The following is a 514,389-nucleotide window of genomic DNA, read 5'->3' on the forward strand; positions in this document are numbered from 1 at the left end:
TGATTTATCAGGAGACCCTGGTTGTGCCTCTGTGACTATGAGCCGTGGCCAAATGAGAGAAGCCTGATAGATGTGGTCGGAGTGATTAATAGCAGCCTGTCTCCAGAGCTAAAAGAGTGGCGAGTGAGACGCATTGCCCTGACTCCACTTCTAATTCTGTGTTGTTATATGTGGCTGTTTGGCCAAGCGGAGGCACCACACCCACAGCACGGTATCTGGCTGCAAGCCCTGGATTTCCTGGGTCACCAAGATAAGATTCTTTGAGTGGAAAAGAAAATGATCTGGGGCAGTGGTATCTACCCAGAGCAGGGTGTGAGCACAGGGTGCATGTGCTGCTGCGCTTCCATTCCTGACTGATTTCATCACTGGACAAAGTGTAAGCTGGAGAAGGCACAGCAAAGGCGTGTTGGTGCAGGTTTCACCCCTATTCCTGCAATGCCATTATCTGGTGCTTTCCCAGTGAGAAATTCATCAGTAGGACAGGATGCCCAGGAATGTGAGAGCTGAGTCCAGCGAAGTGGTGTCTGTTTTTAGACACTGTAGTTGCTAAGCTTCACCGTCTTCTGCAAATAAAATAGCATTACTTTGCAAAGCCAGGTACTTTCTTACTTCTATTCTGCAGATATCTAAATGCCCTAGCATAAGAAGGATTACACAGAAAAAAATCTCCGGATATATCATTGTGACTTACTAATGTTAGGATTTTCTCTCCCCAGCAACATGTCTTCAACATTGTCAGAGCATTTACTGATTGCATTCAAGGGAAAAAGCAATGGCGACTATATCTTCTTTCTCAAGCCAGTTACTAAATTCTTAAACAGAGCTTCTGGGACTGTCATCTGTCAGGAAAGGGGAAATTGAGGTCCTGGTCTGCTGGGCCGCTGGCCCTGATCTCAGCCTAGCAGTGGAATTGGAGAAAACACCACAGTTCCTATTTGAAATTATACAGTTGGATGACGTTTTTCTTGGCTTCAACTATAAAAGCTGGTGCCCAGAGCCAATTTTTGGCAAAACTGAGTAGTATGAAAGTTTTTCCTTCGAACATTCCCAGCATCCTTCTTTAGCACTTTTTGTCTTAATCCTCCTCCAACTTCCCCAAGACTTCTTTCTTCCTTTACCTCATCCACATGTGAACAGCGAAGGCTCAGAAACATATTGTCTCTATTTGTAAGTGGGTGATAAAATCTGGAGCAGTGCTTCACAACTGGAATGTAGGTATGAACCTCCTACTTTTTTTTGTTTGTTTTTGTTATTTGTTTTTTTGAGATGGAGTCTTGCTCTGTCACCCAGGCTGGAGTGCAGTGTCATGATCTTGGCTCACTGCAAGCTCTGCCTCCCAGGTTCAAGCTATTCTCCAGCTTCAGCCTCCCAAGTAGCTGGGACTACAGGTGCATGCCACCATGCCCAGCTAATGTGTTTTTGTTTTGTTTTGTATTTTTCATAGAGACGGGGTTTCACCATGTTGATCAGGTTGGTCTTGAACTGGTGACCTCAAGTGATCCACCCGCCTCGGCCTCCCAACGTGCTGGGATTACAGGCATGAGCCACCGTGTCTAGCCCCTACATTTTTAAAATGCAAGTTCGGATCCAGAGGTTCTGGAGTGGGGTCTGACTGAAGGTCTGCCTTTCTAACGAGCTCCCAAGTGATGCTGACATTGCTGGTTTGTGGACAACACTTTGAGTACCAAAGCTTTAAAACAATCCTAAGGGGAAAAAATGAGAATGGGGAGAGGTCCCTCTGTGGTTTAGGGAAGTGTGGTGTGTGTGTGTTTGTGTGTGTGTGTGTGTGGTGTGACTTTTTATCCTAGTGACTAGTTATATCCTTGTTCTGTCTCTAGATCACACAGTATAATTGGTTTGCTTGATCAAAATTTTAAATTAATTGTTTAGGTTTCAGTTCTCATTGCTGTGATAAATACAAATGATCACTTTTTAGAAATGTGTTTTCCCTTGAAGAGAGACAAATCAAGAGATCTCAGACTTTAAAACTTTCTTACAAACCTTGTTTTCCTACTCTGTGTTTGGGGGCAGAGGTGAGTAGAGAGGGGTCCCTGGCTAAGGGTGAAAGGAGACGGCCCAGTTGATGCTTGAACTTATGGACCACTGCCATTCGATGCATCTAGTGAACTGCCAGAAGAAACAATTTGCCTGAGACACTGAGAGGCCTTCAGATGGAACTCATTTTGGAAAGCAGAAAGAATCCAGCCCACAAACCTGATCTAGGACCAAAGCTACAGTCCTCAGTGACACAGATTGGTCCTCATCCCAGCCTGACTGACTCAATTATGCTGTTGCAGGGAGAGAAGAGCCTGTGAGCCAATACAAAAAGTTTATTTTCATGATGATTCTGGCTTTAGTGCCCTTTTAACAGAATGGAATGCATAAAAGAAGGAGGTCAAGCAGGGATACTCACTGCAGAGGGTGGCAGCAGACGTGCCCAGCAAAAGCAGTAGCAATGCCTGTTGGATTTAGGAGCACAGACTCTACCCTGCATGGAGTTGAGAGGGCAACAAAGGCAGGGAGGTGGTGCTGTGTGGGGAGCTGGCCAATTTCGTTCATGATCATAGGTGAGAAATTCTCTGGAGCCTTCCAAGAAGATTCGGGAAGAGGTGGCAGTGAAGGGGGACTTCGCAGGGACAGAGACTCCATATTCACTATTAGGAATTAAAGCCTAGGGCTATGAATCCAATGTATTCAAAATCCCAGGTGATGTATAAAACCAGAACATAGGCTGAAATCAGTGGTTTGAAGTCTACATATATGCTTCAGTCAGAGCAGCTCCGTTCTTTCTTATGGGACTTCCATGTATGATTCATTTGCGGAAAGCATTCCTAGGCTAAATACCCTGAGCAGGATGCTCTCAAAAGGTCCGTCCACCACTAGGACTCTGTGACTCTCTTCCTCTATAAGTAAGGAAGCAGTGGGCTTGTCAGAGCCAGGGAACCAGGCCAGGAGAGATTGTAGTTAAAGAGGGGATTCCCAGGGTCTGTGTTCAAAGAAGCATTTTGTAGTTAAAGAGGAGATTCCAGAAGTCTGAGCCTTTCATAGCTCAACAGCTCTAAGTGCTGATGAAGTCCAATCTCCAGTAGACACAGAAGCACCCAGGACCATTGTGGCACCATTTCAGACCGGGAGAGAATCTTCAGGACAGGGGCCAAAATCCCTGGAAACAATGGTGATGGGCAAGGCCCCAGACCTTGCAGGCTATTTTAAGCCAGGAATTAAGAAGCTATGGCTCATACTCCTAGCTTTGCAGTATTCAAATTCAGGCCCCATCACCAGCTGGCTTCAGCAGCTCTGAATGTCCCCAGGGAGAGAGGCCATTTCTAAATTAACCGGGACCCAGATCAGAGACCTCATTCTACTGTGATTGAAATGTTTCAAGTAATGAGATTTTTAATAAATTAGTTATTCATCATGGAAGAGGTATTATAGATAAATACCATACCTTATTGCTATTCCAATCTGTCTACCAGCCATCTCTTTTAAGGAGAAAAATAGAAGAATTAATGTGGTTCTGAGCAGTGATCTGCTTAATGATTTCAAGGTTTTTATGTGGAGAGGATTTCAATAAACTACTTTAAAAGAAGTGGAATGCAAAAAAAAAAAATGTGTGAAGGGATTGTATAATTGCTGAAAGGTTGGTTCTCTAGGGCTGGAAATCAAAGAAAAGGGTGAATGTTATGGAAAGATTTTTAAGTACTTATTCAGGAGAAACTAAATAGAAAGTCAATCAGGAAAATAAAAAATTCATAAATCCAATTGCTTCTAATTGGCTCAGAACATAGTACAGAATTCAAAATGTTTGGCTGTGAACAGCTCAGTCTCTTGAAATTATGGCTCTTATCATAGGAGAGTACATTTGGGTTACACTTTTTTTTTAACCAAAGAAAACTCATCAAGGCCAGAGCAATCCTACAAACGGCTCAAGCTGAAAAACTCTTCATCTTGACTATTTATGGAGAAATTTCTACTAAAGATTTACTAAAACCAGGGGAGAACATATTTTCATTTCAAGTCTTTAAACATTGATTAAGCCCCTATCATGTACATAGCACTAGGCTGGGCCCTGTGGAAGGTACACAAACTAACGAGGTATGATTCCTGAGATTTCACAGTTTAGAAGGGAAAATGAATGGGCAAGTGCCTAATTAGCCTTAGGTAGGACGAGAACTAATGCAATCAGCCTTAATAATAGACATATCACCATATAACATGAGAAGAGAGAGGGGGCACAGACTATTTCTGACTAAGGGGATCTGAGACGTTTTCTTGGAGGAGGTAAAATCTATTTCAAGGGGTAAGAAGATATTCCACATGGAGAAAAGACTTTGAGCAAATGTTCAGTGGAAACGTGAACTAGGCTTAGGGAATTCAGAATATTTTATAATAACTTAAAATAGTTGGTACAAGGTGAAATCCTGAAGAATGTGATATTTATATTTAGCTCTGTAATCTCTGCCTCTCCATCTCCAACTTTTGTGGGCATTTATAATTTGTGTACTGCGTTTATTTCTCTTGTTGGGATGAAAATATTCCAGTAAACATATACACCCTTAAGTGTTACTGACTCAATAGGTCACCCCTCCCAAGTAGTATTTGCTTTTTACAATCAAAAAGGTTTTTAAATGTATTAGTTTGAGGTAAAGAAGATTCAAGATATAAAAGTATTCATAATTTAAACAGTAAGGACAGCTTTAAGAAGCTGCTGGTCCCATTTTCTTTATTGTAAGCATTTTCAACATTTCGACGCTTGCCCAGTGTTTGTTTTGGTAATTACAACAGGGGCATGGGAAAAGAACCACGTTATTTTCTTCTTCTTTTTTCTTTTTATTTTTAGTTTACTTTAAGTTCTGGTATACATGTGCAGAATGTGCAGGTTTGTTACATAGGTATACATGTGTCATGGTGGTTTGCTGCACCCATCAACCCGTCATCTAGGTTTTAAGCCCCGCACACATTAGGTATTTGTCCTAATGCTCTCCCTCTCCTTGCCCCCAACCCCCGACAGGCCCCAGTGTGTGATGTTCCCCTCCCTGTGTCCATGTGTTCTCATTGTTCAACTGCCACTTATGAGTGAGAACATGCGGTGTTTGGTTTTCTGTTCCTGTGTTAGCTTGCTGAGAATGATGACTCCCAGCTTTATCCATGTCCCTACAAAGGACAGGAACTCATTCTTTGTTATGGCTGCATAGTATTCCATGGCATATATGTGCCACATTTTCTTTATCCAGTCTATCACTGATAGGCATTTGGGTTGGTTCCAAGTCTTTGCTATTGTAAATAGTGCTGCAATAAACATATGCGTGTATGTGTCTTTATAGTAGAATGATTTATAATCCTTTGGGTATATACCCAGTAATGGGATTGCTGGGTCAAACGATATTCCTGAACTATGTTATTTTCTAAGACTTAACCTTTCTCTGGTGGAAGGGTGGCAGTCACCTGTGTAAAGATGATATTTTCAGGCAGGAAGGTTTGCCTAAGAAAACCTCTAGGAGTTACCTTAGTCTTGTGGAAAAAGCACACGTTTTAGAGACAGACAATCCTGGGTTCTAATTCCAGCTCTGCCTTTCAGAGTGTTGAGTCTGGGGCAAGTTGCTTTGCTTCTCAGAGACTAGACCTCCATGTGTGCAAACTGGAAGTGGTCACAGATGACCAAGCCCAGAGTGTGGCACAAAATCCTCTCAACTCACAGCAGGACGTGGCAGCTGATCTCTAAGCAAAGCCACCCCTAGCACAGATGTAGTAGAAGAGATTTTCCAGAAGTGCCCAGGGCCACAGGCATCCCCCAGAGCATTTGCAGGTTGAGGCCAGGAGCACGTTCTGCTGCTTGAGTGCAAAAGAGCTCCCATACCCTTCTCCCACTGCCCCTGCTGGCCCCCATGCTCCCTCTTCCTAGCTTGTTTCTCCCAGCTGAACTGCTCATTTTTCAGATCTCCAGGGATAATTATTTCTTCCAGGGGACCTTCTCTCATCCTGCAGAAATGGGTTCGGTCTTATGTCTTCTTACTCCCATGGCAACTTCTAATTTACTAACATTCAAAGTCTGTGTTCCTAGCTAGATTGTAAGATTCACAACAGTAAGTACCAACTCAATATGGTTTACTGCTTGGCCTGTGGTAGACGGCTTTAAATATCCTTGAGTGAATTAATAAAGGAAAACAGAAAGGAAGAAAGAAAGAGAGAGAAAGAGTAAAGGAGGGAAGGAGGGAAGAGGAGAGGAAGGAGGAAGGACCGTGTTAAAATTCATTCCATCATAACCAAATAGACCATCCAGAGAACTGAAGGATGGTGTGTTCAGAGTGATGTGGCAGCCGCCAAGGAAGAATCAGAAGTCATTCCGATTAGTATGCTATGATCTTTCTGAAAGAACAAAAAGGCAGCACCGGGGCCCACTCATTCTTATATATGTCAGCTTTGCTTTCAGCGCTATTCTTGCTAAGGTTTAAATGCCAACATCATGACCCCGAGGCCCTAGGAACTCCATACAATAAATTCCCACGAACTGACACTCTTCTACTGTTCAAGAGTGAGCCTCAAAATATCGTTCACCTGCTTTGCAAATCGACCCTCTTTTACTAATTAGGGTAGATGAATATTTTAAAATAGTCTTTCAGGAAAATACAGCAGAGTATTCCATCAGAGAACATTCTGCTTCCGTTTGCAATTCAAAATATTTGATGGGATCTGGGAATACAGAATTTGGATTGTTCTTTTCATTCTTATCTTGACTTCAGATAAGAAGTTCTAGCAAGGGGGAGAGTGAGGTTAGAGAAAGGTGAGGATGAGGTGATAGGAGATTAGCAATGGGATTTAGCTTTCAATTCAATGCAAGGAACATCTATTAAGTGCTTATTGGGTTGAGTGGATTAAAATAATTCCAAGTGTCAGGCACAGTGTTAATAATAAAAATGTTTTACGCAATTATGGTGCCATGTAATAAATGATCTCATTTAATCCTATCAGCTCTGTAGTTGGTGTGGCACTACTGTTATCCCAACTTCCAGATGAGAAACCAGACACAGAGATTAATTTCAAAAGTGCAGAAAAAGCCCACAAAACTTCAGAACAACCTAGCAAACAAAAAACACCATTTCCAGGGACTCTTACTTATTAAATGGTGAAGCTAAGAGTCCAATGTAGGCATCTGACCCAGCCTGTGTTCTTGGCCACTGTGGGGAGAGGCAGGGCAGATGGAATGGGAGGGCAAAGGAATATGGGTGTGAAAAGAAAGACAGACAGACAGAGAAGGAAGAAGGAGTGAGCAAGACTAGACAGAAACACGTTGTCTAGTGCTGTAGTCTGATGGTTTGGCACCCTTTAAAACTTTGTTCTTTAAATATTTATCCAACATTTGTTTAAATGAGAGGCTGAGCTCTGCCTGGGAAAAGGGCAGAAGACAAGCTGCGCTCATTTGTGCCACTGTTCTAATTTAGCTCTGACCTCAAACATCATGGCCAACTCAGCAAAACAGAAGGTCTATGGGAAATAGGATCTACCACCTCCAAGTTGTCCCTCTTAACCTACCTCATGCCTCACTCCAGCCACCATCTATTGTTTCTCCAGCATACCCCTTGAGGGTCTCATCCCCTTACCCAACCCCAAGTGTCTCAAGCTTTCCAAAAACATGCAGTAATCTCTGAGAAGAGACATTTCTCTGCTAACAATTTGATGCCAGGTTACATTTGGTGTTTCTCAGAGAAGCTGCTCCAATGGAATGACTCCAAGCCTGTTCTTGACCTACTTCTGAGATGAGGATGGGGAATTGCAGAGGGTCAAGTTCAAAATCACACAGGGTATTGGTAGCCATTGAAGGATTTAAATGGAAGTGATCTGGAGACAGTTCACAGAATCCTGCATGGGGTGTGATTGGTAGGTCTGGAGACCTGAGGGCAAGAGAAATTGAAAGAACAATATTAGTATCTCCCAATCTCAAGTCTGCTTAAGTGCCTGACTCCTTTTTAAAAATAGTAATCATTTTTGTCGTTGTGGTCACCACCACCATCATAATTTGCAGGGCTCAGTACAAAATGAAAATGCAGGCCCCCTGAGAATTTCAAGCCAGCGACAGCAGGTGGGGGCATTTCTCATCCCAGGTCACATGCCCATGAAGCCAGTCCTTCTAGGACTCATATTTTCTCTGTCCTAGAATTTTCTTTCTTTCTTTTTTTTGAGACTGAGTCTCACTCTGTCACCCAGGCTGGAGGGCAATGGCGCGATCTCGGCTTACTACAACCTCTGGCTCCCGTGTTCAAGTGATTCTCCTGCCTCAGCCTCCTGAGTAGCTGGGATTACAGGCATGCGCAACCATGCCCAGCTAATTTTTGTATTTTTAGTAGAGACGGGGTTTCACCATGTTGGCCAGGCTGGTCTCGAACTCCTGACCTCAAGTGATCCACCGACCTTGGCCTCCCAAAGTGCTGGGATTATAGGCTTGAGCCACTGCACCCGGCCAGAATGTTCTATAGTAACTCAGCCACTCCCTGTTTCAATTTCTTGTTTCACTGTTTGTCGACTTTACTCTGCTTTTTTTCTGCTTTACAGTTTCTGCTCACTGCCTTCTTTCTGTATGTCACCTGGCCTCTGGCCTTGCTACTGACTGATGATTGTCTCCGAATATCTCATTTTCAGACTCCATATAAAAGAGGGTCTGATACATTGAAATAGATACTCTAATCTAGTGGAGATCATTTTTCTTGGCAAGAGCTCCAGCAATACTTAATCTCAAGGTCATCACAGACTGACCTTGACTAAGGCATCCACTCGGCCAGACTGGCACGGCACCTGGGAAGACAGAGGTCCTGGGTAGGGCAGGCGCAATTGTAGGAGTCTCTTCTCCAGGGAAAAATATAGGAGTGAGTCCTCTTCCAAGCTCTAGAGCTATAAAGAACAAGAAGAAACATGGGGGCTGGGTGTGGTGGCTCAGGCCTGTAATCCTAAAACTGAGTACCCTATTTTGAAGGTTTCTTGTTTCCTTTTCCTTCTGCAGCTCTTTGTATTAACCTTTTAGTAATGCAAATGTAATCTCTACCCTCCTTTCTTTCCACCAGGTACTCCCCTGCAAGGACTGCTAGCTTGCCTAATTATATGTTTGTTTAGAAGTTCCAGGGACCGAATCTTAAGACAAATGAGGTACATTCAAAATTATCCCCCACCAGGAGACTGCCTCAAGACAATGATTAATTTACAACCTGATCATGCCCACAATGGTGCCAGCCAGACCACCAGAAGGCCTATTGCTCAAGATAAGTCCTCAGAGCAAGTCTTCTAGGTGCCACACCTCCACGCCCCTCCTGCATGCCCTGCATATCAAAATTTCCCTTCTTGAGACCCTGCTTTCTGCCCAGAAATCTGAAGTGGTTCCTTTAGAGGTGAGTCTGGTCACCTCTCCACTGCTAAGCTCTGGAATAAAGTAACTTCCTTTTTATTGAATCTCATCCTTGTCATTTGCTTGCAAAACTGCAAGCGGCAAGCAGCCAAGCCTGCCCTTCATAACAATCCTGGCGCTTTGGGAGGCTGAGGAGGGAGGACCGCTTGAGGCCAGGAGTTCCACAGTATTGCTCACTAAACAACAGACAACAGATAACAGAGTGAGACCCCGTCTCTACAAAATATAGAAAAAAAAAACAATTAGCTGGGCATGGTGGCTCATACCTGTAGTTCTAGCTACTCGGGAGGCTGAGGTGGGAGGATCACTTGAGTCTGGGAGTAAGAGGCTGCAGTGAGCTATGATTGCACCACTGCACTCCACAAGCCTGGGTGACAGAGAAAGACCCAGTCAAAAAAAAAAAAAAAAAAAAAAGAAGAAGGAAGGAAGGAAAAGAAAGAAACATTATAGTGTTTCGTCCTGCACTCACAGGGCTTATACCCTTATTGGGGAGAAAGGACATAACCTAAATCATGCTAGGAGGCATGAGGCAGGACTGAAATGAGAAATAAGAAATGCCACTGGCTGGTTATCCCCGCCCATGAGGCCGCCCCCTCTCCTCCCGTGCTAGATTAGGAAGTCGGACAGCCCGTGTCGCCGCATTCCTGCCCCACGACTTGATTGTGCTGTGTCTTGGGCACGTTCTTTCACTTTTCTGCACCTCAATGTTCTCATTTATGCAACATAAAATTAGGATATTTAGAGTACAGTCCTGATCTCACAGAGTTTTGTGAGGTTAAATGAGATAATCAGTTCCTAACTCAGTAAGTGATTAGACCTAGTATTTTCTACCATAAGCCATTCTCTCTTCCTTTATTCCTTTCTCCCGCTTCTCTTGAATAGGCGTATCTTACCTTTTTCCATCCAGAAGGTCGATGCTCCTTCCTGCTCCTGGGATTCTGCTCAGGGTATTTCTACCACCTAGCATGTCCTCCCTTCTCTCAGCCCCCTGTTTAACCATGATCTGTCTTCAAAGCTCAATTTAAGTCCCAAGACTTTCATGAAACTTTCCTTGATTGTTTCAACCCACATACAGAGACTCATGGAGCAGGACGGGGTATTGAAAGCACTGAGATCTCAGGGCATAGCCCCCCCTTTATAGCTCAGGAAATGGAGGCTGACAGCCTCACCTCTCTCTCTCTCCTAATCTCCTGCTTCCATCACTCAGCTGTATCACCCATCATGGCATTTAATCATCTGTTGCCTCGCTTCCTCCTTCTTCTTGTCATAAAAGCTTCTCATCTTAGGCATCAGGCCTCAACTCAAATGACTCTCAACTAAGTCTCCCTCTCCTCAGAATAGATCAATATTACCAGTTATTCTTTCTCATCACTACCTATTTTTCCCCTCAGCAGACTTCATTAAAGGTTATTTAGGAATTACTGTTGTAATTAGTTGCCTAAGCTTTTGTTGTTGTTGTTTAAAAAATCAAACATTTACCAGATGCCTAGGTGCCCACTATGTGTGTGGCAGTGTGCCAACTGTAGGGATTTGATGGTGAACTGGACAGATCTGGTCCCTGCATTCATGGATTTTACATACAGCTATGAAATTAAGAAGTGAGAATGAGCTCCTAAACCTTTTGGGAACCCTCATGGACTAGAAGGAGCTTTAAAAAAAAAAAAAAAAAAAAGGCCAGGCACGGTGGCTCACACCTGTAATCACAGCACTTTGCGGGGCTGAGGCGGGCGGATCACAAGGTCAGGAGATCAAGACCATCCTGGCTAACATGGTGAAACCCCGTCTCTACTAAAAATACAAAAAATTAGCCGGGCGTGGTGGCGGGTGCTTGTAGTCTCAGCTACTCGGGAGGCTGAGGCAGGAGAATGGTGTGAACCCAGGAGGCGGAGCTTGCAGTGAGCAGAGATCGCGCCACTGCACTCCAGCCTGGGTGGCAGAGCTAGACTCCGTTTCAGAAAAAAAAAAATAGTACTGGGAATTTCTTCCACACTAAATTGAAGCAAAGAAGTAAAGTAGTGAAGTGATTTCTACAGTCAAACATAAGCTGATAGAAATATCAAGTGTTCAATGTAGCATAATAAAGAAAATGAAATACCATCTTCCTTAGTCTAGGGTCCTCTTTCAAAGGGCAAGAGTCAACATTTGTTTTAGTCTTACTTGTCTACACTGATGTAACACTTTGTTTTTTCCAGTTATTTGTTTCACAAGAAACAACCTAGGTCTTCATTATGAAGGTGGCGTGACCACTGAACACCCAAGCAGTTGTCTTCCTTTGTTAACTAATCTGAGTGCAAACAAAGCCCTTCATTTGAAGGTCAAGAGTTTCTTTTGCCCTTTATTTAAAGGAACCAACTTCTTGTGAAATGGCACTAAATTATAAGCACCCGGTCCACTTAGTGTGAGACTAGTAATTTTATAGGCTCCAAATTGTCCACTTATGGGGACCTCTACCTTCTGCTAGCCTGTTTGAAAATACCCTCCTTAGAGATTACAATGCATCCTTCAAATGTTAGGAGGTTCCAATTGCCTAAAGGGCATTTCTGCTTAGCAATCTCCACAGGCAATTCAATAACATGTCTCAAATAAATTATGATCTTGTTACTCTCTTTTTATTCTTAATATCTGTTAATGAAACCTCCCAACTAGCAATCTGAGATGCACTCTTGACTCCTTATTCAAATACAAAATCCTGCTGTTTTTACCTAAACATCTCTCACCTCCCAGCCCCTAAACCTCCCAGCCCCTTCCTTTCATCACTCTTTCCCCTCCTGCCATCTCTCCTTCCCCTGCCCTGGCCGAGACTGTATTATTTCCATTACCCTTGAAAGTACTTGAACTGTGGCTTCCTAATTTTTCTCAAGCCTTCACTCCTGTCTCTCCAATCTCACACTCCCATTGCACCCGAATGATCTGTTCGCAATTCCTATCTTGTCACTTCTCTCTTTAAACCCCTTCAGTGGTTCCAATCGTCACCCAGCAGTTTCTCTCAAGGGAATGGAGCTCTTTTATAATTTGGGGAGGGACAAGAACATCTTGCTTGTGCTGGACTGTCCATCACACTGAAAGACAGTAAGCTTCCCTGGCTGCAAGGCCACTAAATGCCGACACACAAATTTCCAAAGATGCCCTGTGCCACCTCAGCTGATAATAATCTCGAAGAGAAAAGTACGTACTTCCTAATATAGTCTGCAAAGCCCTCCAATACCTGGCCCTTATCTCAACTTCCAGCCTTCCTCACTGTTGCCTCACAATGATTCTCTGTGAACAGTGGACTGCTGTGCTGTTCTCCCTGCCTGATGCCTCGTCCAGCCTCCTCCCCTAGATGATGTCTTCTCATTCTTCAAGACTCAGTTCTTGGTCTCCTTGAACAGGCTCCCTTTCCTTGTCTCCATGACTGCCCTTCCTCACCCTCCCTGATCACCAATTAGACAAGTGTGTCTCCCAGCTCATGCTAACTTCTAAATGCTTCTAAAGGTTCATGTTAACTAAACTCATAAGGCATTAATAAATATAAATCTGCATCACTGTTTGTTAATTTTCATGAGAAATTAACATGAGAAACACCCCTCATGGCAAGTGACAATGCCCTGTTTATGCCTGATAGGTCCATGGGTATTTCTGAGGAAACTGTGGCAGAGGCAGATGCATCTTTCAGGCACGGCATCAAGGAGGCACTTGCTGTCTGTATTAGCTTCCCAGGGCTTCCATAACAAATTAAAATAATTATAATGTATTCTGTACAGTTCCGGAGGCCAGAAGTTTGAAATCAGTGTTCAGCAGGGCTGTGTTTCCTTTAAAGGCCCTAAGGGAGCATCCTCCCTTGCCTCTCTCAGCTTCGGTGGCTCCAGGCGTTCCTTGGTTTGTGGCTCTACAAATCTGATCTCTGTCTCCACATGACCTTCTTGCCTTCTCTGTGTCTTTTTTTCTTCTGTTTCTTATAAAGACACGTGTCACTGGATTTAGGGCCCACCCTGATGATGATCTCAACTCCAGATCCTTAATTATATCTGAAAAGACCTTTTTTTCCAAATAAGGTCACCACCACAGGTTTTGGGGGTTAGGAGGTAGATCTGTCTTTTTGGGGGGGCACTATCCAACCCACTACAATCTCCAACTCCAAGACATTTGTGGGATCCTCTTCATAGCAGAACTGTGTTAGACCAGGTGACCTGAATATTGGCTTGAATATTGGGATGGGTCACTGAGAATTAGGCTACCTTGTCACCTGGCAATGATTGGAAATACCTGTGGCCAAGCTCTTTGTCTTTTACTTTAATTTCCCTATACTGGCACAGCTCACTTTCTCTCTGAGTATCCTTCAATGTTAATTTATGGAGAGTCTTTTAAGCCTCTCACTGAATGAGATGTTGAGGTTGCTACAGAGGAAGCCTAATGGATTTCCTCATCTTCCTGGGGCCAATCTCCCTCATAAGAAAGATGATGATTACTTGTTATAATGAATGGTAAAGAAAAGTGGTGGCTTCAGAAAGGGAGCATGGTTAGGCTCTGTCAGGCTCAATTTCCTGAGCTGTAAAGGGAGGCTGCACCCTGAGGTCTACGTGTTTTCAACACTGGGTACTTCTCTGCAAGTCTCCCTGTGTGAATTGAAACAATCAAGGAAAAATTTCATGAAAGCCTTGGGTCTTAAGCTGAGCCATAGAGTTAGATCAGGCTTCAACAGGGAAGAAAGACAAGGAAAGCCAGTCCATCCAGCCTGAACAAACATATGGGGGCAGGAAGGGGAGGGGTATCTAGAGGAGAAGGAATAGAATTCATCTGCTCTAGAGGAGGAGGCAGAACTGGTTTGGGAACAGAGGAGCAGGGTTAGGGTATGAAACAGTAGGAGATAAGGATGGAAAAAACCACAGACGTGCAGGACTTAGAGGCCAGTCTGCTGCAAATGTGGAGTCATAGAGCCATTGAAAGAGTTTCCAAATAGGAGGAGAAATAGGAGTTGAGTTTATTAAAGTGGTATTTGTTTCTTCAAAAAAATATTTAAGGCACAAAGAAAAGGTGAGACCAGGAACGAGAAGCCAACTCAAGATACTGTGACAGTTGCCCAGGTGTATGACAGGGTGGGACTTGGAATAAGGCAGTGATAAGGCTAGAGACCTATATGGGTTGTTAGTTTATTAATTGGTCTCTTTAAAGAGAGAGAAATCTCAACTCGCCAGTTAGGAGGCTGAGGGACACCTAGAAATCGGGACATTTGGGAGTTGAGATTGAATGTGTTGAGTTGTGGTAATGTCAGGACATTCAAATAGAAATGTCCAGCTGTTTGTTAGAGATGGCTCATTGCTGCCCTGTCACTGCCACAGCAGTGTCCTGTCACAGTCTGTCCTGATGGGCTGTCTCTCCATTGCTCCTGGGAAGACAGCCTCCTGTTAACTCCATGAAGGCATTCTCTGTCTTATCTTGAATATGACCTTTCCCTCAATTTATAATAGTGGCTCCTGAATCTTTTGTTGTGTTAGCATCCATTCTCCACTCTCTAGTCATTGAAAAAGAGGTAAAAGGGGAGGTCAGGGCAGCGTCCATTTATCTATTTGTTCAGCAGATATTTATTGAGTACTTACTTTGTCCCAGGCACTATGATAATCATTGGGCATCTAAGAGTCAGTAAAACCAACTTGGCCCCCTTCAAGATGGGGCAGACAGATGGCAAACGAGGGTGAAAAGTGCAAGAAAGGAAAGTGCAGGATACTTAGAGCATAAAACAAGGAAGCCAAATAACTCTGTCGGTGGGGGGCTCTTCACTGTGCAGGTGCCTGCAAAGGAAGCAGAATTTAAGTGGAGCCCTATGGAGTTATTCAAAGCAGGGCTGCAGGGTGGCACAACTCCAGGGGGCGTCTCTTACATCATACTCTGTCAATGGGCCCCTGGAGATGTGCAAGAAAATGGCCCAGAATGAGGGCTGGGAAATAAGGTGGGGCATGGGGCAGGGTTGGATTTTTTGACCAGAGGAGAATCTTGGGGAACTCATTGCAGCTTAGGTCTTACAGAGACCTCTAAGCTGATCAGAGTTGATACCAACTCATGCTATCTAAACTCATAAGGCATTAATAAATATAAATCTGCATAGCTGTTTGTGAATTTTCATGAGAAATTAGAGTATATCTGTCATGCAGACCAGAGATTGACAGCTTTGAGGTGCTGACTCATACTAACTAAACTCTCAACACATGAATATATGCAAGCCAGCATGCTGGCTTGTTAATTTTCTATGAGAAACAGAGTCTATCTGTCAAGTAGACCAGAGATTGACAGCCCATCCTCTCCCTGCGTGAGGGGCTCCCTGGGAAGCCCAATTATCCCAGGGTTTCGTGGTGAGCCTGAAATCACAGAAAAGAGCAGTTATTACACGACCTAAAGATTTACAGACCTCAGGTTGTGTGTCTGATGCATTCGCCACCTGCTGGGGACAGGCTCAGGGGGCTTGTCAGGGGAAAGGGGCAATGTGCGGTCTCTGCCGACGGGAACTTTTTGTGCCTCTTTGTGCCAAAGCTCATTCACTCTCCTGATTCTCATACTCTTGAGACAGAGTAGGAAGAAGGCTTGGCTTTGTTGCTGGTGGTGAATCTGACTGCTCTGCAGCAAACTCGATCCTTGCCTCTTCAGAGGAAAGAATTTGGCCAAGGGGCAGAAGTAGGTTTAAGGCAGAGGGAGAGACTGAGGCAAGTTTTATGGTAGGAGTGCAAGTTTATTAAAGAGTTTAAGAGCAGGAACCAAAGGAAGTAAAGTACACTTGGAAAAGGGCCAAGTGGGTAACTTGAGGGGTCCAAGTTCCATGTTTGGCCCTGACTTGGGGTTTCATACATTGACATGGTTCCAGGGTTTTCATTTCTCCTCCCTTGATTTTTCCCTTGGGGCGGGGTGTCTGCCTATGCAGAGGCCTGCCAGCACTTGGGAGGTGCCGCACCTGCAGTGTGTTTACTGACATGCCCACTCGAAGTGTTTTTCCCTTAGCAGCTGAGCATTCTTAGAGGAAGGTCATAGACCAGTTAAATTCTGCCATTGTGCCTCTTAGTGCACATGCTTGAGCCCACTTGACCAACTCATGAGATCTTAGCAGGAAGCTGCTGATCGTGAGCATCAGGTATTTTCTATCGGGAGACTGTCTTTTCCTGGCACCAACTGCCTGACCATCACCTGATGATTACCTGACATTCCTTGGGGTGGGGGCCTCTCCTACCCTGCTCATGTCTGCCTACCTACCTAGTCTAACCGCTTCAGGTCATTTCCACTAGAGCATTCTTTCATGCATTCTCACTGATCACAAGCCCTACACCATTACCTCACTGACATCATTAGGTTTAACCCTGCCTTTTACTTAAAGATGTCTAGGAACTGGCCTTAGGAGATCCAGATATACAAACCAAGGTTGTGTAATGTTTCACCTCAGAAAGGAATGCTGAACAACTTATTTACAGCCTTGTTGCTACTGGTCAGACCACTGGGAGGCCCATTACTCAAGATAACCATTGAAACCAAATATGCTGACCTGCATACCCTACCCCTCAGTGCTTTGCCCTTCCAAGTCCAGCCTGCATACTCTACTCCTGATGTCAATTCCTGTGTTTTGCCTAATAAAAAAGCCGGATCATCTTGGAGAGCCAAAGAATTTTCTCTCTCCTGTGCTACCACCGTTATGTCCAGACACAAACTCCAATGAAGTCTTGTCTGAGAAAACTCTTTTGGCTTCACGTCAGTTAGTGCACTGAGAGCCAGAAACCCTCAGTAACACTCTTCTTTTCAATGTGTGAATGATAACTGGAGCCTGGGATTAATCTATTGACCACACAACTTTATAAAATCAATGTTTGTGTTGATTTTAAGAACTTAAAATTAACAGGGGCAACTCATTGTTCAGGTTCTTGGTGGCACCTTCCTGCTGTCCTCAGTTCTACCCACACTTACAAGCTAATTTTGTATCATGGATTGTCAGTAACAGCTTTACGGTTTTAGGGAATGCTGAATGCAAATCAGCCTGTAACCAGGTAAAACACAGGGTAGCTTTGGCCATTGTGTAAGTCATTTTACTAGGATTAGAACTCACACCTACAGACTTCCTGCCCCACTCTGCTGGTGCTGTGAAGGCCTGACTAAACACTACCCTGCTACTGTGGGGGCAGGTGCCTAGGCTCTGGCCTGATCTACACTGTTCCCTCCTCAATCTGGATACTCAGTGTGGTGGCAGAATAACAGCCCCCTAAAGACCTCCACATCCTAATATGAACCTTACATGGCAAAAGGATTTTGCAGATGTCGTTAGATTAATCAAGTCTTGAGATGGGGAGATGATTGTGGATTATTTGGACCCAATGTAATCTCAAGCGTCCTTATAAGGGAAAGAAGGAGTTAGAGGAATGAAAGAATGAGATGTGAGGGTGGATGTAGAGGTCAGAGGTTTGAAGATGCTATTCTGCTGGCTCTGAAGATGGAAGAAGGGGCCGTGAGCCAAGGAACGTGGCAACCTTTAGATGCTGGAAAAGGCAAGGATATAGATTTTCCTCTAGAGCCTCCAGAAGAGACACAGCCCTTCTGATGTCTTGATTTTAGGACTTCTGACATACACAACTGCCAGATAATGAATTTGTGTTGTTTTACCCCCCTCTCAACAATCGGAAATGGATACAGTCGGCTTCTCCTGTCTTCAGGACTTACCTAGCAATGTTCACCTTGCTCTTGAGAGCCCCGTCCCTCCATACACATGACAGTCTGTTGGTGGGAGACAAGTCACCAGAGTTTGTGCAGGGTGGAGAGTTATATTTCTCACAAGCTGTGCAGTGTTAAATGCCCCAGCTCATTGCTCCTCATGCATAAGCGGTGATTCCATGCCCGGGGCCAAAAATACATTTCCATTGTCACCGCCTGTGTCCGACACAGCTCTCCTGGGGTGCTGATGAAGATGTAGGCTTCCTTTGAAGCTAGTCATTCAGATCAGCTCTACAGGGGCCATATGCAAGATGAGAAATAGATCCAAGATCCTCATCATAATGCAGGTTTTGTATCAAAATGCACAATGAACTGACTGGAACAGGAAATAATTAATCAGGACATTACAGAGCAGTTAAGTATAATTAATTCATACAAAAGAATGTGAGTGTGCAGTTTTAGCTGCTAGAGTGATTTTATTTCCCTGCAAATTTAGTTCAAGATAAACAAACATCAGAATAGTCTTTTCAGGTTTTTCATGACTCATGGGTTATTTCCTCCTTTCTAGTTACCAAAAATATTATTAAACTTATACACTAGCATCGCCAAGTTGATCATATTTTAGAAGAAAGCTCCCTGCTCATAGTAAATGAGAAATCAACTCTATCATAGAAGTCACTTTCCACATATGTTAATAACCGTGTGAGTGTGTGTGTGTGAGGCAGAAACCTAGCACTTAGTGCAGAATAAAAACTGGAGGGAAATTTTGATTTCTGCCCAAATATCTTAAAATCTAAGCAGAATACATAAAAAATTATGTTGTGAAAACACCATCTGAGAATGTGACTTAATCTCAAGGGTAAACTTTATTGACATTGTGTGGGTTTTCCTTTCCTCTTATCTTTTTTTTCTCTTCTTGGAGCTGGGAGCTCTTTATAAGAAAAGAGGTGAAAAATGTCAGGCAATATGGGTTGGTGATGGTAGCAGCATTATTGGTCTTCTACCGGTTCTCCTGTCATAGTCGGGAGACTCAAAAAGCCTAAAAGACATGCCCTGTGAGCAGAGCTTAATGTAGAGGTGGAAAAATTCATCACGCAGGAGTGCTGGAGGGAATATTTTCTTCTCTTTGTGGCTCCAGAGAGCACAGTGTGTTCTGTCGAGCTAGAAAAATAGAATTGGGCTGGTGTGATGGATGATGAGTGTTTGGAAGTGCCAATCCATCAAGGCCACAATAGAAAAGGCAGGGCTCCTGGATGGCTTTCATCAGGCCAGTGTGCTTCTCTCCTGCAATGGATCGCTGTAGGATATTGATTCACTTCCAAGATTAACCTGATCACACATTACAACCAAAGGGCTGTTTGACTACCTATGTCACATAATGTTTTATTATGTGACAAATATAGACATGCTCCAATTTCTGATCTAATTCACAGTGTAATGATGCTCCAGTTTCTTAAGCCATAATTCTTGTATTTGGAATCAGTCTAGTTCCCAAGAACTTCAGTTTGATGCTCTTCAAGTTCTACCTTCACTATAGGATGTGGTTTTCAAGATGAAAGTTATGACCCACCAATGGGTTTTGAAATAAATTTGGTAGGCCACAGCCAGTATTTTTTTTAACAAAGGAATAGAATAGAAAAGAAAGTATCGGGATATATAACACATGGCAAGGATGATAATATGTAAAACTTTGGTTTCAAAGATAATATGTTTGTCTATTTATATATCTATTTCACACCATACATGCTGACCTACACACTTACATGTTTGTGTGTACTTGGTTATGATAAAAATTTATTAAATGATGGTAAAAAAAGTTTGAAAAAACAAATAATTCAATCTAAAAATGAGAAAAGAATCTCAATAGACATTTCTCAAAAGAAGGCCTACAAATGCTCAACAAGAATATGAAAACATGTTCAACATCTCTATTAGGGAAATGTAAATCAAAATCACCTGAAATATCATCTAACTCCCATTAGAATGGCTGCCATCAGAAAGACAAAATAACAACAGCAACAACAACAAAAAACAAATGTTGGTAAGGATGTGGAGAAAAGGAAACTCTTATATTACATTCTTGGTAAGAATGTAAATTAGTACAGCCATTATAGAAAATAATATGGAGGTTTCTCAAAAACCTAAAAATGTAACTACCATATGATTCAGCAATCCCACTACTTCCCCAAAGGGAAGGAAATCAATATATGGAAAACACATCTGCACTCCCATGTTTATTCCAGCACTATTCAAAATAGCCAAAGTATGGAGTCAACCTAAATGTCCATCAACAGAAGAATGAATGAAGAAAATGTGGTATGTATACACAATGGAGTACTATTCAGCCATATAAAAGGAATGAAATTGTGAGGGGGGGGGCATGGTGGCTTACGCCTGTAACATCAGCACTTTGGGAGGCCGAGGTGGGAAGATCACCTGAGGTCAGGTCAAGACCAGCCTGACCAACATGGAGAAACTCCATCTCTACTAAAAATACACAATTAGCCAGGCATGGTGGCACGTGCCTGTAATCCCAGCTACTCGGGAGGCTGAGGCAGGAGAATCACTTGAACCCAGGAGGCAGAGGTTGCGGTGAGCCGAGATCACACCATTGCACTCCAGCCTGGGCGACAAGAGTGAAACTCCGTCTCAGAAAAAAAAAAAGAAATGAAATCCCGAATCCCATCATTTGTGACAACATGGATGAGCTTGGAGGACATTATGTTAAGTGAAATAAACCAGGAACAGAAAATAAATACTGCATGTTCTCTCTCATACATGAGAGCTAAAAAAAAGTTGGTGTCTAAGAAGCAGAGAGTAGACTAGTGGTTATTAGAGGCTGGGAAGCATAGTGGGGAGAGGTTGGTTAACAGACTTAACAGACACAAAATTACAGATAGATAGGGGAATAAGTTCTAAGTGTTCTGTAGAACTGTAGAGTGAATATAGTTAACAATAATTTATTGTATATTTTTTAAAATTTAGAAGAGAGGATTTTGAATGTTCCCAACACAAGGAAAAGATGAATGTTTGAGGTAATAGATACGTCAATTACCCTGATTTGGTTATTACACATTATATACGTGTATTCAAATAGTGCTCTGTATCCCATAATATGTACAATTATTATATGTCAACTAAAAATAAAAGAAAAAATGTTTGAAGGCTTGCGCTGTATGTTTTGAGCCATTCTAATGCCTGAATCACTTACGGAGAGATGCAGAGCATGATGAAGATAGTCTGTACTGGGAAAAGAAATGGCTAGAGCCAAAAAAAGAAAGGGACTTATGGAAGCAAACTCACAGTGGCTAGTCTGCTCCCTACCATTGCCTCTGACGAGTTGAGGTCCCCAGGAGGTCTCCTCATACACATTGTTCTTCCCTGATTGCCTGTGAGATAACTCTTTCCTATCTGTATACACAGCATGAGTTTCCATAAGCTAAATGGGACATAACATGATTGATTAACTAGGGGCCATGTGTAGACCCTCTTATGACCCATACAGAAGTAGAGTGTGTGGGCAGAGAGAAAGGCCTGTTGCGTAAGTGCCACAGCCTCTTTGTTGTGCTAAAAGCAATGGAAATGTCTAAGAAGTATTGTGATGGCCTAAGACATCATTCTTGAGCAAGAGCTAGATGGAATCACACGCCACATTTTTATGTTTACAATTTCAGTGTTCTAGCTATATACTTAAAACTATAAACAATGCTTTTGTTATAGAGATCCCTGCAGTCCCCATGCCCCCTTTTTTTTTGTTAACTGAAACAAAAGTAGGTATAATGCTGTTTTTGTTAAGGTAAGGTTGCCTGGGCACACCACCCTCACATCACTGCAGAACGCACTAAACTAGAGCCTGCCGTCGTTTGGGCCAGCCCAACGAAATTGCTCTCCCTTGTAATCATAAGGACCTAAAACTGAACAGGTAACATACCCAACATCTCAGATTCATTATTTTTAATGTATTTTTTTTTTGGTAGCTTTAGTATGGGACAGTCACATCAAAGGTGCTTGTTATGACCTAAGCAATCATCATCAATAGCTCATAACATCCAAAGAGAGAGACAACCAGACATTATGCACCTCCTGATTATAGTACAAAAGAATGCAAACTAAGTCTGCACAACCTCCAGCTCTAAGTACCAATGCCAAGGAAACACAGGAGAAAAGGAAACGTACTAAACAATGCTATTATTGGAATGCCATTAACCAAAGCCAACATGTGGGAGACTACCAGACATGAAGATTTAGTTCCTTTAACAGCATCAACAACACAGCAAACAGGGAAAAAGAGGATGGAGTTTTCATGCCTCAGGGATACTGAGGCAAATAAACTGTGAGTAAAGAAAAGAGAGCAAGGTAGAAAGAGGCTATTTATAGGATAATCAGGAAAATGTAAATACTAAATGAATATCTGATAATATTACAGAATTATTAATATTGGTTTTTAGGGAGCTGTGATGATTCTTAGGGAGGTGTCATGATGCTGTCATAGTTGCTTTTAAGAAGGGCACTCTTTGTGTTTTACAGATCCACACTGAAACGTTGACTGATGAAATGCTCTCTAACATCTGGGATTTCCTTCAAAATTATCCGGGGCAGAGAGGGAGTGGGTAGGGGCAGAGGAAATAACATAGGACATAAGTTGAAAATACTGAAGCTGAGTGAAGGGAGTTCATTGTAATACACTCCACACTTTGGTATATGTTTGAAATTTTGCCTCATAAAAAAAATTCAGTGTCTATTTTACAGATGTATTTGTCATTTCAACAAACATATATTGAAATCATGTTGCACATTAGGGATTGGAGACATATACACAAATTAGCATTCCGGCCAGACTGCTTATCATTACTTCTTATTTCCTGTTTGTAAGATGCCATTTGTCTGGGCAAGGTAGCACATGCCTGTAATCCCAGCTCTTTGGGAGGCTGCAGTGGGACCATCACTAGAGGTCAGCACTTGGAGACCAGCCTGGGCAACAGAGTGAGACATCATCTCTACAAAAAATAAAAACAAAAAAATTAGCCAGGTGTGGCACCATGTGCCTATCGACCCAGCTACTCAGGAGGCTGAGGTGGGAGGATCCCTTGAGCCCAGGAGTTCAAGGCTGCAGTGAGCTAAGAAGATGCCACCGCACTCCTCCCTGGGTGACAGAGAGAGACTCTGTCTCTATAAAATAATAAAATAAAATAAAATAAAATAAAATAAAATAAAGTAAAATAAAATAAAATAAAATATCATTTATTTTAAGACACACAATTATATTAATTGCAGCTTTTGAAGTCTCCCGAAGGTCAGTGCTCACTTTGAGTGGGAGAGGGGAAAAAAAGACCACTATATTAAAATTAAACATTGATTTTAAGACACATCCTAATTTCAGACTATCCAAGCTATGTATCTTTAGATCAATGAAGAATGGTGATTCTTACTTTCTTTTGGCTCTATAGTAAGTATCCGGTTGTAAAGTCTGAGGGCATCCTAAGGGAAAATATGGTGTTCAGTGTAACTGTGGTTTTGATCCTATAGTTTTTTCTTTCTTTTTTTTTTCTTCAGTGTGTCAGAATCTAACTATCAAGTTGAAATAGGTTAATCTGATCTTATCACCAGCAGACGCATCTCAGTCATCTGGAAGAAAGTGCTGTTACAAGAAGTAACTCTGGGTATGCGCTTCGGGAATGCAGTTGTGGAAACCATGTTTGCAGCTGCTTTAAACTGTTTCCCAGGAGTCAAGGAAAATTCAACAATCTGAGACCAAAAAGGTATCTTCGGCACAGTCTTCCTTGGCACAGCCGTGGAGAACAGAGCCAGGGCTTTGAGTCAGAGGAACTGGGTTGAAACCTGCCTGTATTGGTTGCCAACCTGGTGACCTTGGATATCCTTTTTATTCTCTGAGCCTTATATTCCCCCTGGATAAAATATATCTGATGAAACCTGCTGTTGCATGTTCTGGGATTTAAATGAATAACACCATACCTAAAGCATTTGGTGCAGTTAGGACGCGTAGAAGCTTAAGTTGTTATTCTTCTTCTTAACATTTTCCTGAAACCCGGGTGAGGCTCCCTGAGCATGTGACTTTTTAGCTCTGTCTGACAACTGGTCCCTGCAGTTAACTGATCATTCTACAAAGCCACCATTTGCTGAATTCATTGCCAAAGAATTGATACAGGTGATATCTCAGCCCAAGCTGCTATGTCAAAATACTATTGACTGAGTGGCTTAAGCCACAGACATTTATTTCTTACAGTCGTGGAGGCTGGGAAGCCCAAGATGAAAGTGCTGGCAGATCCTGTGTCTAGTGAGGGCTGTCTTCCTGGTTGGCAGATAGCTGTCTTCTTGCTGTATCCTCACATGGTGGAGAGAGAGATCTCATGTTTCTTCATTTCTTTAATGAGGGCATTCATCCCATCATGAGGGCCCCACCCTCACCCTCGTGACTTAATCTAACCCAGCCCCTACCTCCAAGTACCATGAGGGTTAGGGTTTCAGCATATGAATTGAGGGGAGGAAGACACAAACATTTAGTCTATAGCAGGTGAATTGGCTGCTTCCATCCTGGCTTGGAACTTCAGACATAGAAGCCTTGGGACTTTCTCAGGACTTTCTCCAGATCTGACTCATGCTCAGCAAACAAGCATCTCTGTGGATCATGTGACCTTAGCCAGAGATGTTAGTGAAACTGTGTGTTGGTCTAGGTACTTAGCCCATGCTAGGTGCTCATAGAATAGCTTTAGTGAGTAACTGTGACTGAAGAGGCATCCTGGGCTGTGCTTTTGCACCATCAGTGCCAATGCTATGCATTTGCTCTTTTTCTAGGACTTTTTTTTTTTTTTTTTGAGATGGAATCTTGCTGTCTCCCAGGCTGGAGTGCAGTGGCATGATCTTGGCTCACTGCAACCTCCACTTCCAAGGTTCAAGCAATTCTCCTGCCTCAGTCTCCCAAGTAGCTGGGATTACAGATGTGCACTACCATGCCCTGCTAATTTTTGTATTTTTAGTAGAGATGGGGTTTCATCATGTTGGCCAGGCTGGTCTTGAACTCCCGACCTTAGGTGATCCGCCCACCTCGGCCTCCCAAAGTGCTGGGATTACAGGCATAAGCCACGGTGCCTGGCCTTTAGCATGTTTATATGCTCTCTATGCACCATGATATTTGCGCCCTGGCGGAGCAGTCTCAGTTCCACTTCTGAGCTGGGATGAGTATTTAGCTCCTTCCCCATCCCCTCCCTGATGGGAACTAGGCAACACTACAGAGCTAGAGGCAGAAAACGGGAGGGCTTCTCACCTGTCCTTGTCCATGAATAGCCAGTGCTCTGCTGAGGACTCCAGGAACCCACTCTTCATGATCAGCCTCAATTGGCAGTGGCCATCTCCTCTGGCAGCAAGCACAAGTGGACTTCTCTTCCTGCCCACATCTGCTAGATGAGGGTGACCCTCTGGAGAGAGGCTGGGAGAAGCTAGCCAGCCTGTAACCAGTGGGCTAGTGTGTGTGCATATTGTATGCATGCTGGGGGACAGAAGAGGATGTGAGGAAGGGCACCTTGCTTTCCCCAGGTGAAGGAGCAAGGAAATGTTTCCTTCCCAACTTTCTTTCTAGACCAGCTAATACTCCAGTTTCACCCTTTGGGCAAGTCATTTATCTGTCTGAGCCTGAATTTCCTCATGTATATGAAAGACGGAGAAGACCATTGTAGAAATTCATGTTATTAGTATTCCAAGCAAAAGAGCTAAAGGTTGGTCTCTCAAATTCCTACCCCTTTGAAGACTGATGGATAAGATTCTTTAAGTTTGCTGCAGGTGATTCAGCACGCAAGGGCTAAAGACAGCAGAACCCTTGCCAAAGTAGAGTGCCACGGTTAATTCCGCCATGACCTATGTAAGCGGAAATGGGTGGATAAATAGTTGCAGACTATCTACAGATTTCCATCCTCCAAGTCTTCCAGGCAGAGGCTACAAAATAAAATACCCTTAAGAGGCAGGCAGGTAATGAGAATGAGTGCTGCATGCCGGGGGTTTGCATAGTAAATATTAGCACTATTCCTTGCTTCCACAAAGGCACTTTCTGCACTTGCTGGTAAAACACACAGTCCTCTGGGTATATGTTTTGTTTTCTCACATTTTGTAGATTCATGAGCACAGAGAAGTATTTCTCCACTACAAGCAAAACACTAAAATATAGGCCGAAGTAGCAACAGTGGAAGGAGCCCTGGAGAATTGGGAAGCATGTACTCTACCCAAAGAGGACCTAAGCTGTGCAACTCCAGCTCACCGTTCAGGGAGGGGAGTAATGTGGGCCCAGTGTAGCCAGATCCTCTACTTCTTTATTTAAAAGAAGCTGGAAATTCAGATTTTTAAAAACGTAGAGTCTCCTGCTTTTGCTGTTTTTCTCTTTCTTCTTTTTCCCTTTTAATGGTGCACATGTATTTTTTAAAACTTCGTGCATACCAAATAAAACCCACCTGCTGGTGGCCTGTCTGCCTCTTACCTTCCACATAGCACACTAAATTCTGAAGGGTTCTCGCTGAATTGCTCCAAATCTGACATTCTGGGTAACCCTCCTCATGCAGCTGGGAGCCTTTGGAATCTTCACAACCAGGAAGGCCGTGTCTTTGACCTTGATTTAGGCCTTGTGTCTTCAGGGCATGCCAAGGGGCCGGTGCAGGCTAGACAGAGGTGTGATCTCATTTTCTCAGCATAATTTCCTTCCTGGGGTCTTCATATCGCCCCGAGGCGGGAGCTGGGGTGCCGGCTCCTTCCAAAGGTCACTTTCTGGCCTTTGCCTGGGTGGGGTTCAGAGAAGAAAGGTGATCCTGGAAACCTGACCAGCTTCCCGAGAGAGATGATAGGAGAGTAGCACTGGGTGAGCCATTGAGACATCTGGGCCAAGTCCTTCATTTTACAGACAAACAAGCTTAGATGCAGGAAGCCACAGCATCTTATCTGGGTCCCCAGTTCATCAGCAACAGCTAAGGGGTGAGATCCCATGTTTCCTGCCCCATCACCCAATGCTTCATCCACTGTGCTTTTTGGCCTCCGCCTCCACCAAGTACACTCAGCCCCTCCCAGCCACCTCTGGAGTTTAGTTAGGATTTGAACTGACTGAATGATGGGTCTTTAGTACTAAGCCTGGGGACCTAGGTAAGGCCAGAGGAAAAGCTGAGGAAGGGAGAGGAAGAATCGGAAACACACATTTTCCTCTGGCTGTGAGCAGAATTCACCTGAGATCCACCCAGAAAAGGGTCTGTTGCTTATTTTGTCACCAGGGTCTGGGGTTGCCCATGTCCACAGAGCCTATCAGGTCATGAGGGACAGACCTGGCAGTGGCATTTCCATGGCTCTCTACCAATTTTCACTGGCCTGTTGCTTGATATTCAAATGAGCACCTTTCTCACTGCCAGTGAAGGTGCTGCTCCCCTGTGGAAGGTATCCTGACAGGGAAAGCTTAGCTTAAAGAGTTGCTTGTCCTGTGATTTCTGACCTATGATTTGCTATTTAATCCTAAGTAGCTATTTTTTTAATCAAAAGTTTCAAGTTTCTCCCAACACCACCCTTAAAAAAATGGGGAAATGTATGGATTTAATTTTTTTTGTTTTCCTGCTTATGATGGGGGGAGAATGTATAACATTTGTTGAGCTTCTAGTTATATTCCACTAGGCCCTTTTATATACATTATTTTATGTAGTCCTCAAAACATTTCCAGAACCAGGCATGGTGGCTCACACCTGTAATGCCAGCAGTTTGGGAGGCCAAGGCAGGAGGATTGCTAGAGCCCAGGATTTTGAGGCCAGCATGGGCTACATAGTAAAACCCAGTCTCTATGTCTCTGCAAAAAGTTTTAAAAAAATTAGCCAGTGTGCTGGTGCATGCCTGTAGTCCCAGCTACTTGGGAGGCTGAGGCAGGAGGATTGCTTGAGCCCAGGAGATCAAGGCTGCAGTGCATCGTGATCATGCTATTGCCCTCCAGCCTTGACACAGCACGACCCTGTTTTAGGAAAAAAAAAATTCAGAATGTATGTATTACTATTTTAAAAAATGTCCTATGTAACAAATGAGGGGATCAAGGTTCAGAGAAAGTAAGAAATTTACTAAATTTATATACCCCATCTTGGAGGGACTGTGTCTGATCCTGACTGTATTCTTAAGCCTTGCATAGTGCCCAGCACAGAAGAAATGCTCAATAAATAGCTTCTGATAATGTTATTTCCAGGGCAAGAGAGCCAGTAAATGATAAGCCTTTCATGAAAGATTTAAAAAAAAAATACACAAAAAAACCTTGTGAGATGAAGAAAAGAAAGACATTTGCATCATTAATAGTGAAATAAGAAATTACTTTGATTTGTAGACCATCGCATCTTTCTTTCAAGGACTTGGCTTTATTTGGCGTGGTATCTCACTTGTCTTTTCACCAGTCCTGGCAATATTCCTGACAAGTGAGAGGAAGTGAGACAAGAAATGATACAGTAAGGGCCAAGTATGCAACTCCAGGGCCAGGCATAGTCATTGCCTGCTTGGGCCCCACCTCCTTCCTGCACCCCTGGGGTCATCAAAGCACACTCTCTTCAGATTCCTCTGGAGACAGGGGTTGCTGCCTCTTACCCCATCCCCTTCACCTAGGAGAGAACTGTCACTAAACTCAGCAAGGAAGATTATCTCACCTTGGGTTTTTAGTTAATGGGAGTAGATACAAAACAACTAAGGACATTGACTGCGGTAAGGTATTTAGACAAAGCAGGTAGAAACAACCCCTGCCCCCCAATCTATCTTCCCCACATCTGACCTTTAATGTGTACTAAACAAATTTAGTTGAAAAGAAGAAAAACCTTAAGTAAACATTTTGCTGCACATTTATGTATTGCTTTTATTGTCAGAAAAAAAATAACACCACACTGATACTTTTAGCTATAGCTCTAGATACAAGCTTTGCTTATATTAACCCAACATGGTATCTTTTCATCAGAATCACAGAGTAAGAGTTATAGAAGTGGCCTTACAGTCACAATTCTTCTAGAAGATTTCTATACTCCAACTGGAGATCTATAGACCTGTCCACTGCAGGGCAATGGGAAGTTTGCATGAGACTCCTACACACACCCCTACCGCTACCCATCTTAAAAGCTTGTGTGAGACACAGAAGTCTTGATTAAATGCAGACGACAGTGTCCTGAGTTGATTTTTCTCATTTAACATTAGACCGTCTCGATTTAAGTAGCTCAGTAAGAAGTGAGACATAATTGGGTCTTGCTTTTAATTAAACATAGACATATATTTATTTATTTACTAGTACCACTGAGATACTGCTTAATTTTCATTAATGCTGTTGACTTTTTCTCTCCTTAGAACAACATTCTTGTTAATCGTGCGGCTGCAATTAGTTGTCCTGTGTTTATCTTTCCGGCTCCACAGCTAATTCCAGTGTAGAACCAATTTATTTATAGTTTTCACTGCTCAGAACATCCTACCCACTGAAAATTCACTGATAATGCCATAACTCAGAGTGTCCTTTTATTTCTGGGTGGAAGGAAGCAAGGGATTGGTTTGGAGGCAGAAGCGAGAGGGAGGTGTCAATAAGATCCTCTTCATTTGGTAGCATAGAACGGCAATGTTCCTAATGAAGGACACAAGCATACGGTTTCTGATAGAATCACGGTGCTGAGATTGGCTCTCTGCATCACTTTCAGTTCCCTCAGAGGCAGACGACAGCCTAAGAAAAAACTCTAGTATAGTTATTACATTTCTAAACACCAAACAAACATAAACAGGAAAGCATCTTTTAATGGAATGTGACATATTGATTCACAACACATCTCTGGCCAAGCTGGGAGTCAGGAGCTAAAATGCCCACATATTAGGACAGTTTAGGTTCCCTCTCTATGGAAAATGTATACTACTTCTGTAAGCATTAAAGGCTTAATAGAAAACCATGCCTTAAAATGGACTTGGGGCCTTTAATCAGGCTCTCTTAAAGCAAGTTTCTGCGCTCCACTCGAAGGACTTAGGCCAGTTAGCCCTGCGTGGTGTTTTATTCCTGCTTGAACTGGGCACCATCTGTGGCCATATGAGTAGGTGGAGAAGAGGTAAATAGAAGCCACTTCCAATTCACAGCATGTCACCAGCTGCCTTTTCTGCGTTCCACAGCCACTCAGGAGGACTGATGGAACAAGGGCTCTAATCATTTTAGAGAAGAGAGCAGGCTGATTACAGTATAAACCTAAGCCTTATCAAAACCCCCGACTGAAATACTTCCATTTGCTAAATAATATTTACTAGGCCTCAATATTTTCAACATCCATCTTCACTCCCAAATACTTGGATTTAGTTTCTGCTGGTTATTAGCCTAAAGACAGCTCTAAGTTCTTAATCATATTCTTTCTGGTGTGATTGGAGAGCCTGCTCTTAACATATTTTCAGAGGTCTTGAGAATCTCACTGACATGAATAAATAAATGAATGAGCTGAGTGATGTTGGCAGGAGGTGCGGGGTCCCAAAGCCTCTTCGTGTGCTACAGGAGTGGGCTCCTTTCCTTCCACCTTCTTTGCATTCCAGGAAAGGGCAAATAGGATTACCTAATGCCAAATGTCACCTTCTGTCCTCTGCTTTCACTAAGGGAACCAGAGGGTGGCCTAACATGAATATTGTGCTTGGAATGAACATGTCTGCAACTTAGCTGCACTTGTTATATTATTTTATATTCTTAGTCATTTTGTGTCCTGTTTGCTTCTTTACCAATAACCTAGCATAGGAAAATACATATTCCAGTATATGTTACATTCATCACTAGACTGTGACATGGTAAGCTTTTTCCACCTTGGCCAAAGTATAATAAGAGGAAAAAGATAAACAGCTTGCACGTATTGAGAGCTTACATTGAGCCAGGCACCATGCTTTCTCTCATTTAATCTCCATTTTACACATGAAGACATTGAGGCACAGAGAAGTCAGGTTACGTGCACAAGGTCACACAGATGGGGAAGTGCAGGCTGGGGCACTCGGCTCTGTGCACGTTGCCTTTCTTTTAAGTGCCCGCACTGACAGCCAATGCTTTTCATCAGGTGCTCAGAAGAGATGAAACCTAGGAGCACAGGAAGCACCTCTACTCCATGGAAAAAGAAGCAATTACCAGAAAACATCGAAGCTTCTGTGGCTGTCTTTTAAGGGCAAGAATAAATGCGCTGAACTATCCTTGAAGGCACTAATAACTGGGCTGCTGAACACCACCACGGTGATTATTGTTTTCCGGGCTGACACTTGCCGGTTTTTTCTCCTTTTTACTTTCAGGCTAATAATTAGATTTAAATCCCTGACAGGACTCTAACCATCACCTCAGGGGGTTCTAGATTTCTTTACTATTGCTTGCAAAGATTTCATTTTAAAAAAGCCCTTTGAAACTATAAGTAAGTTACACTAGCAACTGCTTTTAAAAAAATCTATTATCTTATTGAGTCTTTTGAAGAACATATGCTGCTCTCTCCCTCCTAACCTTGAGAGACCAACCCTTATTTTTATCTCCAATTTGAAGAATAAAAAATGCCCAGGAGGACGAGTGAAGGTAGACTCATAAAATGTGGTTTTCACCAGCACTGGCGTCACTGCCAGGTTGATTTGGACAGCCCTCGGAATGTGTTGAATCAGGAATTTCGTTTCGTTTTTTGATTACAAAAATTTTTTTCCTATATATAGTGAAAATTATCATGGTGGCTTTGCTTCTCAGGGGTTGGGGAGAAAGAACTGTTCTTTATATGAGTAAACGACGCTCTCGACCTCTGTGGCGGGTTGCTTTGAGCAAGGCAGTTAGAGGCGAGGTTTCGCAGAGCGCATTTTACCCACCACGGCCCTGCTCTTCTCGGATGCCCATGCCGATGGGCGAGTGCACTCACCTGGCTGTGACCGTGGAGCGCCGCTTTTCTCAGTGTGAAGACACCTGGCCTCAACAGGGCACTTTAAACCCTTTGAGGAACAAGATGGAGTCATATAAATAAGTAACTGGCTCAGGTGAGGACCCACTGGCAACCTGGCCTCATTAGCACTGTTAAAGCAACGGAGTCGTCTCCCTGGAGGCTCTGTCACACACGAAACATCTGTTCTGGGGCCTTTCTGTCACCTTATGACTGCTCTGGAGAATCCCAGTTGCTTCTGAGGAGAAGGCAGAGAGCCTGTTGGTCTCTGTACTGAGTCTGATCTATCCACACAATAAAGAAAAACGATTCTACCCAGAGGCCCTAGGATGAGCTGTAGGAAACTAGTCCAGCCAAGCCCTTCAGCGAAGGTTTTTCCGGGAGAATGTATTTAATACTTTTCCAGAGACATAAAAATAATACAAGAATATTTAATTTTACTCGGCTGGGCGCGGTGGCTTACACCTGTAATCCCAGCACTTTGGGAGGCCCAGGCAGGTGGATCACCTGAGGTGAGGAGTTCGAGACCAGCCTGGCCAACATGGTTAAACCCTCTCTCTACTAAAAATGTAAAAATCAGCCAGGCGTGGTAGCAGGCGCCTGTAATCCCAGCTACTCGGGAGGCTGAGGCAGAAGAATCGCTTGAACCTGGGAGGCAGAGGTTGCAGTGAGCTGAGATCCTGCTATTGCACTCCAGCCTGGGGGACAAGAGTGAGACTGTCTCAAAAAAAAAAAAAATTAATTTTACTATAGTGTTTTTGAAAAAACTAAAAAAAATTTTTTCGGTATAACTTCAAGGATAATTTCTTTTAGGCAATTAATAAATGTCCCATCTTCTATCATCATCAACTTAAAGCAGAAAGGTTCCGTAATTTTCTGACAACTTTCCTTGAGCAGAAATGAGAAAAACTGATTTTTGTGGATGCTTTCAAACATATTCCCGCACAGGATCCATGGTAATCTTTTCTGTTCCATGGAGTAATAGTTGTTAGCAGACAATTCCCACTGATAGCTAGGCATATAGCTAAAGACAGGAAGAGACATGGGCTCTACTGAATCCATGATAATCAAATTTAAAAACCTAAGATATGTACCTAACCAATTCAATTGTGAGAAGTGAATACTTGATAGTATTGCAATAAAGAAAGGTTTACTCGGGTTACCAAATATATACAACTTGCACAAGTGATACTTATAAACATCACATTCCAAAAACATTTGGTTGAGCTGTGGATGGAAACTCCCCAGAGAATAAGGAGCATTCCTAGAATGAGCTGCCCGGGAGGCAGGGGCTGGAGGCAGCCGCCACAGGGCTCTTATTCCATGTGGTGGGGCCGCTAGGCCTACAACTGCTGGAGGAGGAGGCTGCAATGGTAGGGAGAGCAAAGGTTCCAGTTGTTCCCAGTTAGCATGCCAGAGACATATTTCCCCACAGAATCTGTGACATATATGATGACTGGTAGAGACACAGGGGTCCACTCTGCCCACAGTGCAGCTTAACTACAACACCCTCTACAAACAGTATTTTTAATAAAAATGAGTAAAACTTAGCTCCACGAAAGACATATTCCATGCTTTGTTATTTTAATTATTATTATAATTTTTTGAGACAGGGTCTGGCTCTGTCTCCCAGGCTGGAGTGCAGTGATGTGATCATGGCTTCCTGCAGCCTCTATCCAGGGCTCAAGCAATCCTTCCACCTCAGCCTCTCAAGTAACTGAGACTACAGGTGCCCACCAGCACCTCCAGCTATTTTTTGTATTTTTTGTAGAGACAAGGTTTTGCCATATTGCCCAGGCTGGTCTCAAATTCCTGGCCTCAAGCAATCCACCCACCTCAGCCTCCCTAAGTGCTGGGATTACAGGCGTGAGGCAGTGTCCGGCTTGTGTTATAAACAATACGTTTAAATTTTTCAAATAATCCATTTGTTTAGAAAGTCAAACCACTTACAGGCTGTTAGTTTAATCTTGAAGAATTTCTTAGGCAACCCAGAGAAAATTAGGAAGCAACATTATAGTTTTGTTTTTTATTAAGGGAGGCCTATGATCAGATAAGATTATTTTCACTAGAGGCTTCCAGAAAGCCTGTCCATTAAGTGAGCAATGGTAGCAGTCTTGCAGTCTGGATTCAAAACTGACATAAGATTGCCGTCTTTAGACTTACAAATCACTTCTCTCCAAACTGGACTTCTTACCAAGCATTTCTCATCATCCAGATTTGGAAAATATGCCTAGTCTTTCACAACTGGCTATCATCAGAGCTGAAAAGTTGCTGCCTGCTATTCAAGTGATTAAATAAATACTTGCTAAGTACATAGAGTTCTAATCATTAAGTCCATTATTCTATATAGTCATAGATACATAAAATAACCAGGCCAAGTATCCATAACCTAGGGGTAAATACTTCATTTCCCTCTGATTTGGTGAATGGGTACTTAGTATGAAGCTTACAAAAAATAAAGATTAATTCTAACACCAAACACTGCCAATTGTGCTTAAATCTCTGAGCCACTGGTAAACCCATGTCTTACCTGCATAGTGTTACCATATCCATTATTTTCTAAAGCTATCAAAGCTAAGGCCTTGAGGTTGAAAGGTGCTGCACCAAAATGAAATTCAGTTGCGTTTGGAAGCCTACCCCTCCGTGGGAGTTCAATCAGGTTGAGTACAGTTCTGTGCTGCACAGAGCAGCTTTCAGTGCAGGAGGCAGGCCATTAAATGCTTTCTGAAATCCATTAGTTACCCCTGCTGAGAGTGAAAAGTTCTCATAAGTGCATAAAATTTAAATTGCCTATGAGGTAAGGAACGAGACGGTATTTTGCTGCCAAATATTATTTTCCGTTCAAATGGTCTACGATCACACATATAATGCAGAATCATAGAGTACAGACCTGAAGGAATGAAGCGTTGACTAGGAATACTGTGCCCCAAATCAAATGACATCTCATCATCTGGAAAGATCCCCAGAGTTTGCTTCAGGTGAACTTCCCCACTGCCTGGCACCTCCAGCCAGGTACATGTGCTCAGATGGAGCCCAGCACCTCCACTCCAGTCTAGACTCAGGACTCAGGCACGCCTGATCAGAGCGCCAGAGACGCTTGGCCTCAGTGACTGAAGGAGGCATGGCACGTGACCCAGTCAGAGCACTGAGGTGAGGTGCAACCCAGGGTGAACAGGACTATTAAGAGGGAGACATGCGCTCTTTTTCACCCCTCTACTCTCCCTGAACCCGGAAGAAAATGGGTTTGGGATTGCAGCTGGCCATCTGCCATCACAGGAACCTGGGAGGGTAAAGCTGCACGAAGGACAGTAAAGCTGAGAGCTGGCAAGACATTGTGTCCTTATCACCCTTTTTGGAGGCCCAGGATCCAGCTGTGTGTCTGAATTTTCAGGTTATATTAGCCAATAGATCCCATTTTTCTTAGATTTAAGTTTTCTTTCACTTGTAATCAATAGTCCTAACTGATAATTAAAATGGAGAACCACACATTTCAATCTTGAAGAGACTTATCTCATTCTACAGGCAGAGACGGACACTGAGATCCAGGGAAGTAGCTTTCCCAGGTCCTCTGCTAGCTGGTAGTGTAGCCAGGACTAGCACCCAGGTCTCCTGCTTTCTCATGTGATGTTTTCACTGCACCATGGAGAAAATTAAAAAATAATTATGAAACACATTGGACTGGTTTAAAACTTTTAATTAAAATTCTGCTCTAATTAAAAGCTTATTGGGTATTATACTCAAAAAATTCATAATTAATATTTTAAATCATTCTTTACATTGTTACCTAGAATATAAGCAACTTAAAAATACATTAATAAATTAAATTTTTCAGAAATGTGCCTGTGGTCTGCTGTAGCAGCAATAGAAATAGCCCAACAAAATAGCTTAAAATGTTTTATTAAGTATATATAATATTACAGGGTAATATTTACAAAGTTATGTTTTTTTTAAATAAAAAAGTACCTTGGCAAAGATTGCAGATATTCAAAGCTTCAAACAGTGATAAATTGATTTAATACATACAAAAAAAAAAACCTTTAACGGTAACACAGCTGTAAAACAACTTTGGTCTTCAAATCACTGCAAAAAAATGGCTACTGACAAATAGCACACCTTTAATTGCTATGCAAAAAAGCTCCAAGAGAGGATCTTGCACATAGCAACGCTGGAGTTCTCTTTATTTAGAATGGTTAATAGATATTTATACGATGTGGGATCTAATTCTCAACAATGGCTTTTTGTAAATAATGCTCCATTTAATAAAAACAAAATGTTTTCTTCTCTCACCGGCCATGATAACAACACTTTTAAGATTGAAGATGTTGTCTTACAGAGGAGCTTAGTACAAATGCTTTCCTTTTTTCAAAGAGAGAAATTTATGAGAAAGCTGGTCTTCAATGATCATAATTAAGAACTGTCAAAGCTAAAGGCAGAAAAACTTCCTGGTCACTCACTGCTCATCTCTTCAAAGTTACCTGGATTATCCCTATTAGTCACTGAAAATGACCTAACAAAGGACCCCAGCAGGTGATGGCAGTTAGTAATTTTAAAATATGACACAAGTAAAACTGTTTATAAAAAAATCCCTCAACCAAATAAAATACAATAAAAGATAAACGGTTGCCCGACAATCATTTCTCCAGTTTCCAACAACAGGTAAATTAAGGAGTATGTGTTTCCATACATACACCACAGATCCCCCTTTTTGAATACCCATTTTAAGACAAGAGAAACCTAGAAGGTTGATTACAGCTTAATTTTTATTACTGAGATGGAGTAGTAAACTTATCGTGTTTTGAGCTTTGTTAGTGCAAATAACAATTTGGTGGTCACTTACTAAATTGACTATAGCATCCTGAAAAAAGAAATATTTCCAATTACGGGATAGCCCTGTTATTTTAATTCTGACATTCTTAGGGATTTAAACAGAATGGACCTGGAGTTTCCAGGAGAAAAATAATCACCTTTGAAGGTTTTTAGAGCATGTGAAATTTGTCAAAAAAAAAAAATAAAGAAAACTCTCAAGCTCACCCTAATAAAAAGTGGTAAATCTAAATACAGCCAACTCTCAATCATTTAACTTATGTACCTAGCTTCTGATGTATGCAAAACACTGCAGGAAGAGAGAACGGAAGAAAGAAAAGCTCTAGCTATAGAAGGAATTTTAAAATCAAGGGAGAAGAGCAAGACCAAAAAACTAATAGAACTAAGCAGAGATGCAAAAAGTACTATAGGAATGGTAAGTTAAGAGATAAAAGAGCAGCTACACAGATGAAGAGGAACTGCAAAGGAGAATGTTTTGAAGAAGACAAATAGAATTTGGCAAAAGTAGCTGGAAAGGTTGTTGCAGAAAAGGACAAATGGTGTCACTGTGAGAACAGACAATAAATAAAACTGAATGGAAGAGTCAACAGCAGAAACTGGGATCAGGGAGTAAAAAGCATATTATGGGACAAAACAGATACATGATGTGCAAAACACTGTCCGCAATTTAAATGTGATGTGATGGAATTTGGGAGCCATTACAAATCTGATTTAAAGAGAAGGAACTGGCCCAACGATGCCCAAGCAGGAGGACTCCTGCTTCTGTGGTCCCTTATCCAGAGAAGCTGACAATCCGTGAGAGCAAGAGTTGGTTTCATCTGGCATTTCCCCCACTACCTCTGGTGGCATTGTCTAGGGCAGTGAATGCCTCAAAAGGCAGGCAGCATTAAAGAGAACACAATGGATGGATGAGATCCAAGAGTGAACCCCAAATAAATGAGAGTTTACTACATATTAAAAGGTACAACTTTAGTTTATAAAAAATTTTACTATAAAGATTTACATACCTTTCCTAATAGGAGCTTGGATCTTTTTCAAGTCCATCTGCTTTTCCCTCCTTTCATCAAAACTGATTTTTAAAGTAACAAACTAGGTTAGCAAAATGTAAATATTTTCAGAAGGAAAAAGTGCTGCAGGAGCCATCAGATTTGTATAAAGGAATACAGCTCCCTCTATATATGTTATTATTTTGGACAGCTACACAATCAAGGAAGAATATACGTGTGTGTATATATATACGTATATATAGATATACGTATATATTTGTGTATACATATTTTTTTTTTCAAGAAGAGCTGTCTTGCTAGTATGTTCAGTTTTCTGAGAGGCCTCGGCAGGTCATAAATTTAGGTTTGCCATGGGCAAACTACTTGGTCCCAACATGAAATATGACAATTAATTTGGCATAAAAGAGGCACACGGGAACATCTGATGGACTAAGAAATAACTATTATTAATGCAACTACAAATATGAATATCTTATTACACAACAGGAAGAATTATGTATTTTTACAGGGTATTGGTGAGCAGTCAAAAAGCGTGGCGAATTACCTAGAAGTTTTAAAAGTTTTAAGTGATCAAATATTTGCATCAAATATAATTTCACCCAATAAAGAACTTTGTATTTAAATGTTTTTACTAAAAGCACAAAATTAACCTTTGCTCTCCTGTAGGTACCCCACCTTTGTCCATACAGAAGATGCATGTGCCTATCTCATACGTATGCACATACAAACACACATCCACAAACAGGTAAAAAACGAGTGCTAAAAGTCTAAAAGTACTCCAGGCGATCACAACTGTCAGAACGTTAATTTTCTTCTAACCAGGATAGGAAATGTGGGTTTTGTTTACTTTTCAATCATAGGGGAAGGGGAGTACGAGGCAGGACTACAGGAGGAAGGTGATGAATGTTTATCATGCAACATAGATACAACAGTAATAAACCCCCATTCAAGGGCTGGCCTGTTGGCCTGATGGTGACACACATTTTGTTGCCATGCAGGAGACTCATAGTTCAAATTTCAATCTTGCTTTTTCATGCCCCAGATCAGAAAAGAAGTGAAGAAACACTGTAGATTTTTGCCTTCAAATCAGAGGAAGGGAATACATATGTTACAACCATAGCTATTTTTGCTGAAAAGTGTGAACACAGTGCTCTGAGAACAAGTCTGGCTCCTTCCTGCAACTGGTGCTACCGTGTCACTAGACCATGTTCAAAGAGGAGAAAAGGTGCTACATCTTGTACAGCAGAAGCAAGTAACAGGAGGACAAGACAGGGTTTCAACGGGTTATGTGAATAAAAGGAAAACATATCCATCAATAAAAGTACCCTAAATCTGGGAAGGACCTGTTACACTGTTTGTTGAAGGGGGAATGTGGGAATGGCAACCCCCAAGAATGAGGACCACTATCTCCATCAATATCACATCATACGGAGATCATACAAGATGCTCCCAACCAAATTCCTGCTTGTACTTAATTTATTATTCCCTTGGCCCAGAAGTGGCAGACACATCTCAGCTAATGCCATACTGCCATAACTGCCCAAAGCTGCTGTGAACCTGAGTTGGCAAAGGTTTGATGGAAGCCACTGGTTTTCATAGATATCTCTGGGTAATCACCAGGGCAGTGCTAAGTAGTTATCACCCTGAACCAATTTAAATGGGTTACCTAGAGGCCAGAGGCCCTAGGACCTGAAAGGCATCATTCTTGGAAATTGTCCATTCTACTATTGCCCCTAATTGATTAAAAATAACAAAAAACTGGATCTCAATTGGGCAAACAACATAGATCATAATTATTTTATTAACTAAATTACAGCTGCTTTGAATAAAAACTTAACTAACAATCACATAAGGGTCTCATAGGTGACAACCAGTTACTTTTCTTGTTTCTTCTCCCCAACAGTGAATCATCAAGGCCATGGTGCTTAAACACAAGTGTATTCCTTTCATGTCTTACTACTCTCCAAATCGGAGTCCATCACTTCACTTCAGTTACTCTGGAAAATTGAAAAATGAACATATAATCACTATTCGTGTCTATTTTCTATCCATTAAAAAGTTGATGCATTAAAAAAAAGTTTCAGATATACAGTATCTAAAAATTAAGAAAATAGATCTGCAAAGGTCAGAGACAGAAACCAGGCAAATCATTAGCCTTTTTAATTTCAGTAAGAAAAAGGCCAATGCCAAATGAAAGTAAAAAATCAACAGAGTCTGATAATCTCTGTTTGCTGGGTTGGCTGAGGAAAAGCCAAGAGTTGTTGATTTTTCAAAGCAAAAGATGTTGATCTTAGAATAATATTCTATAATATTCACTTTGGATCTCCACCATTCATTTAATGTAAGTAAAATAAACATCTGATCAGCTGTAGATGAAAAAGAAAAATGGTACTGACTCTGATCCCTAGGAAGCACCCTGAACCTCATTCATTGACAAGGCAGACATACTGTGAGCAATAAGCAGTTGTCAGTGGGAAGTACCCACCAGACAGACATTTTAAAAACAAATTCTGATCAGCTGAATATTAGCAAAATTAAGAGAATCTTGAAGATTATCGTAGATTTCATCACAAATATTCAAGGCAAAACTGTTTTACAATATTTCCTGATGCAGTAGTTTAAAAAAGTCACATCTTAAGAGAAATTAACAAAGGAAGAGGCACTCAAGATTCTTAGATTGCTTTCCTGAAAATGGAGAAAAGTTTAGTTTCTTCATACAACTACAGAACAATGACAACACCAAGGAAAAGGAAAGGACATAGAAATTAAAAAAAATATAGGACATCAGAATGTAAACATGAACAAACCATGCCACAATTCCTGGAACAAACCATGCCATGCCACAGTTACTGGAACAAACCATGGCCATAATTCCTGGTACCGGTTATTTTATGTTTTGTTACGTCTTTTAATTTATTCCTGTGAACTATAGTCTTTTTTAGGAGGGTAATGGCTAATATAACAAAACATGCTTTTAAAGGCTGTGACACAAACATACAAAAGTAGGATCATTCTGTGACTCCATGTTGAATACACGTTGTTTTAAACTTTGTTCACCAGTGCATGATTGGAGTGTTTTTAATCTTATGCAAATATTAATGGCACTTGGGGGAATATAGCTTCCTGAGTTAAATGCTGCACTTTGCTACAGAAGAGGGAAGGTAAGGTCACAGACTTTAAAACAGTAAAACATAAAACCAACTATTTACATGACCGAGGAGTGACTATAAATATCAAAGGTAAGAAGACATTTTTGATAAGATAAAAACATAAACATAGTTATTAAATGCCAACAAAACTGAGGAATCATAATATGTTAAGGTAAAACCAAAATAAATGCTTGTAGCACTCAATATCTCAAACCTATGTATCTTTAAGAACAAATATATGTCTTTGAAATATTCTATAAAGATTAGAAGTTATTAGCCCAGAGTTCTTCAAAAAAAAAAAATAGAAGCAAAAAGCTGAGGACAAAACATCTCTCTCTCTCTCTCAACCTCTATCTTTAATCATCTCCCAAAAGGTTAGAACCAAGCTCCTGATTGGAAAAGCAGAGATGTTAAGTCCCCATGGGTTAAATGCAACTAAATCACCAACACAAGCATAAAAGAAACTCCGTCAAAATGATAAAGATTTGTGACAGATTATTTATGTGCCTTATAAAAGGCAATTTAAAGTTACAGTCACCAGACACGGAATCTGAAAAACGTTTTACAAAAAGTGGTAATTTCTCTTTGCTGGGAGCCATATGACTGGAGTCTGATTCGTGACACCCTACAGTTTTTACAGTAGTAGTTTTGCAATTTTTAGAAAAGTAGATTTAAGTTGTATACATCAAGAAATGTGAACCTTTATCATCTGACAGTGTCCCTTTTACTAAAAAAGAGCCACATTTTCAAGAAGCTTTTTTGTTTTCCAATGTCCATGTTTTAACTGACCTATAATTATTAAGTGCATTTTATACTTACCATCATTCATCATTCCTTTTGATTCTTTGAATGCTAGGATTAGTAACAAGCCAAGCAGGCAGTTAGTGAGGTTCCACAATTGGAAATCATTTCTAAATAAACAAATATGCAATGATATGCTAACTAGTCTACAACTCTACAGCCAAATTAATTGTAAAGCTATCATTTTATTATGTAGCCTTTCTGTGGATCATACCCACAGCATTCACAAAGGAAACAGACTTAGTTGGGAAATCAGATCTAGGTTTACAAAGAAAGAAAATGAGACGTTTTGGTCTCACTCTGTGGCAACAGCCTGTATCTTTCCAAAATGTGTACATCAGAAATTGGAAGTAATTGGGATCCTTCTCTACTAGGGGGTGCCATGCTTCGTCTCAACCAGTACCAAAAGGCAACGATCCCCTTGCCCAAATATCACTTGGTTAAGGTAAGCAGCTACTTAGACACAGAATAGTGCATTTTTCCCAGTGGTGAGAATATTATAAAAGTAATATTCATAATTCTTTTTTTTTTTTTTGAGACGGAGTCTCGCTCTGTCACCAGGCTGGAGTGCAGTGGCATGATCTCAACTCACTGCAACCTCTGCCTTCCGGGTTCAAGCAATCCTCCTATCTCAGCCTCCCAAGTAGCTGGGACTGCAGGTACACACCACCACGCCCAGCTAATTTTTGTATTTTCAGTAGAGGCAGGGTTTCAACATGGCCAGGATGGTCTCGATCTCTTGACCTCGTGATCCACCCGCCTCGGCCTCCCAAGGTGCTGGGATTGCAGGTGTGAGCCACCACGCCCAGCCCATAATTCTTGATGAATAATCAAGAGTGGAGATGCCAAGGAAAGAGAAAACGAGGAAAATAACCTAGATTCTTCCTAAGGCATAGACGGGGCATTCTAACTGTTTTGCGGGCCAGTTCAAATTATGATCTGGTAAGGGATTAAGAGTGAAATAACCACATACCATTAAGGGGTTCCTCTACAGCTTTCTGAAAAATATTTAAAATATATTTAAATAAAAATATAATTTATATCATGTCATTTTATAGTAAAACTTATATATGCTAATATTTAAATTATGTAGTAAGCAGTAAATACTACAGTAAAAAAAAAAAACAAAACAAAACAACGAAATAAGGCTGTAAATGTTAAAGCAAAGCTTGCCAAGTCTGGTTAATAGTTTAATAATAACTGCATTATTCTCTTAATATTATTTTTCTAAACAGAATTTCCCACTTCACCACTCTCAGCTCAAGAAATTCTAACTTCTAAAAATATGAAAGTGCAAGCATAAATAGCAACAACAGAATAAATAATACAGTGAAGAGGTGGAAGCAAAACAGAATCATCTTTAAGTATAGCAAATTGAACTCAGTAACCAGGAAAGAAAATATGTTAGGATTTACAGGTCCAGTTAAGTTGCTGGCCTCTTGTGACCAACATAGCTATGGCACCAATCTTTCTAGAATATACCCCTGTGGTAGACACACATACCCGCCCCACCTGCCCTTTAGGCACACTGAGGCTTGTCAGACTTAGAAGCATATGTGACCTCTACCTCCGGCCACAGACAGAAGACTCTCTTTGGCATTCCAGATACATCTATCAGCACTCCGTTATAGGAAGCTAAGTACAATATAATCCTTTCCAGAGCTTATCTCCACAAAATAGCTCTTGGGCCTGTCACTGTGATAAGTCTATGTTTATAAATATGCCTTTCTCTTCATTTGTGCCCTCCTAAAATTACTCCTTTCTTGGAATTTTCTCAGATGGCTTAATAAGGTATCTAAGGTACAATGAAACCTTAAGCACAGTTTTAAGGGAAAAAATGTTTATAAAACATTTGTATGGGAGAGGATCAAATCATAACTCCGAATAGATGTTTTCAGCAATATTTACATTTATTTTACAGATTATAATTTTTAATGATGTCAACTTAGTATAGATTTCTCCTCATTTTTAAGCCTGAAATTGTCATTCTGTGTATGCACATCCAATGAATCCAACAGGTGAGGTGATATATTGGAATCAGCTTCCTTCTGATTGCAGAGATAATATAGCCATTATTCCTACTTTCCAGTTCTGGGTGCGAGAAGTCAGTACAATCTTAAGAAATCATATATTCCATCCCGTTGATACTAAAATGACCAAACACAGGTTTTAAAATAGAACTGGACCCATTCATGCAAAGGTCATGCAATGACTTCAACGTTCTCTTAATCTGACGTGAGACTAAACAGATAGCAAAATATCTCAATTACCAATTTCCTCAGTCTAATCCCTCAAATGATCATTCACAATTCATTTAATAAACTTTAACTTACCCTAGGAGGTTGTATAGTCTTCTGATTGGAAGCTGATATAAATAACAAATAAGAATATAAATTTAATAAATGAAATAAACTAAGGCATTTGGTAATGTTTAATTTTAAGATAAAATGTTCAGGGCTAAAACTAAAGGTGCCAGAGATGTTAATGAAAGAGTTCCAGCTCTGACAGTCTATTCAAACAAGCTGAATATTCTTGATTATATACATTGATTTGAAAAATGAAGCAAATAACCCACCTACATCAAATAGTAAACACATTCTCTCATTTGTTCATGCCATCTTTCCCCCAAATCAGCCACTTGTTACACTGGCTGGTGGGAAAATGCTGTCACCAACATACCCCACCATGGGTGCTCCATCTTCCCTCCTCTATCTACCCAGAATGTAGACAGAATGTGCCAGAATTTGTCCCCACTACTCCATCTCCCTTAGCTCACTGCTCCTGTGTCTTACAGCTCTTTCTCCACACCACTCCCTGGGTCTTTCCAGTTTCAAAGCTCCAAAGAGCTAACAAACTAAAGAAAATATGCAGATAGCTCTGAGTATTCCTCTATCTATTTCTTCTTAGCTTTTTGAGTTGCCTTTTTCACTGCTTCCAAATGGATTCATTAATGAAGCTGAAGGAATACAGGACATGAGCAAAGTGACGAAAGGGAAAAGAATACCCTAGTTGGGTAGGGAAGAAGAGATAGCTTCCTTATTAAAAAACAAATGAGAAGGCCGGCCATGGTGGCTCACGCCTGTAATCCCAGCACTTTGGGAGGCCAAGGCAAATAGATTGCTTGAGTTCAGGCATTCAAGACCAGCATGGGCAACATGATGAAACCCCGTCTCTACCAAAAATACAAAAATTAGCTGGCGTGGTGGTGCATGCCTGTAGTCCCAGCTACGTGGGAGGCTGAGGTGGGAGGATCTCCCTCGGCCTAGGAGGCAGAGGCTGCAGTGAGCTGGGGTCATGCCACTGCACTCCAGCCTGGGTGACAGAGCGAGACTCCATCTCAAAAAATAAAAAAACCCAAAAAACCAAATAAATACAGAATAAGAATCCTACAGATGGAAAAGCGTTGAACAGAAACATGCCATGAACCACTCAGCAGGAGGGGGATCCTACTGAACAGAGAGGCCCATTCCACTGGGACCTGGGCTGGATGACAGCACTGGATTTTCTCATCAGCAGATGGAGGCACGCCTCCAGGACTGCTCTGTGCTCCTTAACTATTTATTTACCACCACTGCACACTCGCACTCTGTCAAGCTTCCGAAGCTGGCAGGGAAAAGGGTGGGTCCTGACCCAAGGAAAGCCAATCTGTGAGCCAGCCAAAAGCTGATGAGTCTTTCTCAAACAGGAAAAATGGCAACAGACTGGACTGACAAGTTTCTCCCTGCCACTGGACTCTAAGAAGAAACAGAAAAAAACCCAGAAAGTTGGTGACGGGAAGGGAAAGTGAAAAAGAAACAGAAAGAGACAGGACGAGCTCAAAGCTGTAGGTAAGAAAAGCTGTCTGTGAGAAGGCATGAATAGGATAAAAAACAGGGGCATAAAGAAGAGAGTGAGCTAGCTGGCTAATAGGCAAAGAATCAAAGACAGAGGAACTCAGGAACTATAACTGACAGGGGCATCACCTTACTCTTGCTGCTGAGAGGGCAACACGATGCTTCAGTTCTTTGATATGGAACAGATCCTTCCAATTCCTAGACTACATACTGTCCCACCCCTGTGAGGCCCAGTTATGTATCTGAGCTTATAGGAGTCCAGTTTCTGTTAGTGCCATGGGCGGCTTTAAATAGGCCTCCCTTACTGTGGAGGAACCTGGGGGAGTGATTTGGTCCTTGTATCCAAACAAGAAGCCAACCTCTTTTTAAAGTAGAACAGGGTAAAATGAGTTGGGATGCACTACATTTAGCAGCCTCCCCAATAAACCAAGCACAAATACAAAGCTTTATTTGGGAACATCAAGATAGTTACATGTATATACAACTGACTTCAATGAAACCATGCCTTATATCTATGTTCTACAAAGAAAAAGAGAACTAAGCAGCTATCTAAATTTCTGATGGTAATATGAAAGGTCAGAGATAAGGCTTTAAAGTTACATTTTTGAGCTCATAAATTTATTTATCAGAATAAACACTGCCAGGTGTAGTGGCACATGCCGGTAGTCCCAGCTACTTGGGAGGCTGAGGTGGGAGCATTGCTTGAGCCCAGGAGCTCGAGGCCAGCCTGGTCAACATAATGAGACCCTGTCTCTAAAAACAAAACAAAACAAAATAGAATATTGCTAACTGCCAAATAACTCCTTTTCTTCCCTAATAATGTATAAAGAATAGTTTCTAGTTCTAAATCTCAGATCCAAGGGATGTCGCATTTGGCTGGCCCATTCTGAAAAAAGAGATTTATGAAGAATGGTACTTCAAAGGGACATCAGTCAGTTGTGATCCCTCTAAATATTATAAAACCAGTGTACAAGTTAATGTCACCTGAGTTAATTCTCTCCAATATGGATATAACCCATGTGACAAAAGAATTATTACGATTTCTGCTGCTACCATGAGCCTAAGACATTGACAGCCATATATATATATTTTTTAACCACAAGCCTTAAGCATTCCATATGAGCTTACTTGCAATGCTTCTTGATTTGTTCTTCTCTCCCTGAAACATCTGACTCCATGCCATAAATATATTTCCAGGGTTTAAATTTTTCAGAAACATTTTTTCTATTGATACCAAATTTACCTCTCCTTAAATTGAACAAGAAAATATCTGAATTTATATCTATACCTAGATATAAATTCTACGTATATATTCTGCATCTGCATCATTCTAAAATATCTGGGATGTTGTGGTAAATATGGGTCTTACTGCTACCAGATTGATTTGTATCAAAACACTATATGCCCTTATATTGAACTAACTGGTAATGGCTTTAAAAATGAGAAAGTACTGAGCCTTATAATTATATAAATGTTATCTACAAACAACAAGCCCAACTTTAGTGAGTTTGGTTAGTTTCTTGTAATCTTTTCTATGCTTTCACATTAAGTTACTGTGCCCAGTCCTTTTTCTCATCTTATAAACTTAAAATGCTTCCAATAAAAGAAAAAAAATACAACACAGTTTAAAAAGTTTAAAAATAGAAAGTGAAAGTCACTTTCACAGAAAGTTGTAGAAAGTGAAAGGCCTACTCTTTAAAATAGCAAATTAAGGCTACAAATTTAAAGTTGGAAATAATAAAAATTATAAAAGTTAAAAATCTCATAGCGACATTAACTTCTTGAAGAGAAAGCTTGGATTTTTAACTATCTGAGGATTTTATTGCATTTAAATCAAAACACAATCATTAGGCTTTTCTAAAACAGAACACGTGCAATGAGTAAAAATTATTTTGGAGACACTTAAAATTTTAACTTCCTACTATAAACGCTCAAATTTGCAACCTTAATGTTACACAGATTCAGATTTACACAGTCAGATTATATAAGCAAACCATATTAATGTTCCTCCTAGTCTACCACGTTATCTAAAGAGCAACTTTCCTGTACCTTGTCTCTTCTTGCCTTTCAACTGACCGTAGGTGTCCCTCTGAACCCTGGCATCAGACAAGTTGATTTAAAAAGTTAATTTAGGATACTATCAATAAAATTAGGACACTATCAATAAAATTGCACTAAATTTTAAACATATAGCATAAATTTTAGCATATAGTATACTTATATGCTAACCTATGACAAAGAAAAAATAATTTGGGGTACTTGTCAAGATTTAAGTCATTTTAATTTTAATGTCAGAAGAGTGACAGGTACAGTACAGTGGTTTCACAGGCTTGAAGGAATGTAAGTGATGGAGAAGGCAGGAGAGTGAGGTTAAGGAGGTGGCAGACAGACAATGCTTAGTTCCACTTGAGGCATTGTCCCCAGACCTGCTGGCAACTGTACTGAAGATCATTCTATGCTAGATATGGAAGGCATGGGGTGGCATGGGAGTAAAAGGGAGGACAACCCAGATAGTGAGGAAAAAATAAGAGCGTGCTGCCCATCAGCCAAAGGTATCTAATACTAGTTCACCAGAGTTGTATGGATACTGCAAATCACACACTATTCTCAGGCATTTGCGGGGAGCAACAAAACCAGGAGTGTCATCTTCCAGAACCAGATATATGGTGATTGGAAGATGTAACAAAAATAGAATATGCACCAACATTCAAGATGTTCACTGTAGCTACCACATGAATTCCATTCTGCTTTAGATATCTCCATTGTATTTTATGGCATTATGTGGTATAAAATCAGAAAATTTCATTGAGCAACAACTAAGACTTATGAACTCATATGCTAAGGATAGGTAGATTTTGGTTAAGTATTTTAATTATTTATCTAATAAGCATTAATTAAAGAAAGACAGAATATATGACAGAATTGAATTCAATTAACAATCATCAAGAACCAAAGTTCGAAAATAAAGGTAAAAGTTTTTTGAAACTATTATGTGAGTCGTATGAGAAATTATTTGACTATAACAATTCAAGTTTTGTATTAAGTTTTAGAAACACATACAGCAAAGTTTACCTAAAGCAAAGCAGAAACACTATTTTTTTACTCCATTAATTTATAACTTTTGATTATTTTGATAGGTGGTTAAGAGTATGTTTTATTTCATAAAAAATATATTTTTTAAAAATGGAAACTAATACAAATTACATTATTGGGAACATCTTGCACTTAGGTAAGATAACATTAGTTTCAGGCACAATTGAAAATATCTCTCTGTGTACATATCTCAATAAAAAATAAAAATTTATGCAGAAATGTTACTTGAAAATTGGCAGATTAAATATACAAGTTAGAAACAATGAAGTAAATTCCATACTTATTAATAATTGATTTTAAAAGGAGTAAAAGCCTAAATTTTGAAACTCAGTGTTTTCATTACATTAGTTTTAACTAGAACTGTTTTAAAGTCATGCATTAGAGGTCACTGCTCTTTAAATGAATAAAATTGATAGATTGTGAATTTTAATTCCTGTTTAGGGGTGTCTATGTCTGCAAGAAAAAGAGCAAGTGGCAAACAAACAGGTCTGTGCAGGAGAGCTCTATCACAGAAACACTGGAACCATTAAAAATCCTATTCTGTTACTTAAAATGGATCCTCAAAGATCTCTCCCCTTTTACTTAGTATAAAAAGATACACATTCTAATAGATAAAGCCATTTTCTTTTAAACTACTTTGAAAACCAAATTTTCATTAATCCTATACGTCTTCTACCCTCTTTAATTACCCTCAAATCATTCCAACTGTATTTTCTGACTTTTGTTCCTAAACTGGAAGAACCAACTAAAAATCCTGTATGTCTTCTACCCTCTTTAATTATCTTCAAATCATTCCAATTGTATTTTCTCATTTTTGGTCCTAAACTGGAAGAACAAACTAAAAAGCATTTTCTAAGTGAAATATCTGAAATTATTGGCATAGGTTAATGAAAATAAGATTGACTTACCCACAAATTTCATATAAACTAGTCCAAGTAATTGTGCTAGAGCTAAGATACTCAAACCTGAAATCAGAAGAGGGCCATGCATTGGTATACACGCTGTAAAAACAAATAAAATTCTGTATTAGAAAAGCATATGAAATAACTTATTAAAAGACAGTAATAATCCCAAGTTTTAAGAGAGTTATTCTAATGATCAAAAAACAAAAATTATCCATATATGTTTACTAACTTAACTGGCAAAATGACTCAAAATTATTATAAGCACAAAGCCCTCCTTTGCATAACACATACCTTATCATATCAAGAAATGGGAACTGGTGTTTCAAGTCTAAGGCTCCAACCAATTTGAGCCCAGTTATTTTAAAATCTCTTCCACAAATACAGGCATATCAGTTTGGGTGCTAGAACAATCAGCTACCAAGCCATATATACAGCTAATATCTTTGTAGCAAGGAGGAAAGCACTATTACCACTGGGGTAAATTGGAAGTTTAAAAAGAAATGCTCAGAATGCTAAATGCTGTCAAGTATATGAATAAACAAAAACTCTTATTTATTGGTGGTGATAATACAAAATGGTACAGCTATTTTGATACAGAGAGTTTGGCAGTTTATTACAACATACTCTTTACAGTCCCGTAATTGCACTCCTTGGTATTTGCCCAAATGGAATAGAAAACTTATGTCCACATAAAAATATGTATGTGAATGTACTTTCCACTCAATTTTGCCATGAACCAAAAACTGCACTAAAAAAAAAAAAATCAAGTCTATATATTTTTAAAAAGAGAGAAAGAAAAAGAAAAAGGAAGAAGAGCTCTGTCCAAGAGTAACCCAAATTAGGTCTACAGAAAGATGACTCTTACCCGCAATACAGAGACTCAGTCCAACCACAGCGAGGATATAGGCTATCACCTGAATAACCAATATGGCGATGACGAAGGAGTTTAATCCAATCGCTGGAGGAAGGAAAGGGACGTAACAGAAGCATGTCGAGAGTATTGAAAAAGCAATCACTTCCACTTGCATTTGGTATAATCAGGGATCTCCTAAGACCAAAGACTGACTCTGGAGTTCATTGTTTGACGGTAGATGTTAACTCAGTGATCTAACCCTTCCACACAAGTAGTCAGCTCCAAATTCACACATTCAGCAGCCTTTAACTTTCACAGTCAGCTAAGTGGGACTGGAAGTTTTTACCCTAAATCTTAGAACAATGCTGCTTTTACCACACTTGTGCATTTTACAATATGAACGGCTATTATGAATGGCTTCCCCACATGCACACAGAATTGCTCTTGCTGAGGGAACCATTATGCAAATATGTGACTGTAAACATCATGCTCTCTATCTCTAGATCTGTCATTTTATAACAAATACCTTTCCAATGTACAACAAGCCAGAGATAGGCTCTAAGACCAAGTGTTAAATGTGACTCTTTAATAATAATAACTAAATATGGTAGTGATCTACTTTCAAAATGCAGTGAAAATGATACTGATTATAGTTTGGATATCCATACCATCTTTTAAAACTACAGTATTAAGGTTTGCTAATAATTAAAACAAATATGTTTCTACTATTTGTGATTCATAATTCCATTTTATAGAACCAGTCTTCTTAATGCAGAAGCAGAAGCTTAGCAAAAGAAGAGAAAGACTGTGTTTAACATCCACTTGTAACTTCAAAAAACTGAAATTAGAATATGAAAATAATCATTAAGAAATTATATGGCATAATTTAAAATTATGCTGATTGGCATCAAATACATATGAAAATCACTTTTTACAAAACAGCTAACCTAGAATAACCTTAAAATTAATATGAATGGGAAAATGTCACTAAGAATAGCATGAAAAATCTTTTAATAAACCTACTCTTATTGAGTTGTAAAAAAATTATATGAGTATTTTCACCAAAACTGCTGTTTTGTAAATGAAAAAGGTAGGCAAAGTCATACTATAACAACAAAAACTCACCTGTACTAAACACATAGTAGTGAAGTAATATTAATATCCCTGTAGAAGTCACAATTAAACCAAGGCCAGTAGCATTCTTTAATGAATATTCACCTGTCAATAAATAAAAACATTTAAAATATTTTGCTACATACTTTTTAAATGTACTAATCTAAATTCTGCGCTTGACATCTGTGAAAATTTAAAAAATATACGTTTCCCTGAAAACCTCACACAAAATTACTATTTTTTGATTAAGACCAAACTTAAGACACCTAAATCTCAACATTTAAGTTTCAACATGCTGAAACCTTGAATTGGCTCTGCCTCCTTCTTAACCAGCTTACAGAATTCCAGATGAGAAACCGTGTATTCATCTTTTACTGTTCCCTTCATCTGCTGTATTCAGTATGTCCCAAAGTCAAATCAATTGTTCTTTCAAGTTGTCTTCTGAATTCACCTCCTTCTTCCCGCTGTCTTCACTAACTTCAGATATCAATAGAGCTGCCAAGCCCATGTTCCTAAATACTACACCTGTACTGCATTCTTCTCCAGAAACAATGGTGTGCTATAGTTATTAGGTTGAGTCCCAGCCTTCCTTTGCTTTTCTTTACATGTGCTACATATCCTCATTTCCCACTCACATTCCCATCCTCCAAATGCAACTGCCAATTTCCACAGACTTGGTTCCCACATTCATTCCACTTTCATGTCTTGGCCAATGAAGTTTGCCTCTGTAGTGAGTTGAATGATGGCCCTAAAGTTATTTCTACCTCCTAATCCCTAAAACCTGTGAATATTACCTAATACAGCAAAAGAGTGAATACTGCATTATATGACAAAAGATATGATGAAGTTAAGGATCTGAAAGGAGGAGCTTACCCTGGATTATATGAGTGGGCTCTAATTCCAATGACAAATGTGCTCATAAGAGAGAGGCTCAGGGAGATTTAACAAAAACACAGAGGCAAAGACACAGAGGAAGGAGGAGGCAATGTGACCAGAGAGGCAGAGGATGGAGTTATGCTGCCGCAAACTAAGGAATGATAAACATTGTCATTCTTCAGCAAATTCCAGGAGCTATAAGAGGCAAGAAATGGATTCTTCCATAGAGCCTTGAGAGGGAGTGTGGCCCTGATGACATCCAGATTTCAGACTTATGGCCTCCAGCGTGGAGAGGGAATTGCTATTGTTTAAGCCACCCAGTTTGTGGTCATCTGTTCCAACAGCCCTAGGAAACTAATGCAGCCCTCCTCACCCTGAAACACCCTCATCTACCTCCTACGTTCCTGCCTAGGAACCGCACATCTTACCTGGGACGAAAAGAATGGCTCCAACAATGACAATGACAGTGATCATTAGTCCAGCAACAAGTAAAGCAATTGTTTTCTCATCCATACCACCGGATCTATATTTAAGTGCTTAAAAAAGAAAAACAAAGAATTATATGAACTCAATCACAAGTGAAGCCATTTTAATAACTTACAAGGTACAGAGACAAACTGACAGAAGTACTATAATGTATTAACTTCTGAGGAACAACTCCTTAATATCATCAAGTCACCTCACATCTCTTTCATAAGCAAATGGATAATGTCACGGCAGTATAAATATGGATGGTGAATTATAGGTGACACCTTATTTTCCCACACTAACAAATGAGGTTCTATACATCAGTCTTTCTCGGTTGATGTATTACTAATAAATTGAGTTAGATAAGTTTTTGGTGGGGGGGGACACTGCTCTGCATAATATAGAATGTTTAGGAGCATCCTTGGCCTCTACATACTAGATGCTAGTAACTAGATGCCAGTTATGTTAATCAAACTGTTTTCGGACATTGTCAATGCCCCCTGATGAGCAAAATCACTCCAACTGACAACACAACACTGATGTACATAATACTAATGGGAAATAATGGGTTAACTAACAATATTGAGAAAAAGAGAATTTTGTTCTACCTTACATAAAATTAGTAAACCATCTGGAAATCTAGTTATTTTGTTTTGAAAAAAATGACAGAATAAAACTGGGCAAATTACATCCTTGTGAAATCCTGATGAAGAAAAAAAGCTTAAATTGTTCAATTAAAATATTTTAATAAAAATAAACTGCAAAGACTCAACGGGATTCATCATACATCTTATTGTTTCTGCTGCTAGCTCCACTGTCAAGTATCTCATACCTTCCCTGAAAGAAGAATGGAATGGATCAATCTGCAAACATTAGTTCTTTTACTATATATGAATATTTTAAATTTTGGTTAATATTGAAGTTGATTTTTTCACCAAGGAAGTTGTTTAAGGCAACCTAAAAGCAAACTGAGTAGCAGAAAGAAACAGTGTGTGATTGAAATGCTGTTGTGTGTCATCCACATAGAGATATTCTCCATGACAGTAATCAATGGGTGACCGTCAGGAAGGGGAAAATATTTTAAATGTTATATTTAGCATTTAGTTTTTTTTCTTCTACAGTGACAAACATTAAATAAAGTAAAATCAATAAATAAGCCCCTAAATGATTGTGATAAAAATCTATGTTTAAGGTATACGACAGGTACCTAAATATTTTTGGAATTTCTATCTACCCATATCTTATAACTTCAATGTTAGTCTCTTTATAGGGAGATAAGTCCTAAGCAATAAATAACCAATTTATTAATGTGGATTTCAGTTACTCAACTGAGTAACTGAAATCCACATTAATCAGAGAAGAGAAACCCATATTAATCAGAAAACATCCTATGGCAAGTTCCCCAAGTTTTTATTTGATTCATTATTTCCGCCCAGCCCTGGACTTATGTGCCTAATACTCAGTCATAGCCTTGCCTTCTTATAAGGCACAGAGTTTTCATAACTTCCCTATTTTCTAGGCTTAAATGCTGGCTAGAATGAAACTGAGTATATAAGTCACAAAAGGCACATACACAGAAAAAGGAACTTTCTCTAGACATATGTCACATTTTCCATTTTAATCCCATATATATTGTTATCTAAATAGAGCTTGAAAGTTCTGCAAAGGGTTATAAAGTAGAAGCTGTTTCAAATGCACCTCACAATCAATCAAACATTCATAAGAAACTCTTCCCGGTTTAAGTCAATGCATAAAAAAGCTACTAAGATCAAGCAACAAGAATTTGCCTTAGAGTACAGTATAATTTCATGGAAAAAGGTTGACTTATGTTCTTCTTCTATATTTTTTCTTTTCTTTTTCTTTTTTTTTTTTTTTTTTGAGACGGAGTCTCTCGCTCCGTTACCCAGGCTGGAGTGCAGTGGCACAATCTCGGCTCACCGCAACCTCTGCCTCCCAGGTTCAAGTGATTCTCCTGCCTCAGCCTCCCGAGTAGCTGGGACTACAGGCATGCGCCACCAGGCCTGGCTAATTTTTGATTCTTTTTTTTTTAGTAGAGACGGGGTTTCACCATGTTGGCCAGGCTGATCTCAAGCTCCTGACCTCATGATCCACCTGCCACGGCCTCCCAAAGTGCTGGGATTACAGGTGTGAGCCACCATGCCTGGTGACTTACATCCTTCTTAACAAAAATAAGAGTTTGAATCTCATATAAAATTTATCCTCTTTAGGCTTAGAAGAGCTGTTATAGGAGAAAACAGTGCAAACAATAGCAACAAAAATAAAACATCACAAAATACTACCATAGACAGGGTTCCACCATAAAATGGTCTGTCTCTCTTTGAGTATAAGTACACTATATATTGAAAGTAGTTTTGGTTCCTATTGATTAGTTCAACTACTACTTATTTTCCAGGCCACCTTCAACTTTTCCTTAAATTAAGTAGCCATTTCCAACAAATACACATGTTGAGGATCCCAAGTGTGAAAAAATCTGAAATCCAAAACACTTCTGGTCCCAGGCATTTTGGATAACGGACACTCCACCTGTCTCTGTGGGGTCTACCAATGAAAGAGTATCTCCAGGTTTTCTTCAATGAATCTTCAGAAAGAGTTTCTTTTGGCTCATTTTCTTTGCTCACATGGCCACATTTCAGCAGGTACCACAGCTAATGTGGGGTAGGTATCTTGTTGCTAGCCCAGTCGTCAAATTTCTCAGTATAGCGAAAGGGCAAGGAATTTGATATAATAGATGCCATAGAACCCAATAACCTCAAGGATCTCTTATTGATCTTTTCTTGTCCTTCAGTAAGTGGATTTATCCTTATTTACTGAATGTATCAAAACATTAAATGCAGCCAAAAAAAATAAATTCAAGTAATTCTCCACTTAGCATTAAGATAAAAATAACTCAATGTGTTCTTAACAGCAGGCTCTTATCAAATTTTCTAGTATGACTTTCAGACGGCTTGGCAAGGCAATCTAAGTAATTTTTAAAATCTGCGTGCTCTTAAGGATTACCCTCAGCTACAACTACTGAAATCAATACACAAAATAAAGTACATGAGAAATAATAGTAATTACATGCTTAACAAAAAATGTATAACCTTAGTGCTCAGCCTGACACAGGGATACCAAGTATCAGGGGAGACAGTATAACATTTTTGTGAACAAATTAGGTATTCTAAAATTTTCTTTTATATGTTCTATAAAATAATTAGTAACCAAAAGCAGGCTACTTCTCAGAAATCTGTTGGGTTGGTTCATTCATTTGTTCTATAAATATTTACTGTGTACCTACAATGTACCAGCCCCTTTTGCTAGTCTAAATCAAGGAACAAGTAGATTACTTTATTTGACAATAATTGATTGAGCACTATCAATCTACATGACAATCACTATTCTAAATGCTGACAGTGAACACAAAAAGCAAACACAAGGCCTGCCTCAAGGCCCTTACATTCTAATGGGTGAGCGTGTGTGTTTGAGGGGAGGGGGTGTGAGTGATGAGTATGTTACTCCCAAAACTTCTTTCCCAGTTAAAGAGATGGTGAAGGCCTACTCTAAGAAAATTCCTTTATGCATTTAATCATTCAAATTCATGCAGATGAAGCAATGACATGACCCTCTAGCCACCTGAAAAAACAGCTAATGTTATGAATGGACAAGAAGGTTTTCTGATTTTGTGACCAATAGACAGCACATACAAGATAAAATGCAGGTGTGACTGATGAAATCTAATGAAATTACCAAGTCAACTTGGGGATAAAATCAAGTCTATCATGTTAAGTTTCCATGACACCCCAAAGACTGGATTTGACATACCCATATAGGCTCACACAGACTGCAGTCCATCCAACAAAACCCAAAACCCAAGAATTTAATGCCTGCCCAAAGACATGACATTTGGAGTGATTGGTAAGTAAGTAGAGAGACAGGAAGGCTTACCAGGCTGATGTGTATCAGACTAAGAATAAATCACAAAGAAAGATGGGTTTGATTTCATTATTACAGTGCTGTTTTCAGATAACTCTAGGAAAGTAATTTTAGAATATTTTTTGTATCTGTTGAGCTGTAAATGAATATTGTTTTCAGTGTAGAATAAAGCACATCTGACACCTTTATACATAAAATTACAATTTCATTTTTTAAATTGTTTAAATTTAAATTACTATTTTTCAAGTATCTAATACACTTATTTAACACACACATGCATTCACAAATGAAAGCTTCTGAAACTGGTACTGGAAAAAAATGAACATTAATACAAATTATAAAATTACTTGACAGAAGGCAAGTTAAATCATTTTATAATAAACTCCATACACTATCCAACTTGCTCTGATGAAACAATTTTGTCACAATGAATACTGACTAGACATCAGTCTATAGGACAGAGATAAAAGAGCCCAGGCTTTGTGCATCAAGAACTTTGAACATAAAAGATGAAAGAAGGGGATGTCCAACAGACCAAACTTCCTTTTTTTCATTATCAACTTTCCCTGCCTTGTGGATTTCACAATTTTAGAGTATAGGAGAAGGTTGTGATGTCTGGATTTGGAAAGGGTCAAGGGATTTCTACAAAAGAGTAAAATGCTGAGCTACAGATTTGTTCAATTCCTCCCACAATAAAATCAGCACATAATCACATTATTTAATAACAGAATGTGATCATTATATGGACAGGACCAAGGGAAAGCACTGGGAGTTCAAGATTATTGAATAGAATTCACAGTAAGGGGCCACGCACGGTGGCTCATGCCTGTAATCCCAGCACTTTGGGAGGTCGAGACAGACGGATCACGAGGTCAGGAGTTCGAGACCAGCCTGGCCAATATGGTGAAACCCCGTCACTACTAAAAATACAAAAATTACCCAGGCGTGGTGGTGCATGCCAGTAGCCTGTAACTACTCGGGAGGCTGAGACAGAAGAATCGCTTGAACCTGGGAGGCGGAGGTTGCAGTGAGCCGAGATCACGCCACTGCACTCCAGCCTGGGCGACAGAGAGAGACTCCGTCTCAAAAAAAAAAAAAAAAAAAAAAAAAGAATTCATAGTAAACTTAATAACAAAGTCTTATTATCAGGGGCCATCAACCAGGTCACAGAATGATTCTTTGTGATAATATCTGTTGTATATTTTACTTTCTTGGATGGAAATTTCCTAGTCCAAGATAGGATATGTCTTCACTTTTTCAGAATAATTTTTCTAATTTATGAAGAAATTTCCTGTTCCATTACTTATTTTAAATATGCTTTCATGGCTGAATTACTTTCATTATTAAGCTGTCCTCAAGTCAAAACTCAAGGACTTGGTAGGATCTCAAGGTAGTGTAATGAGAACTTTTTTCCTTGAATTTTCTAACAATGATTTCTACAGGAACATCTACTCAAAGACATCTGAGCCGTAACCAAAATCTATGTGGAGTAATTTTGAGCAGGGAGGAGAAAGTTGAAAAAAAAATTAAAGATGCCTAGAATACAGTTTTAAATTTGGAATCAATTACAGCAGTCCTCACTTTGCACTATACTGATATGAATTCCAGTTACCATGGTTTAATCAAATAAATCCCTCACAAACAGTCCAAATTTCAATTACCACAGTATATTAACTGAGTAACTGCATAAAGTACAACTTCACTGCTATTTCTTCAGTTCAAAAATAACTATGTAAATAGCAGATGCCCCATCATGATCAGTGATCAATCATGTCACTTCTTTTGAAGACTGTTGGTGACTAGTCACTGTACATCTGATATTTAGGTTATGCACAGACAGCAAAGTATGGAGTTTTGTTACCTCCTTGTTTCCCAGTGATAAACCCATGTGACATTTTATAATGGATAAATCAAAAGAGGAAACTAGGCAAGAAAGATGAAAGAGTAAAGAAATAAAAACTGACAAATGCTAGGAGTGAAATTTGAATAGACCATAAATGGAGTAAGAGAAGAAATAGCTGATTGTGGGAATGTTGACATTACTGCAATGCAAGAAACTCCAGAGATGAAGCCAGAAGAACTCAGCGAAGGTGGACTTACTGATATAAATGAGGAAAGTGAGGAGGATGTAACAAAAAGAATAAAGACGTCCCAGAGGAAGTGACTGGCAATAAAATAAACTTTAAACATTCAAAAAAACATTAAAGGAATTCTTTCATGACATTGAGAGTGCAAAGGATAAAACGGTAGAAACTGATCCAAACTTAGAAAGGTGTATGACAATTCACCAAGCCATAGAGAAGATGCTTGCTCTGTATCCAAAGTTATGCAAGAAGAACACACAAGTGTTGTTCAAACTACTCTTGATAACACACTTTCATTCTCGATGTTTCTAATGATTTAATTTACCACATACTAAATACTAGCTTTACTATTTTTCATTTCCCAATGCCATTGTTATTGATAATAACAGAGTTTTTAAGGTTTTAACAAAAAAAAATTTAAAGGTCATGGAACAATATAATAATAGTTTTTCCCATTCATCATGAAGATTGTTTTGCAGAGTTTCAGCTTACATGGTCATGTTTATGGTCTTGCAGCTTTGTGCGAAGCCAGTATTGCCTGTATAAGACAAAGTTACAAAGGCAAAGAAAGAACAGATAGGCCTATCTCAAAGAATTTCAAAATGTTAGCCAGTTCTTTACATACAGTTGGACCTTAATCCTGCAGAAACTGGAGGACTAGGTGGACAGCACTTAAAATGATATCAGAGTGAGAAAGAAGAATCCTGAAAATCAGCCAGGAACGTAATTGTCAGTAGAGTGGCAAACTGTGAGTTGGTGTAGTTTTCAGAACACAAACAAAGCATCTGAAATGCAATACTATCAGTTAAGCCTTGGTGTTTGATTCTAGCAATCTCTGAGCTGTTTGCTAAGCATAGAGATTCTGCTTAAAAGTTCCTAAGTTAAAGCTAAGCTAAAGGTGAAGGTATTTAGGAACATTTCCCTGTAAGAGTCCTTTACCTTTGAAACATGGTCCAGGGCTCACCAAGTCCTGGCTGGGCTCTGGGAGTTTAAGAGTCTTCTCGGGCTTCTTCCTCAGTAGGACCAATGGCATCCTGAGACATCTTTCAAGATACAGCTCTGGTATAAAGAAACTCTTTCTCCTCAGAGTGAGCAAATGAGGGCATAACCTGCTGTCTTTACTGAAAGTTTAGCCTGGTAAAGGTCCAGATTTGTCTTGGACCACAAAGACTCACATGCAGAGCTGGAAAAACCACTGAGAGAAATCCCCTGTAGCCAAGTACAGACCATAAATGATAATCAGGAAAAGTTAAGCAGAACTAGAAATCTATAAAATAAAAGTCATGGGTCTGAGTTATTATGAATGCTTTAGAAGATTTACCATACTGGATTCTAAAAAATATACATCTCAGCAGGTGGAGAATAGAGGTGCTTTCTATTTCTATTTGGTGGAATGCTCAGGCCATCAACAGAGGCACTAACAGAAAAGTTAGATTTGGATCCATGACTATCTCAAAGATGTGACAAGGCACGGGATGCACATACATTTATGTCTCCCTGGTGGCAGTGACTTAAATGTGGGTACTACAAAGCCAGGGCAATATGCATGTCACACCCACATTTCAGGCATGTAGCTCGGTGCCCAGCAATCGGTAGGCACCCTGTCACTAGGTATTTGCAGAATAAGTAAACAAATTAGGTCAACATTCTGCTCTCCTAATAAGTTTTAGCTACTCAGTATTATGTGCTTAGATATAGGTTCACCCTTCATGGAAATAAAATCCTCAAAATAAATGCAAAACAGGGAGGCAGTACAGTGCAGTGGTAAACAGTACTAGTTCAAATCCCAGTACTACCAGGAAACGGCTGGGTGATTGCGGGCAAATTGCCTAATCTATCTGTGCCTGTTTCTTATCTACAAAATGGGAATAACAACAGTGTCTATGCCCATAGAGTTCCTGGGAGAAATAAATGTCATTTCAGATATAGAGTACTTTGCACAGAAACTGTCATGCAGAGCAAGAGCTCCACAAATGGCTAGCTACTATTATCACCAACACCTTTAAATGTGAGCGCAGGCTGGGTGAATCATGTATAGACATTCCTCTTCCATGCACATACACACACATCTACCTGTTTCAAGATGAGCCAAAACAAAAAATTGCCACCAAAATATTTCTTTAGGTTTATAAGCACGTTCCTTAAAATATGACCAGTACAAAAAATATAAAAAAGAACATTCCACCTTACTAACACAAAAATTACAATTACGATAAGATGCTTTTTCACCCATCAAATTTGCAGAGATTTTAGAGTTATAATATCAGAATTATAACTGAGGTGAAAGACAGGTATTCTCATCTGCAATAGTAGTTGATACAAACGTTTCTGGAAAACATTTTGGCAGTATGTATCTAGAGTCTTAAAATATCTCTGCCATTTCCAGGCTTCATATCTTTAGCAGAGTTATTTTCATAGTATCAAAAAAAATTGGAAACATCCTTAAAATCCATCAATATGAGAGTTAAGTAAATTATAGTGCATCCACGAAAGTAGAACACAGGCAGCTATAACAAGATTTCTGAAGACACGGGGGAAAATCAGAATGTACAAGCATATAAGCTGTACGAGTCCATTTATGGTTACCTTTTTTTTAAAAAAGATAACAAAAATGAATAGAAAAAGACAGAAAGGGAAATAGGAAATTCACTAGAATACACCAATAGTTTTTCTAGGTTTGGGGACTACAGATGAGTTTTTTTTTTTTTTTTTTCCAATAACTCCCTACTTTGTACGAGGTGTTCTAAAGTGATCTGTATTACTTTTTTAAGTCAGAAAAAATATTGTAAAGCTCATTTTGTAAAAATACAGCCAACAGTGAACAAACTCACTCCTGGTTCATTTCACTAAAAATAATGTCACCAATGATAACGTCTGGATCAGCAAACAAGCCAAACTCAAAAAATCGCACTATGTGAAATAATTTCATGATCTTTAAAAAAGGCTGTTCCCTGCCCAAGTCATATGACTTAGCCCTTAAAGTCTGGCTCTGCCAATATGGTTAAAAGCTTTTCCTAATATCATTGATGCCAGAATAGGTCTTAATGCTACACCAGTCCTTTTCTTGATATAAAAAACTAAGAAATTCTAAGAAAATTTCCAAAAGAAGTCTAGACACTATCTTGAAAGTAAAAGTTATAAAATGTCTTGGCAATTGCCACTGCCACCCCTTTCTTCCCCCTTTTTTCCTTTCAGACAAAAGTTGAGAACATTTCTGAAATCACTAAGCATTTCCAGAATGCCATACATTGAGAAAAGCACTTAAAACATATAATCAATCAGTCATCTCCCTTCCATGTTTATACATCACCATAGATATAGACAGCTTAAACTGCTGAGTAAAAGTAAAATTCATAAAATATACAACAGGGCAATCCACTGCAATAGTTTACTAGCTTTTGTGTGTTTAAAGGTTGCAGAATAAATTAAATAAGCAGTATTTATTCCTTGCCTATATAAATGTTTACTGGTCTTCAGGGTGCTACAAGGAAAGAAGGAATAAATCTTATATTTAAAAAGCTTAAAAGTTTAGACTGTCACCTCAGAACTTCATTAATTTTGTAAATTTTCCTTACCAAAATATGAAAATATGGTTGATTAAACATTAACCATAATGCATATTACCTATTTGCCTAGTAATGACAATTCTATATTGTTGAAGCTAAATCTAATGCAGCATCAAGATCTGCCCTCAGAAGTCTGGTTACGTTACTGTTATAGGAAAGCAAGATCAAAGAACAAAACTCTCTGGTGGCTGCTTCTTTAGAGGCTGCAGAACTGCACGGAGAGGATGACAAAACATGGTTTCGACTGGACTTTTCCAAGGGTGAACACATGTACACAGAGAAAATCAAACTGGGAAAACAAAAAGAGGGGAATCTAAATGCTCCAAAGTATAACATCCTATCTTAAAACTAATGCAGGCTGTCACCAGCTGTTTACCTAATAACATAACGTGTGTGTAGATGTTCTGTGAATATTAAAATGTGACATGAGTTTAAGGTGTTGGTAACTAATAGTCCTACTATTCATTCTTAAGAGATTAAAAAAACACCAAGTGAAAACAACCTTCTTAGGAATTAAAAGTGAACTGCAGCAAAATGTGGGCCACAACATATACTTCAAGGAGACTAGTAGTATTCAAATTACATACTCATATTCATCATAATACACTTTTCCTAGTACAACTTTAAATATTTCACTGATAATGTCTCATAGAAATAACTATATCATCACTGAAACATAAATGAAAAGTAGAAATAATACTTACTTTTAATACCAAACTGTCCCCAGAACAGGAGTATAGCAAAAATTGGGAAAATAACAATGAGAATATTTTCATTTGGAGAAAACCATGAAACTGGGGAAGAAGAAAACAAAAGTCACAATTAGTATTTACTACAACACTTTAAATTCTGCTAATGGTCTATAATACATGCTTTATTATGGAGATGGAAAAAAATTAAAACTGTGGCCTTATTTTTACATGTATTTATTTATATATACACACATATACATAAAACAAATTACACATAATGTACTTATGTAAATTTTATTTATGAATAAAAACTACACTTACTTAAGCATTTCTCACATTTTTCTTATGTTTCACGGGAGGAGGTAGTGCAGTGCAGTGGCTGAGAACAAGGCTCTGTGGCCACACTGCCAGGGTTTGAACTCAACTCTAACTTAACACTCTATGGAACCGTGACCACGTGTCAACACCTCTTTGTTCTTCAGTGTCCTCAACTGTTACACCAGTATAACACAGTAGCTGTATCTTGAAGGACTGTTGTAACTATTAACAAAGTTAATAAAGTACATGCAAAGGTCTTAAAACAAAGCTTAGCACTCACCAAGTACTCAGTTAACTAAAATAAGCATGTATTCATGTGTTGAGTGGCTGGGTGTGTAAAGTCCCAAGAATGTACCTTCAAGGAACAATGAAGTATTCCTGTAAAGACAGACTCAGGGAACCTAAGCGAGGAAGATGCACCACTAGGTACTCTCTTCTCACTGTGGTTAAAATGGAGAGAGATGTGCCCGGTTGGTCTTTTCTCAAACTCACTCTGCAATTATCCACGCATAATTAGGCTTCAGAAGGACTGTTTATATGTAAAGTAAGATGAGTGGCTTTAGGATATTAACGAAGCTGTTATTAAGTGGGTCACATGGTACTTTTATCATAAAAATATATCCACATATCCTATATAAAGGAAATTAAGATATTAAGACTTCAAATGAGATTTGTGAGAACTTTTAAAAATTAAGTTTAATTGCATCTTATAAACCCCTAAGACCATAATTTTAGCTGTGAAATTTCTGCTCTAACAATAAAGCCAAGTAAATGTACTGAAAGTATTCCGGAGTTTGCCTGTACAGAGGGCTGTGTGGTTGGAAGAGTTCTTCTGAACACTGCCCCAAGCAAGCACTGGCATTCCTCTGAAATCAACACTTCTTTCCAATTCCACTCTGCACTATCCCTCGGGTCAGCAGGTGAGGAATTTTCCAGCCTTTCACTCCATAATGATAGCCACATATTTCTTGTGTTAAGCTTATGTTATAGTAAGTCCTGGTAAAATGCTTACATCAATCCCCAGAATATAACGTTATAAACTCTGTTTTACAGATATTAGCTTTTCAGAATCTAGCATTTTGCTCTATATGTAGTAGAGACTCCATATGTTTGCTGTTGAAGGTTGCAATGGTCATAACACAGTTTTGAGAGTGAATGGAAGACATTTTCTTTTATGCTTCTTTGGTTGTGGATCTCTACTGAGAGACGTTTTTGGATACTCTGAATCAATACCTTAATTTCCAACTGTATAACGGAATATCTTCTTATACCAAAGAAAAGTCACTTCAGTATAGCCTAAAACCCTACCAGGAAAAAATTTTGGAGATCATGCTTGGATTTTTGTATCTAATCCCCAATGGATTTGGTAAAGCTGAATGGTCTAATAGCCATGCTTAATTGATGTATTTTTCATTACTTCCTCTGTGCTTTTGTTTTTAATTGTGTACCTCAACTCCTCAAATCCTCACAATTATCATGTGAGAAATTATTAACCTCTCCTTATAGTTGTAGAAACTGAGGAACAGTGAATTCAGGCTCTTCAGTTATCTTAACTGTTCATGTTCCACAATGAATCCTGACATTTTCATCACCCCATCCCCGACTAAACTCCCCCTCTCATTTTCCTCATTTCAGTCGTGGTGACCATTTTCCTCATTTCAGTCGTGGTGACCCCATAAACTTCAGTTGCTTGAGGCTGAAAACCTTGGAGTTATACCTGACTCCTTGATTTCTCCCACATCCCATTCTAGTTAAACAGCAAATCCTGCTGACTCTACCTTCAAAATATAGCCAATATCTGATCTCATAGTCAAGATGAGCTGACAATGAAATGTTCTTTCATTGGTCTCTGCCTCTATACACAAAAAATTTTTAGGATATATTAATAGAATATTAATATATTAATATTAATTTGAATATATTAACAAAAGTAAGAGGTGCATTCGACCCTGGTGTGACCACTCATTTTTCACTTATTCCACAAACACTTATTGAAAGCCCACCATGGGGAGGAACTCCTCTAGGCTCTTGAAGGCCAGCAGTGAACAATGCAGAGGACCTTGAGTGTGCAGAGTGGGAGAAGCTGAGGCAGTAAGGAAAGGCCTCTAGGGAGGGGAACGAAACTAAGCCTAGGACGGGAAGGAGCCTACATTGTGAAGACAGGGAGGAAGAGATGCCAAAGGAACGGCAACTTTGAGAAACCAAAGGATGGCCACTGTGACTGGAATTCAGTGACGAGATCAGATGGGAAGAGTTTGCTAGGGCAAGACCATGTAGAGTCTTAAAAGCTTGTTGGGAGAGTTTGGATTTTATTCTAAGAGCAATGACAAGTGGCTGGAAGGCTTTAAATAGGGAAGAAAAATAACCTGACTTATTTCAAATCTTCTTTGGCAGCCACATGGAGAATGGATTACAGGGAAGCAGGACCTGTCAGAAAGTTACAGCAGCAGTAATTTGGAAGGGAGAAGGGTGTGACCAACAAATGCAGTCCTGAGCTCAGTTTTACTCATCACATTTGAAGATCTAACAGGGAATTGCTCCAAAGGAAGATGACTAGAATGGGGATCCCGAAACCATGAGCAATGGCTAAAAGAACAGAGATTTTCATCACAGAGAGGAATAAACTTGAGAGAAATACTACAGCCCTCCCAGTGAGTGAGAATACTAGCAAGTTTTAGCTTGATTTAAGGAAGAACTGAAATTGCCTCTGGGAAGTAATAATGTCTCATCACGTCAAGCTTTCAGGAAAAAATCTGAATCGCCAGCTACTTGGGGTGTGATAGAAATAATTCGTAAATTAGATGATGAGATAGACTAGATGACTACTTGATGACTCCCAGATTCTACGTGAAACAAGAAATATGAGACATTTCAATGACAGAAAGAGAGGAAAATCACAGAACAAAAAATACCATCTAAGTGATTCCTTTTTTTTTTGAGATGGAGTCTCGCTCTGTTGCCCAGGCTGGAGTGCAGTGGTGTGGTCTCAGCTCACTGCAACCTCCACCTCCCAGGTTCAAGCAATTCTCCTGTCTTAGCCTCCCAAGTAGCTGGGATTATAGGCAGGCGCCACCATGCCCAGCTAATTTTTGTAATTTTGGTAGAGACAGGGTTTTATCATGTTGGCCAGGCTGGTCTCAAACTCCTGACCTCAGGTGATCCACCTGCCTCAGCCTCCCAAAGTGCTGGTATTACAGGCGTGGGCTGCCACACCTGGCCTGTCTAAGTGATTCTTAACCGGAACTTATCGGTTTGTCACTCTCCCTTCTAAATATTGTGCCAGGATTTTAAATTGTTCCCTGCTGTGTGTGTGTGTGGGGGGGGGGGGCGGGTAAGGAGGGCACTCAATGGAGAAGGGCATCCAGGATTCTCTCAGTTTGAAATCACTGCGGCACATTTCTGCTAGATTTGAACTACAGTCACTGATGAACGTGTTCCTCCTCTCCCTAATTTGTTACAGTGGGAAAAGTTTGAAGATCATGGAATTAGATATTTAAGAACCAATTGAGATGCTGGGGGGAAAAAAACAACATTTTACATAAAGCCACTTATATGCCTATTAAGCTATTGATTTGTTATGGTAGTATTGTCAGATGATGTTAACTCTTGTTCCTCAAGGGGAGAGTGAGACATGGTACTTCCTTCAGCTCTGAATTTCTATGCCACTAAGAACATAAATTAAGCTTAAAATGGACTAAGAACAATGTCAGATATTTTTCCATCACAAGATCAATAAAGACAAGCCAAGGACATTCACATCCTTATCCTACCGAAGCTATGGCTGACAACTGTGTCTATCACTCTCCTCCAATTCCTGGACAGGCAGAATGGGCTTCCACAGAAATGAACTTCTTGCTAGTGGAAAGGCAAAGAAGTGATATTACAAGGGTGTAGTCTATGAATGAGTGTTTAATTTTTGCTTCCAAGCTTAAGTGTTATTAAAACCCAGGACCTCATTTGTCTTATCGCTGTACAAAAATGAGACAACCTAAAAAAGTGAAGACACCATTCCTATCAACAAAATGTCTCCTTCAAACCCCCACAAACACAGGGAATACCAGGTTACACACACACCATAGTAACATTTACAATACTAAAATGCAAACCAAATTTTTACTTGATGTTTCAGGATTGTGATGGCTTTTTTGATGTGTCGACTTGCTAGGCTACAGTCCCATTATTTATTTAATCAAACCCAGAATTCTAAGGTGGTCCCAAGACCCCTGCCCTAGCCATGCATCTTTTATAATTCCCTCCCTTTGTGTGTGGGAGACTGGGACTGTGAATGTATCAGATTTCATTTCCATGATTTCATCACCCAGCAAAAGGGAGTTTGCTGATGTAATTAAGATCCCAAATCAGCTGACTTTAAGAAAGAGAGATTATTTTTGAGGGAGAGAGAGCTGACCTAATCAAGTGGTCTCTTAAAAGAGTCTGGGTTCTTCCTGGCAAAATAAACTCAATATGTGAGAGGGATTCAACAAGAGGAAGATTCTCCTTTGCTGGCTTTAAATATGCAAGGGGCCATGAGGCAAGAAATGAGGGCAATCTCTAGGAGCTGCTAGAATTCCTTGGCAGATACTTAGCAAGGAAACAGAGACCCCAGTCTTACAATCACAAGGAATTGAATTCTGCCACAATTATGTGAGCCTAGAACAAGACCCCAAACTCCAAATGAAATTATGCCCTGGGCAACACCTTGATTTTAGTCTTTTAAGACCTTGATCAGAGAACCCACTCATGCCATGACCAGGCTTGCCACCTACAAAACTTTGAGCTAAAAAATGGGTATTGTTTTAAGCTGCTATATTTGTGGTTGTTATGAAACACTAGAAAACTAATACGAAGATCTTGCAATGCCTTCATGTCTTCATTATGAACAGACCGTATGTCCTGTTGATAATAATGGAATTGGCAACTCTGCGGAACTTGAACTGACCTTTCTAAACAAAACTCTAATAGCTTAGAGAAAAATAAACTTTAAGTTTTCAAGTTTTTGTATTGCTAATAGAATAGAAATATTAATGACAAATTTTATGATTACTATTATTTGCATTCAGTATTTAGTTATTTCAAGGTGTTTTCACATGAACCACATACTATGGCGGTAAAAATACTGGGTTTTGATGCCAAAGAGATCTAGGTTTAATTCCTGGCTATTACTCTGACCTTGAACAATACCTTGAATCTCTTTTGCTTCCCTATTTGTTAAATGGTAAGACCTCCATCTATCTCCTAGAGTTCTTGAGAGGATAACAGGACACAACTTACATAAAGTATGTGGCATATGTGCAAATAAATGTTAGGTCACTTCACTCTTCATATTTGTACTGCAACCACTTCCTTGAAATCAGCAATAATGTCTTATTCATCACGGAATCTGTGATGCCTAGCACGGTGCCTGACACATGGCAGGCACTTAGTAAAATTTTGTTAAGTAAGAGAGGTATTATTTATATCTCAAACATTTCCATGAGGGTGATGGCATCTTTATTGTACTAAGAAAAATTTGAGGGCCAGATAGGTTGAATTTCTTATCCAACTTTTCTTAAGCTATTAAACAGTGAAGTCTAGAAAAGAGCTTTCTAAATTCAAGTCCAGTGCTCCTTCTAATGGACTATACCATGCATAGGCACAGAGGTATATAAAACTATATCTTATAGTGTTTCCATGTATTCAGTCCTAGTCCTTCAAAAAATTTAAAAAGGCACAAAGAATGGTCACTATTATCTGCATTCTATTAAGTAGAATTCACTTCTCTATTGAGAAAATTCTGTTTCTCATTTATGCCTGTATTTGCAAAAATCACAACATAGTAAAAATGGTTTCTAATACCTAAATCCTCAAAGTCCGTAACAAGTAAGTATTCTTATTAGAAAAAAACTTATACTCCATAGTAAGAGTCCTGCCCCATTTAACCTTTTTGTGCACATAAGTTTTTAATTGGTTTTTGTTTGTTTGTTTGTTGTTTTTTTCAGTTAAAAATGGTTACAACATAGTGGCACCAGATACTGGTGAGGATGTGGAGAAACCAGATCACTCTTACATTGTTGATGGAAATGTAAAGTGAAATAGCCACTCTGGAAAAGTCTGGCAGTTTCTTTAAAAACTAAGCATATACTTACCATACAGCCTAGTAACCATACTTCTGAGCATTTATCCCAGAGAAGTGAAAACTGTGTCTACACAAGAACTTGTACACAATTGTTCATAGCAGTTTCATTTGTAACAGCCCAAACTTGGAAACAACCAAAATGTCCTACTATAGGTAAGTGATTAAACAAACTGTGATATATTCATACTATGGACTACTACTCAGCAAAAAAAAAAAAAAGAAAGAAAAAAAGAACTATTGATAGATGCCAACAACTTGGATGGATCTCAAGGGCATTGTGCTGAGTGAAAAAGCCCTTCTCAAAAGGTCACATCCTGTATCATTCCATTTATATAGCATTGTTGAAATGACAAAATTATAGATATGGAGGACAAATTGGTGCTTGCCAGGTTAGGGACAGTGGGAGGTGGTGGTATGACTAGTAAGAATAAGCATGAGGGAGATGTTTGTGATGATGGATAGGTCTATGTCCTGATTGTGTAGGTAGTTACACAAATATACACGTGATAAAATGAGAGAGAATCATTAACACACACTGCACCATTTTGAACTTCCTGATTTTCATATTGTGTTATAGTCACATATGAGGAAACCATTGGGGGGACTGGGTGAAGGGCACATGGAAGCTGTCTATCTTTGAATCGTTCTATAAATCAATAATTATTTCAAAAAATTAAAATGGATACAAAGCCAAATGTCTCAAACCTCTGGTAGAATTTTCTACATTCTCTATAATAAAATAATACTTTCTCCTTTTAATCGCCCCCAAAATAAGTCTAGTTCTTATTTTTATAGGGTATTTTGAAAACAAAGATAAAACAATCTTTCAATCACATGCAAAATAATAAACTGTTTTTATCTCAGATCCTGGCATTCCTTTCTCTTCCATCTTCATTTCATCTTCCGGCCTTTCAAATCTCATATCTTCAGTTTTCCAGTTTACCTCTCAGTGACCTACATTACCCCTCAAAAGTTACTGTTCCCCCATGTCTTATTCTTTCATTTCCACAAAACTGTACATTCCCTCAGAAAAATTTCAACTAGGTATTAGATGATCTAACACCAGTTAGTTGCAGTGGATATGACTGACTGATTACACCCTTCCTGAAAGGTATACTTAACAACAACAAAAAAAGCTCCTTTGCCCAAATTAATATCAATAGTAAAAGTTACAATGTAAGAGAGATTTCTGAGCAGAAAGACCTTTCAAATTCTCCTTGCCTACTCGGAGCCATCCCCTGCCCATTCCTCACTGCACACAAATCCCTCTCACAATGCTCCAGGCTAACTTCAACAACTTGATACCTTACTTCATAAAATAAACATCCCAGGAAAACAACTAACATTTACAACACACTTTGGTTTACAAAAAAACATGTTCACCTGGGATCTCATTTGATGCTCATTAGACTGTAGAGTACATAAAAGCAAGTATCTATTGTCATCTCCATTTCAGACATGAGGTAACTTGGACTCGGTTAAGCACCTTCTCAAGATCACAGAGGTGAACAGTAAGTTGCTGAACAGGGGCTGTAACTCAGACCTCCTGATTCTCAATCCTAAGTAATGTCCAAACATTTCATCAAACCAAACACCCCATTCCTAATCTGGTAGCAGATTATTTTATAAAAGCTAGGCAAATAGTTGATCCAACTGAACAGAACTGAACCTATCTAGAGTTAAGGTTCTCAAAATGTGGTTAGGCCATGATCGATAATATGACAGGTAATTCTAAACAGAGATTTAATAACAGAAAGAACATACTCATACGGGGTTGAAGAACTCAGCTAGCACAGCAGGAAATAGCAAAGAGAGGAGACTATTTACTTCAGCTAATTTTACTACCTTCTACACCTCAACAACCCAAGTTTGTGACAAAAAGGGCAGAATCATGGTGCTACAATCAAGTCTGAATTTGAATAAATTAATTTGAATCTCTAGCTCTCTCATATTTTGGCCAACAAAAAGAAGACCAAAGTAAGGCTAAGCACAGAAAATCTGAAGAAATCATCCATGATAACGTGATTTAATCTCCTGATTCTCCTCTATTCTCTCCAGAGGGAGCATGGCTGGGACTTGCCATCCCTTGGTCAAAGTGTAAGGTTAAAAACAAAACAAAACAAAACAAAAAAAACAGAAGGCTGAATAATTGGAAAGAGACTTGAAAATTAGTCACAGGAAAGAAAGCACTTGGATGGCAGCAAACAGAAATAAAGAGTACATTACCCCAGGACCAATCACCCAAATAAAATGGTCCTTAGACCAAAAGTTTGAGAACCACACAATATACAAATTAACAAGTAATACAAATTAAATAGTAAATGTGTTTTACTGTGAAGAGTAGATTAACAAATAGGATAGAAATCACAATCTTAAACTTGCTAAACATTACATCAACATTTATTATTAACAGCCTGCTTTTTGATTCAAAGGAGTACCTATCCCCATTTGGCCTCCTCTCGAAAGAGGATCAGGTTGTACCAGGACAAATAAAAAAAGGAACTTTCATAGAAGTCTTACCAACACGATATTTTAGCTCGATGATTGTTTCACCTTCTCTGGTTAATTCTGTTACTTCGCAAGTGTAGTTTCCTGTGTGTGAGACAGCATCACTCTTATCCATCTTCAAAGAGGCATCTCCTTTTAGTAATTGTGAGACTTCAATTTTTGCACTACTAAAGTCCGTGGGGACAGTGGACTTGTTTAGAGCTCCATCAAAGGTGTAAATATCTCTTCCTTTAAATTTCCACTTTACGTATACTTCGGTAGTGTTTTGTGCCTCCATATTAGTAACAAAGCATGGAATGACGACAGTGTCATTACAAAACGTGAATTCTACAGATTTTGTTTTATTAAATAGTAGCTGAGCTGATCCTGGAAAGGAAAAAGAAAAATGTTTCATTAATTGTAGAAGTCTGTACTGTAAGATCTTAGGCATGTTACAAATCCTTAAGATAAACAGCAACATTTCCATTGTTCACTTAAGTAAACAGTATAGCAATGAATAAGACCTATTAGGTGAAATATGGAAACAAATTATATTTTAATATTAACTTGCACAGCTGGAAGGCATCATTATGACTTTTCTTTATTCATTCTCAATAATACAAAGTATACATTACATGCATCTTGGGAATAAATTCAGCAACTATGTTGGAACATGCAGGTGTAGTATCTGGCTTTGGAAGCTTTGAAGTAATCATTACTGCCTACTGATATATGTAGAAAAATATTGTCCTTATCAAGGTAAAATTCTGAACAGAAAACCAAACCAAATATTTTATTCAGTCTCAACTTCAATACACTGCTAAATAGAACTTGCTGAACTGATATGAAATTTATCTTTATCCTTATGCTGTATTTCCAAAAAAAGTGGCAGGTTCTACTGTACTTTAATATACAAAGTAAATAGGATGAATCAAATCACGTCTTTCCACTAGGATGGAAAATCTTAAAATACTAATGAGGAAAAAAAAAACCATTATCTGTGGCTACTTTCCCATTGCAAAATATAGGCAGTAATAGACATTTTGTGTGGGAGTCTTGAATGACATTTTCCCACCCCCACATTTCATTGACACTACAGAACAACAGTCTCCAAATGTATGCTACAGGTACTCTTCCTCCAAGAAACCACAAAACAGTGAAAAAGCTAAGTAAGATGCAAGCTGAAACCAAGAGCAGTTACTGCTAATAAGCATCCTATCTACGCTTCTCAATAGGATAAACAACCAGTTGTTGCCTTATAGAAGAGGCACTGGGTAAATAAATGTAATCACTCATTGTTCAATTAAAATGTACAAGAATGTGTAGGAATTGTAGTTGTCTTCCATATTCTTCAGCCACTCAGCAACTCTTTTATCTAGGTAGCTACTTGGCCTTCCCCTCAAAACATAAACAAAAACAAAACACAAATTACTAACAAATATAAATAAAATATCAACTTTGTTAATAGTTCACACTTAAGATTTACTTCTACATAAACTGGAATAAAAATCAAAGGCATAGAATGTTTCTATTATAAGAACACTATGTTTACTCAATAAATACCCCATGAATTGAATGCAAGGATGCATAGTGGAATATGTACTGGACAATGTTCAAAACAACTGAGTAAAAATCCTATTTCTGCCCCTTTTTAATATGCTGCCTTATGCAACTCACTTTTCTATGCCTTGGTTTACTCTCTAAAACAGGAGGATCTCTTAAATAGGAGGATCAAAAACAAACACTGGGCTACTTCACAGAACTGTGTTGAGCATTAACATGGAAAACAGCGGCAAGTGCTCTCTAAACAATACTATGCTGTAAAAATGTAGGGTGATACTATAAAAACTAGATAATCTGGCATTTTAATGTAATGATATGGGCCTTCTTTGACTAGTCCGAATTGTTGTATTTCTGGGAAACTGCAGTCTGAACCTACATTGTGGGCATCCACAGCTCACCTCTTCCCAGAGTTTTCTACATTTCTAGCCACCCAAATATTAGGAAGCCCAAGGCAAAACCTGGACTTCTGTTGCACTCTTTAAAACTTTGGAATTGTGAATTATTTCCCCTGAGAGAGAAACACTGAGGGAGAGAGGACATAGTATACAAGAGAAAAATAAAGGGGTGAAGATGTTCAAATTATAAAGGAAGGAAAGTATCAGAAAATATGGTGAAGATTTTGAAAGGGATACAAAGATTACCGGGTATCCTTTCAGTGAAGTGCTGCGCAATGTCTAACAGACCCTTTGGAATTATCTGACTCTATAGAAGCCTGTGCCTTTCACTGACTTTGACTGGGCTGTTTTACAGTTTCATAAGTTGTAGAAAACTGATGGTAATTCAAAAGGATTGGTGTCCATAGAGGTAAAAATAAATCTTGTTCTGCAACTGATTTCCACCTGGTGGAAGAGAGGATTCCAAAAGACTACATTTTACTGCCCTGAGGATATTGGCCAATTTTGCATTTATTAGCAAATTCATTTAGGCATTCTTAATTGCCTATAAATGTATCTATTTTTCCAATTTTCTTTTAAAAGGGTTTTGCCTTCTTGCTGGTTTTCTTGTTAATTAATTAGTGAAATAAAATCTTTGACACATGTTCATTTTATATTTCTATGAATCATGGTTTGACTTTTAAGAGATTATTCTTAAAAAAAAAGAGGTACGAATGAAGAACTCAGTCATCCTATGAAACTTTTTGCAAAGGCTTTAATTAAGTAAGAAGTAGTTGGTGAACAATCCACAATTTCATAACATATGTTTAGAGAATGAATTTTCAAAGGAATACAGAAAGCAATAATTATACTGCACTATTTGTTATAATAAAAACATTTTATAGCTGAAGCAATTTAAGTAGAATAAATGCTATTAGTAAAAATAACAGTAAAATTGACCTGGATAAACCACAATTTGAATAACCTTTGCACTAGTAATTAATAAATAAGGGCAGGCCAAAAATATCACTCTAGCTGTTAACTACAACTTCAATCTCTATAAAGATGCATTAAAAAACTATTAAGTAGTAAAATTGTCTGATTTGGGTTTTTTTCCTTTTGCCTACTCCCTTCTCATAAAACAGCAAAGTGAAGAAACTAAAATGTAGAGAGCAAATAAAGAAACACAGATAATTAACATGAATAAGAAAACTCTGAATAAAACAAGATATGCTTATAGCAGTCTAAATCAGATAGCAGCAGACAAATGTGACCAAGAGTAATGCCAGAGTTATAGATAAATTAGCAAATAAAATGGGAAAATGATTTTATATCAAATGCCGAAAGTATTAGACTTGAAACCTTCATTGGAACTGTACAAGTATTGGTGAATATAGACTATCAGCCCAAACCATCTCATATCATAGTCTAGAAAAGAGCTTTGTAGTGGCAGAGAAGACTAAATCCATGGTGGTCACAGCACACAAGTTCAGGTTAGAAATTTTAAAAATGCAATCAACAGTTGTTGAGAATTACCTGTGATGAAATATTGTGATAGGATGTGGGGATACAGTGATGAAAAAATATAGTTATTATCTTTTAGGAGCTTACAATTCTCATATGGGTGATGATAAGTACTTTATATAATACAAGGTTACAAGTGTTATCTTTTCTGCATGGACAACGTCTTTATGGATGGGCAGAAGAGTAAGTGCTCTTACAGATTTCTAAGAAAATTCGTGTTGCTAATAGGCAAAAACAGAAGAATGTCATAGTCCCTGCTCCTCCGGGCCTTCAATCTTTATCCTTTTACGTGTTTCATGTAAATGTTCTCTTCTTTTTAACAACTCTTAAATTACTCGCTTTTGCCCTTTATCCCATACTCTCCAACAGTCCTCTCTCCCTATTTCTTAATACAAACTGAAACCTTCAGAGGAGAATCCTGAAGCTTCCAATAATCCTTCCCTATAAACTTACCTGTAACCCCAACTATCCACACCTTTTTTTTTTTTTTTGCTTCCTTTTCAGAAATGAATCCCATCACCTGAGCGCTAGTTTCCATTTCTGCCTCCATACCCATCAGTCTCCTCAAGGACTTTCCTTAGTTGATTATCAGCCTCCCACATCCCCCATTCCATTTACAAGGTGTTGTTTTTGTGTGTGTTTTTAAAAATTGCTTGAATATTTGCCAACTTAAAAAAAAATCCCTCATACTTGTCTCTCTCTTCCTTAGCATCCCAAATTAACAATCTATAAGCATTTCCTCACTTCCAATTCACTCCTTAAATCTGTTACCTGGCCTCCACCCATTCACCCCTATTTCTTCATTACTACAGCTCTTGCCAAAGTCACCATCAATCCCTTGTGAAAAATCAAATATGCATGGTTCGCTTTCTGTCTTGACTTTTCCTCAGTTCTTGAGCCAGTGGGCGGTTTCCTTCTTGCTCTTCTCTCTTGGCCTCCACAGTATCTCCTGATTATGAATTTCCTCCTGCTTTGTCCACCCCATCCTAGTTTGCTTTCTTTGTTGAAATCTATTCCTTGACTCACACTAAATGTTAGTGTCCCTACGGGCTTCAGATTCAGCACCCCCTGCCCGCTAGTATTTTCCCTGACTCCCATGGTTTTCTTCACCTGCAAACTTTTAAATAAAAAACTTAATCATGCACTGCCTTTCTTCTAAACTGCAGATGTTGGACTGCCAACTGTCTGCTGTGCACCTCCACTTGGATGTAATACAGTTACTTCAAAGTCAGTAATGTCCAAAAACTTACGTACCCCCACTTCTTACCCTCAGCCTAAATCACTTTGCTAAAGTATTTTCTGTCATCTACCAGTGAACCAGACCTGGACCTAAGAATCACATTAGATTACTCCCTCTCTTTAGCCATGGAGAATTCTTAGTAGGTTCAACCTAATTAATAGTTCCTAAATCCAATGTCAGTTGAATGAATGAATTAGACACTCATCCTCTCCTTCGAACTACTGCCATACCCTCCTAACCAGCTCCCTGCCTCCATCCTCAAGGTTTCCCCATCCTGGCCCTGATGTATTTTCTACAGTTCCCAAAATAACTGTTCTAAATGCAAATGTGCACTCCTTTGCCTAAGATACTTTAACAACACCCTCAACCCTTTTCAGGCTAAATTCTAAGTACATTAGCATGGAATACAAACGAGGTCCTTCAAGATCCTTTCCAGACCCACCTCCTGTACTCCCTCATTTCCACACTAAGCTCCAATCATAATGACATTATTGCAATTCCATGACTATGCAAATGCACTCTCATCCCCATGCCTTAGCACATACTGTTCCTCAAACCTAAATAGCCTCTTAACTGTTATACACTATTACCCCACTGAGTACATAGGGTATATAATAGTTAAGAGCACACATTTTGGGGTCAGACCCTGGTTTAAGACTCAGCTCATGCACTTCTTAGCTGTATAACCTTAGGCAAGTTACTTACCTCTGTCCCTCAGTTCCCTCATCTATAAAATGTGAATAGTGATGGTATATACCTCATAGAGATATTGTTAAGATTTAATAAGATAATGAACATGTTCTTGTACCACCTTTCAAATATACAGCAAGTACTCAATAAGTGGCAGCTACAGTTTGCTAACTTTTACTCTTCCTACTAAAGCACAGTTGAGTTGTTCAATCTTGTTCCCCTTCCCTACCATTACTCAATTGTATTCTTCCCCTCCTTATTGCTCCCATTGCCTTGTGTTCAAATATTGTCACTGTACCTACTACTGTGTAATTACTATTTTACTTAATTGATCTCTCCAGGCTCAGAAAGTAAGACACCGTCTTCATTTGGTATCCTAAGAATCTAACACAGGGTCCAGAAAGTAGGATTCAATACATTCCTTGTGAATGTAAAAAGTTTAAAGTATAAATTCCACAGAAGAAAAATCTAAAAATCATGTGAGAGAAGATACATTTTTCTTCCATATTTCAAGAGAACCTGCCACTGCTTCTCACTTGTATAGAGTTGATTATGAAATCATGAAGCTGCATATTTTCATGGAAAATCTCAAGTCACTTGTATGGTTGGATAGAAAAGTTCCTTAAAAATCACAAGAATGTGTCTATGAATGATCTTCCTAGAGGGTGATGTTTAAACTGGGTCTTAAAGGATGAGTAAGAATGTTATGGGAAAGAAGGGGCTTTCTAGGCAGACTAACGTGTACAGCCAGATAAAGAAAGTGAAGAACTGAAAGCACAGAATTATTTAGGTGAGCTCTAGGAAATGAGGTTGGAAAAGATGATTAAGAAAAATTCTAAAGGGCTTCCTTGAATGTCACGCTGAGTTTAGACTTGATAACATAAACAATCGTAAACCACTCAGATTTAATTTCATTAAAAAAAAAATAACATTGACAGCAGTATAAAGGAAGGACTGAGAGCAGCAAGGGAAAAGAGAAAGGGAGATCCGTTAAGAGACTACTGCAATAGTCCAGGTAAAGAACAACTGGAGAGAAGACCTAAAACTTACAGTAATCAACAGAAGTTAGTTGTGGAAAGCAGGGGAGATAAAGAGGGGAAAATTAAAATTGTGAACCAAAATAGTATGTGTAGCTAGTTAGGTGGTAGGTTAATTATAGAGAAAAGAGGCTTAAATATTTGGGGAGAATATCTTTCCATCTGTCAATGGACTAGTGAGATCTGATGCACACTATGTTCGAGAAGTCAAAGAGAAAGAATATGGCTTTATCAAGCACTTAAAATATATTAAGTGGCAGTGATTCTTGTACAATAAATTTGGCAGTGTAAGAAAGCAGAGAACGCAACAACTGACAATGTGCAGGCAGGGACAAGGGCAAGGACATTTCGGTTCTTGAGGTTTTTTGTTTTATTTTTTAATATGGGGTAAAATTCGATCATGTGTGCAAGCTACGGGGAAGGAGTCAATGGAGAGGGAAAGATCTAAGACGCAAGACTGAAGAATTAAGCTGACTGAGCAGGTCTCCAAGATGGTAGAAATGAAAAGGTGGTAGACAGGTTGTCCTTTCCTTGGAAAAGTGAGTAGGTTTTCTTCTGAAGCTGGATGACGGAAGAGAATGAGATGAAGGTTATCTAAGATGTTATAGATCAGTTTAGTAATGGTGGGAGGGAAGCAGAGGGAGTCCAAACCACACACCACTATTTTTTGCAGTAGAGTAGGAAGTTAATTATCTGCTGGGAATGGATGTTCAGGAATGGAGTAAGAAGTCTCAGCAGCCTCTTAGGTAAAGAAGCAAAGATCATCAGTAAAGATACATGCCAGAAAGGAATCCTACCTACTTTTGCCCGTTAGAACTAGTGTCTGGCTTGAAGAACTGGAGTCTCTAGCTACATTGGGTTATGTACAAAAAGGATGAAGTCAGATCTCTCCTCAATGGATGCTAAAATAAAGGTCTGGGGTAGAGTGGGGTGTCCACAAGTTGTACTTAGTTCTGACCAAAAGCAATCCCCCTAATGAATTTAAAAGTGGCCTTATAAGAATGGAAGAGGCCAACTTAGAACTAAAAGGGGCAGGACAGTTTAAAGTCAATAACATCCAGAATTATGGCCTTAACAAGCACCTAAGTACCATGAGAGGATAAAAACAAGATATCCCTACTGTCTATATACTACATCTTAAGTCATTAAGAGACATACTGACATACTGTCTGAAATTTGTCTATATGCCAAACAGGGCTTTGCAAACTGCTTGGTGTGTAGTATAGGCTCATACTTGCTTGAAATGGAAAAAAGTGGTTTTGACAGACCTTGAACTTGCCAAACCTCTTGCTTTACCTTTTAACCTACAAGTGTGATATATATTCAAATATGCACATTAATTCTCCTAATCTGAATCTCAAACCATGAGATTGACCAGATTCTGAGTCTTATGCAACTGCTCCATGGATTTGGAATGAAATATTCAGAGGTGGGTGTAGCTTGATTTCTGTTCCAACACTGTATAATCATAAAGAGGAAAAACCCAGATTCTATTGTCTTAGTCTAGGTATATCAGAATCAAATTTCCTGGGTGCTCTGTATTTTCTACTTTAGTACTACAATGAGTTTAACAAAACTGATCCTACACTATTATTCTTGTTCTTTTTACCACAGAAGAAATATCTACACTAGTATGCAAAGTGAAAATAACTTTATGATAACCCAAGACAATATTATTAAAATCAGACTGAGAGATAAGATATGAAAATAGAAATGTTTATCTTGTATAAAAAGGTAGGCAGAAACCTAAGACAGGGAAAGTGATTGAAAATTATGTCACAAAAAGAACATTACTATATTAAAAGCAATGCCTATATACTAGCTATAGCTGAATTCATACTATGAAATGCAAATCTAGTTTTGCTAATATGCGTGATTATTTTGGATTTAGAATATGTATCAATTTGGGGGGGAAGTCATCTATCTCTCATCTTTAGAACTTGGCCTTTCAAATCTCCATGAACAACTCAGTGGCAAAGATAAAACATCTGCCAAAACACAGATGACAGCATGAGCAAGTGTCCTAATGGTAGGCATTTAGTGTAATGCTTTAAAAAACACTGCCTCTAGACTGCTGGGGCGGCCCCATAAATATGTACTTTTAAATAGGCATTTACTTCCTTAAAATGGCAACTTGTAATTAAAAATAATATATTCTTTAAGAAGAAAACATTTTTATTTAAACAAGCCAAATTACTACTAGACTTAGACAATGGAAAAAAATTTATTTAATCATATGTACCCGATTTAAAAAAAAAAAAACAACTCATTTTGAACAAAGAGAAATCATTCAACCACTAAAAAGACAGTTCACAACACCATCATTATTTATTTAAGGTTTTATTTGCTAGCTAATAAATACCACTGAAACTATGCACTTTTAAACAAAGTATAATTGTACATGAGTGGGGGCAGAGTGGAATGCAACACAGTAATTCATTTCACATCTTGCAAACCATTAAGGTGCTTTCCAGTTTGCCTGTAATTGCATGAAATGAGTATCTGAGATAACTTCTTTTACCACAAAGGCCACTAACACTGTAGAGGGTGCCAGGAAAGGTCCCTGATTCCCGGGGCTTAATTAACGAAACTGAAAGCAAAATCAAACTTCAATACAAATGAATGTACAGATCCATGACCTTCTTACTCATTCTAGATTCTAAAGTCAGTCTCCCAAACCCTTGGTTTATAACTACCAATGTGCTGAGACATCTTTCTTCATACATGTCCTTTTGAAGCTATATATTAAACACATACAAAAACATATTTTATAACAAATACTATCACTTCCTGTTTTACAGTCCACACTTAACACAACTCAGTTGCATAATGTCTGTATTTTGCTTTTTTTTCAGGTTAATATTAACTAAGTACAACCAAATACTATAAATTCTGAATTCTATGACTCTAGGGATTCGAACACATTAAAATTGTGTGTAAACGAGTGCTAATTACATGATATTAACTATTACTAAAGAAGGCCTAATATAAATCCTATCACTCAAAGTACCATTCCAGCAGTTCTAATTTACGTGATTTAAATCTAACCCATCTGTTTTAAAAATAGTATATGGTTTATACTTTTTACTTTTTAGGCAGTTTGAATAAGTGATACTGTATCACTTCATATCTGGTTCAATATGAAGGCGTTCTGAAATTATTATGCGATTACACATCTCTGAAAGCAGTATTATTTTAGCTATAATGATAGTAAAGGCAACAAGCATACTAAACGTGATGACAGGAAACACTAACATCAACCATTTAGATAAAGGAGATCTGGATTCACAGTCCTAACATCCAGGATGCTTCGGGAGGGAGGAAAGTGGTAAGCAGAGACTTAGGGCATCTTGGAAATACCTAAAGTCACAAGCCTTTAGGAACGGCACACCGAGGCTAATAATCAGTTTAAAATCGAATTAATTTAGCATTCTAGAATAAATGTAACAATTGCTGTTTCTGGTACTCAAGCTGAATTCTGAATCTTATAAAAGTTCACAAAAGGCTCTATGGATGTGAAGTGTGACAGGCACTCACTGTAGAGCTACGAATGTTTCTATTCCTTGCTCAGTTTTTACAGACGAAGCACACGTTTTACAAAAGCCAAATGGATTCCAAAAGCTCGGGGTGGGGGTGGGGGGGTGGAGGTTCTTTGGCGTCGAAAAATACCAAATCCCATTCTGTTGCACATGTTTTGACTGGAGGTTACTGTCTTCCTATTTCAAGCGAAAACCAGATTACTTTTAAAACGGTTCCCCCGAATAAAGTGGGGAAAACTTCAACGTACAATTTAGAATGTATGCAAGTGGCTGATGGGGCTTGAGGGTCACGAGAAAGAAAGAGTTTCCAGCAAGCTTATTTTTAGGATTAAAAACGACAGCAAAAATTACACGGCCGGAAGATTCTTCTGATTGAATGCTGAGTTGAAAATAAAACTTAATTGTGTCCTTTACGTCCTCTTGGCTCCTATGTTCATGTGGGAGGCAAACGGCAGAAACCCCTTCTCACCGACTTCGCCAAAATGCGCACTTCCATCGCAAGAGGCCCGGGCCCTCCCACTCTCCCTCCCTCAACCCCAAATGCGTCTAAGCACTGAGAACGGAGAGGGGTGCGAAAGAAGGGGATCCCTAGCAGCCGCAGCCCCTCGCCTCTGATCGCGCCCTTTCTTGCTAGTTAATTTTTGCGCGAGGTGCGCGGTTTGGAGTCTTCCTCTGTGTGTGCATTTGGAGATGGAGAACCGAGTGGAGGAGATGAGCCCCGCTCTCACCCAGGGGGAAGAAGACGACCAGGGAAAGGAAGGGAGGAAGAAGGGGGGCGCCGGATTCCCCGTGGGGCCCTCCCACGTCTGCACTTCGGGCGCTCAGGGCCCAAGCGTTTTGCGCCCCGGCCACCCTCTTCAGGGCGCCGCCGGGCTGGCTGGGGCGCAGCCCACACGCCCGCGGGGGCGAAGCAACAGCAGCCGCAGGGCTGGGAGCGAGGAGCCACTCACCGCAGCACGCCGAGCCCAGCAACAGCGCCGCTACCAGGGGCCACATCTCCGCGCCCGCCGCGGGGTCGCCGCCGCCGCCGCAGGTGTCTGGAGCAGCAGCCGCCGCCGCCGTTACAGGCAGGGCCGACCGCCGCCGCCCGTCACAGGCAGGACCCACTGCCCAGGCTGCACGGCCGCGCGCACGCGCGCTCCCACTGCTTCCCGCCCGCTCCCCCGCCTGCTCCCCGCCCGCGAGAGCCGCGCACGCGCACTCGGCCCCGCCCCGCAACCGCTGCTGTTGACGCGGCGCCCTCCCCAGTCGCAGGCTTCAGACCCGGGGCCCGCCTGCCCGCTCCACGGAGGCCGGATTCCTGCTCCAGGGCGGTGGCACGCGCCGCGCTTCCAGGTCACGTCCTGTCGCACCCGCCCGCCCCTGGGGTCCGCGTGCTCGCCCGCCGCAGGAGGCTGAACCCTGTGTTCCCACGCTCGCCGGGGACCTCATTGCACCCGTTCCTCTTCGCGGGTCGGTTCCTGCCTTTCGCGCGGCGCTGGGCCCCACTGTCCTCTCTCTCTACTTTTTCCCTCTTTGCTTTCACTCCCACCCTCGCGCTTCAGGGGCCGGGTCCCGCCCCGCCCCAGCCCGCGTCTCCCCCTGGACCCGACGTCCGGCTGCGCGCGTGGACCAGGACACCTACGCTTTCACCAGCGCCCGTTTCCCCCGAACGCGGCCGTCTAGCCCCGAAGCGCACCCCGCGTGGGGGCGTCTCGCAGCTTCCAGCGCGTCCCTGAGCCCGAGGCCGCCACGCCCAGGGCAGGGCGGTGGCCGGGTCCCTGCCCGCAGGGAGCTTCCACTCGCCCCTCGCGGGCTCTGCGTTCGGTTCGTCTACTCGCTCTGCTGTTCCCTATGCGGTTCTCTTCCCTCTTTCTCACTTGGTTCTTTAGTGTTTTCATCCTCTGATCAGGGTTAATCAAACAAGTTCCATTCACGGTGGTAAACATTGTTACCTGTGAACACCGCCACCACCGGGACTAGCGAGCATTGTCACAAACAGGCATTAGCAGCGTATCCAACACATCCCCACCAGCAAGGTTATTGAGCTTGGTTTGTGACTGCCCCACGTGCAGCCCTCTGCGCTGCGCTTGGGTTTAACATGCTTGAAAAATGGGTTCGAAATGTGGCCGCAAGCCACAATAGGGACAAGGCTTTTGAATTGATCGCAGAATCACACAGGCCACATCATTTCATCCTGAAGCAAAAGTCTTTTAAAGATACTTTTAACCATTATCCTAACTGATGTACTCTCTTATCAAAAAGTCAGGCTCCTAGTGGCTGCTCTAATGGAGTGCACATCCTGTCCACCTCCTTGATTGTTTTCCTCCTACCTGCTGGGAAAGAAAGCAATTTCCCACCACAATACCCCACTTCTCCAAATCCTCTACACAGTGCGGCTCCTCCCAAGCACCCCATTGCCACAGAAATAAAATCCAGCATATGAAAGGGGCACTGTCTATGACACTCTGTACCAGTGTATTGTATACTATCGAGCTTCTTCCTGTAATTGCTTTTTTGTGTGAACCTCTTCCCCACAGCATTATCAATTCTTTTAAATCCGAGAGCATTTTAAGTATTCCCTCCTCCAAGACTTTCCATTGAGCTCGGCAAACAGAAGGGGTTTAATAAATGTGTTGATGCGGCGTGAGGCAGGCATTGCTCTAGTGAAATTTGATTGCTTTTTTAATGATTGAAAAATAAAGAAAAACAATTGTCTGGCAGACATCTCACTAAAACAATGGTTAATAATTATGGTGGTAATGATTTGAATGGCAGCCTTGACACCCCGAGGCAACCAAAGGGACTCATCGATTCTCCTCCAACTGCTGCTTATGTGGATACAAAAGAATCATCCACCAGACTTTGAGCATTAGGGACATTGTGTATCACAGAGCAGCTGGTTGGCTAAATAAGGCTGTCAGCTGTCCCTGATACCAACCAACCCCCCTAAAGCTGAAGAGTGACTAGAAAGGACTGTCCCCAACCTTCAGAGGTAGAGATCGGGTGATGTTCTGTTTTACACTGGGAGCTACTGAGCTATATGCTTAATGTCTTTTTGTGCAGAAAATGGAATGAGAGGCCATCTGGGTGACCACTGCTGCTCTTGGGAATCTAGCTGGGGTATGTTTTGGTGGTGGGGCAAAAGCAGGCCTATCCCAGGAGAGACAGTCCAAAGCAGCCTGCCTAAGTTTGATTATCCTCTCTCTGAGATAACCTTAAGCTCTTTTCAGTAATCATTTTAAAGGTTTGCCTTTTAACTTTTCAAAGCATTTTAATTTGGATGTTGAGCTCATCTTATCTGTATGTAAGGAGTTTCTTGGGTGGAGAGGGAGGGGATAATACATATTAGAATGTTTTGAACACAGGAAGTACACATTAGCTATATCACCTAAGTTAATCTTCATAACAACCTCAGAAAGGATAAATGTTATGATCTCCCTTTTTGAGATGAGGAAACAAAGGGAAAGAGGAATGATGAGCACTTTGCCCACAGTTATATGTGACACTGCTTTCTCTCTTGTCTCTCTCCCTTGTTCTCGTTTTCATCCTTTTTTCTTTTTACCCTATAATATCAAAGTTGTTACAGTTTCCCCTTTACAGATAAATAAACTTACAAAAATCACTCTTGTCACCTTTATAGATAAGGAAAGTGAGGCTTGGTCACAAGCTCAGGGAGGGACTGTGGTTGGACTGAAGTCTCCCTGACTCCACGGCCAGCGAAAAAATTCACAAACTTCCTCTCTCAATGCATAAAAAATTTCCCTTGCCCTCATTTCTGTCTCAATGATGCATCTACTTTTATCTTCCTCCCCACACAACATCAAGATCCTACCACATAGTAGGTATTAATATGATAGTATCTTTAAACGTTTATGTAGATACAGTTGTATCCTTATCGTAACTTCATTCAGCAAATGTTTTGCCCCATGGTGGTGTGTCATGCAACGACTTGAGACAGTGCTGTCTCCTGGTACCCCCAGGGGTTGGCTTAGAACTGTATGTGCCTACCTACTCATAGTCTGTGCTTTGTGTAGGAACAGATGCATCTTTCAACATAAGGGAACATAACAGCAAAGGATCCCACAGTAAATCAAGGCCCATGATAGTGCCAGTATAAGTTAAGTGCACTTCTCTGTGTTTTAGTCTTACTTTGGTGCATATCAGTTACCATCTTTTATTGAAATTATCTGTTTATATAGCTGTCTTCCTGTTCAGTAGTAGCTCTTTCCTATACTGTAAGCTCAATGAGGGGAGGGACCATATGAGTCTTCTTTACTGCTAGCCCCTTTGCCTGACACATAGTATGTACTCAACAAATGGTTCTTAAAAGAATAAATAGAATGAGTGAATAAATGAATGACTGAATGAGTAAATAAACCTCTTAGGGTCAGGAACCATATCTTCCATCAGTGTCTGACAAAGCACCCAGCATAAAAGGGTGTTGTGTAAACAAATGTGGGTTTTTTTTGTTTTTATTTTTTGTTTGTTTGTTTGTTTTGAGGTGGAGTCTTGCTCTGTCGCCCAGGCTGGAGTGCAGTGGCATGATCTTGGCTCACTGCAAACTCCGCCTCCCAGGTTCATGCCATTCTCCTGCCTCAGCCTCCCTAGTAGCGGGGACTACAGGCGCCCGCCACCACGCACAGCTAATTTTTTGTACTTTTAGTAGAGATGGGGTTTCACCATGTTAGCCAGGATGGTCTCGATCTCCTGACCTCGTGATCTGCCCGCCTCAGCCTCCCAAAGTGCTGGGATTACAGGCGTGAGCCACCGCACCCGGCCAACATATGTGAATGAAACTATTGAACTAACCTTGGAGCTCACCTGACATGTTAGAGGTTCTTAGCATCATTAAGTTCCTAATTTTGACTTATCAGTCATCAGCTGATTGTAGTTTCGGAGTATTATCTCTTTCTTCTTAGTGTCTCTGAATATGTGCTTTTTTTGTAATTAAGATTCTTCACTTGTTAATACTTCTGGCCAATGGAATGCAAACTAACATCTGTTGCATGGTCAGGCAACACTAGCAACACTAGCAACACTGGATTATTCCATGCCTGGACTATGCTACTTTCAGGCTTTTGTGCTTCAGTTATGCTATTTGCTCTGCTTCTCATAATTCTCCCTCATGTTTTCTTCTTTGCTCCTCAACTCAAGGAATTCCAGCTCATTCTTCAAGGCCAAGATCAAATATCACTTCCTCCAAGAAGCCTTTCTCAACCATATTTTTCCTCTTTGCCATGATTCTCCATCATTTCACAGGTCTAGTTATCTCTCCCATGATGCTTTGTTCATACTGCTAACAAAATGTGTTAGTAGATATTTGTTTCTACATAATAGTTTCCTCTTCTATCACATTAGCTTGGAGGAAATGAAATTTGTCCTGAGTATATTTGCATGTCTGTATTAGGGTTCTCTAGAGAGACAGAACTAATAGGATAGAGAGATAGGTGGATTGGCTCGTGTGATTAAAGAGGTTGAGACGTTCCTCGATAGACCATCTGTAAGCCTGGAGACCCAGGGATGCCAGTAGCATGGTTGTCCAAACTGGAGGGCCTCAGAACCAGAGAAGCCCTTGGTGCACCTCTCACTCTGAGGCTGAAGACCTAAGAAGCCGGGAGGCCACTGGTGCAAGTCTCAGAGTTCAAAGGCTGGAGAACCTGGAGTTCTGATGGCCAAGGACAGGACGAGAAGGGTGTCTCAGCTCCAGGAGAGAGAGCAAGAGAGCTTTCCTCTGCCTTTTTACTCTATCCAGACCCCCAGCCGGTTAGATGGTGCCCACCCACATTGAAGGAGGATCTCCCCAACTCAGTCCACTAACTCACATGCCAAGATCCTCTGGAAATACCCTCATAGACACACCCAGAAATAATGATTTAGCACCTATCTCTTAATCCAGTCAAGTTAATACCTAAAATCAACCATCACAATCTCCAAAGTCAAACATAGTGCCTGGTGGAGACCTACATGTGTCAAGAAAACTTACAGTGTGGTATGTAGTATACAGAGTCACTTTAGCCTAGGTCTGAGTTATAGCTCAAGCCACTTACTACCTGTTAACCTTGGACACATTATTTAAACTTTCTGAGCCTTTGTTTTCTCATTTGTAAAGCGAAGATGTTAAAAATAATATAAATTAACTTTTGAACATGGCTTGAGAATGTAATAAGTTAACACCTTTACAGTTATGTAGAGCAGTGCCTGAAGCACAGTAGGCACACAATAAATATTAGCCCTTATTATAATAATCATCTTATATAGTGAGATTGGTCTCCTAGAAGGGCAGTGAAAATATTATCAAAAGAATCACCAGTTGCTGCTCAGGAGCGTTGAAGGAGCACCTTGAGTTGGAGAAGTGTCAACAATTTTGATTGAAGCTAGATGCGCGTGTGTGTGCCTAGTGGGTAGGCCTTAATTTGCTGCTTCTTCACATTTCATTGGCGATTAAATGCTGAGGGACCCATGTCTCTGATACCTGGCTCGGAGCCCAGTCTCCTAGGATGCTATTTCAACTTGACCGAGCTATAAAAGCATAGGAGCCCCAGTCATCAAATCAGTAGAGCAACGAAGATCTGTGCTGTCTGGTCAAGGGTTAGATTTGGATGGTTAGGGAGCTGGAAGATATTGGTATGGGATTGTGGGGTTGGAGAGATGGATTTGGCTTAGGAGAACAGAAGGAAGGCTCCAGCAGCAGGAAATCATTTTCTTGCTAGCCTGTGTTCCAATTAGGGGCAAATATTAGAAGCAGGAATGGCCTCAAGGTAGGAGGATAATAGGACTGAGGGTTTTAGGTAAGGGATATCCTGCCACAGAGATGACAATGTGATCTGGTATGCGTTTTCCTCTGCATGTCAAATGAATAACAAGGATTCATTTGCTTCCGCCACAAGATGCACAACATTCTCTACTCCTCTCTCTGCTGTTGCTGCTGGAGGCCACTCATGTAGGGCACCCATATTCATGACAGCTTGAAAGCACTAGAGAAAGCCAGCTTCTATATTGTGTTGCAAAATTGCTGCAGGCTTATTTCTTTGAGAGCACATACTGTTTTGAGTCCTGAGAAGACCCTTTTGTATCTTGCCTACCTCTCCTCTTTGAGCGCCTGTAACATACGTGCAGTGGGCATAAACCACGCACCAAGACCTCGCTGTGCTAGTGGATTTACTTTAGATTGCTACTACAACAAATTACTACAAATTTAGGGGCTTAAAACAACACCCATTTATTATCTCACAGTTCTGTAGGTCAGAAGTCCAGTAGGTGCAGCTGGTTTTTCTATTTCAAGTCTCACAAGACTGAAATCAAGGCATTCACTGAGCTGCTTTCCCTTCCGGAGGCTCTAGGGGAGAGTCCATTTCCAGGTTCATCCAGGTAGTCGGCAGAAATCAATGTCTATAGGACTGAGGTCTGTTTCCTTTGCTGGCTGCCATCTGGGCATCTCCCTTGGTATTTAGAGGCCTCTTTTGAGTCGTTGTAGGTAGTCTCTGCACACCCAGAACTAGGAATGGCATATTAAATTCTTCTGACCCTGATCTCTTCTGTCTGCGCTTCTTGTGCTGCATCTCTATGACCAACTCTTCTGCCTTCCACTTCTGCTTTTAAGTGATTAGATGGGCCCCCTTGGTAATCCAAGATAATCTTCCTATTTTAAGGTCTGTAATCTCAATCACATCCACACTGTCTCTTTTGCCACGTAAAGTAACATATTCACAAGTTCCCAGAGATTAGGGCTTGGAAATCTTTGGGGGACATTATTCTGCCTATCACAGCTAGGTTATTTTCATATTTTTCTCCCTTAATCCACATAACAGCCTCGTAAAGGAAGCATTGTTATACTCATCATACACGAATAGTAACTGAGGTTCAGAGAGGTTCCTATTACAGCTGATAAACGGGGGAGCCGGGGTTTGAATCTTGCTTCAGAGCTCACACTCCTTCCTCTGCCAGAGATGGCGGGGTGGAAGCAAAGCCATCATGTGACCTGCCAGTCTCATTGCATTTCCCACCATTGTTACACTAGGGCTGCTTCTCAATTTAGCAAGGTCGTCACTGTGTCACTAACTCTCCTCCTGGGTATGTGGTATGTGTGTCTGCTGGGTCTCAGCAGAACACAAATGGCACGCTCAAATGAAGTTATTGAGAAGAGATTAATAAAAGGACTGTTTACAAGGTTGTGAGTGGGGCAATGCGAAACCAACAAGGAATGACAGAGCACGTTGGCTAACAACAGCTATTGCACCCCACGCCTAGAGGAGTATGGGGAAGAAACAGTTACTAGCACCCCAAGAGAAAGGAGAAACTGAAGGAGGGGCTGCCTGGCTGGAGCTGTGGCCTTCAATAGTGGAACACCGCTACAACCAGCCTGGCAGGGAGGTAGGTGGCAAACTAGATGACTTCACTCTCCTCCCTCTCTCTGAACTCCCACTATTGGCAAATCTTAACGAGGAGCCAGAGGAAAGGGGAGTCTGTTTATGCAGTTCTTGAATTTTAACTTTCCAGGCTCAGAGCAGAGTATAGAAAGGTAGAGGGTGGATCTGAGAGAGACTATCCAGCACTGTGAGACTGTCCTTCCCTGTGTCGTTGAAATCGGGTATGGCGGTGGGATTCGCTTGGGCCAGTGTGTTAGTTTCCTAGGAGATTACCATAAACAGGAGGCTTAAAACAAGAGAAGCTTATTCTCTCACTATTCTGAGGGCCACGCCCTCCCCAAAGGCTCCTGAGAAGAATCCTTCCTTCCTAGCCTGGCAGCCTTTGGCATTCCTTAACTTGAGCTGCATCACTTCAGGCTCTGCCGCTGTCTTCACAGGGTCTTCTCTGTCTCTGTGTGCTCTCCTCTTCGTATAAGGACATCCATCATTAGATTTAGGGACCAACCTAGATATCACCTTGAGATCCTTAACTAAATATACCTGCAAAGACCCTATTTCCAAATAAAGATCACATTCTGAAGTTTGGGGTGAACATGAATTTGTGGAGGGAGGCGGTGTGGATAATATTCAACTCACAAGGCCGGGCATGGTGGCTCACGCCTGTAATCCCAGCACTTTGGGAGGCCGAGGCAGGCAGATCACGAGGTCAAGAGATCAAGACCATCCTGGCCAACATGGTGAAACCCCGTCTCTACTAAAAATACACAAATTAGCTGGGCATGGTGGTGCATGCCTGTAGTCCCAGCTACGCGGGAAGTACTGTAGTACTCAGCTACTGAGGCAGCAGAATCGCTTGAACCCAGGAGGCAGAGGTTGCAGTGAGCCGAGATGGCGCCACTGCACTCCAGCCCAGAGCTAGAGCGAGAGACTCCGTCTCAAAAAAAAAAAAAAAAAAGAAATTCTACTTATGATAACCATGTACATCTGGACCAAAGCTTCTAGGCCTAGCATGCAATTTTTTCTTTTTTCTTTCCTTCTGCCATGGCAATCAGCAATGCTCAGACAGCAGCTGCCCCCTCAGCCTGGGTCCTGGAGTGAGATGAGGCAGAGCAGAGCCCTAGCTGACCTACAAAGGAAACATAACATAAATAGAAATAAATGTGTCATCTCTTCTGAAGTATGCCGTGTACGGTAGTTAATGACCATAGCCCATCCCTTCAGAGATATTGCCAGCAGCCATAGTAACTCCCTAGTTCCTTCCTTTCACACAAACACCCTTGAATTGACCGACACCATTCTACAGACTCATTGTTTCTTTTAATCCCAACCCCATTGGCAACATTTCACTGCACCGTAATTCCTATCTGGGGCCAAGGTATAGAAAGAAATAGATCTCCAAAGACTGCCTTTTGTATCCTTAGAGGGACAAGTTTTGTAGGAAAAAGAAAATGAAGGCTAGAGCACATGGGTGTTCTCTGAAATGAGCTGCAGAGTAGCTGTCTGCATTTCAGACTGACAATTTCAAATGAATCCTCCACCAGAAGCAGCCAGGAATGTCTGCTGAGAAAACTGTTTTCCGCCTACACAGGGCTCTCTAGGTGCACCCTTCCCTGCCCTGCTATGACCACTTGTGCAAAACTACTTGAGAAACTGTGCCTCATGAAGTTTGTTTATTGATGCTACTACATGAGCTCTCTGAGTCCATCTGCCAATCTTCTTTTCTCTAATACTGTTCTCATTGCTATGGGTGTGGGCCAATGGACTCAAACTATCTTTACGGGGGCCTTAAAAGCAAAATGGATAAACTAGGTTCGAACTGTCAGACAAGACAGACAGACATGTCTGGAATCATGAGAAAGATTGCCCGATTCCAGGCCCCGCCCACCTCACTAATCCATCTTGAATAGCCCCTGGGTTTGACTGCTCCCACATACTAACTGCTGCTGCAGAAGCTGCAACTTCCCTCATCTCTTCCGCAACCACAAGCTCTGGGAACCGCAACGGTAGCAAGAAAGAAAAATGTTATACCAACACTGAACTTAGAGGGGTGGTTCTCAAAGGATGTTACTGGGGTTTACAGCATCTGCAGCACCAGGAAACTTGGAAATGCAAATTCTTGGGCCCAGCCCTAAACCTACTAAAGGAGACACACTGGAGTGGGGCCCAGCAATCTGTGTTTTATCAAGTGTTCCAGGTGATTCTGGGGCATGCTAAAGTTTGTGAGCCACTGACTTAGTGTGTGACCTCAGAAGACAAGTAGCCTGCCTGTTACATGATTTATCTTGGTAAAAGTATCACCAGTTCCTCTGTCACCTTTGCTTGGTCAGGAGGAATCCACCTGTAGTAGAGTGGAGAATCCCTGTGAACCCAAGTTGTATCCTGTCCTCCTGGGTGTTTTGTATTAGCTTCAGGTCACAAGTGCCAGTCGGCGTTGTGCAGCACCCAGGAGGCAGAAGCAAGTCAGCTACAAGTGAAGCCTGTCATGTGGACAGCAGGGTCTCTAACATCTCCTGTTAAAGCAGCACATGTTCTACCTTTGTTCTGACAGAAACCAATGTGTACTTCAAAGTGGCTTGAGGATCTCTTTAGTTCTATATTTTTGGTGAGTTTAGAAATACTTTAAGAAACTGGTTTCACTGTAGTTTACAAAATGCCCTTTTTCTGTGTCCATCAAAGTACTTTGTATCTGACATCTGTGCTAATCTCTTGTGAGTTTCCATTTACAAGATGCCATTTTGATAAAATGCAAAAAGTGTCCATATGGTTACACAATTGTGTCTCTTTGTCTGGAGAATGAAGGAAATGAAACTGGGGGATCCCCTGGAGGAAAGACAAATCAATAACCATTTCACCAGGTGGCAAATTCAGTGGGTCCTATGAAGCAGTGTGTGCAGTAGGGGAGAAATGAGTCATACTCTCTCATAATTCAAAAGAAAATGATATGTTCATTTGTGACAGCCACCTGGGCTAGACCACCTGGAGGTGTTTCTGGCACACTGAAGTAAAGAGCTCATCCTAACCTACCCTGTCCTCGAAAGTAGCATTCTCTACATAGGGCTTGCATAAGTGCTGCATTGGGCTCCTGATAGACAAATCAGTCAGACCTAACCGATGAACTCCGCTTCTTCAGTAGTTTGGATAATTCTCTTAATTTTGTCTGATAGTACTGAATTGCCTGAGAAAACCCACTGGTTTCTTGCACAGTACAGTCTGTGAATCAGGATTACTTTTTGTCGTTTTTATGTGAAAACGACATAAATAATCTTTTCCTCCTCTCCACCTTCAGAGCTCTCAGTGTGTTTTGGAGTGTGGTAAGTATGGCCCCAGAAGGCCAATAGAATCCTGTAATTTGTGCTCTAATAATCTGTATCCTGCCTGCCTTTTTGGGGTCTATTAGTCCATTTTCACACTGCTATAAAGACATACCCAAGACTGGGTAATTTATAAAGAAAAGAGGTTTAATTAACTCGCAGTTCTGCATGGCTGGGGAGGCCTCAGGAAACTTACAATCATGGCAGAAAGGGTAGAGGGACATCTAACATGGTGGCAGGCGAGAGAGACAAAAGTGAGTATTGAAGAGGGAAGAGCCTCTTATAAAACCATCAAATCTTGTGAGAACTAACTCATTATCATGAGAAATCATGGAGAAACCACTCCCATGATCCAATCACCTCCCACCAGATCTCTCCCTAGACATGTGAGGATTATGGGGATTACAAGATGAGATCTGGGTGGGACACAGCCAAACCATATCAGGGTCTGAGCCTTATGCCTATCTGGCCTCATTTTTCTTCCAAGAAATGCTTTGTGCTAGTGGGACTGTAAGCTAGACAAAAAGGTATCAAAGTGCTAAGGGAAAGAATATATGTAAGTGGCATGCATATCACAAGTGACAGCTTTTTTCCATGGAAGTTAAGGTGGTCTCAGTGTCCCTAATTGGCACCTGCATATCTGTGTGCATGCACACTCTGAGGGTGTCATACATGGCTGAACCCACCCTGCAGAGACAGAGTGGACAGCTGTCCATGGGCTGTGATTGGATTTTGCTTCAGGGACCTCTCGACAACTACCCCAGCTGGTCCAGGACAACTGCCTGCTGGAAATTCTCACAATCACTTATCTCTTTGGTCTTAGGCATTGAAAGTTGTTTAAATGCAAATTATTTTCCACAAGGTAGAGACATTATCATTCATTAATATTTGGGCTTTAATGAGTCTATCAACTTAGAAGAGAATGTGCCAGGGTCCTCTTTTGGTAATGGGAGCCAAAAAGCCAAAGAGATGTGTTTTAATAATGACAGGTCAAAGAGGAAAGAGTAAGTTCTGAAATGTTGTAGAAACTAAAGCCACAGACTTAAGGAATAGCATGATGACACCGTTGATGTGGTAAGACATGAAATGAAAAAAGGGAAGTGGGAGAGTGGAAGATAAAATGCCTTTATAAGTCCACCGGTCATTTCTGCCTACGGCTCCTAGTGACTGTCCTAGGCACAACTGTTTGTGGAGACTCTTGCTGAGACACTGATATATTTTACCTCTGCTGTAGCATTATTGCTTCAAAGGATTTATTCATTTGTTGAACACCTGGAGCATGCCTATACACTGTGGGCATATCAGGAAAACAAAACAGGCAAAACCCTCTGCCCTCATGGAGCTTGCATTTTAGTGGTGAGATGGGGAGAGACAACAGACACAATAAATAAGGAAAATGTGGTATTAAATGGTGTTAGATGCTATGGAGAAAAGTAAAGCAGTGAGGGGGTGCTGTTTTAAATAAGGTGGTCAGAGAAAGCTCACTAGATGATAGCATTTGAGTATAAAGTGAGTAAAGGGTGAGCAAGCCAGGCGGATGTCAATGTAGAGATCGTTTCAGGCAGAGGGGAAGGCCCATGCAAGGCCCTGCAACAGGAGCATGCCTGGCTTTTACAGGAAGCTCAGGGGATCGGGGAGTGTTCAGTGTGGCCAGCCCAAAGTGAGAAAGAGAAGAACAGCAGCAGATGAGATCAGAGAGATCATGGGGCAGGGACGGGAAGGGAGGCGGGGATGGGGAAGTTCAGTTCACACAGGGCCTTAGAAGACTTTAAGGCTGAGTGAGTTTTGAGCAGGACAATAATATTATTCAACTTGCAATTTAAATAGGCTATCACAGGGGTTAGCAAACTTTTTCCGTAAAAGGGAAGAGATGGTAAATATTTTTTCAGTCCGTGAGGTCTCTTGCAACTCCCTGAGTCGGCCATTATAGCATGAAAGAGCCACAGACGAGGCAAACTAATGAGTAGGGCTGTGTTCCAGTACAACTTTATTTACCAAAGCAGTTCACAGGACAGATTTTGCCCATGTTGACCCTTAGGCTATTGCAGTAATCTGGAGGAGAGATGAAGGTCTTTTGGATCAGAATTGTAATAGTAGTGGAAGCAAGAAGGGGTCAGATACTGGCTATATTTTGAAGGTAGAGCCAGCAGGATTTGCTGTCAGACCAAATATTCCAAGATTTTCAACTAGAGTCACACTGTTGAAATGGGGAAAACCAAAAGGGGAGGTAGGTAGGAGGAGAGGTATAAGGAATCCATTTGGGACATGAAAATTTGAGATTCTTTTAGGATAAAGGAATTGGATTCAATGTTCCCTAACTCCCCTTCTAGCTCTAATATTCTATGACTCTGCAACTGTGAGAGAATGATGTCTACCCCAGTGGCTTCTGCTGTGATCGTGTTCTTCAGGGAGATCTTCCACACTGCGTTACTCCATCCTTCCCAAATGCAATTGGTGATTATGTTGGCTAGAGATAAGTTGCTGGAAGGAAGAAATGCTGAAAAGGAGGCAACTGCCAGCTGAAACTAGCAGGGGGACTTGGAAGAGTGTCATAAACAGTATATGTGCCGGAGGAGGCTTTGAGGGCTGGAGGCAAGTTCCTGTGTATATTAGTTTCTGGGAGGTTACTAGTAATGGAGTGTTGTCAGTGGAGCAGGCTGATTTTTAACGTGTTTTCAGAGAAGAGCAATGCAACTTCTTAAACTTCACATTTATTCCATGGTCAAAATGGCCACACTTCCATTGTGCTCACCCTCTGTAGAGATGCCCTGGAGCCCCACGTGGATTCCAGTGGCCTCTATATGCCTGCAGGACACAGCCGTGGTCTTTGTCACTAGCTTCCACAGGCAATTTCCCCTGTCTTCTCTCTCATCTCTCATCACTGGGAGATATGTCTTCTGTCTGCCCAAATTCTTTCTACCCAAAATGTGGCTGTGTGCCACTGAGATTGTTTGCTCTATGGAGAGCCGGCAAACCACTTTGGGAGTGAGCTGATAGCAGTATATTTAAAATATGAGCATTTATCAGAAGCAGCAGATGGAGGCAGCAGAGCGGAGCTCCCAGAACTGAGGGCAGGGAGTGTTTCATTCAAGTGTAAAGGCGCACCATCTAGACTCAGCTGGCACCAGCTCATGAAACCAGTGAAGAGAAGGAGGGGAAAAAAAGGCCACCTTTGTGCTAGGTTCGGAAGGTCACAGCGTTCCCTGACCTTGAGTCCTCAGTGCCTCAAAGACAGCATTCACTCTACGACTGGAAAAAACAAAAACCTTCCCGGTTGCTCTCTTTAATATTTTTTACTTCCTTAAAGCCTAGTAAATAGAACAAAAATTCTGAAGCTCAGAACAAATGGAAATATAGCCCATTTCATTTATGTATGCATACATTAATTCATTCGACAAATGTTTGTTACATGGCTCAGACATGGCAGAACCTATGGAATACTCTGGGGCAGAGAACAATGAGGCAGAGAGGTATGTTGTAATTATTAAAGATTAAAATGTTGAAAGTATTTTAATTTTAATTTTTTATCACTATCTCCTAACCCACCCCTAAAAATAAAAAATATATTCATAGCCTCTTCTACTATTTGAACTAAAAGAAGTATATGTTTTAGTGGTAAATTTCCTCAGGGTACAAGTAACAAACAATGCATTAGTGGGAAAAGGATAACAATATTAATTTCAAATCGCCAGTTTGAGAAGAGTACCATGATGGTAGCATCCATTTGGAAAGGTCAGTTTTAATAGCTGATGGGTGTCCAATATGACTGGTGTCCTTATAAGAAGAGGACAGACAGAGATGAGGAAAAAATGTCATGTGAAGACAGAGGAATAGAGTGATGCATGTACAAGCCAAGGAATACCTGAGATCACCAAAAGCTAAGAGAGAGGCATAGAACCACAGCTTCTTCCCTAGAGCCTTCAGAGGGAACGTGGCCCTGTCAATAGCTTGATTTCAGACTTCTGTCCTCCACACCGCGAGACAACAAATTTCTCTCTTTTCAAGCCAGAGAGAGGGAGACCCTTGCTCTGCTAACAGCTGAATACACTAAAAAGGACTGGGTTAGAACTACATTTAGGGGAGCTGAGAGAGCACCGTGGAAGGAAAGAACCAGGAAATCACCAGGGATGGACAGGGAAACTGTCACTCTCAATTGACTTCCTTCCTTCCACTGAGGCTTGAAGGAAGTTTGAGAGTGTATCAGGCTGTCTTAGTTCATTTGTGTTGCTATAAAGGAATACCCAAGGCTGGGTAAATTATAAAAAAAGGAATTTTATTTGGTTCATGGTTCTGCAGGCTGTATAAGAAGCATGGTGCCAGCATCTGCTTCTGGTGAAGGCTTCAAGCCACTTGCACTCATGGCGGAAGGCAAAGGGGAGCTGATGTGTGCAGAGATCACATGGCAAAAGGGAGGAAGCAAGAGGGAGGATGCAAGAGAGAGGAGAGGGAGATACCAGGCTCTTTTTAACAACCAGCTCTCTCAGGAACTAATAGCAAGAGCTCACTTACCCCTCCTCCCCTAGGAAGGCCATTCATCTATTCATCAGGAATGAGCCCCCGTGACCCAAATAATTACCAGTAGGCCCCACCTCCAACCTTGGGGATCAGATTTCAACATGAGGTTTAGAGGGTCGAATATCCAAACTATAGTACAGGCAGACCAATAGTCTCAGTAGGAAAGGCATTGGCCTCTTGGGGAGTTTGGAAATTTTAGCAGTCATTACTAGTGATGCCATCACTGATGGCAGGACAGCTCTGGCATTTGGTGGATGAAGGCCAGATATGCTAGATGTCCTGCTGTGCTGTGGTTTAATCTTAGACAACAAAGAATCATCCTGCATCCAGCGTGATGTTTGAATGTCTCGCAAGATATCCATGTAGGTGAAAATGTGGTTATAATTATCTGAACCTAAAACCTAACTCATGTCACATATACACACAAAGCATACTTTACACAATTTTAATGAAAGCCGCATTTTCCAGAAATATGAATGCCTTATGAATCAAAGGAATATTTGGTTTAGCTGTCTTTGGAACTTTGCCAAAAGCAGTTCTCCATCTTGGAAAATCACATCACTGACTATCTCATTGCTCATGTATTTGTGTGCCCAATGTAATACACCTGAATCAGTCTTGTATCTGTCAATCCCCAGTGATCCTAAGCAAACATCTCATTACTTTATTATGTCTTTGAGTATAGTTGTACCAACACATTAGATAGAGAAATAGGGAGGGAGAGCAGTAGGACAAATACCTAACGCATGCGGGGCTTAAAACCTAGATAACAGGTTGACGGGTGCAGCAAACCACCATGGCACATATATACCTATGTAACAAATCTGCACATTCTGCACATGTATCCCAGAACTTAATGTATAGTTAAAAATAAATAAATATTTTATTTCACATTACTTGTCTTTTTAAATATTATAGTGAAAGCATTATATTTAATTTTTTAAATTATGAGTATAGATAGTATATGTTATCCATAACATTTATTCCAAGATTGTAAAGGGCAGGTTAATGTTATTTAATATATGCCAAGGGGAGCAATGGGTCTATAAGGATGAGAACCAGTGAGATGGGCAAAGTAGGAAGGAAGAACATTTTAGGCAGCACTTTAAAACTTTAACATGTACATGAATCACCAGGGGATCTTGTTCAAATGTGGCTACTGCTTCAGTGGTTGTGGGGTGAGGCCTGAGAGTCTGCATTTACAACAAGCCCCCAGGTGACACTGATGCTGCTGGCCCATGGGTCACATTTTCAGTAGCAAAGTTCTAGACAGAGGGGATCGAAGGTGCAAAGGTTTAGAAGAGTTTTTCTGGGAAACAATCAGTGACTTGGTATAATCAGAGCACAAAATGCAAAGCATTACATGATGGTTGATGAGACAGTCAAGGGAGGCGGGGTCAGTGCACGCAGGACCTGATTCCTGTGTTTGGGCTTCATTTTGTAGACAATGGAGGACCCTGAAATGATTATAAGCAGAGTTCTATAATTTAGATCTCTCTGCCACCATGTGGGATGGCTCTACTGGACACAGGGAGTCCAGTGAAGATGCTTTTCCAATTATGTTGCCAAGAAGTAATAAGGCCCTGAACTGAGGAAGCCACGGTAAGACAGGAAGGAAGAAGACAAGCTTGTTTTTCTAGAATTAGATGTCCTGAGCCTTGGTGATTGATTGAGTGTGAACTGTGAAGAGGTGGGAGGTCAAGGATGACTTGTAAGATCCTGACTTGTGCTCTGGGTGTATAATGATGCCATTGGCCAGCACAGAGAGCCCAGAAGGAGATGCAAGCTGGGGAGACAAAGTTCGGGGAGACTGGCTTTCAGACACATGAATTTGCGATCCTGTCTTATCAAAAACCAGAAAGATATCTGTTTGAACTTTGATGTTAAGAGTTTTATTAAAAGTGTATTGATTTCATTATAACAGGCATCACTCATAGAGGTGTGTTCATTTGCCAGGCTTCTGTGGATTTCTGAGAGAGTGGAGGAGGAGCATATACAACCACCACAAGCTCCATGGCTGACCAGCACAGGCATTAGGGTGAAAAGAAAAGGGGCAGTACTAACTTTTACATACATTAAGTATTCACTTGGGGAAGCCGAGGCGGGTAGATCACCTGAGGTCAGGAATTCCAAACTAGCCTGGCCAACATGGTGAAACCCTGTGTCTACTAAAAATACAAAAATTAGCTGAGTGTGTTGGCTCATGCCTGTAATCCCAGCTACTTGGATGGCTGAGGTAGGAGAATTGCTTGAACCTGGAAGGCGAAGGTTGCAGTGAGCCGAGATTGCACCACTGCACTGCAGCCTGGGCAACATAGCAAGACTCCGTCTCAAAAAAAAAAAAAAGAAGGAAAGAAAAAAATACATTAAGTACATAATCAGCGTGGTGTCAGAAAGTAGGAGACACAGTTGGAATTAATTTCCTGCTTCCCAGGGTTGGTCTGTCTTTCTATCTCTGTCTTTTTGTCTGTCTTACTCACACAACACACACCCCGCCTACACTGCAATCTTTACTATACCACTGGTTCACAGGTGTTTGCAGGGTGGTGAGTTTGAGGTGGTCCTATGAGACGATAGGCCTGGTGTCCCCATTTCATGTACTTAACCATGTCAAACTCCACCAACACCATGCTGCTAGTCTTCAGTGAGTGCTAGGGGCCAGATCTTTGTCCATAATCATAAACAACATAGCTCTAGGAAGAAATTTTATAAATAAGGAAATGGAAGCTTATAGAGACCAGATAATTTGCCTCAGGTCACAGAGAGAGACGAAAAGGTGAATCTAGCCTGATCCCATTTCTTTTCTCGCTGAGGCTACAATTCATTTCCTCTAACCTCTCCCAGTCCTACCGAAGTAAAGCTGTCTCTCAAACACAGCATGCCGGTTCACATCTCTGCACCTCAGAGTGCTTCTGCTTGGAATCCTCCTCTCTGATATTTAACTGTCAAAGTCCTACCCAGTAATCTGTCAAAAGCCTACCCAGTGATCACCACATCTGTGAAGAGTCTTCTAAGCCTCCTGACTTGATGCCCAGTACATATTTCCCATCTTGCACATATCATGCGGCACTGTAACTGTGTGTTTACAAGTCCCTTTCTCTCTCAAGGCTGTGGGCTCCATCGTTGTGTCTGGTCCAATAAAGACTTTTGAAGTGAACTGGTGTGCATAGTCATTAGCAGGTTCTCTGTAAATTTCATGGATTGTAATAATGCCTGGAAAGTATAAGCCAGTTTCTAAAGGAAGTAGATGTTAGCAATGGACAAAAAAAGTGGCTTGGAAAATCATAATCTTTTAACACATTATTTACATATACAACTTTTTATAAAAAATGAGTTTCACAATGGACTCTCTTCCTCTTCCCTCCTGTCATCCCTCACCAGTAACATTATGCTTAATTATTTAAATTAATTTAGTGAGAGTCAATATTTAATTTAAAGTGTGATTCTTATTAGGATTTTAATAAATAACATTTAATAACTACCAATGACACTTCAACATATAAGAACGCTTAATTCTTAACATTATTAATTTTTAAATAGAATCTAATGGAAACAATTCACACGGAAGTCTACACCTTGACCAAGTTTGAATTCTAAGTCTTAGCCTTGGTTCTCTTTGTATTGCTCATGGCTGCTGCTTTCTCTCTCTCTTTTCCTATTGAGTGGGTTTTGTGTGAAAGACGATGGGCTTCCTTCAGGCCTACAATAAAGTGAAGTGACACTGACTTAAGCAAAACAAAATATCAATTAGTTTTATACACAAGAAGATATAAAATTTCTACAAATGAGCAGATTTGGGTTTGAACATTAAACTCCATCATTCACATGCTGCATTGTTCTGTAGCATGTGTTTAATTTTATCATAAATTATCAAGTACTTTAAAAAACATGTAAAATCCTGTTTTCTGACTTTTGTAATTCAGATAACATTCTGGAATGGGACACACAAACACACACACACACACACACACTTACATCTCCCTAAAACCACTGCATTAGTTAGGATCTTCAGGGAACAGTCACCCAGATAGCCTAAAGTAATATAAGTTTATTGTAAGATCATATGTCTCAAACCGAGGTAGCCATATGTCTCAAGGGATTACATGGCATTAGCCAAAAATTATGGGAAGTAACTGAAACAAAAAATATGCCATGTCTCTCTAAATTATCCATTTTAAATGAATACAACATTTTTAATAAAAAAAAATACCAATCTCTCAAGGAGGAAAATGTAGATGGAATTTTGAAGATGAAAACAACATGAGATGGCAAAGAAATGCTAAGCTGGTGATAAGCCTCTTGGGCTATGCCCCAGACTGCTAGTAGTACTAGCACCTTCTTTTCTTTTCTTTTCTTTCGTTTAGCAGAAAAGTCAGAAAAGTGTTGTATAAGATTCACATAGAAATAAGGACAATAACAAGAACTGCACAAGAGTTGACATTGGAGACTGGAATGCTACTCAAAGAACAGAATTCCCCCAAACATCCAAGATGACCCCTAGCAACTGAATTATCTTGACATCACCTCAGCAGTAGAGTGCCCTTAGGTAACTCTGGCAAGGGTATACACATAATCTGCTTCAACTGTCCTTATTCCCAGTTGAAGAACTATTCCTGCCCTTTATTTATCTTTTGGTTACAGCTTCCTTATAGCTTTTGCCCACTTCTAATTTCAACATACCCAATGGCTTTTCACAACATCTACAGTTGACTTTCTCTCTGGGTATCTTCCGCTCCTGCTCCATCTTCCAAATGCTTAAACTAATTTGTGCATTAAATGTAAAAAAAAAAAATCACCCAAAGAGGGCATATCATTCCTTCAATTAATCACCAGCATCCCCATTTTGACACAGATTTTGTGCCGTGCTGTCCATATCGCACTGGCCAGTCTACATGTTGTTTGCCTTTGAGTTCACTTCCCACTTTTGGCAAGGCTGGCTGTTGTTCTGTAGCAGGGTAACACAGGCTAAGAATTGAGATATGTCAACTTAAGGATTCACCGTGGTCAGGTTTCCTCTGCAGAAGACCATGGAAGTGTGTCATGGGCATTCTGACTCTTGCCTTCTTCAAAATAGCCCCACTAACAGATGTCAGCAACTGATTCCTTTGGAAGGATAAACAAATGGTATAACCAGATAAGGCTTTGAAGGCTTTGTAATGAACCCCAAATTATAACTAGTTACACAGAAATTTAAAGAATGGAATCTCTGTTTGGATAGATGTCCTATATAATGCAGGTATCCTTTCTTATTTATTTTCCTTTCCTTTTAAGTTTTGTATTTCAGCTACAATGGTTTCAGTTAAACATACTTCTTAGTTCCTATTCCATTACTACTGATTCATCACCTCCTTAGTCCTTTAGTGCTACTGTAACAAAGTATCAGTGGCTAGGTAATTTATAAAGAACAGAATTTTATTTCTCTCAGTTCTGGAGGCTGGGAGTCCAGGATACAGATGCCAGCAGGTTTAGTGTCCGGTAAGAACCTGGACTCTGTTTCCAAGACAGTGCCTGTTGCTTTATCCTCTGGAAGGGGGATAATGCAGTGTCCTCACATGGTGGAAGGGATGGGAGGGCAAAAGGGTGCTTCCTCCAACCTTCTAAAGGGCCTAATGCTAATACCGTTTTTTAGGATGAAGCCCTCATGACTTAGCTACCTCTTAAAGCTCTTAAAAGCTACCCTCATGACTTAGCTACCTCTTAATACTGTTGCATTGTGGGGGCAAAAACATTTAAGCCCTAGCACCTCCGTTGATTGGTTGATTGATTGGAATCCTTTTCACAATCTCTGATAGAGATTTTAACATACTGCTGGAACTTACTATCTCATAAGGGTGACAGCCTATTTCATATATTGAACTTGCTTATTCTTAAGTAATTCTTTCATACATTAAACCAAAAATAACTTTCCCTTAACTTTGCCCTAAAGAACTTTGCTCAGTTCTTTCTTCCAGAACCATATAGAAAATGTCTGCTTCTTCCCCCAACACAATAGCCTTTCAATCCTATAAGGTTGGCTATTAATATAGCTGAGTTTTCACTTTTCTATGTGAAATATAGTCTGTTCTTTCATTAATTCTTCATATGATGTGGGTTTAAGGCACTTTGCTACCTAGTCACTTTCCCTTGGACACACTCTAGTTTCATAATGTCTTTTAAAATATATATATATATATATATTTAAATATTTAAAAATAGATACGCTCTGGCATTGCAGAACATGATGGGTACAACCTTGCCCCTCCCTTCTCTAGTTTTGGTTTTTATTAATGCATCCTAAAATTTGTATCAGTCTTTTTTGGAAATAATATCACATTTTTGACTCTCATTGAACTTTAAATCTTTTTCAAGTGAACTTCTGTCAATTAAGAGCTTTCCTAGCTTATATTTAAGTAGTTGATTCTTTGAACTTAGATGCAAAACTTAACATTTAACCCTATTAAATTGTATATTGTTAATTTCATTCCATCCTTCTCCTTTTCCAAGGTCTTTTTCAAATTCAATTCTTTAATATTGTCTATCAGCTTTACCTCCAACTTTCAGCCATCTACAAACTTGATAAGCAAAGTTTTTATTGAAATTCACCCAATTCACTGATTAAAATGTTTACAGTTTCAGAATAGAAGACAAATAATCACTTTTAGTAATGGTTCTAAAATTTTAGTGTGCAAAGTAATTACCCAGGACATTTGCTAAACATGCAGACCCCAAGTCCCATTTCCAGAAATTTTGATTTAATAAGTCTGGGATGTGATTCCAGGAATGTGCATTTTAAACTAGCACCACATTTGATTCTGATGCTTTTTGTCCTAGGCCATGCCTTTAGACATATCTTCAAAATTTTCCTTTTGGTCTAAATTGACATTAACATGTTCATTAATTTTAAAAGGGTGCTTTTTTTTAGTACAGTGTTGGACACATGATTAATACTGAATGAATGACTGAACAAAAGAAAGAATGAAGGGTGGAAGCAGTGCTCAGCTAATAATTCAGCTATATTTCTTCATTTTAGTCACAAAGCCAGTATGATCAGCTTTTTCAAATGCTTTGTTGTAATTGAATTATATTATGTCTTTGATGTTCCCCACCAAGGGGAAAAAAAGAGATGTATTTTGCATGACCTTTTCTTAATGAACATATGTTGTCTCTTAGTGATCATTGTTTTCCTTTCTATGTGCTCACAAATCATGTATTTAACTCTTCTGTCTAGAATTTCATTGAAAATTAAAAGGTGTGTTATATTTAAACCTGGAAATCTCCCGTTACGAGTTCTTGCTTTACTTTTAAGAAATTAGGGCATAGGTGTAGTGTTTTACTTATTTGCTATGCTTTAGGCCATGTTAGTTGTCTTTTATGTCTTAAAATGTTTGCAAATAAATAAGAACTCAAGTACTGGACACTTCAACAAAAAGAAATGTCTTACTTTTTCCTAGAGTTCATATTTACAAAAACTTTCAAAATCTACAGGAAGACTCAAATAATATTACAATGTTCTTAATCTAGAGCAACAATTGTTAGCATTTTGCTATATTTGCTTTTTTATATCTAGCAAGATATATAGCTAGCTAGATTTTCCCTTCCCCGCCTCCTGAAGCAATTGGCTGCCATGTTATTTAGTCTTCTTCAGTCTAGAACAATTTCTCTGCACTGCTTTCTGCCTTTCAGAATGCATGCCTGAATTCTCTGATTATACTTCTTGGCTTTCTCTGTTTGTTTAGTTGAGTTTTGGCTTTTGAGCCATGTAAAGTTTTATATGTTCAAAAAATAAAATTAAAGAAGATTAAAAATAGCAAATTTTAAAATTGTTCCTAAAGGGGAACTGGAGTGGCACAGCACAGTGTTCATCATCAATTTTAGGGACGCCAGAGACGGCTGATCCAAAGTGCAGAAGAGAGGGAAGGAAGGCTGGGCAGAAGAATACTAGACCGCTGTGAAGGTTCAGGAACATTCACCAAGGTCATCGGGGATTTCTCCAGATAAAAATCAGCTATCAGATCAGTCCCCCGTTCCCAGCAAGGGGCCTGCCTCAGTATCCCCGCTGGCTCTGTTATCGGCTGGGAGCATCCAGGGCAAGCCTCGGCGTACGCGGTGCAATGCTGCCATGGATTTCACATCTCAGCCCCGGGGACTGTGGGAGGAAACCTGAGGTGACTCTCAGGGTTGCCAAGTCAAGGCCCAGCCCGTTTCGCGGGGTGGCTGGGTGATTGACTGCAGGGGTATCAAGGACCCATATCTAGCCCAAAGTCAGGAAAGATGTGGTGGTCCCCACTGAGGCTTTGTTGAGATTTCATCACAGCTCGACCTTTTGCTCTGCTCTGCTCAATCCTACTTCCTTCCCTTTGCTGCCCCTGGGGCTGAATTTAAGTGCACCCCCTGATAAGCCGCCTGCGTGCCCACCGGCAAGCACTGCTCCCAGCTCTTATTACCCTGTTAACACATATGCAATCCTCACATCGCTGAGGTGGGTGCTGTTAGCATCTTCATTTTATGCATGAGGAAACTAAGGAACAGAGACTGGCTAAGCCAAGAAAGCCAAAGGAATTCATGCGTCCGGGAGGTAGCGAAGGCTTGCCTCAAACATAGACATGCTGACTCCCTGCCGCCCCCTTATCTGCCACTCACTGCTCTTCTCTGTGACAGAGAGATTGCTGTTAGCATACCCAGTATGATGGTCCTATTATATTTCCCAGATGCTTTCCTAAGCAGAAATGTAGAAAAACTTCCTGGAGATTTAGCGTAGGAGGAGATTTGCCCTGATTGTGTGAAGGCAGTTCCAACCTGAATCTGTTCACCCGCAGGGCTTTAGCTCGAACCTGGAGAACTAGCTTCACCCGGTAAGCTGCATTCCCCAGCACTCAGTTTTCCTCTGGCAACGTGATACACCTGCCACTCCCATTCTGCAAAAGGCAAGACTATGTACAGCACAAATACCGAAATGGGAGATAAATACTCTCCTCTTCCCTAAGACAAGAGCTAGTTCTTGTTTCCTGACCCATTTGACTGCACATTCAGAGCTTGTATAACGCAGCTAAACTAGCCTATTTAGCATTTATGCAATCTGCTCTGTTTTCCACAAGCTCTTTAAGATATGACTTTAAAAAAATCTTCATAATGGCAAGGTCACAATAGCCATTTCTATAGGGAGACTGAGGAATGAACAAGACTGTGGTTGATTTAGGGTGGGGAAATCTTTCCACTCCGATGAGCTTCTCAGGCGTTGGAAGGATGATCAATTGTCCCAGTTTTCCTTGGGGCTGATAGGTTTCCCAGGACATGGGACTCTTCCTGTCTGAAACCGGGAGAGTCACAGGTAAACTGCGACAATTGGTCACCCTACAATGGACACTTTATGGCCTAGCATTGCTATGTTACAGAAATATCTGCCCCTCTACTGTAACTACTTTGCATTATTTCAAAAAAACACTGATTTTTTTTTTATTAACCTAGGAAATTCCCTATGGAAACTACGGAGATAAACAAAGAAAAAACTAAAAACCATTCAGTAGCTCATTATGCAGAGGTCACTGTTTAAATCTTTCAACATCTTCTGTGTTTTTCTTTGCGTGTGTGTGTACACATATATTTTATACATCTAAAATTGTGCAGTAAGAACAATTCTGTATGCTGATTTTCAGTTAGTATAAACATTTTCCCACATCAATAAGTATTTTTTGAAAACATCATTGCTATTGCTTGCATAATTTCCGTCGAGGATGTACTACACTTTAAACCACTCTCTTATTGTTCAGCACTTAAACTAATTTTTGCTGTTAACGATAATTTTACTGTGAACATCTTTAGGTTTCTAATGGTTTCTTTCGGAGAGGTTTCTAGGACCTTACTGGATGAAAAGTTATGGGCTTAGTTAAAGCTGCTGAATCCTATTTCTAAAATGCTTCTGGAAAAGGCGGTAAGTCAGCAGTGTTAATGCCCCCTCCACTGAACTCTTGCCAACACTGAGAATTTTTTCAATTTTCACTAATCTAATAGATTTTTTCAAAAAAGTTATACTAGACAATCTTCATTTCTTTGTTTACTAATGAAGTCCAAACCTCTTTCATATCTTTCTCATTTGAATTTTCCTGGGAAATTGTTTGTGCATATATTTTTCCAAATTATTTATTGAGTTTTAATGTCTTCCTTCTCAATTTATATGAACTCTTTACAAACTAACTACAATAAATCTTTTTAGGTCATAATTGTTTCAAATACATTTTTGACTCACTGTTTGACAGATGTCTTAAAATGCCCTAAAAACGTTTAGATGTTTATGATCTTTAAGCAGTATTTTAAGCCCTGCACTCATACACACACGCACTTGGTGAAGTTTTATGCTTTCCTTTAAAAGTCTCTTTTTTTTTTTTTCATTTTTAGCCCATCTGTGGTGACTTAAAATTATTTGGTAATATTTGAAAAGAATATGTGTAACGCATATGTAATCATAAAGAGAAAAGATAAAACAAAATTACATGAATCCACCACCCAACTTAAGGACTAGAACATACCTAGTTCATACACTAGAACATATACCCTGTGTTCCTCCCCAATCTCAGATCCCTAACTTTCCCAATATGGAATTATCATCCTGCTTTTGCCTTTGTTATTTGATTGCTTTTAAAAAACTAGTTTTATTATATGTATGTTTGTGTCTCTAAGCATATGTTTAGTTTTAATAGTTTTGAGCTTTACAAAACTAGATTCTTCTTTTATCTCTTCATCTCAGTCTTGCTTTTTTTCAGTAAGTACTATGTATATTTATCCATATTTTATGAGAAGATGTAGTTCATTCATTTTCAGCGCTGGATAATATTTTATTTCATTTCTCATCTGTATGTAGGTATGAATTCATGGTGCATATATACAAGAATTTCTTCTAGAGAAATAATATATTATATTATATTCTTATTACATATATTATGTGGGAGTGGGATTGCTGGGTTGAAGTGGATGTACATGTTCAATTTTACAAGCCATTGCTAAATTGTTTTCCTGAATGGCTGTACTAATTACATTCCCAACTGTAGAATATAAGATTCCTGTTGCTTGACTTTCTTGCCAATACTTTGATATTTTCAAGTATTGAAATCTGGTAGCCATTTTTCACCCAGTAGAGTTGCGCTCACTTTTAAGGCTTATTGGTACAAGTTCTTAAAGACTGAAAAGGAGTTCTCAGAAACAAATCAAACCCATTTTTATTTGGGCTTCTCGTTTATCCTTGGGATCAGACACTTAACAAGCTGCTCATAATATGTCATGCTGGGCCTAATGTTCAGCCCTTAGAAGAAAAGGCCGTATCAGCTGGGACAAGTCAACAGCAGACAGAGTTAGGAATTAGGAAACTTGGGCTCTAACCTGTTTCTGTCACTGAAGCTTTGCAGGGCCCACGCATGAGTCACGTCCCTGCTCCGCATCCTATCTGCTCACTAGGCGTAACAGAACTGACCTTCCTCCCAGGCCCGTCGTGAGGATGAAATCCTGTGTGGAGCACTTTGAAATCTTTGGATGGAAAGCACGACAGAAGTGCCAAGTATGATTGTTACCCGTGCCAGCCACACTAGAAGACAGCATAAAAATAGGAAGCAAAGAAAATTTCATTTTACAAAAGCTTCAGTGAGAAAATTGGCTGGTCAGAATGTCATTCCCTGGTTTTGGTTAACATACACTTTGTCTTTTATAAAATTAAAAGAAAAAAATAATTGTACACATTTTTGTCTTTGCCGGGAAGAAGCCCTTTGATCATCACCATCCCTGCGATGCCAGGTGAGTCCCTGATGCAGAAGGAAGATCGATACATGAGGAGACCGTGTGGAATCAGTTATTTGTAGTTGCTCCCCAATTTCTGTTTTTCATTGCAAGGAATCGAAGCCATAAAGTCTGAGGGGATGTTACAGGTTGAGGATTAGGGAGTGTCTAAACCTTGACATCGTCACAACACAGGATCCGAGATACCTCCAGCTAAAACAGAGACTGTGCTTTCAGAACTGGCCCCGCACCCAGCCTCTACTCCAGTGCTCTCAGGTCCTGTCCTTAATAGGAGAACATGAGAGCTGCAGATTTGAAAACCCAAGAGGGAAACTTTGCAACAACCTTTGTCATATTAGGAATCCCAAAATAAGGTGAGTCATGCCCATTAGTGTGCACCTTCCTCCTAAAAATGACTTAGCTGTAGTTTTAATAGCTTATGTCCATCTTGGTATAATGCTGTAAGTGAGTTGTGATGAGCTGTAATCACCTTTGCTTATAAATTTGATAGACTGTGGAAACAGTTCCAAACCACGGAAGAGACATTTCAAACTCTGAGCTTGCTGCCTGATATGACACGCAGAGAATTTAGAACAGGAGTTTTGGATGTTGTTGCCACGTCTTTACAGCCTGTCTTTTATACTGGAGTTTTAAAAAGTCAAAACCCGACAGGGTGGTTTGGTTGCTGCACCCCACTGAGAAGTTGAGAAAGTAAAAGGTAAGGGGGTGTAGCCATGGGCTTGTCAGGGGGACGTGAGTGACACGAGTCCACCCACAGCAACTGTTCCCTGAAGTTATGAATCATATTGTACTCGACTTGTAATTTCCACCCAGGAAGGGAAAGCTACTGAGCACTATTGAAATGTTTTGTTCAGAAGTTTCTCAGAGGGAGGGTCTTCATAGTGTTTTATGGAATAATTTGCATTCTAATAGGCATAATTGAATTATTGCCATAGAATTTACATGGTATGGCTCCAGTAGAAATACTTTCCATTAAGAAATAAATACTCCTTAGAGGGGAAAAAATGTCCATCCACTGTAGTGTCCAGTCACATGACAATCTCTATTTATTCCTCTTCATAACCCCATGAGAAGGGTCATTCTCACTGGATTTTCAATTTCTTAACCGAAGAAATTAGTTGAAAAGTGGAAATCCAACCTGCTGATAGTTTCTTTATCTGTCCACGCCTAATAATGAGTTTGACTGATTCTTCTATTTAAATTGACAGATTATTTACACCTCTGTGAATTACAATGTTGCTATGGTCTTTCTTTCCTTTGCATTTGTGTGTGTGTGTGTGTGTGTGTGTGTGTGTGTGGTTAGAACGTCTATAGTCAGGCTAAAATTCAGATCCCATCTTTATAATTCTTGTTTGTGTAATATGAATTTATCACAATGGCAGGATAGTGGATTATCATACAGCCTTGAAATATCACACTGATTAAGACAGTGGAGAGCCATAGGGAAATGATGGCATGTTAAGCGAAAAAGAATAGGAAATTATATCTTTGCCGTGTTTTCAAGTACTTAAATTGTGCATGTAGAAGCATGGGCTGAAAAAGAAATATGGAAAAAAGAAACAGATGGTTGGTTGAAATTATGGGATTATGACAGTTCCCTCTCCACCTTTTTATTCTTTTGTTTTCCATTAACACTCTTACAACATTGCTTGTGTAATAAGCATGATTGTAAAATTATTCAGCTGGGTGATTAACAATAGCCAAGATATGCAATCTGCTTAAGTGTCCATCAACAGATGAATGGATAAAGAACATGTGGTATATATACACAATGGAATATTATTCAGCCATAAAAAAGAATGAAACCCGTCATTTGCAGTAACATGAATGAGCCTGGGGGGGCATTATGTTAAGTGAAATAAACCAGGCACAGAAAGACACATAACCACATTATCTCACTCATATGTGGAATCCAAAAAGTAAAAGGTAAGGAGATGTAGCCATGGGCTTGTCAGGGGGATGTGAGTGACACGAGTCCACCTACAGCAACTGGAAGTTGCTGGAAGTAGAGTAGACTAGTGGTTACCAGAGGCTGGGAAGGGTGAGGTGGGGAACGGCAAGAAGTTGGTGAAAGGGTACAAAGTTACAGTTAGGCAGGAGGAAGTTAGATAGGAGCAAGATAGCAGTTGTGGTCTGGGCGTGGTGGCTCACACCTATAATCCTAGAACTTCAGGCGCCTGAGGTGGGCAGATGGTGTGAGCCCAGGAGTTTGAGACCAGCCTGGGCAACATAGCAAAACCCCGTCTGTACAAAAATTTAAAAAATTAGCCAAGCATGGTGGCAAGTGCCTGTAGTCCCAACTACTCAGGTGGCTGAGGTGGGAGGATCACCCGAGCCTGGGAAGGTCCAGGCTGCAGTGAGCCGTGATCACACACTGTACTCCAGCCTGGGTGACAGGCTTAAACATTTTTGAAACCCCATCTCAAAAAAATAAAAATAAAAAATAAGAATAGTTACAGTTAGATAAGTTCTAGTGTTCCATTGCACAGTAGGATGACTATCGTTAGTAAAAATTTATTGTGTTTTTCAAAGCAGCTAGAAGAGAGGAATTTGAATGTTCTCAACACAAATGATAAATGTTTGAGATGATGGATATGCTAAATACACTTATTTGATCATTAAACATCATATACAGGTATGGAAGTATCACTTGTACCCCATATATATGTATAATTATTATGTATCGATTAAAAATAAAAGAATAAAATTATATTTCAAAAAAGTACTTGGTTACAAGAGAAGATCTATCATAAAACGAATAAAGTTTAATAAATAAAGGACCTGAGTTACAGGTCCTTTCCCATGCAGGGCCCCTGTGAGGGCCTGAGTTGCTAAGAGTGATAGAGTTCCAGGTGGAGAGAGAAAGCCGGGTTATAATCAGGAAACATTTCTATGTCAGCATTTCGGGTAAATTGCTTAAAGGGATCTCAGAAGAAAAGGAACTAATTCCCCAGCACTCCTGTAATTTGTCATGATGTAATTTCTCATTCTAAGTAAATATTCGCTTTCATGCCTAATTTTGTATTTGCAATTTTGCATTCTTCTTCTTAAAGAGGGCTCCCATAATTGTGTAAGCCTCATGCCTCACAAAACCTGAAGGTGCCTTTGGTGAGGAGGATCATCAGAACACCAGCAGAGTACCTTCAAGTGTGAAATCTAGCACTGGATTCCATCCCTGACTTTTCCTAAGAATCACTGAATGCTCTGGACAAATTGCTGCTGCGCTGGGTGCTCCCTGTGTCATCACACTTCCTAATACTAGTTCAGAAACTCAGGTAGAAAGAGACCTTAAAGGTCATGTCCAGCCACTCTTCTGATGCTTGAGTCTTCTCTTCAGGAGGCATCTGGGCCTGGGCTTGGACCCCTCGCCTCAGTCAACCCATTAGAAGTGTCTTTCCTTGTCTTGAGTCAAAACCAGTCCACTGCTACTGGCATTGCTCTATACTTCCAGGATGTACAGAAGATGTCTAACCTTTCAGGTAAGAATGGCAGAGGAAAGTGAGAAGAAAGAAACTTTAGTTGTTCCTCAACTTCCCAATTAGGCACACCATCAGGGGTTTTTAATATGGTGCTTGATTTAATCTTCTCATTAACTTTCTGATGTAAGTATTATTATTTTATTCTAGGGTTCCCAGATGTAGCAAATAAAAATAGAGGATATCCAGTTATATCTGAATTTCAGATCAAAACAAATGATTTTTAAACAAAACATACACTCCCAAAAGTGTGAAATTAATTTGTCCTTGGACAAGAGATATGGAAATGTTATGTATTTTACCTGGAAATCCTGTTATTATGCCCATTTTTGGAGCTGAGGAAACTAAAGGTAGGAGCCTAGGTAAGTAGTGGAGCTGGAATCTAAGCCCAGGTCCTTGATTTCAAAGCACCACCCCATGCCCCACAATATCATACACTGATTTAGTATCTGCCTCCTACCTACTCCCAAGAAAAATGTGAAATTAATTTGTCTTTAGAAAAGAGCTACCAAAGCTATAAAAACAAAAGAAAACAAATGTATTCGCAGCTAAGAGAAGACAATCTCCAGGAAACTACTGCTTCATTTGTTTGACACTGGGCAGAATTTTTGGTGAGAAATCAGCAAGATCATAGCCTGGAGTGAACACTGGAGGCATGAGATGTCTTGAGAAAGAGGCTAGAACAGAGGGCGGAACGCCTCTTCTGTTAAAGCAGTTGTTTTCCAGGGTCTCTGGAAAGCTCCTTCCTTTGTCGCGGCAGTGGTGGGGAAGGGGAGGTTGGGACCCTAATGCATGACTTTCCACCTGGGTGTTACTGGCACCTGATATCCTAATCATATTTCCCTGTCACCTCTCAGTGCTGATTTACTTTCTCCTCCCATTCTACATGCTGCAGAACTAATTGCCTGCCTAATTGCCAAAACTAATTGCTGTGACATTCATTGTTCATCTGCTCCTTTCTCCGGCTTGAGCTCAGGCAGGTGGCTCCCATGAAGGCAAGGGTGGAATTATTCCTGCTTTGGGGCCAGGATGCTTCAGAGTGATGGCCCAACAATTATCTTCCTCATGGAGGCGGACCAAGGAATCACCTTCCTCACTGAGCAGGGGACAATAATTCTTGGCAGGGGTTCCCCTTCTTCTGCTGTGAGTTTGGGTAGCTTTGACAGGTTGTGAGTCAGTTAAATTGTACTTTTCAGGGAGTTCCTGTCTCCCATTTGGAGATTAGGATTAGTTTTGTTGGTTAAGAAATTGACCCAGAGAGGAGAGACAGTTCCTTGCTGACCACATAGCTCATTCGTGGTGAAGTTGAATCTGGGGCTCAGATATCCCAATTCATAGCCCAGAATGATTTCTACTGCACCACACCACAACTGTTGCAGTTGCACTAATTACAGTTTTATATTTCCTTATAAACTTTTATTAAACCACTATCGAATAGTATGTCCTCATTGGTAGCAAGAATAATAAATATTTATTGAGTTGTTATGAATATTAAGCCCACTTTTTTTAAATGTAATCCTGAAAAAAGGCAACATGACAGAGATGCTCTCGGTAGCCTCATTTTGTATCAGGGAAAATGGAGGCAGAGGGAGGTTAATAACTTGCCCAGGTCTGACGCCAGATCCCATCTTCTTACCCCAACAAGGCCGTGTGCAGATTCCTCCTGACAGCTTCTGGATTCTGATACACGAAAGAACTTATGAAGATGACTTGAAGGTTGGAGCTGGAGCAACATGAAACTAATCAACCAGATTATGCAAATTATTATGTAAACTCCTATTATTGAGCCAGGATTCATGACAACCCCTTTCTTCCAACGCTGCTGAGATAAAAGCAAATGGATTGCAACACTAGCTTGGGATGAATTCAGGGAGCTTGGAAAGAATTCCTGGGATTTTCTGGGCAGTGGAAAAGACAGTGGGTTGGGAGTCAGGGACCTGAAGTTTAGTTCTGAATCTGGCACTAGGTAGCTGCATGGCCCTGGGAGGACCTATGTGCCTCAGTTTCTTCAACTGTGAAATGAGATAAGACTCCATGCTCTGGAAGACCCCTGCCATTCTAGGCATCTCGGATGGCATGTCCAAGATGGAAGCACACAATGGCAGAGGCTTGTAGTGACCTTCAGGACAGCTTTCCAGTAGCTGTAAATAAAAGTCTTATTGTTTGGTCCTTGGTCTTTCCCCCCTCTCAGTGACAGGAAGAATAATAAAAGCAATGGCACTATTGTGTGAAATAAGTGTTTTCTCATCCAAAAGAAAACATGACATATACAATAGCAAACCATTTGCAAGCTGAAGAAGTAATTAATTGTATAATTCACTGAACATGACAGAAAAAGTGAATTATGATAAAGGAAAAGGACTGAGAGTTAAGAAATGAAAATTTTATTTAAAAGTTTTAAAATTTTGTTTTTTTAAAAAAAGGAGAGCATTGAAAGGTGATTAATCTACAGAAAGAAAGAACTATTTCAAACACATTTAAAAAGGCACAATTAGAAGAATACCGGAAAAATAAAAAGAAAAATTCAGTTTGATCTAAGGGGGAAGAAAAAAAGCTGTTTTCATGAAAAACAGATTTTGAAGTACTTTTGTCATCAGCTTCCTTTCAATTCTTCTGGTTAATTTCATGAAGGCTGTGCGACCTTTCAACTTCCAAATGTTTGCAGGAGGGAAGGGTGGTAATGTGTGAGTGGAAAAACAATTGATTTTCAAGGTATGGGATTTTATAGTAGAGACTTCCTTAGCAGGATGGACCGTGACAGGGTGTTACTGATGGAGACCTTGGGAGGAGAGGGCAGAAGATACGGGTTCGAGGCCCTGACGTACTCTGCCTGCTGTGTGATCTTGGACAAGTTCCGACCCCTCTCAGGGGTTCAACATCTTCCTACCTACATGAAGTGATGGGATCAAACACCTCTGTGGCCCTCTCTAGTCTATATGTTTGCACTTCTAACTGTAGAGCATGATAAAAAAATAAATCAAAAGTCAGTGATCTTAGGTTACTAGTCAGGATGAAACTCAAAAAATCTATTTTTAAAATTTATGAGTATTGGGTGTGGTGAAAATATTCATATTTGGGGTCAGAGAGTTTTTCTAATAGAATCAATTCTAGAGCATTCAGACTTGCTCTCACCCCAAAGAGGAAGTGAATGAAAGCTCTTCTTTCTCCTCTGCTGCTTTCTTTGTTCATGGGAGTATGCAAATTTTTCTGGCAACACAGAAGACTGAACACAGGAAGCCTGAACCCCATGAAGCCATAAGGCTTAGCATGGGCGTGGGGGGTGATCAGCCCTTCATCTGTCATTCAGAACTCCATGCTGCAACACAGAGGGGGAAAAAAACCTTCTGCTCCCTGTTTCAACCTCAAGGGCAGAGAACACAGGCCGAGTCGCTGTTCTTCTCTCACAATCTGGAGGCCAGAAGTCTGAAATCAAGGTGTCGGCAGGGCTGGCTTCTTCTGAGAGCTGTGAGGGAAGTATCTGTTCCAGGCCTCTCTCCTTGGCTTACAGATGGCTGTTGATATGGTTTGGCTGTGTCCTCACCCAAACCCCATCTTGAATTGTAGTTCCCATAATCCCCACGTGTCATGGAAGGGACCCGGGGGGAGGTAATTGAATCATGGGGGCAGTTACCTTCACGCTGTTCTCGTGAAAGTGAGTGAGTTCTCAGGAGCTCTGATAAGGGGACTTTCCCCATTTTACTCACTCAGTTCTCTTCCTGCCACCACTTGAAGAAGGATGTGTTCGCTTCCCCTTCTGCCATGATTGTGTTTCCTGAGGCCTCCCCAGCCATGCTGAACTGTGAGTTAATTAAACCCCTTGCCTTTATAAATTACCCAGTCTTGGGTATGTCCTTATAGCAGCATGAGAATGGAAATACAGCCATCTTCTCCATGTGTCTCGTTACATTGTCTTCCCTCTGTAAGTGTCTGTTTCTGTTATAAGACACTAGTCTTATTGGATTAGAGACTCTAATGACCTCATTTAAATTTGATTACCTTGGTAAACACACTATCTCCAAATAAGGTCACATTCTGAAATATTCGGGGTTGGGACTCCACTAATATCTTTTTGTGGGGAGACACACTTCAATCCATAACATACTACAAGAGAAGGGAGCTGCTTACCACTGTCCATTACCTGGAATCAGTTCAGACAACCATCATCTTGCCACATGCAAAGGAGAAAAGAGTTCACCTGGGCATTTTTGCTACGGCAGGAGGAAACGCCAATATCAAACCATTGGAGAAGGTAGCTGAGTCATTCAGTTGTGGCAGCAACCACCTTTCCTCCCCACACCCGCTGGCTAGGCTGCTCCATGTTGGGAGGCAGTGTGTTCAGTACAGCCACACTGAGCTAAGTGAGGGCTTCAGCTGCAGGCTGGAGTGACCCAGGGAGGAACTGCCGCCTATCAAACGGAAACACCTGCCACAGAAGGTTCACTGAAGCCTGAGAAAATAAAGGTCAAGGGCTCTGGGCTGTGCCACCACCAGTCTCCACCACTATTCTGGGGCAGAAGGCACCTATTGGCTCACAATGCTGTGGAAGAAAACAAGAAAGTCGTGATGGTGAGCACTGCCCCGCAGAGATAATGAGCCACTGGAGTAGTTCTGAGGCAGGAGCCAGAGGAGCTGTGACTCAGAGGCAGTCAGGGAGTGGGACTGGGGTCACGGGAGGGGCTGGACCCAGTGGTCTAGTGCCTCATCTCATTCCAGATATGTGACCTAAGATCTGCATGTGTGTGCCTGTGCATGTGTGTGCCTATGTGTATGTGTATATGTGGCAACATATATGTGCATGCGTGTGAGTATGCATGCATGTGCATGTGGCGGGGTGTGGGTGACTGGATAGAGGGAGCATGGGGAAAGGGAGGGAAAAGAGGGTTAAAACCGTGACAGGATAATAAGCATCTGAAGTACTTAACTACAACAAAATGTTCTGAGGCTTTGTACAGCCATATTTTCCAAACTGCAGGTTGTGGCTCAGCAGTCGGCTGGGAAATCAATTTACCCATGCAGAGATTCTTAACCTGGGGTCTGTGGACACTGCCCTCTCCCCACAAGAGGCCCAAGGATAGAATTGTATTTCAATATCATTGATTTCCTTTGTATGCCTAAGAGTTTTGCTTTATGCATTTAAAAACACTCCAACAAGGAATCCATAGGCTTCATCACATGGGGTAGAAATGGCACGCGCACACACACCCGCATACACACACACACACATACACACAAACACACATACATTCACATACACACAAACACATACACACACACACAAGGTTAAAAATCTCTAGGTCAAAACCAGCATTTTAAAAAGTTATGAAGATAACTAGATTATAAAGAAATTTAAAAATTTGAGCTATGCATGTAATGAGGGTACTGTTTTGTGAAACTTTTGTTTTAGGTATACAAATACTTGTGTATATAAAATATACATATGTATATGTGTGTATATATTTATGCACACACATATTTATTTATTTATTTATTTTGTGATGGAGTCTCGTTCTGTCACCCAGGCTGGAGTGCAGTGGCATGATCTCAGCTCACTGCAACTTCTGTCTCCCGGGTTCAAGCGATTCTCCTGCCTCAGCCTCCTGAGCAGCTGGATCTACAGGCACGCCACCATGCCCAGCTAATTTTTGTATTTTTAGTAGAGACGAGGTTTCACCATGTTGGCCAGGATGGTCTTGATCTCCTGACCTTGTGATCTGCCCGCTTCGTCTTCCCAAAGTGCTGGGATTACAGGCGTGAGCCACCCTGCCTGGCCATTTATTTCCAACTGTAGAGCATAGGGCAAAAAATTGATAGCCAGTGTTCAATAGCCTACTGGACATTAGGGTAAAAGATTTTTTTAAAAAATTTTAAAAATTATGAGTGAGGAATGTAGTGGGCCATATGTGTTTCGGACTGGAGGGCTCTGCTATTAGGCAGACATTTGACTTTTCACTCAGCATAGCCACATTCCAGCCAGTCTCCCAGTGAATGGTGATAAGCTGGCCCTGACCATGCCTGTATGGCTACATCTCTCTGCCTTGTTGAGGCCTGAGTTAATTTGAAGTGTTGCAGAGGCATGTGTTGATTCCTGTGGCTACAAGGCTCCCGGAAGTGTCAGAGGCAGAGGTATTGTTTCCTGGGAGGGGTGTCTTCCTGTGTACTGCTGGTGTACCACTGGTATATGCCTGCCCAGAAGTTTGTTCTTTCACACCCACAGGGCCACCTGAAGAAACAGAGATAGGGTCTCCCACAGAATGGGGCAGCAAAAGAAGTAAAGCAAAAGTGAAGAAAAGAGAAATAGGGGGCAGAAAGGGGAGATGTAGCAAGTGTTCGGGAAAAGGGGGGTCAGATAGGAGAGAGAAGCAAAGAGAAAAATCAAAGTGTATAAAGCAAGTGGTGGGACTCTCTGAGCTGTAGGAGTAGTAAGAAGCTATCACACCAGCCTGTTAGCTCCCTGCAAGATTCACAGCATCAAGGATGGTGAAACCGAAAGAAAGAAAAGGTAGTTCAGCAGGAAAGATCAACAAAGACAAATCCTGGAACAAATCCAAACTGCTATTAGAATCGAACCAAGCAAAGATATGACCACCTATGTTAGCAACCTGTTGCTTAATTTATTTTAAAGGAAACTCATATTTACTTGATTAATTTAGAAAATCTGAGATTCACTAGAGCAGGAACTTTGCCTTCCTCAGTTCCTAGACCAGTACCAGTTACATGGTGAAGGCTTAATAAATATTTATAAAGGAATGTTAATTAATCAGCTGGTAATTGATACGTAAAATTGCTTGAAATTATAAAATAATAGTGATAACTAAAAGTAATACAGTGCATAATAGTTTAGAAATCAACTTCATGATTATCTCATTTAATCCTCACACAGTCCCATCAGGTATCACCATGATCGTCCTCATCTTAAGAATAAGACACTAGTTTGAAGCCACTCTATGATTTGTGCCTGGGATTTTAATCAATATTCTCTGATGCAAAAGCCAACCTAGCACTTTGCCTCTTTGGGCATGTTGTATATGCCCACTCATGATAAATGCTTTGTATATTTAAGTAGGCATATCCATAGTAGGTATAGGTATCAGTTTGGATTCTCCAGGAAGCAGAATTAGGAGTGTATGAGGAGGAGGGGGTCACACCTGGGAAAGATAAAGGGAGACTGATCAAGGTGGGGCAATGTATTGGTCCATTTTCACACTGCTATAAAAAAATACCTGAGCCTGGGCAATTTATAAAGGAAAGAGTTTTAATTGATTCACATTTCCACATTGCTGGGGGAGCCTCATACTTAGAATCATGGCAGCAGACAAAGAGAAACCAAGGACCTTCTTCACATAGTGGCAGGAGAGAGAAGAGCCAGTGAGTGAGGAAGTGCCACTCTTTTAAAATGATCAGATCTCATGAGAACTTCCTTACTACCATGAGAACAGCTTGAGGCAAACCTTCCCCATCATCCAATCACTTCCCACTAGGTTCCTACCTTAACACCTGGGGATTACAACTCAGGATGAGATTTGGGTAGGGGCACAAAACTCAACCATATCAGACAGGGATGCTGATGTGTCACTTATGAAAGGAGAGGCAGAAGGAAGCAGGATGGAGCTGGGAGTGTCTCAGTCCATGAAGTAGATCTGATGAAGTCTTAGCCAACACAATGGAAGTCCCATAGCACAGACTGCCTGCAAAAGAGCCCCACACTGGATAGAAATGGCCTGGCCTGGCCATGAACCTCCATGCTCAGGCAATGTCGGGGTCTGCCTAGGATATGCATGGCCTTGGCTTGAAAGTTAGGGTGGATTCTACAGACAGTGTAGCTGGATGCTGTCAGCTAACTGCACATTGTGCAACCCGACAGCAAGTTATTCCTTGAAGGGAGAAGCAAGTGGTGCACCTCATGACTATACATTTTTAAAGACGTGACATTTTAATACAATTTCCACTTAAATACTTCAGCTGGCTATTGTTTTCTTTACTATACCCTGACTTTCTAGTTAGTGAACTATAGCTAACATAGAGACCGAATGTCCCAGTTTGAAAATACTAAATTCCTACCTACAGGGTTGAGAGAAGAGAAGGGATTATGCTAGATTGAGCAATTAAAATTTGATACACTGGATCAGGTCAACTGTTACAAAAACACAGGTGCTGCCAGTCCATTTTTCACATCCCTGGCAGACCTGGCCGATTGATCACAGCACTCTTCCTTATGAGTTGTGTTGTCTGCCTCAAAATTATTTTCAACTTTGTGTTCCAGACAGCCATTCCCAATCTATCACCATTGGCGCCTAAGATGAAACCAATTTATCATCCCATCACTAGGTAATAGGGGAAAACACAGGTCTTGGAGCAGGTGTGCGTGCCCAAATGCTTGTGAGGGTGCTAATGAGAGTGTGAGATTGAGGGAGATGTGATGAAAATACACACTTGAAATTATTTATCAATTAGAAGGTTATGTTTTAATTTTTTAATTAATAAATCTGTTTGAACCCAGAATACCTTTTTCCCAGAGGCAACATTACAAATAAGGATTATATACAAAAGTCAGCATCTAAATCCCTACCTATCTATACATAAGTATTAATGCATTTGCTTTTGGATCCTAACAATAAACTCAATGCTCATTGACCTTAACAAATAGGGTTTTATTCTTTCTCCCATAAAAAGAAATCTGTAGGTAGGCAAATATCAGCATAGGTTCAGGGTTTTAGCAACAAATCTTTGTGATTCTCTTACTACTTTCCTCGTAGTTACAGAATGGCTATTGTTCCAGGCATTGTCTTCAATATTATTTGGAGGTAATTCATCAGGAAATTTAAAACTCTCTAAGTAGTCTCCCCCGGAAGAATTCCATGTACATTTCATGGGCCAGACAGCATGACATGACTGTCCCTAGCTTCAAGAAAGATGGGCAAACCACATATTTTATTTTCCAGCCTCTGTGCTGGGAGGCAGCAAGGGAGAAGGGGTTAGACATAGCTTTTAGGTAGCTTGCCAATAGTGAATGGTACTTAGACCTAAAAGATAGCAGTACTAGTTTTCTAGAGGTTAAAATAATACTCGATGTTTTCAAGCATGAGCAGAAATATCTTGCGTTCACTCCTCTACTACTCACTTCTGCTTTCTAATAAAAAGAATTTGATAAATATAATGAGCATCTCTGTATATTTGCTGGGTGAGTGTGGATTCTACATGTTTGTGCTTTAGCAAAATAAATTACTACTTTGAGTTTTAATAGACTTATGTCTTAAAATCCAGTCATTGGATAGATTTAAGGTGAAATGCTGTTGATACATTACTATTCACTGTAGGATTAACCCCACAATCCACCACAATTTAAATGAGAATTTAAAAATCAAATTAACAGTGAGTTATAATGACAGGTAAGAATGGCAGAAATGGAAATATCCAGCCCACTCATGATAACAACACTCAAAATGTATAGCCTATTTACTAAAAATTACAGAAGTTCCAAACTATCTCCATGTCTCTAAGTGAGTCACATGCCAGAATTAACAGTTCTTTGGTGCTATGCAATCTTCTTAGTATAGCACAGAATTAAGTCATTGGTAAACTGTAATAATGTGTTAATTTTAGATCATTATGCCATAATGTAGTAATCCTTAGTAAATACTTAGTAAGTTACTAGAAAGTAGCTCTTCATCATATGCAAAAAATAAAATTGAAGACATTGCATGTCATTGGCTTCCAAGAACTGCAGAAAGGAAATTTTAGAGTCAGTTTTTGGTTCATCTATAGGACAGTATGTTGGATTATATTGTAAAGAATTGAGATGCATAAATGAGAGCACTAGTTTGAAATCAACAGCTGGATTTGACTTTCCATTCCACCTCTGACAACTTAGGACCAGTCTCTTAAGCCCTTCATAGCCCAGTTCCTCATTATTAGACTGGAAACTACTAACACAGAAACTATTCTACTTACAATATGGTTGTAATTGAATCTGTTTGTTGGAAATTCCAAAGTGACTAAGCTTGCTGTCACAAATGCACTTCCAGGAATAGGAGCATGAATCAGTTTCTCAAAGCTTTTAATAAAAGCTGGTGTTCTTGTTTATGCATGTTCAATGCCATGTCTGCCTAGGTGATAAAATAATGTTTGGTGCATAGAAGGCACTAAAAATATAGCTTTTGAATGAGCGAAGGACATTTTCCCCCAAATTACTGTCATTTGTCATTTGTCTCTGCTGGAAGTCTGTGGGGGCAGATAACTGTTCTTGGGGATCTCCCAAGTGTCCTGAGGAGGCCCTTAGGAGCCACAGCCTGCGTTCTCGTCGCCTCACCCCTCATGTGGATGTGAACCAGACTGGAAGAGGCATCCCTTTGCCTTGAGGCAACAGTTTCAAGAGCAGAGTCTCTTTGGCCAGCTCTTAAACTTCTCCCACGCTAGCCCTCCCCAGAATGAACAGGAGACTCCTCTGCCCATCTAGTGTCAAGGTGCCGACTCAAGAAAAGTCATCCTTTGTCTTCCTTTTCCATTCTCTTGCTGATATTGTCCACGGGCACAGGCACAGCACTTTTGTATGTTGCACGATTTGCTCTTTGCCCTTTATAATCATTTCTACTATTGAATAATTCATCCTATATTCGTGTGAAGAGTTCCTCTTTTTCTCATCACTTCTAGTTTTCAAAAATCTCTTCTGTTTCCATGGTAATTGTATATATCAACAAGGACTTTGAACACTCTCCATTTTCTTGGATTTATTGAACCTGATGTGGTTAATAATGCTTGGGAAAACTTCTCAAAAAAAAGACTCTCACAAACACAGCAAAATGCATTGACGGTGAACAGCACAGTTTTTGAGTTCAAAAGGCAGCAGTATACATTCCATATCATCTGCTGGCACCATGTAGTACGTTCTCACAGGAGAGCTTGGGATTTTTTCTGTGAATACCCATAGGTTGAAAGTTGGCAAGCGAAAGAACATCTGTAACTAACCTACTTTTTTCCTGCAGGTTTGTTGTTGGGATAAAAGTTAAAGTGCTCTACTGCACTGTAGCCTATAAAATGTTATCCTTTCTGTGACGCATGCCCCATTTCCACAGTGCCATGTGGGGACACAAGGAACAGATCTTTGTCCACAGGAAAAGTGGAAACTCAGAGTTGAATTTCCTCTTCACTCCAAACATGACTATGCATGCACACACACACACACACACACACACACGTGCATGCACACACACACATGCACACAAACTCCTAAGAGCTGGAGGCAGGGATCCTGGCTCAGAGTTAGAGCTCTCACAACAGGAAGGATAGAGACAAAATTCCTAGTTGCTGATCACTTGCTAACTCTTCATTTTCAGAAGAAAACACCTCCTGGCATTTGCTTAATGGAAGGCACCTTTCTAGTCAGTCACTTGACAAGTGTTCTGAATTGGATTTTAAAAGGACAGAGGTTGAGATTAGGGTTAGGGATTTTTATTACATCTCAAAGTGCCTGTATAAATTACACAGTGGGGATTTTCAGTTGAAAGCTTTTCCAGTTAATAAACAGGAGACTCATGTATTGGCATTTTTGTAACGCTAAAAGAATGGGGAAGTGTAGGTTCTGGCACGTATTCATGTAAACAAAAAGTGAGTGATGAATTTTTACCTTGAGTTTTAGAATCACACTCTTATAAATAATTTACATACAAGGAGACATCATAGAGATAACCTGTAGAAAAACAGAAAGATGAATTTTTTCCAGCTAAACTTGTCTTGGTGCAGAACTATCTTGGGCATATCAGATTTTATAAAGATACTTTTCCTCTTACATTTCACACTTCACTTTCACTATCCAGAAGCCAAGTGGAGGCATTTTCCCTGATGAGTGGGAGTTGTAAGGACTAGCTCAAGAGTAGAATAGGCTTAGGCAAAACTATAATGTAGGGGAAATCATTCATGTAACCTGAATCCTATTTTAGTGTCTTGAGCCTAAGCCCTATCTTAATCCCCAGAACCCCAAAGTTCTGCAGACAAAAAGTTCCCCATAGAAGTGGCCTCCTGATCCTTAAACAGAGTCCTGGGCTTAATCTTCCTTTTGCTGCCATCTAAAATTTAATAATTCTAATATTCATTTCCTCAGGGCCTCAGTTTGTGGACAAGCTAATGTATGCCAACATTCCCAGAGTTCTTATGATCTAAAAGTGTTATTCTCCTGGGTAAGTGGTAAGTAGTTTGCATTTCAACAAGGATAAATAAATGCCTTGGTTCAAAAGAATGACAGGATAGGATTGCTAAAAATATTGCTTCCTCCAGGAAGCTTCTGCCTCCCTCTACCCTCATGGATTAGAAGTTCCCAGGAAGGCTCCTAAGTAAAGCATGCTTCTCCTGTCATGGTACTTGGCACCCGTCATTGACAACACTTGTTTAATAAGCTCTGTGGGTACAGCCCCATGTATATTCATATACATATACTGTTATATTAATTCCCACCACCCGGCTCCCTGATGGAACACTTGAAGGGCATTAATAAATACTGTCCTTTGAAGAATGAACAAAGCTAAGGGTTTCAGGAACTCTAGAAAGATAATAGAGTGAGGGAGAGAAAAGCAGTATTTGAAGGCCAGATGGCTTTCACTGATGCTTCCTACTTGGTTATTTTATAACTAACAAACCTCTGGAAATGCCACTTAAAAGTAATAGTTTTCAGTATCGCTTTAAGTGCTTTAGAATCACACTCAGCATTGGATGTAAATGGTTAAGGAGGGTAGCCTTGATCTGCTACTGCCATAGATACATTTAATATACAGAAATTACACAGAAAGTGTCATGGCATTCTTGTTTTACCCAGTGAGGAAATCCACTGTTCAAATTGAAACCAATATGGAAATTACTCCTTCCATCAAAAGGAGCAGAGAGCGAAAATAAAAACAAAAACAAAATCTCCTCAGCTCCACAGTGATGACATAGAATGTTCAGATAAGAAAGAGAAAGGCGGCTTTGGGAAAACAAAAATAAGAAAGTATTTCAATGGCATTCCAAGTAAATAGTGGCTAGAGTTTTGGCTCAATGTACTAGCAACATAGTGATAAGGGCTCTTCTCAAAGTAAAGTGAACTTGGAGCAAGTGAATGAGGAAACACTGAAAACAGGTGGTCTGAGAGCATGCAGTGAAGGCTCAGCTGAATTAATACAAGGAAAGGAAATTTTACCCCAGACTATAGATCACTCGTTTAACCTTTCTCATGGGAGTCTTCAGTTGTTAGTGAGGGGGAATTGTAGATTTATACTAGACCTGCATTTTAATATATAACACAGAGTTTAGCAATGCACTGTGGCTAAGACAACTATATAACCAACTGGATGTAGTTCTTAGTGATACCACACTCAGTCATCATCAGTTCTGCTTTTCTTTCATTTTCCTTTTTTCCTTCTCATTTTCTCTCTCTTTTTCTATCATACTTCAAGTTAAAGAATCTCTTTATATGCTGCCATAGACAAATATATATGAACCAGGTAGACCAAGAAACTAGGTAGTACACAAAGTGGCCAAACCCAGTAAAAGCCTATAACTTCTACATGTTTTACACATACATACACACCACACTCATTTAATTCCCTCAACACCTCTACTCTATAAAAATTTTATGCCTCCCCTTTTTTTGGATTAGTAAACAAATTCAGGTAGGCTCAGTCATTTGACCAATGACAAACATCTAGAATATGGAGCATGAATTTGAAGCATCAGAGTCTGTACCCTTTTCTCTGAATATCTTGGGAGATAATTGGTACAAAGTACATAAAAATCAATATTGTCATTATTGTCTACTTAGATAACAATGCAGTGTCTTCATTCATAATGGATTGCGGTTCCCCACTCAGGAAGAGGACATTTTTTTTTAAAACTGCATGGTACAACTGAGAGCTTGGAAGCTATCCATGCATAAGTCTTAAAACCCAGCCGCTTCATGGTTTCCTCCTTCTGTTGGCCTGGCCAGTGGACACAGTGGTCATGTTCCTGGCATGGAGATGTCATTCATGGTAGGTGTTCTTGAATTGGAGCCTAAGGCTCCAGGACTTTTGTGGGTTCCTCCAGAATCCTACACTCCTTATACACTCCCACAGGGTGCCTGCCCAGGTGAGTGGCATGCTTCATGGTATCCTTTCGGATTCTATCACTCCTACTTCTCCAATCCTGACTTACAATATGACCTGGGGCAGGATTAGAATGTTGGTATTTTTAAATTTGCTCCTATGCCAAATCACAGTGCTTATATTTGCAACTCTGAGAATTGATGGGGACAATAAATAGATTTAGAATTCACATGTATGAGCACCATGAAGTACTTTGAACTTCACTAAATGGGGAAAATACAAGACACTACATTTAGAAATTGTTTAGGAGCAGCAAATGGAGAGAAGCAACATTTTTGCTTTAAAAAAAAAAACACAACATCACAACTCCTTGATTATGTGCAGCACACAATTTAACAGGTGTGTGATTTATTCATTTATTCACAGACTCATGGACCAACCATTCCATCACAGCACTATTGTCTGTGAAGCAAAACAAATTTACAACAAACTGTATCGGCTCCTCAGAGAGACTGAATTAGCCCATCTAAAAATCCTTTGCTTCCGATTGAAAAAGAGGGTTAATAATCATGAAAATGATGAACATAAATAAACTTTACCTCAGTAAAGTTCTTGCCATCTTTGGATTTCTGGGTCATCTCTAACCAGTGCTTGATATGAAAGGGGGAAAAATAAAACTTGTGTATTATTTTTAGTGGATATATGGAATATAATTGTTTCTCCATGTGTATCTAGAATTATGACCTTCTTGGGGAAAGTACTACAGCCCCTCCCTTCCCTGCTCACTCATCTCTTTTCTTGGGAGAAAGATGGTTTTTCTGATTGGTGAGACTGGGGAAAACTTGATACCCACTCTGCCAGATTTCTTTACCTGACAAAGTTAAGTGTTCCTGAGTCATTTCTCTTTTTCTCTAGGTCTCTCAGACCCAAGTGTTACCAATGAAGGGTGTCCAGGTTCTTGACGCTTTGAACAAAGAATTGGACAAAACTCACAAACAAAGCAAGAAAAGAATGAAGCAACAAAAGCAGAGATGTATTGAAAATGAAAACACACTCCACGGGGTGGGAGCGAGCCGAGCAGGCAGCTCAAGGGCCCAGTTACAGAACCTTCTGGGGTTTAAATACCCTTTAGAAGTTTCCATTGGTTACTTCGTGTACACCCTATGTATATGAAGTAGTGGCCTGTGATCAGTCTGATTGGTTGGAAGGGACCAATCAGAATGCAAACATCTGATTAGTTGTGGAAAGTGATCAATTAGAGGCTGAAGTGAAGTTACAAAGTAGTACTCCCATGCAAATGAAGACTTGGCTCACAACCAACCTGATTGGTTGTGAGAGGGGACCAATCAGAGGTACTTTAAGTTTTTCACCTGCAATGCAGAAAAAGGGTGGCAGAGGAGGGGTGTTGCAAAGGGAGTAGCCTCTGGTCCTTTTCTTACTTGGGCACTTGGGCGTGGAAAGTGGGGGTTTTCTTTTTGATTTAGTTCTAGGAAGTCAGCGTGAATCGGCCTTAGATTCCCTGCCACCAGACCCTATTCTCCTGCCTCACAAGTGCTCCTAGGAGCTGTACATGCCTGTCTTTGTCTCCATGTGGTCAGCTCGTTACAGGTGGGTCCTGCCAGGTCTCTCGTTCTTGCCTCTCTACTTCAAGATGGCTAATAAGTCCTGGTCCAGTGAGTCCCCAGTGCAGACATAGAGCAGAAGGGAAGTAGGTCCAGTTGCATTTCCTGCAGTTTAATAAAGAACCCTGTGCTCTCTGGCCCATCACCTAAAGCTGATATTGTGCTTGGAACGTGCAGTGTTATCCCATCCAGCTTTACTACTGCTAAAGCTGATACCACGCTTTGATCCTCTGCTTGCTCATTTTGCCAAGTTCTTAACTGCATGGAATTGGAAGGTGAGGGCTGGATGATTGATTTTTCACCCTGCCCCCAAACTCCAACAACAGAAACCAAGGGTTCCTGAAGAGGGGCAGGGCAGCAAGTGGGAGACTGAAAGCGGGGCGGGGGCAGGACGGAATGTCTTTGAAGTGAGTGTTTGCCTAAGGTGTGTGTAGAAAGATAGCTACTTTTCCGTTTCTGCCTGCCTTTAATCCATTACAATGTCCTAATTAAAAACATTTAAAAAGCTACATTGGAAAATGATCCCTGAGGCTAGAATACTGTTGGCACAGTGAAAAAGATGCAATCAATAAGTAAATAGACAATGTCAGCCTGGAGACCTTTCAGAACAACATGTCTACTCGGGGGAAAAAAAATTACAAGTCGCTTTAGCCTATTGAAATATTTTCCAAGATCTTTGTTAAATTTCAGGTAATAATATTTCTTCCTTTGAACAAGCATTGCATGTTTGCCTTTGACTGAGAATGGCCTAGGCTAGAGACCATTTGGTATTCAACTTGTCACTATTTTAGTATGGGGCTGGACCCCAAAAATTCATGCTCAATGAAATGATTTTCACTTACTGAGGTGAATTTACTTTTTGCTTCCTTCAGCAATTCATCAATCTAATGGGAGAAAGAGTAGCTATCATAATAATGAGAATAGATTTCTAGGAGCATGAGCCAATGTCAATACTTTATTTAATAATGCAAATTCTATTACTACATATTTGGTCTCAATCCAAATTTGCTTTAAATTGAGTTTTCTTGCCATTGCACACTCCTATCTCTCTGAACACACACACCACACACACCACACACACTTGTTTTATTGCGCTTCATTTTATTGCACTTCTCAGAGAAGGTGTTTTTACAAATTGAAGATTTGTGGCAACTTTGCATCAAGCGAGTCTATTGGCATCATTTTTCCAAGACCATATGCTCACTTCCCGCCTCTGTGACAGCATTTTTTAGCAATAACATATTTTTAATGAAGATATGTACATTGTTTTTTAGACATAATGCTATTGCACACTTGACTAAAATATAGCCTAAGTATAATTTTTATATGCCATGGGAAACTAAAAAAAGTGACTTACTTTATTGTAATATTTGCTTTATTACTTTGGTCTGGAACTGAACTCACAATATCTCTGAAGTATGCCTGTATAGCTTTTCATAACACAGATATCACATTTGACCAGATCCTATTGTTACTGAACAATGTTGATGCTAACATTGATGATATCAATCACTATTACTGGTATCATTACCAACATATCAATAAACATTTTTAGAACATTTTGAAATTGTCAGCTGGGTTTTGGTTAAATACTTCTTGTCTGATATATTATAACCCAAAACAATAACAGTAGCTGAAAATACCAGAGAAGATATAGTTTTTAAAGTAACATATTGTCATAACACATAAGTATCAAAATTTCATGACTGCGGCATGACTGACATAAAGAACACTTTGTTGTTGTTGTTGTTTTGTTGTTTGTTTGTTTGTTTGTTTTCAGATGGAGTCTCGCTCTGTCACCAAGGCTGGAGTGCAGTGGCACAATCTTGGCTCACTGCAACCTCCACCTCTCTGGTTCAAGCAATTCCCCTGCCTCAGCCTCCAGAGTAGCTGGGATTACAGGCGCACGCCACCACGCCTGGCTAACTTTTTTGTATTTTTAGTAGAGATGGGGTTTCACCATGTTGGCCAGACTGGGCTCGAACTCCTGACCTCAGGCAATCCGCCCATTTCGGCCTCCCAAAGTGCTAAGATTACAGGTGTGAGGCACCACGCCCAGCCACAAAACACTTTTAAACCGCTGAACTGATAAAGGGGCTATAAAACTCTCGTATTTCATTCTTTCTTTTTTTCTTTTTTTTTTTTTTTTGAGACAGGGTCTTGCTCTGTTATGCAGGCTGGAGTGCAGGGTCGCAATCTCAGCTCACTGCAACCTCCGTATTCCAGGTTCAAGCAATATTTGTGCCTCAGCCTCCTGAGTAGCTGGGATTACAGGTGTATGCCACCAAGCCCATCTAATCTTTGTACTTTTAGTAGAGACAGGGTTTTGCCATGTTGGCCAGGCTGGTCTCGAACTCCAGACCTCAAGTAATCTGCCTGCCTTGGCCTCCTAAAGTGCTGGGATTTCAGGCATGAGCGACTGCACCTGGCCTATTTCATTCTTTATATGCAGAAAACTCTGAATACTTCTAGGGTAGGTGGTTCTGAGCAGTAGGCATCTATGTATTTAAGAATATTATGGAATCTTCTGGTTTCTCCAATCCTGTCCACCTATCTTCATTAGGATGTCCTGGGCATCTCATGTGTTAGCAGTGCCATTGACCCTTGAACAACATGGGTTTCAACTGCACTGGTCCACTTATACATGAATTTTCTTTTGCCTCTGCTATTCCTGCAAAACAAACCCCCTCCTCTTCCACCTACTCAACATGAAGGTGATGAGAATGAAGACCTTGATGATTGATCCACTTCTGCTTAATGAATAATAACTATATTTGTTGTAATTTTCTTAATAACATTCTCTTTTTTCTAGCTTACTTCATTGTAAGGACACAGTATATAATACATACAATATACAGAATATGTGTTAACTGAATGTTAATGTTATCGGCAAGGCTTTGGGCCATCAGTGGGGTATTAGTAATTAAGTTCTTGAGGATCAAAAGTTATACTTGGATTTTCAACTGCATGAGGGGTTGGTGCCCCTAACCTCCACATTGTTCAAGGGTCAACTGTAATTTCCCAGTTCCTGTTTCTCTGGTTTCTGACCTGCTACTGACCTGTTTCCAGCTTGGCTTTATAGTCTCCTACTTCATATCCCCTTTTATTCCTTGAACCAGGCCTTTGACTTCGGGCTCCCTTCAGGAACACTTGGCTCCTTCCCTCCTGGCTACACATACACATTGTTAGGAAGGATAAGCACCCTAGCAGGCTCTAGATGCAGCTGCTGTCCTAGTTTCTCTTGTGGGTGGATTTGGGACAGCAGGGATTCAGACCACAATATGGTTGTTCCTCATCCTTCTTTACCTAACTCTTAAGCATTGGATTTCTTCAAGGCTTAATCCTAGGGAAGCCTACTTACTAACCCTGTATGCTCTCTGAAAGAAGAAAAATCCACATTTATTGAGTAGTTAATTGAGTGGTTACTAAATACTGAGAACTATGCTAAAAGTTTTAAATGCAACAAGCCATTTTAATACTCCCAACAACATTATAAGGTAGGGAATAGTATATTCTCTGTTTTTAAATATATGGGAAATTCAGAGTATTTGAGTAGTTTCTTCGTGGTTGCACAGCTAGGAAGTAGCAGAGCTGGGCTGCAAACTGAGGTGGCTTCATTCCAGGACTCCTGCTCTGAACCACTACCCTATATTGGCGTTGGTTTCTATGGAAATCTTTATGTTATCTCATCTACACTTTTGAGTTCAATTGCCATCAAAGCATTGATGACTCCCAAACTTCAGTTGCCTACTCAACATCTCCATTTGAATGTCTTAAAAACACTTCAAACTAACCACATTGAAAAGTGAACTCAGGTACCCCAACCCCTTCAAACCCAATCTTCTTACATGTTTTCTTCATCAGTGAAAGGAAATCATCTTCCATTAGTGGCATGAGCCAGATACCTCGGTGTCATCATTGGCTCATCACTCTGCTTCAATTCTGTACCCAACCTATTATTAAGTCCAGTGATTAACACCTCTGAAATATGTTTCAAAGCAGTCCTCTTCTCTCTGTCTTCACAGCAACCACCTTTGTCCAAGAAACATTATCTTTCATCCAATCTAGTGGATAACGCTGTGCTAGTTAGGGTTCTTCAGAGAAACAGGAACGATAGGCTATATAGACAGTCCTTGACTTTGGGTGGTTCAACTTAAGATTTTTTGACCTTACAATGGCATGAACCTGTCTCAGTTTTGACATAATATAGTACAGTATTCAATAAATGACATGAGATGTACAATACCTTATTATAAAACAGGCTTTTTATGACTGGGCATGGTGGCTTACGCCTGTAATCCCGGCACTTTGGGAGGCCGAAGTGGGCAGATCACGAGGTCAGGAGATCAAGACCATCCTGGCTAACATGGTGAAACCCGTCTCTACTAAAAATACCAAAAATTAGCCAGGCATGGTGGCGGGCACCTGTAGTCCCAGCTACTCGGGAGGCTGAGGCAGGAGAATGGCGTGAACCCAGGAGGCGGAGGTTGCAGTGAGCTGAGACCACGCCATTGCACTCCAGCCTGGGCAACAGTGCGAGACTCTGTCTCAAAAAAAACAAAACAACAACAAAAAAAACAGGCTTTGTTTGATGTAGCCTACAGCCTCAACTGTAGGCTAACGTAAATGTTCTGAGCATGTTTAAGGTAGCCTGGGCTAAGCTATGATGTTTGAGAGGCTATGTGTATTAAATGCATTTTCAACTTATAATATTTTCAATTTACAAATGTTTATGGGAACATGACCTCATCATAACCTGAGGATCCTCTCTACATATAGATGTATAAAAAGAGATTTATGAGGGATTGGTTCATGTGATTGCAGAGGCTAAGTCCCACAGTCTGAAGTCTGCAAGCTGGAGGCCCAAGTTAGCCAGTGGCCGAAAGGCCTGAGAACCAGGCCAATGGTTTAAGTCCCAGTCTGAATCTGAAGGCCCAATAACTGGGAGCACCAATTTATGAGGACAGGAAAAGATGGATGTTACAACTCAAGCAGAGAGAGTGAATTTGTTTTTTCTCTGCCTTTTTGTTCTAATGGGGATCTCAAAAAATTAGATGATGCCCGCCTATGTTGGTGAGGTGATCTTTATTCAGTCTACCCACTTAAATGATCTTTTCTTTTGGAAATGCCCTCAAAGATACACCAAGAAAAAATGTTTTCCCAGCTATCTGGACAGCTTTTAGCTGAGACCAAGTGACACATAAAATTAACCATCACAATCCCTGGCTGGTCTCCTCCTATACAGCCTTGTTCCTCTTCGTCTGCTCTTTACACGTAGTCTAAGTGACCTTTTCAAGATGCAAATCTGACTATATCAACTCCTGCTTCAACTCTTTAATGATTCTCATTGTTCTTAGAGAACAACCTGCTTAGCATGAGACCTTGCAAAGTCTGGCCTCTGCCTGGAGCTCCAAACCCATCCAAATCTGTTCTCCCTTGCTCTGCGCTCAGGCACAGTTGCCTTCTGTCATTTGGACCTCTTCAAACCACTGCAGAAACTTTGCACATGCTATTGCCCCCACTGTTTGAAAGGCTCTCTATCCCTGAGTCAGGTTAACTTTCACTCATTCTTCGGTTTTTAGATCATATATCAATTCTTTATGGACATCTTTCCTGGCCCCCTCCCAGACTGGGTTATGTTTTCCTGTCATATACCCTTACAACACCATGAACCTCACTGTCATAAAACTTAGTACAGTTTATAATTATGCTTTTATTTATGTGATTATGCAATGGCTGTCTTCTCCAATGGAATATAAACCCCATATGGGCAGGGACCAGGTCAATGTCAGCTGAGCAGTATATACCCTGTAGGCACTGGATAAATATTCATTGAATGTATTACTTTAGAAACACAACAAAGTTAATTTAATTTAATTTTTTTGAGACAGGGTCTCACTCTGTCACCCACACTCAAGGGCAGTGACATGATCATAGCTCACTGCAACCTTGAACTCCTGGGCTCAAGCAATCCTTCCACCTCCACCTCCCGAATAGCTGGGACTACAGGCATGCCCTACCATGCCTGGCTAATTTTTTTTTAATTTATTTTTTGTAGATACAGCGTCTCACTATGTTGCACAGGCTGGACTCAAACTCCTGGCCTCAAGTGATCTTCCTGCCTCAGCCTCCCAAAGTGCTGGGATTACAGGAGTGAGTCACTGTGCCTAGCAGTTAATTTTAAATATAACAGATTAAAGAGTAAAAACTAAATCTATGGTGAATGATAGATCATATACTAAATTTTAAGTCAATTAAATTGTTTCTCCATTTTTCCATTTTTCTATTGTGAACTTCTTAACATACTCTGAATATCTTATTGTATAATCCTTTTAATTTTCTCAGTGGCATGTGACAGAAGGACATGATCTGGTCTTTCCCATCCCTGGGTCCTGAGACTTGTCCCCACTCTGATGTGTGGAGGGAGAGCAGGCTACTCCAGGACACTGGCTGGCTGCCCGCTTTCCATCACACTCAGGACACTTCCATGCATCTCCACCTTTTGGGGTTTCCAGCTTCCTGCCTTGATGTCAGAACCTACTTGATTGGGCCAACTCCTCAAACTCTTTTTTTTATTTTTTAATTTTGTGTTCCTATAGGTTCAGCAGAAGTCGGGAGTTGGGGGTTGGTGGGGGCAAAGGGATGGTGGTGCTAATACCGAGGGCTGGGCTAATTCTCGGGTCCTGGCAGTAGGAGAATTTGTGAAGCTCTGACCTGAAATCCAAACTGTCTAGAAGAAAGGACAGGAAATGATGGGATTTGCATGGAAGAATGAGATGCTGGTAGGAATCACTATTTTCAGTGTGTGAAAATGATTAAGTGCCAGGCCTACCAACTCTCATACTCTGAGACTAGCCCAGAAATCTGCATCTTAATATGCAGCCCAAGTAATTCTGAGGCATTTGGTCCCTGTATTGCAGTTTGAAAAATTACTGGCATTCAGATACCTTTGGCTGGGCGTGGTGGCTCACACTGGTAATCCCAGCATTCTGCGAGGCTGAGGTAGGTGGATCACTTGAGCCCAGGAGTTTGAGACCAGCCTGGGCAACACGGTGAAACCCTGTCTCTATGAGAAATACAAAAAATTTAGCCAGGTGTGGTGGTGTGCACCTGTAGTCTCAGCTACTCGCCACAGCACTCCAGCCTGGATGACAGAGGGAGACCTTGTCTCAAAAAAAGAAAAAAAAAAGAGAGATACCTTTTATTCAAAACAACATTAACCCTTATTCTTAAAACAAAAAAGCCCTACTATATTCTCATTTCTAATGACTTGCTTGGAACAACATACACAGATGCCATCACAGGGGCTGATCCACAGTTCCCTTCCATTACAGTATCATTACAGTACAGTAATGGGTATCATTGTATTTTTGTGCTAAGAAGCATACAGGAGCAATTACCTGTTTTTCTTTGTGAGTCTCAAGAACACCTGCAGACTAACACCTGGTGTTCTCTGTAACAGGTGTATGCTAGAGATAGCAATGGTAAAAGAATCATATGATGTTAGCCTACATTATAATTTGCAGCCTGTCTCTTCTGCCAAGTGGGTCAGTTGAGATGGAGACCACAATTTGAGCAGATGTGTATTAATGATTAAGGGAAGCGTAACAATTTAAGAGTATAAGAATATGGAAGTAATGGGAAAGGCAATTTTCAACAGTCCAGGAAATTCGTTTTCTTCCTTTCCCTCTATAAGTTTTCATCCCCTGCTCTACTTATTCACAAAGCTTTAGCTCCTCCCAAAGACTTTCTGAAAGAGATGAAAATAAGAAAGTTGTTTGAACAAAGGAAAGCAGTTGCATAAATGATGGAGACACATCAGAGTTGGAAGGACCTCAGATAATCTGGTTCAAACTCTCCATTATATGATGAGGAAATGAAGGCCCAGGGATATTATGTGACTGAGCCAGTAGATAGGCAACATTATCTTTTATTCTGTTTGGAACCCAAAGCAGGACTGGAGTCCAGGTGTCAGATGTACTTCATTATTCTTTCCGCAGTACCACAACATATTAACTCAAAGAGCTCTAGGTAAGGAAAATGGTCAATGATATTCTCTCTACTACGATGGAAGTTGTATAACAACAGACACCTTGCCTATCTGGTTCGCCACTGTCACCTTAGCATTTAAAATAGTGCTATGCACACTTAGTGCTTGATAAGTCTTAAGAAGGCCTGTGCAGCTTCCACTTTTGTGCTTCTGAGAAACTTGAACTGCTTGTAAGTTCTCTCTCTGATGGAGAGTCCACGTACAGACCACATGGAGAGGTGCACTGAGCTGAATAGTGTCCCTCCAAAATTCGTGCTTACTCAGAACCTGTGAATGTGACCTTATTTGAAAACAAGGTCTTTACTGATATAATCAAGTTAAAATGAAAGCATACTGGTTTAGATAAAACCTAAATCCAGTGGCTGGTGTCCTTATGAGCAGGCTATCTGAAGACACAGACACACAGAGAGAAAGACATGTGATGACAGCAACAGAGATTGGAGTAATATAGCTGCGAGCCAGGAACATCAAGGATTGTCAACAACCACCTAAAAAGGGGATTCTTCTCTAGAACCTTCAGAAGTAGCACGGCCCTTCTGATACCTTGACTTTAGACTCCTAACCCCCAGAACTGTGAGAGAACAAATATCTGTTATTTTAAGTCACCCAGTTTGTGGCATTTTGCTATGGCAACCCTAGGAAACTAATCCAAGAGAAGAAGGGATTAAGACTAGCTATCCCAGCATTCTGGTTAACCTTTCAGTTGACTCTAGCACCAGCTGCTGTCTGACTACAACCATATGTGCTTGATAAGTCTTGATATGTGAGACCTCATAGAGGCAAACTGAACTCTCAAGGACTGAGGGAATTCCAGTATGAAGAACTTTCAAGGGGGCCTCAGATACATGAGTGTGCTGGCATGAGACTTCTTAGACATTCCAGCCCAGAGAGCCCCCAGATGACTGCAGTCACAGCTATCATCATGTGAAATAGAAGAACCACCTTGCTAAGTCCAGCCGACCCACCAATTGTGATGTCAATTATTATGAGAAATAATTAAAAAGTTGTTTTGATCACTATATTTCGCAGTTGTTTATCACACAGCAATAGATTACCGAGCCATTTGGGCTCTCCAGAAGCAGGCCCTGAGATAAGGAAGTGATTTGTTAGGACCTGTCCTCAGGGAAAACCAGAAGCATCATGGAGTATTGGGACAATAAAGTGAAGCAAACCAAGCAAGTGTGTTATCAAGCAAAGTTCTGGGAAGGGTAAGTTTGATTTAATCTTGCAGGGAGTTTTGGAGACAGTGTAAGTCATAACTCAGCATTACCCAATCAGGTCAAAGGCACTAGAATACCTAAACTCCTTTAACTGTCAGTCATTGGTTAAGGGCTGTGTCAGGGATACAAAAACTCGCAGTCCCTTCAGAGAAGTGTATCCCTGGGGAACAGTCCCCATGACCCACTCACTGGGGGAGCAGACATAGGGGCATTTGGCAGCCTAAGGGAAGTCCTCCGACAAGGAGACACAGGTGCCAGTCTTTGGGAGTGAAGGCACACCCAGAGGCAGTCTGTGTGACAACGGTAAGGTTGGGTGACCAATTCATTCTGGTTTCCCTAGGACTGCCCATGTTTAAAACGGAAAGTTCTGCATCCTGGAACTTCCCTCAGTCCTGAGCAAACTGAACAGCTGGCCACTCTAGAAATGGATCCCAGGGGTCACGGGCAGAGCCTGATAGTATCTTCTACAGCGAATGCATGAATATCTCCAAACTAGAGTAAGTGGGGACCACAGGATCCTCCAGAGGCGGGTCTGTAAGAGGCCAAGGATGTGGGAGGTTAACAAACAGGCAATAACTCTTTTAATGATAAGAGCCTGTGATCTGTGACAGGGATAAGCAGTTTCACACTGTGTCAAACACTGCAGCAGAGCTAAGGATGATCTGAGTGGAGAAATGTCTTTTAGTTTGGCAATTAGAGGCATGGGTGAGAAAAGAGGCATGTTGGTGCTACTAGGAGCTGGGCTGGAATAGGAAGCTCAACAATGGACACATGGACACAGCATCATCCTCAGACAAGGACATAAAGGGAGTCAGAGCTGGGCTGGAAACTGGGGCTAGAGGAAGGATGGGGGACAGGAAGAGGTGAATTTATTGTTAGGATTTTGAAACAATTTTCTGTGCTTCAAAAGTATCACTTTTGGATGTTTTCTGAGAGAAAGGAGTTCATGGATAAAAATGTAGGTAAAAGGTAGTCCTAGGGTAGTGAGGCTGGCAGCTTTTGTAGAAGGAAGAAATGGAGTCCTAGTCACTCCAATTACAAACAAAGATGGTTTCATTTACATTAAAGTTTATGTAACTAACAGGATGGAAATTATGAATTTGTTAGCAGGAATCAGAACTCTTCTGTGAGAGAAGACAAAGGTAACAGGGAGATTTCGTTAAGGTTTATAGGAGTATTAGTCAGGGTTCTCTTAAAGGGACAGAACTAATAGGATATATATATTTATTTCATATCCCTGGCACAGCCCTTTATATATCTATATGTAAAGCGGAGTTTATTAAGTATTAACTTACATGATCACAAGGCCCTACAATAGGCTGTCTGCAAGCTGAGGAGCAAGGAGAGCCAGTCTGAGTCCCCAAACTGAAGAACTTGGAGTCCAATGTTCGAGGGCAGGAAGCATCCAGCACAGGAGAAAGATGTAGGCTGGGAGGCTAGCCCAGTCTCACCTCTTCACGTTTTTCCGCCTGCTTTATATTCTCCGGTGACTGACTAGATGGTGCCCCCACAATTAAGGGTGTATCTGCCTTCCCCAGCCCGCTGACTCAAATGTTAATCTCTTTTGGTCAACACCCTCACAGACACACTCACCATTAATACTTTGTATCCCTCAATCCAATCAAACTGACACTCAGTATTAACCATCACAATAGGTTAATGGATGGTTCAAGGACAACAAACACAAATTTGTTCGTTTAACCTCAGAATATTAGATGAAAGGGGTGTTTTGAAATTAAGAAAGAAATTTCTATAAGAGAAACAAAAAGAATACCATTTTATTTAAATTCCACAAGTAAATATATGGAAAAGGCTATGCTAACAAGGCATAACACTTAAGGTAAACGATCAAGAGGTTCAAGACAGGTTTGGATAAATTAATGAGTGCAGATCAGTACCAGATTAACAAAGAAAGGTGCTTAATCTTTACCTGTTAATGAGAACAGATGGACACAGGGAGGGGAACATCACACACTGGGGCCTGTCGGAGGGTTGGGGGCCAGGGGAAGGATAGCATTAGGAGAAATACCTAATGTAAATGATGGGGTGATGGGTGCAGCAAACCACCATAACACTTGTATACCTATGTAACAAACCTGCACGTTCTGCACATGTATCCCTGAACTTAAAGTATACTTTAAAATTTTTTTAAAAATTACCTGTTAATTTTTTCATTTGTATTTTATTTAGTTTAAATATTTTTTTTTTTTTTTTTTTTTTTTTCCTTAGAAGGGAAACTCTTTATTCCCCCTGATTGTCCGAAAGGTACTGTGTGAGCTACTAGAGGCCTTTCACCTTTAGGATCAGACATATTCCTACTGATGATGGACACTTACACATCGTTAGCAGACCCCCTGCTGAGCGCCCTGCATGCACGCTCTTTTTTTTTTTTTTTCTTTTATTATTATTATTATTATTATTATTATACTTTAGGTTTTATGGTACATGTGCACAATGTGCAGGTAAGTTACATATGTATACATGTGCCATGCTGGTGCGCTGCACCCACCAACTCGTCATCTAGCATTAGGTATATCTCCCAGTGCTATCCCTCCCCCCTCCCCCCACCCCACAACAGTCCCCAGAGTGTGATGTTCCCCTTCCTGTGTCCATGTGTTCTCATTGTTCAATTCCCACCTATGAGTGAGAATATGCGGTGTTTGGTTTTTTGTTCTTGCGATAGTTTACTGAGAATGATGATTTCCAATTTCATCCATGTCCCTACAAAGGACGTGAACTCATCATTTTTTATGGCTGCATAGTATTCCATGGTGTATATGTGCCACATTTTCTTAATCCAGTCTATCATTGTTGGACATTTGGGTTGGTTCCAAGTCTTTGCTATTGTGAATAATGCCGCAATAAACATACGTGTGCATGTGTCTTTATAGCAGCATGATTTATAGTCCTTTGGGTATATACCCAGTAATGGGATGGCTGGGTCGAATGGAATTTCTAGTTCTAGATCCCTGAGGAATCGCCACACTGACTTCCACAAGGGTTGAACTAGTTTACAGTCCCACCAACAGTGTAAAAGTGTTCCTATTTCTCCACATCCTCTCCAGCACCTGTTGTTTCCTGACTTTTTAATGATTGCCATTCTAACTGGTGTGAGATGGTATCTCATTGTGGTTTTGATTTGCATTTCTCTGATAGCCAGTGATGGTGAGCATTTTTTCATGTGTTTTTTGGCTGCATCAATGTCTTCTTTTGAGAAGTGTCTGTTCATGTCCTTTGCCCACTTTTTGATGGGGTTGTTTGTTTTTTTCTTGTAAATTTGTTGGAGTTCATTGTAGATTCTGGATATTAGCCCTTTGTCAGATGAGTAGGTTGCGAAAATTTTCTCCCATTTTGTAGGTTGCCTGTTCACTCTGATGGTAGTTTCTTTTGCTGTGCAGAAGCTCTTGAGTTTAATTAGATCCCATTTGTCAATTTTGGCTTTTGTTGCCATTGCTTTTGGTGTTTTAGACATGAAGTCCTTGCCCATGCCTATGTCCTGAATGGTAATGCCTAGGTTTTCTTCTAGGGTTTTTATGGTTTTAGGTCTAACATTTAAGTCTTTAATCCATCTTGAATTGATTTTTGTATAAGGTGTAAGGAAGGGATCCAGTTTCAGCTTTCTACATATGGCTAGCCAGTTTTCCCAGCACCATTTATTAAATAGGGAATCCTTTCCCCATTTCTTGTTTTTGTCAGGTTTGTCAAAGATCAGATACTTGTAGATATGTGGCATTATTTCTGACAGCTCTGTTCTGTTCCATTGATCTATATCTCTGTTTTGGTACCAGTACCATGCTGTTTTGGTTACTGTAGCCTTGTAGTATAGTTTGAAGTCAGGTAGTGTGATGCCTCCAGCTTTGTTCTTTTGGCTTAGGATTGACTTGGCGATGCGGGCTCTTTTTTGGTTCCATATGAACTTTAAAGTAGTTTTTTCCAATTCTGTGAAGAAAGTCATTGGTAGTTTGATGGGGATGGCATTGAATCTGAAAATTACCTTGGGAAGGATGGCCATTTTCATGATATTGATTCTTCCTACCCATGAGCATGGAATGTTCTTCCATTTGTTTGTATCCTCTTTTATTTCCTTGAGCAGTGGTTTGTAGTTCTCCTTGAAGAGGTCTTTCACATCCCTTGTAAGTTGGATTCCTAGGTATTTTATTCTCTTTGAAGCAATTGTGAATGGGAGTTCACTCATGATTTGGCTCTCTGTTTGTCTGTTATTGATGTATAAGAATGCTTGTGATTTTTGCACATTGATTTTGTATCCTGAGACTTTGCTGAAGTTGCTTATCAGCTTAAGGAGATTTTGGGCTGAGACAATGTGGTTTTCTAGATATACTATCATGTCATCTGCAAACAGGGACAATTTGACTTCCTCTTTTCCTAATTGAATACCCTTGATTTCGATTTCCTTCTCCTGCCTAATTGCCCTGGCCAGAACTTCCAACACTATGTTGAATAGAAGTGGTGAGAGAGGGCATCCCTGTCTTGTGCCAGTTTTCAAAGGGAATGCTTCCAGTTTTTGCCCATTCAGTATGATATTGGCTGTGGGTTTGTCATAAATAGCTCTTATTATTTTGAGATACGTCCCATCAATTCCTAATTTATTGAGAGTTTTTAGCATGAAGGGTTGTTGAATTTTGTCAAAGGCCTTTTCTGCATCTATTGAGATAATCATGTGGTTTTTGTCTTTCGTTCTGTTTATATGCTGGATTACATTTATTGATTTGCGTATATTGAACCAGCCTTGCATCCCAGGGATGAAGCCCACTTGATCATGGTGGATAAGCTTTTTGATGTGCTGCTGGATTCGATTTGCCAGTATTTTATTGAGGATTTTTGCATCAATGTTCATCAAGGATATTGGTCTAAAATTCTCTTTTTTTGTTGTGTCTCTGCCAGGCTTTGGTATCAGGATGATGCTGGCCTCATAAAATGAGTTAGGGAGGATTCCCTCTTTTTCTATTGATTGGAATAGTTTCAGAAGGAATGGTACCAGCTCCTCCTTGTACCTCTGGTAGAATTCGGCTGTGAATCCATCTGGACCTGGACTTTTTTTGGTTGGTAAGCTATTGATTATTGCCACAATTTCAGCTCCTGTTATTGGTCTATTCAGAGACTCAACTTCTTCCTGGTTTAGTCTTGGGAGGGTGTATGTGTTGAGGAATTTATCCATTTCTTCTAGATTTTCTAGTTTATTTGCATAGAGGTGTTTGTAATATTCTCTGATGGTAGTTTGTATTTCTGTGGGATCAGTGGTGATATCCCCTTTATCATTTTTTATTGCATCTATTTGATTCTTCTCTCTTTTTTTCTTTATTAATCTTGCTAGCGGTCTATCAATTTTGTTGATCCTTTCAAAAAACCAGCTCCTGGATTCATTTATTTTTTGAAGGGTTTTTTGTGTCTCTATTTCCTTCAGTTCTGCTCTGATTTTAGTTATTTCTTGCCTTCTGCTAGCTTTTGAATGTGTTTGCTCTTGCTTTTCTAGTTCTTTTAATTGTGATGTTAGGGTGTCAATTTTGGATCTTTCCTGCTTTCTCTTGTGGGCATTTAGTGCTATAAATTTCCCTCTACACACTGCTTTGAATGCATCCCAGAGATTCTGGTATGTTGTGTCTTGGTTCTCGTTGGTTTCAAAGAACATCTTTATTTCTGCCTTCATTTCGTTATGTACCCAGTAGTCATTCAGGAGCAGGTTGTTCAGTTTCCACGTAGTTGAGCGGTTTTGAGTGAGATTCTTAATCCTGAGTTCTAGCTTGATTGCACTGTGATCTGAGAGACAGTTTGTTACAATTTCTGTTCTTTTACATTTATTGAGGAGAGCTTTACTTCCAAGTGTATGGTCAATTTTGGAATAGGTGTGGTGTGGTGCTGAAAAAAATGTATATTCTGTTGATTTGGGGTGGAGAGTTCTGTAGATGTCTATTAGGTCCGCTTGGTGCAGAGCTGAGTTCAATTCCTGGGTATCCTTGTTGACTTTCTGTCTCGTTGATCTGTCTAATGTTGATAGTGGGGTGTTAAAGTCTCCCATTATTAATGTGTGGGAGTCTAAGTCTCTTTGTAGGTCACTCAGAACTTGCTTTATGAATCTGGGTGCTCCTGTATTGGGTGCATATATATTTAGGATAGTTAGCTCTTCTTGTTGAATTAATCCCTTTACCATTATGTAATGGCCTTCTTTGTCTCTTTTGATCTTTGTTGGTTTAAAGTCTGTTTTATCAGAGACTAGGATTGCAACCCCTGCCTTTTTTTGTTTTCCATTTGCTTGGTAGATCTTCCTCCATCCTTTTATTTTGAGCCTATGTGTGTCTCTGCACGTGAGATGGGTTTCCTGAATACAGCACACTGATGGGTCTTGAGTCTTTATCCAGTTTGCCAGTCTGTGTCTTTTAATTGGAGCATTTAGTCCATTTACATTTAAAGTTAATATTGTTATGTGTGAATTTGATCCTGTCATTATGATGTTAGCTGGATATTTTGCTCGTTAGTTGATGCAGTCTCTTCCTAGTCTCGATGTTCTTTACATTTTGGTATGATTTTGCAGTGGCTGGTACTGGTTGTGCCTTTCCATGTTTAGCGCTTCCTTCAGGAGCTCTTTTAGGGCAGGCCTGGTGGTGACAAAATCTCTCAGCATTTGCTTGTCTGTAAAGTATTTTATTTCTCCTTCACTTATGAAGCTTAGTTTGGCAGGATATGAAATTCTGGGTTGAAAATTCTTTTCTTTAAGAATGTTGAATATTGGCCCCCACTCTCTTCTGGCTTGTAGGGTTTCTGCCGAGAGATCCGCTGTTAGTCTGATGGGCTTCCCTTTGATGGTAACCCGACCTTTCTCTCTGGCTGCCCTTAACATTTTTTCCTTCATTTCAACTTTGGTGAATCTGACAATTATGTGTCTTGGAGTTGCTCTTCTCGAGGAGTATCTTTGTGGCGTTCTCTGTATTTCCTGAATCTGAATGTTGGCCTGCCTTGCTAGATTGGGGAAGTTCTCCTGGATAATATCCTGCAGAGTGTTTTCCAACTTGGTTCCATTCTCCCCGTCACTTTCAGGTACACCAATCAGACGTAGATTTGGTCTTTTCACATAGTCCCACATTTCTTGGAGGCTTTGCTCGTTTCTTTTTATTCTTTTTTCTCTAAACTTCCCTTCTTGCTTCATTTCATTCATTTCATCTTCCAGGGCTGATACCCTTTCTTCCATTTGATCGCATCGGCTCCTGAGGCTTCTGCATTCTTCACGTAGTTCTCGAGCCTTGGTTTTCAGCTCCATCAGCTCCTTTAAGCACTTCTCTGTATTGGTTATTCTAGTTATACATTCTTCTAAATTTTTTTCAAAGTTTTCAACTTCTTTGCCTTTGGTTTGAATATCCTCCCGTAGCTCGGAGTAATTTGATCGTCTGAAGCCTTCTTCTCTCAGCTCGTCAAAGTCATTCTCCATCCAGCTTTGTTCCGTTGCTGGTGAGGAACTGCGTTCCTTTGGAGGAGGAGAGGTACTCTGGTTTTTAGAGTTTCCAGTTTTTCTGCTCTGTTTTTTCCCCATCTTTGTGGTTTTATCTACTTTTGGTCTTTGATGATGGTGATGTACAGATGGGTTTTTGGTGTGGATGTCCTTTCTGTTAGTTTTCCTTCTAACAGACAGAACCCTCAGCTGCAGGTCTGTTGGAGTACCTGGCCGGCCGTGTGAGGTGTCAGTCTGCCCCTGCTGGGGGGTGCCTCCCAGTTAGGCTGCTCGGGGGTCAGGGGTCAGGGACCCACTTGAGGAGGCAGTCAGCCTGTTCTCAGATCTCCAGCTGCGTGCTGGGAGAACCACTGCTCTCCTCAAAGCTGTCAGACAGGGACATTTAAGTCTGCAGAGGTTACTGCTGTCTTTTTGTTTGTCTGTGTCCTGCCCCCAGAGGTGGAGCCTACAGAGGCAGGCAGGCCTCCTTGAGCTGTGGTGGGCTCCACCCAGTTCAAGCTTCCAGGCTGCTTTGTTTACCTAAGCGAGCCTGGGCAATGGCGGGCGCCCCTCCCCCAGCCTCGCTGCCGACTTGCTGTTTGATCTCAGACTGCTGTGCTAGCAATCAGCGAGACTCCATGGGCGTAGGACCCTCTGAGCCAGGTGCGGGCTATACTCTCCTGGGGCACCGTTTCCTAAGCCCGTCGGAAAAGCACAGTATTCGGGTGGGAGTGGCCCGATTTTCCAGGTGCCGTCTGTCACCCCTGGAAGGGGAACTCCCTGACCCCTTGCGCTTCCCGAGTGAGGCAATGCCTCGCCCCTGCTTCGGCTGGCACACGGTGCGCTCACCCACTGACCTGCGCCCACTGTCTGGCACTCCCTAGTGAGATGAACACGGTACCTCAGATGGAAATGCAGAAATCACCCATCTTCTGCGTCGCTCGCGCTGGGAGCTGTAGACCGGAGCTGTTCCTATTCGGCCATCTTGGCTCCTCCCCCCGCTAGTTTAAATATTTAAGAAACATAAAAGTCTACACAGTGGCAACCTGCTGCCTCGCATTTGTCCCACATCTGTACAGTCCCTGCGTCCCCAAATAGAAATTACTGATATGGGTTTCTTGTGTATTGTTTCAAAGATTTTTAAACATGCATATAAAAGCAAATAGAATAACCTTTTTGAAGACAGGATGTTAGAACTCTTTTCTCCACTGCCATATCCCTGGTAGTTAGAATGGTCCCTGAGACACAGAAGGTATTCAGTAAATATATGTCAAATGGTTAAAAATATTTAACCCCACAATTTTAAAGTTAGTATCATCTGACATAGTTTGGATGTGTGTCCCTGCCTGAATCTCATATTCAAATGTAACCCCCAGTGTTGGAGGTGGAGAAGGTGGGAGGTGATTGGATCATGGGGGTGGATCTGTAATGAATGGTTTAGCACCGTCCTCCTTGGTACTGTCCTCCTGAGAGTGAGTGAGATCTAGTAATTTAAAACTGTGTAGCACCCCTCTGTCCCTCTGCCCCCTTGCTCCTGCTTTTGCTGTGTGATGCACCTGCTCTCCTTTTGCCTTCTGCCATAATTGGAAGCTTTCTTAGGCCTCCTCAGAAGCAGAAGCCGCTATGCTTCCTCTACAGCCTGCAGAACCATGAACCTCTTTTCTTTATAAATTACCCAGTTTCAGGTATTTCTTTGTAGCAATGTTAGAACAGACTAATACAGCATCCTATACACACTTGAGTGTGCGCATCTTGCTTTATTTACTTACCATTATATCCTTGAGATTGTTCTTTATTGATACATAATTTTATTTATTCTTTTTTTTTTAGAGTTGAGTTACATTCCATTGTATACGTACCACAACTTATTCAACCAATCCCTTATTCAGGGCTGCTTAGTCCATTCCTAGGTTTTTTTGCTATTACAAACATCACTGCAATGAATTTTCTTGTGTGATTTTTGTATTTGTAGGATAAAGTTTTCAGAAGGGCAACACTAGTTTTTAGGAAGTCATGCTATCCCACGAATGTCTCAGATAATGGTGACAGAATTCTTGATCAAATGGACCACTGATCTACCCAGTATGACACTGCCTATGTTCTTTCAGTGGTTATTGGGATTGCTAATGCCAGGTGTCTTTAGCCTGCTTTTTTAAAAATGCAGAGAGATTTTGCAGAATGAGAAATAGTGAGAAGTGATGGAAGCAGTGAAATTGACACATGGATGCTCACGGTGATGCTGAATGATCAGAGCAGAATCAAATCTAAAATCCCAGCTCTTGTGTGGCCATGGCTTGGATCTCTAAGCTGGCTGTTTTAACTGTGAGGTTTAGGTTTTAATTGCCATAGTATAATAATACATATCTGTATTTTAGATATTTTTCTAAGAACATTTGAGTACCCAGGCCTATGCATAATGGCTTCTTTGCCAATCTCCCTTTATCACGGCCTTTCATTTTCATCATAGCCTTAGGGCTTTGATCTTATTACTTTTGGTCAGACTCTGATACTGGGGACATCAAGCTGAAATGACAGCACCCCACGTGGTTTATCTCAGCGTTGTTCCTTAAGGGGGAGGGCAAAGCTGAATCAGACATGGGCAATGGTGCTAAAAGCAAACAGTCTCCGATTCCTGGACCCAGACACACAGGGTTCTGCTTCTTCTCACTGCCTGTTTCCATCTGAAATGTGAAGCTAATGATACATGCCCCACACCCTTTGAGGTTGTGGTGGTGAATATTAATTTGATAAGCTTCAAAATGCAGTTTGAGCCTTCAGGCCTGAGGTCCTTGGTAAAAATTGGGTTATAGAATTAGTGAGATAAAGGAGCACATTCAAACCATGACCGTTTTTCATTAAAGACTACCTTGACAACTGCTTTAAGCCTCTAACTCCAATACAATACCTAGGAACTTTCACTACAGTGCAAATGTATTTGTAATAATCTGCTTTATCTTCTTATGTACTAACTGCCAAAGACAGTGGGTAGTTTATCCATTTAGCAGATATGTTTTAAATGTTCACCTAATTCTGATGGAGTCATTGGTCTCAGAGAGAGCCTTGGGCTGCCAGCAAGGAAGTCTGCTTTTCTCTGGCTCCACCTCAACCATCTGAATGGCCTTGAGCACTTTACCTGAGCCTCAGTTTCCTTTTCATTACATCAAGGTAATCATAACTTCTGCCCCAAGCACCTTTGTGGATGAATGGGAAATTCCAATGAGAATGGATGTACAAGGTTGCTCAGTAGAATAAGGTCCATTAAAGATTAATATTACTATGAGCATCTACACAGGTTACTTTTCAAGTTGAAAAGAAAACTGAAATGTTGGGAAAAAAGCCCAGTATACTCTAGGCAAGGGCTTCCTATCACCCGAACCACAGACCAGTAACATATCTAAATTCTCTACTGTAATATCACAAAATCATGTAGGCCTATTATACATGCATAAAATGTGTATAAAAGATATATGTAAAATACGCACATATGGGTATAAAATATAGGGATAATAGTTCAGTAATAACAACAACAACAAAAAAAATCTTTTCAGTCAGTGCACATTGAACTGGCCTCTGCGGGGACTGGCTTTCTGTGCCCTGGAAGAGTTAGGAAATGTCAAACCCAGAGCCCTGCCAGCATGCATTGCATCCTTGGGGGCAGTCCTATGGCCTTTGGATGGTCTTGGGAGCCCAGCACAGAGTTTTATTATGAGAGCTGTAGGGACTCAATGAGAGGAAAACCACCTGTTGACCTTTTATTTTTCCCCCAGAAAGTAGATGGCAACATGGAAGCTGGTGGTGCTGGTAGCTAAGGTGATGATTACAGTCCAGCGGGCAGTGGGCAGAATCTCTAGATTTCATTTGAATGCCACCTGGGCTAAGTAGATAATGCAGAAGAGTAAAGCAGGTGAGATAAGAATTCTTATAATCCAGGGTCATTATATTTAGTATTCAGAACTGCTACTGATGGTCTCATTTCAGGAAGACAGTAGGGAGTGGTGAGGACTGAGGTACAATGGAGAGCAGTGTTCTGCTTGATCTGATTGTCAGAGGTGGGAATGCAGGCTTTGCATTGTAGCATCTTTTGTTTTTTAGGATATCTTCAATCTGGATTTTTATGTGAAAGTCTTTTTTGAATGTTGGTGTGTGTATACACATACTCATACCTTTACAACCACAGATCATGACATGAGGCAAACTGAAGTGGTCTCCTTGGGGACCCTTGGGTCCTCTGGTGGTTGCAGGGGAGAGGGTGGTACCAGGCCAGGAGTGGGAGATGTGATTTTAGCTTAGCACTGCAGCAACATGATCCTGAGTTCCTATTTCCCCTGCTCTCCTGGAGCTCAGCCCTACCTCCAGGGTGGAAGCAGAGAGGCTTCTGGGCCCAGATGTAAAAATGTGTCACCTTCCTAGGGACTGGCAGCTGAGGAACACTGCTTTAGAACTGTTTTAGATTTCCCATTTGGTGTGTCCAATATCACGGGTCCTCTTGGCCATAGGGAGTTAACATGTGGATAATGGAATTATGCTTTGGAAGCCATGTGAGTTTCTAAGATAAACTGTATGAGCTGTATTACAGGAAAGGTGGGTCCATGAAGCGGAACTAATGGTGACTCCAGTAATCATAAACATCAGCTACTTCTGATAAGGGGGAGGGTAACAGGCCAATGATTACCACCTTTGCACTTGTAAAATGCAGTGCTGGGGGTGTAATAGCTAAGCAACAGACATCTTACCATATGATTCTGGGGAACTGGCTTGCTCCAGGATTGGAAGGATAAGCAGTATTAAATGATTCATTATCTTGCTTAATTCCACTTCCTGGAATGTCCCAAATGGTAAGCAATGGGCAGGAAAGCGTTGGCCAGGGCACAGACTACAACTATGAATTTGGAGAAGGCACTTCTTCTCAGCCGATTATTTCAATTTTCTCACCCATAAAAGGGTATAGCCAAAGAGCACCTTCTCAATACACTGTGAAAGCTGATTTGAAAACCAAAGGCTTGCTTCTTTTTTTTTCTCTCACTGTTAAGCCTGTATGTAGAAATCAGTCGCACCCAGTTTAATCAGACTTGTTTCTGTTTTGATGATAAGATCAAAGGACTAATAAACGAAGGCACGTTAACCCCCGGGAAGGGGAGAGTGGGCAGTGATGCTGGGGTGGTGAGAATTAATACACATTTGAGTACCAAATAGGTGCAGTTACCTACATTATCCCATTGAATTCTCACAACTTCCCCACGAGGGAGGCATCATTACCTTCATTTTCCAGAGAGGGCAGTTTTCTTTTTGAAGGTTTGTTCCAATTACAAATCAAAACTAAAAATAAATGGGATACACAGGAAATGAGGGAAGAAGAGAGAGGAAACGTTGGAAGCTACATTCTTCTCCGTTGCCTTTAACTTCTCTGATGAATCTTCCTTAGTTTCCTTCCTCTGATCAGTCCTTAAGGGGAAGCATTTCCAAGTCTTGGTCCTTTTCTCAGCCTTATTGCTGACCGATCTTATCCACTCTGGGATTGAAGCACAGCTTCCAGGTAGATGTTTTCCATTTCTAGCTCTGATTCTACCCCAAGTGCCAGAACTGTGCCAGCCTGGCCCCCTCCCAGAAGGCTACCTGAACACATAAATGAGCGGGCTTAATTGTTCATGGCCAACCGGTGTGTGTCAAGCAAGTCCCTCTGGCCTCTTCAGAATCCCAGTAAATTTAAGACTAAATAGCATCTGCTGAAATTAAAATGTCATGAATATGACTGAAGGTGGCGCCTCTGGATCAGCACGCCTTTTGTAAAGCTTGTGGGCTGCTGAATGGTTTCTGAGAGCCACATAGAATTTTCTGATGTCTCAGACTTCTTGGATCCCTTCCAAAAGGAGGGGGAATCTCACTCAGTATCCTTACCCACTTGCTATTTCCCTACCAGCCTCAGGCGCTAGGAAGACCATATCTTCCTCTCATTCTGTACGACCTGGCATTACTCAAAGTTTAGTATTTGGTATCATACCAACTCTTCTGCCCTGATCCCTGGCTTGCTTACCCCAGATTGAAACTCTAGGACTGCCAGTTCCTCATTCCTAACTGGACGAAATCATGGCATCCCTGGACAGACTTGGTCTTTGCCCTGATGGCCTCCTCTGAAAGAATGGAAGCTTGGACCATTGCTTCACATTTCGTTATAGTTTCTGGTCCGGTTGCCCCACCATTGCTTATTATAAGATATTCCCCTACCAAATATTGTCTGATGCTATTTGCAGCTGACTCATTGAGCATATCCAACTGGACGTTTCCAATATGCTTCAAATTCAACAAAATTCAAATCTAGTAGGGTCTCCTTCTTGACCCCAAATTAGGATCTTTTTCTGTTTGAATTATGTAAGAAGTGTCAATGGCAGTAGGCATAGAATAGTGTAGTAGTCATCCATAGCTTCCTAAACTTCTTTGCTGTTTTTCCTCTGATACCGCTCTGAAAAGTCATGACTGGAGTCCTCTCTCCCTCCCCTCACCAGATCCCTCTGCCCTTTTCATGTGGGAGAAATTTCTAGCTTTGCTACGGACTAAGTGACTTTGGTCAATTTTTTCTCCAAGCTATTGATTTAATACACATATAAATTTCCCTGCAAAATAGTAGCTACTCAATAAAGGGTATTTACAATTTAAAAAATTTTACATGATAACCAGCTTGACTTACTATTGTCCTCATGTATCAAGTATCTTACATTTCTCAGATCGAAGGTTTTATGGCATAATGGGTTCATATAAAGTCCACTATTATGTGGCCTTGGGCATGTTACTTATCTTCTCTGGATCTCAGTTTTATATCAGTAGAATGGAAATAATACCTCCCTCATCTGCAAAATAAAAGGTGATCATATAGATAGGATGCTCAGCACAGTGCCTGACACACATAGTGATAATAATGATCATCAATACTATCCCAGTGCCTTTGCTCATGTTAGTTCCTCTTTCTGCTGCTTCTCTTTTCCATTTTGAAAAATTCTAACAGACCTGGCTCAACATATTTTCTCACCTGTGCTCCACTGTGCATAGTTTTGTTATCATATTTTATTATTTTATGCCTATTTGCTTTGCCCATTTTTCCTGCTTGACTCCTTAGCCTAGCATTCAAAACCCTCCACTTTATTCTTCTCTTTCCCCCAGTGGTCTTCTAATTCTTCCCCTCCACCACCTGATCCCTTGATGCCCTTCCAGACCTCAGGACTTTGTGTCTTTTTCTCTGCCCAGAATGGTCCTTCCCATTTTTCTTTGCTACCAGGATCTTACTCGTCCTTCAAGGACCAACTCTATTAATTCTTTCTTTACTCCATGTTAGAATTCCTTCTTCACCCCCATTTCAATAATAATGTGTGTATATCTCTATTATTAAACTCACCATTATAACATTTTAATTATGTACACAAATATTTCCCATTAGACTGTGAGTGTGTGGCAGGAGGGATTGTGCCTTGTTCATTTTTGTTTCCCTCAGTACCCATCACTGTGTTCAAAATATAGTGGGTAGCCATCAAATGTTTGTTGTATTTGCATGACATAGATATACTATGTCACATCTGCCTAAACCAAGAGGCCAGAAATGTGATTAAAAGTGACACTTCTGGGTCCACAGCCCCCTCTGTAATGCTTGTAAGCCACTGAATGTTTTCCAAGTTCCAAATGAAAAGATGGTCTAAAATTTATCACAATCTCTATTTGAAATAAAATATCTAATCACAGCTGAGCTCGGTGGCCCATGCCTATAATCCCAGTACTTTGGGAGGCTGAGGCAGGCTCATCACCTGAGGTCAGGAGTTCAAGACCAGCGTGGCCAATGTGGTGAAACCCTGCCTCTACAAAAAATACAAAAAATTAGCTGGGTGTGGTGGCACCCGCCTGTAATCCCAGCTATTCAGGAGGCTGAGGCAGGAGAATTGCTTGAACCCAGGAGGTGGAGGTTGCAGTGAGCCAAGATCGTGCCACTGCACTCCAGCCTGGGCGACAAGAGCAAAATTCAATCTCAAAATAAATAAATAAATAAATAAATAAATAAATAAATAGTTATGAACGTAAGTATAGGCTAACACTTAATGACTAATGAAATCCAGGAAGCATAAGAGAAATTGGGTCACATACAAGGTAAATAGGTCAGTAAAACAAAGAAAAAACTAATAAACTCTGGCTATGATATCTAGTCCCTGGGAATTACGTAGAATCCTTATTGAAATTTATGGTTGTGGAAAACTGGCCAGTTTCATTTTCAGCATGGTCGGGTCAGGGACATTTCCTCTTATCAATAGGAAGCTGCTATACAATTAAATGGATCAATGATGCAGTGAGCTGAATTAGTTTTTTTATGGTCATATAATGGGACTAGTTGTGCATTCCACATTATTTCAGTTGTACAAACATGATATTTGAATCTATCTTATAGGAGGATGCTTGGGCTGCTTTAGCCTATTGATTTGAGGAACAGTAAAAGGAACTGGTGATAGGAAGGCAGTAAAGTAATATCAATAAAATTGTGCAGGGGATTCACATTTGACACACTGAATAGCTTTATGTAGACTTAATGATTTTTGAGAACAATTTACAAATCTGCCCTAATTCAATTAGTACTATAATAATCTACCTTAAAATATGGTGGGGCATTCTGTTATGTATTTTACTGCATTTGGTTCTGGTCTGTGGAACATTATAACACTTGTTATCAGTGGTATGCTGGTAAACTGGCTCTATGTTTTGTTTTGCTTTTTAAAGCCCTGATTTCTAGTGTTTTCCTATTTCCATGATATAAATACAGTACTCTCGTAAGGGGCTGGTTTTAAGATACCAACAGTTTAACACCCAGCTTTTGAAGTTTCTGAATATGTGACAGTTTGCTTTTTGGAGATGGTTAAGAGGGGCCTCCAACACACCACTGAAAGCTATTGTAAATAATAAAGACAGTCTGCTAACAATTTAAAATCCTGAAAGTTTAGGACTAAAAGCATTCAGAATATTCTAGTCCTACCCCTAACTTTGTAGGAAAAAAAGATTAAACTGAAGAATAGTGATGTCCTAAAAGTCATGCAGAAAGTTACTAGCTATGATATTGTGATGTAAGAAATAGATATTTGGTCTTTGTTCCAGGTTGCTGGTACAAAACTCCTAAAACCCTTGTAATTTCCTGAGTGATAGGGATTAAAGGAGCATCAGCTGTTATTCATAATAAGCCCCTTTCAAGCATACTTGAGTTTAGGCTGATGAGGTATCTCTTGGAGGATAGCAGGTTGAAGAACCATGTGATTAGACAGTAGGAACTTCTACCCTACCCTCTGACCTCCGGGGAGAGCTGAGGGCCTGGAGATTGAGTTCAATCATCAAAGGCCAATAATTTAATCAATCATCCCTATGTCATGGATCCTCCACAAAAGCTAAAGGGGTTCAGAGAGCTTTCAGGATGGTGAACACATGGATGTGCTGGGACCGTGCCATGGAAACTCCATATCCCTTCTAATACCTTCCCCCATGTCCCCCTCATCTGGCTCTTCATTTGTATCATATAAGCTGTCAAACACAGGTAAAGTGTTTTCCTGAGTTCTATGAGCTGTTACAGCAAATGCTCAAACCTGAGGAGGAGGTCATGGGAATCCCCAGTTTACAGCCAGTTGTTCAGAAGTGTAGGAAGCCTTGACTTGTGATTGGCATCTAAAGTGGGAGCAGTCTTGCAGGATTGAGCTCTTAATCAGTCGGGTCTGTGCTAACACTGGATGTTTAGTATCAGAAATGAATTGAATTGTTGGACACTCAGCTGGCGTTCAAAGAGCTGGAGAATTAGTTGTTGGTGCGAAAAACCTCACACATTTGGTGTCAGAAGTGCTGTGAGTACAAAAAATGTGTTTCTTTTTTTTTCCTTTTACTAGCAAATTTGGGATTGGAATCAAGGTGTCTGGATTCCCAGTGTATCAGTGTATTCTATACACAAATCTTCACATAGGGAGGATAAAAGTCACTGGGCATGAATGAAAACATGACTGTATAATCTTGACTTGAAATATGGGACAAGGTAGGTGACAGGAGCTGTAGTCATGAAATTCTCACAGGGCTGCTCCAAACTACACTGAAAACCACTTAGGAAACCATGCAATTGGTTACCCTGCTCTTTGGTTTTCTGATTTTTTTTTAAGTGATAGTTTTTAATATCAATATGTCTTAAAGTCCAGTGTGTATTAAGTCATCTAGGGTATTTGTTAAAAATCTCCAAGGCAGGGCTAATATTAAGGCAATCCACAGGCCACACTGAGAATCACTAGTTTAGATCCTAAAGACCCCTTCTGAGCTAAGATGCTTTGTTTACTCACAGCCAGGGAAAAATTCTAGATGGGTGGCTCCCTAAAGTGGTCCTTGAATAAACTGCATCAAAGGCACATGAGCAGCTTTTTAAAATTTCTGACCCCACCCCCCTCATTCCTACCCAAGCTGATGAAATAAAAATTGAGGGGAAAGGAGCTGAGAAATTGTATATGAGGGACTTGAGCATACTATGCATTTCATTATCCTCCGGGGGTCCTGGAACCAATCTCCCAAGGACACTGAGAGGCGACTGTATATATTTGTAAAAAATAATGGGACATTTGCTGATTGCAGATTCACAGTGTAGACAGGAAATTGTGAAGAAAATGAAACAATTCTCAAATTTCCCTGATTACACAAACTTTTGTTTTTGCGTAAAACTCATGGGAAGTGCTGACCTAGATAAATTAGAGGGCAGTAGAAAAATACTTCCTTAGAATTGTCAAAAAATTGTTCTACTTGGCCAGCAAACCAATGACTATAAAATTATTAAAGTTGTGTTCAATGGACCACAGAATTTTATTGGAGTGAAATGCTATTTCAACAAGTTGATTAGCTATTTGATTCAGGGAGAGACTGACTTCCATATAGAGCACATAATCTTTAAGAACTATCATTTTTTAAACTATTATTTTGAAATAATTTCAGATTTATAGAAAAGTTTTAAAAAGTACAGTTGAGTTCAGTATTTCCTGATCCCACATTCCCAAAATGTTAGCAATTTCCTACATTTTTTCACTATCCTTTTCTCTGTATATGTATGAATATACAAACACACATGCCTTTTTTTTTCCTGAACCATTTGAGAGTAAGTTGGTGACAGGGTGCCTCTTTAGAATCAAATATATGTGTGTATTGTTAAAAGTATATTCTCTTATGTACAGCATAAATATCAAGAAATTAACATTAATACTATTATCCAATCCACAGGCCTTCAAAATTTTCCTGTTGCACCAATAATGTCCTTTATAACAGGGGTCCCCAACTCCTAAGGCCATGGACCAGTCCCAGTCCCATTCCCAGTCCCTGGCCTGTTAGGAATTGGACTGCACAGCAGGAGGTAAGCAGTGGGCCAGTGAGCAATACTGCCTGAGCTCTTCCTCTTGTCAGATCAGCAGCATTAGATGATTAGATTCTCAGAGGACCGGGAACCTTATTGTGAACTGCACATGCGAGGAATCCAGCTTGCGTGCTCCTTATGAGAATCTGACTAATGCCTGATGATCTAAGGTGGAACAGTTTCATCCCGGAATCATCCCCACCCCCTTGCCCCTGGTCAGTGGAAAAATGGTCTTGCACAAAAGGGGTCCCTGGTGCCAAAAAAGTTGGGAATGACTGCTTTTATATATGATATATATATGTGTGTGCACATATATATGCTATATATTATATATACACACATGCAGACACATTAAAAATATTCATATTTTTTCCTTTCCTGGCCCAGGAAATCTGGAATCTCCTGTTGCATCTAGCTATCTTATCTCTTTAGTCTCCTTTGCTCTGGAACTGTTCCTTAGTATTTTTCATGACATTATTTTTGAGGAATATAGGCTATTTTATACAAATCCCTCAGTTTGGATTCATCTGGATGTTTCATGAGTAGATTCAGGTTATGCATTTTCAGCAGGAACCATGTAAGTGTGTGCTCTTCTCAGCAGGCCTATGGTCTCTATTTGTCCCATTACTAGTGGTGTTAACTATTATCACCTAAAGTGGTATCTACCAGGTTTCTATACTGTAAACAACTTTTTCCTTGTAAAATGTCTTACATAATTCAAGATTATGTAAATATCCTGTTTCTATCAAACTTTCACCTACTAATTTTAGCATCCATTGATGAGTCTTGCCCCAAACAATTACTACCATGGTAGATGCCATGTGGTGATTTTCTAAATCCAGCATTCCTTTTACATGAGCAGGAAGACCTTTCTCACCTCTCCATTTATTCTTCCACTCATTTATATCTGTGTGGACTTGTGGCTTCTTATTCCATGTGTTATTATTTATTAATATGACGATTGACTTTGATGCTCAAATTGTTCCAGATTGGCAGATAGTAAACCCTCAATCTGCTGTGTCCTTTAGATACTTCCCATCACTATTTGAGTACTTCCTTTCTGGCAAAGCAAGTATTTTAGACTCACCTTGTGCTTTTCCTGTTGCAGCCCAGGAATCAGAAATCTAAGACTTCCTTTTTTTTTAAAAGAAGAGAATTTAGACATCAAGATCTGAGCGCCCACAGTTGTAATTGGGCTGTCACTGCTACTAGGCTCTATCAGAGGACAGAACTAGGAAATATGTGTGTGTGTGTGTATTTCTACATGTTAAATATTTCTATATTTCTATTAATCTATACATACTTTTAAAAACCCATGAGTTCATACTGATGCTTCTAATTCTAATCCAATACCATAGGAAAAGAACCCATTGTTTTTAATCGCTCTCTTGAAACTATACCAAGCACACAGGCTTAATGTCATTAAACTCTTCATGCTATAGAATGGGAGCTAGAAGGTATCCTGGATCCACATAGTGCCAGTCATCTACTCATCCATTTACTAACTCAATACATTTACTAGACACTTTCTCTGTGCTGGGCACCTGGCAAGGAATATGGAAATAAAAGACTTTGTCCTATCCTAAAGTAGCTCAATTCATTAGGTAGGACGGAAGAAAATAACAATATAGTATAATAAGCTGTTTATTCAAGGTATGCACAGTGTTCTATAGGAAGAGAGGAGGAGCACAGAGCCCAACCTGAGTTAACTGGAATATTTCAGAAAAGGAAGTAAAAATAGGTGGCTTATACTACTCATTGGAAGAATTTTTAGATTTTTTACATGTCTGCATAAATAAAGGGTGTACTTTGCTTCTGATTGAAATGCATTTTAAGGAGAGTTCTGATTTATCTAAAAGTGTTCTCTGCATTGATTGAATTCATCAAAAAACTACTCAGCCATGACAACAGCCATGAAAATAAATTCCCAGGACCAAAGGTTGTGTTTCAGTTTTTGTACTAGACTCCTCCCAAAGACCATACAGGAAAAGAGCAACTTCAGATTTTAAAAAATGCTTATTTTCCCATGGTGGGTTTTCTGCCCTTTTTTTTTTTTTAAACAAATTAAATAAACTGGCTTATTTGTCATTGTATTGATTGTCATCCTCTCAGGTAGTTTATATACACTAACTTTCTCCTATCTATACTTATCTTAAACTAAAGAGAGGTCTAGTAAGGAAAGGGAAAGATCTGTGTGTGAGTATGTTGGGGGATACGTCTAGAAAGAAAAAGCTAAGAAAAAAATAATAATATTCAGTGGAGAAAAGTGTCAGGGTAAAAAATAACTTTTTAAAATTATTTTTGTTGTCCTAAACATAAAGCATTCTTATCAAATTTTCTACCACTGCTTTTGAAAATTATTTAAAAAAAAATTAACGCAGCCTGTCTCCTGCTTTGTGTTCCCCTGGCCAGTTTTCCCCAGTGCTAATTCCGGCACTCTAATGCTGCTTTTTTCACCAATTTAGAAATCCTAGCCTAGAAAGCTGCTCAGGAAGATGCATAAGTAAAGATCATCAGTACTAGAGGCTGATCTTCATGCGACCTGTTATCATTCCTTCTTCTACAAAATGGTTCCCTAGTATAGCTGATACCACAGAAAAAGGTAGAAATTGAGACATGCATAGGCACCTTCTCTTCATTCTAAGACCAGAGTCAAACATGAGTGATTGACTTATCATCATTCATTTATCCCTTTATTTAGTGGCCTTAGATCCTAGAAGATAGATTCCCTATAAAATCATTTTAGCCATGAAATATTCATAAGAAATCAACTTCAAATGTTAATGAGGATACTGAAGCTTTTTTTAACCTCAATAAAGTGGCAATTTTAGGTAACCATAAAGCTGAGGCAAAGGCAGTTTGGGCTCTTGGAAAGAATCCTGCCTACCATCTTTAGCGGCCTCTGGGCACAAAGCACTTATGATCACTGCAAAGGTGGAGCAATGCAAAGGACTGTGTCAGCAGTTCATGTTGTGACAGCAGCAGCATCTACAGAAAACGTAGGTCATATACCTTGGCTTACACAAGGAATGCTAAGAAAAATGAGCCACCAGGTGGGAGCTTTAACATAGGTAACGATTAGTGAAAGCTTCTTAGAAAGTGAGAATTTGTAATTACTTTATTAAACATTACATTCAGTGTAAAGGCTTTAACCATCATAATCACCATGATATAATATGGGAGTATGTATATGTAAAAAAATACCCATTGAACATAAAATTATGTTTTGTATGCAACATGAAATATAGTTCGATATAAAAAACCCAACTAATCAGAAACATGAAAACCAGTATGTTTTAATAAAAGCCTGTTGCTGGTTCTGGAATAACTGTGGCATGCATGTTCCTAGTCATGTTGGACTTCTCCTTCAGCTTTGATTGGAGTAGCGTGTGTTCCACAATGCCAATTCTAATGTCCATCTCTACAGTTTCTTGCTTCAGTTTTGTTAAGCTCTGTTTAACCTTCACCAAAGGAGCTGCAGAATGAAAATAACATGAAATAAAAATGTTCATTTGGAGTATCAGTGTATTACAGAATTGTATGACATTTTCCTCACTTTGTCTTAATTCCAAAATAGGGTTAAAAATATAGCCAAAAACTTACTGACATTCACACAGTTTTGCTGTGGCATTTTAAGCACCTGAGATTTTTTAGGATGAAAAATGATGTAGTATTTGATGTACTGAGACTAAACTTTCTTCCTTTTCTAGGGGAAGAGCTGCTAAACAGGTGTTTAAGGATGTGTTCAAGATGATTTTATGAGCTAGTATATTTGTCTGTAGGAAAAGGAAATACAAAAGGGGAAAAGGGAAGAGAGAATTATCTTTGAGATGTAGATAATGGGCCCATTTAAAACATTTTGCAAAAAAAAAAAAATCCTAAACATTCCCTTTTGCAAGATCATTCGGTATATATCAATAGAACTCTAGAAAATTTTTCTAGGGCATAGAAAAGCCTTCAGCAATCACTACTGGCCCATATCAAAGTAACCTGCTCACAATGGAGGATGATTACCAGAGGATGATTAATTCTTCTCTATTTGACCCCTGCCCAGTCATTTCTACTGGGGAGGAGGGAAAATAAACTACGGGTTATCACATCACTGCCTTAGTGTCATTTGGGCATATACTTAGTGCCCTTTTGTACATAAAATAGAAAAAGTGAAGCTCATTTGATGAAAACAGAACACAATATTATTTTTTAAACTGGCATAACAAAGTACATATTTAAATATTTCCCACTCTTTGAATCAATAGTTTGAATTTTAAAAACCTCTAAATTATAGTAAAAAAGCCTACCCTTCTCAGCTGATTTATAAGAAAAACAGTACGCTGATTGTCAGACATTTTTGCACAATGAATCTCTCTTCAAACAAGCAACAAATAATTTGTTTTATATATTAATACTATTTTGTTAAGTAGGTTTCTTGAAGAGCTATTTTTCTCTTGCTCAGTTTTTCCCCTAAAATGAGCATGTACTTACCACCATCAGTCATGCTGCTGCCCTTTTCTTCCATTTCTTGTTTTACCTTTTCTAATTCTTCCATAACCTTTCATGAAAACAAGTTTTCATGAGCATTACATTTTAATAAACTTTCACAGTTTTTGAGTTATGTATTAAGAAAATGTAATTTAGATATCAGCCACACATGTAGAAAAATAAAGATATTAGGAATATTTTGGACATAATTCAAATAATACAAAGTATGCAGATATACAAAGCTTTTCAGTTTTTCAGAATGCTCCTAATGTTAAACTTCACCAAATGGCTGTCACATCCGTTTTCTCATATTGCAATATACTAAACACAATCAAAGTTGTTTTAGTCACTAGACACTCAAACCTCGCAATTATCTCATCGCATATACTTTGAAATTCTCTAACAACTGGTTATTAATTAAAATAGTACAAACATCCTGAAGAGATTTTAGATTTCTAAAGCTTTTCTGGGTATCTTTCTTAACATTATAGTTCTATAAGACATTATGTCACTTTTTCCTCTATAGGACACTAAAAAATGTTTATATCATATGGCTATATATAAGAATATTCTTATTGCTTTATCCAAATCATGAACTCCGAACTCCAAGGAGGCATACTTTGCTGTCACACTTGTTCCTATCTGTACTCTATCTGGCGATTATACTACTATAACCTCTATTATTAGCAAAATTCCAAACCAGCATTAATATAAGTAGAAAATACCATCTTTAAGAAATTGAAAAATTTTTACATGATCTACAACTAAGCTATAATTATTGTGACTTAGTAGGCTTTATTTTTATCATACTGGTGAGTAAAACTTTCCCTGGGAATAAAGTGCTCATCCAAGTAAAGCAAATTAATTTTTTCAGGCACCTGAAACGTTACAACTGAGGATAACTATCTACTCCAAAAGAAGTAAATGGTTCCCTGGACTCCCTTCAAGTGTTAATTTACCTAACGTAAGTGAACACTTTACTTCTACATACCGTTTTATTTGCTTAGAAGCACCACAGGATTAGAGTCTAAATATTTCTGATGTTATATTTTTAGTGTTTTAAAATAACTTTATTCCTCAAATAATCTCTATAAAAGAGGTTTAATTCTTTCCTGTCAAAACAGTAAAGTTTGTTCCAATTATAATGGAATGTAACCAAAGATCATCTTGGATTTTAGTCCCAAATAAACTACTGACCTTTTTCAAGGTTTTTTCCTTCTTTGGCTCTTCAGTGAAAAATGGGAATATATATCAGGTCCTGCCTCTCTTGAAAGATCATAAAAATAAATGCAACTATTTATTTTTATGCAAATATTCTAAAGGAGGAGGTTATAAGCCACTCCCAGTTGTGGACAGAGAAATACACCCAGGATCACACACAAGTTACCAATAACAGTCACTAAAAATAAACCTTATATCTTGCAGACTAACATTAAAATTTGTTATAGATTCCTTAAGTCAGTGCTTTACCTATTCATCTCCATGTTAATAATAATTATTATGTAAAAAATGTTGAAGAAAATTATAAGTGTGCTAATATTATGAGCAGGTTTTATGTTGAATTTAATACAGAAACTTCAGGCATCCTGTGGAAACAAGAAATGTATCAATTATTGATTCAGTGATAGGAAAATTAGGGATTATCTCCTAAAGAAAATGATTTAAAGGCACAGGGAGCAACTGAAATTAGCAGTGTTAAACCATCTGTAGGTTCTCAATGGCTGGGGCCCAGCTGACAGGTGAGAAGCAGGGCAAGAGCATCGGTGTGTACCTCAGAGAGGAGTCTGGTTCTTTCCGTTACTCCTCCATTTCCCTGCTGGTATCGCTCCTTTGCCTGAGAGGAAAAACATTTTGTTTAATGGCAAATTCAAAGCAGCAGCAGATTAAATACGACTGACCTCTTTGTGTTTGCAATTTCTGCAGGTCATTTTATGACAACCCCCCCTCCTTGTTTGTGAATACATTTGTGAAAGTGACATTTAACTGTAGCTGTTTCATGTCCCTAATAGGCAGCATGTATTTAACTAAGTACTACAAAATGATGAACTACCTTAACCTTCACAAACTGACTGTGTACCTCACATGGGCATGGTTCACAATAAAAACTGTCCTTGGTCATTCCTAAACAGTTTAGGAGAGGGGCTCTTGGTCAATCTAATTTGCATGCTCTGCAGAGAAAGTCAGTTCTAAAACCAATAATCAATCAAAGTAGAGCATGAAGCTCAATAATGAATAAGGATTAACATCCGGTAAGACAGTACAATCAACTGGAGTATGTCAGAAACTAACAATCAATTATACAATATTAATATTAGACAAATACATGGTGGCTTCGTTCAGAGAGTTTTACATCATTTTGATAGTTAAAATATCATAAGTAATTGTGTATATGAAGGAATAATACATTTAACAAATAACATCGAAAAGGGTAGATTTCTATTTAGTCTTTGAGGACTTCTGAAAGTATAGAAGTATCTCAAATTTACTTCTACTTTTTTCTCTTTCTCAACTTTGTCTGCTGAAGACAAAAAATATGCCTTCAACTGATGTTTGCAACTGTCCTTACTAGTCTTCTTTAACATCAGAAAATAGGGGGCATAAATCCCAAAGGAAAGCTTTTAGATCCCTACTGCTGGGACAAAGAACTGGTGCTTTCAAAGTCTAGTGATTTTATTTTTGGTTAAAATTCTAAAACTTTGAAAGAATGAAAAATTTGTCTCATTTTATTAATTAAACTGCTTGTCTCTGAATGTGTCTTGCTTTCACATTCCTTATTATGTGGTTGTAAGCCAGAATGGCCAGGACTGTCTTTTTCCTTTGACACATGTAAATGCATACTATTCTTTCTCCTCTTACGCCAATGGTAAATTAACAACAGACTTAGAAACAAAACCAGGTGTCCTGATACTCTGTTCCTGTTCTAAGCTATGTTCCCCCAACAGCATATGCCTTCATTTACTTAAATCAAATGAAGACGTGCATTTAAAGACTTCTAGGAGAAAACAACTTCTATTACATGTAAAATGGAAATAAGTTCACTTGGCTCTCTTGGCTTCCTAAAGTGGGCAGAAAATTGATGTTTTGCTGTTCATGAAAAGCATTTCATGATTCTCAAATGAACAGTATTGTGTCAAGTTTAGGGTTTAGGGTTGTTAACTTGAATAAATCCTTGGAAATCATTCTTAAATTACCTCACTCAGCTGGGCTTGAGCTGCACGATATTCTTGAACCAAATTCTCAAGCTGATTGTTGATGTACTTTTCTCGGCTGCAGATCTTTTCCAAAGTCCTAGTAATTTCATTATGGAGTTTGTCCAAAAATCCCTAGAAATTCCATGGAATTTGCAGATAGAAGAACTCACAAACATATTTTTTCAAAAATATTAAAAATGGGTTACATCTCAATCCATTCTACAAATAATCAACTACATGTGCAAAAGAAGACAGCTTGAAATTTTCAATAGCACAAAATGTCTGTGATGACAAATATTTTAATCACACTTAGAAGAATTTTAGAATAAAAATGCACCTGGCAGTGTTAGTCAATTCATTTGTCATTATACATACCATAAAATTTATGTGACTATAATTAGCATTATATAACGTTCACAATCAAAGGGAATAACATGCGTTTCCTATAGCACGATTCAAAGGTGACTGAAATATTCCAGTTGGAAATAGATCCCTAAGCCTATAGCTCTAGCCTGGGACACATAACTTTTCAGTCTAGCTTTGCTTCTTTGTGACATTCTCCAAAGTCCTTGTTTCTGGCAGGACAGCAAGCCTGCGGAGGCTGTAAGTTCTAGACCTTGCTGGCCTGGTGTTCTTTCCTCCTTTAAGATTCAGAGAGGAAAGAATGATGAAATGTTTCTCTCTAATATATGTATTATCTATATATTATACATATATATCTTATATATATACACATATATAGCTTTTATTAATATGTAAGTTAGCTTTCTTTAGTTGGTTTAAATGTAAGGTCAGTTGAAATGTAATACGTTGCATTCAATTAGTAAGTTCCTTAAAGGCAAAAATTGTGTCTTTTTATTCTTTCATGTTCTCTTATAACAGGTGTTCCACAGATGAGTAAATGTACATTGATTCACGTAAAGTAATTCATATACCTTGGTCTCCTTTAGAGCAGATTCAATTCCACTTTTGTGCTGGTGCATTTGGTCAACATGGATTCTCCAATCCTACAGGCATACAGCACATAGAAATAATGTAAAAAATACTACATTTCCATCTTTCCCTACTTCTTGTGAAGTTGTAACCTTTAATTACTTTGGTTCCTGCCCTATTTCAGGTGGGATAGTCCTATTTATAGCTTGCAATCAGATTATAAAGAAATATATGTAGAGCACTTTAGGATAAAAGGTTCTAAATAAATGTAAATTATTTCACGTGTTCACAGAGTGATATCTGACAATTTAAATTATTCCTGCACTGCTGGTGGTTAATATTTATGACTACCCATTAAAATGAAAAAAAAAAAGTTCTAATTACTAGAAAAGAACTACTTGTTTAAGCAGTAACAATTATGTTTGCCAAAAGCAATTCTGAACCAAATATCATATATCAAAGATTAGTTTGTCCCTTGGAAATGAAAATGGGGCCCTCATCTTCATGAAGCCTTTTGAGTCTCTTTCTTAATAAAGGAAGTTTATAATGATTACTGGAGTTCATGTATTTTAAAATATCATCTATTACTACTAGACTGAATTAGTGTGCAAATTTGAAATCTACATCAACATTTTAATTTCCTACAAAATATATTAAAAATATTTCAGTTTACTACAAAGTAATAATTTTTTATTTTATTTTACTTTATGTTCTGGGATACATGTGCTGAATGTGCAGGTTTCTTACATAGGTATACATGTGCCATGGTGGTTTACTGCACCCATCAACCTGTCATCTAGGTTTTAAGCCCTGCATGCATTAGGTATTTGTCCTACTGCTCTCCCTCCCCGTCCCCCATCCCCCAACAGGCCTGGGTGTGTGATGTTCCCCTCCCTGTGTCCATGTGTTCTCACTGTTCAACTCCCACTTATGAGTGAGAACATGCGGTGTTTGGTTTTCTGTTCCTGTGTTAGTTTGCTGAGAATGATGGCTCCCAGCTTCATCCATGTCCCTGCAAAGGACATGAATTCATTCTTTTTTATGGCTGCATGGTATTCCACAGTATATATGTGCCATACTTTCTTTATCCAGTCTATCATTGATGGGGATTTGGGTTGGTTCCAAGTCTTTGCTATTGTAAATAGTGCTGCAATAAACATATGTGTGCATGTGTCTTTATAGCAAAATGACTTAAAAACTTTTGGGTATATACCCAGTAATGGGATTGCTGGGTCATATGGTATTTCTGGTTCTAGATCCTTGAGGAATTGCCACATTGTCTTCCACAATGGTTGAACTAATTTACACTCCCACCAACAGTGTAAAGCATTCCTATTCTCCACATCCTCACTAGCATCTGTTGTTTCCAGACTTTTTTGATCACCATTCTAACTGGCATGAGATGGTATCTCATTGTGGTTTTGATTTGCATTGCTCTAATGAACAGTGGTGATGAGCTTTTTTTCATATGTTTTTTGGCCACATAAATGTCTTCTTTGAGAAGCATCTGTTCATATCCTTTGCCCACTTTTTGATGGGGTTTTTTTTTTCTTGTAATTTGTCTAAGTTCCTTTAGATTCTGGATACTAGACTTTTGTCAGATGGATAGATTTCAAAAATTTTCTCCCGTTCTCTAGGCTGCCTGTTCACTTGGATGATAGTTTCTTTTGCTGTGCAGAAGCTCTTTAATTAGAGGCCATTTGTCAATTTTGGCTTTTGTTGACATTGCTTTTGGTGTTTTAGTCATGAAGTCTTTGCCCATGCCTATATCCTGAATGGTATTGCCTAGGTTTTCTTCTCAGGTTTTTATGGTTTTAGGTTTTACATTTAAGTCTTTAGTCCATCTTGAGCTAGTTTTTGTATAAGGTGTAAGGAAGGGGTACAGTTTCTGTTTTCTGTATACGGCTAGCCAGTTTTATCCCTGATGAACATCAATGTGAAAATCCTCAATAAAATACTGGCAAACCAAATCCAGCAGCACATCAAAAAGCTTATCCACCATGATCAAGTCAGTTTCAGCCCCAGGATGCAAGGCTGGTTCAACATACGCAAATCAATAAATGTAATCCATCACATAAACAGAATCAATGACAAAAACCACATGGTTATCTCAAGAGATGCAGAAAAGGCCTTTGATAAAGTTCAACACTCCTTCATGCTAAAAACTCTCAATAAACTTGGTATTGATGGAACATATCTCAAAATAAGAGCTATTTATGACAAACCCATAGCCAATATTATACTGAATGGGCAAAAGCTGGAAGCATTCCCTTTGAAAACCGGCAAAAGACAAGGATGCCCTCTCACCCCACTCCTATTCAACACAGTATTGGAAGTTCTAGCCTGGGCAATCAGGCAATAGAAAGAAATAAAGGGTATTCAAATAGGAACTGAGGAAGTCAAATTGTCTCTGTTCGCAGATAACATGATTGCATATTTAGAAAACCCCTATGTCTCGGCCCCAAAACTCCTTAAGCTAATAAGCAACTTCAGCAAGGTCTCAGGATACAAAATCAATGTGCAAAAATCACAAGCATTCCTATATGCCAATAATAGACAAGTAGACAGCCAAATCATGAGTGAACTTCTATTCACAATTGCTACAAATAAAATAAAATATCTAGGAATACAACTTACAAGGGATGTGAAGGACCTCTTCAAGGAGAACTAAAAACCACTGCTCAAGGAAATAAGAAAGGCCACAAACAAATGGAAAAGTATTTCATGCTCATGGATAGGAAGAATCAATATCATGAAAATGGCCATACTGCCCAAAGTAATTTATAGATTCAATGCTTTTCCCGTCAAGCTACCATTGACTTTCTACCCAGATTAGAAAAAACTGCTTTAAATTTCATGTGGAACCAAAAAAAAAAACCCCATACAGCCAAAAAAATCCTAAGCAAAAACAACAAAGCTGGAGGCATCATGCTACTTGACTTCAAACTATGCTACAAGGCTACAGTAACCAAAACAGCATGATACTGGTACCAAAACAGATATACAGACCAATAGAACAGAATAGAGACCTCAGAAATAACATCACACATCTATAACCATCTGATCTTCGACAAACCTGACAAAAACAAACAATGGGGAAAGGATTCCCTATTTAATACAAAGTAATATTTTTAAAAGAGTAATTGAGAAATACCCATTGTAAAAGAAAAATACAGTAAGTTAAAGTAAGTGATGCAACTAGGCTATTTCTTCATTGCACATATCTGTTTGCATACCCTGATGCTCCACTTTGCTATCTACACTATTTTGTGAGTAAAAGGATATTTTGTGAATAGTCCCATTCTACCTATTACTTAACTTTGAAATGGCCTAGTGACTACAGGGTAAAAAAACTGCTTGGGTACTTCAAATGTACCAATTATAAAATTATAATATATTAAAGCCACAAAGAACCTCAAAAAGCATCCAGTCTCACCCTTGTCATTTCACAGATAAGCAAACAGAGGCCTAGCGACAGCAAGGGGCACACCCAAGGCCACATAGCTATTGGTGCACCTGGATAGAAGCCAAATGTAGTAATTTCCACACAACACATACTGGCAGTTTGACGTAAAGAAAAGGGGAAACTGGCTACCTGATAGTGAGGGTGCTAGAGTAGAAAACAAATCAGTACTTTCCTTTATCCTTAAGCATTTTTCTGTTTCATGAGCAAAAAGTATCGCAAAATTGGAGAGCTGAAAAGAACCTTAGAGATCATCTATTCATCTACTTAACAATCATCTAGTGTAACGTTTTCATTTTATAGTTGAGGGGACTATTCACTACCCGTGACTATGACTACACAGAGTTGGCAACGGAACAAGGCCCCTCCAAGTCAGCTAATCAACACTGGAATAGAGAGGAGGGACAACTGGCTGGCCTCCTGCACCTGGACCAAATATGGTTGAGCCTCAAAATGGAAACCTATTGAAGTCCAAGTTAGCATCTTTATGAAAGAAAATGAACCTAACACGCATCATTATATTATCATTAATTTTTTTTGAAAAAGTACTCATCCTGCCTGGTTCCAAAAAGAATTTCAGAGGCCTTAATAAACACCAAGCTCAAGTATTTACATTGCTTCCCTCTTCCTAACAGTCTCTGTTTCTCTTTGCCTGTTTCTCTCCATATATATGTATTTAGAAAAATGCATACATACATATACAAATATATAGTTTTTATTATAATGGATATGTTAAAATAGTTTGTGTCTGCTATTTCTACCCAGCATTATTTATAAATATATTTTTGCCATGTATTGACATTTAAGACATTTTGAGAGAAGGACCCATGCCTGACTCATCTAGGTATAAGTACGATAGTGTACACTGATGTAAAACTCCATGGAGGGGCTGGTATTTCTGTGGAACCCTGAAGCATGAGTAGCATTTCAACAGGCTGTAAAGATGTGGGGAGGAAGCACATTCTTGGCTGAGGGAGTAACATGAACAAGGAAAATACATGGAGACCAAGCAGCCAACGGCTGTCTAGCATGGAAAACACAAAGTTCTTGGGGGTGGGCTCGGGAGGATGGATCACAAGAAAATAAAGCTGGAGAGGGAGGTTCAATTAGATCAAGGGCTTTGCTTATAACAACTAAAGAGTATAGATTTTATTATGAACATAATGGGGAGCTATCAGATATTTTTGGTTTCAGTTTTAAAGATAAGTGTGTGTTTTGAGAAAGTAACAGAGTAAAGGACTGATTAGAAAGGCAAGAGACTGAAGGCAGGTAGGGACCCAGTTAGGAGGCTAATAGTTCACATGATATAGATTAGCCAGGTCTGAATTAGAGCAGTGCTTGTGAGAATAGAAAGGAAGGGATGCATCAAGGGACATTTTAGAGGCAGAACTAGCAAAACTTGAAGACTGACTAAAGTGAAGTATGCACATGGGGTGACTGAAGTGAAGGTGGGGTAGTAGAGACAATGTGTCTTTAAGGTTTCCAGCCTGAGGAACTGAGGGGATATTAATACTACAGTGTGACAAGAACAGCATAGATTTTAGGGAAGTCAAAAATACTAAAGGAATTTGTGTTTGCACTTAAGTTTGATAAGCTACTGGGACATTCATGTATTTATAAAGCCCATTAAAGTGTTGAGCCAGTGATGATTTGTAATTACCTGCGAGGAAAATCTGAATATTTGTTTTATTAAAATCTTCTAGATGGACACATTCCTGATATAAAGTTAAAGTCAAAAAGTATTCTTACCCTAACTTCTAGAAATTATTCTCACAGAAATAATTGGGAATACACAAAGATTAATGTACAAGTTATTGATAAAAGTAAAACAGCAGAAAGCTAAATATCTAACAGCAAAGGACAGTTTAAATTAATTTTGTAATATTCATTCCACTACTAAAAATAATGTGGTATGATACTGTTTTTATAAATCTGGAAACCAAGTAAAACTCAGTGATACACTGTTTGGAGATACAAACATATGCAAACACACACACACAAAAAAGACACTGTATACAAACTTGAGGATAGTGATTACTGTGGGTGGGAAGGGGCAGCAGCAGAGGAGCACACAGCTAACTTCCTGTGGTAATGGTCTAGTTCTCAAGTTGGGGGTGTGTTTATTATTGGGCTTCATAATTAAAATTGCTTCTCAACTTAAGATGGGTTACAACCTGATACACCCATCATAAGCTAAAAATATCCAGTCAAAACTGCATGTAATACACCTAACTTTCCGAACATCATAGCTTAGCCTAGCTTACCTTCAATGTGCTTGAAAGGCTTACATTAGCCTCAGTTGGGCAAAACCATCTAACACAAACTGTACTTTATAATAAAATAGTGAATATCTCATGTGATTTATTGAATGTTGTACAGAAATGGAAAACCAGAAGGGAGGTCTGGGTGCTCAAAGTACAGTCTCTACTGAATGAATATCACTTTTACACCACTGTAAAGTCAAAAAATTGTGAAGTTGAACCATGGTAAGTCAGGGACTCTGTATATTATATACAGTAATATTAAACATTAAAATGTTAAATTCATGTTCTCAAAAAATATTTAATGAACAGCAAACATGCATGCTAACAACATATTTTAAAGTGGAAAATACAGTCTCAAAAAGAGTATTTTCATTAGGTGTCCAATTTAGTAAAAATTAGTATTTGCATATATTTGAACGTGTATGTGTGTGTGTGTGTGTGTAAGACAGGGATTTGAATATGGGTACTTTTAAATTTCTTCTTTACCATTCCAGAATTTTCTAAATTTCCCACAAGGAAATTTTATTACTTCAATTACCAGGAAAAAAAAGACAAAAACCTTCTAGATGCCCAAGAAGTTCTTGAAAGGGGTATAATATAGTTATAGTGGAAAAAAATATAAATGATTATAACTGTGGCATTTTAAAAACATGAATATAAAAAGGCAAAATATATATCTTTTGAAAAACTATTAACACAACTGCGATAGTTAAAAGCTTTAAAAAGGTTTGTGTCAAAATGAAGAATAAGTGGGTTTTAATGATATGTAAGGACTTGAAATCTATCTGGATCCCTGAAATAAATAACATTAAAAGGAACTGTTCAACAATAAGAGTAATTCTTACATTAGTAGAGAATCCATTAGATTACAATGCACTTTTATATGACTTCCTTTGAGACTCCCAAAGGTTTGGAGAGATAAGTAGATATTGTCATCTCTTCTTATACTTCTACCTTCTCTTTAAGAGGTTTATGAGATTTACTGGCTGGTTGTGGGACGAGTACACTTTCCTGCTTCATTGATGCTAGCCTTGACTATGTGGTTCTCTTTAGCCAGTGGAATGATGGTGGACATGGTCTATGCCAGGATTGTGCAGAAGCTGTCAGAAACATCCATTCACCTGCTCTCTTGCTCTTTCTTTCAGCCATGATAATAATAAGTCCCACATAGGGACTATCCTTTCAGCCTGGGTCTGAGAGTAAGAAACATAGAATCTAGCTGGAGCAGAGGTGCAGCTGAAGCAGATATCAGCAGATATGTATTGTATGTGAAAATAAATGTTATTGCAAGCCACTGTGATTTGGGGGTTGTTTGTTATGCAGAAAAATTAACTACATATATGTATTTTATAGTGAGAAAAACTAAGAATCAGATAGGCTAATTGACTTTGGCAAAGTTTTATGTCTGAAAAATGGAAAGCAATCTCAAAACAGTGTATTTTCCGCATATTACATAATGCTTTTTTGGGGGACAAAATAAACTACCAAAGAATTTATAAGGTAAACCAAGAATTCTTTTTGCTATTTATCAAGTTCTTGCTGGGGTCTACTGGTCACCTATTCTAAAGTGCTCTAACGTGTTCATTAGGCATCATTTCTTCTCTCTATTGAAGATGAATATTTCACTCAATTTTGCATATTTTCTCTCTCAATGGAATTGAGAACACTAATACTACAGTATGTCATTTCTTTAGAATTTCTATGTTTCAAAATCCTCTCATATGAAATCACATGTATAATGCTATCACTTATTAGGTAAATAGCAAAGGTATCATTGTAACCATAGATCCCCTCCCCACTCCAAATTCTTTAGCACTAAATTATAATATTATCTATCTCCCTTCTTCAGAAACTGAAAAACTATGATGAAATATCTGGAGACAGTGATTCAAAGTACACCATAAAATCAAAAAGTATGAGATGTAGTTGCAGCTGTTAAGGTGACTCGCAAGACTATAAGGATCTCTGGGTTTTACTTCAACACAATAACACCTGAAAGATTTCCTTTGCGTATGCAGAGGCATTTTCTTTGTCTAGATCTCCAACTCAGTGCTTAAAGCTTCTCTCTAAAACTGCAGGAAAAAGAGAAACTAAATCATGAGCTAGAGCTAGAGATGGTAAATGGAACTTACATCTGTGTATCAGTTTCATTAGTTTACAACTTGTAAAATACCAAACCCTCTTTAAAAAAAAAAAAAAAAAAGTTTGACTTTGTGAGTGGAGAGGCATAGTGCTAAAGAATTATTGATAGAAAAAAGCCATGGAAGTCACCTTCCCATGTGCTGGGATGCTTTATTCTATGCTCAGAAAAAACCCTCGCCAGACCACAACTGACCGTAGCAGTTCATGGAGGTCTATTCACACTTTTTGCTTCTCCCTGCAAAAAAGCAAGAGCAGAGCTCCAAGGCTCTGATGTGTGTTGAATCACTTTCCATCAAAAAACGTTACTTCTATCTGACATTGACTCTACCCTTCTCTATTCTCACTGCCCACAATTATAATGGTAATTACAATTCCATTATAATTACCGGTGAAACCTTAATTCAATGTTCTGTTTTGCAGTTTTATTTAGTGAATATAAAACTATTTACAAGGGCGCTTACAGGCTCCATTTAAGACATCTGCATTTTTCTCAGGCCACTGTTTCAACACAGAATTCATTTTCTCTAGAGATTTTCAAGATCACTCTAATGTATGAGAAAGAAATCCTATACCTCCATTTCACGGAACGGGTAACAAATTGAGGTTGTGTGATTTTTTTAACACCATCAATCACAAAATGAATAGGAAACCAAGTATCCTTTCTCTCTCTTATAGGTTTTCTATTACATCAAGCAGCCTCCTTCATTTCCTTTCTTTGTCACCCAATTTCAGTAAGAAGCACAAGAAGTTCTCATAACTTTCAATTCAAAGTTTCTACATTAAATGAATGTTTATTATCCTGGTTGTTTTGCTAAAGCATGAACACTAGGGAAGGTTGCTGCTTCTACTCTTCTGCAGACAGACAAGCCAGATAAAATAACCTTGCTAGAACCATCACTAAAACAAGGATAAATAAGTCCCAAAGAAGGATTTATAGGACTCTCCTTCAAACAAAATGCATAAAGCTTCAGTACAGTTTCTTTTGTGGTATCTACTTTAGTTACTTAGAAATTTTTTCTCTCTCCTCCCTTGGGTATGGAGTAGTACCTCAACAATCACATCCCTCCAGGGATCTTTTTAAATCTAATAATGATAATTATAATGTTAACATTCATGGAATGCTCAGTATGTGTCAGGCACTATGCTAAGCACTACTGGTACATCAACACATATAATTCCCTTAAAAAGTCTACTAAGATGAGGAAATGGACACTTAGCTATTTTTAAGTAGACTGTAAACTCACACACGTCAATCCATGGTAGAGCCCAAAGTTGCAATGACCACTATATCATAACATCATTTTCCTTGATAAAATGCAGTAAAGTATACCTAAAAATTTTAAGTGGATAATGGTTAGGGGAGACTTCAGTTCACTTGTAATATTTGAGTTCTTACAAGAAGGTTATTAATATATTAATAGTGCAATAAAAATGAAAACATTCTTAGGATAAACATATGTAATTATCAGTGTTATCAGAAAAAAATATCCAGACCCCAGATGGCTTCATTATCTTCCCAAACATTTAAGAAATAATTAACAACCTTACACAATCTCTACCATACAATAGAAAAAAACAGATAGCAACTGCCAACTTGTTTTATGAGACCTGCATAACATTATACCCAAACCTGACAAAGATCCCTAAAAACAAACAAAAATTACAGATCAATACTTTTTGTAATTACAGACATAAAAGTCTTAAAATATTAGCAAATCAAACCCAGTGATATGTAAGGAGGATAATATATCATAATCAAGTTGCATTTATTCCAAAATGCAAGGTTGTTTAACACCAAAAAAATCAATCAATATAATTCAACACAAGGTGGGGGGGACAGAGACAAATTCTATAACCATTTCAAGAGATGAAGAAAAAAATTATTTGAAAAAAAATTTAATGTCCTTTCATGACAAAACCTCTTGGCAAACAAGGAACACAAGGGAACTTCCCTAATTTACTACAGGATATTTCTAAAAGACATAAAGATAATATCATACTTAATGGTGAAACTGAAATACTGGAAGCATTCTCCCTGATAACACCACTTACACCCAAAATAAGACTACAGTTCTTAACCAGTATAGCAGGCAAGAGAAAGTAAAAAGACAAAAGGCTCACAAAGAAAGACGATTGATGTTATTTGCGAATGACATAATTATAAATCAGAAAAGGCAAAATAACTTACAGGCCTACTGTTTAAAGTGAATTTAGCAAGTCACACACACACACACACACACACACACACACACACACACACACAGCTAGATACAGATATACATAAAAAATTGTATTTCCATATACCAGCAACAAATAAACATAAAATATATTTAAAATAAACCATTTTCAATAGTAACAAATAACAACAAATAGACTAAAGTGATAAAATACAGAGTCCACATACAGACCCACATATACATGCTCACTTGATTTATGACAAAGCAGTGTACTGGTGAAAGAATAACCTTTTCAGTAAACTGTCTGGGTTGGTTGCGTATACATATGAAAACCAAGTAAGTCTTGAGTTCTACCTCACAATCATACACAAGAATCAAACTTAGATGGATTGCAAATCTTCTGAAGGGAAAAAAAACAAAGCTTAAAAAAGAAAACAGTCTCAGAATATCTTCATAATATTAGGGTAAGCAAAGATTTCTTAAAACATAAGTATTAGCCACACTTGCTCCCCCCAAAAAAAATCATTTTGAGTACATTAAAATTAAGTCACTGTTTATCATGATACAAAAAGGAAAAGGAGAGCTAGAGTAGATATTTGCAGTACATGTATCTGACAAGGAATTCATATCCTGAATATGTAAAGAACTTCTATAAATCAAAAGGAAAAGCAGATGGCCCGACGGCTAAACACAAAAGAAGATATCCAAAAGCTAAATAAGCTTATGAAAAAGTGGCTCAACCTCATAAGTCAACCGGGAAATGCAAATTAAAATGACAATGAGATATCATAACATACCTACCATGATGATTGAAATAAAAAAGATTAAAACACTACTGAATGTTGACAAAGATATGAAGCAATTGGAACTTCATACAGTGCTGGCAGGAATACAATTTTTAACCACTTTCAAAATTTATTTGGCAGGGTCTACTACAGCTGATCACATACATACACCATGACCTAGCAATTCCACTTCTAGCAGAAATTCCAGTAGAAATGTGTACATTCCAGTAGAAATATGTACATAATGCTGCTATGAAAATTCTTCTATATGTGTTTTAGCATATGGAAGAATTTTCATAGCAGCATTATGTATAATAGTCCCAAACTGGAAATAACTCACATATACTCAGATGCAGGAAGGATGAGACCTTGAGTTAGGCAAATCTGCCACTGAAAGAGTGGAGAGCTAGAGGCTGTCTGCTGACCATACTTTCTGTGGCTGGGCAGCAAGGCCCTGGGGGATCTGGATAACAAATCTCTATTCCAACCACAAGGAGAGACTGAGTTATTAGATTTTTAATTTTAGTTGCAGTGGTAGAAAGGTAGGGCCAAGTGAGAGCTATATTCCAAAAGTGACAAGTCTTGAGATTTCCTGTGACACGTCTAAAAACTCATCTAGGGTCAACAATTCTTTGCAAATCTGAATGGCAGAAAATCAGATTAAGTAAAAGGGGCAAGGAAAATACCGTGATAGAAGGAGGTGCACATATCTAAGTTTACGCCAGGAAATACTTCTCAGACAAAAATCTATAAATTATCATGCTTTCTGCAAGGATATGAGCAGCATATTTCTCTCCTCCACAGAAAATCCTCCCTTCCCTAATAAAAGAACATTACCTGTATTCTCTTTTTGCCACTTGGCACAAGCAGATTTGCAATCTCTTCTTGTTCTCATTCTCAGAGTTTCTCGTTTCATTACTGCCCCTGTTTATGTATTTGTGTATGTGAGTGTATATGTGTGAAAGATCAAAAAAGAGAGTGAGACTGTCTATTCAATTAAATAACTTTTTAAAAATGAGATGGAATAACTTTTCTAATGAAAAATGCCCATTAGGTTGCAGGATAATTATAGAATGTGGCTTTCCTAAATTTTTAAATCTGACATTTTTTTCTTCCATTGCCAGCAGCTTAAAGTCTTCTATGGTACACTCTTGTGGTGTAAAAGCATAATTTTTATGTGTTAAAGAACTACACATATTACTTTAAAAGAGTTAAGTATCTATGTGTGGTATATATTGTGGTGTATTTGTTGCAGGCAACGTGGGAATAATCATGATCACTGGAAATACGTGTTTCCTCAGGGATGTTCCTGCTTTCTAGAAATTCATCTCATTGTAGAGAAAAAACATTGTACATCGTCAGTAAGGAAGGCTATGATAATCACTGGTATTCTCACACCTACCTATCACAGAATTGAAACTGGAGATCTATAATCTCTAAATATAATACCTTTTAGTGAAATAATTACATTTCTAACATGCTCAAAGGCTATCTTTACAGACTACCATCTGTTACTAAAGAGTTTTCATATGTTGACTCAGACTTATTATTTATGCTTACTCCATTAACACCCCTTTCATATGGCCACATCGATCTTCTGAGTGAGAGTTTCCAGGCTTTAGAAGGAGTTACAAGCAAAGAGAAGAGATTTGGCAAGTCAGACAGGGAGTGAATCAGGCCTCTGTGAGAATGTGGGAACACCCAGAGGCCAAATCAGAATTTAATTATTTTATAAGATGCTGAGTAACCACAGTGGAACACCAGAACAGGTGACCCCAATAGTACTCCCAACTTCAGGAATGTACGAACCAAAACTTGGATCTCATACTGATAAAACTCCCCACTTCCTCCCAGCTCAAAAAACTCTAAAAAACAATAGAGTTAACTCCTGCATATTTGAAAAACCAAGAAACATAAATTGTTACTTGATAGAAGGAAACAAAATCAAATAAACGGGATAAAAACCATAGGGGTAAAATTTGTTAGAATATTAAGAAATTTTTAATAAAACTCAGTGATAGAACTACTCTAATATAATTGATTAGAAAAATGAGTTCAAGCCAATAAAAAGTACATTTTATAGGAAGGTCCATATGACAAAGGCTTTATGCTTCAATTCATAGTTCATATTAAGTAATTTTAAAAAACAAATCATTCTTTGCAATCATAAAATATTTAGGTAGTCTAGAAATTTTAATGATAATCAATGTGTATTAATTCACTGCTTTGAATCACAAATGTCTAGTTGAGGTATATCAGCAGTGAGGCATTAGCAACTTCCTTCTGCAGTATTTATATAACATGAAGTCTATTGGTTATTTCCTTAAAATCTGCTACCACTGTTGATGCTCTTTAGTTACAACTTATGGTAATCTCTAAAGCAAAAACAGTCATTCTCTTATTTCAACTTGTGATAAACGGAACCTTTCTCTGATCCAGTTGAAACATTTATCACACTCAGGGTAAATAGGAAGGAAGGCATCATGAACTATCTTTAAACACAGAATATCCTGAATGTTCAACAAGACTATGACAGAAGCAATTAAACATTTTTTTTAGTTGCTTAAGAGTAGCTGGGTTTTTCTCCACCCCTTTACTGTATTTTTACATGTATAATTTTAAGCACAATATTCCCACAACTCTGATACCTGTCCAGGATCCACATGAAACAAACAAACAGCTGACCTTGCAATACAACTTTAAGTCCACAAAATAATACTTGTTTAAAAATACAACAGCCCAAAACAATATTCTGTTTTATGTAGTCTCTCTTAAAGAAAGCTTGTCTGTAAAAGTCCATCAGTGAATAGTTCCCCTCATTCTCTGAGACGTCATGGCAGTTGAGTAATCATACAAGCTGCTCTAAAAATGTATGTGTGTCTAGTTAATTTAGGCAGTTTATTTTAATGGCATTCACCTCTTTTTGATTATAGCAGGTGTTTCAAGGATAAATTTGCTGAAATTTGTATTTTGTTTAAACAACAGCAGCATGTACATTTATGGCCTTACTATATTAAAAAGCATTTATTGTCTGGCAGCAATAGATACAATTACAAACATTTGTGACAGTAATTGGAGCTATTATTCCTGCATCGAGCCACATGGAGACCGACTTATTGCCACCTGTATTTACATTTGTTACTGGTAATTGTAAAAGCTAATTTTTTTTATTTGGCACCTTGTTTTTCTTTAAATTATGTGAATATTTCTCAACAGAGGTCTACCAGAAAATCTGTAAGAATTATAACTGTAGTTTCTCCATTATTCAAATAACAGGCAGCGTCCCATTTTAATAACGATTATATACATAAAATGTATTCCCATATTCTAGGCCACAGATTATATATATTTTTGCTCATGGATGCAAGAATCCTATCAATATATCCTAACAACCAGAGTATAAGTCTTAACAAAGACTCTTTATTCCTAAATTATAACAATTTATAAATCCCTGCAGGTCAAAAATATTTAGAGAAGCTAAATTTTATTAATACCCACTTATACTGCATCCATGGCAGAAGGTCAAATCAAGTTACTCTCTCCACTGCTTTGGAATGAGGGGGAAAAAATCCTCTATTGTTTCTAGAGGATACAGATTTGTCTATAATATGAGAAAGCCTACCACTGTAAATTTCTGCAGGATTTGGCTTCCAATTCTAAGAGACTTAGATCTAATATAGCAATTCTGTGGTCCCTCCAGGTTCATTCAAATGGAATTCTACCTGCTGATTAAAGGAGGCCTCTCTTCTTCCTCTCAGGTTTTGGCTCTCACTGTGACTAGAGAGGCCCAGGGGCTCAAGACTATTGCAATGATTCCATCCTTAGCACAATGACTCTTCCAGAAATGTTTCCTGCTGTGAATCACTCAAGGCAACACTTACACAGTTTATTTATGTTAAAACAAAATCCAATGGCTTGGAGTTGAAATTTAAAGTTTAAGGTTCTTTTTACAACTGCACTCTAAGTCAGACACTAAATGAATAGGTAAGTACTAAAAAAAGCAGTTCAGTAAATCAAAGGTTTGAGATAATTAGAAACACATGCTGTAATACTTCCAAGGCCTTTTAAAAATAATCTCTTTATCTAAATTTCTTGTAATGAATGTGAAGATTTACATAATTATTAATACTAGAGACATTTTGGTGGAATGAAGGGGATACCTACCCAACTATCTTTTAAAACAACAAAGTAAGAAACATTTAATTATAATTTGGAAAAAATCTACTTAAGTCATTAATCAAAATTCTAATTACAATATCCACAGGGCATTAAAGCATGTTAGAACATTTTTTCATTGCATTAAATACCTAATATTAAATCACTATAATGCACAATCATTTAGTAATAAGTACTGCATAATTGAAGAAAAGGGCCTAAGTAGGGTTTAGCTGAAAACTGATTTCACACTTCCTGCTCTTCCTTATTTCTAGAGAACAAGAATAAATATTATTAATGATTATTTGGTTTCCATTTTGATTTAAAAAAAAATTGCCTTGAAAAAAAATCATGCTCTTGATGAAGACTAATAGGATTGATGATTTTAGAAGCCAGATGAAGTTGAGACACTAATTGTACAAATAAACAACAGACAACAGCCAGCTCATACACAAATATATAACTCTGACCCACAATCTGCAGCAGCCAGACCAGGAAGCAAAACCACAGCCTCTGTAGCAATCATCCCCAAACAGGGTTTAATCAATGACTGCTGGCTTCCCCACTTTTGCGTGCCACCCACTTCCAATGTAGGACCAACCAGACCAAGCCAAATATCCTCCCCTCCCTTAACCAGCCAGTCACATATTATACCCTGCTTCTAGTTTAGCCCACCTGAAGATTACCAGCCATATCTGAACATATAGCAAATCTTCCCTTTTTTCCACTAAAAATCATTTAAATTTCCCTACCTGCTTTTGAGTCTTTGCCAAACACACATGACGGTGGCTGACTCCCTTGCTATACAGTAAGCTCTGAATAAATAGCCTTTGCTTAGTCTCACTTGGGTGGTCTCCATTTATTTTAACAAAGTCAAAGGTTTGCTTTTTATAGTAAAAACTCAAAAGATAGAATATTCTTCCTCAAGAAACAGCATTAAATATTTCTTTAGCAATTTAAAATTAATCAAAATTAGAGAAAGTAAAAATTTATATGAATATGCATTCACCTTTTTTATTTCTCCAGAAATATGGAACATGGAGAATTCTTTGGCAGCTCAGCTTCAACTATTGTTATATTCAACTCAGCAACTTTCAATTGATTCATTTAAAAATTTAAAAAGTTTATATGTTACTATAAGGAATTTAAAATTTTTTAATTATGTAGGAAAGTATTATCCTTCAATAATTGTCCTAAAGTACTACTCTAGTTTAGGCATCCTCAGACAGTCAGTTTCTAAGAAATGGACTCCTGAGCCATACTCATTAGGTCATAACTGAGGCATTACTAAAGTGGCATGAGCTAGGATTTGGCTGATTTTTACTCTCTTAGCAGAACTTCTGACTGCATCTTTAGACACATTATTCCAACTTGAGGCAGATCTGAATTGTTCTCTGGATACATAACCACCCTAGAAGTGCAGCTGTCCCTTGAACAACACTGGTTTCAACTTCATGAGTCCACTTATATGCAGATTTTTTTCAATAAATATACACAAAAATTTTCTAGAGATCTGCAACAATTTGAAAAAACTTGCAGATGAACCACATAGGATAAAATATTGAAAAAATTAAGAAAAAGTTAGGTATGTTATAAACACATAAAATATACATAGATAATAGTCTATGTTATTTACTACCATAAATATACAAAAAAAACTATTATAAAAAGTTAAAGTTTACCAAAACTTATGCACACAAACACAGACTGTATGTGGCACCATTTGCAGTTGAGAGAAATGTAAACAAAGGTAGATATGCAGTATTAAATCATAAGCGTATAAAATTAACTGTAGTACAATCTGTACTACTATAATAATTTTGTAGCCACCTCTTATTATTGTGACGAGCTCAAGTGTTGCAAATATTGCTTAAAATGTGTGAGGTTAATCATGTCCAAGTGAGCAGTTAGTCTCTATAGTAAATTGTGTATCACAGTAAAAAGTTATTTCTTGAGGTTTTCATGTACTTTTCATGTTTAGTGCAATATCTTCAAGTATTTTTCATGTTTAGCGTAAACCCTGAATAACACCATGGGACCCATACAAACGTCATTTGCAATGCTGGAAGTACTCCCAAGAAGTAGCGAAAAGTCCTGACATTACAATAAAGAGATGAATTGCTTGATATGTACTGTAGATTGAGGTCTGCAGCTGAGGATGCCTGTCATTTCAAGATAAATGAATCCAGCATAAGAACCACTATAAAAAAAGAAAATTCAGGCAGCCATCACTGCAGCTATGACAGCAGGCACAAAAACCTTTCACTTTTTGCAAAATACTTTTTCTCTTATACTGAAAATGCAGCTTTTATGTGGGTGTAGGATTTCTATAAGACATACTTATAGCCTCCATTATGATTCAAGAAAAAATGAAGATATTATATGACAATTTAAAGCAAAAGGAGGGTGAAGGACCTAAAGCTGGAGAATCTGATGCCAGCAAAGGATGGTTTGATAATTTTTAAAAGAGGTTTAGCTTTAAGAAGTGTCAAGATAACAGGAGACTCAGCTTCTGATGACTAAATGGCAGAAGATGAGTTCCTAGGTGCCATTAAGAATATCACTGTGGAGAAAAGATATCTGCCTAAACAGGTTTTTAATGCAGACTAAAGTGCCCTGTTATGAAAAAAAGAAAAAGTGCCACAAAGACATTTATTAGTAAGAGATGTGAGCACTAGGATTTTTTTTTTTTTTTTTTTGAGAGGGAGTTTCGCTTGTTGCCCAGGCTGGAGTGCAATGGCGCAATCTCAGCTCATCGCAACCTCCCCCTCCTGGATTCAAGCGATCTCCTGCCAGCACCAGGATTTAAAGCAGGAAGGGATAAGCTAATTCTACTATTTTATGCAAATATAGTTGGGTTTATGATTAGGACTGCCCTTATTTATAAACTGCTAACCCCTGAGCCTTGACAGGAAGAGATGATCACCAGCTGCCAGTCTTTTAGTTGTGCAAGAAAAGGGCCTAGACATTGAGAACCCCTTTTCTGGACTGGTTCCATTGATGCCTTATCCCTGAAGTCTGGAAGTACCTTGTTAGTAAGGGACTGCCCTTTAAAGTTTTTTGATATTGGACCATGCCCCTGGTCACCCAGAACCCCATGACTTAAACATCGAAGGCACTGAAGTGGTCTAGTTGCCCCCAAACACAACATCTCCAATTCAGCTAGTAGATTGGGGGTCAGAAGGACCTTTAAGTCTTATTACACATAGTACTCTATGGAAAGAATTGTCAACACTGTGGATCCCCAAAAGAGAGAACATCATAAAAGTCTGGAAGGATTATATCAATGAAGATACCATTGTTGTTATAGAAAAAGCTGTAAAAGCCATGAAGTCTAAAACAAATTCCCGCTGAAGGAAACTGTGCCAGATGTTGTGCAGGACTTCACAGGATTTATGACAGAGACAATCAAGGAAATCATAAAAGAGACTGTGGCTATGCCAAAAAAAAAAAAATGTTGGTGGAGATAACAGGTTTCAAAATATGGATTTTGGAGAAATTCAAGAGTTAATAAACATACCAGAGGAATTAATAGGAGATGACTTGATGGAGATAAGTGCTTCCAAACCGTGCCAAACAATGAGGAGGAAGACGAAGAAGAAGTAGTACCAGAAAACAAATTTGATACTGGACAATCTGGCAGAAGGGCTCTGATTATTCAAGACTACTTTGGACTTGTTTTATAACGTGGACCCTTCAATGAAAAATTAAACCAAATTGTGAAAGAATTGGTAATATACAGAAACGTTTTTAAAGAAATTAAAAAGCAAAAAAAGCCAGAAATTAGAATGCATTTCCATAAATTTATACCAGTGTGCTTGCCTCTCCTGCCTCCCCTTCCTCTTCCTCCACTTCTTCTGCCTCTGCCACCCCTGAGACAGCAAGACCACCTCCTCCTCTAGTCCCTCCTTCCTCAGCCTTCTCAATGTGAAGACAATGGAGATGAAGACCTTTATGATGATCCACTTCCACTTAATGAATACTAAATATATTTTCTCCCTCTTATGATTTTTTTAACATTTTCTTTTCTCTAGTTTATTTTATTGTAAGAATACAGAATATAATACATATAACATACAAAATATCTGTTAATTGTGTATGTTATTAGTAAGGTGTCCAGCCAACAGTAAGCTATTAGTTAGGTAAGTTCTGAAGAGTCAAAAGTTAAAATGCACAGGGGTTGGCATCCCTAACCTTCATGTTGTTCAAGGGTTAGCTGTAATTACCAGGAACATTATAATCAATGCCAAAAAAATGAACCATGAATATGGTCCATTCAAATCAGCACATAACAAAAATTCTTTATCTTCAGCTGTGAAGCATATTATTTGTATTCTTGGCAACATTTACTTTCCTAATTGTATTCTGTTTAAGCTAATATTAAAATTAGTTTGCATTCTGAGAACTGGCAATAGTAGCAAGTGATGCCAGACAATAGGGATAAGCTAGTTTAGCAATAAAAACCTTGTTGCAATATTATGGTGAATATACAAAATAAAATATTGGTATATGATAAGATCTCATCAAAGCACATACATTGAAATACATAAAAAGAATAGAGAAGGAGATTTGCTTTCCTGTAATTTCCTGCTAGGAAGCATAAAAAGAATAAATGTGTAAGAGAAGACTGCTCTGCCTATGGAGTAGCCATGATTTTGTTTCTTTACTTCTCTAATAATTAAACTTGTCTTAAGTTAAAAAAAAAAAAAAAAAGGGAGTGTCTGAGCCTACTATGGCTCAGAAGGCTGCCTGATTAAAAAAAAAGTGAGAGAGAAAAAAGCAAAACACATATTTGATCCAGAGCCAAATAAATACGGGACTTATTTACTACCAAATTTAAATAACAGAGGTCCTTTACTACTTGTCTCTCTCATCTCTAAACCACTTCAAAATTAATCCAGCACTGACCAGTAAAACACACTGACCCCAAAATAATACATTTCTTTTCTTTTCTTTAAAACACAGAGGTGAAATCTCTAGATGTCCTAGATAGCCTGTGTTGAGTGAAAGGTTATTATTTTGGCCAAAGGGAAAAACAAAGGTTTTTTGTTTGTTTGTTTGTTTAATACTTTAAGTTTCAGGGTACGTTTGTTACATATGTATACATGTGCCATGTTGGTTTGCTGCACCCATTAACTCGTCGTTTACATTAGGTATATCTCCTAATGCTATCCCTCCCCCCTCCACCCACCCCACAACAGGCCCCAGTGTGTGATGTTCCCCTTCCTGTGTCCAAGTGTTCTATTTGATTTTGATAGTGTGAGGAGTGGAGAAGGAAAGGGTCGACCATGATGCTGGAGTCCACCTCTTTTGGAGGAGAATGAGTCTGTGAGAAGAGAGCTCTTATGTAACCAGATGGTTTATTTTTATTTCTGAGGCATGAGAAACTTTTCATTAGCTCCTTATTTTCTCAAGCCAGTATATACGTTGATTTTTAAACAAGCTAAATAAAGAATTCACCTGACCCTAAAGGTGTATTTCCCAATTGCTATATCTGAAAGACTTAAAAGAAAGAGAAGTTTGTAAAATACTAGACACAAAGATCAAACTATCTAAAGAAGAATTCTAAAAAAGCAATCAAATATGACTTTGGTCAGTAGTTTTTACCACAAAGATCTAAATTCAAAATGATATCTACATATTCTAAAAAATAATGAAAAAAACCTTTATCTGATATTTTGGAATGCTGGCCATAAAACTTAATTTTATAATTAATTTGACAGGGTATATCCTCATAAGATTAAGGCCTACAGAACAGCATGAGAATAAGGGTCCAACTTTCAACTCGTTAATTCTTCCCCAAATCAGGAGGACACTGATTATTTAAAAACTCAGAATTTTGATGATGGCAATACTGGTGTGTTATAGAATTTGACCTGCACATAGTTTTGTAAAAGAGTGTGTGTTAGCAGTTACATTTATATTCTTAAGTTACTCCTATTAATGTAAAAATCAATAACCGCAATCTAAAAAATCCCTATTAGACTTTAAATGAGATGTCTGACTTCCAGAGTTTACTTAGCTTGAAAGTAAACAAATTAAACTTGCTTCCTTGTGGGATTAAGCTGTACTTGAGAGTTTCCAACTATACAAGTATTTTAACGCATCATTCTAACCAGAATCACAATAATAGTGACTTAATTTTATGAAAAGAATTTGTTCTGACAAAACCAAAAAATCAGAAATCACATTTTTGCAAATGAAGACTTCCAGAAGATTTCACTTCATCAGTGAAGAAGAAATTCTTATTAATATATTTTTAGATATGAGAGCTATACAAAGAATTCACCTGCAATGCAATCAATTAATAGTTGTCCTCTATAACAAGTAGGTAAATGGACTACAGGATTTGTCCACTTACCTTGAATAGAGTTTGTTCTACAGCTGTTCACAGTGTAGTAAGACCTCTGTTGCTCTCGCCCTATCCCGGGACTGCTCTAGGAGTCTAGCTTACTTCCTACCTGCTCTGAGACACAGTTGTACAAGCTCAAATCGAGACATTCTAAGAATAAATTAGCTTCTAAGGCATTCTGAAAACAGCAATGTTTGTAAGATTTTTTTTTTTTTTTTTTTTTTTTGGTGTGGGAAGCAGACACAGGATCACATTTTCAGAGTGATAAGCTTATCTAGAACCTTGTTCCATAATGCTGGGGGCTTATGTCCAACCTCCTCCAAGGATGAAAATCCTCCTTCAGTTTTTTATCTAGATGTCTCTTTAGCCCCTTTTATAGAGATATTTACACTACTACTAGAATAGTATTGCCTAGTTACCTATTAACTTATTCTGAAGTCATTACAGTTGACCCTTGAACAATGCAGAGGTTGGTCGTTAGGGGCACCAATCACTTTGTGCAGTAGAAAATTCATGTGTAAGTTTTGACTCCTCAAAAATTTAACTACTAACAGCTTACTTTTGACTAGAAATGATACTGATAATATAAACAACACGTATTCCTTATGTTATATGTATTATATACTGCATTCTTACAACAAAGAAAATGTTATTAAGAAAGTCATAAGAAATAAAATATGTATTTACTATTCATTAAGTGGAAGTGGATCACTATAAAGATCTTTATCCTCATTGTCTTCATATGGAGTAAGAGGAGAGGTTGGTCTTGCTGTCTCAGAGGTGGCAGAGGCAGAAGGGGAAGAGGAGGTGGAAGAGGACGCAGAACAGCAGGCATACTGGTTGTAATGTTTATTGGGAAGTCTGCCTATAAGTGGACCTGTGCAGTTCAAACCCTGATTTTACAGGCTACTAGGCAGAAGGGACTTGCCTTGTCTCAGATTAACCTTGTCTTTGGACTTGGACTTTTGGGGTTAATGCTGGAATGAGTTAAGACTTTGGGGGACTGTCAGGAAGGCATGATTGTGTTTTGAAATGTAAGGACATGAGATTTGGGAGAGGCCGGGGCAGAATTACATGGTTTAGCTTTGTGTCCCCACCCAAATCTCATCTTGAATTGTAATCCGCAAGTGTTAAGGGAGAAACCTGGTGGGAAGTGATTGGATTATGGGTATGGTTTCCCCATGAGGTTCTTGTGAAAGTGAGTGAGTTCTCATGAGATCTGATGGTTTTATAATTGTCTGGCATTTCCCCTGCTCACTTCTTCTCCTTCCTGCGGCCTTGTAAAGAAGATGCCTTGCTTCCCCTTGGCCTTCTGCCATGATTGTAAGTTTCCTAAGGCCTCCCCAGCCATGCTGAACTATGAGTCAATTATACCTCTCCTTTAAAAATTACCCAGTCTTGGGCAGTTCTTTATAGCAGTACGAAAATGAACTAATACAACATTATTTATCAAATTGTAACTAGAAAGGAAGTAGAAACTTGATACAATGCACGAGTTAATCTGGTCTAATCCCTAAATCTTATTAAATATGACTTCTTGATTATTTTCTTAACATTTTATTTATTTATTTAGAGATGGAGTCTCGCTCTGTCATCCAGGCTGGAGTGCAGTGGTGCAGTCTTGGCTCACTGCAACCTCTGCCTCCTGGGTTCAAGTGATTCTCCTGCCTCGGCCTCCTGAATAGCTGGGATTACAGGCACGCGCCACCATGCCTGGCTAATTTTTGCATTTTTAGTAGAGATGGGGTTTCACTGCGTTGGCCAGGCTGGTCTTGAACTCCTGACCTCATGATTTGCTCATCTCGGCCTCCCAAAGCGTTGGGATTACAAACGTGAGCCATGGTGCCTGGCCAGCGTTTTGTTTTTAATCACATGTATTGAATAGATTATCTAAGACCACTTCCAGGCTGCTTTCTGTTTTGCCATGCGGCAGAGCTCTAAACCATCTTATAACTCTAATCAGTTGGTATGGTCATGGAATTCCTATTCATCTAAACATAATATGATTTCCCAGAAAATCTTCTGAGAAAATACCCCTCAACACTAGGCAAATATGATGTCTTCCAAATCACTCTTTTAAAGATCTTTGCTTTGCTTTTTGGACCACATTACATTATTTAGTTATTTAACAACAATTTGTTAAATCCTTATTAAGATAAAATGCTGAAAACTGAATCCTACTGCCCTTCTTTAGTAATTTTTATAATTGGGAGTACCCCTAACCCTGAAGTTTCCTTATAACATTTTTTTTTTTAAGAAAATGTGTTCCCTCTTTGATACCTTATTGTCAGTCCTAATCGTGACTTTCAGTTGCGGTAGTACACGTTCCACTTCTAGGCTCCATTCTGCAGCATCTGTTGTGGATTCCAAAATATCTTCTTGTTTGGCAGTCTCGTTCATATCCTAAGAAAGGAAAGATATCACAAGATTGAGAGTTTATAAAAAGAAATGGTAAAAATTTGAGGCATTTTAGCAGTACTGCACAATTTGAATCAAGAATTGGTAGTGTTAAAATTATAGTGGAAGAAGAAATTCTTTTCTGTCTTCCTACAATGTTGAAAGAAAATAATGCACCAACCTGGTAGAATAGCAAAATATGTATTAAAAAAGAAGCAAATATATGATTCAACTATTTTTACAAGGAAAAATGTTTCTGAGACATCAGATTGAACTCAATAGGAATACCATCAAATGGACCAACAAGCCATTTAGGTATGTTAATTGGTAACAGTAGAGAAGATGTTTGGTAAGAAAACTAACTCATGTTTGGTAAGAAAACACTTAAATCGGGCATGGTGGTGGGCGCCTGTAGTCCCAGCTACTCAGGAGGCTGAGGCAGGAGAATGGCGTAAACCCAGGAGGCGGAGCTTGCAGTGAGCCAAGATCACGCTACTGCACTACTCCAGCCTGGGTGACAGAGCGAGACTCTGTCTCAAAAAAAAAAAAAAAAAAAAAAAAAAGAAAACACTTAAATTTATTACACTGAAATACAAACCCCAAATCTGAAAGACAAAATATAAAAAATTCCAGAAGCAAAGAATCACTATTTACAAAATTTGTATTCATAATTGAAGTGATAATTTATTAGTCAAATTATAATACAGCTTAAAGTGTAATTTAATATAGACATACTTGAACTCAAATAGGGAGGGGGCCAAATTTCTGCATTTGGTTTCTGCATTGGAATAATAAAAATCAATCATGATTGTTTTTGAATTACAACAAAAAAGGCCCACTCTTTTCTTTTTTCCCAGCCCTTCACATTTCAGCATTAAGTATGTATGGATCTGAAAATATAAATAATGTAGATTAATGATTTAAAGATAAAATCTAAGGCAGTAATTTTGGTACCAATTCTTCCCTTTAACTCCCTTAATAAATTATAAGTAAATCTAAAGAAAAAATTAAAATATCAATATTTATATAGAGAAAAAGAGACTAAAAGGATATAAACAGACATAAAATGTATGAACCTTATATGAATTCTAATTTGAATAATCTATAAAAAGATATTTTTGAGACAATCAGTGAAATTTTAATATGGGAGAATACTGGATGATATTAAGAAATTACTAATTTCATAGGTATGACATGGCATGGTTTTGTTTAAAAGGGCCTTATAAGTTAGAAATAAATGCTAAAATATTTACAGATGAATTTACATAAAGTAAAATGTCTGAATTTTACTTTAAAATACTATGAGGCAAAGAAAAAAAGGGAGGCAGCTTTAAATAAAACACGATTGACAAAATGTTAACAACTGTTGAAACTGGATAACGTGGCATGTTCATTATCTTATTCTAATTTTGTATATGTTTGAAACATTCCATAACACAAAATTTAAAATCAAAAACTAGGTGAACAACCTCATGATGAAATTACATTCCCAATATATATTTATGTCACTAAAATCACATTTCTTAAATGAAAGCTCATTGGACTAGTCTTTCCAATCAGATGTAACACTAATCAGAAGATTAATCTTACATTAGGATTTGTATTTTTGTGGGAGACTGAGGTCATTAGAGGCTTTGAACTCACTCCCAACTAAGACTCTGGAACAGTGCTAACATAAGAAAGCCTCTCCTACCTCCTAGCTCATAACAGCAAGTCCTGTTTAGACTCAGAGCCTTAAAGCCTATATTGCTTTTTGTTCAGATTCAAGGGACTATATATTTCTAACTTCACCATTTGAGAATGGATAACTAATACATGTTTTTACACTGTATAATATGTGGTCTGAATGTATTCAGTTATATTCCATTTAGAAAACCAGAAGTATAAAAAAAACAAAACATTAAGTAAAATGTGAAAGAAAAGCTCAAGATTCTACTTTAAACGTTTAAATACGGAAACATTGTATTATTCTGAGTACTTAATGCTGTATACTTCTATATAAATTGGATCTAGGGTAGCACAAGAGAATCATAGCTGGGGAAGGAGGTGCTGCATTCACAAAGCAGATACATGTGAAGTTACATGAGAATGTGTACGATGGCAGGAAAAGAGATAATGGGTCTCTGTGTCAAAACCTAAAGCAATAGGGAAGGTTCTCTGCCATGTAAATCCACACTGGCATCAGTAAGATGCATATGTTTGGAAGAACTAGGCATATGCACATTCACTGGCACATCTGAGTACCTGTCTTAGACTCTACAAGACCCAATTTCTCATTTTCTATACCACACAGGATAGACTAATGGGGGCTGGGGTAGGGAGGACATATGCCTTGCTAGTGGTATGTGAGCCCTGACCTCAGGGCATGTGTGTGGGTATACACACAGGGTTACTCCTGCCAGGGTTATGGGCTCCCACATCCCAATCCTGCAAAACCAGGCTGAAACAAGACAGCATGCCCTCTCAGCAGCAGTTGTGAGTGATTCTTAATAGAATGTAGGTATTGCATCAAATGATAAATTCAGCAACATTATAGGGAACAAAATCAATATATAAAAATCAGTATCATTTCTATATGCCAACAGTGAACAATTTGAAGCAGAAACCAAGAAAGTAATCCCATTCACAATAGCTAAAATAAAACACCTAGGAATAAACTTAATCAAAGAAGTGAAAAAATCTTTAGAATGAAACTACAAAAACACTGATGAAAGAACTGAAGAGGATACAGAAAAGGGAAAGATATTCCAAGTTCACGGTCTGGAAAAATAAATATTATTAAACTGTCCATACTACCCAAAGCAATCTACAGATGCAATCCCTATAAAAATACTAATGACATTCTTCACAGAAATAAAAAAAATTCTAAAATTTATAAGGAACTACAAAAGACCCAGAATAGTCAAAGCAATCCTGAGCAAAAAGAACAAAGCTGGAATCATTGCATTACCTGACTTCAAATTATACTATAAAGCTACCATAACTAAAACAGCATGGTTCTGGCATAAAAACAGATGCAAAGACCAATGGAAAAGAATAGAGAATCCAGATTTAAATCCATGCATTTACAGCCAACTCATTTCTGATAAAAACACCAAGAACATGCATTGTGGAAAGGACAGTCTCTTCAATACGTGGTGCTGGAAAAATTGGATATTCATATGTAGAAGAATGAAACTAGATGCCTATCTCTTACCATACACAAAAATCAAATCAATATGGATTAAACACTTCAATCTATGACATGAAAACACTGGGGAAACACTCCAGAACATTGGTCTGGGCAAAGATTTCTTAAGTAAGACCTCAAAAGCACAGATAAACAAAGCAAAAATGGACAAATGGGATCATATCAAGCTAAAAAGCTTCTGCACAGAAAAGGAAGCAATCAACAAAATGAAGAGACAACCCACAGAATGGGAGAAAATATTTGCAAACTACCCATATGAAAGGGGATTAACAATCAGAATATATAAGGAGTTCAAAACAACTCAGTAGGAAAAAAACCCAAATGATCTAATTAAAAAATAGGCAAAAGATCAAAAAGAGACATTTCTCAAAACAAGTCACACAAATGGCCAGCAATTATTATGAAAAAATGATCACTAATCATTACTAATCACCAGAGAAATGCGAACCAAAACCACAAGATACCATTTTACCTCAGTTAAAATGGTTTTATCAAAAAGACAGGCAATAACAAATGCTGGCAAGGATATGGAGAAAGGGGAACACTTGTATACTGTTGGTGGGAAAGTAAATTAATACAGCCACTAAGGAGAACACTTTGGAGGTTCCTCAAAAAACTAAAAATCTATCATATAATCTAGCAATGCTGCTGCGGAGCATATACCCAAAAGGAAGGAAATCAGTATCTTAAAGAGAAATCTGCACTCCCATGTTTACTGCAGCACTATTCACAATAGCCGAGACAGGGAATCAACCTAAGTGTTGATCAAGGGATGAACGGATAAAGAAAACACGGTATATATACACAATGGGATATTATTTAGCCATGAAAAGAATGAAATCTTGTCATTTGTAGAAACATGGATGGAACTGGAGGTCATTATGTTAAATGAAATATGCCAGGAACAGTAAGACAAATATCACATGGTCTCACTCATATGTGGGAGGTGAAAATAAGTAGATTTCATGGAGGTAGAGAGTAGAATGATGGTTACCAGAGATTGAGAATGGTAGGGGGGAGGAGGGATAAAAAGTGAATGGTTAGTGGGTATGAAAATATAGTTATTTAAAACTGCATTTGTTATATAGAAAAAATAAGACCTAGTGTTCGGTAGCACAATAGGGCAACTATAATTAATGGTAATGTATTATATATTTCAAAATACCTAAAAATGTGGAACGGGAATGTTCTTAACACAAAGAAACGATAAATGCTTGAGGTGATTGATAGCCCAATTACCCCGATCTGATCATTACGCATTGTATGCCTTGTATCAAAATATCACATACACCCCATAGATATACACTATGTGTTCATAATAACTAAAGATACAAAAATAAAAAATAAATAAAAATAAGTTTGATTTATGGAGTACCATTTGGGTGAACTGAAGCTAGATGCTGTTGATTAAATCCCAAAGCCAGTGCTCTCCAACTCTCATTTCCACCCTCATTTCCAACCCTCATTTCCACCCCCTCTTTCTTTCCCTCCTTACAAGATTGAAGTTCAGAATCACCAAACAAGACAAGGGGGCACACCCATCCATACTTCCACTTTCTTCGGGCCTGGATGTAGGATTGTTCGAGTTGTGAATAACATACTCAAAATGTTTTACTGAAGGAAGGGCATTTTTCATAAAGGCAGATGGGTTTGCAGTGGCCATTTGAACTAGACCTAGAATCTGAGGCAGCAGGGTACATAAAGATCAAACACTGCATTAAGATATGCCACTGCATAAGCTATTTGTTTTTATGTTGGGCCCTTTAGTAAGTTGCATTTACCTTTACTAGCTTATTATTTGGTTCCCTTAAGCAACGATTTGCTAACTACCACTCCCAATGTTCTAAAATGATTTAACGTAGGAGCTCAAAAATTTTCACTCACTCGTAGTCCATAATTAATATACTAGGGGAAATGGCCCAGTTACTAAATGAATAAAGGGCAAAAAGAGAACATTAGGTTTGGCAGAGCAGCATTAACTTATTCAAACTATACAATTTCTTTCTACTTCCATGTTTGCATATCTATTTCATAACCTCATTCCTCACTCAACATTTCTTAATGCCTAATAACTGGATACATTAACTGAGCAAGCCCTATATATAAAGTATAAATCATTTTAAAACTATACTGTGCCTTGGTTATAATACTTTGAGAAAACTTTTCTTCCCAATTGTTTTTCCATTTCATAAATGGTACTTTATGTGGGTCACTTGTACAAGAGAAATAAACTGCTGTTTCATTTAATCAAAATTTTATATCATCATGACAGAGTCCCTCTCTAACACATTAACTAAGATAAAGCATTGCTTTTGGGAAATTCCATTTTCCAGTTACTGCTGCAGAAGAAACAATTAGAAGCTCATAAGACACGAGTTATCTAGAAGTCTCATTTATAATTAATTAAACTAATCAGCCATTTGTTAAACTCCTACAACATTCAAGGTAAGAATTCCGGCACTGTGCTTGGTGTGGAAAGCTAAAAGGATTGAATTGCTGCCTGCAGAGTGTGCAGACTACTAGGAAGAGTCTGAGGCCAGTTATGGGAGTAATAATTGGTCCTAGGTAAAAGGAGAAACTGATGAGATGGGAACTGATCCTGATTGCCAAAGGAAGAACTGAAAATAACAGTCTACACTATCCCATAAAGTAACCTTGGGCTCAAACAGTAGGGCACACCATCGAAGTCAGTTTAAGAATCAAACACAGAGTGTTAAAAGCCTACTCAGAATCCTGTTCCAGTAATCTCTGGTCAAGCATCAAAGAAAGGCTATGTTCTGTAAAAATATACACGAGATGGCAACCTCATGGATATACTAGTGTCCAGATTCATTGAAGAGCTTATATCATATACCTACTGAGAGGGTGTTAAGTCCAATTAACTCTCAAGATTAAATACTCCCAAGACTCAAGGAAAAGGGAACTAAGTTGTCTTAAGAGTCACAACAATGTTAAGAGGATGGGTCTGGAATCACATCTGTGCTCAAATCCCACCTCCATGACTTACTAGCTGTTGGTCAAGTTACGTAACCTCTCTAAATCTCAGAGTACCCATCTGTAAAATGAGAATAATAGCACCTTCCTCACTGGAAGGGTGGCTGTGAGCATTAAATGAGACAATGTATTTAAAAGGCTTGCACAGTGTATAATACATATTAACCCCTGGTATATTTTAGCAGTTATTATCATTACTATTACATGCCAAACATAGTACTAGATGCTTTTACATATGGGTTAAATGCCCAATAATAACACCATGAAACAGGGAGTCTTATTACCATCCTTTAAAGTGAGGAAACTGAGGCACAGAATAGTTAGGTGACTTTTTCAATGTCACATCTGGTGATTGGTAGGTCAGGCAGTGTTACTCTAGAGCACAAGCTCTACAACACCTTAGCACATGTCTATCAACCCTTTGCACACAGGCTATAATTATTTTTCTCCAGTTCATCATTTGTATTTTAACTTAATGCTGTTCCCCACTCTGCTTTCTTGTAATATAAAGTTTTAATTTTTATGCATTCAGATTTGTATTTTATGTTTTTGATTTTCTTGTCATGCTTAATTATGCCTACTTCAGACTATAACACTTGTCACTCCTCATGTTTGGTGTGTGCGTGTGTGTGTTTTGTTTTGTTTTGAGACAGGGTCTCACTCTGTCACCCAGGTTGGAGTGCAGTGGCATGATCTCGGCTCACTGCAGCCTCCGCCTCCAGGGTTTAAGCGATTCTCCTGCCTCAACCTCCCAAGTAGCTAGGACTACAGGCGTGCACCACCATGCCTGGCTGATTTTTGTATTTTTAGTAGAGATGGGGTTTCACCATGTTGGCCAAGCTAGTCTTGAAATTCTGGCCTCAAGTGATCCACCTACCATGGCCCTCAAAGTGCTGGGACTAGAGGCGTGAGTCACTGCACTCGGCCTCATGTTTTTATTTTATTTTTGTGCCTTATTATTTGTTATTGTGATCTGTGTGGAGTTAATTTGGGTGTAATGTATGAGGGAGGAATCCAGCCTTTTCTACAAATGGATTAGCCTATTATCTCTTCACCATTTAATTGAATAGTTCAGTTTTTCTGACTGATTTGCATTGCTGCATATACTAACATGACCACATATTTGTATTATTTTATAGATTCTATACTACTTTGTTAATTTCTGTGTATATTTTCAGACTTATAAAAATTGCATCAATATCACACAAAAAATTTCCATATACCCTTCATTCAGACACCACTTCCAAATGTTCTCATCTTACATAATTTTGGGCTAATTATGAATAAAGGGGTACAATGTTTCTATCTGAATGCTGAGATTTGGGAAACTTTTCACATTTTTCTTTATACTCTTGTTCTTTCATTTTTTTAAAAAAACCCACAGAACATATTTTACTTTAAAAAAGAATAAAGTTTTTTCAATAAGCAGGTAAAAATAAAATTTGATTAACTTCCAAAAACTAGCTGCTACAGGTGGTATGCTGTAGGTGTCTGAATGAGAAAGACAAGTATGTTTTAATGCAATAATGAGTTTTAAGTTTAGCCTAACAAGAATGTATGGGATATAGACAGGCAGAAAAGAGACAAGCCAAGTGTTTACAGTGAGGAAAATGGCATAAGCCAAAAAACTGAAATAGGAATGAATATAACTTGTGAAGATCAAAATGAGAAAAGAGTCTAGGGGCTTAAAAAGGTGAATACTGGGGAGGAAAAAAGAGTTAAGTACATTGTGAAAGACCTTAAAATCTAAGGTAAGGAATATGAATTTTGTCCTCCAGCCAGAAAAGAAGTCAAGAAGTTATAGGCAAGGTACAATTACTGTATTTATTAATATTTATCCAACAACTATTTATTTAGTGCCCACTATGTTCCACATACTGTTACAGTCCAGGAATAGTGACTAAAACAATAATCCTCATGAATAAAACATGCTAGTTATGTTTTATAAAGATTTATGGGTTTTTGTAGCTTTTTGGGTTGGCTGTGGCACTAAATGGGGCAAGGTGATAAGGGAAGTGTCACTTAGGAGATAGAAGACATAGAATTTGAGCTGAACCTTGAACATTTGAGTCAGGTAGAGAGATAGTGGGAAGGTATTTTAGAAAAGAGACAATAGGAAAGAGAAGCATTGGATGGGAGCAGATATGCTCACAAGGTGTTTGAAAGCCTATGAGGGCATCCATTTAACCGGAATAAAGGGTTTGTAGAAGAAAATGAGGTTAGCTGTGTAGACAACAGTCAAATTGCTAAGGGCCTTGAAAGCCAGATCAAAATTTTATTGCTCTATACTCTATATAAATGGACCTGTAGGCAATGAAAGCCATCAAACATTATTGAATTCAGGATGACCTGTAATAGCCATGTTTCAGTAAGTCAGAGAAGCAGGGTGAAAAATATTGTGACAAAGGGTGGGGGTGGGATTGAAAGAGGAAGACCAAAGACTATTTAGAGCATTACTGTTATATTAATCCAGACAGGCGATGAAAAGAACATGGCCTTGCAAGACAGCAGAAGGGATGGATATGGGATATGTTTCAAAGGCAGCATCCACGGGTCTTAATGACTACTGAGATTAAGTAAAGATGAATCAGACATATATTCAAAGCACTAACATTGCCAGGGGTAAGTGGTAAGTGGTGATGAGGGTTTGAGAGATGGGTGGATTTAAAAAATACAAAGTTATAGAAGACTGAAAAAATGTATATAGTCTGGTACCCATTTAATATATTGAATTATATAATAAATATCTGCTACTAGTGTTGATGGAAGGAACTATAACCTACCTATTTATAGAATGACAGCTCTCAAATAATATCTAAAAAAATCATTATATTACTTTTCATCAGATCTCCTTGAGTCATTTCTGTAGGGGAGATCTTGAGTGACAGCAAATTTAGTCTAGTGGGCCTTCAATAATAATCCATGTGACAGATTATGAAAATAAAGCCATGACATCACCAGGGCTTCCCAATTTACATAGAAATGCAAGCTTCTTGATAACTTATATCCTATGTAAGTATCTTACTCAAAAATACTCATGACAATCTAGGGACTTATTTGTATTGAGGGACTGGGGCTTTTCCTAGTCTTCTATGGCACATAAGAATGTTGAGAACTAATTCCAGTTTCTAGGAAAGGTAAAAAATTATACAAAATAAGAAATGCATGAAGCCCATACTCTATGCCAGCACAATGTCAGCTACTGTCCACAGGTTAGGTTACAATAATCTCAAAACAAGACTGGGTAGAATTATTTCTGCCCCATTCCCAGATAGGAAAGCAGAGTCATAGAAGTTAATTAACTTGCTATGGTCATGTGGCAAGTGACACACAGTCAGGAATTCATCTTGGGCTGCTATTTCTGCCATTGAATCTACCTTGAAGGTATGGACTCAGATCTGGAAGGGACCTTGAAAAGTCCTTGCTTCCTACTTTTTGCTAGGCCCACAATGAAACCAAGAAGAAAATAAAGATCTCTCTTATTTCAAAAGTGGGTTGAAAAGCTACACTGAAGATCAAGCAAAACTGTCTTTTACACCCAGCAAGAAGTGCCATTTGAGCCTCCACTGAGCAGTGAGAAGCAGAGCTTTTTTCTCTAGCCCACATTTCCTATTCACTTCCAGATGTAAAACTGATGGGGGTGGTAAGGGTTAGTTACCACAGAAATAAAAGCATTTACTCAGTCATAATGTGTCCCATCACACTCAAACATGTGGCATTTTAATTTCTCCTGTGAAATACCAACCATAGACTTCTCTCATAACACAGATAGGAGGCCCAACATTCAACTGTTTTAGGAAAGCAGAGGAAAAAACGTTCTCCTTAAGCAGAGGAAAAAACATTCTCCTTAAGCAGGAATCAAAACTTAATGGCAACTGATAGGGCAAGCTGTACATAGAACAGTTTTTTCTCCTAGATTACTCAGTAAGAATATTTTGTCTAAAAGAAAAATATAAAACATATGTAAAATTTAAAAAATTAAAGTATTTAAGATATTAACCAAAAAAGATCCATCTTCCTCCTCTCTGATTACAATACTGCAGTTTTGCCTAGATGAAACTCTAAACTAAACCTGAAATGACATTTTTACTCTAAGCCCGTATTTTTACTTCCTTTCAGCATTTGCCTTTTGAGCTAAAAAGTCTCTCATTCTTACTTGGTACAATGAATTTCTTGCTAAGTAATTAAAAACCAATTGTGTTTAAACCTTTTGAGATACATGGTTTTACACTGTGTAACTCAGGATCTGGTTTCCAAAACCTCAAATTTAGCATCTCAAGAAAGAATAGTATCTATGGCATGTTTGAAAAAATGTTTTGAAATGAAGTGATGGGCATTTAAAAATAGAATTCAGAGAGTGCACAGCTCCCTCTCCTCTTTTTTTCACTGGGGGAGGAGAATGACACATCTGCATTATGCTGTCAGAAGGCTGTTGCCATGATTCCATTGAGTTTCACAAGGGTGAAGAGAGATACAAAGACTACTCATAATTACAGCATAGCCACTGTGAACATGCAAGCAGTGCCCAACTGACGTATGCAAATTAGAAATGGAAATGACTAGCACACCTTGCTACCACCTCATCACTAGAGTCTTCCTTTCCTGTTCCCACTCCCTACAGCGCTGAATATTCTACTATACTTCTAAACATCACAGGCCCAGCCCAACTGTCAGAACTTTAATTCAGCACCAGTGTCCTTTCTCACGGCCACTCTTAGGGTAGCTTTGGCTAAATTTCAGATTTCAAGAACACTCAGGAATCAGAGGGACATAAAGAACGTGGAATTCTGTGGACTAGCCTTGAAGCCTAATATCCATTCGTAATGCTTTCCTTCTAAGAAAAGCTATCTCAAAATTCAAGTAATTAAATTACAAATGAAATTGTGGAAGATGAAGCAATGCCTCATTAATTGCAGTTGTCGGCAAAATCATAATTGGGGTAAGGGAATTAGAGGGGAAAATCACACAGAATGACTTTAAATATATTTTTTAAACCTCAAATAAATGTTCTGAAAAGCAACTCATTCCAAAACAAACCAATGTCACTGTTATAAGCATTCATCATCAGTAGGAGGAACGTATCTTTTTCAGTGTTCATGAAACTACTGCTGTGTCATGATCCACTTAGGCAGACATTTAAAATTTAGTCAATGGGCAGATGGTATCTCTTTACAAATTCTTCAAGTTAGCAGTTACAGGCTTCAACTATGCTGTGGTAGTTAGGAAGATGGGTCACCAGGACCTCTTTCAAGGAAGATCTTGCTGCTGAGCTTCAGAGAATGTGGCCAGCAGACAGTCTCCTGCTGTCAGCTTCTGCAGAGAGCCATTTCACCTGGGAGTATGCCCTTTCCAGGGCAACTAGCCTCCAGGGGGTGAGCTAAGCAGGCAACACTTGGCTCTACCAGGTTGGCCAATCTTTGTCAGGCCCATATCGCAGCATGACTTCTCCCTCTGCCCAGTCCTGCTTTCCTCTCCCTTCCTTTCACATGTGTCTATTTCTAATAAACATCTTGCACTCCAAACTGTCTCAGTGTTTGCTTCCAGAGAACACAACCTGCTTATGACATGTCTTTTTCATTTGCATTCTCACTTCATTTTACTGCAAATCTCAGGAATATGCTTGTGTAGGTCCAACTCTTGGGATTATCATGATACTCAAAGAGCATGCTTCTCAGGGTCTAGACTTCACTTTATTTAATGAAAGGAAGGAATAGAGGTAATTTCTCCCTGCATTATCCCACATGGTACACAGAAGAGGAAATGATTATTGTCAGTAAGTTCTTTTCTCTATGAAAATTGCCTATGAAACCATAAATACAAAAATAGCACACATTCAAGCATGTATTCATACAATATTATTGATTATTGAGCAACTCCTACATACAAGGCACAGGTGAAAAAAGCAGTGAAAAAGCTCCTGCTCCAGAGGAGTTTGCATTCTAGTGGTTGCGACAGAAAAAATAAATCAGTAATTAATAAATATAATGCAATAACAGGGTCTTGAGGAAAAATAAAGTAGGGTGGGTGAGAGGACAGAGAATGATTGGAGAAGCATCTTATTGTTTTAAAACCATGGACAGGGAGAGAATGCTGCAATCCACACACGGCTGGGCTTGCACAGTCACATATACATTTAGAAAGTCACTTTCCTTGACAGTATGTATCGTTTTTGTTCTAGTGAAGAATTCATCATGCTCAACTTTCCTAAAATAATATTTCCTCTGCATTGTGAGTCCACCTGCTGCATGAGACATAAAATCTTAAATCTATGATACTAACCTATATAGCAATTTTGTCTTGGGGAAAGAGCAGCCCAAACCATCATAAGCTGTAGTCAGACACAGCTGTCTCAGGCAGATGGCTTTAGTGGGCAATATCATGAGCTTGCCAGGTTTTTTAAAATATGAAAGGGTTTTCCGCCTCATTAGTACTCCATGGTTGACCATCCACAAACACCTGGTGTTCACGCTTCTTCCTCTTGTGGAAATACAACTATACATAGTCTTAGCTCTAAAGGAGTTATGTTATATAATTTTTGTCCAAAGAATCTAATTCTTAGATAATTTACAAAACATCATTTGGAAAAACCCTTCCTCATGTAGTTTGAGATGAAAAATTGAACTCAGGACCAATAAGGAATTGGTGTAGTGGCAGAAGCAAATTAAATTACTTTGCTCCTTCTCAGTACTCAAACTACTTTGTCCAGAAGGAATCCCAGGTGGCCTTCACAGTTCTCTGTTTACACCATCAATATAAGAATGAATAACACGAACAACAATTTCTTTCCAAGAATAATTGTGTGCATCTCTACTTTTTTCTTCTTACACTTGAGGAGCACTCTGTCATCATCATCTTCAACACTTACATTAAGTAAACACCAACATTACTAATTACAACTTGCTAAAGGCAGGAATCAAAACATATCTACACCTTGTTCAACTCTTGTTATGAGGTAAAGCGGAAAAAGCAATAGACTTGGAGTTTGGAGAAGCAGTTTAAATTCAGGTACTGTGATTTATTAGCTTCTTAAAAGATTAAACTATCCCAAGGTTATAAATTTCAGTGTTTATATTTGTAAAATGGAGATAACATCTACCCAAATACTTTACAAGGTCAGTAAAGAAATGTGTTTTAAAGTACTTGAAAACTACAAAACGATCTGCAATTGTAAGGTATTGATATAACTGGAGTTTGGATTTAAATTTTAACATATTATTCTGATATATTTTCAATTGATCAATAAAAAATACCTTCATTCACTTAAGAGGTCTTTATTCAGTACCTTCTGTGTTACACTATAGGGAATATTAAAAAGGATAGCTATCTCTGTTATCAAGGAGCTTACAAATCAGATTTCAGACGGGGAAATATGGAGGAAAGGTGTGGTTTTGGTTTTTGCCAATGTTGAGTACTTTCTACGTGACAGATATTATTACAGTGTTTTACGTGTAGTAACTCTTTTAATTTTCAAAAACGCTATGACAAAGGTAAAGGTAATATTTTTATCTCATTTACAGCTTAAGAAGATGAGCCACAAGAAGTTTGGAAACTTGCCCAAATCTGGAATCCTAGTAAGTATTAGAGTCAAGTCACACACTGAGGCAAGTTGACCACAACGTTATATTACATCTCAAGTTGGGCAGAAAACACACACATATATATGCATCATTAATAATAACTAACGAGGATTAATAATACTAAGGCATCAATGAGGATTAATAATACTAAGGCAGTATTGATGCCTTAGTATTATTAATCCTCATTATTATGATAAATACAAAGATCATCCTGGGGAGGGGTAGTCAAGGAAATCTTCATGATATGAAATCAAAACTAGATCCAAACTTGTCTTGAGGATTCAGGTAAGAAAAATTAAATAAAGAACTAACAAAGTATTACTTTCCATATGTACTTTTTGAGGGTACAATAGGTATATATCTTTAATATATAACATATTATATAATATACAAAATATATTATATAATATACAAAATATTATAACATATATTATTTATATATTATTTAATTAAGCATATATTTATATAACATATTTATATTATACATTAATATATTTATAATTATATATTATATATTTATAATATATAATATATTAAGTTTATAATATATAAATATATTAATATGTTATATATTTATATATTATATATTTTTATATATATCAATATATTATTTATATATTAATATATTATTTATTATATAATATATAATATATTGCTTATATATAATATATTGTATATTATTTCTAATATATTATATAATAATATATATTATTATAAAGATATCTATATATTATAAATAATATATAGATATATATGGCGAATGTAAAAATACCATATATATCTGAAATATCTCATTGTTTATGTGCTTTTATAGACTAGATTTATTTTATAATTAAAACAGACTTAAAGCAATGTCTGATTACTTATTCATATACCTACCAGTCTTAATCCATTTTATTTAAAGAGCTACAATTTAAATATTTTCCTATAATCAAGATCATTAAATCTTGGCCTATTAGAATGGAAAATAACTTGAAATAGAATACTTGATGTCTTTTCATAATAAAAAATGCCACCAGGCAAATTATTTTCAGTCTGCATAAGTAGCACTATGTCAATTTTCCATGATACAGACAGGAGGCTGCCTCACTCACTCCCCCGGATTTTTATATTTGCTATAATTATAACATTTTATATATAGGAAAGCAATTTTTAGAGCTACTTTTCAAACAGCATACAAAACAATGGCCAACAACGGTTTCTACTCATTTAAATTTCCAGCAGAACATGTACATTGATTGCTTGTTGGTCCTGCATGTATCTGATGAAACTTACCAAGTGATATGTCTGGGCCTTTAAAACGTTGAGATCAATAAAATTTTCTTCATTATCTGTCTCTTCTTCCTTAGAAAATAAATTTTTAAAAAATTATTAAAAATTATAATTAAAAAATATATTTCCAGTTTTCACCTATATGCTATACTAAGCTATATGAAGCTTGATATAAAGACTAGTAGTGTAGGAAAGGGTATTTAAAAGCCCAGTGAACGTGTGCATGAAGTAGGGCACAATATTATTAACAGTTCATCTGTTTTTTGAGGTTTTGATGGTACTATTACTTAAATAGAACCATTTTTGTAGTCAATAAAGAAAGGAAAAAAACGGGGGGAGGGAAAGGAAGGGAGCCATTGCTATAGAACTACAGATAAATACAAAAACAGGGCAAGAAACAAACCCAACTGGCTGGCATATTTGGTATAAATAGAAGGAATTAATGGATATTTTTGTGCAATATAACTGAAATGGACAAAAATGAGAGGCTGACAGAGAATATTCTCATTTGCTCTGACCAATCACATTGATACATATTTTTGACATCTCATCTCTGGTATGTTCAAGCTTGATAAAATAATGGTTACCAGTATTGGTTGGTCCATGGTACTTAAATCTATTAAAAAGGATAGTATAGGTGGATGCCAAGCTAATCCTAATCTGCAGACCAATTGGATGTAGAGAGCAGGGGTAGAAAGTGACCCCTTGAGAACCAACTCCCTCCCCAATATGCAGTAAATATGGAGTCTGAGCAGGTTCTATGAGCATGTAGGACAAAACATGAGCTCCCCTTTTCTTCGTATGTCTTTGTGGTGACAAGTGACATAGTAAGTAACAAAAATTTAACAAGGATATTTCAACCTTAAGGACACAATAATAAACCCAATGGAACTGGGTCCTCAAGTCATGATTTTATAAGGAAAAAAGAGAATGTCAGTTGGTGAACACTTCCATATGTAGAACTGTACAAAGCTGTAGATTTCAAAGATAATCAATCCTTAACTTCAACAATTTATAAATATGTAAGATACTGGTTCTCCAAGTATGGTTCTGAGAGCAGCAGTATCAGCATCACCCAGGTACTCCTTAGAATGCAAATTCTAAGTCTCTATCCCATATCTCCTCAGAAACTATGGGGTTTGGCTGGGCGCAATGGCTCACGCCTTGTAATCCCAGCACTTTGGGAGGCCGAGGCGGGCGGATCACGAGGTCAGGAGATCGAGACCACCCTGGCTAACACAGTGAAACCCCGTCTCTACTAAAAATACAAAAAATTAGCCGGGCGTGGTGGCGAGCGCCTGTAGTCCCAGCTACTCCGGAGGCTGAGGCAGGAGAACGGCATGAACCCAGGAGGCGGAGCTTGCAGTGAGCAGAGATCATGCCACTGCACTCCAGCCTGGGCGACAGAGCGAGACTCCATCTCAAAAGAAAAAAAAAAAAAAGAAACTATAGGGGTGGAGCAACTAAGGTAAGGTATGAGAACTATGCTAAACCTTGGAAAACCAGAAAGATTTTAGTAAAATAGGAAACAACATAAATGTAGATTCTATACACTCAAGTGACATTTACTTTTTTTAGAGTGGGGTAGTAGGACAGAAGTGCAGACAAAAGTGATCACTTTATATCTTAAAACTGAAGCAGAGGTATACACTTTTGACAAATGGCTTAGTCTAGTCTATGTTTGCACTAGTAAGAGTCTACTTAACAACCAAAGTAAATGATTGAAATGTCAATGACTCAATGCTCATGGGAGAGGAGACAAGTTTATGATGCTTTTACAATAACCTGATCAGTACTGTTTACATAAGCAATCAATAGATACTTGTTAAACTATACTGGACTGAACACTAATAGGTAAAAAGCTTTAATAGTAGTTACTAGAATGAATCAGCAACCAATATATGGTGCTGTTTCTCCTACAGCCAGGATTTACTGGTCCAGGAATCAAGGGGTAGAAATGGAGTGGAACCACTTGCTATTACCCCTAGTAGCCCACTAGCAAAATTTGTGCTTCCTGTTCCCATGACCTTATGCTTTGCTGGCCTAGAGGTCTTAGTTCCAAAAGGAAGAATTCTTCAACCAGAAAATACAACAATGATTTGATTGAACAGAAATTAAGACTGCTACCTGGACACTTTGAGCTCCTCATACCTTTGAATCAACATGGCAAAGAAGGCAATTACTGTACTGGCTGGCATGACTGATCCTATTAACAGGACACTGGACTACTCCAAAATGGAAGGAAGAGTATTCTAAAATACAGGAGATCCTTTAAGGCATGGTATTACCATGCCCTGTGACTAAAAATCAACAGAAAACTACAACAACCAAATCCAGGCAGGTCTACTTAATGGCCCAGACACTTCAGGAATAAAGGTCTGAGTCACCCCACCAGATAAAGAACTGTAACTAGCTGAGGCGCTTACTGAAGGCAAGGGGAATACAGAATAGGTAGTGAAAGATGGTAGTTATAAACACAAACTACAAGCATGTGACCAGTTACAGAAATGAGAATTGTGATTGTCATATTTCCTAATTGTTATGAATATATTTGTATGTATTTTTGTTTTTACTCTTATTCCCTTATCATGTAACATAGATGTACTGACTTTATATCACAGTATTTAAGTATTATTACCTTTAATATTATAATATTTAAGTGATATCAGGGAGAAGAGTAAATATCACTTATGGACTTTATCTCCTCTTGTGGAGAAGGAATTACAGCAATATCTGTTGTATGCAGAGCAGTTACATTCTATTAGATGAAATTATAACCATGCTATGTATGGTCTTTATTTGAAGATTATGGTTTAAGAAGATGTACATGGATGGTAAGTTGACAAGGGGTCGACTTTTGATGGTAAATTTTATGTGTCAATTTGACTGAGCCACAAGGTGCCTTGGTGTTGGTTAAACATTATTCAGAGTGTGTCTGTGAGGGTGTTTCTGGATGCGAAAAATAATTGAATCAGTAGACTGAGTAAAGCAGATTGCTATCACCAATGCGGATGGGCTTTATTCAATCCACTGAAGGGCTGAATAGAACAAAAAAGCTGAGAAAGAGAATTTATTATCTTTGCCTCATTGTCACTAAAGACATTAGTCTTCTCTTGCCTTCTGACTCAGACTGAAACAAACTATCAGCTCAGCTCTCCTGGTCCTCAGGCCTTCAGACTCAAACTGGGACTACCATCAGCTCTTCTGGGTCTCCGGCTTGATAGCTGTGGATCTTGGGACTTCTCAGCCTCCATAACCATGTGAGCCAATTCCTTTGTCTTTTTCTATATGTGTGTGTGTGTGTGTACCTCCTATTGGTTCTATTCCTCTGAAGAACCCAAAGTAATTCATAGAAAAAGGATTAAGTTACTAAGAGAGCATTCAAGAGGAATTCAAATGTAAACAGGCTTAGAAAATTGTTTTGTAAACTATTAGAATACAATAGGATTCTAATCTCAGTAATTCAGAAGGCACTCAAAAATTTCCTACTATTTGTCTAATATGCCTTCTTAATTCTGACTGTCAATTACTATGGATATCATTACATACAATAGGTGGGAATATTTTGTTATGACCCCAACATATTTATAAAAATAATTATTAATGTATCCTAGCTTGATATGGCCAGTCCAAAATTAAAGGTTTCTAGTTTCTAGATGATTATAGCAGAACTTTGACTGTCAGAAATAATATTTTTTTTTTTTTTTTTTTTTTTTTTTTCGAGACAGAGTCTCACTCTGTTGCCCAGGCTGGACTGCAGTGGTGCAATGTAGGCTCACTGCAACCTCCACCTCCCGGGTTCAAGCAATTCTCTTGCCTCAGTCTCCCGAGTAGCTGGGACCACAGGCACACACCACCACGCCTATCTAATTTTTGTATTTTTGTAGAGATGGGGTTTCACCATGTTAGCCAGGCTAATCTCAAACTCCTACCCTCAAGTGATCTGCCCGCCCCAGCCTCCCAAAGTGCTGGAATTACAGGTGTAAGCCACCGCACTTGGCCAACCTTTACCATCCTTGAGCAACGCCACAAACTCAGACAACAGAATCATGTTATCCCACCATCAAAAGGCTTCTTGGTGGTGACCCAGTCCTCCTTAAAGAGAGGAGTAGAAGTAAAAGAGGGCTCCTTAGAATAATATGATGACAATAAAGAAGAAAAGAAATTCAAGAGACTTGATGCAAGGGAATGAATAGCCTCAGGGCCAACCCCTTTGAGGAAGGCCTTCAGTTTGCTCTTATGACAGTAGAAGGTCTTTACCTCATGGCTGGGAAGAAATGTGTGAAGAGGCTGCTTTCCAGTATATTTCTCTAAATTCACACCCCCAATAATGGTGCCTTGAACTTTAAAGGGTTCCTAGCTTTAAAATGAGCTATAGTTTCTAAATGTTATACAACGATGTGCTGACAGTTTGATTTTATGGTCAAATATTTAATGAGTATGTACTATGCACCAGGCACTGCACAATAAGCTGGAGACACAACAATAAGAAAAATTACACATGGTTTCTGCGCTTGCAGATATTTTTCTCCTGACTAGTGGGTTTGTTTTTTATTCCCCAGACTAGCAGTTCTTAGTTATATGCCTTTGAAGTTAAATGTTAATGTACTAGAACCAGGTATCTGTTCATAAACTATTCATAACTATTAAATAGTTATTAAGATGACAAGATGAGGGAATAAATAAGGTGAACAACTGGGAATATATTAGTACTTAATTTCTGAGCTTGAATGGAAAGATCTGTTACACAAATAAAGCCTAAACTACTTTTCATCCCCAAAACAATCTTAACTTGGTCTATCTTCCCAGTTAATCTTATGCCACCCTCCCCCTCACTTAGGAGCTCTGGCCCCAGTAGTTTTCTCTAAGTTCCTTGATCATGCTAAGCTTCTTCCTGCCTTCAAAGCATTGGCACATGCTACACAGTCAGGGCCTTGCCCACTGCCTGCTACATAACAAGTGCTCAATAAGTATATGCAGAATGAATGAATATATCTTTGTCTTGACTTTTAAAATCCATCACATTAAAAAATATCTTTTAAACTGATAAGTTTTACAATGGTCTTTTTCCTTCTGTAAATGACAGTCATCTTTTTTTACATATATTATTTAAATAATGTTTATTTACATTGCTGTTAAAAATACATGTTAAAAACCTTAAAAATACAAAGCATAGAAAACAATCATCCATAATTCTCCTACCCATAATTAATGCTAATATATTTATTTTTAACATATTTTACATAGTTAATAACAACATAAAATTTGGAATCATCTCAGTTAATTTTATAGCATACAGTATAAGTTACATTCCCATGTCAGTAACTTTGTATTTTTCTTTGTAAACTTTGTAAACTTTTTTTTGTAGAGACAGGGTCTTGCTCTGTCACCCAGGCTGTAGTGGAGTGGCATGATCACGGCTTACTGCACTTTCAAACTCTTGGGCTCAAGTGATCTTCCCACCTCAGCCTCCTGAGTAGTTAGGACTACAGGCATGCACCACCATGCCTGGCATTTTTTCTTTTTGGTAGAGATGAGGACTCACTATATTGCCCAGGTTGGTCTCAAATTCCTGGCCTGAAGCAACCACCATGACTGGCATCTTTTTCTTTTTTCCTTTTGGTAGAGATGAGGACTCACTATATTGCCCAGGTTAGTCTCAAACTCCTGGCCTGAAGCAATCCTCCCACCGCCTCCCGAAGTGCTGAGATTACAGGTATGAGCCAGCATGCCCACCCAACAATTTTTAATGGTGATATAGTTTGGATATATGTCCCCTCCTCTGTCTCCGGTCCTTCTCCCCTCCTCTGCTTCTTCTCTGGCCATGTGAGGTGCCTGTTCCCACTTTGTCTTACCATGATTGTAAGCTTCCTGAGGCCCTCACCAGAAGCAGATGCTGGTGCTACACTTGTATGGTCTGCAAAACTGTGAGCCAAAATAAACTTCTTTTCTTTATAACTTACCCAGCGCCTCAAGTATTCCTTTACAGCAGCACAAAATGGACTAACACAAATGGCTATATAATACTCTATTCAGATAGCATCTAATCTATTTAATAGTCATTTTTCAGCATTTGCTATTAAAATTATGCAGTGATTAGAACCTCCATAGCATATACTAACTTAAATACTATACTAACCTCAATGCCAAACTTCTATTACTTATTTTAAACTAATTATCTATTGATTTTTAAAATCATCTAAAAATTTTAATTGGTTTATGACAGCAAAATATAGTTGACCCTTGAACAACACGGGTTTGAACTGCATGGGTCCACTTAAACACAAATTTTCTTTCATTTCTGCCACCCCTGAGACAGCAAGACCAACCCTTCCTCTTGCTCTTCTTCCTTAGGCTACTCAATATGAAGACAGGGAAGATACTTTTATGATTATCCACTTCCACTTAATAGTATATATGTTTTCTCTCCCTTATGGCTTGCTTAGTAACATTTTCTTTTTCTAGCTTACTTTTAGTGTAAGAATACAGTATATAATACATATACAAAATATGTGTTAACTCTTTATGTTATTGGTAAGGCTTCAAGTCAACAGTAGGCTATTAGTAAAGTTTTTGGAAGTCCAGAGTTATATGTGGATTTTCAACTGTGTGGGGGCCGATGCCCATAACCCCCACATTGCTCAAGGGTCAGCTGTATACTATAAAGTTGTTTTTATTCCCCCACCATTTCTGCTTCAAATCACATGCATACTTCCTAAAATACCAGGGTCAATCTAATTCTAGTTCTGAGAATTATCTTGAGAAAAAGTTCTTTTGTCTCTGTCATCTTTAGCTGCACACTATGGATGGCATGTAAAACATGTAAAAAGGTGCAGATTCTGCCAAACAACTTAAATAATGTTGATTATTTAAAAGCATTAAAAAATTCCTACTCATCCTAATTGTAGATGAATAAAGGAATTCCTTAGAAATGAATGGTATGCGTATAAAGCAGCATTTATTAATCCTAAATTCTTTTGTTCTGTTTTAAATTCTTTATTAGTCACAGTCTATTTAACATCATGAATGGTTGTTAATAAAGTATTTACTCATATAACTAGTGGTATATATTTCCCTGAACAGTTCAAGAACCTCTGCTAAAATTCAGACCTCAATCATTAGAGAATACAAACATTAACTTAACCAAAGGTCTAAATGATGATACTCAGCACTGTATTTAAAAGCTTTGCTTCTTTAGAAACAATGAAATAAAATATATTCCAGATAATGGAAGTCTGGGGGAAATTAAGAGAATGGAAAGTGGCCGAAAGGTGAAAATGAACAGAAAGTTCAGCTACACACATACCACAAATTCTTCATCCACTTTATTTAGTGTTAATTCTGCATCATCTTCTGCAACACTTTCTTCTTCTAATTCTTCTACTGGGTATATTGGCCTAAAATAATAAGGTTAAACATGAGATGATAATTTTAATATTTAGTAAGACAAAAAAATCATAATGCAAATATCATGTCCTCTATGCCAGGTTTTGTCCTTTTTCACTCTGCTTCCATAATCACTGTTAAATGTTTCATGTATTTTTCCTAAAACTTTCTATGTAAAAAGCAAAAGTGTTTATCTCCAAATTTATAAAAAAATGAGATGACACTATGCATGGGGTTATCCAACTTAATGCTTCTCACTAATACACCATATTTAAATACATATGTATTTCTCATTACTTTTTACATACAAGCACTGTATTTCATTGAACAATCAATACCATAATTAATGTAATTGGCAGCCTATGACCGAACATAGAGGTTTCTAATTATTTTGCTAGACAATATTGCAAAGATCATCTTTGTACATTTATCATTACACATACCATTTAGAATAAATTTGTTCAAGTGAAATGGCAGGGTAAACAACTTTGTACCTGTATTGTTTTGCTATATACTGCCAAAACTGGCTTCCAAAATGTTACCCTAATTTAGACTCCAAACAATACTGAACGAGAGTGACTCCATTTCCATATATTCACCAATATGACATATAATACAAACTTTAATTTTAGCCAATCAACCAAGTGAAAAAAAATCTCATTCTTGTTTTAACTGCATTTCTTTAGCATGAAAGTGATTGAATATCTTGTCATATTTTAATTGCTTATTTGCACTTCTTTTTTGGTGAAATGTCTATTTATACGCTTTACTTTTTGGCTTTTTGTATATTAAGAAAATTAATGTTTTGCCTAACCTCTCAAAAATTGTTCCCCCAGTGTATTACTTGTAATCTTGGCTATTCAAGATTGTTACAGTTCTTCTTAGATAGAGTTGGTAACTTTTTCCTGCACAGACCCTAGCTTTAACATCATATATTGGAGGCTTTCTGTCATACCACAACCTCTATACTCCTCTGGTCTTTTAATACTTCTATAGTTTTACTTTTCACTTTCCATCTTTGATCAATCTGAAGTTTATTTTAACAGAGGTAATAAGAAGGATTCCAGCTTTCTTCTTATTTCCAAAATCTAATTAGTGATCCTAAGACTAAACTTTGAAAAAATCATTTATTCATTAAGATTAATGACACATTTCCTATATTAAAAGTACTTAAATGTATTTGGGCTTATTTATGAAAACTTATTTTTTTTTCCTTTTTTTATCCAGTAACAAAGCTAAGAGAGAAAACTTGTACCTGGCTGGGTGTGATGGCTCACATCTATAATCCTAGCACTTTGGGAGGCCAAGGCAGGTGGACTGTCTGAGACCAGGAGTTTGAGACCAGCCTGGGCAACATGGTGAAACTCTGTCTTGACAAAAAAAATAAAAAATTAGCTGGGAGTGGTGGTGTGCACCTGTAGTCCCAGCTATGCGGGAGGCTGAGGTGGGAGGATCGCTTGAGCCCGGCAGGCAGAGGTTCACTCCAGCCTGGGCGACAGAGTGAGACCCTGTCTTAAAAATGAAAACCCACGCCTCAATCATGTTAAAAAAATACAAAAATCAACATTTACTAATATGCAAAATACTGTGAACTAAATCAATCATCTTAAATAATAAATTTCCTAATTTTTCATTAATTAGAATTTGAAAATATCTCAAAGGCAACTTTCTTCTAGGATTCATTTTGACATTTAGATATATAAAAAATTCATCTACATGTAACGTCTATCTCATTTACATGTTACATAGTTGACATATTCTCTAATGTTGACTACTTTTCAGCTCCCTGCTTTTATTCCTCATTTAAACATAGTCCTTATAAGTTATCCAAGTCACAGTCTCTTCAATAAATGGTGCTAAAAAACAAAAAAAGAAAAATATAAATAGTACTGGGAAAACTGGATATCCACACGCAAAAGAATGAAACTAGACCCCTACCTCTAACCACTTATAAAAACCAACTCAAAATGGATTAAAGACTTAAATATACAATCTGAAACTGAAACTACTAGAGGAAACGTGGGGGAAAACACTTCATGACACTGGTTTGGGAAAGAATTTTTTGGATAAGACCTCAAAAGCACAGGCAACAAAAGCAAAAATAGACAAACACGATTATATCAAACTTAAGGAAACAATCAAAAGAGTGAGGAGACAACCCACAGAATGGGAGAAAATATTTGCAAACTACCCATCTGACAAGAAGTTAACATCCAGTATGTATAAGAAACTCAAGCAACTCAATAGCAAAACAACAACAAAAAAACTAGTCTAATTTTTAAAATGGGCAAAAGATCTTAATAGACATTTCTCAAAAAATACATAGAAACAGCCAACAGATATATGCAAAAATGCTTGACATCACTAACCGTCAGGGAAACGCAAATCAAAACCACAATGAGATATCATCTCACCCCAGTTAGAGTGGCTATTACCCAAGCCCTCACCCCCGAAAATAACAAAGGCTGCTGAGGATATGGAGAAGGGGTAACCCTTGAACACTATTGGTAGGTATGTAAATTATTAGTACAGACACTATAGCAAACACTATGGAGGTGCCTCAAAAAACTAAAAATTGCACTACTCTATTATCCAACAATCCCACTACTGATTATATATCCAAAAGAAATGTAATCGGTATGTTAGAGATATCTGCACTCCCATGTTTATTGCAGCACTATTCACAATACTCAAGATACGGAATCTACCTAAGTATCCATCAAAGGTTGAATAGAAAATGTGGTATATTTTCACAGTGGAATACTATTCAACCATAAAAGAGAATGAAATTCTGTTATTTGTAGCAACCTGTATAAGCATGGAGGACACTATGTCAAGCAAAATAAGCCAGGCACAGAAAGACAAATATCATAGAAGTAGAGAGTATAATAGTGGTTACCATAGGATGGGAAGGGTATGGGGAAGGGAGAATAGGGAGAAGTTGGTCAAAGTGGGTGAGTACAAAGTTACAGTTAGGAGGAATAAGTTCTAGTGTTCCAATGCACAGCAGGGTGACTACAGTTAACAATATTATATATTAATTAACAATAATATATATTTGAAAATAGCTCAAAGAGATTTGGAATTTTCTTGCCACAATAAAATGATAAACGTTTGAAATGATGAATATGTTAATTTCACTAACTTCATCATTGTATATTGTACACATGTATTGAAACATCACATTGTACTCCAAAATTTGCAGTTATGTGTCAATTAAAACAAAACTAAAAAATACATTATCCAAATTACAAACATAGGCCAGGAATAAGATGTGCTGAGAAACAAAGGAAGTGCAAAATAGAATAGTGGTTGAGATATTACACCATAGCTTCTGGTGAATTTAGAATATATTAGGCTATGAATTTAGCAGTTTTTTAAAATGCTAAATACAGCAGCACATCTCATAACTTATCTTCCCTTGAAATTTAATAAAGTATTATGGACCATGTAGCCATTCTTTATAGTGTACTAAATAATAATGTTTGGATTGAAGCATACGAAATTGCCATTTTTTAGTTTAAAAATAGATGAATATGAGTAATTTCATATGGCTCATCCCAATGATAACCTAATTCAAGGAAGTTATTAAACTTAATAGGGAGATTATATCTAAAAGAATATAATTGAATATACATTAAAATGTTATTAACAGGGAATAATATGTGTGTGTGTGTGTGTGTATATATATATATATATACCTTTCTACAGAAGTTAGTTCTAATTAAAAAAAAAAAAAAAACACTGCTTACTCGCATTTTACCTGAATAATGCCTTCTACATTCTAACCTATTAATAATCCCAAACTGCAAAGCATAAAATTTATGTTTTCTAATTATAATCTTTATAAATTCAGTTTCCAAATGTTCTATTTCCTCTATATGCTCAATATCTATTAAACATCTAAGATACACCAAGCATATGCTAACAGAGTACTTGGGAAGATTTCATGATTTCTAGCAAGAATGTCAGAATAGTAAAGAACAATTTTATACCACGGGATAAATATAATATAATATAATAATAGAAATAAACAAAGCACTGTCAGGTTGGACACAAAAGCAATGAACAATGTCTAGGAGAATGTCAGGTAGTTTCTTCAGTATTATTCTTGCCCAGTAACTACTAGCAAAGGAGAAAATCCTACTTAAAGTACTATATTAATTTCCATTTTTCCTTAAATCTGTAGCTATCAGTTCCCTCTGTGTATATACTATGTTTGTGTGTGTAAACATATGTACAAGAGACTTTAAAAAAAATGTCCAGAATTTACAAAGATATGTAGTCACAGTTAAACCTTTAATAATTACATATTTGAACAGGGAAGGGGCATAATAATATGTAACACATTACTTCAGAATTAGTTTTGAAGACATGAGACATTCTGATTTTGTCTATACTGGCTTTTCTTAATTATCTGTGGCATTTTCAATTTAGAATAGTCAAAAGGAAATAATTCTTTTATGTTCAATTAAACAGCTCTGTACCCTCAGAGGCAAATGCTATACCCATAAAATTACTATTATCAGGTTGGGTAATTTTTACCTTTTCCAGGTGAAACCAATATATTTCAATGCTTCTTCAGCTAAGCAATCAAGAACATAGCATACATGTTCTCCATAACCTGACTTTAATTTTGAAGGAGGAAAATCTGCAGTTCTCCCCTGAAAAACAAAAAAAAAAAGGTATTATTTGTTAGTTATACTCCAAATGTCAAATATTTTAAGCAAAGAACTGCTGAATGGATGTATCACTTTTCTTTCAAATGATTTACAATAACTGTAATTACATTGCTTCATAGAAATCCATTTCAAGTCTTTGTAACCCATTGATACATAAAAATACTGAAAATAAAGACTTTTATTGTTAAAAGTATCAAATTAAAAAGCAATAACATCATAACAGCAGAACAAATTATTGATCTTATTAGAGTGAAAAGAAACCAGTAAAACTATTTAAACAACTATGTTTAAGGACAGAGTGATTCACTTGTCAAAAATTAATAACATTTGTGCCAAAAATATCTTACTGCCTGCCCAGGAAAAGTCAGAAATGAAAAAGTACAACTGCTGTCATGGTCTTAAGTACAAGTTCCCTTTCAGAATATAAAGTGTTTTGACTTTGTAGGATTTTTTTTTAATTATCATTTTTTAGATCAAGAATTAACCACCCCAAAATTTACCTCTCAGATATATCAAGATTTTTTTTTTAAATATTACTTTGGGCTAATAAAGAGTATATACTGAACATTTTCAGAAGTGACATTAACATTATAATATAAACTATTTTAAGGAGGTTATACCTGAAAATAAATTCATAATTATATTTACAGAGGAGTCATCTAAATGGCTAGCATTTGATATTAAATTACTAGTATTAAAATTCATAACTTGAGAACATGGAAAAAGAAGGGTCGTTTACACTTACAAATGACCGAAGCTCGGATAGTATGTTAGATATTGTTGCATTAGGGTCATCATATTCTTGAGGCTGCTCAAAGGGACGTCCCGCTTTATTAATCAACCAAGCAGCAAGAGTACAAAACATGTAGAACTGTTCGCCAGGGTTGGTAGGCAGTGCAAAATAGTGTCTGTTTCAAAACAAGGAGGAATGGGGGCAGATGTGAAATAATGCAAATAAGTCTATAATAACTAATAGGGCCGAATTCACAATTGTCCAACAATCTTTCTTCCCCCCAAATGGCCAACAAATCAAAAGACCTCGATAATTCACCCTTTGAAGTTTCCAGTAATCCACAGCACTCACACTGAAGTTTTTAAATCAGCAGGATTAGGGCAATTACTACTGTACCCAAAATATTAGATCAAAGACCTTACACCCAGGAAATGTAGTGCATGTTAGAGCACAGAGCATGTAGAATTTTTGCCAAAATGATTTAAGTGTCAGTAATAATATGTGAGTACCTTATTAATGAAAATGGTAATCTGGAACAACCTCAGAGCTTAAAAAAGATCTCAAAGATTACTCATTATGCATTTTTACTGTTTCTAACCTATCACCTATGGCAAACATTTGTTTTTATGTTGGCTGCATATTCAACCACCTGAGGAGCTAACAAAAATACTGGTACTTGACCAAACATTGCTTCTTCCCTCATGAATGAATTAAATCAGAACTTCAGTGAAAGTAGGCCCAGTATGGGGTATATTTCAAAAGATTTCTACATGTCTAAAAGGTGTAGTCAGGATTAAGAACCTGTGAATGTCACATCACCAGTCAAACATCTGTGGGCTCTTGCTTAATCCCCTAGTCTACTAAACACAGTTCTACGAGGATCAGTATGATTTTTACCTAAACATTATAGGAATAAAACTCACTAGCAACAACATTCAAGTCGGTTTAATCAAAAATCGTATTTGTCTTGTTCATGTGTAGCTATCATTATTATGTTTATAATGTATCTACAACTATTATAACCATTGTCATAAAAATCAGTCGTGTACTCCTTCATGTTTCCCAAACTTTTTCCTGCAGGATAAGTGTAAATGTTCTGGAAGATAACAGAAAGCTGGGAAGAAAAAAGGCCATGAAGTCCTTCCAGGTATATGCTCACTATCCTTTCAAAGCACCCACCCACCAAAAAGTCATCTTTTCCTTATCCGCAGATAACTCTTCTAGGGCAGAGGAATGAACACCAATAGATACTGTAAACCTAGGACAGTGGTTCTCAAACATTAGAGTCCATCAGAATCATCTGGAAGGCTTACTGAAACAGACTGCTAGGCCCCATCCCTATAATTACTGAAAAGGTAGACCTGGGAAAGGGCGTGAGGAATTTCATTTCTAGTAAGTTCCCAGGTGATGCTGATGCTGTTGGTCTGGTGATCACACTTTGAGAACCATTGGACTAGGATATCCCCACACAAATCCATGATTCAAAGTATCCTGCTGAACCCCTGAGGACACAGTGCAAGAGATGACATCAACAGAACCTTAAGGCCATTTTCTTTCATTTGAAAAATATACTTGGAAAAAAATGCATTTTTATTAACATATGAAATGTTGGTTGTCTATATTATCCTGATCAATTCACTTTAAGTAATAATCCCAGGACTACCTTTTCTAACGTGGATCAAGCAACACTACTTTTTCCTTTATCTTTTCTCCGACCATGGACTAATTTAATATGAACAGTTTGCATCAAGCCTACATATCTTTCAATTCAAGTTATTGGAAGAGAGCAGTGGAATGAGATTAAAACTATCAAGGGAAATTATTTGAGCCTGGCTGTAGACATTAAGTACTATAGATTCTTAATACTGATTGCCTTTTATGGAATAAAATAAACTAAATGTAAGTATTAAAGTGAAAGAAAAGCTATAAAACTGATTTATCTGGCTACTGCTAAGCTACAGTGATTTGAGGAGAAGGTCCTAGCTGACCACTACCCTCAGCAAGTAATGGCATTGCTTTCAAGATATGTTGGACTTTTCCCCCACTAGAACAAGGGTAGAACTTTAGGTTCTATGATAGGGACAATTCAATAGTTGTCATTCGTCTTTTCCACTTTTCAGTTTCTGAGAGTATGGTTATTGCAAAGGCAGAAGTCTTTTAAACCATAGCAAGTAGTTAAGTTTACTAACCGCATTTAAAGTGCTCCTTAACAGGGTCCTAAGTACCCACGGTCCCCAGTTGTATGAACACGGCCTTAAACAACAACAAAAAACCCAAAACTAGAAAAAAAGCCTTAAGTGAGAATGGCATTCCTCTCTGGAGACGAGATTTTGGGCGGTTTTATAATTTTTCTAGATATTTTCTTGTGTTTTTCTGAGTTTTCTACAATAAGTATTTGTTTCATCTTTACAATCAGAAAATAGTTTGTGTTTTGTGGTAATGCGTGTGTGTTGGGAAAAAAACAGGCAAGCTGTCTTCCGATCCTTTCTGCCGTTCCAAAACTTATTTATTCTCTCTACAAAAATACCAAGTCAGGGCTGCGTGAGCTCCACGGACCTCCCGGGAGTTTGGGGTGAAGTGCCCTTCCCTGGCTAGGAAGACGGAGGCAAGGAATTGCTAACCCGCTCTCACGAAATTGGTTCCCAGCAGGACAAAGGAGGGCATCTCCCTGGGGGCTAGCAGGCACCCAGGCGCTCGGGGACGTCGGCACCCACCTGGACGGGGCCTTCAGGTTGCTCTTCCGGAGGAACTCCTCCTCGTAGCGGAGCAGCTTCAGCTTCTCCACCAAGTCCTCCATCACCACGAACATGTGGTAGGCCGCGCCGGGACCCCGCTCCAAGACCACTTCCCCGGTCCCTTCGCCACGGGACCTAGGCACCCCATCTTCCAAACCCGACGTCGTGACGACGGCCAGGGCAGCAGTCATCGCAGGACGGACAGAGTCCAGCGTGGGCTCAGGCCCACAGACCTCTGCGGCCTAAGCCGCCAGCCAGGCCGCCGCCAGTACAGCCACGACCGGTTACCAGGCTACCACCGGACAACCCGTCACTAGGGAAACTAGACTCCGCCTCCTTCCCTCCAATCAGGGCGGCTTTCCTGAATGACGTCAGCCGTGGCCCGCCTCTTGCCCTGCCTCTGCGGAAATGGTGGTCGGGAAGCAGCCCCGCCGCTCATGGAGGCGTGGCGTTCGCGCCCCGATCCCGGCTGCCTCTCTTCCCTCGGACTCTGGAAGACTGAGGAGAGGCGGTTTGCGTTTCTGCTCCGCTTGCCTAGTGACTCTGAGCTGGCTTGAGGTGTGTTGGACCTGGTGGTTGCTAAAGGCAACTAAGCGGGCATCTGGGTCAGCTAGTAGATGTTAAAAAGATTAAAGGGAGGTGAAGACGTGCAGTATTGAAGGCTGCACTGGCCCACTGAACTTTATTTTCTCAGAATTGAAAAGTTTTTCATAGTTGTAAAGATAGTCAATACCATAGGTTTCACTTTTACTGCAGGAACTTTCCAACAAGAGATTTCTCTCGTTCTTTATTTAATTTTATCTTTCTCTCACTAGGCAGTGCTGCACTTAACAGTATATTGTAAAGCTTGAAGTACTGTATTACGTTGCCTGGCTGTTACTCCAGTGCTAGGAAAGTGGTTGGAAGGATGAGGAAGAAGACAAGGAACAAAAGGAGGCATTTGGAAGGATTTGTTTTACTTCAAAAACAAGAATACTAAGCTTCCATCCTGCTGCTTAATCTGTTTCAAACCCATTACATGTAGTATAAAGTTTTTGGGTACTTCGTTAAATCCAACAGAATAGAGATGGTCTTAAAAGGAATTTCCCTGCCCTAAAGCTCTAAGTGTGGCTAAAGATAGGGTGTTACTACTGTATTCTGCAGTTATTGACCTAGAAAATTCAAGAAAAGGTACATAACTGACCACAGAAATGGCCCAGCTTTACAGTTTTCGAAAGGCTGTGTATCAGGCAAGTTTCTTAACAGTTGCAAAAAATGAGGTAAGTGGTGGATGCCTGGCAGTTTTTTGGAAGAAAACTTAATACAAGAGATTGAACATATGTTCGTGTTTGTAACGTGACTTTTAAGGGCTCTCTGATCTCTTGTATCTGCCACTACAAAATATAGAAGGGCTATATTTTTGGACAACTGAAATTTGAAATGTATCTACAATATCCTGTTTTTATTAGAAAAAATGAGAACACTTTTCATTTTAATCTGTCTACAGCTAACTTGTTTCTGATACTAATAAGGTTATCAAAGTGAAAAGTCAGAAGGGCAAATACCAATTTTTTTCATTAAAGAAAGGAAGTACATAAAATTACAGACTTATGTAGAGAATAACCTGAAGGGGAGCCCACTGAGAATTGCTTTTTAAATAAATAACATTGCTTGCCTACCACAAGTCATGAGCCAGCTGCTTTCAATAAAGTTGAGTGAGAAAATTGGATTTGATGTTACCCCACTACCAAATTGGTCTTTCCTGGTCTTTGCCTTTTTGGAACAGTGATTCTCCCCGATAAGTCCATACCCCAACCACCACCACATGTGCAGCTTGGGGGTGTTATACGTATGTATAACAGTCACAGTAGTGTAAGATAGATGTATGGCTTTATAAGACTGAAAAATGAAAGCTTAGTTATGTTTTGGGGTCCTAAGTTAACTAACAAGCAAACTGGGGCTTTTTACATGACTCTGAAAAAGCTCTCAGACTTTGGAAGTAAATTTATTACACTCAGGGAGGGAGATGTTCCTGCCAGGCATGCTGCCTACTTAAGATGTTCTGACATTTTCAGGAAGTTACGTAACACAGTATGAAATAGTCAAACGTTGCTTTTTAGCTGATAAATCCTCCAGCAACGTATGTATTTTAACTTGGGGGAAACAAAACGACTCCCAGGGTCTTAGCCATTTCCTTCCCAGGTAAAATACTGACACAGCCTGGCCTGAAAGCAGTATACAGAATAATTTCCCCCCTTAATTGTGAAGAAGAAAAAAACCTGAAAATATAAAGTATTTCCAGTAATTGTGGCACAAAGAGAACAAAAAAGCTAACTGTTCAATACTGCATGTTTCCCCAATAAAAAGTTTTTGAAAGAACACTGAAATTTCATTGTTTTGTCAAGCCCAGGGATTATTTTTGCTGATTCCTTGTTTACCTGTAATAGTTTGTAACACATCAAAAGATCTTTTCCTTGATAGTTTTCTTTGTGTGTGTGAAAATGCACTCAAATCCTCTTCTAGCTGTTTCAGCCACTTGGAAGCTTTGGGGAATACAGTTGTATTAGGTTTTTTTTGTTTTGTTTTGGTTTGTAGGACTAGTTTATTTGTTCACTAAGGAGTTAGAGCTTGAAGAGAATGAACCATGTTCATTCTTCCTGTAAAATCTCAATTTCATCCCTGGTTTTATTTTATTGACCACTATTAATAGCTGGCCTTCTGACTTTGACTTTTACTTCTTACAAACTGTCTGTGAGGTAATTGAAAGTAACTTTTTTTTTTTTTTTTGAGACGGAGTCTTGCCCTGTCACCAGGCTGGAATGCAATGGCACGATATTGGCTCACTGCAACCTCCGCCTCCTGGATTCAAGCGGTTCCCCTGCCTCAGCTTTTTAAAACTCTTGGATCTTTCTGTGAAACTCTGAAAACTAAATAGCATTCCAGGCCGGGCACAGTGGTTCATGCCTGTAATCCCAGCACTTTGGGAGGCTGAGGCAGGCGGATCATTTGAGGTCAGAAGTTCGAAACCAGCCTGGCCAACATGGTGAAACCCCCGTCTCTACTAAAAATACAAAAATTAGCCGGGTGTGGTGGTGGGCGCCTGTAATCCCAGCTACTCAGGAGACTGAGGCAGGAGAATTGCTTGAACCCAGGAGGCAGAGGTTGCAGTGAGCAGAGATGGTGCCACTGCACTCCAGCCTGGGCGACAAAATGAGACTCTGTCTCAAAAAAAAAAAAAAAAAAAGTATCCCAGTCAAAGCCAATTTAAGCTCAATGGATTTCCCTGAAAGGTGCTTAGCAAGGCTGGGGGTGAAAAGGAGGCAGATTCTAGAATGGAGGAAGGCTTTCCAGCTGCACCTTCAAACAGAAGAGCAAGTCCTTCAGGCAAACTGGGTAGGCTTAAAGAACAAAGCTGTGCTGTGTTATAAATGGCTTAGTACCACCCATTTGGGTTGTTAAAAACTTAGAAAATCGCTAACTGAATAAATCTTGCTTGAAACTATAGAGAAGGAAAAACTTTTTCTGCCCTCTTTGGTTCAATAGCTGGGCCTGTGAATTAAATGAACATAAGACAGGTAAACAGGAAAAAAGCACACAATAATTAATATTTTTACATGCACATGGGAGCATTCAAAAGAAAAATGAAGCAGATAGGACCAACAGCTTATATGCCTTTTTTTTTTTTAAAGAAAACAAAGAATGGTACATTTGTAGGGAAGTGACAAGACAAAGGAAAAGGGATTTAAGGTTCACAAACTGTAGACAAGTGACCAGGAAAAATATGGGTAAAATTAGTGGAAGATAAAGATTATTTTAATAGGTTTGTTTCTGCAGACCCATTTTAGCATTAATTTCCAGTCTCCCATCATAAAAATGTTATTCTTTTCCTGGTACAGGGATGGCTTCTTTCTCATGGGAAATTTTATGACTTGCTTTTAAGTAGGAAGGGGAAGGTCAGAGAACCCTTCATATGTCTGCTGTATCACAGGTGCCTTCAGATCACAATAATCAGTATGCAACAGCAGCATATTTTGGGGTGGCATGTTCTAAGCCCCATTCAACCTCATCAAAAGTGTCTGCCAAAAATCTAGAAGGAAAAAAATCATATTTATGTGTAAATCTTTAAATGCGATGCCTTGTAAAGCAATGTGAAGACATTACCTCTTCAAAACTGCCCTATAGACCAGAACCAGTGCACTCAGACAAAAAAATAGGAGTAACTATTGTAGTTGCTGTGATTAATTCAAATATCCAAGAGAATCTACAGACATGCTATTAAGACAGCTCAGCAAGTTTGCCATATATGAGATCCAAACTAAAGAGAGTTATTGGATGCATAGTATTCTATTGACTATTTTGAATTAAAAGCACTTAAAACCCCAAGAGTTACTGGAGATGATAGTTAGAAAAACAAACCTCATAATAAGCAACACACAGCACCCAGGAACAAACCTATCATTATCTTTATAGAGAAATTGTTAAACTTTACTGAAAGTTTTGGAAAAATTCAAATAGGAATACGATGTTTATAATAAGAAAAATCAGCATATTTGCGAAATCTATAAATTTAGTATAATTTCAACTATAATTCTAGGAGGGTTATTCTGAAATTCATATATAAGCATAAATTTTAAAGAAGTCTGAGGTAGGAATTACAATATATCAGATAGCAAGATTCCTAATAAAAGTATAAATTAATGATATCAGAATATATACAAAATAGCCTGAAAGCAGATGAGCATTCATATGGAAACTTAGTATGCAGCAGAATCAGTGTTACCTCCTAGTGGAGAAAAATGAGCTATTCACAAAATGCTATTAAAACTATGGGCTATCCATATGGAAATAAAATTACGTCTATGACTTCCATCACATAAATTTCAGATGGACTGAAGACATGTAAAATATTTGTAATGTGTAGAAGAAAGCAGTATCTTTAACCTCAATGTAGGGAAGGAGTTCGTAAAAGAAATAAAAGATTTAAAAAGAGAAACTTATAAAAATTTAAGAACCCACATACAAAATAGGGCTCTATAAACAGTGAATAAATAAGATGCTTGTGAGCCCTATAATATCAATGGATTAATCTCCAGGATACACAAATAGATCACTGCAAAGGCTCTGCCATTCTAGAGGATTGTAGGTGTGTTCGTTTAAGTTGGGGTTTCTTGTTCTAAGCACTATTGCCATTTCAGGCTGGATCATTGTTGGAGGACTGTGTGTGCATTGCAGGATGTTTAGCAACATCCTTGGCCTCTACCCACTAGTTGCCAGTAGCACCACCCCTAATGGTAACAACGAAAAATGTCTCTGGACATTGCCAAATGGCCCCTGGTAGGGGGTGGGGGTGGGCGGCGGGGGGCGGGGGTGGGCGGCGAGGGGCGAGGGTGGGAGGGCAAATCACCCTGATTGAGAACCACTGCTCTAAATTCATGAATGGAAATTGCAAATGCCTTTATAAGGACCAGGCACGTAAAGGTAAATGAGTGACACGTGTGTGAGAGACTTATGGGGACCCTGAAAATTCATGCACCATCTCGAGGAGGGGGCATTTTTGTCAGGCAAGAATGCAGCCCAACTTTGCAATGTGTTCTGATTTTGCAAGGATCTGAAGCTAGATTTGTATGTCAGTATGAGATCCTAATGCTCTTGAGGGTGACCTTTTTGCAGAGAAAATATTTCATGGGCCACTTTAGTTGTTAAAGATATTTATTAATACATTAAAGTTCAAAATTTAGAAGCCTTATTCTAAACTTTTTAGTTTGACATTCAAATCTTTTTCAATTTATAAATGTAGTAAATTTGTTACAGCTATTTAAGGGCATGGGGGGTGGTTTACAATTTAAATTCCTGTAGAGGTTTTACTTGTTTATAAACTCATTATATTCTCTTTAATGGCTGACAAACCATTCCAGATACTGATAAATTCCCTAAATCTAAAAGTAAAAGAAAAAGAGGTGGTGGCGGGGGAGGGGGTGGCGGCGGAGTGGGTAATGCAGTGGATAAGCTCTATTAAGTATTCCAATACCGTTTGTAAACATAGCTTTCAATGTAAAACCAAAAGTCAAAGTTATCCAATTACATGTTATAAACTGGAGTCACAAGTCAGCCTGTTTCTTTAATAGGCCAAAATTTCAACCTTTAGATACTTAAATATCAAATATGCACAAATCATTCTTCAACAGAATTATCACTGCTATGGGCTTACTTTCATCATTACTGTACTTCGTGTCAAAACATTCCAGGATTAAAATATATTCAGCCTGGGAAAGAATTATCCCAATCTAAGACTAAAAACTTTCCCCATCCAATGGATTAATACTGCGGGATTCCTGAGCCAAGCGTAGAAGGAATTCTTGTCTAAACTGCAATTACTTTTGCACTGACCTAATAGTTAACTGCTTCAGCTGACTTTTGCTCTCAAGGTAGAGAAATGCCATCCAATTATATTGTACATATTACAAGGCTTTGTTTGGCTCCATGGTGTCATTTTCTTCAGGGAGAAACAAAATGTGTGTGTGAAGTGACTTCAGTTTACTATCCCTGGGTAAGTGATGTGGATGATTATTTAAGGGTTTCAAGTAGGTGTGTGCTGGTGGGGGCTGGGGTAGATGACATTCAAATTTGCGTTTTAGAGTTCTGGCAATAATGTAGAGAAGGGACTATAGAAAGGTGACAATTGATTCAGAAGGTGATTTGAATAGTTCAGTGAGAGATTGTCCTAAATTAGGATGAGTGGCAATTAGAATAGTGAAAATACGAGAGTTAACAGACTTTAGGAAGCAGATTCAACAGAACTTAGTAACCGACACCATGAGATATTCTCTAAGGTGTGAAAGGCACTATGCAGTTGGCCCACTTTGGGGCAAGAAAGGTAGTCTTTATACCCCTGTATCACTGGAAACTCTGAGCTTCCCCAGACATCTGTGGTTGGGGTGGCTCTTATTGGCCAAAGGTAATTTTGTGGAAAAAGATGCAGCTGTGAACACTGACCAGCCAATACTCATAGCAGCTGGAGAGTACAGCAGCCTGATGAAAGAGGAATCTGGGCAGGCATCAGCAGCTTTTGCTACAGTAGTTGACGTTAAAATACAGTTCTTCTGAATTTCTTTATGTGGAATATGTACTGAAGTAGTGAAACTTAGATAAAAAAAAATAAGGTTGCTAAAGGTACAAACCATACAAACTGTCAGATAGGAAAAATAGCATATAAGTAACTGCAAATATTGAAACATTCAGCCTAGTTTCCTGATAAGAGTTCTATTGCATCATGTATATTAGTAACACTTTGATTTGATACATTTTGGGTACTAACAAGAAGGATTGATCTGATCTGTCAGAGTTTTGAAGGTTAAATAGAAATTGGTTTATTCTTCAAGGGCTAGATTTAAAAGATTCAATTTATTTTACAGTCTGGGACAACATTCTTCCCCTAAGGAAAAATTAGATTTAAGACAGAGAGTAGTGTTAAAAATAAATGTCATAGGAGAAATCTCTCTTAATAGGGCTCCCTAGAGCCTAACGAAAGCAGAATCTGCTAGATGCTACCTCCTGTGGAATTATCATACTTTCATGGTACAACTCTGAATCTCAGTGCACAGTATGCCAGACTTTCTGAAGGCCTGTTTCACGGATAGTTATTGGCGCCTTATCTTGAGGTTTTGGAAACGGTTGCCCAAACCATTACACGGTAATAAAATGTTAAGTCCAAATGCCTTATTTTTATTTGTAGCTCCTTTCTATTTGTGGAGATGAATTCCTACTCCACACCTGTACATTTTGCTTCTGAAGAGAAAAAGTAATCCATTTTGCATTTGCATCTAGTAAGATTTTAATGAGAGATTCTTTTCTTTCTGAAGGTGAGAGTGTGAAAAACCAAACTAATAGATCCAGGAATCCGATTTTGGCTTTTTGGCAACCACAGAGAGAGGGAGAAAGTATTTTCTAAGATTTATGTATTTATGTATTTATTTTGGTACAACGAACACTTCAGCACATATAATACGTTAGGCACTGGGTTTGGGATGGTAATGCAAAGACTCATGGGCCTGGTGTCTATGCCCAAATAGCTCATGCTTTAATGCAGAGACACATGTACTTGGCAACTGAAACGTGGCATGATAGAGAAGTAGAGAGTGTTTGGGATGAAAGCTTTCCAGACATTTATTTAACCCCTCCAAAAAACAGAATTGATTTCTTCCCCTCTGTACCCCCATAGCCTATGGTACTTCCTGTCTCTGGAGTCTCATTTTTATCCTGTGCATGGAAGGATCAGGAAGAATTAGGCAAGGGAAATTAGTAGAAGCAGCAATATATTTGAAGTAGGTATCCTGTCTTGAGAGGCAAACTTCAGAGCAAAGGTGATGGTTCCTTTCTTTTGTGTCTAATATGGAGGCTGGTGCTGTTTACCATTTTGCCTAGGTGTACAGGGGTATAAGTTGACTCTCTTTGGGTAAGAACTTCAGTAAGGGGTCTGCTAGATATAGTCATGTATTTCCAGAATCAAGAACCAACATGTCTATCCACTAATAATTCTAATTGGAACGTGTTTAATTTCATTCCAAAGAACTCACCCCAAAAAGTCCTAAATCAAAGGCATAAACTAAAATATTTTTAGTGACTTTCTAACAACTTATAATTTTTACTAGATCTTTTGCTTGATCTACATGCCCAGTGTATACTTTTTCTTTTAATTGTTACTACAGACTTCAGAGGAATACTATAAGCTCTGTAAAACACTTTTCTTCCTTCTACCCAGTACCACAAGGCAGAGCATGGATTTATAATAGCAACTTTCTGAGGAAGAGTAGACAATTGAATGTAGACTTCATGGTTATCTAAGCCCCAAGAAAGAAGGGGAGATCCTCCCCATAGTTTAACCATAAAGTAGAAGTCAATAATGATTTTCCTTTTACCTCATAGAGTTGTGCAAAAGTGGCTGACCATCTACCAGCTCGTTCTTTCTTTATTAATGTGAAATGTTTATGCTTATGCTATGGTGTTAATATATGACCCCTCCAAAAGTCATTTTGAAATTTAATTGCCGTTGTAATGGTATTAAGAGGTAAGACCTTTAAGAAGTGATTAGGCTGCGTGAGGCTTCATCTTCATGGGTGGGATTGGTGTTGCTATAAAAGGATGGGTTCAGCCCCCTCTTGCTCTATCTCTCCATCTCATTTTTTGCCATGTGAGGACACAGCAAGAAGGTCCTTGCCAGATGCCAGCACCTTGATATTGGATTTCCTAGCCTCCAGAACTCTGAGCTAATAAATTTCTGTTTATTATAAATTACTCAGTCTCAGGTATTCTTTTAGAGCAGCACAAAATGAACCAAGACAGCTCATGTGGTCCATTTCTAGACTTCAAACTGACTTCAGTAGATATTTTTGCTTATTTTTATGCCTTCTAAAACTGTTTTTGTGGCTTTAGAGTAAGATTTGCTCTTTGGTAGAACAACCCACCTTTTCCTTTCTCTCAGTCTTCTTGATTACTGTACATTTATTTTTTAAGATGAACTATAAATGTATTTAATGTTGAAATATATACTCTAAATATACTTTTAAAAGTTAATATTGAGCATATCATCCAGGGATATAGTGTGTACTATTTGAGTCTCTTATTGGGCTAAAAAGGTCACAGAAGAACTCATTTTTTTTTATTATTACACTGACATTTTATTTTAAAACAAACACTTGCTATTTTCCTTATGCTAGTAAGTTAGCACTGTAGAGTATGAAAATTTCATATTACTTTCTGAAGGCAAGAACAGACTATTACACTGTGAAAGATTTTAATCTCCTCAGCTTCTTGGAGGAAGAATAATACTTCTGAAATGGGAAAAGGGAGCTTTTATAAGTAAAATTAGAAATGCCTCAGAGGATCTTGCTCTTTCAAAGGAAACACCAACTCTTTTTATAAAATAAAAAGCAAAAGATCTTTATTCTTGCTTGGAATACAATGACAGCTTCCTTATAGTTTTCCCTCCAGGTCTACCCCTCTTTCAGTCTTTTGTCTACATTGTTCCCAAAGTAATCTTCCTAAAATGCAAATATGGACATGCCTCTGTACTACCCGACATTCTTACATAGTTCCCCTATTCAGGACAATATTCAGTTTTCTTAGCTTGCTGTGTAAACGCCAGGGACAGATTCAGGCTTTGTGGGGCTTGAAGCTTATACAGTTGGTGGGGGTGGCGGTGGGGGAGGCATAATTTTTAATAAAGAGAAATACCAAATTTTGAATTTGAAATCAGCTACAGTACTTTGGAAGGGAGCATGCAAGTAAAGCTCCCTGGAACATAAACTGCGCTACTCTCTTGGTACATCTGCATCTACTGGGGAATTGTTTTATCACTGAAATGAGGTGAGGTTACCAGATCAATAAATAATGACCAAGATAGGCTGGGCACGGTACCTCATGCCTATAATCCCAGTATTTTGGGAGGCTGAGGCAGGAGGATTTCTTGAGCTAAGGAGTTCAAGACCAGCCTGGGCAACAACCAGTTAAGACCAACCAACTCTGTCTTAAATAAATAAATAACAACCAAGATAAAGTAACTATCCAACAAGCTGACATTGCTTATAGCCCAGAGATCTCTGACTAGAATTCAAGAGTTAAGGTGGCTGCATATAGCCAGGATGATGCTTCCTATCAAGAAACAGACTGGCTGACCCTTTATTATAGTCATCATTAAAAGGAGAATATTATGCTCATAGTTTTAAGACTAAATTGTTTTCATATAGGTTCAAGTTTGGCCCTTAAATCACCTAATTAAATAAAATTAGTTAAATTACTTTCCTGTGATTTGAGATTGCAACCCTCTACCCAGGCAGCAACTAACTTCCTGTATTAATCCGTTATTATCTGGTTGAAACATTTATTTAACAATCTTCCTGTCTGGCTGAGTCACAATTCTTAATGATATTTTAAAGGTGGCTGATTGGATTCTGTATCTTTTACACCTTTGTCTGGCTCTGCAGTCAATACCACTAAAGTCATGCCAATGGCACTATGATTAACCCCTCGTGGCAGACAAGGGGTCTTCCCCAGTTGAAACTGGAGAAAATTTAATGGTAGGAATGCTACACATATTCTGTCATCATTTTGTCCTGCCCTATATAATCATCTTCTCTTCATACTGTAAATTTTAGTCCTCCCTTTTGTTTCCTCCATAGCCTCTTAAAAAAAAAAAGCAGTGATTCCTTATTCTTTTATCTTTTGTGACCTTTCTCAAAGTATTTATGTTAGGTTGGGTCCTCCAAGAAGCAGAGGCCAAAATGGGATTAGATAAGTAAAAATTTTATTAGGCTATTTGCCTGGGATAGAACATGGGAAGGGACCACAGTCAGATCTTGATGCAAGACTGTTCACAAGTGAAGAGTAAAGGGAAGCAAGGTTGGGTGGAAGTGCTTGCTTTGTGCTGCCATGCAATCTAAGGGCCCCCACTTAAAGCTGGCAGCCTTCTGCATCATCCTATATATGGGCCAGATCAATATTCTTAGGTTTGGAATCTGTTACCTCCAGAAACCAGAAAGGCTTTCAAAATGCTGTGCTTCCTTCCTTGTGTAGGAGATGCAGGATACAATAGTTTGTCTTTTATTTTGGAGAGGTTGTCTCAGCAGGCCCCCAATCACTGGATCCCCAAAACTTAACTGAAGTGACTGCACCTGACTCTTTGTTGGGTTAATTTCTCGTGCTCTAGAGTGCACGCGTCTTACCGAGGCCTCTAGCATACTAATCACCTCTTGCTCCCACTCAATCAGCATCATGTCACAGATATAATGGGCCAGTGTCATGTTCTATGGAATGTCCTGGAGGTCCCAATCTCTTCAGACTCTGTTATGATGGAGGACAGGACAGTTAACATAGCTCTGAGGAAAACTTTAAATAGATATTGTCTATTCCTGTGAATGCAAACTGTTTCTGATCCTCTTTCCTGATTGGGCTTGAATAGAATGCGTTCACTAGACCAGTGCCTGCATAATGTGTATCTGAGGACACATTTGTTCTATCAAGGATACCACACTGGGCACAATAGCTACAAACTAGGGTACTTCTTGGTTGATTCTGTGATAGTCTACAGTCATTCTCCAGGAGCCATCTGGTTTTTGAAGGAGCCAAAGTAGCAAACTGAATAGAGATACAATAGGAACCATGATTCCTGCATCCTTCAGATCTTTAATGCTGTCACACATATTTGCCTTGCCTCTCCAGGTGATACTATATTGTTATTTATTTACTGCTTTGGGATGGCAGTTTCAGAGGTTTCCATTTGGCTGTTCCCACTGTAATAGCTCTTACTCCACAGGCTAGAAACCTAGTGTGGGGATTACTTTACTTGCCAAATGTATCAGTTTTATTCATGCATTCAAGGACTCTGTTGTCATGAAACATAGTTGCTGTGGTGAGGCAGAGTTCTCCTAAGGCCCCAGGCCCTTCTTTAGCCTATGGGTTATAGATGTGAACATTTGTTGTGGTCTGGGAACTGACCAAGCAAGCAATTGTGACATTATTGGGCAGCCAGCCAGCATCCTGCTCCTCCATTCTTGTCTTTATTTCATTGTAGTGTTAAGCAGCACCCTTGTTAACTGCCCATCTGTTTTGCCCCTAGAACTATGATGCTCTGTTAACCATCTCCACAATTCCCTGTGGGTCAAGCAGCCTTGGCTGCCCCCTGGCCTTGCCAGTCATTATGGTAATTACAGCCTCCTGCCTCCTGATAATAAGTGCTGCCATCTGGCCTCTATTACATCAAGGCCCCATCATCTTAATGATATTAATCAGGCCAGCTATGTGACTGCCTCTAGTATCATCATCCCTTGCCTACAGAGGGAACCATCACAGAGTTCCTTAGTGGTGCTAGTGCTCCTATCACGAATATATTCCTGATGGCCTTGGGGAATGGTGTGTTCTCTAGGCCCTTCTGAGGAACATAATCTTCTGGTGGGTTTTCTGGCCTCATGGCGTATATCCATTCCACATGTCTGCTTTCCTCAGCCTCAACTGCTTCGTCTGCCTACTTCTAGGGCACCTTGAACATTCCCAATTTATTGAGAATTGGCTAGGCTTCTAGGAGCTACACCAGCTGTAAGTTTACCCATCCCCTGGAGTCCTTGCTAAGGTGCTAAATTCTGGGTCTTGAGAAAGTGCTCCCAAGTCAATGAATTCTTTTTATGCAGTTGTACTTTCTGGCCTCTTTGATCAAGCACTTCTAAAATCCACTTTCGGGAGGAATTCACTGACTCCTGCTCATATATGCCAGCTCATTCACATAGTTCTTTAGGTATAAAGTCTCTTTCCTTCTTTATAAGGCCCAGCACTTCCCCAGGTGGGTTACACTGGGATTTAACCCTAGTTATTGGCCTGGGAGCTAAGGAGAGGTAGTAGAGGTAGCCTTCTAGGGCATCATCTGTTGCCTTGTAGGGGCAAGACTCCTGCTGTGCTGGGAGATGCTCCAGAAGTACTAGTTCTTCTAGTACTAGGAAAGGTGGGCTACCTCTGCAATCTTACAGGATCTGGAAGGTTGCAGAGTCAACCTCCTCAGAATATTCAGTCTCTTTTTTCAGAGTTCCAGGTTTTCTCCATCAGGGAACTGATACTTACAAAATTGATTTGCCTTAGCTTAGCATTAAAATATCTCTGCCTACTTCAGGGTAGTAAGACTTCTTAGGGCTTCAAATTTAAGCATTCCAGTGAGAAAGGAACATCATTTATGATAGCATCTACTGTGTTGTATTGGTCATAAGCCTACTCAGTCTCAGGAGGAGGGAACGAAAATACATTTTTAAAAAAACTTTTATTTTAGGCTTGGAGGTACATGTGAAGGTTTGTTACATAGGTAAACACATGTCATGGGGGTTTGTTGTACATATTATTTCATCACCCAAATATTATTGTGATAACACAATAGTTACCATTTATGCTTCTCTCCCTCCTCCCACCTCAAGTAGACCCCTGTGCCTGTTTTTCCCTTCTTTGTGTTCATAAGTTGTTATAATTTAGCTCCCACTTATAAGTGAGAGCATGCAGTATTAGGTTTTCTGTTCCGGTGTTAGTTTGCTAAAGATGACGGCCTCCAGCTCCATCCATATTCCCACAAAAGACATGATCTTGTTCTTTTTTATGGCTGCATAGTTTTTCATGGTGTATATGTGCCACATTTTCTCATCTAATTTGTCCTTGAAGGGCATTTAGGTTGATTCCATGTCTTTGCTATTGTGAATAGTGCGGTAATGAATATTTGTGTGCCTGTGTTTTTATGGTAGACGTGTTCCCTTTGCTCCACTAACTCACCAGCATCTGTTACTTTTCGACTTTTTAATAATAGCCATTCTGACTGGTGTGAGATGATATCTCATTGTGGTTTTGATTCACATTTCTGCTTCAGCCCCCAGTCACCTTAGACACTTCAAAGCCTGAAGGCTGGAATGGCTAAGTTGTCCAAACAGCAAAGGTAGTGGCCTGCTCCTCCCTCTGGGAGCTCCATGCCAGGGAGGTTACAAATCTCTTTCAGCCGGAGAACACCAACAGGGGTGGCTGGAGGCCCTGGTTGGGAGGTCCCACACAGTGAGGAGGAATGGGATTGGGGACTCGCTTAAAGAAGCAGTCTGGCCATGTTTCTGTACAGCAGCTGTGCTGTGCTGGGTGATCCCTTCCACCCCTGGTCTGCTCAGACACTGCAATGCCGAAAAGCTGAAACAGCTAAGTCTCCCAAACAGCAAAGATAGCAGCCCACCCTTCCATTTGGGAGCACTGTCCCAAGGAGAATTCAGCATTCTGTTGGCTGGAGAACACCAGTGGGGTTGGCTGGAGGCCCCAGTTGGGAGGTCCCACCCTGTGAGGAGGAATAGAATCAGACACCTACTTAAAGCAGCCATCTGGTCACATTTTGGTAGAGGAGCTGTGCTTTGCAGGGGGATCCCTTCTACCCCCAGTCAGCTCAGACTCTTCAAAGCCTGAAGGCTGGAATGGCCAAGGCACCCAAACAGCAATGATGGAGGCCCCCCTCTCCCCAAAGGAGCTCCTTCTCAGGGAGGTGCAATACTGCTACTGGTGGGTGGCTAAACTTCCAAGACAGTGGGTCTGATTTTCTGAGGCACAATGGAAGTACAGCCTGCAGGCTGTTACTGCTCAGCCCTCTGGATTCAACTTTTTCCCCTGTATGTACAGGGGTCTACCCTCCCACTTTGCCAGAGCTGCAACTACTTTTGCTGGAAAGTCTGAGTATTTAAGGCTCCAGGGTCTCCACACATGCTTGAGCAGCTGCTCCACCAAGACTCCACATAGCTTTGTGTGTCAGACTGAAGGCCCTGGTGGGGTGGGCTCACAAAGAGATCTCCTAATCCAAGGGTGGCAAGGATCCATGGGAGAAGTGTGGTTTCCTGGGGTTGCACATTTTCTCAACACCTCCCTGGGCAGAGGCGGTTCCCCTGGCTCCATGTTGCTCCCAGGTCCTGTCTTGCTTTTCTTCATTTTCCATAGGTCAGATTGTTTCCTTGATTAGTCCCAGTGCAAGTACCTGAATGTTTCAGTTGAAGGTGTTGTATTTTCTGACCCCTTCCATTTCTCTCTGTGAGAGGCACACACCATCTTGGCCACTCTCTACTCACCTTTTGATGGAAGGAGTACCAAATAATTTCATGGCAGTTTTTTTTTAAGCCAGCACAGCCAGCCAACAGTCTTCCTCTAAGGAAGGTTTAGAAAACCTGCAGCTTGATTTGTTGCTTCTCAGCTCTCCTGCCATTGCTAGCTTCCTGGATTTATACTCATCATAACCATCTTCAACTTGTATTGAAGATACAATACTATTGTATTGTATTGTATTGTATTGTATTGTATTGTATTGTATTGTATTGTATTGTATTGTGTTGTATTGCCTATTTACTTCTGTTTCAGTCTTCCTTCTTTCCCTGCACCTGGTACACAGGTGCTTAATAGGCACTCAATTGACTGTTCTTCTCTTAAATCTACTTTGGACACAAAATTAACATATTTAATAGTGTATAAGGTAGAAAAATAAAATCTAAAGTTCATGTGGCCCAAATCATACCATAAGAGCTAGGATTTCTTTGATCTGTCATCTATTATACATTAAATCCAGGTTAACGAAATCCAGGAATTATCCAAATAACAAATTATAGGGGGCTGTTTCAGAATTCTTTCTTTTTCTGAGGTGGTTGATAAACATTTCAACAACAATCTGGCATATAATTCCAAAATAACAAAACCTAAACTTGCCTCCAGAAATAGCCTTTCTGAACTGGGAATTAGGGAACTGAATTCTTACCCAAAAGCAATTAAATGGCCTTGAATAGGTAAGTTATGACTTTGTGAGGGTGTTCTCAGTGCAATCAAGAGCCATGTGTTTACCACGGTAAGAGAACTGTAGGAGAGTTAGGAAGAATGAAAACACTTTGTCCTGAAGGATGTTCAGAAAAATTATTTTGCCTTTTACTAGTCATATCTCTCTCTAAAAATCTTACCAAAATGTAAATAAATATTGAATTATAGATTAAAGTGTTTAATTTCTATCTGCACAATGGATAAAATGCAAAGTAACAAAAGAAGCAAAGGGAAATGAATGAAACTAAAGCAAAATACATGTTATGGCTGTGCATCAAATTACCCTTGAGTTTGTTTAATCTCCATATGATTTATACATGAAGAGCTAGCTAATTTGTGATATTGTTTGGAGAACTCAGAGGTATCAGAATGAAACCAGTTTTTCCAAACTAAAATGAGTTGGGAAGATAAGAAAATCCACCATTTAAAATAAATTGGCTCAGGGACTAGCTAAAACTCAGGACAAAGCTATATCACAATGAAATCCTTATTGGCGACTTAGCTTTGACCTATCAGTAAATACAAAATTCTCATTTTAGTCCTTTGTAGCAATAGATATCATTTATTTATCAAGTTGATTTTGCTGTGACAATTTGCATAATTCAGTAATTTAAGAAATTTACACAATTTTAAAGACAAAACAAGGATGTATTACAATTAGAAAAACAGATTCTCTACTAATCTATGCTTTTTGTAATTTATTTAATAAAGCAATAGGTTGGCCTTTAATTGTGCAGAATCTAATTATTGGATTTAGTCCTGTAATTCTTGAAGATTGGTAGGATTACACCTTTATCTTTCTTGTGTTCCCCTTGTTTGTGTAGTCAGACTGGAATAGAGCCAAGTGGCTTGCTATCTCCATGATCTTCCTATCTCACTTCTGGCAGGCCTGATTAAAGAGAGAATATATATGTGGAGATGGGAGATAATAGCTCTTTTACGTTGCTTTAGCATAAATTCTACTGGGTTGAAAGCTTAAAATAATATTGAAAAGTATTATGACTCCAGAAAGCATCTGGCTGGGTAGCTATATCCCAACTAGGGGCCAATTCTAAGAATTATGGAGAGAAGGGAAGCAGGGCAGCTATGTCTGACATCAATTAAGATTGCAAAAATAAAGATTTTTTTTTTTAGTTTGAGAAACTTACTGAATTTACCCAAGTCTTAAGAGAATACAAACATTCAATGTATATTCAGAAATACACGTATTTTGTGATACCTATTCATCCTTCGTAGTTTCTAGCTATGAAGCCCATGTCATTAATTGAGAATTAATTAATTAATCCTTTTAGGGACCAAATTTAACATTTGATGGGAGTCTTCTCAAACACATGGTATAAGTGATCCTGGTCCATTGAAAACTGGTTCATCAAACAGCAGTTGTGCTGCTGCGCAGATGCCCATCCTCCACCAAGGGCCTTCTGACTTAGGTGCATCCAGGAGGCTGTGCGTCTGTATGTTTTAAATGTCCGCCATTGACTCTGAAATGCAGCTAGGAGTTATCCTCCAAGGAAAGTCACTGCTCCTAGCTTACATCTTGTTGCTATGGATAAGAATTCAGAGCCACCTTATTTCTATTTAACAAGCTACTGCTTGTCAGATTAACTACACTTCCGTGTGACATTTTGCAATGTGAATTTTGCTCCCATAGTTTTCGCTTCATTCCATTCATCCTGGGCTTTGACTTCCTATTCATACCATTCTACCTTACAGTAAAGATTTTTCTCCTTTATGAAGAGAAAATAAAATCAAAATTAAACAGTTCTACCTTCTTTTACTTGATGACTTTTTAAAAATATTTTTCAAGCAGTAAAGTCTATTCTGTCTTTATTGCTGTCTTTTTCTGCAAACCTAGTTTCAACTTCCTAATGCAAATCTTTATTGTTTTTTGTTATATCCTGTTCCCTGAAACTATAATCTGAGTTGTTGAATTTGTTTACATGTTTCTTTTTTTCCTTCCTCTTTTACCTGCTAAGTGATTCAGGTGCCAGAGTTTAGTTTGAGCCTCCCATCAGGACGGAACTGTCTTTCACAATAATAGATTATCTGGCATTTCAATGTTCTGAGTGTTTTGAAAAAAACCTTTCTTATATCTGGCACATTTTTCACAATGTGCTTGACATTCTTTTCTTTGGTTATAATAGATTGTGAGGTGTTTTCACTTTCTCCCAAAGTTTCTATTACTTCTACTTCAAAAAACATTAATTTATGTTGGTCAGAGTGAAATTAATTCAAAAGGAACAAATGCTTTCTCCCAAAAAAAGCAGCTTCTTAAAAACCTTGCTTCATCCTTTTGTAAAGGATTTGCTAGGCAAATCAAGAATTTTAGAGTATATTCTCTTTTTTTGATACTCCCTCTATACAAACATTTCTATATCAATAGTCAACTCAGACAAGGTTTTATGTAAATAGAATTTTTAATTAGTTTCTATAATAGAAAAAAAATTGGAATCGTCTAATGTGTCCAGTGGTCCATAGTTAATACTTAACAGTATATATGGGTGCTAATTTAGGCAACATTGAAAAAGGTGTTTTAAGATATGACATGGAAAAATACTTATGTAATACAAAAGTAGATGTGAAAATTGTGTAAACAATGTGTTCTAAAAATATATGCATACAAAAATCAGATTTTTAAAAAGTTATTTTATTATGATTATTGCATTATGTTTTTCTTTTTTAATTTTCCAAAGTCTCTATCATCATATACTATTGTAAAAATAAGGAAAATTTATTAGATCATTTTTATCATATACACATTCTGTCAATGAATATCTTTCTGTAGTTGCACCAGACCAATCTGCTTCAACTTTTATGTAACAAAGTTGTAAATTGTTTTTCAGTTGCCATGAACTCTTAGGTCACATAATCTTAGGTCATATGCCCAGATGAACCAAGTGTGCAACCACAGGGGAAACCTAAGTGCGTAAAGAGTGGGAACTGAATTCAGAAGCTGACATTGCATGACAAGATCTAGGATCCAATCAGATAGAACTCTGGCATCATTCCATGGCAGGATCCAGTCAGATCATGCGTCCTGGCATCACCTCATTGCAAGATCCCATCAGGTCACAGCTCATTATCCTATGCTTATAAAACCTGACCCAGCCCCCAGCTTGGGGGAACATTTCTTTGAGAATTATCACCAGTGTTCTCCTTACTTATTGCAAGTCATAAAATCCCCTTGCTAAATCTTCCTTCATTGTGGTCATTGGATTGATACCTGCTAAGTGTCCAAACCCACCCACTATGTAGGTAACAAAATTCTGGTGACCCAGATGGAACTGGGACTCAGGCCCTGATCCCAAATTCCTCAAAGGCTCCTTATGAATGAAACAGTAGGCAGAGGCAGCTTGCCTGGACTAACTGACTTACGTTGCCAGAGAGGGGTTGGGTGCCATTCCCACGGACCTCCAGCTTGGTGTCCTGCCCACTGGATTGTCGCTTGGACCTACCCCGATGGATCGCTGGGACCTTTTGTTTGACATTCCTTTGGGGTAGTAAGTGAACTTTGCCCTGTGGGCTGACTAGAAGGGTAATTCTCTGGACCAAGCATAGCACACCTCTGATTGTGTTTCTGTCCCTGGCTGCTTTGTGATCTGGGGGATTCAGAGACATCCCTGTCCTGATAAGGGCAATCTGGAGCTAGATAGCTAACTGTGGAACTAGTTTTAGGAATTAGTTTTGTCGAGAGACAGGCTTTCATAGGAGGCTGAAGGGCTTGGTCTCCCTGAACCCCGTGTTTGCCATAACCTGGATCACCCACCAGAAGCTGGAGCTCTGGCATTTGACGCAAAAAAAAAAAAAAGGCCAGGTGTGGTGGCTTATGCCTGTAATCCTAGCACTTTGGGAGGCTGAGTTGGATGGATCACCTGAGGTCAGTAGTTCAAGACCAGCCTGGCCAACAGGGTGAAACCCCGTCTCTACTAAAAATACAAAAATTAGCTGGGCATGGTGGTGGGTGCCTGTAATCTCAGCTACTAGGGAGGCTGAGGCAGGAGAATTGCTTAAACCCAGGAGGTGGAGGTTACAGTGAGCCAAGATTGCACTGCAGCCTAGGTGCCATTGCACTGCAGCCTAGGTGACAGAGTGAGACTCTGTTTCAAAAAGAAAAAAAAAAAAAGATGGTTGAACCCAGAGTGGGCCAAGAGTTGTGGGATCTGTGTCACCACCAGTCCTGCCTCTAAACCTCTGGTGGCTTGCACTAGACCCTGAATAGGGATCCTAGGAAATGAGGAACATTGTAGCAGAACTCTAGCAGCACAAGTCATACAAGTAAACTACAAAAAGTAGAAGGGTAGTTGGGAATGCTGATATCTCAGTTGGTCAAGATTGCTTTTAAGGCATTTAACAGCTGTGACCAAGTCCAAGAAAGGCAAAAACAACTCGAGATGAGAAAACAAGCTATGCTGCTTACCACAGTTCTTAACTGCAACCAGCCAGCACACAAGGCATTTACCGGAAAAGACAAAGAGCCATGGGTAAGACCCCCTAAGGTCCCCACTGCCTAGCCAAAAGGGTTATCCACACTTGAGGCCACAACAATGTGCATATTGTAAACTAGAGGGCAATTAGAAACAGGAGTGTTCTAACTGTCTCTGGGAGATAGAAGAGGGAGGAAAAGAGGCTTCCTATTCATCAGCCCAGCAGATGCCACAGTTTGCTGATAGTAACCAGAAATAATGAGACCCTGAGGGTCAGGGGCTCCTCTACAATCTAGGAACCCTGGGTAACAATTGCTGTGGGAAAGAGACTCATGGGCTTTCTGACACTAGAGCTAAACTTCTTCCATTAGCCTCCCCTTCCTGCTGCTCTGCCTCTTTACTTTGCTACCTTGTTCTCTCTAAAATTTGATGAAGGGCTTCAGCCATGTGAGATAGATGAATTTCAACTAAAATTTCTAGTCTGACAGAGACACAGTTTGAATCTAACTGTCCTTTAAAGTAGGGAGTTGTACCAACCCATGGTTAAAGTTTTAAAAAATTAATGCTACAAGATCATTATTTACATCTGGTGTTATGTACAGCTCTGACTGTATTTGTCTGTGGTACCAAATTGGCATATAAAAAAATGAGTACTTCTAAACTAAGCAAATAAAAGCCAATGCTTTTCAAGTTCACATGCCTGAGTAATCATTTAGAGAATAAGACTAGTCTTAAGTCTTAATAAAACTGTTGGTTTGATGGGGATGTTTGTCTTTTGAAATTTAACTTTAAGGTTCTTACTTTCATGACACTTACCTGATATGCAGTTATACAAGGTAATTAACAGATAATTTGTAATGATGACTAGCTTTGTCTAATGTGTCATTTCTCATAAGTAATCTAGGTAAACTGCTAAAAACAAATTAGGTAAAGGTAAATGGGATAAATATCTATAAATAAATTTTTTATGTAATTTGAAATCCTAAATTAAATAATTGATACTCATTGAATCTATGGCTCTGTTCCAAATTAGACAAAAACCAGAACAAATTGCTGATTGGCTTCTTATATTTGATAGACTGATATGATTTGACTGTGTCCCCACTCAAATCTTATCTTTAGTAGTTCCAATAATCCGCACATGTCACGGAAGGGACCCAGTGTGAGGTGATTGAATCATGGGGGCATACTGTTCTTGTGATAGTGAGTGAGTTCTTATGAGATCTGATGGTTTTATACGGGGCTTTCCCTGCTTTTGCTTGGCACTTCTCCTTGCTGCTGCCATGTGAAGAAGGATGTGTTTGCTTCTCATTCTGCCATGATTGTAAGTTTCCTGAGGCTTCCCTAGCCATGCTGAACTGTGAGTCAATTAAATCTCTTTCCTTTGTAAATTATCCAGTCTCAGGTATGTCTTTATTAGCAGCATGAAAATAGGCTAATACAGTAAATTGGTACTGGTAGAGTAGGGTACTGCTGTAAAGATATCCAAAAAAAGTGGAAGTGATTTTGGAACTGGATCATAGGCAGAGATTGAAACAGTCTGGAGGGCTCAGAAGAAGATAGGAAAATGTGGGAAAGTTTGAAACTTCCTATAGACTTGAAGAGCTCAAAAGACAGGAAGATGTGGGGAAGTTTGGAACTTCCTAGAGACTTGTTGAATGGCTTTGACCAAACAATGAAATCCAGCCTGAGGTGGTCTTAGATGGAGATGAGGAACTTGTTGGGAACTGGAATAAAGGTGACTCTTGCTATGTTTTAGCAAAGAGACTGGTGGCATTTTACCCCTGCCCTAGAGATGTTTGGAACTTTGAACTTGAGAGAGATGATTTAGAGTATCTGGTGGAAGAAATTTCTAAGCAGCAAAGCATTCAAGAGGAAGCAGAGCATAAACGTTTGGAAAATTTGCAGCCTGATGATGCAATAGAAAAGAAAACCCCATTTTCTGGGAAGAAATTCAAGCCTGCTGTGGAAATTTGCATAACTAACAAGGAGCTAAATGTTAATTACCAAGGCAATGGGGAAAATGTCTCCAGGGCATGTCAGAGGCCTTTGACACAGTCCCTCCCATTACAGGCCCAGAAGCCTAGGAGGAAAAAATGGTTTCCTGGGCCAGGCCCAGGGCCCCCTGCTGTGTGCAGCTTAGAGACTTGGTGCCCTTCATCCAAGCTGCTCCAGCCATGGCTATAATGGGCCAAGGTAGAGTTCAGGCTGTAGCTTCAGAGGGTGCAAACCCCAAGCCTTGGCAGCTTCCATGTGGTGTTGAGCCTGCTAGTGCACAGAAGTCAAGAATTAAAGTTTGGGAACCTCTGCCTAGATTTCAGAGGATGTATGGAAATGCCTGGATGTCCAGGTAGAAGTTTGCTGCAGGGGAAGAGCCCTCACACAGCTCCTCTTCTAGGGCAGTGTAGAAGGGAAAAGTGGGATTGGAGCCCCCATACAGAGTCCCCACTGGGGTACTGCCTAGTGGAGCTATCAGAAAAGGGCGATTGTCCTCCAGACCCCAGAATGGTAGCTCCACCGACAGTTTGAACTGTATGCCTGGAAAAGCTGCAGACACTCAATACCAGCCTATGAAAGCAGCTGGGAGCAGGGGCTACCCCATGCAAAGCCACAGAGGCAGAACTGCCCAAGGCTGTGGGAGCCCACCTCTTGTATCAGTGTGCCCTGGATGTAATGCCATCAAAGGAGATCATTTTGGAACTTTAAGGTTTAATGACTGCCCAGCTGGATCTTGGACTTGCCTAGGGCCTGTAGCCTCTTTGTTTTGGTCAATTTCTCCCATTTGGAATGGGTGTATTTACCCAATGCCTATACCCCCATTGTATCTAGGAGGTAACTAACTTGCTTTTGATTTTACAGGCTCATAGCCAGAAGGGACTTTTGTTGTCTCAGATGAGACTTTGGACTTAGATTCTTGGGTTAATGCTAAAATGAATTAAGAATTTGGGGTACTGTTGGAAGGGCATGATTATGTTTTGTAACATGAGGACATGAGATTTGGGAGGGGGCAGGGGCAGAATGATATGGTTTGGCTGTGTCCTCACCCAAATCTCATATTGAATTGTAGTTCCCATAATCCCCATGTGTTGTGGGAGGGACCTGGTGGGAGGTAATTGAACCATGGGGTCGTTTACCTTCATGCTATTCTCTTAATAGTGAGTGAGTTCTCATGAGATCTGATGGTTTTATAAGGGGCTTCCCCAACTTTGCGCAGCACTTCTCCTGCTGCCACCATGTGAATAAGGATGCATTTGCTTCCCCTTCTGCCATGCCTGTAAGTTTCCTGAGGCCTCTCCAGCCGTGCTGAACTTGAGTCAATTAAATCTCTTTCCTTTATAAATTACCCAGTCTCAAGTATGTCTTTATTAGCAGAGTAAGAACAAACTAATACAAAGACTAAATATGTTTGGGTCTATAAATATGCATAAAAATTATGCTAAAGGAAAACATGTTTTTCTAAAAATCATAAAATGGTTTTTGTGTATAAAATACTAATATATTACAGACAATTGAAGTTTTTGTGCTTACTGTGTTTTTAATAAAATTTAGGAGTACTGAGAGTTTAAAAAAATTCTAACTAATTTATGATTCTATATATGAGGTATGCCAAAAGTAAGATGTGTTATTAATAAGAAAAAATTATGAGAAAGACATAAAATGTGTTATTTATTGAGAAAAAGAGTAATTTTGTCTTATTTGGAAGTTATTTAAATGGAGGTCTAAAATATGGATTTAGGAAGAAATTAGAAACAAGATAGAAGGGAGCCAGCAAATAGGAGTTAAAGAGATGTGAAGAAAGTTATAAATGTGAAGATGTATAGTTTGTATGAGGAAGAATCATACGTAGTAAATCTTTGTCCTAGTGTGAAATGACTCATTGTTGAAGAAAGATAAAGTATAAGGCAAGGCAGAAAGTCCAAGCATGTTGTTGACCACGTGAGTAAGTAATGATAAGGTTTATAAAAAGAAAGTTTCTGAAAGAAATTTGAGGTTTGATTAAATTGGCTATAAGTAAAATAATTATTTTTAACAGTCTTACTAAACAATGAACTTTGATGTTAAAACACACTGATACAGAACTTAAAATTTTGGCCCTCCTATATTAAAACAGGGGTTTCTTAAAATATTGGTTTGTTCTTAATAAGATTGGGAGAGGTTTTGATTTTTAATTCTGAAATCTGTTTCTTTAACAGCCTTTCTCTGAATTATGAATTAGTTTCTATTTCTGTCACATTCCTTCCTGAGAACTGTCTATTTTCCCTGGTTTCAGGTTTATCTTGAAGGTCTTAGAAAAGCAATGTTTTACTCCAGTATAACTTGATTTTGTATTAGTCTTTTCTTAATGTGTCTGAATTGTTTCCTGTAACCAGAACTTCTATGCTATTACTAAATGTATTCCCCTGCTCAAGGTTACTGGCCTAAAAAGCAAAGATTGTTTAGGAAAACTGAGCTTTGAAAGGGTTAAGGTTTTTACATCCATGTAATTTCCTGTATTGCTATAGAAGTCTTTTGATTGTCACTCTGGTTCAATGAGTAACTATTATATAGGAGCAACGTATGATTCTGTCGAAGGAAGTACTTTGATTTTTTTTTTTTTTTTTTTTTTTACATCTTTGGCAGATTTTCCAGGATCCAAATCTGAATTCAAGCCTCTTAGCCTAAAATTAACTTTGAGATTTTTCCAGGTGGGCCCCCTGGAGAGCCTCAAAGAGTATATTTCTCACCTTGTGGAGGTTTTACATGATTAGACTTATTTGGTAAATAATATGCGAAGTGCTGTCAAATAAGGAATGATGCTTAACTTCAAGTTATATTTATGTAAGTGTGTTATTAAGAGGTGTGAAATTATATGAGATTCCTAAAATACTGATATGCCAAGATGCATGTCATAATTATGATTATGGTATTGGATGGTTGCATGCCAAAGAAATATGTAAATTTCCTTGTCAAATGTAAATTCTCATCAGATCTCTGAATGTGTCTGTTCTAGGTTTTTGTCAACCACAGTTTATTGTTTTAAATTCTTCTCTGGAAGCATTTGCAATTGGCTGTAGTCCAAAATTGCCAAATAAGATTGAGCAAAACAAAATTAATGACATGAAATTAAGTAATTGATAAGGATAATGTTTTATGACTTAAATGTTTTATTTTCTAGATTCAAGGAAATTTTTTGTCATAAGCTCTCTATAGTTTGCAATAATTGGATAAAGTATCCTTTGTGAACAATGGTGGAAACATTTTTTTTTCTCTACCTGATTTCTTGACTCCTACAAAATTGTGGGGTTTCTTATTTTTATTTGGTAAGTCCAGTACAAAAAAATCTCTCTTTATAAGCAGGATACAATTGGAAACATTGGTTATATTACTAAAGTTTGGACTGAAATGTCACATTTTAAAATGTACATGAAATGCCTGGTTTCAAGAGTTCCCAGCTTTACAGGGAGTGAATGAAAACTGTCACTTCCTAGCAGGCCCAAGAACCTTAAGACAGTAAGTAAAATCTAAAGCTTGCCTTGGTTTGGATTTCCAGTTGCAAGAGGTCCTAAATCTGAGATTTCCTATATGATCAATGTGGAGAGAAACAGTTATGTTTCTAAGGAAAGCAAAAGTACACTTGTTAGTAGATTGTAACCCTGTGCATTGTCTTCAAGTCCTTGTTATCTGCCTGTAGACTGGACTAGATCCTGAATTCTTCTCAGTTCCCCTAATATTTGGTTTTAACTAACTCCGGATGAACTCCCCCAGCCCTCTTCCCTCAATCCAGGCTAGGAATGCTCTAGGGACATTCAGGGGATTTCCCCTTTTTAAATCTGACCAACTAGAGGAATTAGATTTCAGAACTGGGGACAAGCTAGACTCAGGATACTAGGGTCTCCTTGTCTCAAAGCAGTTGACGCTGTCCCTTCCTTTGTAAAAGCCACAAAGATAGTTATGGGGCCACCCCTGACTGTCTACGTTCTAGGCTCTGTTGAGGCACTCCTCAATTTACATCACAAGCTGTCAAGAAAACTACACAGATTTCTTTCTATCCTCACTTCGCCTTACCAGCCTCCAATGTAACTTGCTTAATCTGACCACTTTATTTAACTTTCCTCGTGCCCACTCTGCCCAACAAGCAGAACTGCATGCTCTTACCAGGGCATGTCCTTTAGCCAAAAGTAAAAGGCCAGTATCAACAGGCCACATCCATGGCAGCAACTAAGACCCTTTTGGAAAAATTACACCAACCTGGTATAATTCTTGAGAGCTTCATAGTGACTGAGAAACTTATTTTACAGGGCAAATTATTCAAATGTTGCAAAATTTGGCCTATTTATTGACATCTCCATTGTGCTTACCACCCCCAGTCCTCTGGACTGGAGAAACAGACCAATGGACCAGTGGAATAATAAAGCCCTATTGGTGAATATCTGTGCAGCATTCAGCATGCCATCGCTAAAAGAAGGAGACCCTTTCTTTAGTTTTCCTTCACCCATGCAAACATTCTTGGAAAACTGCTAGGCCCACATTTTCTTCTCCCAAAAAGGGGGAAGTAATACTTAAGTTATCCTCACCAGGAGATTTGGCCATAGAAATAGCTCTTACCCAAGTTCCTATCTATTCAGTTGACCTCACCAATGCTACCCACCCTACTCTCCAAGAGCTGCGTGAGAGTTTTGGGGCACAATCCAACACCAATGATAACCCTGCAGATTATAATTTGGGCCACTTTCAAGGATGTGATTTACCCAGAGAGGTTAACTCTAGTGAAGGAGCTAGATTAGGAAGGCTTCTGGGGTCCTGGTTTGTACTAGGTTGTGTTTGCAACAGATATATGGTCAGAAACGTTTCCCGCACTGTTAATAGGGTTGCCCACTTCACCACCCAAGCCATCAGGACACAGCAGAGTTCCTTAGACAACCACATTGCTATCGACTATCACCTCACTGCACAGGGTGGTGTTTGTGCTGTTGCTAACACTTGCTGCTGTACCTGGGTAAATATTTCCAGTTAGGTTTAATTGGGAACACCTAAGGCCTACAGCAAGCCAAATCTCTGAAAGGGACACTTTCAGGAAGCCTCCTAGCTGAACCTAGTGGGTACAATTTCCAATGTCGAGATATTTTCAGAGGATTTCTCCAAGTATAGGATTTCTTCTGTGTTTCACCATGCAAGTCTTAATGATTCCCCTTATATTTGAGCTAAGCATTTAGCTCCTCCTTAAAAGTGTTCTAGCCTGTTTTAACAGATGTCTGTAAGAGACCCCCACCAGGATCTTGCTCATGCAATCTTTGAGACTTTAAATTCACTACAGCTGGAAATCAGAACAACCCAAGAGACTTTGGTTCAAATTTAATAAGTAGCTTAGTGCCTCTCATAAGTAAGTGGGTCTAGTTGTTCAATTGGCCACTGCCCTGCCTCTAGGATCCCTGAAAGGGACCAGATGGACCTGAAGCAGGTAGCCAACTACTTCTGCACTGTCATAGAATGCAATGCGGTCCACCAACAGATTTAAGCCAGTTCTTCAAGATGGATCCTGAGTGGCTAACTGGGCCTCCATTTAAAATAGAGCAAAGCAGCCATTTGTTGAGTAGGGGTGACATACATGCTCTGAGTTCCTGGAAAGCCTGCAGCATTTAACTTTGAGGCTTTCAGGATTCACCTGAACCAGTCAATTAAAGCTCACCTGAATTGGCTAATCAGGCCTCAGCTATATTGACCAATCAGAACTAAGTTCGTTTCAAGTTTCAACCCTACATTTGCATAGACGGTCTTGATTTGGAACCTGGGTGGAAACTTTTGCTATAAGACCTGGGGTTCTGTTTGTTCTCTGGAACTGGTAATGTTGTTAGTTCTTTATGCCTTTACCTACAACCAGATTAAAACAACATCTGAAATGTAACTCTGATACCAGGGCACTAAACAATTTCATTCCTCTGACCAAGGTCTACACCCCTAATCAGCAGGAAGTGGCTAAAGTAGTCATAGCTCGTATTCCCTCAAGATTGAGGAATGGATATAAAGAAGGCGGGGATGTGTAGCTGCACCAGACCAGTCTGGTTCAACTTTTATGTAACAATGTTGTAAGTTGTTTTTCAGTTGCCATGGACCCTTAGGTCAATCAACCTGAGCATGCCCAGATGAACAAAGTTTGTAACCACAGGAGGAACCTATAAGTACCTGGACCAAGGAGTGGGAACTAAATAAATAAGCAGATCCAGGATCCAAACAGATCAAGCTTTTGCATCACCCGGTGGCAGGATTCAGTCAGATCATACACCCTGGCATCACCTCATTACAAGATCCAATCAGGTCACAGCTCATTACCCTATGCTTATAAAACCTGATCCAGCCCCCAGCTTGGGGAAACACTGCTTTGGGAACTAATGCCCAGTGTTTTCCTTACTTGTTACAAGTAATAAAATCCCCTTATTAAATCCTCCTTGGTGGTGGTCATCGGACTGATACTCCCTAAAAGACCGAACCTACTCATTGTGTGGGTAATATGCCTAGTTGAGTTTCTCGTTTTTACACCTTGTCCTAGAATCTGTTTAATAATCACTTATCAGGTATAACATAGAGAACACAGGAAACAGTTGCTTGCTAAGTAATTGTTTTGATTCTCTCTCCTTCATGACAGCTAGCATTTAAGAATTTATTATGTGTGAGGCATAGTGCCAAGGTTCAAAGTACAGTGCTTTATGTATCTGATTTAGATATTACCTTGCTTAAGCCTTAAAAGAAATCTTGTGCTTTGTAGATGAGGACACTGAAGCCGGGATTGCCCAAGGTCACACAGCTGATATGTGGTGGGATGTATTTGACACAAGGTCTCTAATGACAAAGCCATAATAATCTTTGTACTACAAAGTGAACATTACCATACTTCTTCCATACCACAGTACTTGGATAATATAGCAGCCCCTAACAGAATTATTTATGTAATAACTATACAAATTAGACAAATAATTATACAAAAACTCCATTCCCCAGCTCTTCAGTGAAATTCTTTTATAGAATTAAACTTAATTTTGAGGTAATTTTAGATTCACATGCAGTTGTAAGAACAATAGAAAAAGATCAGATATACCCTTTACCTGGTATACCCCAATGGTAACATCTTGCAAAACTACTGTAGTACAATATTGTCACTACATTATTGACATTGATACAGTCAAAATACAAACATTTCCATCACCACAAGGATCCCCCATGCTGACCTTTTGTAGCCACATCCACCTTCCTGCCCATACCACTTAACCTCTGGCAACTACTAAGCTGTTCTCTATTTGTATAATCTATCATTTTAAAAATGTTAAGTGAATAGACTCATACAGTATGCAACCTTTGGGGATTGGCTTTTTAAACTTAACCTAATTCTCTGGTGATTCATCTAGGTTGCTGTAGATAGCAATAGTTGATTCCTTTTTATTGCTGAGTAGTATTTTATGGCGTGGAAGTGTCACAGTTTATTTAACCATTCACCCATTGCAGGATATCTGAGTTATTTCCAATTTTTTGCTATTATACATAAAATTGCTAGGAACACTACTGTATACATTTCTGTGTGACTATAAGTTATTATTTATCTGTGATAAATGCTCAGGGGCACAATTGCTGAGCTATTTGGTAGTTGCATGTTGTGTTTTCAATGAAACTGCCAAACTGTTTCCGAGAGTTGCTCTATCACTTTATATTTTCATCAGCAACATATGAATGATCCAGTTTCTCTACATCCTGGTCAGTGTTTGGTGTTGTCATCATTTTCTATTTTAGCCATTCTGAAATGTGTGTAGTGATACCTCATTGTGATTTTAATTTTTGTTTCCTTGATGTCCAATAATGTTAAACATCTTTTCATGGGCCTATTTGATATCTGTATATCCTCTTGGATGCAATGTCTTTTTATGTTTTTTGCTCATTACCTCATTGTAGTCTTTGCTTTTTCACTATTATTGCATTTATTCAAGATACTAGTACTTTGCCAGAAATGTGCTTTACAAATATTTTCTTTCAGCCTGTAGATTGGTTTTTTATTCTTTCTCTTTTTTTAAAGACAGGCTCTCACTCTGTTGCCCAAGCTGGAGTGCAGTGGCATGATCATTGCTCAGTTCAGCCTTGACCTTATGGGCTCAAGAGATCCTCCTGCCTCAGCCTCCTGAGTAGCTGGACTGCAGACATGAGCCACCATGCCTAGCTATGAATAATTTAAAATTTTTTGTAGAGATGGGCTCTCACTATGTTGCCCAGGCTAGTCTCAAACTCCCGGCCTCATGCAGTCCTGCTGCTTTGGCCTCCCAAAGTGTTGGTATTACATAGTGGTGCCTGGTCTCTCTTAATGGAGTTTTTCACAGACTGAAAGTTTTAAATTTTGATGAAGCCCAATTTGAAACTTTTTTTTTTCATGGAATCATGCTTTTAGTGTCAAGCTCAAGAACTTTTTGCCTAGCTTTAGCTCCTGAAGAGTTTATCATTTTTTTTTCCAAAAAAGTTTTATAGTTTTATATTTTACATTTAAGGCCAGGCTTATCTTGGACATTTCCTATCCTAGTGCTAGAATCAGCAGTTTCTCCAAGGAGCCCCTGTTTATTTTATTGGAGAATGGTATTAGAAACCAAGATCTGGGTGCTAGGCATGCTCATTGTTATTGAGGTGTCATTGTTTTTAGGTTCTATCAGTCCACAAAGGAAGAAAATACACTAACCCATGTACTAAAGTTTTCATATATGTTTTAATAAATATTTTATATACAAATATCTATATTTATATTAAGCTAAACATGAGTTTATACTGATACTGATGTCTTCCAGTCTACTCTATTGCCACATGGATTGTTCTATCTTCCTTTCTTTGCTTACTTGTAAATTCCCAATACTGAGAAAATTGACTGCTGTTATCTACCATCTATTTACTTATTCATTCTAATATCCATGTGTAGTGGTATCAGAATTGTTGGGCTGTACCCCAGTGGGAAATAACTTTACTAACTAGAGTACAGTGCATATGTGCAGTAACTTTTGTTTTAGTGTTGGAGACTCCACTCATTTGCAAAGTTACTTAGGTCAACACCTATTTCCTCACCCTCTTCAGTGAGATTGTTCCATACATTTGTAATACAATTGGATTGTTTTATCACCATCTGCATTCTGTCCTGGAATTTCCTGACCTTCTAAATGCTTTTTTAAAATGTGGGTATGTTAAGGTTTACTCTTTGTGCTATAAAGTTCTGTGGCTTTTGATAAATGTGCAATATCAGATATTCACAATTACATGATCATAAAGAACATATGCCCTAAAAAAATCTCCTGCACTTCACCTATTCAGACTTTTCCTTTCTGGAAACTGCTGTTCTCTCTATGGTCTATATAGTTTTATCTCTTCCAGAGTGTCATATAATTGGAATCATATGACACGTAGCCTTTTCAGACTGGCTTATTTCACAGTGTAATATGTGTTTAAGATCCACCCATGTCTTTGTGTGGTTTGAGATCTCATTTCTTTTTTTTAATCGCTGATTAATATTTATAAAATTAATATTCACAATATCCAATATAGTACATATGGACACACCATAGCTTGTTTGTCCAACAACAATTGAGGGACATCTTGGTTGCCTTTAGTTTTTTGTGAAGATGAATAAAGCTACTATAGACATTCATGTGCAGATTTTTGCGTGAACATAAATTTTCAAATCAGTTGGGTAAATATCTATAAGCATGATTGCTAGATGTATGGTAAGACTATTAACTTTGAAAGAAACTGCCAAACTATATTCCAAGATGACTGTACCTTTTTGCATTTCCACCAGCAATGAATGAGGGTTCCTATTGCTCTAGATCCTCACCAGCAATTAGTTTTATGTGCGTGTGTGTGTGTGTGTGTGTGTTTTAAATTTTAGACATTATAATTGATGTGTAGTAGTCAGTTATATTTTTTTATTCTTAAAAACTACCAAAGGACAGCTTTTTAAAATTTTTTTGGCAATGCAGGAGAATTTAAGGCAAAGATACTGTTCAAACACCGAGAATCACTGACTTGGCCTCCATCTTACAAAATGAGGATTGGCCTCAATGGTAAGGAATTTGCTTTAAAGCCTGGGAGAGCTCATGTTTATAAGATTCCCTTAAATCTATGGTTCTGAGTCCTATCAGACTCAATGCTCCCTTACAATAAATCTTTGTAATGCCCTGTTTGCTATGCCAAAATGAAAGTTATCAATAATATAACCTAACTATACAGTTTTTAAAAAATCAATGTAATACCCTGTTACATAAAAGAGAAATGTTTAAAAATTAAGAAATTCTGTGTCCCAATATGTAAATGTTCAGTCTTAATCACGTTAAAAGACAATGAAATAGTGAGATATCACTACCTTCTTGAATAAGTAGGTGAGAAGAGCAAAAGTCATTCTATAGAAGACAGAGAAATTGAAGCAGTGATATCTTAGTCCATTTGGGCTGCTATAACAAAAATATAATAGACTGGGTGGCTTAAACAAACATTTCTTTCTCATAGTTCTGGAGGTAGATCAGGGTGCCAGCATGGTTGGGTTCTGGTGAGGGTGTTCTTCCCCATTGCAGATTGCTGACTTTCCATTGTATCTTCACATGACTGAAAGAGAGCTAGAGAGATCCCTGGGGTCTCTTACATGAGGGTACTAATCCCATTCATGAGGGGGGCACAGACATTTTGTCTGTTGCAAGTGGTATGGGCAGACACTGGAATAAAATCTAGTATTACTCTTGCATATGAGAAAAAGAGGGCTTATTTGTATACAATGAGAGGGAACAACCCCAGTCAAAGTGTGAATAAATTATAGACTTGAAGTGGAAACAATGAGGATATATGGTTCTTGCAAACGAGCTCAGCATTACAAGTATGCTGTTAAAATTTCCTATATTATGATGTAGGATATAATAGTGACAAAGTATCACATCTCCTCCTATTTTGAAATCCCATTACTTATTAGAGCATGTGTTCAGTCTCGGCTAAAAAGGCATGGGAAGCTATATTCTTCAGTAGGCAATAGGGATTATAGAGTGGATTAGAAAGAAACAGTAAAATAAGAGGCTATACAGAAATTGTGTGGTCAGCCATCAGGGATAGCTGTGAAATAAGAACTGAAAACAGACAACCCCAAAGTAATTTCAATGCTAGTTTCACAACACAAGTTTTTATCCTTGTACTATAAAAATAATGTAAGATGGTAATAATGTGAAATTTTAAAAAAAATTTATAGTGAAATGTAGTGAGATCCCCATGCGTTCTGATAATTTAATAATATTTGGCATCAAGTCACTTAAAAGAAGTCCCACATCTATTATGTATTTGCAATCTGCCTTGTCATTTTTGCAGTAATTTCACTTCTGCACTAAAACCCTTTTTAACTAATATGCAATTGGAAAGCTATACTACATTGAGTAGATGGAAAGCAAAGAGTAAGTAAATTATTCAATAGTTTCAAAATAATGTCTTTATCCCATTTAAGCTTTTCTCTCTGTAACATTCTTCACTTAAATTACATTGACTTCTTGCATAAATATATGTAAATATTTTCAGTATTTCATCTAGTAAAGTATCGTTGATTTATACTTGTAGTGGGTTTGGTGTCATGGGACATTAAAACATTGTGCAAGAGGGTATTTCCTGCATTGAATTGTCCTGTGTGTTTTAGAGTATCCAGCATCCTTGCTCCTACATACTAAATGCCTGAGCTTCCATGTCTCTGTCCCCAGTCATCAGACAACTAAAAATGCTCCTGTGTTTCCAAGATGGCCCCTAACCTACGGTACCTGACTTGTTAAGAATCACTCAGCCTAAATCTATGGATTCTATACTTGCATGAAGAGTATTATAAGTTTCAGCTGTTTGATTTTATAAAAAGAAGTTTGGACAAATGGGTTTTGTAATGATTTCCTGGTATCAGAAGAGGATATAATATATATATGTTTGATGAAATGGGAGTGTTAGAGCTGAAGTTAAATAAGTGTCATATTTTTTAAAGAGGGGTACAGAAAATGTTCTTAAGGAGTAAACCAGCTATTAGCAAAGAAGATAGCAGGAAAGCTTAGATTAGAAACTAATTTGCTCTTATTTTATTCTTGTTCTTATTGTTTTAGTTCACAAAGGTAGGTTAGGATAAGCGATCTAAAAAGAAAAAGAAACTTATGTAAGCCTGTACCATGTACCATGTACCAAGGCTCTACTGATACTTCCAAATCTAATTTCATAAAGCTCTTTCAGGAGATTGTACTGTCATCACTTAATAGTGGAGAAAAATAGTTTTCTGAGAAATTATACCTCTGTTGAAAAAGAGAATCTGCCAAAAAGAAGAACAAGGAGAAAACTGAATGTTGGAAATGGAGCATATTGGAAATTACCCATTCTGTTGAACAGGCAAGCAGGCTCATCGGGTGAGCCACATCAATATGTTTTGAGGGAAATGGAAAGCATTTGTAAACTGGTAGGTCCAGACACTCTGTACTTTTTAACTTGATCTATGATCTTTTGTCCAAGTTGTAACAATATACCACTGTTGTACTTTGTTCCTTATGGGTAGTAACAAAATAGACCACCCAAGGTTTAGGCTTTTTGATTCAGGTCTAGCTAGACCCTTGTTAAACAATGGGGTCTAAGTTTGTGCAGTAAACTTTTCAATCTGAACAATGAATGAGGTTTCCCTTAGTTCAGTTTAAAGAGTCAATGCAAGTGAAATGAATTACTTTCTGAGAGATTATGGACAGGAAACCTCTAAGTGTTTTATGTGCCACCCTTGGCAAGCTCTACATTTAGATTACTGTATCTCGTGCTTTAATTCTGGAGTTTCAAAGGCAGTGTGCTGGAGCATGCTCCTACCAGCTTGTGAAGGTCAATTGTTAAATTTTTAAGAATTTTGCCATGTGTTAGTTAAACTGTTGATAATTTAAAATCAGCCCATGATGGGAATATTTACAGAAATCAGATTTACAGAAATCAGCAAGCCCTTCAAATCAAGTCTCTACTCCTCCCATCCAGAGCCGGTTGTTAAACATTTATCTGCATACTACTGTTATAAAATCATTCTCCTATGGTTACTGGCCTTTGCTTACACTCAAAGGATCTTGGATTTCTCAGGGTTTGTTTATAGGGCTTAAAGTCTTTTGTCATATGACAATCACTGAAAAAAATATTTGCTTTCTAGCTATAACCAGTTGGAATGAGGAAAATAACAAAGTTACTTATTTGGGGGTAGATGTCTAGTGCAGATGGTAGTGATAATCAATTTATGGCTCATTATCATTAAGGCTTTTATCATTTCCATTTATCTTCATTCTTTATTCCCATTGTCCTCTGGTGTCATTGGCAAACATTCTAATCAATTTAATGTCAATCCTCTTTTATATATGTTCTTGTAAAATGTGTACTGTTCTGCATAAATCTATGAACTTACAGAAATAGTTTGTCTCATTCTATTTTATTCTATTTAATACCTTTTACACCCAGAACTAGTTTCAAGGATTCTTCACTTGACTACATTAGTGACCAATTGCCCTGTGGAAAGACTGCACTAGTCCACTTCCTATCAGCCATTCTTGAGGACTTCCATATCTCAACATTCTTGCCAACAGTTAACAATTATCTAGCTTACTATTTCCAGGCTAATAGGTATAAAGTGATATCTTTTATAAATTTACACTTCTGATTACTTAAGAGTTTGAGCATCTTGTTATATTCTTGCTAGCCTTTTGGGTTTTCTTTTCCATAAGTAGCCAATAGATATACACTTTGCACAGTTTTTTTTTTTTTTTTGCCATGGAGTTTCTGTCTCTTATTATACATTTTAAATATTAATCTCTTATCAATTTCATATCCTGAAAATATATTTGGAAGAACAAATTTAAGTACCGTTAATATCTAGTCCTTAGAAGCCCATGCTTTTATACTTTTTAGGGATGGTGTAAAAAAAGAAAACGGGCCAGGCACGGTGGCTCACGCCTGTAATCCCAGCACTTTGGGAGGCCGAGGTGTGCAGATGACAAGGTCAGGAGATCAAGACCGTCCTGGCTAACATGGTGAAACCCCATCTCTACTAAAAATATAAAAAATTAGCTGGGCGTGGTGACGGGCACCTGTAGTCCCAGTTACTCAGGAGGCTGAGGCAGGAGAATGGCGTGAACCCAGGAGACGATCCTTGCAGTGAGCCGAGATCGCGCCACTGCACTCCATCCTGGGCGAGAGTGCTAGACTCCACCTAAAAAATAAAAAAATAAAAAAATAAAAAAAAGAACGGTCCCTATTACCTTTTCCTTCATCTTCCCCATTGGTTCTTTTATCAGTCATGATTGATTAGATTATGTTGCACTACCAAACATCCCCCAGATCTTTGTGGCTTAAAAGAGGCTGCAAGCCTGAGAAATGAACTGTCAAGTATAGATCAACAGAGAGTTTTTGCTTGTCATAGTCGCTCAGGCACTGATGTATCAGCTATCACGTTAAGCATTGCTGGCTGCTAATACAGAGGGAAGAGAGAATTCTGGAGGGTCTAGCACCAACCACTAAATAATTTGCCTGGATGTGACACATATTGCCCACAACACTGGCCAGGAGTAGTCATGAGGCCTTATGCATTTCCAAGAGAACAAGGAAGTAAAATCCTGCTATTTTCTAAGAAAGCAGAGCGATACAAATAGTCAACAAAATACACTAATTTGCTCTTCTAGCCACTAAATAGGCAGGTCACTTCTTTTTTTCCCTCACTGCAGACAAAACATCCTTTTTTGAGAGAGACTGCCCCAAAGCCACCTTCAGTCAGCACATACAACTCAAAGCCCAACATCCCAACTCAATGAGAGATAAAGTCTTTTACATCAGGTCCAGTGTGATTCTTCATTATCTGAAAACCTATAAACTAAGATGACAAGTTATTAGTTTCTTACACACTCAATATACTTTGCCAGAATAATGAATGGATAACAACAATAAACAATCTTGTTCAGGTGGGAAAAAAAAATGGGACACTTAGGGTCAATGGGATGTAGCAATTCTGAAATCACCCTGTACATATATGGAGGCCCAGGGCCCTTTATGCTGAGGCTGGGGGGTTTCTAGTTAGGGCTCAGTTCTACTTCCTGGGAGAAACTTCCTAATTCCCTGTTCCCCAGTGCCTATGGCTTCACCCTTGGGGAGTTTCTTGCTTCTTCATTATCTTCCTAGGCTCTGTCTGAGGAGAGCGTGAAAGAATATATCCTTCTTAGTGGTTGAGAAGCTTTCTCAGTCTATGCTTTAGGGCCCCACTGTGATTTTAAGTTTCAAATAGTCATCAAATTTTGGTCTAGTTTGATGCTTCTTTAGACTCAACTATAAATGTAATTAGGTCTTATCTGTTGGATTCCAAGCAGCAGCATGTGCCAATAGACATGTTCACAATTATTTTCAAGACTGTGCTACTTTTAATTAAGTGCCCAGCTTGAGCTTACAAGGTTGTAGTGAGAAAATCATAGCCTTTGTCTCTTTTCACTCAGCCTTATTGTCCTCTTAAAAGGATGCTATAACCTTAACGGGACCTGTGCTCTATGATAATTGATCATTCAGAAGTTTTAAGCTTTGGCTATGCCTTTGATGTGGTTCTTGCTGTAAAACTACTTTCTAATAAATCTTTGTTATTCAGAAGCCTTCCCATTTTTCTCTTTTACCAGCTGGAGATGAGAGGCAGTACCTTTCCCAATAGGGCAAGTTTCAAACCTTCCAGACCCTCTCTGTTCCCTTTTATTCTTGCTTGTAAACCAGCCAATTCTTTCCTGAGTTAATTAATTTCTTGTTTGTTGACAAATACAGCCAATGGTAACTAAAATTCTCTTTTCCAACCTCTTGTCTCACAAATACAAGTTTAGCAAGCATATGCATGATCTGCCTACCACTGTGTCACAAGTGACATTTTTACCAAATGTTTCACCACTCTTTAATATGGATTGTTAACCTTCCAGCCTCTAACCTTCTTGCCACCTAACCCCTAGGTCAATGCCAAACAATTTGGGATTTTAGTTATAGTAATGCCCCATTTCTATATGTTTATTTGTAGCATGATCCAGGTGTTCTTCCCTCCAAGATGGATGACTAATGTAGCAGGTAACTGTGAGGTCCTGCTGTTTACTGGACTATGTTTCCCTGTGTCACTGAGTTAGAAGAAGAAGACAATTCATTGGTTCATTTTCTTGGTATGGTTTGGCTGTATCCCCACCCAAATCTCATCTTGAATTCCCACAGGTTGTGGGACCCAGTGGGAGGTAACTGAATCATGGGGGCAAGTCTTCCCTATGCTGTTCTTGTGATAGTGAATAAGCCTTATGAGATCTGATGGTTTTAAAAAGGGGAGTTTCCCTGCACAAGCTCTCTACTTGCCTGCTGCCATCTGTGTAAGACATGACTTGCTCCTCCTTGTCTTCCATCATGATTGTGAGGCCTCCACAGCCACATGGAATTGTGAGTCCAATTAAACCTCTTTCTTTCGTAAATTGCCCAGTCTCGGTTATATCTTTATCAGCAGCATCAAAACGGACTAATACATTTCTCTTAAGGCCTAATATTTCTGAGTCAGTTGCCCAGATATAACATTGAAATAATGCTGAATGAATATCAAAATCTAAATCATCAGTATCTACAACTAATAGAGCTAATATCTCTTTTCCCCCTTGCTACAAATGTAGTGATATTGAGGAAATTCCTCATATGATTTGCCTTCTTACCAGACATTTTAATACTGGTATAAAGAATAAATGGATAACTTGGTAATACCCATCTTTTGTCAAAATTTGTTTGCATAATCAGAAATTTTCAGGGAATTACATTGAGGTTACTCAGGGTCCAGCTTCATGGATTTGTTCTTTTAATGGATCCTTGAGTAATTTTAGACGTTAATGTATTGTAGTACATATTTTGAGAAATAAGAGAAATGAATGATGCTCCTCTACCCTGGGGGTTGGGGTGGACAACAGACTCTTTCATAAGGCTTGAGGGGGCTGGAACCAGCTTCATGTTTAGAGTAGGAATAGGACCCAGACCCACGTGACAATGCTGGGACACAGGAGATGGATGGAGAAGATAAAGAAGTCTGAGTAGGCTACAGAAGGCCAAAGCAACCCCTAATTAACCACAGCTATGAGCTTAACATGAAGAAGACTCAAGCTCCTCATGAACCCAGGTGGTTAACACTTGATCGTTGAGTATAAGAGCACAAACACCACAGAACTGGCAGATGGAGAGAAGTGACAACATCGAAGAGAAATGTGGGCCAGCTCATGGGATCCGTATGTAGAGCAGCAGTTGGCAATTTTTTCCTCTAAAGGGCCAGATTGTAAATACTTAAGGCTTTGCAAGCCGTATATTGTCTCTGTCTCTCCTCCTTCTTCTTTACAGTCCTTTAAAAATGTAAAAATCTTCATAGTTCCTAGGTCATACAAAATCAGGCTGTAGGCCATATTTGACCATAGGCATAGCTTGCCAGTCCCTGGTATAGTCTGGTCAAATCTTCCAAGGATCATGTATATTTGGAAGCCACCAGGGAAGCAAGGAGCACCTGCAGGAAAAACTCATGCCATATGATGGAGTCCTCATTGGCCAATGTCTGTGCTACAAGACCAAATCTCTAGGCACCAGCAGCTATGCAAGGAACCTAGAAAAGATATGGATGTCCCCTTTCTCCCCACAGCTTAGTGGATATCACTTCTCAGAAACCCAGACAGTGGATGAAGAGAAAGCTTCAAAATGTACCTTTAAACGTGAATGCAATTAAATATTTTGAACTTGGCTGGAAAGAATTGTTGTTTTAGACCACTTTTTCTGGTGCTGAATGGGAATGAGGCTCCAGAGCTAAGAAGAAATTGGTTATAGAGAAAGAGTTTCTGTTATATTCTTTCCAATTTGACTTTCAAATCTATATGTTTTTTACAAAGATTTTTGAATAACCACCAGTGAATATTAGGCGCAATCAACATACATCTCTCTGCCATGGTCACTTTGAGTGTCAAGCTTGCACACTGCCCATTCAATACCTCTTTTACTCTGTGGATACAGCTTTTGTACTCCTTTTGCCTTACGTACATTTAAACCTCTGATAAGAGATAAACGTATCTCAGAATCCACAATTATTTTTAATCACTTTGTACAAGTGAGGTAAGATCTGTTTCCTAAATACTTTATTTATTTAAATAACTTTTCTAGACTGTGAAAATTTGGTACTTTCAAACTAATCCTGACAATACCAAACCCAAGGAAAGATACTATCAAAACTTACCTGATTAGGAAAAACATTAACACTATCTAGGCTATAAGAAAATATCAGAAAAAATAATTCCAATTACTGGAAACATTCAAGTTTTTAGAACATATCAAAAGTTCAATTATAAAAATAAACTTCAAAATAACTGCTATACTTGTAGTTTGCTATTCTTAATACAAAGATCTGTAGATCAAAGATGTCCTCAAATCTCGAGCTAATATCTATGAAGGGTTTTTTGGCTCCTTTAATGCCTTGTGGGTTTTTTAGCTTAAGAAATAAGAACAATCATGCTCACTTTTGGGGCAGTTAAACTCTTTTAATTACAACTTTTGAACAGTAACACTGGGAAAATGTCTTCATGGTTTGAGAAGTCCTAGTCCATGTGCCTTCAATTTTCATGCCTCTTCTTTTGAAAGTCTTACTGGGGTTTTTTCCCTGGTTTTTACCTTTGCATTCTACCTGCAGACACATGTCAGGAAAGAGTTGCACAGGGTTTGAGTTAGGGTGGTACATATGGTATAAACCAGGTTGGGCCCTGTGGAATCCCCAGAGCCAAGGCAAACAGGAATCCCAGTACTGGAGTATGGCTGTCAAAAGTATATATACACCAGCTTCATGTCTTTGCTGTCTCTAATTCAGAGGCAGCCCAGGTCCCCCTGCCTATTTCTATCCTGACTTTTCAGTAATGTAAAATTTGGATTTAAAAAGCACTTGCCAATTTGGAAGGCTGAGGTAGGAGGATCACTTGAGGCCGGGAGTTCGAGACCATCCTGGGCAAAATAGCAAGACCTCATCTTTAAAAAAAAAAAAAAAAAGTGGCCAGGTGCTCATGTCTGTAATCCCAGCACTTTGGGAGGCCGAGGCGGGTGGATCATGAGGTCAGGAGATTGAGACCATCCTTGCTAACATGGTGAAACCCCGTCTCTACTAAAAATACAAAAAAAATTACCCGGACATGGTGACAGGCATCTGTAGTCCCAGCTACTCAGGAGGCTGAGGCAGAAGAATGGCATGAACCCAGGATGCGGAGCTTGGAGTGAGCCGAGATAGCACCACTGCACTCTAGCCTGGGCAACAGAGCAAGACTCTGTCTCAAAAAAAAAAAAAAAAAAAAAAGCTGAGCATGGTACTGCACGTTTGTAGTCCTAGCTACTCAGGAAGCTGAGGCAGGAGGGTCGCTTGAATCCAAGAGTTTGAGGTTGCAGTGAATTACTATTCTACCACTGCCTTCCAGCCTAGGAGACAGGGTGAGACCCTATCTCTAAAATTTAAAAAAATTTAAAAATAATACTTGCATTTTATCTCTTGGTCTTATATACAGTAAGATTATATACTTGAGATGACTTAGGCATCTTCAGAAAAACTTGAGCCAGATGTTTTTCAGAGACAAGTTACTGTTTTAACAGGATCTCTATGAGATAGGCAGAAATTCTTTGAAGGGCATGTAGTGTGTGCATCTGGGAATGATTCTGTCCTGGTCAGTCCCTAGTCTATCCAGTTACTCCTTGTCTGACCAACCCTTGAGCAACAGAGAGTGTAACAGTGAATGGTTCTGGACATGTTTAAATTTTGGGCATGAGTGAACTTCACACAGTTAGTGATCTTCTTGAAGTTAGCATTTGACTTGTAGGTCAATTGACCTCAGCAAGATCTTGAGTCAGCAGTTGACCTGCAAGTTCTCTGGAGAATGCTTCTAATGGTTGAAAGTTACAACCATTAAAGTCTCTAAAGGATGTAACTTTCCAAGTCTGTTAAGAATCTTTCTACTTTCCCAAAGGATTTGGGGTTAATAAAGAGTGAAGTTTCTGAATAAAAGACGAAGCCTTTTCATAAACCATGAATAATTGCCCCCATAAAATGTCTTTCCCTAGCAATGAAGAGGATAAATGTGTTAGGATGGCCTAGATTGAAACCATGAAGACTAAAGTCTCTCTCTCTTTCTCTTTTTAAAAATTATGCCACTCTAATTGCTGTGACTTCAACCCATCCAGAAAGTAAACATGCTATTACTACTACATTTTCACTCATAGTGGACAATTTTCTAAATTTATTTGAAGATGCTCAACCAATTCTGTCATTCATGGTTTCAGTCTCTGTCACTTTTACAGTTTTTTTCAACATTATATTAGTTACAGATGAGACATGAAAGGACATATCTTCTCTTATTCTAGAAAAGTTTCCACATCAATGATGAGTATCAGAGCCAATTTGTCTCAGTCGTAATAAATTGCACCATGGAAGATTTTAGCAAAGTCCATTTGAAGTTACCTGCTGACACCAAGCATCCTTCCTGGATTTGACAGACCTTCTCTTCATGAATTTTAAAACCTGATGATTCCCATTTATTTTCTAGCACTGATGAGTACTAGTTGGCAGTCCAGATCTCTTTGGACTATGAGAAAGGGACAGAGAACTGATGTCCCCAAGTCAAAACTATAAAGAAATTTTCTGCTATGTGAGTGCAAGTATTTCTGATTCTCATTCTTGATGAGGCTAGAAAACATTTATTAAATTCATGGTTGCATACCATATACCTGAGGCCTTATTAATCTTCTCTAGCAATGCTATCACATCCAGCATAGTGGCTATGATATGGGCTACTCTTTGGTTGAGCTTATATAATGCCTAAGGTTCTTGCCTAGCCACGCCAAAGAATTGGTGTGGTGGCTAACCGCGGCGAGTGATAGAGACACAGACTGAGAGAGAGAAAAAGCTGTAGGCTTTATTGAGCAGAGTGAAAGTACAAAGCTTCCACAGCGTGGAAGGGGTCCCGAACGGGTAGCCAGAGTTAGATTATGTGATTGCCTTTTAAACTCTTTTTTTTAATGTAATATTTTTCTTTATTGTATTGATTATTAAGGCTTTTGTCCATTTTGAACTTTTTTCACTTTTGTGAAATGCACGAATATTTTCTAGTGTTGTAAGCATGTTTGTATTTTACATACCAACTTTTTATGTCTACCTCTTTCATCTTTGTGTACCACATGTAACAAATTTTTATCACAGTGACTGCATGCATCTAGTCTAAAAGTGTCAAAGAGAATTGACAGTCTTATAATGACAGCTGTCATTCCTTCAGTAATGTCAATCTAATTCCCTGGAGATATCCTATTATGTCCTAAGATCATTCCTCTATACTTTTCTTTTTTATTTTATTTTATTTTATTATTATTATTATACTTTAAGTTTTAGGGTACATGTGCACAATGTGCAGGTTTGTTACATATGTATACATGTGCAATGTCAGTGTGCTGCACCCGTTAACTCGTCATTTAGCATTAGGTATATCTCCGAATGCTATCCCTCTCCCCTTCCCCCACCTCACAACAGTCCCCAGAGTGTGATGTTCCCCTTCCTGTGTCCATGTGTTCTCATTGTTCAATTCCCACCTATGAGTGAGAACATGCGGTGTTTGGTTTCTTGTCCTTGTGATAGTTTGCTGAGAATGATGGTTGCCAGTTTCATCCACATCCCTACAAAGGACATGAACTCTTCATTTTTTATGGCTGCATAGAATTCCATGGTGTATATGTGCCACATTTTCTTAATCCAGTCTATTGTTGTTGGACATTTGGGTTGGTTCCAAGTCTTTGCTATTGTGAATAGTGCCTCAATAAACATACGTGTGCATGTGTCTTTATAGCAGCATGATTTATAATCCTTTGGGTATATACCCAGTAATGGGATGGCTGGGTCAAATGGTATTTCTAGTTCTAGATCCCTGAGGAATCGCCACACTGACTTCCACAATGGTTGAACTAGTTTACAGTCCCACCAACAGTGTAAAAGTGTTCCTATTTCTCCACATCCTCTCCAGCACCTGTTGTTTCCTGACTTTTTAATGATCGCCATTCTAACTGGTGTGAGATGGTATCTCGTTGTGGTTTTGATTTGCATTTCTCTGATGGCCACTGATGATGAGCATTTTTTCATGTGTTTTTTGGCTGCATAAATGTTTTCTTTTGAGAAGTGTCTGTTCATATCTTTTGCCCACTTTTTGATGGGGTTGTTTGTTTTTTTCTTGTAAATTTGTTTGAGTTCATTGTAGATTCTGGATATTAGCCCTTTGTCAGATGAGTAGGCTGCGAAAATTTTCTCCTATTCTGTAGGTTGCCTGTTCACTCTGATGGTAGTTTCTTTTGCTGTGCAGAAGCTGTTCAGTTTAATTAGATCCTATTTGTCAATGTTGGCTTTTGTTGCCATTGCTTTTGGTGTTTTAGACATGAAGTCCTGAATGGTATTGCCTAGGTATTCTTCTAGGGTTTTTATGGTTTTAGGTCTAACACGTAAGTCTTTAATCCATCTTGAATTAATTTTTGTATAGGGTGTAAGGAAGGGATCCAGTTTCAGCTTTCTCCATATGGCTAGCCAGTTTTCCCAGCACCATTTATTAAATAGGGAATCCTTTCCCCATTGCTTGTTTTTGTCAGGTTTGTCAAAGATCAGATGGTTGTAGATATGCGGCATTATTTCTGAGGGCTCTGTTCTGTTCCATTGATCTATATCTCTGTTTTGGTACCAGTACCATGCTGTTTTGGTTACTGTTGCCTTGTAGTATAGTTTGAAGTCAGGTAGCATGATGCCTCCTTCTTTCTTCTTTTGGCTTAGGATTGACTTGGCGATGCGGGCTCTTTTTTGGTTCCATATGAACTTTAAAGTAGTTTTTTCCAATTCTGTGAAGAAAGTCATTGGTAGCTTGATGGGGATGTCATTGAATCTATAAATTACCTTGGGCAGTATGGTCATTTTCATGATATTGATTCTTCCTACCCATGAGCATGGAATGTTCTTCCATTTGTTTGTATCCTCTTTTATTTCATTGAGCAGTGGTTTGTAGTTCTCCTTGAAGAGATCCTTCACATCCCTTGTAAGTTGGATTCCTAAGTATTTTATTCTCTTTGAAGCAATTGTGAATGGGAGTTCACTCGTGATTTGGCTCTCTGTTTGTCTGTTATTGGTGTATAAGAATGCTTGTGATTTTTGCACATTGATTTTGTATCCTGAGACTTTGCTGAAGTTGCTTATCAGCTTAAGGAGATTTTGGGCTGAGACAATGGGGTTTTCTAGATATACAATCATGTCATCTGCAAACAGGGATGATTTGACTTCCTCTTTTCCTAGTTGAATACCCTTTATTTCCTTCTCCTGCCTAATTGCCCTGGCCAGTTCAACATATGCAAATCAATAAACGTAATCCAGCATATAAACAGAACCAAAGACAAAAACTACATGATTATCTCAATAGACGCAGATAAGGCCTTCGACAAAATTCAACAACCCTTCATGCTAAAAACTCTCAATAAATTAGGTATTGATGGGATGTATCTCAAAATAATAAGAGCTATCTATGACAAACCCACAGCCAGTATCATACTGAATGGGCAAAAACTGGAAGCAATCCCTTTGAAAACTGGCACAAGACAGGGATGCCCTCTCTCACCACTCCTTTTAAACTCTTTAAGGCGGGAAATATGTGCGGCGAGAAAATGCTACCAGAGCGAGAAACAAAAGGCAATTAACCATTTGTGACATGTCTTAGATCTTGAGGAAAACCGGAATTACAACTTAGGTTTTGTCTACTTTATGACCTCGCAGCAGCATGGCAAAAAAGACAGGATCTTACAGGACTTTACAAATTATGTTCACAAGGAATTGGAATTGGGAGGATAGATAAGGTCCTGTGGTCACAGAAAAACAGGCAGTTAACATTCCTTTTAACTTTAGTTTTGTGGGAGGGGGAAGGGAGAGAGGGAGAGAAGGACACAAGGAAACTTACAGCAACATTTTTGCTGTTTATATCTTTCTTGGGGAAGAAAACACATGCACAAATCCTGGTGCTAGGAATAGTTTAGGCATATATCTTCAATATTATCCATCCAGGACCGAAGTAAGTCCTGATGCAGGAAATGAGTGAGTTTCACGGCTTTCTGAGCCCCTACTCGACCCAGGAAGCCCAGCTGTCCCCTCCTCTCACTTGCAGTGGTCTGCAGTTATTCTCCAGGATTCACTCAATTTCTTTACAGTCGGAGTAATAAACTAAATGGAGATGTGACAGGGACCACCATGCTTATATCCTTCAGCTCTTTAGGGATAGAACTCTTCTCTGCCACTTTTTCTGAAATGTGGGCTTTTTGTTGTTGTTTTTTGTTTTTTTGTTTTTTTGAGACAGAGTCTCACTCTGTCACCCAGGCTGGAGTGCGGTGGTGCAGTCTCGCCTCACTGCAACCTCCACCTCTCAGGTTCAAGCAATTCTTCTGCCTCAGTCTCCCGAGTAGCTGGGACTACAGGCACACGCCACCACACCGGGCTAATTTTTTGTATTTTAGTAGAGACGAGGTTTCACCGTTTTGCCCAAGCTGGTCACAAACTCCTGAGCTCAGGCAATCCACCCACCTCTGCCTCCCAAAGTGCTGGAATTACAGGTGTGAGCCATTGTCCCTGGCCTCATTTTTTACTGTCTATTGAGTGTGGGGTATTTCAGAGACTTCTACTTGATCTTCCCTACTATGATGGTTCCTACCAACAGAACCAAGACCCAATTTGAGAGTTATGCCAACTTCCAAGTATGTCAACCCTAGTTATACACTTGAAGACTAGTGAAATGATCACTGCTAGTCTCATTAACTAGCATTAATGAGAGTGGTAACTGCACCCTCATTAACTGCTAATTTATTTTGTCTCTAGAAACACTGCAACTCCTTGCAGGCTAAGCCCCCTAGGCTGCACCTCTGTCCCTGCTGGTTGAGACATAATTTTGACCACCTAGTTTCTGGCATGTAAGCACCACCACCCGGTCCCCATTGTACCTCATTAGCTCCAATGCTATTAGTGAGCCAACCTAGACCAAGTAGATATACTGTAAGCCAGAATCTATTTATTATCTGGTGTTTGCATGCCAACTCTAACAGCAGAGACTTGATTTCGTTCCTTGGGTATCAGTGTCAACTAAGAACCTATATCTAAAAGTCCTTGAAATGTCTGGGTATTCCCCTTTTTCTTATGTTCAAGTAAATGGCTATAGATCTTGTTGGGAAATGACTGGTAGAATCATTACAATGGATGGTTTTATTAGTTCATTTTCATGCTGCTGATAATGACATACCTGAGACTGGGTAATTCATAAAGAAAAAGAGGTTTAATGGACTCATAGTTCCACATGGGTGGGGAGGCCTCACAATCATGGCAGAAGGCAAAAGGCATGTCTTACATGGCAGCAGACAAGAAAGAATGAGAACCAAGTGAAAGGGGTTTCCTCTTATAAAACCATCAGATCTTGTGAGACTTATTCACTACCATGAGAACAGTATGGGGGAAACTGCCCCCATGACTCAATTATCTCCCACTGGGTCCCTCCCACAATATGTGGGAATTATGGGAGCTACCATTCAAGATGAGATTTGGGTGGGGACACAGCCAAACTATATCACTGTGACCCTGGTCCTTCCCAAATCTCATGTCCCCACATTTCAAAAGCAATCAAGCCTTCCCAATAGTCCTCCAAAGTCTTATTTCAGCATTAACTCAAAAGTCCACAGTCCAAAGTTTCATCCAAGACAAGGCAAGTCTCTTCTGCCTATGAATGTGTAAGATCAAAAGCAAGTTAGTTACTTCCTGGATACAATGGGAGTACAGGTATTAAGTAAATACACCAATTCCAAATGGAAGAAATAGGCCAAAATGAAGGAGCTAAATGCTCCACGAAAGTCCAAAATCCGGTGGGGCAATCAAATCTTAAAACTCCAAAATGATCTCCTTTGACTCCATGTCTCACATCCAAAGTGTGCCGATGCAAGAAGTGGGTTCCCATGGTCTTGGGCAGCTCCGCTCCTATGGCTTTGCAGGGCACAGCTTCCCTCCTGGTTGCTTTCACAGGCTGGTGTTGAGTGTCTACACCTTTTCCAGGCACATTGTGCAAAGCCACAGTGCACCCCCTTCTGGGGTCTGGAGGACAGTAGCCCTCTTCTCACAGCTCCACTAGGCAGTGCCCAAGTAGGGACTCTGTGTGAGGGCTTCAACTCCACACTTCCCTCCTGCACTTCACTAGCAGAGGTTCTCTATGAGGGCCCTGCCCCTGCAGCAAACTTTGGCCTGGACATCCAGGGGTTTTCAAACATCCTCTGAAATCTAGGTGGAGACTCCTAAACCTCAATTTTTGACTTCTGTGCACCCACAGGCTCAACACCACGTGGAGGCTACCAAGGCTTGGGGCTTTCACACTCTGAAGCCATGGCCAGAACTGTACTTTGGCCTCTTTTAGCCATGGCTAGAATGGCTGTAATGCAGGGCACCAAGTCCCTAGGCTGCACACAGGACACCCATCCAGACACCTTTTTACCATGTTTTCCCAAACAGGGCCTTGTCTTTAGCGTAGCAAACGTTATCTTAGCTGAGCATTATCTTGAAAGCAAGATAATGATAATTATTGCTTTCAATAGTCTTTGAACCTTCTCAGTTTTAATTACCAGATTTGGAGTTTGTTCATTAGTTGGGTCTGCTCTCCTGTTCTGAAAAACATAAGGGCTTCTTTGTAAGTGACTAAACAGGCCCTCTAGTTCTCACCCTTAGTTTTCAACCTTTTTAACTGCCTTTAGTGTCTCATGACCCCTCTGTAGTTAATGTAGTTAGTTAATGCAACTTATTAATAACCAGCCAATTCTACTTTCCTTGTGTATATTGTTACTCTTATTATCTTTTAAATGCATGAGTCGTCCCACTGGCAAAGGTATACCTCCATCAGAATATTTATCTTGTCCTAAATACCAGTGAAATTTTCATCAACTGGGCCTCTACCTTGTGGCAGGGAGTAGCCTTGCCCCGTATATCACTTAAGATGGGGTACTTCTTACCACCCTGCTGGTGAGTGACAAGTCCCCAAACTGCATCTTACTACCTGCCTTCTTAGACCATCCAGGTAAACCAGTTATGTTAGATTTGTCTTCCAGGAAGCAGTCACAAAGACAGAGATAGGAATGCATGAGTTTTATTGTTGGTAATGCCTATGAAACATAAGGGGAAAGTAAACAGGAATAGGGAAAGCCTTCAGACTGTGATGCAGGCCTGACACCTATGAAAGAAGGCAGGGAATGAAAGGGGATTGGATAGAAGCAGCATGAGACTGAAGCGCAGCTTTGAGAATCTTGGCCAGCTTGATAGAGAGCTCCAGAGCAAAGATTACCTATCATAGGAGGTTTGCATTGGCCATAAATAGCTGTGCTTTGGGATCCCTGATGTTCTAAGTCATTGACTGGGAGCTGTCTAGGAAGGGTTGTCCTTGGCTCAAACACAGCAATAGATCCCAAAGGTGCTGCAGCTAGAGGCTGTCAATAGACTACACTCCTCATTACAGGTTCTCTCTTGAAAGGAGATCTGAGCAATGCACTTTTGAACTATTATGCTGCCAAATTAGGTATTAGCTGCAGGCTAGGCATTACCTTTTTTACATTTCATCCCCTTCGTCTAGAATTATTTCCCATCTGTTTGAATAACATTCATTAGAATTTACTAGAGAAGTTCTGGGTTGTAAAAAATAGTTTTTCATATCCTGTTTTCTTGAGAATGTCTCTAGGTATAGAGTCCAAGTTTTCTCTTTTCCCTACTTTAAATAAATCAACTGTCTTCTGTCTTCCATGCTACTCTGATGGTTCAGTCACGATTCTAATTATCTTTATTTTGTAGATTATCTTTCATTTCTTTCTGACTACTTTCACAATGTGTCTTTCTGCAACATTTATGATGTGTTAATGTGTGATTTTATTTTTATTTTTACTGCCTTGGACTTCTAAGTCTTGGCTTACTAGTAATTATAAAAAGTTACCAGCACTATCTATCTCTCCCTTAGGCTCTCACATCCTTTTGGAACTCTGGTTATAATTCTGTTACTTTTTATTTTATTCTCCATATTTCTTGCCTTCTCTTTTATATTTATATATCAATCCTTCTGGGTGTGTTTTGGAAGTCTCTTCAGGTTAGACTTCCAGTTTAGGCAGAGCAAAAATAAAATATATAGCTTAATTCGTGCTCTAAATTTCACATTTTATGTGCTATAGTCTTCTTTTCTACATATTCTATTTGATTGTGTTTAAAATCTCTTAGTTCTTATTCTTTAAAAATCTCTTGTTCCAAGCTTATTTTTAAGGATCTCATTTCTTTAAACATATACGCTTTTTATTCTGATTGATAATTCTGATATCTGAAACCTTTGTGGTCTACTTCTGCTGGTTCTTACTCATAGTATGTTTTCATTATTATTTTGTGATCTGTATTTTGATATGTGTGTGTGTAGATGCTCAATTTTCTGGAGATTTAACCGTGGGAATTCCATAGGACCTGTTAAATTACTCAGAGAGGATTGATATTTTCTTTTCTCAGTAGCTTGCTGGTATGACAAATCCAGGAATTCAAATTAAATTCTATACTTGAGTTTTCCTTGGACCATACAGGTTATTTGAATTTAGACAGCAAACCTGAGAACTGGTATATGATTATGTGTTCTCAGGGAAGAATTTATTTTCTTTTCCCTTTACCTACAACTAAGTTTGAGAAGGTATGTTTCCTTGATTTCATCTTTTTTGGCAACTTTTTTTTCCTTATATCCTGAAAAAGTCAAAATTTTATGCAGGATCTCCCCCTAGGTTCCCCAACTAGATAGGCCATAGGATTTAGTTCTTCATATTAGCTCACAAAGAAGCAGCTCAAAAATCTCCAGAGTTCAGCAGATACTGACAGGTCAAGAGGCTGATTTGGTGGTACCTGAGTATCACCCAACATTCCTAGTTTTAAATAATTTGAAGAATTTTTCATATTCTTTAATTTTTTACCAGCCTGTTGACACTTTCTAAAAGATTTTTAAAAATATTTCTAGTCATTCTCTTAGATTCATTGGGTGGGGTTTTTTTAGGGTATCTAATCTACCATACTCCTGGAAATATAAATATTGATAACTCTTTATCTGTTATATTTTTCATGGAGTCCCAATTTTTCCCTAAATGTTTCTTACTGGGAAATAAGATTGCATGTTCTGGCAACTGAGTACTTTAAATAAAACCAACTTTCAATAGGAATCTAACTTATCCAAAAATATTTCTGTGAGAAAAGCTCCCTGTTAAGGAGAAAAGAAAAAGAAGTTAACATAGTCCAAGACAGATGAAGAACCTGTTTGTCACCAAAGGATTTTTTTTCCCAAAGTAAACTTGATGTTTGCTGTATTATCTAATACTATCTTGATATCAACAAATTTCCATCTCTTTCTGGTTTACTCACACTCAGTTTCTAGAACCTGCATGTTTCTTTCTCTTGATCACTCATCTGTTCCTTTCCATCCCCACTAGAGTCCAAATTTTCAGGCTCTGTTTTGAATGTTCTTAAGTTAAAGCAGCATTCAATCCATTGATAAGTAGACACCTACATTTCCACCGACCCTTGAAAGACCCTATTCACAGCTGTTCCCCTCCACCTCTCACTAAACCCGGTTGCCACACCATTGTCTGCTAAACCATGGCCTCAATCTTGAGTGTCTTATTCCTTGCAGAACACTCAACCTGAGCACTCAATATGTTGCCACACTTTAAATAAATGTCTGAGTGGACTCGTTTTGATTGTGTGGTTTTTAAAAAAAATCTTTTCACATTCCTTTCATTCAATTAATGCTTATTAGTTTCTAGGCAATTAACTAGGTGCTAGGGTGACAAGGAAAATAAATATGACCCCTGTCTTCAAGGAGACCTCTTAAATAAGTTACATAAAGAAGTAAATAGTTTCCATGTGACTTGAGACATTCTTCACATCCCTTGGTAACCAGAGAAATATAATCCAAAATCTGGGTAAACCTGGTTTCTACAGAAAACTAGGAGAAAAGAACAGATGAAGGTGTATCTGACATCTGAAGATTGCAAGCCTATATTTTTGAGCATGAGAGTTCCTTCTACAACATGTACAAGCAAAATATATTTCCACAGAGGAAAACATCTGATATTCACATAAAATAGCCTGTTCTTAAGGAATCTTATCTTTCAATTCCCTTGTTTATGGTAAATAAAAAATTTTAAACAGACTAGTGGTATTACAATCTGATTACCATATCTGAGGTTCCTCAAAACACTTGAGAGAATCTTCACCTTAAAATCACCTTGACTTGACAGAATGCAGAAGCTGAACCTATTAACCTTGAGATTATGATTTTCACACCTTGCAATTTTCTCCAGCTCTAAACCTGAACTAGTTAAGAATTATTAATAACTAATAACTATTCAATAACTTAAAGAACCTATCATTGTGTACTCTATTGTTATAGAGGTCTAAAATTAATTAAAAGTTAGTATTCTTAACCCAATAAATGATATATTTTTGAAATGTTATAGTTTAGACTTGCTTTGCAGAGCTGTCATTCATTAATTTGACATAGAAGAAACAAGACTCTATCTATACATTACATTAGCAATGTATCTATAGTGCTGTTTTATAGTAAAGGAAAGCCTGATCTGTGATTACTAGAATGGAGTCCTGAGTTTTCCCTTGTGGTGGCTGTAACTCTTTTACAAGGTAGTCCTTGACTTTACTGGCAACTGTCTCTACCTCTGTTCTACTGGCGTCACTATAATCTTACTCCACCCTGCTGTGAAACACTGGGTAACTGGGAATAAGAACAGGGCAAGACCCATGATAATAGCAGGATGTTATTGTAGTTATGTGCTTTTTTTTGGTAAAAGGTGAAGATGTTATTCAGAAGAGAGTGTTTATATGTGTAGCCACTTTGTTCCTATGAAATATATGTCAGATGTCATTCCCATTTTGTTACTGAGGAAATAGCCCTGTTGCTGAGGATGGGCCTAAAGACTCGCTGTAAAATCGTAATAGTATAGGAGGAACTTGCAAATGATTAGGCATTTGAATGTCTACTATGTGCAAGGGCTTTGCTAGGGAAATCACATTTGCCTATACATAGCAAAATCACCAATCCCAAGCGGGCAAGTCAGGGGTAGTTCTAATAGCATTGAGAAGCTATGAGGGTCTGGCAGATATTAAGTCTCCCTGGAACTAGAAAATTCAGAAGTCTTTTGTGATATATATTTGAAAGATCAGAAGAATGGTAGCATAGTTTCATTTCAAAGAGGAGTAATTCAATATTTCAGTATAAGTCAAATACTTTATATAGGTTCTTGTTTAATCTTCTGACCACCTTGTGAGGTAGATGTTTTCTCCCTCTCAAAGACTAAAAAACTGTGATATAAAGAGATTAGGTAACTCACCACAATCAGTAAAGTAGCAATGAAAGACTTCCAGGAAGATCGAGTTGAAGTACTTGTCTATTCTCCTTCCACTTAGTACAATAAAAAACCCAGACATCATATTTTACACACACACACACGGCCCTAAAACATAGAGAAAAGGCCCACAGGCTAGGAACCCTAAGATCCAAGATCAACAGGTTAGGGTATTCCCAAGGCTTTCTTTTAGCCTCATATATCTCAGAGTTGGAACTGAAATGGCTAGCCAACTGGAAATGCCAGTGGGCATAGGCCAAAAACATCCTAACAAAATCTTTCTTTCTCTACTAAAACAATCAGGAAAGGGGGAAACCTAGCAAGGCAGAAAACTTTCAGTAACAACTTCTCTGCTTCAGCCAAATATCACGGAAAAAGTGGTGGAGAACTTAGGGTTTCACTTTCTGGAGGCTGTAAGGTGGTATCAGGAGGCTGAGTAGGGAATGTGGACTTTCATCCTCTTAGGCAGTATCAAGGACCCTGCTCTCGCCAGAGTGTCAGTGGAGACTGTGTGGAGTACCTGGACTTCCACCTCCACTCTGTAGTAATGAAATGGCACACCCATTTTCCCCTGCTGAAGCTGTGTCAGAAAAAAACAGCTAAAACACCATGTAAAAATAAGATCTAAAGTCTCATAAATGAAAAACTTTCACACTACAAAAGTATCTGGTAAGAGGATGAAAAAATAAGTTGCAAACTGAGATAAATTATTTGCAAACCATCTATTTGACAAAGGACTAGTATCTGGAATATATCAAATACTCTCAAAATTCAACGGTCAAAAGAGAATCCAATTTGAAAATGGATGAAGGACATGAACAGACATTTCACCCAAGAGTATATACAATTGGTAAATGACAGTCGTTAGGAAGAGTGTATACAATGTTGAAAAGATGTTCAACATTAGTAGACATCAGGGAAGTGCAATTTAAAATTACAATGAGATGTTACTTTACACCTATGAGAATGGCTAGAATAAAAAATACTGAGAACACCAAATGCTGATAAGGATTTAGAAAAATTGGACCACTTATATTACTGGTGGAAATATAAATAATATAGACATTCTGGGAAACAGTTTGGCAGTTTCTTAAAAAAACTAAACATTCCAGCAATTGCACCCCTGAGTATTTCTCCCATAGATATGAAAACTCATGTTTACTCAAAATTCTGCACATGGATATTTATGCCAGCTTTACTCATAATAGCCAAAAACTGAAGACAATTCTGATAGTCTTCAATGGATGAATGGTTAAACTGTGGTACAACCATACCATGGAATACTACTCAGCAATAAAAAGGAATGAACTGGACAACCATCTGGATGAACCTCCAGAGAATTATGCTGAGTTTAAAAAGACAGTCTCAAAAATTATATACTGTGTAATACCATTTGTAAGACATTTTTGAAATGATAAAATTATAAAAATGTAGAGCAGTTTAGTGATTGCTAGGGTTTAAGTGGGCTGTGGCAATGAAAGGTCAATATGAGAGATCCTTGTGGTGATAGAAATCGTCTGTTTCCTGCCTGCATAAATATCAACATCCTGGTTCTTAGGGGCCAAATTGTGTCCCCTCACAATTTGTCCATTAAAGTCCTAACTCTCATTACCTCAGAAAGTGACTACTTTTGGAGACAGGGTCTTTAAAAAGGCAATTAAGTTAAGATGAAGTCATTAGGATGTGCCCTAATCCAATATTTCTGGTTTCCTTGTAAGAAGAGGTGATGAGGACACAGACACATACAAAAGGAAGACCCTGCAAAGACACATGGAGAAGACAGCCATTCACAAGCCAAGCAGAGATGCCTCAGAAGAAAACCCTGCTGACCTGTTGGTCTTGTACTTATATCCTCCAGAATTGTGAGGAAATCAGTTTCCATTGTGTAAGCCATTCGGCTTGTGGTACTTTGTCATGGCAGCCCTAGAAAACTAATACACTAGTTATAATATTGTACTATAGTTTTGCATGGTGTTATCTTCCAGGGAAACTGAGTAAAGCATACATGGTATCTCTTTATATTATTTCTTACAACTGAACGTAAATCTGCAATTATTTCCAAATAAAAAGTATTTTTGTGAAGTTATTCTGAGGTTCAAATGCAGGCCTGTCTGTTGCTAAAGTTTATGACGAAACTGGCCCAAACTTTTGACTCGGTCCTGTGTCAGAGCAACTAATTGTGAGGCTATCAGTAATCCAAACTATGAATTCAGACTCAGGAGTTTGACATAGAGTCTTAGCAGTGATGGGTCAAAATGTAGCATTCTATGGGGTTTTCGAATTTTCTTTCTTGTGGTTCATTACTTCTGGACTGTCTTCTTCCACAGAGAAATGACCCTATCTCACAGACCCAGAGCTTTGCATAAGGAGTGACCTCAGTGCTGTTGCTTTCATCTATAAGTGAAAAGGCCTTAGCAATCTTAAAGGTAATTGATGACACATGGTGTTCTGTGACTTTCCAAAAGTCATACTACATAATTTTGAGTGCAACCATTTTGTAGTCTTTAGGAACATATTGCTTTTAAGATGTCATTGGCACCTAATTTCCCCTAAATGTAAGCCACCTGCCTTGGGTCTGCAACTGAAAAAGTAGTAATCAGAACTAAAGAAATAGTAATTGTTTCCATGCTTTAAAAATAAAATAAAAATCTCCTGTCAGACTCAAAAAGCTTCTCTCTGTTCCTTATGTGGTAAGGGATTTTCATAAGGCATTTTCAGGGGTAATTTTGACTTTGTGAATGTTTTGCTTCATATGCTGACTTTAGAAATTAACCTCCTCATAAAATTCAATCCCACTTTGCTATTTTGACATTTCCTTTGTTTGAAAGTATTCATTAACATTTCACATAATTGCCCTGTTTCCAGAGCAAGTATGTAATTTCCTACAAAATGAAGACCTCATAATGCATATCCAATAAAGTCCACCCTGTCTGCCACTAGTCGATACCTTAGCCTTATCATGGGATTGAAAGAATGATTTTTCTGCTGTTGGTCCTGTTGGATCCTGTTGAATCCTGTTGGTTGTCTCCACCACTAAAATGTGACCACCAGCCGCGGCCATTTATAGCACCTACTATTCTTCAGTCGTCGTTGTTCTCTTTATTATGAACTCCTGGCTCTTTTTCTTTTCTCTTCTCTTTTTTTTTTTTTTTTTTTTTTTTTTGAGATGGAGTCTCTCTCTGTCACCCAGGCTGGAATGCAGTGGCACGATCTTGGCTCACTGCAACCTTCACCCTCCCAGGTTCAAGTGATTCGCCTGCCTCAACCTCCCAAGTAGCTGGGACTACAGGCACACGCCACCATGCCCAGCTAATTTTTGTATTTTTAGTAGAAATGGGGTTTCACCATGCTGGCCAGGCTGGTCTCAAACTCCTGACCTCGTGATCTGCCCTCCTTGGCCTCCCAAAGTGCTGGGATTAGAGGCGTGAGCCACCATGCCCGGCACTCCTGGCTCTTTTCTGAATATGTATACTGCCAGTGATTATTGCCAAGTCAGCATATAGAATGTCAAGCAAATTGATTAGAGTACTTTCATAACATTGCCTTTACCGAGATGGCCATGTAAACAACAATCAAATTTTCATACAATTGGATGCTAGGAAAAGCCATGATAATATACCTATGAGAACTTACATTCTAGTAAAATGTGAAGTCAAGGGATGGCCTTATAGAAACAAAGGTATTTCACTTTCTGACCAAAGAGTAAATTGCACAGAGCTTCAAGAGGAATTTTTAAAAATGAAATGTGTGTGTGCGTGTGTGTGTATGATTAAATATATTTAGTCAAGAGATGGGCTTATAGAAACAAATATAAATATATTTAATTTCAATATATTTTAAAACATATTTTAAAAACATATTTATATATAATTATATATATTTATATATATTTATTTAAATAAAAATATATTTTCCTAAAGGATTAAAAGCAATTATGTAAACAGCTTTCACTTTATAATTTTTTCAACTGAAGTAATCTGTTCCAACAAACTATAAGTAAAATGTTCTTTAATAATTTTATCATTATTAATCATGTGGATAATTCTGGTGTTCAGATTATAGACTAGTAACAGATATAGGTATCTCTATGCTTTCAGGGAAATGGATTACTTGGATAATCTATACAAATTGTTAATGTGTTCTTTAGGCAAGTCATGGAATAAACTCAATCAGTTGCTCCACAGTGTTAAATATTTTAGTTACTATATCTAAGATCCAGAAACTGGGTCTTAGTTTCCTTTCTTCATATTTATAACTTAACACATTGCCTCTCAATCTTTAGTGACAAGCAAGTACAGCAATGTTTACCCAGGCTGCTGATTCCTGGTATCTGTCAAATATTATAAAGTGATACTTGTTGGCTCTTGTATTAGAAGCAGTGTTGCCAACTGATCTGATAGTCTACATACACTGAATAGAATTGCTCCCTTTGGACTACTATTTAGGTCTAGATCTGTTCTTTCCAAATCAAGAATTGTTTGATATTCAGCAGTTGGTTTTTCTTGATCTTGTGCTCGTATGCTGGCAGCAAGATTGTACTTCAACTAAGAGTTTTCATTTATTTTTTACTCAATATCCTTATTGTACCAGAAATAAATATAAATGGCCATGTTTCATTCTTATAAAATTATTGAAGGACAAACCTCCCTTAATACATATATGCATATATAATTACACCTGGCAAATACTGATATTATTGCTATTTTAGAACTCAAAGCATAAAGACGTCATTCTGTTTTCTCTCCTCAGTGAGGCTGTTTGAAATAAGCCATCAATATATCTAAATTTGAAATAAGCCATCAATATATCTAAAATGAGCCATATAAGCCATAAAATAAGAATAATCTTATGGCTTATTTAACATCTTATTAGAAAACATAGTATGAAAGGAAGCCAGGCAGAAAGCTTTATAGACCGACCCTAGAAATGTCTTTGAGTAAAGATAGTTACTTCCAGCTCTCTCAAACCTCTGTTGAATAGCAACTTACATGTTTTTCTTTAAATTTATATATGCATCCTTCTTCTTAAACAATTGCTACCTTAAAGGTCATCACAATTCTTGTTATTAAACACCTAATGTGTGCAAGTGATACAGAGCATAAAAAGATTATATTTGGTTTTCAAATATTAAATCTTATAGCCTTTGTCTGTGATTGGAAATGAAAAAAAAATAAGTATTGAATTTCAGGTCTGGTGATTAATAGGGTAATGAGAAGAATGAACCAGAAAAATCAAAAGAATGTGTTTGTAGCCTGTTTAAACTGAGATTTTCCCAAGCAGAGCCTGAAATAAGTCTTTTATGCAAGTATTTTTTTTCTAATTCAGAGAAAATGTCCTTTAATATAACCCTTTCAAATTGTTTTCTTTATTTTTAACTTTTATTTTAGATTCAGGAGTACATGTGCAGGATTGTTTTATCGGTGAACTCATGTCATGGGGGTTTGTTGTACAGATTATCTCATCACCCAGGTACTAAGCCTAGTACCCCATAGTTATTTTTTCTGTTCCTCTCCCTCCTCCCACCCTCCACTCTCAAGTAGATCCCAGTGTCTGTTGTTCCCTTCTTTGCGTTCATGAGTTCTCATCATTTAGCCCTACTTGTAAGTGAGAACATGTGGTATTTGGTTTTCTTTTCCTAAGTTAGTTTGCTAGGGATAATGGCCTCCAACTCCATCCATGTTCCCACAAAAGACGTGATCTCTTTCCATTTTAATAGCTGCATAGTATCCCATTATGTATATTACCACATTTTCTTAATCTAAGCTGTCATTGATAGGCATTTAGGTTCATTCCAAGTCTTTGCTGTTATGAATAGTGCTGCAATATACATTTGTGTGGCTGTGTCTTTATGGTAGAATGATTTATATTCCTCTGTATGTACCCAGTAATGGGATCGCTGGGTCAAATGGTAGTTCTGTTTGTGGCTCTTTGAGGACTCCTCCCCAACTCACTCTATGAGGCCAGCATTATCCTGATACTAAACCCAGGCAGAGACACAACAAAAAAAAAGGAAACTTCAGGCAAATATGCTTGATGAACATTGATGCAAAAATCCTCAACAAAATACTTATAAACCAAATCCAGCAGCATATCAAAAAGCTAATCCACCATGATCAAATAGGTTTCATCCCCAGGATGCAAGGTTGGCTCGACATACAAAAGTCAATAAATGTGATTCATCATATAAACAGAACTAAAGAAGAAAAAAACATGATTATCTCAACAGATGTAGAAAAGGCTTTCCATAAAATTAAACATCCCACATCCCTTCATGTTAAAAACTCTCAATAAACTAGGTATTGAAGGAACATATCTCAAAATAATAAGAGCCATTTATGACAAACCCACAGCCAACATTATACTGAATGGGCAAAAGCTGGAAGCATTCCTCTTAAAAACTGGCACCAGACAAGTATGCCCTCTCTCACCACTCCTATTCAACATAGTATTGGAAGCCCTAGCCAGAGCAATTAGTCAAGAGAAAGAAATAAAGGGCCAACAAATAGGAAAAGAGGAACTCAAACTATCTGTTTGCAGATGACATTATTCTATATCTAGAAAACCCCATTGTCTCAGCCCAGAAGCTCCTTCAGCTGATAAACAACTTCAGCAGTTTCAAGATACAAAATCAATGTACAAAAATCACTGGCATTCCTATATACCAACAACAGCCAAGCTAAGAGCCAAATCAGGAAGGCAATCTCATTCACAACTGCCACAAAAAGAATAAAATATCCAAGAGTACAGCTAATCAGGGAGGTCAAAGATCTCTACAATGAGAATTACAAAACACTGCTCAAAGCAATAAAAGATACAAACAAATGGAAAAACATATCATGCTCATGGATAGGAAGAATCAATATCATTAAAATGGTCATACTGCCCAAAGCAATTTACAAACTCAGTGCTATTTCTATCAAACTACCAGTGACATTCTTCAGACAACTAGAAAAAACTATTTTAAAATTCATATAGAACCACAAAAGAGCCTGTATACCCAAGGCAATCCTAAGCAAAAAGAACAAAGCTGGAGGCATCACATTACCTGGCTTCAAACTATACTACAAGGCTACAGTAAACAAAACAGCATGGTATTGGTACAAAAACAGACACATAGACAAGTGGAGCAGAATAGAGAGCCCAGAAATAAGGCCACACACCTATGATCTTCAACAAAGCTAACAAAAACAAGCAATGAGGAAAACACTCTCTATTCAATATATTGTGCTAGGATAACTGGCTAGCCATATGCAGAAGCTTGAAAATGGATCCCTTCCTTACACTATATACAAAAATCAGCTCAAGATGGATTAAAGACTTAAATGTAAAACCCAAAACTATAGAAACCTTGGAAGACAATCTAGGCAATGCCATCCTGCCATACGAATGGGCAAGGTTTCATGACAAAGACACCAAAAACAATTGCAACAAAAGCAAATATTGACAAGCAGGATCTAATTAAACTTAAGAGCTTCTGTACAGCAAGAGACTATCAACAGAGTAAACAACCTGCAGAATAGGAGAAAATATTTGCAAACTATGAATCTGACAAAGGTCTAATATCCACCATCTATAAGGAACTTAAATTTGCAAGAGAAAACCAAGTATTTTATTTTGGGAAGTGAATCCAGGGAACAGGGGAGGGGCCCTTGAGAAGAGTAAAACAGGAAGGAGGGAGAGCTAATCCAAGAGTGTGCTGTTCAGCAGGCTATGCCTATGGGTATCTTGGTGGGGATGCTTTAAGGAACCACATAGAAGACACTTCAGGATTGTCAACCAGAGAGAAAACAAGGGAACAGCCTGACCTCCACAGGCTAAAATTAACACTGGAGGGTTTTTATTTTCTCTGTTTTAGGAGTCTCACTAGAAAGCAGAGAATCCCTGGGATAACAAGCGAGACAGATGCATAGTACAGCTGGGATGAAGTGCTGGTAAGGGCACCTGTGTAGAGCCTGTTGCCTCAACAATGTCCAGGACAAAAGGGTGAGCTGAGGGGATGTGAGAGGAGTATGGCAGGTGTTTAATGTAATGCCCAACTTTGACACTTATTCATTAGGTGTATCATTTGTTCACTCTTAGCACCTGTTTCCTCATTCTAAATGAAGCAGGAGGATCACTTACCCTGGCTGTTTCCCAGAATGATCATTAAGAGAGTTGTCAAAGCACTTTGAAGCAATTTAAAAGCTAACTCACTGCAAAACTGAAGGTAGTTGATGCTATTCTAGACCTGAACACGAAGCAATACCAGGAAAATAGAGAATTAAGAGTAGATCACAGAGATCATCTAGAAGGCCTCAGGAAGCCCCTGCACTGATGTGGCAGTTCTGTTGTTACATCAACTAAGAAAAAAATCAACACAGATGCCAAAGAAAGTAGAGTTTATTTGGGAAAAAAAGAGTTGCAATTCAGGTACACTGAATTAGGGCAACACTAAATAGTGTCCTTTAAGGCAAGCTCAGGTTTTTAATAGGAGATTTCTTGAAAAAGTTGTTTTGGGGGGCAATTCACTGGCTGGACAGAAATCCTAAATTGCAGAGCTGTTCTGAATTGTTAGTTAATTAGGGTACTCCCAGCTGAGAGATGTTGAAGGCCAGTGGATTCTGACTTAAGGTGTTATCCAAGTCTGTTGGAACCTTCTGTGGCTTAACATTTAGCAGGTACGAGTGCAGTCCTCTCTTGATCTTCCAATTCCACTTTAATGCCTAGGCCTAAATTACTTTATGTCCTTTCACAGCAACAATGGATCAGGAAGGCATGACATGCACAAATGATGACAGGCACCACACTTAGCATCTTGGAAAATGAATATGTGAGTTTAACACCTCAAGTTTTTTAATAGCTGAAATATTAGGAGACTTTTTTGCTGGAAATAAATATTGATTGAACTGATTCAGTAAATGCCTAATATATGAGGACCATAATTCCTAATCTCCCTGTCAAACCAATTTAAGATCTACATTTTAGCCATGTCTGTCCACCTCTCAGCTTCAGAGTTTAAATTCACTTTCTTCTGCAGTATTTTGACAATGGAAAGACTCCAGTTGGATGACTAATTTCAGCCGGTAGCTGATGCAACCGGTAGCTGCTCTCACATCCTCAGGTTACATGACAGTTATACTTTTTACTTCCTCAGAACATTTGCCAATTTAATAAATGTTCAATGCCAACATTAAATTCTCCCCTGAGCCTTAGTGTAGGTACATGTGCATAGTTATAATCAGGGTTAGCCATATTCCATATGCCATTTCTTCTCCCAGTCACTTGAAGACATCGTGGAGGCACTTTGCAGAAGAGAACCAAAAGTGATATTGAAATGGTAACAGATCCCAAAGCCTAACAGTTGAGATCTTGCAAGCAGTGGCCCTACAGGTTCCCCTAATATAGGATCCTAATGGTTCATCCTACTTCCTTTCAGGTACCCCTTCCTGAAATGACGAATATGTTGCAAGGGAAAGGTTTGTAACCTAAAACTGTTGATCTAGTCTTCAATAATGGCATACATGTCATAGCCACTTTCTCTGTGACATAAATCTCACAGAAATTGTTCTTTCCTTTCTCAGCCATTGATATTATTTGAAACCATGATTCTATTTTTACCTTCAGCTTGAACAATCTCTGCATAACAGGCATGTTTGTATGCACATGGCATTTCTTCCTAAAACTTCAAAAATCTTCAAAAAATATGTAATTCTATTTTCAAATTCCGTGAGAGTCTGCTCTCCCATGTGTATGCTTTAGGAGCTCTGCTATTTCCCTAAACTAATATTACAGTGGTGTGATGTACCATTAACTACATGGCCATGGAGATTCAGAGGTGAAAGCAGGGATTGCCTGCATGTTTTAAGTCCCAGTTTGATTTTTATTTCATTTCATAATAGATCTTATTAATGATAAAAGTTGGCGGCCAGGCGTGGTGGCTCACGCCTGTAATCCCAGCACTTTGGGAAGCCGAGGAAGGCGGGTCACGAGGTTAGGAGATTGAGACCATCCTGGCTAACACCAGGAACCCCAGTGAAACCCCATCTCTACTAAAAATACAGAAAAATTAGCCGGGCGTGGTGGTGGGTGCCTTTAGTCCCAGCTACTCGGGAGGCTGAGGCAGGAGAATGGCGTGAACCTGGGAGGCAGAGCTTGCAGTTAGCTGAGATCGTGCCACTGCACTCCAGCCTGGGCGACAGAGGGAGACTCTGTCTCAAAAAAAAAAAACAAAAAACAAAAACAAAAAAGGAAACATTGGCATGGGTGACTTTGGGGATTCTAGGAAGAGCCCTGGCACTTTCAACCCAGTTTCCAGTGGGCAGCAGAAGGCTCACTATGGATGACTCTGATTAGAGAAGAAGGAAGTCAAGGAAGAGATGGGGAAGAGGAGGGGGAGTTCCCCAAATGTACCTTGCCCTCTCCCCTGAGAGTGCATGTGTGGCAGGAGGTTAACGTTGATGTGGTGAGTAATGCCCAAAGGCTATAAAGCTAGACAGGGCCCTATGATTATATGATCAGGGGATTTGTGTGCTGTGCCAAGGCTTGGATGGCATACTTTGTTCCAGACAGAAGGGTCCTGTTTATTGTCCTCCTAAGGTACTTTTTTGTTCACTTTGTAACTTTTGCTCCCATGAGCTCAACAAACAGATATTGACCAGCTACTATGTGCTAGTAAGTAAGTGGTAGTTGTTTGGGATACAATAGTGAGTAAAGCATGACTCCTAGCATCTGTTATATGTGCATGCATGCCATGCATGTGACACTGAGGGGGAGAGAGATTAAGTGATATGACAGCATAGAGGCTGGGCACTGCCTAACTTTCCATGTGGAATTCAGAGAGGTCTTTATTTCTCCAAAGCTGAGTTTAAGCTTGGGTGTTCTAGCGACCAGAACTGTAATGGGAATTGTAGGTGCAGATGAACTTTGTGTAGGGTTATGGTTCTTTCTCACAGAACTATTGGCACCCACTGCAACCAGCTACACAATTTTCTTTACAACTCTGCAGCAAGCTAGACAGGTCACAGGCAGTCCAACCTCAGGAGGTTGCCTGTATCATGTTGATGGTGAAGCTGACACCATAGCATGGAAACCAGAGTCCACGGCTCCCACAGCTCAATGCTTAGCTGTTTCAGTATGTTGTCTGAAACTGCATCTTCTAATTCCTGGACTTTTCAGATCTGTACTGACTCAGATCTGGGTGGGGCTTAGTTTGAAGGAGGGAGTCCTTGGTGATGATGTGATTTCCTTGGTCTGTCATAGGTAACTAATCAAACGTACCTTAGACTTTACTCTCTGAGAAACTCATAGCTGAATTCAATGTTTATTCTTATGGACTACTTAGCATTTGACTAGACGGTATGAATCTCTAAGTAAGGTAAGGATTTCTAAGTTCTTTATACCTAGAACTTAAAAGTGGGCATGAATAAATCAAATATGGGTGGTTTTTAGTTGACACTTTATTTTCCTCTTAGGAAAAAATTAGTGACTGATCTTTTAAATTGATTTAGTGCATATACTATGTATTGTGCATATGCACCAAACAAATATTTAGTAAAAGGTTGTCTTGAAGGAATATGCTGATATATTTCAAATAAAAGAACTTAGCAAAAATGAGGAAAATGCCTAACATTCTGATAAGACGGTGAAGGAGGGATGAGCAATGTTTGTTTTGAAAATTATCTGGGAACTTTAAAAAAATCTCTGAGGGTGTATTCTTACTCGTAATTGTTCATCTAGTTACCCTACAGAGTCTTATTAGCTGCTCCAAGATGCACAGCTTTCCATTCTGTGGTGGAAACAAAAGGACCGTAGTAGTGGTTATCTAGCAGAAGAATCGTGATCTTTGAATTCTAATACAAGAAACTTAGAAGTCTCCTAGATATTTCCACTGTCTCAAGGGAGAATCATTAAGTTTATGTCATTTTTTAATGCCTAAAACAAGATTCAAAAAGTTAAGATTCAATTCTCATTGGGTTTCTATTGTTTGGGACTTTGGACAATAGAAAAAAATATGAACAGGTAATTTACATTTTTTTGTGTTACTGGTACCTGACAAGACAAACTTGAGCTTCCCTATTTCCTAGAAACTTGGAGGAAATAATTTCTGTCCAGAATGGCAAATTGGTGTCATATCCCATTTATAAGCATATTTTAATCAAAAGATGCAATAAAGTGTAGTGGTCAAGATCATAGTCTCTAGAGTCGAGTAATCCTTGGTGCATTTACCTGCTTCCTCATTAACCAGTTGTACATTTTTCTCAGAGCCAGTTTCCTAATCTGTAAAGTGGGGGTAAACTGGGATTGCTGTGAAGATTAAATGAAATCTAGCAAAGTGCTTAGCAAAGTGCCTGGTATGTAGAAAGTGTTTAATAAATATTATTCCAGAATATAGATGTCAAAGACAAATGATTTCCTATATAATCATACTGAGTAGCCTGAAACTTTGGTGGCCCTTAAATAAATCCATGAACAAAGGCTCTGCCTACTTTTGGCGTTTGGCCCACCAGCATGTTCTATCAGTTGGCCTGAGCTGGGAAAGAAACGAATTCCTGTGTTGAGTTTTCCTCCAGATGCTTAAAATAGACCATAGCTGAATATTTTGATCATTAACCAGTGATCCTGGGTGGCTCCTCCTTGCTCTGTCAGTAACCGGTGTAGGTCACGTAGTAAGGCATTAAACAAGGTTTTTCCTCCTGAGGTTGTCATGTCAACTCTAAATTCCCAGAGACTTGCCTAGGAGTGGAGAGTTTGTTCTGAGTTACATAACCAGCATTCTCTTTGAGGCTTTGAATGTCTGTCTAACTGACTTCTGACTGCAGGCATGCAAACATTTCCCCTGCCTAGTAGGAATGAATACCCCTTTTCCAAGTATCTGCATTGCAGCGACCCAGGGGCTATCCAAGAGCCAGTTGCTTCCTGACTTAATTTCTGGGAAGACCAATTGCCTACTCAAGACAAATTCCTTCCTCCTTATTCTTCTGTCAGATGAGACTAGCTATTAGGTATTCCCTCTCTAGGACTCTGACCTGACTCTCCTAGAAAAGAAAATGAGGATCCAAGTCCATTCCGTTTAACTGGGGCTATAAACATATGCCACCAGAAAAATCCTGCTATTCTGGCTTATTATAACTTTAGGTTCTCCTTTCTAACACAATACTATCTTTATAACATGTACACACCTTTCCTTGATATTCAGTTGTAGTGTTTATGTGTTCAAAATCCTTCTAATTTAGCCCCAACTAAAGTTCCCAGTATATATTTGCAGGCCCCTTTTACTGCACCATCTTCAGTAAAATGCATATTTCTCTTTCTTCAGCATAGGCTTCACCCTCAGAAGCTTGCTTTTCTCTGGATATTCATTTCCAGCAGGTCTCGGAGTTAATGTACTGTATTGCATCTTTTTCTGTTGGAGACTAGAATGCAGTCAGCAGGTGCAGCTTCTTATAATAACTGCAGATTCAGATTTTTTCTCTCAGTAAAAACTGTTAAATGTCCCCTCAGAGGCTCATTTTAAAATTGAGTAACGAATGGTGGCTTGTTTTTCCTTAGTCCTTGATGTTGGAATCTTAGAGTCTGTCATTGCACATTGCTGCTTACCATTTAGAGTTCAAACCACTAATTCCCAAGTGATAAGAGATTAAGATACAAACCGGAGATAGGCAAATGTACACTTGCAGCTTCCTTGCTTTAATATTTCTGTTTCAGGTGGGATGTCTTCTCCATGGCTATCCAGGTCTGTCCTAGACACCACCTTTGAGAAATGAGATCCTTTCTATCTAATTTAACCTAGATTAGAGGCATCACCAAGAACACCTTCTGAAGGTGAAAACCTTTTACCTTTTCCTTCTGTCCCATACTCTATATTCCTTAACTGCAATCACTACAATGTCCTGTCAATTACACAAAATTAATGTTACTATGACCGACTTTGATAATATTTCTATTTCCAAATTGACAAATTATATTCCTAATCTAATGACATTCATGCAAAGCTAGTAGCTCTGTAGTTATATCAACTTGGCAACAAGGAAAATAAACTTAGTTTAAAAAGACTCAAAAAGTTAAATCACTTTTGTAAAAGACCCAGAAAAAATATATATATAATCATATAACTATTATAATACATAAATATATAAACATGTTATATAAATATAATACATATTTACTATAGATAATAAGTGAAAAGGGTGAAATTGATGGAGTCAGAGCTTGGAAATCTTGTTAGTGTGGTGGGAGGAGAGAAAGGAGAGGAGTATTCAGATTATGAAGAGTTCTGTCAGAGTAGTATGTTCTGAGTTTACAAGTTCAGGGGTGGAACAGAAAGTTCTGGGTGGTAAGTGCAGGAATCTATGGAAATGCTAGGCTGAGTGGAGTAGAAGTAACTAGTTTTAGAGTTCTTGACTTTTTCTTCCTAGAGTTTTAGATTTGCTGATAAGAGAGGAGGAAGGGACATAGAAAAGCTCAGATGACCCAAGTGACAAGCATTTCTTAAATATTTCAGACCCATAAAGGTACAAATAATACTCTAATCCAACCTTATATGCCCCATCCAGCTCAAACACTATTGACACTCTCTAGGTACCCTTTCATGTAGGAGCAAGGGTCACTCTAGAATAAACTTAGATTCTCACAGTGAGATATAGAATCCCTAAAGGTACAGGAGTGATGGCTTGGAAAGAGCACAGTTGGATGACGAGATTGCCAGCTTTATTTTCAGATTCCAGTGTGGCGAGAAGATGGGAAAATGAGCAACTCTTCTTAAGAAAAAGGAGATGGGGAAATGGTGCTTTGGGGAAAGAATTGAGTTCCAACTGAGGAGGGAAAGCAGCAGGAATCTGAGCAGGTTGTGGGTAACGGGCAGTTTATTGAGTAATGATGTTTTCAGAGTACACAAGGAAGAGGTTTGAAAGGACCAACAGAAGGGGAAGGCTGGGTGGGTCGAGGGGAAGCAGCACAGAACCTGGGAGAGACACTGTGTGAGAAGATGAGTAAGCAAGCGTCCTGTTCACAGCATGAAGTACCAGCTTTTGCAGAGACAGGAAGCAGGGTGGGAAGAAACAGCCCAGGGAATTCAAGGACAACCTGCCATGGGGTTTCACTGTATGCCTTTGTTTCATAGTAAGGATTTCACCACAAGGAGTTGATGAGTCAAAGATTCAGGTGCAAGTGATTTATTAAAATAGTGCTCTTAGACGAAACCAGTTAGGGAGTAGGGAAAGCCAGAGTGATGGGTAGATTAGGAATATAAACCAGGTGAGCTAATAATAGGAAAAACATGGTTTGCTGGGGCTTCCAGGAAATAAGCTTCTCTCCTTAACAAGAAGCACTGGTGAAGCTCCAGTTCTTTTCATCTGGGTTTAGTGGTGTGTGAGGTCAGGCCTGAAACATCTACAGCCACTTCATTACCACAAGGGAAGCTAGGTTGTGTGTAAGGTAAACCCACAGGAGGCAAAGCAGAGACGTGAAACCTGGTGACATACATCCTGGGTAGAGCTGGCCGGAGGCTCCCAGAAGCCTCAGTTACGTTTCTCAGAAGATTCCCTTTGTTGTCTAAGCCAGTTCCAGGATGTTGCTCTTATTGCTTGTAACAGAAATTTAAATTCCCAAACACTTTATTTTAATAATGCTGTCATATTTATCTAAATGTTCTTTAATCTTGGAATTGAGAGTAATCAAAAATGACTAATGACATCAAATATTTACGTTTAGCTTCTAACACAGCTGAAATATTTCATAGCAGTACAATGAAATGAGAGAATTTCCTTTCTCTCATTTTCACCGGAATTTTCTCTTCCTTTCACTGAAAAGGAAAGAATTATACATGCACAATATCTCTTCTAATTTATGTCTTCTGATCTTGGAGTTAGTCTCCTTAAAATTTGAGTGTGAGGAGACCTAGGCCCTCCAAACCAATTTTCCCCATGGAATTTAGCGTTTTATTTTATATGCAAAACATTATATCCTAAGTGTGCTTTGTAGATTACATTTCTAATTCCTGTTCATTCTTGTGCTTTTAGTGTTGCATGCTCTTACATAGTTCTGCAAGCTGTCTTTGAAAAGCTTTTTACCTCTTCTTTTTACTGTTCTTTTGTCTTCCCTGTGAATTCCAGAGACGTGACTGCAGAAATAGATGACTGAATACTAAGTATGTATAGGTTCTATTTTCCCACTTTTATTTACTTTTCCGAGGATTCCAAACACGTTTGTTGTTCTTGAGGCATTTGCTTTCTTCTAGAGCTATCTTCTTGCAGTCTTTTTTTATTAAGGTAACTCCAATTCAATTCTTACCCCTTAGTTCCTCCCCACCCCACCACAATTTTCCTCACCTGCCCCCAATTATTTCAATTGTCCTTGTCTCTTATATTCCTATTTTCTTCCTTAGGCTAATTTCAGAGACTACATTGTTTCTCTTTCCCTTTTGGAATTTGAGGGTGGCCCGTGGTAGTTTTAATCTGTTTGGCAAATTCTCGTAATCTTTTCTCATAAGGATCCTACTCCTTTCTCCCTCAACTCAAGCAGCCTCAAGGTCGTCTTGCCTCCTCCTTTCTTCTTGGAACCAAGCAGCATACTTTACTTTTCACTTCTTCCTGCTTGCTACCTTAACTCCTCTATTGTTTCTCTTCTGCTTCTAAGTTGGTTTCATCCGAGTGACTCGCATTTACCAAGTATTGCCTACGAGCTCTGTAGTTTGTGTGCTGCCTGTATAATATAAAAGGTAATCCACATAACTGAGCTGAGGTATTGGGTTGGTATTCTCATTTTAGAAGAAAGTTGAGATATGCTACAGTTTAGGAAATAAGACAAGTAATCTAGATTTGACTTCTGTGTTGCTATTTATATTAGTCATCTAATTCATACAAGAATGTATACTTGTGAGTTACATAGATCTGATTTTTATAGTAGGGAAATGAATATTAACATGAAGATTAAACAGTCTGACTTTAAAATGGTATATAAATGAGTTTGAAAGAGAAAATACCTGATTTCATTTTCTGTTCTGTTGTAGTAGGAGGGTTAGTCTTTCGAAAACAGGTCTGAAATAGCATGATACCTGGAAACCATGATTACTGGAACCTGTAAATATTTTACCATCCAGGGTTCAAGCTCCTACCCCTTATTCTCCTGACAGTACGCTGAGACAAACATTTTATTGACTAACATCTCTCTCAACATTTTCCCCTGCTAACTGCACTTTGATTGGTTCAAATTCCATGTGGGGATTCTTTGATTCTGACAATCCAAGACATTCAGTTCTCTTCAAGTCAAGTAATCGACTTTTTTGAATTCGTTTTCAGTTTCATTTTGTTTTCCCCAATTCAAGTTGGGAACACTTCGTTTTCCCGAATTCAAGTTGGGAACACTTCCTTGGTATTTCCTTGCTGTATGGACTTTAGCAAATGCTACTTTACTCTCCTTCCAGCTACTCAGGAGGCTGAGGCAGGAGAATCGCTTGAACCCGGGAGGCGGAGGTTACAGTGAGCCTTTTCCTAGTTTTATTGTTGGAAGCCTAACTCACAGGAGAGATTATGCAATACAGTCCTGAAGTCAAGGGAGGAGACGTAGGAAGGGAGAGGAGAAAAGAAGTTCCTTGAGGGCATTTACTAGAAATGCCTCCTGGTGCTGCTTTTTCTGTTCTGGGCTAGCTGTCTCCTTGACAACAGCACACACTAATAGGAAATAAAAAAAATCCTGGACTTGGTATGCTCTGTTGTCTTTTGTGGAGAAGTCAGAGCATCTTCTTTTTCTTCTCCACCCATGCCCCACCTCTCTGTTGCTTGTTTAGGCAAAAAAGTAAAATATTTCTTCCCCTTATTTGGCATTCAACTGCTTAATTCAGTTATGTCTTGGTTCTGAGTATTCTGTATCAACTTTTCCTGGAATGTGGAAAGTTTAGATCAACAGATTCAATTCTGTCTTCATTTTAGAAAAGTTTTCTTATATTTTATTGTATCAACTCCTTGATTTGATGAGTTCTTGACTTCAGGGGCCAATATCAATTATCCTAATACTGTGTCATTTATGTGCTATAATGTAACCTCATCTAATTGCATTCAATTTATGTTCTATAGCTCAGCCTCATCTAGTGCATTCATCTCTTTCATCTGAATTCATGAAGATATCACAAATCTTCCTCTACTTTGGCTTTCAGTGATATCACTTCTGTACTTTGCTAGCTCTACATTCTTATTATTATCTCTAGAAATTTTAGTCCATATTTTGTTTCCTCATATCTACAATCCTCTTCTCATCCTATCATTTTGTTTAGCTTGTTTTTGAGTACTTGTTTTGTTGTGTACATATTCTGGGCATTAATTTCTAATATAAAACAAATAATTATTTTGTATATTTTTTTCTAGATGGTATAGACCTAATATAAGTGAAGGTTTCCTTTCTGTTCTTTGAACTGTTTTATTCCAGGTTGGGCTTTATTTTTTGGTCATTTGCATGCCATTCCTGTACCCCACCTCTTTTGGATTATAGTGTATATTATGTAGCATGTCAGTTTTTTATTTTGCCCAGTTAGTGGCCAGGTAATTAAATCAGTTCTGACATAGTAGGTACGAGATGGGCTCTTGATTTTTTTTTCTCATTTTGTCTGAGACCTATAATCCATTATTGCAACCACCATCGCCACCACCTCACAGCAGGTAACTCTGGTGGTTGGGTATTTTGTATTCTCTCATTTGCTTAGGCTGAGTTATTGGCAGGGGTGGAAATAAATTTTTTGTTAGATAATTGAATTGACTCATTTTTGGACCTACTGAATATCACATTCCAATGTTTATAGCATTTAGTTGGTGGTGTGTATACGCGTGTGTAGTGTTCTAAAGGGGAATGCACTGGTGTTTTGAGTGGCTTCTCCCTGTTCAATGTATCATTGTATAAGCTGTGCTCCCATTGTCATGTCAATGCCATTGTTTATGTTCCCATTTGTTTCCTACTACTTCCCAGCCAAGAAAGAAAGAGGAAAGATTTCTCTCCAAATGTAGGCATTGTGTTACTTTCCTCGGGATCCTTTAACAAACTACCGCAAATATGGTGGCTTAAATTAAGAAAAACATATCCTCTCAGTTGAAGGCTAGAAGTCCAAAATCAAGGTGTTGGCAGGCCCACACTTCTGAAGATTCTAGGGGAGAATCCTTCCTTGCTCTGCCAACTTCTGGCGACTCCTGGTGTTCCTTGCCTTGTGTCAATATAATTTCAGTCTCTGCCACCGTCTGTGTCTCCTTTCATACCTCTCATAGGACTTAGGACACAGCCTAATCCAGTATGATTTCATCTCAATCTTTACCTTAATTACATCTACAAAGACCTATTTTCAAATAAGCTCCCATTCTGAGGTTCTAGGTGGATATGAAATTCTGAAGAACAACTAGTCAATCCACTACAAATATATTAGAAAGAGCTTTCAGGGCTTCAGCAACACACCACAAATCTACTGTGTCTGAGAGTGAGCTTCACCTCCATACTAATGGTCTGTTCTGCAGACCCCTAATCTCTCTAAATCTGGTAAGTTGCTCCTTCAGCCCAGGATGATAGGGTACTTGTCCATGTTGCTAGTCTTGGGGGTACGGCATCATTCTTGTTAGTTTCACTTAACCCTGCCTACAGCTGTATAAATAGTCACATTAGTAAACTATTGATGATTACCACAATACGTTGTCATATTTGCTGCCTGAGTAGGATTACTGGTTGATTTTGCATCCTTGCCTTATAATTGATTTTTACAGGGACTATTTCTAATGTTTCCCCATTGAAGATTCTGTCTGTTTTTATAGGGTTTTCAGACATATTCTTTGTCACATTAAAGCCTTTTACTCATCAATGAGGAATTTGCAATTACTTTGTACATTATCTATTTTTTTCTGCATGTATTCAGATGATTGGTTTTTCAACTGTAATCTGCTGAATATGCTTTTAGCCTGGGTTTTCTAGAAAACAGAACCTGAAGCAAGGATTAAAATGCTGATGCTTTATTTGGGAGGTAAAAACTCAGGGCTGTGAGAGAGAAGGAAAGCAGAAGCAAGACAAGGGAAGATGGGCAGCTTTGTAAAGGGACAGATTACCATGCTGGCTACTGCTTCACGAGTAGTCAGAAAGAGACCCAGCATTCTCTTGGTCGTAGCATTCATCAGTGTGAAGGACTTTTCTGAATGGGAATGTAGAAATCTGTGCCTCAAAGTCCTCCACGGGAGGAAAGAAGATGGGGGGATTCATCTGCCGAGATCTAGTCGTTCCTGTTGGTTAAAATTTACCTCACAGGAAATAAACAGTTCCATATATCCCAATGTCATCATCTAGTCCCTTTAATAGCAGCTCAGGGTGCTGAGTCCCATGCTCTGCTGTATAGAGTTCCATTCCATTCCAGAAGTATCAGGAGGGACCAGACACTCCAGGTACGTGCCTGGTTGGCTCAGCTCTGGGTGGTGGCCAAGGAGGAAGGCTTGGCACTCTTGGGGCAAATGACTCAACAGAGCCTCACAGTGACAGTTAAGGTCAGTGACACATTTGAGCCAAGGGAATCTGAGGTACACAAGACTTCGGTCTGATACATGTGATAAATCACATTTATAAATTTTCTAATGCTAAATCTTCTTTGGATTCCTGGAGAAAACCCAACTTGGTCACTGTGGCAGTCATGAAAATGTGGGCTCACATCTCCCGCTGTGGGGAGTGTGGGCGATTGCAGCCCCAGGTGCCGCTGTCTTGATCATCACCACCTTTGTGTCATGGCCATGACTGATCTCAGCTGATGCTCCACTGATTATTCATTCCCTCAGTGACTGAGCACAGTGGCAAGGCTAACAAGGGACTCCTCTAATGGATGACTTTGGTGCAAGGGTTCCCCAGTCATCTGACAAAACTTTCTTAGAACTGCTGCAAGCCTGACGTTCCTTTCACTCCATTTCTGCCCTTCCTCTCTCCTTTAACATCACAGTTGGAAAGTTCTCCTGACTTCTGCTTTCCCCCTTTATCCTTCACAGGAATTTTCCTCACTAACATCCCTTGAGCATCATGTCCCATCTCGGTGTCTGCTTCCTGTAGAACGTGATTAGCACAGTCATAATACATTATCTGTTTTAATATTGTTAGATTTGGTTTACAACATTTTGTCCAGATTTTCATATCTCTTTTCCTGAGTGAAATAGATTATCTTCTGTCCTCATACAGTCTTTGCCTGGGTTTAAATAATGCTCTCCTTGAAGTTTGGTAGAATTTGTCTGGAAAGCCATCTGGGCCTGCTCGAGCTCTCCCTCTCTCTCCCTCTCTCTCCCTCTGTGCGTGTGTGTGAAGGTTTTAAACTGCTATCCAATTTCTTTAATAATTATAGGACTCTTTAAGATTTCTATTTTGTGTGTAAGTCAGTTAAGGAAAGATTCTCAGAAAACCATTTTTAAATCCACTGGCAGAATGTTGCTGATACTATTATCTTTTCACATCTCTGCTTTATCTGTAGTTATGCCAACTTTTTCAACATACTACATTTTCTCACTTAATTTTGCCAGAAGTTTGTCTATTGCCAATTTGTAGTCTTGTTAATCAATTTTTGACTTTAACCTTTTCCATTGTATATTTTTTTTTCTATTTTATTTCCACGATTATATTTTCCTGCTACTTTTTTGAATTTTTCTTTTTTTGAGACAGAGTCTCACTCTGTCACACAGGCTGGAGTGCAATGGCATGATCTCGGCTCACTGTAACCTCCACCTCCCAGGTTCAAGCAATTCTCCTGCCTCAGCCTCCCAAGTATCTGGGATTACAGGCATCCGCCACCATGCCTGGCTAACTTTTGTGTTTTTAGTAAAGACAGGGTTTCACCACGTTGGCCAGGCTGGTCTTGAACTCCTGACCTCAGGTGACCTCAGGTGAGCCACTGTGCCCAGCCCTTTTTAAAAAAATTTTTCTAACTTAGATTTTATACTCATTTAATATCTGCTTACCTTTATTTCTTTTTAATACAAATGTTTGACTAAATTCTCCTTAAAACTGCTTTTATTGTATTCTACCTCTTTGTATATGTTGTGCTTTTTCATTTGGTTCTGAGTAATAACCATTTTTATTTTAGAATAATTTTAGAGTTACAGAAAAGTTGTGAAGATATTATAAGAGTTCTTGTTGGCCAGGCGTGGTGGCTCACGCCTGTAATCCCAGTAATTTGGGAGGCCGAGATGGGTGGATCATGAGGTCAGGAGTTCGAGACCAGCCTGGCCAACATGGTGAAACCCCATCTCTACTAAAAATACAAAAATTAGCCGGGCATGGTGGCAGGCGCCTGTAATCCCAGCTACTCGGGAGGCTGAGGCAGGAGAATCACTTGAAACCAGAAGGCAGAGGTTGCAGTCCGCCAAGATCACGCCACTGCACTTCAGTCTGGGCAATAAGAGTGAAACTCTGTCTCAGAAAAAAAAGAGTTCTTGTTAACTTTTCCCAGCTTCCCCTATGTTAACATCTTATATACATGGTTCATTTGTCAAAACTTAAGAAATTATCATGGTACAATACTACTAACTAAACTACAGATTCTATTTGAAGGTCACCAGTTTTTCCAGTAACTTCCTTTTTCTATTTCAGGATCCAATCCAGAGTACCACAATGCATTTAGTAGTTAGGTCTTTTTTTTATTTTCAATTTTAATTTTTATGGGTACATAACAGGTATATATATGTATGAGATACATGAAATGCTTTAATACATGCATGCAGTGTAAAATAAGGACATCATGGAGAATGGGGTATCCATCCTATTAAGCATTTGTCCTTTGAATTACAAATAATTCAATTACACTCTTAAAATTATTTTAAAATTTACAATTATGTTATTGATTATAGTCACTCTGTTGTGCTATCACATAATAGGTCTTATTCATTCTTTCTAACTATTTTTTGTACCCATTAACCATCCCCACCTTCCCCGCAACCACCACTACCCTTCCTAGCCTCTGGTAACAAACCTACTCTCTAGGTCCATGAGTTTAATGGTTTTGATTTTTAGATCCTACAAATGAGTGAGAACATGTGATGTTTGTCTTTCTGTGCCCGGCTTATTTCACTTAACGTAATAATCTCCAGCTCCATCCATGTCATTGCAACTAATCGAATCTCATTCTTTTTTATGGCTGAATAGTACTCCATTGTGTATATGTACCACATTTTCTTTTATCCATTTATCTGTTGATGGACATTTACATTGCTTCCAAATCTTAGCTATTATAAACAGTGCTGTAACAAACATAGGAGTGCAAATATCTCTTTGATATACTGATTTCTTTTCTCTTGGGTATATACCCAGCAGTGAGATTGCTGGATCATACAGTAGTTCAATTTTTAGTTTTTTTAGGAACCTCCAAACTTTTCTTCATACTGTTGTACTAATTTAGATTCCCACCAACAAGGTATGAGGGTTCCCTTTTCTCCACATCCTTACCAGCATTTGTTATTGCCTGTCTTTTTAGAAGGCATTTTAGAAGCCATTTTTTAGAAGCCATTTTAACGGGGGTGAGATGATATCTCATTATAGTTTTGATTTGCATTTCTCTGATCAGTGATGTTGAGCACCTTTTCATATGCCTGTTTGCCATTTGTACATCTTCTGAGATATGTATATTCAAATCTTTTGCCCATTTTGTAAAATTGGATTATTAGATTTTTTCCTATAGAGTTGTTTGAGCTCCTTATATAGTCTGGTGATGAATCCTTTGTCAGAGGGGTAGTTTGCAAATATTTTCTCCCATTCTGTGGGTTGTCTCTTCACTTTGTTGATTGTTTCCTTTACTATGCAGAAGCTTTTTAACTTGATGTGATCCCATTTGTCCATTTTTGCTTTGGTTGCCTGGGCTTGTGGGGTATTGCTCAAGAAATTTTTCCCCAGACCAATGTCCTGAAGATTTTCCCCAGTGTTTCTTGTAACCGTTTCATGGTTTGAGGTCTTAGATTTAAGTCTTTAATCCACTTTTATTTGATTTTTGTATATGGCAAGAGGTAGGGTTCTAGTTTCAGTCTTCTGCATAAGGATATCCAGTTTTGCAAGCACCATATATTGAAGAGACTATCTTTTCCCCAGTTAATGTTCTTGGTAACTTTGTTGAAAATGAATTTACTGTACATGCGTAGATTTTTTTCTGGGTTCTCTATTCTGTTCCACTGGTCTATGTGTTTGTTTTTATGCAAGTACCACACTGTTTTGACTATTATAGCTCTGTAGCCTAATTTAAAATCAGGTAATGTGATTCCTCCAGTTTTGTTCTTCTTGCTTAGGATGGCTTTGGTAGCAGTTAGGTCTTCTTAGTCTTCTCCAAACTGCAAGTTTCTCCTTTTTTGTTTTTTTGTGACCTTGACAGTTTTGAGGTATAATGCTCAGGTAATTTGTATACTATCTTCAATTTGGCTTTGTCTTATGTTTTTCTCATTATTAGACTGGGGTGTGGGTTTTGTGGCAGAGTACTACACAGGTGTAGTGCCCTTATCATGTGTAGGGATACATAATAGCAGCATGACTTACTGATAATGTTAATCTCAATCACATGGTTAAAGTAATGTCTGTCAGAGTTTTCCATTATAAAATTACTATTTTTTCCCCCATGCTCTGGTTGTTGGAACTGAATGACTAAATCCAGCCCACACTCAAGTGGAGGGAAATTAAGCTACCCCACCTCTTGGAGGAGGGTAGTATGTTTATATATATTATTTGAAATTATTTGGTATGGAAAAAAGTTATGTATTCAACCATTTATGCACATTAGTGGATTATTTATATTACATGGATTTTTTATTCTTTGGGTTATAATCCAATATTATAATTTATTTTGCTGCTTAAAATTTCTAGCGTTGGACATTATGGGCTCTTTAAAGTTGATGCCTGTGTCCTTTTGACATACCCCCCCTACTTTTTAAAAATTAGCACTTTCTTTCTCCTCCTCATGACTCCCCAAATTTGTATTCTTATACCGCTTATATTTATCTAGATCAGAGAAAGTATATTTTTCCAGAGAGAAATTAGGCTAAATTAATAAAAGATGTCACGTTAGTCCCAGTTTTGATATTTATAGGAAAAATAAGTCTTACATGAATAAAAAGCAATTATGCATTTTACATATTACCTTCAGGGGAAAAATACCCAAAGAATTCAAAATTCATCAAAAATATCTGTTAATATATTTGTGTTATTTTCATCCATCATATTCTGTAGAGGTTAATGACATATTGTTCCCCTCTTATTGGAAAAAATCAGCTGGTTTAATTGTTAATTTTTTTGAAATTTCTTAGCAAGTCAGAGTAATTCATGTGCATTATCAAGAGAAATGTTCATAGTATAATGATCTGAATTCTGATTCTCACAAGTCATTAATCACTGAAAATGAACTGCATCCCACATCCACATTGGCAGTGAGAATAAATTTGCTTGTTTGTTATGATTATGGATTTGATTTCTCATCTCAGCACATATAGAACTGGATGCCCTTGTAGTACAACTCAAGGCTGATTTGAAAGCTTGAGAGCATCGAGAATTGGATTTGGGGAAGAGGTGAGTATTTGCTTTACTATATTTTACTTTATGTGTATAAATTCCTTGAACAGAAAAATTTTAATACAACATTTAAAAGACATATTCAGTCATCATCTTTAGCACAAATGAAGTTTTGGCAAGTGTATGCAGATATTCCTACACAAAAATACTATTTCTTGCATAAGAAATAGTATTACCATTCACCAAAATGCACTATAAATCTGGTAGAGGGTTGTAACTTATAGACCTTCCATGTTGTTTTAAAGAAATATAGAATTAAGAACATTTACAGAAATCTGTTGTTTCTCACTTTACCAAGTGTAAATAGGGGTATGTGTCTGTATCTAGCATATGTACTTAGGAAATTGTTCTACTCATAACAAACCTATGGTCTTTTTTCAGCGGTGTAATTTGCAAGTAGTAGAGAACAACACCTGGGAAGCTTGTCTTTCTGTGTTTTCTAATAAGCCTGTAATCATTTTGTTAAGCCCCTTGGGATGGCCTTTGTCAAAATTGCCTCTTGAGTAATCCCAAGTACTCACGCAACTTTGCAAATAATAAAGACACATGTAAATATGCCAACTAAATTTGGACCTATGTTTAATGCTTATTTATGTTATTTAGTGCACAGTGAAATATTTAAAGTGATGGCTAACATTTTGAAAACATCAAGTAATATCAAACATTAAGTATTATTTACCCAGTTATAAGAAGGAGAAAATGGAAATTCAAGTGAGAGGAGCATCCTGGTAAATCAGTCTGTGCCAAAATTATGGATGAAATGGAGCTGCATTCTTGATACTACCTTCAAAAATCCTCCAACTTTTCTAGAGCCAAGCTCTAGAAAAAGCTTTTCCCTTTTTCTAGATTTAAGGTTGGGTATTGGGCACGAGAAAGGAGTGTAGCTTTCAAGGTTGGTCTTTTCCATAGTTGAGAACTAGAAACTGAGCTAGAGAAATCACACATGGTATATACACATTTGATTGCAGTAACTAGGCCCTGACATAGATTTGATTACTTCTATTTTAATCTCAAGAGATGTCTGTGTCCCCAAACTAGTCTACTCTACATAATAGCAGAGAAAATGGACAAAACACAGCTGTTTTTGTAAGTATATAACTCACTTGGTATGAACAGAATTGTGCAGATGTACTACAGCGGTGTGTCAGTGTCTGCTTATCAGTTCTTGTTCTCTTTTCTGCCCTTCCTCACGCTGCTATGTGCCACATTGCAAGAAACCACATTTCCCAGACTGCCTTTCCTTCTGGCTTCTGTGTATGTCCAGCCAATGGCAGGCACAAGCGGAAAACGGGAGGGCTGGAGGAGAGGGGAGGGAAGAAGCCACGTGCCCCCCATTCACCATTCTTACTTCCTGAGGTGTCCTGGCAGAGGCTGCCTCTCTTCTGCATCGTTGTAGTGGCTCTAAATCCCCCCAGATGGTCCTGACTCTCAACAGTACCTTCTTCTGTTGTCCCTCCAGCCTTATGGGTTATAGCAGCTTCTTGTTACTGCTAATTTCTGGATTGCCTCACTCACCCCTATTGCTTCCCAGCCATCACCCATGTGGCCAATTTTCTGTAAGATAATAAATTTCTTCTTTATCAAAAACCTGCGGTGTTTCTGCTCCCTGGCTGGACCTTGCAGACTACTAGCTATGTCAAGGGACAGGGAAAAGTATGAACAGTAGGGCCTGTTGATGTCCTGCCCAGATGCCCTTTTCTAGGCAGGTGCACCCAAACTCCAGCTGCTGTGAGTGCTGGCTGCTAATGACCTTTGTATGCACTCTTTTCCAGAGATTTACCTTTGCCCAGAGATGCCTGGGAAGCTATGATGTTTCCCCGGGGGTGGACCATGCCCAACGACAGGCTGATTTGAGGACAAGCTGGCCCTTTGCAGCAAGGGTGAGCAAGTCTGTGGTGCCACTCAGGTTTCAGTGCTCCTCATGCTATGAGATAGAGATCAGACCTCAGCCAAGCTCATTTTTTGCTTGGCTTCTTCCCTTTCTCTGTCCTACTTCCTTGATTCCTTACAATTTTCTCCTGAAAGCTCACCCTCAGTAATTCCACTGCATGATAATCACCATTTCTGGCTCTGCCTCAAGGGAACCTGAACTAAGTATATTTTACAGAGGGAATGGAGAAAATCTGTTTAATCTGGTGAGATGGTGAAATGGAGGTTGTGAACAGAGCTTCAATGTAGTGATGATGAAACTAAAAAAACACAACAGCTGAACATTCTTGAGGAACGAACACTTGTGGGAGGACTCAACGTGTCGAAATTAAGGAGAAAAGTGGTGCCTTGCCAAAATTAAGGTCTGGAGAGGCTAGTCTTCATGGCAAAAGGACGATACTGTACTTCTGACCAGTGTAATATGGCATTCCAAGAGTTTTCAAGAGTATCAATACCTGTGGGGTAGTTAGAAATGCAAGTCTGTTCTAAGACTAGAAATATACATTCTGTGAGATAATTATATAAAGACAGTTTTTCTCAGGCTTGAGTCATGCACAATTCTTTATTTTGGAAAAAGTCTGGTGTGGGTAGTCTTGTGGTACCCACGAGCAGGATTGTGATTCGGGGGAGTGAAACCAGCAATGAGGGAAGGTCAACACAGATGTGTTATTGATTGGATCCCAACCATTGGGAACTATGCTCAATCCTGGGGGATTTTCTGGAGAACATGAGTAAATATGTTTCAGAACCATTCAACAAGGGCAAGGAGTGGGAGCATTTATTCATCCTCTCCAGGGCCCCCACGGATATTACCTCCTCTGTTTCTGGGTTGTGTGTGCATGTGTTGTGGGGGTGCTGAGAGGATTCCTGTGGCACTCTCAATCTCTGCTTCAGAGCTCTTTGGGCAGTGGTGCAACACCAAGGCAAAATGCCACTGACTGCCCCTGTAGCTGCCTGGTTAAAACCTTCATAGAACCGACTGCTACAATGTGGCTGGAGTAAGAGGTGGACTAAGTAGGTTGAAGTCCTGCACAACAGGTGTCCTGTATGGACCCTACCTGTAGTTATATCCATGGGGTAGTGAAAAGACTGGATATGGAGTAAGGTCTGACTCTTTGCTACATAGACATTAACCTCTGTGACCTTGGGCAAGTCAGTCCTAACTTACTAGTGTGGAAATCGAAGCTAAGAGTATTCAGGAACTGAACTCCGAGCATACGTCTTTCAGGGTTATGATGACTTCATCAGACCCCTCCTTTTTGTCTCCAGACCCCAACTAAGTCCTTCTTAATTTAAAATGCACAATTTAATTATCTTTGGGGACTACGATAAATTCACAGAGGAGGTATCACTTTCTCTTCTGAGTTCCATCATTCCTAGCATTAACTCTAGTACACACCGTGATGTCGCATAATTGTATATACCTTTACTTCTGCTGTGTAGAGTTCAGATTGATTTTTTTTTTTTATTTTTGTGCACACAAACACTAGCAAGCTGGCAATCTGTTGTACTAAGATTTGTGTCTATGAATACTTGATACAGAGAAAGAGGTCAAAGGAAAAAGAGATGGAGGAGATTGGGGGAACAACTGCAGCACTGCATTCCATATTCTTGTGAGCACTTACTCTTGTCAGCAGGAGCAAAGCAAATCCATGGCCCTATACTGTCTCTTAAAAAAAAAAACAAAACAAAAAAAACTTTTCCTACTCCTACATCCTTAGGCTGGCCTTTTTTTCCAGTTTGCGGATTCCTTCCCCTTTTGAATCTGTTCTTGAAATTATCGAAATTCATTGCTTCCCAATTTTTAAATAGGATAAGAATATTGTTGGGCAGTGAGGAAGGTTGGCAGGGATGCGGAGGGGTTTTCCTGACCCCAGATGCCTTGAGGCTGGGCCTGGCCACACCATGGCTCCTCTCTCTATGTCACCTGCAACCTCCCTGGTCAAAAGGAAAGCTGAGAAGATGGGAAGGTGAGGAGAGGGTGGTAGGATGTGAATGAATATTTGTGTACCTATTATAGAGCCAGACATTTTACTTCATCGGTTGATGTGAAGATGAAATATATTATTTTTATCCACTGCCACCTTGAACCTCCATTTCACAAGGAAGAAAACAGTTTAAAGATTATCATATTATGAGTCACCTCACTTGTAAATTTTGGGGCTATAAGTCACAGCCAAGCCTGACTCCAGAGCCCATGCTCTCACTGCTTCCTGCTGAAACACCCACTGGGTTGACCCCGAGGCTCAGGTGTCACCACTGTCAAAGAAGCCTGCCACTCTGAATTGGGATTTTTTTCCCCTACTTATCTGAATAGGAAGTTTGCTGTCCTACTAAGCAAGATATCAAGCTCTGGGCCAAAATTTATTTTCAGCTCTTCAGAAGAACAAACACCCTTATTTTCCCAGATGGGTGGGAAATGGTGCTTTTGTACCCACGTTAAGCATTTTATCAGAGGCTCTCACCCTGTGGAATTAAAGTCAAGGGGGCTCAGCAAGTGTGTGCCAGGGGTGCATCCTCTTGCCTCTCTGCCCTTAGAAGAGCCTTGAGTTCAGAGCTGAGCCCTGGATATTCCATAAAAGTGCTGTGCATTCTGATTGAGCCTTGCAGCTTTGGAGACAAGAACTTCAGCTATCAGAGAATCCTCAGATATGACCAAGATGAATCCTGTTCCATAGAATGGGAATTACAGTCTCTTATAGCTTAAATGTGTGTCCAGAGTCCCTGTCAGTGTACTTTCTCAGAGCAACTACCCTATCATTGCATGTGATATATGTCTTAAAGGAGTCATTAAGCCAATTAGGATATGTTGCCTTCTGTATATTTTGTGCTAAATCCTCTTTATTAGAAAATAATCAGAATTTGAAGCTTGATTGATGTTTGGCCCAGTTTTAAGTATTATTTACCAAACTAGAGATAGCTACTCTAATCCATTTAGAATGTTAAGAGCAGACCTATATAAGCCTCATGGGAGAATAGAGTCGTGATGCTTGTTCAAAATCTTTGGAAAGCACCCCAGCTGGCAGCTGGCTTCTCTTGGTATTTTAAAAGGGCATATAATAAGCATAAATAGAAGTATATGTGTTAGTTTTCTTATGGTTGGTTGTTTGTTTTTAAACTAGAATGCTATACCTTGCGTTTTCTTTTATCTTGATTTTTCAAACATCTACCTGGCCCTTAAAGCTACCTCCCTCACAAGCCTGATCTATTTGTGTGGTTTATATGTGCTGGATGTTTATTTGGGTAATCTAAGGTAGCAGAAGAGGAATATATTTAGTCATCTAACCTTTACAATAAGGAACATTTGAAATGTCAGCATTTTATTTCAGGAACAGGTGAGCTATTGCATTATAAGGCTTTTATTTATTTATTTACACCCTACATGTTTCTGAAATTTGAAACAGCTTAGAACAGCTTATGACAAACAGTAAAAAAAAAAAAAATGAAAAAAAAAGATGAAAGAGGAAAGAGTAAATATTCCAGCCAGAAAAGTCAACACAGTTGCTGTGATAAAGTATAATCCTGTGTCTAAGATTCTTGGAAACAGGGCAAGGTGAGAAACAAATTATAAAATCTTTAATATTCAGAAAGAAGGGAAGAAGTTCCTCTGGTTAACAACAAGTACTAAGGTGACCAGATACTGGGTCAGGTGCCAGAGGCAAAACTACGTAGACATGAATGCTATTCTCATGAAGCTCACAGTATAGTAGGCATGATAAATATTAAATCTGTCGATATATAACTAATTATGCTTTGCTTTTGTATCATTTATGGAAAACTAACAGTTCCTAAATTGTCTTAAATGTCTCTGGCTTAGAATCCTTCCTTGACTCCCCAGTCTAAGACCTGAAAGATTAAAAGGCATCACCCAGGTTCAGAGACCAAGAGAAGTGATGGGGTAGGCTGGAGAACCTGCAGACAACTGGTGTACCTTGGAAGAGAAGGACCCAGAGGATGCTGGAAAGGCAGTTACAGCTAGGTCAACCACATCCCAATGCACTGATTAAGCTTTACTTTATCAAAGGAAAAATGTGGATTTAGGTAAACAGCTTTTATTTCTCCAGAAATATTGGCTTTTATTTTGAAATTACTATGCTTACTAAATTGCACACTTTAGGCCCTATTTTTTTTTTCCAAATAAAATTTGGCAACCCCATGTCAGTTCCCGAAAGCCATTTTCTTTAGGAATGTAACTGGTCCATGAAATCCAAAAAGCTCTGAACATTGGTCCACTATGGCTGGAGAGATAGGAGGATAGAAAAAGTTTAGAGGTGAAGCATGACTTAGTGAAAGGATTTCTTCATGGGACTAAGTTAATGTCTTCTAAGCACAAAACTCATGGCTGTTGTGGACAGTTATCCAGATTAAACAGTGTGCTAGGCTCACGGGGTAAATAGAAACTGCAATCCGGTCCTGGTTCCTCTCACCAAATCATGTACCATGGTAGGAGGCAGGGTCTACCTGGAAGAAGGGGAGCCTTTTGTCTTTATAGAAAGACACTGTGGCCAGTGACAGCACATATTCTTCCTGTGATCCAGCTTAATCCAAGGATAGAGTTTAAGGAATCTGTAGAAGTGGATATACAGTGTGCAACTAGGATCTCTGTGACATTTCTAACCAGGATTTTTTTTAAAGTATAGACATATTCTTCACTATCCTCTAGTAGGGTGGTCTAAAGTCCCAGCTGTTGCTGATTAATGATGGCTATACAGGATTTAGAAATTAAGCAGGCAAGTGGAGGAGTGAGCAGCAGTGAGGGAAGAAGGGAACATCTAGATGTCCCAGGCCTTGAGGTTGGTACTTTATTATTTTACATAGGCAGGATGTAAGTTTACTAATAGAATCCTGATTAATCAAATCTGTAAGAGGGTGAGGTAGCCTAGGATAGTAGGGAGATTACTTCTTCTTTTTTTTTTTTTTTTTGAGATGGAATCTCACTCTGTTGCCCAGGGTGGAGTACAGTGGCATGATCTTGGCTCACTGTAACCTCTGCCTCCTAGGTTCAAGCGATTCTCCTGCCTTAGCCTCCCAAGTAGCTGGGATTACAGGCACGCACCACCACAGCTGGCTAATTTTTGTATTTTTAGTAGAGACAAGGTTTCACCACGTTGGTCAGGCTGGCCTTGAACTCCTGACCTTGTGATCTGCCCACCTCAGCCTCCCCAAAGTGCTGGAATTACAGGCGTGAGCCATCACGCCCAGCCTGGGAGATTACTTATTAAAGAAAATATTGTCGGGCGTTGTGGCTCACACCTATAATCCCAGCACCTTGGGAGGCTGAGGCAGGCAGATCACCTGAGGTCGGGAATTTGAGACCAGCCTGACCAACATGGAGAAACCCTGTCTGTACTAAAAATAGAAAATTAGTCAGGTGTGGTGGCACATGCCTGTAATCCCAGCTACTCAGGAGGCTGAGGCAGGAAAATCATTTGAACCAAGGAGGCTGAGGTTGCGGTGAGCTGAGATCACGCCACTGTGCTCCAGCCTGGGTGACAGAGTGAGACTCCATCTCGGGAAAAAAAAAAAAAAAAAAAAAAAATCAGTATTAGCTTTGACTATAGCCAATTTTGAATTTCGTCGTTATGGAGCAATATTTTTCTTCAGACCTCATTATAAAGCAGAATAGAGTGGTTCTCGACAATAGCTTTTCATGGAGGGTATAGCCAGTCATCATCAATGGCCACGGATAAAATCCTAACTAAAAATTCTACTTTGACAAACATGGTCTCCTAAATATGTCTACCAGGATGCATTAGCTGCAAAGTGCATCCATCCATGGGTTACAGGGTAAACTGACCTTCTCTATGGAGTTCTCTTATAATTCACCAATTATGTTGGAAACTGTGCTGAAAACAAAGCCTGCACTTAGCTAATGCTCAGTCTAATTGCTGGAAATACACAATCACCCAAATTATTTTCCTTTTCCCCCAACATCTTTTTCTTCGTATTATACTAATTCATGTTCATTGAGGAAAAATTAGAAAATGGAGAAGAAAAAAAATCCACAACTCTATCCTGTAAAGAAACAATACTAACATTTTATTCATGCTGTCAAATATTTTCCTACCCACATATATTTTGCCTGTGTCTGTCTTTAAGCTATAAGTTGTGTTGATCCTGCTTCTTACAACCTACTTTAGATCAGCTTTACTTCCATCCTACACCATATGGAAGTGCATTCTCCAAGATTCCTGGAATTCCCCAGAGATTCATATTTATCTTTGTCTCTTTGTCAACATTGGTTATGACATCTCGTTTCTTTCATTTTGTAGCTATTTCCTTTTCTCCACTTCGCAAATAGCTCCATTCTCCCCAAACACGTACAATATCACTCACAAGGCAGCTCTAAGTTCTTTGGCCACTGACTACCTTGTTCCTATGCTCTTTCTCTGTTCCTTCTCTCTTCTCTCCTTCCCACATCCGAAATTCCTGTTTATTTCTTATTTATGGTATCTTAGGAACATGCCTTGATGAGATAGTTCAGAATATGAGGGCCTGGGTGGGAAAGAGGCAAAGACGCTAAAAGAAACTGTAGTGATAGCTAGTAAAATACTTTATTTTTTTTTTTCTCACACCACATCATGTACTTGACTTAAAGAAGGAAAATAGAGTCATATGACTTTGGCATACAACTTCTCCATTGGTCAGGCTGAAGCTTTCTTGGAACCTCACTCTAATCTGAGACTCTTCCCACTTGATCTTCCTTCCTTCCTCAACTCTTTTACAAGTGTTAGAACTTTATTATGGTCTTAAGCTTCTTCTTGCCTTTTTCAGCTCCTTCTTGTCCTTCTTGGATATTCTACCAATAAATCTTTTGCAATAATTCTGTCTTGGCATCTGCTTCTCTGAATAACCCAAAATAATACACACACACACATTTAGCAAGTGACCATAAAGAGTCACAAAACCCGTTCTTGCAAAACTTGGTGATGTGCCAAGCTCATTTTTTTAGGTACTTGAAGTTCCTTTCATGACAAGTTTACTAGAGGCAGATACTAAAATATTCTAGTGCTAACCGCTCTTGTGATTTCTATCATACTCCTATTAATGCAAGAGCAGATGTGCTTGTACATTTTACCAACAATAAAATATTTTGAGTATCTCTTTTGCTAGTTAGCAAACCTGATACTGATGGAGTTAGTTCTCATTGAAGCACTTGTAGTAGCTGCTTCTAAAGCACAGATTTGTGGAGTGCTTGCTCTGAATAGGATTCTTCAGGTATCAACTAACCATCCCTGGGGAGCAGATTCACCCCGTGCATGCATGTACATATCACATAGCCTATGCATATTTGAAGTAAATTTCAGTATAATGTCAACTTTACCCATGACAGTAAACAACAGCATGTCATGACTGCATAATGGTCAATTGCATGAATATCCCACTTATTTTAATAAATTCTGCGAGATAGGTTATTTTGGGCTCCTAAGTTTTCACTGTTTCTGATTTAGCAAATCTGTATACCTTGCAGTGTCCAACTTTTCATAGACTATTTCCTAGAAGAATTATTGGCTTAAAAAGCATGGCCAATTTTAAGGTTTTTGATATTTGTTGCCAAGAAGTCAGCCAGGAGGTTTGTTCCAATTTACACTTGAACCATTTCTATATGAGTAGGCTTATTTCTTTTCCTTTTATTTTCTGCATGTGAAATTATGTGTAAAATGTGCAGTCCAAAGAACAACAGAAAAAAACCTAACCCTTGAATCCTCCACCAAGGTTATGAAATAGAATTTATTAAATTGGTGCAAAAGCAGTTGTGGTTTTTGTCATGACTTTTAATGGCAAAGACCACGATTACTTTTGCACCAACCTAATAGAATCCTCCTGCATTTGCTGATTCTCATCATACTTCTTCGTGCCTCCCCTCTTCACAGGTAAATCATCTAGAATTTAGGGTTATGCATTCCCTTGGTTTTCTTCATAGTTTTAATAGTTAAATGATAGAGTTTGTATGTATATATAACTATATGTAGTCCTAAATATTATATAGATTTTTTTAATGTGGGTGGCAAATACAAAGCTAGTTGTGTGAGGAGAGTATGGTCACCACTGTTAGGTAAAGTTGTCTAGGACAAGATGAACTTGCAGTCTTCTGCATCCTGGGACTTTATAAGGGGGCTTTCTGGTGTATTCAGAGGGAGAGACCGTGAAGCTCACCACAGTCCATACATTTGCAAGGACTGTAATGCAAAGCAGGTACTAACCAGGTGATCAGTGGGAGTGGCATGAATTACCCTGGGTTTCTTGCTGCTAAGCTTGTTCCAGCTCACAGAAGTCAGTGATAACAGAACACTTTGGTAGAATGAATAAATGTCCACAGCTGATTTAGGCAGCAGGACCTGGAAGAAAGAATAAGGAATTTATTAGCAAATTGTCAAGATCACTAGATTCGTATCCGGGCCAGTCTCGCCAGAACATTTCTCCAGGTGTTTAAAAAAAAAAAAAAAAAAAAGACTGTGCCAAAGCAGTGGGGATCACGGTTCTAACAGGCAGAGGCATGTCCGTTTAGACTCACTCCTCTCCAGTATGGTCCAGATTCCAGCTAGCATTTTGGAATGTCTGTTCACCATCCTCCTAGGAATCCCTTGACTCCTCTTCTATTTTGAACTAATTTCCTGTATCACGTCGTCGTCTTTCTTGGTTTATACTTTTATTTTGGTGGAGCACATTTTCCCATAGCTTCTTGAAAAGAGAGGATGGGTAATACATTTATTCTGTTTTTGAGATAGTGTATGTCTGGAAATGTCATTCTGCCCTCCCAAGTTTGGGAGTTTGACCATACTTGCAAGTTACAAGTAATTTTTCTTTAGAATTCTGGATGTGGTTGCATTTTCTTTTTGCTGGCAAGTCATGCTGTTGCAAAGTCTGAAGCCACTGTGATTCCTGGCCCTTTCTATTAGCTTTTTTCTGCTGGAAGTTGATGGACTCTTCTTTTTCCCTAGTTTTCTGAAATTTCACAATGGAGTATCTTTGTGTGAATGCTTTCATCCACCACTTTTATTCAGTAAGCTTTTTTTCAGTAATAGCAATTCATTTATTATTCTGGAAAATTTTCTTAAATACTTTTGTTTTCTACCCTGTTTCCTGTTTTCTCTTTTTTTCTAGATTTTTTAGAGTTGTCATCTGATTTTAAAAATCTTTTTTGCTTATTTTCTGCCTCTGTGTCTATTTACTGTCTAGGAGACATTCTCTACTTTATTTTCTAACCCCGTTAATGACTTCTGCTCTTATGTTCTCAATTCCAAGATGTCTTTTCTGTTAATTTCTTATGCCATTCTGTTCCCTTTTTATGAATGTAACTTTTTCTTATCTCTCTGAAGATGTTAGTTATAGTTTTATTTCATTTGGTTTTGCTGATTTTCACCCTCGCTTGCTTGCATATTTTTATTTACTCCAGGATGTCTTTTTGTAAGGAAGGCTGGTTTCGTTTATTTCGGTCTTCTGTGACAGCTTTCGTCAGGGTATCTGGTAATCCTTCAATATCTGCTTAAGAATGAAGGAAGCTTATTGGAGGCTCTAAGAGCTTGGACTGTGGTCCATGCCTCTCAGGTGGAAGTCACTGGAGGGTGATGTAGGCTGGGGGATGGGCTGGGTCTCTGTATTCAGCATTAGATATCTGTTTGATAAATTAGTCTTAACCTCTACCTTAACTCTAATCTGTGCCTGGACCATCAATTCAGACATTATTATGCTTTGTTTCTCCATGGATTTCTCCAAAGAAAGGGACAATTTTTCAGTAAAGTGGAGTGCAGGAGAGGATCTAGGGGGTTTAACTTCTTAAATCGTTTAATAGAGTCTGACTCCATTTTTTATCTTTGACTGCTGAGAGCTTTCATGCCTACCTCCTCCTTCCTCTTCTGCCCCACATTTGAGCAAGCTGGTAAGAAAGCTGGTGCTGCCCCCTGGACACAGCAGAAAGTTCAACCTATGTGGGGGAGTGGATTTTCCCTCATCCCACCCCCTACCTATGATAAAAACCAAGTCTACTTATTCTCATTCTTGCTTTCAAAACATTCTCAAGCTCATTCCAGACTAGCCTGGGTGTTGTCCCACTATGTTTAGAAAGTTCCATGATGTAATACAATGTGTTCTCACCGCTTGGTGTGTACAGGTGTCATCAGTCAGGATGTCTCACCTGTTAATTGGGAGAGGTTCATCCCACCTGCATTGGATGGCTGTAAGAAATAGCTTTCCTATGAGGTTTTCTTATCTTAGTCTTTTTTTTTTTTTCCATTACCAGTTCCAAAGCAGTTCCTATGTCTTTTGAGTACTATATGGTACAAGTTGGTGAACTTTCACATTTTCCCATTAACTAGAGATTCATTTTCTTGGGTCTACTTGCCCATTTTTCTCTAGTTTCCAAATTTTTGCTGACTTTTTTGTTTTTTGTTTTTTCGGCCTCGCCTCTTTTTCTGCTTTATCCATTTCTTAAAAAACAAAAACAAAAAAAATCCTTCCTATAGTGGGGGTTCTGTGGTTGGGGGGCAGTGAGGTGGGGATGGTTAATGGAATAGAAGGAATGAGTAAGACCCACTATTTGATAACACAACAGGGTGGCTATAGTCAATAACTTAGTTGTACAATTTTAAGTAACTAAAAGAGTATAATTGGATTGTTAGTAACTCAAAGGATAAATGCTTGAGGGGATGGATACCCCTATTCTCCATGATGTGCTTATTTCACATGCACGCCTGTATCCAAACATCTTGTGTACCCTGTACATATATACACCTACTGTGTACCCACAAACATTTAAAAAATTTGAAAATAAAAATCCCTTCCCTAAATTTTTATTGAGTTAAGGAGATAAGAAACAAAATTAGAAACATGTATTTAAGCTGCTGTCTTAACCCAGAAATCCTAAGTGGGCTCATTTCTTCATACCTTGTCAACAATGGGTGCTTTTCCCATTTATTTAGTAAATGGATTTCCCTGAAATCCGTACTAGGTTCTAATTGCTTTGACAACTCAGATTATTCATATTATTGGATTCTGATCTAAACTACTTGTTCATATAACTAAAAGCCTAAAGGACAATTTCATGATTTGTGGCAGATTCTTAAATTTAGCCATTTGGTTTACCCTAAATTTGCTTCCATGTTTTAGTAGTGCTCTATTGTAATGCAGATGGAAAACATCACAAGGTTCTAGAAGGGAACTGAAATGAAAATGAATTATCTATACCTATCTCCACTCCACTTATGTGAGGGAAATTGAAAGATAATCACTTCATGGGTATCCATTTAAAATAAAAGCCACTTTTCTTTTCTTATTGCTTGTGAAAATTCAACCCATCTTTTGAACAAAGTTAGCAGTGATTTACAATTTTTGGTTAAAAATGCCAGACTTAAGATTTCAAAATGCACTCTTTGTTAGAAAACAATGATTTCATCAAATGGTAACCCTACTTTGTCTTAATAGTTAATTCACAGGTTGGTGAATCTTTTTATTATTAAATATAATTCAAAGGTTATTTTCACAGTAAAAGCATACAGATAAAAATTAGCCCCTTCCTCTCATAAATACCAGAGTCCTAGTCTCCCCTCTCAGAGACAGTGGACTAGATTAAATTTATTATTACATATGTTTTGAGAAATTATTTATGTGAATACAAGCATATATATGAATACGTAAGCTTTTTTCACATAACAAGAGCATTTTTGCTGTTCCATGCCTTATTTTATTAACTATACATTTCTGAAGATTTAACTATATCAGCATGTTTAGATCTTCCTTATACTTTTAATATTTTTGTGAAAATAGAATAAATACAGAGAAGTGCACAAAACATAGCTAAATGAATCAACACAAAACAAAAGCCCACAAGATAACCACCTGGTTTGCCAGGCAATCAAGCACTCCTAGGCTTTCACAAGGCTCCTTCATGTCCCCTCCAAGTCACTACCTTCTCTGTCTCTGTCAAAGGAAAACACTTTCTAGCTTCTAGCTTCTATGGTAATCCTGTCCTTGCTTTTCTTTAGTGTTACAGCTAAGTGTGCATCCTTAAACAGTACAGTTAAGTTTTGCCTGTTTTCAGAATGTCAGGTAATTCAAATCATACAGTATGAGTTATTTTGTGTCTGACTTACTCTGTGCTTTCTATTCATCTCATCTATTCTAGGGCTTTTATATGCTCTAAAATTTTCCTTCTTTCTGGGCCTTGCTGCAAATTTGTAATTCTGTTTTTCCCCCTACCTCTTTAGAAGTTATGCATTCTACAGTTCTTTTACTTGTGAACCACAAAATTATGATATACTTCATTGGTTCTTAAAACCTTACATTAATTGGTATTTTATAATTTTCGTGGGCAATGAAAAGATTCTATATTCCTTTCAGACATCTCACTTTTTTTTAGCCCCTTCTAAAGTTTTAAGCCATTATTAGGTACTTTAATTCTGTCTTTAATCTGTATTTAAAATATGAATGTCAGTGTGTTTTATTTATGTTTAAAATTCATATATTTAAAACCTTATTATTGTCATTAGTCTCCTCATTTATTTTTTAGAAAGACATTTATTCAGTGTCATGACCAGACTATTACATTTAGAAATAAACAGCATGGGTGCAAAAAACAAAAAACTACATTAAAACCCTTTGATGGAACGCTTTAAACTTTCCACAAACAGAAACTAAAATAACCTCTTATGCAATTAGTCACAAATACAGTTCTTCAGTTTTTTGCCCATGTACATGAGTATTGTCTTAAATGTGTCATCTTTGTAGCAGCCAGGCCCTGCCACCACTGTGCTTGGCTGAATTCACAAATCTGTTGTAACCTGTACCTCCCTTGTCACTTCTCTGGCTCTCCTCTCCTGTTAAGCTTTGCTTCCTGGCAATAATTAAAACCTTCTGCTACTATTGCTACTGGAACCATCATAGTCATCTTGGTTTTGTAGTTTGGCAAAATATTGGCCTCCCCCACCATAGGAACCAGAGTTTCTGCCTCCAAAGTTCCCTCCCTTCATAGGCCCAAAATTTGAAGATTGAGTATTGTAACTGCCAAAAATCATTATAGCTTTCTCTACCTTCAAAATTGTTTCTACCTACCGAATTCATTATAGCCATGCCCGCAGCCACCATATCTTCACCACCACGGCTGCCACCAAAGCTACCACAACCACTGAAGTTTCCTCTACTACCAAAGTGTCATTCCTACCAAAACTACCTCCACGACCGCCACTCACATCTCTAGAACTACTTTGACCTCTTTGGCTGGATGAAGCACTAGCCATCTCTTGCTTCAATAAGGCTTTCCTTATTTCATGATTGTGGCCATTCACAGGATGGTATTTCTGAATGACAGTATTATTCAGGGAGTCATGGTCATCAAAAGTTACGAAAGCAAAGCCCCTCTTCTTGCCACTGCCTCAGTCAGTCATGATTTCAGTCACTTTAATTTTCCCATACTGTTCAAAATGGTTTCTTAGGTGATGGTCTTCAGTGTCTTTTTTTTAATGCCACTACAATCTTTTTCACAGTTAAGCAGTTACTTGGTTTCTGAAGTTCTTCATTTGAGACAGCTCTGTTTGGTTCCACAACTCTTCCATCCACCTTGTATGGTGTATTCGTCCATTTTGATGCTGCTGATAAAGACATACTCAAGACTGGGTAATTTATAAAGGAAAAGAGGTTTAATGGACTTACAGTTCCATGTGGCTGGGGAGGTGTCACAATCATGGCAGAAGGTGAAAGGCACATCTTACATGGCAGCAAGCAAAGAACAAATGAGAACCAAGCAAAAGGGGTTTCCCTTTACAAAACCATCAGATCTCCTGAGATTTATTCACTACCATGAGAACAGTATGGGGAAAACTGCCCCCATGAATCAATTATCTCCCACTGAGTCCCTTCCATAACATGTAGGAATTATGGGAGCTACAATTCAAGATAAAATTTGGGTGGGGATACAGCAAAATCATATAAGATGGCTTTGCATTCATGGCTATATCTACCTCCATGGTGACATATGGGACAACCCAAAACCCCTAGAGTGCTTGCTGTTTGAGTCTCTCATTACTACACAGTCCATAAGAGTTCTCACTGCTCAAAATGGCTGTAGAAACGCTCATCAGTTATTTCAAAGATCAACTATGTGATGAAAAGCCTCTGTAGCTGTTCAGGCTTTTTAGGAGACTCTGACTTAGACATGGCTGCTATGGAAAGAGAGACTTTAATGATGTTTCTGCAGCAGCATCCATGGGGAGAAAGCTAGTCTACTTATTTAAATTTGCCCTATATTCATAACTCTTCATCCCTTCCTGAATTTGAGCTTCCACCTGGTATCATTTTCCTTCTGCCTGAAAAACATGCCTGTAGTATTTCACTTAGTGCAGTTCTACTGGCTTCAAATTATGTTTTCTGTGTCTGAGAATTATTTCACTTTATTCTTGAAATATTTTTGCTACAATTTTGGGTTGGAAGTTATAATTTGGGGGTTGCAATTTTGGGTTGGAAGCCATTTTCTTTGATCACTTGGAATAAATTTTTCTCTCATCTTTGGCTTCTATTACCTCTGTTTAAAAGTCAGGTATTTGCCTAATTGTTGCTCTTTTGAAGGCAACCTGCCTTTTCTGTTGTGCCTTCTGACTGCTTTAAAAGTTACTTTCTCTTTGGTTTTTAACATTTTTGGTGAGGTACCTGGTTGTTTATCTTGTTTGAGGTTTATAGGGCTTCTTGAATCTGTGAATTAATGTCTTTCAGTTTTGGAAAATTGTCCTTCATTATTTCTTCAAATAATTCCTACACATTCTCCTTTCTTTTTCCTAGGATTTCACTTAAGCCTTCTCACTGTGTCCTCTGTTTCTCATCTTTCTTTCTAATGTTCCATCCCTTTGTTTCTCTTTGCTTCATTCTGAATACTTTCTTACAGATCAATATCCAGGGTACTGGTTCTCTTTAACTGTCTAGTCAGCTGTTAAATCAATTGTTGCTAATTTCACTTATTTCCCAGTTCTTGTAGTTTCTGTTTGGTTCTTTATCATGGTCTCTTTGAACAAAAAAAGTATGGTTAAAGTCTATATCTAAAAACTAACATCTGAAGTGCACGTGAGTTTTATTTTCAGTTATCTGTTTGATTGTTTTCTTGTCTCTGAGTGCCTGGTTATTTTTTACTGTGTGTCAGACATTGTATTTGCAAAAGTGTTGTAGAGGCTGGGCATGGTGGCTCATGCTGTAATCCCAGCACTTTTGGCGGCTGAGGTGGGTGGATCACCTGAAGTCAGGAGTTCGAGACCAGCCTGGCCAACGTGGTGAAACCCTGTCTCTACTAAAAATATAAAAATTAGCAGGGTCTGGTGGCAGGTGCCTGTAGTCCCAGCTACTTGGGAGGCTGAGGCAGAAGAATCACTTGAACCCGGGAGGCGGAGGCTGCAGTGAGCCGAGATCACGCCACTGCACTCCAGCCTGGGCAACAGAATGAGACTCTGTCTCAAAGAAAAAAAAAGTTGTAAAAGTAATTTTCAGCTTGGTATAATATTTTCTTCCAAACGGAATTTGTTTTTATTTTGCTAGTCATCTGGGGCGTTGATACTCTGGGATCACCTTAATCTAATTTTATCCACACAGTATGTAGGAGAATACTAACCCTGCACAGACGGTGATGGTGATGTGGAATATACTAAAGCCTAGAACGCACCTCCTATGGTAAGTAGGGAGATATACAATGAGATTTCAGTATTATCTGTGCAGCTATTTGTTTGAAAATCACTGCATGACCAGGAAACATTTTAATTGCTTTGCAAATATTATTAATGTAATTCTTATAACAGTGATTTGGAAGTGAATATTATTATCCCTGTTACTAGATGTGAAACTGAGGCAAAAAGGAGTTAGGTAACTTGGACAACAGTACACAGCTTTAAATAGACCTGGGCTTTGAATCCAAATAGTAAGAGATGATGCTGTTGAGGTGAATTTAGACTTTGCACACTATATTATTCTGAGAAATGGTAAATTTTGGAATTATGGGGGAGGGAAGTTAGGAGTGGCATTTTTTACTTTGTCTGATGATTATAAATTTTAAGCTGCATTATCTATGTGCCACTTTGATAGTGGTGCTGGAGTGTTTAGGAGAAAATTGCAGTAGTAGTTGTTATATAGGGAAGGGGACACGCCAGGAAAGATCTCAGTTTGTGTTCACTCATTGCTGCAGTTCAGAATTGGGAGGAGGCGGAATTGTGGATTAAATGTGGGGTCTCTAAAGACTCTTTTGCACTGAGAGCAGCAAGTATGAAGAAATTACATCTTAGAATCAGAGTTTGTGCTGGATTCATGCGTGGGATTTGTTGATTGTGTTTCTCTCCACAATGACTGCTCAGGCTGCTTCAGCATGAAGAGTTGGCTCAGTACCCAGAGAGTGTTTGATTAGCTAAGTTAGGATGCAAAAAGCCACACACTATAGAGGAAATTTACCCTGGAATAAATGTAGATCATTTAGTCAAATTGCTATATTCTCAGCATGTTAAGACTTCCCTGTAAGAAAGTGCCACAGGAGCTTTCTTAGAAGTACAAGTAAACAGAACTTACTTTCCAGGAAACCTGAAAAGCATGACCTAACATGTGATTCAGGATCAGCCAACATGACCTTGGAGGAAAAGAGCCTCTAAAAAAAGAAACGTCCTGAATGAGTCATGAAACTGATCCTATAGGGGGTTTTATGAGTCAAAACTCTTGGTTGCAAATGACAGAAATCAGATTCAAGCCTAATCAGAGGCATCAAAGTGGGGGAGGGGTGGGCAGCACAAATTACTGTCTTTGGCTTGACTACATTGCATATCGGTATAAATTTGTGCTTGCTGGAGTTGGACAGAGACCCAAAATGTTTTCAGCAGGTCTAAATATACTTCAAAGATTCTGAACTTAAAGGGGAGTGGAGGAATGTATTGGCTCATGATACTGGGAACAACAGGCATGGCACTAATTCACAACTGACTGGGTCCGGTCCAGAGTCTGAAAAATTACCACTGCTGATCTTGCATCATCAACCCACTCTTGATGTCTGCCCCTCTCTTTGTGGGCGTGTTAACTTCTACTGCACCTGTGCTTCTCCCGTATTGCTATGGAAGAGGGACACAGGCATCGTTCACTCTTCCTCGATTAGTCAGCCCTGGGTCAGGTATTTATGAACAATCTACTACTGCATAACATATTACTCTAAAAATTAGCAGCTTAAGACAAACATTTATCATCTCCGTTTCTGAGGGACAGGAATCTGGGAGCAGCTTAGCTGGGTCATTCTGGCTCAGGGTCTTTAATTGGGTTGCAGTTAAGGTATTGCCCAGGGCTTCCATCATCTGAAGGAGCTGGAGAAAATGCTTCCAAACTCATTCATGAGGCTGTTGGTGGGAGGATTCAGTTCCTTGCCATATGAGCTCTCTGTGGGGCTATTCATACAGCACAGCAGCTGACTTCTTCAAGAGTGAGTGATCAGAGAGTGAAAGAAACCAAAATGGAAGCCACAGTGTCTTTTATAACCTCATATCAGAAGAGACACATCATAATTTCTGCTGTATTCTATTGGTTATACAGACCAGCCCTGGTACAGTGTGGGAAAGGACTGTACAAGAGTCTGGATACCAGGAAGTGATCATCAGGGGCTGTGGTAGGACCACTGCAGGCAGAACTCTAAGGTGGCCCCCAAGATTCTTGCCCCCAGTGTACACACTGTGTAATTCTCTACCTTTTAATGTGGGCTGCACCTGTGAATATGATTGGATAGTCACTGCTTTGATACGGTTACCTTTCATAACAAAGGTAAAGGAATTTTGCAGATATAATTAGCAATAGCAATAGATTTTTGAATTAACCACAAAAGGGATTATTTGGGTGGCCCTGACCAAGTCCAGTGAGTCCTTTAGCAGAGACTCAAAGACTTAAAGCAGTGGCCCCTGATGGCCTTGAAGAAGGAAACTGGGATGATGTGAAATGGTGGGTGTCTCTAGGGTCTGAGGGCCTCAGTGCTACCGCTGCAAGGAACTGAATTCTGCCAACAATAAGTGAGCTTGGAAGGGGATCCCAAGCCTCAGATGAGACTGGAACCCTGGCTGACAGCTCGACGGCAGCCTGGTAAAAACCCTGAGTATAGGACCAAGCTGAGCTGTGCCAAGATGCCTAATCCACAGAGATAGTAAGATAATAAATGTATGCCATTTACCTGCTAAACTTAGGGCATTTCGTTGTTCAGCATATAAACATATATAATACCTGCTTGTGAAAGATAAGGGTTGGGTGAAGGTCTTCTCTGTCCATATTTCCTCAAATTGTGAATTGTGGCGAGGTCCCCAAGGAAAGAAAGTGCTGTTAGAGGGACAAGGGGAATGCAAAGGCTGCTAGGCAAACAGTCTACAGCTGCCACAGTTTATTAGGGTGTTTCAAACCTGGACACCCCAGCCGGTTCGAGAATATGTCATCAAGCAAACAGTGCTCTCCACTGCCGTCTAGAACATTGTTCTCAAAATGTGGTCTGTGTACAACTGGTGAGGGAAATCTCTGGAGTGTTTGTTAAAATGCAGGCTCCTAGGTCTCACTGCAGATATATTGACTCAACCTCTATGGGGATTTGTATTTTTATTTATCATTTCATAGTTTTTATATTTTGAAGATTTTTCAAAATCAAAAAAAAGTTGAAGGAAACAGAAGTGTGAGCATTTGTTTGCCTTTCACTGAGGTTCATCCATTGTTAATATTTTATCCCATTTTCTCCTCATATACATATTTATGTATATAATTTTATTGCAGAACCATTTGAAAGTAAGTTACAGTAATAATGACATTTCACCCCTAAACACTTTAGTACATATAGCCTACAAATAAAAACTACCTCATATAATCACATGCCCTTCTCACACTGTAGAAATGAAACACTGATGTATTAGATAAAATACAGTGAAATTTTTCCAATAGGCCTCAAAATGCCCTTTGGAGTATTGCTTCTCAAAATTTGATCCTTGGACTTGTAGCATAGCACCAGCATATTTCAATAAGAACCCAGTGAGTGACAAGCACACCCATTTGCCCTGTAGCAAGTTTTTGATTGAAGATCTAATCAAAGATTGTATTACATCTGGCTATCAAATTTTCTTTACTCTTTAGCATCTCTGAGCTAGAATAGTCCATTTTTTCCTTACTCTTTCTTCCTCTGCTGCCTGCCTTCCCCTCCCCATTCTACCTTGATGAAAACAATCGTGAAATTTTAAAACACTCCCATGCTTTTGAAACTAACCACATAAAGTTGTATAAGTGCTTAATGACTGGTACAAGCAAGATGGAGAGGAATCTTGTGGCAAGCGAGATCACTAAAAGTTGACTGAGGTTTCATGAAAGACGTGGCATTTCTGTAGATCTTAAAATTGTAGACCAAGTTAGTTTCTTTTGACTAACTAGTCTAGGAAACAAAGGACATTCACTTTAAAAGGTAAGCTGGAGCCAACTGAGGAATTTGGTTCAAAAGCAATCAAAATTTTAATTTTTAAAAATAATTTCCAGACTCAGAAAAATGTTAAAAATAATTTCCAGACTCAGAAAAATGGAGGCTACTTAACTGGGCACAATTACCTCCAGGGGGTGGGACTAGTGAGTTCCAATATTTTAGTGTATTTTATGTAACTCCTTTGTAAAAAGGCATTATTGTAAAATTCTGACTTGCATTATAAATTTCATATGAGAATTTTCCATAACAGTAAAAATCCATTAAATTAAAAATCATTTCATAAATGATGTACATTTGCATATCATAGTTCTCTTTCTTCCCTGTCATTGGACATTTAAGTTGCTTCCAAATCTTCACTGCAATAAGAAGCCTGTTCATACAATCATTACATCTCTGATTATTATAACAGAGTCCTAACAGTAGAGTTGCTGAGACAAAGCTTACAATAGACTCAAACTGGAGTGTGTGCCCAACTCATGCAAATTCACTTGCAGGCTCTGATAGTGCTATCATTCTCAGTCTCAACCCTGACCATTCTGAGCCAGTAATAGAATATCTAGATTCAAGTTGGGTGAAAAGAAACCTGGAAAGCTGACATACAAAAGGGGACTTTCAGGTGAGGATCTGGTGCAAAGATATCAGGCTTCTAAGCTGGGTTTTGATGTTGCTTCTCCTGTTCCTCTCCTTCCTGAAGCTGGTTTCTGTAGCCCTTCCTTAGGTTGTGTGAGCAACCTTAGACTCCTTCCCTCAAAACTCCATGGTTTGCTTGTTATTCTGGGTTCCTTTCTGTTGACAACAAAAAAAGAAACCCCCAAATAATATTGATGGTGGATTGTATATGATAGACACCTATAGAAAGGTAATATTTGGAATTAGTCATTGGACTTTATTGGGATAAAAGGCAGTAAGGCTCCATTCTGTGTTCTGGTGCAGAAATTTAAGAGCTCATGGTAAGTGATGGCCAAACAGCTAGTCCATCTATCACCCTCAGGCAACTGGGCATCTCTTTGGAAGTGAAACCTTGGGTGTCTGGATAGCTGATACCAAAATCAAGAGAATGGAGGCTGATGAAGCACCCTGACTTCATAAATTATGTGGCTAATTCTGGTCCAGAGTCACATAGTCATTAAGTAGAGGTGACGTGATTCAAACCCACACAATCTCATGTCATAACCTTAATTCTCAACCACTTCTTTTTATTCCTTGCAAAAAGCAGCAAAGTCTCTTTTATATGAAAAGAAGTGAATGCCAATGGCTCTTACCCATAGAGTTGTCAGATTTAGCAATTAAAAATACAAGATTCCCAGTTAAATTTGAATTTCAGTATGTCTGAGGGCTAGGATATTCTTGTACTAAAAAATTATTAGTTTATCTGAATTCAAATTCAACTGGACATCCTGGATTTTATCTTGCAACCCTATGTGGTCCAACCCTATATGTCTTTTCAGTGTTGCTGTCTCAGTAACCAAAAAAAAAAAAAATTAATTTAAATTCAGCACATACATGCCTCAGAGGATAGAGAGGAAAAAAACATTTTAAGAGGAAATTTCAGAAATTCAGATCTCACTGAAATCATTGCTATAGTACTCACCAGTTAGTCTGTATTCAATGAGCTAGCCTAGACAGCCAGCTTTAATTTCAAGTTTGATGGCCTGGTGAGTGCAAACCATTGTTGAATGCTGTCCTACGCTAGATGACATTGAATTCCTTCCCCTTCATTATGCTGGGGTCTTTTTGGCTCAAAAGACTGTAAGAGCTAGTATTGATTTGGACACATGTATGTGTGTGTCTCTGACCCACCTATCTCTCATTCTGTTCTGCTTCAGGACCCAGAAGAATCTTTTCTTCCCATGGGAAGTAAATTGCAAAGGCAGGCCACAGAATCCTTTAAAATGCACATTACTGTTCTTCATAGGCCAAGACTACAGCTGGGAGGGTGCAATGAAAATGGGATTTCTAAACGAGCAGAGTTAGGAGGAGTCATGCTGAAAACAGGCAACTGCAGACTCCAAGTGGGTGTAGTCACAGATCCAAAGGCAATGCAATAATCAGGGCTCAGGAAATGGTCAGAGAAGCAGAAGTCTCTGGCTTAGATTAAACATGGAATCTTTGGGAACCAAATTGATGAGCCAGCCTTTAATGTCTGTGTTTTAGTTTTACTTTTTGATATAAAACAAAACCCAAAACTTTCATTCCCCAAGTGTCATCAGTGCTGTATCAATGCTGTGAAACTAGATGGGAATAAGGTATGAGTATTTGCATATATATCATTCAGTCCTTTGAAAATAGCCTAGGATGTGGTGTTGCTTCTGATCAACTATTTTAAATGTATGAGGTAAACAAATTACTGCCACTTGGCTCTCCTATTGTAATAGACTTTTTGAAAAAGGATGGGGAGCTGATTTGTGGATTCAGAAAGTTGTCAAGGATAGACATCCCTATTATATACTCAGAGACAAATGTTTTAATTATATCCCAGAGGGCCTATTATGAGTCACTTTAACTGATCCACAGGTATAGTCTATCCAGGAAAATAGTATCCACCAAGTACTTACAAGAGACGGGATTTAATTCAGGGAACTGGGAAATGAAATCAAAGATGGTGAGGAGTGCAGGTAACAGTAGGACGTCACTTTCATGCTGGAAGGATGCTATGGGATCCCAGGGGTGAGGCCACCTTATGGAAGCTGGAATGGCAGATTTGCCCATCAGGAGCTTGAGTCATGGAAAAGATGGAGCTGGTGCTAGAAAAGCTGTCCAGCATATCATTACTTAATCAGGTGATGATTCTCACTGCAACTGCTGTTCCATATGTTGTCTCCTCATTGGAGCAAATTAATGCAGTGACTAAGGCAGATCTGAATACTGAATGATTCCTGTGGCAAATCCTAATAGAATTGCAATAAAAGTTTCTAGATCTTGGAGAAAGGCTTTGCTCCCTTTAGCAAGTAATTATTCTTTTCAGGAAATGTATCTGAGTGAGTCAGTACACAGTGCATGAAGATGTTTGAGTTTTAGATTCTATGATCAGGGATCCAGGATCCACAAGAAAGCCAGGGACAAAGTTGAATGTGCCTGGCCACATTCCATCAAACCCCTAAAGAACAAATGAGCTGCATGAGCAGATTGTTTACATGCCCACTGAGCCCACCATACCGCTGTTTCATCCACAACCTGTGCTTGTGGCCTCATGGGGAGTCCCTTTAACAAGCTATTGAGTACAAAGGATGACTTTTCAGGATAACAACTACCACTGACTATAAGTAGATTTTGCAGCTTTAGAGCCTCTGACAGGGCTAACCCTAAAAGACGATGGAGAAGGGAAAGCCTCCCATTAGGTAAAATGTTGGGTAATACATGTCATTGGAACTTTACCTGAATGAAGATGAGGCCTAAAGTCAGGCTCTGTAACAAGTTCTTGGGCATGTTGGTCAAGAACATAGAAGAAGATTGACTATACGATTAAGAAAAAGGATGTCATCATGGAACATTCGAATGGATCCAGATCATGAGACAGTTAAGGAGTGTGTTGAGCAAGCATGCAAAGGAGGCTGAACTGACCTGATGGTATGAATGCCTATTCAAGTGATTGACAGCTGCTGCTTCGGCCTTTCTGATGAGCATCCAGATAGAACATGACTGAGGCAGCCACAAAAGTAGCAATAGGGGCTTTGTACAGACTCCACCACACAGTCTTTCCCTCATCAAAGCAGACCATGCTAATATGATAGCTGAGTGATCCATTTGTCAACCTTAGAGACCAGCCCACATCTCTGATATGGCATCATACCTAGTAAACACAGTGAACTCCTTGTTGTATTATATCTAGTTGCTCTCATTATGAAAGGAAACAGCATTCTCTTTTCCTACTTCCTCCCTGTTGTGCCCCTGCCAGTACTACCAATTGCGAACTTTCCAAATGCTTCATACACTATCTTGTTATCCCACCCAAATTGGCTATGAGGGGAGTTATTTGATCAAAAACAAAGAATGAAGGCAATGGACTAATTAAAATGTAATTCACTGTTTTATGTTCCCTATTTATGAAGTAGTTAGCCTTACGACATTGTGCAATGGTCACTAAAGACAGCACCACAATCTTAAAGGGGATCTTCTTCCATCTGATGACATAGCTACTCTGTAGAACACTGGTTAGGCTCTGAACTAGTGTTTGAAATAAGAAATACTTTCCCCACAATTAAAAGACATGGATCTAGGAACCAAAGAGTGAGGAGGGACTGATGTGTCTAACAATGATAACTAATTAACCTATTCCCAAAATTTTTACTTGCTGTCCTTCTTAGGGTGACCCATCTCTTGTTAGTACTTAAGGAATGCTTTCATCATGTAATATATACTGTGATTCTTCTAAATTGGAAGCTAAAACTGGTAATGTGGGCTCTTCCTGCTAGGGGACAACAAATGGCAGAAAGTGGGATACTGTGTTGGCTGAGGTGACTGACCTTGCCTAGTAAGGGGAGATGCAATACTGCTGTACAACTAGGTCTAGGAGGAATGTGAAAGGAACTCTGTGGATCCTTACTTTTCCTCATGTGCTCAGTGAGAAAGATTAATCAAAGATGATTGCCCTTCTATGCACAAGACCACTAGGAACTGGAACAGCTCAAGAACCAAGGTTCAGGTTATTCCATTAAAAAAAAAATGAAGGGCTGGCCAAAGGTAAGGAAATTACATTATGGGTAATAGCAAAGAGAACACCTAATACCAGTTCTGGCTTCGGGATAAATGGCAGAAAGAAAGATCTATTTCCTTGCTTGATGTGTCATGACTTAGCACAAAATGTTTTCTCTCCATATTTTACACACAGTGTGCTGGTGGTGGTAAAGTATGCCTTCTGGACCAGAGGTTGAAGCGGATTTGAGGGGAAATGGCATTACCAAGAGTAGTACTATTCTAAGTGGGAGGTCTGCAGACTGATGCTGGTGTGTGAACTGTTTAATACTGGTTCATGATGAGAGAAGTGCAGAACTAGAGTATTTAAAATTATGCTGTCAAGGTGGCATTAACATTTCTATGCCTATTGTATGTAATAAAAGCTGAGGCTTGCATTTGATGTTCTTTAATTTCATTTTTCTAGCAATTCATTTTTATTACATTTTCCCAATGAATTTGTCCATGACAGATTATAAACAGAAGTTTACTGCCGCTTTGCTACAGAGAGTTTGAGAAACACTGATCTTAATGAGCAGTGGCCTTGTAAAATATATTATAACTCCCAGATGCAGCAGCTGTGGGTAACTTTGGTAGCTTGCCACTGTGAAGATGAGTGAGCTTGCCATTGTTCATAGAGTATTTAGGTGGGTTAGGTGAAGGTATCTTTGTCTATGCAGAATCTACGTGTTTGTACAGTCAAAGTTGAATGAACAGAAATATACCAATGAGTTAACTGAGCAGCTTATATCTTGACGTCCTCCCTTAATCGCTGGATGTCCTAGTCACGGCCAACTTTCTCAAGAGTGGAAGTACATAACCAAAGCTCACCCTCCCCAGAAACTTTAGAAGGTGGAACAGAGACCTATCCAGGTGGAATTTGATTGGAACTGAGTCACCGTATGACAGAATCCAGGAAGTGTCCAGGGTTCCTGTGTTGACTTTCTTGGAATTGTCTGGGCCTTTGCTCTTTTTGGTGCTTGCTCATTCTTCCTTGAGTTCTGGAGTTACCAGTGTCCTTCTAATTTCCTTCTTGCTTATGTCCTAAACCTGTTTGTTGCTTGTCACTAAACTCACCTTAAATGATACAAAAGGTCTTGCAATTTTAAAGGCATTTGAAAAATATCACCAAGTTGCTTTCCAGGAACTTAATTATCAGTGTATGGCCTCACCAATAATATAAGCCACTGTCTCCAGGTATTTTTCTCAGAACTGAATATAAAATGTATATAAGTGTATGTACAAACGCACACACACATATGTATATATGTAGCGATACCTGTCTATATATATAGAAATATATATCATAGATATCTAAATTTGATATCTATGTATCATATATCATAGATATATAGATTTGATATCTATATATCTTTGACATTCTGCCAGGTAGGACATTAGGACTTTAAAATATTTCATATATTTGAATATTATTGAAGGTGAAATTGTAGGAGATATGAGGTGTCAGTACACTTTTATGTGCAAGTTATAGAAACACATTTCAAATGAACTTAAGCAGAGGGATTTTATTAGCATTACATAGAATAGCAGGTTACTGGGGAAGTTTATAGAATTGAATTAAGAAGCATGGGAACCAAGTTATGAGGACATGCTTGTTGGGGGGCACTCATGTGTGCTCCCGTGCACTTGACTGTTTACCATCAAGCACTCACCCTCAGCCTTCCTGTTCACTTCTCATCATTGATTGATTTCTTTCTGTTGAAGTTCTCTTTGTGTGGCAGGAATTATTGCTGCCAGCAGTTCCAAATATATGTTTTCTCTCTACAAGGCTAGCAGAAAGAGCCCTTGTTTAATTTGCAGTAAGTAGTACTCTGGCCCTTCTTGGATCACATGTCCCCCTCCCACCTTGAACAGGTTGCCATGATTATTCACACGTGGATTAGTTAGCCTATCCTTAGATGGAGTGGTGGAGCAGACCATTGTGATCAACAGTGGTTAATAATCCCTCCAGAATGAGATACAACAGGGAGGGAGGGTTGTCCTGGAGGCAGGATTTCTGGGCATTCATAAATGTCCCCTACACACTTAGCAAGAGCTCTTGCCTTTTGGGCAGATGGATTACATATTCAAATCAATGTTTTCAGGAGACTAAGATGGCAATGGTACATAAGTAGCTTGATCATATAATTTATCATTCAAACTGGGACACTTTTGAAAGTAAAAGAGGCGACTATTAATAATTAATGGAATGCCTGTTTGCCACAGGAAAGCTGAGCAACTGAAAGCAGACAGACGATTTTGGAGTTGTTGCACTAACTTCTGATGTGATACAGGTCTAACAATAGTTATGACTATAAAACCATACAGTTTTACAATCACTATCAACCACTTGCTGAGAGAAAATAACTTTTTGGAACCAGGGATAAGACTCACAAAAAGGTCAAGATTCACAAAAAGATTAAGTCTACACTGAAATAAACTATCAGCTTCTCCATAGTTGGTTCTCAGGGGAATCACCTTGGGGTGGTGATGTGACCTGTGAGATTTCACAGTAGAGTGGTTAGTAGAAGGCCTCAAAGTCATAAGCCCAACTTAATTTAGTCTTGACTTTGCTGTTTGTCAATTGTAAGCTTGAGCAAATTACTTAACCTCTCTGAACCTCAATGTCTTCATCTATAAAATGGAAATTATAATACTTCATGTGATTGTGCCTAGAATTATGGTGTATTATTATATGCTATATTAGTATATAGCATATTATATATATATAAATGTAATGCATATATTAGTATATGTTTAGTAATACTGAAAGGTTGCATTAATACTACCAAAAGGGTTAATAAGATGCAAGAGAAAAAAGAAAATTATTGATTTTTCTTTTAGCAGGTAAAATCTCCTAGTAAACATTGTTCATTGATTCTTTCTTCCATCTGTTTTTACTTACGTGATCTGCTCCTCTGATGTGACAATTCCTCCTGCCAAACTTACCACAAGTACAAAAGAACACTCCGTTTGTTGGCCAGGGAAGAGTGGCTGGACCTCTCTCATTTGGTTTAAAGATGTCTTTGGTTTGTCAGGTGTGTCACTTGGTGCCTTTCAAAAATAGTTTCAGGACTGGTAAGAAAGAAAAATCTGGTTCAAAAGACTTTAAATAGTGAGCATGGAGTGAGGAGTGGCAACAGATGTGGCCCCAAATAAGACTTGGATGGTAAAGGTAGATGGGAATTAGGATCATAACTAAAGAGGACAACAGGGTCAAGGAATGTTACTCAGTGTGTGGGAGCCTGGGGAAAGAGCCGTCTGTGAAGGGCCAGGCGGATTAGGAGGAGGGCTAAGGTTTAGGGAAAGATAGGAAGGGAGAGAATTGAGGCAAGGAGGAATTGCCAGAGATGGGTTAAATAGGGAGGAGCGTAGATGACAGAATTTCTGTTTCTCAAAGAAGGTGGTAGCTGATCTTTAGACAGTAAGAGATTGGAAGCCAATGCAAGGAGATTCATTCTCTAGTGATTCATGCTGGGCCTGGATCTCACTGCCTGAGCAGATGGGGGCGTGGGTAAAGATGCCCCACTTAAAGAAATCGTCTTATTCTATAAATCGCTCAGCATTGGTTACACATGCTCCCTCTCTCGCCTAAATTTGCCAGTCTTTACTAAACTCAGAAAACTTTGTTGGAGAATTTCTAGTTTTAGAAACAAATAGAACTGAACAAAGGTTGACCTACCTGGTATATCTGGGCAGCTTGATTTATATAAACAGACCAACATACCCATCTGTTCAAATGCATCAAACTCAAGTTCTCTGCATTTGAAAGTCTGTATACCAAATTAAAGCTTTTATATGGTCCCTTCTTTAGTCTTAACTTTAGTGTTGAATTTATAAAGTTAAGGCATTGAAACACATATAGTTATGTCATAAGATGTCAAATTCATTTTTCCTACAAATATTTAAGTCCCAGCTATACACTCTGAAGTTATTTTATTACCTTATAGCCTCATTTTTAAAGGTCTCTTGAAAACAAGGATTTACTCTTTTTTTTGTTTCTTTGAAAGAAATAAAGAAACAGGGGTCCTGGAGAGTAAAATAGCTAGCCAAACACTTTTCTTTTTCCTTCCTTCCTTTCTTCCTTTTTTCCTTTCTTCCTTTCTTCCTTTCTTTCTTTCTTTTTGAGATGGAGTCTTGCTCTGTTGCCCAGGCTGGAGTGCAGTGGTGCAATCTTGGCTCACTGCAACCTCCGCCTCCCGGGTTCATACAATTCTCGTGCCTCAGACTCCTGAGTAGCTGAGATTACAGGTGCTCGCCACCACGCCTGGCTAATTTTTGTATTTTTAGTAGAGAAGGAGTTTCACTATGTTGGCCAGGCTGGTCTCGAACTGCTGACCTCAGGAGATCCACCCGCCTCGGCCTCCCAAAGTGCTAGGATTACAGGGATGAGCCACCACACCCGGCCTCAAACTCTTTTCTCGTATAAAAGAAAATTCCCACATTTGCAAGATAATGCTTCGGTTAATAGTATTTTCCTTTTAATGTTGACATAAAAATAAATAGGAATTTTTAAGTTAATGTGGTTTTTCTGTCAGAAAACTCCTATAAAAACCATAAGGCACATTAAACTTACTACAAAATTCTAATGGCTCATAACTAACATTTGTTTTAGCTTCAAGATTAAAAGTGTTTTTGCTACCATTGCTAAGCAAATGTGTGTCTCTTACATTTTACATTACTCTGTTAAAATATAACACATCTTCTTTCAACATTTTGTTGTGAAAGGAGACATTTGTTTTTCATTGATTTATTTATTTAAACACACAAAAAAACAGCCCAGTTCTTGTGTCAGTAGCTCTTCATCCCTTAGTTTTCTTAATTAATTATCTTCATTATGTGTTACTTTCGAACGTTTGGGGACATTTGAAAATCCAGCTCACAGTAGTTTAAATGTATTACTTAATTAACAGGAAGACTAGAGGTAGAGGACTCAGCACAGACAGGAGCAGAGACTCAACAGTGTCATCACAAACCCAGCTTCTTTCCATCCATCTGCTCTGTCATCCTTGTTACTGTAACTTCTTAATCCTCCTATTTGTTTCCTCACAACTGTAAGATGGCAGGTCCAGCTCCAGACATCAAATCAATGCTCTGAAAGTAGAGGGACGGGGTTTGCCATCATGTTCTGCTCTTGCATCCAATTTAGAGGCTCTCACCTCCATCCAAAGCCAGACATGCTCATCTCATTTACCTTTCTGAACACTTTGTCAGTTCTTTTCAATAGAGGCAGTCGCGTCCTGCAACACAGCTTGACAGAGGAGTTGTTAGCAAGCAAGGAGGGAAATGGTACTGGTGTCTGTCACAGTGTCCTTCCAAATTTAATCATCTCCTACTAAAGTCTTCTTTTAATGGTATTCTATTACATTTAGCTAGTTGATGCTTATCGGCTGGCTCCTTTTTTTTCTTTTTCTTTTTTTTTTTTTTGAGATGGAGTTTTACTCTTGTCACCCAGGCTGGAGGGCAACGGCGCGCTCTCAGCTTACTGCAACCTCCGACTCCCAGGTTCAAGTGATTCTCCTGCCTCAGCCTCCTGAGTAGCTGGGATTACAGGTGTCTACCACAATGCCTGGCTTATTTTTTGTATTTTTAGTAGAGACAGGGTTTCGCCATGTTGGCCAGGCTGGCCTCGAACTCCTGACCTCAGATGATCCACCCACCTCTGCCTCCCAAAGTGCTGGGATTACAGGCGTGAGCCACTGCGCCTGGCCTGGCTCCTTTTACTCAACCACTGTAATCCCACTGGTGTGATCTTTCTAAAACACAATCTGACTTCATCATTAGCTTTCTAGTGTGGCTTAAAATAATGGTCATGCTGTACCCCTGGGACACCTTTCCAGCATTTTCTCTTCCATGTGGACTGCTGGGTATTATTGTCATCATATAGGGTTTATGTTCTCTCTTGCTGCTGCATCTTTGTTCTATTGTCTGTCCAGAATAACCTTCTACTCTTCCTTATAGGCCAGTGTCTCTTTGTCCCTCAAACCTAATACTTTGAGAGGTCTTCCTTAACACCCTGTCCCTTCCAATCTCAAGCATCTTTCCTGTTTCCTTCCACAGCACCTGGTGGGAGCCCTTCTTCCTGCTTGCATCTCTGTATTATGATTTGTTTATGTAATTCACCTAACTTTTGGTACCAGATGGAGCTTTCTGAGATTAGGGACTGACTCATCCCTGTACAGTTTGTGACCCATAGGTGATGCTGAAATCATATATTTTTAATGGCAGGAAGGATGTTAAAACTTTCTGGATGACAGTGTGGGGTACCACACAAAGAATGACCTAGCCCTGTTTCCTAGGAGGTCAAGAAAAGTTGGAGGGCATTTTGTTTTCTCTTGTTTCTCAGAACTTGAACCTTTCCTGGCTCTAACTTAGGTATGGATTATGAGTAGAAGACAAGGCTTCTGAAGCAATGAAGCTTTACAAACCAAAGTTATTTGGAAGAATTGACTCTGAGCACCAAAAACTCACTGGTACAAAGCCAACATGATAACCACTGTACTTAGGAAATGACTCACTGAACTGCATACACAGAACTAGGCCAGGAGATTTTCATTTCTTGTGTACCAGCTAGTCAGGTTAGCAACCACTTTAAATTCTGAGGACTGATAGCCACTAATTCAGATGTACATAGGCACAAGTACTTGATAGAAAGCAGTCTATTTTAAAGTATCACTTAATAAAAGCTCTAAGCAGTCTATGCAGGTAGGAGTAAGTCTTATAAAGATTGGATTTGCCTATTTTTCACGCCAATTCCTTGATTCTGATATTCAGTTACAGGTCACCCGCCCCAGCACCTTGATATGTAGATACAAGTAGGCATTCTTTACTTCGGGATTTGAAAAGATGACAAAGGGATTGAGTGGGAATGATTAATCTCATACTGGGGAATGACGATTGCTGGATATATCACTTACCACAGAATAGATGTATTTAAATGTAACAGCTGTAACCAGCATAGGATGGAATTCTGATATCAGGCATAGGTGATAAACTTAAATCGACATTGGAAAAGAAGTTTCCAGCTTCGTAATTCAGTTAGTCCAGATGTTTTGACCCCACAGACTGTTGATCCTCCTCAATGTTACAGAAACTTGGTCCCAGATTATGTGTGTTGAGAGTTCACCGTATCATTGTAGAGCTTTCATTACTTCAGTGGAAGTCCTCACATCTGACATAATCAGATGTGTCTAGTTAAAAACTAGTTAGTCTAGCTAAGAAAAAGTTATTCAAATTATACATTTTGAATGTTTTAAACCTAAACATAAAAGTCCACTCATTTTCTAGTCTTTTGGGAAAAACAGTGTCAAAGCCTTGTCCTGAGTATGGTGCCACTGTTTGATTTTCTTTTTCCTGTATCCATAGAACAAGTTAATCAACAATGCATTATTCAGTATTTCCAGTTTTTGTTTCTTAAAAATGGCCAGAGACCTTTGCATTCAAATGTGTACAAAAAAGTCCAGTTCCTCCTAGGCTCTTACAATTGGCTTTGAATCTTTTGCCATTGTCTCTTCCACACCTAATACAATAACTGATTTTTTTTCATCTTTGTTGTGACTTGCTTTTATTTAGCTTTTCCAAAGCATTCATCTTATTCAATTAGTCATTGAAGATATACCAGGTTTGGTCTTGTCCTCCCATTTAATCAATTAACATAGCATTTTGTTAAATTATTTGATGGTAATCCACTGAACTGCAGGGGGTAGAAGTGTACAGAAAGAGTGCACTGGCTTAGAAGCACTTGGTGTGCCATGGGCATCTAGCAATATGTTTTACAGAGAAAAAGGTGACTAAGAAGTCCTTGGCCTTACATGTGCACATGTTCAACACTAACTTTATTTAATGGAGTTTTGTTCAATTGCTCACTACCTTGATGTATTCGACAAAATGCCTGCTGTCTGCCATGTTAACCCTGGCAATTTCTTTTGTCTGTTTTCTTGGCTTTGCAGCATTCTTGCTAAGCAACAACAACAACAACAAAACCCCACTCTGTCTAGCTATATTCTTTCTGATATAGAGAGCTATTAAGGAGGATTATATTATCTACCCATTTGACAAGAAGAAACATTTCGTGATTGAAGGCTGAGCTGGAAAATGGTCCCTGGAAGCAGGAGTAGTTCCCTGGACTGCCTTGTGTAATGTGGATTCCTGTTCAAGTGCTTCATCCTGGGCTCTGCTTCCAGGGAACCAACCCCTCCTGAGATGGGGAATTGAGGGCAAGTAAAGAGAGGAGTGTTCTCATTAACTGTACGAAGGCTGTAAGGAAGAGTGAGAAGCAGTATGACACAGAGAAAGATGCTAAGAAAAAATGTGGCTTCAGGTGAAGGCTCAGCCTGAACCCAAGGGAGCTCTGGGCTACAGGATGTTTCTTGCCTTGAAGCCACCACTGGGGCAGGGAGTTGCAAAGCAACATAACCTGAGAACTGCTGCTTCCATCATCCAAGTACAATCCTCCAAAGAAGGTTGAAGTTATGTGAGCAGGTAGCAGCAGCTAAGCAACATGTGTGTGAAAACTAAATTGATGAAAGCAGTAAAAGGGGATCTGTGTAGGTGATTAACTGCAAATTCACAGAATATCAGATAGTAAATGTGTGGTATTGTTAAAATAGCTACTTTTATTGGACCCAATTTATGAGCTTCCCTAAATTTTCTGGGTTTCTCTTATCTCTTGGGCCCTCAACTGGTTAGACAAAAAGAGACCAGCCCCAATTTCCAAATGTCACCAGCTGACCCGTTTCCTCTGGGAAAGCCAACTTCAACATGTCCCCTATTATGACTTCCACCATGGGAAGTGCAGCAGCTGCAGAGTCCAGACGTGACCCAAGGAAACACACAGGCTGCGGTTTCACCGGTCCCGTTTCCAGACTCAAACACAAAGCATCATACAGTCAAAATGCCATACAGTAAGGCATGGCATTTGGCTTTCGTAGTGCTTTTCCCAAGGGGCCATAGGCACAACCAGGAAGAGCATAGGAGCTAATGCCAATGGGGGAAACTTTAACCAGTGGGGGGCAACTTACAGATAAATTCCTTCTTGCTCTCTTCCTCTGATGGATTGTTTTGAGCTGCTGTGGTTCTGTAGAGCGTGTCTAGAGATTGTCCCTTGTGACTGAGCAGGTAGCTCTATTTTCCATTCTGAATCTGTGGCTGGCAAAGCAAGCACCACCTAGTATCTGTTTTCCATTCTTCCTTGTTTCACTTCCCCTTTTCCCTCACTCTTCCTGCCCTGCAATTGCACCTCCTCACCTCCCCCAAAACGTGTTAGCACGTAATCTTAGCTTGATTTCCAAAATCAAAAGTAAAAACACACCAAAACAGAACCAAAGGCAAAGACAGCACCCCTAGAGATCAAAGTTTCAGTACACGTATAAATCCCCTAAATGGTGGGATTTCACTGTAAAACATCAGGAGAGATATTTTGAGTAAAGAGAGGGTAATCCTGAAATTGTTCTTCTGTTCTTTTTCTGTCTAAACAGTCAATCCTATTAAAATCTAAGTGGATGCTAAGGAACATCCCCAGGATGCTACAAAGAGTTTTCCTTTGTTAAGATGTCTTTTACAAACTAGCTCTGTGTCATGAGCACTGTGGTAAGGCACAGAAAGTAAAAACAATGCAGAGGAGAATGTAGCACCCTAGAAGCTGCTTTTCCTCAAAGGAATGCAGAACATTCATGAACTGGCATAATGATGAGAGTGATGCAAAACATTCTTCTTTTTCAAAAAAGAGAATTGACCTGTTCTGTGGCTCTGGTCAGATTGAGACCAGCAGTTATGAGGCCAGGACTAGTCTTTTAAAAAATATATTGACAGATAACATTATATGTTTTTATCGTGTACAACATGATGTTGTGAAGTACACATACATTGTGAAATGGTTTTGAGCATTACTAATATGCAGGCTAGAGAATCTGTCCCAACCACAAGTGATGTTTGCATCATCATTGTCACAATTAGTACTGATGGCTGTGGTCAATTTAGTCTGGAGCTATTAAGATGGGTATGGGGGAGCTGTTCTGTTTTCGCTGTTTTATGCTTGTAGAAATGGCCTCAATTTTCTCTTCTGTCTGATTAGTCTTAGCATATGGATTTCTTTTTTGCCATATTCTATTGCAGAGGCTGCCTCTCTCTGCCTTTCTCCCTCACATCTGGAATCCAGCCAAAAGTACCAGAACAAGATGCTTCTCACATTTGAGCCCTTTTGTAAGGGTGCTGATTGCAACTTGGGAAACTTCAGTATAATCTAAGGTGGAAGCTTTCTGCTGCTTTTGGGGAAAAAAATAAATGTCTAAAAATAAAACCTAGGCATAAAAATAGGGCCAAATACTCATTAACTGCCTCACTTAGCTGAACGCTGAAATTATTTCAACAGCACTAAATCAAGCCTTTGTGTAGAAGAGGTTGGGCATTTTTTTATTCATAATACTTTATCTTAGATGATAAATGGGTTACTGTAATTTCTCACTTTATTCAAAACATGAATTAAATAGTCCTCAGAGACTCAATTTTTGGCTCATGCTCATGCTGACCCTTGAATTAGAGCACTTGTGTTCACAAGTCTCCAGGAATGTATTTTGTGGGCTGCTGTGGGAAAGGATGGGGGGACAGACAGGACTAGGAGCAGAGGATTCAAGGCTTGGGATGCTAGGGTTAAGAATTTGGATCTTACTCTAGGTGTGGTGGGAAGCCACTGGAGGGATTTAATTAGGAGAATATTATAGAATGACTTCTTTTTAAAAAAATATGACTCCTGACTGCTGTATTGACAGTGGATTGGAAGGAGACAACAGTAGGAAAAGGGTAACCAGCCAAATGCGTATTTGTAGATATCCAGGTAAGAAGGGATAGTGGCTTTGGAGCAGGATGGTAAGAGTAGAGTTGGAGAGTAGACAAATAATGGAGTTTATCTAATTCATTAACAGCAACAAAAAGATTGGTTAATAGATTAGATATGGGGCATAAGAGAATGGAAGAGTCAAGATTGATTTCTAAGTTTCTGGCCCAAACTGGAAGAATTTGGTACTAGTTGAGATGAAGACTGGAGAAAGAACAGGATAGTTTTTGCTGTTTTGTTGTGTTTGGGGTGGGTCATAGAGAAATGGAAAAGGAAATGAGGTGGAAATGGCTCATGTTAACTTAGGGAATCTAAATGAACAGTTCAGAAGAATAGTTGAATATATGACCTTGATCCAGTAGGTAAGTTTGAGAATCCTTGATGTACAGATTATATTCAGAGTCATGAGACAAACTCGCCTAAGGAGGGAATAGAGGGAAAGTAGAAAACCTGGTAACATTCCATATTTGCACATAAATAGGGCAAGCAGAAGAGAACCAGTAAAGGACTAGGAAGGAACAGTAGTAAGGAAAGAAAAACTAGGAGAGTATGATGTTCCAGAAACCAAGAGAAGACTCTTAACAAAGGCAGGTAACAGTCAATTACATTAAATGCTGCTGCAAGGTTGAGTTAGATGAGCACAAATAATATTATTGTTTTTGGTGTTCTTGGTAATACTGACAAGGGCAGTTTATGACATGTCATTCAGAAAAGAGCCGAGAGTTGGTAGGAGATTGTAAAGTGGGAAATGAAGACAGCTATTTAGACAATTATTTCAAGAAATTAATGGAGCTGAGAAATAGATAATCAAGAGCAAGGGGAGAATATTTTGTTTTTTTCTCATGTTTCTAGGATGGGTGATTGGAGCATTTATGCCTATAGAATTGATTCAGGAGAGAGAGAGAGATCCGTAGAAAGGAAATATGATTGCAGGAACAAATTTCTTTTTTTTTTTTTAATTATACTTTAAGTTCTGGGTTGCATGTGCAGAACAGCAGTTTTGTTACATAGGTATACAGGTGCCCTGGTGGTTTGCTGCACCCATCAACCTGTCACCTACATTAGGTATTTATCCTAACATTATCCCTCCCCTAGCCCCCCACCCCCTGACAGGCCCCAGTGTGTGATGTTCCCCTCCCTGTGTCCATGTGTTCTCATTGTTCCACTCCCACTTATGAGTGAGAACATGCAGTGTTTGGTTTTCTGATCTTGTGACAGTTTGCTGAGAATGATGGTTTCCAGCTTTATCCATGTCCCTGCAAAGGACATGAACTCATCCTTTTTTATGGCTGCATAGTATTCCATGGTGTATATGTGCCACATTTTCTTAATCCAGTCTATCATTGGTGGACATTCGGGTTGGTTCCAAGTCAAAATTAAAAGAACTAGAGAAGCAACAGCAAACAAATTCAAAAGCTAGAAGAAGACATGAAATAACTAAGATCAGAGAAGAACTGAAGGAGATAGAGGAACGAAAAACCCTTCAAAAAAATCAATGAATCCAGGAGCTGTTTTTTTTTTTTTTAAATCAACAAAATAGACCATAGCCAGGATAATAAAGAAGAAAAGAGAGAAGAATCAAATAGACACAATAAAAAATGATAAAGGGGATATCACCACTGATCCCACAGAAATACAAACTACCATCAGAGAATACTATAAACACCTCTATGCAAATAAACTAGAAAATCTAGAAGAAACAGATAAATTCCTGGACACATACACCCTCCCAAGACTAAACCAGGAAGAAGTCAAATCCCTGAATAGACCAATAACAAGTTCTGAAATTGAGGCAGTAATTAATAGCCTACCAACCAAAAAAAGTCCAGGACCAGATGGATTCACAGCCGAATTCTATCAGAGGTACAAAGAGGAGCTGGTACCATTCCTTCTGAAACGATTCCAAACAATAGAAAAAGAGGGAATCCTCCCTAACTCATTTTACAGGACAAATTTCTTGAATACAGAAAGGTGTGAGATGCAGAGTATAGTGAAGGGTTTGGCCTTGGATAAGAGAAGAAGGAGAGACAAAAAGAGTGCACCTAGATGTTAATGGGTTGGTTGAGTTAGTGATAGGAGGATGAGGGAGTAGCCATAATCAGTCACAACAATTACGAAGTAAGAGCATCAGCTGGAAAGGAGATGAGAAAAGGGAATGTCAGTTTCAAGAGAAGGCAGCAAATATTGGAGTCATTCTAGGCAATGGGAGGATGAACCTTTAGTAAGACAATGGACATGGAATGTTTCAGGGTTACATTAAACAAGGTGAATTTGAGTTAATTTTTGCTTGGAAAGAGACGGTAATTAAATTTCAAGGTTTTTTTTTTAATGGCATATAGAGGCAAAAGGTATTATTACATGTTGACATATTTTCATAGTAGAAAAATGAGTTTAATGATTACTTGTAACCTTACTATTCCAAAATAATCATTGTGATATCCTTTTATATATTATACATGCAAATACTTCCATAGGAAGAAATATGAAGGTCTCAATTTTGATAACTAATACTATTTTGTAGCAGTTTTGACTTTACCAACTATCTTAGTTATTGCTCTAAGAGAAATAAAAACAATTGGAGTGATAACTGTGTCATATTGCAAAAGTATTTCTATATTTTGTAGCTTTTTCCATTTTTATAGAGATAATAGAAAATGTACAGTTATGTTAAAAGGCCTTCTTCCTAAGGTTGTGTTTTCAATAACTTTCTTATAGTCTTTAAAATGTAAAAATGAAACTCTAAATTATTAATCTACCAGGTTTTATTTTGATAAGATGTGATTAAGGAATCTAATTTTACTTTTTTAAAAAAATTGTTATTTTAGCAGGAGTTACATGTGCAGGCTTGTTACATGGGTATATTGCATGATTAATTTCACTTCTTAAAATAGTTTTAAGTCATTCTTAAATCACATATCTCACAACAAATATAGAATGTATTCTTGTAATAGTAGAGCTCCTAAATGATATCTTTTTTATTTATTTTATTTTATTGTTACTTTTTTGAGACAGAGTCTCACTGTCTTGCCCAGGCTGGAGTGCAGTGGTGTAATCTCGGCTCACTGCAACCTCCACCTCCCTGGTTCAAGCAATTTGCCTGTCTCAATCTCTCGAGTAGCTGGGACTACAGGCACATGCCACTACACCCGGCTAATTTTTGTATTTTTAGTAGAGACAAGGTTTCACCATGTTGGCCAGGCTGGTCTTGAACTCCTGACCTTAAGCAATTCTCTTGCCTTGGCCTACCAAAGTGCTGGGATTACAGGTGTGAACCACCACGCCCAGCCACCAAATGATACCTTTAAAACTTTCTTTTAGAGATTTTAAAACCAATTGTATGCTATTCTTTAAACAAGCTATTTCTTACAGTGTAAAAATTAACTTGAATCCTATCATCTGGGAAAATCAGTTATACTGTACTTGCTTAAAACTGTATTTTTCTGTACACACATTTTGCCATCTATATTTTCTCACTTTTTTGAGTTTTTGAAACACGCTTTGTAACCCATGAATTTAATGGCTTGCACTAGTATTGGATATGTAAAAATATATTTTCAGGTTTTAGTTGTTCTTTATGTGTGATTATAAATAACATCATAGTTAACACCACTGGCACTTAATATTGAATTTAAATTGGTTTTAGTATTTTCTATCATAAAAGCAATATGTCCATGTAGAAAGCTTTAAAAATAACAAACTATTATCCAGAGAACCACTGTTGCAGATATACCAAATCTTTATTCATTCAAGAGCCATGTTTCAGCACCTGTTAATAGCAGTCACTGCTTCAGATATGAAACCTGCTCTTCAGAGTTAACATCCTCATATACTTAGTCATATATCTTGTCAGTATCATATGAGCAGAAATGTGTATGCTTTTAAAAAAGGAACCATGCTATTTAGAAATTGTATTGTAATCTAATATTTCTCCAATAACCTATTAAGAAATTCCTTCCATGCCATTGAACCATCCTTTACAATATCATATTTAATGGCTACAAAAGAATTATTCGTATGAATGTACCACTCTTTTCCAATTCCCTTTTGCATTTTAAATCCATAACGTGTGCACTTTACTTCTCTTTGATAGCATGACTAATATGTCCTGAACAAGACATGAAGGCACAGACAGTACTGTCTTTCTTCCTCATTCTCATAACATCTCTGAGTGGATCTCAAGGTAATTTCCTTTGTAATACAAGTGTTAGTTATTTGCATTATCAGATAGAAACATGAGCACACAATGCAAGGTGGCTATTTCCTCCATAGCCATAGCATCATGAACTTTCCTAAATCATCAGTTAATCAGAAGCAAAGAACAGGCTGGAAGTCTGCATGAAGACTAAAAATTATATGTATTTTTTCTGTCCATTCTGATTAAGACTCTTCCTAATCTGTTATCTGCTACCAGAAATAAGTTCACTGGAAAGGCAAGTTTGATTGATTGATTTTTTTTTTAAAGTGTAAGCTTGGTACTTACCACTTGACAGAAGGCATTATCAGCTTTGCTAGGTCCTACGACAGGCATTCTTAATTATCCAGTGAAACATTAGAGGAGTTTAGCAGAGCAATTAGGGAGATCGACAATCACTCTTTTCCTTTCCCATCTTTCCGTGTCTTTCTTTCAGCATAATGCCACATCCCTCTAGCTCTGCAGAGAAACTAAGTCTCTCTGAAGAAGAGAGGCAGGACATGGTAGGGTAGAAAGAGCCCCAGAAGGGAAGGTAGAGGATAAAGACTGTGACAGAGCCACTTGGGCACCCAGTTCTTCCATCTTGGGTGGACTGGGCCATGAGCCAAAGGAGTTAGTCCATTGTCCAAAAAATAAGATCCTTTCCAGTGCTAATATCTTAGAATCCATAGACAGGGCACAAGATCTACTTAAAATATTCTGTAAATCAAAGCAGTTAGATTACCTCCTTCAATGATAGGAATTGTCTGGGTATATTTTCTCGGCAAAAATCTCTTATTCTGTTGATTTTATTTGCTTTTTGAAATTAACTTGTGAAGTTGACAGTGAAAAGAAAACAAAACAAAATAAGTAAATCAAGAGAACTGGGGATTAGGCTTCCAGATTTGTCTCCAGATATTCCTTACCTACATTTTGACCAACTCAGGATATCCTGAGAGCAGCCTTAAAGTCAAAGCAAATGAATGATTCTCTTTCCCTTTTTGACTCCTCCTGCTCATGTCCTCCCCTATTTAGATCTAGTGTATAGATATTCCTATCAGATTCCTGAACCCAGCATTGTCTTCTACGTGCTCCAAATATTTTCTTACCCAGTCAAGCTGAGTTTATTCCATTCTTTTAGGGCCTGCTGGCTGTTGCTAGCTGGATAAACTAATTTATTATTGCCATAGTAGGAGTTAAATGTGAATGTGTTCTGGGAATGAAATCAAAAGGAGTCTTTTAACATACATGATTTCCAGGCCAGGATTGGAAGAGAGACAAGATTACTGATCAAGTGCGCAGCAAACCAGTGTTTCTATGCCTTGGGCTGTTACCAGTTCTCCCAGTTACATTGCATAAAACAGATATTCAATTAAAATTAAAACTCAAACACAGAGCTTCATAGTTTGTTTCTAATAATCAGACAAGTGTTTTTGATTATGTGGTCTATTAATAATCAGGCTGCTAACCTAGGAAAGTTCTTCCGGGTAATTCTGGTATAATCCTGAACGAGCACATATCATTAATTCTCTTTATAACTTCTCTGCTCTTGACTGTAGGCATATTCCCTTTGGCTTTCTTCACTTATGTTCCTATGAATGAACAAATCGTCATTGGAAGACTTGATGAAGATGTAATTCTCCCTTCTTCATTTGAGAGGGGATCCGAAGTCGTAATACACTGGAAGTATCAAGACAGCTACAAGGTTCACAGTTACTACAAAGGCAGTGACCATTTGGAAAGCCAAGATCCCAGATATGCAAACAGGACATCCCTTTTCTATAATGAGATTCAAAATGGGAATGCGTCTCTATTTTTCAGAAGAGTAAGCCTTCTGGACGAAGGAATCTACACCTGCTATGTAGGAACAGCAATTCAAGTGATTACAAACAAAGTGGTGCTAAAAGTGGGAGGTAAGTGTGCATGTAAAGTTTCATGAAACAGCAATGACATCATTCCATGTTATTAGTAAGCCTCTTTTTCCTAATATGCTATGAGCTTCCTTCCAAGTCAATACATGGAAATCTGCTTATTTTTAATGCACAGCAACTTGTAGTATACTAATGTTATAAATGATACAACTGTTCCCCTGTTGGTGGGTACTGAGGCATTTCCAGTGTTTTACATTACATGGTTGTGATGAACATCCTTATAGTTGTACTTAATACCGGGAAATAATCTGAAAGCAAAGTACCAGAAGATTTTAATGGGTTACTGACACTAGCAGCATAAGACTATCCACTTTCCCCTTAGTCTTATCGGTACCAAATAACTGCCAATATGATGACTGAAAAAATATTGAATTGCTGATTTAAATTGCATTTTTCTATATTATAAATGAGGTTAATTTTTATATTATATGCTTTCCTTCTCTGTATTAGCTATATATAACACTATACCTATATAACTATAAGCCATTAATATAGTTAATATATACAGTTATATACAGTTAATATCACTCAGGCACAGCTTCATGGTGGTTATATTATACAGTTAATATAACTATATAATATATTAACTGCATTAATATATTAACTGTTACTAATTCTCATAGTTATATTGAACCAAACAAGTATTAGATTAAAATTGAAGAAATTCAAAGAGCTTCATGGCTCGTAATTACTGGATTACCAAGAGTTCCTGATGATGTGCTCTGTTAATGATCAGGCTGCTGATCATTTATATGTAATATAGTTAGTATGCATTATAAGATATAGTACAATTTTACATATAGATATATATACACACACACACATACATGCAGTATTTTCTAATGGGTTGTTTTTCCCAGCACTTGTTTCTTTTTCTTCTGTCCCTTTTAGCTGCTTCAGACCTTGATTCAGAAATCACAAAATTATGTGTAAACAGAGTCAAATAGGTGCTCTGAGACAGTATTTGAGGAGTGTAGAGTGCCGCATGAACTCTACTTTATAGACTTAGACATCCTCATTTTGGTTTCTCAATGAGGCCATTAGATTTCTTTTCCAGCTATGTTTCTAGAGAATTGAGATTGCTAGTTGCCACATACCCATGCCTGCTCTTTTTTTATTTCTTCTAGATAACCACACTATATCTTAAGGTTCTACAGAGGTGTTTGTTTGTTTTCCCTTTCAGTAACTGCCAAGTTTTGCTCATAGAACTTATCTTTTCATTTCATGGATATTAAAAAGTATTCTGCACAGATGGCCTATAAAGAAGCTAATGATGGCAGTTTTTCATGTGCCCGTCTTTCTCCTATGTAGTTTTTCTCACACCCGTGATGAAGTATGAAAAGAGGAACACAAACAGCTTCTTAATATGCAGCGTGTTAAGTGTTTATCCTCGTCCAATTATCATGTGGAAAATGGACAACACACCTATCTCTGAAAACAATATGGAAGAAACAGGGTCTTTGGATCCTTTTTCTATTAACAGCACACTGAATATTACAGGATCAAATTCATCTTATGAATGTACAATTGAAAATTCCCTGCTGAAGCAAACATGGACAGGGCGCTGGACAATGAAAGGTAGGCTCCACAGGACTTTCTGTGTACACATGCTATTTCAAAGTTGGGGGGTAATGGGGACTGATTTGAAAAGAAAGAAAGGAAGATGAAAGAAAAGAAAGCAAATCCATCTGCAGCGGTTAGAAGACCAAGACCGAAGCCCTAGGGCTGGTTCTTCTGGCTGTATTACATTAAGCAATCATTCTTACTTTTGAGCATTAGTACCTCATTGATAAAATAGAAGTAGTTCTTACCTTGCTAGGTATTTATGAGTTGAATGAAAACATTTATGAAGTGGAAAGAAGCAAATCTATTCTTGAATATTAATGTATTTGTCAATGGCTCATCCTTCAAAAGGGATTTCCTACCAGCATTGCTCTTTAAAAGATCAAAGGAGAAAGAATACTTGTCTTTCAGCAGATCACAACTTCCAATCTTACAATTAAAATATCAATGAGTATTATTGCTTCTTTTTAGTTTCTTTACATAGTATTAGCCCATCAATCTTTATCCAACACCTCTATCACAACATGGTCAGTTTTTAGCACTCTTTCCTCTCATTTATTTGAACAGATCCAAACTCTGATCAATCTCTATATCCAAAACCTATTTAATAAAAATTAATTTGCTATCTCCATATCCAAGTCCAAGAAAATTTGTTTTCCTTTTTTTTTTTTTTTTTTTTGAGATGGAGTCTCCCTCTGTCGCCCAGGCTGGAGTGCAGTGGCATGATCTCAGTTCACTGCAACCTCCGCCTCCCAGGTTCAAGTGATTCTCCTGTCTCAGCCTCCTGAGTAGCTGGGATTACAGGCACATGCCACCACACGTGGCTAATTTTTATATTTTTTTAGTAGAGACAGGGTTTCACCATGTTGGTCAGGCTGGTCTCGAACTTCTGACCTCGTGATCCACCCACATCGGCCTCCCAAAGTGCTAGGATTACAGGCGTGAGCCACCGTGCCCAGCCTGTTTTTCATTTTATTTGTAACAAAGCAAAAATTTTCTGTCAGTCTCCCTTATATGGGGAAAATGGAGGTTATCTTTTTTTTTCAGCCTTCTCTTTCCTAGCATCTCATATTCTCAAAATGCTCACCAAAAATATATTGAAATTCTGGGTGATTCACCACATTTACATGAGTCCAGTGTTAAAGGCATGAGTACCCAATGTTCATTCTCCATCAGTCAGGCAGCAATGGAAACATGGGAAAGGGTTGCAAATGTTAATATTGTAAATATTGTCTTTGTAAAATCCTAATTTCTCATGTTCATTTAGAATTGAGTGTCTTGAAGCATGAACAGTTCTTTAGGCTCAGTACTGTTTGGTCTCATTGAAAAGCTATTACGTGCCAAGTTTTGTTGCTCACGGACTGTGAACTTAAGAACATGGTCTCTACTGATTTCTGGATCCACAGCATCTAGTACAAATATAAAAATTAAACTAGGAACATAGCTTACAAAGGGAATGATTAATTCTATTCTCTGTGGTTGGACATGAATGGGGTTGTTACAGAATATGTGCTTAAGAAAGTTGCATAAGGGCAGAATTTTAGAAGAGTAGTAGGACATTCCAGGAGAAGAAGAATATTCCAGGTAAAAAGCACAGAAAAGTAAAATTGCCTGGATTTGTGGAATTAACGGATCAAGAGATGAACCTGGAGAGGGAGGCAAAAAACAGATGAAAGACCTTTTGCACGTTGCTAAGGAGCTTGTTGAGTCTTGGAGGTAGGATGAATCAGAAGAGGGATTTGAAGCATCAAAGAGGCCCTGGATTTGCCTTTTGGAAGGCTTGCTTTGGCATCACTCTCCTGCAGGTAGACTGGAAGCCAGGTGAGTCTAGAGCCAGGGAGAACCATCCATGACAGTCCATAGAGGTCAGCCTACACCACTACAGAACAGGAAGGACAAGATGGAGCTGGGTCTGGAGGGGCAAGCCAAGAAAATTCAGCAGAGTCCCTCTTCTAAAAGAGCTCAGTCCAGTGGGGGTTGCCTGCACACAGCTGGAAATATTCTTATATGCAGAAAAAGAGATTTTGTCTAGATAAAGAGATTAAGAAGTAGTGAGGCCATAAAAGTTAGAGACCACTAGGGAGTAGGTAGGGTAACAAAAGGGGTGTTCTGGGGAACACCAGCATTAGAGGGGCCAAGAGAAGGAGAACATTGAGTTTAATAGGCTAGCAACTGGTAGCAACATTCCTGAGTGCTTACTGTCAGGTTCTAAGAGTTAAAACAAGTATATCACTCCTCTAGCTGGCCCTGGCTTAGCCCTCCTTGAAGGTCTAAACTAACCTTGGTGGGAAACTTTAAAATAGTGGTAGTAAAACTTGTCTTTTAAGAAACCACAGCACAAATATAATTACTTTCCAAAAAGTTATTTCCAAATATATCAATATTAGTGCCTTTGTTCTCTGCTTTCTAAGTGTAACTTAGAGAATTCTTTCGAAATGTTTATCTTCATTGATGTTTTCTTTTCTATTGTGTTGTTAGATGGCCTTCATAAAATGCAAAGTGAACACGTTTCACTCTCATGTCAACCTGTAAATGATTATTTTTCACCAAAACAAGACTTCAAAGTTACTTGGTCCAGAATGAAAAGTGGGACTTTCTCTATCCTGGCTTACTATCTGAGCTCCTCACAAAATACAATTATCAATGAATCCCGATTCTCATGGAACAAAGAGCTGATAAACCAGAGTGACTTCTCTATGAATTTGATGGATCTTAATCTTTCAGACAGTGGGGAATATTTATGCAATATTTCTTCGGATGAATATACTTTACTTACCACCCACACAGTGCACGTAGGTAAGTTGCAAGTAGGTTTGGATAATGGGTTTTGGCTGTAGCATTAGAGGTTTGTGAATATCAAACAGAAAATTAGGTTGACTTTTCAAGAATACATTGATACCTTCTCAAAGTAAAATCTACAGGGATATTTCTGGTCAGGATGTCGATCACCCTCCCTCCTTCAACCACACAAAAGTCCTGTTTTGAAAAAAAAAATTACTCCCACAGATTTCCTTTCAGGATTTTGGGGCTTCAGAAATGAGGAGGAGACATATTTTGATGACTCCATGCGCTGAGCATCTTCCATTTCTGCTCACTGCTGTGCCTAATATATACCTTAGGCCTAGGGTTTGGGAAGTCAAGGCTAGAGACACATTACGAAGTTACAGTCAGGGTCCTGAAGAATGCTGGGAAATCATGGCAGTGTCTATGAACTTGGAAATAGTCACCACACAATATTTGAAGCACCAAGTATATATTCCTAGTTCAGTTCATTTTTACCTCTGTTGATAGTTCACTGCCAAAACCATTATCTAAAATATTTCTAGTCAACTAACCATTAAGTCATGGAATATATACTCATGAAGCTGACCTTCTAGGTGAGCTGGATGGTCCCACCCTTAAACTATCAACTTCACATCATGGCAGACCATGGCAGCTCTTTCTGTCCTTCAATAAAGGTATTTGAACCAGTGGAACTTATGTTTTAGAAATATTTCTATCATTTCAATTGTGAAAATTAGGAAGAATAACATTTGAAGTTTTGGTGATTCTATGTAGTGAGATTTGAAGACAAGAGGACAGAGTTGTCCTTTAGGTTATGTGATCTTCAAATACTTGGAAGCTTCTGGACATTGAGTAATAACACTCCCTTTGTAGAGCTGCCACTTTGAGAGTAGAGAATGAAAAACTGGGGCTGCATTTGAAGCTCCTATTTTTCTCCAAAAATAAAAGTGTCAGTTTTATGTAAAATACAGTTAAGCCTGCAATCTATTTTTAAAAATGTTGCCTCATGTTGGATTAATTTTGGAGTGTAAAAAAAAAAATAGTCAAGAAGAAATGTCCTGAAGACTACATATGGCCCGTCTTCCCACCCAGAGATCTAATTTTCAGTTCACACGAAGTGAAACATCAGGACCATTCCATCTCTGACAAAAGAGTATTTTCAGAACCTCTCATTCTCAAATAAATGTTGGCCAGGTGGGGCTGGGGGAGGGTGTGCTCACCCTTCCCCACCAGGAAGAGGACTTGGCAGGAGCCACCCCAGCAGGCCAGGGAACAGGGCAAACAGTCTTGGTACCTTAAATATCATCCTTTCAAGGATGGCTTTTCCATTTGTTGCCTTTCCCAGGAGGTGCTACAACAAGATAGGGGTACTTATGATTCCTCAAATCTAGATCTGCTCAATTAAGGTTGCACCAAGCTGAATGGAATTAAATAATCCTTGCTAAGTTTTGCTGCTGAATCAATATGTGACCTTGGGCAAATATCTTTACAGATGGGGGAACCTGAGGGTCATGAGTACAGTGAGAAGTAGCTATACCTTGTAGGATTTCCTTTAGGAGGAAGAAAAATGCATATGAAAACACTGTAGAAAGTCAACCTAACATTCCTACTTAATCTCTCCTTTATATAGGTACAGTAGTCCCCCCTTTCCTTGGGGGATATGTTCCAAGACCCCCAGTGGATGCCTGAAACTATGGACAGTACTAAACCCTATATATGCATTCCCACATGGCACAAGGATTAATCTGTCCTTCCATGTTTATGCCTTGGTGCCTCATTCACACTTCTATGAATACAGGTTCTATTGGGCATCTTCTTCCAGCAGAGCTTGCTTTCATTGCAATTAAAGATTTGCTTTGGATGGAAATGTGGCTGTAGCTTCTTCATCAGCAGACACAGCCTCTCCAGTAATTTTTATATTTTTCAGTCCAAGCTGATTTCTAAATCTGTGTAGCCATCCTCTACTTGCAGTAAATGGCCTGTTTCAAGGGATCTCTTGCTGAAGTCTTCATATAAGCCCAAAGCTTTCCAGTGCAACATATCATCAACCAGAACACATTTCTGTTCATGTCTTCCACCCTCAAATTTAATGCCACTTCCATCTTAACTCAGCATATACAACACACTGTGGCCATAACTGTTGTAGTTTGAGACATGACCGCAAAACTAACACAAATTTTCTTCTTTCTTTCTTCACAATTTTACAGATAGAAGATTCATTTTCACCACAGATCTCAGCAACCTCAATATATGATTTTTTGTAAGTCAAGGGCTTTAATTGTTTTAGTTCAAGGAGGCACTTTATGGCTTCTTTTTGGTATATCCAAATTGCCAGCATCACTACTCTTGTGCTTTGGGACCATTCTTAAAGAAAATAAGGGTTACTTGAATACAAGCATTGTTATACCATGACAGTCAATCTGATAACTGAGATGGCTAGTAAATGATTCATGGTGGTAGTGTGTACAACGTGGATATGCCGGACAAAGGGCGCAGTCACGTCCCAGGTGGGATGCAGTGGTGTAACATGATATTTCTTCATGCTACTCAGAATGGCACACAATTTAAAACTTAAGAATTATTTATTCCTGGAATTTTCCATTTGGTTATGTTTGGACTACAGTTGACCATTGGTAAATAAAACCTCAGAAAGTTAAACCAGGGATAAAGCGGACTCCTGTAAGGAATTTCAGAATGACACAAATAGGTGGAGAGATTAATATTTTATTAGTTGTAAAACACTATAGTATGTTCATAGAAAATTACATTTGTTATGTAAACAGAGGTATTCATTCTAAAGGATAGCCACAAACATTTTCCCCCTGAATTGACCTTTGTGCTCTAATGCTTGCTGCCCACGTTTTAGCAGAACATAGACCATAAGGTTAGCAGGGTTCTGACTTTGGTAACCCAGGGTCTCTGGAGTCCCCATTTCCATTAATATTAATTTCAACAATTCTAGTCCTGACCAAGATGCTGGAGAAAGTTTAGGCTCATCCAGTTATTTCTGAGGAGCTCCAAACACTATCAGCAGGTCCTCCTTTTCTGCAGTTTGTTACGCAAAGTCAACCACTGTCTGAAATTTTTAAAAGGAAAATTCCAGAAATAATGTCTTAAATTGTGTGCCATTCTGAGTAGCATGATGAAATTGCATGTCATCCCACTCCATCCTGCCTTGAAAGTGAATCCTCCCTTTGTCCAGCATATCACACTGTGGATGCTACCTGCCTGTTAGTCACTTAGCCCTCCGGGTAATCAGATCTACTGTCATGATATCGCAGTGCTTGTGATCAAGCAACCCTTATTTTATTTAAGAATGGCCTCAAAGCACAAGAATAGTGATGCTGGCAGTTCAGATACACCAAAAAGAAGCCGTAAAGTGCTTCCTTTAAGGGAAAGCTCTCAACTTAAGAGGAAAAAAGAGCCTATGTTGAGATTGCTAAGATCTACAGTAAGAATGAATCTTCTACCTATAAAACTGTGAAGATGGAAAAAGAAATTAGTGTATAGTATGCATAGGGTTCAGTACTAAGGTTTCAGGCATCCACTTGGGGGTCCTGGAATGTATCCTCCAGGGATAAGGTGGGGACTACTGTGTCTATTATCTCTGTGGTCACCTGCCACCTCTAACTCAAGACCAGGGCTTCTACTCATCTCCTTTTATCACCTCTGAACTTACCACTGTTCCCTTAGGACCCTGTCTTCTCTAGGCCAATGGCAGACTGCACTCTTACTTCATCCTCCAAGGTGAACACTGGGCTGAGGCTAATTTATGGACATAATTATTCCTTTATAAAAATGTGCTGTTTCTTATTACAGTATAAAGCAATAGAAACTGAAAATGCATAGTAGATGTATTACCTCTCCAGTTTTCAGACTTTTCTCCCAGCTCCCCCAACCGCCACCAATCTCCAATAATATTATGGTGTCTGTAGGTTTCCCACAATAGATACACTGAGACTAGGAGATATTTATGCTCAAGACAAACTCTCCTGTCCAGTCTGGGCTCTTGGCTTTATCCTAAAGGACCTTTTTATTATGCAAAGTGTTTTCATATGAATTCAGCCTCCTACCTGTAATGCAGAAATAACTAGTTTTTAAAATAGTAAACATACTCCACCCTTACCCACCCACACGTTTCTTATCTGGTAATTTTTCTTCCAGTTCACAGACTTTGTTTCTCCTTTTTTTTTTAGAACCGAGCCAAGAAACAGCTTCCCATAACAAAGCCTTATGGATTTTGGTGCCCTCTGTGATTTTGGCAGTTACTCTGCTGATTTGGACAGTAAAATGTCGCAGAGGTAATAGAAGAATTTGGGCTCTGCCCTACGTGTTCCACATCATGTATATTAAAGATAACATGGAAATACATGCCCAAACAGCTACTGGGCATGTAAATTGATCTGAATTTTCTGGAATGTCATTCACAAAATTCACCCAAAATCTTTTAAAATGCTCCTACATTTCCACCTAACCATTCTACTTCTAGGAATTTATCTCACATTAAATGAGCAGAGGTACACCAAACTATATACAAGCATATTCACTGCAGCACACTGCTATTGCCTTTAGGTTTCCTACTATTGTCAATAAATAATTGGGAAATTAAATTAATTGAAGATCATACTTTTAAAAATTTTAATCTAATATTAAAATGATAACCAGGATGACTTAATCATCCTGCATTGAAAAGTAACTGGAAAGAAAAAAGCCAAAGCTTTAAGAAGTTGCCTTTGGAGTTATAGGACCATGAGTTCTTCCTTACCCTCACACCTCAGAAGGAAGCCAAATACCTCGTTAAGTCCCTGGGCTCTGCCTGTTCTCCCTTGCTCTGAGCTTAGTCAAGGTTGGTGCTCTCATTGAAATTGCATTGTTCTTTTCTTATGGGTCATTTCATTTTAATTGTTGTTCAATTAATTTTTTTCTAAATTTCAGGCAAAAAACCTTACTAGTAATTTAAAATATCTTAAGATGCCATGATCATGGGAAGTACTTTTAGGGAATACTTTCCTAAAGTATTTTGCTTTTAGTAACAGAATTTTGAGCTAGAGAGCATCTGGGCAAAACTTAGATCTAGTTGATCTCCACATTTTACAGATCAGGAAACAGGAATCCGGGAAGTTAGCTGAAGTGCCAAGTAGGCATGTGAAACAGATTTAGGTGGATCATTTAATATCACCAAGCCAGCTAGTGGCAGAGGCAGGTTCAGGCCCCCAGAAGCCCTCCCTTATTCCATTATCCCCCTGAGAAGGCTCTGGGTGTTCTGGGAACTTGAGATAGATCCTATGTCTCTTTTATCTGTCCTTCTGGTTGATATTTGGCTATTGCCCCTGCTGAAGTTAGGAGATTAGGGTTATAGCAGAAACTATTATTGAAGATATAGTTTTAGGGGCAATGGAGAGCAAGCATTTCACCAATTCTAGCCCTGTGATCATTCGTACTAATAGGCAGCCTAGTTCCTGTCCCTTGGCTGGCCAGAAGGAGTAAGAGACCACAGGCAGTCTAGCTTGTCCACCAAGATCAACCGTTGACCTAATATACTGATATTTGTGATTGGATTAGGTTCAAATTATGGGAGGTGGTGCTATATCCTACTCAAGAATGATAGTTTAGTTTCTTTAGTGGAAGTCTGCATAAGTCAGTTCTCAACTGAAAACACATGGCACACTCAAAACTGGATAAAGAACTTACGAAACAGTATATTCATGGCTGGGCGCACCCAAATCACTAGCAAACTTAAACTTGAAGGGACAAGGACAGAGAGCAGTTCCCAAAACTTGGAAGGAGAGAGTCACGTAAGATTAGTTGCCTTGTAAGGAGAGTGACTTACTTCTTTTTTTCTTTCTTTCTTTTTAAGTTCTGGGATACATGTGCTGAATACACAGGTTTGTTACATAGGTATACATGTGCCTTGGTGGTTTGCTGCACCTATCAACCTGTCATCTAGGTTTTAAGCCCCACATACATTAGGTATTTGACCTGATGCCCTCCCTCCCCTTTACCCTCATCCTCCAACAGGCCCCAGTGTGTGATGTTCCCCACCCTGTGTCCAAGTGATCTCATTGTTCAATTCCCACCTACGAGTGAGAATATGTGGTGTTTGGTTTTCTGTCCTTGGGATAGTTTGCTGAGAATGATGGTTTCCAGCTTCATCCATGTCCCTGCAAAGCATATGAACTCATTCTTTTTTATGACTGCATAGTATTCCATGGTGTATATGTGCCACATTTTCTTTATCCAGTCTATCATCGATGGGCATTTGGGTTGGTTCCAAGTCTTTGCTATTGTGCATAGTGCTGCAATAAACATACATGTGCATGTGTCTTCATAGTAGAATGATTTATAATTTTTTGGGTATATACCCAGTAGTGGGATGGCTGGGTCAAATGGTATTTCTAGTTCCAGATTCTTGAGGAATTGCCACACTGTCTTCCACAATGGTTGAACTAATTTACTCTCCCACCAACAGTGTAAAAGCGTTCCTATTTCTCCACATCCTCTCCAGCATCTGTTGTTTCCAGACTTTTTAATGATCACCATTCTAACTGGTGTGAGATGGTATCTCGTTGTGGTTTTGATTTGCATTTCTCTAATGACCAGTGATGAGGTGCTCTTTTTCATGTTTGTTGGCTGCATAAATGTCTTCTTTTGAGAAGTGTCTGTTCATATCCTTCACCCACTTTTTGATGGGGCTGTTTATTTGTTTCTTGTAAATTTGTTTAAGTTCCTTTAGATTCTGGATATTAGACTTTTGTCAGATGGGTAGACTGCAAAAAATTTCTCCCATTCTGTAGGTTGCCTGCTCACTCTGATGATAGTTTCTTTGGCTAAGCAGAAGCTCTTTAGTTTAATTAGATCCCATTCATCAATTTTGGCTTTTGTTGCAATTGCTTTTGGTGTTTTAGTCATGAAGTCCTTGTCCATGTCTATTTCCTGAATGATATTGCCTAGGTTTTCTTCTAGGGTTTTTATGGTTTTAGGTTTTATGTTTAAGTCTTTAATCCATCTTGAATTAATTTTTGTATAAGGTGTAAGGAAGGGGCCTAGCTTCTATTTTCTGCATATGGCTAGCCAGTTTGCCCAGCACCATTTATTAAACAGGGAATCCTTTCCGCATTCCTTGTTTTTGTCAGGTTTGTCAAAGATTGAATGGTTGTAGATGTGTGGTGTTATTTCTGAGGCATCTGTTCTGTTCCATTGGTCTATGTATCTGTTTTGGTACCAGTACTATGCTGTTTTGGTTACTGTAGCCTTGTAGTATAGTCTGAAGTCAGGCAGTGTGAAGCCTCCAGCTGTGTTCTTTTGCTTAGGATTGTCTTGGTTATATGGGCGGTTTTTTGGTTCCATATGAAATTTAAAGTAGTTTTTTCCAGTTCTGTGAAGAAAGTCAAAGGTAGCTTGATGGGAATAGCATTGAATCTATAAATTACTTTGGGCAGTATGGCCATTTTCACTATATTGACTCTTCCTATTCATAAGTATGAAATTTTTTTCCATTTGGTTATGTCCTCTCTTATTTCCTTTAGCAGTGGTTTGTAGTTCTCCTTGAAGATGTCCTTCACATCCCTTGTAAGTTGTATTCCTAGATATTTTATCTTCTTTGTAGCAATTGTGAATGGGAGTTCACTCATGATTTGGCTCTCTGTTTGTCTGTTATTGGTGTATAGGAATGCTTGTGATTTTTGCACATTGATTTTGTATCCTGAGACTTTAAGTTGCTTATCAGCTTAAGGAGATTTTGGGCTGAGATGATGGGGTTCTCTAAATATACAATCACATCATCTGCAAACAGAGACAATTTGACTTCCTCTGTTCCTATTTGAATACTCTATTTATTTCTCTTGCCTGACTGCCCTGGCCAAAACTTCCAATACTATGTTGAACTGTGGTGAGAGAGGGCATCCTTGTCTTGTGCTGGTTTTCAAGCGGAATGCTTCCAGCTTTTGCCCATTCAGTGTGATATTGGCTATGGGTTTGTCATAAATAGCTCTTATTATTTTGAGATATGTTCCATCGATGCCCAGTTTATTGAGAGTTTTTAGCATGAAGGGGTGTTGAATTTTATCGAAGGCCATTTCTGCATCTCTTGAGATAATCATGTGGTTTTTGTCATTGGTTCTGTTTATGTGATGGATTGCATTTATTGATTTGCATATGTTGAACCAGCCTTGCGTCCCAAGGATGAAGCCAACTTGATCATGGTGCATAAGCTTTTTGATGGGCTGTGGATTCGGTTTGCCAGTATTTTATTGAGGATTTTCGCATTGATGTTCATCAGGGATGTTGGTCTGAAATTTTCATTTTTTGTTGTAACTCTGCCAGGTTTTGGAATCAGGACGATGCTGGCCTTATAAAATGGTTAGGGAGGAGTCCCTCTTTTTCTGTTGTTTGGAATAGTATCAGAAGGAATGGTACCAGCTCCTCTTTGTACCTCTGGTAGAATTTGGCTATGAATCTGTCTGGTCCTGGGCTTTTTTGGCTGGTGGCCTATTAATTACTGCTTCAGTTTTAGAACTTGTTATTGGTTTTTTCAGGGATTCGACTTCTTCCTGGTTTAGTCTTAGGAGGGTGTCCAGGAATTTATCTATTTCTTCTAGATTTTGTAGTTTATTTGCTTAGAGGTGTTTATAGTATTCTCTAATGGTAGCTTGTATTTCTGTGAGATCAGTGGTGATATCCCCTTTATCATTTTTTATTGTGTCTATTTGATTCTTATTTCTTTTCTTCTTTATTAGTCTAGCTAGCAGTCTATCATTTTGTTAATCTTTTCATACTACCAGCTCCTGGGTTGACAGACACCTCATACAGGAGATCTCCAGCTCGCATCAGGCTGGTGCCCCTCTGGGACAAAGCTTCCAGAGGAAGAAGTGGGCAGCAATCTTTGCTGTTCTGCAGCCTCCACTGGTGATACCCAGACAAATAGGATCTGGAGTGGACCTCCAGAAAACTGCAGCAGACCTGCAGAAGAGGGGCCTGACTGTTAGAAGAAAAACTAACAAACAGAAAGCAGTAACATCAATATCAACACAAAACCACATCCAAAGGTCATCAGCCTCAAAGATCAAAGGTAGATAAATACATGAAGATGAGGAAAAACCAGCACAAAAATGCTGAACGTTTAAAAAACCAGAATGCTTCTTCTCTTCCAAATGACTGCAACTCCTCTCCAGCAAGAGCACAAAACTGGACGGAGAAAGAGTTTGACAAATTAACAGAAGTAGGCTTTAGAAGGTGGGTAATAACAAACTCCCCTGAGCTAAAGGAGCATGTTCTAACCCAATGTAAGGAAGCTAAGAACCTTGATAAAAGGTTACAGGAACTGCTAAGTAGAATAACCAGTTTAGAGAAGAATATAATGACCTGATGGAGCTGAAAAACACAGCACAAGAACTCGTGAAGCATACACAACTATCAATAGCCAAATTGATCAAGCAGAAGAAAGGATATGAGAGACTGAGGATCAACTTACTGAAATAAGGCATGAAGACAAGATTAGAGAAAAAAGAGTGAAAAGGAATGAACAAAGCCTCCAAGAGATATGGTACTATGTGAAAAGACCAAACCTGTGATTGATTGAGGTCCCTGAAAGTGATGGGAAGAATGGAACCCAGTTGGAAAACACACTTTGGGATATTATCCAGGAGAACTTCTCCAGCCTAGCAAGACAAGCCAATATTCAAATTCAGGACATACAGAGAACACCACTAAGATACTCCTTGAGAAGAGTAACCCCAAGACACATAATCGTCAGATTCTCCAAGGTTGAAACAAAGGAAAAAAATGTTAAGGGCGGCCAGAGAGAAAGGTCAGGTTACCTACAAAGGGAAGTCCATCAGACTAACAATGGATACCTCTGCAGAAACCCTACAAGCCAGAAGAGAGTGGGGGCCAATATTTAACATTCTTAAAGAAAAGAATTTTCAACCCAGAATTTCATAACCAGCCAAATTAAGCTTCATAAGTGAAGGAGAAATAAAATCCTTTACAGACAAGCAAATGCTGAGGGATTCTGTCACCACTAGGCCTGCCTTACAAGAGCTCCTGAAGGAAGCACTAAATACAGAAAGGAAAAACTGGTATCAGCCACTGCAAAAAAAACACCATAATATAAAGTCCAACGACACTATGAGGAAACTGCATCAACTAATGTGCAAAATAACCAGTCAGCAACATGATGACATGATCAAATTCACACATAACAATATTAACTTTAAATGTAAATGGGCTAAATGCCCCAGTTAAAAGACACAGACTGGCAAATTGGATAGAGTCAAGACCCATCAGTGTGCTGTATTCAGGAGTCCCATCTCATGTGCAAAGACACACATGGGCTCAAAATAAAGGGATAGAGGAATATTTACCAAGCAAATGAAGAGCAAAAAAAAAAAAAAAAAAAAAAAAAAAAAAAGAAGCAGGGGTTGCAATTCTAGTCTCTGATAAAACAGACTTTAAACCAACAAAGATCAAAAAAGACAAAGACATTACATAATGGTAAAGGGATCAATGCAACAAGAAGAGCTAACTATCCTAAATATATATACACCCAATACAGGAGCATCCAGATTCATAAAGCAAGTTCTTAGAGATCTACAAAGAGACTTAGACTCTCACACAATAATAGTGGGAGACTTTAACACCCCACTGTCAATATTAGATCAATGAGACAGAACATTAACAAGGATATTCAGAACTTGAACTCAGCTCTGGACTAAGCAGACCTAACAGACATCTACAGAACTCTCCACCTCAAATCAACAGAATATACATTCTTCTCAGCACCACATAGCACTTATTCTAAAATTGACCACATAATTGGAAGTAAGACACTCGTTAGCAAATGAAAAAGAATGGAAATCATAACAGTCTCTCAGGCTACAGTGCAATCAAATTAGAACTCAGGATTAAGAAACTCACTCAGAACCACACAACTACAAGGACACTGAACAACCTGCCCCTGAATGACTACTGGGTAAATAATGAAATTAAGGCAGAAATAAATAAGTTCTTTGAAACCAATGAGAACGAAGACACAATGTACCAGAATCTCTGGGACACAGCTAAAGCAGTGTTGAGAGGGAAATTTATAGCACCAAATGCCCACATCAGAAAGCAGGAAAGACCTAAAATCGACACCCTAACATCACAATTAAAAACACTAGTGAAGCAAGAGCGAACAAATTCAAAAGCTAGCAGAAGACAAAAAATAACTAAGATGGGAGCAGAATTGAAGGAGATAGAGATACAAAAAACCCTTCAAAAAATCAGAGAGTGACTTTCAATTGAAGGACAGAGCCAGACCAAGGTGACCTTACAGGAAAACAGCTGGGAGAGTAAATACCAAATTTCACTCTTCCCTGTCTCTGATCTCCAGCCCAGCTAGAAGCCAGGAGGAGCAGACACCCTGCTGATGGAGCCCAACGAGGTCAGCCTCCCATGGCTGAGAGAAGAATGGATTCTGGTTCTGGAGGAGCAGTCAAAAGATATGGGCAAAAACTCTGTCACAGTATTGGCCACTTTAAAAAATAGATATATTCCATACTTCTGCAGTGAGATGGGCTGAAAATATATTTGAAGCTGTTATATGAAAAGCCACAAAACCTTTCCTAGCTCTAGCTCCCTGGTCGTAGTTTCATGACTGTGGTTCATATGTTTTATTTTTAAATTCCCTTTTCTATTACTGTTTTAAAATGCACTTTGTCTAAGATATGTATTAAAGGGCCATATTTTAGGAAAGTCCATAAGGAGGCCTTCTTTGAGAAATGACATATCCCTTTTTCTTTAACCATCACTCTTATCCCCTCCTTGGCTATGACATTTCCATTGTTAGCAGTTGGTAGGAACCAGGCCAAGGATCACAAGGAGCCAGGAATTGCTGAGCTGACTGAACTGCCTTTATTCCCCCTCTTTGGAGCACCTGGATCAACCATACACATTTACTGCTGCTTCTGATGATGTGTTTTTACACTGAATGCATTTTTCATGTTGTTTGTTAAAGATATGAAGGGAGAGTAACTCAGATGATTCTAATAACATTATTATATTGAGATAGGACTAAGGGAGAATTTTGGTGTTTGCAAAGAAATTATTTTTAAGTTCTCTTTTTTTCCTGTAGAAAGACATAGTGTCCTCCCTACTGATGAGAACCCTCACCATGCACCTGATAATGGCGAAGAAAACACGGTAAGGCATTATTTGCTTTATCCAACCATATACAGTATAAAAATGCTTCTTTAAAAGGGTAATCGAAGTTCTGACTGATTCACATATCATCACGCAAGACTTTTATACAGAAAAAAAAAAAACAGCAGGAGGGGTTGCAGGATAATATAGCACAAAAAATATAATTAGGCTTTTCCCAATGTCTATAATTAAACAGGCTCTACTTGCGTAAATACATGGTTGTTCTTCTTGTCTCCTATTGTTATTTGTAGAGAAGATCTCCAATGGCATTGTGCATATGAGGGTGAGCCAATGTACTTATTCTTATGATAGAAGCATGAAACATGGGATTGTATACAAGTGGAAAGAAACACAACTATAATTCACTTGCAAATTATAGTTTGATTGTATACTTCCTTTTTACTGCATTCCTTTTAGTATTTATGTGTTCCATTAATCAGAATATAAATAAGGGCCAGGAGTGTGGTAAACTTGTTTTTTCCACTGTTAAAAACCATGAAACAGCTAGTAGGGAGATTAAAATTAACTGATAAGACTCAGACTTATTTTATAATGGTCTCATGGATCTTTAATTTCAGATGCAAGCAATAGACTAAAGCTTTTTACCACCCACCCGAAAACACTACTGTCATTAAATATTTAAGATATAAATGGTTATTCTGACTTGAACAACAGACATTTAGAGTCTATTTTTCTTGGTTCTAGGCTCTTTCAGGAAGAGTACAGGAAATGAGAGAAGACTGTGACAACTCATGACCTGCATCCTTAATATCCAGTGACTTCATCTCCCCTTTCTTCACCACAATTCCAGGCAATGGCCTGTCAGACCAGACAATTCTACCACTGCAAAGTCTTTTGTAACCATTTTCTAATCACATTTACTTTTCAAGACATAAGGATCATTCACTGACCCACTACCTGCATTGAGTCTAAATGCCTGGATGTTAAGGATTCCAATTTAACTTTGAAAAGAACTGTCTCATTCATTTACATTCCTGTTACAGTCAGCCCAGGAGGTTACAGTGAGGTCTCCACTAAGAATCTGGAAGAAATGCATCACTAGGGGTTGATTCCCAATCTGATCAACTGATGATGGGTGAGAGAGCAGGTAAGAACAGAAGTCACCTTAGTGGAAAGGTTAAAAACCAGAGCCTGGAAACCAAGATGATTGATTTGACAAGGTATTTTAGTCTAGTTTTATATGAATGTTTATATCAGGGTAACCAACTCGATTTGGGATGAATCTTAGGGACACCAAAGACTAAGACTGTCAGTACCTTTAAGATTGCTAGGGAAAAGGGCCCTATGAACATAAGAATCTCTGAAGTTAAGTTACACTTGACCACACGAGGCTTGCATAGTTGAGTGACTAGCCATGAAGATAATTTGAACTCTTCTGGCTCAATTGGCATATTGCTAACCAATCTTCTAATAAATTTAGATTTTCATATAAATTTTTAAGCAAGAAGAGGAGGGAGAGCTCAGCTAACCTAATCTGTTTCCCTTAATTTTAGTCATCAATTTACATAAAAGAAAAGAAACAGTCTAATGTTAATGCTTGTGAACTTGTCACTATAACCAGGCTTTTGTGTGACTTAGTCGATCAAGGTTTCGACTCTACAAGAGAAAGCAAATTCTGAATTGCGGTGTAACTGCCACCTGGTCCAATTTTATCATCTGACCTCAGTTTCACAATCCTATCCTTGTATGTAGTTAACTCTGTTTTTGCTACAATGTTGTGATGGAGTATCACAAATAGCAAAGTATTAAGAATTCCAGTCAGAATGATAATTATTAAAAAGTCAAACAATAGATGCTGGCGAGGCTGTGGAGAAACAGGAATGCCTTTATACTGTTGGTGGGAATGTAAATTAGTTCAACCATTGTGGAAGACTGTGTGGCGATTCCTCAAGGATCTAGAAACAGAAATACCATTTGAACCAGCAATCCCATTACTGGGTATATACCCAAAGGATTATAAATCATTCTACTATAAAGACACATGCACATATGTTTATTGCACTATTTAGAATAGTAAAGACATGGAACCAACCCAAAAACCCATCAGTGGTAGACTGGATAAAGAAAATGTGATACAAACACCATGGAATACTATGCAGCCATGAAAAGGAATGAGAACATGTCCTTTGCATGGACATGGATAAAGCTGGAAGCCATCATCATCAGCAAACTAACAAACACAGGAACAGAAAACCAAACCACATGTTCTCACTCGTAAGTGGGAGCTGAACAATGAGAACGCATGGACACAGGGAGGGGAACAACACACACCAGGGCCTGTTGGGGGGTGGGGGGTGGGGAGCGGGGGAGGGAACCTAGAGGATGGTTCAATAGGTACAGCAAACTACCATGGCACACATATACCTATGTAACAAACCTGCATGTTCTGCACATGTATCCTAGAACTTAAATTTTTAAAAAATATATAGCTTAGATATCTATCTTTTAAAAAAATTCCATTGTGAAGAAAAACTTCATTGAGATAATATTTAAGTGTCTACCATCTCTGCTTCCCCCTAGCCTTGGTTCCTTTTTAAAAAATTGTGTCCTAGTGAGAGAATATGATACTTAATAACAAAACTGGATGCATCCCCAAGCTGAAGTTTGACTTTACTAAGTCAAGTTTGTGCCTGGGGTGTGGAGAAACAATAGAATCCTGACTTCAGGATTGGTAATATGACAACAGCAAATTTCTAAGAAAAGTTTTGGGATTATAGAGATGTTTCCTGAATATAAGCATTGGCTTATTAAAGGATAATTCCAAACTTTTATTTTTTACTGAAGTTTTAAAAAATCACTATTCCAGGAGAAAAAAAAAAAAAAAACCTTAGAAAAGTTCCATGTTAAATGTTTCATGTTTTCTCACTGGGTTGAGACTGATGGTAAGAAGGAGCGACTGCTTTGGATACAGCCTGACACACATACCTGCTAGTTCACTCTGTGGCTGTGCATCCCTCTCCGCCAACCACAAAACTCAAATTTGGTTCACCTTGCTCAAAATGGTACCCTGATTTTTCAAGAGCATCCACTTTGATCTATCTGAGCCAACCCTGGCAATTGCAGTCCTCTTGCCACTAGACTGGTTCAGCATAAGCAGGTAAAGAAATCTTCTCACTGGGATATGAGGAAAATTATTCCAGAGGTCTGTTTCTGGGAAGGTGTTTCTCCATTTTAAGTAGAGACAGGTTATTGTATGGGGAGAAAATGCTCAGGACTGCTGAAGTCCTCTTACAGCGACAAGAGATTCAGACAAGAATGAACCTGGGTCCTCTGCTACCACTGAGTCCCTGAATTAATCTTCAAGCTACCCATATGAGTCAGGGTTGGATCAGGGAGGCAGAACCAGAGAATGACAGAATAAAGATTTGTTATACAGCTTCAACCTTACACAATTGTGGGTGCTGGTGGAGAAGTCTAGGCCAGGCTGTTCCCTCTGCATCTGGTTCTGGGCCTGAAGTCACTGTAGGTCGACTGTGCATGCAGCGAGGATGAAGGGAAGTCCATAAGAATAAACAGAACCCATGTCTGTTTCACGGCCTCCACTGCAATGTTGTGTGTGATCTCAGGAAAAGCTGGTGCTGGTTGCCATGGAGCTACACACATACCTGGCCAGGACTCTGCAAAGCTGAAGGATGAGGCTGACAGGAGCTGGAAGAGCTCTGGGTTGGGGCAGCTGTCTCTGGTCTCTTCTAGCTCCCCTTTTTGGCCTGGAGTCATATTTTCAAGCTGTCACCATGCTTGGGTCTGTATACTGACCTTATGAGCATAAAATAGCTGCTGATCAAATTAATGCAAATTTCTTTATGACCTACTCCAATCCAGAACCACGAGAGAGAGGAATTCCAGGACATGTTCCTCCAGCTGAGCTAAATTGGTACTGTACAAATCCAGCACATCACCTGTCACTGAATGTCCTGTGTGGGGTTACCTCCATGTTTAAAGCGTGTACCAGCGTATAGCCTACATGTGTGTTGATTAGGAGAGTTTTGCCTACATGTTCAAATTGCCTAACTATGGCTATATTTATATCACAATGCTGAGGAGATCTTATGACTTCCATTCCACCACTGCCGGCTCACAATATACATTCATAGATTTAGGGGTGAATCAAGCCAAAGTTGCTAACTTTAGTAAAAACCATTCACCAACATGCCCTAGTCCCCATGGAGTGTGATTGGTCTAAGGACATCTTCTATGAGTCCTACCCATTAAGAGGAAATATGGACAAAGGATCAAGTACTTATTCATTTTTTAAACATCAGAATCGAAAAGGTTCTTCCATTTATTTAATCTGTCATGTGAAGCATTAGAAGGTAGTTTACTTGCATTTGAGGATCAAAAAATCCCCATTAACTGTGGAAGCAATGATATTCCCTTTAATTATTTTTCTAATTGCCTTGTTTATACAGTGTGAAAAGCAATTTAAACATGTTTTAAAAAATGTTTCCATGCAACCTAAGTTTTTGGCCATGAAACAGCACCTTCCTTGTACTTCTCCAGCTGTTGTCCTTTCAAAGCAGGGGATGCTATTCTTCTTGAACCTGAAAAACAGAATGTCAGTGTGTTCTGTGAATTTCCTGTGATTTTCACCAGTGGAACACATGTCCAGAACCAAGCTGAGTCCTTTCCAGAGGTAAGCAGGCCTTAGCCAACTCTTCATTAACTTCAAAGGGAGGCAGGGAATTGAGGCAATTATCTGCATTATAGAAAGCAGACTCCAGTAATTCACCCCAAAGGCATGCTCGGTCACTCAATTTTCTGCCTGCCTTGTCTTGCCAATGAAGGGAGCATCCCCCTTAGCCAACCCCATGAGGAGAAAGATTCTGCAGCCACATCACCAATTTGCTCCCCAGCCCTGACACCGAATTCTATCAGCAAACCTCTTCCTTGTGCATATGACAGTTGAGGGATTTCTTGGCTTTTCTTCTGTGAAGGGGAAACAATTAGTCATTGCACTGTCAAGGAAGGTTTTCCTATTCCTCTCGGGCCTCTCAAAAGCAATTTGTACTTCACTCACTGTGTTCTTTGTTGAAAATAACTGTGACAAAGTCGAACGCATGGCATCTGTTTTGAAGGCCCTTCGACCTCCTGCAGCTGAATGCAATTGCAGCACATGGGCAGCACCTCCCTAAACAAGTCATTACATGGGGTTGCTGGCAGGCTCTGTAGAGAAGACCCTAAATCCAGTGCCACAACACTTCTCAAATTGAGGCCAAAGTTCAAACCACTTAATTGGCCGTCTCGCATAGGACTTACCCTTGAGGCAGCTATTCAGGCATCAGTAAAAAATTTCTGGAGTCTCTCAATGACTCCAGATTCTTATATTTAGATCTTATATTTAGATCTAAGTATATTCAGTATAACCAACTCTTAGGCTCTCCTTCAAAAGAGATGCTTTTGACCTCCCTTAAGGTAGTATTTATGCGTATTATTGGCAACCCTATCAACTTACCTTGCAGGATTACTACAGTTAGGGCCCGGATTCATTTGTATAAAATAATCAGGAGTCCATGGAGCAAAGATGATTTTAAAAAGCACAGATGGATCAGCTCAAAATTTGGAGTGAACTCTTTCCATAGTAGACACATATGTGACTTTGTACCATGTCAATATGGAGTCCAAGAGGGAAGATGTTTAAGATTGAGGCAGTGAAGGAAAACAAATGCAAGAGTCTTGCTTTGTAGTTCTCAGAATATATTCCTGATTGTGCCCGAAAACACAGAGAAAGAGGGCTAGTGATGCACCACGTTTAAAAAAATAATCATAATAATGAAATGATGGTGCCTATCTATGCCAGAAGCTATGCTCAGTGATTTCAGGCAATCTATTAGCTAATACCACATTATCCAATCTCCTTTGATTCCTTTTGCCTAAAGCCAGACCTCATTTAAAAACTGTGTGTTCCTGGGAAAATTTCAATAAGGAAGCCAAGACTACCTGACCCTACCAAACATTTAGTACATTGTTCTTTGTCACTCTACCAGTAAAATCAGGGCAATGGCCTCTACCATTAGATTAGAAGAGCCATTTCGTGGACCAAAGAGACATAGAAAGATCCTTTCTCTGTGTTTTCAGGCAGAATCGGGAATATAAAGCAGAGAACTACGAAGCAAGACTCTTGCATTTGTTTTCCTTCACTGCCTCAATTTTAAACATCTTCCCTCTTGGACTCCAAATTGATATGGTACAAAGTCACGTATGTGTCTACTGTGGAAAAAGTTCACTCCGAATTTTGAGCCAATTCATCTGTGCTTTTTAAAATCAACTTTGATCCATGGACTCCTGACTACTTTACACAAATGAATCCAGGCCCTAAATCTTAGATCCTGCAAGTTAACATGGAAGTAAGCATTTGAAAAGTATAAATACAATGTGCATGCCACTCAAATGCTTAGCATTTCATCTACCAGGACAAGTATAATTTAGCAAACAAGGGAAGATTTTATTGGAACGCTTTGTTCTTATCTTTTAAAAGCTTTCAAGGAGAAAAACAAATTTCTTGTTATACTGGTCCATGCAATGACATCAGCCCTAAACAAACATGATTGAAGAGTTAGAACAGAGTTGAAAACCTGCCATACCTTTTTCCCAAACTCTCTTGCTTTAATTTTGAGTTTATTGACTTGAGATTCTGCCACTTCTGCCCTTTCCTTCACTTCATTCAACTCATGTTGCTGCTTCTTATACTTGGAAAGGTATTGATTGGCTTGTGTTTCCTATAAAAATAATAATAATAATAAAGAAATCTCCATGCCTATATAGTCAGGTTTTTTTTTTCTGCTCTGACATGAGAAAGTTGAATAATGTGAAAAGAATCTAAACTTCTGAGTATTGAATGGGATATCATATTTTGGTATGATATATTAGGATTCAGACTTTCTAGCAGGTATAAGATCCATTTTTTTATAACTTTCGTTCCCTGGAAATTCAGGACCTAGTTGGCACTTTTCATCAACTGGATGCAGTAAAGCTCTCACAGACTGAAAATGTGCTAGAATAACCACAGTTGTCTATTTTGTCATGAGTTTAACATCCTATTCTACCCCTGGGTAGAGGGGGCTTGTCTTTAAAATTATGTGGGTCAACAGGTAATTATTAGACCTTGGGCTAGAACAGGTAGTGTTTTAAGGCAAATCATTGAAATAATCAAAACCCCTCAAGAGTTAATATTTGGGATAAATCAATATATATGGCACTTATCAATTACATTCCCTGTAGTTATAGATACCAACCCAGGGATGGCAAGTACATTTCAATTTATGGTGGTTTTGTCCACAACCATATCCAGGATCGTCAAGAACAAATACTGTGAACCACGTTTATGTTTACCCAAGGTTTTGGGATGAGGGAGGCCCCAGGGCGACTACCTTGCCCAAAACTGGCCTTCCCTACATGACACTCTGCTTTTACCTATCTCATTTCTTGTTGTGTACCTGTTTGGGTGAAACCACAAAGGTAAAGGAGAGAGCTCTGGCTTCCTGGAGGGAAAAGCCACACACATTTTTGCCATGGGTGAGAATTCTAACTTGAGAAAAAAAACTGAGAATGAGCAGATTCTAAGCTGAGCAGGCCCTCTCTGACAAGCTGCTTGCTGAGCTCAGGGTCACAGATCTCCCTTAATCAAAACAACACTGGGAAATCCATGAGGCTGAAACTTCCCAAAGCACTCACCGCCACCTCGACTTGCTGCTTGTAATTTTGCACTTTTAGCTGAAGTTTATCCATCTGAGTTTGCATCCTGCTCAGATTCTTCTTGTCTTCCTCTGCCTGCAATACATAGGCATGTATGGGAAGGTGATTCAGAGGATCCAGCAGTCTACGTTGGGGTAGTCTCATGTGGGGAAATAAGGGTTAGGGAACTTTATTAAACATCATCTCAGAGTTGTGATTTTAACAATGGGTTTAACTCACCCGAGTTCCAAGAAATTGATAAATAGAACCGTCAGTACTAACAGTCATTTGTCCTGATCCACCAACCTTTGCTGAAATGGGAGTTAAACCCATTACATTCAGTTTGGGTCTTCAGTCTTTCCAGCTCAACCAAGCTATATCTGCCTGAAGCTATATCTGTATACTTAAAATTAGTAGTGAATTATCTACTGTTATATTTTACTTTAAGGTGGTGGTGGTGGGGGTGCATTCAGATGACGAGAACAGCAATAGCTTTAGCTATAGCTAAATAAAAAGCTGTATCTTTATTTAGCAGGAATGAAGTGCATTATTATAAAAGCCACATATGCAAAACTGAAAACCAATTGCTCCCCAATCAAAACAACTATTCCTTTGAACTTTCTAGTTGACTCTTGGTTTTGAGTAACAGAACTATAGAAAAGATAAATTTTCTGGAATTGTGATGCAGAGATAGCAGCGAAGATTCTACAAGCTGTGGGGACCATGGTGTGCCCATTCTCATTGCCTCAATTACAATCCAGCCTCGGGCTGAAGAAAGGAAATCTGGTGGGATAATGTTTCTCAACTGTGCTCTGCAGAGCCTTTGGTATTCCAGGGAGAGAGGAGGCCAGAGGCAGGCAGGTAGATAGGGCTCTGTCCACCCCCTCTTTCCTCATGCCCCTTTAACTGGAGTATTTCCACATTGGAGCCATTGAACTTTTCAAAGGAAGAAAATATCTCAATTTGCTCAGGGTTGAGAAGCTGATTTAATCAAGAAAGATCTACTACTGCTTAAAATTGTTTTCTGGCTCCATTTGACCTATTCCATCAAGTATGAACTTTTTTGGCAGCTTTAATGTTCCCCCTACTTACCTTTCATTCCCCTCACCACCACGAACCCACTCCAACCAGGTCACATTCTCCTGTTTCCCCAGAGCTCCCCTGCTTACTCTGTCCTCCTTAGGTTTAGCCAAGCTGTTCTCATCATCTGGAATGCACCCCCACCACACACGCCACCACCTTAAAGTACCATGTAAAAGTAGATATTAATAATTACTAATTTTAACCGTCAGGAGGCAGGGATGAATATATATGAAAGAACCTAGTTGGGGAGCTAAGACAAGTCTGGTTCAAATAAAATCCCTTCTTTGTTTTTATCTGCCTATCCCTCAACTTGTCAGGTTTATAAAATTCAAAAGATTTATAGCATTATGTGCTTACAGTAAATTATAAAATCAACACAGGTTTAATTGCTAATAATCAGTTTACTGAGAGGAGAGTAAATTGGTGGTAAAGGAGGCCACACAGAAGAAAACTGAAAAAAGCATTGAAGTGGTTGCTGATGTTACTGATGTCCCTCCCACATGGGAAGGCAAAGCCATTGATGTTAGGCCTAGGTTCCCATCTCAGTTCTAGGGCATTGAGTAACTGGTGACCATGGCTATGCACGTCCTAGATTTCCTATCAAGCAAAGAACTTGCCATTCAGCTGTGAGAAGTGCAGTTACCTGATAACCTCCAACTGCAGTGCCTTTGGGACCTGCCACAGCATTAGCATTGAGGCCACACACTTCCCAGGCAGCCCCCAGGCAATAGCTGGGCATAATGAAGTCACTAGTGTCTGGCCATTTCTGCCCAACATGGGAGTCCTTTCTGGGCAATCTTTGTGCTGGAGACTTGCCCAGAGCTGCACTACAGTCTGACGCTCTTCCCTTCTCCTCTTCCTCCCTCAGCCTCTCCCTTCACATCTCTGCCCCATCCTGCTTGCTTGCATCTTCATCCTTCATAGATGTTACTTCTAATAGATCTCTTGTACATCTAACTCTATCCTGGCATTTAGCCAAGCTGTTCTTATCATCTGGAATGCACCCCCACCACACACCACCACCACCTTAAAGTACCATGTAAAAGTAGATATTAATAATTACTAATTTTAACCATCAGGAGGCAGATATGAATATATATGAAAGAACCTAGTTGGGGAACTGAGACAAGTCTGGTTCAAATAAAATCCCTTCTTTGTTTTTATCTGCCTATCCCTCAACTTGTCAGGTTTATAAAATTCAAAAGATTCATAGCATTATGTGCTTACAGTAAATTATAAAATCAACACAGGTTTTCTATCCTATAAAATCAACACAGGTTCTCTATCCTAGAGAACCCTCTCAACACAGCAACTTAACCAAACTGTATTTCCTTATCCCTAAAAATGATACTACCTTCTTGACTAGATGTGTAAAGATTAAATAATATCTATACAGATTCCTGGATGTAGGAGGCAGTTGATGGTAGAACCGAGTAGATGGGTGAAGAGTGAGGGGCAGAGGAACTATCTTGATCTTCTATAGCAATTACAAGTACCTAATCTTATGTTCTGCTTTATAGCACATTTTTCTAGGTGCTAGAGAGAGAAAATAGGACAAGTTTCCAAATGCTAAGGGGATATAAAGGAGAGGATAAATGCAGCATGGGGACCAGCCATAGAACTGCCATGGAGTGGGACCACATTTGACTCCTTTCCAGTAGCAGAATCTTCCCAGAGGACTTTTCCTAAGAAAATGATATTTGTGTCCCTTTCAAAATGACATTTTTAATTGCACCTAGGAATGGGCTGTCACCAAACACCCTGCCTCCTTGTCCTGGTGGTTATTTTGATGATTGAGATGACTTAGTGTAAACCTTAAACATTTCAAAACCAAGTACCAGGAAATGTGGAGTGTCCTCTAATGTCTTTTTAAACTTACAGGGTCTAGCCTAATAGATATTAGCTGATTTGATGGCAGAAAATAGGCCTATCTAAGCATTCTGCAGACACTTGGAAGAAATTAATAAATGCACCTCATTCTAGTACATGAGAAACACTAGGATTATTACAATGAAGAAACAAAGGTAAGACACAATAGAACAAGAATGCATTCCTTGGGACAATGAAAACCAAAAAAATATATAACTTTGGTTTTTTGTTCTATAATGAAGTTGTTTACAGAATAAAACAATAAGAATAATCAATGGGAAAATAAAAAGGAAAATCCAGACATTAAAGCAGCATTTCACGCCATCAACATGGGTGGCTTCTCCACCTTCCTCAAAGTAGAACAGCAAACTTTTAAGTTCCCAAGGTGTTTACCTACTTAGCCACACATACCATGGGCCCACTTCTCAGTGGCTTTGATATACCTAGCATGGTCTAAAGAAGTGTCAGACTAACTCATCTTACAAAAGGAACTGCTTAATAATAAAAGAGCTGTGCAAGTAGCTCGTATCATCTTAATTAGCCCAAGATGATGCTTCTGAAGTGCTGTGCTTTCTTATCTATCCTTCCTGCTGCAAGGGAAGAAGACTTTGACATCTTTAACAACTCAGCCTCAGGAACCAGAATCAGGACTAGCAGATCTTGCATTGGCATTGTCAAAGAAGCTGTAAAAATGGGTGCCTAAAATGAATTTGCCTTTGTATTGGAATAAGCTATCACGCAATGTGAGGGGGCTGGGATAAGCTATCATGTGCAGTGTGAGATAGCTTACTGTCCAGTGTGAGATAGCTGGAATAAGCTATCATGTGCAGTGTGAGAGGGCTGGAAAGTGACTTTTAGCATCTGTGTTCAACAGTGGAAATCACACATCTACTGTGTGATAGGAGGATGCCAGACCCTAGAGGGGAGAACAATACAGTGCCTCTGCCATCAGAGAATCTATGTTGACTGCATTAGAAAGAAAAGGGAAGCAATGGTTGAAAGTGAAAATGTAGATGATGATATTTTTACTTTAGAAATGCATTAGTCACTTGTAAGAAGTCTGCCCACCTCTTTTCAATTATTGCTTGAGACCAATGTTAGTCAACAGGTTAGATTCAGAAAGCTTCAGAGGTCTCTCTTTAGTATTTTGTTTCCACCTGGCACCAGCAACAGTGTCCTCAGCAGCCTTGAGTGTTTGTGCAACCAGAAAATAGGAATGGAAATGCCCCCCGCTGCAATTGAGTCAGCATCCCATGTAACCTGCCAGCTGGGTAGCCACCCCAAGCCTCTGCCATTAACTTCATTTACACATTGTTCTCACTCAGCCACTCACAGGAAGGCATCTTTATGAAAGCACTGCAAACACTATGTGTGAAAAAATCCAGATGGTATAAATAGCTTTTCACTTCTAATTGCAACTTGCCGCTCACATTTTGTTTCCTGAGAGCTCTGAAAAGAGACCGATCCAAACCACTAATAGCACAGGAGCTCTGGGAGGGTGAGTCAGTGTCTACTGCTGAAGGAGAACAAAGATGAAGAGAGAACTGCAGGAGTCCCAGAAGGCCATTTCAGGCTTGAAGGAGTACTTTTCTGCAGGGTAGCGCCCAGCCAGACAAACAGGGAATGGTTTCCTGGAGTACCTGATAGGTCAGCTCTTTGATGCATCGCTCAAGTCTGCGGGCTCCCCTCTGGGCCTCTGCACTGCGATGGATTTCACCCTCCAGTTCACCTTCCAGTTCATGAACCTGCAACCAAAGCGTGACCTCAGACCAGACGCTGCCAGCAAGGCTGGCATTCTATTTGCCAATTGGCACAATCATTTGAAAGAGAGCAAAGTGTCAAGGGAACATGCACACACTGTTTTTGGTGCTTAAACAGGACAGTGTCTCTGGGAAAACTCTCTCGCCAAAAGTAAGATCTTTTATGGATTCATAAAAGAACTGTTTAGACTGAAATATGTGAAAGGCTAATTCACACAGATATGAGAAGCTTTTTTCTTGAATTACAAAACCACACCCAAAGTGTATGTATGAATGTATATGTAAGTATAGAGAGTAAGCAACGTGTAGCCCATTTGAAGACTTGGTCAACATACTACCTAATCTTAAGCTGCTTTCCCTATGTTCAGCTCTGACTCTCGAAAGAAATCAGATGCTGAGTTTATGTCACATGTATGTCACCCACAACCCTCCAGTCCTGCTTTGTGGGAGAGCTATCATACAGACGAACTGCCTGCAGCCTTATAGAGTTACACAAACGAGCTTAACATTCATTCAACGCAGGTGCCTACTCCATACCACACCCCAGTGCTAGGAATACAGCAGTGAACAAAACAAACAAAAATCTCTGCCCTGAATTGGCATACGTTCTAATGAGGGGAAGCAGACAGACGAAACGAAGTAAAATGTAGGCTATGTTTGATGGAGGTAAGTGCCATAGAGAAAAACAAGGCAGGAGAGGGAGTAGGGAGTTGATGTTGGCTGCTCCCCCTGCCTGGGGGGCTCTTGCCCAGATATCCTCTTTTCCTGCTTTCTCCTTGACGCCAATGCCACCTTCTCCAAGAGGCCTTCTTGAGGACGGGAAGGCCAGTGCCCTGAGGCAAGAATGTGCCTAGCGCATCTGACCCCACCTCTTACTCCCCACTGGAGCCATTCCTCCCTCCTGTACCTCCTCAGAGAAGTGCAACATGAAGGGAGGGGAGCAAGTATGAGACCTCCTTGTGGATGAAGCCCATTTAAAGCAATTTTCTGACACCTGCCATATAGGAACCTGACACACAGTTCTGTCTGTCGGGATGTGAGCTCTTACAGGGCCCTCTACTTTTTTTTAAGCACTCCTTAAGAATTTCGTGGGGGGATTAAAGAGATGAAAACACCTTGGGGAAAAACTGCTCTACTAAAGCAAATCCTAGACATCATGTAATTCCACCTGTAAATACTATTGGATATCATTCTAATAGGTAATGATGGTATCATGGTTGTGTCTTTAAGAATATTAACCATAATTCCTTAGTATTATCTGATATTAAGGAGTTCATTGCTGGTCGTTGCTGCTGAGTTATCACTGGTTCTAGGCCATAATAGTGAACAAACAGCAATTGAAAATAAAATCTGGCAATCTTAAAACTGAGTTGGAAAAACCAGTTTCATGTATTTTTTAGGGGAAAAATGCGTACCTTTAAATTGTATACCTATATGCCATTTCTCTTATACCAAAAATCTTGGTTCTTATATATGTCATTGGATAAACTTACTGCTAATAGCAATTAAATGTTGGTATTTTGAACTTATAAATGCATGGTTTTTGCCATTCTTTTGTTATTTTGTCCTTATATTGAGGGATGTATGGACAAAACATTATGTTTAAAAGTCAGTGAGAATAATTCTTACTTGTGTATGTTTAATGCCCCCAATTTAATATATCGTTAACTTCATTTGCTTCCATTGGTGTTAAAATTTGAGAGACTGCTGAGTTTTTTTCTTTGACTTAAACTTGTTTTTTTAATTATAAAGTATGCAAATGATTTATATGATTTTCCAATCTAAACAACTAAACAAGGTACATTAGGAATGTCCAACTGTCATCTCTGTGTTATCCTGTTATAGATAGCCATTTTTATTTTTCTGATTTATCCTGTTACCATTTCGTTTTGAAAATATAAGCAAATGTGTACACCCTCATATTCCCCCACTTTCTTGAACAAAAGGGTATACACTTTCCATATTGCCCTCACTGTATGACTGTATGGAAGTACCCAAAATGGACATGGGTATTCCATTGTATGGACATACCATAAACGTGCAAAGGTGATACCTTATTTTTTAGAGGCCCTTTTGAACAATCGAATCCTAGTTGAATATTCTTTCCATTCTTGTAGCATTTATCATATGCCTTGTCTGTAGTCATTAAAATTGATTCAATAATTTTACAAATCTTATTTTCAAGATGAGTTATTACTTGTTTTTAAGCTCCCTGAAGGCAGATACTACATTATTTCTGTCAGTCCTTACTGTATCTTCTCTAAGTCTTTCTTGATCATTGATTTAGTTGTTTTCCCTCTCCTTTCTCTGGCTGTCAGAAAATGGGCATTCTCTGCAGAGGAAATAACGGGAGAAAAGGCACAGAGGCAAGACTGCCAGGGGTGTGTTTGGAAACACCAGGTAGCCCTGGAGTGAGAGCCTGGAGCTGGTGAGGTGAGCAGGAAGGGCTGCAATGTTAGTTAGCAAGAGGGAAGGCAGATTTCATCCAGTCCAAGGAAAGTCCTATGTGCTCACCCAAAGTCAAGCAAAGAATGAATGCATATATTGAGATCCGACACTCTTAAAGATCTGAAAGTGCTAAAAGCAAAAGTGATAAAGGGTGTGTGTGCTGGGGGGCAGATCTGGTGTCACATTCCAGGACAAAGAGGTCTTGAATTGGGGACTGTCAAGCCCTCATGATTACCCAGACTCCTACCCTGGATTCTAGTTTCTGGATTTGCTTTCTACTCTCCATCAGGGCCATCTGTTCAGCTTCAGCCAGCCTTTTCTGTAAGTCTGTAATTGTCTGCTCCATATTTTCTCTTGTCCTTTCCAAGTGGGCAATGGTATCTTGCTTCTTCTTCAGTTCTTCTGACAAGTTTGCTGCCTAGGGGGGTAAAAAAAGGGACTGAGCTAGTTCAGCAGTCAATTGATCTTAACATTTTTACCCATGATCTTTAAGTTCCTGGTCTGACTGGCTGCCACGCCTTGCCTCTATGTATGCGATCTCTTCCCATTATAATCTCCCTAACCACTACCACCCTCGAGTTTGTTAACAGTAAGGCAATAGAGACAGCAGTAGCTGCAGGTGAGAACAGGGTAAGGAGTGGTGGAAACAGACCAAAGATGAAGAACCATATGAACATTATTACACAACACTTGTATTAAAAGAAAGATGACCAACTGAAGCAATGGCTTTTAATTGAATAAAGCACTGGGATGACTGATTATTGAATAATGTAACCAGTGTCACATTAATGCACCAGAAAAGATATGGAGAAGTGCCTACAAAAATCTTTTCACATCTCACTTCTATAATTCTGTGATTCACTACACAAACAAGTTTGGCTCCAGGAATTTGGCAGTAACAGATGCTCTCACTGCCAATAATCTGGCATGAAAAAGGTTAATTGTGAAGCCTGCTCTTGGCTTTGGCTATGTGTACAAGGGCTTGGTGTCTCAATGCAATCATTAAGAACTGTTTTGAGAATCTCTAGGTGCATTTAATGTAAGAACATGGCCCTCACAGCCAAAGCTTTCCTGTCTATCAGGTTACCAACCATCTGCAGAATTTAAGTGTGAGACTTCTCTGCAGATGGTGAGGGCAAAGAATGAATTACATTCTGTGATGTGGGGTTGGGACTCAGAGCTAAACTGTGGGAGGTTTGGAGGGTGGGGTCAGAGATGAGTTCACTTTTCACCACTGTCAAGAAAATCTTATCAAGGCAAGATTAAGCAGAGAGCATCTTCATAATGTATGATTGCATACGTTTATCAAACAGGAGCAGCTATTTTTATTCCTTTCTACCTGTGTGGATTTTCATAAATGTTACACATATTTGTTCCCTTGGCCATCAAACATCTTCAAGCTTTCACACACCTCATTTTCCTCAGAGATCAGAATACCTGCCTTGATACAAAAGGGATGAGTGATAGGCATGGTTGCCCATTCTTAGAGGGGGCTGGATTCTACAATGATTAGGTGGTTGGGATTTGGTGCAATGGTTTTGTTTAGTTCCCCAAGTGTTAAATAACTTGAGCAAATATAGATACAAGCTCTTCACCTCCTTTGAATTTTAAAGTGACTAATGTAAAATGTAATCAAATGTCCTGTCTCCTAGTTTAGCGGGGGAATCTGCTTCCCTTCATGTGGGAGGATCAGGGCTGTTGCATGTGGTTGTGCATTTGATGGGCTGCACAAAAGCTCTTGATGGAGAAGGGGTGAGCAGAGACAGAAACCAACCCCAAACCCCACTCTGCAAGCTCTGGGACCTTCAAAGCTGAATCTGCCACACACAAACCTCCTCCTCCACTAATATATTTTTCCCAGTGGTACCTTCCGCTAACCATGCCCTCTGAGAGAAGTGCTGCATCTGCCCACAGGGGGTGCCCAGAGGGTGGCCTTTTTTCGGTCCCTATGAAGGTGCGCCAAAGCTGGCAGCCAACTCTGAGCTCAACATCATTTAGGAAAATCACTGCCATCAACAACTGGAAAATAAAGAAAGTACAGCAGCCCTGAAACCCTTTTTTACCAACCTGATTTTGCTCGTCAAGCAGTAGTACAGGTTGTAAAAAAAAAATAAGTGAATTAAGCATTCTTTCCAAACCATCATCATAAAACTGTTATAGACCCTAGGAAAAATAGCTTTTTGTAAGGAAACACAGAAAGAATTGTTTCTAGACACTAGATGTATTGATTCACAAATGAAAAGTGGCTTAACCAAAACAAAAGAAGACTCCTGCTTTTATAAGGTTTTGCTTATAGCAATTCAACTGCTCCTTTTCATCACCAGGGTATGTTAGTGGGAGGAGCTAATTGGCCTAATTTTTCAAGATGAGAACGGGGAGGCAGAGAGGTCAGACTAACCTCCTCTTGGCTGTATGGGGAATTAATGGAATACTTTTTGGCTGCAGATGTGCCCCTGCCCCTTGGCCACTGTGCCAGTGAACTCTGGGAGACAGGATTGAGTAGGTGGTCAAGGGACCCACCTCAATGGCTGCCTTCTTGGCCTTCTCTTCTGCATTTTGACACTCCTGCACCACCTCTTCAGCTTCTTTCTGCATCCGGGCAACATCAGCCTCCAGTTTCTTCTTCTGGCTAAGGAGGCTTGTGTTCTAAAGAAAAGCAGCATTCCTATTAGGCAAGTAAAAACCAGCAATGCAAATGCAAGCTGGTCTGTTCAGGACATGCAATGGGAGTCAGCTCTGGCCAGAAGCAAATTGTATTATAGTGAGCCATATTCCCTTAAGCAATGCTCCCAACCCCAAAAGGCTTTTGCCATCAAACTTGAATGGAAGGGATTTCACCCATTAGAAGTTCAAGACTAAAGAGATGGCAGCCTGAATCAGAAGGGAGGAAGGGTATCTAGATAACCTACAAGCCCCAAACGTGTTTGGTTTTCAATGGGTTGAGGAAATGTTTCTCTGCCATTTGCTTTTGGATGTGGTAGAAACAAGTGTTCTAGAGCAGAAGTTGGGATCAATTGCAGACATCTGAAGAGCAGAGGTTGGGGAATAAAAATTGTAACTCCAAGTATGCTGCTCCAGAAACAAACAAAAAAAATCATTCCTCTTCTTTTTCTACTTCCCTTCCTATCTCACTTTACAGTGAGGAGGTGGAGAAAGTAGTTCAGAATAAGCCTCCTCCTCCAGCCCTTAGGTACCCTCATTACCACGGAGGATTCTTTGTGTTCTATGGTTGGTGCTGCCCTAATTCTTTCCTTCCTGAGTTGTGACACTAGAGGCCAAATATCCTTTTGCTGCTATTTGGTCTGTGTTTGAAGCCCAGCTTTTCTGAGGGTGTGAAAACTCACAGTGTACATAAAAGGCATAGGTTTTCTATTTTTTTATTTCTTTCACTTTACCCGTTTCACATTCACTTGCCTCTGCCTAGTGCCTTTCTCTGTAGCAGCATGAAGACTTGGAAGTAGAAAGATATTCCAGGCCAGGTGTGGTTGCCCATGCCTGTAATCCCAGCACTTTGGGAGGCTGAGGGGGGTGAATCTCCTGAGCTCAGGAGTTTGAGACCAGCCTGGGCAACATGGTGAAATCCCGTCTCTACCAAAACTTTTACCAAAAATAGCTGGGTGTGGTGGCATACAGCTGTGGTCCCAGTTATTCGGGAGGCTGAGGTGAGAGGATTGCTTGAGCCTGGGAGGCGGAGGTTGCAGTGAGCTGAGATTGCACCATTGCAATCCAACCTGAGTGACAGAGTGAGACTCCGTCTCAAAAAAGAAAAATAAAAAATAGAATGATATTCCAGCATCACTGGTTCTATCTACCCCACCTTCACTATGGCATGAAGCATCTTTATCAAGACTGCCATCTTTTGTCCTTATGGAGAGCCAGGCACTGTATGCCTCCAAGATTTCCATTGCCATGGCCTGAGAGATGGGGTGGAAATAAGTTGTATTTTCCTGAAATGTTTTTTGGATGCTCACAGCACAGACTCCATAGAAACCATTTCTTTGTAGAGGAAGGTACAAGTACAAATACTAATTTGTTTGTACATAGAATCATTTAAAATTTGCTAGGAAGACAAGGGTTTAAATCTGTAAACTGAATTACTCTCTAATTTTTTTTTTCTTTTTTTTTTTTTTTAGGAGAAAGGGAGTTAGGGAGTGTTTTGCAGAAAGGTAATCCAGGTTGTCACAGCTCAGGTTTGAAAAAGGCACTTGTAATCAGTCAAAGATAAGTTTAGCCTCATATGTTAGTCCTAGGCTAGAGATCTGGAAATGCAGGAGGTAGCTAAGAAGGCTCCCTAAAAGGTTCAGTATGTTTTGCTTGATAATGTTCTAGTAACTGCAAGGTGCCCCAGCGTGGTTTAGGTTGGGGAGAGGTCCTTGTGAATAATATCACCTAGACCAGTGCTGGTCAAAGGGTAGTCTTTCTATGAGCAGTAGCACCTGAGAACATGTTCACTTTCTAGGTCCCATTGCAGAGCTTCTGATTTAGTGGATCTGGGGTGAGATCTGAGAATTTACATTTTTGTGTTAGGGATTCTTATATGTACGCATCAAGTTTCAGAAACTCTGCCCTAGAGACCAGGTCTCCTCTACCTAATTTTCTTCTTCCCCAAATCCTCTCCTCTCTATGCATGCTTTTTCTCTAGCTGATCCTCATCTCTCTCTAGGCTAGTGATTTTGCATCATATTGGATCCCACTGGTGCATTATCATGTATGATATGCATGGCAAATGATTTGTTACCAATAGCAATTAAGTACTATAGACCAGCGGTCCCCAATCCTTTTGGTTTCATGGAAGAAAATTTTTCCACAGACCAGGTAGCGGGGTTGGGTGGGGAGATGGTTTGGGGATGAAACTGTTCCACCTCAGATTATGAGGCATTAGATTCTCCTAAGGAGCATGCAACCTACATCTCTCACATGAGCAGTTCACAAGAGCATTTGCACTCCTATGAGAATCTAGTGCTGCTGCTGATCTCACAGGAGGCAAAGCTCACTCCCCTGCAGCTCACCTCCTGCTGTGCAGCCCAGTTCTTAACAGGTCCCAGACCTGTACTGGTCTGTGGCCCGGGGATTGGGAACCCTTGCTCTAGACAGTGGATGAGTTATTTTTTTTAAAAAGTCTGTAGTCTATTTTATAAGAATCCAACTCATTGGATTTAAACTTTCTTGAAGGAGAAAAAAAAAATGTTTGAGTTAGCCTGTTGGGAATTATCTATAACCTACAGACTATTTGTTCTATACCACATGGTACCCGGATGGGATTGTGTCATACACATGGACACAAAAGTCAAATTGTAGGCACAAACTAATTACAACATCTTTCGACAGGCACATTTCTGGTTTATACTTTCTTTTATCCAGTATTTTTCAGAAGGGGGAAAATTGGCATTCTGGAAGGGGCAGTTCCTTGGGATTATCCTTCACCTTGAAGGAGTTTTGGTTATCTCTGGATCCTACTCACTAAATGCCAGTGGTATTTCCCAGTCACTGTGGCAACCAAAATGATCCCACAGACATTTCTAAATACCCCAGAGTGTAGCAGTTCTGCCCCTAGGTGCTTTAATCTGTCCTTCACAATAATCACCACAGTAAAATTTCCTAAAATGCAAATCTGATAACTTCACTCTTAGCTACTCAAAATTCTTCAGTGGATCTCCATGAGCTGCAAGATAAAATTCAAACTCCATCACTCTCAGGCTCAGGGTCCCTGGTGACCTGGCCCCACCTATCTCAGCATGATTTCTGATCCTTCTGGCTACCCACCCAATATTCTAGCATGTGAATTTCCCTTAGAATCCTAAACTCCTTCCCCCTGCCCCCATGCCTCTGCCCTTGACTTTCCTCTCTATCTGGCTGGCTTCTTACATGTCCTTCATGACTCAGACGAAGCATACTGTGCATGTACCTAACTCTCAGATTGTCAAGGAAGGCATTCTGTAGGGGTGTGCTTGCTATATCTTTATACTCTTAGCAATGTACTACAATTGCTTAGTTCAATCTTCATTTTTTTAGGACAGTGGAGACATTCTGTGTCTATACCATCCATACCAGTCCAGGTTATGGTAGGGGTGCCCTATAAACACTTATCACACAACCCATTTACTATAGATGTTTGTCCCAGAAACTATGGCTTCTTCTGATTCTAGGAGAAGGAGAAGGATCTAAGAATTATTGCTTCATGTCACTTACATAACCTTCCATTAGAAGCCAGAGTCCAGACAGTGTATCATATTTGTCAGCAGCCACTCAGAATTGTTAGGGCTTTCCTGGCTCCAAGGCAGGAGCATTGTTTTTATCCTGGGATGCTGGGAAAGCACATGGCTTAGAGAGAGCAGGAGAACCAGGAGCAGGAGTGGTTCTGGAACATTAGGGAATGTTCATCCCTCCCTCCCCAGCATCCTGGCTGTGGATGCCCTAACAATCCATTCTTCTGGCATAAGGCTTATTGTTATGGGTTGAATTTTGTCTCATACACACACAAAAAGATATGTTGAAGTCCTAACCCCTAATTTATCAGAATGTGACCTTATTTGGAAATAGGGTCTTATTTTGTTTAAAAGGAAGCTGGAAAAAAGGGAGGCAGGGGGATAAATGAGTTAAAATGAGGCCATTAGTGTGGACCTTAATCAAATATGACTGGTACCCCTATAAAATGTGGCAATTTGGACAGCAACAGACCCTCGCAGAGGGAAGATGCTGTGAAGACACAGGGAGAACACCATGTGAAGGCGGAAGGTTAGAGTGATGCATCCATAAGCCAAGGAATGGCAAAGATTGCCAGTAAGCCACCAGAAATTAGGAAGGGGCAAGGAAGGATTTCCCTACAGGTTTCAGAGAGAGCATGGCCCGACTGACACTTTGATTGCAGGCTTCCAACCTCCAGGAATGCGAGAAAATAAACTTCCGTTGCTTTACGCTACCCTGTTTGTGGTACTTTGTTATGGCAGCCTGAGGGAAATAACATACTTGGGAACAAATGAAGAGTATGACCATGGCTTTGCTTCACAGGCACATCCAAGACTTAACAGGGCGACTGTGCATGGTCCAAGGCCGCCCCAAGTGTGGGAACCACTGCCTTCAACCAACTGGCCCAGCTAATAGGGAGAGTATATGGGCCCCACCTGGGTATAGAAAAGATTGATTCTTTCTGTTGCTTCCAGGAGCTCTTCTTCTGATAGCCTGCGGCCACGCTCTGTCTGCTCTTGCAAGGACCTTAGATCCTCTAGTTCAGACTGAAGAAGAGAGTTGCGCCGCTCAGCCACAGCCACCTGCTCCTTCAGATCACTGTTCAGTTGTGTGCTGTCATCCAGCTGCATTTGAAGGTCCTGGGAGAGAAAAGATGGGCCTGGAGTACAGATCCCTCTAAGTTCAACATAGACTATGCACCTACACATGCATGATCTGACCATGTATTTAGACATAAGCATGCTCCTTCTCTCTGGAAAGATTAGATTTGTTGTCCTCATCTTTATTGCTGAACACAATCTGTTGCTTAGTTTGCTTCCATAAGCAGAAACATTTTCCACCCCTCCCTACTCCATCTTACAGTTTTAAAATACCTTGATTTGAATCTGAAGCTGGCCCAGGGATTTGGTTGCCTCTGACACCTGCCGGTTGGCACAGCTAAGCTGGAGTTCCATCTCATTGAGGTCCTCTTCCATCTTCTTCTTCAGCCGGGTAGCCTCAATTCTGCTCTTAGCTTCAGAATCCAGACTAGACTGCAGGGAGTCAATGGTACACTGCTGTTTCCTTCTAATTTGAAATAACATTTGGAGTGGGGAAATGACACATCCAAATTAATCAAATTCACCTGCTATGTTTAAAACAGTACAAGAAACAGAAAAAAAAATAAAATCCAAGATAAATTTTAGGTAACTAACAAAATGAGTCTAAGTGCTTTTATTTTAAAAACAGAGAGAATGAGAAGTTAGGTTAGTGAGTATATGTCCACCATAATGGACTAAGTAAGGTTTCCGGACCAACTTCCCTGAAGAATCCAGGAAAATACAAGAAGCTTTTCAAGGTTCCTGTGAGGCAGCTTTAGTCTTATCTGATATCCCATAAAGGATGATCTAGGGCAAGTGCCTGGGTTTCCTGTGGTGGCTAAGGATGAAGGAAGGATGCTTTTTCAGACAGCCATAATATTTCAACTACTTTCAATGGTGAAAAATGTCTGAACAAGGCAGGAAAAAGCCACTCAGGTTGGAACAATTCCTGAGATGCAGCAATACTGCTATAGTAGCCTGGAGACACAACTCTCCTAGAACAAAATGGTTATCTTTCTCTAGGAGTTTGAGAGTACACCCAAGGATTGGCTGAGACAACCAATTGTGTGATATTGAATTACTTTAACACTTTAAATTCCTTCCTAAGAACAAAAACTAGAGCTAAAAATGTATTTGCAAAGTGACAGAAGACAATAGCTATGTGTTTAGGAAGGCCATAAAAAAATAAAAAATTGGGAGAATCCATGGGAATTTTTATTTCCCAAACGGTTTGTAGTTAGTTTGGGACTATGTGACTAGATTCTGGTAAATGCACCGTGGGGAGTAATGAAGTTTACCATTCCAGTGCTGGCCCATAGAAATGTTCACTTGTGAGATCCTGCACTCTCCCTTCCCCCTTTCTACCAAACTGAGTCACAAGATGGAAAGAACCTGGGTCTTTCAACGACTTTGAATGTTATTGACCCACTCTTCATCCTACCTCACAATGGCCTCAAACATAGACAAAAATAAATTTCTATTTCTTTTAAGTCACCAAGATTTGGTGGTTGTTAGGACAGTTTAACTGCTGTAATTGACACATGCCCTGTTAAGCTCAATTCATGAAACAGGGACCTGGTGCTGGACAGATAATAGAGAACAGAGAAGGCAAAAGCCTTTCTATTCTTCTTTCTCATAGAGCCTGTCTGCACAAATTAGATTAGATCAGAATTAGATTCCATGTTGAATTGTCATCAAGCCAGTGTCCTAAGCTCTGTGAGGTCGATCAAGAAGGCATACAGGCCGGGCGCAGTGGCTCACACCTGTAATCCCAGCACTTTGGGAGGCTGAGGTGGGCAGATCGAGACCAGCCTGGCCAACATGGTGAAATCCCGTCTCTACTAAAAATACAAATATTAGCCAGGCATAGCTGCATGCGTCTGTAGTCCCAGCTACTTGGGAAGCTGAGGCAGGAGAATCACTTGAACCCAGAAGGCAGAGGTTGCAGTGAGCCAAGTTCGTACCACTGCACTCCAGCCTGGGCGACAAAGCAAGACTCTTGTCTCAAAAAAAGTAAAAAAGAAGGCATACGGCCTACAGGGGGAAGAGAAAGGTCAGAGCTTGAAATTGGTTGACAGGTGGAGGTGCTACTTTTCTTAACCCCCATTCTGCCCATTGGTGAGGGAGGCCTCAGAAGCAATTATGGAAATGTATAGAAAATAACTCTGTCTGGCTCCAGAGCCCAATGTGAGCACCTGTCCTCTGCCAACTCCATCTCCCTGGTCCTCACAAGCTGAGGTTGGTATCTCATGCCTGTCCTTAGGCTCTGGGCTTTTGTCCAGCTTCCAGATCAGAATCCTATAGGGATCCCAGTAGGTAAAGTTAATATGGACTTTTAGGGACTGCATTATGTCCCCCCCAAAATTCATATGTTCTTGCCCTAACCCCCAAGACTTCAGAATATGACTATATTTGGAGATAGGGCCTTTAAAGATGTAATTAAGATTAAATGAGGCTGTTAGGATGGGGCCCTAATCCAATGGGACTAGTTAGCGTCCTTATAAGAAGAGGAAGAGACACAGGGATGCATGTGCACAGAGGAAAGAACAGATGAGGATGCAGTGAAAATGTGACCATCTGCAAGCCAAGGAGGGGCATCGGGAGAAACCAAACCTGCAAACACTTTGATCTTGAAGCTTTAGTCTCCAGAGCTGTAAGGAAATACATTTCTGCTGTTGAAGCCACCCATCTGTGCATTTTGTTATGACAGCCATAGTAAACCAATACAGAGATGCTCACACTCCACATCACAAAAATCTGTCAGACACTTATCTGTCCTACATTGGGAAACTCATTTTTGCCACAGCTGACTCTCCTTACACAGGAACACTGAAGCATCCCCAGCCTGGTGTCAAAATCCTCTGTACAGAAATACATTCTACTTAAGCAGACAAACTGCATGTTTCAAACTGCACTTTTCCCACAGTTGTTTATGAAACTTCATGAGTGCCTGCAGACAAGTAAAAAGTGAGATGGTTTAAGAGGCATGGGTATAATACAGTCCTGGAGAATGGCTGCTAGACAATCAACACGTTTCATACAGAGTCAAGAAATCTTTAAAATGAAAACTCCCTCAAGTACATTCTTTAAGAAAAATGATGCATTCAGGACCAAGGGCAATATAGGAAGAAGTACATTCTTTTTCCTAAAATGTGAAATACAATTTAAAAAACCAAATGCAAAGAAAAATCAAGATGATAGAACTTGGAAGAGCTAATGATTTTAAATCATTAGCTCAGCATTTAAATCATTGACAATGCAATAGGTCATTTATTTCCCTTACAATATTGCTAATCTATGTCAGAGAAATAAGGGATTTTTTTCTTAATCCAAATACGTATGAGCCAGCTTTAAAATAATTAACAAGTTATTTTGCTACCATGTCTGAGTTTAAGGTTCTAATTTTCAAAGAAACTCGAAAATATTTTACTTAGAAGTGGGAAAAGATTTGAGCATATTCTGGCAGAGATTCACTCAGACAATAAAAGAAACCAAGTCAGATGGTGTATATAAATTAAGACCACGTGGCAAAGTCTGACATGACTGAGTTCAGAGGAGTGGACTTTACAGAAGGAACATTACTATATACCTGGGGCTCTACACCAGGGTTGGGAAAACTATGGGCTGTGGGCCAAATCCCACCATGCCCATTTATTTCCTATTCTCTATGGCTGTTTTCAACCTACAACTACAGTGTTAAGTAGTTGCCACATCTCTGTGGCAAACAAAACATGTAGCTAGCAAAGCATTTAACATCTGACCCTTTAGAGAAAAAGCTTGCCTAGCCTTTCAGTCAGTGATCAACCCAAAACAAACAAATGCAGTACAATAGAATAAAGAATTTCAGTGTATCATTCCCAAAAACATCTCTCTGGGTGTGTCTGGGAGAGCAGAATAGAGCTCAGAAAGACCATGCTGTGGACCAGTATGATGACTCTCACATTTCAACATTCCCTCCAATCAGAGAATTCCCTGAAGATGCAGGATGCCCCTGACCAACCTGCTGTCAGCTCAGTCTTGGGCCATGCAGTAGGGCTTGACTAACATGGCAATTATGGCAATGAGTTGGCCTTCAAGCTGGCCTTGTTTCCTCTGTCTAATAAGATGGGAAGATCAAAGCCAGCTACCAGCTCTTCTTCTCCTTCCATCAGTGACTGCATCGTCACCTCCCTACCTCTACCTATGTCAACTATAACATTATTTATTTATTATAGAAATAAATAGAATACCCTATCATCCAAAAATGTCTATGAAGCCCTGACTAGAATTTGAGGCACAGTGTCTGGTGAACATTAAGCACTCCAATATCTGTTGAACAAGTGAAACATATCACACACATACCAGCTGCTTGTACTTTTCACCCCCAACAGGCCTCCAGGCTGGGCTCATTCAGAATCAGGCCTCACCAGAGTGGAAGACATGGCTTGGCAGCAGAGAATGAGTTGAATGAGTTACCCAGTTTGCTGTACTATCATGGTTTTGCCTTTGCCTGTGGGTCTCTTTCTCTTGCTTTCTTGGTCCCTTTAACTTACTTACCAGGTCCTGTCTTCTTGGGCACCTTCTGTTTCTGTGGAGTTAATGATGGGCTATATGGGCATAGGACCTTGAACCTGATCTTGCCCTCAGGCAATATTTTCCTTGTTCTATAACTTCCCTGGCTTATCATTATTGCTTGGAATCTTGTGTTTGGCTTTTTTTTTTTTTTTTCTCCTGGCATTCTATTCAGTTTCCTTAAGATGCCCTTGCTAGCCCCAAAGTCAAACTATCAGATTAAACCTTGGCATTTTGGTACAATCTGTGCTCAGAGCAGAAAGGATCTGGGCTGGTATTTGTGATATTTTCTAAGATAAGCTCATCTTTTCTTTCTGGATCTACCTATTATAGTTATTATGAATCATTAACTAAAATTTATGAATAGCTCACCCCCCTGCCTCCAGTCCGCCCCTTCTTTTCTCAGCTCCTCATGGCTCATGCTTATTCTTCAGTTCTTTCTTCTTCCAGCCCTAGCTCTTTGGATCTCTGGCTTTTTTTCACACTAAGATTATTATAATTGGTGAACTGCTCTACGACATTCAGATGTAGCTGACGAGACACAGGCTCTCTGAGGATTCATTTCTCCTCAGCTGGGTTTATTTATAGGCACAGGTCTGATATTACTTGAAATCAGTGTTATTTGTTGCTTTTTTTTTTATCTGCACAAGGAGACATTCATTTTTATTCCTTGTGGAAAGAAGTAGGGCAAATATCAAGGCCCAGGGTTTTTGCCCTTCATCAAAAAAATTCTTTTAGACACTGACTCAGAACCTCTTAAGTAGATCAGAATTCCTCGCCACAGTCAGTCCTATAGAAGAAAATGCCAGTGAGTGAGAGCAAAGATAACTCAAAGCACATAGAAGGCCAAATTTGGCTTGACACCCTCATTAAAAAATTGACCCCCTTGAGAGTTTTATCTAAAAATGGGCTATGGGAAAGAGGTCAGTTCAATTGAACATGTTAACAGGGTTTTTTTTCTTTTTCTTAAAAAAAGACTGTTTAACAAATACATTGAAAGTAAGTTGCCAGTTGAATCTCAGGCTCAAATGATTTTTCTTGCTGACATATGGCATTGACTTAAGGGAACAGATTAGATAATATAATCATCGTTAATTCCATGTGTTTATAATTGTGCCTTTGATCTACACCGTGTGAAGTGCTTTGCCAACATCAGCCTACTGATCTTCCTCACCACCTTCTGTGACATGTAGGGGCTGCTTTTATCCCCTCACTTCACTGAGAAGCTAAGAAGTGGAATGTCTAAAGTCATCAGCTTGTTATGACAAAGCTAAGAAAAAATTCTGCAACCCATGAGTCCTGTCTAATTCAGTTTCCTGACTATTAAGACTCAGCTGCTTTAACAAGGATTCAATAAGCAGCTTAGCTCTTGGCTTCTGCTCCTCTTCAAACAAATGGCTACAGGTACAGGCAAGGGGTATGTGAAAACTTCACTCTGGTCTGAAAGTACAGCACTGAATTTTTTAATTTTTTAATTTTTTTCTCCATGGCTCAGCATTTTCAGTCAATTTCTTAATGCCCAAGAACGTGGCATCATAGGGACACGCAGAGAGTATGCACAGTCCTTATACATATAGTCATTTATTTGGTGTTATCTTGAGTCTCACGTGACAGTAGAAGCTCCTCAAATATAAGAAAATTATAAAATCTGGCAATAATTGTATATAGATAGCTAGTAAGCTCACCACTATTGATATAAAGGAATATCTGTACACAATTGTGTATAAAGGGATATCCAATTGTATATAAAGGAATATCTATACACAATTGTGTATAAAGTGATATCTAATTGTGTATAAAGGAATATCTATACACGATTATAGATATTGTATATAAAATATATAATATAGAGTTACACTAAGTTTCTTTGGTAATGCTCCAACAGGGGCCATAAAAGCAGCCAGACATAATGAGCTCTGTTTAGTCAAGGATTCAGAAATTGTTACACATCAAAATCATCTTAAATACCTAAAATTTTCTATTTCTTCATCTTTCTCTGAAAGCTTTCTTTCAAGTTCTGCTTTAGCTTCCAAGAGTTCAAGCTGGAAACGAAGAATCTTGCTTTCATTACGTTCCAGGGCTCCCTGGAATACATAAATCAAAAGCATTAAATGAAGTCCACTTTTAGACAAAATTGTATTTTTTTCCCCAAAACATATGTCGCTAATGTAGCTCTCTTAGAGTTACTGGGAGAGATATAGGTTCAAGTCAGGTCCCTAGAGATTGCAACACAGTGAGACAAGCAACTGCTTTCATTTGTCATTTCACTTATAGATTTGACATTCTTAGGTCTTTCAGCTGTAGCTCCAGAACTAGAATTTTAAAGCCTATTTTAAAATAGAAAATTTCACTCTTGTCTGTGACTATATTTAAACTTTTTAATGTATTACCCTTGACTTTTTCTAACATATTCCAACTTTGGGATAAATTTTAAAAAGTATCAGAGCTAGAACAAGGAAGGTGATAACTCCTACCTGGAATCTTCTATTAAATTCTGGACATCACGAGGGGATAGAGGAAAAGTTGGATGTATTCAGAGAACAAACAACAGGGTAGTGTCCAAATATTGTCATATGAAGAACAAATAGAGGAATTTAGGATGTACCTGACATGTAACACTCAGCGTGAGACATTAACACCATAATTGGTACCACTACTGCAAATGAATTTCTTTGACAGGCAGAAGATTCCTTGCCCCTTTGTGTATTCAAATATAGTTAAGGCAATTATTTGCAGGGATTTTATAAAGGCAATTCAATTCTAAAAGCATAGGTTTGGCTAAATCTTTAAAGCCTGTCCTGAAGCTAAAAATGTATATAAAAGAAGAAATCCAAAAAACACTTGCAGAATACCAATGATATAAGGGCATAAGGGGTGATGCAATTTTGTGGTCAGTTAGCTACAGGCAGCCCTAAGGGCAGAAGTAATTTTTCTATAGCCTCTTTTGAGGAGTGCTTAGCAGATATGACCAAAAGTAAAAAAGTAAAACCAAGTTGCAATTTTAAAATAAAAATAAAAAGATGATGGGAATTTTAATAAGACCTCCCTTGATGTTCTCTTGATACTACCTTCAATATAAAAGAAAATAAAATTGCTAACGCACACTCAAAAACAAATGCTTGGATAACAATTTCCTCAGAGGGAACAGTGTAGTTCCTTCAAGAGGAAACTGTCACCTCTAACCCTCTAAAATGCACTGAGAAAGTGAATCTTTAGGGAAGATGACCTGGGATAATTTGAGTTTTATGGCTTTAAAAAAATCTGATAAAGTTTCTCATAAAGGCTCACTCAGGAAAATAAATAACGCAATGTTACAAATACATGTCCAAGTTGATGAAGTATTTATGGATGTGGCTGAGGATAGAAGTGGAGAAAATGCGAATAGAATGTGTTGCCATCTAGTGGTACTAAATGGTTTGAGCACTACGGCCTTCCTGTCATTCTCACCCTTGACCCAGGTGATGATCGACTGAATACACAAAGATGCCTCTGTGTGATACAGGACAAAAATGGCCCGTGCCAGTTGTATTTTTCATTGGCTTGTCATAGTACTTGAAATTTCTATCATAAAATTTACTTCTTTCAGTTAAGGTGGTGGCTTCAAAAAGTCCTTTGCCAGGATAGCCAGAGAACCAAAGGGAACAAGCAAACAAAACAAAGTTCACCAACTGTGTAAGGACCAGCTGTGCTACAGGGCACCACACTGCCAACGGAAAGGAGTCTGTATAAAGTTAGATAGCCTCAGGAAACATTTATGTATAACAGGGCGAGAGCTGCTGCCTGACAACTCTATACAGAGGGTAATATGGACACAAGTGCTTGGAAGTTTCTTCTGGAATCATAACAGTGAGGTAAATTTAACAGACAATGCTTGGCACAGAGCGGTCCTTTGGGGTCTTGTTTTCCATCGCCATACCTTCCAAGAGACCCCTGCCTAACACTGACTGCCACACCTTTCAAAAATATTTTTTTCTTTTTCTACTGGTGGGAGGGTCAGGGCTGTATTTTAATGTGTCTGAGTACTTGTTCAAAGGCTGAGTCAGGAAGATGAAGTTCAGCTCTGAGAAGAGGCTACACAGGGCTTCTTAACCATCTAAGAATCATGATAAGATGACTTCCCTGTTAGTTTACCTTCTTTGGCGAAATGTCTTCTTAGAGGTCCTTTCAATTGCTAATGCACACTCAGAGATAAAGCCAGAGACTTTTCCTGAACTGTGAATCCATAACACTGAAAACCCTCCTGTCAATCTGCACAGATGAGCTTTCAGAAACAAATGTTTGACAACATCACTTTGAATCTTATTTCTGAAACTACCGAAAGTTTTTGGGGAAAAAAAATTGAAAAGTTTTTGTGACTGACTCTTTAAAGAGGGGGCAACTATGAGAATATTTATTCATTCAACATTTGACAAATATTTACTGAGCCTCTACTACACACCAGGCAATGTTCTAGGCCAGTGCTTCTCAAACATTAATGTGCATATGAACCACCAAGGGATCTTGTTAAAATGCAGATCCTGATTCAACAGAGATGGGCAGAGGGCTGAGATTCTGAATTTCTAACAGCCTCCCAAGTGATGTTCATGGGCCACATGTTGAGTAGTGAGGGTCTGGGCACTGGGGATAAACTGGCGAACAAGATAGACATAGTTCCTGTTTTTACTACAATCAGGAGATTTGCATTCACTGTTGTGATCCTGCTCTCTGAGTCTCAATTTCCTCTTTTATAAAATAGGGACAGTAGTTTGCTACGGTGATTATATTAAAATTATGCATTTGGCAGAGTGCCTAGCATATAGTAAATAAACATTTGAATATGTGTCCTTTCGTTGGTGCTGTTGCTATTGCTAGAATGCAGATCTTCTGCCTTGTCACAGTGAAAACTTTCTTTTCTCCCTGGTGATAATAATACCTCTGTTTCTTCCAGTGTCACCTGGACTTCTGTCTTCTCTTGTTCAATTAGTTTCTTGACCTTTTCCATTTCAGTTAAGTTCTTGGTCCCTTCTCTAACCTGGTTTGTCAGATTAGAAATCTCTTCTGGAGACAGAGGTAAGAAAAACAAAGTTAGTGAATGGGCTCAGTCTCAAACCAATGATACCAGGCACAACAGATTCTTCCAGCCCACTGGAACAGTGGCCTCATGCCACCCTTGGTAACTTGATGACCTAGAAATTTTAAAACGGGCATTCGTTTTTTCATATAGTCTTTTGCCATCTGAAAATTGTCTACAACTAATGGTGAGGATGGTGCTTCAGAGTATTGTACACTGGACAACCTTTGCAACTTTACATGTCAGTCCTGCTCATTAGAGCCATTCCAGGTTCCACCTGGAGGAACACAGACCTGGAGTCCCTACCCTTCCAGCGTAAGTGCTTAGCTATCAACACTAGTGGCTGCCATTGTTTCAGCCACCACTCAACACCACTGAGACAAGAACCTAAAGTAAAAGCTGGATCAATATCTGCCAGAATCCAAAGCATGGCCCCAGATAGGCCAGAGAATCAGAAGGGGCCCAAGGAAGACAGTGGCTTTAGCTCAAGCACTTGAGTGTTTTTTCCTAGCCTCTCATGAACATAAACCTTTGACAAACAGAATAGGGCATCCAGAAGTCACAAAACCTCTTCCACCTGATATTGTTATGGTCAGTTCTGCCTTTAGTACCTAACAGGTGTTGTATAGGGCCAAGTAGCTCAGAGAATTACCCAGTTCAGAGGTGGTGGAAGGAGCTCAATAGGTCACCTGCTCCTCTGGTTCTGAGATCCTGGGCTGTGATGTGATATGATGAGAATTTTTAGAAGTTACAAAGACAAATATGTTAGATGGAAATTTTCATTGCATAATAAATTCTTCTCTGAGAAGCGCTCTCCTAAAGATGGGTTATCAAGAAGAAAATCAGGGAAGAGGTTCTCAACTCTGACCGCACCTTAGAATCACCTGGAGAGCTTCGGAAAAAGCTCACTCAATATTCAAACCCCACCCCAGTCCAAAGGTGGTGCCCAGATCAGCAGCACTGGCCTCACCTGGAAAACTGTCAGAAATACAAATCCTTCAGACCTACTGAGTCAGAAACTCTGGGGGTGGGCCCCAGCCATCTGTGCTCTAACAAGCCCTCCAGCTGGTTTGGATGTAGCTAAAGTTTTCTAACCACTGTTTTAGCACCCGTCACGTCTCCATCTAGTGCCTTGATCATAGACTATGTAGGTCAACAGAAAGTAAGCTTCATTTACGCCTCCAACAGTAATAAACTTGCTTCCAGGGCATCTCAGGGTTTTCATGCACATTGCTGTTGGTGCTGGGATAAGTTGGCAGCCTCTTTGAAGGGCTGTTTGGCAGTAAATCAAAATTTAAAAATTCATTTCATTACCCCAGCAATTTCTTTTCCAGGGATCCATTCTACTGAAATATTTTTACGTGTGCATAAATACATGTATAGGGATATATAATGTAGGATTATTCATATTTGTGAATAATTGGATCTACAATGAATAAAGTCTAGTTAAATGATAGCCATCTTTATTACAAAACACTACGTAGCTATTAAAAAGCTCATGGTAGGTCTCCATGTACAGGCATGCAAAGAGCCACAAGGCACGTGGGAAGGTTGCACAGCTCAGGAGTTAAGTGCGTATATGCTGGAGCCATGCTGGCTGGGCTCAAATCCCAGATCTGTGACTTATCACATGTGAATTTGAACAAGTTACTCAACTTATGACCTATATAACCTTCATTTTACAGATGAAAAAACAAACACTAGACTATTCTGAAAATTTAACAATAAATAGTTAAACAGTGCCTGGTACATAGTATGGGCTATAGAAATATTCATTAAATCAGGAAATATATTCATATACCAAAAAAAAGGTGTAGAACAATATGCAATTTGGGTAAAAACTACACACTTGAGTATAGCATGCATGGAAAATCTTGGTAAGGTTGTGGATATCAAGAAATTCTCAGCACTGGCTTCCTTTACAAAGGGGAACTGAAGTTAAAGGTAGGAAACTAGTCTTACTTTTAGAATTAATTTAATATAAATAGCATCTAAAGTAAAAAAAAAATAAGTCAAACAGAAGTGCAAAAATTGAAAAGTTAAAACATGATGGGAATGTGAAAATGCTGAAGACAGCCTTGCCTGTAGCCAGGGCTCTCCCTGAGCTACCCGCTTCGGCTTTGTACCTTGGAGCTCAGTGTACCTTGGAGGTTCTTGTTCTCCCTCCTGAGTGTCTCCTGGCCCACGATGCTCTCCTCGTAGGTGTTCTTGAGCTTGAGGAGCTCTGTACTGAGAGCCTGAATTTCCTTCTGAGAGGCATCCAGCAACGCCTGAGACTCCTCGTGCTTCTGCTTCCAGTCAGCAAGGGCCTTGCCAGACTGCAGCTGCTTCTGGTCCAGCCTGGCTGCTGCAGAGCGGACCTTCCCGAGGTCAGACAGGGCGTCCCCGAGCTCCAGCTGCAGCCGGTGCCTGGCTCTCTCCAAGGAGGCATTTCTGGCATTGGCCACCCCCATGGCTTCAGCTGCCTCCTGCAATCTAATTGCCAGTTCCTTCCTGAGAAAGGAGGACACCCAAAGGGTGAGTGAGGCAATAACTCTCAGAGAGCTCAACAAGTCTGCCCTGGATTAAAGATAGAGCTTGGGTGCAAAGTAAGATGGCGCCTCTGCAGTGGACTTAGTGGTATAAAGCAACAGCAGCTCCTATCTGAAAGTGACCTCACTGTCTATGACCACCATCCTCTGTCTCCTGTGTGCATGGGGTCTTTACTTTCCCCCTTTGCCAACCTGTACTTGGAACTCAGAATCTCTTTGAATTCCTACAAATATTTGCTTATCCTAAAGCTCTAATAAGCAATACTGACTTGATTATTTCCTAAGAAGGGGGAAAAAAGGAAGATGTACCGAACACCCTACCAACAGTAAGCACCTTACAAATCTGTAGCCATATGTAGTCACTAAAGAGCTCCTTGGCTGTGTTGCTTCTAAAGAACACTCTCTTGCTTTTTCCTGCTTATTTTCTCTCATCATGTGGCTCCTAAACATGACACAATTCTTTCTTCTCTCCGAGTTTGTTCTCACCTCAGCTCCTCTCTCCAGATTTATATTCCCAAACCCATCTCATTATGCTCACTTAACAGGTCCTGCTGTTCTTATGGGGTTCTTTAGCCCCCATCTGCTGTTCCTTGGGCATCTCTGAGATGGAGTAGTTTATTACAGTGCTTCTTTCTCCACCACCCCCATAATATGCTACTATTAGGAATTCTAATGGATGAAATGTATTCTGTTGCTTACATCTCCTGCAGGGTTGCTGGCAGTCCCATTCTTGCTCATTCATTATACTTCTTAGATGAAGAGTACTGTATGTACCAAAGCTTTTTCTCATCTACTGCTATTAAACAGAAAAAAGGTTCTCCAGAATTAATAGGACCACATAACTAGCCCAACAGAGCAATGTGGAAATAAAGCCCCCTTTTGGTGGAATCCTGCAAAAACCCCTATGTGCTCAGGATCCAGGAAGCATCTAGGCTCTAACAACACTCTGCCCCTGGCTTCCTAACCATACTCACTTCACTTCTCTGCTTCATGTTTCTTAAATGTTAAGAGGAGATTCTGATGCTTTACCTGACTTAAGGCATAGGAGTCAAGTGAAATAATTACATATATTTTAACTACTTTAGAAATTCTTGTTGATCAAATAAAATAGGAGTTTCACTTTGGGTGACTGATCATACTGGACTGCCTGGGACTGAGGGGTTTCACCAGGTTATATGGTTTAGCTGTGTCCCCATCAAAATCTCATCTTGTAGTTCCCATAATCCCCACATGCCGTGGGAGGGACTGGTGGGAGGTAATTTAATCATAGAGGCGGTAACCTTCATGCTGTTCTCATGACAGCGAGTACGTTCTCATGAGAGCTGATGGTTTTATAAGGGGCTTTCCCCTTTTTTACTCACTCACTTCTCTTCCTGCCACCATGTGAAGAAGGATGTATTTGCTTCCCCTTCCACCAGGATTGTTAAGTTTCCTGAGGTCGCCCCAGCCATGGTGAACTGTGAGTCAATTAAATCTCTTTCCATTATAAATTACCCAGTCTTGGGTAAGTCTTTATTAGCAGTGTGAGAACGGACTAACACACCAGGACATGAGATTTTGAAAGCTAAAACAGGAAACATCCAGGGCAAACTGGACAAACTGGTTACCCTTGTTTTACCAATAACTTTGTTCTATGTTTAATATCAACTACTGTTTTGCTCCTTAACTTCCAACCATAAGCACCTACTTAGTTATCTCGAATATGTAAAGGGATATTGGAAATTAAGAAACTAAATCCTTATCCTTGGGGAACTTAGAATTCAGAAGCAGTACAATGGGTCTTAGATGAGCTTGAGTCTGCTAAACTAACTCATCATTTGAACCCCAGCCTGGAAATCAAAGCAGGCAAATCTTTAACTTCAATAATAAAAAAAGAAACCAGGACCCTAGATTGTTTTGTAGCTGCCTACCTCCCTGAGGTGATTTAAGAGGAAAAGCATAATACAGACAAAGTTTTATTTATTCAATTTCCCACCAATTTGAAAGTAAAAAAGTGTCTTCAGAGAGTACCATGTTTGCCCTTTATTTTCTTTAGTTATTACATACTACAGAACTAGTTCCAACAAACCCATGTGGTCATAAAGTAATCTATATTCTTTTGCTCTTTCCTACCCAATCCCAAAAGAAACCATCAAACAGAATGATAGATAGGCAATTTCACCTGAATTCTTCAATCATTAGAAGGGGGGAAAAATCTTACTTCAGAAGTGAATACCATATTTGGATATAAGAGGGCATCTCAGTTCAAAGCCAAAACTTTCTGTGGTCCAGAGTTTCGATAAAACACCTACTGCAGGTATTTTTAGTATCTGTCATTCTAAAGCCCTTTTTAAGTCACTGTGGGTACAGAGATGGATCACTTGGTACCCCTTCTGGGACAAAACACAGCGGCTGTTCAGCAATTGCACAGCAATGCCTCTCAAAGATTTAGGTGAAGAACTGAAAAACATTATTTCTGGTTGAAGCTAAAGAGAAATGTATTGATCTTCCCTGGATTTTTGCCAAGCTACCAAGCCAGGGACACATTCTTTTGAGTAAACCTTTAATGATTATAAGCTGGGGTTTGACAATTTCTCTTAAAGATACAGTTTCCTGGCCTCTAAGCAAAATGCTTCAGTTCTATACCCTGGTACTGAGTCTCAATTCAGCTGTGCCCCTAACTTGTGTAACTCCTAAGAACTTTTAAAACCTTTACATAGAAATGGCTATAAAATTGATATTCTAACCTTAGGGGTGGCCTGGGGATGATTTCTTTTCAAAGCAACCTTTGTCCTAGAAGACATGATGACAGATCCTAACATTTTTTTCCAGCTTCCCTGTCCATCTTCACAGACTACTTTGTAGTCTACGAGTTGTAGACCAGGGACACAACGACTTTGATGGAGACACGTACACACATGGACTCAATTATTATGGTGTTACAAATGAAACACAGGGTTTTAAGCAATAGCCTATTTTCACGCCATGGCTCAAAGTCACATCTTTTATGAAAACTTCCCTTGTGCCCCTAGAAAGAGCCTCCTTTCTCTCCCCAGGACCTCTTTATAGTCTCTGTCACTTTGTATTATACTTTTTATATTTTTAGTCCCTCTACAGAGTGTGCTTCTTACCAGCAGTGCACATTTCAGCTTTGGTTTTGGGCTTGTTCCTGCACTCGGCAAGGATTTGTTAAGTGCATACCACGAGGCCTTGGAGACAGAGTCATTATTCTCATACTGCTCCATGTGACTAACTCCAGGTTAAGGCTAGCCTTGCCCTACTCACTTGGCATCCTCCAAGTCTTCTGTTCTCTGGATAACATTGTTTTCATACTTCATTCTCCATTGCACCATTTCAGCATTGACTTTGGATAAGGTCCGGTGCAGCTCAGCCTTGACCTCTTGTTCTTCCTCATACTGCTCTCGTAGAAGGTCACAGTCACGCTGAGCCTTCTGCAGGGCATGGGCCAGGGCACTCTGGGACTGTAGGGGACACACATTAACAAAAAGGGCATGACCACCATGAGCAACACAAGTCTTGAAAGTAAGCTAATATTTTTTTAGGTAAGATTAATAACAACCTGCCACAAATTCAAGCTGAACCTGAACCTAGTAAGATAACACTAGCGAGAGAATTTGAGACAAGAGAAAGGATAGATAGTATCTAATTGCTGCCATTAAAACAGGGAAGGGAATTCTATTTAGAGAAATGCCAGCTTGGCTCTGTGGACTTAGACAGGCCTGGAATTCTAGAAATAGTGGAGAATACAAGGATAGCAAAGAGAACATTCACTATCATTTAGGCAATAAGATTTATATTTAGCAATATATTAGACTCAGAGCTTGTTCGAACCAGAAAGAACCACTAAAATTTAGCCTTTTCATTCCACTGATGAAGAAAATAAAATCTTTTATTTCACACTGAAATCTCTAAAAACCTCAGCTCCTAATACTTCAAAATAGTACTACAGCCCAATAGAACTTTCTGTAATGGTGAAAATGTTCTCTATGTACGCTGTCCAATATGGTAAACACCTAGCCACATGTGGCTACTGAACATTCAAAATATGCCTAGTACAATGTGTGGTCAAAACTGAATTCTTAATTTTATTTAACTTTAATATAAATTTAAATAGTTACCTGTAGTGTAGTAGAGGCTTCTATATGTATTGGACAGCCCTGCTGTGTTTAATAAACATTTTTATCATTTAAATAGTAATCCAGCTAACCTAGCAGCATTATTCCCCCTAGACAATCTAGTGTGGAAAGAACATTAGATCCTGACGGGTCCTCAAGGGTCCTTTATGCAAATTAGAAAAAAAGCACATTTTCAGGAAGATACAGCTCTGAGGGCACAAGGTTTAGTTAATGGCAGCCTCAGCCAGACCCCTTTGGGTGGTAAATGAGGAGCCACAATACACAATGACTCTGAAAAGGTTGCAGGCTTTGGAATCAGATAAACTTGAGTTCAAGTTGTGACCTCTCCTCTTGTTTAATTTTATTTTTCTTTAAAGGAAAAACTTTTAAAACCTTTATGTGGCATTTACATGGCATATATTTAATTATAGAAGTAAACAAGACAAAGACAAAATCCCTGCCCTAAAGAGCCCAAAAGAAATAAGGGGATACACAGGCGAATACATTAATAAATAAAATTTCTAATAGCAGTAAAACAAACACAGCAGATAAGCACGATCTAGAATGTTTGGCTCTTTCTCGTCATCCCCCTAAGACCTTGGGGAAGGGCCTTTAAGCAACGGGAAGGGCAGTTATAAAAGTCCTAAGGCAGGAGTGATGGTGCCTGGTTTAAGAGGCAGAAGGGAAGCCAGGGCAGCTGGGGGGAGTAAATGAGGAAAGCAGATGTAGGAAGTAGGTCACAGAAGGAGGCTGGAGCCAGATCAGGGGGGCTTGTAGGCCAATTGGAAGTCACTGGGAAGGCAGCCAGAGAGATCTTCTAAAATATAACTCATTTCACTATGCGTTTAAGTTCCTTCACAGTATATCACTAGGTGTACGACCTTGGACATGATATTTTTCTTCTCAGAGCCTTGGTTTTTTCATATACAAGAATGCAATTCTATCTGCTTCATTTGACTGATATGAAGATTGAGATAACATGACAGAAGTATCTGGTATAATGTCTGATGCACAAACAATGATAAATTTTTAAATTTGTGTATAATACAGAAAGTATGGAGAGTTAAGGGAATAAAATGGTACAGTATTTTAAAACAGACTCAACTACCTGCGTTTTCACAGTATACACCTTCATAGTATGGTCATGTACAAGTAAGATACTTTGGGGTCTTAGTAATAAGATGCCTTGACTATGAACTAAGAATTCATTTAAATATCAGGGCTCAAAGAATTCATATCTCATGTTAGTCACTATGCTTTCATCTTCCAGAATCACTTTCACTGGAGTCACCTTCTAGCAACATTATATACTCATAGGAAGAAATGACTAATTTCTATAATTTATTGACAATTTAAAAGTAATATTGAGCTAACCCAGTCCCACTTATTTTATTCTAGGCTTTTTATTTAATTTCACTTTTTTTATGAGCAGTTTCAGAATCAAAATCCAGAAAGAGCTTTGCTGCCCTTCTGTTCAAGTACTTATACAAGATGGAAACACACACTTTGCTTGCTCTGAACCTGCAACGAAGCAATTTGAATCACCGAGGAAGATCCTTCAGTCATCAGGGTTCTTCATGGCATGGTTTTTCCCACATAACTTCTAGGGCATTTTCCCTTCTTCTTTTACAAAACATCTTCAGGCTGATTCATCAAGCACTATTTTTTTTAAAAAAACACACAGTCAAGAAACTAGTGAGAAATAATAGATACATTACTTTGGTCTCCTTTTCCAGCTGCCCTCTCAGGTCTTCAATCTGCCAAGTGAAGTTGCTCTTTTCCCTGGAAAGTTGGTTTATCAGAGCCTCCTTCTCTTCAAGCCTCCGTAGGAACTCGCCTACAGAAAGATTTCACAAAAGTACGTAATTACAGTCTTCCTATCTATTGCCTCCTTCACCTGACTTACTGACTTTAAGGGTAGCCAGAATGACTCCTACCCACATATTTTTGATATTTAGGAAGGGTCTGAGAGTCCTATTATTCAGCAAAACCGTGGCAATGATCCTTTTCAGGACTCATAAGAGAGTCCTAAAAATGAACTGATTTTTAGTAATAAGTATGAATCGATAACAGATGATATTAGTTACTATTTATTGAGAAACTTCTATGCTCTAGGTACTTAACGTATGTTATCTAGTTTAATTTTCATAACTCCTTGATAATGTAGGTATTATACTAACCACTTTGCAGAGGAGGAAACAGAGCAACTTAAATATGGCTGAAACAGAAACATACACAGTTCGTAATTGGTGAAGGTAGATCCAAATGAAGTTCTTGAAGACCACATTCTTCTATACCATACTCCCTTGTTTATGATATGTGGCTTTGTACACTTCTGTCTATATAATTTTTAGATCATTATAACTTTTATTACCTCACTTGTAAAATGAAGACAACAATAAGATTCTTAATGAAAACTAAATTAGTGTGAATATATTTTATAGACTGAAATGCTAAATAAATATTAGCAGTAGTCACTAAATGGTAGGATATGTGACGATGAGAGGGAGAAATTCTATCATACTCTAGTCTATCGTCCCTGCTTAACTTATCCTATTAATTATAGTCGGGCCTTCCATATCTGTAAGTTCTGCTTTGTGGATTCAACCTACCAAGGTCCTACAATTTAACTCAATTCTGACACTATTTTCCTGGAGACAGTGTCAGATACACACACACACGTACAGGTATATATATATATACACACACACACACACACACATACACACCTATATGTACATGCATATATCTTTTTATAAATCACATCGCATACAATATTTAAAAAATCATATTTGTTAACATCACTGCTGAGCTCATCAGAAAAGTCCAAGAGTTGAGAGCCATCAACCTAATGATGGCATATACATGTTTTCTAAAATATAATTTTTACCTAAAAGCTCCTATTTTGTTATTGGCAACAAATGTTATCAGTTGCTTTCCTTGAAGTGACAGGTTTCCTTTGTTCATTTTTGAGAAATCATCTGCCAAACATGTAAGTCTAAATAAGCCTAGTTTGTTTGTCAGTCGTTCTTTCAAGTAAAAGTGATACTCCCCGAAAAAACTACTAGCTCAGCTCAGAGCTTAATCACACATCTTACTCCAGTATGAAACAGGAGTTCTTTATGCATACTTCTTGTTTTGTCACACAGTATAGTAAATGATATATACTCAAGAGTTGAGATGTAATAAAATTCATTTTTCCTGCTTCTTAAGGACATCCTTAAGTGAAACTGACTTTTTAAAAAACTGTGAGTACACATTAGCGAATACAATTTTTACCAGTATGTTTTCGTGCTACTACCTTGACTTGTGATCAGGCTGCAGCAATTTTAATCATCGTTGCTTTTGCACCATCAATACAAATGGCAAAAGAATTTAAGTTGCAAATAGTATCTTAGTATTATACTAAAATAGCTTCAACCTCATAGACCCCCTACAGGCTCTTGAGAATCACTTGGGATATTTGAACCAAACTTTAAGAGTATTTGGATGAAAACATCTTGTGGCTTTTTTTTTTTTTTTTTTTTTTTTTTTTTTTGGACAGAGTTTTACTCTTGTTGCCCAGGCTGGAGTGCAATGGTGTGATCTCAGCTCACTGCAACCTCCACCTCCCGGGTTCAAGCGATTCTCCTGCCTCAGCCTCCCATGTTGTTGTTGTTGTTGTTTTGTTTTGTTTTTTGAGACACAGTCTCACTCTGTTACCCAGGCTGGAGTACAGTGGTTAGCTGCAACCTCCACCTCCCGGGTTCAAGTGATTCTCCTGCCTCAACCTCCCAAATAGCTGGGACTACAGGTGCCCACCACCATGCCTGGCTAATTTTTGTATTTTTTTGGTAGAGACAGAGTTTTGCCATGTTGGCCAAGCTGGTCTCAAACTCCTTGCCTCAAGTGATCCGCCTACCTTGGCCTCCCAAAATTCTGGGATTACAGGCATGAGCCACTATGCTGGTCCAAAAACATCTTATTTAAAAGGATTCTGAATAAATATAAATCCACTAGCTTGTTGAGACTAATATATCACATATATATCACATGTACTATTGTTTTCCTCTGAAAGCAGAGTATGGTAAGCTGACAGGACAGGGCATGAGAAAGAAACTTTGGTGGTAGCCACCAACAAAAACAAAAACAAAAAAAAAAACAAATAAACAATCTGGAGCGTGGACCCAGTGAGGGGAGGATAGGCTTGAATAAATTTGTACTTCGAATTTAATTTACACAAAAGCCAACCAAAAGGTAAAGTTAAAAAAAGGAAGAAAAAAATCCTGCAGCCTAAGCAGAATTATCATCTCAGACCCACTTTTATTTTACTCACTACCCACTAATTTCCTCATCAAAAATGTGAGTAGAAAATTAATGCCAATAACTAGGGGTAGACAGCCAATGCCTATCAAAACGGATTTTACACAGCACTTCCTTTAGGGCCAGACATCCAGGTATTCTCCAGCTTTGTGTCTGGACTGTGGAGTCTACATACCAACTAAATCCTAAATAGCACAGATCAAACTGGGGGCTTCATAGCAAGGCCAGGTGTCACACACCCCGTGGGCAGTATAAGAAGAGTCCTATTTAGTGTCCTTAATAGAACCAAAAACACTTCCTTCTTCTAGATTTCCAGGTTTTTAGTTTTATCAACTAATTTTTATTTAGCTCTCACCCTAGATTTAGCATCTGGAAATAGAGGTGTCTACTGGAGGAATTTTGTTATATGTAGCCCAAATGTGTTCATTCTCTTTTTAAAACTGTGTGCCTCTTAAGCATCAAGAATACGTTATTTTCATTGACCTAAGAATTCTATCTCTCAGAATATATTACTAAAACTGATTTTAGTTATAGATAAATATCTAGCCACATGCTGTTCATAGCAGAGAGGCAAGTCAAGTTGCAGGCAAGGTTAGGTTTAGTCAATCTCGATGAATTAGAAGAAGTCATTATAAATGACTGAGTATGCAAAATACAAAAGCTTAAGATAAATTGAAAAAGAAAAACCCCCAATAGATTGCTACAATGTAATAGATTGGAAAAACAGAAAAAAAAAATCCATAGTGGTTGATAGTAATGAATAAACTATGGGACATTTTTCTACTTTTAATTTTTTTTATCAAATGTTTATGGAGGATCAATAAATGCCAGGCAGTGTTCTAGATGATTGACATACATCAATGAACAAAGACCCTTGACCTCATGGAGCTTATATTCTGACAGATGGAGACAAACATATTTATTGTGTCAAATATGTAGTTTGAACTTAATAAATAGTATGAAAAGAGAAGCTCTTGAGGAAATGAGTTGACAGTATTCAAATGTCACCTTCTCAGCAGGGCCTATCCTGACTTTGCCCAGATCTCCACTTGATTAACCCTTATCCCCAAGTCTTTCCAGAATTAATAAGGTGTTCCAGGCAGAGTAAACAGCTAGAGCAAGACTCTAGGGTGGGAGTATGCCCGGGGTGTGCAAACCACAGCATAGAGGTCGATGTGGCCAACGCAGATTGAGAGAAAGGGCAAGTAGGAAAAGAGGTCAGAGAGAATGGGGTCCAATCATTCAGGCTCAGGTAGCCGGCTGTACAGACCATTGCTTTTACCAGGTGTAAAGAGAGATGTAGATTCATTATCCAAACATTTAAAATTTAAAAAATTTTAAATATTCAATGAGGTAGAAATTGTAAAAATGTCATGACTAGCAGACTGTGGATTGCCCCTCCCATCCTTTGATCTTGAGAGTTGCTTCTACTGATGGCATATTATTATAATTTTCTACTTCTTGGAAGGGAACTAGGCAGGGGTTCCCAAGTGGCACAGAGGTAACACTTCCTAGACAACAGGCATGTGTGTGGCAAAGCTGCCTCAGAGGCTGCATTCCTCCCCTAGGATCTTCAGATGCCCAGTCAGCCTCAGTGGGTAGTTCATTATCTCAGTTGTGCCTTCATGAGTCTGCTGGGATTGAGAATTGCCTATGAGTCAAGCAGCATACTTACTTACCACTCTCACTCCACAGCTTTGTCTTTTGTGCTGCCAGGTCATTTGCCAACTGAGTCACCTTATCTAGCTTTGCAGTTGCTTCATTCAAGCGCTCTTCATGTAGAGTACAGAGTTTCTCAGCATTTGCCTATAAGTTGAGAAAGAAGGGCTGGTCAGGGCTCACAGAGGATACTCTGAATCAGCTGCACAAAGGAAGAGGTGAGGAGTGGCTCCGGGGACCCGCATGCTCTCTTCTGTAGTAAAGAGCTCAGCCAGCACTGGGAGATCACATCTTCTGATTTCAGCAAGTACAATTAACTCTAGGGTCTGGACCCCAAGAGGCCTAAACTTTGCAGAGTATAGGTGTCACGGGAGACACCCAACTTCCTGGGTATTAGGATCCTTTCTAGAATTATTTACTTTTCTGGAGAAGCAAACATGTCAAACACTAATGAGATACATGATCCTTTCCTGACAGTACATATTGAACTGTCTTTTTCACTGGAATATAACTCTCATGAGGGTAGAGATCCAGTTTAAAGATATACCCCCTATTGTCTAGAATAGTGCCTGGCACGTAGGAGAGCAATATGCAAGGGCGGAGGGGCAGAGGAAGGGGAAGGAAGAGAAGTAAGAAAGGGAAGGAGGAGGAAGGAAATCTAGAAGGCTGCCCAAGCAGGACAGAAGAAAGTGGATGGATCTAAGCCGCAACAGCCTAGTAACAAAATGTGAGCTGCCAAAGCAACTGTACCCTCCTGATCACTATGGCTACAATCTCAAGATGACCCTGTTGGGTTAACACTTCAATCCCCAAACCCAACTTCTCAGAATTGGCTTTTCATGCCTGGAGAAAAAGATATGACATTGGCCTTTGCACTTTTACCCAATTAAAGTAACCAATCTAATCGCCAGACTCTTGCCACACTCTGAGAACTCATGCTAGTGGTTTTGAGACCCAAGATCCTCAGACAGGACTAAGAGCTGCCAAATGTAAGATGAGGTATCCCCTTCACATACAAATTAACTATAGTTTGCTTTCTTATTATTTATATGGTCAGAAACAGTAAAATTATGTTGGTGGTGGGCTTCCATGGTTCTACAGATTTTACATAGCTGTTTTAATGAAATTCATGTATAAATTATCTTTTTATTATCTTTTTTTTTTTTTTGAGACAGAGTCTCACTCTGTCACCAGGCTGGAGTGCAATGGCACAATCTTGGCTCACTGTAACCTCCACTTCCCAGGTTCAAGCGATTCTCCTGCCTCAACCCCCTGAGTAGGTGGGATTACAGGCACGCGCCACCATGCCCAGCTAATTTTTGTATTTTCAGTACAGATGGGGTTTCACCATTTTGGTCAGGCTGGTCTCGAACTCCTGACCTTGTGATCCACCCGCCTCAGCTTCCCAAAGTGCTGGGATTATAGGCGATCTTTGAATTCCTTCCATCTGCCCCATCATTGGTGATGATGATGATGACGACACTATTAATGATAATAGCAGTAGCGGTTAATTTATTGGGTGCTTGTTACATACCCAGCTCTCTTCTGAGCTCTATGTTTTAAATCTCAATTAATACAGCAGCCCATGAGGCCTTTGTCTGTACAAAGAAAGTATGCTATGGAAATGGAAGAACTGGGAGACAAAGAAGAGATTACACCAATGAAATTTTGAGAAAACAGTGAGGTCTGGTGAGATGATGAAAGCTGATGGTGAGCCTAATAGTTTTCAATGTTAACCTAATTGTTATGATAGAGCAATAGCCAAAGGACCAGGAGTGTTTCAAAGGTGATGCCAAGTTTAGTCGTCTGGAAAACTTCTGTATCAGCCAAAACCTAGGCCATCTCTACCTGGAACCTATGCTCTGTTTAAGATTGCTTCCTTCATGCTATGTTGCAGGACTTTTCCTTAGTTCAGCTAAAGATGGGGTTCTTTGTCCCTGGCCACAAAAATTCAGGCTCACAGACAATTTGAATGGTGAGTAAGACAGGGTTTGATTGGGTGAAAAGGAAGAAAAGGGGGAAACAGGGACTCTCACAAGGCCAAAGTCCCTGCTTGAGCTCTTGCCACCCGCAGCTTGAATCCCAGGTTCCACACAGGAAGAGGAGGGGCCGGGTTCCAACCCACTGCAAATGGCGTGAACTTTCCGAGGCTCCACTCCAGTGGGCAGGCTGGTTGGAGATTCTCCAGGGACCCCCTCCCACCTGGCTGTCTCACTACTAATGGCTATTCTCTGAAAGACTACTGAATTATGTCTTCTTATATCTCCAATGCAGTGTTATGTAGTTCCAGTTCACAGATGTCCTACAGCACACCCAGGCTTGGTAGAAACAGACTTAACAGAGATTCAATGGCCAGTTTCTCGAATGATGCCATCAGCCTCACATAGGTTAGAGCATTAATGTTAAATGCCAGACATGCTCAATTGTCCCCACTCTCTACTCCTAACTAGAAGAAAGCTATAGTAGTGATCAATGTGACAGTTTTTAGGTTGTCTGCACAGTTTCTAATTATATGTTGAATTTGTTTGCTCTCACTTCTGAAAATGACTTTGACAGTCAAAGTTGGCATGCTCATTTTCTTCCTCACGATATCTCTCAAAAGTTCAGATTGCCTCTTTCTACAAATGAGAAAACTGAGCACCAGAGAGGCTAAATAACTAGCCCAAATTCACACAGCTATTAAATGTCAGAATTGGAATTCAAACTGAAACTGCCTGTGCAGATGCACACACACACAGAAAATGTCAAATATTAGATTTCTAAACATCTGTTGTATGAAGTGGTGATAAAGGAAATATTAAGGATTAATTGACTTGATGTCCTAGGTGGCCCAAATTGTCATGAATCCTGGGTTCCAGAGGAAAATGGATAAAAATAGGATGATTATGAAAACCATTTTTATTTTATGATGTCTCCAATAGTAAATGACCTGTTAACTGAGCCAGGAGGAACATATCCAGGTGTGAGAAATGGCATCTGTTTAGGGCCCTGAATATGTTGTGCTATGCACCTGTGTGCTTAGGGTGAAAAAGCACAGATCTCTACAAGACAACTTAGTCAATGGTGCGTGGAAATGGTAAGAAAAAGAGCCAAAAACTTCCCAGTTTTTCAAAAGAGGTCTCCATGTGGTGAAGGCCAGCTGGGCTGTGTGTATCTGTAGAGTGGGCAGCCCACTTGGACAGATAGAAAAGGCACTTGCCCTTAGGCATAGCTTCACATGGTAGGTATCCACATAGGCACTGCTAACCACTGGTATAGTGTTTCCATGTATAAAGTATTTTCATAAACAGGATCTGCAAAAAGACAATTAGATTGTTTATCTAACAGTGGCCTATACAGGGATATAGCATGCAAAAGAGTTGTACCCTCAAAAGAATTTTTACTTTAAGCATAAGGATAAGCGGTATGTTTTGATACCAGGGATGAGAAGGTTAATAGAATAAGGCACATTTATCTTATAGTTGATTCTTAAAATGATGCATAAAAATGCTGCCTCCCACAAATGCAGGGACCAATGGGAATTCAAAATAATCAAGATAATTGTGAAATTTCCTATAACTTCTAAATTGCCCTGAGCCTCTTTGTCAGCATAATATGCTTTTGAAAATGCTTCAGTCTCCACTGTACCACTGAGCATTGGCATTCTTGCCATTATAATTCAGAAAATGATAAAGTAAACAATTCAAGGAACAGTTTAGCCTAATGTATATGCCTATGAGAGTTAAGAGAAACAATTTATCTTGCCAACAAATATTTAAAGCAGCAACAGGACATGCTCACCAACAGACATACACAGGATTTGGAATTGAAGTTCATCTCTTCCATAGAATTGTGTGACCTTGGACAAGTCACTGAATCTATGAACTCCAAGAGGTATATGTAAAAGTTGATGCTAGTAATTGAGTGCAGAGACTCTACAAAGCACTGTACTAAACATGAAAAATGAGACCTAGTTTCTGCTTTCAATGTTAGCAAAGTTAAAAGACTAGATAATGCATAAGTATAAAGAGGGACCCCAAAAGTGCTACAGGAACTCAAAAACAGGTAAGTCTTTAATGCAGGAGGTTGAACTTGAGCATTCCAAAGAGAATAATTAGTTTGGAAAAGGCAGATTGGTGTAAAAATGAATATTTGGTTAAAGGCAAGCTGAAATGGAAGGTCCATGAAACAAAGCAATGGGATCTAAAACTGGCAAGACTGGTTGACTCTGATCAAAGGTTACAAGGTACCTCAAAAGCAGAAGTTTGGAGTTCATTTTTAAGCAGGGACATAATTCAATAAATCTGTGCTTTATAAATATTCTAAATACTTTACAAATATTAATTTTGGCATATAAATATAGGATGGTTTGAAAAAAGGAAGACTAGAAGCAAAAAAGATAATTTAGGAAACCACTGCAGTAATCTACTTAAAAGTAGAGAGACCTACATGGGAATGGGAATGGAAAATTATGAGATGGTAAACACTGACCTGCTGCAATAATTGACTGAAAAGCAAATAGGGAGGGAAGAAGTGGTTGAGACTTAGAACCTGAGTTATAAAAAGAAATCAGGTGCCAGTGACAGAGATGTTCAGAGGAAGTGCCAGCTTCAGGAGAAATAAAGACACATGGCAGGGATTAAAGGAGTAAGGAGGTAGTGAGATACACACCTACCGCTAGAAAAAGCCTATATTCCCATGAATGGAACATTAAGAATCATTCTGATGAGGGCTCACAAGAAGAGGAGAGCTATAGAGAGAGAATTAATCTTCTTAGAGATAGTTGGATGACTGTGATTACAATGCTGGTAGTAACACGGACAGTAAAGGCAATTCTGCTGAGGTCTTAAATGGAAATGGGGAATATCCTATTGGAAACTGGAAGGCAGACCATCCTTATTACAAAATGTCAAGGAACTTGGCTGAACTATGCCCTAGTCCCTTGTGGAAGGCAGAATTTAAGAGTCATAAACTAGGATATTTGGTGGAAGAAATCCTTAAAGAAAGTGTTCAGGGCTCCATGGCTTCTCTTGATTGCTTAAAACAAAGTATGAAGAGAGAGAAATAAAGATGAAATGTATAATCAAAGAGAAGCAGAATTGAAAGATTTAGAAAATTCTCAGCCTGGCCAGATTGTGAAGAATAAAAAAGTATTTTCAGAAAAAAAAAAAACAAAACCCTGAGGCTGTAGACAACCAAACATTTGATAAGGAAATTAGTAGGGATAGAAAGAAGACAGGTGCTATTCATCAGGACAAGGACAATGGAAGAATGACCCTGAAGGCATTTCTGAGACCTTTGTGGCTGCCCCACCCACAAAGGCCCAGAAGGCCAGGGCCTTGATGGAAACATGATTTCAAGAGAGGATTCCCGTGAGACCTCAGAGCTTGCTGCCCAGGGCTGCCTCAAGTCTTTGCTCCCCACATGCCAGTTCAGTGCTCCTCTGCTACTCAGGCAGGCCCAGGTTCAGCTCAGGTCACCACTCTGGAAGGCACATGCTGTAAACCATAGCAGCATCCATACAGTGCTAACTCTGTAGGAGATATGGAAGCATAGCTCCTCCACCTAGATTTCAAAGGATATTTTGGAGAGCCTTGGGGTTCAGGCAGAGAATTGCCATGGAAGCAGGACCACTGCAGAGAGCCCCCACTATGGCAGTGGTGGTACTGTGAGGGCACAGCTGCCCCCAACACCCCAGACTTGTAGAGCCACTAGCATGCAACACTAACCTGGGAGAGCCACAAGCACCCAACTTCAATTCCTGAGAGCTCCTGCCAGGGGGGCAGTGCTACGTGGGGGCCTGGGGACCCAAACTCCACCCCAGTATGTCCAGAAGGTCAGACATGGAATCAAAAAGATTATTCCCCACTTTCAAGATTTAATGTTGTTTGCTTTGTTTTGTGTTGGGCTTTTCCCTTTGTCACCTCTTTTTTCTTTCTGATTTCTCTTTTTTTTTGGAATGGGAATGTCTATGCTATGCCCGTTCCACTATTTTATTGTGGAAACACATAACTTGTTTGATTTCACAAGCTCACAGTTGGAGGAGGAATTTGCCTCAAGATGAATCATGCCTTGAGTTTCACTCCTATATGATTTAGATGAGACTTTAGACTTTTGAGTTGACGCTGAAATGACTTAAGTCTTTGGAACCTATTGAGGTAGAATGAATGTATTTTGCTTATGTGAAGGACATAAATTTGGGGGGCCAGAGGTAGAATTCTATGGACTGAATATGTCCCCCTAAAATTCATATGTTGAAAGAATCTCCAGTGTGATAGTGTTAGGTGGGGCCTTTAGGAGGTGATGAAGTCATGAGGATAGGAGCCTTCATCAATGGGACTGGTACAAGGGAGCATCTGTCCCTTTCCCCTTTTTGCTCTTCTGCAATGTGACGATGCAGCAAGAGGCACCATCTTAGAAGCAGAGAGACCTCACCAGACAATAAACCTGCTGCTACCTTGATCTTGGACTTTCCTGCCCCCAGAACTGTGAAAAATAAATTTCTATTATTTATAAATTACCCAATCTGTGGTATTTCGTTACAGGAGCAGGAATGGACTAAGACACACACACACACACATACACACACACACACACACACACAGAGAGGGAGAGAGAGAGAGAGAGAGAGACTGTTTCTACTCAGTATGGTATTCAAAAGGAATTAATATTAAATATTTCAGAAACCACTCCATATCACTGAAGATATTCTACATTTTTCTGGCCATAGTCCATGGAGATCAAGCTTTATTGTCAGGCAATGTCTTTCCCAGATGACTTTATGAAATCTGCTCACAAGGAGAGAAGGTTGCAGCAACTAGCCATTTGCTCTGCTTAATCTAAAGCAAAGCTCCTCTCAACTACCAAAAGACAGGGTCGCTGATATCGATGATCTCATAGTAACCATTTGACATGACAGCATGCAGCATATAGGCTAATGGGCTCAGTAAAGAAAGAACATGTGATGAACCTTTCTTATAGTACTGGCTGATTAAAAAGATGCCAGAGGACATGAGGGAGAAAAAGTTCCCTCCTCTCAGCAAAGCTGTCTGTGTACACCATTCATTCAGTTAGGCTCTAGGAGTATCCAAGCCATCACTGAGGGGCACTCATAACAAAAGTCATTCTTCAAGACAGACATAGATAGTGGCCTCAGATTTCCAGCTCACTTACTTGGGCAATCACTAAAAAAATCCATAAGGAACACGGATTTGAATTCTGTTAAAACCAGAAGCCACTGTCAGGTCACATTCAGGTGATGGCTGTGTGACCTTAACAATGACCACTAAGGTCAGGCCTGATCTATTCCGTCTGAAGGACTATAGTCTTCATTAGAAAATACACTGAGTCACTAAGCTGGCTTATTTTTCTTTTGCCTCCGCTCCCATTTCTTCCCCTCCCTACTTCCATGTTCAGAAGACCACAAGGATGGCATGGGAGTGTCTACCTTAGCTCTTGTCATCTGCTCAACACGGGTCAGGAGGTCATCTACTTCTAGCTGCAAGTCACTCTTGTCTTTTTCCAGTTTCTGCTTGACCTGCTGTAGATTTTCTACCTGGCCCTCGAGCTCAGCCAGGCTGTCTGCATGTCTCTTCTTCAAAGACGCAGAAGTTGCCTCAAAGTGCAGAGTGGCCTCTTCCATGTCTCGGCGCAGCTTCTGGAATTTGGTTTCCTGTTTCTTAGTTATTTCCAGCTGAGCCAAATTGGCTCCTCCTACCTCCTCCAGCCTCTCATTCAAGTCAGCCAGGTCTTGGGTGAGGTCAGCTCTCTCCCTTTCCATCTTGGCTCGAGTGGTCCTTTCAGCTTCTAGTTTCTCTTTCAAATCCTTTATCTGAGTCTGTAGCAAGAAATAATTTTGACTTTTACTAAGCACTTGTAGCAAGAGCTTTACTCTATTTTTTTTAATCACAAAGCTAACATGAAACTTTTGGTTCCCAATTTATAACTAAAGAAAACAGAATACACAGAAGTTAAGTGATTTGCCCCAATTCAGTACCAAGACTTAGAATTAGAATTTGCAGTTCTGCCAAATTGCTCAGCCCCTGATGATGGGCAAGCTCATTAAATTATATACAGGGAGGGGAAAGCTTAGTAAAGAGCACTTCCCAAAGAAACAGGAAAATATCTTTCATATGACCAAAAAAAGTGTTTAAGAGCATTTATAAAAATTGGAATGGTAAATTTTATATACAAAAATCTTCCTCATTTGAAATTCGTTTATCTGATCTCAACTATCTAGGACTTGGGCAAAAATCTGATCAATAAAATGAACATCTTCAAGTTCAAGCAATTTAATTGTAAGAAATAGCATCAATTTAATTTTACACACAATTCTAAAAAACTTGGTTACTTGGTTTTCTAGTCTGCAGGAGATTTCAGGGAAGAGATTTGAAATAACAAACGAGAGTTGGTGAAGGAATGTGGACTACTAAAGTGAGTAGAGACACAGTATCATCAGAGGCAGGATTATTGGAAAAAGAAGTGATAACAACTCTCAGAGCCCCAAGCCCTTTTAGTATAGGTCAAATAGGCCTACAAATCCTGTGACCATCACTGTATTACAGTACAATGAAGCCACTGATGTTATTATCATCACCTTAAGTAATCAGGCATAGATTAGGATAGAGGAGAAAACAAGATAGAAACTGTTTTAGAATATGTTTTCCTTTCCATTAAATAAGACCACTGTGGCTTAGAAAAAACTAATTTCTAGATTATACCAAATAAGTAGTCTATCAGTTCTATAGATGAGGTATGACAAAAAAGGTGCTTAAAGAAAGTATGATTTCCACATTCAAGTAACCATGATCCTCTTCCAACTGGTTATCATGGGATCCAAGAAAATATTTATCCCAAATAATACCACCATTGAACCAAACATTTCTGAAATGTTTTGTCAGAAATAATCTTTAGAGAATGTTTTGAGTCATCAAGGTAAGGAAATTTGTCTTTTGGATATATAGAAAAGTTTGTGTTTTTTTATTTTATTTTGGATAAAGTCAAGAGTCATTTGAAGACAAGCCCGATGAATATGATAACCACTTGGAGATTAATAGAGTGTCTGAAACTAAAATGTTTACAAAACATTGAGACTTGTTTTCTTATTTGGCTCAAAATATCTCAGAAGATAAATATCAGAAAGAGGTTCCAAAATTATTTTGAGTCATGGTTATATTACTAAGATATTATTTAGCTCCAAAGGGAAATTATCCATCCAAATGTGTATGTGTGCATTTGTGTGAAAATTACTTTATAACATGGTCATATGCTATAAAACTCACATGGTCTAAAACTTATAAATAGCTATCCATTATCAAATAATGTTTTGAGGCCACAAGTACCTATAGAACTTACTGATTTTCAATCACCTTCTAATCACAAAGAATAATCATCATAAAAATTAAATTGCTAACACTGAATGCATACCATGGGTCAGGCACTGTGCTTACTACTTAAATACATTGTTGCATTTAGTAATATGAGCTCAATGGTTGCCAGAAGGATTCATGAGTGAAAAAACAAGTTTTGGATTTTAGCACAATGCCTGGTTCACAGCAAACAGTCAACAAATTAGCTATCCATTTTTATTATTCTCATAAGGAAATTTAAGCTTAACTCCATCTGTGGAATGGCACAATTTCCCTTCTTAACTGCTGTTCTTTTCTGCCTCTGCCTGTGGTTGGCTAAGGGTATGAATACCTTGGCAGAGAATTAGTCATTGAACCACCAGTCATCACCCATGGATATAAATATAAATACACAGGCATATTTGATCATTGATTACCTGAAGCTCTTTAACCGTCTTCTGAAGCTGAGTTACCAGGCCTTTCTCATTCTCCACTTTTGAATTCATCTGACTCATTTCTAATTCTTTTCTGTTTAGAAAAAGATATCAAATACAATTGTTCAGAATAATAACATTTTGTTTAAAGTAGTTAGAATTGTAATATTCCTAACACAAAGAAAAGATAAATGTTTGAGGTGACAGATATCCCAATTACCCTGATTTACTCATTGTACATTGTACACAGGTATCAAAATAGCACATGCACTCCAAAAATATGTACAATTATTATATATCCATAAAAAAACACAACCAGGCTTTAACCAAAAGTAAAAAATACCATTTTGTTTAATTATGTTTTAAATTATAGATATAACACAATAATTCATTCTCATTTTAAAACTTCAATGATTATACCTACATCTGAAGTTTTCTTGGCTATGACACCTGATAAGGCTTGGCTGTGTCCACACCTGAATCTCATCTTGAATTTCCACATGTTGTAAGGGGGGACCCAGTGGGAGGTAATTGAATCATGGGGGCTGTTCTTGTGGTAGTGACTAAGTCTCACAAGATCTAACATTTTATAAAGAGGAGTTCTCCTGCACAAGTTCTCTCTTTTTGCCTGCGGCATCCATGTTAGATGTGACTTGCTCCTCCTTGCCTTCCACCATGATTGTGAGGTCTCCCCAGCCACGTGGAACCGTAAGTCTGTTAAACCCTTTTTCCTGTATAAATTACCCAGTCTCAGGTAACTTTTTTATCAGCAGTGTGAAAACGGACTAATATAGAAATCGGTACCAGTAGAGTGGAGTGCTGATGAAAAGATACCCAAAAATGTGGAAGCAACTTTGGAACTGGGTAACAGGTAGAGGTTGGAACAGTTTGGAGGGCTCAGAAGAAGAAAGGAAAATGCGGAAAGTTTGGAACTCCCTAGAGATTTGTTGAATAGCTTCAACCAAAATGCTGATAATGAAATGGACAATGAAATCCAGGCTAAGGTAGTCTCAGATGGAGATGAGGAACTTGTTGGGAACCAGAGCAAAAGTGACTCTTGTTATGTTTCAGCAAAGAGACTGGTGGCATTTTACCTCTGCCCTAGAACTTTGTGGAACTTTGAACTTGAGAGATATGATTTAGGGTATCTGGCGGAAGGAATTTCTAAGCAGCAAAGCATTCAAGAGGTGACTTGGGTGCTGTTAAATGCATTCAGTGTTGTTTTGTTTTGTTTTGTTTTCAGACTGAGTCTTGCTCTGTCACCCAGGCTGGATTGCAGTGGTACAATCTTGGCTCACTGCAACCTCCGCCTCCCAGGTTCAAGCAATTCTGCCTCAGCCTCCTGAGTAGCTGAGACTACAGGCTCATGCTGCCCTGCCCAGCTAATTTTTTGTCTTTTAGTAGAGGAAGGGTTTCACTGTGTTGCCAAGGCTGGTCTCTAACTCCTGAGCTCAGGCAATCTGCCCGCCTCGGCCTCCAGAGTGCTAGGATTATAGGTGTGAGCCACCGCACCCTGCCTGCATTCAGTTTTATAAGGAAAGCAGAACATAAAAGTTTGGAAAATTTACAGCCTGACAGTGTGATAGAGGAAAAAAAATACCATTTTCTGAGAAAAAATTCAAGCCAGCTGCAGAAATTTGCATAACTTACAAGGAACCAAATGTTAATCCCCAAGACAACTGGAAAAATGTCTCCAGGCCATGTCAGAGGTCTTCACTACAGACCCTCCCATCACAGGCCTAGAGGCCCAGGAGGAAAAATTGGTTTCATGGGCTAGGCCCAGGGTCCCCGTGCTGTGTGCACCCTAGGGACTTGGTGCCCTGCATCCCAGCTGCTCCAGCCATGGCTGAAAGGGGTCAACATAGAGCTTGGGTCATGGCTTCAGAGGGTGCAAGCCCCAAGCCTTGGCAACTTCCACCTGGTATGGAGCCTACGAGTACACAGAAGTCATGAATTGGGGTTTGGGAACCTCCACCTAAATTTCAGATGCATGGAAATGCCTGGATGCCCAAGCAGAAGTTTGCTGCAGGAGCGGGGCCCTCATGGAGAACCTCTGCTACAGCAGTGTGGAAGGGAAATGTGGGGTCGGGGCCCCCACACAGAGTCCCTGCTGGGGCACTGCCTAATGGAAGTGTAAGAAGAGGGCCACTGTCCTCCAGATACCAGAATGGTAGATCCACTGACAGCTTGCACTGCGCACCTGGAAAAGCCGCAGACATTCAACACCAGCCCATGAAGGCAGCCAGGAAGGAGGCTTTACCCTGCAAAGCCGCAGGGGAGGAGCTGCCCAAGACAATGGGAACCCACCTCTTGCATCAGTGTGCCCTGGATGTGAGACATGGAGATCATTTTGGAGCTTTAAGATTTGACTGCTCTGCTGGATTTCAGACTTAGATAGGGCCTGTAGCCCCTTTGTTTGGGCCAATTTCTCCCATTTGGAATGGCTGTATTTACCCAGTGCCTGTACCCCCACTGTGTCTAGGAAATAACTAACTTGCTTTTGATTTTACAGGCTCTTAGGCAGAAGGGACTTGCCTTGTCTTGGATAAGACTTTGGACTATGGACTTTTGAGTTAAAGCTGAAATGAGTTAAGACTTTAGGGGACTGTGGGGAAGGCATGATTGGTTTTGAAATGTGAAGACATGAGATTTGAGAGGGGCCAGGGGCAGAATTATATGGTTTGGCTGTGTCCTCATCCAAATCTCATCTTGAATTTCCCTGTGTTGTGGGAGGGACCCTGTGGGAGGTAATTGAATCATGGGGGCAAGTCTTTCCCATGCTGTTCTCATGATAGTGAATAAGTCTCTCGAGATCTGATGTTTTTATAAAGAGGAGTCCCTCTGCACCAGTTCTCTGTTTTTGCCTGCCACCATCCATATAAGATGTGACTTGCTCCTCCTTGTCTTCTGCCATGACTGTGAGGCCTCCCAAGACATGTGGAACTGTAAGTCCATTAAACCCTTTTTCCTGTATAAATTACCCAATAAAGACATTGGGTATGTCTTTATCAGCAACATGAAAACAAACTAATGTCATACCCAATCCCTGCTTTCCCACTAGAGGAAACTACCATTATCCATTTAGTGTAAATCCTTCCAGAAATTTAAGTACTGACATATGTTTGTGTTTACATGTGTACATGTAGCTGTAGAGTTTCATTTTCCTTACTGTGATAGAATATCACATACATCTGCATGTATAGATTAACAACTTGACTGATATTAATATATTATTACATTAAGATATTGATAATAGCATTTATATTAAATATGTATTTAATATTAAATATTGTTATATTTAATATTTTAAATATATTATTGAATTGAGAATGGTTTTTTTTTTTTTTTGAGTTTCACTCTTGTTGCCCAGGCTGGAGTGCAATGGTGTGATCTCAGCTCAGCTCAACCTCTGCCTCCCAGGTTCAAGCAATTCTCCTGCTTCAGCGTTCTGAGCAGCTGGGATTATAGGCGTGTGCCACCACACCTGACTAATTTTGTATTTTTAGTAGAGACAGGGTTTCTTCATGTTGGCAAGGCTGGTCTCGAACTCCCAACCTCAGGTGATCTGCCCACCTCCAGCTCCCACAGTGCTGGGATTACAGGCATGAGCCACCACACCCAGCCTGAGAATTTATTCTTATCAATATATTAAGCTTAAAAATCTTAAGCTATTATATTTTAAGCTAATTATTATATTAATGACATATTAATTCAATAATATATTTTTCTACACAAGCCTACACAGAGTACTCCATTTAAAAATTAACTATGACATAATATTTCACAATTTAGACATTCCTTAGTTTGAATTTCACAATTAATAAGCACTTAGGTTTTCTTTAATATTTTGCTTTTACAAATCAAACTGTTCATAATCATGCCCCTTGTATACATGAGAGTGTTCCTCTAGAGTGGATACTGAGCAGGAAATTACTTGGTAATGTATAGGTAAGTGCTAAAAAAATAAGATAGCCCTGTCCCTTGCTCTCCATTAACAGTGTGAGATCATTGCTTCTCTACATTTATTCTTAATATCATACTTCTGAAATTTTCTTAGAAAATAGATTACTATTTCATTGTTTTATTTTGAATGCCCTCGTTTACTAGTAATGACTGCATCTTGTCAACTATTAGTATTTTTAAATGGCCAGTAAACCAAATGGACTGCCTGTGTGTGTTCTTTGCCCATTTTTCTATTAGGTTTGTTCATTTAATTATTGAGTTATAGATTTTCCTTGGATTCTTGACATTTTTTATATTTGTTACAAATTTTTATCTCACTTTATAACTTGTCTCCATTTTATTTGTGTTGACGTTTGCCACATGTTTAAAATTTTGATGTCAAATATATCAATGCCTTCCTTTTGTCTTTGGCTTTTTGTGACTTGTTCAAGAAGACTTAGCCTGTCAATTTCCTAATAATTATTGACTGTATTTATTCTAATTTTTTTAAAATTGTGGTAAGAACACTTAACATGAGCTCTACTCTCTTAAATTTTTAAGTACAAAATGTAGTATTGTTAACTACAGGCAAAATGTTGTAAAGCAGATCTCTAGAACTTAATCATCTTACATAATCAACTTTATACTCATTGAACAGCAACTCTCCATTATTTCTCCCTCCTCCCAGCCCTTGGCAACCACTTTTCTATGAATTTGTTTCTATGAATTTGATTATTTTAGATACCTCTATCAGTGGAATCATGTAGTCTTTCTCCTTTTTGTGACTGGCTTATTTCCCTTAGTATAATGTCCTCCAAATTCATCCATGTTTTTCCACATGGCAGGGGTTTCTTTTCAAGGCTCAATAATAGTCAATTGTGTATGTATATTTTATATATATATATGTATGTATGTACAGAGATGTATGAATGTATGTATGTGTGTGTTTGGGGTTTTTTTTTCATTTTTAAGTTTTTTATTTCAATAGGTTTTTGTGTATATGCATATATACATATATGTTTGTGTATATATATACACACACACACATATCACATTTTCTTTATCCATTCATGTATCAGTGAATATTTAGGTTGCTTCTATGTATTGGCTATTGTGAATCATGTGGCATCTTCTAATGGTTTTATAGCTTTGTTTTGACATTGAGTTCATTAGTGCAACTGAAGTTTGTGTTTATAAATTGTATGAGGTAGCAATTTCCCTCACCTCAGGAAATTAATAGCTAATAATTCCAATACCATTTAAGTCTCTTGTCATCACTAATTTGAAACGCCATCTTTATCACTTATTGTTTCAAATATACATAGGTCTATTTAGGGGAAAAGTTTTATAATAAAGTTACAACTTTTTAAAAATATGGATTTCTAAAATGCTAAAACTCTTGACCTGTGGCCTACACGACACACAGTATCATTTACACTTTGCTGGTTATCATGCACTGAAACATAACTTCAAAATTGAATGCTAAGGGAACTCTATCATCATTTTGCTTTAATTATTCCATTCCATTCATAAGATCACTTGTTTCATCGTTTCTAAACACCTATTAAGCCCAGTAACTTGTTAGCAGAATATGAGTCAAGCCTCAGCAAGAGCATGTATAATAGCATATGTATATACCAACAAGAAAGCCAGACGCTCACAGCTGGTCACTGGCTGGACTCTCTTCCCTCTTTCACTGTGGGCCTCAACCATTGATATACTACCATCTTTAATGTGGCCTTTTTTGAGACAGAGTCTCGCTCTGTCACCAGGCTGGAGTACAGTGGCATGATCTTGGCTCACTGCAACCTCCGACTCGTGGGTTCAAGCGATTCTCCTGCCTCAGCCTCCTGAGTAGCTGGGACTATGGGCGCATGCCACCACACCCAGCTAATTTTTGTATTTTTAGTAGAGATGGGGTTTCACCATGTTGCCCAGGATGGTCTCGATCTCTTGACCTCATGATCCACCCACCTCGGAAACCTGACCCATCTTACTCTTCATCCTCACTGTTTTCCTCTCTTATTTGGTATAATCTAAATAAATTGAAAATCCCTAATGATTAAAAGAAAAAAAAAAGTCTAGTTAAACAGAGGAAGATGACAAAAGGGAGAAGGTGAGAAAATCCATGTCACTGACTAGTAGAACTAAACTGAGAAAGCCAAGTTGCCCTGAGTTCTTTGGGGTGTAAGGAATCCAGATGAATTCAAAGTTTCCCTAATTTTGATCATTTTCATGGCTTGTTTCAGATTTTAAGGTTTAATATTTATATAGTAAATTATTTCACCAAATTCCTATATAAATATTAAGTTATGTCTGGCAAACATACATTATTTAAGTAATCTGAGTATGTAAGTCTTCACATCAGGATCAATTTTTTTTTTTTTTTTTTTTTTTACATTTTATGCCATTGGTCTCGTCATGAGTAAAAAGGAGAGTGTTATTTTTATTTTTTTTGACTTATAGCTGCAAGTTCCCAATAGTTTACATCTCATATACCTTACACCATTCTTTCTCATTTGCTAGTCAGATATTTTCTCAGTTACGTCCTTCTAGATTATGCATCTGGTCTCTTTACAACTATAAAATAAAGTCCAATAAAGAAAAAAAGAATTGTTTCCTAGGCTTGTTATCCTTGCCTTGGGTCTTGAGCTATCTGGCCCTGGAGTCCTAAGGATAAATGAAATGAGAAAGCTGTTCCTTCTAATATATAAGGTCTCCAACAATCTCATGTCAACAGAAAGGTGGCTTACTTCCTCAGCTCTTCTGCCAGGTGTTGCTGGCTGCTTTCCAGGTTCTCCATACTTTCCTGATTCAGCTTTAAATTGCCCTCCAGTTTGTGCAGTTCCCTTTCACAGTTCATTCTCGCTTTTCTCTCCTGCTCAAGGGCACCCTCAAGCTGACAAAAGGAAACATTATTTAGCTAAATAAATAGGTAGAGTTTATACTTCACTAGATGTGTTCATTAACCACTTACCTTCTGGAAAAAGAAAGAAAGACACAAGCACAAATTCTATAAATGATGCCCAGTAACATAGATATTTCCAAATAAATATTGCATATGTCAATAGGTTAACAAAAGAATCCAGAAATCACAGGGATGGAAGAAAACTAGAAATTACAAAATATGAGTTCTGCCTTAGGGAAGGAACCAACAAGAAATGGCCAGTGAGCCCTTGATTGATCGTTTTCCATGATAGGAAGCTCACTTCTTCACATGGCAGCTCATTTCACGGATGGATAAGTCCATTTACTTGGGAGTGCTTCTTCATAAGAAGGCAAAATATTCCCTGTAAATTCTATCCACAAGTACAAGCTCTGCTCCCTGGAGCAACACCAAGCAAATCAGTTTCCGCATGATCATCCTTAGTAATTTGGAAGAACCCCTAGGCATCATTGGCCCATTCAAACACATTCTCACATGGCATGATTTCCAAGCCCCGTCACCACCTTGGTACCCTCTTCTAGTTCATAACATTATGTCATATTCTGGTTCCTCACTAAATGTTCCCCATCAGAACATTCCAGTTTTGTATGGATTAGTATTGCCAGGAATTATATAGAGGTTAATTTTCCAGGAAGCTAGATAACAGTCACAATATGGCTTTTTATTTATTGATACGTTTACTTTAAAACAATGGAAGATATCCTCTGTAACCAGCCAAAGAGATGAAATTCAAATTGGGAGAGAGGGAGACATTCTGGAAAGGATTCCAGATTCATACGTTGAAATCCTAATCCCCAGTGTGATGGTGTTGGGAGGTGGGCCCTTTAGGAAGTGATGAGGTCATGAAGGTAGAGCCCCCATGAACGGAATTAGTCCTTATAAAAGAGACCCTGGAGAGTTCCCTTGTTCCTTCTGCGATGTGAGGACACAGGGAGAAGTCACCCTCCATAAACCAGGAAATGAGTTCTCACTAGACACCAACTCTGCTGGTACTTTGATCACGGACTTCCCAGCCTCCAGAACTGTAGGAAATAAACTGCTATTTATTTGCCACCCAGTTTATGGTATTTTATTATAGCAGCCTGAATGGACTAAGACACCAGGAGAGAATAAGTGTGTGGGTGGGTGTGTGGGTATGGGTGGGTGTGTGTGATGTGCATATATAAGCACACATATAAACACCCAAAAATCCTTATGCTGAGGCTTTGTGAGATATGTAATTATTGGAAATAGGAAGAAATGTAACACAATGAATAGGTAATAGAAGAAATTTATATAAAGGCAGGAAGAAAGAGCAGCAGATAAGAAGAAAAAAAAGAAACCTAACCACCCTTGTCAAAAATTTTATAAAGGCTACACTTTGGGGACTACTGTGAGCATAAATGCATACAATATGTCAGCTGGGATGGGAAAAAGGAAGAATTATGAACCCACACATTGAAACTGGTGTGAAACAGCTTTATTTCACAGGGCATTTAGAGGCAAAACAGGGGCATCATCTCTAGAATCTTAAAAGTATTTTCCAATAGTGTAGGTAGAACACAGCTTGTGGCTCACATATCTTTCAACCATAAATAAATCTCAGCACACCACTGGAAATACACATGGCCTTTAAAACGAATCCTTCAACACTAGTGTCAAATAGAGTACCAGCATATCTGTGGGCCAAAATACCAGGTTCTGTGGGAGATATGGGGAAAAGCCAGTCACCTAGAGTGATAACCCTTTACCATTCATCTTAATGTTCTTTTTCCATTGCCCAGGGTTGAATGAAAATTGCACTTAAAAACTGACAGATTTTATGCAGAGACCTCTTTTATACTATCGTGGTTTTGTGTACAAGAAAAAGAACCCTTTTATTCTCAATAATCAGGAAAACAAACTATGCTACTAGGTCTTTCTGAAACTGTCAAGATAAATTAATGAAGTAAAAATTGGAGTTATGTATATATGTAGACAGATAGATAACTAACAAGATGCACTGTTACTGACCTCATCAACTTGCTGTTCCAGCTTCAGATTTGCTTTGCTCAGGCTGCTGAGCTTCTGCTCCTCCATGTGCAGGTCATCCAGGGTCTGCTGATGGGCCTCCTGCACAACCTTGGCTGCTCTGTTAAGTTTGCTGATATCCTCATTTAGAAACTCTACTTCCTCAGTCAAGTTCTTGACCTGTGGGAAGAAGATGACAGCTTCATTAAAGCCACTGCTGGAAAGTTGTGCATAACACTGAGGGTCATCTCTCTTTTGTCGTCCAAAACTACGCATGAGGTATCCAATGTCACAAACAGCTGTATTTAGCCAAATTCCTGATACACTTTCTAAAGCTAAATTTAGTTTTTCTCCCACAAAAATGATCTGTTATCTGTCATGGTGAGGAAACGGAGTATTCTGTTTAAACATTAATATGGGTAAATAATTAACATTATTTATAATTATTTAACATTATTAATATGAACTAAATTGGATGGCCAATTTAATTCACATTATTATATAACAGTAACAACACTAAAAGCAATTGCGATTTCTTTTGAGGAGTCATGGCATGTACTGATTGTGTTGTGCCTCAGGATCCCAAGAAAGTGGCAGTTAAAGAAGAGTTCCAGCTGACAAAATATGCAAACATGGAAGTTGACTGTACTAGGCCCATGTGCTTTTTATGAAAGGGAATCAATAAAAATAAGAGTGCTATTTAATAGCCTGCCAAAATTATGGTGTCACTTTGGAGATTGTGTATCAGAGGCTTGATGCGGACTCCTCACTGTCCTCAATCCACACACAGATGCGCAAGTTAAAACCCTCAAACTCTCAGCCAAAACAAACAAAAGATGAAAGCCTTTAACCAGAATTAAAGTGACATCTTCAAGGTCAAACTCCAAATCAATGACACAGCTGGGGACGCAGGCACATCCCAAATTATCTTTTAGCAAACCGTATCATGCTCATTCTCCTTCCAAAAAAAAAAGGGGGGTTCTTACAGGCCCGATGAAACCATTTTACTCTATTATAGAGTTCAGATGCAATAGAATTGAAACAAATGAAAATGTTTCATTTGGGAGATTAAATAAGGTTCCATAAGTTCAAATTGGAAATCTGAATTGGGACAGCATAGTTTATCAGACTCTATATTTTGTGCCAGTTCTGACTCTCAATGCTGTAAAGTTGCAGGCCACTGTGTTAATTAACTTGAATAGAGCAAGTCAGATACCAAAACCTGATTTGAGAGTGGAACTCTGGCTGCTAGGCCTTCTTAACTAACATTATGGAAAAAGTACCTTGTGCTCTGTAGTATGCTTCTCCTTCTCTGACTTCACCAACATTGTTTCCAGGTCATCGATTTCTTTCTTCAACTCAAAACATTCATCTTCGAGTTTCCGCCCCCTGGCAGTCAGCTCAGAATTTATCTCCTCTTCTTCCTCCACCCTCTCTGACAGCTCCTTTACTCTGGCCTCCAGCTGGATCTTGGATTTAATCAGCCACTCGCACTGCTCTTCAACATTTGCCAGTGTCTCTTGCTCCTGCCATGATGAGGAGAAAATTGTTGCCAACAGCTGGAAGTAATTTATCAGCTAGGTGAAAATGCTGCTTAACACATAGCAAAGAGATAATTGCCTGCCCTCTGCCCAGCACTTTCACCTGCCTTTCCTCAACAGCTGCAATAATATTCCCAGGTCCCTGATCCGATCACTGAGAAGTGGAGAAGTTGCTTGTGTTTGGAGGTGCTTTCAATCTCTCAGGCCAATTCAGTAGATTAGATTACTTCTTCTAAAGCACTTAATAGAATCCTGGTGGCCTAAAGGAGCTAGCATGCCTCCAAAAATCAGTGGTGTGCTGCTTAAACCACAGCTTCTGGAAACATCCATGTGGGCACAGAGTCTGAGGTTGATAACTGCTCAGCAAATTATCTTTTAAGAAAGGAGAGTTCCCTCAGAATATTGCACTATAACTGTTATAAGTGCACGGATGTACGTGTTTAATATACATCTCTTCTAATAAATTGAGCTGAGTTATATGTTTTTTAAATTCATAGGCTAAATTTAGAATTCATAAGGTTATTTGCAAGTCACTAACTAGAGTTCACTGTTACTACCAACTAAAATTTTTGCCTCAATGATTCTGCCAGCACGAAGTTACACAAAGAGCATGTGTTACTCTTTATCCTTTCACAGGCACTGCCTCCAGCTATTATTGGGTGACCCATCGTTCCTGTGTTATGGGTCAAGTAAAAAGCAAAGGGGCTTTTTACTACAGAGCACCTTTCATAACTTTAAACCCCTCTAATTTGTCTTCTTTATTGGCTAAATAAAACCTCTTCTTCATAAGCAAGTTCTTAATTGTTGCAGGTCTTGCTGTAATATAACTTTACATACATTTTCATCTTCCATCTCGAGACCTCATCTATCCTTCACAATATGCCAGTTTGGGCAATGTATTAATGATCCATTTGCCTCACTTAACTTGTGTCTGCTAATTAGATCAAGAGTGGGGGCTGGGGGGAGGTAAAAATCCAGGCTATTGGCCTGTGAGTAGCTCCTGGCTGGAGAATGGCTGCCTACCCAGCAAACGGGGCTCAAAGAGGCACAGATAGAGAGAGGTATAGAATAATAAATGTACAACTTCACTGAAAACCCCAGAACAAGGGCTAAATAGATAGAAGTATCAGGACATTTAGGAAGCGTCAATGCAAATCAGAGAAGCTTCCAATGTATGGGAAATAATGGGGACATTTTATCTTAGTTCACCCCAGGTTGACAAGCAGAACAGTTTTTGCTGCATTCCATTCAGCCTGTATACAAGACCTGTCACCATCACTGAACAAAGAGGACAGTCCAATCGACCATCATTGATCTCTTCATTAAACATGACAGTAGGATTTGGGGGCTGAGCAATGGTGTGGCAGTTTAGCAGTAGGAAGATTCTTTCCCCAATGGCAGCTCTCTGACGTACTCACAATGTTAATTGGAATGGGGTCACTCAGTTCTGGTGGAATTTTGACTAAGCAAAGAAGGATTTCAAAATATTTCTTTTTTTTTTGGATTCTTTTGTGTTTAGCTTTCTCCCTTAAAATAAATAATCATAAATAGATATTATACATAATAATATATAATGATAGCTCTGTCAACTTCTTAATCACAGTTACAATCTGAACTCATCTCAGTCTTCTTGAGTTTGCTCTAGAGTTTGCTTCCATGTGTTTCCCATGCTCCCTACGATGATCTTTGACATGCGTCTCAAGCTTTTGTCTACCACGCCCTACACAAGCTGGGTCCATTTCTATCTCTTGCATCACCCCAGGTAGCACTGGCTACTTTCCATCAGTTGGAAGAATGACAGAAACTGGAAGGCCAAGTCTCAAACAAAGCTATCTATTCCCTAAGCCAAAATATTTTACAAATTGTGATTCTTACAGTTTCTTACAGTAGCTTTGAAATGGGGCCCAGGAATTTGTATTTTTAACAAGCATACCAGGTAAGACTGGTATACACTGAAGTTGTAGAATCACTGCTATGTTAAATATGTATCAGAAATGGGGGTTTGGGTATAAAGTCTTACATAAAATACAGCCTGTTGGCATGCTCGTAGATAATACAGCTCCAAAATATTAAAAAGTAATAATAATAAAAGAATAACTTGTGTCAGTCTGAAAGCACTAAATTTTCTCTGTTTTTAGTAAAGTTTAAAAATAAGAAAAACTGTTGTTTCTTGTTTAAAAAGCAAGAAAAATTATATTTGAATGCAGCATTTTTCAACTTAACACTGTGCTAAGTAGAGAGGAAAGTATTATAAAGGTGGTTAAAATTTCATCCTGGCCCTTTGGGCTGTTTCGGGATCACAGTAGTCCAGGGAGCTAGGGAGGAGTAACATGAAAGAGAGTGAGTAATGACACGTTAGCATCATACTGTATGCTTGAAGAGGCTTGAATGCCAAAACCAGGGGTTTGGAGTCTAAAAATGTATGTATTATATGATCTGAGGGTTGCTCACGCATGAAGCAACATGATGCTTTTTTCAAGACAATGGTTCTTAATCTGGACTGGATATCAGAGTCACCCACAGAGATTATTTGGAAGCACACAGAGTCTGCTTAATCAAAATATCTGAGAAAGGAGTCTAGCCATCTTTATTTTTATTTTTTTAATATTTCACAAATAAATTTGATACAAAGCCAAGGTTAAGAGTTTTAAAAACTCAGCTCATTAGTAATGTTGATTTGGACCCAGGAAGGGGAAGTAGGGAGACCAAAATCAGGATAGCCGACTAGAAGCACACTGCAACATTCCTGAAGATCTCAGTCAAGCTTTTCTTGGGACCTACTAAAATCCTGTCTACTGATTTGCTAATGGGTCATGGGCTACATACAAACTTTAAATTAAGACCCAGAGCTTCCTGGCCTCCATGATGTGCTATTACACAGTAAAAACCCATCTGATAATTTGTCCCTTTTTAAAAGACATCTTGCCAATTAAATCACTTCACTATGAAACAGGGTATCTCTTTGTTTTCATTGTCTTTGGTTTTATAAAATCCTTTGGTATTTGAAAAACACATGCATCTATTTTTTTCCATGTCAACACTGCCTGCTTAACAAGGGAGTCTAATTAAAAACTTGATTTAAAGAACAAATGGTGGGGCTACTCACAGCCTGAAGCTGAAGAATCAGGTCATTTTTTTCCTGAGTGAGGGATACGTGCTTTGCTTTTAGTTCCTCCCTCTGAAACTCTGATTTCTCCAAGGCTTTCTGTAATTGTGCACACTCTTCCTTCAGTCCAGCTATTCCTTCTCTTACTTCTGAAGATTTAACAAGAGGCTTGATCTTGAAGAAGAGCCTCATCCAGGGCCAGTTCTTCACAGCCATGAAAGCTCTTACGTTGCATTGGATCAAAATAAGTGCATCCCTAAATCAAGAAAGAAAAAAGAAAAGCAAGTTAGCCCTGACTATAGGAGAATTAGTTCCCAAATTAAGATCTTCAATAAACACATCTTTTTAGGAGTCATAAAAAATTCTTATTAGTCTTCAAAGCACTTTTATATCTGGACTTTCACTTGATTCTGGCAAAAACTCTCCAAGGGATATCTGGGGTTAGCAGTATTATGGACTAGATATCCTAAAAATGTTCCTACCACAAACATTCTTTGAATGAGAGCTGAACATAAAGAGAGTAAGACATATAGAAGGCACCAAAAACTTGAACAATAAGTGAATGCATACATAGCTTGGCCATCTTTACAGAAGGAGGAAACAAGTCTTGGCATTGTAAGAGTTTGTATTTTCATATTCACATGGATACAAAGGCAAGGCAGAAACCTTCAAAGAATCTTACCCTTAATAAAAAGGAGGACTGAAAAATCCACCTACCAGCAAAGAGAGATATCAAATTAAAGCACATCTGATTTGGTGTGAGTGAAGACAAATCCTACTTCAGATTTTTTTTTTATGATCCAGTACCACTGAAGTATTTAAGGTCTAAATTATACTGCCTGAATGATACACACATATCCAAGAAATTAGCACAATGATTTTTTTACTCTGATAATAAATACCTTTTTGACCCTTGGGGTAGGAAAATGCAAAATTACATTGGAAAAAAAAATACCTTAAACCCAAGCACCAGAAGTTCTCCTACATAAGGCCCCCTGAAGAGGGCTTACAATCCAAAGTTACAAAACACATATAGGAAAATGAAGTTGAGCACATATAATAAAAAGTTTGATGAAACCCCCAAGATTTTCAGATAATTGAACTATCTGATGGAGACAATCAAATAATTATGTTAAAAATTATTAAAGGTATAAAGGAAAGAACTTTAGAAACAATGAACCACTATGATAAAAGGACACACAGATTTGAAAGAAGACCAAATAAAATGTCTGAAACTAAAAAATATAGCAGTTGAAATCAAATACTCAGTGGAAAAATTAAGCAGGTTATTAGAAATACTGGGGAAAAAAAAACTAGTGAATTGAGAAAAGAATAAACCCCCACAGCTCCAGACTCCAGGATGACCCTTAAAACCTCAGGTTCCAGGCCTGCCCCAGTGCCAGTCCAGACATGCAGCCCCAGACTGCAAGCCTACCCCCAATGACCCAGATTCCAGGACCATCCCAATAATCAGTCCAGTCCCCACAGACCCAGGCCCCAGACCTATCCCCATGAACCCAGTCAATAAGGGTGTTCCAGTAGAGCCTAACCACAGACTGACTCTCATGGCCCCAGCATCCAGACATACCCTCACTAAGTCTGCTACCGTGGACTTAGACACCAAGGCCTACCCATGTGGATCTAAGATCTAGTGTATACAGCCTCCAGGCTAATCTCCATGGACCCAGAAACTGGGCCTGAATGTGCACTGAAACTGCCACCAGGCCATCATGCCCCAAGACTCCAGCAGCAATCCTGCCGATGGACACTGCCAGCCGGTCTGCCAAGAATCTCTGACCAAGCTTACTGCTGAAGAGGTTTTCCTGTTGAAGCCAGCCTATAAAGACCAAAAGATGTACTACTTCAAATGCACAAACACTAATGTAAGGCCACAAGGATCATGAATAATCAAAAAAATATGATACCACCAAAGGAACAAAACAAAGCACCAGTAACCACCCTAAAAAAATGGAGATCTACAAAGTAACAACTGGAGAAAGCAAGAAATTACAGGCTTCTGAAACAAATACACAAACAAACTGGACACCTGGAGCAGTTAGGGACAAAGGCCTAAAATCTCTAGCCAAGATGTCTGGTGAAGATCTTGCCCAGTCAAAGCCAGTCCATAAACATGGAGGAGGGGGGCTGCTATTTCTTCAAATGTACAGACATTTATGCAAAGCTATAATAAACATGAAGAATCAGGAACACACAACAAAATAAAAAGAATGAAATAAATCCCTAAAAACCCACCCTAAATGGAGATCTATGAATTGCTAACAAAGAATTCAAAACAATGATCTTAAAAAAAAGCTTAGTGAGCTACAAGAGAACAACTAAACAAAGTGAGAAAAATAATACATGAACAAAAGGAGAAGTTCAACAAGGAAATAAAAACCACAAAAAAGAACCACATAGAAATTCTGGAATTGAAGAACACAATGACTGGACTGAGAAATTCCATGGAAGGTATAAGTGCAATCAAGGGGCAGAATCAGTGAGCTCACAGACAGGTCACTTGAAATTACTCATTTAGAGGAACAAAAAGGAAAAACAAATGAAAAGAATGAAGAATGCCTACAGCACTTATAGGACACCGGCAAGCTTACCAATATACACATTATGGGAGTCACGGAAGGAGCAGAGAAAGAGATAGAAACAGAAAGCTTATTTAAAGAAACAATGACAGAAAACTTTTAAATCTGGAGAGGAAAACGAACAACTAGATTCATTAAGCCCAAAGAACCCCAAGTAGATCAAATATAAAGAGATCTTCACCAATGCACATTATAATGAAATTCTCAAAAGTCAAAGAGAGAATTTTGAATGTAGCAAAACAAAAGTAACCTGTCACATATAATGAAATCCTCATGAGACTATGAGCAGATTTCTCAGCAAAAACCTTGCAGACCAGAAGAGAGTGGTATGATATAATCAAAGTGCTAAAAGAAAAAAAAAAACTAAAAACCACCAACCAGAAATACTGTATCCAGCAAGGCTGCCTTTCAGAAATGGAGAGATACAGACTGCCACACAAATAAAAGCTGTGGGAGTTTATCATCACTACTTGCCTTACAAGAAATGTAAAGGGTGTTCTTCAAGTTGAAACAAAAGGATGCTAACTAACCACACAAAAATATATCAAAGTGTAAAACTCACTGAAAAGATAAGAATATAGTCAAATTCAGAATAATACTGTAATAATGGTGCATAAATCACCTTTAACTCTAAAATTAGTTAATGTACAAAATCATTTAAAATAACTATAGCTATAATAACTGATTAATAGATATACAATATTAAAAAATATTAAATTGTGACATAAATAACATAAAATGTGGGGACAAGATAAGTTAAAATGAAGAGTTTTTATATGTAGTTGAAGTTAAACTACTGCCAGCTTAAAATAAGATGTTGTCAACTTAGGATAAACATGTAACTACAAGATGTTTTATGTAAGCCTCATGGTAATCACAAAGAAAAAACTTCCAGTAAGTATAGAGAAGATAAATAGAAAGGAATACCTAGCATTACAAAATATTATCACATCACAAAGGAAGACAGAAAGAAACAAACAATTTTTTTAAAGTCATAAAACAATTAACAAAATGGCAGTAGTAAGTCTGTATCTATTAATAATTACTTTAAATATAAATGAAATAAGTTCACCAATCAAAAGACAGAGTGGCTGAATGAATAGAAAAACCAAACCCAACTATATGCTGCCAACAAGAGACGTACTTTAGCTTTGAGAACATACACAGGTTGAAAGTAAGAAATGGAAAAAGGTATGCCATGCAAACGGAAATTGAAAAAGAGCAGGGATACTTATAGTTACATCAGATAAAATATATATAAGTCAAAAACTGTAACAAGAGAAAAAGAAAGTTATTACATAACGACAAATGGGTCAATTCATCACGATGATATAAATATCTTTGTATTTGACAAGATTTAACATCCAACCATTCATCCATCATAAAAATTTTCAACAATATAGGTATACAAGGAAGGTACCGCAACATAATAAAGGCCATATATGACAAGCCCACAGCTAACGTCATACTTAATGGTGAAAAACTGAAAGCTTTTCCTCTAAGGTCAGGAACAAGACAAGAATGCTCACTCTCAATAGTTTTTTTCAATATAGTACTGAAAGTCCTAACCACAGTAATTAGCAAAAAGAGGAAACAAAAGCCATTCAAATTAGAAACAAAGAAGTTAAACTATCATGTAGAAAACCCTAAAAACCACCAAAAAAGAACTCAATTCATAATAGCATCAAAAATAAACTAAAATAGATAGGAATAAATCTTACCAAGGAGGTAAAAGATCTGCATGTTGAAAACTATAAAACATTGATAAAAGAAATTGAAGACACAAACAAATGCAAAAATATCTTGTGTTCATGAATTGAAAGAACACAGAATATTTTTGGTTAAAAGTCCATAGTCCCCAAAGTTATCTACAGATTCAATGCAAACCCTTTTAAAATTCCAATGGCATTTTTTACAGAACTAGGAAAAAATTCCTAAAATTTATATGGAACCACAAAAGACCTCAAATAGTCAAGACAATAGAAACAAAGGTGGAAGAATCACATTACCTAATTTCAAAATATGCTACAAACTATAGCAATCAAAACAACATGGTATTAGCATAAAAAAAAAACATATAGTCCAATGGAACAGATCAGAGAACCCAGAAATCAATCTACGCATTTATGGTTAATTGATCTTCAATAAAGTTGCCAAAAACACACAGTATGGAAAGGACAGTCTTTTCAATAAATGGGGTTAGTAAATTAGATATCCACATGCAGAAGAGTAAGTGGATCCTCATCTCACACCATATAGAAATATGAACTCAAAATGAACTGAAGACTTAAATGTAAGATCTGAAACTGTAAAATTACCAGAAGAACACTTGGAGAAAAAGTTTCTTGACATTGGTTTTGGCAATTTTTTTCAATGTGACCCCAAAACCAAAGGCAACACAAGCAAAAACAGACAATGGGATTACATCAAACTAAAAAGCTTCTGCACAGCAAAAGAAACTATAAACAAGGAGAAGACAACCTATGGAATGGGAGAAAATATTTGCAAACTATACATGCAATAAAGGGGTAATATTCAAAATATATAAGGAATTCAAGTCTATAGCATGAAAACAACCCCATTAAAAATCAGCAATAACCTGATAGACATTTCTCAAAAGACTACAAATGGCCAATAATATATGAAAAAATGTTCAACATCACTAATTATCAGGGAAATACAAATTAAAACCACAATGAGATATCACCTCACACCTGTTAGAATGGCTATTAATAAAGACAAAAGATAAGGGTTGGCAAGTATATGGAAAAAGGGAACCCTTGTACACTGTTGATGGGAATGTAAATTGGTACAGCCATTATGGAAAACAGTATGAAGGCTCCTCAAAAAATTAAAAATGGAACTACCATAGGATCTATCAATCCCATTAATATTTCAAAATACTAATGAAATTAGAATTTTGAAGACATATCTGCACTACCATGTTCATTGTACTATTATTTGCAATAGCCAAGATATGGAATCAACCTAAGTGTTCATTGACAAATAAATAAAGAAAATGTGGCATAAATATACAATGAAATATTATTCAACCTTAAAAAAGAAAACATTGTCATTTGTGACAACATGGGTTAACCTAGAGGGCATTATGCTAAGTATAATAAGCCAGGCACTTAAAGACAAATACGGCATGATCTCACTCATATGTGGGATGTTAAAAAAGTCAAACTCACAGAAGTAGAGAGTGGAATGGTGGTTACCAGCAGCCAGGGCATGGGGAAAATGAGGAGATGTTGCTCAAAGGACACAACGTTTCAGTTATGCAAGATGAGTAAGTTCTGAGGATCTAATATACAGTACGGTAACCATAGTTACTAATACTGTATTGTATACTGGAAATTTGCTTAGAGAGTAGACCTTAAATGCTCTCACCACACACACAAATGATAACTTTGTAAGGTGATGATTAATCGGTTTGATTGCGGTAATCATTTCACAATACCTACATATATCAAAACATCAGATTATACACCATATATACAATTTTTGTCAATGATAACTGAATAAAGTTAGAAAAAGAAAAAAATAAACACAAAGAAAGTAGAAGAAAAGAAAGAATAAAGGTAAGATCAGAAATTAATGATCTAGAAAAAAGTTTAAGTGATTCATTAAACAGACTAAAGATGTGGCATGAATGGTCAAGAAAAAGGAGAGAAGGCACAAAAAAACAATACTAGAAACGATAATACTCTAGAAATATATATAATTTAGGATTATGCTCTAGGAATAGAATTATAGATACAGTAGAGATTTAAAAATAATAAGGCCAGGTACAGTGGCTCATGCCTATAATCCCAACACTTTGGGAAGCCAAGGCAGGCAGATCATGTGAGGCCAAGAGTTTGAGACCAGCCTGCTCAAAATGGTGAAACCTTATCTCTACTAAAAATATAACATTTAGCCAGGTGTGGAGGCACACGCCTGTAATCCCAGCTACTCAGGAGGCTGAGGCACAAGAATCACTTGAACCAGGGAGGTGGAGGTTGCAGTGACCCGATATCATGCCACTGCCCTCCAGCCTGGGCAATAGAGAGAGACTCTGTCTCAAAAAATAAAATAAAATAAAATAAAATAAAATAAAATAAAAAATAAAAATCGATCAAATTGAAAAATTCAAAAGAAATGTAAAATTTCTTTTTTAATAAAAGAAAGCTTCCTGCACTAATTCAAGAAGAAAATATCTCATTAGACATGTAACCAATAAATAAATTGAATCAAAATATAAAACCTATCACAAAAGAAACACCAGATCCAGATGATTTTATTGGCAATGTCTATCAAAGATTCAAAGACCAGTTATAAACTGGTTCATGTTTTGAAGAGAGAAAACATTCTTCAACTGTTTTATGAGGTTAAGACAACCTTGATTCAAATTCAGATAACATAGCAGATGAAAAGAAAATTACAGGCCAATCTTATTCATGAATATTGATGCAAAAATCTCATGGTGATATTACAATCAAACCTATCAATGTATGAAAATATTTCTTAACCAAAGTAAGTTTAACATTTTTAAAAATCTGTTAATATATTTCCACACATTTATAGATTAATTCAGAAAAACCATGTGATTGTTTCAATAGACGCAGATAAATGATTAAATAATTTCCTGATAAAAATGCTTAACAAAATAAAACAGAAGGAATGTCCTTCATATAAGTCATTTCTACAAAAAAAAAAAAAGAAACTACAGAAAACATCATTTGTTAAAGGGAAATGATAGCTTTCCCCAAAGTCAGAAATATGAAGACATTTGGCAAAAGTCTTTTAAGGCTGATATACCACAAGTGGGTGAGAACATGGGACAAGGGGACTCTCATACATTGCTGGTGGAGAGTATGGTATATTAGAAAGCAATTTGGCAACATCTTGCAAAGTTGCAGTTGTGTATGACCTAAAACCTATTATTAATTCATGCCCTAGAGAAGTGCCACTCAAAGTGTGTGCCTCAGACCAGCTGCTATCCACAAATTGTTATCAGAAAATGGAGTATTTTGAGTAATGATGCCCTCAAGAAACTCTTATGTATATGAATGGGGAGACATTTACAAAAATGTCACTGCAGAAGTTAGTAGCAAAAACAAAAGGAAATAACAAATTTACTTTAGCTGGAAAATTGATAAATTATGATATATTTATATAATGGAATACTATACAGCAGTTAAAATCAATAATCTAGCCCTAGATTCATTAACATTGATATATTTCAAAGAATAATATTGAATATAAAAGACAAACTTCAGGACAATATATACAAAATATTATTTACATGAAGACTAAGCACATGTAAAATCGTGTCACATTTTAAGGATATCTGCATATCGAGTAAGTAAAGGTATGAAAACATACTTTTATATGACATATATAAAACATGGAATGAGAAACACAAACTCAGGATCTGAGAAGGAAAAGGTAAGACTTGGATTACAGCAGAACCATATGGGGGCTTCAACTACATGTGTTAATTTTTTTAAATGTTGTTAGCAATTACAGAAAAAAAATGTTAAGAGTTGGCTGGGTGCCATGGCCCATGCCTGTAATCACAGCACTTTGGGGGGCTGAGGCAAGAGGACTGTTGAGCCCCGGAGTTCGAGACCAGCCTGGGAAACATGGGGAGACCCTGTTTCTACAAAAATAAAAAATTAATAATAATAATGTTAAGAATTTATATATCTTCATGATGGTTCCATGAGTATGCATTATAGTATTTTCTGTATTTTTTATTTGCTTGAGATCTTTCACAATAATTTTTGAAGTCATGATTTAGAGAGAATGGATCATAAAGGCTTCACTTTAGACATGAAGAAAGTAAACTATGGAGAAATTAAGAATCTTACTCAAGTTTACACAACTGGTCCTAGAAGCCACGTTCTGTGACCCCCAAACTCCCATACCACATTGACCACTATATGAGAGTCACAGAAGACCCTTAAGAGTCGTCTCTCTAATATCTTTGACATCACCATGTAATAATCTTTTTCTCTTGGGAAAAAAACAGAATTAACAAATTGTCAATTAAACAAGCTACACCAAGATCTGTAGACCTCTCTTCAGAAGACAATATATGCTAACGAAAAAGTAAATACAACTTCAGCATCCCTTGCTCACAGTCCCTTTGTTTGGAGACTTTGCTAGCTTGCTTTCCATGATTCTATTAAACAATAGACAAAACCAATGCCTAAGAATGTACAAGCGTGGTGATAAATGTCCCTAGTGAACCTGTCTGAAATAAAGTAAGAAAGTTATGATTACATGTCAACAAGAGCCACAGTTTCTGACCCAGGGGAGGTAATAAAGGGGTCAGAGCACCTCGGTCTTTGAAGCATACTTCCCCAAAGAGTTGGCTGTGGGACATATGCAAACCTTTCCAGGTCTGCTTCTGATATAAATTGTGAGTCACACCACTCTCAGAGATCCAGACTTCTCAGAATATAAAAATCTCTCTCAAAGGGAAGCCTGAAAGCATGGCAAGAAATACCTGAATTATGCTTATACTTGGTTGAATAGGGCAATAAAAGCCCTTTGCACTCTGTCTTTTTGTTATATCATGATTTTAAAATGTTTAAGACCCAGCCTAAGCAGAGGAGGCAGCTCTTGACCTAGGCAATGAGATTAGTTGCACTGGTTGAGGCACACTATTACCCTAGCAGTTGGGGAGCAGGGTGGGCATATAATACCTTTCTTCCAGAATCTTCTGGAATTTGATTCGCATCAGTTTGCCCTGTGCTCTGGCTTGGAACAATGTGAAGACTTTAGATAGTCTCTCATCTCTCATTGCTTCCAGCTGGCCCAGAAACCCAGCTTTAAAAAACACCTAAAGGAAAAGTCAGATGTTAGCTCCACTCATAATGGGTATTCAGCAAATGTTTATTAAATGATTCTGTGAGCAACTGTTCTGTTCCTAGGGATAACTGTATCAATTCCATTTCTTGTAAGTTTTATTTAATGTGTAAAATCTACTTCTTAGAAAGTTTGATTTTATAAATCTAAAATGTGAAAAAAAATGTTATTAAATCATGTGGTTCTATTGTTTGCCTAAGAACTTAAACTATTCTTCCCCTTATCTATTAATAATGTCTCAATTGTTCAGGGAACCTGGTTTAAGTTTTAAGACGGGCTCAGGCATGCAGTGCTCCAAAGTACCAGGTAGGGTTCTGCAAGCATTTTCTGTGAAGGATCAGATAGTAAATATTTTTAGGCTTTATGGGCTATAAACAATCTCTGCAGGATATTCTTATTTTTTAAACAATTCGTGAACCATCTAAAACCATTTTTAGCTAGTGGGCCATATATTAAAAAAACAGTCCGTGGACATGGCTCTTGGGCCATAGTTTGCTGACCTCTGTTCTAGAGCAAGGCACTTTTGTCTAGGCATCAAATAGTCCACAAAAGTATTTTTTCAAGAATAATTACTAACAAACAAGGTGAAATGAGTGAGGTGCCTAAGGCACACATTTTATGGAGGCACTAAGTGTGAGTGCCCTGAGAGTGTGCGCCTTTCAACCTCACTTGCCCAACCCTGAGAATGAGAGCCTCTTTGAAATTTGTGCCTTAGGAGCTTCACTTGCCTCATGTCAATCTTGGCCCAGATGAACAGTATACAGCAAAAATAACTAAACACACAAGGAAGGAAGGCATCATCAGTGAAAATCAGCAGAAACAATAAACAGCAGAAACTAATGTTCAGGTACTCAAAATATGGGAGTCAACATTTTATAACCATATCCTACAGAGTTCTAATTCTATGAGGTCTTTATCCTGAATTTTTTAACTCTCCTTCAAATAATGGATGTCATTAGGAACAAACTGATGTTCACTGCCAGATAATACCAAATCTATTGATTAGTTAGAAGTTTCCCAAAATATGTGAGTCAAGCCAATATCATCTAAGATGAAGTAGAATTTAGGGAATCACATTTAAGGAAGTCGGTTTGGGATTAATTTTTTGATAGTGGGTTAACTTTAAAGTTTTAAATTACTCAGAAAAATTAGTCCTTAAGAGAATACTGTCCCTGAAAGAATATGGTGGATGAATCAGTTCACACACAGACAAGCCATTAGCTCCAGGAAGTTGATTCACCTTTTTCTAGCTCTGATATATACACATTTTCTCATAACATCAGGTTGATTCAGTATTTTATATCTTGGCACAAATTTGCTTAGTTGACTAATTATAAAAATGTAAATGTAGTTAAAACTGAGGTTTAAAAAACATTGAATATTTGTCTCAAACAGCACCGAAGTTTTCACCTTCAACTAAGATCTATTTGTGATATTTATGGTCATGAGAGCTGAAGAATGCCTTATAATTGAGCATTCACAGGTATTTTAAGATAAACACTCTTCCCCCTCTTCGTCTCCAAATGCATTCTTTGCAGTTTTCTGGTTACCTTAGTGATTCCAAATCGGTACTGGGTATGGTCTATCTCCAAGGAGCCAAGTAATTCTTCAGCTGCTTTTCTGCTGCTCACAAACTTGCTCTTTGGAAAGGTCCTTGGATTCAGAATGCAGTACCTAATTTAAAATAAAGAAAAAATCATAGGGTTGGGAAATCATATTATTCAAATAAAGACTAATCTAGACAAATGAGGTGAAAGGAGATATAGATTTTTATCTCTGTTACTAATATGTTCAATTTTCACAAGATTCTTAGTAACAATAATGAAGGTACAAGCAATAATCCCTTGCATTGGTGTAATAGTTTGTACTTTTCATACTGCTTTAGAGGCAACCTCATTTGATTGATTGCTCAATTAGGCAGGGGCAGGATTGGAAAGAGAGGGAGGGAGGAAAGCATAAGTATCTCTACTGTATGGATAAGGAAACTGAAAAGCAGAGACATTAAATGTCTTTTCTAGGATTCCTTCACCCTGTTGGTGAGTTGGTGGAAAACAAGAAATATGCCTCTTAATTCTAAAGCAAGAAATATGGCCCTTTTTACTCTACCAGACTTTGCTCAAATTGACTTGATGACCTATAATTTAAACTTCTAGAATCCAGGAAATAGAAAAGATGCCGCTCCTGCCTCCTGCCATACACCCTGCTGGCTTCCTTCCTTTCAGGGGCTTGCTAGTAAAGCCACAGCCTGCTTGGATGGCAGCTACGATTAAGTATACACAACACTTCAGAGATTCAATTCAGCCTCCATATGTTTCTTCTGTATATATTTCTTCTATATGTGGGTCTATTATCTTTGTTAATAGAGATTTAAGGATATTACAGTCACATGGATGTTGGATTTAAGGGGAAATAATAATAGAACTCTGTCATCATATGTCTTCCCACCACCAAAACACATCGATCTGTGTAGTCTGGAGGACATCAACCAAACAAACAATGCATGCCTAAACACTCAGAAAGGGAAGAAAGCAGAATGAACTGCCTCAGGCTTCTTGGATCCTGGAATGTAGGTTTACCTTTGTTTAAAATCAGCATACTGCAGTCGGTTTGGAAAACCTTCACGGCATATCCTAATCCCTTCCAAGACACCATTACAGCGCAACTGCTGTAGAACCAAGTAAGGGTCCAGTATACCTGGAAAAAAAAAGAGTCACGGTGGATCTGTGCCTGAAAAAAAATCATTGGCCCAGATTTTGTACCAATTGCTGCGTCTTGGGTTAAAAAGAAAGTCTGAATTGGATAGTTTCCACATGATAGGTCATAGGTGTTCACTCACTTATGACCTGATAGTACTCACAGTAATCATCCTATTATGTAGGCATCTCCAAATATGATTTCCCTGAAATTCCTTTAACATGGAACAAGCCCCTTAATTCACAGTTAGATGAGATGTTTATAAGCAAATATTCTTGGAAGGCAAAAAGATTACATTTTTTGCTAGACTGTAAATGGCTGGTCTCACGTTCATTTGCCAACCAAAACCAGCCAGAAAGGGTGATAAGAACATAAAAGAGAACTGCCTTCTCTGTGCAGGAGGGGGAAGGGATAAGAAGAAGGAAGAATAAAAGGAAAGGGGAAGATGGACACAACCACAACATTCTGTTTACAGTTTTGCTTAGGAAGGACTTGTCCACATCCCAGACTTCATTCTCCCCTTATTTTCGTGAGAGTGCCTAAATTCTATTCTGTAGTATAAGCATCCTCTGTCACCTTCTCGTTCATCAAAGAAGCTCTACTGCAGCTGCAATGTCCAATAGAAGCCTTTGAAAAACCATCCAAGAAGCCACTGTCTCTGCCCTCAGCAAGTCTTCTGAAACAAGCCAAGGACCACATCTCCTAACACAAATTCCTACCGTGGTATTACATGAAAAATAAAAACAAAAAAGGACTCCATGCCCAAGGTCACAGAAACAAACTTAAATCATATAACCATATTTCTATACTCCAATCCCTTTCACAGATAGAAACAGATGATCTATAAGAAGGCACAAGTAGGCCGGCACAGCGGCTCATGCCTGTAATCACAGCACTTTCAGAGGCTGAGGCGGGCAGGCCACTTGAGGCCAGAAGTTCGAGACCAGCCTGACCAACTTGGTAAAACCCCGTCTCTACCAAAAATATAAAAATTAGCCAGGCGTGGTGGTACATGCCTGTAGTCCCAGCTACACAGGAGGCTGAGGTACAAGAATTGCTTGAACCCAGGAGGCAGAGGTTGTGGTGAGCCAAGATCATACCGCTGCACTTCAGCCACTGCACTCTAGCCTCAGCAACAGAGCAAGACTCTGTCTCAAATTATTTTTTTTTTAAAAAAGGGAGGGGTACAGGGAGTAGAATCCTATGACACCTTAACATCAGACTCATTCATTCTCTTTAAGTACATATGAATAACTGTTTTGATTAGATCGTGAAGCTTTTCTTATGACTTGTCTTATGACTTTAAGAAAAAAACCAAACCTGCTGAAATCCAAGTTGACTCGATGGGAGGCAACTCTAATAGGTAACAGAATTGCTCCAAAATAGAACTCAGCTAATTAGATTCCTTGCTAGATGGAAGCAGTGTCCCTAGACACATCCAGAAACCCAGCTGATAGGAAACAATGAGGCAAAAACATACAGCCGTGAATGAACATGAAAGTGTTTGTATCGCAGAAACTCAAACTGCAGCATCATTGTTTTGTATCACACTTTCCCAAAATAGGCCATAGACTGTCAGGATTGGGGTCTTAATTACAGGAGGTTAATAAAAATGCAAGATACTACGGAACCTCAGAAATCAGAACCAGCAACATCTGGCTACGTATTATAAGGGTGGTTAGTGCTCTGAAGACATAGGGCTTGTCATATACATTCCTTGGAGGCTGACAGCCTCCAAACCAAGCTCCAGAGGGGCCAGTAACTCCAAAGAGGTGGCTGGGAATCTTCAAGCTTATGAAGTAAGGAAAGCAATCCGTGTAGTTAATTTTGGTAAAACCCTTGTTTGGGGAATTGAAAACATTAAAAAAAAAATCACCACCATTCACCTATCACATCATCTCCCTACCACTATTCACTGACACTGCCCAGAGTTACATAACTAAAAAAAAATGAATGCTATTAGAAAGAGGGAAGAAGATGTTGGCATTGGCAAGGAGGACTAGAGGGTGTTCTCAACAACTAGAAATGGCTTTAGGAACTGTCTTTATGGTCAATTTAGATAACTCAGACCAAATAATTTCCTTTATGCTGAAATATCTACCTTAATCCCCTAATTGATTATTCAATTCCATTTTTATTATAGTTTGTCCTTGTAGACAATGGCATGGGAGCTCATTCATGTTCAGCATAAAATTCAAGGAAGAATTTCAATAGTAATATCAAACATTCTAATGTTGCCCAATTGAGACTGCTTTGTGAAATCCTTCTGTACATCCATTTCAATGGCAATATTGAGGAGGTTCCAAAGACCTCATTTTTAACATATTTTCATTGTTCTATATGAAATTCTACCCTTATATAAAAGGCACCAATAAATATTTCTTTAAAAGATATTCAATATAGCTAATATCAAATCTATTTCCTAGTGTGAATTACAAAGAAATCTCTTCTTACCTGGCATTTTGTTCACATTGGGATTTATGCATCTCACAAAATGAGGTGCTGTTGCTTTCAGATTAGTCATCAATTTATTCAGGTTTTCCTAAAATGGAGACCATAATAAACACAAAATCACTTTGCAAATCACGAAAAACACCAATCCACCTCACAAATGTCTCCAAATCTATCAACTTAATCTCACAGCCAAGATGTATTCTAACAGTAAAATAATGAATTCAACATTCTTTGCTGCCTACCAAATGCACATTATTTCTTTCCTATGGCAAGTCAATATTTATTTGACAGACATAGTTCAATTGTGAATCATCTCTACCTATTTTGAATTAGTAGCAATATCAAAGTTATGGCTGGGCAATAAAATGGCTTGAAAAAAGAAATTGTTTCTCAAGTTCTGTCTCTGTGGAAAACCTTTATCTTAGGTCAGATTCTCTAGAAGCCAAACCTGAGATGGGAATTCTGGTTCAAGAGATTTTTAGGGAGTGAAGAAAGCTAGGAACAGCAGAGGAAGAGAAAAGCAATGATTCAGACTCAGCTTTAGTCTGATCCTTGCAAGCAAGAGCTGTAAACACGAATGCACCAATTGCAGCATAGGTGGTCCCCCTTGAGGCAAGAGAGAGGCTAAAGTCTGGAGAGGAGGGCAAAGAGGCAGCTTAGTTTCCCCTTTGGCTAAGTGCAATTCTGACAACTCAGAGTTGATAGGAGCCAATATGCACATCAGCTGGAAGATGGGTGCAGGCATGATAAAGGGGATGTAGGTGGGAACCAACAGTGTCCTCTAAAGCCCTTGATAATAACAGCATAAACTTCAACTTTCCCAACCTGCTAGCTCCTGATACTTTATCCCTATTTGAAGATGTGAAATGTCAACTAAATAATAACATATGCAGATTGTGAGGCAATTAATATATGAATAGATGCAATTAAAAATTACTTTATGCAGAGATGCAACCGTTTGGAATGAAGCTCCTTTCTTTCGTTTCTTCTCCCCAAATGGTATAGCTAGCAAAAAAAAAAAGATGAAAACATGTAAAAAGCTCATTTTATCACATTATCCTACCCCAATGATGGAAGCATAAATTCATCAGAGTTCTAGAACAATATGGCAATATCTACCAAAAGCTTCAAAATATTTATGTCTTTTATCACAAAATGTATATTTTTAGTGTTTTTCCTTAAGGATATAATCAGGCAACTGTGCAACGATACTCACTGAAGTATTATTTAGTCATCGCAAAAAAATTAAGCAAAAATAAAATTAATCAAATGCACATCTTAGGAGATTAATTTATGAGAGAATATGCATACAGTGAAACATTGTAAGCTTTTAAAATGATGATGTGGATCCATATAACTTATATGGAAAGATTTCTAGGATATTTTTAGATAAAAAGTTAGTTTACAAAGCCTAAATTTTATATATGATGACCCTGAGTATGTATACATGTTTTTAAGTGCAGCTGTGTTATAGGTGACTATAAACATGAAAAATGTTGGGAGGTGTAAATACCAAAATGTAAACAGTTTGTTAATCTATATGAGGTTACAGATAATTTTTATGTTCTTTTTTCAGTTTTTCTATATTGTCTGTGTTTTTAGCAACATTCATGTATTTATTTTCATGATTTATAAAAAATAATAAGTCTATTTCCATTTTCTTGAAGCAAAAGAACCTGTGCTAGGCCAACCAGCTTTACAAACATTTGAATAGTGCTAAGTCACTAAGATGTGCAACACAGCAACAACAAAATCCATAGGCAAGCTGGACAGAAGAGGGTAGCTGCCAATATGGAAAACTAATAAAATATTCTCTGCGCCTGAGTAGCAACTGTGAGGTGGCAGATGTCATGAAGCTCAATCACTAATGTTCTTTTGAAACACCCCAGGTCTCTCAGTGAAACACTTGACTTCTTTGTACTTCAGTTTTTCCATCTATGAAAAGGGAATAACACTACCTTTCATTAATTTTTTAAAAAGAATTATAACCCTGGTTTAAATTATTTGGATTGCTCGGGAGAAAGTATGGTTATTACAAGCAATTTAATGTTCAGATCCGTCAGAAACTTGGAGGCAAGTATTTTCAGAGGGTGCTTAAAGAATTACAAAAAAAAAAAGGCCATTCTGAACAATTCTTATCTTTTAGTTCCAAAGAACACAGTACACACCCTGAAGAGTTAGAAGACGATTTCTCCTCTAATTCTCTGCCCAAACCATTCTCTCATCTCTTATGATCAGAGAATTACTCAACTGGGAGTCAAGCTTATGTGGCTACTATCAAACAGACTTCTCAGAGGTACTTTAGCAGCTATTAGAATCAGGCAAATGTACTGCCCAAAGATTAGCCGGGTCCAGACACAATAGCTTCCATCTCTTCTTGAGGCAGGCCCAGAGGATTTCAGGCATGTTCCAGAATTATGTCATCATGTGCTGATGAAGCCAGAAAGGGCTAAATTTTCTCTCCATTCCCTATGTCAGTCGAGAGAACCAATCAGCCTGATAGGGGCCGGGAGTTAACATGCAGCTGGGTGTAAGATAACAGCAGGGTATGTTTGAAAGTGAGAGTACACACCCCATTTAAAGAACAGTTGGTGTACTGTTGCCATGGGGAAATCAGAACCCAGGCTGGCTAGATTATCTATTTCCCTAGAATTTCCATTTTTCAAAAGAAAATGGAAACTCAAATGTGCATGTGAAATCTGATTTTTTTAACTTGTGTGGACCAAACAAAACGTGTTTGAAGGCCAGTTTCTGCTCAGAAGCTGTCGATCTGTGACTTTTGCTGTAAATCGTGGAGAGCTTCCCTCTGTATGTAGTTAGCATTTCATTCAGTGAGGCCGGTGTTAGCAACTTTGGCTCAGTATCTTCAAATCCATCACATGATGGTGCAGAAGTTTTCACTGCATCCTAAATGCATGTAGCCTGTCTGTCTCTGTTTTGTTTATTCCTGGGAGACAGTGAGTAGAATAGGCACTAAACTAGAAAACAGAAGTCCATCTTTCTACCTAGCCTTTGCCATATAGTAGATTTGTAAAATCAGGGATGCTACTTAACTTCTCTATATTTGTTCCTGTGAGAAGTTAAGTAGGATCCCTGATTTTATAAATCTACTATATGGCAAAGGCTAGGTGGAAAGACAGGAACATTCTGTATATATCTTAAAGTGTCATGGTAAGAAATGAGTAAGATAATGTATCTAACAGTACTTTCTAAATTACAAACTACTAAACAAGACTAGTTGTCAGAATAGAATGCCTGTTAAACAGGTATTTGCTGCATGCTAGAGACTACAGTTGAACAAGTCAGACATGACCTCTGCCCTCGTGAAGCTTCTAATAACCCTAAGTGCACAGAGTGCTGTGAAAGAGAATATTCCAAGATATTTGGGGCAATAACTATAATTATATATATATATAGTTATATAGATATTTGGGGCAATAAGTTATTGTCCCAAAATCATTCATCAAAACATGTTTTTTGTTTTCCCTTTGTAGCTAGGTGAAGTAGAAGACAAAAGCAGGCCAGAAACAGACTTCTTGAATCTATCTTAGAGCACTAGTACCATCTCCCTGAAGAACCCCCAGCCTGAAGACAGAAAGACTAATAAGAGGGGACGACTCAGACCACAGGGAGCAGAAACATATCACAGGAAAGAAGCAAGAATTTTTGCAAAAGCTGAGGCAGCCATGGGTTCCATTTTGAGGCTGAAAAATCAAGGAAGATTGTATGACTCACCACTGTCAGTACTCATGTAATTTTCAAAAAGGCTCGCCAGGAGTCTGTTGGAAGACTTCTGAAATACAGCTACCACTGTTTCATTAAGGAGGTCTTTGTTCTTTTCCAGCCAACCACTGATATTATAAGGTACCTTTGGAAAAGCATGCATTTCAGGTAACAAAAAGAAAAAAAATTGCATAAGTTAACATAGAAGGCTGTGCATTACCTTTTTTTTTTTTGAGACAGGGTCTCATTCTGTTATCCAGTCTAGAATGCAGTGGCATAGTCACAGTTCACTGTAGCCTCGACCTCCTGGTCTCAATCAATCCTTCCCCCTCAGCCTCCAGAGTAGCTGGGACTATAGGCACATGCCACCATGCCTGGCTAATTTTTTTTGTATGTTTATTTATTTTGTGTGTGTGTGGAGATAGGGTTTCCACATGTTGCTCAGTTTGGTCTCAAACTCCTAGGGCTCAAGCAATCCACCCATCTCAGCCTCCCAAAGTGCTGAGATTACAGGGAGCCACCATGCCCAGCCTGTGCATTACTTTCAATAAATCACAAATTATATGGGTCCTTTACCTTTTAATCAGTTTAATGTAATAGTACAGAATAACACTCCAAAAGTCCATTGTGCAGCCCAAAAAGATTCTCAAGATTCTTATCATTAACATTGTCAAAAGAAAGGAACAGACAGGAAGGGAAGAAGGGAGAGAGACAGGGGAAGAAGTAGAAGAGAGGAGAGAAAAGAAAGGGGAGAGACAGCAACAGAGAGGAAGGAAAGATTGAATGGTATTTCACACCAGCAGTCCTTTAAAGGCAAGAATGGTGAAATAATCCAAGTGTCTCTGACACACAGTGAACACTCAAAAAAACCCAGCAATTGCAATGGTATTTTACTGTATATATCATTATAATTAATATGCTGGGATATCAAAGAAGAGAACTATAAACATATCTGTGTACAGCTGGCAGGCCATTTTTAGGTCGAAGTATTATTTTATCCTTTATCAGTTCTCTTTTTGTTCCACCAGAGTCACCAGCCAGAAGTAGAAATGCAGAAAAAGGGGCATATACACTGGTGAGGAAATGAGGAGAGGTAGCAAGGGTCATTAGAAACCTTTTTTGGCCATAGTTTGGAGACCATTACTTCACATTGACTATTTCTTTATGGGAGAATAAAAAAATCTTCAATAAAAAGATCAATTGAAATCATTCATTCACACAATGTTAAGTTAAAAGGAAGGACAAATGGGGGAAAACCATGACTTTGATGGTCTCCACGCCTTTCTGAAGCTGCCTTGCTTTGAGTTGAGGTTGACAGAGTCCATTTGGAGATTTTTGACCTCTGTGCACATGGAATGCTATTGTAGTATGGCCATTTCATTTCCTAAGTGCTAAAAGGCTACACTACCTTTTTTGTGGAACTGAGATGTATTTTGTTCTTCTCTTCATTTAATCTAAACATTACTTAAATATCATCTAAGGACTTTGGCTGAGCGCATTTGAAACAAAGTCAGGAAAATTCAAGACCGGGGGTCCAGAGGTAACTCACCACTCCTGCATAATGGACAAGTTCAAAGTGAGCTTCAAATTTCTTCTTATCAGGCTTGGGCTTCTGGAGATGAACCGACTTTCCAAAATGGTTGTCAAAGAGTTTGGTCTTGAAAGTCAGGTCTGTAGCCTTAGGAAACATACACTCTTCTTCAAGGATGGAAAGGATGCCCATTGGCTGTTGAAGAGACATAAGAGCAGCAGATTTTTTTAAAAACACCTGCACTTTCAGTAGGGTGTCAGTATAAATTCTTTCCCAGGAACCTAATCAATTGACAAAGGGAAGAATATTCAGCGCATAAAACTAGCAATCATCCACTCAACAAATATTAATTAAATATCTGCTACTTAATAACAATACCAGTAGCCGCTGGTGATTGATGCAGCTGTGAGCCACATATACAAAGTGCCTGTCCTCAGGGTGCATACATTTAGTGGAGTGGCAGACAGTAGGCAAGTAAACAAAGAAATAATTCCAATAAACAAATGACTTAGTTTCATATAAATGCTCTGAGGAAAACATTCAAAGTAAAGAAATAGAGAATGACAGGGGGTAAGGAGGTTTTAGATAGAGTCATTGAGTAAGACACCTCTCCTGAACGAGAACAACAAGCTGAGAAGATCTGTGCACAAGTATTCCAGGCAGAAAAATGAAAAATGCAAAGGCCCCGAGGCCAGAGCCCACTTGGCAAGTCTGAGGTCTTGCCAGAGGCCAGTGCGGGCAGAGAAAAGCTAGCTTGAGGGAGGACATTTTAAGAGATAATGTCAAAGGGGTAAGTAGCAGCTGGAGCTCAAAGGCCTTATAGGCTGTAGTAAGACATGTGGCTTTCATTTTAAATGTAATAGGAAGCCTTTGGAGGCTTTTTAAATGAAGTGCTGTGATTTGAAGTATGCTTAAAGAGGATCATTGGTTTACAAAGTAGGGCTCGTGGGCTCAGTCCTGCCTGCACTCTGCACTGGAAAGCCAGTGAGCTAAGAATGGCTTTTACATTTTTAAAGGGTTTTAAAAACAAACAGATTGGGTAAGGTGGCTCACACCAGCACTTTGGGAGGCTGAGGCGGGCAGATCACCTGAGATCAGGAGTTCGAGACCAGCCTGGCCAACATGGTAAAATCCTGTCTCTACTAAAAATACAAAAATTAGCCAGGAATGGTGGTGTGTGCCTGTAATCCTAGTTACCCAGGAGGCTGAGGCAGGAGAATCGCTTGAACCTGGGAGGCACAGGTTGCAGTGAGCCCAGATCACACCATTGCACTCCAGCCTGAGCAACAGAGAGAGACTCTGTCTCAAAAAGCAAAAAAACAAACAAAAAATGTTACTGCAAATCTCATGACCTCCATTAGCACACTTTTTCTCTAAAGGACCATATAGTCTCTGTCAGACCTTTGCCATCCACTTAGTCATTGAAGCACCGAAAGCAGCATGCAACAACATGTAAACAAAATGAGTGTGGCCATGCTCCCATCAAACTTGATTTACCTAAACAGGCTGCAGGCTAGATTGGGTCCACAAAGTCAGTTTGCTGACCCCTGGTCTAGAGTAGTGGTAGTGTTGGAGCTTATGAGAAGTCATTAAAAATAAGATATGCATTGAATTTAGAACTGAGTGCCAACTTGCTGATAGAGAGAATGTGGTGTGTAGGAAAATTTTATTGCATTTATATAGCGCATAATTTTTAAATGCATTTTTACTTTTATTAGACTTACAAATCCTTTACTTGACTGCAAATTTCCTGAAGGCAAAAGCTATTTATAAAAAATGCTTACATTTTTCTACAGCATTTTACGCAGAGTCTTATACAGAGTAGTGTGGTAGAAGGCCTAAAATTAAGGCCCAACATTATGTGTGCCTTGACATCTGGGAAACACCAGGAGGGGCTCAAAAGTTCCCTTTCTGTTGTGCTTCCATGTGTTAAGTCCCTTAGTCAAACACCCTCCTTATGGCAGGGACCATACATAGTGCCTGCTTATACCTGAGTAACGGGTTTCATTTCTCTATCAGCCCATGAAATTATTCAAACAAGCCTATTGCATCCTCCTGTAGCATTCTATTGTCACGTCACCTATAATTACTACAAAGCCTGCCTCCTAAAGCCCCTGCTTGTTCACTCTATTCTCAGCACAACCCTCTTGTGGCCCTGCATGGTTCAAGGTGTCCCCCCTGCAGGCTGTGAGCATAAGTGGCTAATAAAATGCTGGTCACATCTGTCTAGTGTTGGATGTCATATGTTCAGCCTTTCCCATAAACCTAGGGCAGGATTTCCTCCTTCAGCAATGGGGTGAAGAGGAAGCAACCAAAACAAATAGTTGCAAAATAGACTTACTTGTTGGTTTAATAAAAAATAAAAGCCTTTGGTTTAAGGCTTATTTCCAATAATACTAGAAGTTGCTGGAGTGCCAGGATGATGCCTTCTGGGGTTTGCACATCATAACCCTTATCATAGTAGGTTCTGAGGTAACTAAAGTGTAGGCCCTCAGCACATTTCTGCTGAGTAATTAATTGACAGGTGAACCCTGAGACATACAGGTCTGAGTTCTGGGAACTTGACTGCTTTGCTGTGTCAATTATCAGACAAAATGTAAGAGTTGCCAATCAAAAAAAGGATGGAGTTATGTGTTTAAAGAAAATACTCATGTGCATACAAGATACAACTAGATATTAATATGATTCATTTTATATTAAAAACACAAGAATTAACACATCTGAAAAGCTTCTTTTGGGAGGTGATAACACATAATGCCAAGATGCTGCCAGTATTTAAAATATTTTAGAACTTTCTTTGGGGAACCTGATACTATTGACTACTAACATGAAAAATTCCTGTTGTCTGATGGTATATCATTACATATTATTCAGGTCAAGTCAGGCCAATAAGGCAAATAATGTGATCAAGCTAGATAGTATAGTTTGAACTCAAAAACCAGTAAATGAAAAGTATTGAAGCAAATTTTCTCTTGAGGCTGGTAAAATTCTAAAATCTATCCTAATCCCAGTCTCGTGAGAAATTTTCCAAAGAGCTAAATTATTGGAAGAAGTATGTTGCCTTCTAGGGTGTTACACCAAATGAATAGTAAGTTTTCAAATGTATAATTTGGAGAGTATTTATTAGGAAATAATAGGGAAAATCTTTTTACCAATGCCTTATGTATTAACCATAAATATGTAATCATATATTAATACTTTAATAAGTAAACTATTGATGTACAAGTTCTAAACAAACTAGAATATTTCAAGTAATAAAATAAGTATGAGCAAATCCTATAATAAATTTGTTCACAGCATAAATGTGAAAGGAGGTCACTGTAAACTTGAAGACCAAATTAACAATTAAAGTTTGTGTTAGAATACATTTGTTATTTTAGTTTGATATAAACTTTTTTTTTTTTTTGAGATGGAATCTTGCTCTGTTGCCCAGGCTGGAGTGCACTGGTGTGATCTCGGCTCACTACAACCTCCACCTCCCAGGTTCTAGCTATTCTCCTGCCTCAGCCTCCCTAGTAGCTGTGACAACAGGCATGCGCCACCACATCAAGCTAATTTTTGTATTTTGAGTAGAGACAGGGTTTCACCATGTTAGCCAGGCTGGTGTCAAACTCCTGACCTCAAGTGATCCACTCACCTTGGCCTCCCAAAGTGCTGGGATTACAGGCATAAGCCACTGCACCCAGCTGATATAAACTTTTTTGTAAACTCACAAATATGAAACTTTTATGTAATGAAAATCCTTTTTTCTTATACGTATACAGAGATGCATGCTATATGACATTTTATATATATTGATGTGTTTTAGTACTTTCAAATTTTAAAAATATCCCATTATGCATTTTATTTCAAGGACTGAGTTTGATCATTAATATTTGCTACAAATCTTCTTCAGATAGCCCCAACCAACATAATGGGTCTTTCAAAATTTAGAATCTTTTCAAGGAAGGCTTTGGTATTTTCATTTGCCTGACCTGGATCCTGTTAAAATTGTTTGTAGAAAACCAAAGACTTATCTTTTCCTTTTATCATCTGGTCAGTAATTTTTTCTCATTTTATTATATCAGTAGAAAATACAACAGGAAATTACATCCGTGATGCTAGTGTGTTATTTGGAATAACCAAGACTGGCATAAATGAGGCAACAGACTTCAGATCGACTTCAGATCAACTAAAAATCAGTAACATTCACAGAACTTGTCAGGATCTGAACAATGTCTATGTCCCACGTTCCTGCCTGAAAACAATATCTTGTCATAATCAAAGTGAGTATATATTATAGGTGACAATTTCCAGAAGCTAAATCTGTTCCTCTGAGGACCTCCAGTTCTTTTGTTTCATTTCTAATGAGACAACTACAGCTTTTATAAAGCCAGAATACATACCAGATCATAGTTGGTTCATCTTTATTACTATTTTTAATCAGCTCATGTTTGATTCATTATTAATATTTTTTAATCAGCCTGTCTTTCCCCCAGGAAGTTCACTTGTTATAAAATAAATAAAATCAATGGGGTATCTACTCCTGTTGGAAATAATAGTTATTTTCAAGAAGATCTAAAGCCTAATAAATGAAATTGATAGGAGACAGACTGATAAAACCCGAGGCTTGCAAAGGACAGGGAGAGGTCAGTTGTCCTAGCTCCTTCCTAGCAGGATTGTTGAGAATCAACTGTGACAGCATAGCTAGAGTATTCAGGAAATGAAAGGCTTCAGACTGCCCAAATCCATCTTGAAGATTCACTGCAATCCATGATTATGGTGAGGCCCAAGAGGCATGTAACTGCTAACATGCTGCCATGCTTGCTTCCATGGAGAAAGCCACAGAAAGGACCATACGTAATCCCCCAGCAAACCCTGCTCATCTTTCCCAGAACATGCAGAAATATTTCAGAGTATTGGGACATCACCAAATTCAGAAACTGTACACTGCAGCTAATTTACTAATAAGCCATGAAGTATTGTCATAAATTACTTAAACTAACTGGTACTTGTCCAATTAAATGAACAAACTACATCCTGCAAGGTAGTGGCCTTGAGGATTGATGGCAGTTGTTTGTTTGCATGCTAATTTGCCAAATTTTGTTAAGCTGCTCTGGGTCTACTCATTCACCTTATGTTGATCAGTCAGGCCCTACAGTGCTCATATTTTCAGCTCTGTGTTTTTCCAGTCAAGAGCACGACCATTTTTAATCTCGACAAGTTTCCTCTCACGTTAACAGTGGAGGCCATGCATTAGCATCAAATGTGCAGTGAAAGCCTGCGTTAGAGATGATGGAGTGGGGCAACTGACAAGAGAGTTTCGTTCGGATGCCATGGGTGATGCACACAAACACCATTAAGATAAAATGTGCAGGGCTTTCTGCCCCCATTTCCCATCCTCTGATAGAGCCTAAGTCCTGACATGGATCAACATAGCAGGCAGGGACAATTCTCTCGAAATGAAAATGGACAAGGAGAAAAACATATATTACCTTCTCAATGAGATCTATGCAAGCTTGCAAATCCAGACCAAAGCCAATAGACACCCATTCAATGCTTTCTTTCTTATATTCCTCTTGCTCCAGAACAAACATGTGCCGATTGAAGAATTGTTGTAATTTTTCATTGGTAAAATTAATGCAAAGTTGCTCGAGGCTATTATACTTCAAGGATACGAATAGGTAAGAAGAGATAAAAATAAAATTGAGGTCCACTTTCAAGAATGTCCAGTAAAGAAAAACCCATAACCATTATGATATGATCGGAAATAGACCCAACAAGTAACAAATGCTCAATTAACTCAATTAATTGTAATTTTGAATTGTAATATCATTAGGTGCAATTTTCTAAAGATTATTACAATAATATAGCACTTCATGGTATTAAAATTTAAATTCATAATTAATTCTTTTACCTCTATTTACCTTTATGTAAGCCAGAATTAAGAAACCAATAAATACTTATACCATTAAGTATAACAATTATTATTGATATTAATTATAGCTCTTTTCCAAACAAGGTAGCCCTTAAGGTTTGCACAGAATGATCCCCATGCTTTGACCATATTTTCCCATCTTCAAGTAATGTTTTCTAATCTTCTTATAAATATGCATTGACTTCCTTCTTACCAGATACACTTACCTCAAGGATTTCAAAACCAGTGATGTCAAGAATGCCAATGAAGAACTGCCTTGACAGCTTGGCATCCAGGGCCCTGTTGATCCGTGCCACCAGCCACTTAAACATCCTTTCATACATTGACTTGGAAAGGGCACCGACAGCACAGGTTACCTAGAAATCACATTGAAAACACTCCTTCATCTGACTGAAGTGTTCATTTTAATCCTGGGCATTCTCTATCAGCAACCACCTTCTAGTCAAATTAGGATGTCTTTATTGACCTTCTGTGGTACCAGCATTCTACTGAATACAATGAGAAAAGGAAGAAAAGAAAGAGAGAGAGAGAGAAAGAAAGGAAGGAAGAAAGAAAGAAAAGAAAGAAAGAAAGAGAGAGAGAAAAGGAGAAAGAGGAAGGAAGAGAGGGACAGAGGGAGGGAGGGAGGAAGGAAAGAAAGGAGGGAGGGAGGAAGGAAGGAAGGAAGGAAGGAAGGGAGGGAGGGGGAAAAGGAAGGAGAGAGGAAGGGAGGAAAAAGGAGGAAAGGAGATGGGTAGGAGAAAGGAGTAAGCTAGCCTGGTGCCTCCTTATGAAAACACAGATGAGAGGAATCATGTTCCTATTATTAAAGGACTAACTATCCCGGGGTATGGTGTGGTGATGTGTCCCAAAGCCTTGCTATTCAAAGTGTGATCCTAAGACCAGCAGCAGCACCACCTAAGAGTTTGTTAAAAATGCAAACTCTCAGGCCCAGTCCCAGACCTACTGAATCAGAATCTGTAAGCTAACACAACTCCCAGCTGATTCCTATTGACAAAGAGTCTCTCCTTGACCAAACTTTAATGAGGATCCTCTGACCCCTCGCCTCCACCTTACCTGTCCTGTCTTCAGCCTGTCTAGCCCAGCTGCAGGAAGAAGTCTGCTGAATCACTCACCCTTGGTCTCTGATTAAGTTCCTTATCCCTCACCTTTGATGTATATGTTCTTGGCCTGCCTTTAGCAAGAATCCTGTTAGGTCAATTTAAAAAATCCTCCTACCCCCTGTTAGTAATTTTCCAACCACTGATCCCCTCCCTCTGGTCTTGGGCTATAAATCCCCACTTATCCTTGTTTTACTTGCAGTTGAGCCCAGTATCTCTCCCCTGTTGCAATATATCTATTGCAGCAGTCCTGAATGAAGTCTTCCTTACCATCTTAATAAGATTCAGAATATTTGTAATACCATGCACAATAGTTTGAAAAGTAGTGGTATAGTACATTAGAAATTTATAATCCCTAACCCTTGTTCTGCCACTGCTGTAGCTGCTATAAATTGTGTAACCTTTGGCAAGTGATCTAACCTTTCTGGAAAGCAACATCTTCATCTGAAGAACACTCTTAAAGGATCTTCCTAGCCTTAGCTTCCAACTCTTTATTATATTAGTTCCCAGTTTTGCTCTCAACAACGTGGACAGAGAATAGCCATTTGGTGCATCATTCTGACTCAGATTCTCCTGCTGTAAAACTGAGGCTGCCTTTTCCTTCCCAGTAGGGGTGTGGAAAAGGTTCTAAAGTAACCTACTGGGGAGAGCGCCAACCTTTGTGCCTGGATGATGCTCTACAAATGCAGATCCTACTTCCATAACTCAATAGCGCTGCTGTAGTAGCAGGTTTCTGACATACTCCAAGGAAGGGAGAATTTTAGCTGGCCATTCTCCAAGCCTGGAAACAGAACATGCTCCAATCACTTAACATTTAAAATAGGCCTATCACATCCATCCTTCTGCCCAGGAGAGAGCACACAGCAGGAGCCAGTTGGTGTCTGGTGGTGATTTAGTTATGAGTCACTCACTCCCTGATCAGTTATCTTGAGTCATTTCCACAGTAATCCATAAGCCGGATGGCATCACAGTTTTTTATTATCAGCATCAAGAGCACACACGTACAAATAAAGCATCAAGAATGATTTTCATCCTCTGTAACACTGAAGAAATCACTCTGTCTACAGCAGTCACTTCGAAACTTTAAAAAGAACATGACTAACTTGCTCACCCCCTTTTAATTCCCTAAATACTTGAGAAGTGGGAGTGGGAGAGACACTGTTAGGTCAGGTGTGGCAAGTAGTGGAGAAACACAGGAAGAAAGCCTGGAAATGTAGGCAGTAGGATAAACGGATGGTAAAGGTCTGCTGAATGAATTCATGAAACAGATCAATATGTTGCTCACTAATTAATCATTTTCATCATTTTCTGTCCAATGGAGAGGAAATGAGGTGGCTAAATCTATGCTTCCACTTTTCAAGGGTTAAATGCACCCATTTCTTAGCTCTTTTTAAAATAACCTCACAGAAGGCTTTGGTTACTGGGGGGCAATCGTGCATATAGAAAACAACAACAGAAAAAAAATAACAAAGTCAAATAGTTAATTTTTTTGTTTGTTTTTGAGACAGAGTGTTTGTTTCTGAGACAGAGTGTTGCTCTGTTGCCCAGGCTGGAGTACAATGGCACGATCTTAGCTCACTGCAACCTCCGCCTCCAAGGTTCAAAGGCAAGATTCTCTTGCCTCAGCCTCCCAAGTGGCTGGGATTACAAGCACACACCACCACACCCAGCTAATTTTTTGTATTTTTAGTAGAGACAAGGTTTCAACATGTTGGCCAGACTGGTCTCGAACTCCTGACCTCAGGTGATCCACCCGCCTCGGCCTCCCAAAGTGCTGGAATTATGGGCGTGAGCCACCATGCCCAGCCAAAATTTTTAACTATGTTGATCCCTCTCTTTCTCATCTGTAAAATAATAATAATGACATATGTGTAGCTCAGGGTTGTTGTGAGATATCCAATGAGACAGAGGATGTAAACTGACAGCACATTTGACACTTAGTATCCAATAAATGTTAATCCTCCCTTTTCCACCCCTTTTCTGCTTTTATCACTTCCTCATCCTCACCCCAGTATCTACTTACTAGTTGTGTCACCTTGAGTGGTTAATCTTTCTAACGGTCACTATCTGTAGCTGTAAAATAGAAATAACAAGATCTACTTCATAGGCTTGTTATTCAATTAAATGAGATAATCCATACAAAGCACTTACTACTACATCACCTATAGTTAGTACTCAGTGGACATTATTATTATTTTATTATTAATCATAAAGCAACTTATTTCTAGATGACATAATTTGAAATATCATGGAATCATAAAATACTAGACCTGAAGATCCTTAGTTCTTGATAGTCATATATAGCGGCTTTCACCTTGGGATGGTATCTCCTCAAAGGAGGAATGCATTTGGAAATGCAAGTGGAATTTTCTGGTTGTCACAGTGACTAAGAATGCTACTGGCATTTAGTTACCTGGGAGCCAGGAATCTCAAACATCTACAGTGTGCAGGACACTGTCATCCATAAAGAACTGTCCCATCTTAAATGCCAATTACCACTGAGAAATACAAAGTTGTTCAACCACTTCACTGCGGGGCTCAGAGAGATGAAGACAATTAACCAAGGTATCAGAGTTAGTTAGCATTATAGCTAGAATTACATTTTGTATAGAATGTTAACGCTACAAAAATTTTTCCCATCTTTTGCAATTGTCATCAACAGAGCATACATGTCTCTATTTTTAGCAATGGCAACTATCTCTATAAAATCAGAAAAATTCCTAAGGGAAAAAAAAGGCTTAGAGTGTGCTTTCTTACTATGTCTCCAGGAGAGAGAGAGAGAGAGAGAGGAGGAGGATTTTTTATTTTAATGTTGAATAATAATATATTAGCTTGTTTCACTGGTCCTATTATAGTAAAGGCTGGAGTCCTTACTATAATATTGTGTCTTTAGTTCCTCAGAACACAATATTAGAGAGCTGAAGACTTGATCTCAGCCCTCCTAGGGGCTCCTTATTTTATTTTATTTTTTTTTTGCTTTTTTTTGCTTTTATTATTATTTTAATTGACAAATAATTATATATATTTATGAGGTACAGAATGATATTTTGATACATGTGTACAATGTGGTAATGATCAAATCAGGGTTATCAGCACATCTATACCTCAAACACTGATCATTTCTTTATATTAGAAACATTCAAAATCTGCTCTTCTTGCTATTTGGGCTCATTAGTTTTATACAGAGAAAAACCCTGTTCTATAAACATAGCATGTCATGCATGCATGTTGTGGTGACTGTCTAAGAAGGCATGAAACTGCCGAACAACTCTAACCCCACTGCCAAGAAATAGCTCAATTATGTGTCCTGCTGATCGTGATTCAAGTTTAGTTCAATGTAGTCTACTTTAACATCTGTGGAGCGCTTACGGCTTACAGGGCATTGTTTTAGATGCTTGGGGTACTAAGATAAATTAGACACAGTTCATGCTTCAAAGAGGTTAGAAGACAAAAATCTAAGCAGATTATTTCAATATAGTATAGTTAGTATCATAGTAGAGGTAGAATTATACATTTACAGAGTAAGCTAAATTAATAAATTGATTTTGATTAGTCATTTAAATGTTTTAAATAACACAGACACATCAGTTACCTTAATATACCAAGGGAAACACATCTATTCTAGTCATCATATATGACTGCCTGATATTACAAATTTGTGCATTTGTCTATCTCCCTTTCAGAGTTAGGGTGTATACTGAGTAAGACAATCAGTATCACCTGAGTACTAGCTATATATTCTTTGGAATGTTACTTAACATTCCCTTTGACTCAGTTTCCTCAACTAGAAAAAACATAAATTATGCATTTCTGCCCTACTTAGCTCTGAGTATTATTGTAAGAATAGAAGGCAATAATACTGTGAATGCTTTATCCATACTATGTGTGACACCACTTCCTCTTTCCAGAAAGGCTACATTTCTCAGCCCCTTTCTGTAGCTAAAGGTATTATTTTACTAATTCTTACCAATGGACTGTTAGTGAAAGTGATATTACTTCTAGCCCAAGCAGTTAAATGTGGTTGTACTTTCTCTGCAAATGATCTTTTCTCCTTGTGCAGTCACTTTGGAGGCCATGTGTCCCAGATGGCATAGAACTACAAAGAACTACATAGAACTACAAAACAGAGAAGGCTGTATACTCTGTATTGGACTTGATGTAAGAAATATTTTGTTGTCACTGAGATTTTAGTGTGTATGCATTACTGCAGCCCAGCTTATCTCATATTTTCCCTTGCACACTACAGATATAAATTATTATTTTTGAAACATACTAGCATGCTGAGATGGTCTCATTACCCAGTGGCCCTGGGAATATTTACTGCATTAAGCCAAAGCCTCAGAGAATTTGTTATTCTCCACTATAACATTCTCCTGGATGCTAAACAAAGTCTACATGGCGTTCCATCTCTCATTTCTGTTTTCAACACACACCTCCCTTCAAATATTGATTTTTAGCACATGTCCTAAAACTGTTTCTCAACTAACGTGTCACCATGTGTCTTTTATGCCAAAGGAGCCAATATGCCAAATACGTGAGGCATGCCAGTTTGCCAATTTTATCCATGTTAGGAATGAACAGCTTTGAAAGCTTCCTCGCTGGATGACAAAGATGTTGATCACAACAAGTGGAGGGTTTGTCTGCATCTGCAAAGATACTTGCTACCTAAGGGAAAACTTTCAAAATGTATGTTCAGACAAGAGCATTTACTGTGGTGTGCATCACAAGTAAAAACATTTGGAATAGTCATCCCAAGAGCTCTTTTTTGCTTTTTTATAGAAGCTTTCATTATTGCAAACATCCTTAGTAGTTGAAAAATATACAGTACAATATATATACAATTATTGGAAGATCATAGAATAATAATGCTCTTGAAATATCACCTTACCTGTTCTATAGTTTGACCTGTGGTAACATATTCGTTACCAACTTTGATTCTAGGATGGATCAAGCCCTTTACCAACTCAGAGGAGTTAATGCCCATGAGGAAAGCAGCTTTGTCAGCATCTGGTCATCAGAAATAGAAGAAAAGGAAGGAGAGAGGAAAACACTGTTAAGACTCATTCCGTTATGGCCAAACTAACTACCCAGAGGACAGAAAGATAGTGTGTTTAGATCAATGTAGCAAGGTAGATTGTAGTTTTCAAATAAATGCCTGAATCCTAAAAGTTTAAAGGAACCTATTTCTTGGAAATGCAAGTCAAAGCCACATTGAAATCTCACTTCATCAGTTTGTTGGCATTAAGGAAAAGAAAATATAATGCCACTCACAGCCACTAGAATGACTATAATCAAAACGGCAGACAATAACAAGTGTTGGCAAGGATGTGGAAAAATGTGAACCCTCATGCATTGTGGGTGGGAATCCAAAATGGTGTGTATTTGCTGTGAGAAACAGTTTGACGGTTACTCTGAAGTTAAACATAGAGTTACTACAGAACCCAGCAATTTCACTTTTAGGTACACACCCAAGAGAAATGAAAACATATGTTCACACAAAAAATTGTACACAAACATTTCTAGCAGCATTATTCACAATAGTCAAAAGGTGGGAAAAAGTGAAATGTCCATCACTGATGAATGGATTAAAAAATGTGGTATACTCATATAATACAATATTGCTAGTCATTTTACAAAAATGAAGTATCGATGTGCGCTACAACATGGCTGAAACTTGAAAACATTATGCTAAGTGAAAGGAGTCAGACACGAAAGGCCACATATTGCAGGATTCCATTTCTATGAACTGTTCAGAACAGGCAAATCCATAAGGACAGAAAGTCGATTTTGGTTGCCACAGGCTGAGGAGAAGCAAAAATCAAAATAACTACTAATAGTTGCTACTAAGAGTTTATTTTTGTGATAATAAAATGTTCCGGAATTAGATAGTGGTGGTTTGACAGCCTTGAGAATATACTAAAACCCAATAACTATACAGTTTAAAAGGTGAATATTATGGTATATGAATATTCTAAAAGAGGACTAGTACCAAGAAACAGACTCTTAAAAATTGAGATGTAATTTGTCTGAAGGACATGGAAAATGCCATCTTTATTATTTGTTTTCTCTTTCTATGTATGTACTTGTGGACTCTTTCAACAAAACACGGACTTGGGCCATGTAATCTGATAATTATAGACAAGCACCAATCAACAGAAGCCAGGACACTTGCCAATTATCTGTAAAACACCCTTCCTTTCCCGGCAAGGTATCTGTTTGCTCCGTAGTGCCCTCTGCTGCCCAACAATAATACTTACACCCCACAAAATTGTTTTATGAAACAAAACTTCCATTTCCTAAAGAAGTGGAGAATAAGTATTATCAGAAGGAAAAGTAAATAGGCATGTATCACTTCAGGTATGAAAAAATGACACAAAATAATGACACAGGCAAAAATTTATAAGCTTATTTCAAATTGTAGATTATTTCAGTTACCAACAAAATAAATATTCCACTCATCCAAAACCCCTCTCTGCTTTCTATTTTAAATGAATCTGGAGATATGCTAGTATGTCTGGCATAGTCATTCTATTGAATAATGTCTTATAATAGAAGGTAATGCAGCCTTTCTTTAATTCACTAAAGAAAAAAACTGCAAATTTTCCTGAGCAATAATCACGAACAGAAAATAAAGTAAAAACAAAACACAATTAGAGAGCTCTATCTCGTCTGTATTAGCAATATCAATTTCCTTTTCACAGCCTTTAAAATGTTTACAAGGCTTAAAATGTTTGAAATGTTTGATTTTCTTATAAACTAAAATCAATATATATTATACATACATTGCTACAAGCTACATACCTACTTTATGTTAGTTTATTTGCAGTGATAATAGCCTGGGTACTTGGTTGCTATGAAACCTTTCAAAACACAAAGCCTATTTGGAAAAATAAATGAAAATCAAAGGTAGAGCAGACATGCCCATCCTATACTGAGATGTCCCTGCTAACAGTGCCAGGTTTGGAGGCAAAAGCTTGATAATTTCAAGTTGAGAATCCAGTATGTCAGATCATAGACTTTTTGAACTGAAAGAGACTTTACAGAGCATCTAATCCAATGTGAAAATATTTAAAAGATAGGAAGAAATACAATGTGTCTGGTCAACCTGAGTGGAGATGAACAGTAACCAACAATGTGAAAAACAATTTTCCAGTATCTGTCCAGGTTTAAAAAAAACAGAGAAACATTTGTTTTTTCTAAGCTTTGGAAGCATGAAGAGAGATAATACAGGTAATAATAGTCTCAAAGAATAGGTCCCCACGCCAAGTCTTCATATATCCTTTTTCCAGTGTTAAGCACAGTCCTTTGAGTCTATTTTTATCCATGAACAAAAGAAACTCAGATTCTCTGAGGAGTATCCCACCTTAAGCTTAATAGAAATAGCATCTAACATTACAGGATTATTTGTCACTTACTCCAGAGATAGTTGAGTATCTACAGACAGGACTAGTGTACCCTGGATTTACTCCAGAGATTTACATTATACATCACATATGTTCTCTGTTTTGGGGAGAAAGAGGAAACAATAGAGGTCATCATGTTCCAAAAAGTAAATTACTTCATTTGCACTAAATGTTTACAGTTTGCAACCAAGATGAAAATGGCGTAAATCTATGACTAAATGCCCATCTGACATTCAGGAACTACTGTTGTAAAGATAGCAATATGTGTAAACATATTTTAATCATATTCCCAAATAGGCTTTATGAAATTCCCACCATAAGCATCAGTTCCTTTAGGATCTTGTGAATGAACCCATGGACTTTATTTAGGCTGCATGATCTTACCTGGGAGAGGTAACATTTAGCTAGAGCGGTGGTTCTCAAGCATCAGTGTGTATTGGAATAGCCTGGAGAGCTAATCAAAGATTAAACAACAGGCTCCCTGAAACAGGTTAGGGGCTGGGCCACTCTAGTTTTATCGTGTTACCCAGGTGATTCAATACACATAAAAGTTTGAGAACAAAGTTGTTATTGTGGTAGTCCTCAACTTTGACTGCACACTGGGGTCCCTGGCAAGTTGTAAAAACAAATACTGATGCCTGAAATTCACCCACAGAAATCTGGCTTGTCTGGCTTGGGTAAGACCTGAGCTTCAGGATTTTAAAAGTTCCCGAGCGATTCTGGTGAGCAGCCAAGTTTGCAAACTACTGTCTAGAGAATAGTAACCAGGTTTCGTAAGTTTATTTTGAAATCAGGAAGATGGAAAGAACAAAGTATGACTTCACCTGAAAACAGGTAAAAAGGTAGAGAAACTCAAAAAGGAATCTTTTCCAAATTTCCAATTCTATCCCAGTTCAGTCCCATCTGCAAATAACCAGATATGAAAAAATGAAGCAAAATCCAGTTTTGTCAGTCTACAGGGGTTATGATAATGATATTAATCTCTTTTATGGAAGGTTATAATACAATTTTTGAGCTGTTCATATTTCATTAATTTATTAAACAAAGTTTACTGAGCATTTGCTATGTGTAAGCCCTGATGCTAGATAATGCAAAAAGAAGATAAATAAAAAAGGCAAAAATCCCTGGCATCAAGAAATTATAATCTATGAGAGTAAATAAGACATGGGAAAAAATAGTATGTCAGTAAAACAACTGCATAAGAGACACAGAAATCGAGTATCACAAAACTGTGAAGTAGGGAAAGAGCCCTTCTGGACTGCATGACTGGGGAAGGATTAAAAAAGAAACAACATTCAATCTGAGCCTTGAAGGATGACAAGAGTTTTTGTAGGCAAATATGGGAGAACAAGAGTTTCCTTAACAATGAACAGCACGACTTGAAGCCACAGGCATTGAAGGGTACAAGGTATGGTCAAAGAAGAGGTCGTAACCCAGATGGACTGGACTACGATACCAGGGAGTGAGTGAGAAACTGAGAAAAGTGGGTGACTTCTGGTCGCAGAAGACATCTAATGCCGCTATAACGTATTAATTAAAGAATGGGGAAATGTTAAAGGAGCTGTAAGCAGAGAAATGACATAATTAGAGTCATGCTTTAGAATGCTTAATTTTGGAAATGTGTAAGACAGACCAGAGTAGGAAGTTTTAAAGTACAGAGTGAACCCATTGCAGAATGCTGAAGTGTGAGATGCTGAAGCTCCAAATTGGTAATGAGAAAGGGAGAAAGAGAGACTGAGAAATATGACTAGGAGGTTTCCAGTCTGAGAAGTAGAAAGAAGAACAATCCATAAATACGAATAGAAATGCCAATAGGAAGACATCACTTAGGGGAGAAGATGATGGACTTTTAGCCATGCAGAGTTTAGCATACTAGAAAATATGCAGCTGAGAGTTGGAAATATGGAGTTGGAACTCAAGAAAGAGGCAAAGGCTAGGATGCCCCTTTGGGTTTGGGTGCCCTTCCCCGTTCCTTCTCCATCTGTCCAGCTCCTTCAAAACCTTCCTAAATAATTAACTGGGAAAAATTTACCAAAGCTTAATATATTAAGAACCCTTAGAATTAAAGAAAAATTCAACACTTCCGTTTTTAAAATGAGCTAAAGGTAGAAGCATACTGAAAAAAACTCAGTATCCAGTAAGATGCTTAAGTTAATTATGGTACATTCATACAATGGAATATTTTGTAGCCATCTAAAAAGATATTGCAGAAAAGACAAAAGATGTTCACATATAATTTGGTAAAAAAATACTAGGATGAAACAACATGAATATGATCACATATTTTTATTTTAAAAAGTTATATGTGCATATTCAACTAGAAAATACATAAAAAATATGTCCTTTGGCTTTCACAGTGATTGTCTCTGAGTAGGTAGAATTCACATAATGAATAATTAGCCCATTACTATGTGCCAGGCACATTTTAAAACCTGGAAATATAGCAATGAACACACCACATGAGGTCTCTGCTCTTACAAAGCTTACATCTGGTGGAGATTGAGGGGTGGAGGCTAGGACAGTCAATAAAAACTAGCTGTATGAATGACATGAAGAAAAATATTTAGATTAGGGGGATAGTGGTGGAGGTAGTTAGAGAAGCCTTTTCTAATAAGGTAACATCCAAGAAGTTACTTTAATAAGTGAGGGAGTAAGACATGAGGACAGGAGAAAAGTTCCAGGCAGAAAGAAGAGTTAGTGAAAATAGTCCTGCAATAGGAGTGCTTACATGCTCCAAAAACATCCAAGAGGCCAGGACATCTGAGTGGAGGGAAACGAGAGATGAGAAAATGGTAGATTTCGCTACTAACGGTAGAGATTAGACAGAGACAGAGAAGTATTGGTTGGTGCAAACATAATTGCGGTTTTTGCTATTAAAAGTAATGACAAAAACCACAATTACATTTGCACCAACCTAATATCATAGAGGTTAAGGAAGCTGTGACAGGAACGTGGGGTTTTATTTGGAGCCATTGTTGAGTTTAGAGCAGAAGCAGGACATGGTGGAACAAGGGCTGACTGACACTGTGAAAGGACTGACAGTAGCTTCTCGGTGCAGAGTTATCCACCTATCCATCGTAGGCAAGGATGCAAGCAGGGAGACCAGGAAGGAGGTTGTAGCAATACTCTGGTAAGAAATGGTGGCTCGGGCTAGGTGGTGGCAGTGGGCATGCCATGATGATAAGTTGTGAGCTTTTGGATGTATTTCAAAGGTAGAGACAATGAAAAAGAGAGGAGTCCAGGATGATTCTGAGATTTGAGTCAGGGCAACTGGGAGAACCTAGTTGGCATTTTTGAAGAAGACCGAGAAATGAAGAGTTGGTAGTAAAGGCAGGGTGGGATGAAGAGTTCAGTTCTATTCATGTTGAGTTTGAGATGGGCACCAAAGAAATGAGCATAGAAAGGGAAGAGGAAAGATTCAAGGCTTGAGCCCTGAGCAGCCCTAGAGCAATTAGCAGTAGGGAAGATAAGGAAGCTCCAGCAAAGAACCTGAGAAGAAGCCAAAAGGGAGAGTGGAGGAGATTACACATTTCATTTGCTATCTGTGTTTTTTGATTTATTAGTAAGTATGCCTTGTTTTTGTAATAAAAACCATTCTTTAAGAAAAGCCTTTGTTTTAAAGCATGGAAAAAGCAAACAGGATGGCAAAAATAAAATAAGATGCCATAAAAGCATATGTGAATATGTTAATATATAAGATGTTTACAAGATCTTCATGTCACATTGCCTCACTTCATTCACATCTGCGCTGTGTCCTTTTCTCTGAGGGACTGACTTTCTGACCACCCTATCTACAACAACCTCTGTATCTTATTATTCTTTATTTTTTTAACTCTGCTTTACTTCCTTTTTGTATGGAACTTGTTACGTATTTATGTATTTATTGTCTAACTCCCACACTAGACAAGACAGGGACAATATCTTGTTCATGGATGTATCCCTAGCATCAAGAATAGTCCCTGGCACAGACTGGCCTCCAAAATTATTTGTTGCACAACACGCCAGGCATGGTGTTTCAGGCCTGTAATCCCAGCACTTTGGGAGGCTGAGGTGGGTAGATCACTTAAGGTCAGGAGTTTGAGACCCGCCCGGCCAACACGGCGAAACCCCATCTCTACTAAAAATGTAAAAATTAGCCCAGTGTAGTGGTGCACCTGTAATCCCAGCTTCCCAGCTACTCGGGAGGCTGAGGCACAAGAATTGCTTGAACCTGGGAAGCAGAAGTTGCAGTGAGCTGAGATTGCCCCCCTGTACTCCAGCCTAAGCCATAGAGCAAGACTCTGTCTCCAAAAAAAAAAAAAAAAAAAAATCACAAACTTGTCAAACAACAACAACAAAAAATCTTAATTTTAAAAATAGGCAAAGGACTTAAATAGACATTTCTCGAAAGATATACAAATGGCCAATAAGCACATAAAAAGGTGTTAAACATCACCAACCAGTAGGGAAATGCAAATCAAAACCACAATAAGATACCACTTTATACCCATGAAGATGGCTACTATAAAAAAAAAAACAAAAAACAGAAAACAACAAATGTTGGCATGGTGTGAAGAAATTGGAACCTTTGTGCATCGCTGGTGAAAATGAAAAGAGGTATGGCCACTGTGGAAAACAATATAATGGTTCCTAAAAAATATAACAGATTTACCATTTATTCTAACAATTCCACTTCTAGGTATATACACAAATGAATTTAAAGCAGAGACTCAAACAGATATTTATATACCAACATTCATAGCAGCATTACTCACAATAGCCAAAAAGTGGAAGCAACCAAGTGTCCATAGACTGATGAAAAGATAAGTGTGTTATATGCATACACCGGAATATTATTTAGCCTTAAAAAGGAATGAAATTTTGATACATGCTACAACATGGATGAACCTTGAAGACATTATGCTAAGTGAAATAAGCCAGTTACAAAAGGTCAAATATTGTACGATTACACTTACATAAGGTGTCTAGAGTCAGAAAGTAAAACAGTGGTTACCAGGAGTACAGGAAGGGGATAATGGGGAGTTTTGGTTTAATAAGTACATAGTTTATTCAGGTTGACATGATGAAAAAGTTCTGGCAGTGGATTACATTGCTAACTACACAACAATGTGAATGTTCTTCATGCCACTGAACTGTACACTTAAACATGGCTAAAATTGTAAATTGTATGTTATATATATTTTATTCATTAAAAATATAAAATTTAAAAAATTAGTTGTTGAAAGAGTTGAATAAATGGGTTTCTCTTTTTGTTTCGGTTGTAAGGAATTTTAATATTAAATGTAATAATAACTATGCTTTCTTCTTTTCATAATTGTGGGGATTTATTTTAATGATCATTCTAGACAGATCATTCATTGTCAGATGCCTCAAATATTTCTGGTAAGCAGATAAGAGTATAGATTTTTTTAAATGTGAAGAAAAAACAAGGAGAAATAAAGCCTCCTGGTCTCACCCCTGTGAGTTATTTACTTCCCACTGGAATTCCAAGGGCCTTAGTTCACATCTCCATTATGTCACTTAATACATTTTATCATAATTTGCTCCTTATTTTTATATTTTTATTTTATTTTATTTTTTTGAGACTGAGTCTCGTTCTGTCACCCAGGCTGAAGTGCAGTGGAGCGATCTCGGCTCACTACAACCTCTGCCTCCTGGGTTCCAGCGATTCCCATGCCTCAGCCTCCCAAGTAGCTGGGATTATAGGCATGTGCAACCACACCTGGTCAATTTTTTGTATTTTTAGTAGAGACAGGGTTTCGCTATATTGGCCAGGCTGGTCTTGAACTCCTGGCCTCAAGTGATCCACCCACCTCAGCCTCCCAAAGTGCTGGGATTACAAGCGTAAGTCACAATGTCCGGCCGTAATTTGTTCCTTTCTCTCATTGTTCTCAATAATCTATGTGCTAAAGGCATACTATGTCTTAATTCTCTTTCACCCAAGTTTAGCAAATTGACTGGATCATCAATAATTATTGAGGAGTGCTTCTTATTCTGTGATAGGAGGATACTACATTAGAATGGTAGTTGACAGAACCGTTTTTGAAGAACAGCAATCAAGGGAGACACTATTGATTAATTTTAAGTAAGAGATGAAGTTAACTGCAAGGTAAAGGGGAGCAGGCTTGGGCCCAGGGATTTGAAGTATATACCATATCTTCAAAGTAATTCTTACTTTCTGTGCCATCTGCTTCCAGTTGCTCTTCTCTAGGTTTCTGTTTAAATTTCATGTTTCCAAAGTGCATGATGGCTCCAGTGAGTTTATAGCATCCATACTTCTCATCAGGAAGAAAGCCCAAGATGTCCATGGCTTGCTGTAAAAAGAGAAACAGATGGCCCTGTCTTCATTTGCCTAATGGCTGCAGTGAGCACCTCACCCCCGCTGTGTTACACCTCGGGCTGTGGGCTGAGGGGAATGAGACAGACAGCTCTGTTCAAAGCAATGCAAATCAGCCCTGTTGGCACTTGGTCACCCGCAGTCTGCTCATCCCTTTAAAAGAGAATTAGGAAGGCACAAGACTAGGCTTGTTTAGTTCCCAGTAGTTTTAGAACTTTCCTTCAATGCCCTGCCTCTCTCTTGTTCCTTCCAGCAACAGATCACTAACTGGCTATATGAGGTCAATTATTTTGCCTTTTGTGGTTATGGCAGAAAGCACCATATCTGCTGAGTTGCTTGTTTCTGTGATCCTGTATGTTCTGACTTTATTCCAGAGGAGACACATTTCAAAGACTGGTGAAAAGAAATGTTTAAGAAAAGCCACCTCACCATAAAATTGCATCCTAAGAATCCACTGCACAAGATGTGCATTCTCATACACCCCAGGAGGGAAAAAATTGGTACAATCTTTCTAGTGGTTAATTTAGAATATGTACCAAGAGACTATTAAAAAATTCATAATCCTTAGTATTTTCACTTCTAAGAATCTAGCATAAGGTGAATCTGATATACAGAAAAAGTGTTTAGCTACAGAGATATTCACCTCAGTGGGAGTGAAAAAAACTTGAGTCTAACACTAGAAGAATAGCTTAATAAACAACAGGACAAATGCCTGATAAAATCTTGAGTATCCACTTAAATGTTTATGAAGAGTTCCTAACGATACTTGAAATGCTTAAACGATTAAACTGAGAAAGCAAATTCTATATGCCAAATGTCTATGCAGCATAATTACAGTCTTTTGGTAAAAAACAAAAAACACTAACATGACCATACAAAAGCAGCTGCAAATAGATAAAAACAGAATAAAAACTGTAAAGATATACACCAAATAAAAGAGATGTTTGCCATTGAGTTGAAATATCTTTCTACTTTTTCATAGCTTCCAAAGTTACTATACTGACAATGTACAGTTTTCTCCTAAATAAGTAAACTTTGGACAGAAGCAGCCCTACACCCCTACGGAAGCAAGACCACTTCTCCAGGTCCCTAAGAACAGAACTCTAAGATTCTGTCTTTCATTTCTCATTGCCATTACCAGATTTTGCTTTGACAACTAACAAGCCTTACTTCTGTGGCCAGCAATTCTTCAGCATCATCCAAGCTCTCCACAGTAACCCCTCCACAGGAGCAAAAGTGGAAGTCTGAGGGATTTGCAGATACCAGGAGCATGTCTAGAGTGGGAAAACCATCCGTTAAACAGCTTAAAGAAATCCGCAAGGCCTTAGAAAATAATTGGTCAATATTCACAGTTTACTTTACAGTTTATATCATACTTGTAAACAAGCCAAAATAAAATCCATATTTTAGACCCAAACTTCTACAATCAATGTTTGCCCTCTATTAACTTGTCAGTCATTTGTTAATGCCTCCCAAGAGAAGACAGGCTGGCAAATTTAAAAAGCAGATTCAACTGCAGCAGTTTCAATTGGTGTAAAAAAAAAAAACAAAAACAAACAACAACAACAACAAAAACACACATAATGTGTGTTGGCAAAACTTTGAACACAGGAATTTGGCCTAGATTTATGACTGAGGGCTGGAGGACAAAAGTGTTTTGTAAAATTATAAGTAGAACAGACCTGAGCTTCAAAAGCTAGGAAGCAGCCAGACCCTGGGGTCAGTGCCCAGGGAACATTAGCAGGGCAACCCTGTCACATCACATCCTCGCTATTAGGGAGCTGAGTCTGTCTTTCAAGGGATCCATAAATCAGCTGCTGTGTTCAGTGCTGCACCCTGATATGTCTAAGAGTCCTGACATGATTCACTTAGTCAGGAAACATAATCCAGGCTGAAGCAAAGGCAGGCTGTCAGCCGCGCATCATCAGCTGACTTGGCAGAATCACATTAACCTTTCACTGTCCAACACTTGCTCCCAGTGAAGTTTTTTTGAGCTGATCTTATTTTTCTATTTATTGCTCAATAAAGTGAAAATCGGTTATCTTGAACTCCAAATCTCAGAAACAAAGAAATTGGGCTACATAAATGTTCATAGCAGTTTTGTTAGAAAACAAGTCAAATAACCATCTGCAGTTGAATGGGTTAACAAACTGTTGTATATCCATACAGTGGATTATTATTCAGCAAACAAAGGAATGAGCTATAAATATGTGCTAGAACATGGAAGAATTTCAAAATAATTATACTGGGTGAAATAAGCCTGACAAGAAGAATATACACTCTATGATTTTGTCTTTAAACATTCTAGAAAATGCAAACTAGTCTATGGTGACAGAAAGCATATTAGTGGTTACTTAGGGACTGGGGCTGGGAAAGGAGGGCTCCAATGAGTGAGAAGGGACAGGAGGGAGGTATTATAAAAGATCCAAGGACACTTTTGAAAGTATACATGCATTATGTTGATTGTGGTGATGGTTTCATACACACTCATACATATGTTAACACTTAACTGTTATATACTTAACACACGTGCAGTGTAATTTAGGTGAAAAGTACTTCAATAAATTTGTTTTATAAAACTTTAAAAATAAAATTGGCCTAGCTTAAATCCAGCAGAAGGTGAATATATGTATTTTAATAAAAATATCCTGTAAAAATTTTTACAGTACTTGTTTTTGAAATGATTTTTATTTTTTAAATTGACAGTTTAAAATTGTATATATTTATGGTGTAAAACATGATGTTTTGATACATGTATACATTGTGGAATGGCTTATTCCAGCTAAGCAATGTATCTGTCATTTCACATACTTTTTTTTTGTGGTGAGAATATTTAAAATCTACTGTTAGCCATTTCAAGTATATAATACATTGTTATTAACTATAATCACTATGTTGTACAATAGATCTTCTGAACTTATTCAACTTTTTTAGATTCTACATGGGTGAGATCATGTGGTATTTGTCTTTCTGTCCCTGCCTTATTTCATTTAGCATAATGTCCTTCAGTTTCATTCATGTTGCCATACTTGACAAAAATAACAAGATTTTCTTTTCTTTTCTTTCTTTTTTTTTTTTTGAGGCAGGGTCTCACTGTGTCACCCAAGCTAAGGTGCAATGGCATGATCACAGCTCACTGAAGGCTCAATCTCCCAGGCTCAAGTGATCCTCCCACCTCAGCCTCCCTAGTAGCTGAGACCACAGGTGCATGCCACCATGCTCAACTAATTTTTAAATTTTTTGTAGAAACAGGGTCTTGCTATGTTGCCCAGGCTGACCTCGAACTCCTGGGCTCAAGCAATCCTCGCTCCTGGGCCTCCCAAAGTGCTGGGATTACAGTCATGAGCTACCATACCCAGCCAAGATTTCCTTCTTTTTTTAAAGGCATAATAGTATCCTATTGTGTATATATACCACATTTTCTTTATCCAGTCATCCTTCATGGACACCTAGGTTGTTTCTCTATCTCGGCAATTGTGAACAATGTTGCAATGAACGTGGAAGTACAGATACCTCTTCAGGATACTGAGTTCATTTCCCTTAGATGTATTCCCAGTAGTGAGATGACTGGATCATATGGTAGTTCTGTTTGTAATTTTTTGAGTGACTTTCATACCATTTTTCATAATGACTGTAGTAATATACAGTTGACTCAACAGTGAAAAAGGGTTCCCTTTTCTTCACATCCTTGCCAACATTTGTTATCTCTTGCCTTCTGATAGTAAGACAATATCTTATTATGGTTTTTGCTTTGCATTTCCCTGATGATTATTGATGTTGAGCCTTCTCTCATAGACCTGTTGGCCATTTGCATGTCTTGTTTGGAGAAACGTCTGTCAGGTCCTTTATCCATTTTTTAATCCAGTTGTTTTCTTGCTATTGAGTTGAGTTCTTTATATATTTTAGATATTAAGCCCTTATCAGATGTACAGTTTGCAAATATTTTTTCCTGTTCATTCAGTAGATCCTCTTTTGATGATACATGATTGTTGTATACTTTATGAAGTGAATACACAGTGTTGAGGCCAAATGTCAAGGATTCCAGGACAGAAGGACCTCTTGGTCACTTACCATCACTCCTGGAATTTATACACTAGTTGAATAGCAAGAATAGACACAATAAATCAATAGAAAGAAAAAAGTCAAAAGAAAAAGAGGAGAAAAGGGAAAATATATGTAGGACCAAGCTACATAGACGGCAGTGAGAACTAAGGATTTTGAATGAGCCCTGTCCAAAAGAACTGCAGAAATGAGCCTTAGCTATGCCTGGAACAAGGGTCAGATATAATTGAGAGCAAAGGAGTGAAGGGGTGCTCATGGCCATGTAGAGGTCAAATAGGGGCTGGCTCTGAGGTAACATGTCACCTCATTTCCTTTGCTCCTTCAGTGGGTGGCCAGCCTGTCTGCTGTGATTTCCATACCCAATTCTTTTGTAGTATGGACAAATCCTCATATTTCAGGATATGTGGACATCATCCTCATATCGTTAAGATATGCCCTCTTGTATTAAGCCTCAGGATACTCTGAAGCTCTTCTTTAGCAAATGGATGGTAAGAGTTCCAGATCATCTTTTAAAATGTCCCCCAAAAGGACAATGGGTGCTAAAACAGGTAGACTGACAATACCCAATTTGGACCACCAGATGTCAGACTTTGCACAGTAATCAATCTCGGCAACCCCCGCAAAGACCGAAGAAGATAAATGAATTCAGGATAAGCATGCATTTTCCATAGCAGCCCAAAGGCATCAGATGCTTCTATTAGTAAACAGAGATGCTCTGAAAATAATCTTGCAGTCTCTGCTGGTACCCACATTAGATCTTATGTGTCAGTTGCTCTATATCATCCAGAAACACACATCAAGAGTGTTAGATTTGATAGGACTAATCAATGGAAGATCAAAAAAAATCCTGTTCCAGGTTGAGGTGGAGAGAAGGTGGGGAGGAGAATACGTGCTGCTTACATAACACCAATTACATCTATGGCAAAAATAATTGTCTCGTTTGCAGAGCTTTCCCCATTTGGTAAGGGTGCTTTAAAAACCAAGTAGTCAAAACACTGCTAGATTTATACCATACTTAGTCTAAGCATAATGGACTGGGAGAATTGTTCCCATCAGTTTGCTAGCCTGGATCTGTAATCTTGTCCTATGTCCACTTCTGTGGGAGCATTGTTGTCCTCAAAGGCTTACCTCAAATGCAATACCTTGGAAATCAAATCAGCGTGTCATTCTCCCCTTCCAATGACTTCCTATGCCACTTTAAACTGTCTGCCATGGCCTGCAATGCGCTGCATGGTCTGGCCCCTGCCTATTTTACCCTATGTTACCCTCTCTACTCTACCACCGACAGTGGCCATTTTGCTATTCCAAGAATAAATCAAATGCATTCCTGCCTCAGGACCTTTGCACTCACTGTTCCCTCCTCCTGGGATTTTATTCCTGGAAATCTTTGCCTACTTGCTCCCTTACTCATTGAGGTGTCTGCAAAAAATGTTGTCTTTTCGGAGAAATCCCCTGATAATTTCATCTAAAATAGAACTATCCACAACCCTACCAAACCCCATTCCTTTCTGTGCCCTCACTGTACTTTATTGTTCTTTATAGACCTGCCATATAACCTACAAAGAAATTAGATCATGGTTTTTTTTTTCTTTTTTGAGACAGAGTCTCACTCTGTCGCCCAGGCTAAAGTGCAGTGGCACATTCTCGGCTCACTGCAACCGCCGCCTCCTGGGTTCAAGTGATTCTCCTGCCTCAGCCTCCTGAGTAGCCAGAATTATGAACACCTGCCACCATGCCTGGCTAAGTTTTGTATTTTTCGTAGAGACTGGGTTTTACCATGTTAGCCCGGCTGGTCTCAAACCCCTGACCTCAAGCAATCCATCTGCCTCAGTCTCCCAAAGTGCTGGGATTACAGGTAGGAGTCACCACGCCCAGCCTAGATCATGTATTCTTTACTCATTTGTTGCCTGTCTTCCATATAGACTATAAGCTCACATGGGCAGAGGCCTGTCTACCTTGTTCACCACTGTACCCCTTATGGTTAAAAAGCAGTGCCTGGTGTACACATAGCAGCTCCATAATAAATATTTCTTGAATAAATACATGAAATTCATTCCCTTATTCCACATTTTTTTTCTTATTTTATGTTTATGGCACTATCATTCTCCTAATCAAATCACAAAACTTGGGGATATTTTTGACTCATCACTCTTCCTCATTCTCACATTCAGTCACTACCAAGACCTGTCTATTCTTCCATGCATCTATCCCTTTTCCCCCACCCTTCTATTCTCAGACACTCTCTTAGATCACTGTCTTGTCATCTCATACTGGGACATTTGCAATCCCTTCCATCCAAGTCTCTGCCTCCACACCATCCTGCCCATTACCAGCTTAATCGTCCCAAACACTGCCCTCAATAAATCATGACCTCCTATTGCCTCACCCCCCACAACACACTGACACACTTGCTCTGCCAACTCCCTGAGTTCAGAAACCATCAGAATAAAATCTCCACTATTCCTCTGTGCAAATCTCTTCCTTTAGTCAAGCTGGTCTCTCTGTTCCCTGCTCCTGCTTTGCCTTTTCCCAACATTGTGTACACTCTTCCTCCTACCAGAAGTAGCCTCCACTCTTCACTTTGTCTGACTGAATCCCCTTCCCATTCTTCATATCCCAACCTAAATTCCCCTTCTTTATAAAACTCCCTGAGCCAGACACGGTGGTTCACACCTGTAATCCCAGCACTGTGGGAGGCCAAGGTGGGAGGATTTCTTGAGGCCAGGAGTTTGAGACCAGCCTGGCCAACATGGTGAAACCCCGTTTCTATTAAAAAAGAGAAAAGAGAGGAAACTCCCACTGACCACCACACACTATGATGCTATCTCCCTCCCCTGGTCTCTTATCTATACCACCCATGTAGCTCTAATTAAGGCCTTAAATTAATGCTTTTACACACACACACACACACACACACACACACACACTCACTCACTCACCTCTGCTGGGCATCCTACCCACTTCCAAATACTCTGCTTCCTTTTGCTACCAAATTGAAAAAGAAGTGTTGCCATTTACTGTCTGTCCATATAAAATTATACAACACTAGTTCTATAATTGATTCAATTCCCTAAGTTTTAAGGATGAATATACTGAGGTCTAAATAGGCTAAGAAACTTACCGAATAACACTTTTTCATCCCCCAAATATGACTTATTTTTCTTGTTTTGGAATAACCCTAAGCTCCAGAATCCTACACTTACCATGAAGCTCTTTTTGTCCAGATAGAATTTGATAGAATATGTGGTAGTTCCTCTCTCCAGCCTGCTGGAAAATCACCCTGGACTTTTCAAGCAAATCTGGATGATGAGAAATGAATAAAAATTCACACTTAGGCATTCTTGCAAAATGTAGAAGAAAAGTAATCAGGCTGAGTGCAGTGGCTCACAACTGTAATCCCAGCATTTTGGGAGGCCGAGGCAGGAGGATCACTTGAGGCCAGGAGTTTGAAAACAGCCTGTGCAACATAGTGAGACCCCGTTTCCACAAAGAAAAATTTTTTAAATTAGCTGGGCATGGTGGCACATGCCTGTAGCTGTAGCTACTTGACAGGCTGAGGTAGAGGATTGCTTGATCCCAGGAATTCGAGGCTGCAGTGAGCCATGATCATGCCATGGCACTCCAGCCTGAACAACAGAGTAAGACCCTGTCAAGAAAGAGAAGAAGGAAGGAAGGAAGGGAGAAAAAGAATGAGAGAGAGAGAAAAGGAAATAAAGAAAGAAGAAAAGAAAGGAAGGAAGGAAGGAAGCAAGGAAGGAAGGAAGGAAGCAAGGAAGGATGGAAGGGAAGGGAAGGGAAGGAAGGGAAGAAAAGAAAAAAGTAATCAGATAGTGCAATGACTACTTACAGATATCAATGTCCACAGATGACAGCATGCCTCTGGCACCAAAGTGCATCCTGATGAATTTGCCCTAGTGTGGACACAAAACACAGTCAGACACAGAACACAGTTTCCTATTCACATTTTCCAAGCACTTGCAATGGCTTCCTTATATGTAACTCTCAAAACGACTACTTCCCCAAAAGTAAAAAACAAACAAACAAAAAAAAGAAATAAATAAAAGAAAAGAAGAGAAAAATGCAATGTGGGTTTGAGATGAGATAGCACCAGCTAATATCTGGAGGAAGCCAGAATGATTGTCAGGACTAGCAGTGGTTCTGGCTTGTAGCCCCAAATCTTCTGATTGCTACCTGTGTATTCTTGTGGGCATTGTGAAATCTCCCTGGGCCTCACTGTTCTTATCTAAAGATGAAAAAAATATTTCCTCAGCATATTTGTTTATTCATGCAACAAACATTCATTGAGCATCTACTAAGATCCAGGTAACCTTCTAGGCACTGGAGATACCACGCAAGAAAAATAGACATGGCCCCTACCCTCATGAATCTTATAGTCTAGTGGATAAGCAGCTACTGCAACAGCTCTGACATAAAATCACAACAAAAGCCAATATCCTAGAATTTAGAAAGTCAGAGAAAGGGGGGGCATAAAATGAAGTCGAAGAGGTAGACAAACTCCATATCATGTAAGCCATGTAGAACATGGGAAAGGGTAGGGTTTTATTTTATGTGTGCTTGGGAGACATTGTAAGGTTTCAAGCAGAGGAGTGATGTGATCTAATTTATGTTTCATAGCACACCTTGGCATAAATAATAGACGGACACCCTTTCTTCCTTATCAGTGAAAAGTCATAAGGCAGGATCTAGAGGGGCAGAAATGCTGTCCAGAGGTGCCAGTGCCCATGTCAGAATGCCAGATGCAGCTGAGGAGGTGGCACCATGGGGTGGCAGCTAGAGCCTGTGGGATGAGGATGCTGGAACAGGGAGGAAGACAGCCTGGTGGAGGTTGGCCCATGCCAGGAAGGCATCAGGGCAGGACAGCAGCCTGGCAAGAAGACGTGAGTGGCTCTGTACAGGGGGATCGAACTAGTACATTAAAATATGTAGGACACTGGGCGTCACACACACAAACACACATGTATATATACCCATACACACAAACATGCAGGTACATATGTATGTGTGCACATACACATATACAGAAGTATATGTATACATACCTATTTAGTATTAATTGAAAATTTTAACCCAGATTTCTTGATTTTTTTGAACTCCTTTTTCTTTTTCCTTCTTTCTTCTTTCTTTCCTTCCATTTATCCATCTTCATGTTTATTTTTCTCCTCTACTTCTTTCCTTCTATCTTTCCAACTTTTCCCTCCTTTCTGTTCTCTTTCAATTGCTTTCTTTTCTTTAAGGCAAGTTCCTACTCTGTTACCCAGCAGGAGTGTAGCGGTATCATCATAGCTCATTGCAGCCTCAAACACCTGGGTTCAAGCCATCCTCCAGCCTCAGCCACTCGAGTAACTGAGACTACAGGTGCACACCACCACTCCAGGCTAATATTTTTATTTTTAGTAGAAACAAAGTCTCACTGTGTTATCCAGGCTGATCTTGAACTTCTGGGCTCAAGTGATCCGCCCACTTCAGCCTCCCAAAGTGCTAGAGTTACAGGCATGAGCCACCACACCTGGCTATCTTTCTTTTTACCTGATGTTCTTCCCTTTCTTCCTTTTATTTTTTTCCTTGTCTTTCTTCTTTCCTTTTTTAAAATGTTCTTTTTCCATCCCTCTATTCCTCTCTTTTGCCTCCTTTGCTTTTTCCCCAGCTTTCTATCTTTCATATTTCAGCAGAAAGTCCTTTCGCATTCTAACAAATCCCAAATCTACCAGTTGTTTTATGAACCAGTATTAGCACCTGCTATGACCAGCCAGACACTTTAAGCTCATCTAAATGTGGACAGAGCAGCTCTAAGGCTTTGGATGGAAACTAGCCAAATCAGCATGAGGTTATTATTTAATTATGCCCGGAGACTCAAACAGGAAGCCTTCTGCAAATTTTCTTGTAAATTATACAGTGGCTCCCTGCCACTCATTCTTGGCATAATATGGATTTGTTAAACTAGGTTTAGAAATCCAAATTCTTCCTCTTTCATGGGAGTTCTAGTTATCAAAAGCTACCTAAAAATACTTTCTCCCCAGCCCCCCAAAATGTCTCCAGTGAAAAATATGCAGGGGCAAGGAGGCCACAGGCAATAGTACAAACAGTAATTGTAGTAAGTGAATTAGGAAGTGCCTACTAAATTGACTTGTTATAAGGGGTTTAGGAAATCATGAAGGAGAAAATATTTCAAATATGTAAAACATAATAAAATATGAAACATTATTATAATTTTTTGGATGAGCTTCTCTACTGGGAGTGGAATTTGAAACTATTAAGATTAATGCTTTTTTCTTGAAATTGACCAAATAGAAACTCCTCAGATGCATATTTATTTATAAAAATTTAATTGTCTTAATGATATAGATGGTAAATTTTTTTGAGAAATCTAACATTACAGACTTTAATCAAAGACCTTCTTTGGTGTTCTAGAATTTTTTCATACCTATGTGCTTACATATGAGTTTTACCATGGCTTACAAATTAAATACTTTGATGTTATGCTAAATCATGTTACTTACAAAACGAGAGGAGTTGTCATTTCTCAGGGTTTTAGCATTTCCAAATGCTTCCAAGATAGTATTCACTTGCATGATTTGATCTTCTAACGCCCCCTGAGACAAGAGAAGTACAGCTGATGAAACTATTGGTAGAATTCTGTAATGTGGCAAGCCCTCCATCTCCAGGTCAAACCCCATTCTTGCTTTGATAACCAGTGGCCAAAAGCTGCTTCCAAATTTGGTTATATTATCTTGGAATGAGAAATCAGAAAAACAGTTGGGTGACAGAGGCTAACAATATACAATACCCCTATGAATATGTGGGAGCTCATTTATTTGCAATGCTTCTTTTTTGGTTGGCATTGGCCTGAGTGGGAAAAGAAAATGGTCACCAAATAAAAAAGAAAAACATACCAGAGCTTATTTCCAGACAAACATATCGTATATTTCCCCCATCATCAATCTTCCTCTCTTCCCATCTGATTTTTGCACTTGGAAATTTATCCTAGGATAATACAACAGACTCTTGGTGTTATTAAACTATACTTTTGCTTGCTTCTTTTCCTAAGTAATCTAGAGGTTCACAATGAGTAGTGACTTTTAATAGTATTGATCTTGAATTTGAATCACATGTGCTCAGGCTGATAGGCCAAAACAGATCATCTACCTATCTACCATATCTACATGGCTTTGTTGTTTTCCAGTCAGCCTCAAAGACCCATTTTATGGGGGTAATTATATAGTATATGGTATTTAATAATTTATGGATTTATAAATATTATATCCCTTTTCAGTAATATGGGTTTACTGTCCTTCAAATAAGTTAGAGAACATTATATATATATGAGCAAGGATTTCCATAGAAGTGTTATATATTATGTATTGTATTATATATTATCATAAAACTCAACGTCTAGACCAAACCATTTAATGCGCACCAAAAAAAAAAAAAAACCACAAACATCTAAAATGCTTGTGAAAACAAAGTTACATCTAGTGAATAAAAGAGTTCAATGATGGCCAGGGGCGGTGGCTCACGCCTGTAATCCCAGCACTTTGGAGGCCTAGGCGGGCGGATCACGAGGTCAGGAGATCGAGACCATCCTGGCTAACACGGTGAAACCCCATTTCTACTAAAAATACAAAAAATTAGCCGGGCGCGGTGGTGGGCACCTGTAGTCCCAGCTACTTGGGAGGCTGAGGCAGGAGAATGGTGTGAACCCAGGAGGCGGAGCTTGCAGTGAACAGAGATAGCGCCACTGCAGTCCGGCCTGGGCGAAAGAGCGAGACTCTGTAAAAATAAAATAAAATAAAATAAAAGGGTTCAATGATACACAAAGAAATCAATAATCAAATTCAGGAATGTGGTGATAAGAAAAGAAACTTCTATAGTTTAAAAATTGGGTCAGATGGCTATTTTAATATATTTCTTACTTTGCAAAAACAGCAAACATCCAGTATCGAATTGAAAAAAGCAAAATAATCATGCCAGACATAGAAAAATGAGAGGTCTAACAGCTCAATAACTCATTGATTTTGAGTTCCATTCAGCATTACCTAATTTTATTTTGCATACCAATGTTTATGGTCTTAGTTATCCTCAAGTTATTATGACATCCATTAACATGTTAATGGAGCTAAACAAAGTAAGCTAAACTAAAATGAACAAGGATTTTTTTTTTTTAATAGGGAAGGCAAAGTTTTTCTGAATGTAGTATGTGATTAACATTGAGGGGTATATCCATTGGGCTTTTAGAATTTGATCCAGGAGTTAGGTATGAATGAAGAAAAATTTTATTGGTGCATATTTGTGGGAATCTGATATCTCACAGTAGCTAAAGGGATTCAGAAATATCCAAGCCACTGATGACCCTAGCCTTTAGGTAAGATGGTTTGAATCTTGAGGACTTAACTTACAGGTCCAACAAACAAAGACCAGGCCAGAAAATGCCCCTTTAAGCAGATGTGAAATTAATTACATAATTCATGTTTTCATGATTTGTTTGGAGCACTTGATGATCCTCTCTCTCAAGGACCAAAGGAAATATTTTTTAAAAATACTTTTCTATAATTTGCAAATTGTCCTGTGGCACTTGTTGCCTCCTTACTTCCCAAAAGTGGTCCGGACAGAGCCTCCATGATCCAGTGGATAGGACCACCTCATCTTTTCTGCCAAGATATATAAACACTTACCGGCTTTTTCCTGGATTCACTCATGGCTGCTATGGTGGCAAAATACTGGATAATATGTTTGTTGTTCACAGTCTTTCCAGCACCAGATTCTCCTCTGTGATTTGAAATTCAGTGACACAGTTAACTGGTTCTGATTATCAATGCAACGAAAGTTAGGTAATTTTTATTATATAGGCTATGGCAAGCAGGGAAGCTTTTACATAAAAGTAGAGCTTCAGATGAAACTTGAGGATATATTGACGTTTAATTGGTTGGGAGAAGGGCAAGGACATTTCAGGCTGGAAAAACAGCATGAGCAAAAATCTGGAGTTAGAAAGATCACAACTTTTTGTAAATATTAGGAAGCCTGTTCCTTGTGGTCCTAATAACAAACAGCAGGAAAGCACCTTTTCTAACTAGACAAGTCTCTTCATTACCAGCTGTTCAAGAGATTTTCATGTATGAAGGCTACCATACAGCCAAGTCCAACTGTCTTCTCAGAAGAGGGCCACCAATCACTTCACCAGGCAGTTGGGCTTTAGGCTTTACCTTACCTTTGACAACTAGCTAACTTTGTAATGTGGGAAGATCACAGTGGCGAATTTATAGCCTCCTCAACGTAAGCATCATAGAATCAAGGCCTGCCTGCCTTTATCTATACAAAGCTCCAGAAAATAGTTTATCCTCTCCGTGAAAGGCTGAACTCCCAACTGTTCATCTAGCTCTAAAATTCTGAGACCTTATGATCTCTCTTGGGATAACTGAAGCCAATGGAGAGCCCAATGTACAAGGTGGTATCATCATCATTGCATGGGAAGGTAAAGGACTTTAGCACTTCACAGCCCCTTGAGTCTCAGCCACCATGCTGACACTTTACCTGGCCAGCCAGGGCTCTTTTAACCAAAATTCACATACAATAAAATATCACTGTGACCCTTCCGTCTATCCTTTTTACCCCCTTTCTTATTTCTCTAAATGTCACCATCTTTTAGTTTCCACTGCTTCACGTACTTTGACCTGCCCCAATCTGGCTGCCCACAACTGCTTGTTATCTGTTCCATGGGCATACCTACTGGACGTTCAGCCCCTCTGCTTAGCCAGTCCAGAGGCCTTTGAAGATGACCATTTGGAACAGTGTAGCTCCCTTAATCCTCAAGAAGGTAATTAAGACCAGCTTGTGCACTATTTCTAAAGGATCTCTGAAAATGAGGGAGGCAGACTAGCTGACACCATATTTGGAGCCATCACTGACTAAAGCACTATGACAATTTCCTGAGTATCTTTTTCTTACCTCAAATGTATTGAATCTAAAGGGCAATTAATTCAAAGATGGCGAATCAAAGTTTTATTCTCAGTGAAATGGAGGTATCTATTTCACTGAAACTTACTTCAGGCCAAAAAAGAAAAACAAGGCAAACACTTACGTGAAGAGTATAGACTGATTTTCTCGATCTACAAAAGAAAGAAAAATGCCAGAATATTCTTATATTCGAGGTTTATGTATTAGTATGAACTTATTCAAATTTCCCTAGCTACAACTTGAAATCAGACACAAGGGAAAGGATTAGTATCATTTATAGTTAGAAAAACATACCCCTCAAATGGTACAGAGTAAAATCGATTTTCTCTTGTCCCTATGTATGTCAATCATAAGAACATATAAATTAAAGGCCTATTTCTTTGCACTGCATACAAATGGTAACCAACTAATGATTGAGATTCTTGCCATTTTAAGCCTTTTAAGAATCATTGTGTAATAATATCTATAGAATAACTTCTTTGTGCCAGACACTATAGAAGATGCTTTATATAATAAAGGCTAACATCTACAGGGGGCTTACTCTGGGCCAGCCACTGGGCCGAGCACTTTAAATGCATTATCTCACTTTGATGTACAAACTAATCGGCCCAATAACCCTAGGAGGTAGGTACTATTTCGCCCACATTTTATCCAGAAGGAAACAGAGGCTTCAAGTGATTAGCTAACTTTAAAGGCCATGCTCTGCTCACAATGCCTAAGTGCCTCTTAGGGACATAGAGAAAAAGTAGATCAGATATTTTTACTTTTCATTTTGTAGGGCAGCTACTCACTGTGAAGCATGTCCTGAAAGGCGTTATTGGCAACAGCAAAGATGTGAGGGGGAGCCTCTGATCGCCTCTTCCCTTTGTAGGCGGCCACGACTTCTTTCTGATACACGGGAAGCCATTTGTAAGGGTTTATGGTCACACAGAAGAGACCTGAATATGTCTGAGGGAAAATCAGAAAAGATTTCAGAAACTAGATTAGAAATACTTCCAGGTTTGTCAGCTCTTCCACTGTCAAGTAACATTTGCTCAAATATTACTTATAAAGGAACTCAGAGGGGAGCTTTTGGAATCATGTAGAGAAGGGACTTCTAACAAGAAGAGACAGAACCAGGTTAGAGTAACATCAGGACCTGGGATTACCTTTCTCCTGGGAGACCTGCTAATTACTAACAAGTCTGACACATGGAGCTTCTGAAGACAGAGAGGACCCTAACGGCAGGACTGCAGAGATTTCAGTAACCAGCCATCAGGCATTTGAGGCCAGAGGGGACTCTCTGCCTCAGCAAGATTAGGGGCTTGATTTTTAGGGCACTGAGAAGGAATAGCTCATGTGGGTCACTCAGTCACTGAAGGGGTTGAATTGTGGCCCCCAAATAGATATGTTTATGTCCTATTCTCCAGAGCCTGTGAATGTGATCTTATTTGCAAAAAATAGAGTCTTTACAAATGTAATTACGGGTTAAGGGTCTCAAGATGATGACATCCAGGTGGGTCTTAAATCCAATAACTTGTGTTCTTATAAGAGACACACAGAGGAGAAGGTGATGTGACAATGCAGGCAGAGACTGGAGTGACAACCAAAAGGAATGCTAGAGCCGCTAGAAGCTGGAAGAGACAAGGAAGGATTCTCCCCAAGAGCCTCCAGAGGGAGTGCAGCCCTGCTGATTGGATTTGATTTTGGACCTCTGGCCTCCAGCACTGTAAGAGAATAATTTCTGTTGTTTTAAGCCACCCAGCTTGTGGTAATTTTGTTACAGCATCCCAGGGAAACTAATACAGTTACATGGTAAATCAGAGAGCTGAGGAGCAAGCTGGTTGCATGCCATGGCTCCTATGGCCATGGGTCCCAGATGCTACATCTTAGCTTAATCTACTCAGCACTGTTTCTGCTACATAGGTTTTCAGTAAGTCAAAGAACCTGAGCAACAAACCATCATCAATTTAAAGATGATGAAGAAATCATCTCACTCATTAATCACTAACTAGGTGACATGCATTGAACTATGTGCTTTACCTACATTATTTTATTTAATCCCCCAAGCTCCCATGGGGAGGCAGACATTGCTATCCCACTTTATAGATAAGGCAACTTCAAGAAGTTAGGAAACTTAACAACTAGTAAGTGACAGTGCTGGTGGCTAGTCTGTCAGGCTCCAAGCCTCATGCTTTTAACTAAGGATGACCTGTGGGAAGGCATATGAATGTTGACAAAATAAAATTGGGGAAATCCTAAGATAAGGTCCCTTCCCAGTAGACATTGCTCAAGGACTATCCCCATGCGAGCATGCTTAAACTCAATGTAAGAGATCACCCAGGAGAGATTGGGACATGCAATATGAGTGCCAACATGACAGTTTAGCAGGAAAGCATATTACACACATAGATCATCCACTGGCCATAGCGCCGCTTCAGGGTATGCAGCACGGATGCCTCATTGAGGTGAGTCATCATTGCCATGTCTTCAATCATTTCAAACTCTGGAGGATTCATCTGCTGGATTTTGTCCTCTTTTATGCTCAGACTCTGCAGAGAGAAGAAAAATATATGATATATTCCCCTGTCTCCTATGCGTATTCATTTTCCCATGAATTAGAAAGAATATTCAGACTCAAAAAGAAAAAATGATGCCGCATTAGGGGATGGGGCCAGAAGAAATTAAGCCAGCCTTCATGGAAAAAAACAGATGTTCTCCCTGAAAAAGCCCTCTCCTTCCCTAAAGATGAAGTAAACATAGTATTTTTGTTATATCAAGATTTTCTATCATGCAGTACCCTAATCTTATGGCTTCTGGCTAGCCCTGATTCCCTCTAAGAGTACATGGATCATATTATGTACAATCTAACCCCTAACTCCCAGCCCTTGATGTCCCAACATACCTTGGAGATTTGGAAGAAGAAACTTAGAGTGGAGGATTAAGGAGGCAGGCTTTATCCTTCCAGACCTAGTTCAAAACCTGTCTCCTCCCTCAAACCTTCCCAACTACTCCAGCTTATTAGTTTGTCCTCTTCTGTTAAGTCTTACCACTTGTACTATCTTTACATTAATACTCTTGTGTATATTTTAATAATTGACTATGTTAGACTATTTTCTGGCTAGATTATAAATACCTTAAGAAGGATTTTTGATGTTGTCTTCTTTAATGAAGTTCAAAAACTTGCAATGCATGTTCATTTTTGATGTTGTTGTCATAATAACTATAGTTATTAAATACAGTTATGAAAGCACCTATCACAATGCTTGGGATATAGTAAATAATCAATAAATATTAATATATTGATTAATACGGATGCATTTCTACTATCAAAGTTTCTTGGGATTCTTCTCACAGGTTTCCTAACACCCTTTCTATAGCCCTTTTCCATGATTAATACATATTTGTGTCAACTGATTGCCCCATTTAATCCTAGTTGGTGACGGCTTCTTTCCAAGGCTCTCACACTGTTTACATTCTTGATTCAATTTCTATCCATCTGTCTTCTTTGACATTGTTCTAACAGTAATCCCTCTTCTTCTGAGTCCCTTCACTTTCTGTATTTCAAGGACTCCTCATCTCCCCTCAAATCCATGCAGGACGTAATCATATCTCATACATCTTCAAAAACCTCCCCTTTTCCCTAATTCTATTTTTCTATCTTTTTCTTTCATTTCCAACTTTCATCAATAAGTAGTACTTTACACCCACTAGATATATTGCCTTTGTTAATGTTACAAAGACCAAAGGTGATTGGAAGTGTAGCCACTTCTAACATGAGGAAGAGGAATCCTGGAGCCAAGGAGATAGTGAAGCTGGGGGAATGGGACCTTCGCTACATGAAAGAAGGACAAGCAGGACAAAATAAACCACCTTCAGACTCTTCTTTCTACCTGCATTAATGGCGTTCATGTCTTTCTTCCTATGGTTGTAACCACATTATAGTCACAAATCACCTTAAGTGCTGTTGAAGGGACGGTAGTTTGTTTTGGAGAATGTGCTCAGAAGAGCAAGCCTCACATCTGGAGGCCTAATAAAATTTAGTTGGTCATCATTAAGCAAATGAAAAGACAATACATAGACTGAGAGAAAATATGTACAAATAATACATGTGATAAGGGATTTGCAGCCAGAAAGTAAAAAGAACTCTTACAACTAAATAATGAAGAGGCAATAGCCCAATTTAAAAAAATGGGCAAAGAGCTTGAATAGACATTTCTCTGAAGGAGATAAACAAATGGCCAATATGTACATGAAAAGATGCTCAACATCATTAGTCACTGGGGAAATGCAAATAAAAATCACATTAAAATACCACTTCATGCCCAATAGAATGGCTGTCATCAAAAAGAAAATAAAATGTGTTAGTAAGGATGTGGAGAGAGTTTAATTCTTATATGTTGCTGGTGGAAATGTAAAATGGTAGCCACTTTGGAAAGCAGTTTGGAAATTTCTCAAAATGCTTAGTATAGAGTTACTATACAATCCAGCAAATACACTCCTAGATATACACCCAAGAGAAATGAAAACATGTGACCCCACAAAAACTTGCACATGCATGTTCATAGAAACATTATTCATAATAGACAGAACATACAAACAACCCAGTGACAATCAACTGATGAATGGATGAACAACATGGTATATCCATATAATGGAATACTATTTATCCATAAAAAGGAATGAAATATTTATTCATGTTACAATGTGAATGAACCTCAAAAACATTATGCTTAGTGAAAGAAGCCAGAAACAAAAGGCCACCAATTATATGCTCCTGTTTATCTGAAATTGCTAGAATAGGCAAATCTATAGAGACAGAAAGTAGATCAGTGATTGCCTGGGGCTAGTGCCGGAGGAAAGAAGGGGGAGTGACTGCTAATGGGCACAAGATTTCTTTGGGGAATCTTTTCTAATAAAATATTGTCCCAAGGCTAAGTGACCCTGATTGAGTCTATTTCTTAGTTTACTGATTTAGGACTAAGGAAAATTTCTTGCTGAATTTTCCCTTGTCCACCTATTTATGTTCCAGTTAAAAAGCACCAAGTTCTTTTCTTAATTTCCTGAAGAGTTAAATAACATCTACCTAATTTGAAATTTTTTTACGTAACAGATATTGACTGTTAGGAAGACATATGAAAGCATTCTATGTGGTAGTTTATGAATGGCTTCCAGAATTTTAAAAATCAGATGGCAACATGTTAGATCGTAAATTGCCTAAAAACAAAGATAGCATTAAAAAGACAAACTTTCCCGATATCAGTAATATCTGTTTGTTATAGGATGTGGCTTGTTATGGATTTGGGAAAAGGAAGAATTTAAAGGAGTTTAGAGAAGTGAATATTGGCAGGGAATCATCTGTAAAATCTATAAGGAAGAGTTCATTTAAGTAGGACAGAAATGGGGCCCGGCTTACACCACGGGGTGGCAGGTAATGTGAAGTCAGCAATGTAGGCAAAGATTCTGAGAATGAGCTGTCTTCTCAATGTTACCCCGCTGCTCTGAATGCCTTGGTGGCAGGGAGAAGGGGCTGGGGGGGTATTATGGCTTCACTACACATTTCTTCTGTGAATCTTACAGTCTAGCTTGTACCCCAACAACTGATATAACCTTTTCTTACAAAGGTCATAGATGACCTCCTAATTCTGAAATCCAAGACTTTCTCCAACTCTTAATCTTCTTCTGTGGCATTTGTCATTACCGGCCATTCCCCCATCTCTTGGCTTCTGTGACACTATGCCATTTTTACTCAAATTATACATCTCATTCTTGATCCTACAAACACAGCTTTCTTCATGGTTCCTTAAGTCATTATTCACCCCACAGGATACGTTTTTTTAAAAATACTGACTTGAAACATTGATGAAAAAGTAGAAATGGCTGTGAGTTCTAGTCAATAATCCTTGCCACTGGCAATTGTTTTACTCTGATTTATTCACTGTTCTTCATTAAATCTTTGACGGTAAGTGGAGTTTTTTTGTTTGTTTGTTTGTTTTTGGTGACAGGATCTCACTCTGGTTGCCCAGGAGTGCAGTGATGTGATCTCTGCTCACTGCAACCTCGACCTCCCCAGACTCAGGTGATCCTCCCACCTCAGCCTCCTGAGTAGCTGGGACCACAAGCACGTACCACCATGCCTGGCTTATTTTTGTATTTTTTGTAGATACAGGATTTGCCATGTTGCCCAGGCTGCTCTCAAACTCCTGGGCTCAAGCAATCTGCCCACCTCGGCCTCCCAAAATGCTGAGATTACAGGCATGAGCCATTGTGCCCACGGACTTAAGGAGGAGCTTCTTAAAATGAATGACTCCAAAGTGAGTCAGTGGCATCTCCTACCCCAGATCTTTAATTAAAATATTATAGAAATAATATATTTAGTTATTTGATAGAGAACATAGTCATCACCGCAATGAAATAAAAATTTCTTTACCTTTCCATCTGCTGTCTCAACAATTACTGTTCCATCATCTTCACTCCCTTTTACCTCAGCCTTGATATAAGCATTCTCACCACCAGGAATCCAGCATTTCTTCTTCCCTGTTGAGCAAAAAAAAAAAAAAAATGGATTATAGCTACAGTACTTACAGAAATACACACTGGACACTTTCATACTGATAGATCTAATCTCATTTCTGCTAAATCGGCTTGTTGACTACAGGAACTTGCAAAGTCAGATAAAATCATGAAAGCTCATTCTGAAGATACACTAACTCACATAATGGCTCTACAGGAACAAGAAACATCTCAGCAAGCAGCAGCTTGGGGGCACCATAGACCATTTTGCTACAAGAAAGTTACCTCCTAACACCCCTCTCAACCCCAACACTTTCCTCCACTCACACCCCAGGACTTTGGTGGTTGCCCTGGTGCTTGCACCCCTTCCAGATTCCCTCCCCCAAGAAAACTCATTCAGAAAAAGTCTGGGAACAACTAAGTGAAAACTTACATTAATGGTTATGTTCTTCAGGGTTTCTTTAGACCTTGTTTCTAATCTTGGAATGGAAATCAGCTAAGTGAATTACATGGTGGAATTGGCAGGGGGGCAGGTTGAGGAGAGAGAATACGGGTTTTTTTTGTCAAACAACATAACCGGCTCATATTATTTCCCCCAATACGTTATTTTTCTCTCTTCACTGTCCTCAGTTTCTATACCCCATCCCTAAGCAAAGTAGCCCTCCATAAACTGATTAACCAACAAGAGGTCTGGGGTGAAATGAGCCAGAACTCTTATGAACACCTGAGGCAGCTTCTCTTTCTCTCCCACTTGAAGCAGATAGACAGTGATGATGAATAAAAAATATGATTTTAAGGGCTTGGGTGCAGTGGCTCATGTTCATAATTCCAGCACTTTGGGAGGCCACGGTGAGAGGATCTCTTGACCCCAGGAGTTCAAGACTAGCCTGGGCAACATAGCAAGACCCTTTACTCCCCCAGTCCTGTCTCTACAAAACACAAATAAGGCCGGGAGCAGTGGCTCATGCCTGTAATCCCAACACTTTGGGAGGCTGAGGCGGGCAAATCACGAGGTCAGGAGTTCAAGACCAGCCTGGCCAACATAGTGAAACCCCATTTCTACTAAAAATACAAAAATTAGCTGGGCATGGTGGCATGTGCCTGTAATCCCAGCTACTCAGGAGGCTGAGGCAGGAGAATCACTTGAACCAGGGAGTCGGAGGTTGCAGTGAGCCGAGATCATGCCATTGCACTCCAGCCTGGGTGACAGAGCGATACTCTGTCTCAAAAATAAAAAATAAAGAAATAAAAATTAACCAGGTGTGATGGTGCATGACTGTAGTCTTAGCTATTCAGAAGGCTGAATGGGGAAGATCACTTGAACCCAGGAGTTGGCTCATTTTCCTTTAAAAGCATATTATATATATGTGTGTCTATATATGTATATATAATATATCATACTTTCCTTTTAAAGGAAAATGAATATATATATATATATATATATGAAAATGAGCCTTAGTAGAAGCTCACAGAAGTCCCCAGGTCACAGCTACTCAGGTAGATGGGGAAAGCCTTTGGCTGAAGGAAGGAAAATGTTAGCCAATGGCTAGGGAAAACACAGGTGAAAACCCCACTATAACCACAGCACTAACAGGTAATGCGAACTCAGTCACCACCATCACCTCTAATATATGAGTCACAAAAGCTAGAGAGGGCTCACTGCCGCAGGACAGGTGGTCCTTATTTCCCAGAGGAAGGCAATAAGACTGGGGAAGGAGTGTGTACAAAGGAGCTGAAGTTGGGCACCATTCGCCCCTTCTTCCACCATGCTTATTTCTGCAAAGAATTTGGTTGCTCACGACTTTCTTGCTATCAGTGCTGCCTTCTTCGTTTCCCTGATTACAAACAATTCACCACTAAAACTGCTTGGCAAGAGGAGTTTATGTTCCCATCTAGCTGATTGTGCATTTGCTTTCTACTTATCATTTGTGTTTTAAATACTGGCTTTGCATTGTATTCATTATTTTGGTCCCTTTTTGCAAAAACTGATTTTGCTTTGTGTTATGTCTATGAAAATATGCTTGTTTTTGAAAAGCACCCAGTTAGCATACATTTTGTGTGTGTGTTTAAGGTAAAATGCTCTGCATTTTAAACCAAATGTTATCACTTGAAAGAAACTTGAATGTCACCTGGCACAGACTCTCTCCTTCTGACCTCTTTCTCTTTCTTTTTAGAAAAAGAACCTTGGGAGAGAGATGAAGAGATTTGCCCATAGTCACATAGCTAATTAGTGGCAGTCACTACAATAATGACTCTAGAAATGAGATCATCCACCTCCTGAATCAGTGCTCCTGCATTACAGCCTGCCTACTCTAACACATGCTTAGCTTTTTCTCCTCCAATTCTTCTCTCCAGGAGTAGGCTCACCGCCTGCCTCATGATGAAGTCTCTCTCTTACCACCCCTGGACACACTTAGTGGGGGATAAAAATTATCAGAAATCCTTTCTCATAGGAGACCCAAACCCTGACAGGGACATTTTAAAAAATGAAGTAAATGAACTCCGTCAATTTCAATTCCTGGTGTTAATGAATAATGCAGAGCTGGAAGTGCAGATAGCAATGGATTTGAGGGAGGCAGCCAGGATTTTAACACTGGCTTTGCTGGTAAAAAGATATAAAGCCACATGACTTCATCTCTTTTGGCCTTCGTATTCTCATCTATAAAGTAGGCCTTTTTCTATATGATTCCATATTTTTAGACAATTAAATATCTTTTCCAATATAAAGCTAATATGTACTTATCGAAGAAAGCTTGAAGAATAATGTATGAAGAAAAGAATGTTTTTAATCACCCATAATCAAACAACTCAGAGATAACCACTGTTATGTATAGAAGCATTTCTTTTGAATCTTTTTTCTAGGATATTGATTAAAACAGGGGTAATACTATATTCAGTCTTATAGTTATTTTAAATAGATCGCTTACATGTTCTAATATAAGAATTATTTACATTTGGCTTTCGAATGGTGTTTTGTCCTAGCTCTACAACCACCTGGGCTTCTTCACTGACACCCAAGAATTCTAGTTTTCCTTCTCAGGTATCATAATAATGCATTATATTTATTTTTCACATTTATAGTCTCATTTGGTCCCCACAGCAATGGAGGAAGGTAGACCGGACAAGTATTATTATCTCCTTTGATACATGAGGAAACCAGGGCTCAATAAAGTGAAGTGATTTGCTCTAATTACCCAGCCAGAGATGGTCAAGGACAGGGAATTTGATCCCAAGACTACCTGCTAAATACTCATCATCACACTGCTTCCATTTGACCTGAGTTCAAAAAAGCAAACTCCATTGTCTACCAGCCTGAGAAGATGAACAACTTTTGCTAACACTTGTCTCTGCTGCCAGTGCATTTCTATGAGGAAGGATTGTTTGGTCCAAAAAATTAATAGGAAATTATGTAGATTGCTATGTTTTAAGTAATTATTTATGGTGCTGATTTTAATAAATGCTTCATCCAATTATCTCTAATGATTAGGCTCAATTTTTTTTTCTTCCTGGCACCACTATTATCTTGTCCTCCATTATCTAACTACCTGCGATAAGCCTCTGCATGACCAGTTCTGACCTCAGGGATAGTTCTATTATTGTATTTGATTTGATGGATTATAATTAGCCTAAAATCCAATCACAGTCATGAATCCAATGACTGGAAACTGGGAACTGATCCAGGACTGGTCTGTGATGGAAATATAATATCCACCATAACTGGCTTGAATTATAATTGGTCATATTAAAGTCTAATGTTGACTAATTCTGAATACTAGAACGACATTCAGCCAGTCCTTATGTTGCACTGCTGAATAATTTTGGATTAAGACATGTAGGTAGCTTGATGCTATATCATACTGTGAATCTGATTTCTAAATCTCCAATTAGCTGAAATTCAACACAGACATGTAAAGGTAGCAGGAAAAAGAATAACATTTATTTAGAGATTTCAATGTAGAACTTAGCCTTTTTTTTAAAAAGGCTAAATCCTCATTAACCTTTGTCCTTGCCTGTAACTACCAAGGAATTATGAATCAGGGTGAGCAAGTCTCCTAATTACCTTTTGCTTAGTGTTGGCTGAGTGACCCTGCTGACCTAGAAGACCGCTAGAGGCAAGGCTCCAACATCAGAAAATTCTGGAGAGCCAGAGACAACTTCAAAGTCTGCAGCCTTACCAGAGTCTTTCCCTTTCTTCTTCCCCACAATGTACAAACCCCACCCACCAGGTCTAAGTCACAGGCCCCTCTCTCTACTGTGGCATTTACTGATAACTAAGAGGTTTCTAGGAAAGGCTTTGCCTGTGGCCATTCCTGCAGGTGTCTGTGTTACAACAGGGGCTCCTTGAAGAGAAAACCTGTCTTAGGACCAAGTGTGTAGGGCCCGGGCCTAGGCTGCCCCCCAGCCACCCTCCTCTTCTGTGGGTACTTCCATTCCTACCCTGGATACTCAGAGGCCCTCAATTGCTCAGTTTCCTAGAGGCTGATCACACCCTAAGCAAATAAGTTCGGCTCTAGAAATGATGGCTCTTCTCTATCATCAAATATCTTAGTCACCACCTTGAAGGAGCAAAATAAAGTGAAGCCAGCAACCACCACATGTCTCACCATCCAAGGCTGTGGCCTGTAGTAGAAGCAGCTCAGCTTCACTTCTTCTGAGGAAGGCTGCGGCTTCTCCAAGGTCTGACAGATCCATCTTTATTAAAGCAATCCACCAAAAAAAGGCCCTAAACGTGAGTAGGCAAGATTCAACCTGAAAAAAAAAAAAATTGGTATGGAGAAGAAAAAAGTGGAAATAAGGCATCAAGCTCTAAATGAGCAACCATTCACATAGATAGACTAAAGAGTGTTAAGTTTTCCTCTAACTACCTGTGCCCCTTCTTCCTCTTTGCCATGTCTCAAATTTACACAAAATTGGACTCAAGAATATCTGACTCTAGCAGGGCTGACTTACCCACTAGACATAGAAGGCACAGTGCCTAAGGCCCACAATGCTTTTAGGGGCCCATGAAAATGTTTAATTTATTTTTAAATCAGAAGAAAAATATAAAAGTAATATGAATGATACATATTAATGAACAGAGCCTGGATTATGTTCATCCTTAGGCCAACACAGTTATGAAATCTGATTTTTAATATTTTTTTGTGGAGAAATGGTCCTTAAAAGACAGAAGTGCCTGTAGTCAGTGAAAGTCATAATGCCACGCTGGGCCATGGAGTTCTGACAGGTGGTAGGATATTCCAGATGGAGAAACATCAAGTTGCGGACACTAGGCCCTTTGATAGGCGTGGAGGGGGGTTTTGAGGTATCTAATTACCTCCAAGCAGACAGACCGTCATAGACAGAGTGTGGTTACAAAGAGAAGTGATTCAGATAAATGCTCAGTAATAGACAGTAAAGGGATAAAAAGATCAGTATCTTGGCAGAGATAAGTGTCTGGGAGCAAATGATTTACAAAAATACAGGCACAGTTGGGCATTTGGGAGGCCTGGCCAAGAGCAGTAATGAAGAAGCCCAGGCTGAAGGTGGCAAGCAGGTTACAGGGTGATGTGAGTGAGGCTGGAATAAATAAAGAAGTTCATTGGCTCAAGCAAGGCAAATATCAGTCTTAGAGGGACTGAGTTGCTGGGCAAATTATCAAGGCTGAAGTCATTGAGCACCCACTGTATACCAAACACTGGACATAGTTTATCTTTAATTTTCACACTTTACATTTGATAACAGGGAGAAGAAGAAATGGAAATTGGGCCTTCATGATCTTAAATGAGAAGCTATTCTATTTGGACAAAAAAAGTCTTCCTCTTCACTCAAATGTGCAAGGCAAGGGTTACTCATCACATTTATAGGTGAGAAGGTAGAGAAGGACTTGCCAAGTTTGCTTAGTTCAGGTGCTGTCTTTGAGGACAGATCAGCAGCCACTTCAGAATGAACTGTAATCACTTACTATTTTGCAATGAACAAATCCAATAAACTAATGTATTTTACTGCACTTAATCTGCTCTCTTCTTTGTGGTGGCTTGGATAGGTATAGTGATACCACTTGTAGGATCTAGTTTAAAGGAGTATGGTTTAAAGCAAAGCCTACTGGTCCAGGCTAAGAGTTAGTTTTATTTCTGCCAGGAAATAGGCATGTGACTTGTGGGAAATCACTTAGTCCCTGTAGACGCAGTTTCCTCGCCTATGTAATGCAAGGACTAGTCTTAATGTATAGGAACATTTCCTAAAGTGGGGAAAAGAAAAGATGCTCAAGAGAAACAACATATATGATGGCCCTCCAGAGATGGGACTGAAGGCGGCATTTCTCAGGGAAAAAGACAAAACTGATTTTTCTGCGGGTGAGCATTCAGATTCAGGTTTTGTAATCATTATAACAGCAATAACATTGTTAGACATTTGAATATAGAAGAACTCAAGGTAAAGAAAAGCTCTGAAAGTAAGGCAGAGAAATTTAGAAATAGATGGTAGGAAACATCATCAACTCTGGGCAGGAACATGAGGAAAGCAGTATTTTGGGAAAATGACTCTGGCGGCATATTCTGGGTAGATGAGGATGAGGAAAAGCTGTAGTCAGGGAGACAAGTTGTGAGTCTGGATTTGTGAAAGAATGCACTGTGTCCTCCTCCTCTCTGTATGTGTGACTTCCTAGTGGCTTGCACTCAGTAGACAGTAGAGCTCAGGAAGTATATTTGGAATGTAAAAGATATCCATTAATACATGCGTGTACAAACTTCCTGAAACATACCTAAGAAATGGATGTCTGTCTGAGTAGTGAGAGGAGGAGATGGGTGGGAGAAAGAGAGAACTACCTTTCATTTCTTTCCATTCCAGTCTGTCAATGTGTGCCATGTGCTTATATTTCATAATTAACAGATTTTTTACAAGTAGTTCTTATTATAACATCAGAGATGAAAAGATCACAGCAAAACAGAGCACACAGCTGTGTAACTCTCCTTCCAAGTCTGGAGCATTTAACATATTTAAAGGTGTACAAGGAACAGAATGTGTAGGAGCAGGCACTAGAAAGTAGGAAACATTAGGTGCCAGGAGTGAGGCAGGCCTGGCAACCATTTGGAGATAGGTAACTGAAGCCAAGAGAATGATTCACCTGAGCAAAAAAAGGATTGAAATCCTTCTTTCTCCTTGGCCCCATCCAGCATCCATTAACCCCCTAATGTCCTACTGACCTCTGGGTCCCTTTAGGTTCCAGTTGCACATATGGCTTTACAATTTTATAGAATAACACACTTGTCACAGCCCAGTCCTAGCAACATCTTAAAATAGAAAATGAAAGAGCCCGAATGCCCAAAAGAAGTAAACAAATTAACCTTGCCAGCAAAAGAATCAGGAAGCTATATTTTGTGAATGACAGAGAAACATAGATGAGTATAGAACTGAAGGTAATTCTCTTAGAGGAAAAGTTCATCTACATGTTGAAAGGAAATTATATTTGAGACTGGTATACTCATGCATGTTTATTGGAGGATTCTGACACCCATGATAAACAAACTTGTATCTGATACTGCATATATTTACAAGATAGAAGAGAGCAGGGGGCAGCACTGGAATCCTGGAAGGAGAATAGGAAAGGATAGGGCAGACAGGCTGCATGCACAATGCTGGGAGTACCTCACTTCTAGGACCTAGCTCTGCCTTTGAACATTCAGAAGCTTGATTTATCAATACATACTGATTAGGTTCTGGGAACCACATAACTATGCTCAGAAGTGTGCATACAATTCACCACCCAAACCTGGACCTATTTTTTCTTACTGGGATTTTTAAGAGGGGATGCCATTAATATTTAAATCAGGACAACAAACAATCTAAGACTGACCCAAGTGAATAGGGACATATGGACACTCCACTAATAAGAGAATTGAGGACTTGAGATGGTAATTTCTAAATTGACAATGAATGTACACATTTTCCATAACTGCAAAGTCCAGGTTACTTGTCTGCATGATCTACAGGGCCCATAGATAACGTCATCACTATCAGAAGGTTGGATTCAGAGAAAGACATTAGATCATCATGTACATGACATAATTCAGTTTGTAACACAGCAAAATAATGCATCCTGTTCTGTTCTAGAGTTCACCTTTACAGGGACTGAGCACCATATAAGACATCCGTATCCTGTTTATATTGATAGGGCACAATTTCCAGGTGTATCTTAGTTACCAGTTAACAAAGTAAAGACAAAGAAAGGGAAGCCCTTACTGGGAAGGGAGAGCTGAGATGTAAGCTTTTCCTCTTAGCCAAGAAAGAATCATGTTGGTCTGACCTAGCTGCCTTTCATAAAAAATATGTTTGAACAGCTGCCAGCTGAGACAAGTCACGAGCCCAGATGACCAACCATCCCTGTCTTCCCGGAACTGAGGTATTTCCCAGGGCTTGAGACTTTCAGTGTGAAAGCCAGAAAAGTCCCAGGAAAACTAGAACAAGTTGGTCAACCTACTTTTAAGTGTAGTGCCTGTAGTTCTTTTAGAAATTCAGTCACAATTTTGGAAATTAGCTATTTTTATACTGGTTGTATTTCTGCAGCTATCCCCCTCTCCCTCCTCAGGTGTCTTGCAAACATCTTTTTTGAAAACGTCCTTTTCAAATATACATTTGAATATATTCATGCAATATATATGTATTGCCCATCTGTAATTGCCCATGTTAGGCCCAGGGGTACAATAATGGGCAGAATAAATACTGTGCCCTCTTGGGGTAATAGATTTGAATAGGGATAGAAATTTCTTCTGTCTTGAATTATTATGCATTAGACAAATCTGTAGAGAGAAATTTTCACACTTTGGGGTGGGGGTGGAGCCGGTCATATGGCAAAGGTCAGAAAAGAAACCCAGAGGGGGACTGTAGAAGTGAAGGGAAGAGGTAAGCTTGTACAGCCACGACTCCTAACTCACTAGTCTGAGTGGAAACTGTAGGCAGAGTTATGTTTTCTTAAGATGAGAAAACATGTTCCTCACATTATTGTTTCACAGGCTCTTTCACTGTCTCATTCTCTGCCCACCATTCCAATGGAAGGGTCTCATCCTGGATCCTCCTAATCCCCTAGGATAGAACCCTTGGAGGCATCTCTAATTGTTCCTTCTATCTCATGCCACATTCAATTCATTGTCAACTTTTATTGATAATTAATTTTATTGATAATTAATTTTATAATTACCGATTCTTATCCACTTTTAGCCGACACAGTTTGGAGTGCCTGTTGAGCCCACACTCTTATTAGAAGTGCCTGCTCTCATCCACAGGAATGAGCCACAAGTAGCCATGTCTGTAAGGTGACACTGGTGTCCTGGCCCAATTTATAAACCAGGCTTCAGTATCTGATCTGGGACAATCAGAGACCATCAGGGTATCCCCCTGGAATACAGATTTGGGATTTAGATGCCACTCTCCATCTGGACTCTTTGCTTGAATGGAGTGATGCAAACTTGAGGGTTGAGGTTGGCATTGTGGTGTGGTCATATGGTGCCACATGCACGCTAATCAGCAAAAGCATCCGTAGAGAGGGAGTCACAGGGAAGAGGAGAAGCAGCAATAAGGGACCAAAGGAAGAGAGAGATCACTTTCTTATATCTCAAAGACCCTTCCTGGTAACAGTACCTCCTGAGACCTATATTTAATTTCTGCCTTTGATTTCCATAAGCTCTGTCAATGACCTTCCAGTACATTCTAATTTCTTTCCCAACTTTAAATAATCTCAAGTGAGTTTTTGTTATTTGCCATCAAAATATCCTTAACTAACGCATTATGTCTCAGTCTCTGTCTTAACACAGTTTCTTAGTTTCTCTCCTAAGATGATGTGAAGATTGTATATAAAACTCAGCACATTGTCTGGTGCATAGTAAAACCTCAATCAATGTTAACTGCTCTTTTTATTATTCAACAAGCGTTTATGCAGTCTTTGAACACTGTGCTAAATATGTAAGAGAGTAGCTTTGCTTTCCAAATTGCTTAGTGAATCTGAGATGTGCAAAATCATAATGGAAGATGGTACCATGGGGAAGTAAAGAGGGAAATTCACATAGTGGCAGCTACTAGCTGAGTAGATGGAGGTGAGACAAGGGAATTGTCTATTTAGATGATGATCGCTCCTGAAAGGTCACACTTTCTAGTCTTCTTACTGCTGACCACAGTAAATCTATCACTCAGCACTCACCTCTTTCAATCAGAGCTAGACAATAAATATGGGGACGAGGGGGTGCAGAAATTCATTTCACCTTGGCATTTCAGTGCCTTAACTATAAGCAGAAACTCAAACGATGCCTATGAAGTAAATTGTTAAAAGAGTTAAACTCTTTTCATGTTAGCATTCCTGACACATTTTTAAGTCAGTTTCATCATAATTGATTAGATTCGCTTGAGTTCTTCATCAAGGTACGTTATTACGCGTGTTTACTTTCAAAGCCTTCTACTGCTGGGAAGCCATGATGCAAGTAATAAGAACAAATATTAATATTCCTTTGAGTAAACAAACACTAAGCATCTTTTGACATAGCCTTTTCCATTATTAAAATTGGAGACAATGCCTGAAAATGAGAATGGATTTATCCAGATGTCAACAGCAGAAGGGAAGAATTATCAAGCACTTAAATGATCCCAAACAAGCTGAAACATATGTCTTAAGGCAGTAAATGAAACACATTTGAGTTACAAGGCCCAGTGAATGCCACAAATCTGGGGAAATGCTGCAAAATGCTCCTAATTAGGGACACTACTGGGTAGACAAATGATGCTGATGCTTCCTAGTACTCATGCTGCTGGGATAATCATGTTATGTGCCTGAACTCAGCAAGGTTTCCTCCATAGAAAATCTTAAGTGGTTAGTCTTTAGGCACACATCTACCACCCCTTAACCAGCTACACTACCTGCAATTTATTTATTTATATGCAGCTTATTTCTCTACAAAAGCAGGGGTTTAGGCAGGTTTATCTTCTTCAAAGAGGAATGTTAAAAGGTTGAATTACAAATCAAGAGTATTGCACAAATTATTGATTATTTAAAGCATTTACTCCAAAGGGTGATTATTATTACAGCTATAGGTCTCCAGGCAATGGAGTTTACACTCCTAGATTCTGCTCCCCACTCGCCTCCCACTGGGATGTGGCTTTTCCTCCCATCCCTCCACAGAAACTGTTCTTTCTAATGATCTCCTAAAGACAAATCCTAATTGTGTGCTTTTCAGTCTCTAATCCTACTCACCCTCTCTGCAGCATTTGACACTCCCTGGTTGCTGGGGTCCCTTCTTCTTTTTCTTCTCTTTCCCAGTTGTTCATTTACTAATCAAAGGTCCCTCTACAATAAAAATTGTGAGTATCAATGACATTTCTCTTTTGCTCCCTCCTTTCACTAGTTCCTATCTCCCAGCTTTTGCTGGCTCTTTAATCCTTTCCAGAAATACCTTCTCCTACACTTTCCTACCTCCCAATCTCTGATCAAAATGCTGGGTCTCTGCACTGAGCTATTCGCTATTGATCCAGAGAAGAACTTCTGATTAAATTCTTTTTTTTTTTTTTTTTTTGAGACAGAATTTTGTTCTTGTTGCCCAGGCTGGAGTGCAATGGTGCAATCTCGGCTCACCGCAACCTCTGCCTCCTGGGTTCAAGTGATTCTCCTGCCTCAGCCTCCCAAGTAGCTGGGATTACAGGTGCCCACCACCATGCATGGCTAATTTTTGTATTTTCAGTAGAGATGGGGTTTCACCATGTTGGCCAGGCTGGTCTTGAACTCCTGACCTCAAGTGATCCACCCACCTCGACTTCCCAAAGTGCTGGGATTACAGGTGTGAGCCACCACGCCTGGCCACCTTCTGATTAAATTCTGTCATGCATTCATTTTAAAGTATGTCCTCTTAGGATCTGTGGATTAAAAGAGTAATAAGACCTCAAGAAGTTTCCACTCTAATGGACATGGACAACAGAGATATAATCAGTGACTATAATTCAATATGATAAATGCTAGGTGCTAGGATAGAGCAATGTACAGGGCCATACAGGTCAAGGAGGCATAACACTCTCACCTATATTTGTATTTTTAAGAATTACAGTTTACGACTTAAAGGACGGAATCTCAAACATCCCTGAAATGACACCTTTGGAGAAAGTGCCAATATACTATTTAATAAAAGCAAATCTGAGTTCTGAGTGTGTATCACACACCAGGAACTAGGTTAAGTGTTTTATACATAATAACTCTTTTAACTTTACAGTAGCTCTATGAAGGATATATGTAATAATCTTTATTATATGAAAACACTGAGTCTTAGAGAACTAGCAAGTATTATCTCTAGTTTTAAATCCAGATACATTAAAGTCATTCTTGTTTCCTACTTTGTTCACCTTTACATCCAATCAATTGCCAAGCTCTGCTGACTCTTTCTAAATATCACTCAAAACCATCTCCATCTTTCCATCACCCCTGCCAACATCTGGATCAAGGCCATCATCATTTTTCTGGGGGCTTATTGCTGTATTCTCTCACTTAGTCTCTTGACAGCAGCCAATCCAGAATGAGGCCCCCAAGTAGAGAAACACAGTTACTGTACTATCTTATTTAAAATCATTCCGCATCCTATGATAAAAGCCCAACATGTTAACAGAGTCTATAGAGCTCTCCATCCTCTTGCTTGACTGACACCCACACCTCATCTCTCTTGCTGTCTCATCCCCAGGACTGACCTGGCTGGGGCACTACTAGTAGATGCCAACAGCACTCTCTGACCTCTGGGTGTTCACACTTCATGTGACCCCTGCCGGGAACATTCAGCCCTGTCCCTCATCTGGCTAATTCTTAATCATCCTTTGGGTCTTCAGCAAGCAACATTTCTACAAGAAGGTATTCTCTAGGTTTGTTGTGTCAGCTAGATGTGTTCTTAGATTTCTTTGCTACTTGCATCATGATAATTTTCATCCTATTTTATTATTATTTGTTTAATTGCCCATCTTCCTAACGAAACATAAGTAATCTGAGGGCAGGACTAGGTCTGCAGCACTCAGAGAAGACTCTAGTTCTTTGGGTAGAACATTGATAAACATGTAGGGAATGAACCAACAAATAGAGCAGACCCATCAGTCTGATTCCTGAATCCTTGCTCTTAAGCATGATGCTAAACTTCCTCCTTGGCTGAGCTCCAGGCAGCAAGGAGGCTGATGTTCTTGGTTAGAAAAGCATCTAACCAAGATGCAACATGTCCATACAGGCAACATGTCCTTGGCTTAAAAGGCATCACCACTTCATTTTTAAGTTGCATGAGAAAAATTTAGATTTGTGGTTCAAAAGGAGTATGCTAAGGATAAAAATCAACCGGTATACCATATCAAGAAAACCAGACTGGTAAGGAAAGATTTAAATAAGTAGTTTATTTTTTACATAAAGGTATTTAAGTCAATACATCTGAATTGTATTGCTCCAAGATTTTTGAATCCATGGAGTCTTAGAACTAAAAGTTCTTTAATATCAGCTGGCTCATTGCTTCATATTTTACAGGTGAGTATGCAGGGACCAGCCAAATACATGATTGGCTCACATTCACCAACCAATAACAATGGAGCAGGCTGAAAGTATGGATAGTTTTGAGCACAGTTGAGAGAAAAATACTGATGATAGCTCTACGAAGAGAAACTGAAGGAAACTAAGATGGAGGGCTATATTTTTGTGCTTCAGAATTCAAGGCAAATATACCCTCCCATAAAATACTAGTTAATACCACAGTCACGGAATAAAGATTAGCTCAAATGGAACATTGTCATGATAATATTCCTTAGGGTCAGTGACCCACAATCTGCATAATAGAGTAACACTTTAGAATTGCAGGTGCTGTTATTCAGCACAAAAGACATTAAATAAGGCACACTAAATATATTTAGTGATTCTAAAAGATGATATATAAATTCAAGGTATTAATTGCTTTATTTTCATTGATTTATTGGTTTCATATTTTCTGAATGTTCTTAACTCAGAATAATTATAAGTTTTAACTAAGTACAATTGTAGTCAACATCTTTGCATAATAGATATTCAGATACACTTATCTAAAATAAAACTAGAATATTATGTATTCCAGTTCAATTAAATATAACAATTTTTTGAACATTCAATAAGTGCCAAGAATTGTCAAAATGCTTGGGATACTAGAATAATTAAGATGTGGCTTCTGTTTCAAGATTCAAGTCTAGCAGGGACCAAGATTTGTCAATACAGTTTTCAGTATGATAAGTAAAATAATAGACATACATTCTCCAAAAGATCATACCAAAAGTAAAACAAATTGCTGTTAAAATTCTCACCTCAGAGCAACTATTCTATCCTATGAATACACCATCTTTTTCTTAAAATATTTTGTTTCATATAACAACCCCAATGCAAAAACTATCAGTAAAAATAGCAAATTGTTTTTAATACCCGCTATTCAATGTATTGGTGGAAAAGGGAGAGATAGAAACCTACCTTGGAAAGATCAAAAGAAATGGGCAGACCAGTGCTGAGTCAAGACTTTATACACTCTTGTCAAGGTCAAGGATGACAGCTTCAGTCAATTTTGCCATTGTTTCTAAATTTGTCTACTGGTTTTTAAGAAGTTGAACCCTTGGATCTGGATTTGGCACCCCAAATGTCTCTGAGGCAAGGGTATGAGATGTCAGAAAACGATTCCATTTCTATAACCAAAATCCGCAGACTAATTTAACTCATTCCCCAAATGCTTGCTACATAATAGGATTAGACAATATTAAAAGAGAAGCAGCAACACCCTCTCTGGTGGCATCAATTTTGGAGTCTTGGGCTCTAGTGCTATCTCTCCAGTGATTTGGAGCAATTAAGTTAAGGGTCTCAACATTTTCCATATCGCCAAGAAAATAGTTAATCATAGATATCTACTATTTATTTAGGCTATTCTGAGAATACTAAGAAAGAATATTTATTAAGGGTGGATTATGTTCCAAGTGATTGTTCCAATCAATTTGCATATGTGAATTAATATAAGCCTCATAACAACCTTATAAGATAGGGTTTATTATTCCCATTTTACAGATGTGGAAACAAAGGCAGAGGTGATAAGCTAGTCATTTTGGGAGACAAGATTTGAGCCTAGATGTTGAGCTTCAAAATTTTTTCCTGTAATAATTATAATATACAATTTTTATCTCATACATGTCATATGGTTCTTTAATTTCTTCCCCCACTCCCAAAAGTGTAATTTTAGAAGTGTCTTGTCTATCCAAGGAAATGCATTTCTATTTGCCTCTTTCAACATTGAGAAAATTTTCTTTTATTGAGTGTCTAGGTGAAACAAACAGCTAATTGATTGCTACAAAAGGGAAGATTAGCCAGTCGACCGTTGACTTTGAATTACTTTCTTAGGACTTACAAGCTTTTTACAAAACCTGAAGATGTCTTTCTGGAGCAAAGGACTTTCTGAACTTTTTTAAAATGACTTTTGGGAAGTGATGTTAAAAAAAAAGGAAACTCTTTGAGTTATAGGAAATAGTTCACGCAATCAGTTCTCACTACTCATGGGGTCAGTTCCGCATAACTATTTCCCAGACCAATTTATTAACCATTTCCCACTGAGGAATAAAAGATAATAGAGAGACACCTCTCCTGAAGCCTATTACAACAGCATTGAGGGCATAAGTAAACTAATAAGAAATGCTGAAGCAAGTACTGTATAATTATACCCAATCAATTTTTACCAAAATGAATCAATATGGCAGTCTAATTGAGATGATCTTTGTTGCTTCTTACAGGAATGCGATTTAATTAGAATCTCCACTGATTGTAAATGGGTAAACTGAAGTCACCAGTAACCTCACAGAAATCCCAAGCAATATGAGATGAAGCAAGAGATACAGCGCCCTGGCTGGCTTTTTGTTCACAGGAAATGGACATTAAAGTGCCCTACTTGGCCTTTGGGAGACTGCAAACCATTTTCAGGTGTGCTTGGGGCCAGAGTAAAAGGGTGTGGTGTTGTGTTCAGACATTTGTAAAAGATTCAGTTCAGATAAAGCAGACAAAACAGTTTAACTTGCATTTCAAGGAGCTCTGAGGATTCAAGATGTTCAGTTGAAGAAACTAACAAGACCGGTTTTAAGAGGGTTTAGTTTGAAATAAATGAGAGACAGCTGTTAAAAGTAATAAGCCTGTTTCCATTTTCGAAAGGTTGGGAGGGACATGCACCAATAGACTCGGAGGGCAGGTGGTGGGGAGCAAGAGGAGATGTATGTGGTGAAGATGGTGGAAAGACAGAGGGGGATTGAGGTTCTGTCTACAAAAAAAAAAAAATCCCAAGAAAGGGCATGAGGCATGATCAGGGAGATTCTGATGTGGCTTAGTGGGTATTTGGTAGTTGACAAATCTAAAGGGTAGATAGGTGTGGTGACCCTGGAGATTCAAATTTTTCCTAGGGCATCATTATTATAACCCCAGGAATGTGAGGCAGTGTTACTTCTTCTCTGGGTTAAACAGAGAATAAGGATCAAAACAAGGGTCTTAATGTAAAGGAAGTGGTGTATTTTAAAACAATCAAGTGAGAATAAGCTCTGTCAATAGTTGCTATATTCAAATGATTGAATTCCATAGAATCTATGGATAATTGACTTGACCATAAAATTAAAGTAACTATGCCCACCATAGAAACCCCTTTGAATATTTCTTGCATGTTGACAACCACAAGTTGTTCTGCTTCACATGTAGTTGATCTAGTAGTGTAATTCACAGAACCAAAAGTCAAATCTGAAATCTTACTAATTGATTAATAATTGCTAAAGAGGAAATGTTTTATAGTGTTTACTATACAGATGCTACGGAACTATTTGAGAGTGAAATAATTCATACGATGGCGTTTTGAGACACAATTTAAAACATCCGTTATTCCTTCCTGTTCCTAATCTCAATAGAAGGGTTGGTATCATAAAAGATGTTAGAATGTATTAGGTGATGGAGGGAGGAAAAGAGGGCATCTTCCACGCAGATTTGCTACAGATTTACAAAGGAAGGAAAAAGTCCTCTCACTTCCAAGGCGCCCATCTTCTTCCTTTACCAATTTTGTTGGTGTGATTTGAGAATGAGAACATTTGTGAAAGGACTTGATGTGTGGATATAGAGTGATAGTTTCATACGTGTTAGAATGTAAGATCATATGCTTCTGAGAAGGAGAATTCACTATTAAAGATGTTTGTGATATTTAAACGAGAATGAATTATAAAACAGTATTTACAGTATATTTAAGATTATATGTATAATGAAAGTTCCAAATTGGCTATCTCTGGATAGTGGGATTATGGATTCTTTTAAAAATTATTTTGCAACTCTAAATTTTCTACTCTTCTCTTTCTATAATGAAAATATCATTTAGTGCAATAAAGATTATCTTAAAATAAAATAAGGTGATGGTCAGTATTTCTGGGTCAGAATTAGGGTCAGAATTAGATATATATCATACTGAAACATTACAGTATACCCTATAAATATATGCAATTATTATTTGTCAAATAAAAATAAAATCAAACTTCCAAAAACATTAAAGAATTATGTATATGTCTTGTATACATACATATATAATACACCCCTGTACATATATAAGTAACATATAATTAATTTTACATATCAAGAAGTTAAACATGTGATAAAGCTTGGAGTTTTTTTGCTTGCCTTTGTCCTCTTGCTACAGCCCATATTAGATCTTGGATTCTCTTACCCTTCTACTCACATTATCCTTCTTGCTTTTATTCACCGCACACATAATCCAGATTAACAATTTAGGATGTACTCTTCAACATTTTTCTCCGTGCTTATGTGCTCAGGTAAACAAATATACAGACACATCACATATTGTTGTGAGTCATTTAACAAAATAAGATCAATTATATACAGGTCTCTATGTCCTTACTCTTCTCACTCAATAATACCTCATTGAAAATCTGCCAAATCAACTGTTACAACTCAAATGCATTATTTTAATGATTCTATGATATTTCTTATCATACCATATGTATCATAATTTATTCAACAATTCCCCTATTGACATTTCCAGAGGTTTTTTGCCATTATAAAAAAATGTAATCAGTATCCTTGTACGTGTGTCATTACTCATGATTTTATTTATTTGAGAAAGTGTCCTAGGAGTGGGAATGTTAAGTCAAAGAAAATACACATTTAAAATTCTAATAGATATTGCCAGATTGTTTTCCAAAAGGGCAGTAACAATTAACAATTTCACCAGTCATATATGAAAGTACTTTTTCCTGCATTACTGACAGTAATAGGCCTTTTCATTCTTTATAACTTTTTGACAATCCAATAGATATAATGTAATATTTCATTGTTAGTTTAATTTCATTTCTCTGTTAAAGAATTTGAACATCTTTTCAAACACTCATTTGGATTAGTTCTTGTCTGAGTTGTTTGTCCTGTCTACTTTTTATTTTGTTTATCTTGTCTACTTTTCTATGGGGGTATTTACTTTTTCTTTTCAATTTGCAATTGTTCTTTGTACATTTTGTGTGCTAATCCTATGTCTTTTATTATTAATTATTTACCAAATCTATTATTTTTCTTTTGAATTCACTTATGGTAACTTTTGTCTTATATTTTTATACAGTTAAATATGCCTATCTTTTCTTTTTATAACTTAACTTTTTTTTGGTCCAGCTTTGGAGGATTATAAACAGTTATATTTAGTCAGTATTTCTTGGTAGTCCTGGTATTAGTTGCCAAGGGTAACAAAAACAATAACAAAATTGCCCTTTGCAAGTAGAGTAGTTAGAAACAGAAAAACCTCAAAATAACAATGACTTAAATATGGCAGAAGTTTATTTTTCTCATGAAGTCTGGAAGGAGTTAATCCAGGGCTCCTATGTATACCCCAGTGTAAGGGATCGGGTTTCTTCTGTCTTGATGATCTACTGTTCATGGCTTTCATTCCCCAGGTCAAGGCATGATTCAATATTCTGCTAGAGACCCAGCCATTTTGTTCATTTACACTTGGGAAGAAACAAGAAGAAGAAGAGCCATGTCCTTTAAAGATTCTTCCCAGAAATTGTCTGCCCTTTCCATTCACATCACATTATCAAGAACTTAATTACATAGTTACACCTAGTTGCAAAGGATGCTTATGTTTTCCTGGCCACTATTGCAGAAAGTCTATTAAATTGTCCTAATTTCAGCTAAAGATTGGGGGTTCCAATCTTTAGAAGATGGGGAAAATGGATATTGGTCACTGCAATTACTTCAAAATAGTAATTAGCTGACATATTTTAAAACTAATGATTTGGGGTAAAATGATTTATACTACTCTAAATAAAACAGATAGATAAATAATGATGAATAAATGAATGAACTCACTTTTAATATTTTTCTAGAGCTCATTTATTTATCTTAACCTCTCTTTTCCAACACAATCACTCTCCGGTAATAATCTTCTGTAGCTACATGGGTACAGAAGTTTTGGCAGATAATGCCTACTTATTTGGAAATTTTCTGTCAGCCAGAATGACCCAGCACATTGCATTGCTCAGTTTCATTAATTGCTTATCTCACATAGATGGTCTTAGCAATCTAGAAACTTCCCTCGTGAACCTGGTAAAATCATAAATGAAAGAATCAATTGGGCCAAAAACACTTTCCAGCTAGGATTAATGCTACTGGGTGTTTTTTAACCAGTGGCTGTATTCAACTGAGTAACTTCTGTTTAGATACTCTCATGTCTACCCTATTTTTAATAAGATTACACATTGAAAAAAATGTAATACATTTTAACAGATAATGATGGCGGCAAAGCAGATGCCATGACTTATAATGTGGGTTGTTATCTATCTGCTGTTTGAACCAGAGCAATAAATTTCAAAATATATTTCACTGATGTCTGCTATATATTAAAAATGATGCAGACTTTTTGAGCAAATCAGATCTCTAATTTTGAAATAAACTATCTGTATTATTAAATAAGTGGTCTGGAATTAGAATTAAGGGCATATAGTAGGCAAACAAACATCTTTGATTTTATTCTTTGATCATGTCTAGTAGTGACATGGAAAAAAAAGAAAAGGGAAGAAATATCCTGTTCTGAGCTGCTCATTTATAATTCCAATATCTGTGAAAACTCCTGGGTCTGTCATTCAGAAGGACGACTTCTTCCCTCATGATTGAAACTGAACTCAAATGTGCCAAATGGGCCAATAAAGCTAGACTCTTATACAGTGATGCTTCGATAAACAAACTCACCATGTAGCACTTTATTAATCAATTCATGCCACCAACAAGTACATTAAAATGACAACTTACGCAAATTAAAGCTACCTAATTTTCCAGCTGTGAGGCATATATTTCCACATAGAGCTTCTATTAGTCTTCACTAAACTGAAGAAGATAATGTTGTCAACTCTGAAATTTATTTTCCCTGTTCCCAGTTTCCCTGTTTGCTTCCTTTTTCTATTTCTGTTCTGTCACTTGTGAGGGTAATGCTCTCTGATCTATTCACAGGTTTCCAGTCAGTTCAGCTCATGATCTGCTTATTGAGCCTGACACAGAATGAGCACTGGTGAATAAGGAAGGTTCCTGCCCTCAGGGAGCTTGTGCTCTAGAGCAGAAATCAGACCTGTGTTAAGACCCCTGAAAGTTACTTGAAACAGGCCAATAATAATTGCATTCAGATGTTTTCCAGTGATTTTCATTTTAAAAAGTATAAATTAGAATAGATTTTAAAATATCCATCCATTAACACTTACTACTTGCCATCACTCACATGTTTTCTCCAGTGGAAGGGTCTGGCTGACACTTTCTCATAAACTGCAGCCCATCTGATCGATGCTGCAAGCCTTGTTAAGCCTTGACTTTAATGAACATAAGTCCTGTATGTGGCTGAGGAAAAGGGTGAGGACTGATGTTTTGGTTGACTTATTTCCATCAAAAAGAATTGAAAAACAGATTAAATGCAGTGAGTTAAAATTTATTTACATTTATCTGTAGCTAATCCACTTTGAAGAGCTCTCACCTATGTTCTTACATTTCAATATTCTTACTTCTAGTTGTAGAGCTCAAAAAGTTTTCTGCTTTCAGTTGTTCTTAAAATTTAGTGTGCATCAGAATTATTTAGAGAGTTTGTTAAAACACAGATTGCCATGTGCCACTCCCAGAGTTTCTGATTCAGTAGATCTCGGATGGGGCCTGAGAAGTTGCATTTGAACAAGCTCCCTGTTGATGCTATTTGTCTGGGGGATCTCACTTTCAGAACTACTGTGCTAGACTAGAGGAATTTTCCACCACAGTAAGCAAGCAGGAGGATTCTGTTTAGCCACCAGGGATTACTGAATTCTCATCAGATCTGCCTACCCAGCCAGCCCTACAAAGCAGCCTCAATTAACCTTTCTCTGGCGACCCAGACAGACACTGGCATTCCACAGCCCTTCTCCATAGTCCAGGAGAGGCAAATCTTGCTCTTCCAGTGCACTTTTCAGGTCTGCCTAAAAACATCCTTCACCACCTCTCATTGTAAAGGACTCTCAGCTGTAGACAGTTATATGTTTTATGAGACAATTTATGTTATTCTAATAGAGTTTAATTATTTTTTTAAGAAAATCATCTCCTATCTTACCCCTAAGAAGTTATTTGCAATGCATTTCCATGACTCCTATTTTGTGTTGACCATGTCTCTGAATTTCTCAGTATCTACACTAGTCAGATCAATTTTAGGTTTGAAAAATATGTCACCATAGAAAAAATCTTATGGCTTATCAAGGAGCTTAGAGGTTAAGATTGGGCTCTGAAGTCAGGCTGCCTGAGTGTGAATCATAACTCTGTTCTTGTCTAACTAGGTGATGCTGAGCAATTCTTTATTCTCTCTGGGCTATAATTTTCTCATCTATAATATGCCTTCATCTTAATCTGTTTTGTGCTGCTATAGCAAAACCCCACAGACTGAATAATTTATAAAAACAGAAGTTTATTTCTTACAGTTTTGGAAACTGGGAAGTTCAAGGTTGAGGAGTCTGTATCTGGTGAGGGACTTCTTGCATAATTATCCCTTGGTAGGGGACTGAGAAAAAGGTGGATGGGGAACTCAACTTTTTATAAGAACCCACTTCCTTATAACAGTATTAATCGGTTAATGAGGGTGAAGCCCTCATGACCTAATCGCCTCTTAATACTGTAACAATGGCAATTAAATTTCAACATGAGTTTTGAAGGGGATGCATATTCAAACCATACCAGTCTACCTCATAAGGTTTTCATTTTAAATACAATAATATCTGTAAAATATTTAGAAGGGTACCCAGAACAGATAAGGTATTTAATAAACAGAAAAAATAATTATTGCAAAATAACTGTGATTATATTGGGGGCATATATAAGTAGAATTTGATTCAGTTTCTTAATAATAAAGAATGGCCATATCACGTGAAGACTAATAGGCAGGCATAAGGTATGATGGATTTCTTTGAATCTTAAACTTCTTTCAATAGTCTTGTCGGTAAAACAGTTGAGATTACAGACATAAAATCTGGATGATGGTTGGGTTTTTCCGCACTCTGCCATGGGTTTTAAATAGTTTGATAAGGAATTTTGTCTTTAAAAGCAATGACCTAATTTAGGTGTATGAACATGTATCTCAATTCAATCTAAAAGCAGTAAACTCCCACCGAGAGTGCAGAAAGATGATCTAAATTCTTGTGTTTACACAGGTCTCTATGTGCTGGGTACTATTATTGTCTTCTATTTGTAGATGAGGAATTGAGGCTTGGAAAAGAGAGATGACTACACAAGGTCACAATGCTAATTAATACTCAGCAGAACCAGTACTCCAACTCATACAGTCTGACACTATAGACCGTGCTCTTAACTATTCTGACGTTTTGCCTCGGGGTTGGCCCCAGAGAAAACTAGTCTCAGTAAATAATTAGAATTCAGGCAACTCTGGTATCAGCAAAAATAGAGAAGGTGACACGTCATACTCCATCCCACTAAGTACAGAGAGGAAATTCGGTGGAAAATTTCAGCACCATGACCCTTGGTGTCTGAGAAAAGGGAAGTGAGAAGTTGTGTGTTGGAGACTGGACACAAGAGCACACAGAATGAAATCACATGAAGTGTTTTACCATCTGGATTTTTAAAAAGCAGACTGGCTACATTTATGTCATATAATGATCACTCAGAAATTATACCATAGCCTATTTTTATACTATCATATAGTAATTGGTGTGCTGCTGATTAAGACCATCAAGAATAAAATTCTAGGCTGCTACTGTCAGGCTATTCAGCATTCTGTTAGACAAATTACAAACATATGTTGGGAGTCCACTCACCATGATCTTTTTGGTAAGATGAGGTAAATACAATTAAAATGATCATATGAAGTAGAAATGACCTAAATTGAGGATCAGGTGAGAGAATGATAGCCAGGAAGGCAACATTATGTTGACAGCATGGGAAATCTGTGAATAAAGAGGTGGAAACATGGAAGATATATTTAGTCATTGTGCTTGGGACAGGGAAATAATTTCAAAATTCAGACTGAGAGCACACTGTGGAAGGCTTTGGCTGTCTCGCTAAGGAGTTTAGATTTTATTCTATATTTCGAAACATTCTTTTAAGGCAAAACACATTTTTTCAAACAAACTCCAATATAGGTCTCTTGACTGAGACATTTGCTTCCAACAAGGTGGGGAAACAGGGAGTAGATTTATCCCCCTACCTAAAACAACTTAAAAAAAAAAAGCACAAAAGATATGATACAATGGGTTTAAGTAATTGATTAGTAAACAAAAAGGACAATGATCCCTGAAAGAGGGGAGCAAACAAGGCGAGCCCCATGACTGCCTCAGCTTGAAGAGTTTCCAGGACATAACACAGGGAGTTTTCAGACCATGACCAGCAACCTCTTTGAGTTAAGGAGATGAAGCTAGCAGTCTGTAGTGGCCAAGATGGCTAGAGTTTATAGAGTAGAGTACTGGATAGGAGAGAGCTGCTCAGCGAGAGCTCTGGGGAACTGCAGAGGATCCTTATCAAGTCATCAGTAGAGTAGTGATCTGTGCATGTGTATGAGGAAAAGATCACCCAAATAAATTAGAAGAAAAGTCCCTGGAGCCCTTTAGAAATAGTTTTTGTTCCTGCAAGCCAGAGTGGAAAACTTCATACTTCAGGGGAATCAGGAAATGTATATAAGGGTTCCATGTCAATAGTGGAGATTAGCCCTAAACTAAACACTGCTCTTGTCCTTTCTAGCAAAACTTAAAAATCCAAATGGAAAGAATCAGTTTCTAAGTAACTTAACTGTAACTCAGAACAAAGCTCAAAGATATTTATAGGAATACAAATATATCTACCACATAACAAGCTAGAATTCACAATGTCTGGCATCTAATTAAAAATTACCAGGCAGAAAAGGCTATATACTGTTTGACAATAGTATGACATTCTTGAAAAGGCAAAACATGGAGACAGTGAAAATATCAGTGATTTCCAGGGAGTTGTGAAGAGGGAGAGATAAATAGGTGGAGCACAGGGGATTTTTTAGGGCAGTGAAACTTTTCTGAGTGACACTATCGTGGTGAATATATTTGTCCAGACCCATAGGATGTACAATACCAAGAGTGAACCCTAATGTGAATTATGGACTTTGAGTAATAATAATGTGTCAATGTAGGTTCATCAATTATAAGAAGTGTACTCTGGTGGGAATGTTGATAATGGGTGAGGCTATGCATGTGTAGGGACAAGGGGTATATGGAAAATCTCTGTATTTTCCTCTCAATTTTGCTGTGAACCTAAAACTGCTCTAAAAATACTTTAAAAATTACCACACATTCCAAGAAGCAGAAAAATACAGCTTAAATAAGAAGAAAAGTCCAATCAAAATGGACCTAGAAATGATACAGATGATGGAATGAGTAGATAAAAACATTACAATAGTTATTATAACTATATGTAATATATTCAAGAAACCATAGAAAATATTGAATACAATAAGTAGAGCATGGAATAGCTGTTCTGGTTCAAGAAGTGTTGACCTCAAGATGAGCACTATCATGGGGTTCAGTGAAGCATAATTTGAGAATTATTGCTGTAAGTTATTGGAAACTATTGAAGGCTTTTCAGCAAAATTTGGCTTAAAACTAGTAGTAGTTTACAAAGACTGAATGGGTAGTAGGATGCAGGACAGAACTCATGAATGAGGCAGAATGAGACCAAAGATTTCAGGCAGGTGGTAACCATAATACAACAGAGAAATGAGAAGTTTTGACCTAAAACCAGTGGGAATACAAAGAAAGATCTTATTATTTTTAAAATTAATGTGTATGATAACATGATGGATCCCAGAGAAGCCGGTGGGACCCCAGGGAGAGTTCTCTTTCCTTTGTGAAGGGCAGGGTGTGCTTGAATGGCTTCATTCTAAGAGAGTGGCCTGTGCATTGTAAAGTGTCATGGTTCCTGCGGCATCTGGTGAGTTCTCACTGGCACTTGAAATTCTGCGGGAGAGGGTGTAAATCTCCTGCTGGGCCATACCCATATTTGCAGCAGGTCTCCAAGGTCAATAGCATCTGATATGCTGGAATAATGTAGGTAAGGGAGAATATTTCTAAAATATTATAAAAATAAAGGCAGATCATGAGGTCAGGAGATACAGACCATCCTAGCTAACATGGTGAAACCCTGTCTCTACTAAAAAATACAAAAAAATTAGCCAGGCGTGGTGGTGGGCACGTGTAGTCCCAGCTACTCAGGAGGCTGAGGCAGGAGAATGGCGTGAACCCGGGAGGCAGAGCTTGCAGTGAGCTGAGAACGCACCACTGCACTCCAGCCTGGGCGACAGAGTGAGACTCTGTCTCAAAATAAATAAATAAATAAATAAAAATAATAAATAAATACTTTATTACTAAGAACTCCTATTAGCAACAGGTCTTGCCACTTTAAAAATTAAAACTTGACACTTAGAGAGGTTACGTAATTATCCCAAGGGCACAATATTACAGTAGAAACCGAAAGAGGTAAAAACTGAAAAACAACTGTCAGATTTGTAGGAGAGGTCCACTTTCATCTTAGAATAATTAATTTTTAGGGAAGCACTGGAAGGGAGGGAAGCATGGGGAGAAAGTAGTTGAGCTTTTCTCAAGAAAGATAAAAGAGAAAAGAGATCAAAATTAAAATAGAACATTTTCCCTATATAAAGATCCTAAACGTTGTCATCTATGATGGTTAAATTTTTGTCTTGACTTGAGTGGGCCACAGGATGCTCAAATATTTGGTCAAACATTATTCTCGGTGTGTCTGTGAAGGTGTTTCTGGACGAGATTAACATTCATATTGGTAAACTGAGTAAAGCAG

At 38.9% G+C, this 514,389-nt stretch overlaps 4 protein-coding genes and 2 long non-coding RNA genes across 16 annotated transcripts; 3 read left to right on the forward strand and 3 right to left on the reverse strand.

Moving 5' to 3' along the window:
- Window positions 1–35,816: 35,816 nt before the first annotated feature.
- CD47 (CD47 molecule) lies at window positions 35,817–83,237 on the reverse strand. Of its 8 annotated transcripts, none has more exons than XR_008501500.2 (11): window positions 82,970–83,213; window positions 72,086–72,439; window positions 63,145–63,234; window positions 52,818–52,925; window positions 51,526–51,618; window positions 50,413–50,505; window positions 49,551–49,643; window positions 47,599–47,645; window positions 44,050–44,081; window positions 42,690–42,714; window positions 35,817–39,763 (listed from the first exon to the last, which is right to left on the reverse strand). XR_008501500.2 is itself a non-coding variant. In XM_054480905.2 (11 exons), the coding sequence occupies exons 1-11, from the start codon at window positions 83,013–83,015 to the stop codon at window positions 39,759–39,761; spliced, it is 972 nt and encodes a 323-aa protein (XP_054336880.1). In that variant the 5' UTR covers window positions 83,016–83,213; the 3' UTR covers window positions 35,817–39,758. The 8 variants fall into 8 exon arrangements, 5 of the variants coding, with proteins under 5 accessions (XP_054336880.1, XP_063517652.1, XP_054336881.1 ...); XM_054480905.2 differs by lacking the exon at window positions 47,599–47,645 and adding an exon at window positions 41,735–41,767; XR_010125668.1 differs by lacking the exon at window positions 35,817–39,763 and adding an exon at window positions 41,746–41,767.
- Window positions 83,238–160,284: 77,047 nt separating this feature from the next.
- IFT57 (intraflagellar transport 57) lies at window positions 160,285–220,458 on the reverse strand. 3 transcript variants are annotated; one of them, XM_054480005.2, is made up of 11 exons: window positions 220,071–220,458; window positions 217,369–217,531; window positions 216,487–216,605; window positions 211,862–211,952; window positions 204,559–204,627; window positions 189,406–189,528; window positions 165,790–165,861; window positions 164,855–164,986; window positions 163,435–163,497; window positions 161,667–161,733; window positions 160,285–160,659 (listed from the first exon to the last, which is right to left on the reverse strand). In XM_054480005.2, exons 1-11 carry the CDS (start codon window positions 220,280–220,282, stop codon window positions 160,481–160,483), a joined length of 1,290 nt encoding a protein of 429 aa, XP_054335980.1. In that variant the 5' UTR covers window positions 220,283–220,458; the 3' UTR covers window positions 160,285–160,480. The 3 variants fall into 3 exon arrangements, 2 of the variants coding, with proteins under 2 accessions (XP_054335980.1, XP_054335981.1); XR_008501394.2 differs by lacking the exon at window positions 160,285–160,659 and adding an exon at window positions 162,861–162,929 and having other exon boundaries at window positions 161,700–161,733; window positions 220,071–220,411; XM_054480006.2 differs by lacking the exon at window positions 165,790–165,861 and having other exon boundaries at window positions 220,071–220,411.
- Window positions 220,430–360,868, forward strand: HHLA2 (HHLA2 member of B7 family). 2 transcript variants are annotated; one of them, XM_063661597.1, is made up of 10 exons: window positions 220,430–220,649; window positions 299,743–299,827; window positions 317,324–317,401; window positions 340,778–340,867; window positions 342,418–342,771; window positions 344,101–344,367; window positions 346,831–347,148; window positions 351,333–351,437; window positions 359,249–359,316; window positions 360,022–360,868. In XM_063661597.1, exons 4-10 carry the CDS (start codon window positions 340,804–340,806, stop codon window positions 360,070–360,072), a joined length of 1,227 nt encoding a protein of 408 aa, XP_063517667.1. In that variant the 5' UTR covers window positions 220,430–220,649; window positions 299,743–299,827; window positions 317,324–317,401; window positions 340,778–340,803; the 3' UTR covers window positions 360,073–360,868. The 2 variants fall into 2 exon arrangements, with proteins under 2 accessions (XP_063517667.1, XP_054339576.1); XM_054483601.2 differs by lacking the exons at window positions 220,430–220,649; window positions 299,743–299,827; window positions 317,324–317,401; window positions 340,778–340,867 and adding an exon at window positions 285,601–285,680.
- Window positions 360,869–363,590: 2,722 nt separating this feature from the next.
- On the reverse strand, window positions 363,591–467,494 carry MYH15 (myosin heavy chain 15). Its single transcript, XM_054483603.2, has 30 exons — window positions 467,382–467,494; window positions 452,910–453,059; window positions 452,261–452,431; window positions 446,805–446,981; window positions 445,268–445,400; window positions 442,470–442,537; window positions 441,533–441,620; window positions 438,961–439,078; window positions 437,935–438,058; window positions 436,222–436,358; window positions 426,927–427,182; window positions 423,563–423,805; window positions 422,283–422,459; window positions 420,097–420,242; window positions 413,405–413,495; window positions 411,068–411,457; window positions 403,662–403,788; window positions 399,399–399,517; window positions 396,830–397,026; window positions 393,178–393,527; window positions 390,897–391,021; window positions 387,953–388,068; window positions 381,728–381,920; window positions 381,290–381,493; window positions 376,689–376,814; window positions 374,416–374,586; window positions 371,601–371,705; window positions 367,009–367,104; window positions 365,919–366,053; window positions 363,591–363,878 (listed from the first exon to the last, which is right to left on the reverse strand). The coding sequence occupies exons 1-30, from the start codon at window positions 467,391–467,393 to the stop codon at window positions 363,864–363,866; spliced, it is 4,560 nt and encodes a 1,519-aa protein (XP_054339578.1). The 5' UTR covers window positions 467,394–467,494; the 3' UTR covers window positions 363,591–363,863.
- Window positions 394,943–409,558, forward strand: LOC129034098 (uncharacterized). Its single transcript, XR_008501758.1, has 3 exons — window positions 394,943–395,024; window positions 399,417–399,538; window positions 405,221–409,558. It is a non-coding gene; the product is annotated as an uncharacterized LOC129034098 (long non-coding RNA).
- On the forward strand, window positions 456,201–458,975 carry LOC129034099 (uncharacterized). Its single transcript, XR_008501759.1, has 3 exons — window positions 456,201–456,368; window positions 457,864–457,961; window positions 458,745–458,975. It is a non-coding gene; the product is annotated as an uncharacterized LOC129034099 (long non-coding RNA).
- Window positions 467,495–514,389: the final 46,895 nt, after the last annotated feature.

Source organism: Pongo pygmaeus, chromosome 2 (genome assembly GCF_028885625.2).
Source record: "Pongo pygmaeus isolate AG05252 chromosome 2, NHGRI_mPonPyg2-v2.0_pri, whole genome shotgun sequence".
Lineage (NCBI taxonomy): Eukaryota > Metazoa > Chordata > Mammalia > Primates > Hominidae > Pongo > Pongo pygmaeus.

Coding starts and splice junctions, on each gene's coding strand:
- CD47 (XM_063661582.1), bottom strand. CDS start 83,015: ATGTGGCCCCTGGTAGCGGCGCTGTTGCTGGGCTCGGCGTGCTGCG. Junction 52,926..63,144: donor GGGACAGTTTGGTATTAAAA/GTAAGTATTATT, acceptor TTCTTTTTTAAG/CACTTAAATATAGATCCGGT. Junction 50,506..51,525: donor CTACTATGTGTTTAGTACAG/GTGAGTTTTTGT, acceptor TCCTTCCTCCAG/CGATTGGATTAAACTCCTTC.
- IFT57 (XM_054480005.2), bottom strand. CDS start 220,282: ATGACTGCTGCCCTGGCCGTCGTCACGACGTCGGGTTTGGAAGATGGG. Junction 165,862..189,405: donor CGATTAGGACTGACAATAAG/GTATCAAAGAGG, acceptor GTATGCCTGTAG/GATTGGAGAATCCATGTTGA. Junction 164,987..165,789: donor CTGCTCTAAAGGAGACCAAG/GTATATGAATTA, acceptor TGGAATTTCTAG/GGATTTTTGGACAAACTCCA.
- HHLA2 (XM_063661597.1), top strand. CDS start 340,804: ATGAAGGCACAGACAGTACTGTCTTTCTTCCTCATTCTCATAACATCT. Junction 342,772..344,100: donor AGTGGTGCTAAAAGTGGGAG/GTAAGTGTGCAT, acceptor TCTCCTATGTAG/TTTTTCTCACACCCGTGATG. Junction 351,438..359,248: donor GACAGTAAAATGTCGCAGAG/GTAATAGAAGAA, acceptor TTTTTCCTGTAG/AAAGACATAGTGTCCTCCCT.
- MYH15 (XM_054483603.2), bottom strand. Junction 442,538..445,267: donor TTACATGAGTACTGACAGTG/GTGAGTCATACA, acceptor TTTTTTTGCTAG/CTATACCATTTGGGGAGAAG. Junction 403,789..411,067: donor AGCAGATGACAAGAGCTAAG/GTAGACACTCCC, acceptor CTCAACTTATAG/GCAAATGCTGAGAAACTCTG.